Source organism: Chlorocebus sabaeus, chromosome 2 (assembly GCF_047675955.1).
Source record: "Chlorocebus sabaeus isolate Y175 chromosome 2, mChlSab1.0.hap1, whole genome shotgun sequence".
Lineage (NCBI taxonomy): Eukaryota > Metazoa > Chordata > Mammalia > Primates > Cercopithecidae > Chlorocebus > Chlorocebus sabaeus.
This window is the reverse complement of record NC_132905.1, coordinates 80235808-80812523: the sequence shown is the minus strand read 5'-3', so window position 1 is coordinate 80812523 and position 576716 is coordinate 80235808. Positions and strand designations below refer to the sequence as shown.

Sequence of the window (576716 nt, the reverse complement as noted above, 5' to 3'; positions counted from 1 at the left end):
ATGGGTCAAAAGAAGAAGGCTTCAGATGATCGGTAATAACAAACTTCTCTGAGCTAAAGGAGGATGTTCGAACCCATCACAAAGAAGCTAAAAACCTTGAAAAAAGAGTAGACGAATGGTTAACTAGAATAAACAGTGTAGAGAAGTCCTTAAATGACATGATGCAGTTGAAAACCATGGCACGAGAACTATGTGACACATGTACAAGCTTCAGGAGCAGATTTGATCAAATGTAAGAAAGGGCATAAGTGATTGAAGATCAAATGAATGAAATGAAGTGAGAAGTTTAGAGAAAAAAGAGTAAAAACAAATGAACAAAGCCTCCAAGAAATATGTGACTATGTGAAAAAACCAAATCTGATTGGTGTACCTGAAAGTGACGGGGAGAATGGAACCAAGTTGGAAAGCACTCTTTAAGATATCATCCAGGAGAACTTCTCCAACCTAGTGAGGCAGGCGTTGGCGTTCAAATTCAGGAAATACAGAGAATGCCACAAAGATACTCCTCAAGAAGAGCAACTCCAAGACACATAATTGTCAGATTCAGCAAAGTTGAAACAAAGAAAAAGTGTTAAAGGCAGCCAGAGAGAAAGGTTGGGTTAACTACAAAGGGAAGCCCATCAGACTAATAGCAGATCTCTGAGCAGAAACTCTACAAGCCAGAAGAGAGTGGGGGCCAATATTCAACATTCTTAAAAAAAAGAATTTTCAACCCAGAATTTCATATCCAGCCAAACATAAGTGATGGAAAAATAAAATCCTTTACAGACAAACAAATGCTGAGAGATTTCATCACCACCAGGCCTGCCTTACAACAGCTCCTGAAGCAAACACTAAACATGGAAAAGAACAACCCATACCAGCCACTACAAAAACACAAAAACATGCCAAATAAGGCCATCAGTACTAGGAAGAAACTGCATCAACTGATGAGCAAAATAACCAGCTAACATCATAATGACAGGATCAAATTCACACATAACAATATTAACCTGGAATGTGAATGGGCTAATGCTCCAATTAAAAGACACAGACTGGCAAATTGGAGAGTCAAGACCCATCAGTGTGCTGTTTTCAGGAGACCCATCTCACATGCAGGGATACCCATAGGCTTAAAATAAACGGATGGAGGAAGATCTACCAAGCAAATGGAAAACAAAAAAAAGCAGGGGTTGCAATCTTAGTCTTTCACAAAACAGACTTTAAACCAACAAAGATCAAAAGAGACAAAGAAGGCCATTACTTAATGGTAAAGGGATCAATTCAACAGGAAGAGCTAACTATCCTAAATACAGCTAACTATCCTCCAATACAGGTGGACCCAGATTCATAAAGCAAGTCCTGAGAAACCTAAAAAGAAACTTAGACTCCCACACAAAAATAACGGGAGACTTTAACACCCCACTGTCAACATTAGACAGATCAATGAGACAGAAAGTTAACAAGGATATCCAGGAATTGAACTCAGCTCTGCACCAAGTGGATCTAATAGACCTCTACAGAACTCTCCACCCCAAAACCACAGAATGTACATTCTTATCAGCACCACGTCACACTTATTCCAAAACTGACCACATAGATGGAAGTAAAGCACTCCTCAGCAAATGCAAAAGAACAGAAATTATAACAAACTGTATCTCAGACCACATGGCAATCAAACTAGAACTCAGGAATAAGAAACTCACTCAAAACCGCTCAACTACATGGAAACTGAAAAACCTGCTGCTGAATGACTACTGGGTATGTAACGAAATGAAGGCAGAAATAAAGATGTTCTTTGAAACCCATGAGAACAAAGAAACAACATACCAGAATATCTGGGACAAACTTAAAGCAGTGTGTAGAGGGAAATTTGTAGCACGAAATGCCCACAAGAGAAAGCAGGAGAGATCTAAAATTGAGTCCCTAACATCACAATTAAAAGAACTAGAGAAGCAAGAGCAAACACATTCAAAAGCTAGCAGAAGGCTAGCTCAGATTAGAGCAGAACTAACTAAGATCAGAGCAGAACAGAAGGAGATAGAGACACCAAAAACCCTTCAAAAAATCAATGAATCCAGAAGCTGGTTTTTTGAAAACATCAACAAAATGGATAGACCCCTAGCAAGACTAATAAGGAAGAAAAGAGAGAAGAATAAAATAGATGCAATAAAAAAATGATAAAGGGGATATCACCACCGACCCCACAGAAATACAAACTACCATCAGAGAATACTATAGACACCTCTACGCAAATAAACTAGAAAATCTAGAAGAAATGGAAAAATTCCTGGACACATACACCCTCCCAGGACTAAACCAGGAAAAAGTTGAATCCCTGAATAGATCAATAACAGGTTCTGAAATTGAGGAAAAAATTAATAGCCTAACAACCAAAAAAAGTCCAGGACCAGATGGATTCACAGCCGAATTCTACCAGAGGTACAAAGAGGATCTGGTTCCATTTCTTCTGAAGCTATTCCAATCAATAGAAAAAGAGGGAATCCTCCCTAAATCACTTTATGAGGCCAACATCATCCTGATACCAAAGACTGGCAGAGATACAACAACAAAAAAGAGAATTTTAGACCAATATCCCTGATGAACACCGATGCAAAAATCCTCAATAAAATACTGGCAAACTGAATCCAGCAGCATATCAAAAAGCTTATCCACCATGATCAAGTTGGCTTCATCACTGGGATGCAAGGCTGGTTCAATATACACAAATCAATAAATATAATCCAGCATATAAACAGAACCAAAGACAAAAACCACATGATTATCTCAATAGATGCAGAAAAGGCCTTTGACAAAATTCAATAGCCCTTCATGATAAAAACTCTCAATAAATTTGGTATTGATGGAAGGTATCTCAAAATAATAAGAGCTATTTATGACTAACCCACAGCCGATATAATACTGAATGGGCAAAAACTAGAAGCATTCCCTTTGAAAATTGGCACAAGACAGGGATGCCCTCTCTCACCACTCCTATTCAACACAGTGTTGGAAGTTCTGGCCAGGGAAATCAGGCAAGAGAAAGAAATAAAGGGTATTAGGAAAAAAGGAAGTCAAATTGTCCCTGTTTGCAGATGACATGATTGTATATTTAGAAAACCCCATTGTCTCAGCCCCAAATCTCCTTAAGCTGATAAGCAACTTCAGCACAGTCTCAGGATACAAAATCAATGTGCAAAAATCACAAGCATTCCTATACACCAATAACATACAAACAGAGAGCCAAATCATGAGTGAACTCCCATTCATAATTGCTTCAAAAACAGTAAAATACCTAGGTATCCAACTTACAAGGGATGTGAAGGACCTCTTCAAGGAGAACTGCAAACCACTGCTCAGTGAAATAAAAGAGGACACAAACAAATGGAAGAACATTCCATGCTCATGGATAGGAAAAATCAATATTGTGAAACTGGCCATACTGCTCAAGGTAATTTATAGATTCAATGCCATCACCATCAAGTTACCAATGACTTCCTTCACAGAATTGGAAAAAGCTACTCTGAAGTTCATATGGAACCAAAAAAGAGCTTGCATTGCTAAGACAATCCTAAGCAAAAAGAACAAAGCTGGAGGCATCACACTACCTGACTTCAAACTATACTATAAGGCTACAATAACCAAAACAGTGTGGTACTGGTACCAAAACAGAGATATAGACTAATGGAACAGAATAGAGCCCTCAGAAATGATACCACACATCCACAACCATCTGATCTTTGACAAACCTGAGAAAAACAAGAAATGAGGAAAGGATTCCCTATTTAATAAATGGTGCTGGGAAAACTGGCTATCCATATGTAGAAAGCTGAAACTGGATCCCTTCCTTACACCTTATACAAAAATCAATTCAAGATAGATTAAAGACTTTTAAATGTTATACCTAAAACCATAAAAATCCAGAAGAAAAACTAGGGAATACCATTCAGGCCATAGGCATGGGCAAGGACTTCATGATTAAAAAACCAACAGCAATGGCAACAAAATCCAGAATTGACAAATGGGATCTAATAAAACTAAAAAGCTTCTGCACAGCAAAAGAAAATACCATCAGAGTGAACAGGTAACCTGCAGAATGGGAGAAAATTTTTACAATCTACCCATCTGACAAAGGGCTAATATCCAGAATCTACAAAGAATTTAAACAAATTTGCAAGAAAAAAATCAAACAACCCCATCAAAAAGTGGATGACTGATATGAACAGACACTTCTCAAAAGAAGATATTTATGCAGCCAACAGACACAAGAAAAAATGCTCGTCATCACTGGCCATCAGAGAAATGCAAATAAAAACCGCAATAAGGTACCATCTCACACCATTTAGAATGGTGATCATTAAAAAGTCAGGAAACAACAGGTGCTGGAGAGGATGTGGAGAATCAGGAATGCTTTTACACTGTTGGTGGGACTGTAAACTAGTTCAACCATTGTGGAAGACAGTGTGGCATTCCTCAAGGATCTAGAACTAGAAATACAATTTGACCCAGCTGTCTCATTACTGGGCATATATCCAAAGGATTATAAATCATGCTGCTATAAAGACACATGCACACGTATGTTTATTGTGGCACTGTTCACAATAGCAAAGACTTGGAACCAACCCAAATGTCCATCAGTGATAGACTGGATTAAGAAAATGTGGCACTTATACACCATGGAATACTATGCAGTCATAGAAAAGAATGAGTTCATGTCCTTTATAGTGACATGGATGAAGCTGGAAACCATCATTCTGAGCAAACTATCACAAGGACAGAAAACCAAACACTGCATGTTCTCACTCAGAGGTGGGAATCAGACAGTAAGAACACATGGACACAGGATGGGGAACATCACACACCGGGGCCTGCGGTGGGGTGGGAGGAGGCAGGAGGGATAGCATTAGCAGATATACCTAATGTAAGTGACGAGTTAACGGGTGCAGCATACCAACATTGCACAAGTATACATATGTAACAAACCTGCACATTGTGCACATGTACCCTAGAGCTTAAAGTAAAATAATAAAATTTAAGAAAAAAGAAGGTTGAGATTCCCTAGTTCCTTCCTATGCTCTTCTTTATTATAATACCCCATCACTTGAGATTGGAAGCTAAATGACTTCACCTTTTATATATATATATTTTTTCACTGCAGAATGTACATCATATGGTAATGGGGCAGCCTACTGTGTCTGTTGAATCTGTGGCCACAGCTGTGATTATTCATCTTAATTTGCTTATAAAAGATGCTGATTCTTTCATATGGCATTCACTTATAAAATGGGAACCAAAGCAAACAGAAGCAGCGTTTTGTTGACATGTTTTAAAATACACAAATAATTCTAATTGAAACGTTAATTAAAATACATCATGTCCTTAAAAATCTTGGATGTTACAGGTTTATTTGAGATGGTCTTCAGTCCTTGGAAAAATATTTATAGCTCCATCAAATTTGGTTTCTTATTATGTCAAAGAAAGGAACATAGTCAGTGAAATTTAAGCTCAGATATGTGTGTGACACACATACAATGTCAGATCTAGGAGAGTGAATATTTAAAAAGTATATAGCTACTTTGGAATATATAATAAAAAGCTTTGTGCTTTAATAGATAACATCTAGTGAGCACTGACTACATGTTATATTAATAACTCATTTTCTTATCAAACTATCGATGTTAGGAAATTGAGACTTTAATTTTTTGAAAATATTATGACATGGCTAAAGTCTGTAACCAGAAAGTCTGAATCCAGAACCCATTTCTTAATTGCTTGTGCTAGTTGCCTTTCGACTAGAAGCTTTATTGATGCTAATATTGCAAAACTCGATACGCATTTTCATGATTGCTATGATGTCTATTTTTCTCAAAGTCTTTTATCTGAGTTTCACATCTGTTTAAGATAATTTCAGAAATAAAATGATGTTTAATATAAAGTGCTCAGAGTGTTTTTGAATGTACATATTTATTCCTAATTGACATTAAAAAATAATTGTATTGTAATGTCTTGTGATTAGTGACACTTGCACAATGTCAGGACTTTTTTTTTTTTTTTTAACAGGGACACATACATTACTTAGAATTTAATTAATTGAAATGAAAAAAAATTTTCTTAGTATATAATGCTTAAAAATTTATTATTGTCTAGAAATTTTTTTAAAAATGTCTTTTAACATATTAACCATTAAGTAATCTTTATGGATTAATTAACCTAATGCTTTAAGAAAGTGAAGAGCTGTTTAACTACATTAATGGTTACTTTGGACACAAGCTAGTTCAGAGTAAGTTTATGAATTAAATCTCTTTCTAAAATATAAAGTCCTGGGAAGTAAGCCAAGGTCAGGGTCTTGAAGCTAACCAAGTAGGCTAATAATAATAACTCTTATATTAGCCAAACTGAATTATTCAGATGTAACCAACAGTGTCTAAAATTTCCAAATGTCTTGGAACAACATCAATCTGATATTATGCTCGAATGTCTGGCTAAGTTCTGGAAAGATTTACTACGTATCTGTACTCTTTAGTCATTGCATTCTTGACAAGTGAATAGCATTTCTGTTAGGAGAAGACCTTGGTCTATCCTGAAGGAGAGAAGAGGATTATTGCTACCACATGAAAACAAAGTGAAATAGATATGTAATTTTCAGTGGGTTCGTTGCATTATGTAAACCTATTTAAGCACTTGCTCTTATGTACATCTTAAATGTATTTATTTTAAAGCATATAAGAATCAAATTCCTTCTTCCTAATCTTTGTGATTCTCATGAAGTAGCTCTTAGATGTGAATCAGGACTTTGCATTCTCAGCAAGCATCCAGGTGATTCTGTTGCAGGTGAATCACATATGGTACTTTTAGAAATACTGAGAGTAGCTGTGTTTTCTAATACACACAAGTATAAGTTTTCAGCAAGACTTGGTATTGGGGGACGTTTAGTTAAAATGGGTAATGTGTTAAGGGCTAACAAGCCTGCCCTAATATTTGGAGTGGCTGAACTGGTTAACAATATTCTATCAAGGAAAATTCCTTTACTTGACCTTCATTTTCATCTTTGATATGTTCATACAGGTTAAGATAACAATGGTGATTTAATCTAATTAATGTGCATTTGCAAAGGTTTAGATGATAAGAAGAGAATGTACTCTGACCTTGGACTAGACAAGGAAAGGGAATGTCACAGAAAAAATGAAGGGTTATACAAGGAAACTTAATCCTAAGCAGGACTTTACCCATGGGACTAAGCCTGGAAGGGAATAACTGAAACTGAGACTGAGAGGAAACTGAAGCTTGTAGCAGATTTGTGGCCAGGATAATGGCATGATTCTAAAGATTCTGCTTGCACAAACATCACTAGAAGACCAGATTAGAAACTGCTATTAGGTCTCTGTAAAGTGAGAGGATCTTAGAAAATTTCATAGAACTTCTGCACAATCTAGCATGTCTCCATAAAATGTTTATGATTTTTGTGTAAAGCAAAGTAAGATAGGGTGGGCAGAAAACTGACTAATACCTCACTGAATTTTTTGTAGCCCTACAGTGGTGGGAGGAGGAAGTCTAAAGATGCTTCCAAGATTGATGTTGACTTATACCCAACCATCAGATGAGAACAGTGATTTCTCAGAAAATGCTGGAAATTAAAAACAAATTGGGTGTGTGTGTGTGTGTGTGTATATATATACATATATGAAGCTGATATCAAATACCACCATACTACCTTGTACTGTCTCAATTTATTTAGTCATATTCATTCTGCAGAGGCTTGAGATGCCATAAATTGACAACAGTGCAGTTCTTAACTCCTGGTTACATCTGGTATTTGGATTAAAACAATACATTCCTTTGTAAAAGAATAAGAAAAATATTTGTCAAACAACTGAAATTGTGTCTGGCAAAGATTCTAAATTATTTCTGAGAAAATTCATAAAGAATGAGTGAATATATTAAAGAATGATATTGACAGTACATTTATGAGTACAAACACATGCTTCATTTCCTTCATTATTTCAAAAAATATTTATTAAATCCCTAGTATTTGTCAAAAAACTGCTCTAGGCTCTGGGTAGATAAGAGTGGAGAAATTGGGTAAGATCATGCTTTTTAAGATCTTACAATACAGTGGTGAGAATACAGAAAGAAAAAGTCAGAAGGTCACAAATGCTAAGCAAATAATTTAAAATCGGAGGATAGGTTAAAAAGTGGTGGAGAGGTATCTCTGTTAGGGATGATAATGGAATGACTGTGATGAGACTGTTAGCTTTTGCTGCCCAACAAGCCCCTAAAGCTTAGTGAATTGAAACAACCACCTTTTTTATCTCTGAACTCCTTGGAATGTCTGCCTGATTTTTCTGCTCTGAGATTTCCCATGTGTCTTCAATCAACAATCAAGTTGGCCGTGGTATGGGTGACATTGGTAAGTGTCTGTCACATATTTGGAGATCAGCAAGCTGTTTGCCATCAGATGTCAGCGCCACAGGCCTCTCGTCTTCCAATAAGCTAGCTTCATCTTGCTGACACAGGAGTGAGATGGTTCTAACATCCACCAAAGAAAGAGAGTTGCAATGTGTAATTGGAAACCTCCGCTTGGATAACATTTGTTATTGTCCCACTGGCTAAAACAAGTCACATGGACAAGGCCACAATCAGTAAGGAAGGGTACTACCAAAGAGTAAGTAAAGCCTGGGCGCAGTGGCTCACTCCTGTAATCCCAGCACTTTGGGAGGCTGAGGTGGGCAGATTACGAAGTCAAGAGATCGAGACCATCCTGGCCAACATGGTGAAACCCCATCTCTACTAAAAATACAATAATTAGCTGGGCGTGGTGGTGTGCACCTGTAGTCCCAGCTACTTGGGAGGCTGAGGCAGGAGAATCATCTGAATCCGGAAGGGTTACGCCACTGCACTTTAGCCTGATGACAGAGCGAGACTCCGTCCAAAAAAAAAAAAAAAAAAAAAAAAAAGGCCGGGCGCAGTAGCTCACGCCTGTAATCCCAGCACTTTGGGAGGCCGAGGTGGGCGGATCATGCGGTCAGGAGATGGAGACCATCCTGGCTAACACGGTGAAACCCCGTCTCTACTAAAAACACAAAAAATCAGCCGGGCGCGGTGGCAGCGCCTGTAGTCCCAGCTACTCGGGAGGCTGAGGCAGGAGAATGGCGAGAACCCAGGAGGCGGAGCTTGCAGTGAGCTGAGATCGTGCCACTGCACTCCAGCCTGGGCAACAGAGCAAGACTCTGTCTAAAAAAAATTTAGTGGGTTTAAAAAAATATTTTTTCTTAACAGTCTATCTCAAATGTCATTTATTCCTCTTTAAAAAAAGAGGAGCAAAATATACAAATATCAGAACAGATCATTCCAAACAGCTGTAATAAGGTAATAGATAGTACAATGACCCATAGGGAAAGTGAGAAAAAAAAATCAAGATGCCTAAACATCCTGAGAGAAGCAAGGAAAATAGTAGAAGAGGTTAGATAATCAGGCAAGTATCAGATGATAGAGGACTTTTTTTTTTCTTTTTCTTTTTTTAGAAAAAGTATGCCGTTTGAATTTTATTCTAAGTGTGAGTAATTCTTTTGGAAAATTATAAGTAGGGGTGCTTATAACTCCAGATCTCTGTGGCCTACAAATGTACAATTTTATTTCTTGCTCAATTACTTGTCAGCTGAAGATCGACTATAATTATGCCACCTGTCTTCTTTAGTATTGAAAGTAGGTTGCAGAAATGTTTCCCTCTGAGAGAAGACATTCTCATGGAAAAGGAGAAAAGAAAAAAAAAACAGAATTGCGGAAGCACATGATGGTTTAAAACTTCTACTTAGGTGATTTAAACATGACATAAATCATCTCTGATCACCCTCCATCGGTTAAAGCAAGTCCTGATAACCCAGATGTTTTGGGAGGGTCCTAATCTTCTTACAGGAGGGGTCAGTGAATAATTGGAGACAATATTTTCTGTATCAAAAACACTCACAACATCATTGAATTTGAAGCTATATAAACAAGTGAATAATAAATAAATAAGCTGAATGGAGGTAGAAAAAAAGAGGAAAATCCAGAAAAAGACCAAAGAGCTCCTCTTTATTTAGAGACAAAGTGGTGGAGGAAGAGTTAGCGAAGATGATTGAGGAGTAAAATCCAGTACAGCAGCAAGACAACCAAAAAGGTATCTGCCATGGAGAAAAAGAAAATATTTCCAGAAAAAGATTAACCATGTGGAAAGCAGCTGAGAAATAAAATAAGATAAAATACATGAAACAATTAGATTTGTGAGTATTTGGCAACATTGTATTTGAAATGGCATCAATAAGTGTATCCTGTGGGTATTATTTTTTTTTTCCACCAGCAAATATTGTGTACTGGGTGAGGAGATGTAGGATAAAGGAAAATGGTTTCAAAGAAGATGGGGGTGAGTTAGGGAGTAGATGGTAGATAAAAACAGCCCAGAGAATCAATGATGGTCGTGATAGTCGCGCATGTTATTGAATCTATAGTTTAGGCTGTGGAGAAAGTAAAGTGAGATTTCAGGGGATAAAACATTCCAGGAAATAATAAAACTTCAGGGATGGGAAGGGTTTCGGTTTCTTATATAAAGTTAAAACCCCAGTGTCAAGCAGGCAGCCCACATGAGTTTGAAATTAACCAGAATAGTGACAACAGTTGAAGCGAGAAAGTCTTTAAAGTGGATCTCTAAGTTCCTGGTGAATGAAGAGGGAGGACCACAAAGTTGGCAACTGGAGATGTTGTGTAGTGTGTGCACATATGTGTGTTTATGAGTAATCATGCCATTATTCTATATCACAGAATATTTACATATTAAATATAATGAGGTACCTTGGCAGTTATCATTGGTTTGTGTATTTCATTTGTTGAGAAATGTTGAAGGTACAATTCAGAATGCTGGAAATATTTATAATGGCAATCCCTCCACATCTTAAAATTAGATGGTACGAACTTTACCAATTCATTAAGTGACGCGCAGTAAAATTTTGCACTGCTCTTTAATGGCAATTTGCATCATAAAGGAAAGAATAGGAGTATGTTAATTGGTTCAAGAATTATTTTTCTAAGTAACTGTGCTCATTTCCATTTTGGAATGAGGCTCCAAAACTGAACTCAAGCTCTCTATATGCAGTTACGTCCTAGGTGACCTTGTTAGAATGCATGGTTATAATTATTCTGAATAATCAATGGAAAAACAGGAAACTTCAAAGGCTAATGAATAGAATTCTCTATGGTATTTAAGGTTTTAAAAAATGACTAGCTTTTCATTTATTTTCTTTGTGGTTTTTGCAAAACTAATTGCCACATTTCACCTGCAAGAACTCTAACTGGGTATATGACATTCTGTTGATCATATAGTCTGGTTCCATTAATAACTCTATTGCTCACAAATTTTTAGATTTCCATTTTCACCCACCACTTATCACTCTTTATTTTTTAAATAACTTTTATGTGATGCAAATTGCTTTTATGCTTCATCAAGACTGACATCCTAAATAAAATAGTATTTTATGATCTTTTATGTAAGAACACTTCATTGACATCCTTTGCCCTAATCTAATTATTCCTACCATCTACTCTAATCTACTACTAATCTAACATTAAAAACAAAAAAAGAAAGAATTATCAATTTTCATTTATACTTAAAAATCCCTCTGGATTAACTATAATATTTGTCCTATTTTAAAAAGTGCTTGCTAAAAAATGGAGTTCGGAAAATTGTGGTCTTAATAATTATTTTTAAACAAATTATCTCTAACAACCAGATAGGAAGAATAAGTTTTATTGCTCTATACCATTGCAGGATAAGTACAGTTAACAAAAATATGTTATATAGTTTTAAAATAGCTAGAAGGAGGATATTGAATATCCCTAACATGAATAAATGATAAAAGTTTAAGATGATAGATGTGTGAGTTACCCTTATCTGCTCACTATATGTTGTGTGTATTGAAACATCACTAGTACCCCAGAAATACGTACAATTAATATTTACCAGTAAAATAAAACAAAAACTAACACATGCTTAAAATTTAAAAAAATTAAAAACACACTCTTCAAATATAATAGTTCATTCAAAATTCTTCAGAATGTACCTTTCATTGCTGTCAAAATAACAGATTTAAAGGACACTTGCTGGAATTCAAGCTGTTTACTGAATATAAGTACTTTCTTATTTTTTTTTTTTTTCTTTTTGAGAGAGAGTTTTGCTTTTGTCGCCCAGGCTGCAGTGCAGTGGTGAGATCTTGGCTTACTTCAACCTCCGCCTCCCAGGTTCAAGTGATTCTTCTGCCTCAGCTTCCCTAGTGGCTGGGATCACAGGCGTGCGCCACCACACCTGGCTAATTTTTGTATATTTAGTAGAGATCAGGTTTCACCACGTTGGCCAGGCTGGTCTCGAACTCATGACCTCAGGTGATCCACCAGTCTCGGGCTCCCAAAGTGCTGGGATTATCTGTGCTTATGGATGATAGTAGGAAACAAATAATAAAATGTTTTAGTGAATAACGCAGAAAAAACTAAATCCACAGAACACTTGGCAAATAGCTGTGTTAATATAAAAATTTAGGGGAAAATACTGGAATCAATTAAGAAAATAAAAAGAACATCTATTTACTAGATCACAAGTATCACATAAAAACCCAGAAACTAAACTAACAGGCTTTATGCTGTGATTTTAGGGGATTTGGTTTCCAGCATTCTCTTGGTTCCTCAGTCCCACCAAGTTTGTGGCACCCTGGGCCCTGCTTCTGTAGCCATTGTGACTTGTGTTTCTGCCCCCTCTCTCCACCTTTCTCAAACTGGTCATTGATTTAAAATGAACTTACCGAGTGCCTAACTTTTCCCAGGCAATTGTGCTAAGGACAGTGTTAGGATTCGCTAACTCCTGTGAGGCATCATTTCTTTGAGAATGTGTTTTCTTCAATTGCCTGGATGTGGGCAGCTTCTCCTCCCCTTACAGTCAGAAATCATGGAGAGACGCCTTTAAACTTCTTGCGATGATAGATAACCACAGAGAACTGCACTTGAGAACTCAGATTTTGAAAACAGAAAACTCTGTGATTGAATCCTCATGTAGTTTTGTAATGTATCAATTTAGCTACACTGAAATACGTTTTTTATTACTTCCTTTTCTGTATGTTTCTGGCTAATTGGATCACAGAAAAGACTGTTGGGAGAAATTCAGAGGGTAAAAGCGAAGGGGCAGACATTCTGTAGCTCTCACACTGTGTCACTCATGTGCTTGTTTCCTTACTTTCAGGCAGTGGCCAAGCCTGCAAATGTTCCACCTTCGTTTTGTTCCTCTTTTGGCTTCATAAACTCCTATGTCAGGTGTGTGTGTTACGTCTGGCTTATGCAGAACACTCATTCCAATGAGGTTCAGAGGCAGTAACAACTGACCTAGCGTTTAGCCTGTCCTCATGTGCTACAGCTTGTGCTTTTGGGTTCCATTTACTGCTTGCTCTCACCCGCCTGACAGCTATCCCTCCTTCCCTGCTGCCTGTGTCCTGTGTTCTTCAAGGTCCAACATCAAATACAAAGACAAGAGATTTACAGATACCACTTAACCAGTTTGCATACGGTCAAGCCTCTGAAAATGCTGCATGAGGTCAAATCTCTGTTGATTTATCTATTTCTGGTTCTCTGACTGAACACTGAGTGATATGCTTGATATCACCAATGACTAGCTAAGTGATTTGGGAGTAATAAGTGATTTATCGTCATTAAATCTGTTTTATTTACTACAAAATAGAAGTTTTGTCTGAAATAAAAATTAACGTATGTACTGCACCTTAGCAAGAGATCAAACATTTTATAAACACTTGATCAATAGTAACAATTATCTTTATCCTAACAACCATCATCTTTTTATTCTCTTTTTGCTATTGAACTAAATATAAAACAAAATACAACAACAGAAAAAATAAACAACCAACAAATATGCAAAGAAATTACTACTATTCCCCAATGGCAACTTAATCTTCTTCTTCTTATTTCCTTCCAAGAGCCTGCAAAACAAGAAAACTAAAAAAAAACTCTGTTAGATTCAGTATTTATCTCAAGCTCATTACACATAAACAAATTCTCCCTAATAATCAATATGGGAAATATGCTTCTGTAGAAAACATTTGAATCATTTAAATAGCATTGGTTTTTGCCTATGTGATTCTTGTTGTAAGAACATTCTTTGCATTAGTTTGAAAATAGGAACATCTAGAAAATCTACTAGATGGTATTTAATGGTTTTTAGTATTTCTTAGTTTCTCAAGTCACGTAAAAAAGCATGTTTTAATGTTTTTAACATGGGATAAAGTTGACTGGGCTCCAGAGACCAATTAATTACATGGGAAAAGAGAAAAATTAAAAATTGTGAAAATGAAAAATTATTTTTACATTACTATATATAAAAAAAATTCGTACTTAGGAATATAGGACCTGTACAATGGAGAAAATCATTAGTTGCCTAAAATAGTCAGTTAAATGTCCATATCTTTCTGTGGCTCTAGCTTATTAGACACAAAATGGTATATTTATTAAAACATCCTTGAAAGTGTCAAAATATTATAAAAACATTATAATAAAGGTGATATATCCTGGATATAATTTAATACAATTTATAAATATATTATAACCTGTATATTATATGTATACAACAACATATATACAGAGAGAGAAAGAGCTACAGAGAGAAGAAATAAGAACACTCAAACATAGCTGATAGAAATGTAAATTGGTATAGCTTTTAAAAAGTTAAGGAAGAAAATGTTTTAGTATATATGAAAACAAATGTGTATTTACATTTGAATTAAGCAATTTCATTTTTTGGAGTTAAGACAAAGACACATTTCCAACAATATGAAAATGCACCTGCAACAGGTTATTCATTGTTTTGAATAGCAAGATGTTTGGTGAAGATGCATTCATAAACGTAAGAGATTGATTGAATAAACTATTACAATTACACACTGAAAACTTTGGGAGACCAAGGCGGGCCGATCACGGGGTCAGGAGATGGAGACCATCCTGGCTAATACAGTGAAACCCCGTCTCTACTAAAAATACAAACAATTAGCCGTGGTGGAGGCGCCTGTAGTCCCCGCTACTCGGGAAGCTGAGGCAGGAGAATGGCGTGAACCTGGGAAGCGGAGCTTGAAGGGAGCCGAGATCGCGCCTCTGCACTACAGCCTGGGCGACAGAGACTCCGTCTCCAAAAAAAAAAAGAAAAGAAAAGAAAAGAAAAACTGAGGGAGATCGGGAGATCTGTTTTACCAATAGTGGAGAAACAGTCCTACAATTTTTAAGTGAAAAAAGTTGTATAGAGTATATGTAGCGTGCTATCATACGTGTGAAAAAAGGAGGAGTAATAGGAAATATACATATATTTTCTTATTTTTGCAAAACAAAACCCAGGAATGATAAATCTAAAACTAATGATATTGCCCATATTTGTGGGTTGAATAGTGTCCCCCAAAATTCATGTCTACTGTAAACCTATGAATGTCATCTTATTTGAAAATAAGGTCTTTGTACTTACAGTCAGGTTAAGATGAATTCATATTGGATTAGAGTAGGACCTAACTCCTTATTTTTGCTGTAACTTTTTAGAGTAGTGGTATAGAGTAGTAGCAGAGTAGTAGAGTAGAGGTGTTTTATTTTATTTTATTTTATTTTTTAGTAGAAGACTTAGAGACACAGACACACAGAGGGAAGAAGGCCATGGAACGACAAAGGCAAAGATTGGAGTTGTACTGCCACAAGCCCAAGACCGCGAAAACCAACACGAGCTAGAAGAAACAAGGAATCTTTTCCGGATTGATGTTTCAGAGGGAGCGTGGCCCTGCTAACACTTTAATTTCAGGCTTCTAGGTTGCTGAACCATGAAAGAATACATTTCCTTTGTTTCAAACCACGCTGCTTCTGTTGTTTTCTTATGGCAGTCCTGGGCAAATAATATATCTATTCATCCATGGAAATGGAACTGGGGAGAAAAAGTGTTAAAGAGTGAGCTTCTCAGACTCCCCTTTTTGGTATAGACTTTACTTTTGGACCCATGTTGATATTTTACATAGTTAATAAAATAAAATTAAGAAGGTTGAGGGAAAAAATCTTTAAAATGAAAAACAAACAAACAAACAAACAAGTGAACCTAACAGTATTTCCATTCAACCTAATGGAAAAATGCAACCAAACTGAAGCATGAAGCAAAGAACGAATCCAAATAAATTGCAAACACATTAGCACAGTATTTTGACTATAACACCTTCAGTGTAAAGACAAAAAAGACTTTCTAAAAGGTTCTGTAACCCAGTTAGCAATATTTTTGTATTGGCATGGATTGATAGTTTTAGAACTGCTTTCAATGTAATCTAAGACTGACAAATGAGATTATACATTGTGGACAATGGGTTGCACTGTTGGAAAAGAGAGTAACCATATAAAAAGGAGTTGGGGAATAGAACAGATATTCTACTGTGGAATTTAAATTGGGAATATCAGCTTATGAAATAGTTAAACAGATAGATACCTACATGTATGTGTATAAATGTATGTATACATGTATGGGTCTGTGTATATTATAGACATATATTAATATATTATCTATTCTAGTGCTCTCAATATCAATTCTCAGAGACAACTGGAGTTAGTCAAGACTTCTTCCTTACACTATATGGTTAGTTTCATTTGGGTCTCAAAGTACAAGATCCGTCAGTTGCTATTTACTAAATTTTCCATGGCATATTTCACACACATTTTTACCTGCTTTGAAAGACCTTTTTTGATGTTATGTTTCAAAACTTATGAAAATGAATATTTGTAAGGATAAATGATTATAAAGTATTTAAAAAGTTGATGTAATATCATACAAATTAACAGATCAATCATATTCCATGAAAATATTATACCTAATTAGAGGACAATATTTCTTAGATTTCTACCCCCAAAAAGTAATTCATTTTACCCTCCTTTTTGAGTGGTGCTGAAAAAAAGTATTAAACAGAGTTCTTAAAATATGCCATATGAGTAGAAATTATTTTTTTTAATTTCCAGTGTTTTCATTTTTCAAAGTAAAATTTATTTAAAATTTATATCAAAAATTAATATTTATCAGACTATGTCTACTTTGGCACAATAAACATTTTTTGTGATCATTTTGTCTTTCACTATGAGGCAAATTATTAAGGTGAGTTTTCTTCTCAGCTTGTTGCAATTATCCTAGTAGACAGCACAGGATGCTGTCAGAGTCTTAGTTTTGAGGGTTGATATTAAATCACCATTCTTATATTTCTCTTCCTCATTAGATCAATAATGCAAAAGGTCTAATGTAATGTCAAAGGACTTGCATTCATCAAACTGGAAATATCTTGTGGCTGTTCATTAGGGTTATCCCCTCCCCCCTTTTAGAAAATATTACTGAGAGATTTTTATTCAACCAATGAATACCTATAGGATATTTTATGAACCAAGTTACAAGGTAGACTGGGAGAAATGTATGGACAGTTAGTAAACAGAACAAAACAGAGTAAGTCCAAGATGATGAAACATAAATTCCTGCCTGTGCTAGATTAAATATTATATAAATACAATATTATTCAAAACACATATACTATAGATTTGGAGACTCTTGTTTATCACCATTTGCCATATATAATGTTTGTATTTAATAGAAACAAAATAATTTGAAATTAACTTTGTAGTCATATTTTATTGATTTTACATTTAATTTTCATTTATTTGTTGGGTGACACTCAGTGTAGTGTTTACAGTCTGAAGCAGTTTCTTTAAATCTGTATTGAAACATTAAAGAAAATCTAGTAGAGCTTCCTTACATCATCCTTCAGTTTACCATTTATTTTTGTCAATATGCTAACTTCTCACAAATGCTTTTCCTTGTGTTATAATAGTCCAAAAATTACCCTGTTTCCTTAAAAAGTAGTTTTTTAAAGAATCTACTACATTAATAACTTCACATAACATTTAACATGTAATTAAACAACATATTATGGATTTACTGAGTTACTGAGTTAGGAGATGTTCATTGAAATAATTAACTGTATAGTTCATTCAGTTAAAGCTGGTATGTTGTAAAAGCAAGAAACAGACAGACTTATAGTCACTTAAAGTCATATAAACTGCATCATTTCTGTAATTTATAACTTTATCTTATGTAAATTGAAAATACACACATTAAAAGATGCTTCACGTAGTTAATTATTAATAAAATGCAAATTAAAAACCACAATGAGATACTATGACATGCTTGTTTAAATGACTAATATTAAAAGAGACTATCTGAAGTATTGCAGAGAGTAGGGTGGAACTGGAATTCTGATACTCTGACTACGTGTATGTAAAATGACACAACCACTTTAGAAAAACAGTTCAACGACTTATTTTGTTTTGTTTACTGAGCATATGTCAGCCATACGATATAGCCATTCTACTCCTAGGTATTTACCCAAAGGAATAAAAAGGAAATATATGTCCATATATCATGTATCAATTATTGTAAGAGATATTTGTAATAGTCAAAGCCAACCTAAATGCTTATGAATAGGTGAATAAATAACACATTATAATGTACCCATCAAATGAAATATTAGCAACAAAAATGAGTGAAATGCTGATAAAATCAACATCATGGATGAACCTGAAAATATTTCTGAATAAGAGAAGCCAAGACCTTCCACTCCCCAAAAAAGAGTATGTATTAGATGATTCCATTTATACAAAGCTCAAGAAAAGGCAAACTAATTTATGCTGATAAAAAGCAAGCAATGATTGTTTGGGGATGGAAGGGTAAGGTAGAATGGATGGGAGGCGGGTATTACCAAGAGGCATGAGGAAATTTTGGGGCATGATGACATGTTCACTATTTTGATTATGGTGAGTATTTCACAGTGTCAAAATTATTAAATTTTGTCCTTTAAAACTTTGCAGTTGCAAAAGGTTTTACAGAACAGGTGTTATTTTAAAGCATCCTTTAAAATAGTGTGTTTTCATTCTCTGTTGTCATGTGTCCCATGTTGGGCTCCCTGAACCACAACTCTCTCAATACAGACCATGCCTCTCCTTCACTGCCTTATTCCAAGTCTCAGTCACCACAGGCTGCTCTAGTCAAACTCCCTCCTTCATCTTTCTCAGGCATGGGTCAGACATCAATTCCCCAAACCTCCAGCTGCAGGAAACAAATATTTAATCTTTTCAAGTGGTATTGTACCCACAGACTTTAAGCAAAAGGCACACATTCTTCACCTTGTTGAAGATTAGAATTTAAGTCTTTCTAATTATACCTTTTATGATAGATATAAGTGAGTTCTCTACCATAATAATTTCTGTAAGTTATAATGTTATCTTATGTAAATTGAAAATACACACATTAAGAGATGCTTTACATCATTAATTATTAATAAAATGCAAATTAAAAACCACAATGAGATACTATGACATGCTTGTTTAAATGGCTAATATTAAAAGAGGCTATCTGAAGTATTGCAGAGAATAGGGTGGAAATGGAACTCTGATACTCTGAGGATGTGTATGTTAAATGACACAACCGCTTGAGAAAAACAGTACAACAACTTGCTTTGTTTGCTAAGCACATGTTCCTGAGTCAGTATATCAGTTAAAGGAAAACTTCCCTTTAACAGTCTGTTACAGCCCCTCATCCATTCTACCTTACCCTTCTGTCCCCAAACGATCATTGCCTGCTTTTTATCAATACAAATTAGTTTGCCTTTTCTTGAGTTTTGTGTAAATGGAATCCTTACCACCTATTATGGCTGCTTGGAGTTATGTCTTACAAGCTGCTTGGAAATGCAACACTTTTTATTGTTATGTCTCAGACAAAAATGAGTTAGGAAACTTCCTTTTAACAATCTGTTACAGGTATACTGACTGAGGAAATATTATTCAATATCTACTGTATTTAACATACTGTACCCATTTCTGTAGAACATAAAGAGGTGATAAACATATACCTCAAATACTTTCAATATATATACCTCAAAATACTCCAAAGGTGTCCTTTATTCTGGATTTTCAGGATTTGGGCCAGTGGAGAGAATAAGAAAGAACAGTCCTGGGGAAACTTATGTGAGTAAGAGATGAGTAAAATATTAACTATGATAACTTTATAAGTAAAATAATTATTTACTACTGGTTACTTCCAATTAGAATAATAATTCAATTTTACAACCTCAGACCTCATGACTTTGGTGTTACCCAACTATCTATTAGTATGTTTCTGAATACATTTAAATGAACCAATTGAAATATTTATGTGCATATTAAATTATAAAAATGTAATAAATCACAGAGTTTCATTTACAGTTTATTAGTGAGTAGATTACCTCCTCTGCTTCCTGGCTGCTTTCATATTGATCTGAGATTTAATAGCCAGACAGAAATGATACTTACACATTGTAATTGCCCGTAATAATGAGTTTTTCTTTTTGTATTCTATGAACGGCATAACAATGTCTTACGATTATTAAAATAATTTGCTATGTCATGAAAAGCACACAATTTAGAGATGACAAAACCAAAAAGAAAAAATATTATATAAAGAATGTTATGTAATACAATTTTCTTAATTCTTGATCTAACTCTATGAGGATGTTTATGAAATGGGAATATGTAAGTCAAGCCTGAGATGCCGGGTACTTTAAGGGTAAGATTTTTCTGGTCACGAAGGTTAGGTCAGGGAGACTGTCAATCAGGAGCATGCTGCACAGTAACTGATCTCTGAAGGCTCACACTTTAATGACACAATCAGTAGAGTATGTATTGGATATAAGGAAAAAGAAGAAACCATAAAATTGCGTGTGTATGTGTATGTTTGTGTGTATTCACCTGTATCTGTGTACACACATTCTCTTGTTCCCAGACAGGAAGCAATGGTCATTGTCCAGGCTCCTTACTACTTCTTTGCACCACTCAAAAGTGCCATCCCTTGGAATGCAGGCCACATTGTTATTTAAACTGAACTTTGCTTTCACTTTTACCTCACTCAGTCCTTTTATTTCAAAGAAATTCATAGAGAAGCAGTAAAATCAAACATTTAGATTTGGTGGCAGCAGAGGTGAGTATGATTAGCATTTTGACCTACGTAAATGACATGTTTGTTATAGCCTATCTAGGAAATTTGCCTCTCATAATAATTATTTAAAATATATCACTAGGGTTGCCATTGCTAAATTAGGCATTGTAACTTCAATTATATTTTAACCAAATAACAAAATGTTAAACCAATTTTAAAAAACTATTGACATCTACAGTAGTATACAAAATCAATATTTTAAATTGTTTTATAAAATTTTATTATATAGTCAGTTGGCCAGTATGCAATGCAGTGAAGAGATTAATATAACTATAGAAAATTTACTTAGAGAGGAGATAGCTATTAAGGCCAAGTGGGTGACAGGCTTAGACAAGTATGATAGATCTGGATTTTGTGAGAAGGCTTTGCATTCTGACTCTGAATGCAGGTTTCTGAATAGATAGAGAAAATTTGTGAAGAGATAAAAAGAAATCCTACATGTCTACTCTGGTGCCAATCAGGAACATGATCCTTTTATCTATCTATCTATCTATCTATCTATCTATCTATCTATCTATCTATCTATCTAACTATCTATCTATCTATCTATCTATCTATCTATCTATCTATCTATCTACACACACACTCCTTAGATATGCTAGAAAGCATAATAGTGTTTACTTTTTTTCCTTGAGGCTTACAAGTTTCCATTTCTGATAAGGGCAGGGGAACTTTGTAAAATTAAAGTTAAAAGAAATTAAGTTTATTTTCATTTTAAAATAGTCTCCTTTGGGGAAAATGTTCAGTCTTCTAATAATCCTTCTGCTACTCATTATCGCTGATATGTAGAAGACTCTTTATATGTCCTCATCATGATGGAACAATGGATCTATGCTCTGATTTGGATCCTTGTGCTGTCCTCTAGCTCATGAATTAATACTCCTTAGCAGTAAGGGTCTTCCTGCCATCTAGGCTGCAAGAAGTGGCCACAATCAGAGACTTCTGGGCCCTCCTAGTGGATCCATCCCCGACATGACTCTTGCAGATACTGTTGAATCCTGAGTCCTCAAATGTGTCCTTCATTCAGTATTTGTCCTACGCTCTTTCTGATGGTTAATATTGAGTGTCAGCTTTACTGGATTGAAGGATGCAAAGCCTTGTTCCTGGGTGTGTCGGTGAGGGTGTTGCCAAAGGAGATTAACATTTGAGTCAGTGGACTGGGAAAGGCAGACCCACTGTCAATCTGGGTGGGTGCCATCTAATCAGTTGCCAGTATGGCTAGAATAAAGCAGGCAGGAGAAGATGGAGAGCATGGAGAGCAGACTTGCTAAGTCTTCTGGACTTCGTCTTTCTCCTTTGTTGCATGCTTCCTGCCTGATACGGTTTGGCTGTGTCCTCACCCAAATACCATCTTGAATTGTAGCTCCCATAATTCCCTCATGTTGTGGGAGGGGCCCAGTGGGAGATAATTGAATTATGTGTCAGTTTCCCCTACACTGTCCTCGTGGTAGTGAATAAGTCTCACGAAATCTAATGCTTTTATGAGGGGAAAACCCTTCTGCTTGGCTCTCACTCTCCTCTTGTCTGCCACCATGTGAGACGTGCCTTTCACCTTCCACCATGATTGTGAGGTCTCCCCAGCCATGTGGAACTGTAAGTCCATTAAACCTCTTTCTTTTATAAATTGCCCAGTCTAGGTTATGTCTTCATCAGCACTGTGTAAATGGACTAATACACTACTCTAGAACATTATACTCCAAGTTCTTCAGCTTTTGAACTCTTGTACTCACAACAGTGGTTTGCCAGGGGCTCTCAGGCCATTGACCACAGACTGAAGGTTGCATTGCTGGCTTCCCTACTATTGAGGTTTTGGGAGTCAGACTGATCCACCACTGACTTCTTTGTTCCTCAACTTGCAGACAGCCTATCATGGGGCTTTACCTTGCGAGTGTGTGAGTCAATTCTCTTTAATAAACTCCCTTTCATTTACACATCTCTCTTATTAGTTCTGTCTGTCTAGAGAACCCTGACTAATACACTGTTTAAGCTGGAGCCTTTGTAATAGAGTCAACACCTACCCTCAGTACGAAACAGAATTACTGGTTCTAAACTATGTCTACACAACACTCAAGATTTGATGATTAACCCTATAGGTAGCATTTCCCCCAAATTCTTAAGTCCCTTTCTAAATCTAAACAAACCAAATACTGTTTCTCTTCTAAAATTATGTAGGTATATGACTTTCTTCAAGGTGGTCCCAATTCTCTAAAACAGTCAATTAGTTGACACTACAATAATTATTCAATATTTGATATTTTCAAAGGAGAGCTTTGTTTTTTATAGTTCTTCTTGGTTTAAATACACTTTCATATACTTTTTTCTATCTGGAATAATTTTAGTTTAGGATAAAGTAGGAAATGGATTTCAAAAATATTTTTATATGAGCAAATAAGCAAAAGTCCTGCTAGATCCAATCTTCTTCTTACTATGGGAACATCTTATAGTTTTGTGGCTTTCTCTATGAAGTTATGACCTAGATGAGGGTTAAAAAACCTCAAGTCTGACTGCTTGCACTCTTGCTCCTTCTCTCTCTCTGCACAAATAGTTAATTTCATAGGGACTGCCACTTTGCCTTATTGTTCTCTTTCCAAGAGACATTCCCCCTTCCCACTTTTGTAGGATAGACAAAAGTTCTCATTTAGACATGACTAATGGGCTACAGAATAACATGAGTTATGAAAGTACTATATATTAATTAAATATTTTCACAATATTATTTGTATATTAATGGACTTTTTTATTTATTTGGTTATAAAAGAGATATTGAGTATCTTACCACTAGCACAAAATTCCAGGCTATAAAGCTAAAACAGTAAATCAGAGAGTCTATGTTCTTAGTGAGATTACAGTAAGGCAGAAAAGACAAATAATTGAATAGAAACTTACAAAAAAGCGTTACAAAGATTTTGAAAAAGGGGAAATCTTCAGTGGCATACAACTGAATAGAGCTCACCTTCAGGCCAGGGATGAAAAGAGAAACACCTGGCAACTAGCCAGAAGAGCTTTGACTTCATGTGACAGTTAATAGGGACTGGCTTCATACCAGATGAAGGTATGTGATGCTACTTTACAAAACTAGTCTGATGGTAGAAGATAAATGAATGGGAGGAGAGTGTGACAAGGATTAATGGTGCTGTCAGAGCCCCCAAATTGTTGATGTAGAAATGAATTGCAAAGATAACTTTTTGGGGGAAATGCTATCTATAAGGTTGAAAAATAATAATTACTGAAACTGACATTTATGGCCATGGTGAAATGTCATGATAAAGTGTAATTCAATAAGATACTGAGAAGTATTAAATAATTATGGCAGAAATGGAAAGCAATCTTTCTGGTGTTCTACATCAATCAGGTTTCTATAATTGTGTCTAGTTTTAGATGCTGACCTTATTTAAGAAAGGGTGAAAAAGGAGATGGTCAGAGAAGAGAAACAAAGATAATTAACCTTCTGGCAAATAGTGATATTAAATGAATTAGATTTGTTTAGCTTAGAGAAAGGAAGGACAAGGGTAATCTGATTATAGAAATGAGTCATACATAGAGTAATTAGGAGGGAAATGTAGTTTTCTATGTCCACACAGGACTAAACAAAAGGAAATTGACTTTAATAAAGCAGTAATTGTATTTCTAGATTTTAAAAAAACACCATTTAAACACTACTACTAATCAGCTACGGTTCTATATTTACCATATTTGTGTAGGTTCCCACAGGACTGTCTCTTGAGTCTCCATTAGCATTTGTCTGTGCTGACTGTTCTACTCATGTGGTTAGGGATTTAGGACTCGATGTGCTCGTGGGTGTGTGATTTAAACACATTTGCAACAGTTTCTTAATTTGATTTCATAGATGTGCTCTGACATGTGATTGAAAACACTGTAACTCTGCTCTTTTAAGTCAATAGCCTCCCCGTAAAGTGTGATTTAAGTTTGGGGGAAAAGAGAAAAAAGATCTGTAAGTTGCTTTGTTAGTTTTTATCTTATTGCAAAAGGTGAAAATCAACTCCTCAGAAATATATCGGTAATCAAGAGATTTTTTAACATATTTTAAAGTAATTTTATAACTCACTTTATGATTTTATCTGTTTTAGTTATATGGAAAAATCTGAAGTTACTAAAAACTTAAAATAGATATTTCTAAGTGACTCTAGAAAGTTCAAGATAACTGATTTTATCATGTTTTACAAATACATAGAAACTTCCTGTGTATCAAAACTTTCTATACCGCCTTTCTATAAACTCCTATAAGCTCCCTGTCCACAAACTGGGTATGTAACCCAGGGTCAATGGAAGGAGCTTAAACTCCACCTATGAGAGAAGACTATCAATGTATTTAAGAACATAAGCTAAATCCACCACAGTACTATACATACATATATTTATGAAACATTTTCGTCCTGTGCTAAAAAAAGCTATTTCTTGCATGATCCTTTAACCTTTAAATGTATAATGGTCCAATGTATTGAACAAGTCATATGTGTCCAGGAGCAACAATCTAAAAGGTTATAGTAGCAAGAACGTGGGAGAAGGTTGAGCTTTGAGTGTGGTGTATGATAAACAGTTAGTCTGGAAGAAAATCGCATAGTGCATAGCAGAGGAAGATCAGAAGGTGGAATCACAACTTTGGAAGGCACAGGTCGCTGACACATTTGTTTGGGCTTGCTTGTTTGCTTCTTATTATTATTTGTTATGATAAGCAGGGATGCCACAATGACGTGTGTTTAAGAACTGTAAGTTAGGTAGTCTCAGTGGTAAACTGGTGTGTGCTCAACATTAGGAGTAAGCGGGGACGGGCGTGGTGTCTCACGCCTGAAATCCCAGCACTTTGGGAGGCCGAGGCGGGCGGATCACGAGATCAGGAGATCGAGGCCATCCTGCCTAACGCGGTGAAACACTGTCTCTACTAAAAAAAAAAATACGAAAAATTAGCCGGGCGTGGTGGCGGGGGCCTGTAGTCCCAGCTTCTTGAGAGGCTGAGGCCGGAGAATGGCGGGAACCCGGGAGGCGGAGCTTGCAGTGAGCCGAGATGGCGCCACCGCACTCCAGCCTGGGAGACAGAGTGGGACTCTGTCTCAAAAAAAAAAAAAAAAAAAAAAAAAAAGGGAGCAAGGGGGACATTTTAATAGAGAAGTTGAGAGATATTATCATCTTACCTATGTAGGTCAGCAGTGTATTGCAGATGACAAAGAAACATAGGTTAATGGAGACAGATGCTTCGGAGGTAAGACTCACTGGCTTAATTGACTTACTAGATGTGGGAGGTGCCATGTTCTAATACCTAAATCACGGCCCTGTCTTTCTGTTAAGAAGTTTTGTCTAAAGGTCAGATGCTTGCAACCATTTACATTATAATTGCTCCTTATTATTAGATAGTACAAACATTTTAACAGAAAGTCAATTTGTATTCATTTGTATTAAATATTACATCTGTTTGCATGGTATCAGTATTTTCCTAACATTTCTAAAAGGTTTAATATTTGTAAAGTACAATATAAGCCCTGTTTTATTGCTGTAATTTAAAAAATAAATTTAAAATTTTGATTGAAAACTTAAGAATTTTGTTTTTCTCTTTCAAAAATAACCATAAATACATTAACTCTAAGTGAGAAGTTTAAAGAGTTAATCTTTGGTGAATATAATATAAAAGATGACAGCATGATTTACTATTTTCGTGGCTATTTCTTAGGTTTTTTTCAATATATTACTAACTTGTAAATAATGAAATCAATTATAAATACTGCATTTTCAGTTGACTGCAAAACTTAGCTAATTTTCTTATAAAATTTATATTTTAAAACCATAAATATAAATAAAAATGTGCAAATATTTTTAAAGATGCAATATTATTTAATTGTAATTATATATATTGTATATTCCAACAATATTTTAATACCTTAGAGACATAATTGTATTATTCTAAAAATGCTTTAATTTTTCATTAATCAGGAGCAATATCATGCATATTGGTGTAAGAATGTGTACATAAAGTATTGACTATTTAATAATGTATAGTACAAATTATGTACTGTTTTTATGTTAAATTACCAATTTAACTATTATATAAAAATAACCTTTTAGAGTTGAAAATCAGTATCAGTTCATTTATTTATAAATATGATTTAACTGCTACCTGAAAACATTGTTTTTATTTTTGTTATTTGGTTCTTCACGTCATATTTGAGAGCTTTATTTTCATATTTATGCAAGATGATAAATTAGTCTAATTTTACCTCATGTTATAAGAAAAACTAGCTAAACATTCTCCAAATTTTCGTTTGTAATGTGGGTCTTTGGACAATAATTCAATCATTTTATTTTTCTGCATGGTACTGGTCTGTGTAATGGATTTTAAATATTTATCAAAGTAATCAATTGCTTGAATAAACAAATTCCATTAATGACTTGAGATTTATGTGAATATCATATGTAGATTATGAGCCTTTCATTGCCAAACCATTTTATTCATGGACCTGTATTTCTAAAATTTGTGAGCACATACTCCAAATATATATATGATTTGCTTATAGTTTATATACTTATACTACTTATACTGCCATACTGATATGTATGTATATTGCAAAAATCTACAAAAGAGAAATTAAAATTAACCAAATAAAAAATAAAATAATAATGAACAAACAATAGTGCTACATGATTTGATATTTTATATCATCCATTATTTTCACAAAAATTCACAATAAAATAAATTTTGATACTTATTACTCTCAATGAAACAGTCACTGACACTTAGTGCTTAGTTCTTAACAATTTTGCTAATAATGATAATAATAGTATTATTAACAAGCATCTCAAGGCATAGCACACACTCTCATGACATTAAATACATGTTTCCAATTAGTTTCACTTTGTTTCCATTTTTGTCATCATCCCTTGAAAAATCTTAAATTGGCATTTGTTTTATCCTGTAGTTCTTGACAAAGTTAATGTACTCTAACTAAGAACGTTTATGCTCCTCCATTGCTCGTTTGCTTGTGTTTATACTGTAACCAATATTGTCAACTAATGGTTCTTTGTAGGGATATTTTAAAGCTGGTTGTTCATGTTATAAAACTTACTTTCGTTAAAATAAAATAATACTATTTAGAAATTCACTAAACCTGAAACAGGAATGTTGCATGCATGATAACTTGTTAGGGGAAAAAGAAAGTAAGACTGTCACTTCTCTTTTTTTAGGGCATATTTACACAATGTAGGACAACCCTCCATCTATCTTAAGATGAAGTGAGAACATCAGTATTTATCCATATATTAAATATTATGAAAATAATTTTTCTCTATATTTAAATATTATTCATTGTAATGTTTTCTTCTTATACCCCAGTGGATCATCTTGATACATACACTTCACTTTGGAGACAACTAATTTGAGGAATACACAGGACAACTGTGCCCCAGCAAGCCAGGGGTATAAGGAATGGTGTCTGGAGTCTTCCAAACCATCTCAGGAGTATAGCTAGTAAATCAGATTTTGGTAATTAGGAAGTTGTCTGACTCCAGACTTTCAATGGATGTAGAATAGTTATTATGTTCTACCTCTACTTATGAATAGAACATGACAAAGTAGTTCCAGACTTTTGCACATCAAATTGTCCAATAATTGATGACATATATCACTAAAATAAGCAACTAATTTTGTCAGTTTCCTTTGAAAAGAAGACTGTGCACAACATGGTAAATATTATTTCAGCTTAGTTTAGCTTAAGTATCTGGACAACTCAGAAAGCTTTCAGTGCATGCATGAACTATTAATTTATTCAACAAATATTTGATAAATATCTGGCACTCTTCTAATATTAGAACAGTGGGGAAAAAAGGAAAACTCACCTTGATCTAAGAGAGTGCTCAGTTACAAAGGATAAAACGTCAAGCAGCAGAGAGAAAAGACCAATGTTATTTTCTGCACGGTGACCAGTGATAGCTTCTTGAATAAGATGATAGTTGAAGAGACCAGAAAGGAAGAGAGGAAGCAAGACAAGCAGGAGGGTGTACTAGTAAGGCCTATAAATAAAGACTATGGCAATTGCAATACTATAGTTGAGCCAATGGTGGCTTATAGCAAGCCAATAAGTGAAGGGCATGAAAATTGATTAGATTCTGACTATATTTTGAAAGTAAGACAGTAGTTGTTAGAAGTATGCATTCTGGACCCAGACTACTTTGACTTAAATCCCAAAATTGCCTGTTTCTTGCTACATAGCAAAGTACCACTTAAACTTTTTATGATACCTTATCTGTGTAAAACAGGTTACTGTGTTATCTATCTTAGCTAGTTGTGAAAATTTCTCCTTTCTGTATGTGTGTGTGTACTAGCTAGAACACTATCTGACACATAGTAAACACTGTTAGCTTTTGCAATTACTTTGGGAGGAGAGAAAAAGAGATGAGTCCAGGAAGACCCCAAGGTTTTGGTGTAACCAATATAGGAAGAGTGGGATTGTTTTTTACTGAAATGGGGACAACTGGAAAAAAAGTAAGTTCAGGGCTGATTGAAAATCAAAGTGAAGATTCAAACATCTAACTCTGTGATGACTCAGAGGCATAAACATGAATGCTTTTCATAGGAATACCTCAGGTGAGAGATTCAGCCTGAGGCAAAAAAGTGAAGTTTTAAACATTTATATGATTTTTAAGGCTAAGAAAATGGAAAGGATCACCAAAAAAGTCATTATAAGTAGAGCAAAGATAACTCAAGGCTCAGCTCTGCACATGAAAACTTTAGAAGAAGAATCAGCAAAAGTGACTGAAAGGTGAAATGAGAGAAAAATTATTAAGACATGGGTCTTGGTTACCAAAAATTAAAACCTGTTTCTGTATGAGTGAGTGATCATCTGTGCCAATTGCTTCATATAACTCAAGTAAGATACAAGCAAAAAAAAAAAAAAAAAAAAAAAAATCTAGTAGATTTAACAAACAAATCTCATTGGAAGCTTTAACTACAATTGTTGTATTATCAGATATGATGGAGTTCAAGGGAGAATGGAAGAAGAAAAATTGGATTCAACCAATACAGACAACTCAGGAGAGTTTTACTCCAAAGTGCGGAGAGCAACGTTGCTGGTGATAGCAGAGAGATTGTGCAACCAAAAATATTTTAAAATTCATTCTGCACTAAGTTATTTAATAATAGAAAGTACAAAACTGTATACAACAAAATCATTTGAGAGAGGTTAATTTCATTGTATAAGTTTAGGATTTGGTCTTTGGCCTTAGATAGTTATAAGACAAACTAAACCAGGTGGAAAACTAGCGAGAATTGCAGACATAGGTAGATGGTGCATGAAAATGTATTGTATTTTACTTCTGATTCATTGTCCTTTTCAAGTTTACGAAGATAGCGTTTTAGAAAGAAGACTAAGGTATGATATAGTCCTTGAGATTTGAACTCTAGAGTAAATATACCAGGTACATTGAGTAGGATCTTTGAACAGAAGGTAAATGGAGGCTGCTAGTCATGAGTTAAAAACAAGATCAGTCAGTGTTGGTGTGTGTGTTTTCCTTCAACTACTTTCAGTTGCTCAGAGGCAGGCATAAAACAGAGAGCTTGACTTAATTAAAATTGGGTTTTTTTCAAGGTGGCAAAATGCAGAAGGAAAAGGGACAAGGGGATTCCAAATACATGCAACACGATTATTATGATAGCTCATAGAAACCAAAGCAGGTAATGAGAAGAATAAAGACATAATGGAGGTGACAAACAGCAGTAGGTCAAAGGGTTGAAGGAAGTTCAGGTAGGAAAAAAAAATGTTCTTGGAATTCTCAAGTAATAAACAATTTGGAAAGGTAAGAAGTGGTGGCTGGAGAGTGTGAACGTTCAAGTTGATATTAAGGAAGAAATGTAGTTGCTGGAAATAACAAAAACTAGGGCATGAACACAAAGTCAGTAACTGAAGGACCAGATCACTGGAAGTAAAGAAGTTTCAGAACTCTAAGGTTAGGGGACTAAAATGACCTTTCATGTCAATAGCAAATCATCAAAATTTAGCAGAAATTCTATTGGGGAGATAGTCTAACAAGTGGTACATCTTTAAACAGCAAATATCTGGGAAATAAAGTCAGAGTCATTCTGTTGGGTTATTGTCTTCTAATTTAACAAGATAATGAGCAGAGATTTTTTATTTGGTGTCAGAAAAATTCAAGATGCTAAAGGTTATCTATGGGGCACACAGTTTAAGTGGCTAAGGCAAAACATTCCATCAGACAGACATTAGTGGAGAATATAAATGAAAAATTCCTGTAAATGGTTACTTTATTAACAATAATACCTAATTATTTTTCTTCTATATAGCAGTTGACAGTTTTTGGAGCATTTTATTTGACCCTGACAACATCTGTGTGAAGAATTTGGATACAGTGTTATGCTTCTGGGGAAAAATATGAGGGCTTGAGACAGTAACCAGTCCTCACCGATGACCACTAAATAAACGGCAAGCCCAAAAGTATCGTATGGCTTTGCTGAGTGAATGTGTTGCTCTTTGCTCTGAAACATTTTCCTATTTTATTTATTTTTCAATATTTACTTCTATTTTATAGCACGTTTACTACAGGTGAGTCGAGTTTTGTTTGAATAAACCAAAATAGGATATTAGAAACACCTATCACATTCAAAGCAATGACAAGATTCTGTTCATTTCATGAAAATTCCATTCAAAAGCAGAATAAATTTTGCAACATATATATGGAAAATATATACATATGTGTAAAATACATATATATGAAAAATAGGTCTGGAGCCTCGATTGAGGGGGATATCTATGAAGTAAAAATATTTTTGAAATGTTCTATTATTCATAAAGCTCAGATAGCAGATGATTTTTAAAATTATAGGACCTTTATTACAGTATTATATGACATAGAGCAATATACTACAGAAGAAAATTATTAAATACTGCAAAACATTTTTAACTGTTTGCCTCAGAAAAAAATATTTTCAAGTTCATCCTCTTCCAACATGCTTAAATATTTCTACTATTTACTTAATTCCCATCAGAGTAACTTCAGCACTTTCTATCACATGGTCAACTTACTGATTCTATTGAAACCTCGGATTCCTCATCTGTAAAACAGAGATAACAGTGAAACTCCCCAGGGCTGTGATGAAAAGTGAAGGAGGGAACACATGAAATGTTCTGAGCACTATGCCTTTGCCATGATAAGCACTTGATCAATGGTAGTTGCTGTTGTTATACTTACTAGATTTTTATAATGTATTCCCCTTTCAAAGTTACAAAATAAATAATATTCTGATATTGTAACTCTTTTTTAATGATCAAAGCACATGCCTGAGTATCAAATAGTCCTCCGTGATTTACAACTCTTTTCCTGTCTCTTGGACAGGTAATTTGAAATCATACTCTAGAATTGTTTTTAAATGCTTGCTCTAGTGTATTTAACATATATAGGTTTTTTTATCCTCTTTGTATTGCAAATGCATTTTCTCTTTAAAATTAACTTCAGGCTTCCTTTTCTTTCCTTTGGGTAGAATGAAATAAAAGATAAAAGTAAGTTCTGAAATAATGCATGTCATCCCTGTATGTACTCTAAGTCATAAAGAAAATTATAAACATAGAGAATATAAAAAAGGCAAAATGAGATGGTGAAAATAAATTCTAACATAGCAAAAACTCAATACACATAAATATGAATATATTTCCTAGGTAACAAAAAAATTGGAACTTTCGATTTTTCTTTTCGGTTTTCTCAGAAGCAGACCGTGAGAAAAGGATTTGAGTACGTGTAATTTATTTGGTGTCTGCATGAATACAAGTAGAAAAGTATGAAATGAAAAAGAAGCCAATAAAAAGATGCATTTAATTGCTCTTATAGATGTCAGGTTAATTCCAAAGGAAATCTTTGGGAAACAATGCAAAACATACATATCAGAATTTGCACCTGAAGGGCTGAGGGGGCTGGGGTACACAGACATCCACTTTGCAAAGTCAGTCACTGAAGATTTCCTTGAAGTTGGGTTTGGAGAGGCGGGTACTTCATTCCCTGTATCCAGCAAGGAAACTTAGTTTTTATCTATACATTACAGTGGTAGTTCAATGTCTTCTGATGCTGAATTTGCTGCATTAGCTATCGTGTGTGTGTGTGGTGCGTGTGTGTGTGTGTGTGTGTATGTCTAAAAGGGTGTAGTTACATGTCATTCACAGTAGAGACAAACAACACACCCAGAAGATAATACAACCAAAATTTAAAAATTAAAGATGGAATATACACAGAAAAAAAAATTACCAAGCAGTAAATAATAGCTAAACAGCAAGAAAGCAAACAAAACACTAGTATAAAGAGTATTAAAATATCTCAAACTGAATATTCAATATGCCAGATTTTAAAAACATTCCAAATTTCATGTATCTAACACTATAGTTTCAAAATACGTAAAGAAAGATGAAAATACAGGAATTATTGGCTAATCCACCATCTTATTGGGTGGTTTTAGCACACCTTATACAGTGATTGACAGAAAAAGTAGACAAATTTAGTGAAACTATAGAAAAAGTGAAGACACTATAAATAAAATTCAACTAATAAATAACCACTATATATAGATACCAATACATATTATATTTCTACATCACTACATTTATATATATATACACCTATCTGCCTATATCTCAAGTTAAAATTTTCATTCTCAAAAAACATTCAATTAAATTATTGTATTAAAAAAGAGATAAAATTGATTCAAGGGTAAGAATGTTGCCATTTTTGGGGAGTTTAAAGAATTCTGAAGAAAATGTAAACACTGACAATGGATATAAATAGAATAATAATGGAAAGAAGCCAATAAATAGATACATTTAATTGTTCTTATAGATGTCAAGTTAATTCTAAAGGAAATCTTTGGGAAATTATGCAAAACATACATATCAGAATGTATGTATATACAATGGATATAAATAATATATAAAACAATGGATATAAATAATACATAAAACAACAAAGAATAAAAATTAACAGAGCAAGTCTTTTCAGCATTAAATTGTCAAAATTAGAGTTAACAGAAACTGTTTCATACACTTTTTAATAGTGGATAAGACTCTTGAATCAATGAAAACCCTTATGATGTTTGAACCCAGGTTATCATATCTGAGTCTCATCCCAAACAGTTACAGTTTATGTCAAATGAAATTACAGGCAAAAATACTATATGAGACATTGGTCTGGAAGACAATGGATCTGATTCAATCTGGCAGTTACCAGGATTTTATCAGCAGAATTGTCTCTTGATCTGGAAAAGAAAACATATTCTCGTTTTATTCATTAGCCTCTCTGGAATGGTTTCATCGGCATGATTATGTAAACCTGGACCGGATCCAAATGATAGAAGGCACTGGACTGTGTTTCAAGAAATAGATGGTCTCAGATTTTGCCAATGTTGTAGGCTAAAGACTTTTGATACTAGGACCGTGTCATTATTAAGATATATGTAATTTTTGAAGAAAATTTTTATTCTGGGGTAACAAGATGTTTCTAAGCAGATTAAATACAAAATGAGTGAGAACCTGAAAGGAAATGAAAGTAGAGCAAGCAACATATAAAGCAAGTAATTAGCCAGGCGCAGTGACTCACGCCTGTAATCCCAGCACTTTGAGAGGCCAAGGCGGGCAGATCACGAGGTCAGGAGATCGAGACCATCCTGGCTAACACGGTGAAATCCCGTCTCTACTAAAAATACAAAAAATTAGCCGGGCGTGGTGGCGGCGCCTGCAGTCCCAGCTACTCGGGAGGCTGAGGCAGGAGAATGGCCGGAACCCGGGGGGCGGAGCTTGCAGTGAGCCGAGATCGCGCCACTCACTCCAGCCTGGGTGACAGAGGGAGACTCTATCTCAAAAATAAATAAATAAAAATAAATAAAGCAAGTAATTTGTATTGATAAAAATATCAATGGGCTTTACTATCATTACTCAGCCAAAAATTAGTTTAATGTATTTTTAATAAAATCAAAGTAAAGATTTACAATGAACAGAAGCAAAAACAAAACTCTTAGGTTATACTGGAAAGGTCATCCTTCTATCTGGTGGTGAGCTATTTTCAACTTTCTCTACATAGATTGAAGAAAAAAATGTGCTTACATTTGTAAAATAATTGGTAGAAATTATGTGGTTTCTCTGTTAGAGAAAATAATATAATTATTTTATATTCATTATATAATTTGTGATATAATTTATGATTGTGTTACATATCATTAAAATAACATAATTGTTTAGTCTTAATATTATTTAGAACCTTTGTTGTCATTTTCTGTTTAATTACCATATAATCATGCAGCTCATTCATAAAGAGTTGAGTGATTGTCAATTTTAAAACTTACCAAATATACATAAAAAAATTTGTGAATATCCTTTGAAACAAAACAAATATTTTACTCTACAGTTGTATTAATTTCACAACGAACTAGTAATCATACTTATTTCAATTTTCCTTTTGTTGTAGAGACAGGGTCTCACTTTGTTGGCCAGGCTGGAGTGCAATGGAGTGCAGTTCACATTGATACTGAATCTTGATAGGGAATTCACAAGGATACTTGTGAAATAGCCTAAAATATTCGGCTATGGACATAGAAAAAGGAAAGTCAGGTTGCTTTAGGGACTGTGAGCCTAGAGGATATGCATCCTAGCAGAAAGAGAAAAAAATAACAGTAGAAAAAAATTTTAACAATGGTGTAACCTGATAAGCAGATTTTTGCTTCAGCAAATCACAGTATATATGAAAACTGTATAGTAGTCAGAATAATGCATCTATAAGATCCAACCCTGGATGACTCTTTCTCTCATGATCTACTCAAAAGTCTGCCCACCCTTTGTGTAAACCTGTACACAATGTCCTAATAGTTCATCTTTGTCACTGTTTCTCACCCACTGTTAATGAGTCCTTACTAATGGTTTCCAAGACAGAGAAGCTAATAATATAATCACAATCGTGACATACTTTTACTGACTTGCATAAGAACTATTGTATGGAATTATGGAACTTGGGGACTTATCCTCTGCATTGCTAGCAAAGATTATACACAAGTATCTAATAAGTGGCCATGAGACTAATCCTAGCTGTTTCTAATAATTTCAAATATGACAGGTGTTCTTCAAGTCAAATTCTTAGAAATTATTTCCTTAAATTAAAAATGTAGCTGTACATTCTGGCAAGAAGCACATATTCTGACAAAGTGATCCTATTCACTGTTAGAACCAGAGTCCTACACACTGCAGGAATGTGTAGATACACATCTTAGGATATTCAATTGCTTCGTATTCTTCACATTAGGGAAGATTGGTAACTTAATCATGTTTGCCAATTAAAATTGGAAAATTGCTCAGCGTAGAGGGGAGGTTAGAAACAAGCCTGCCTTACGGGTTTCTGGAGTCATAAGGGACAGCACTTGTATGGCATAAAAACCTAAGCCTAGAATTTAATTTACGGTGATCACCTGTGGTGAATCCCATAGATGCTAAGCAGATGCACTGTCAAGCTCTGCCTGTAGGAAAGCAAGACATCTGTCATTATTTTGTTATAAGGTAAGAGGGGTGAGGGATCAAGATGGAGCAGAGAACATTTAATTGAAGACAATACACTTCAGAATTAAAAATTATATCTAGTAACAATATTTGGATACTTTTATTCGCAATTAAACTGATTTGAAGCAATTAGACAAGATGCCTGCTAAGACTTCTTTAATAAACTTTACGTTAACAGAATTTTGGATTTACAGAAAGGCTGCTAGGTGAGTAGAGAGAGTTCCCACATACCCAGCTCCCAGTCTCCACTGTCATTAACATCGTGCATTAATAAGGTCATTTGTCACAATTAATCAAATATTATTGAATTTCTCACTAACTGCAGTCAGTATTGCGTTCACATGTTTATCATTTTTAATCTCTTGTTCTTTCTTCTGTTCTAGTATCCCATTCAGGCTGCCATACTTCCTTTAATGACCATTATCTCCTCATGCACCTCTGGAAGATAAGTGTGTCTCAGACATTCCTCGTTTTTTAAGATCTTGACAGTTTTGAGGAGTACTCGTCAGATATTTGGTAAACTCTCCCTCAATTCAGACTCTGGTGTTTTTCTTATGATTAGGATTTTTGAGAAAAAAATCACAAAGGTAAAGTGCCATGTTTATCATATCACCAACATGATATCTTTTTTTATGCTATCCTTGATCACCTGACTGAGAGAGTGCTTGTAAAATTACTTTTCTCTTCCTCTTTTTTATACCATGCCTTTTAGAGGTAAGTCACTATGTACAGCCCAACCTTTTAAGGGGTGGAGACCTTAAGTCATTCAAGTTAATTATATTAGCAAGGACACAAACAACTTGATATGCAGAGCCTTTGATTATACAATTAATAAGCAACCCCTAGGACACCAAACTTACATTCACTCCCCAGGAAGATATTCTCCAATATCCTCTTACCCTGACCAGGGCAAATTACTATACAAGGAAAATTTCCCAGGGGCACAGCCAAAATGCACTCAGGACCATGAACAAGGGAATTACTTCTGAGGTGCGGTGTCCTGCTTAGTGACATTTGTTAAATACCTTGAATAAGGCCTATTGTTTCCTCTTCCACCTTTTTTCAAAACAGATTTTTGTTGTTAGTCTATTCCAAATTCAGTGTTTTTTGACATGGGGAGTGTAAATTTGTCTTTTAGTTATCTAAACTAAATATCCATATTGGAACTTGCTGTATATTATCCATTGTTCATTAACGTTTAATGACATTGTAATTTAGTAGGGAAGGGTTGTTTGTTTTGTTTTTGTTTGTTTATTTTTTGCTGGAGATGGGAAGAGTTTGTATCATTTGTGAGAAATGAGTACATGGATATTTGGCCACAGAAATAAATGCAAAAATAAAGGACATTGTCACCATCTGTTCTTTCATAGTAACAGAATTTTATTCTGGACACAGTATTGCCCAGAAGAAAAAAAAAGTCCTTTCAATTCTAAGGAATTAAGCGTGTTCATGGAACTAAGTTCTCTTCAATAAGAGAAGTATGCTGGTGGGAATGTAAATTGCTATGGTCACACAAAAAACAGCAGAGAAATTTCTCAAAAAACTGAAAATAAAACTATAATGTGATCCAACAACCCTTCCCCTGGTTATACATACCTAAGAAATGACATCAGTATTTTGAAGAGATATCTACATTCTCATGTTTATTACAGCATTGTTCACAATAGCCAAGATATGAAAGCAAAGTGTTCATCAATGGATGAAAGAATTTAGAAAAGTTGGTGCATATGCACAATGGAATAGTATTCAGCCTTTAACAAGAAGGAAATCCTACCATTTGAAACCATGTAGATGAACCTGAAGACACTATTTTAAGTGAAATAAGCCAGGCACAGAAAGAGAAATCATGCATAGTCTCACTTATATTTGAAAGATTAGAAAGCTGAACTTACAGAAGCAGAGTTAGAAAAGTGGTTAGGAGAGGCTGGGGATGGAGTGGGGTAGGGATGTGTTCATAAATAATATAACATTTGCATTAGATATGAAGAATAAGTTTAAGAGATCTATTGTACAACATGATTACTCTAGTTAATAAAAATATATTGCATCTTGAAAATGACGAAGGGAGAATTTGTGTTCTCACCACAAAAAATAAGTATATGAGATAATGTATTTATTAACTAGATTAATTTAGCCCTTCTGCAATGTATACATTTTCAAAACATAATGTACATGATAAATACATATAATATTTTCAATTAAATAAATAAATAAAATGTTTAAAAAATGTAATGTGTACAATTTAATTAGGTCATAGGTTAGGTCATAAAGGAACAGAATTTAACTCCTACGCTTGACTTCCCTGCCTTCTATCTGAAATGGAGTCATTATTGCATATGTAAGCTAAAAAGTCTGCATTTTTCATTTAAATGATTCAAGTTGAATTTATGTGACTTGCAGCTTCTTTTCTATATCAATAAAAATCAATTGTTTTGGATATAACAGAAGGCACAGTTAATTGTGACTCTAAAATAACCACATTCAGTTACCTCACATAACCAGAAGTCTAACTGTTAGCTGTTTCAGATCAGTTCAGTAAGCCCTAGAGAACCCAGGTTCTTGCTCTCCATTCTTCTATCTTCCTTGTAGTGGTAATATGTTCCCTCATAGTATAAAGTTAAATGTCTTGTCTCTAAGAACTACATCCAAATACGGCAGCATTTGAAGCAGGAAGGAAAAGAATGATGAACAAAGTTTTCTTCTTTTAATACCTTCATTTATTAAAGTGGAAATATTTTTCCAAATCCCTCACTACTCCAAATAGTCTTCCCTGAAAACTCATTAAAGAGAACTGAGTTGGGTTGGTCACTCCTATTTAAAAGATTAGGAAGATACACTTTAACAATCTGCAGCCTCTGTCAGCCTCTGTTACAGAAGGTTGATTTGGGAAAGAAAAATACAAATGAGAAGGCAAATGACTGCTGCGGAGACAAGAATCTGTTTCTATATTTTAGTATACTTTTCTGTAAGAAAGTCCTTTGTAGTTCAGATAGTCAAAGAAATGGAAAAATGTCAAATGAATATGATGACTCCTCATTTCTACAAATTCCCTGAAACTTCCCTTTCTATATACTCAAAAGATGAAGTTTCGTATGCAGATAGTTCCATCACCCAGGTAGTGAGCATAGTATCTAATAAGTAGGTTTTCAGTCCACACCCCCTACCCCCCGCTTTCCTCTTGTAGTAAATCCCAGTCTCTGTTGTTACCAACTTTTTGTCCATGTGTATTCAATGTCTAGCTCCCATCTTTCAGTGAGAATATGTGGTATTTGGTTTTCCATTCCTTCATTAATTCACTTAGAATAATGGCCTCCGGCTGCAACCATGTTGCTGCAAAGGACATGACTTCATTTTTTACGGCTGTATGGTATTCCATAGTGTATATGTGCCATATTTTCTTTATCCAGTCCATCATGGATGAGCATGTAGGTTGATTCTATGTCTTTGCTATTGTGAGTACTGCTGTGATGAACATACGGGTTCATGTGTCTTTTTGGTAGAACTATTTTTCTTTGGGTTTATAGCCAATAATGGGATTGCTAGATCAAATGGTGATTCTGTTTTAAGTTCTTTGTGAAATCTCCAGACTGCTTTTAGAGTAGTTAAATTAATTTACATTCTCATCAACAGTATATAGGTGTTCCCTTTTCTCCACAGTCTGGCCAGTGTACGTCATTTTTTGACTTTTTAATAATCACCATTCTAACTGGTATGAGATCGTAGCTCATTATGGTTTTGAATTGCATTTCTTTTATGATTAGTAATGTTGAGCATTTTTGCATATGTTGATTGGTTACCTGTATATCTTCTTTTGAGAAATGTCTGTTCATGTCTTTTGCCCATTTTATAATTTGGTTACTTGGCTTTTGCTTGTTGATTTGTTCAAATTCCTTGTAGATTCTGGATATTAGACTCTTGTTGGATGCATAGTTTGCAAGTATTTTCTCCCATACTGTAAACTGTCTGTTTACTCTGTTGATAATGTATTTTGCTGTGCAGAAGCTCTTTAGTATAATCAGGTCCTCTTTCTCAATTTCGTTTTCACTGCAATTGCTTTTGGGGACTTGGCCATTAATTATTTATCAAAGCTGATGTCAACTGGGCATTTCCTTGGTTTACTTTTAGGAATTCTTGTAGTTTGAGGTCTTACATTTAATTTCATTAACCCATCTTGAGTTAATTTTTGTATATGGTGAAAGTTAGGGTTCCAGTTTCAATCTTCTGAATGTTGCTAGCCAGTTATTCCAGCACCATCTATTAAATAGGGAGTCCTTTCCCTATACAGTAACATGATGTGCAGGTTTGTAGTCTAGGAGCAATAGTTCATACCATGTAGCCTAGGTGTGTAGTAAGATATACCATCTGGGTTTGTGTAGGTACACTCTGTGATCTTTGTGCAACAAAGAAATCCCTAATTATGCATTTAGTATAGGAATACTAAGGCAGATCTTAGAAATTATATATTTAGGCCGGGTGCGGTGGCTCAAGCCTGTAATCCCAGCACTTTGGGAGGCCGAGACGGGTGGATCACGAGGTCAGGAGACCAAGACCATCCTGGCTAACACGGTGAAACCCCGTCTCTACTAAAAAATACAAAAAACTAGCCAGGCGAGGTGCCGGATGCCTGTAGTCCCAGCTACTCAGGAGGCTGAGGCAGGAGAATGGCGGGAACCCGGGAGGCGGAGCTTGCAGTGAGCCGAGATCCAGCCGCTGCACTCCAGCCTGGGCCACAGAGCGAGACTCAGTCTTAAAAAAAAAAAAAAAATATTATATGTTTAATAAACAACGTACCTAACAGGGTTTCTATAAGAACCAGATGGCATAGTCTAATTCGAAGTTTGAGCACAGTTTATTGGATGTAAACAAGACATATATGACTGTTCTGTGACCTGAGCTCAGTAGCAGTCGAGAGACATCAAACCACAATCCTTGAGGAAAGGAAGCGGTGATAATAACTTGATAGAAGAAAAGTACGGAATAGAGGTTCCCTTGAGAGCAGCAGTGACACTGAATTAATTGCACAGTTCAAATCCACCTCACAGAAAAGGAATCAGGGGAATGAATACCTTGACCTACTGTCTTCCCTCTTTCTTCCTCTAACGCAGACATCTAGTAGACTGAGTCAAACTAGAACAGCAGGACACAAGGGAGCCCATTGATTTAGAGGTCAGCCTCACGTAGTAGAAATAGAGTTGAAAAGTCTGGAGAGTGAATCTGAAGGAGCAAAGGAAAGGCATCCTACACAACAAGCAAAACATCCCCATGGAAAGAAATTCAAAGGGAGAAACATGTTTGTTTTGACACAGGCTCGGTATTTCAGTTCAGTGATCTAGAGGTAGCCACAATAGGTAGCCAACATACCAACACTAAGAAAATTGCCTTTAGATTTTTGTTTTAACAACGGTAAGAGCTGATGGTTCTAAGAAGTAAATGAGCCTAGACAGAGAACACAGGATTCGAGATATATCACCAGACTAGGGGTGCATGGGTAGGGCGCAGGAAATACTGTATTTGTAGGATTGGGGAGATCTTTACTAAGTATTTGGATTTATATACATCAAATATGAACCAATTAATTGTATAGCAAGGCTTGCTTCAGGCCCATCTTCTTTCACTAATGTAAGTTAATTAGAATGATTTTGCTGATTCTTTAACTCTTGTTGTATATTTTATCTCTTGATACCAACACATTATACCGTCCCAAACTCAGAATCTTTTTTTACCTATGATGGCTTAGAAGTTACACCTAGTTCTTCTACTCTCTTAGTTGTTACCTTTAAATTATATATCTAAATAAGTATTTTTTATAATTACTGCCTCTAGCCTCTGGCTGTTAAGTAAGACACTGTTAGCAAATTTTAACCACTTTGGAAACACTTTTTCACATTGTCCTTATTGATTCTATTTAGTAATTAAATTCTAATGATTTGGTCACTATTATTGTTTTCACATGTGACAGTTAGCTTGCTAATATATTTTTGTCTTTTATTGTAGTCATCTTTTTGGGCACCATGCTGCTTTCATATAGGTTGCCGTTTACCAAAATCTGTCTTGTAGATTTAAAGTGAGGGGTATGTTGTATGTGAGTCCTCTTCGTAGTTACTTATCCATATCTATTATGAATGGTGGTGCACTGGATGGATAATTTACCTTTTTTCATGTATTCTTAAACTTTTTTTTTTTTTTTTTTTGAGTTGGAGTCTCGCTCTGTCACCCAGGCTGGAGTGTAGTGGTGCAATCTCGGCTCACTGCAACCTCTGCCGCCCGGGTTCAAGCAATTCTCCTGTCTCAGCCTCCTGAGTAGCTGGGACTGCAGGTGCCTGCCCCCATGCCTGGCTAATTTTTATATTTTTAGTAGAGATGGGGTTTCACCATGTTGGTCAGGCTGATCTTGAGCTCCTGATCTCATGATCTACCCTCCTCGGCCTCCCAAAGTGCTGGGATTACAGGCGTGAGCCACCGCGCTGGGCCAACTTTTTTCAGTGACCCTGCCATATATTATTGATTAAAAACTTACTGTCAATCTAATTAACATTTCTAAAATTTCTTTTCCTTTTTATCTGGGAGTTCCTATAATTTTCCTTTTAATCATAACTGGTCTTCCATTTTACTGCAAAGGGCCTCAGAGTGGTTTTATTTGTAGTTATATTTTGGCACTCTCAATCTGAGACTTCTTAGTATTTTAAAATGCTAAGAAAAGCATAATTAATTTTTGTCTTCATACACTGTTTCTTTGACATTTCCTCTATTATCTTCTGAAAGTCCTACTAAATATGTGTTGCAGTTCCTAAATCTTCTTTTTTTTTTTTTTGGCTAATTACTTTTCTTGTGTTTCTTTCCGGGCAAATTCCTCAGAACTGTCTCTAGATGCACTCATTATTTCTTTACTACATGTGGCCTATAATTCCTTCCACTCATTAATTTTTTAAAATTCAATGACTACATTTTCTCATATTTCTGGTAAGTCAATTTTATATCCACATTAATTTATTTAATATATGCCTTTTTATAATTTTATTCTTTTTATTAATGTGATTCCATTTTTTTTTTTTTTTTTTGAGATGGAGTCTGGCTCTGTCTCCCAGGCTGGAGTGCAGTGGCCGGATCTCAGCTCACTGCAAGCTCCGCCTCCCGGGTTTACGCCATTCTCCATTTTTTATACCTATGAGATATCTAAAAAAATTATAATAAACTCATTTTAAGTTTCATTGTTATGATCTGAATGCTTATCCTCCCCACCCACCCCGACCCATATTCAGATGTTGAAATCTTAACCCACAGCTATCGTGATTGGGAAATATCCCTGTATAAGATAGGCCCAAGGGAGCTCTTTCACCCATTTCACTATGTGAGGGCACATATAGAAGGTGTTATTTTCATAGACCGAGAAAAGGGCCTTTGCCAAACACCAAATTTGCTGGCACCCTGATCTTGGATTTCCCAGCCTCTAGCATTATGAAAATACATTTCTGTCATTTATAAACTACTTGTTTTATGATATTTTATTATAGCAGCCTAAAAGGACTAAAACATCCTCTATTATTTTCATTTTATCTACTATAAATTAATCTTTCAATTGGTATAGTTTGCTATCCTTATTAATAGCAGTTTGAGTTTCCAGCTTTTGGTTTGCAAGTTAGTACCAATCTTGGGGTTGTTTATATTTTTATGTTTTCCTCTCTTTATTTTTGTGTACTCACCCCTTCCTATACTGTGGTTTTGTGTGGTATAAATTTCTTCTAACCAGAACTAGAAGGATCTAATTTAGTTGGTTCAGAATCCCTGTTCCATGGTGACATTGGTACATAATATAAACAACATGATTAGCTGCATGGCTATATCTGCTTCATTCCACTTCATTAGGTGTGATCTCTATTTATAACCCCAACCAAAACAGGCATTACAATGTGTTTTTCTTTTTTCAGTCTCCTTTCAAAGTAAGAAACCAGGTTCACGTCTTGATTTCAAAATGTCAGGAATGTGCTCCATTTCAGGGAAGCCTTTTAATACCTATTACACCCAAAGATACTTCATTTTCTTCTTCCTCTGCTTGTTTTTTGACTGTGATACTAGCAGGCCTGCATATTTAAACCTGCTTATTGCTGTGTGTTCATATTCTTTTCGATCCTAGAAGACATCTGTTGTAAGCTTAGATTTTTCTAATATCATTATGCACTTAGAGTGGGGCAGAGGGTGGTGGATCTCAAATCATAACCCTTGATTCATTGTTTAATGACTGATATTTTTGTTCCCACTTATAATTATTTGTATGTATAGATACAGCTATAAAGAAATGAATGTGTTGTTTCACTGATAGAGAGAAAATATTTCATAAGTAAAATGTGTATTGTTTTGTTTTCTTTTATAGATAGGTGAAGCATTTACTCTTGGCAACTCTGCAACTTAATCCTGTGTATTAGATGATATGAGACATAGCTCCTATAATGAATAAGTTGTTAATTACAGAGATATACAGATTAAATTAGAGAGAATGTATTGCATTTGGCAATGTAATGACTATAATAAATATTTAAAGTAATGCACTACATGTTTTAATTGTGCCAGAACTATTTTTACAGTGCTGAAGCAATTATCTGTAGGTAACTCCAATTAGGCCGCCTGGGTCATCACCTTGACATGCAGGGTGTTCTCTACAGTATATTCTTAGAACATTTTCCAGTTGTAAATGATGTAAGCTGTAGTTCTTCATAAATGACTTCATAGCCAAAGTAAAACTTCTTTTATTTAATAGTGTCCACAGTGAGTCAAGTAACATTATAGAAACATGCAGATTTTATTTTTGTCTTTCATTATAAGAAGGGATGAGTACACATAAATAAAATTGCACAGATCAGCAAAATAGTTATGGCTATCAGCATACAATCAGATTTGGAAGTATGTCATAAGCTCCTTCTTAAGATCACCTTCCATATCTAGGAAAGAGAAAGCTTTCTGTCTACTCTCTGAAGGTTTGATAATTGATTCCACAAAATAAACTGACAGTGGTGAACTCAAAAGCATCTGAGACAGGTTTCAATCAATTTAGAAAGTTTATTTTGCTGAGGTTAAGGACACACAGGTGACAAAGCCTCAGGAGGTCCTGAGGACATTTGGCTCAAGGTGGTTGGGGTACAGCTTACTTTTATGTTTTTCAGGGAGACATAATACATCAATCAATACCTGTAAGTTACTCATTGGTTTGATCTAGAGAGGTGGGACAACTCAAAGCGGGGGCATCTAGGTTACAGATAGATTCTGACATTTTCTGAAAGGCAATTTATTGAGTTAAGTTATTTTCTAAAGATCTGGAATCAATAGAAAGGAATGTCTGGGTAATGATCATAAAGCTTTGTGGTTGTGGAGATCAAAGTTTTCCCATGCAGATGAAGCCTCCAGGTAGTAGGCTTCAGAGAGCATAGACTGTAAATTTTTCTTATCAGGTTTAACTTATGTGGTGACATTAATGCTGGTTGGCTTTTCCTGAATTCCAAAAAGGAAGTGGGTGTATTAAGGCATGTCCAAACCTCCTTCCCATCATGGCTTGAAGTGGATTCAGGTTAACCTTGGAATCCCTTTGGCCAAGAGGAGGGTTCCATTCAGATGGTTGAAGGGCCTTAGAATTTTATGTTTGGTTTACACAGTAGACAGATTAACAGGAGAAAAAAAACACGCATGAGAGTTCCACAAAATGTGGGACTCAAAGAAATGTCAGATGATTGAAGTTTATACAGCATCCTTAGCTATAGAAAGGAATGGGGGCCTGGAGCTTCTGTGGGTGTTGATGGTGATATGCAGGACAAACAAAGGTTGTCTGTTATGCAGATAGAAAGTATCTCAGGTAATAAATTGTCTTGTAAGAGCCCATCAGAAGAATAGATGACAGTCTGTGACGAAGTGTGTCTGTGTGTGGTATCTCCTACGGAGTTAATCTTCTCTGGTTAATGAGATTCTTGGGGAGGAAGCTCATGAAAATTGAGTTCCTTTTTGAAAGATCAGTCTTCAGGTAGGTAAAGGAAGTTCAGAGAGGGTTCCTCTCCATGCTTTGGGAGACCAATAAAGGAGGCCATGGAAAGGTCAGCAAGATCTTGGTTATCGTTTAGCTTTAAGCATTCAGCACGCCAAAGCACTATACTTTGGGATATCATTTTTTTGAGCCCCAATACAATTTCTCACATCTGAGAAAGAAAAATGAAATTCTAAGCCCCTCAACCGACTGAACAACTCCCTCCTGGCTAAGGGGACTCCAGAGAAACTTTGCAAGCTGAGTTCCCTGCCATGGTAGGATAGGGCTTCAGACACTTCTCATTACACCTGCTCCCTCCCTAACTGCCATTAGGCATTCTTCCCTAAGGGATAAACCAAAATCGGCCCTTTCAAAACACTTCACCCTGATAATGTTAATTACTGTCTTATCTTTCCAGGTATAGAACAAAGACAAGATGAGATTCATCATTCCTTCACCCCTCTCTGAGATGTCTGCTTTCATCATTCCCTTTTTCTTCAGACATTCAACTTATCTTGTAAAATGTAGACATAAGGAGCGTCAACTAAAGTCTCACAAGTAGGTAGCTATACACCTCACATCCCCTTCTAAGGAAAATTGTATCAATTCCAAATTTCCTGGTATCCTTTTGGAAAAAAGCAGCCACAATGTGTCTGTGACTCGCATTTTTCCCAGATGGACCCTCGAGCAGGCTCGGTAAACCTCTATGGATTGAGACACCTGCCTCAGTTACTCATTTTGATGCGACATCCTTCATAAAACATCTCCAATGTGTGGTAATTCAATTTGCGTATCCACATTTTCAAATCAAATGATGCCACAGTGGGGGACAAACTGATCCATGGGGGTGGGGAGGGGATAATTACTAGAAAGTTTTTCCAAACTGTGACTTATGATTTTTCTCATCACAGCTATGCCAGACACCACCCAAAACTGTATACAAAATGCTGTGTTTTCAAATATGTACCCCAAATTATTGCTGTTAAGTGTCTTTTCTCTGTATTAACTGTCATCCATGCCCCCCAACAATTTCTTAAACACTACAGCTTTACTTGTCCTCATTATTCTGCATTTACTTCTAGAGGAGAGGTAATGTAGTGCATGATCATTTTGTTAAATGTATTTCATCAAGAACTTAAAGTAATATTTCAGATGAAAATAATCAGCACAGAAAAAAGTGTGCCTATTATCTTCTTTGCCTTATGCACTGTAATTTATTAAACTCAACCATGACCTTTCCAAACCTTCCCTAATTTGGAATATTTAGGATTTTCATTACTTATTTTTTTAGGTACCCAAGACTCAACTAGTTGATGCTGAGTTTGCAGTCTCGGACATGGTCAATATGAAGCTCTGGCTAGTCTAGGGTCTAGACTTAACTTTCTCCTCTTAAATATTCAGTCTATATTTTCTCATCTTCATTTGGCTTCCCACCATTTCTCAAAGATATTTGACGTAAGTTTAATTAACTCTTTTTGAAGTTTGTTCATTGCCCTGAGATGTAATTTGTCTGAGTCATGAGTCAAGCTCATTTAGTGAGCTAGTTACTCTCTTAGAATTTTTCTCGATATATTTGATTGATTGTGTTAATCAATTTTTCTTCTTACCAGTTGGTTTCAATCTCATTTCCAAATTACAGAGAAAATAGAAGCAAAATAACAATTAAAGACTTTCTTTTATGTTTCAGTTTGTTTTTTGACCAGATCTATGGCGTCTCTGTTCATTTACTTCCTCCAGAGATAGTCAAGTTAACCTGGTTCTCTCCTCTGCAGAAAAGGTGGATCCCCTACAAAACCCCACCCACAAGCCTGAAACCGGGGTGACCCAAAGTGAGAACTTACACCCCTGCTTTACCGTTCGGATGTTGCCTTTTCCTAAACCATCCATGGCCCCCCCTCCCATCCTATGCCTATAAAAACTGGCAGAGAGGAAGGCAGCTGGACACTGAAGCCTATGGTTGAATGTCAGAGAGAAGTGGCTTGACTCTGGAAAGACAGCTTTGTGGAAAAACTTCGGAGAAGAATCTGGCCAGAGATTGTCGGAATTCAGGGGAAGATTATCATCCTGCCCCGTCCCCTTTTCAGCTCCCCTTTCCATTGAAAGCCACTTTCATCAGCCATAAAATCACCTGAATTTACCATCCTTCAATTCATGCAACCTAATTTCTTTTGGCCTCCCGGCAAGAGCTCGGGAGACACAAGTATGGATACAAAAGGAACAGGGCCCACTGAACATTTAAGCTGTCCACGGATGGCAGAGCAAAAAAAGCACCGTAACTCTCCCTCTGGGGCTTCTGGCATTGCAGGCGCCACCCTAGATGCAGCTGTGGGGCCTACACGGAGTTTGCTTCTTCCACCGCCCAAAAGCGCTTGCCCTGACCCCTGCACCGGCTCCCCTGTGCAGCACGTCCCAGAGAGTGGAGGTCGGCCCTGCTGGCGTTGACGCAGCTGGCTGCTTCCAGCGTTCGTGCACTCCAGTTTCACGAGGAGTTGAAAGCTGCAGTCTGGGTAAATGAGACACCCCTGTTGCGAGTCCTGTGAAGAGAAATATCCTTTATCACGTAGGCTGTATATATTAGGTATGTGTGTGTGTATATACATATATATACATATATGTATATACATTGACATGTGTATGTATATACATAGACATATATACACACACATATATATACATACATAGTCATGTACTACATAATGACATTTTTGTCAATGACATATTGCATATATGATGAGAGTTATATTATTATGGTGCTGTCTTACACAGGTCTATCATGTTTATCTTTTATAACGTATTTTTACTGTACTTTTTCTATATGTAGATATACAGATAAAACTGTGTTACAGTTGCCTACAGTATTCAGTGCAGTAACAAGCTGTATAGGTTTGTAGCCTAAAAGCAAAAACTATACCATATACCCTGGATGTGCAGTAGACTACACTGTCTCTACCTATACATACACTAGATTTGTGTAAGTACACTCTGTGATGTTCAATGACAAAATCACGTAAGTACACAATTTTCAGAACATATCCTTATTGTTAAGCGATACATGACTACACACACACACACACACACACACACACACGGGGAGAGAGAGACAGTTATCATGGAATTTATTTCTTATGAGAGAAATAATTGGTTCACACGATTTTGGAGGCTGACTAATCCCGAGATCTCTAGAGTGAGTTGACAAGCTGAGGTCCCAGGAAAGTCAATGATTTAACTTTCAACCTGAAGGCCAGCAGCCCCAAAATCTAAGATCCAGTGTTTCAGTGGGGTCTGCAGTGGGAAAAACACTGATGCTCCAGTTTGAAGGCAGTCAGGCAGAATAAATTCCTTCTCATTTAAGGGAAGGTCATCCTTTTGGTTTCATTTGGACCTTCAACAGATTGGATGAGGCCCAACCACATCAGAGAGAGCAAGTGAGCTGCTTTACTCAGTCTACTGACTTAAATGTTAATGTCACCCAAAACACCTCCACAGCAATACCCAGAACATGTATCACCAAATACCTGGGCACATATTGGCCAAGTCAAGTTGCTCTACAAAATTAACATTACAGTCCCCTAAGAATAATTTTATAGATTCTTGAAGTTTGCATTTTCTTTTGGTTATGAACTATTTTTTTAACCTTTAGATGTGTTAATTATGGACCTTTATGTTAGACATATTAATATCATTAAATCATTTCACTTCTTCACTCTCATCTAACTCATCATTCAAAAGTATATTTACAGAGTCTAGTTTTCAAAGATCTTTAAGATACTTTAATGATGCATTTAAAACTCAGCCATTGTTTTTATAACTTTATTTTTTTCTAGTTAAAATCTAGGATACTTGTTCAAAATCATTCTAAAATTTTCATCTCCATGAGTCACTAGTTTCAGGTTATAGTGATCTCATTTTCATTGGATTTTTACCAGATAATTAACTTTTGTTATTAAAAATTGGTCTAGTGTGATAGTAGCCCTTGGTTTTGCAATATTATGGAAAATAAAATACAAAAAGCTTCAGAAATATACTAATTAGTCAGAACACTCTAGCAGTTTGTCTTTTTCCACTGTTATTTCCTGTTCCTGTTCTAATTTGGTGAGCTTCATTAAAAACGCATTACTCATTTCAGTTCATTTTACCTGTTTGTGGGTGTTTGCCCATTATGTTATGCTCTTGCTCCTAATTCTAGTCTCCCCCTCCCTCTTTCTCTCTCTTTGGTTACCCAATATCTCTCTCCTTTTCCCTCCTAAATCATAAATATCCAAGGGGACAAAATTTCTTTCTGTTTTTGGGAGGGAACAAATCTACATCCAAAAGACAGAGCACCCTTGTTAGTTCTGTTTTCTGGCAATTTTATCCTGCTGCACATACACCATCTGTTTAGTATCCAGTATTACATATAGCACACTTTTAATTAGCTTGTAAGTTTCTGTTTGTTTCTTTTGGCTGTCTTAGCTTATAGCCATGATTTCACTCTAAAAATGTTGATTGGCAGGTAGTAGTATTTCTTTTTCATCAGTGGGTTCCTGGTTCCAAGAAAAGTGCAGGAACACAGAGTGGAATCTCAGTATAAACTTGTTGAGAGAATGGATGATGCTTCCATCATGTTTTGGCGGTGACTATAGGATTAGATTTGTCTCTGGAATTTTCATTTTAGCATGTGTGTTGACTATACTTTATGAATTTATGAGAGATAACATATGGTGACCTGGATCGTAATTCCCTTTTTACATTAATAAAATCCAGATTTATATTAAAGTAGTGGAGAGAAAGAGACTATAATAAAGAGATAGGAGACAGAGATAACTCATTTCTCCAATACAAACAAGTCATCTGCAGGAAAAGGAATGGGATGTTCCTAGTTTATGGTCCTTCAGTGATAAGAGCATGCAGTCAGGCCTCTGTATTGTCACGTTCAGCGCAGTGGATTTAAGCGATGACAAATGGAAAATATTTTTAATATTGATAAAAAATACAGCAATTAAAAATATTAAAAATAAAAGCAATACCATATAACAACTATTCATGTCACATTTACATTGTGTTAAGTGTTATAAGTAATTTAGAGATGATTTAAAGAACATAGGAGGATGTGCATAGTTATATGGAAATACTGTGCCATTTTATGTCAGGCACTTGAACATCTTTAGATTTGGGTATCCCAAAGGTTCCTGGAACAAGTCCCCCAGAGATACATACGGAACACTGTACAAAAACATGGTTCCAGGTTTTCTCCCGCTTGGAAATGTAAACATGTCTATCCAGGGATAACTCTGTATTTCTCTGGAGGTTTTTATCTATTCAGTTATCATTTAACTTCCAAGATTTTTCTTTTAGCACAGGTTTTTGTGCAAAGTTGCTTTGGCCATTCCAGATCTTTCAGATTTTCAAATACTTGTTTGGAATTAGCATGATAACTTAAATAGCAACAAAGCCTTGATAGGTTTAGAGATTGCATTGAAATTATCAGCCAATCTAGTTGCGGGGTGGGAGTGGGGATTGAAAGTTAACAATATTGAGACTTCTTGATCTATGACCAAGGTATCTCTTGCCATTTCTTGGGGCCTCCTTTAATTTCATTCAGTAACATTTAGTAGTTTTCACTGGACAGGTAATGCACACATTCTTTCAGATTTATCCCTAAACATTTAACATTTTGAAGCTATTATAAATACATTTTAAATAAAATAATTCTGATTCTTCATTGCTAGTATTCAGAAATACAATGGATTGTTGTATATTGGTCTTGTGTTCTGTAAACTTTCTAAAATCACTGGTTATTTCTAACAGCATTGCTTTTTACTTCCTTTTAAAGATTTTATGAGGTTCCATCAGATTTCCTTTATAAACAATTATGCTTTCTGCAAATAAGACAGTAAGACCATTTTCCTTTTTGCATAAATCTAGATGCCATTTATTTCTTTTCCTTGCCTTTGTTCATTGGCTAAAATATCCAATACATGGTGAAATGAATATCCCCCTATTGTTCCTGATCTTAGTTGGACAGCATTCAGCATCAATTTCACCATTAATTATTATGTTGGATGTATATTTTGCATACATTCATGTATTAATTGCTTGTTTCTCCTGTAACAAACTACCACACACTTATTCACTTAAAACAGTACAAATGTATTATCTTACAGTTGTGAATATCAAAAGCCCTAAATGACTCTCATTGCATTAAAAAAACAAGGATTCATCGGGACCCAAAGCTCCCATGCCCTCCTGAGGCACATCACCCTCCAGGAACTGAACGAAGGATGTGGGATGTGTTCTGCTATCCAGCAACTCTCCAAACCCAATCCTTTTAGTTTTCTACGGAGGCTTCATTACATTGGCATGATTGATTAAATCATTGACTACTGGTGATCACCTCGATCTTCAGCGCCACTCTCTTCTTGAGTGTAAGGCTGACAGTTCTTTTTTTTTTTTTTTTTTTTTGAATGATAAGCACAATGTGATATATCCATACAATGGAACATTTATTGACCATAAAAAGAAATGAAGTACTGACACATGTTATAATATGGATGAACGTTGCAAACAGTATGCTAAAGTGAAAGAAGTCAGATACAAAATGTCACATATTGTATAATTTTTTTTTATTTTTTTATTTTTTATTATTATACTTTGAGTTCTAGGGTACATGTGCATAACGTGCAGGTTTGTTACATATGTATACTTGTGCCATGTTGGCATGCTGCAGCCATCAACTCGTCAGCACCCATTAACTCGTCATTTACATCAGGTATAACTCCCAGTGCAATCCCTCCCCCCTCCCCCCTCCCCATGATAGGCCCCGGTGTGTGATGTTCCCCTTCCCGAGTCCAAGTGATCTCATTTTCTGAGTGATCTTCAATTTTCTGAGTTTCTGTACAATTGTCATTATTTTAAATATTTGCTATCATTCTCCTGTGAAAAATTTAGTAATAAAGAGGATTCTTTGTGGGAAAGTTTTAACTAAAATTTCACTACTTTCAATAGATAGGAGGTATCTAGTCCACCTATTTCTAACTCAATAAAATTTGGTTTTGTCATTCAGGGAAATTGAAATATTGAACTTAATAAATTTATTTGAGTAAAGTTCTTCCTAAAGTCAACTAAAATAAATTTTTCTAAAGGAGAATAATGTTTATTGGGAAACAGGGAATTTCAATATGAATACACACACTGTATTAAGTTATGTGTGGATTTAGAAAGGTAAAGGACAAAGCTAAAGGTAAAGGTAAAGGTAAAGGACAAAGGAAACATGAAGATGACATAGTTCTATCGACATAATTATCCTTGGCTGCAAAGATCAATAAGATCAATAACAAGGGTGATGTCAGTCCTAGGATGAATAGGCAATAGCTGGGCAGATGTCTTTGGAGAAGTATTTTTTTGTGTACGTTTGTGATGGCCTTTGTGTAAGGCTGCAATTTTAGTAGTCTTTTGTGATGGTTTTTGTTATCAGGCACACAACATGAGAACTTTAATACCCTGTTCTGTTTGTCAGGGTTTCTTTCCCTTCCTTCCTCTCTTTCTTCTTTTTTCTTTCTTTGTTTTAAAATTGTGTTATGTCCATAGGTTACTGGTGAACAGGTGGTGTTTGGTTACATGACTAAGCTCTTTAGCGGTGATTTGTGAGATTTTGGTGCACTCATCACCTGAGCAGTATACACTGCACTCAGTTTGCAGTCTTTCAGCCCTCACCCACTTTCCACCCTTGCATTTTGATGCTGACAATTTTCACAATATTCTCGAATTGTGTAATCATCTAGAGTTTTTTTTTAACTTCCTGATTTTTTAAATTGATTATTTGTGACTCTTCTTCTTTTTATTGATAAGTCTGGCTAGAGATTTATCAATTTTTTGATTTTCTCATAGGACCACTTTTGTTTTTATAGATGTTTTTACATTGGTGTTGTGATTTTTACTTCATTAATATCTATTCTGATCATTATTATTTCTTCTCTTATTGCTTTAGTTTGAGTTTTACTTATAGTTCTTAGTTTATTGTTTTGGGGTCAATGCCAAGGGCATTAATTTTAGATTTTTCTTCTTTAATGTCATGACTTTCCCCCTTAGTATTGTTTTAGCAGCATCACACGAATTCTGATATGTTGTTCTTTTGTTTCCATTCTGTTCAAAATACTTAATTTCACTTTTGAGTTATTTGGCACACATATTATTTAGAAGTGTGCTCTTTCTTTCCATGTAATGGAGAGGTTTTTTGTAGATCTGTCTGCTATTTGCTTCTAACTTAGTTCCTAGTTTACTTCCAGGGATTACAATCCTCTTCAATTAATTGAGACTTGATTTATGGTCCAACTTGGTAAATATTTCATGCATACATAAGAAGAATACCTGTTTTGCTGTTGTTGATTGGAGTGTTTTATAATTGTTAATTAGGTTAAGTTGATTGGTTGTGTCATGTAAATATTCTATGTCCTCATTCATTCTTGCTCTATTGGTTCTCTCAATTGTCAGAAGAGGAAAATTAAAATTTCCAACTATAATTGTGAATTTTCTTGTATGTTAGTTTTAGTTTCATGTAATTTAAAGCTATGTCCTCCTGAAAAATTGACACTATTAACATTATAAACTTATCTTCTTCATACTCAGCAATATTCTTTGCTCTGAGATCACTTTTTTTATATTAGTATAGTCATTTCATCTTAATTTTGACAAACATTTGTATGATTTATCTTCTTAACATCTTTTACTTTTGATCTACTTGTGGTTTTAAACTAATAATTTAAATTTTTTTTTTTTTCTTGCAAGCAGCGTATGATTAGAGCCTGCTTTAAAATGCAATCTGAAAATCCCTGCCTTTTAATTGAAGTATTTAGGCCATTAAATGTAATGTGTTAGTGGTACAGTCAGACTTATGTTTTTCATTATGCTATTTATATTCTATTTGCTTCATCTTTTCCGTCTCATTTTTCCCTCTTTTCTGCCATCTTTTAGATTATTACTACTACTATAAATCAATTTGTCTCTCCTCTATAATTTAGGTAGTTATATATCGTTATTTTGTTATTTTTATGGTTACTTTAACTTGTCACAGTCCAGAAGAAAGAGATATACCACTCTACATAGTTCATAAGATCATAGAATAATATACAGTGAGTCCTCACCTCATGTCATCAACATATTCTTAAAAACTGACTTCATATGAAACAACATGCAGAAAGTGCTTGAATAATGTCATTTAATTCAGTATAGTTTCATTACAATGTTGACGAGGGTAAAAGTTGGTTTCCTTATATACAGTTTATGTTAAAGTCACACTTTTCAAGAACCTATCAATGAGATTAGGTGAGGATTTACTGTACTTTCCTCTCTTCCTTCCAGGTCTTTATGAAAATGTTGTTATATATTTGACATACACAGTTGATCCTTGAAAATCACGGGGTTAGGAGTCTCAATCCCCAAGCAGTTAAAAATCTCCTTACAACTTTTGATTTTCTAAAAACTTAACTACTAATACCCTACTGTTGACAGGAAGCCTGACCAATAACATAAACAGTCAATTACCACATATTGTGTATGTTACATGTTACTATATTCTTACCATAAAGTAAGCTAGAGAAAGAAAAGCATTATGAAGAAAATTCAAAGACAAAGAGAATACATTTACTATTCACCAAGTAGAAGTGGATCATCACAAAGGTTTTCATGCCTTTTATCTTCAATTTGAAGGCTAAAGAGCCGGAAAAAGGAGGAGTTGTTTTCACTGTTTCAGGGGTAGAAGAGCCAGAAGAAAACCTGTGTATAAGTAGATCTACGTAGTTTAAACATGTGTTGCTCAGGGATCAACTACTGGATGTGTGTATGTGTGTGTATTATATATGTGTGTGTGTGAGAGACATATGTATTTGACATATATGTGCTATAAACTCCACAGTATTTTAAGCTGTCAATTATCTTTTAAAGAAATTTAAGACATACAACTCATTTATCCCTGTAGTTATAATTTCTGGGGTTTTTTATTCCTTAAGGATAATCCCATATTTTCATCTAGTATCTCATTTCTTCTGCTTGACACTTACACTTGTTTTAACATTTCTTGTAGTGTGTGTCTGTTAATAATAAATTATTCAAGCATTTGTATATAAAAATATATATTTTTTTCATTTTTAACAAAATTTTATTTTGAAACACCCATGTATTCCCAGAGAGTGAATATATATTTCCTCATGAGCCCTTTGCTAAGTTTTCCTCAAAACATCTTCTAAGACTAGAGAGACTGGAAACACAAAGCAGTAAGTGTGTTTAAATATGCAAGCTTGCTAGTTTCAAAGTCAAAAAACAAGCAGAGAAAGAAAGAAATTAAAACTCTGTGAGTAACAGGAATGAAAACTTTTACCTCTGATGTGAGATCTTGCTGAGCTCTTGAAATGAAGATCTGAGATAGTTTTCCTACTCTGAGCAAAAACTGCAAAAAGGCAATGATGGATCGTATTTAAACTTTATGCTTAATGAGGTGGAATGAAGCAGATACAGCCATGTATCCAAAATGTTTGGATATATTATACAACTGCAATTCAAATCTAATGCATCTTATTCTCATTTAATGTTTCCTATTTCTTAGCTTCTATTTTATCTTCTTATGTTTTTAGGCATCTACATGGCATTCTATGTAATTTTAGCTTAATCTTGTAGTTCACTAATTTTCAATTAAGTTTCATTTAATGAGCTCTTTAAAAAATTCACTGGTTTTAATACAAAATATATAAATATATGTATATGTTAATATATGCAAATACACAAAAATATACATACATATTTTTGTTTTTTGTTTGTTTATTTTATTTTTTTTTCATTTTTTGAGAGAGAGTCTTGCTCTCTATTTATATAGAGTGACAAGAGACTCACAGGAGAACTTGAATACTCATCCCTAGTAAATTGTATAATTTCTATATCGTGCAAGTATAAATTATTATAAAAATAAGTTCCAATTATTGAGGAATACATGAAAGTATAGGTCAAACATTAAATTTAATGTGACTGGTACTGCTAATATTCATTATCCTATTCTCTAAAATAGTGAATAGAACTTTTTAAGAGTATTATCTGAAAATAGAGTAACTTCACCATATAGAGGCCTGACAAAAACTACCTCAGCTAGGTGATTAAGATTAACAAAGTCAGTGATAAGTCATGTTGGTAGCATGTATTCTGGAAATGATATGATAGAAATTGAACTTTGCCTTTAAGATCTTCCTCTCCAAACCCATAATCCCAGTTTAATAAGAAAAAGGTCAGACAAAATTAATTGGTTGACAATCTGCAAAATACCAGACATGTAATTCTCAAAACTGCCTGGTCATTGAGAAAGAAGAATCTAAGTAAATGTAACAACAAAATTCAATGTGATATCTTGGGACCCTAGAAACAGAAAAAAGACTTTAGGTTGAAAACTAAGATGCTAGAATAAAGAATGAACTTTAGTTAATGATATGTGTTCATATTGGTTCATTTGCTGTGGTTAATGTACCATATTAAAATAAAATGTCAAAAATAAGATGCATGGATTGCAGGATATATGGGACATTATACTGAGTTTGCAATTTTTCTATACATCTAAAACTAATCTAAAATGAAACACTGACTAAATATAAAAAATGTATTATTCATGTAAACCAGACAATTATTTTATTTTCATTTATAAAAGGAACATATATTATTGTGTACCAAGTAATGTTTGAAAAAGGAAAGACAGAGGGACAAATTTTTGAGATATTTGCTTAAGTAAGAAATTGATTTGCAAATAGCAAATTGGCATTCTTTCAAGATTGGGGTACATTTCCAAGATAAGACAGATAATATCAAATCAGATAAGTATGTCTCATTTTCTTGATGTTTGATACATTCAACATTCATGGCCTGAAACAAATGTAATATTACTAATATTATTTAATTTTATTGATAATTTGTTATATAACAGGAAAATACAGTAGTTTGAAACATGTATTTAGCACTTTATTTATTTATTTATTTATTTGGGACAGTCTTGCTCTGTTGCTCAGGCTGAAGTGCAGTGGTGCAATCTCGGCTCATTGCAACCTCTGGCCTCCTGGGTTCTATTCATTCTCCTGCCTCAGCCTCCCGAGTAGCTTGGACTACAGGCGTGTGCCACCACACGCGGATCTTTTTTGTATTTTTAGTAGAGACATGGCTTTACCATCTTAGCCAAGCTGATCTCGAACTCCTAACCTCAGGCAAGCCACCTGCCTCGGCCTCCCAAAGTTTTGGGATGACAGGCATGAGCTACCTTGCCCAGCCAGCACCTTTATTTTAAAACTGGCCTTCAGGAATTTGTTAATAATTTGTAGAACATCACATTCATATCGGCTTCAGCAATGAACTATGAGATAAGCTAGAGAATTTTTGTCCAAAACTGCCTAACGGACAGCCCAGTTGCAGAATTAACTGAATAGAGTAAAATACAATTCTACTGATCCAACTAGTCAAAATTTATTTGTGTTTCTCAAAAATGTACAATGGGAGAGAGAGAAAGAGGGACAGAAACCAAAACATGAAGTTTGGTAAACAGTGCACTTTTGTAATTTTTGAAGATGTATATTTTGTTCATAAATTCTACTGTGCCCTTTTATGAGTGACATAAAATGAAAAAAAAAAGTCTAATACCTGATTTATTGGTAAGAGAAGAGGCTTGGATTATAAATCATGCTGCTATAAAGACACATGCACACGTATGTTTATTGTGGCACTATTCACAATAGCAAAGACTTGGAATCAACCCAAATGTCCATCAGTGACGGACTGGATTAAGAAAATATGGCACATATACACCATGGAATACTACACAGCCATAAAAAAGGATGAGTTCTTGTCCTTTGTAGGGACATGGATGCAGATGGAAACCATTATTTTCAGCAAACTATCGCAAGAACAGAAAACCAAACACCACATGTTCTCACTCATAGGTGGGAATTGAACAATGAGAACACATGGACACAGGAAGGGGAACATCACACGCCGGGGCCTATTGTGGGGAGGGGGGAGGGATAGCATTAGGAGATATACCTAATGTAAATGATGAATTAATGGGTGCAGCACACCAACATGGCCCATGTATACATATGTAACAAACCTGCACATTGTGCACATGTACCCTAGAACTTAAAGTATGATGATAATAAAAAAAGAGAAGAGGCTTTAGTGTTAGTTGAGCATAACTTCTTAATATTTATGAATTCCATAATTACCGACAACTTCAACAAACTAAAAAATCAATTCTATAAAATCTTTAGCATAATTTTCCATTTTTAGGTTTAAAGTGGTTTGTAACTTTATTGTTTATCATAATGTTATATGTTATTTTCTTTGAGCTTTGAAATGGACTTGAATAATAAAATAATGACAATATCAGAAAAAGGTTGTACAACCTTTTAATTTCTATAATATCTAGTGTAATTAATAAAAAATACTTGAAGGTATTTTAACATCAGGGTTTATTGAGGTTGTCGGGCTAAGATGTTGTAGTATCCCGCATTCTTCATACCCAGCATCCTTCTGCAATGACCAATCCCACTGGGCTGATAGATTTATTATGTTAAATAGCTATCCAAAACATTTAGCAGTTCCACATTCTCCTCCCATAATCCATTAATAAAGAAACATTAATTAAAATATATGTAGTTTATGTAAGCTCTTACCTTACGAGAATGCTGTCACTCTGTCCTTCACTAGGTCAATGGCAGAAAAAAGTAACCAGAAAAGCCTAGTTAAGACTTGTTTACATCTCTCTCCCTTGACTACTCCCTCAACCCTCAAAGTTATTCTTTCTACTGAATTTTGTAGACTGGCACTACCAACTAACCAAAAACAGAACCTTGGATATTATTCCCATCACTTCTTGCCCCTTCTTGTCCATTATTTGGGAACATTGCACTTAATAGCCACTCAATTAAAACAGTAAAGAAATACAGCACTGGTTTCATACAATATCATCTTGGTACCTGTATTTTCCACTTGACAACACTGTGAAATAATTTGAGATTATTATTCATAATTGAGAGGTGAAGCCAGCTGGGCTTCTAGGTCCGTGGGGACTTGCATAACTTTTTTGTGTAGCTAAAGGATTGCAAACACACCAATCAGCGCTCTGTATCTAGCTAAAGGTTTGTAAATGCACCAATCAGCATGCTGTAAAAATTGACCAATCAGCACTCTATAAAATGGACCAATCAGCAACCTGTAAAATGGACCAATTAGCACTCTGTAAAATGGACCAATCAGCAGGACCTGGGCCAGGCCAAATAAGGTAATAAATGCTGGCCACCCGAGTCAGCCAGCAGGAGCAACTCGGTGGGGTGCCCTTCACCCCTGTGGAAGCTTTGTTGTTTCACTTGTAACAATAAATGCTGCTGCTCACTCTGGACTACCTTTATGAGCTGTAACACTCACGGTGAAGGTCTGCAGTTTCACTCCTGAAGCCAGCGAGACCATGGGCCCACCAGAAGGAAGAAACTCCAGACACATCTGGAGACATCTGAACATCTGAAGGAGCAAACTCGGGACACATCATCTTTAAGAACTGGAACACTCACCGCGAGGGTCTGGGGCTGCATTCTTGAAGTCAGTGACACCAAGAACCCACCGGAAGGAACCAATTCCAAACACATAATGGTGACTATTTTACATCTACCATTTTGCTTGGTTGATATTAATTATTGGTTATTTCAGAATGTGATGTAACCAGTGTTAAATTGTCCCATCTCCTAAACTATACGCTGTTATATTCCCTTACTCAACCTGTTCACCTAAAATAATATGTAAGTTTTTTTCCACGAATAATTTGAGCAATCTTACGTACTCTGTATGAAGAGTAGTCAGGAACGAGTCATACTATTTATGTCATTAATTTTTATGTGCTCTGTCAAATTGTGGAGGCGGCTTTCAAGTGCAAGGAAGAAAAACAAGACGGTTTATAGCATGACCAGATCTTTAGCTGGGTAATATCAAGTTATCCTGAGAGGTCTTTCTGTGGTGCTCTTACTCCTCCAGTACTGCCATAAGGCTTGCCCTTGGCATCCCTCCACGTCACTGCTTACAGTTTGTGTCATCTGAGAGCATTTTCCACATCCATTTTTTTCTACAATACACGTCTCCCATGTATCATCATTTCATGTTCCCACCTTGAATTTTTTTAAATTGCATTTGTTATTTTAAATTATAACATCTTTTTTAAACTTAATCTTATTTTTGATCTCATCACCAAAATTTAAACTACATGAAGACATGGACTACTACTGTATGTTTGGTATCCATACTAATTCCCTGACAGGGTCATACTTGCCCACACGATGAATCAGTTTTATGTTAAGGCACACTTCTTTTGATTTCAGAAAATGATACCAATTCAGAGTACAGATCATTTGACTATAAATCTATTTGGATCATATGGGTAGGTTAGTTGACTAAACTAAACCCTGCAAACGTGTACTTCCTCATGTTATTCAAAAGTTCAACAAACTGTAAAGAACAATTTTGAAAAATGTAAAGTCAAATTTATCCGTTACAATGCTAAAGTTTTTTCTTAAAGTGAGTAGATTTCAGTATCTGTAAGACTCAGACACAAAACCTGATTACAAGGAGCAGGCAGAATGTAAGACAATGAAATGTAAGACAGTGAAACTGGACCATTAATGCCTTAGCTACAGAGGCAGCAGTTGTTTGGAAGTCATACTCACTTGCTAAGTGGGAATGAAGGCTAAATATTGTCTTATCTTTTGTTTTTGAAAAAAAATTAAAACATAGATATCAATTTAAAGGCCCTATGAATTCAAGTTTTGGAGGTTAACTTTAAATTTTGTAAACAGGCTAAACAATGAAGAGGAATGTAACCCGTAGGTCTTCAATTTTTAGCCACACAGCTACATGCTCTTTTCAATCGACTTAGGGTCTTTTTGGAATTATTTTTACTCACATACACATTATTTTGAGGGTCATAATGATAAATCATATATAAAATTCATTTTTGTGGTTTTTATTGTAATAAGCAGCATTGTTTATAACCTTAATATATATTCTTTGAAAAACTTAACTTGGTCCTTAGTATTTTTCCCTTCAGAAATTGATTTTTTTTCCTTTTTACAAACATTGTGAATTAAGTAATAATGTTCCACTTTGTGATGGCTGCAGAGAAGCCATCTCTGATAATCTCAATAGTATATATGAGTATAATGACAAATGTCAGATAACTTTAATGCATTGCATCACTAAATCCTAATTGAACTTGTGATATACTCCACATAAACCTCTAAAATATTCTGTTTTCTAACATTCTTCCCTAAAAGATGCATATCTATGTATATAATGTGTGCAATCCAAATATGAAAAAAAGGCATTGTTTGTTTTTCTCATATTGCATATTACTTGTAACTAGAGAAGTGCCTGGCACAAAATAAGTGCTCAATAAATATTTTTTGAGTGAAGGAAAGAATCCATTAAGTTGTAAATTTGTATGCTAAATATTAAAAACTATACGAAATACCACACATGAAGTAATTACTTGATAAAAATCCATTTCAATTGTTGATATAAATATCTTATTCCTCATCTTACAAATGATGAAACTGAGACTCAAAGAAGTTACAAAATCTGTAAATTCTTAATTACAAATTTAGGATAATATCACATATCTAGGATAATAATTTACCTCCCCAAAGTGCTATTTCTTTTATCTTAACATTTAAAAAATGACTTTCTATCACATGTATTAGATGTTTGTGAAAGTTATTAATAGTTTCTTAAATCTTTTCTGCAAAGCCATGTCTAAAATATAAAGGAAAGACAAAATTTCTTTTAGAACAATTATTCTTAAAGAACAATTAAATTGAACAAGGTAAGAGAGAAATAAGTAAATAAAGAAAGCTTGGATGTTAAAGAGTCATGGTAGTAATAATGTATTGTACAAGTGTGAAACAAACCTACATGTTTTCTTTTCAATTTGTATTTTCAGTAAGTTGATCAGATTTTTTAATTGATTAAACAAGGAAGAGTAATATTTATTGTACTACTTTCACATTCCTGATGCTAATTATGTTTATAAAATTTCTATTTCCAAACAGAAGGCTTAATATGCTCATATTATATTAATTTCCATGTAGTCAAATTCTAATTAAGGTTGTGGGGAAGGTTTGAACAGGAGTTATAGATGCTAACAGTTGCTTCACAGTGAAGGCTAACATGATAAGAGAACGTGTTTGGAGAGAGAAATCCTGATAAAGCCAGTGGGTCCCTCCTAAACCCCTGCCTTGAAGATTTATTACAATGCAGAAAGAGATCCTGCAGCTATAGAGATCTCAAAGTTTTTTGGTTATAGGAAATATGTTGGTGACCTAGACATTAGTTTTACTTTATATTTTTAATACTGTTTCAGGGCTTTGGATATCTTCAAGATGCAGGAATTGTGCAGTATGTAAGAAAAGGCTCTGAATTTATTTTTAGAATACTAAGTATAATACCAATTTCATACAGAATACTTACTTGTTGGGATCATAGATATTGCAGAGAGGGGAATTGCTGTCACAGTATTTAATTACTATATGATTAGCATAAAAGTTATTTATTTAAAGATGTACTTTTGTTGTAAACATTTGAAAATTTAACTGCAAAATTTGCATGTATTTTTGTTATAAAAAAGATGCTATTGCTTTGTTTTAAATTGTATATCTTGCTAGATATTTACTGTGATTTTTACATCTTGAATTGAAAATACACCTTTTTATTTAAAAAATCACATGATTAACTTTAATAAAAACTGCTTTTATGAAAATAATTTAACATGTGTATAAGATACCTAAATATTCTAAAAATATTTTAAAAGTAATAAAATTGAATATACTGTTTAAAATATTCATTCTTGTTTGGGGAAGAAATATAAAAAACTGTGTGTGTGTGTGTATGTGTGTGTGTATATATATATATTTATTTATTCCAGAGTCAAATTACTTAAGTTTAGATTTGGCTTTGCTGTATACTTGCTGTTTGAATTTGGTCAACTAATTTATCACTTCCATGACACATGGAGAATCTCCACAAAGGGTTTATCTGAATATAAAGGAAGACAGTGAAATAAAACTCCCCAGAGAGGACTTAGAATTATGCTTGTCATAGAGTAATCATTTAACAAATGTGTCTATTACTCTTAAATCATTCTTCCATTTAAGTACCATTCAGAACCTTTGGTAAAATTCCATTAGATTCTGCAAAGTCCAGTATCAGGGGAACCAGCTCCCAATATTTCAACATAGGTTCTTTCTATTTTCCCTAAGTGTTGACTGGTCTGAGAAATAAAGAGAAAGAGTACAAAGAGAGAAATTTTGTAGCTGAGCCTCAGGGGTGTCATCACATATTGGTAGGACTGTGATGGCAACCTCAAGCCACAAAACCAGCAAGTTTTTATTAGGGATTTTAAAAGGGGAGGGGGTGTACGAACAGGGAGTAGGTCGCAAGGATCACATGCTTCAAAGAGCAATACAGATCACAAGGCAAGGCAAAATTAGAATTACTGATGAAGGCCTATGTCCCGCTGTGCACGCATTGTCTTGATAAACATCTGAACAGGAAACAGGGTTCAAGAGCAGACAACTGGTCTGACTAGAATTTACCAGGCTGGAATTTCCCAATTCTAGTAAGCCTGAGGGTACTGCAGGAGACCAGGGTGTATTTCAGTCCTTATCTCAACCGCATAAGACAGACACTCCCAGAACGGCCGTCTATAGACCTACACCCAGGAATACATTCCTTTCCCAGGGTCTCAATTATTAATATTCCCTGTTGGGAAAAGAATTCAGCAATATTTATCCTACTCACACATCCATCCATAGGCTCTCTGCAAGAAGAAAAATACGGCTCTATTCTGCCTGACCCCACAGGCAGTCAGACCTTATGGTTATCTTCCCTCATTCCCTGAAAATTGCTGTTATTCTTTTTTCAGGGTGCACTGATTTCATATTGTTCAAACACACATATTTTTAAATCAATCATCACAGGGTTCTGAGGTGACATACATCCTCAGCTTACAAAGATGATGGGATTAAGAGATTAAGATAGGTGTAAGAAATTGTAAAAGTATTAATTTTGGAAACTGATAAATGTCCATGAAATCTTCACAATTTATGTTCTGCCTCGGCTCCAGCCTGTGTCTCCATTCAGGGTCCCTGACTTCCTGCAACAGTCCAGCACTCTGAAGTGAGATGTAGAGTGGACTACTCACATTTTTTTTCATTTTTAAAAATTTTTTAAAATTGACACATAGAAATTATGTATATTAATGGTATACAACATGATGTTTCTATATATATGTATACAAATGCACACTCATGTATTTACATATGTGTGTGTCTATGTATACACACACACACATACACACACACTGTGGACTAGCTAAACCAAACTATTTAATAGACCCATTATCTCACATAAGTTTTTGTAGTAAGAACACTTAAAATCTACTCTTACTAATTTTCAAGTATAAAATATATTATTAACTATAGTCACCATGACATACAGTAACTTTCTTGAACTTATTCCGCCTTTTTAACTGAAACTGTGTGTCTTTTGACCAATACCTCTCCATCTATCCACCTTCAGCCTTTAGTAGGCACTATTTTACTCTCTGTTTCTGTGATTTCAACTTTTTTCAGATTCCATGTATAAGTGAGGTCATGTAGTATTTATCATCTGTTCCTGGCTTATTTCACTAATACAGTGTCTTCCAGGTTCGCCCATGTTTTCACAAAGGAAAAATTTAACTGCAAAACTTGCATGTGTTTTTGTTATAAAAAGAGATGCCATTGCTTTTTTTAAAATTGTATATCTCACTAGATATTTACTGTGATTTTTACACCTTGAATTGAAAATATACCTTTTTATTTAAAAAATCTATTTATTTAAATAGAATTGGCTGGGCATGGTGGCTCATGCCTGTAATCTCAGCACTTTGGGAGGCCAAGGTGGGCAGATCATGAGGTTTGAGATCTGGGTTAGGGGTTCAAGACCAGCCTAACCAACATGGTGAAACCCTGTCTCTACTAAAGATACACAAAATTAGCCAGGTGTGATGGTGCATGCCTCTTATCCCAGCTACTAGGGAGGCTGAGGCAGGAGACTCTCTTGAACCCGGGAGGCAGAGGTTCCAGTGAGCTGAGATCGCACCATTGCACTCCAGTCTGGGCGACAGGGCAAGACTCCATCTCAGAAAAAAAAAGACTGAATAGAATTTCATTGTGTGTGTGTGTGTGTGTATCTCACATTTTTTAAATTGATTCATTCATTGATGGACACATAGGTTGATACCATCTCTTGGCTAATTGTGAATAATGCTGCAATGGACATGGGAGTACAGAGATCTCTGTGACATACTGATTTCATTTCCTTTGGATGTATCACCAGAAAGAGATTTCTGAATCATATATAGTTCTATTTCTAATATTTTGAAGAACTTCCATAGTATTTTTCATAATGATTGTACTAGTTTACATTCCCACTCACATTATACAAAGATTATCTTTTCTACACCCGTTTGTCAATACATATTTTTTCATTATAGCTATTGTAACAGGTGTAAAGAGATAGCTCATTGTAGTTTTAATTGGCATTTCCTTAATGATTAGTGACGTTGAGTCCTTTGCCCACTTTTTAATTTTTTATTTTATATTTTTAGAGACAGATTCTTGTTGTATTGCCCACATTGGGTGGTGTCATATTAGCCCACTGCAGCCTTGAACTCCTGGGCTCAACCAATCCTCCTGCTTCAGCCTCCTCAGTAGCTAAAACTACAGCATACCACCACACTTAGCTTTTTTTAAAATTATTTTTTGTGGAGATAGAGTCTTACTATGTTGCCCAGGTTGCTCTCAAACTCCTGCCCTCAAGCAATCCTCCCATCTCAGTCTTCTAAAGTTCTGGGATTACAGGCATAAGCTAATGCCCAGCTCTTTGCCCATTTTTAAATCAGTCTAGTTTTTTGCTCGATTTTGAGATGTTTGAGTTCCTTATATATATTTTAGATAGTTGCCCCTATTCAGGTGTATGATTTGAAAATATATACTACCATTTCATGGGTTTTTCTCTTCAATCTGTTGATTGTTTACTTGAATATGCAGAACTTTCAGTTTAATAAAATCCCATGTGTGTATTTTGGCTTTTGTTGCCTGTGCTTTTGAGTATCTATTCATAAAATCATTGCCAAGTGCAAGATTGGGCAGCTTTTCACTTAAGTATTCTAGTAGTGTTATAGTTTCAGTTTACATTTAAGTCTTTGATCTATTTTGAATTGATTCTCATATATGGTGTGAGATGAGGATCTACTTTCAATTCACTTCTGGTGAATATCCTAATTTTCCCAGCATTATTTACTAAAAAGATTGTCTTTTCTCCATTGTGTTCTTGGCATCTTTGTCAAAAATCAATTGGCCATAAATGGGCAGATTTATTTCTAGGCTGTCTATCCTGTACTGTTGGTCTATGTGTCTCTTTTATTTTAGTACCATGCTGCTTTGAGTATGATAGCTTTATAGTAGGTTTTGAAATTGGGTAGTGGGATGCATCTGGTTTTGTTCTTTTTGTTCAAGATTGCTTTTGCTGTTTAGGGTCTTTTGTGGTTCCGTACCAATTATAGTTTGTTTGTTTTTTTAATTTCTGTAAAAAGCATCATTGACATTTTGATAGGGATTATATTGAACCTGTAGATTGCTTTGGTTAGTATAAGTATTTGAATGCTATTTTTTCCAACCCATAATTTTCATTTATTTGTGTCTTCTTCAATTTTTTCATCAATGTTTCAGTATACAGATTGATATGTCTTGGTTCTGTGTCTCCACCCAAATTTCACCTGGAACCGTAATAATCTCCACCTGTCAAGGGTGGGACCAGGTAGAGGTAATTGAATCATGGGGGTGGTTTCCCTCATGCTGTTTTTGTGATAGTGAGTGAGTCTCATGAGACTGATGGTTTTGTAAGTGTCTGGCATTTTCCCTGCTCACCTCATTCTCTCTCCTGTCTCCTGCGAAGAGGTGCCTTCCACCATGACTGTACGTTTCCTGAGGCCCCCCCAGCCATGCGGAACTGTGAGTCAATTAAACCTCTTTTCTTTATAAATTACCTTGTCTCGCATATTTCTTCATAGCAGTGTGAAAACGAATACATGGATATTTCACCTCCTTTGTTAAATTTATTTTTCTGTAACTGTTATAAATTGTTTTATTGATTTCTCTTTCGATAGTTTTGTGTTAGTGTACACAAATGCAACTGATTGTTACATAGGCATGCATGCATAATGTTGGTAAACAATGGGTCATATATACAACAGTGGTTTCATAAGACCAAACTAAAAATTTTATTTTGCCTAGTGACATCATAGCCATCATAACATCATAACACAATGTATTACTCACATGTTTGTGGTGATGCTGATGTTTACAAGCCTTCTGTGCTTCTAGTCATATAAGAGTATAGCAAATGCAATTTTGCACAATACATAAGTCTTGATAATAAATGATTATGTTACTAGTTTATGTATTTACTATAATATATTTCTTAACAATAATATAGAGTCTACTCTCTTCTATTTAAAAAAATTTGATTGTAGCCTGGGCATGGTGACTCATATCTGTAATTCAAGCACTTTTGGAAGCCGAGGTGGGAGGATAGCTTGAGGCCAGGAGTTTGAGACCTGTGTGAGCAAGAGTGAGATCCTGTCTCAACAACAAAGTATTAGCCAGGCGTGGTGCCACTGCACTCCAACCTGGGTGACAGAGGACACCCTGTCAAAAAAAAAAAAAAAAAAAAAGGTGATTGTAAAATGCCTCAGGCAGCTCTGTCAGAAGATATTCTAGAAGAAACTGTTATTAGCAAAGGATATGACAGCTCCATGTCTGTTATTTGATCCTAAGTCTATTAAGTACAATAAGATGTGAAGATGAAGATGGTGATATTGATAATCCTGACCCTGTGTAGACCCAGGTTAATGTGTCTATTTGTGTCTTAGTTTTTAACAAAAAAAGTCTACAAAGTAAAAAAAGTAAATAAATAATAGGAAAATACTTATAGAATAAAGATTTTAAAGAAGAAATATTATACAGCTGTATAATGTGTGTTTTAAGGAAAGTGCTACTAAAAAGAATTAAAAGGTTTAAATAAGTAAAAAAAGTATATAAACTAACCTTACAATAAGTTAATGTTAATTATTATTGAATAAAGAAAAAAATTTATAAATTAATGTGGCCTAAGTACACAGTATTTATAAAGTCTTCAGCAGTGTATACTAATGTCCTAAACCTTCACGTTCACTCACGACTCACTCACTGACTCACCCACCCAGAGCCACTTCCAGTCCTGTGAGTTCCATTCATGATAAGTACCTTATACAGTTATACCATTTTTTGTATTTTATACCATGCTTTTATAGTACCTTTTCTAGGTTTAGATATGTTTCTATATTTAGATATAGTTTACATATGTTTACATATGTTTAGATATGTTTACATGCACAAATATTTACCACTGTGTTATAATTGCCTACAATACTCAATACAGTAGCATGCTATACAGATTTGCAGTCTGGGATCAATGGACTGACCAGAACACCTAGGTGTGTAGTAAGCTAAGCTGTCTAGGTTTATGTAGGTATACTGTATGCTGTTCACACAATGACAAAATTGCTTAAAGACACATTTCTCGGAATGTGTCTTTAAGCAATTAATTATTGTATATTGAGTTTGTATCCTGCAATTTTACTAGATTTGTTTATTCTAACTTTCTTCATGGTAGAGTTTTAAGGTTCCTTCTATATAAAATTGTCTCTTCTGCAAACACAGTCAATTTAATTTCTTCCTTTTCAATTGGGATACCTTGTATTTTCTTCTTTTGGCTAATTGTTCTGTGTTAAATATCTTGTTTTGATTGGTTGTTGTTTTTCAATTTTTTTAAAAAAATTGTTTTCATGTATTTTCTTAAAAAGTTCACTGAGTTCCTTAAAGCAAGTATTTTTTATTTCTTGTTAGGCATATTGTAAATCTCAATTTTTAGGGGTCAGCTAATGTGAAATTATTGTGTTCTTTTGGTGGTAATATGCCTCCTTGTTTGTTTTTTATGTTTCTTGTTACCATTTGGTGGATTAGTCACCTCTTCCAGAATTTTTGGCTAGTTTCAGCATAGAAAGACCTTTCCGTATAAGGGGGCACTAGCTGGGTGAGGTATCACAGTTCTGACATCTATGAGAATGAATCTGTGTGTTTTCTGTATAGCTTTCTCAGCTGAAGTTAGTATTGACAATTGCAGGCGTTCTTAATAGCCAATCCTGTGGACGTTCTCAGTGGTGGCAAACTCTTGTTGGAGTCTTCAGTGGTGATGACTGCTGTGGTCCTCCTGATCTCTTATTTTCCCACCAAGGTAGCTGTGGCAGAGGGGATCCCTCTTGGCAGTAGGTCTGGCTTGCAGATCCACTTGCAGTAGTGGTGGTACCAGTGTGTGATGAGTAGCATCTACGGACTGGTCACGAAGCTGCGGTGTGAATTATGGCATAAGTAGAGGAAACTATGGCTCTGGGATCTGTGGTGGTAATGGCCCTGGTGTCCAGGGTCCATGCAGCCCCACTGCCATGTTGGTAGCTATATGTGGTGTGCATATGCTTATGAAGCAGCCAGGGAGCCAAGAGCAGGAGCACAGTTATGTGCAGAGTTACAGTGACTCTGGTGTTGGGGTGGAGCTAGTTATCAATCCAGGCCTGAAACCAAGGTCTCTCTGAGTATGCCTGTGCTCCAGGCACCAACTCAGCTACTACGAAGAGCACAGGCATACTCAGGGAGACCTTGGTTTCAGGCCTGGATTGGTAGCTAGCTCCCTCACCATGTTGATGGCTCTGGTTTCAGAAATGTGGTGTTTGCAGAGCCCAGGTCTGGAGTGTGAGCACTCAAGAGATAGCCACGGCTTTGGGATTGGGCCCATCTGGGGTTGGGAGAGATGGCAGCCCCTTACCCAAAGTGGTTGAACAGTGTCTCCTTCTTGAGGAATTTCAAAAAGATGCCTGGGGCTCCTCAGCAGGAATAGCTGTTGGTTACCTTGGTGGCAGAAAATGCTGGTGTCTTTTGAAGAGCAGGTTGCCAAGAACTATGGTGGTACCCGCTGTGTGGCTGACACCAATAGCCTCTGACTTTCTTCTTTCTTCCTATCCATTTTCTGGCATCTCTGGTATGCCAACATAACCAGAAATCATTTCTATGTAGATATTATCTGGTGATTTGCTCCTCTGTGTGTGTTACAGAGGATTCTTTAATAGGACTTGAGCCCTCTCAAGGTTATTTGGGTTTGAGGATAGCTCTTTGTGTATTTATGTGTATGTATGTACGTGTGTCTGTGTGTGTGTGTGTTTGTGCATATTTAAGGGTGATGAAGGTTGGTATCTCCTACTCTGCCATCTTGGTGATGTTATACCTCCTTCTGTTTCAAAATGTGTGTATATCGTTTGATCCTAATGGGATCAGTGTTTCATTCCACAAAGACGTCTAACCTTCTTAATGTTATTATGTGCCTGAAAAAGTTATCCGTTTGTTTTTTGACCACTGTTTTTTGAGCCCCTCACCAATCAAAGTGATTTGTGAGTCAATTCATTTAATCTAAAAAAATCTCATATTATTATGTATATTTTGCTTTAGAGTAAAGCAAATCTTAAAGGAGTTAACAACTTAGCAAGTATTATCAACTATGGGGAGGACAGCCAAATTCTAAACAAGGGATTTCTGACTTGAAAACACATCCTTTTAATCCTCTCCTTACGAAAATGCTGGGTGTCTAATTCAGACCCTGAAGTCCACAACTGCAAATGAAGTTCTTGCTATCCAAAAGGGGATAGACATTAATGGAGACAACAAACTTTAATAATTCAGAATGTGTGTACTGTCCAGGCTGCCTCGTATATTCTTTTCATAACAAAACTATTAAGATTTATGATCTATTAGCCTCCATCTTCTCTATTCTTCAAAAATACTCTGTTGTTAAGATGTTTTCCATGCATTACTTGCCCTAGGTCTCCTGACGACAAAGTAATATCTCATATTGCCTTGTCCCGACCACATAAAGGTTTCTGGTCCATAAGAAGTGCTCAGTAAATATCGTTATTTGCTTATCTGATTCTTCATCTGGCAGATTGCATTATTTTTATTATTTCATTTTCAAAATATCCTGTCAATAATTGAATTGATTTTTGTGTCTGTTCCTGACACTATTTCCATTGTGTCAGGAATTAAAATTTTTAATACAAATGGACTCCTTTATTACTGTGAATTCCAACAAGAGGGAACTTTCAGCCTGATAGTGTTGAAGTTGAGCGCTCTCCCTAAGGCAGGCTGATATAATTACTATCCTATGGGTCATTGTTGCACTATTATCGTTTTCTGTAGACTCCCCAGGAGAATTTCAGATGTCCCTGTGGTAAGTTGACCTTAAGCGTTCAAATTCTCACTATTATTTTCCTGAGTTCAAAATGTTAAAACTATGTAGATACTTTCCATTAAACTGATTTTATAGCAAATAGTATAATAGTAAGTAGAATCATGGATGCAACTTTTAGAAAATAATGTTTTGTTACTCATGATTCTATTTTTTCACACACATACTCATAACATAATGTGCATAACTGTCGCTGAGACTCCAAAACACTGATCTAATAAAAAGTTTAACAAATAATAAGATCTCGAGACATTTGAAGCATGTTGCTTAACTTCATTGATTCACTGAAATAGCAGCCACCACTGCCCTCAGAGTATAGATCCAATGAAAGTAATGGCATATCCATGAAAGGTTTAAACCCCCTGCCTTAGTGATTTGAAAAACAAAAAATTCATACAGAATATGTAATACTCTATTTTAGTACCTCATAATCACAAAAAATCATAGGATTTTTCTTCTAGAAGTAACTTATAAAATAGTGAGAAATAATAGATAATACAACTACTTTATCCTAGCCGCCAAACTGTCCTTTAGCCTACGTGGTAATACAATTTGGAATTAAATGCAGAACTTCAAGATGCAGTGCTAAATATTTTAGGACTAGATCAGTTGATCACAAGCTCAAATGCATACGGTGTTATAATGAATATGATCCCTTTAAAGTGTATGGATACTTTAGTTTTAATAGCAGAAACAAAAATAACCTATTGAATAGAATCATGTTTTTCTAACATTCCAGAATTTACATGGCAAAGTACTTTGTAATTTTGCTTGAAATGTCCAGTAAATCAGAAGACAATGACTGAATAGGTGCATTCATATATGTGCGTGTGTGTATGTGTGTGTGTATGTTAAAAATTTAGATAAATCAACTGTTCTTAAGAACACCAAAGTATGAAAACAGAGCACTATATTATAATTTAATACAATCTTTAGCACTTAATAATACATACCAGCTTGAATTCATGCTGCATTGTAATTTTTTTCATTCATCAGATGACTAACATATATATCATTAAATAAAGAACCTAATGTATGTATCTTCATTTAAAAAAACATAAAAACATTTTAAAGGAATAGTTGTTCAAAGCGTAAAATGTATTTGAAATGCAAAACTGAACAAATAAACTCCTTACTTTTGTGGATGAATTCACTGCTTGCCAGAATTCAATCAATCGAATACATTTATCTTACAAAAGAAATGCTATAGTAAACAGTGAATAGCTCATTTTAACATTGTAAAGGTTACAAAAGTTACAATGCTGTGCTACAGAGAAACATTTAATATAGTGAAAAAGAAAAAACAGAAATCATCTTTACCAACAATCACTACAATTTTCATTGCAATGTCAGAGAGGTATTTTGAAATAACATTTTTTTAAATAGGATAAATGCTCATCCCCGCTGAGGTTAGGCAGTGCACTGGAGTGTTACATAAAGAAAATCTATTGGCCTTTTAGTTGTGAAAATGGGCTCTATATTCCAGAGAAATGCAGCTGTAAAATACCAAAAGTAAATTGAACTAAAGGAATTTCTTCCCACAACCCATGTCAAACAAGTAAGAGGCATATTTAATTGCTGTTTGAATCATTTATAACTGACTATTGTCATGATGTAATGTATCCTTTGCAATTACACCCAGCTTTTTTCATTAGGTTTTCAGACTTAATTTCAGAAAATGAATTCATATTTAAAGCACTGAGCACCTGGTCTGTGACTAAGCATTGCATCAATACAAACAATTGGACTGTTTGATGAGAGGAACATGCTTCTGGATTTAGTTGGCATTTGTGACTATGGCTGCTAATTGCTAAATGGCTTGGCTGGTTTGACAAACTGACAATGCTCCATGTATTTAAATTCTCTTTTTAGCTCTGTAGATCTTGCTCTGTATTGAGTGTGAGTTTTCAAAGTTGTTCCAAAGCCCAAATAACAGAAATTTATAGTAATTTAGACTAATTTTAGAAGCAAAATGTGAGTTTTCAAAGTTGTTTCAAAGCCCAAACAAATTAGAAATTTGCAGAGTAATTTAGAATAGTTTTAGGAACAATAGTGTCTAAGGTTTGGGCCGTAAACTAATTGGTTCATATCTTTGTAAGGACTTCAGAGGGCAAAAATTAGGATCAGAAATTCAAAGTGAAAATATCTTCAGAAAGTCTTAAAAATAACACAGGAATATTATTATTAGATGGTTACATTAATGGTATATGTCATTTATCAACAACTTCTATGTTTATGTTTCAACAAATGTAATTCAGTCTTCTCAAGAAAAAAATACTTATATTTACATAGATATATTGATTAAAGTAATTACATATTTATGTTTCTAAAACACTTTCTTACCTATAGTCTCACTTAATATCTACAATAGCATAAAGTAAATATTGGTGTTATTGGTATTCTGTTTATAGATTAGACACAGAAAAAAATATTTTAAATGTCCTCTTGAACTGTTCCTTTATTTATTTCCCTTCTTCTCTAAGTTTAATTTGAGGGTCCATGGCATCTACATCTCTGGGAAGCTTGTAAGAAATGCAGAATATTGGGCTCTATTAAATAACTACTGCATTAGAATCTGAATTTTTAATAAGACTCCTAAGTGGTTTATATAGACTTTAAAGTTCGAATAGCAGTGATGTAAATTACATAAAAGTAATCTTTTCGTGGTTTGAAAATAAATATCGGTCTCTGATATTAAACCTTCATCCTATTGAGGGTACAGACCAGACTTCACTCACAACATATAAATACCCGTATTTTTTCCGGGACATATAAGAGGGTTACATTTCTTTACTGTGATTAGCATATCAGGAGATACATTAATAATTAGTATTTCTTGAACTACATAATCCAGAAAAGAATATAAAACCATATCAAGTTACGTGAAAAACAGGGATACCAAATTAAGTGGTTTAAAAGTGGTAGAAAAAATTAAGGACTACTGTGTGCTAAGCCAGCTTACCATGCATTGGTTATTGATTTGCACGTTTTACTATTTGAACAAGCCTGGTAAGACAGAACGTTCCCACACCAAGTTAAGCAAAAGAACTTTATTATTCACAGATAGGCGGCAAGCGACAATGGAATCCTAGGATTTATGGCAAGCTGATCCTGCAAGGCTCAGGAGAACTTCCCAGGGTAAATGGACTCTTGTCTGTGTGTGCTCCATGTTGTACCACAGCTAAGAGACCACAAAAGCAATCAGCTGCGGGTTTTATGCCCAGGGGTCACTGAATTCATTGGGCTACAGTGTTGAGGTGTATCCCGTTTTAAGGACAGAACAGAGACCAGGCTGTTCCAAATAGCTCCTCCTTATATCAGGATGTTGCATGCCTAGAACACTACATTATTCTGAGAAGTACAAGCAAGAAAGGAGGGGAAAGAGCTAGGCTGGTTATGGCCATCTGGGAACCTGTCCTGAATGAAGACACACACACACACACACACACACACACACACACACGAGAGAAAGAGAGAGAGAGAGAGACAGAGAGAGAGAGACAGAGAAATTACAATCAGCTGAATTAGAAAAGAATTGTTAAGAAAGCTTAATTTGAATTTGAAATTGAAGATGAATGCAATGTCAACAGATACCTAAGAAGTGTTTCCTAGGGTGTAAGCCAAAGTCCAGAGATAAGGGAAAGGTATTTTTGTTTTGCTTTTTTCCCCTTGGGTAAATAAGTAGTCTGTTAGCTCAACTATGTTACACAACAGAAAGTTAAGAAATTCAACTGGTAGGCCAGGCACGGTGATTCACTCCTGTAATACTAGCGCTTTGGGAGGCTGAGGTGGGTGGATCATGAGGTCAGGAGTTCAAGACCAGCCTGGCCAAGATGGTGAAACCCTGTCTCTGCTAAAAATACAAAAATTAGCCAGGCATGGTGGTGGGTGCCTGTAATCCGAGCTACTGGGAAGGCTGAGGCAGAGAATTGCTTGAACCCGGGAGGCAGAGGTTGCAGTGAGCCGAGATGGTGCCACTGCACTCCAGCCTGGGAGACAGAGTAAGACTCCATCTCAAAATAAAATAAAATAAAATAAAATAAAATAAAATAAAATAAATTCGCCTGGTAAAGTAAATGGTATAATATTTCACTAAGAGTCAGGAAATCTCCTTAAGGTGTTTCCACTTTATTAGGTATCGCAATTCTTTAATGATTTTCATTAAAAGACTGATGTGATTGTAACAAGGTGTTCGCAAGATCTGTGCATTGTTTGTAAAAAGAATGCTACAAAGGATAGAGAAAATGTTGAGGAAACAGTTTTCTCTTGAATCATCCAGGATATGAATGGGGATAGTGGTAGTAAGAGCAGATGAAAAGATTATTAAAAATAAATGTTGGAGATGGAGAACTATAATATTGAGTGCCAATTGGGTAAGATAAATGAAGAAGAACTCCAAATAAAAGTTAACTAAATGGATTTTAATTTTCCTTGAGAGATAATGGTCAAGCCATGAACAGAAATTAACAAATCAGAAAAAAATCAGTTTGGGACATATTGATATAAATTGTTCAGTTTTAGGATATTTAGTGTGTCTATGTTTCTATGATAATGAATGAGAGGAGAAAAACATAACACTTGTGTATCTGAGAGTTATCAATGAAAACATTTAGCTGTTGGCTGGGTTCGGTGGCTTACGCCTGTAATCCCAGCACTTTGGGAGGCCAAGGCGGGCGGATCACGAGGTCAGGAGATCAAGACCAGCCTGGTCAACATGGTGAAACCCCATCTCTACTAAAAATACAAAAGTTAGCCGGGCATGGTGGCACTCGCTTGTAGTCCCAGCTACTCGGGAGGCTGAGGCAGGAGAATTGCTTGAAACTGGGAGGCGGAGGCTATAGTGAGAGGAGATCACGCCACTGCACTCCAGTCTGGGCAACAGCACAAAACTCCATCTTAAAAAAAAAAAAAAAAAAAAAAATTAGCTGTAATTGTGGAAGTGAATGATATTCTAGTGAAACCAAAGGGACAGGGTAAGGATACATTTTAGTCTTCTTTACCCTTTTCTGGCTATGATGCTATCAACATCCTAGTCAAAATTTTACTGATTTTGAACTTCATTACATCTAATTATGACGTCCTTTTTTTCACAGTTAAACAAGTTGTTAAAAGCTGGCTTCCCTCACTCTAATAAATGTAACAAAACAACAAGGTCCACTGCCACATCCACTCTTTCTTCTCTCCTATGTATAGAACTGGCTTTCCCTGTGGAATTAATAGCCTCCCCTTACATAGCAAAAAAGTTTCTGCAACTTTCTTTGCAGCAGCTAGTGTCATGTAACACAATTTTTTTACTGATAAGATAAAGGAAGAAGTTCTTGGGAGCCTTTTAAGGGGAATGTATTGATTTGACATAAGCCTCATTTGTGTTTTACCATCTTTCTTATGAAATATCAACTTTATGGCTGGATTTCTGGCTGCCACCTTTCAAATATAAAAATGAGGACATAACAAATGAACGGATGCAAATGATGGTAAAAGGGACTGATTTGCTTTGAAAATATGTTGATGCCACAGCATTCATCCTAGATTTCCTTTTTAAAATTTCTCTAAATATGCTTTTTGGTTGCATGTATGCTTCCTTTAGAAAAGTGTCTGTTCATGTCCTTTGCCCATTTTGTATTTTTTTATTGTAAATTTGTTTAAGTTCCTTATAAATGCTAGATACTAGACCTTTGTTGTATACAAAGATTGCAAATATTTTCTCCCATGCCGTAGGTTGTCTGTTTACTCTGTTGATAGTTTCTTTGGCTGTGCAGAAGCTCTTAAGTTTAATCAGAACCTATTTGTTGATTTTTGCTTTTGTTGCAATTGCTTTTGGCATCTTCATCATGAGATTTTTGCCCATTGCTATGTCCTGAATTGTATTGCCTGGTTGTCTTCCAGTGTTTTTATAGTTTTGGGTGTTACATTTAGGTTTCTAATCCATCTTGAGTTGATTTTTGTATATGGTGTAAGGAAGGGTCCGTTTTCCATTTTCTGCATATGGCTATCCAGTCACCAAAGCACCATTTCTTCAACAGAAACTTTTTTCTGCATTGCTTGTTTTTGTCAGCTTTGTTGAAGAGCAGATGGTTGTAGGTGGGCAGCCTTATTTCCGGACTCTGTATTCTGTTCCATTGTGCTATGTGTCTGTTTATGTGCCAGTACAATGCAGTTTTTGTTACTGTAGCCCTGTAGTATAATTTGAAGTCTGATAACATTAACTTTCAGAAGAAGAGCTCAATATCACTGATCATTAGAGAAAAGCAAATCAAAAGCACAGTGAGACACCATCTCATACCAGTCACAATGACTATTATTAAAAAGAACAGACACTGGCGAAGCTGCAGAGAAAAGGGAATGCTTATACACTGTTGATGAGAGTTTTCGTAAGTTCAAACATTGTGGAAAACAGTGTGGCAATTAATCAAAGGGCTGAAAACAGAAAATTCGACCCAGCAATCCCATTACTGAGCATATACCCAAAGGAATATAAATCATTCTTCTATAAAGACACACACACGCATATATTCATTGCAGCACTATTCAAAATAACAAAGGTGCGGAATCAACCTAATGCCATCAATGAATGCTTATACACTGTCACTGAGAGTTTTCATAAGTTCAAACATTGTGGAAAGCAGTGTGGCAATTAATCAAAGGGCTAAAATCAGAAAATTCGACCAGCAATCCCATTACTGAGTATATACCCAAAGGAATATAAATCATTCTTCCATAAAGACACACACATGCATATGTTCATTGCAGCACTATTCAAAATAACAAAGGTGTGGAATCAACCTAATGCCGTCAGTGTTGATTGGATAAAGAAAATGTGGGACATATGCACCATGGACTACTTCACAACCACAAAAAAGGAGGAGATCTTGTCCTATGCAGGAACATGGATGGAGCCAGAGGTCATTATCCTAAGCAAACTACTGTGGAAACAGAAAACCAAATAATGCGTGTTTTCACTTATAAGTGGGAGCTAAATGATGAGAACACATGGATACAAAGAGGGAACAACAGCCACTGAGGCCAACTTGAGGACAGAGAGTGGGAAGAAGGTGAGGATCAGAAAAAGTAACTATTGGGTACTAGGCTTAATACTCGAGTGATGAAATAATCTGTAAAACAAACCCCCATGACGTGCATTTACCTGCATAACAAATCTGCATATGTATTCTTGAACCTAAAATAAAAGTAAAAATAAGATCAAGTTCCTATAAATAAAACAATTTTTAAACATGGGTGGAGCTGGTGGCCATTATCCATTGCAGACTAAAGCAAGAACAGAAAACCAAATATCCCATGTTCTCACTTATAAGTGGGAGATACATGATGAGAACACATGGACACGTAGAGGGAAACAACACACACAGGTGCCTATCGGAAGGTGGAAGGTAGGAGGAGGGAGAGGATCAGGAAAGTACCTAATGGGCACTGACTTTAAACTTGGGTGATGAAATAATCTGTACAACAAATCCCCATGACAAGTGTTTACCTATGTAACAAATCGGTGCTTGTACACCTGAACTTAAAAGAGAAGTTAAAACAATTATGTAAAACACCATTTCTCTTGGCCAAGTTCAATTCTTAACTAATAAAATTAATTCAATGTGTTTTTGACCGTATCTTAGTCAATCTGAATATGCAGACTCTGTATCATTATGGACAATGTGTACATTTCAAGGGAAAGGAATGTGGGTGTACCACATTGAGCTGCATAATCGATGTGGCTTAACAATGTGTTAAACTAGGTGTAGATTTTAAAGAAAGGTGTGGTTTTAGATGACAGGTGTATTTATCACTTTAGTATTACTTCAGTTTCTATTGCAATTGTCTTATGTTGGTAGAAGCAAGCATGAATTCCATCTTAGCAACCACAGCATCAATCATAGGTACCAGCTGAGAAAGCATAACATCCTAAAGTTACTTGATTTTATATTCTTATCATGCTGGGCTACTGTGCTGTGAAATGCATGCAGATCTATTAGGGGGTGATAAAAAGCAACGTGATTAACTGGTGATTTATATCCTTTGAGGTTGACAGCATATAAAGAATAGTGACAAAAGGGGATCTAGTTGGATTGAGAAAGATTATATTAAAAATGGAAAGCCTGATTACTTATCTTGTGTAATTTATCATTCTTACCTTCATCGGTTATCTCCCCTTCTCCCTGCATAGTAACCAGCCATGCTAACTCCCACCCTCACTCCCAAAAAAGTACATGCTTCACTTACATGACTTATACTAGCAGACAAAATTCAGGTTTCACTGTTCAGGAACAAATGAAAGTCCCCAAATTATACTCTGCAAATGACGATATTAGAAAAATATTCAAATTATATGGGGGAATTTAAAAAGTCCAACTCATATTGCAAGTGTATTTGCTTTATCCATTAAAAACCCCAGTCAAACATAACTAGGAGATGAGACTTCAATGCTTCATACAATCCAGGTGAAAAAAAAATCTAACTTTTATTTAGAAATGTGCAAAAATTAAAAAAATTCAGATTTTTGAACACCATCCTAGACCGACTGTATCAGCATATTTAGAGGTGGTAACTAAACATTTTAAATTAAAGTAAAACAAAATGAAGACTCTTTTAGTTGGTCTTGGTGTTTTAGAAACAGTAATAGCTATGTAATAAACTTTTTTAGTATTTAAAAATTTGGGCACTTTGCATTTTCACCACTACATAAAAATTCATTAGTTTAATACCGTCATGAAGGCTTTTCCAAATACTTCAAAATCTTATTTTAAAACTAAGTAATTTTGCAATAATTAGCACTCTTCAGTCTGATATACTAAAACTCGTGAACATAAATATCAGCATCAGCAATTTCTACAAATTTGTTAAACTTACTTTTAACCATCTGAATCAATTCAACATATTCTCTTCAAACATTCCAAACAAATTGATTTTTACTATTTTTATAATAAATAGTATTCAAAAATTTAAGATTGTATTTGAATTGTCAGAAATGAGGGCAATAATGCAAATTCTCAAAGGATATAGAATCTGATAAGCACAAATGAATCTATTTTAATGATGGTTAGTTTGTGGAGGCTTCAGATGATTTCAGTTGTGTTGTTATCTGTGTTGTCTGCATGACCTGATAGCAGAAGAACTTCACTGTGAAAGAAGAAAGAAAAGAAAGAAAGAAAGATGGAAGGAAAAGAAAGAAAGAAAGAAAGAGAGAGAGAGAGAGAGAGAGAAAGAAAGAAAGAAAGAAAGAAAGAAAGAAAGAAAGAAAGAAAGAAAGAAAGAAAGAAAGAAAGAGAAAAAGAAAGAAAGAAAAAGAAAGGAAAGAGAAAGAAAGAAAGAAAAAGAAAGAAAGAAAGAAAGAAAGAAAGAAAGAAAGAAAGAAAGAAAGAAAGAAAGAAAGAAAGAAAGAAAGAAAGAAAGAAAGAAAGAAAGAAAAAGAAAGAAAGAAAGAGAAGAAAAAGAGAACAAAAAGAGAAGAGGGAAAGGAAGGAAGGAAGGGAAAAAAGAGAGAAAACTTATGACCAAAGGAACATGATTTCTGACGGGGAACTGGATTCCACACCTCAACTGCATCATCTGCCTGCTGGTCATCAGAATCCACAGGAGTTGGGTATGGAAAATAAGTCACCATCCTCGATATAAACCTAAGAATGTATGTGTATCCCTTAGAGATGCACCTGCAGAATGGGTTGGAACATTTACAATTCATAGCATGCCATTGTTCTTACTGGTAATCAAAGCAATTTAACTGCTGAAGAATAAGATCACCACAATCATTATCAAAGATGCAAATAAACAGAAAATTAGAATGGCAGTAATACTCTGTCAAGAGGTTCCATGGTAATATGATTTGTTTTATACAGCAATTCCTGTATCACATCTTGTGATGTTTTCGTGAACCAGTTCTAAAAAGAATTTAATTTGCAAATATGCCAGCAGAATTGAGAATACAACACATACCTAGCGCTTAATTTTAAATATGTATGAAGCATAATATCTTCATGTTTAATTCTATTATAATTTTGGGGGGGTTGTATTTCCACATTCAATTTTTATATTTCTACTTTTTATTAGTAATTTTGGGGGGGTTGTATTTCCACATTCAATTTTTATATTTCTACTTTTTATTAGTAATTTTGGGGGGGTTGTATTTCCACATTCAATTTTTATATTTCTACTTTTTATTAGTAATTTTGGGGGGGTTGTATTTCCACATTCAATTTTTATATTTCTACTTTTTATTAGTAACATACAGATAGAAGAGCAATTTCCTGAAGAATAACTTTCAAGGCTTCTTCCTTGACAAAAATAAAGTTGTTATTACAGGGCATGGCTAAAGTAATCTCCTTTCTGTTGATTCACTAGCACACAATATGATTTTCTTTTCAAATTTTTATCAAGATTATTTATGCACAATACAGGCTTAACAACCTGCAGTGATAAGTGAAAATACAAAAGGGCATTTTACCATGAACATATAAAGGTGTTAAACTTATTTCAAGGTACATGAATAATTTATTTAAGGCCCTCTTCATAAAGTTAGGACACTAGTTTTGTTTTCATTGTTCTGTAGAATTGGTTGTCTAAAACTCATTTTTACAGGATAATATTGTAGGAGTTTTAATGGAAACATACAAGTGGATTATTTAATTTATTTTTAATTTGTATACTTACTATTCTACATGTCTTATAATAGAGATTAATCTTTCTCTTTATATGTACCTGAAACATGTTTCCTGAGTAAACTTACGAGATTATTTACACTCTGGTGTATGTTGCCACATGGGGCGTAAGAAAATATTCTTGATCACTCGATTATTTTGTAAATGATTATAATATAAATGGTCATTAACTTTGGTACCTAACACTAGGTTAATGATGTTCAGATATGCCTTTTATAGTTCCAGTTCACAGTCTAGCTTATAAGAAAAGAGTTTTAACATAAACAAGGTCATTAAAAAAAAGTGAGTGCAGCCGGGCGCGGTGGCTCAAGCCTGTAATCCCAGCATTTTGGGAGGCCGAGGTGGGCGGATCACGAGGTCAAGAGATCGAGACCATCCTGGCTAACACTGTGAAACCCTGTCTCTACTAAAAAATACAAAAAATTAGCCGGGCGTGGTGGCGGCGCCTGTAGTCCCAGCTACTCGGGAGGCTGAGACAGGAGAATGGCGGGAACCCGGGAGGCGGAGCTTGCAGTGAGCTGAGATCACGCCACTGCACTCCAGCCTGAGCGACAGAGCGAGACTCCGTCTCAAAAAAAAAAGTGAGTGCTTCTTGGTGATGAAACTGAGATTAAATCATACTATTTATACATCTAAAGCCTGATTAACATAAAATGCCTATAACAATTACATAGCCCAGGCACACAGATCAACTCATGAATCAACATAAACTACTTTTATCAGAACCACTAACACTTTAGGAGTTGTGAATTTATCACTGATTTACTTTTTTAAGAAATTTCAAGTATGACAATTCAAAACCTTAAATTTCTAATTTATAAGGCAGTTGAATATAGTCACTAGAAATTAAGAGCAAATGCATCAAATTTCTCAGTCTACCACAAACACACTTTTCTTCCTTTTATATATGTACTCTTTAGGGTCAGCAGTGGAGTCTTCTCAATTCCCAGTCCCCTTCCCTGAAATCAAAACCTTCCTTCCTATTCAGAATATCAGTGACAATTTTATCTCCCTCCTCTATTTAACCTCTCTCACACCGTAGCTATTGCGGACCTGTTTTTTTTTTTTTTTTTTCTAAGCTATAGTAAAGTTGTTTGTACTTTCACTTTGCCATAGAATTTACACTTGCACTGTTATTACCAGCTACTCTACAAATAGTATTAAGAATCTGCTATGAGTCAGAGGTTTTAGGTCATTTCCCATCCTCTAGCTGTGTACTGTTTTAGCCTAGGAATGGGGAAATGGAATAGTTGATATTATCAGCTTCTAATCTCTAACTTAGATATTCTAACCCCTCAAAACACACACACACATACACTTACAATTGGCCCCATTTCTCCATGGTTGGGTCCGAAGAAGGAGGATTACAGAAATTCCTCATGACCATATGGGAAGCATATGCGGGATCTGTCATTGGCCTGGTGGGTGATTAGAGCTGTTTCTTTCTCTCGCATACACTTTTATGGCTTTCTCAGGTGTCCCATTCCCTGAACTTTCAACAGAGAGCCTCTCGGTAAGAAAGCTGTTTTTGTTTTTTCAGGGTAAACTGTTTACAATCTCTTTCTATAAGTATTCTTTCTGGCACAGTCAGCTTGCATCGCAAACTCCTAGGGCTCTCCTCCACCCCCAAACCATCTCCCCTCACTTCTTGATTCTTACTTTTGCTAAGGTGATGGGATAAGGGTACTAGTGCTGGTTTGTAGCATGTATCTGCAAGTGCTGTATCAGTTCATTCCTTAGGAAACACTGAGCATTTGTTTACTGCCAGGAAGTATTCTGACCACTGAAAATGAACAAAAGAAAAAAATCTGCCCTCATTGGGCTTAAAAACTTTTTTAAAAGACTTAAATATATAATGATTTACATGGTGATAATTGCTAAGGAAGAAAAATAAGTAGAAAAGACAATATGAAGTATCTATGTGTGGGTAGATGGAGTTAAACTTTTAAACAGGCGCTTCCAGAGCAAGTCTCCCTGAGAGAGTGAATTTGACTGGAGATCTAAAGAGGAGGTAGGGGATAATATTTCCAGAAAAAGTGATCAACCTGTTCAAGGGGCCATGAAACAAGAGCACACCTGGATGTCTGAGAAGCATTCAGAATCCACAGCCAATAGAGTGGAATGAAATGGGTTAAGAAGGTAAAGAGAGGTAAAGTGGGGAGGACCAATAAGTGCCATGCGCCACTCATGGGACCTGTGGGTTCTAACGACCCTTGGAGTTTTACCATAATGAGATAGGAGGTCACAGGAGGGTTTTGAGCAAGGGATGGGAATAAACTTGTTTGTTATGCCTCATTTTGGTCACTATGATTGCTGCGCTAAAACTACTGTGAAAAGGCCAACGGCAGGAATATGGAGATCACGTACTAGATTCTTGCAATTACCTGGCAAGAGGTAATGTGGCTTGTACCAGGATGGTGGCAATGGAGTTGTTGAGAAGTCAAATTTGGTGTGTATCTAGAAAGCAGAGTCAATCTGATTCACTGGAAACTAGACATGGGTGAGAAAGAGAAGAGTCAAGGAAACCAAGCTTTGTGGCTTTAGCAAATAGAATAAGGGGGCAAAATCTCAGGAGCTGAGATGTTAAGATTGCAGGAGCAGGCTTAAAAGGAGGAGGGGTAGGAACATATGAATTTTTAGATGTGGATTATGCTCGTATCTACAGGTGTCAGGTAAGATATTAAATACATGAATCTGGAAGTCAGTAGATAATTCATCACCTCAGGTTTTTTTCCACCAAATGTTTAATTTCTAACATCTGGATTGCAACAAAAATAGAGAGCAGTCATTGTACATATTCTAATCTAATGCCTGGTACCATGTACATTGTCTCATTTGATTGAAAACCAGAAGAATTCCACGGCTGTTATTTCCCCAGTGTAACAAGCTAGGAGAAGGAGACTCAAATGTTATAGTTATTTTGTCATTTTAGATAATAGATAAAACCACTTACTATATGTTTCTGAGAACATTAATGGTTAAAAATCAAGGTTCTAGTTAGAACAACTTATGCCATTTTGAAGATCAAAAAGTCTTTTAAAGAGCAAAACTTATGTTCTAGCTTTTCTCTTAAATGAGATACTTTTTCTTTGTCTGGGTCCCAAGTGCCTCTACATTTCTAAGATGTATGACATACATTTGCCTGTATTTCCAGATTTCCCAGACTTCATGACCACCGTGTTCACACAAATACAAAAACTCAAAGTCAGACAATGCTTATCTTGATTCCTCAAAATCATCTACAAAGAACTTCTTCAGTGGAGGGTGCTTTGGATTCTCCAGAGTGCTTAGGAGCTTCTAGATATTGGAAGACACTCTGACCCACTCATTCATGGAATAACTTTCATGGGAAGGGCAGAGGAGCACAGAGGCCAGGAACACACTGTACCCTCTGGAGAAGTGGACACAGGTTTGAGCTTTGAGGACAAGTGGCATGAACACATCAGAATTTACAAACACAGGGAAGTGCCAACCCCATCAATCATTTTAGAATTAATTTATTTAACAAGCACTTATCGAATGCCTTCCAAGAAATAAGACTTGTTCTAAGCTAGTAGTTTTTTAAATGGTCCAGGGACCCCAGGAGTGCCTAAGATGCTTTCAGGGTGTTCGTGAGATCAAGACTATTCCATGGTAGGGGCCAGGCATGGTGGCGGCTCACACCTGTAATCCCAGCACTTTGGGTGGCTGAGGTGGGCAGATCACGAGGTCAGGAGATCGAGACCATCCTGGCTAACACAGTGAAACCTCGTCTCTACTAAAAATACAAAAAAAATTAGCGGGGTGTGGTGGCAGGCGCCTGTAGTCCCAGCTACTCGGGAGGCCGAGGCAGGAGAATGACATGAACCTGGGAGGCGGAACTTGCAGTGAGCTGAGATTGTGCCACTGCACTCCAGCCTGGGTGAGAGAGTGGGGGAAAAAAAAAAAGAAAAAAAGAAAACTATCCCATGGTAATATTAAGAAATCATTTGCCTTTTTTGCTAAGAAATTTCATTTATGATACCGATTTAACAGCTTCTCCTAAATGTCACCTATCTTTTAATTATTTTTTCCTTGGGAGTTATATTTCTAAATTTATTTTATATACTATAAGACATATATTCAATAAAATCTTTCCCACTTTAAATTCTATATTAATAATTAATAAGCTTTGGATTCCACAAAAACAACCTTCCAAATATAATAGATTATATATATACTACATGCTTCCTGATGGAGTCTCGCTCTGTCGCCCAGGCTGGAGTGCAGTGGCCGGATCTCAGCTCACGGCAAGCTCCGCCTTCCAGGTTTACGCCCTTCTCCTGCCTCTGCCTCCCGAGTAGCTGGGACTACAAGCGCCGCCACCACGCCCGGCTAATTTTTTGTATTTTTTTTTTTTAGTAGAGACGGGGTTTCACTGTGTTAGCCAGGATAGTCTCGATCTCCTAACCTCGTGATCTGCCCATCTCGGCCTCCCAAAGTGCTGAGATTACAGGCTTGAGCCACCGCGCCCGGCCGCTTCCTGATGTTAAGTGAAGGAAATGTTATTCTGCAGCTGGGCTTTGTGGGACTGCCTTGGACCAAAATTTTCATGTCTCTCTCTTTCCAGGACCTAGGATGAAGGAGCGACTGCTATATTGAGCAAAGTACTGTCCTAGTTGAGGGCAGAAGCTGGAAGGGAGGAAGGATGAGGAAAAGATCCTAACTACACAGTGCATTTAAAGTTCCAATTTGAATGTGGTTTATGGTGTGTCTGTTTACATTCAACTGAGAGAATAAAATCCATTTTGTATTTATCTCTTGGTCTAAAATGCAAATGAATAAGTTAAAAAGCAATTATATTTCAATCACACATATTCCATTTATACTGAATGAGTCAGCTGAGGTTTACATCCATTCTATATTCTTCAGCAGTTGCTTTTGTCATTTTTACGATATGACCCGGTATTCATGTCCCACCAGATAGCGCTTTTTCTAGATGTGACGATCCCTGGCACGTTGTCAGCTGAGGAATACTGTCATGTATCCATGGTTGCCAAGAGGTTTTTTCACAGACAGAAAGGGTCACAAAATCTAAAAAAGCAAATAAACTATTGAAGTTTATAACATAAAGTAAGTTAAACAAATTGGATATGAACTTCTCATGGAAGGAATCTCTTGATATTTTTATATAGAGATGTACAATAGTTTCTTACCCTTCTGAGAGAGATTCTAAAACTTTTCATCTCTGAGATTTAAAAAAAAAAAAATCATGCCAGGGAATGAAACCAGGTTTTTAAAGTTAACATGATTACATTTTTTAAGGTACTACTGTGAGGGGAAAAAGTCATTGGAACAAGAAGCAGAACTTTATTTTTTGGATGTGCAGGAAGGGAATTATTTCTGTTTCAAAGTTAAATCAGGAAAGATAAGCTTATAATTTAGGTATAACCAGATTTACTCAAAAATTAAGTGGGGATATTTTTGGAGGGGGTAAAGAAAATTGTACTTGGTGATTAATATAATCCAATTATATGTTACTTCATTTCAAAATTATTTAAGATGCGTGTTATACCATCAAAGTCTCCATCCAAAATACATTTAATCAAGTGGCTATCCAGCCTCCCCAACCCTAAGTTCACTTAAAAATAGGTTTTATCTGAGATCCAGGACACATATTCTGGATATGTGTATGTACACATATGCATGCATATATTAATGTATGTGCATATTCAAAGATGCTTACATATGTGTCATACATATGTGATATACATATGCATATATGTCACATACATATGCATATATGTCATACATACAGCATGAAACAAACGTTTCATGAAACTGTAATTACTATGTTTTACTCTGTTATTTCTGTTCTGTTTAATTTTTTAAAATTACATAGTAAATGTATTTTATAACTCACCAATTCACAAAGCACTGCTTTAAACCATTTGTTTCACCTTTTGGTTATAAATAAAGACACACACAAAAACTGCTTGAGAGAAAGCATGGCTGTTGCTGGGCACAACTGCTGTATGTGTCACAGACACTGGACACTATGCTGCCTTTGAAAGATCTGGCTCTCCTGACACTGAAGAGACATAGGAGGGCACCATTCCTTGATATCTCAAGTTTGTGAATAAAAGGCTCAAGCAATATATATTTCTGATTGTTGAGGCTTGCATTAGCTTCAGCTGCCAAAACCACATACCACACACTGAGCAACTTACACAACAGATATTTAGTTTTTCGTAGTTTTAGGAGGTGGAAGCGAAAAATTCAGGTGCCTGCAAGGCTGGTCTGATGAGGTCTCTCTTCCAGGCTTGCAGGCGGCCACTTTCTCTCTGTGTCCTCACATGGCCTTTCTTCTACATGGATATTGAGTAAGGAAGAGAGCTCTGGTGACTCTTCTTACAACGACACTAATCCTATGGAGTGAAGGCCCAGTCTTTACGACCTTATTTAACCTTAATTACCTCCTTATAAGGGCATACATCCAAATACAGTCACATTGGCAGTTAGGGTTTCGGCCTATGAATCTTAGAGGGACACGATTCAGTCTACAGCAAGGCTCATGTCACATGTCTGAATGTTGCCTGATGCAAGCCTTAGAAGATGATTTTCTGGTAAGTTTCTACCCGGGTCAGGCACATACTGTCAATATGGTCAATTTCACAAACATAGGAAACATGTAAAAACTTTTTGGACCACCAAAAGTGTGATAAATGACATCTGCACTGTAAAACAAGGAAAATCTGCCCTGTATTTATAAATCTTCACAGTAAAAGATTTTCCAATTCAGAAATATACAATAAGAAAACTACAAATTAGTTGAAAAATAATATATAGCACACAATATCAATTTGACTAAAAGATTTAATCTTGTGTACATTGTTACGTATTTTTCATAGATATTTTCAATAATTCATTCTAGTTAATGCTTTATTTAAAACAATGGGAGACAGTCTAATTTGATGTATGATAAAGACAATATATTTTCTGGACGACATGTATTATGTCACCCTAAATTACAAAAGACATCTGCCAAATCAATAATAATTCAGTTAATCTGACAAATGCATAACAAATAAAAACAATTATACACTTGAAAATTATGTTGACTCCTTTTCCTTTTTATAAATAACAAATCAAATTCTCTGTTAAAACATTTGTTTAACACTGATAGTTTTAATGCAAATTACTTTTATAGATAATCAAAATATTGGAAAATGGTGTCGTCAATTATATATTATTACATCACTTGGTGATTTATAAAACTGACCTTGTCAATGTTCATAAAAGTGGTGTAAATTGTCTGATAAAAACTTATAACAATCCACATAAGCCTGATGTTTAGCTTCTCATGTACATGACATAGGCCTGATAAGAGAGCAATTTTGGCACTCTTCTTTTTCATTAATTTTTATGGGTACATAGTAGATGTATATGTTTATGGGGTATATGAGATGTTATGATACAGGCATACAATGTGCAATAATCACATCGGTGTAAATGGTGTGTCCATCACCTCAAGCATGTATCATTTCTTTATACTACAAACGTTCTAATTATATACTTCTAGTTATTTTTAAATGTACAATAAATTATTTCTGACTACAGTCATCCTGTTGTGCTATCAAATACTGGATTTTATTAATTCTATCAACTATATTTTTGTACCCATTAACCATGCCCATTCTTCACTCTCCTCTACCCCTCCCAGCCTCTGGTAACTATCATTCTACTTTCTACCTCCATAAGTTCAATTGTTTTAATTTTAACACCCACAAATGAGTGAGAACATGTGAAGTTTCTCTTTCTGCCCCTGGATTATTTCACTTAAATCATGTCCTCCATTTCCACCCATGTTGCTGGAAATGACAGGATTGCATTCTATTTTATGACTGAATACTATTTCATTGTATATATGTTCCATATTTTCTTTGTACATTCATCTGTTGAAGGACACAGGTTGATTCCAAATCTTGGCTATTGTGAGTAGTGCTGCAATAAACATGGGAGAGCAATTATCTTTTCAATACACTGATTTCTTTTCTTTCGGGTGTGTGCCTAGCAGTGGGATTTCTAGGTTACAAAATAGTTCTATTTTTATTTTTATGAGGAACCTTCATACTCTTCTCCATGTAGATATACTAATTTACATTCCCACCACGTTTATGGGAGAGTTCTCATTTCTTCATATTCTCACCAGCATTTGTTATTGCTAGTCTTCTGAATAAAAGCCATTTTAACTGGGGTGCGATGATATGTCATTGTAGTTTTGATTTGCATTTCTCTGATCATCAATGATTTTGAACACCAATTCATGTACCTGTTTGCCATTTGTATGTCTTTTTTTAAAAACTTTTTTATTTTTTTTTTTGTGAGACAGAGCCTCACTCTGTCGCCTAGGCTGGAGTGCAGTGAATGTGATCTGTCTTGGCTCACTGCAACCTCCGTCTCCCAGGTTCAAGCGATTCTCTTGCCTCAGCCTCCCCAGTAGCTGGGATTATAGGCGCATGCCACCACGTCCAGCTAATTTTTTGTATTTTTTAGTAGAGACGGGATTTCACCAAGTTGGCCGGGCTGTTCTTGAACTCCTGACCTCTGGTAATCCACCCACTTCGGCCTCCCAAAGTACTGGGGTTACAGGTGTGAGCCACCGCGCCGGCCAGTACGCCTTCCTTTGAGAAATGTCAGTTCAGAAATTTGCCCATTTTAAATCAGATTATTAGATTTTTTTTTTCCTACAGAGTTTTTGAGCTCCTTACATATTATGGTTATTAATCCCTTGTCAAACGGGTAGTTTGCAAATATCTTCTCCCATTCTGTGGGTTGTCTCTTCACTTTGTTGTTTGTTTCCTTTGCTGTACAGAAGCTTTTTAACTTACTGTTATCCCATTTGTTCATTTTTGCTTTGTTTTCCTGTGCTGTTGGAGTAATACTCAATAAATCTTTGCCCAGACCGACGTCCTCCAGTGTTTACATAGTGTTTTCTTTTAATAGTTTCATAGTTTGAGGGCTTAGATTTAAATCTTTGATCTTGATTTAGTTTTTGCACATGGTGAGAGATAGGGTCTAGTTTCATTCTTCTGTGTATGGATATTCAGTTTTTCCAGCGCCATTTATTGAAGAGACTGTTCTTTAGACAAACTGTATTCTTGACAGCTTCATAAGAAACAAGTTCACTGTAGATGTATGGATTTAGTTCTGGGTTTTCTATTCTGTTCCATTGGTCTATATGTCTCTTTTTATGCCAGTACTACACTATTTCCTTACAATAGCTCTACAGCATAATATGAAACCAGGTAATGTGATTCCTCCTGTCTTGTTCTTTTTGCTGAGGATGGCTTTTATTATTCTGGGTATTTTTTGGTTCCACATAAATTTTAAGATTTTCTTTTCCTATTTTTGTGAGAACATCATTGGTATTTTGATAGAGATTGCATTAAATCTGTAGATTGCTTTGTGTAGTATGGACATTTTAGCAATAATTTATTGTTCTAATCCATGAAAATGAAATATTTTGTTTTGTGTGTGTGTCCTCTTCATCTTTTTGTATTAATGTTTTATAGCTTTTATTGCAGAGATCCTGTACTTCTTTGATTAATTCATAAGTATTTGATTTTATTTGCAGTGTTTGTAAATGAGATTACTTTCTTGATTACCTTTCCGAATGTTCGTTGTTGGCATACAGAAATGCTACTGATTTTTGTAGGTTGATTGTTTGTCCTAAAACCATATTGAATATGTTTATCAGTTGTAATAGATTTTTTTTTGGTGGAATCTTTAGGTTTTTCCAATATAGAATCACATAATCTTCAAACAAGGACAATTTTACTTCTTCCTTCCCAATTTGGATGCCGTTTATTTTTTTCTTTTGGCTGATTGCCGTAGCTAGGACTTCCATTCCTATTTTGAAAAATAGTGGTGAACATGAGCATCCTTGTCATATTCTGGATATTAGAGGAAAGGCTTTCTGCTTTTCCTCATTCAGTATGAGATGAGCTGTGTCTCTTGTATATGGCCTTTATATTGTTGAGATATGTTCCTTCTATACCCAGGTTTTTGAAGACTTTTATGATAAAGGGATGTTGAATAATATCAAATGATTTTTTCACATCAGTTGAAATAATCACACGGTTATTTTCCTTCATTCTGTTGATACGATGTTTACATTGATTTATTTGTGGATGTGGAATCATCCTTGCATCCCTAGGATGAATTCCACTTAGTCATAATGAAAAATATTTTTAATGTGCTGTTGAATTCAGTTTGCTAATATTTAGTTGGGGATTTTTGCATCAGTGTTCATCGAGAATATTGGCCTGCAGGGTTTTTTTGTTTTGTTTTTTGTTTTTTGTTTTAAATATCTTTCTTTGGTTTTGGTAGCAGAATAATACTGGCCTCATAGAATGATTTTGGAAGTAGGCCCTCCTCCTCTGTTTTTCTTGTTTTTAAATTTTTTAAATTATATTTTAAGTTCTAGGGTACATGTGCACAATGTGCAGGTTTGTTACACATGTATACATGTGCCATGTTGGTGTGCTGCACCCATCAACTTGTGATTTACATTAGGTATATCTCCTAATGCTATCCCTCCCCACTCCCCCTATCCCACAAAAGGCCCCAGTGTGTGATGTTCCCCTTCCTGTGTCCTAGTGTTCTCGTTGTTCAATTCCCACCTGTGAGTGAGAACATGCAGCGTTCAGTTTTTTGTCCTTGCAATATTTTGCTGAGAATGGTGGTTTCCAGCTTCATCCATGTCCCTACAAAGGACATGAACTCATCATTTTTTACAGCTGCATAGTATTCCACGGTGTATATGTGCCACATTTTCTTAATCCAGTCTATCATTGTTGGACATTTGGGTTGGTTCACAATAGTTTGAGGAGGGTCGATTTTAGTTTGTACTTAAATGTTTGCTAAAATTCAACAGTGAAGCCATCAGGTCCTGTGCTTTTTCTTATCGAAAAACTTTTTATTATGGCTTCAATCTCTTTACTTTTTATTGGTCTGTTCAGGTTTTGGATTTCTTCATGATTCAATCTTACCCATTTCTAGAAATTTATCCATTGCTTTTAGATTTTCCAATTTATTGGCATATAGTGCCTCCGAGTACTCCAATGATCCTTTGAATTTCTGTAGTATCAACTGTAATGTCTCCTTTTTCATGTATGATTTTATTTATTTGGATCTTCTCTGTTTTTGAGGTAATCTGGCTAAAGATTTGTCAACATAGTTTATCTTTTCAAAAAGCCAAATTTTCATTTCATTTATCTTTCGTATATTTTATTTCAATTTCTTTTATTACGGTTCTGTTCTTTATTATTTATTTTCTTTCACTAACTGTGTCTTAAAATGTATTTTTCTGCCATAAATATAGCTACTCCTGCTCTTCTTTGGTTTCCATTTGCATAGAATATGCTTTTCCTTCCCTTTATTTTCAGTCTATGTGTGTCTTTATAGGCAAAATGTGTTTTTTGTAGGCAAAAAAAATAGCAAGATTTGGGTCTTGCTATTTTATCCATTAAGCCACTCTATATCTTCAGATTGGACAGTTTAGTCCATTTACATTTAATGTTATTATTAATAAGTAATAACTCACTACTGCCATTTTGTTATTTATTTTCTGGTTGTTTTTTGGTGTTCTGTTCCTTCCTTTTTTCCTTCTTGTGTTCCTATCTGTGAACATGATTTTCTTTGGGGTATGCTTCAATTTTTGATGATGATGATGATGATTATTTGAGTTATTTTGAGATAGGGTTTTCCTCTGCTGCCCAGGCTGGAGTGCAGTGGCATAATCATGGCTCACTGTAACCTTGACCTCCTGGGTTCAAGGGATCCTCCCACCTCAGCCTCCCAAATAGCTAGGACTACAGGCAAGCACCACCATGCCCAACTAATTTCTAAATGTTCCATAGAAACAGGGTCTCCCTATGTTTCCCAGACTGTTCTGAAACTTATGGGTCTAAGCAGTCCTCCTGCCTTGGCCTCCCAAAGTGTTGAGATTATAGGCATGAGCCACAGTTCCCAGACTTTAAAAAATATTTTGTATATCTGTTGTATTTTTCTGACTTGTGGCTACCATGAGGCTTGCAAATAACATCTTATGACCTGTTATTTTAAACTGATAACGTCTTTACTCTGATTGCAAAAGCAAACAAATAAGCGAAGAGAAAACTAATACAAACTCTTCGCTTTCTCCTTATGCCCCTGATTTTTAACTTTTTGTTGTTATTATTTATATCTTATTATAATGTCTGTCTTGAAAAGTTCTTGTTGTAGTTACTATTTTTAATAGGTTAATCTTTTTATCTTTCTACTTAAGATATAAGTACCTTACTCACCACAATTATAGTGTTAGAATATTCTATGTTTGTCTGTATACTTACTATTATAAGTGACTTTGGGGCCTTAAGATGATTTGTTATTGCTCTTTGAAGTTCTTTTCTTTCAGATTAAAGAACTCCTTTTAATATTTCTTGTAGAAAAGGACTGGTGTTCATGAAAATTCCTCAGCTTTTGTTTGTCTGGAAATCTTTATTTCTTCCTCATGTTTGAAGGATTTTTTCACGAGATATGCTATTCTAGGTTAAAAGTATTTTGTTTTTTGTTTTTTTCCATCAGCACTTTAAATATGTTATGCTACTCTCTCCTGGCCTGTAAGCTTCCATTGAGAAGTTGGCTGCCAGATGTATTGGAGTTCCTTTCTATGTTATTTGTTTCTCTTCTCTTGCTGCTTTTAGGACTCTATCTTTGACCTTTGGGAGTTAATTATTGAATGTCTTAAGGTAGTCTTCTTTGGGTAACATTTGCTTGGTGTTGTATAACTTTCTTGTACTTGAATAGTGATATCTTTTTCTAGGTTTGGAAAATTATCTGTTATTATCTCTTTGAATAAACTTTCTACCCTGATCTCCTGCTCTATCTTCTCTTTAAGGACAGTAACTGTTAGATTTTCCTTTTTGAGGCTGCTTTCTACATCTTGCAGACATGCTTCATTCTTTTTTATTCTTTTTTCCTTTGTCTCTTCTGACTGTATATTTTCAAATAGACTATCTTCAAGCTCACTAATTCTTTCTTCTATTTGATCGGTTCTGCTCTTCAGAGACTCCAATGCATTCTTCAGTATGTCAGTTCAATTTTTCAGCTCCAGAATTTGTTTGAATTTTTAAAATTATTTTGATTTATTTTTAAAATTTATCTGATAGGATTCTGAGTCCCTTTTCTGTTTTATCTTGAATTTTTTTGAGTTTCCTCAAAGCAGCTATTTTGAATTCTCTGTCTGAAAGATCACAAATCTCTCTGTCACTCCTGCACTTGTCACTGGCACCTTATTTAGTTTGTTTGGTGATGTCATGTTTTCCTGGATGGTCTTAATGCTTGTGGACATTTTTCAATGTCTGGACTTTGAAAAGTTAAGTATTTTTTATAGTTTTTGAAGTCCAAGGGTGTTTTTATCTCTACTTTTTGGGAAAACTTTCCAAGTATTCAAAGGGAATTGAGTGTTGCGATCTAAGTATTTCATCACTGCAGACATATCTGCATTAAGAGGCATCCCAAACCTAGCAACACAGTGACTCTTGCAGACTCATAGAGGCAACACCTTACTGGTCTTGGGCACGATCCAGAAGAATTCTCTGGATTATCAGGCAGAGAGTCTTGTTCTCTTCCCTTTCTTTCCCCCAAACAAACAGTCTTCGTCTCTGTGTTAAGCGACTGGAGCTGGTGGAGGGGTAACACAAGTACTTCTTTTGCTCCCACCACTTGGACTGTGCTAGGTCACACTCAAATCCAGCACAGCACTGAATCAAACTCAAGGCCTGTGGCAAGTACTGACTGACTACCATTGCTGTTCACTCAAGGTCCAAGAGTGAGATTGTGGTGAATGATGTTAGGCCTGGATCTTTCCATTTAATGCAGCAGGCTCTGCTCTGGCCCAAAGTGGATCCAGAAATGCTGAAGAGGGGCCAAGACCTGAAACTGTTGTCCCCAGGAGAGCCCACTTGTTGCTCCATCACTTTATCATTGAGCTGGTACTTAAGCTGTAAGATAAAGTCTCATTTACTCTTCCCTCTCCTTTCCTCAAGCAGGAGTCTCTCCCCATGGCTACCACATCTGGAAATGCTCTAGGGCACCCCCAAATCCAGTTATACACTGGGTGTCACCCAAAGCCCACAGTGAATACTGCCAGATTACCTCTAAGGTATTTTCAAGGCCCAAGGGCTCTTTAGGTAGTGGCTGATGAATCCTGTCAAGACTGGGTTCTTCCCTTCAAGGTGTGGGTTCCTTTCTGGGCCAGGGTGTGTCTATAAATGTCATCTAGGAGCTATGGCCTAGAATAAGGGCCTCAGGACTTTGTCTGGTGCTCTATTCTGCTGTGTCTGGGCTGGTCTATAACTTGAAAGACAAAGTCCTTCTTACTCTATCCTGTTTTCTCCACACATAGAAGAAAGTAGTCTCTCCTGGAACTAGGAGCTGTAATGCCTGGGGTTGGAGGAGGGGTGGCACAAGTACTCCCTTGGCTGAAATCTTACTGGGTCATGTGCACCTCACACCTGCTGGCTCTGAGCCCATCACAGCACCAAGACTTGCCCAGGAATTGCAGTCTCTGTGGCCTAGATCATCTTTCAAGTTTATTTAGGACCCCAGAGTACTTCAGCTCATGAAGGTTGGGCTAACTGTAACTCAGGTTCCAGCTGCTGGGATGGATGATTCCCCTCTGGCTAGGGCTTGTCTAAAGGCTCACTCCCTGTGTGCCAGCTCAATTTGTCCTGTGTTGTTTTCTGCAGTGACAGAGCAGCACTGAGTTCCAATGCAGAGTACCACACTCACTATGCTGTCTTTTCCCCAAGCACACAGATTGTCTTTCTACACTATGTGGCCACTGCTGGGGCATGAGGGAGGGATGGGGTAGACAGTTCAAGACTATCTCTCCTACACTCTTTAGTGCCTCTTTCCTTGATACCATGTTAAATTTTGGCATTGTGATTGTTACTTGATTTTTGATTCTTATAAAGGCACTTTCTTGTGTGAATAGTTGTTCACTTTGATGTTCATGTTGGGAGGACAATTACTGAAGCGTTCTGTTTGACCACCTTGTTCTCTCACTCTGTCTTTTAAAACCAAAGAGTATTCATTCTTATGTAGCAGATGCAATTTGCAAATTTAAGGTTCTCCCAAAATGTAAACTCATTACAGGTAAAGGAAATTTTTAAAGACAGAGATCCATAGAATGCTAGGTTTCTTTGTTGGTAAACAAGAGAATAAGGATGAAAGGAAACATTCTTGGATGCATTTTTTTCATATAGCTATCTTGTTGCTGGGGTCCCACAATTATTGAACAAGGAAAGATATTATAGGAATGTTGTTTTCCATTGACACATGATTGGCATGCAATGACCAGCAGCTATTGGCTTATCACTGCATTCACAAGCTTCCTTTGTGGCATAGCAAAACAAGTTTATATTCTTGATTTTCAGTTATTTGCCATAATTTATTATATTGATACTTAGCATTTTGCCATCAAAGATGCAGAAGAGTGAGCAGTAGTTCATGCCCTTACTTTTGCTTTATGAGAAATTGGGATCATTTACAAATTTTTGATAAAAGGATACTGGATTCTATTTTGTTTTTCCTACTTCATCTAATTGCCTCATAAACAGACACTCAAAATTTCTAGAACTTAACCCACCCAGGCCTGTGCTGGGCCTTGCCTCTACTGGGTTATCAGAGTAATTGTTAAATTTTCAAGGATCTTGTAAGCTCTTTGATGTCACATTTACAACTTATATTGGCAATGGTGGGATTATTTACAGGATGGAGATTAGTAAACACTAACAAGAGCTCTCCATTTCCTCTTTCAGAAAGCCAGGTCTTCCAGCACACGTTGAGCCTAACACATCATATTAGATTTACAAGGGATCTTTTGACACATTTATTTGACAGAGAGAAGCCAAAATGTTTGTTAATTGTTCACTATCATTATCCAGTTCATGCTTATGTAGTTGGGTACAGGTTTAGCTAATGTATCTATTAGCACTAAAATCTTTTCTTTGTTGGAAAATTACCTTGAACTGCCAATTTATATTTGGACAATGAGAATCACAATGGTCTGGAAAGAGATAAGTGAATTAAAGCATTACTAAACACCTGTACTTACACCAGTGCGACAGTTACTGAAACTGGAGACTGAAAGAATGACTTGCGTTGAGAGGAGATGACTGTGAGGAGGAGGGGGTCACAAATAATACACAAGAGTTACTGTTAAGGAATAAGCACTTTCTAACATATCCTAAGATTAATATTACACTGAAAATGTAGAGTATCTTTTCTATCCTTCTCTCTTATTTTGTTCCCATTGTGATTATTCTACCAGTCAGGTTAGTAGATTTGTTCTCTATTGAGAGTAAACAGAAATTTTCAAGGCTTAATAAAATCAAACAAATATATCATATCAAATCAAAACAAATGTGTGTGTATGTCTGAGAGAGAGAGACAGAGAGAGAGAGAGAGAGAGAGAGAATTTCAGAAGTTAATCCAGTAAAAATTTGTATGGGTTATATAAACTAATGCATTGTGTTTAGGGTTTTTGATTCCTGATCTAGTATCTAATGGTTACATTACCTTACTAAGTATTTATTTGATAACTTGGTAAATAATATCATCAATATGATCTCTGAATTTTAATCTATAAAATAAAGTTAGCAAAAAGTACTTTTGTAGCTTACATTGACATTCTAATTATATGGAAGGATACTCTGAATGGTTTCATTAATATATTAAGTCTTCTCAGCAAATAATTCCCCATGATGAAAGCTGACATTTATAATCAACCTCTAATATCACATTTCTACAGACTTATTCCTTTGCTTACATTTATTAGAGGACATTTGAATCATAATTTATCTCCTAATTTTTCAACTAATATCTGTGCAAAAAAAAAAAATCTTAATATGCTAGGAGAAGAAAGAAAATAGCCACCAAAATAGATCGCCTCCTTTAACACAAAACACTGTTTTAGAGAAGTAGCATATGAGAAATTATAGTGAAAAGGGCATAATCTCACTATTTATTGAGTTTTAAATATTCTAAGTTGTAGTTCATGTATAACATAAACGGTTCTGTGAAAGGAAGAAAAACTATATTTCAGATACTTGAGAGGTTATTAAGCTCAGAAAACCCTAGGAAAATGAACTTGAATCTGTGGAAATATTTGTTAATCTCACAAATCTACCAGTTCTTTTCTCCACTTAAAAGTTAATTCATATACACCATGAAATACTATGCAGGCATAAAAAAAGAATGAGATCATGTCTTTTGCAGGAACATGGATGGAGCTGGAGACCATAATTCTTAGCAAACTAACACAGGAGCAGAAAAGCAAATACTACGTGTTCTCACTTATAAATGGGAGCTAAATGATGAGAACACATGGACACAAAGAGGGAAACCATGAACACTGGAGATTACTGGATGGTAGAGTGTGAGAGGAGGGAGAGGATCAGGGAAAATAACTAATGGGTACTAGGCTTAACATCTGGGTGATCAAACAGTCTGTACCACAAAGTCCCATGACTTAGATTTACCTATTTAACAAACCTGCACATGTACCCCTGAACTTAAAATAAAAGTTACAAAAAGAGCTAAGCATCCTGGGGGAAAAAATTCAAAATTTTTGAGTAAGCTTCATACAATTTTCCACAGCAGCTGAACCATTTTCTTCCCAACCAACTTGCCAGCTCTTACCTTTGTTTCCTTTTACAACAGCCATATTAATAGATGAGACGACATCTCACTATGGTTTCGATTTGCATTTCTTGAACAGTTAGTGTTGTTAAGCATCTTCTCATATACCTTTTGGCAATGTGTATGTCTTCTTTAGAAAAATGTCTGTCATATAATCCAACAATCCCACTTCTGTGTATTTATCCAAAACAATCGAAATCAAGATCTCCAAGAGATATCTGCACTTTCATGTTTATTGTGGCATTGTTTATAATACACATGATACGGAAACTATCTAAATGTCCATCAATAGATAAGCAAATTTAGCAAACGTGGCATATACATACAATAAAATATTATTTGGCCTTAAAAAGAAGAAAATTCTGTCATATATGACAACATGGATAAACTTGGGGTACATTATGCTAAGTGAAACAAGACAGTCACAGAAGGACAAACTGCACTATTCCCCTTATATGAATTATCTGAAATAGACTCATGGAAACAGAAATGAGGATGGTGTTTGTCAAGTGCTGAGGGATGAGGGAAATGGAGAGTTGCTGTTCAACAGGTAGAAAGCTTCAGTTATGCAAGATGAATAAGTTCTAGACCTCTGTTCAACATAGCGCCTATAGTTAAGATTACTGCATTGTGTATTTAAAATTTTGTTAAGACCATAGATCTCATGCTAAGTGTTCCAACTACAATAAAGAAGTCAATTCACAGTGAATGTATCATTATAAACAGATATTTACATTTTCTCTGTGAAGCTTCATGTAATATTAACTAACTTCTTAAGAAAATGTAATGGCCTTCCAGCTGCCTGCTCTGTCACATTCTTAAGTGCTTTATTTGGGGACGTTACAGCCACCACCACAATATGAAGGAGCTACTGTTAAGTTTCATCATAGTCGCAAGTTGTATATCATGTACAATTTTTTTAAAAGTTCACTCTTCTAACAAAATAACTGTATTGAGAGAATCCAGTGATTATAAAAGAAGTCTCAGTCAGAAATCCTTAAACTATTTTTAGCAAAGATCCTCTGGTGTATTTAATCGGTCTATAACATGGTAGTAACAGAATCAGGGTAATATCAATAAGAAGAATCCAGTACAACAGAAATAAAAAGACATTAGCTGTTTTCGCAGGAATTATGTAGGAAAAAGGGACCAAGACTCTCAGGAATGAAGGCAATAGATTTTATGTTTAAAAACAAGGAAACTTGGTGGTATATTCCTAATCCTGCCTTGAAAAACTATGTCTACTGTGTTACAATTATTAACTGATTGACGATTGACTTGAATCCTTAATGATACTGTTTGTCATTCATAATTCTTTGCATTATTCTTGTTTCCACTAGATATTCTGATGGTGTACAGACACATATACCCATACACAACTCACAGCATTATGGCTTACTAAATAGAATTCCAAGCTAACAATGGCTTTGACATTATTGTTGCATACTTTTCCTTGTTAAATATATTAAGGAGAGAAAAATAGTGTGGCCAGACTCGTAATTATAAAGCCATAGTCAGCTGGGTGCGGCGCCTCACGCCTGTAATCCCAGCATTTTGGGAGGCTGCGGCGGGCGGATCATGAGGTCAGGAGTTCAAGACCAGCCTGGCCAACATGGTGAAACCCCATCTCTACTAAAAATACAAAAATTAGCCAGGCGTCGTGGCAGGCACCTGTAATCCCAGCTACTACATCAGGTAAACTCAGGAGGCTGAGGCAGGAGGTTGTAGTGAGCTAAGATCAGCCACTGCACTCCAGCCTGAGCAAAAAAGCGAAACTCCATCTCAAAAAAAAAAAAAAAAAAAAAGAGAGAGAGAGATACTCTTAGATTACATTCCATCACTTTTGAATCAATCAAGGCTATCTCACAAATGTTACTTTAGAAGTTTTACCTTCTATTATTTTATGGAACTCTATTTAGCATCATGTAACTGAAAAAGGTGTGTATCTGTGACATGCAGGGAGAAATACAAAAAAAAAAAAAGAATTCTGCATTTGAAGACAAATATGTTTCTAAAAAATAATTTTGTACGTCCTGGCTTAATTGCTAACCATATTTCAGGACTTTCAGTTCTCCCTTTGACATTTAGCATTCAGCCTTGAAATAATAAATATGAATTAGAGTCAGAAAATTTTTCCTGTTCTTGCCCTTAAGGTTTCTATTACTTCCCAGAGTTTAATCTTCTCTGGGAGAGAAATGTTACATATTATTCTCCCTTCACCTTGGATCCTCATCTATTTGGGTCAAGTTGAGGCAATACTGGGTCTTTCTATACAGTTTTAATCAGGTTTTGTCCTGATGCAGTTGTGTCACATGCCTGCTTCACTTTCTCCTAATCTCAATTTCTGGGCGCTACCAACCAAATGTCGATTAAAGTATACTTAGAGTCCACCCCTTTGTAATCTACTCCAGTTGGATTCTCCACGGTTATGTGGTTATTGCTGGTAGTCATAACAAACTTCTTTTGCTTTTCACTGCAGCTGCTTCAAATGTCACCATTTGCACTTCATCTTGCTCTAGTTCCATGCTCTCTTTTTCCACATTTCTGGGTCTGCTAATGGCCATATTCTGGTAAAGTCTTCAAATCCAACTTTACCCGTAAGAGTCTTGGACCCCTGATTCCAACACAAATTGTGATGGAGCTCTACTCTGATTATTTTTTCCTGCTTTGGCTGCTTTCTCTTGTTACAGCCTTGATTCTGTTAACAGTACACAACTTCTGATAGATTGTTTTATGTCAAATGTAAATTTAGCTTCTTAGGTCAGTTCAGTTCACCAAATATCATTAAGCATTTACAATAGTGCCAGGCATGGTGCTAAGTGCAGGGGAAATAGGGACAAGTCAGACACCATCCCAGCCCTTAAGAAACTATTTATTTGATTAGGAGGAAGAAAGGAAATTGCAAATAAATGTAAAGGGTAGTTAATAATTCTGATGATTTTGCTATTGCTTCTACTCTAGCCCGCTCCAGCCCTCACCTTTACTATTACACAATCTACAGAGAGTCAATGTGGACAACCTTGACTACAGACACGTTATGTGTCTGATTAAAACAGGTTTGTGAAAATACAGCCTGCCTTCTGGTCTCTCCAACAGATCATCTGTGTATCATCTTGTTCTCAGTCTTATAAATCCTACACAATTATTTGTATCATGCCTAAAGTAGAAATCATTAGACTAAACGGCAAAGCAGACTTTACTTTTTTGCCTATAGTACTTTAATCAAGTGGCTTTTTTATATGCTTTATGTAATAAACCAATAAAATCATCTGAGTCCTATCAAACAGCAAAATACATGAGAAGAATTGTATTTTTATATAAATAATATAGAAATCCAAAATATTTCCATAAAATTTTAAACTGCTATATTCCTTTATTGACGTTGATTAAAGAATCATACTTTTCAATGTGTATGTTTATTCTAAATATTTGCCCCACCTTTATAATAAAGGGAGAAGTCATAAAATAGAAGTGACAGACTTTACATTTCAATTCATTTCTGAAACATATGTCATCCTTAAATTTTTTGAGCAGAGTAATAGCGTCAGCTAAATTCTTCATTATCTATAATTTACACTCAAGTCACAAACTTGTATTCAAGTCAGGAATGTTTTCCAGTTCTTTGCCCTGAATAAGTCTATTATACTTTCTACACAATAATTTTTGCTTATGAATTTTTATGAAAGCAACTTGATAATATATTATCACTGAGTCTATACGCACATAGGGAATTGGAGAACTGTCTCTCTCAGACATACGCAAATTGAATAATAGTTCCACCTAAGATACCTGCCTATTTCAGGTCAATAGTCTTTTGCCTTGGATTACAAATACTTTTCCAATACTCTATTTGGCAAGTATGGGCATAGTCTTAATCTGCCCTATCTTATCTGGTTTCAAAATGCCAGTGCTTTTTGGTACTGAATAATTAAATATGGATGATAAAACATTCCCTGGCATTAAAGTGGTACATAGAATGGTAAAATTCACAATAAGGCACTACAGTTTAAGGTGATAGTCAGTAGCCAGATGGCTTTTCTGATGTTCTAAAATACACATGAAGAATTTTATTAATTTAACCACCATATGGGATGGAGTTGAAATTAGTATCTATGGGCAGTTAAATGCAGATATAACCCGGATATAACAGTGTGTAATATTCCAACTTTTGCTGTTTTTCTCTCTGTTGACACTGCATGGAATCATTTTATCTCTTTTCCATGTGGTTGCAGGAGTAGAATACCTGCCTCCTGTCAGTTTTATGTTGTTAAAAGTTCTTGAAATTGAAATGTGAAAACACTTAGTTATACATCCAGAAGGTGGTAATTGATTCTTATGCAAATTCTACACTATTGCCTCATGAAATCTATCAAGGAACATGTTTTCCATAATTAAAATTAACTTTATATTTTCTTTACTGGCTCCTGAAATATTTCATATCAAATATAATGTTCAAATTTAAAAAGTAAAAGTATCAATTTTCAAAGTAACTGTACATCCACAGAAGAAAATTAGATGTGGTTTTTGAAATGCCAGTCTGCTCTTGGATAAGCTGGTCAACTTCCTTCAAGTGTAATCTAATTTATCACCTGTTAAATTAAGGTGATGCAGCTCTAGATGACGTTGGACCAGCAACTGGCTAACTATGACCCATGGACCAAATCCAGTTCACAGTATGTTTTTGTACTGCCCTCATGCTAATTTTTAAAAAACATTTTAAAAGGTTGTGAAAAAAATAAATAAGCAAACAAATAAACAAATAATAATAAGAAGAATATACAACAGAAACCATACGCTACTAACGTACTTACTATTTGGCCCTTGACAGAAAGTATGTTAACCTTTGTACCAGATAACAAATGTTTATACAGAATTGGATCTGTAGGTTTCAACACAGATACTGGAAGGCAACAAATTCACAAATGTAAACAATACACACGAAAAATCACCCTATATAAATATGGCAGAGTTTTCAATTGAGTAATACTAAAAGATGAAAGTTTAATTGCTGAATACATGTAAGCAGAGACAATGTTTATCAGAACCAGGTTCTATGAAATCCAACACAACAGATATTTGGAAAATTCAAATCAATTGTCAATGTTAAGCTATTTTAATAAGCTTAGTTTTTCACAATACTACAAAAATAATTACATTTCTTTCTGAATGTAATAGTGAACAATTTTGTAGTGACTTTGTATTTTATAAACTATATTCATCTATGTCTTCTCATTTGATATTTGAAATATCATTAATTATGGATATAGTTGTATCTATTTTTGTAAAAGAAGAAACTGCAATATAACTAAATACATTTTGTCAGAGGGGAAAAAGAGTCTCCACTGCATGTAGACATGACTAGAATTAATCATATACCAACCTCCAATAAACAAGTTGGTTGCAAATTTAAATAAATAATTGAATTCATTATATTTTAGATTTACTGCGTTTTTCATTAATGCAAATAAAAGTTGAAAGACATGAAATAAAAATTCATAACCACTAGGTTATAAAATAACCGTCCCTTTTTAAGGTAGTTTAAAACATCTTTAGTAAAACTGTGTTCTACAGAACTCTACTCAGAGATGGAACAGTTCAAAATCAAGATGATTGTGAAACTGCAGAATTGAAATATTTGTATAGCCCTTCTAACATTTCATAAAATGGTAAAATGCAGAATTACATTACTGGTGGTATAATAGACACATTTTCCTTCAAGTTTACATTGTTTTACTAAACATCTTCCTTCATACAAATAAAATATATATATATCATTTAATTCAGAATTATAAATATCATATGTTCTAGTAAAGTAAAAGACAAGAGATTGCATTTCCTTATTGATGTTCATTAACTTAATTTAAAGTAAAAGTTATAGTATTTCTAAGTCATGTAGACATTGTTTTTACCATAGCCATTAGTGTTGGTTTATAAAACTATAGCTTTATTGCTCTACTAAAATCTTTTATACAGTATTATAGAATATGAAACACTCCAGTTTTCCCTGTGGTATATAATCTTTCACACTTTTAGGTTTTTATAACCTCACTGACTAAAACACTCTCAAAGTTACTAACTTTTTAGTATAAAATTTTAAGTCTCAATAGCAAATACATTTGATAAAATAACCAGGCTTTTTAATAGGCTATTATAGATACAGTGTATTGCATCAATTTCAAACCGCAATTCTCAAAACTTAAGGTAAGGTCTATTGCTTAGACTTGCAACTAAGGAAGTCAGATCACTGAAAAGGTTTGTTTTTATCTGTGGTCTGATGGTATTCGTCACAAATTTCCTACCTGGAGAATTTATGATTTTATATTTCAACTTTACATTATAAGACAAAAAATTCAAAAATTATATTTCCCAAGCCTCTAATTGTTTATGTGGTCCAAACTTCATGCTGTGTTTGCCACATCATAAATACCTCATGTATTACAACGTGAGAGCAGCTTTTAAGTAGCAATTTTGAAAACCAAAACAGAAAGTGCAAGTCAATTTCTAACCAAGTTCAAGTGTGCCTATTAATTTCTGCGACTTATTTGAACCATAAAGACCTTTTCACTTGAACATAGTGGAGTCATTACTGTGATTCTACTGCGCAAAATTAAGTGGAGAATAAAATTAAAACGTGATGCTATCTGTGTAACAAGAGAAGGTCAACTCTGTTTTCTGTTTTTGTTTAGGGTTTTGGGGTGGGGGGTGGACTGTTCAGTCTTTTCGAGCACAACAGTGCTGCCACCGTACATGGCATTGTCTTAATTTTCTTACTTGTAGAGAGAAAATTATAGTTTAAATAATTAGGTAATATTCCTAAAGGATTTAACTCCTTAGGGAAAACGTAAAGCAGGATAAAGGTGTTTAACTATAATTTGGTCATGCCTAGACTATCACGCCCTGCTTATATTTTTTCTTTATTATAACTTTAACTTTCAAAAATTATAGCAAAAAAAATGAACACAACCAAAATTCGAAATCATTCCAATCACATAAAATGATGCATTGCTCTGGAGGGTTTAGCAATATAGCAACTTAGAAAGATGAGCATGTATTTAAAGAGATGATACATTCAATTGTATTAAGTCCACATTTTCACAGAATTTTCTACAATGTATAAGGGAAGTTTCCGTTCCCACAGCTTTCAATGTGTTTCTTCTCTAGAGGAAAATGGATTCTTTATAATATTCACAGGTAACTCAATCCCTCAAGCATCTGCACATCTGAGAAGATTGGTCCTCTCCAGTTCATAGCCCTGAGATTGCCGACTCTAGTACTAAGAAAAGTACATTCAAAGTACAACCCTACCATTTTCCCACAGTTTAATCCCATGCATAATTAGTTCATCAACCTGAGCTTCAGTTTGCTCGTTTATAAAATGGGTGTGAAAATGTCACATTCAAAGGATTGTTGTAGACATAAATTATATGACATGATTCATGTGAACTATTTCGGGTAGTACATGTAACAGAGTATGAACTTAAAATATAAATATTTTCTATTACTCATTTTTTTTGTTGTTATTTACAAGCTTATTTCTCCCTATCCCCGGATGTGTGAAAATTTAAACCAAACCCAAGCATGCTCATTTTTAAAGCAATGTTGAATTACCCACATGAGAGCTTTTGTTACCCAAATTGGCCTTGTTCCTGCTGTCACTTCCATTTTTTTCCCTTTTGCAAACTGTCGATGTTATAGAATGACACGTTTAAGGTTTAGATAAAATTCATTCTTTAGTCAAGCCCACTTTGGATATGTGCATATCTCCCATTATAATATATTCTAAAATACTATAATTAATTATCTCCCAACTTCCCCTCTCCTGGTTTTCTACTATCAATCAGCATTATAGAGTGCAAATGATGTACATACAGCACCCTTGTGGATATGCCTTTATCAATCAAAGAAATAAGTTGGTTAATTTATACAATGCTTAAATTAAACTAAATTGCTACATTTCTTTAGACACAGTGAAATAAGTGTTGAAAATACTACCATAGTCTTAGTCTAGTATGTAGTATATTGTGGGAATTCAATTACATTTAATTTGATTAAAATTTATGTTATTCTGTGACTTAGATATAAAATCTTTCTTTTTGATGTTTTGTCTTAAAAATGTTTATTTTTTTTTAAATCTTTCATTTATTTGTTTTTGCATTTTCTTTTCTTTTTTTTTTTTAGACGGAGTCTTGCACTGTCGCCCGGGCTGGAGTGCAGTGGTGAGGTCTCGGCTCACTGCAACCTCCGCCTTCCAGGTTCAAGTGATTCTGCTACCTCAGCCCCCGAGTAGCTGGGATTTCAGGTGCCTGCCACCATGTCCGGCTAATTTTTTGTATTTTTAGTAGAGATGGGGTTTCACTATGTTGGCCAGGCTGGTCTCAAACACCTGACTTTGTGATTCACCTGCCTTGGCCTCCCAAAGGGCTACCATTACAGGTGTGAGCCAGCACACTCAGCCGCATTTTCTTTTTTCAATTGTGTATTTCCTTCAAATTTATGTGTGATTTTACCAAATACTGTTTTTTATAATTATATTCTATCTATTAAATGCAATTAAAATACTATTAAATAGTATAAACTTCTTTCTTGGTTCAAATGAAATAAAATGATATCGTTGTGTATACTCTGGACCCTGGCAACATTTTCAAAGAAAGTGGTAAACAACAAAATATGTGACTTAAATTTTCATCATTTGAAAAATAGTTTTAATAAAAGTAGTAAAAATTCTACTACCCTAGTAGTATGTTCCAGAGATTTCTAGACTAAGGAAATTCTAGGAAAGTAAAAATTACATGCACAAAAATGCCAATTACTACAGTATCAAAAATAAATACAGGGAATAATAGCTTTTATTAATTGAATATTCATAAAATTGATGTAATATTATGCAGCATTTACAATTTTATCTTAGAGTACTATGACATGTAACAAATGTTTACAAGTTTAAACACAACAATGCAAACTGTAAAATTATATCTTCTCTCTGATTAAAAGTGCCGAAGTTATATTGCTAATAAATATTCAGAAGAATTTATTTTCCAAATTTCTAAAAGGGTGCTGATTTTCCCATGTGTAGAATGACTGTGCTCCTGACACTACCAATACTGATTATCTGCAAAAGGGGAACCCAGCTTATTTTGCTTTACAGTAAGAGATGGGAAGGGATGATCCCCAGTCTCTCTTGCAAATAGAATAAGCAAGCAAATTTCTTTGGAAGCAATCAGCTGAAAAGCAAACTGTCCAAAGTGTGTATATCTTCATGTTAGGTTTACAGGGACTTATTTTATTTTATTTTTTTGACATTTATTTGTTCTTTTCTGCCAAGGAGTTTAAAGCATGGCCATGAGGTAACAAAATATTCGAGTTATTAAAATTTTGTGAAATTCATATTAATGTTGTTTAACCATGCATTAATGAATAAATCTAAATCAGACAAAGGAGATGTTGGAAGCAATAAGTCCTCATTAGCAAAGATGCTGGTTATCAATGGAGTATTTTTAAAAGAAGCTAATTTCTTAGCTCTGGTACATGATTTAAAATTATTACAGACATCCACAAATCCTTCAAGGAAGGAACACTGGGTTTTGTAAAACCATTCCATGTTTTTTTAAATGATAAACACAGAGCTCATATAATAATATGATAGCTAACATTTCTTATATCCTTACTTTTGCTATTCACCAGCTAAGTACTTTAAGTCTCACAAAATCTTATTGCAATCAGTAAAACTTTTATCTCTATTTTACTTAAGTAGAATCTGAGACTGAAAGAGAAAAAATAACTTGTCTGATGTCAAACAGTTTCAGAAAACCAGATTTTCTTTGTAGGAGGGCAGTCTCTCTAGTAAAACATTGTGCTTAATTGTTATTGTTTATAAATGTATCTACCTAATCAACAAAGATGTGAAGAATTGGAATTTTATAAATACAATAAAAATGTACTTAGATCAAGATATAGGAACTCATAAAAGTATCTAATATCTGTCCCAAATTGTCTAAGAAAAATCCTGACATCAAAATATAAGATCATTGATGTTACATAATATTTTTTAAAGGTGTTCTTCATGAACATACTTTTTTTATATTACTAAGTCTTGGGTCATGTGTAATACCTTTCCATAAATGGGTAATAAAATTAGGATGTCACAAGTTTTGTCGTCATGTTGATTTCATTTATTCCTGAAGAATATCCAAATTTGTAAAACTGAGAGAGTTTTACAGATGTCAGAGAAAATATTAACAAAAAAAGGCATAGTATGTATGGGTCGTCAATAATTATAACAATATTATATTATTATCCTCATTTTACAGATAAAGAAAATAAGCAATTTCTCATAATACCACAGCTAATAAATAGAAAAACTGGTATTTAAATCAATGCATGTTTGATTTTAAGCCTGTGCTTTACCTAGTCGTAAATTAAAAGAGACTATCCCTAAAGGTTCATAGAAAGAAGTATCAGCAGTTGTCCATGAATTCAATTGAAATGGTTCAGTAACAGCATTGGTCACCAGAGACTACCAATTCGGGGAATGAAAAACGAAATCATTTACTTTTGTGGTTAGATGGTAATGGGATTAGATGACAATTTTAGCCAATGCATTAGTAGCCTATTTTGGGCAAGGTTTTTGATAGACCAAGAGATGTAGTTTTGTGATTCTGGTTTGTAATGCAGTGAGAACCTGTACCACACAGAACAGAGCTATCGGTAAGGATTTAGGAAACCTCATGAATTTATGGATGAATTATAACAGAATCCACAAAAAAAGATAACATCTTCAAGATAGAAAGAAAAAAATGAACTCAAGAAGATCTAGTTTTACACATACATACTTTCTCTCTCAAGGAAAATATAGTATCTTGTTAAGCCGTAAGGTTTGTTCAGATAAGCTCTAATATATTGCTTTTTTGTACCAGGATGCAAAGATCTTTTTATGTTCTTAAGATAAAGAAATCTAAGGACTCAATGCTTATTTTAATATATCATTTTTTAATAGAATTTTCTCCCCTCAAAAACTGAGGATCTTCATACCACTGTTAGAGCAGATGATTCAGAATGTCATTCTATGAAAATCAACTTTTATACCACATTCTTTAATTGTGTGATTATCATCCAATTTTTATTTTAATGCATGGGCTTAAAATTCATTTTCAAAACCTTATGAACCAAATGAAAGTGCACTTTCCCCTTGTTTTGACAAAATATTTATAAATACAGTGTAAGCATCTTAAAACATCATAGTTTCTAATTCCATGTAGTATGGAGAAATGAGTCATCAGGGATTTGACCCAGTGGTGAATAAACAATGAAGGGGTAAGTTTAAATGTAACATTTCTGAAATTAAAAGCAAGCCAAAGGACGTTTTGGTTTAATGTATCTGCATTTCCTCAAGATCACATTTGTTTCTGGTAAAATCTGAAGAAAAGCAGGTGAAATTTGCCGCTTATCTGTTCTTGGTTAATTGGGGACCAGGAACTAAACGGATGACTAAGTGTCTCTCTTCTTGGGTATTTGGGAAATAGAGAAATTGAACTGACAGATGTCTCAACTTATATCTGAACATATCAATAGGACACACACATGGATTCCATTGTATTCATCACTGTGTTACTTTGTGTTTTGCCTTTATACAGGTCATATTTTAATATATTACTAACTGAGAAAACTGGCATTTCATGAACACTATCTTTGTGACAGATATTATTTCAAGTACTCTAAATATATTGATTGATTTAAATATAGTATTATTTTTCCTGTTTTGAAGAAAAGAAACCTGTAACACAGAAGCCTTAAATAAAATGTCTAAAGTTGAATAGATAATATGTGGGAGAATTGAGATTCAAACCCAGCACAATGGTGATGCTGGAACACACATACACACACACACACCCACACGCACACAGAGTAAGACTTTTATACACACATATATAATTTAACTGTGTGTGTTTTGTATATGTATCTCAATACATGTTTTTTGTTTACTTATTGAACTGTGTGTGTGTGTGTGTGAACATTTCTTTGCTATGGTAGACAGTCACATAAGATCGGTTTCTTCAGAGAAAGAGAACTAGTTAAGTATATGTGTGTGTGTTCGTGTGTGTTTTTCTCTATATAGGAATTGGCTTATAGGGTTGTAAGACAGGCAGGTCCAAAATTTGTAGAGTAGATCAACCAGCTGCAAACTCAAGTCTGCTGCTGCAGATTATCAAAATGATCCAGATTATCAAAAATAATTTATTTTACTTAAAGTCAACCGATTATAAATGTTTACCAAATCTACAAAATACCTTTACAGTAACACCCAAATTAGTGTTTGATTGATTATCTGGGTACTATAGGCTAGACAAACTAACACATAAAATTAACAAACGTAATTGGCAATAATGCAAATAAAGGAGAATGCAAAGAATTGGAAACTGCAGATATGGAGCAGAGGTAGAGTATAATACAGCAAGACTCAGGCATTAAGTAGATTACTCTTTCATAAGTCACATCAAAGTTTTGTATTGACTAGGATTTTCAGTTCCATTTTAATCAAGTTTGGGCAGATTTCTGACGTAACATGCGACAAATGAAGAACATAGCAAAAAGAATGCAGAGACCACCAGTTTCAGGAAACAACTAGCATGAGCATTAACTGACCCTCAAATAACTTGACAGGTGTTAGTAGTTACGAAAATATCCAAACATATTCATTCATTTTCTTTGTGATGAAATCCCACCAAACTGTAATTATCCGAAAATGAAGAACACCTAGGAATGAAGGGAAAACAGTAAGAACAAGATGACAAAAATCAAGATAAAGAAGGTAAGAAATACAAATAGAGGAGAAATAAACACACCAAAAAGCGGGAAAATAGGAGCAAAGTGGTAAACAATGAGTCAATAATGAAGAAGCAAATGGAGGAGAAAAATGAAGTTCAATGCCTCTGTTAACAAACAGAGATACATAAAAATGACAGACTTTTTGAAGAGGAAGTGATCATCATAAACCTTAGTACATTTCTTGAAGTAGCAAATCAGCTAAAATGTTTAGAATGAAATGTATATGTCAGAGAGGGAAGTAAGGATTCTGCAATTATGTTATTAAATTGATCAATACCCATAACCAGATAATTTAGCACCACCTTCACCTCCAATTCACTTTAGTGCTTATAATCTCCTATTGATTGTCAGCTAATCAAACAATTACAATAGCTTCACTTTTCTCTCCATTAAGTAACCATGATCTCAGTGCCAACCTTGACTTATTTAAAATGGATAAAAGCTGTATTAACAAATTGTATTAGGTAGAGTATGATCACTTTGAAAATGTAGATGATATTTGATTATTTAAATAGAATTATGATGACAAAGTACTTATATAATCAATGAAATGTTCAAAATAGCCTTATTGACTGTATCAAAGTCTACTCACATTGGGACATATCTGCAGAAATGAATAAAATAAAACTACTGTTGTTCAATCTCAATGATTAGCAATAATCATTAAAATATTATAAATTACCAAATGTGCTATCACATTTAAATAGGGTGCAGTTTAGAATACACACTGTTGGTGGAAATGTAAATTAGTAGAGTATGAGTGTATAAGCAAGTATTTGTTGATAAGCATTCCCTTTTCTCTGCCTCCTCACCAGCATCAGTTATTTTTTGTCATTTTAATAATAGCCATTCTGACTGGGTTAAGATGACATCTCACAGTGCTTTTGATTTTCATTTACCTGATGATGGGTGATGATAAATATTTTTCCATATACCTGTTGGTCATTTGCATATCTTTTTTGGGAGATGTGTAGTCATATCCTTTGCTGACTTTTTAATGAAAATGTTTGTTTTTTTCTTCTTACTGTTATTTGAGTTCCTTGTACATTTTGAGTATTAGGCCCTTGTTGGATGAATAGTTTGAAGATATTTTATTCCAATGAACAGGTTGTCCCATCACTCTGTTGTTTGTTTCCTTTGTTGAGCAGAAGCTTTTCAGTTTAATATAGTCCCATTTATCCTTTTCTGTTTTTGTTGTCAATGCTTTTGAAATCATAGCCATAAAATCTTTGCCCAGAGCAATGTCCAAAAGTTTTCTTCTATAATTGTTTTAATAGTTTTATAATTTTGGATCTTGTTTTTAAGTCTTTGATTACATTGATTACATGTATCTGGAGGTTTTTTCTTTTTATTTTATTTTCATTTTTTGAGACTGAGTCTTGCTCTGTTGCCCAGGGTGGAGTGCAGTGGCACAATCTTGGCTCACTGCAACCTCTGCCTCGTGGGTTCAAGTGATTCTCCTGCTTCAGCCTCCTGAGTTTACCTGATATAGTAGCTGGGATTACAGGCACGTGCCACCACGCCTGGCTATTGTTTGTATTTTTGGTAGAGAAGGGGTTTCACCATGTTGATCAGGCTGGTGTCGAACTCCTGACCTTGATAGATATCCAGTTTTTCACCATCATTTATTCAAGAGACTGTCCTTTCACTGATGTAAGAGTTCTTGGTCCCTTTATCAAAAATTAGTTCACCGTAGGTAGATAAATTTATTTATGGGCTTTCTATTTTGTTCTGTTTGTTAATGTATCTATTTTTATGCCAATATCATGTTGTTGTTGCTTTTTTTTTTTTTTTTTTGAGACGGAGTCTTGCTCTGTGGCCCAGGCTGGAGGGCAATGGCACGATCTTGGCTCACTGTAACTTCCGCCTCCCAGGCTCAAGGGATTCTTCTGCCTCAGCCTCCCGAGTCATGTTGTTTTTGTTACTGTGGCATTATAATATATTTTGAAGTCAGGTAATGGGATGTCCCCAGTTTTGTTGTTCTTGGTCAGGAATGCTGTTTTTATTGTGAGTCTTTTGTGGTTAAATAAATAATATAGGATTATTTTTTCTATTTCTTTGAAAAAAGACATTGGTACTATATAGAGATTGCATTGAATTTGTAGATTGCTTTGGATAGTATGGTCATCTTAATGGTATGAATTCTTTTGATACATGAGCATGACCCTCTTTCCATTTTTTGTGTCCTTTTCACTTTCTTTCATCAATGTTTTGTACTTTTCCTCATAGAAATCTTTCATCTCCATGGTTAAGTTTTTATTAGTATTTTAATTTTTTGCAGCCATTGTAAAAGTGATTGCCTTCTTCATTTTTTTCTTAGCTAGTTAATTATTATTATTTTTTTTTTATTTTTTTAAATTTATTTATTATTATTAAACTTCAAGTTGTAGGGTACATGTGCACAACGTGCAGGTTTGCTACATATGTATACTTGTGCCATGTTGGTGTGCTGCACCCATCAACTCGTCATTTACATCAGGTATAAATCCCAATGCAATCCCTCCCCCCTCCCCCCTCCCCATGATAGGCCCCGGTGTGTGATGTTCCCCTTCCCGAGTCCAAGTGATCTCATTGTTCAGTTCCCACCTACGAGTGAGAACATGCGGTGTTTGGTTTTCTGTTCTTGTGATAGTTTGCTAAGAATGATGGTTTCCAGCTGCATCCATGTCCCTACAAAGGACACAAACTCATCCTTTTTTATGGCTGCATAATATTCCATGGTGTATATGTGCCACATTTTCTTAATCCAATCTGTCACTGATGGACATTTGGGTTGATTCCAAGTCTTTGCTATTGTGAATAGTGCTGCAATAAACATACGTGTGCATGTGTCCTTATAGCAGCATAATTTATAATCCTTTGGGTATATACCCAGTAATGGGATGGCTGGGTCATATGGTACATCTAGTTCTAGATCCTTGAGGAATCGCCATACTGTTTTCCATAATGGTTGAACTAGTTTACAATCCCACCAACAGTGTAAAAGTGTTCCTATTTCTCCACATCCTCTCCAGCACCTGTTGTTTCCTGACTTTTGAATGATCACCATTCTAACTGGTGTGAGATGGTATCTCATTGTGGTTTTGATTTGCATTTCTCTGATGGCCAGTGATGATGAGCATTTTTTCATGTGTCTGTTGGCTGTATGAATGTCTTCTTTTGAGAAATGTCTGTTCATATCCTTTGCCCACTTTTGGATGGGGTTGTTTGTTTTTTTCTTGTAAATTTGTTTGAGTTCTTTGTAGGTTCTGGATATTAGCCCTTTGTCAGATGAGTAGATTGCAAAAATTTTCTCCCATTCTGTAGGTTGCCTGCTCACTCTGATGGTAGTTTCTTTTGCTGTGCAGAAGCTCTTTAGTTTGATGAGATCCCATTTGTCAATTTTGGCTTTTGTTGCCGTTGCTTTTGGTGTTTTAGACATGAAGTCTTTGCCCATGCCTATGTCCTGAATGGTACTACCTAGGTTTTCCTCTAGGATTTTTATGTTATTAGGTCTAACATTTAAGTCTCTAATCCATCTTGAATTAATTTTCGTATAAGGAGTAAGGAAAGGATCCAGTTTCAGCTTTCTACTTATGGCTAGCCAATTATCCCAGCACCATTTATTAAATAGGGAATCTTTTCCCCATTTCTTGTTTCTCTCAGGTTTGTCAAAGATCAGATGGCTGTAGATGTGTGGTATTATTTCTGAGGACTCTGTTCTGTTCCATTGGTCTATATCTCTGTTTTGGCACCAGTACCATGCTGTTTTGGTTACTGTAGCCTTGTAGTATAGTTTGAAGTCAGGTAGCGTGATGCCTCCAGCTTTGTTCTTTTGACTTAGGATTGTCTTGGAGATGCGGGCTCTTTTTTGGTTCCATATGAACTTTAAAGCAGTTTTTTCCAATTCTGTGAAGAAGCTCATTGGTAGCTTGATGGGGATGGCATTGAATCTATAAATTACCTTGGGCAGTATGGCCATTTTCATGATATTGATTCTTCCTATCCATGAGCATGGTATGTTCTTCCATTTGTTTGTGTCCTCTTTGATTTCACTGAGCAGTGGTTTGTAGTTCTCCTTGAAGAGGTCCTTTACATCCCTTGTAAGTTGGATTCCTAGGTGTTTTATTCTCTTTGAAGCAATTGTGAATGGAAGTTCATTCCTGATTTGGCTCTCTGTTTGACTGTCACTGGTGTATAAGAATGCTTGTGATTTTTGCACATTAATTTTGTATCCTGAGACTTTGCTGAAGTTGCTTATCAGCTTAAGGAGATTTTGGGCTGAGACAATGGGGTTTTCTAAATATACAATCATGTCGTCTGCAAACAGGGACAATTTGACTTCTTCTTTTCCTATCTGAATCCCCTTGATTTCTTTCTCTTGCCTGATTGCCCTAGCCAGAACTTCCAACACTATGTTGAATAGGAGTGGTGAGAGAGGGCATCCCTGTCTTGTGCCAGTTTTCAAAGGGAATTTTTCCAGTTTTTGCCCATTCAGTATGATATTGGCTGTGGGTTTGTCATAAATAGCTCTTATGATTTTGAGGTACGTTCCATCAATACCGAATTTATTGAGCGTTTTTAGCATGAAGGGCTGTTGAATTTTGTCAAAAGCCTTTTCTGCATCTATTGAGATAATCATGTGGTTCTTGTCTTTGGTTCTGTTTATATGCTGGATTATGTTTATTGATTTGCGAATGTTGAACCAGCCTTGCATCCCAGGGATGAAGCCCACTTGATCATGGTGGATAAGCTTTTTGATGTGCTGCTGAATCCGGTTTGCCAGTATTTTATTGAGGATTTTTGCATCGATGTTCATCAGGGATATTGGTCTAAAATTCTCTTTTTTTGTTGTGTCTCTGCCAGGCTTTGGTATCAGGATGATGTTGGCCTCATAAAATGAGTTAGGGAGGATTCCCTCTTTTTCTATTGATTGGAATAGTTTCAGAAGGAATGGTACCAGCTCCTCCTTGTACCTCTGGTAGAATTCAGCTGTGAATCCATCTGGTCCTGGACTTTTTTTGGTTGGTAGGCTATTAATTATTGCCTCAATTTCAGAGCCTACTATTGGTCTATTCAGGGATTCAACTTCTTCCTGGTTTAGTCTTGGAAGAGTGTAAGTGTCCAGGAAATTATCCATTTCTTCTAGATTTTCCAGTTTATTTGCGTAGAGGTGTTTATAGTATTCTCTGATGGTAGTTTGTATTTCTGTGGGGTCGGTGGTGATATCCCCTTTATCATTTTTAATTGCGTCGATTTGATTCTTCTCTCTTTTCTTCTTTATTAGTCTTGCTAGTGGTCTGTCAATTTTGTTGATCTTTTCAAAAAACCAACTCCTGGATTCATTGATTTTTTGAAGGGTTTTTTGTGTCTCTATCTCCTTCAGTTCTGCTCTGATCTTAGTTATTTCTTGCCTTCTGTTAGCTTTCGAATGTGTTTGCTCTTGCTTCTCTAGTTCTTTTAATTGCGATGTTAGAGTGTCAATTTTAGATCTTTCCTGCTTTCTCTTGTGGGCATTTAGTGCTATAAATTTCCCTCTACACACTGCTTTAAATGTGTCCCAGAGATTCTGGTATGTTGTATCTTTGTTCTCATTGGTTTCAAAGAACATCTTTATTTCTGCCTTCATTTCGTTATGTACCCAGTAGTCATTCAGGAGCAGGTTGTTCAGTTTCCATGTAGTTGAGCGGTTTTGATTGAGTTTCTTAGTCCTGAGTTCTAATTTGATTGCACTGTGGTCTGAGAGACAGTTTGTTATAATTTCTGTTCTTGTACATTTGCTGAGGAGTGCTTTACTTCCAATTACGTGGTCAATTTTGGAGTAAGTACGATGTGGTGCTGAGAAGAATGTATATTCTGTTGATTTGGGGTGGAGAGTTCTATAGATGTCTATTAGGTCTGCTTGCTGCAGAGATGAGTTCAATTCCTGGATATCCTTGTTAACTTTCTGTCTCGTTGATCTGTCTAATGTTGACAGTGGAGTGTTGAAGTCTCCCATTATTATTGTATGGGAGTCTAAGTCTCTTTGTAAGTCTCTAAGGACTTGCTTTATGAATCTGGGTGCTCCTGTATTGGGTGCATATATATTTAGGATAGTTAGCTCTTCCTGTTGAATTGATCCCTTTACCATTATGTAATGGCCTTCTTTGTCTCTTTTGATCTTTGATGGTTTAAAGTCTGTTTTATCAGAGACTAGTATTGCAACCCCCGCTTTTTTGTGTTCTCCATTTGCTTGGTAAATCTTCCTCCATCCCTTTATTTTGAGCCTATGTATGTCTCTGCGTGTGAGATGGGTCTCCTGAATACAGCAGACTGATGGATCTTGACTCTTTATCCAGTTTGCCCGTCTGTGTCTTTTAATTGGAGCATTTAGTCCATTTACATTTAAGGTTAAGATTGTTATGTGTGAACTTGATCCTGCCATTATGATATTAACTGGTTATTTTGCTTGTTAGTTGATGCAGTTTCTTCCTAGCCTTGATGGTCTTTACATTTTGGCATGTTTTTGCAATGGCTGGTACCGGTTGTTCCTTTCCATGTTTAGTGCTTCCTTCAGGGTCTCTTGTAAGGCAGGCCTAGTGGTGACAAAATCTCTAAGCATTTGCTTATCTGTAAAGGATTTTATTTCTCCTTCACTTATGAAACTTAGTTTGGCTGGATATAAAATTCTGGGTTTAAAATTCTTTTCTTTAAGAATGTTGAATATTGGCCCCCACTCTCTTCTGGCTTGAAGAGTTTCTGCCGAGAGATCTGCTGTTAGTCTGATGGGCTTCCCTTTGTGGGTGACCCGACCTTTCTCTCTGGCTGCCCTTAAGATTTTTTCCTTCATTTCAACTTTGGTGAATCTGGCAATTATGTGTCTTGGAGTTGCTCTTCTCGAGGAGTATCTTTGTGGCGTTCTCTGTATTTCCTGGATTTGAATGTTGGCCTGCCCTACTAGGTTGGGGAAGTTCTCCTGGATGATATCCTGAAGAGTGTTTTCCAACTTGGTTCCATTTTCCCCCTCACTTTCAGGCACCCCAATCAGACGTAGATTTGGTCTTTTTACATAATCCCATACTTCTTGCAGGCTTTGTTCATTTCTTTTTCTTCTTTTTTCTTTTGGTTTCTCTTCTCGCTTCATTTCATTCATTTGATCCTCCATCGCTGACATTCTTTCTTCCAGTTGATCGAGACGGTTACTGAAGCTTGTGCATTTGTCACGTATTTCTCGTGCCATGGTTTTCGTCTCTTTCATTTCGTTTGTGAGCTTCTCTGCATTAATTACTCTAGCCATCAATTCTTCCACTTTTTTTTCAAGATTTTTAGTTTCTTTGCGCTGGGTACGTAATTCCTCCTTTAGCTCTGAGAAATTTGATGGACTGAAGCCTTCTTCTCTCATCTCGTCGAAGTCATTCTCCGACCAGCTTTGATCCATTGCTGGCGATGAGCTGCGCTCCTTTGCCGGGGGAGATGCGCTCTTATTTTTTGAATTTCCAGCTTTTCTGCCCTGCTTTTTCCCCATCTTTGTGGTTTTATCTGCCTCTGGTCTTTGATGATGGTGATGTACTGATGGGGTTTTGGTGTAGGTGTCCTTCCTGTTTGATAGCTTTCCTTCTAACAGTCAGGATCCTCAGCTGTAGGTTGTAGCTGTAGGAGATTGCTTGAGGTCCACTCCAGACCCTATTTGCCTGGGTATCAGCAGCAGAGGCTCAGTTGAAAATGTAGAAATCGCCGGTCTTCTGTGTCGCTCGCGCTGGGAGTTGGAGACTGGAGCTGTTCCTATTCGGCCATCTTGCTCCGCCCCTGCTTCTAGGTTTCGACCCCTGAGAAATCTCTGTCTTTATTTGAGATACAAAGGGATGCAGGTCTTCACAAGTTTTCAAACAGCAAGCATTTCTAAACGAAGAGGCATCGGTCAGGGGATTTATGAGTGTCCCTTCTTCTTTTATGCTGCTTTGAGGAAAATTTGCAGCCTGACCCTAAGAGAGACACTCAGGGAGCAATAACCTATAATCCCAGATACTCAGGAGACTGAGGTGTGAGAATCACTGAAGACCAGGAGTTCAAAGCTGCAGTGAGCTATGGTTGTGTCACTGTACTCCAGCTTAGGCGACAGAACAAGACCCCGTCTCCATTTCTGGAGCCCCCACGGTGTGTGCCAAAAATGTTGCTGGACCTTTCCTTATTTCCGCTAAAGATGGGGTTCTTGTCCGTCCCACAGCCACAAAAATTTAGGCTCACAGACGACTTAAAGGGAAGTAAAGCAGGGTTTTACTGGGTGAAAAGTCAAAAAAATAGGGAAACGCTGGAGCGCTACAGCGCTTCCTGCCAAGCCATTTGAATCCCAGGTTCCACCGTTAATTATTAATGAACAGAAATACTACTGATTTTTGTGTGTTGATTTTTATCCTTAAACTTTACTGAATTTGCTTATCAGATCTAAGAGATTTTGTGGAGTCTTTAGGTTTTTCTGGATATAAGATCATGTCATCTGCAAACAGGGACAATTTGACTTCCTCTTTTCCAGTTTGAATGCTTTCATTTTTTTCTCTTGCCGATTCCTCTGGATAACAATTACAATATCATTTGAAATAGGAGTTGTGAAAATGAGCATCCATCTTGTTCCAGTTCTTAGCAGAAAGGATTTCAGCTTTTCCTGATTCAGTAAGATGTTAGCTGTAGCGTTTTTTGTTTTTTGTTTTTTTAATCTGTATGGCCTTATTAGATTAAGGTATATTCCTCACATATCTAGTTTTTTTTTGACAGTTTTTTATCAGAAAGGGATGGTGAAATTTATGAAATGCTTTTTCTGCATCTATTAAAATGATTATGTGGTTTTTGCCCTTCATTCTGTTGATATGATGTATCAAATTTGTTGATTCGTGTATGTTGAACCATTTTTGCACCCCTGGGGTAAATCCCATTTGATCAGTGTGTATTATCTTTGTGACATGTTGTGGGATTCAGTTCGTTGGTATTTCATTGAAGATTTTTGCATCTACGTTCACCAGGGCTATGAGTCTGTAGTTTTTCTTGTGGTGGTGGTTGTGCCCTTGTCTGGTTTTGATATCACGGTAATGCTGACCTTGTAGAATGAGTTAGTGAAAATTCTCTCCTTTTCAATTTTTGGGAATAATTTGAAAAGCACTGGTGTTTTTTTGCTAGAACAGGATGTCCTTTAATGATTAAGCGTAGCATGTCATGTTTCTCCAAGGTCATGTAATCCAGGCCAGGCTGCTGTCCACAGCCCTTCAGCTGTGGTGCAAGTGGAGCACACACTATTGGAACTTCATCTGCCCTGGGCAGCTTCCCTGAGCCTGGGGGACTGGTTCCCAATGAATCTTAGGCTTCTGTTGTCCCTTACTATCTCTAAATAATAAATCCTCTTCATGTAACTTGTTGTAGATAAGTGTAACAAGTTCTGTCTCATTAGCCTCCCACAAGTTTGTAACCAGTGTGTAATGAACCTCCTTCACAGCATGAGGCGAAACTGCCGTTTCACTTTGCATTTCCCTAATGATTACAGATGTTGAGCATCTTTTACATACCTGTTGGCCATTTGTAGGTCTTCTTTGGAGAAATGTCTATTCAAGTACTTTTTAAACAGGTTTTTTTTTTTATTGAGTTGTACGAGTTTCTTATGTATTTTGAATATTAACATCTTAGATAAGTGATTTGAAAATATTTTTCCCATTTCATAGGTTCCTATTTCATTCTTTTAATGGGTTAATGCTAATTCTAAATAATGTCTAATTTCTGGTATACATTTTTATTCAAAACATAAATATGTTGAATTATGTTTTTTGAAAGTCTTTAACTTATTTTGGTATAGTTATATTTTTGTAAATTTTTAATTTTAATTAGATTTTAATTTAATTAAAATTTATGGTAGACAACTAATTATAGTGATTATTCAAAATTTGTTTAGGTTTACTTCATGGCTTTGCACATCTGTATGGTTAGTAAATGTTCTGTGTTCACAGGAGAAGAATATTTATGTTATGTTTCATATTCTGCAATGTCCAAACATAATAATTATTCTATGCACATACTTCATTTCTGTCTTTTTGCTGGATCTATCAATTACTGAAAGAAGTGAGTTAAAATATCCTCATACAATGTGGAATTTATTGATTTTCCCTTGCAGTTACTTGATTTGGCTTTATGTAATTATGGCACATTGCTTGCATTTGTAACCTTGATACTTCACCTCTCCCTGAATCCACACCCTTTGTTTAACCTTCTAGTGGTTTCACATTTGACTCTACTCTTTGTCTTTAGCAAAAACATGGCATGAGCTTGAACAGTGCTTGATCAATTGTGCTTGTTTCTTGCCATCTGCTGATCACAATAAGTTCATGCCCTGGCTTGTCTTTTGCAGATATGCTGCCAAGATTATTCAAACTAGCTGGCAGCTAGCTGATGAGCAGTTATATGAGTAAAACTAGGTGAGCCAGAAAAACTAGATTGTCAATGCAAGCCTAGGCAGTTGACCTGCAGACTCATGAGTAAATATGTTTTTTTAATATCCCTGACATTTTATGTGCTCTATACATGTGTGTTGGTATGCGTGTGTTGTCATTTAAGGATTTTATTGCAACAGAGAATTATACAGCATTTTAAGTTTTTATAGGTAGACACATGCTATTGTATAATTGGAAGTTAACAATATTTTATTATAAAACAACTTGCTTCAAGACAAGTAATATTTTTTTTCTCCTTTCTTTTAGATTGGTTTTTACTCGCTAAAACTGTTTTACTCTTTTATATTTAACTTTTCTTCATCTCTGTGTTTTATGTGGCTCCTTTACATAACGCAATAGAGTGGCTTTCACAATCAATAGAAAATTTTATGGTTTATGTTGGCTTACTTGTGCTACTTGTAAGATGAAAATAGCAAATACATACAGAGTAAAACAGAAGTTGAAAGCCTGCTACTTGCAATTTAATTTTAGATTTTATTCTCAAGGATACATAAAATATCAAAATATTTTTAATGTATTTCCTGTCTGATAGGTATAATGGTTAATTTTAGGAGTCAACTTTACTGCATTAAGGAATACATCCATAACTGGTAAAGCAGTACTTCTGAGTATGTCTGTGAAAGTGTTTTTCTGAAGAGATGGTCATTTGCATTGATGGATGAATAAAAGATCTACCCTTAATGTGGGCAGGTACCATTCAATTATTTGAGGACCCAAGTAGAAAAAAACAAGCAAAGTGAATACGCTTTCTGTTCTGGAGCTGTGACACACTTCTTCTCTTGTCCTTTGGCATCAGAACTCCAGATCTGATCTTTGGACTCTGGGGTTTGCACCAGTGGCCCCTTAGTTTCATAAGCTTTTGACCTTGGATTGAAAGCTACACGACCACCTTCCCTGGTTCCGAGGTGTTTGGCCTTGAACTGAGTCACATTACGAATTTTCAGGGGTCTCCAGCTTGCAGAGGATCTATCGTGGGAATCATCAGCTTCCAAAGTCACATGAGCCAATTTCCCTAATAAATCCTCTATCTGTCTATCTATCTATCTATCTATCTATCTATCTATCTACCTATCTACCTACCTGCCTATCTATCATCTATCTACCTACCTATTGTCTATCTATCTATCTACCTACCTATCGTCTATCTATCTGTCTATCTACCTATCTATCGTCTATCTATCTATCTGTCTGTCTATCTACCTATCTATCGTCTATCTATCTATCTATCTATCTATCTATCTATCTATCTATCTATTGTCTATCATCTGTCTCACTGTTATCTATGTATCTATGTATCTATGTATCTATCTATCTGTCTGTCTATCTATCTAATTGGTTTTGTCTGCTTGGAGAACCCTGACCAATACAATATGTTAAAAATACAATATGTTAACACTGGACTCCCATAGGGTCTAATGTTACAGCTTCAGGACTGAATATATGTAAAGGAATTTAAAAATAAATACCTTGCCAATGAGTGGTTCAGGCCCTAGGAAGTTCTCTTGTGAGACTCTAACATGTATATTGCAATGGAATTTTCTGGATACTCACATTATATTATAAGTCTGCCTTGTCTCATGACCTTGAGTTAGGAGAAACATATAACAAAACCATATTACATCCACCATCACCCACAATAAATTTAACTCCTCAGTATTTCAATGATACTATCTGAGACTGTGCAGCTTTGAAATGCACATATATGTCACCACTACTGTGTGGTAGCTTTAACCTAGAAGGAAAGAGTAGTTAACCTGCAGCATTCATAAGCAGGACTAGAAGGAATGTGTAGCAAGTGAGGGAATAGAATGAGGGTGAAAGTCTTAGAAAACATGAAAAAAATTAAATAAACTGTTTTAACTGGAGAAATATTTAATGCCATATATGTTTAAACATCAAAATTGATACAAATGCCTCAGACATTCTGTGTTGCTATAGCAAAATTCCGAGATGGGATAATTTATAATAATTTATAAAGAAAAAAAAGTTTGGCCAGGCGCGGTGGCTCACGCTTGTAATCCCAGCATTTTGGGAGGCCAAGGTGAGTGGATCACAAGGTCAGGAGTTCGAAACCAGCCTGGCCAATATGGTGAAACCATGTCTCTAGTAAAAACACTTTATATATATATATATATATATATATATATATATATATATATATATAGGCCGAGTGTGGTGGCAGGCACCTATAATCCCAGCTACTCGGGAGGCTGAGGCAGGAAAATCGCTTGAACCCAGGAGGCACAGGGTTGCTGTGAGCCAAGATGGCACCATGGCACTCCAGCCTGGGCGACAGAGTGAGACTCCGTTTAAGAAAGGAAAGAAAGAAAGAAAAAAATGTATTTGGCTCATAATTCTGGAGGCTGGGGAGTTACCGAAGCATAGTGTCAGCATTTACTAGGCTTCTGGTGAGGGCCTTATGCTGAGTCATAACATGGTGGCGAAGTAAAAGCAAAAGGGCAAGCAAGCATGTACCAAAGAGGCAGACCATGAGGGTAACCTTTCTTATTAATAATCTGCTCTCACAGTAATGAATCCAGCTTCGTGAGAAGAGAACTCAGTCCTGTGAGGCTACATCAATTCCTTCATTACGGTGAATCCCTCATAACCGGAGTGCCTCTTGATGATCCCACTACCGCTCATTCAGTAGCATTACATTGGCTTTCTTCTTTACTTTTTTTTTTTTAATTATTATACTTTAAGTTCTAGGATACATGTGCACAACGTGCAGGTTTGTTACATATGTATACTTGTGCCATGTTGGTGTGCTGCACCCATTTGAAATGGAGTCTCACACTGTCTCCTGGGCTGGAGTGCAATGGCAGGATCTTGGCTCACTACAACCTCCACCTCCCGGGTTTAAACGATTCTCCTGCCTCAGCCTCCTGAGTAGCTGGGATGACAGCATGTGCCATCACTCCCTGCTAATTTTTTGTATTTTTAGTAGAGATGGAGTTTCACTATGTTGGCCAGGCTAGTCTGGAACTCCTGAGCTCAGGTGATCCATCCTCCTTGGCCTCCCAAAGTTCTGGGATTACAGGCGTGAGCCACCGCGCCCGGCCTACACGGACTTTTTTCAACATGAGTTATGACAGGGACAAACACATCCAAACTATAGGAACAGCATACCAAAATTTTTAAATTTTAATTAAAAAAAAAATCTGAAAATGCTGTGAGCACTCAGAATTCTCACTTTTCCTGCCTGAATATCAAGATTCCTTGATTGTTACCTATAGGAGAATTTTTGGAGAGGACATTAAATTGTTCTTGTATACAAAATAAGACCTGACATTCTGATATATTAAGGATATGAAGTCTGATGTTAACAAATGTCTGGAAGTGAGGATAGCTGTATTTTTTAATTTGTTTAAATTCCTTTGACTTTGGAATGCTTTCCCACACAGGCTTAGCTAAATTTTCAGCCAGGCGCAGTGGCTTACTCCTATAATCCTAGCATTTTGGGAAGCCAATGTAGGTGGATTGCCTGAACTCAAGAGTTCAAGACCAGCCTGGGTAACACGCTGAAACCCTGTCTCTACTAAAATACAAATAATTAGCCAGGTGTGGTAGCCCGCGTCTATAGTCTCAGCTACTCGGGAAGCTGAGGGACAAGAACTGCTTGAACCCGGAAGCAGAACCAAGATCCCATCTCTACACTCCAGCCTGAGGCAACAGAGCGAGACTCCGTCTCCAAAAACAAAAATAAAAATAAATAAAATAACAAATTAATGTTCTTTTCATTTACATTCTGAAGATCTTCCTTTTAGTGTAACTAGTTTAATAGTGTAACTAGTGTAATAAGTTTAGTCTCCTTATTGTTTTGTGATTTCTGATCTTTGAATTTTAAAGTTCATTAACTTTGAATTTGCTTTTGCTCTAGGAATCCTGCTTTTATTTTAAAACTGGCCTCAACAGATACTTTACTTTTTTTAGCCAATCAGTAATTCATTTCAAAATGTCATTTAAAAATATGTTATCTGACAACTTAATTCTCTTAAAAGTTGTTTCAGCTGTATGCGGTGGTGTATGTTGTAGTCCCAGATACGTGAGAGACTGGGGCAAGATTTTTTGCAGTAAAAAAAGTAGATTATAAAGGTTTAATACTTGTTGTTCATCATACTGTTGTTAAATTGTAAATATTTTCTCTATTCATTCAATTAGAAAAGTTATTGGCTAGGCACGGTGGCTCACGCTTGTATTCTCATCACTATTGGCGGCCAAGGTATATATTGCTTGAGCCCAGGAGTTTGAGAACAGCCTGGACAACATGGCAAAACTTCTTCTCTACTAGATATATATAAAAAATATATAATTTATGTTATTTATGTGTAGATATATATTATTTATGTACATATAAATAATAGCCAGGTGTGGTAGCGTGCACCTGCAGTTTTAGCTACTTAGGAGGCTGAGGTTGGAAGACAGATCGCTTCAGCTTAGGAGGTGGAGATTCTGTACTCCAGTCTGGCAACAGAGCCAGACACTGTCACAAGAAAAAAGAAAGAAAGAAAGAAAGAGAGAAAGAGAGAGAAGAAGGAAGGAAGGAAGGAAGGAAGGAAGGAAGGAAGGAAGGAAGGAAGGAAGGAAAGGAAGGAATAGAAAAAAATAAAGAAAGAGAAAGAAAAAGAAAGAGAAGAAAGAAAGAAAGAAGAAAAGGAAAGAAGGAAGGAAGGAAGGAAGAAAATTTTCCTACTAAAAATTTTCTCTTGAAAATTTCTTTGCCTTTTTCAAAACTTGTATGCAATAACTAATACTATTTAACAATATGCTAAATATGAAAAGCAATAAAAATAAACCAAAAACTTTGCTGATGTAACATATTACAGATACCAAGAAAAAAATGACCTCTTACAAAAAGTGATATATGAAGTCTATGGTACATGAACTCTGTCTCTTTTCATTTATCAAAGTCTAATTATTCTCTAGGTACAAATAGATAACTCTTGTTTCCCTAGGGCATAGGTATGTAAGCAGAGCACTACCTAAATACAGATGCAAAATAAATAGATCTATTCAAGTGAAAAAGTTTACCAAGTGTATCTATTATTTATGGCACCAATTATTTTATGAACTTGCTGCTTTGTATTCAACACAGAAATGACAAACGAGGACCCTAGTACATTTCTATATAGGCCTTGTCTATGTATATAAATCATATTGGAAACTTGAGAGATTCATGGTACTAGTACAGCCCAAATGTGCTATCTTACCTGGGTAAATAAAAGGTAAGAAAACAATTTTATCATCACGTGACTTGTTTTTTTAATCTTTAAATTTATAAATAGAGATATGAAGCCTATCCCTGTTTCATGTGCTTTCAGAAATATTATGTAAGTTAATCTTTTTTTTTTTTTTTTTTTTTGAGACAGAGTCTCACTCTGTCACCCAGACCGGAGTGCAGTCTCTGCTCACTGCAAGCTCCGCCTCCTGGGTTCGTGCCATTCTCCTGCCTCAGCCTCCCTAGTAGCTGGGACTACAGGCACTCGCCACCATGCCCGCCTAATTTTTTTGTGTTTTTAGTAGAGACAGGGTTTCATCTTGGTCTTGATCTCCTGACCTCGTGATCCTCCCACCTCGGCCAAAGTGCTGGGATTACAGGCATAAGCCACCACGCCCGGCCTATGTAAGTTAATCTTTACAAACACACACACACTCAGAGAATTTAATATCTGTATGAAAATACAGAGCCTCAGAAAAGATGATTGTACAAAGTCATATGATAAAAATATACTGCTGAAATATAAGAAAATTTCTGCTGGATTATAAAAACACATTTATCTTATGTTACATCATTAAAATGAAAATTTTAGATTAGGTTATAGTATATTGCATTACAAAGGATGGGGTTTTCAAAATAAAATATACTTGATGAAGTATAAAAATTATTTTATTATGACACTTTCTTAACATATTTCAATATTCAGGCATTACTCTAAGATTTAAATAATACTCTACTAAAGCTTACAAGTTTGTATTTTTCACCTGATCTTTTATAATTAATTAACCTTAATGTACATGTAATTTACTTACATTATGTTGACTAACAGTGTGGCTCACTGTCAGAAAGAAGTCAAATTGTTGTGTGTTAGGAGTTAATTTTTACAAATAATATTTCTATTTGTACCCAAAATGTCTTGTATTTAACAGTGTTTTTTTAAATTTTTGCTACTATAGATATAAAATGATTTTAAAATACTAAATATTTCCAAAATAGGGTCCTGATAAACTAAGAGAATGTGGTATTCCATATGTAATAATTGTCAGGTTATTTTATTTTTTAAATTGTAAAAAAGTATTAATATGAGATATTGTTTATGCATATAACATATAGAGAGAGCGCAAGACAGAATGCAATATATCAATTAATTGTTTATATATAGTAAAATAAGTGAAATAGATTAGTGTGTTCAATCTTATTCATGTTATTCATAATACATAAGTCCATTTCCTCAACTACATTTAAAATAAAACCAGTTTTCTGGTCTAACATTCCTCATTCTGGTGCTTTGCCTCTCCTCATACTGCGCCATTTCTCCATATTTAAAGTGACTTTAACTCCAACATGCATTTTCTGTACAAGGCGCTTAAAGTTTCCTGAATGACACTTCTTGTTTTTACAGAAAGGTCGATTTTTCCATTAACTGGTATATTTGCAAATTGGGAACTGAAGAGCAAAATGATCACTCATGGCCACTTCTGGATTATACAATCGGTGGAGTAAATATGCAGAGGGACCATAATTGTTTGGAAAATTTTGTATTTCATATCCTACTAAACATCAATGTTGTCACTATGAGAAATGTCGGAATTCAGTTGTACTTCCTGTCAATTTCATGTATCAATATAATTACAACTCCAAAATGACAGGTATTTGTACATAACTTTTACTTGCACTCCTTGCACATAAGTTCAAGTTCACAAACTATTTTACCTCTTAGTTTATGTTTCTATATTTTATTTATATCATTGTAACTATAGTTAAAGGTGTTACAGTACAAGTTTTGGAAAAGGTTGAGAAATTTTAAATACATTTTTTTGCAGGATTTTTTTCAATTACAGAAACAGTTCTGTGATTTATGGGGGCATCGTTACTTTTAATGAACTCAGGGCCTATAAAGGTTTTAATACAGGGATGAATAAGAAGCAGTGAAAGTGAATTGACAGCCCCACCTCTAAGAGAAAACCAGAGAGTTTCTTGGTAAAGAACAACAAAGTCAAGGGAAGGAAGCAAGGGTGGGTGGCTGCAGACCTCTTGAATTATTTTTTTTTTTCCTTTGAGATGCAGCATTTAGGGTAACTATCCCTCTAGGTTCTGCCTGTTACAACAGGTGTTTCTTTTAAGTAAACAATTGGTTTATGCACAACTCCTTTCCCCTAATCACAGTAGTCAGTTTCTTTCTCCTGTTCCTCTTTGGCACACTATTTTTATTAAGAATACCAGTGAGAAGCCAGTATGTGATCCGAATTCTTAACCAGATAACTAAACAAATGTAATTCTTCAGACTTTTCTAATATGTAGTGAGACTATGCTTTTTAAAAATACCACTTTCTTTTCAGTCAACACTTGGGGACAACCTTCTGTACTTTCCAGCATGATTGGTATACCTCTCTGCTGTTAGAGAGAAATAACCCCTAGATAACTTTTCCATTTCAGTGGAGATAACGATGCACCGAAATAGCTCTCGGGTGTACCTGAAACCATGACATTGCAAGGGAGTTTATATTTTAAAGCAAAGAAGTTACATTTCATTAGATGTTAGTGTCTAATAAATATGCAGTGCACTGAGAGACTTCCTAGAAAGACAGAGAGTTTGTACACATTTCGCAAATTGTTTGACAGACATTAAAAGTTCCATAAATCACAATAAAATAGACTTGAAAACTTCATCTACAGTAAAACTAGACAAGTTCCCATCATCATCCCACACATTCTGAAATGGCAAACTGATTCAATGAAATTTAGATGAAGCTGAAAAATGACACAACCACCTAATACTCCATTTTCTGGCAAGTGAAAGTAGTGTAATTGTAGGACTACATACAGTTTTTTTTTTTTTTTTTTAAACAGTAATATTTCTTATCTTGAAGGTGTAAGAGCTGAAGCCCTGGATAGAATATAGAGAGCAAAATGAGCAAACTATTTAAAGATCAGGCTTGCAAGTCAGCCTGGAGTAGAATTCCATCATTGAAAGCAGTGATTCTCAGATTTTAGTGTGCATAAGAATTACTAGGAAAGCTTGTTAAAAACAGATTACTGGATCCCGTTCCCAGAATTTTGAATTTGATAAATCAGTGCTGCTTGAGAATTTGTCTTTAAACAGTTCCTAAGTGATAGAGAAGCTGCAGGTCTGAGAATACACTTTGAAGTATAAATGACTTTTTAAAATGTTTTTAATGTGTCTTTGACGTTAACTTTCCAAAGAGAAAGCAAATTGTTTGTAGACATGGAAACAAGCTGCCTCTAATAGCTGTGGGATGTGGGTAGGGGAAAGACTTGACATTGCTTTCTCAAAACCAGAATCCAGTATCATGCTGTCATGGCTTCCTACTGTGTGACCTTGGCCAGGCTACATTTCCTGTCCAACAATTCCCTATTCAGCTTCCACATAGGGTGGGCTATTTAAAAAAAAAAAAAAAAAAAGTATTGACAAAATCATTCTATAATTTAACCTAGATATTTTCAAATATAATCAATTTAATTATTAGATTATACATTTTAAGGGCATGAAAATCCACAAAAAATCTTAATCCTTTATCCAAAACTCTGTAGTAAACTTTTATGCTTTTAGAGTAGTCAATGCAAGGAAGGAATCAGCAAAGTGAAACTAACCCAATACTCCCATAGATAGTCTTTTTGGATAAACATAGAAATTGACTCTTCTGGTTTTAAAGCTTGACAATTACTTTTTTTTTTTTTTTAGTTTTTATTTTTTGGTTTTTATTTATTTGTTTTTACTTTATTTTATTTTATCTTTTTTGAGACGGAGTCTCGCTCTGTCGCCCAGGCTGGAGTGCAGTGGCCGGATCTCGGCTCACTGCAAGCTCCGCCTCCCGGGTTCACGCCATTCTCCTGCCTCAGCCTCCCGTGTAGCTGGGACTACAGGCGCCCCCACCACGCCCGGCTAATTTTTTGTTTGTATTTTTAGTAGAGATGGGATTTCATCGTGTTAGCCAGGATGGTCTCGATCTCCTGACCTCGTGATCCGCCCGTCTTGGCCTCCCAAAGTGCTGGGATGAAACTTAACATTTTTTTTTTATCTGAGTTCCATCCTCAGAAAAGGATCCCCAGACCTCTCAAAAAGTATCAAATAATTGAAATTCACCAGATCATCCCATCCAGACAATGACATGCCAGGCCCCTCATTCATCATGATTGCTTCCTTAGGCCTCCCTAGTTCCTGTTTTGTTACACATAGTTACATTTCTTCCCTGATATATAAACCCCTAATTTTAGTTGGTCAGGGAGATGAATTTGAGACAGATCTCCCATTTCCTTGTCTGCACACCATTAAAGCCTCCTTTCTTGGCCATAATCCATAATTGTCTCAGAGACTGGCTTTCTATGATTTGCTTTGTGTGCGCAGGAGGACCTAGATTGAAACTCTTGTGTTTTGGTAACAAAAGGGAGAAGAAAAAATAAAAGAGAAAAAATTACTATAATTTTCTCATACATTCTGCTAGGTAGAATACAAAAAACATAAAAGTGGGTTTTTTTTTTTTTTTAACAAAAAGCTTACTTTGAAGACTAGAAAGAGTTAAAGTCTAATAATTTCAACTCAATAAATAAAGCTTCTGTTTTTAGTATTGTATACTAATAGAAATTAATATTGAAGAATCTGGGGATGAAGCTTTAAGGGTATTGAAGCCCATTATAAAGATATTGCAATAATCTAACCCTGATCAACTGAGGTCATTAAGGGAGACAAAATAAAATGAAACTTTATCATAACATTGGAGTAGAAAGTTTTAATCACATTTTGTATTGATTTCACAGAAAAGAAGATTGGATTTCAAAGGTGAGTTGTCATCAATTCATGCAGTGTGAAAGTAAACACATTTTATAATTTATTACTAACTTATAAAAGTCTTTAAGAATTCTTATTTTATGAAAGGGGCAGGGCAAATCAGATTGTCTTTAGTTAACACAATGTTTCATTCTTTCTCCTTGACATTGGCCTCCTCTTTAAAAAGCAAAAGAAGTCACAGGGAGATTTTAAAACTACATCAGTTCGGTAAGGTGGCATACACTTTTTCCGAGGGGTCTTGGTTAATACCCTTTTATCTTTTTCTCTTCTTTATTTCCTTCCTTCCTTCCTTCCTTCCTTCCTTCCTTCCTTCCTTCCTTCCTTCCTTCCTTCCTTCCTTCCTTCCTTCCTTCCTTCCTTCCTTTCTTGTTCTTTCTTTCTTTCTTTCTTTCTTTCTTTCTCTCTCTCTCTTTCTTTCTTTCTCTCTTTCTCTCTTCTTTCTTTCTCAAAAGGATTCCTTCTGCTTTCCACTGACATTGTATATTAGTGATTTACTCAGACTAAGTGAGAAAACTGAAGCTTTAGGTTGCATCTGCAAAACACAGTTTGAGACGAATTTGTTGTTTATCCTCTGGCATACACACACACAGACACACACGCACACACATACATATACAGACTTATTTATCTAAATGGCATGAAGAAAAAAAAATTGGTTGCTGTTGGGAACCATCACTTAAGGGACCACATTACACTAGAATCAGCGAAGACGTGGTAGAAAAATTTGGGGTAGGTTAACAACAAAATACATTGATGTTTGGGACAAAGTGCAGGTGACAGAAGATGAAGCTAGGATAAAGAATAAGATTGGGTAAGGTGCAGTGGCTCACTCCAGTCATCCCAGCACATTGGGAGAACAAGGCAGGAGGATTGCTTGAGGCCAGGAGTTCAAGACCACCCCTGAAAACATAATGAATCTCTATCAAAACAAAAAAGAAATTAACAAATTAGCCAGGTGTGGTGCTATAGGCCTGTATCCCCAGCTACTCAGGAAGCTGGGGTTGGAAGATGCTTTGAGCCCAGCAGTTTGAGGTTATAGTGAGCTGTGATTGTGAAACTGGAGAGTTCCCTGACCCCCCTCACAGGACGTGTGATAGGAATATGGCTCGTCTTTTTGGTCACCACTGCTACTCAAACCCCTCACAGGATGGGGAGCACACAGACGTTCAGGTGCAGGAGCCAGAGTGAACACCCCTGGGCACCGGCACCATGGAGCCTGTGACTTCCAAAGCCCAAATGGGCGTGTGTTACAGTGACTCCTTTAGTTGCTGACGGCTTAAGTGTTCAGTGGACCCTCTGCCTTTTTGCAAGGGCAGGGGGCCAGTGTGACTGCCTTCTATATCCTGAGATCTTGTCCAGCATTGCAGAAGAATTGGGTCACGTGTACTTGAAGGATGGCATATGAAAGGGTTTTACTGCGTGGTGAAGGTGGCTGTCAGCAGGATGGATGGGAGCTGGGAAGGGGACAGAGTGGAAAGATACTCTTTCCCTGGAGTTTGGTCACCCAGCGGCCAATTCTCCAACTGTCCCCAGCTGAACTCCTCCCGACGCTCCTTCTCTTCCCTCCTTCTCTGCCTCTCTTCTGCTCTTCTGTTCATCTGCTGGTATCCTCTCATCTCCTCTCGTCGTCTTCCGGAGCTGGGGGTTTGGGGTTTATACGGGTATAGGATAGGCGGCTTGGCAGGCCAGAAGGCAACTTGTGGGCACAAAAACAGGAATGCCTGTTCCCATTTAAGTCAACGGGTTTCTATGGTTTGCAGGCTTGGGAATGGGGCCTCTGCGGGCGACCTGGCCTCTTTTACCCAGTATTTCCCTGCCTCCTGTTCGTATCTATTGCACCACTGCGCTCCAACAGAGTGAGAACCTGTCTCAAAAAAAAAAAAAAAAAAAAGAAAAAAAAAAAGAATAAGATTGATTATGGCTCTATACACTTCATTTTTTTAAGAATATAAATACCAAATAGAATACTATACATTTGAAACTACAAACATTTGCAAAGATGGGTTTATTGCTGTTGACTTACATTATACATACAGATACATACACCAATTATGTAATCTTAGGAGATGCTTTATGTTCCACTAATTCTATCATTTTGGCAATGATCTCTGATACATTACAATAATTTAAAAATGAACAGACAGATCAAATCTGTGATCTTTAACTTTTTTCGGACAATATATGCAGCTGATGTGCCTATTATCCTTTTGGCCCAAAACTCTTTGGTGAATTAAGGAATAGCCATATGGGAGTGTTTGTTTTCACATTTCTAACAGTTTGTTTATAATTTTTAAATCCTTATCTATCACATTGCAAGAATTCTTTCTCTCAGGCTAGTAAGTTGGGGAGGAGCTGGTTCTAGGAAATGCTTGTAGAACAGAAGAAGAAAAGGCAGATTTTTTCCATATATATCTTGGTCAACTGAAAGCCAAATGATTTATGTCCTTTCATTTTCTCATTTGCAGCTCTTCAAGTTGTACCTGAGCTGTATGAGCTTCTCTGACAACCTAAATTGCTTTGAGAACAAAGACTATTTAAAATAAAATCATACGAAGACTGATTTGACACAGGCATGTGAGTACGACAGGGACATCAACAGGAATTGGTGGCTGTACTGAGAAGCTAGGTCTCTCATTCAAAATAGCACAAGTCATGGAGAACAGCCTCATTCGATCGAAACTTTCTCAGAATCATAACTATACTACACATGTCCACACCTACATAGGAACTGGATAAATCTTCAGTGTGGGTATAGCTATTTATCTTTTTTTTTCTGCATTGGGAATTCAAGTGAAGCCTTTGCTAAAACACTGTTAATCATTGCACTCCAAATGTTGTTATACTAGTTATATATTTGGTTGAAGAGGTTGTTTGTTGTAATCAAATCGGCATCACTCAATACAAGTATGAAGATTCTCCTGAAAAAAAAAAATACAAATGCTTGAATAGAAAAGTAAAAGAGGACATTATAGTGTTCCTTCTCCAGGAAAGGGGACAGTCCAGTGATGCTCGTACTAAAACCATGTTATTGTTTCAACCTATACATTAAGTATATTTGGAGCATTCCAAACCCTAATAGATATTCACCATAAATCCAAATACACTGACAACCCCTCTCATATCACCTTTGTTCAATTAATCTGGAGATTGATCAATTGTTCGATCGGTCTCAATCAATTGAAATATGTTTTAGCAGTTTACTTACAATGGAGACTTCAGAAATGTAAAATATCACACACACACACATACACACACACACACTCCCACACGACAAAATTTCTTGGCTTGACCAAACTTTGAACGGTTTTCTGAACCTTCTTCTAGGTCCATCTGTGCAGTTCCTTATAAATACAATTTTAATAAGAACCTAGCTGAGTCAGTTTAGCAAAAACTCCCAACACTGAGATCTGATCACCCTCAATATCTGATTTGGTTCCTTATCTTCTACTTCCAGGTGATGCCTGCCTTCGGCAAGAGTCCAGTTAGGGATGTTTAGCCAGAATAACCCTTACATCTGATGTTTTCTCTTAGTAATTCCGTGTCCACTCACCCTCACACTACTCCTTAGTAATTCCGTGTCCACTCACCCTCACACTACTCCTTAGTAATTCCGTGTCCACTCACCTCACACTACTCCTTAGTAATTCTGTGTCCACTCACCCTCACACTACTCCTTAGTAATTCCATATCCACTCAACCTCACACTACTCCTTAGTAATTCCGTGTCCACTCACCTCACACTACTCCTTAGTAATTCCGTGTCCACTCACCCTCACACTACTCCTTAGTAATTCCGTGTCCACTCACCCTCACACTACTCCTTGGTAATTCCGTGTCCACTCACCTCATACTACTCCTTAGTAATTCCGTGTCCACTCACCCTCACACTACTCCTTAGTAATTCCGTGTCCACTCACCCTCACACTACTTCTTGGCTATAAATCCCCACTTACACCGGAGGTGAGCCCAATCTCTCCCCCTCACAGCAAAATCCCGTTGCAATAGCCTCAATACCTATCGCGATGGTCCTGAATAAAGTCTTTCTTACCATGCTTTAACAAGTATCATTGAATAATTTTTTTGTTCATCACACACAACTCGCATAATAAATATATATTAGCCTGGACACATACCCACGTTGGAAGGGTAGTGGGTATATCATATGTTTTTTGTTTAAAGTCAATTTTTTTTCTAGCCTAATAAATTAACTGCAATTTAGAACACATTTTATGGAAAAAAAATGTCACATATGAAAGGAACTTACCTGCCTAGGGTTTGTTTTCTTTCTTTCTTTCTTTCTTTCTTTCTTTCTTTCTTTCTTTCTTTCTTTCTTTCTTTCTTTCTTTCTTTCACTTTAGACAACAATGCACATATTTTGGAGACTGTCAGTATTTAATCAGCCAACTGATCTCAATCACTGATCTTTTGTATGAAAGTCTTCACATCACCATGTGGGCTATAAATATTTTTCAAGATAAATTCGGCACAATGGCTGCCTTTGATGTACTCACTCAACAAGTGTGCATTGGGTACCCACCATGAATCAGGCGCTTTTCTAAATATTATGCCTAATGAATTTCATGGATAGGATCCGTTCCTTTGAGTCTCCATCTAATGGTAGAATTGAGAGTGCAAAAAAAAAAAAGAAAAAAGATGATAAACACTTCAGTATGTAAGGCAAAAGACACGGTTCTGACCACTCTAGAATGTGTGTCAATATAAGTGTTTTCAAAGAGGAAAGTTTTTAAAATCTTCCTGATGAAAAGGGAATATGTCAAATCTGATTTCTGCTTCTTTGCAACCCTGTGCTATTCCCTTAGTATTTTAGTTTGCTTTTCTCCCCAGGAAAACGGAGGTAAGAATGCCTGTACTTTCTGCCTGCTCCACAGGATTGTTTTAAGTATCAAGTATTTTTGTTGTTGTTGTTGCTGTTAGTAGTGGTAGTAGTAGTAGTAGTAGAAGTAAGTAGAAGTATCACTAATGTAACTTTGGGCAAGATCTATTTTAAATAACTTTAAGCCTTTTAACAAGTTAATCCACTTTTTTTTTTTTTTTGAGATGAAGTTTTGCTCTTGTTGCCCAGGTTGGAGTGCAATGCCACGATCTCAGCTCACTGCAACTTCTACCTCCCGGGTTGAAGCGATTCTCCTGCCTCAGTCTCCCTTGTACCTGGGATTACAGGCACCTGCCACTATGCCCAACTTATTTTTTGTATTTTTAGTAGAGATGTAGTTTCACTATGTTGGCCAGGCTGGTCTGGAACTCCTGACCTCAGGTGATCCACCCGCCCCAGCCTCCCAAAGTGCTGGGATTACAGGCGTGAGCCACCACGCCCTCAATCCACAGATACATCAGTGAAGAGGGAATGGGCCAAAGGATAAGAGAGAGAGAAGGGTAAAGAAAAATCAAACAGATATCAAAGATTGAACAGGCAAGTTCTGAATCCAATGCCAGATCAAGAGCCTGTTACAAAATTTTCCTGTGCTACTCCATTTCCTCTACAACTAACTTATTTTCCAGTTCATTTCATTGAGATAGTAAAATAACTCAATCTAATTGAGATTGTTAGTAAAAAATAATTTTCACTGGGTTTTTATAATGCATACAGTGTGCATTGGAAGGAATAAGAGTTTTCTTTAAGTGGATAGGTAGCAAAGCCAGAAATCGCAGAGTATAGCATTTATAAACCACTCATCATATGAGGAGCATACCCCCTGGAAACCAGAAACAATTGCATTTCACCCTAACACCCTGGAAGCCAGAAACAATTGCATTTGACCCTGATAACTGAATGGGTTCTGTGCACCCAAACCTTACTCTTTTAAACAAGATAATAAAAATGTGCTTCAGGGGAGATAAATGACTCCCCAGAGAGGGGCAAAAGACGCACTCCTCTGTAAGCTTTAAAATGTTAGTTATAAGAGGGAGAGATGGTTATCCCTGTAATTCCCCCAGGAGGAAAGGCACGGGGTGTAGAGAAGACTGACACAACGTGAGTTCAGGGAACATTTTCATTTCGGTGAGCATCTGCTGACAGGTAGTAAATCTAATGCTAACTGTCATGCAGTGTGGGTGCCTTTCTTTCTAGTAAGCGTGGTGAGAGCACCTTATACCTCCTGGCATAATTGCTTTTGTTGTATTTGAGCTTAATGGGAGTTTAAAAACTGTAAGAGAAACTAAAAGAAAAAGATCGGCTATATTAAAAAAGAGGAGCTCTCTTTAAAAAAACTATATTATTTTGATGCATATCTCAACCTTATGATTTTATATTTTTCTCAATGTTGCATAGTGTATTTTATAAATACTCTGAAAATTCTTAGTCTGGATTTAGGTGGAGACTCTATATGTGTACTGTTATTGTCAAAAGGGAGAATGGAAGAGCTTAAGCGGCAGTAGAGACAATAATGATGTGGCTTTGGCTGCCAAGGACTTGATGGACAAGTATTGCTTAGAGACAAATGTAATTGCTTGCTTCAACCTGCATGTATAAAAGGAGGTCATAGATGTTTTAGATTTACAGTTAGATTGAGGCTATTTCTGAAGAACAAAATAACTACTTCTCTCTTGAATATATTTATCATGTTTGTTTCTTAAACAAAATTTTGAATTCCATAAAACATGTATTTAATATAATGGGTTATTTAGAAGCAATAAATTACATTAAATACAGTGAATTAATATTAAAAGTTTTATGAGAATGATTAATTACAAATATTAATATTTATTGTCAGGACAGTTACAAAGTAATCTAATTATACAATAAGAGCAATGAGACTTGATACTGGATTATGCAATTTCCTATAACCAGGAACTGCCCAAATTTATTTACCACGAGTCCTCTTGAATCTCATCAAATGGCATCATTCCAATATGTACAATATTATTACACGGTTATGCTCTGTCAAGGACTGTTCTAACTGCAATTTGATCCTGAGACACCTCTGAGGAAATCTCTCTATCTCAATTCCAGCATAACATAATTTTCCCCTTCTGGTAAAGGTAGTTCAAGTTTATTGATTCTAGCAATTGAAATATGTGGCTTCAAAAAACTTGGAATAACTAAGGGTTGTCAAGGTCACGAAGTGTTTTATCAGAGGAAATTGCAGGTATACTACAGAGATTTGCTGTCAGGGTTAATTTTTCTCACTGAATAGCCACAAAAAATTATTTAAATATTTTACTTTGTCATTACCATACTGCACAGTATCATTCAGAACTCACAACTGGCTCTATTTTTGGACATTTTCCGAAGCTTGAATAGCATCATCGATAAATAACACTTGTTAACTAATCGCACACTGTCAGGTCATGTGTCTGAATAATTTGCTGTGTAATTTTCTCACATTAGTCAAATTAAAATGTGGAAATGCATATACTTTCCTAGCCAGTTAACTTAATGATAGGTGATGTGTTAAAATTAATTATCTGCCATGTCATATTATTCTAAATTTGAATGAGTTTCTCATTTGACCCAAAGATTTGCAAATGTTGTATAAATATAGGACACCGACTAATTTATTCCATGCATGTTCATATATATTACATGGAAAGTAATGTCCTCCAAACCTTATACAAATTTTGTTGCATATTAGTTGTGGGGATTTGAGGTAGGTCAGGTATAAAGACAACTAGATCCAAGTATTACAGATATGACCCAGGGTTTACTGGGGACATGGACTAGAAAAGCAGTAGCAGAATGGACACTGTCTCCCAAACTCTGATTGTTCCACAGCCTAGGCTGGATATAGATGTTCTGTGTGCACCACAGAGATGCTTGCCTCAACTGACAAGCTGAACATGCAAAGAAAAAGTCACTCTATACGTCATCCCTGCCTCCCCACCAGTTTTTCATGTCTTCAGGTTAGGCTGAGAGGGAAGAGAACACTTAGTTTCTGTAAGCAATAAGACATACATCAAGGGAACAGTCTCGTGTGCCAGGAATGCTGACATCAAATAATTTTCTGTCCCCGCAGACTAATCAGTCATGATGAGCCAGCTTTGAGCAAAACAACAGGAAGGGGAAAGGAAGTGAGCCTCCAGGCCACCCAAATCGTTTCCTCATCAGCCCACCCCTTGGTGCTTGGGGTATCATTCAATATAAGCTTCACAATTAGTTCTCATTGATGCTACATCTTAATGGGTTCCACAGTACTGTCTAAGAATAGTGTAGTTTTCTAAGAGTAGTCTGGTATGCTTGAGAGGCAGGAACACCATCTGAACAATATTAAGGAAACTACAAAAAAACTGGATTAGATGCAAAAGGATTGATCCCACTTTCTGAGGAATTTGCCTTGTGAGTCATCACCAAGATGGCTTGTTATAAAACATTTGGAGAAAAAGAGATGACTATTTACTCTCAACCCACTCCCCTGTCATTTCCCAGGGATGAGCATGTACATGCCCACAGGAACTTAAGTCTGTCATGACCACCTGAGAATGAGGCAGCTGATTGATCAGTTTTCTGAAGTGATAATTTCTTTGTTTAGTTGTGGTTGTCATCCTAAGTGACCTCTGGGGGCAGAGGAGGGTGGTCTGAAAACCAGCTGAAACACAAGTTTACATTTGCTCCAGGTACCCTTGATATGAGAATACGATCTGTCTATCCATCCCCTTAGATCAAAACACCTACTGGATAAAACTTTTACCCATTTTCTGACATTGCAGATGACACATATGCACAGAAAAAACAACAACAACAAAAAAAAAAACCACAAAAAAACCCAGAACTGTATTATTCTGAAGAGAAATGAACTATACAATTCCTCCTCAAATAAGGAAGGGAAGGACTCTACTTGGAAAAGGAGTGGAGTATGGCAGGAGCTCACTGAGTCAGAGGAAGCCACATTGCCAGGGGTGGGAGTAGCCAATGAAGACAACAAGCCAAAATGAGAAACAGTCAAGCCTCCTATGACTTATTGCCATAATACAAGCAAAAGGCTAACCTGGAGAAATCACCATTTCCTCCTCCATGTTCTCCCCAGAAATGGCACCAGAAGAGGGTCAGGAGAAATAGTTCAGGCGTGAGAATTATATCAATTCAAGTCAGAACTGTAGAACTCTCGACACATAATGACTCAGCAATACCATCCAAACCCCTGCACTGAGAGATGACTAAACTCCAGAATGGCTTCTGTAACAGCAGCATAAGGCTGTGTTCCTAGGATGACCCCAGCTCTCCCCCTACTCTACATCCTCCCCTTTCCCCTTAAAATGTCTGTCTGAGAAAGCTCAATGTTGCCAAATGAATTTACTATTTGCTCATCAAAAACCTGCTGACGAGCAGAGAGGCTGTGGAAAACCGTCTTGGAGCAGCTACTTCAAAAGACTGTGCTCCATTCAGGCTGCTATAACAAATACCATCGACTGTGTGGCTTTTAAGCAACACAAATGTATTTCTCACCATGCTGGAGACTGGAAGTCTGTGATCACAGTGTCTGCATAATGAGGTTCTGTTGAGAGCCCTCTTCCAGGTTGCAGGCTGCTATCTTTTCATTGTATCCTTACATGGTGAAAGGGATAAGAGGTTTTCAGGTGTTTCTTTTATAAGGGTTGTAATCCAATTTATGAGGATTCTACCCTAATAACCTCATCTCCTTCAAAGACCCCACTTCCTAACACCATCATAATGGGAATGAGGTCTCAACAAATAAATTTTAGAAGTACACAAATGTTCACTCTATAGGCAGTTTGCGATTATAAATCATTTTTTTAAATCTCTTGTGATGGATGTGAAGCTGACACTCTAAACCGTTTCCTCAAGGACCTGAGAACCATCTCTGAAAAGCAAACGTTCAGGGAGATAACTTGCTCTTTCACCCATTCTCTGTGGGAGGACAGGGACTAACTCCTGTGGGCCCTTGCCTCCTTGTCACCTGTCATTATGCCTAGGTGATAGGATGGCTCAGTAGAATTATCTCCAAAAAGCAAAACTAAAAACCAAACAGGGCACTAGGATGACTAAAACACAGCTTATCTTGGGTTTCAAGTATCTTCTGAGGGAGTAACTGAAACACACTACTAATGCCTCATGATACCAGATAAAATTTATTGGGGGAACCTTCAAGCAGTGATGTAGCACAGTGCATGGTTTCCCTTAGTATTCTACAGCCTTATGTTGGGCATAGTTGTTCTTTATGCCGTTTCACTGAGATCACAACTGATATCGTTTGGCTCTGTGTCCTCACCCAAATCTCATCTCGAATTGTAATTCCCATGTGTGGAGGAAGGGAGGTGGTTGAATCATGGGGTTGGTTTTCTTCATGCTGTTCTCATGATAGTGAGTGAGTTCTCATGATATCTGATGGTTTTATAAGTGTGTGGAAGTTCCTCCTTCACTCCCCTCTCTTGCCTGCTGCCATGTAAGATGTGCCTGCTTCCCCTTCTGCCATGATTGTAAGTTTCCTGAGTCTTCCCCAGCCTTGAGGAACGGTGAGTCAATTAAACCTCTTTTCTTTATAAATTATTCAGTCTCAGGTATGTCTTTATAGCAGTGTGGAAATGGACCAATTCACCAGCTGAAAAGAGTATATTTGGACCAGCAGGAGTGAGAGTACCTCAACAGAGTGAGCAGGCTGTGTTCCCACCCTATGTTGCTATCTATAGCACAAGCCAAGAGGTCCCAGGTAACACCTACTTTTTTCCAAGAAACCAGAAATTATATCAAGGAATTCCTAGACTCAGAAACATACCTAGGAAATATGCATAGTGAGTATCATGTCTATTCACAGAGGGCCTGGAGAGCAACTTTGCATGACAGGAACACACAGATGAACCAGAGGTGTTGTCTGTCTGCAGAACACTTATTCTAGTGGAGCCATGTCTCTGCTCAGCTTCCAACCTGGCAAGAAAATCACGTTCCAGGGCTACTATAATTGTTTTCTCATCATATAACTACATTTCTTCCACATTTTTTACTATATCCAGGAAAAAAAAGTCAAGGTTTAAAAAATGATATATTGTTTGAGTTTTGATTTATTTTTAGTAGGTTAAAAAGAAGTTTCATATTGTACTTGACCGTGGTGTGTTTATGTGAAAAACAGGGCTCTTTCCATGTTTCTTTTATTTGTTTATTTATACACTTATTTATTTACCAGTTCAAGGTCTTCTGGTATATGTGAGTTTACTTTGAATGGTGTTGGGGACAAATATAAATAAAATAAAGTTGTAGACGTTGAGAATTTTAGAATAATGTGGGACTCAGTCCAGAAGGAGGTAAGAACCACAAACTCTATAGGGAAATATAAACATAAATTAGACAAATAATTTCAACACTTTATTACAGTAGAAATGCCTAGACAATGAAGTTGAAAACCATGAAAGAGAGAGCAATGGACCTGCTTGAGGAAGGAGGGGTGTCAATAGAGTCTTAAAAATAAAATGTGACGGTTGAAAAAAAATAAAGGAAGCAAAGGACTTTATGGATGGATGTGTTTGAAGGTGAAATTCTAGGCTGAGGAAAAGAGTAAATAAAGACTTGGAATTAAGAAAAAACATATTATTGGAGAGCTTAACATACTTCATAGAATGCCTGGAGCACAGAGTGCGCAGAGAAGAGAGGGTTTGAGGTGAGTTTAATGGATATGCATGGCCTCCATCTTGCCTCACTAAGATATTTATCTAGGAATTTTATGTCATGGTTAGTCACTGGTAGATTTCACGCAAAGAGAGACCAAAATAGGATTGTATTTAGAAAGAACACATGGCAAAATATGGAGGATAGATTAAAGGAAAGTGAAATTAGCATTTGAGAGGCCAACTAGGGTTGACTCTAGGAAACCAAATAGGTGACTCTTCCTTTGAATAGCTTTCCATTTTTATCACAAATTCACAATTTTTTACCTATTTGTAATTTTACATCTAGTCACAATTAAATTCAACTGTAATGAACAGAACTCAAGAGCCAGGGTTTGGCAGTGAGATTAAGAAATAAACTGAAACAGAGCAACAAACATATAAATATATAAATAAAGGGAAAGGTCAGAGTTAAAAAGAGTATGCAAAGTGGCTTGGAGTTTTAAAAATTCAAAGGGAAATTCAGTCAATGAAAATAAATTGAAGCCAAAAAGGATTATGAGCAAACACTCTGAAGTTAAAGAACCCGCCCTACATGAAACACCACACCCTCACCATATTTATAACATTCTTATCCTTTTATTACAGCAAACAGTCAAATGAAACCATTAAAATCACTGCCACAGTTTGATTGCAAGACTTTATCAAATAATGGATTTGACACTATTTATCTTCAAAGACTCAACATTCGTTCTAAAGCCCCGAGGCCTTGCGTCTCCTCTGAAGCTATAGATCATCTTCACAGATAGTACTTTGATCTGATGACCATCTTTGTGAGGAGATTTTCCTTTAACTAGTGTGTGTCCTAATTAAAACAGAGGTAACTGCTGCGATTAAAAGTAAAAATCAAGGCATTTCTTACTAGGATTTCATCTGAAATATCTTCATGGTCAGTGGAACCTCAGAGATCCAGGTGCATTATACCTGCACACTAATGTTTTGGCTCCCCCTGGAGGATATTAGGATGTCACAGAATTTCCTAAGTGACAGAGTCAAAGCTAGTTTCCCGCAAGCAATATAAAGTTGAAAAGATGAAAGATGAAAGGAAACAAGAAAAATTAGGGGCTTCTGATTATATGATAGAATAACTGGTACTGAACTTCCCATCCCACAGTAAACGACTTTAAAGCTGGACAGGGCATTTAAGACTAATGTTATTAGTCAAAAGAAAGGAGGCAACAAAAGACTGATCACTGAGGGAAGGGAAAATTGGAAGACAAACCTCAAAATCACCCTGGCTCCTTGTCCGGTGAAAGTATCCTTAAAAGAGGCAGAGCGGCCGGGCGCGGTGGCTCACGCCTGTAATCCCAGCACTTTGGGAGGCCGAGGCGGGCGGATCACGAGGTCAGGAGATCGAGACCATCCTGGCTAACACGGTGAAACGCCGTCTCTACTAAAAATACAAAAAGTTGGCCGGGCGTGGTGGCGGCGCTTGTAGTCCCAGCTACTCGGGAGGCTGAGGTAGGAGAATGGCGGGAACCCGGGAGGCAGAGCTTGCAGTGAGCCGAGATCCGGCCACTGCACTCCAGCCTTGGCGACAGAGCGAGACTCCGTCTATTAAAGAAAAAAAGAAAAAAAAAGGTGGCAGAGCAAGCTGCAGTCTTAGTAGGGCAGGGTGGTACTACTGGACCCAAGAGCAAAAATCAGAGTTCTGACCAGCAATATTGGATCTACAGGGCAAGACACTGGAAGGGAGGTAGTGTCAAACGGTTGGTGAGGAGGAGGCAGAAATCTTTATGAGGGCTTCCTGTGATGAACGGCTTGACTGCGAATGTGCAGAACAAGAGTGCATGAAGCTTACAGTGGAGCAATTTCAGCCAAATGTAGGACAGAGCAACAGAAATAAGAGAGGTCAAACAGTGCTAGTGAGACATCCGAGGTCTAGCTCAGGTGAAAGCGAGAGAGATCATTAATCATCCCTCAATCTCAGGGCATCAGAGACCATAGGAATGCTAAGAGTTTAGAGTAGAAACAATACCCAAATAATACGTATTAAAATGAGAGACATCATTAGGTTAGAAGTAAAAGGATGTATTACACAAATAATAAGCATAAAAATCCCAGTGACTATCTTATTATTATACAAAATAGACTTTATAAAAAAGAATGAGTCAAGAAATAAAAACATTTCATCGTAATAACAAAGGAACAAGTTCATTAGAAAGACAGTAATTTACATAAAAACAGAACTTGAAAAATGCATGAAACGAAACTAACAGATTTAAGAAACAGACAAATTCTTAAATTTGAGAACTTAGCATTTCTCCATCAGTAATTAATAGAGTAAGTAGAAAAAATACAGCGTGCATATAGGAGATCATAACAATAGTATCAACCTACTTGACCTAATGAAGATTTACAGAAAGATATGTCCAACAATTACAACTGTACAGGCTTTACAAATACACACAGAAAAAACAAAACATATTTTGGTCCATAAAACAAGGTTCAATGCATTTCAAATTATTAAAAAATACACTATGTTTAGCCTGACTGAAACTGTATTAAATTGACAATCAATAAAACAAGAAATAGAAAATTCCCAAATATTTGAAAATTCTATGATACATTTCTAAGTAAACCATAGGTCAAAGCAAACATCCCCAAGTTATTTTTTAAATATTATTAAAAATAAGGAAATCTCAAAATATTTAAATATATAAGATAAGGCCTAAATAGTTCTTAGAAGCAAGATTATAGATTTAAATGCCTATATTTTAAAAAAAATAAATTTTGAAAACAATTTTAGGAGCTCCTACCCAATAAGCTCAATAAGAACAAATTAAAAATAATGGGCAGAAAATAATAAAAAGAATAATAAAAGTTAATGAAATAAAAGACAAGAATAACAAAAACAGAAATAAAGCAAAGTAAGGTAGTTCTGTCGAAGGTTTAATAAAGATGGTAAATATATAGTGAGATTAATAAAGAAATATTTTAAAGAGAATATTACCAAAATAAGAAATAAAAACCAGGATATCACTATTGATCATTCAGATATTAAAAGTTTAAAAGAAAACTTTATAATAACTTTGATTACTTGGGTGAAATGGACATTATTTCTTGAAAAACTCAACTCTACAAAATTAATTACAGAAGAAATACAGAATCTAAAATGACATATATCTATTAATAATATTGAATTAAAGATCAAAACCATCTCAAATATATACATATACATATATTCCAAGCAGAGAGAGTTTCAAGAAGTACTTCTTTATAACATTTAACACTTGGAGTACAGTGTAGAAAACTTACTTCCCTTCACTTTCCTGTACTTTTACTACTTTTAAATAACATTGTCTTGAGTATAGGATAGTATTATAATTTCTCTTTTAATAATAAAATAAGTTATAAAACTCATGAGGAGAATGATACACTGAGTTCAATAGTGTCTTTCAGAAACCAAAAACCACAGAATGTGATCATATTTGGAAATTTAGTCTGCTGATATAATTAATTTTAAGTAATAATGAGGTCATGTTGGGTTACAGTGGGCTCTAATGTGATAATTGATTATTTTCAAAAGAAGAGAAAACAGAAACACAGAGGAACGGACACAGGGAGAGTGCCATGTGGCTATGGAGATGGAGACTGGAGTGATACCCCTACATTCCAAGGAATCCCAAGGTTTGCCAGCAACTACCTAAAGATGCAAGGAATGATAAGAGAGAGCATAGCACTGCTGACATATTAATTTAGGGCTTCTAACCTCCTTCTCTCTGTGAGAGAATATGCTTATGTTGTTTTACGCCACCCATTCCATGGACTTTATTACAGCAGCCCTAAAATCCAAATACAAAGTTTTGCACATGTACGATATGGCTGTTATAAATACCTAAAAATGTGGAAGTGGCTTTGGAATTGGAAAATGGATAGAGGATACAAAAGTTTTGAGGTGCTTGACAGGAAAAGCCTAGATTCTCTTAAAGGAATATAGATGTTAAAAGTGAGCTAGTGAAGACTCCAAAGGAGATGGGTACAGCTACAGAGAATGTTCTCACATCATTGAGCATGCATATATTGTCATGAACAGATGGTTGGTAGAAATATGAATGTAAAGGTGCTTCTTGTGATGCCTTAGAAAGCAATGAGGAATGTCTTATTGGACATTGCAGGAATCCACACTAAAATGTGTCAGGAATGTGACTAAATTATATATTATTTTTTGAGTAGAAAGTAGAACTTACAAGTTATAAATTTAGATATTTAGTTGAGATTTCCTAGCAAAGTGTGGAAGGTACAACATGGTTTTTCCTTGCTGTTTATAGTAATACGTGAGAAGAAACAGATTTGTTGAAGAGGGAACAGCCAAGCCAAAAGGAGCAAGCATTTGGTGATTTGAAAAGTTTTTCACTTATTCAGACAGCATGCTCCAGAGGCAGGATCCAAGTACAACCATTTGTTAAAAAGGCCAATCATGGGACTTAGGTTGCCAAACACTTTATTAACCTCTCCTAGTTGAACTGGCATCAGTTCAGAAATGTTGAATCCTAAATTATTTTCCCACAAGTCCAAGTCCTTGATGTGCTCTTCATTTTCCTTTCAATTTTTTTCTCTCTCCATTTTTCAGATTGGGAAATTCGACTGATCCGTCCTCTAGTTCAATTATTCTACTCCCTATTATCTCCAGTGTACTGTTGAGCCCTTCCGTCAATTTTTGTTTCACTGTTATTATATATATATATTTTTTTATTTCTGTAGTTTCCATTTGCTCTTTTTTATATTGTCTGCCTTCTTGCTATATTTTTAAATTTGTTTCAAGAGAATGTCTAATTGTCGAAGCTTTTTTTTATTACTGCTGCTTTAAAATACTAGACAGATAATTCTAATACTTGATTAATTTCAACATGCATGTTATGTGAATGCCTTTTCTCCTTCAAGTTGTTATTTTTGTGACTCTTGGAATGATGGGTGATTTTTTGTTGTTGTTTTATATCTTGAACACTTTGGTTATGTTAGGAAACTCAGGGTCCTAGTTAATATTTTATTGTAGTAGGTATTCACTCTGTTCAGGTTTACCACACAGGTTCTGGTCTATATTGTTCAACTGTGCATCCCATGACCATTTAAATTTTGGTGGTCATTATTGGTGATGCCTGAGAGGACAGAAGGTGTTTACCAGGCTGGGCCATGGTGGGAAAGTGAGAATCTGGCCTGGGAGAATGAAAAACACTTTCTAAGCAGGACCACTTTGGGGATGCCTACTGGCTATTCAGTATCTCTAGGTGAGGGAGGAAAGACTTAGGCCCATAGGAACAAAAATAGTCTTTCTGGGCTCAATTCCCTGTGGTGGGACCCCTTGCCAGCAGGGGACAGAGAGTTTTGACCTGGCCTGGTGCTTGATTTGTTGAGATCTCACTTGCTAATGACACTAGATACTTGGTATATCTGTCATGAGGAGAAGAGTCTCAGGCCCTGTGCAGAAAGGTAGCATTTTTCCATTTGATTTTTGTCAGTGGGGTTTTGATCAGTCCCTCTTTCCAGTGCTACTAGGTTCAACTGATATTGTTGGCAGGACTCCTGTTTGATCTAGGTGAACAGTGAGCCAACCTGACTATATTTTCTTGCTAACTTGAAGGTTGGGGAATATCAGGTCTGAGACACATTTTTGTGTTGCCTGAGGCTTCACAAGACATCCTAATATTATGCTATTCCTCCAGTCCTGTAGCCTCTATCATTCACTTTTCTCTGTTCCCAGTTCTCCATTTGTTGTCTATTGCATTATTTCCAGGGTGTATTGCTGTACTTGGCAGGGATGAGCAGGGAGAAATGAATCTATGTCATCTTCTCTGAACCATAGTTTTATGTTTATATTTTTACAACATTTAAAAAGGAAACAATACCAAAACTTCACAAATTCTTCCAAAAAATAGAAAAACTGCTTCTTTATTCATTTTTACAAAAACAGCATAATCCTAATAACAAATGCAACAGAGAAATCTAAAAAAAAAAAAAGAAAATTAAAAATATCCTTTAAACACAAATGGAGACATTCTCAACAAAATGCTAGCAAACCAAACTGAAAAACATATGAAACTTTAATAAATTCTCTTACTAAGAAAGTTTTATTTCATGAATTCAATTTTCAGCATTCTAACATCAACCGCTGTATTTAATACATTAGCAGAATTGAAAAAGAAAATACAACATTGTTTCAGTGGATGCAGAGAAGGGAAAACATTACAAAGACACATACACTTTTGAAGATGAAAGGGACATAATGGGAACTATTTTAACAGTTATCTTACATGCAACTGGTTGTCTGTTGTTTATTCAAAAATAGAATTATTGTATTTTTGATGGAGATCTTTAAATACATATTAGAATTAATGAAACCTAGAATTCTGTTATCCAGATGCTGTTGTTTAGGAGATTTGTAATATTGACATCATACTCTCTTAATTTCACTTTTATTTGTAAAATCTTTATAACAAGTGTTTCACTCATTAAAAGATTTTGTAACAATTAATACAAAGTGTATGCAATGTTCTTAGTGCAGAAAAAACACTTGCTGAACAGTTAATGTCGTTATTTATTTCCATCCTTAATGTTAAATTTATAGCAGGTGATTAGTTATATTTATAGAATAAATACAGGCATAAATAATTAAATGAACAAATAATATAATTTAATCTCAACACAATTGCTATTTTAAAATTATTCAATATGTATTTAACAACTTTGGAATGTTTTTAACTTAATGAAGATTTTGTAGAGATAATAACTGTATACTGAGTTCAGTCATTGTGCTATGTGCTGAAGATAAAAAAGTATTTCCTGCTTTCTTTTTAGAACTTAAATGTCTAGCAGAGAAAAAAGAATAGTAAAGCAGAAAACATTAATAACAAGTGACAAATGGTATGATACAGTAGGGAAATCTAAACTAGTCTGAAGGTTCCCAAAATCACTTTTTGAAAGTGTGCTGAAAGGTGAACTCTGAAGTCAGGCAAGAAGGTTTCTCCAAGCGTTGACATTCTTTTGGGTCTCTGTATGTGGAACTGCTTTGAAGCAAAAGAAGGAATAAAAAATGCAAAGAATCGAATAGTACTTAGTTATTGATGGAGCATCTGTGACAACAAAGGAACAGCAAGATATTTCCAAACAGGTCAAGGACAAATAAATAAATTGCAAAAGTTGCCAATGATCTAATCACCCCAAAGCATTAGAAACATTACAGAAATATGGGCCACAAACATGAACAGGGAATTCATGAATTATTATAAAATCTGTTCATTATTGAAGAAATGAAAAGCAAACTACTGATCTGGTAGTTGGCCCTTGAACAACACAGGTTTGAACTGTGTAGATCCTCTTCTATGTGTAGTTTTTACCCACCTCTGCCACCTCTGATACTGCAAAGACCAACACCTCCTCTTTATCCTCCTCCTCAGCCTATTCGATGTGAAGATGATGAGGATGAAGACCTTTATGATAATCACTTCCATTTAATAAATAATAAATGTTGTCTATTCCTTATGATTTTCTTAAGAAATGTTCTCTTTTTAGCTTACTGTATTATAACAACACAGTATATAATACATACAACATACACAAGATGTGCTAATTGATAACTTATGTTATTGGTAAGGCTTCCAGTCAACAGTAGGCTATTAGTAGTTAAGTTTTCAGGGAATCAAAGTTACACGTGGATTTTCAGCTGTGTGGGGGAGTTGGGTTCAGTGCTGCTAACCTCCGCATTGTTTAAAGGATCAGCTTTATATATAATGTATGAAATCTCAAATTATAAAGACATGATATTTGATAATGCTAAGTGTTGGCAAGGGTACAATGAAATAGTCACTTTTTCACAGTATTCATAATAGTGTAAATTAGTACAAACTTTTTATTGGACAATTTAATAATATCCATGAAAATATAAAATATGCCTAGACGTTAATTCAGATTTTACTGAATACTCTATATTACATTACATTTCTGTAATATAGAGTTATATGCATGTGAGGGTCACATCTAAATAAGTCACTAGGAGATAAATAGGTAAATAATTACCATATATAATGTTTTAAAGACAATGGAATATTATATTATCATCAGAATAAGTAAGATAAAATTATATATGCCCATGGGGAAAGATTTTGAAGATACATGATTACCTGAAAAAAAGTACATATGTAAATATACAAACACCATATGTAATGTATATTATAATATATAAATTTTATATATAATTTTATATATTATATATTTATATATTATAATATATAATAATAGCTATATATGTAATTAAATATATACTTAAAATATTGTATATATTATATATATTTGATATATATTATATATAATATATATTTTTATATATTATATATTATATATATTATATATAATATATATTTTTATATATTATATATTATATATATTATATATAATATATATTTTTATATATTATATATTATATATATTATATATATTTAATATATATATCTGCTTTCGTTTGTGTAGTTATACACACACTGATGAGTATATTTCTCTGTATATACAATCATATAAAGACATAAAATAAATTTTTAGGACTGTTCACTTCTCAAGGAGTGAATCTGATATCTTTGTGGTAAACAGAAAACTTATTTTTACTTTAAAATATACCTTTTCACATGTTTATGCTTTACTCTTTGTAAGATAAATGATTTTAACAATGAAAAAGAAGCTGAAGAAATTAGGAAATGCAAGTACACTTTTTAATAGCTCTGCTTAAAAAATTGATTTTGACTTTCTATCTGGAGTTTTCTTTGACCCGATTACAGTGGCTTCTTGGAAGAATACTGAAGAATTTGATTACATTCCACCTAGTCCCTGGAATTAATATTCAGAAGATCTCATAATATTTTGAGTCAAACATTTGAGTCAAACAAGAAAATGAATTTAATCATACCTCTGGCTGTTCACTGGGCCTCAAGATTGTTTACTTACTCCTTAGTGATCTTGGAAAATCATGTAACTTTTATGGTTTTCAGATTGCTTCTATGTAAAATAGAAACAGTAATCCAATGTACTCTAAAGTGTTACAAGGTTTATTGTATAAACCACTGAATTTTAAAACCACTTTACAAAACTGACTACATAGTTCAACTGAGCAGAGAAAGTAAAGTTGATAGCTGGAACTCTTTATAATATTTTTTTGAGTTGTCACACTTGGCACAATTGATACTATTGATACTAATATTATCTACAGGATACAGGAATCCAAATGCATTTTTGTTGTAGGTTTATTGTGTACTTAAAATGAAGAAAATAACGTAGAACAATTTCAATGCTATGCAAAGTTGTACTAATTTGTATAACTAAGCCAAACGATGTGCTATGAAATTAACTTATGTCATGCTAATTAAATAAATCATATTAGTTTTTAAAAATTACACTATTAATATTTGTGTTCAACTATAGAAAATATTTATTTTATGTGCAAGGGAAGCATAGCGTTTTACTGCAGAAGGACACAGTTATTACTGCATCTGCAGGATTAAAATACCTCCTACAAAATGACCCTTCCTTCTTTCCTCCATACTTCACTTTGGAACTTTCACCCAGAGCACTCCTGAAGCCATAGATCTTTACTGCCTCATTGAGCAGAACTGATTTTGAATGGTGCTTGGACACAAGCTGATCCAGACAGAGGTGACGAATTACTGCTGCATGGGCACATGTAAACATGAAGGAGGAAGAAATCAACATTTTTGGGTGGGAGGTCAACAGAAAAGTATGAAGGAATGGCTTTTTTGTCATTCTTTAAAACAGTAATCAAAGGAATGTTATATAAATATTGCATTATTTGTTTAAAGGGATTTAAGAAAAAATAATGCCTTATTGCTAAATTCACAAACAGTACTAACCAGACAAGAGAAAGTCAGACAATATTAACAAACACCTTTCCTACATTTTTTCTTATTTTGTTTTCCAGAAAGAAGACAAACATAAATAAGAGGATAATGAAATCTCTTATTGAGAATATAGTAAGACATTTACAATTATTTTGAAACACCTGCCTTTGCGATCTAATTCCACAAAAGTCTACAAGCTTCAACAAGGTTGTTATGACTTTGTTTTGAGCCCTGGACTTGCTGACCTGAAACAGAACAAAGATGTAGAAATGACATTCACACCTCTTAATTGGTATCATTAAGAGAATTTTTTTTCATGCCAGAGGACAAGTGATAGACCTTCTTGAGATTACTATGCTCTTGGGAAAACGGAAACTGTCTTCTAATGAGAACACAATGCTATAGCTCTTATAAAGGTACCAGTTAGCGTTTGCTATACAGAATTCTTTAAAACAGATATTTTGCTCTGAAAGGACTCTAAGTAGTTCTGGTGACCCAGAAAGGGAAAAGAAAGAGCTGTGAGAGGTGTTAAAATGGTTCATGCTATTTGAAGAGATAATAGAAATTTGAAGGAGAAATTGGGATTTTGTGTGTGTGTGTGTGTGTGTGTGTGTATCTGTACATGGGACTTGGAGAGAAGTTTAATGAAACTCTTGTGATTATTGTAATGCATGTCACAGTGGAAACTGACATCTACTGCAAACGTCATGAAATTAGTAAGATGGTAAACATCAGAAATCTAAAGTTTATATTTTTAGTAAGAATAATTCTTGAAGACACACTCATGTAAAAATGGCTTTATTATATCTGTAAATATCTTAACAGGTATTGAAAGGACTTATTCAATCTGTTTAGGAGCTATTAGATTGTTCGTGTGTGCACGCACACACGTATGTATTTAAAACATAGAGTGAAACAGCTGGGCGCAGTCGCTCACGCCTGTAATCCCAGCACTTTGGGAGGGTGAGGTGGGTGGATGACAAGGTCAGGAGTTCGAGACCTACCTGACCAACATGGTGAAAACCCGTCTCTACATATATATATATATAAATTAGCTGGGCATGGTGGCGTGTACCTGTAATCCCAGCTACTCAGGAGCTTGAGGCAGGAGAATCACTTGAACCTGGGAAGCGGAGGTTGCAGTGAGCCGAGATTGTGCCATTGCACTCTAACCTGGGTGACAGAGTGAGACTCTGTCTCAAAAAATAAAATAAAATAAAACATATATAATATATATAATAATGTAACATATACATTTTATATATATATATAGAGAGAGAGAGAGAGACAGCACGAACGTCCTTACCCTTCTTCAAGCAATTATGTTGTTTCAGATGTATGTGTAGCAGCATTACCCAGAGGGTTTGCAACCGTTGTGCTCCATATGTAACTGAGGATCCTCACCTATTGCTGGCTTTTATTCTTGCACTGTACCACCACAGTGCCAGTTCAGCATAATAAAAGGTATGTCCCATTTTAAGAGTCAGTGGAAATCTTCAGAATTAAGACCCTCTGATTCATAATGATTTTCCTCTTCTAACATCTCAATAACACAGGGCACATTAAAGGCTTTCTCTGGATTTAATTTTCATCATCTGCAAAATGAAAGCATTTTAGATACCTGTTTGCTCCTTCACCCTAGCCTGAAGTCTGACCCTGAAGTCTCCTTCACCCTAGCCATCTATAACTACCACTAGTCTAGAGTTTAGAATCGAGTACCCAAAATAAAATAAAATATTTACTTAATCTGTACTTATTCTCTCCTCTGCATCTGTAAAGGTACACAAATAAGAAGAGTTTTCCCTAATTTTTCAATTCAACTAAATTTGATTTTTCAGAAGACAGAAAAGAAACAATCCTACTAAAATCAAAGCATTGACCAAGTTAAACTCTCAACAGGAATTGATTCGGAACCACTCAAATGGCAATATTGTGCTCTTTTTCATCTTCCCAGAAGCCTCTGTTATTCAGTGTAGTCTAATGCATGATGAGAACCAAGACAAAATAGTGGCAGTGAGAATAAAGAAAATGTAACAAAATTGAAAAAAAAAAATCTAATTTGAAGGTATAATCAGATGGAATAATGAGTTTCATGAATTTGAAGATGAAAAGATTCTAGAACAACGATGAGATTTTTTATTTAGATAAGTCAATATATCCGGATTGGTATTAAATATGTGTTTCCTATTGAACTCCTATGATAATAAATCATTCTCTTTTTTATTTTAAAAGTTAACAATCCACTGTGATAATGACCCAGGAGTCAGAAATATGGAAATCAAATGTCATTTTTATTACTAGAGTAGTCCCACCATATCTGTAGGAATACATTTCAAGACGAATAGTGGATGCCTGAAATTGCAGACAGTACCAGATCCTATATGATCTGTTTTCTCCTATATATATTTACCTATGACAAAATTAAATTTATAAATTAAGCACTGTAAGAGGTTAGCAGCATAACTAATAATTAAAATATAATAATTATAATAATATACTGTAATAAAAGTTATATGAATGTGGTCACTCAAAATATTTTCTCATACTGTTTTCATGTATTTTTGGACTGCAGTTGATCATAAGTAACTGAATCCTTGGAAAGCAAAACTGCACATAAGTGAGGACTATTCTAATTAAAATTCAAATTTAAATATGGGGTCAATGAATTTGCTGATTAATATCTCCCTGACTTAAACTGATCACCCAGAAATCTTGTCACAGGTCCAGTTGGGAAAGAAACAGTTTCCTCTGCCTCCTTGCAAGCAAGTGCCTTACTACATAGCAAAATAGCAGAGCAAAACACCCCTTCTCTATGGGCAAGCAAGATTCTGAAAGAAAGAAGTACAATATTTGTTAAAATTTGCAAATACTTAGAGACATATACACACACATATATACACAAATTCATATGTAATAGTTATAGGGACTCATTTTTCCTATGCTTTTGGACTACATATCTACATTTATTTTATTTGTTTTATTGTTTTATTTTTGTGCCCAGGCTTGTGGTTACATCTTTTTAATATGACATTTTGCCTAATATTAAAATAAATTTTAATAGAGAATGAAAAATTTCTTCCTAAGAGTGAGTTTTGTTTTCTTGCAGATTGTAAAGAATTTTAGCAAATTATATTGGGTTTGAATTTCGATCCTTAATACAAGTTTCATTTATTTCTTGCTGTAATTGACACTTTGCTCTAAGGTTATTTGGTGGTCCACAAGGGAATACAGACAGAGGAGTGGGTCAAGGATAGCAGTGGCAGAATTTTATCAGTTATCCCGAACTTGGAGGAAGGTAGGCAGGAGAGATCTCCTAATATACCAGAATGAAAGTGGCCAGCGAAACTTCTGGATCTTGGGATGGTTCGAGCAAAGATTTTACCCCTATATGTGAGGAGTGACCTGAAGTGTATGCTCAGTGAGGTCTGACCATTAGCTCCAGTATAGAATGGATGTCCACTCTCTTCATCTGATTTTGGAGTCAAAGATATTTTTCTACTCTAAGCCCCCAACTTAACTGATCAGGTTGATCTGGTTTTAGAGCTAAAATCACCTCAGCATGCTAGTTCACTGTTCTTTTTCATATTTTGAGTAATTCTGAAATTGTTGTCTTTATATCCCTATAAATGAATATGCAAATGTCTAATTTTTACATTTAACAGAACATACTTATAAATCAAATTAACAATGTTCCACAATTCATTCACTTTAATATTATAATTGACTATCATATTTAACATTAAATTTAATGTTAAATTTCTCCATACTCTGGTAATTATCGTGGCAGTAGGAAAAAAATTTAGACAAAAATATATTCTTGCAACTTTGGATATATCACAGTATTCAAATACTCTGCTGATGGGTTATGTTAATTCTGAGGAAGATTACCTTGATGAGGAAAAAATGTCCAAATGAACTTTTCAGGATCTTAATTTTTCTGTAATTCAATTATTTTAAATCAAGAAAATATTCTGTTTACTGAAGAAAAGTTTTAATAAAAGCAGATTAGGTGTTGTGGCATACATTAATGCAGGTAAGATTAAAACGTATTTCTTCCTTTAATAACCAAAACCAACAGTGTCTGCTTCTCATGTTAGTGATCCTTCATTCAATGGGAAAGAAATATGCAGATATTTAAAATATTTAAATGTTTTCTGAATTATAATTTGGGAGATATGACAAAAAGTTGCATCCAGCATTGCATACAGTACATATCCTAAAAATGTTTAAAAGAATGTAGCCTTTAAATTCTTTGACAGATAATAGTAAGTCCTAAAATCGGTCGAATATCCTATTCTCCACCTTCTGCATCACAATTGTAATAACTTGCGGTTTCTTGTCTTCTTTTTTGGTTTTGATGTGTTTATGAATAGGATAATGAATATTCAATATGAAGTTTATAACTTGAGCAATTATGTTCCCTAGACTCTATTTCTGATTTTTACAGTGTATGTTAAATATTTCGATTACTGAGTCAAATATCCTAAGCTTTCTCAAAGATGTTGATAAAATATAACAACAAATCAAACAACAACAAAACTGAGCTATCTTGGATGTCAAAGGCATATGGCATATTTTTTATCAAGGAGGAAGAACATTGTGCTTTTAAATTATTATAATACTAAATATTGCTAGTGGTAAATTGAGCTTTTGCAAACAGGAGAAAACATTTTTATATTTGCTAGGTTTAGGGTATGCTACCCCAAAATATGCTACTTTAACATATTGGATACTTTAAGCTGAATAAATTTGAGAAATGGCAGGTGCAGGAAGAATTTTCCTACCTTGTACTGAAGCAGATCATAAGATCCTCATGTGAGAAATGTCCTCACACCAGAGGAAAGAAGTGACCTTATCTGTGAAGGTGGAAGGACACCAAGAAGAATCTGAAGGAATAGGTATTGCCAAGTTTCCACTAGTTTACTACACTTAGCTCAAACCCTGTTGTCTTATTATATTTCCCCATGACTCCACTTTTCATCAAACTTGGTATACAAACACTCAGTTTGACAGTTCATTTTGGTCTTCATTTCCTCATCAAGGCCCTCATGTCATGTAAAATTTGTATTAAATAAATTTTTATGATTTTCTACTGATAATATGTATTTTGTTACTGGGGCTTCAGCTGAGAACCTAGAAGGATAGAAAGAAAATATTTTTCCTCCTCTATAATATTTTCCACATTTTTCTCTAATCAGTTTTTCTCCACTGAAGATTGTAATTTGGTGACAAAAAGAATGGCCTTGGTAGTATATACAGTCATGCCTCGCTAAATGATGGGGATGCGTTCTGAGAAATAAGTTGTTTTGGTGATTTTTGTCACTGTGCAAGCATCATAGATTGTACTTACACAAGCTAGATAGTGTAGCCTACTACATACCTAGGTTATAAGCCTATTACCTGGTTTGTAGCCTATTACCTGGGCTACAAACCTCAACAAGATGTTATTGTAGTGAATATTGTAGGCAATTGTAACATAATGGTAAGTATTTGTGCATCTAAGTATAGAAAAGGCACAATAAAAATACCATATTATACTGTCATATGCCATCCATTGTTGAACTGAGACATCATCATTACATGGTACGTGATTGCATATATTTCCCAAAACAGTTATGCTACATGTCATAATAAATTCTGATTATTAGTGTTTATAAAATGTAAATCCGATAAAAGTATTTCCTAAGAACATACAATGTGACAGGCATGGCTCTAGGTATTTGGGTCTTACCACTGAAGAGAAAACAAAGGTCCCGACCTTGAGGAATTCTAGAAGATGAAAGCGTCCACAAGCATACACGTAAGTATGCAGCACACAGAAGGATGAAAAGAGTGATAGGGAAAGGGGTGGGGTGGTAAAGGAAAAGTTCTTTGGCCCTAGAAAGAATGGTTGGCATGTAGTGGGTGGTGGTGGTGGTGGTGGTAGCTGTGGAGTGTGTGTGTGTGTGTGTTTGTGTGTGTTGGAGAGAGATGGTAGAGCTCATTGGGTGGGTAAGATTTGAATCAAGATCTGAATAAAGTTAGAAATTCATTTTTTGCAGGCAGAAACAGCTGGAACAATGCTCTTATCTAGAGAAGTTGACTGTCATATCTGAGGAAGAGCAAGAAGGTCACGGTGACCAAAATCGAGTGTGCAAGAGTGGGATGATAACAGATAAAGTCGAAGAGGTAACAGGGTGGGCTATTGTAGAGAACTGATTATCATAATGAGGACTTTCGGCTGTTTACTGTGATTGAAATAAGTTTACAAACTTTTGAACCGGTTTACATTCAAAAAAATCTCACTCTAGCTGCTATAATGGAGATACAATTTAGGACAAGTGTAAATAACGGAAGACATGTTAGGAAACTACTGCAGATATCTAGGTAAAAGAGTACTGTGGCTTGTGGATACGGGTAATGAGAGAGAGAAATGGTCAGAAACTAAGAGCTGGGCCAGCATGGTTCCCTAATGCAGAAATGTCTTAACTCCATATAGATGCAGCTTTAAAGCATGAAACAGGACGCTAAAATAATTAAAGTAACACACTGAAATATTTATTAAGTAACATTGCTATTTGACTAGTGTCTGTATATGATATTCATATTTAAAATACTAAGTAAAAATTCCCTTTAAATAAATATAAAAATCTGTATATGCAAAACTAAAATTTAAAAATATGTATATTGATTATCTGAACATTGAAACATAATATAAGCAAAATAATTGTTCTTCATCCATTTCTATATATTGTAATCAGTTTTTAGCTTTATTTTTTCTATAATACTATGTCTCCTGTGTTTCTTAAAGCATATTTTTAAAAAACACTGTGTATGTTTTTATTTTTCTATAATTTCCTGTAGTCTGGTATAAATAATTATTCTTATCTTCTAATAATTTTATCTTCAGTCCTGACATTCTGCATTTTTATGGTTAATACATTTAAAATCATTGCATGTAATTGATTCTACTCTCTACAACAAAACAAATTTCACTGAGAAATCATTCTGTAGAGACTTTGAGAGACCTGATAAACTAAGAGAAAATGCTGCCAGAGGATAATGCCTGTTCTACTTTTTTCATTTTAAGACATTAATATTTCCATCAAAATATTGTTATATAGGCAATCCTGCCGTTACTCATACTATCATTTTCTAAGAAAGGTTTTCAAGTTAAAGTTTATCAAATAATCTCTATTATTTGAATATATTACAAAAAAAGTATTAAAATTATTGTCGATTTTATTTTATCCCAAACAGTACATAAATTAATCCAGACAAAAAATAGAAACTCTAGACAAAGATTCTTGCCACAAATATATTCTCTTTTAGTTTATTTTTTTAGTTTCAGTTTTCTTGTTTGCAATCCCTTTTTATAGTGACTAAATTATTCTAACAGTTTTGAAAGTGGAAATTTTGTGACATTGCATTTAGTGAACACTTTGATTAGAGATGTACAACTAATTTAGAAAAATAAAATGAAATTTAAATTAAAGGACTCATTTGCAATAATACTTAAAACCATTAGTGGGACATTTGGGTTGATTTTAAAATAATTCTTCAGATTTTCTAATGTCTGCTTTATAATGAACATCAAAGAATGAAAGCTATTTGCAATGCTGAAGACTACTTTGCATTTAATATCAGCGTTATCAAAAAAATGTAGCCCAGAATCATGAATGTCTATTTTTAAAAAATTATATACACTTTGACAAGTACAGCTTTTATTGGGATTGGCAAAATATTGATGCTTACTTGGGCACAACATAAGTTAGGTGTCCATCATCCTCAAATTTAAGTTCATTTTTCTTGCACTGATTTCTTTTCTGTTTTTTTGCTTTGTTTTGTTTTTGTATTTATTTATTTATTTATTTATTTATTTATTTATTTATTTATTTTTGAGACAGACTTTCACTCTTGTTGTCCAGGCTGGAGTGCAGAGGCATGATCTTGGCTCACTGCAACCTCCGCCTCCCGGGTTCAAGCTATTCTTCTGTCTCAGCCTCCCAAGTAGCTGGGATTACAGGCATGAGCCAGCACACCTGGCTAATTTTTGTATTTTTAGTAGATACCGTGTTTTACCATGTTAGTCAGGCTGGTCTCGAACTCCTGACCTCAGGTGATCCACCCACCTCAAAATCCCAAAGTGCTGGGATTACAGGTGTGAGCCAGCACACCTGGCCTCTTGCATTGATTTCTTACTCTAGTATTTGTACTATTAATTCAAGAACTAATAATTTTGTCTTCAATTCTGAAATTATAAAATTGTTTAAAATTTACAATAACATTCAATATGTCAGATGGTTCATCTTTGATAGAATAAATTCTAAAGTTGTACTTTTACTCACTTAATTGAATTTTAAAATGTCAATCTATTATTGGAGTTTACTTAATCGATTTCCTATTTGAAGTACCCTATAACGCTGAAGAAGTCTTCATTTTACTGTTGGTAAGTTCTTCCGCTAAAGAATCTACCATATTAAGAAGTATTGCTTCTATATGTGCAAGAGAATATTAGAATTAAATAATGATAAAATTAATTTAGAAGATCTGTAATTTGATCTAAATGAAAATTCTTGCTTCACAGGATGATATGCAAACGTATCTCCATGGCTAGAATTTCTTTGTAATTGTCTCTTTTGGGCACAAACTTTTTAAAAATAACGACTTTAAAGTAGAAACTGGGGATAGACATCCAATTTTTTTTCCTGCTTTTTTGTATTTAATGGTATCAGTATAGGACTGGGTGCGGTGGCTCACCCCTGTAATCCCAGCACTTTAGGAGGCCAAAGTGGGCAGATCAAGAGGTCAGGAGATCGAGACCATCCTGGCTAACATGGTGAAACCCCATCTCTACTAAAAATACAAAAAATTAGCCGAGTGTGGCGGAGGCGCCTGTAGTGCCAGCTGCTCGGGAGGCTGAGGCAGGAGAATGGCGTGAACCAGGGAGGCGGGTTCACGCCAGAGCTTGGACATCTTTTTCCATTTGTGAGTGAGAGCTGCTTGTTTTTCCAGTGAGCATCATGCGTGGTATGCTTGAAAGAGAAGTGTATTTACTTTAAATTTGGAAAACTTTGAAAAAAGAGAGATGGATTATCACTACACAGATTTCAGATATAATACATGTTCAATTGATAAATCTGTTCATTGCACATCCATCTCAATCACTGATAAAGAAGATCTGGAAGAACTTGTAGTTCAACAAAACCCAGCATGACTAATTTTAACACAATTATTAGGAAGCTGACTTCATTAAAAATGAAAAATCTTAGTAGCTAAATTGGAAAAGACCTTGGGAAAACATGGATAAACCTAGCATGCCCCAGGCAAAACAGTTTGCATGGTCACACTGGGAATAAAAGAAAATAAAAAGGTCAAATTTTACTGTCCCTACTTAAAATAAAATTTAAAAAAAACTGAAGTCAATGGGCTCTAAGAATAAAGCTAGACCACGATTCTATCAAAAAGCGTTTGTTGATTAACTCGAGAAATAAACAATGCTGAAACCAAGTAGCCTAACATCTGTAAGGCGAAGATAGAGACAAAGATGCTGAATGTCCTCTGGCCCAGAACACTGAGCACTTGGAATCTGTATTTTTAGTGGAGTTATAAAATACATTTTCATGATTTCTTACACAATGGGAGGAAAAAACAAAAAAAGACCCAGAACAAAGAATCTGATAGGCAGCAGATGTCCTGAGAAGCATCCACAAGGCAGACGGCAGCAATGTGTCAATAACAAACAGACCTATGGGATCGAAACAGCATGACAAATATCATGTGGAAGAGTTTACTGAACTAATTCATATTTTCTTAAAAAAAGTCATGACTTGTGATTACCTAGATAGCATACAGATGTAATAACCTGTAAGGGAGGAAGGAAGAGAGAGAGAGAGAGACCACTGGAAGGAATACAGAAATAAAATTCTATATTGGATGCTGTACTGGTCAACATACGCATGACCAGCTTTAAAATTTGATCTATGATCTATATAAAGATGAGGTGGAATTTCTATGTATGTTATTCAATGTCATAAAAGCTTATATTGACAAATATATTTTAAATATATTTTAAGACGAATATCCCCTTTCACTTGTTAACAAAATACATTGTGTATAAATATATGGCCCAGGCCTCTACAAAATAACCTCCTTTCCCCACCTTGCTCACAAAAGTACAGAATCTCAGTATTTTCTGAATTTCATTTTAAAAATGTCCTGTCTTGAAAAGTGAGGTTTAGAATGAGGAGCCTATTTTTTGACTTACAAGTTCAGAAAGTCACCCACTAAAATAGCTTGAAAAAAATCCACCTGCTTGAAAGAATAAACCAAATCTGTTTAAATATTGAAAACTGATTAGATCATGAATAACTGGGCAACAGAACTCAGTGAAGAGACAGGGTAAAATGTTTAGAAAACGGATTCACCATTTATCCTTACACACAGACTATATGAAACATTTCATTTGCCTTGAAACAAATGTATTTGCCTTTTAAATTGTTTCACCAGTTTTCGTGTAGACACATCAGAAATGTTATAATTATTTAATAATCATGAGTCCCCTTTGGAATTTTAAAACCTTTTATATCTTTCAGTTGTAACACCATTGCAATTATTTAATGTTTTAGCTTTATCCAAAATGCCAATAATTTCACTGTATGAAACTACGAAAGAGCATAGTATCCACATTGTAAATGGAACATTGGCATTTTGTATTAAAATGTCACCACACAAGTTGTATAAATACTAAATTGCTCAGGACAAATATTACATCTTTATTGTATTTTGGCAAGTGACGATGAACTGATCATTCATCAGGACTCGCTTTCTTCAAATATTAGGATTGACTACTACTGAAAATATGATGGGCTAATTTTCAAACCAACTGCCTAAAATGTACGATTCATTGAACAGAAAATGTGACTTTTTGCCTTTCTTCTTTAGCTATCTTCATTACCTTTGTTTTGAAGAAAGTATATTAAAAGAGTAGGATGATTACATGGTTTTATGCATTGTATAACTTGTTAGAAACCTTAATTTGCTGACATAGAATTAAGTTTATGCTGTATTTACAGATAAAAACTACTAGCTTAAATTTATATTTTCAATAGTTTTTAAAATTTGGCTATTTGCTTGAATAGTTTATAGGCCTGGTCTACATTTTATTATATAATAATAAAATATTTAATAATATTTATCAATAAGTCACAAAATATTGTAATAAGATATTCTGAGAAGTAGTGTCATTATTATTTTGAAAAATATATTTATATGAAAATATTTCAGCTACATATAAAATTTTATTTACATAATGATTGCTGTTAAAGAATAAACAAGTCTCATAACAGGAATTTCTGTAGAATAGGATTTATCTTCCTTTGAAAGGTACAAGCATTATTTGGAAATTTAGACAAAATGGAGTTTCATTTTAATAAAGTGGGCAAGGTACCTTGTTTACAGTTTTAAAAAAATCAAGATTTTAAAACACATCATAGATGAGGGCTAAGTTCCATGAGCATAAGGACAGTGCTGGACATTGGTTATTATTTTCATTTTATTGTATTAGTATGAACTTGGTTTGGCCTTGACTAATGGAGACTTAATAGTGACTTAAATAAAATTAAAGTTTATTTGTGTCATAAGCAGCATCCAGGTGTGGTGCATCGCTTCCATGAATATCAGGGTCTCTGGTTCCTATTTTCTTTCTGATGCCATCCACTCAATGCAGCTTCCACCTCATGATGCAATATGTTTGTTTTTACTGAAGTTGTAATTTCAGCATTCCAACTAATGGGAGGGAGGAAAAGCCTAAGCCCTTTCTCTTTTCCAGATGCTTCATAGAATTTATATTAAGTGATTTATGTGTCTCCAGAACCACACATAAGTCCAGGGCCACACAGCTAGCTTTGAGAAAGGCTGGGTAATATAATCTTTATTTTAGTATCCAAGTTTGAACAAAAATCAAATGTTTTTACTATATTGGAAATACTGGAAACATAAGTATTTAAAAATTAAGTATTTTTTTAGATAATTTCTAAAGCCTAAAATAATGATACTAATAGAAATGTGTATACAGATATTAAACTCATTCCTTGAATTGACCAGATTTGGTTTAATTTACATTCTTAATATTCTCTGTAATCTTTTTCTTATGTGATTTGAATTGAAGTAAAAAAATAATTTTCACATGAATTTAATGTTTAACCAAACTTTTACTCTATTTTCCCTCGATTCATTTTTGTCTTGAAGCTGTTTATAAAATTAAATCATTAATACTTCAGAATAGGTCAATCTTTACTCATAACATGTTTCATGTAGTACAGTGTGGTGATTCAGGAAATAAGTTAGGTGCCATGGCTGATGCCTATAATCCCAGCACTTTGGGAGGCCAAAATGGGAGAATTGCTTGAGGCAGCATTCAAGACCAGTCTTGACAGTATAGCAAAATCCTGTCTCTACAATTTTTCTTTAGAAACATTAGCTAGGTGTGGTGGCAAGCACCTGTGGTGCCATCTACTCAGAAGGCTGAGGGAGGAAGATCACATGAGCCCAGAAGTTTGAGGCCGCAGTGGACTGTTATCATGCTACTGCACTCCAACCTGGGCAACAGGGTGAGACCCTGTTTCTAAACAAACAGACAGACTCAAACTCTACTTAATGCAATTGAATTTCTTAGAATAGTACTATGGCAGACAAATCCTAAGGAAGTCCCAGTATCCAGACTTCCGATATTCAAGTTTTTATGTAATCTCCTTCCCTTCGGTGTTTGTGGAGCCTGCGAGTGGCTTTTAACCAGTAGAAGACAGCAAAGTTAATAGTAGGTATATGATTCTGTGTATGTTATTATTTGATTACCTCACTAATTTATAGACAATTGCAATCCCCTTCTTACACTGAGACTCTCTTTCCCTGTTGACTTTGAGGAAGCAAAAGGGAATGTTGAGAAGGCCTACAGAGCAAGGAAATAAGGATAGCTGGCTTTTGGTGCCAGCTAACAATAAACTGCAGCCCTCAGTTTGACAGTCTACAAGGAACTAAATGCTGCCAATAACCACACAAGATTAGAAGCAGATCCTTTTCCAGACAGGCTTCAGATAAGACTCTCGTGTTGGCCAACACTTTGGTTACAGACTTGTAACAGGAGCTCTTGATTTGGAAAATCTAGTGAAGTTCTACCCTAACTGCTGACCAACAGCACTTGTGTGTTAGTAAGCAGTTAAGTCTGTGGCATTACTGTTATGCAGCAAGAAATAATTAATTCAAGTAGCTAACATACATGAAGTGCTGATACAGTGGTAGCTATTATTATTACATGTGGCAAGACAATAAGCTTTGAAATCGCAAAAATTTGAATGTAAATATAAACTGTCCATCACTACTGTTAAGTCTGTAAAGACATTTTCAGAGTTCAAATTCCTTCGTCTGAAAAATAGAGGCAATAATATCTACCCAATACATTTGCTTTGAGGGATAATAATAAACAACTTGATAAAAATGATAACTAATATTTATCGAGTATATACCATGTAATTTTCCTATATTATCCTATTTAATTTAATATTACTATATTATCTTATGTGCCATAGACATTCACAAATTGGAAACTGTAGTACAGAAAAATTAAGGAGCTTCAATCAAGTGGCTATCGATGAATATAGTCAGGGTCGAAACGCTGATAATCTGACTTTAGAATCTGAACCATACAGTGATCCTTTGCCAGATAAAATAATTATTTCAACAGATGTAATTTTGATCGCTAATTACGCTGTATCCTTTATTTTAGGTTAAGTGATATAACAGAATGAAACAGACATTTAGATGTTAGGTGAGACAAAACTACCAAAAGGGAATGAGAAATAGCTGCCAGATAAGTAGCATTAAAACCAATTAGGTGTGATAGTCTGTAAGCCTAGAGAAATTTTAGTTAACATTTTATATGTTCGTGGTAGAAAATCTTAGATGAGAACTGGACATTATGCAATTGACCGTTGCATAATAAAGGGGTCTTGTTGAGAGCAGATTTGCCCTTGTTGAGAGCAGATTTGGTAGAATGGTGTGGGTAAAAGTCTAATTGAAACTAGTTTAGACAAAGCCAATGAAGAGGATAACACAGATAACACTTCAAATGAATTTGTATATAAAAGGTGCAGTCGTTGGAAGGGAAAAATAGTCATGAGAACAATATTTTTGTTTGATTTAAAATGGGAGAGATATAAACATGTTTACATAGTCAATTAGTCAGGGTTCTCTAGAGAAACAGAATCAATAGGGTACATACATAGACATGTAAAACGGGATTTATTATGGGAATTGCCTGATGCAATTATGGAGGCTGAGAAGTCCCACAGTCTGCCGTCTCAAGCTGGAGAACCAGGAAAGCTGATGGTGTAATTGAGGCTGATTCTGAAGGCTTGAGAAGCAGAGGAGCCAACACTGTATCTCAGTGCCACGGCAAAAATTTGTGCTGTGGTTGAAGGTTATGTCCCCTCAAATAATCATGTTGAAACTTCATACCTAATGTAACAGCATTAAGAGAAGCGGTCTTCAGGAGATGGTTAGGCCACAGGGGCTCCACCCTTATGAATGACATTAGCAATGCTGGAAAAGGTTGGAGGGAACTAGTTAGCACCATTTCTGCCCTTCTGCTCTCCTACCACATGAGGGTACAGCAAGAAGGCCTTCTGCAGACACCAAATGCCAGGGCCTTGATCTTGGACATCCCAGACTCTAGAACTGTAAGGAATATATATTTGTCATTTTTTAAATAAATTATCCATTCTAAGGTATTTGGTTACAGCAACAGAAACAGATGATGACAGGTCAATAATCAAGGGACCTATTGATGCAATAAATATTGGAGTCTGAATGACTGAGAACCAGGAGCTCTGATACCCAAAGGCCGGAGAGGATGCATGTCCCATCTCTAGAGAGAGCGCAAATGTTCACTTTCTCCACTTTTTTGGTCTGTCTGGGCCCTCAATAGATTGGGTGATACCTGCCTACATTGGTGAGGGTGGTCTTCTTCTTCACTTAGTCTGCTGATTCAAATGTTAATCTCTTCTGAAAACATCCTCCTGGACACACCCAGAAATCATGTTTTATCAACTATCTGGGTATCCTTCAACCCAGTCAGGTTGATCCATAAAAACTATCACATACAGTAAATAAATAATCCAGTAGAGAGGAAATGTGGGCAAATTGCTATAGAGTATTGTCTTTGAATAGTTGAAAGTAGATGGGTTCTAATGTGTGAGTGAAGAGCTGGCTTTGAGTAGAGAGAAACTTACAGTTCATGGACCATAACATGAAAAAGGGTCAGATTGTATAAGCAGACTATGCTAGGTGCATGGAAAGGCAGGTTGTAGCTTAGAAACTTCTGATGATTTGCAAGTCAAATTAGAAGCATGACTGAAGATGGAGAGAGGGAAGGAGAGATTATAAGAGAGAGCAAGGGGTATGAAATTATCATTTGGAGAACAAATTGACTAAGTAATATGATTTCCAAGCAAGATTAAGGAGACACTTCAGATTATCAATCATGAATTCAAAGTGCCAAAAGTCAAGTACGTCGGTGTTTTTACTCTAACTGTATACAGCTCTGCCGATGTGGTATGTATTAGGAGGGGGATTATATTTAATCTTGTTTGGGATTTTTCTAGGTAAGCACAATAAAAGGAAGTTGACACGAAGAAGCTGATAGTTTATATAATAATAATTGACCATAGAATTTAAGCTGGAGAAGTTATTGAATATATGACAAGGATGAAGGACTGTGAAAAGATGGTGACATCAGTGGAAGATAGGTCCAAAAGACTGTTAAGAGTGTGAGCATTAGTAAGTAGAAGCTGGAAAAATGAGAAGTATTGGTCTGTGAGAGGGCTGTACAAAACTGAAGTAATGGAGATGTTGCAATTATTGCAGATAGCATTTTCTTTTTAGGGTCATTCAAATGAAAGTTTGGGGTACTGTGGGAAAAATACTTACTAAAAGTATGCAGTTGCCTCACCTCCTAGGCCAGAGAGTTGCAAAGGCCATCTGTGTGGCTATTTATATTACGAAGAATTATGTCAATGTATTTTATGGAATGAGTAAGAGTGAGGCAAGAACTAAAACCCTCAGGAAATGAGGAAAGACATGGAGTCCATAAGTGTCTGTTTTAACACTAATTGTGCGTGCATTAGAAAAATGGTTTCTTAAAGTGCAACTTTCAATGGCTGTTGCTAGAAATGCAAATTTCCAGGCAAATTTCTTGTTAAAAATGCAAATTTGATCAACAATTCTGGTTAGGGCTCAGCAATCTCTCTTTTAACTAGTCTTCCAGATGATTGTGACATATTCTAAAATTGAAAACAACTGAATATAGTAATATAATATAATGACATGAGATCTAAAACTGGGATAGAATATAATGGCATGAGATCTAAATGCCATTTAGGTGGCATTAATATATAATAAATGACATGAGATCTAAAACTGAACATTATAATATAATGGCATGAGATCTAAAACTGGGGATTTGAGGGACAATTAGGAAGAATGGTCTGGAAGTTACAAAGAAAAGCAAGGTTGAATCCACCCTACTTTTGGGTCTGGTGAACAAAGAGGTGGGACATACCTCCTTTATCATGTTTTGGTTGTTAGTTTACTAACCACTGACTATATACTAGAAAATATGATAGAGTACATGGATGATCTAATTTAATCCAAAAACTCTCTTTGGTAAGTACTATTGCAATCTCCATTTTACAAAGGAGAAAACTGACATAAAATTATGTTAAATGACTTGCTCAAGCTCATATAGCTAATACATTTTTATTCCTCCTTACTTTTATATATTTTATAATCCAATCAAATATTTATTTCAGCAATCCTCCACCTCAGGTTGTAGTAACCCTCATATATTTTACTACCATTTCAGACCTACACTGACTGGTTTGTATGTTCCTCTTGAAGTCAGGTGGTCAATGTCAGAGCTGCCCTAATTCATCCTGTCTGATACTTCCAAAGACTTACTAGAATAGTAGAATTGAAAGGGCTCTTCTAACTTGCCTGCTGTAACTTTTCTCACTTACATAAGGCTCAGAAAGTTACTACTTGACAGACAAAATGTCAGCAGCAGAGTTTTATGAAAATCTCTGACCCCCATTAAAATTATTTTTTATTATACACCCCAGTTCTTCAGTTGAAGGATATTTAGACTAGACACTCATGCTATGATTTATTTCTTCTTGCTTAGCCTTGCTGTTAATCAATGGCTAAAAATGTAATTTCCCAGAAATGTGCCACCCCCAAATTCCTTCCTACGCACAGGTGCCAGAGTCATCCATCCAAAATGTGCAACTGATCATGTTACTTCTCTGATTAAAAGTCCTTTAAAATCTCCTATTGCTTACAGCTGCGTGGCGTTTTTTCTTTTAGTTTTAACACAGAGGAAAGTGACAGAGTGCTACGTAATCTCTGAAAATAAGCTCTCTCTCTCTCTTTCTTTCCTCTCCCTCTTTCTTTCCCTCCTTTCTCCCCCTTCCTTTCTTTCTTTCTCAGACCTCAGCCAGATTTCACTTTCCAGCCTCTCTTGCAATTAGAGATGGCCAACTGACTGGATTTTAACCATGGAAAACCAAATGAATCAAGGGTGTCATTTCCAGTCCATGCTTGTTAGGGAAGCAGATATGTCATTTTACCCACTCTCTCTACTTTTGTTAGCCTGAAATAATCACCTAGATGACCCTGGAAACAGTGTTGCAGGCTGCAGTTCTTGAGTGACTCAGTGGAGTAGAGCACTTCCCCCCACCCCCGACTCCTGCAGGCACTAATCAGAAACACCATTTTTGATATTTATGTGAATGAAAAATAAATGTATTATTTGAACACATGGATATTTCCATGTTTACATTTTATAGTCACTTGTGCTACTTTAACTTACATTGTGCCCTAATTTATGACTCTATGATGTTCTATGAACATTACACATTTTGTATTCAAATTACCTGTTTATACATCTGTTTCAACCATAAGACTGTGAGATCTTGATTAAAGGGATGACGTCTAGATTTGTCTGAAAGTATCCACTGACCAATATAGCATAATTGTGGCACAATATCTACGGTTGAACCTACATACTAACATGTTTTGCCTGCTTGTATCAAATGGATCAGTGAAAACAATCAGACTGCACAGTTTAAAAATGTTTTGACTTGTGAAATGGAAATTACTTATACATCTATGAAGAAAATAACATCTACAAATTCGTGTAAAGCTTTTGAAAATATTACTAGAGGCCGGGCGCGGTGGCTCAAGCCTGTAATCCCAGCACTTTGGGAGGCCGAGATGGGCGGATCACGAGGTCAGGAGATCGAGACCATCCTGGCTAACACGGTGAAACCCCGTCTCTACTAAAAAATACAAAAAAAACTAGCCGGGTGAGATGGCGGGCGCCTGTAGTCCCAGCTACTCGGGAGGCTGAGGCAGGAGAATGGCGTAAACCCGGGAGGCGGAGCTTGCAGTGAGCTGAGATCCGGCCACTGCACTCCAGCCTGGGCGACAGAGCAAGACTCTGTCTCAAAAAAAAAAAAAAAAAAAAAAAAAAGAAAATATTACTAGAACATAACTGCCTATTGGGGAAGCACCGTTGCTTTAAAAGCTATTGGAAATTATGTTTTATTTTGTTGTCTTAAAGGAGACTTAGGATGATACGGAAGGTTATACTTATATTTTTAAGATGCAATTATGTTATCCACTTCTCTTGGTTTCTTTTGGTGGTTAACAGTATATCTACGGAGATGAATTAACCGACGTAACAATTAGTGTACTGTAAGATGTCATTTGCTAAATGGGCGAGCAATCACACTGACAACATTTTACACTGAAATAATGATTTACTTACAGAAATCAATAGCTATGTCTTTTTTGATTTTAAGTGGTTTATGGAACATAACCTCAACAAATTGTAGAAATATCACCACAGTGCATTGTGCCTTTCTTTAATAAAAGCAATACACAGCTGGTGAAACTAAGGTTTTGTTGAATGATATTTATATTGAAAATTTAAGTATAATAAATTTGAGAATTACTAACATGAAATAGAAATGAATCTTTTTATAATTTGTTGATATGATTTTTATTAATTTGACATTATCAAAAATCATAACAGTAGTAACTCTCTTTCATTTAACAGATTAAGTGAGATATTTATTGCTATTTAATAGAATCTAGGAACCAGAGACCAGGTACTTTGATTTCCATCATAGTGACCCCAATACTAGTAGTTTTCAGTGTATATAACACTGCTGGTAGGGAATGGCTTGCACATGTATGCAATTTTTCTAGTTGTCACAAGATTGCAGAATACGCCGGGCGCGGTGGCTCAAGCCTGTAATCCCAGCACTTTGGGAGGCCGAGACAGCGGATCATGAGGTCAGGAAATCGAGACCATCCTGGCTAACACGGTGAAACCCCGTCTCTACTAAAAAAATACAAAAAACTAGCCGGGCGAGGTGGCAGCGCCTGTCGTCTCAGTTACTCGGGAGGCTGAGGCAGGAGAAGGGCGGGAACCTGGGAGGCGGAGCTTGCAGTGAGCCGAGATCGCGCCACTGCACTCCAGACTGGGCAACAAAGATACTCCGTCTCAAAAAAAAAAAAAAAAAAAAAAAAAAAAAATTGCAGAATACCTCTGTCCTTATTGTGCCAGGGATAGGAAAGATAGAAGGCTGCCAGACAGGCATCTTCAAATGGTGACTGGACATTCAGATAAATGAAATACATGTTTATCATTATCTGTCTTAGAATATATTTAAAACAAATATCAACATAAACTATTTTTTGAACTTTCAAGTTATAAAGAGTTTTCCTCAAATTAGAATTTACTTTAAACCAAGGGATGACTCAAAATTTTGTCAAGAATATTTTATCCTGGAAACTCATATCCTAAATAGCAATATGTTTCTCTTGGTATTGGAGCCACCTTTCTTATATAATTTCTTCTTTATATTATGATTATAGCATTATTTTGATTTTTCAAATGTGTGTTTAGATAAGTTTCATATATAATTTAAATTTAGAATAGTAGAGGGAACATGATTAATATTTAAATAAGAGTTTCCCATATATGTGGTAAAATCTATACACTGAAAATACTATATAATGATGTGGTACTAAACATCTCTTTCAAACTCCATCTTTGGTGACATCCCATCATAACTTGAAATTGGATATGGTGGGTGTATTTACACTATGGGATTTACAGTTGTACAAATCATTGCTCAACCTATCCCTTCTTTGAGTAATCACCAGCACACCACTTTCAGAAACATAGTCCTGTCCATTATAGATAACCAGGATCTATAAACCCTGTATATTGTGCTAGTCATTAACTAGCAGTAAATAAAGTTACCTGTAAGTTAAAAGAGGTAATGACTATAATATCATACCAATGTTCTTATTATTAACTCTACCAAACTGATTTCTTTTTTGTTTTTTCCCCATTTAGATAGTACATAGAAGTCCAAAGGTTTCACTTACTTATTAGGTGTATTTTGCAACAAATATTTCCAGGAATCATTAGGACACAACATTGCATAATATTAACCTTCAATAGAAGAATTACAGATCTTTTCCACCCATATGCTATCGCAAGCAAGTGATGACGACATGCATTTTGAAATCATCAAGCTAAAATGATCCTGACCATGCTGTACAGTTTATAATTTCAGATATCTAGGTAATCAATCTTTCATGTGCTAGACTAGATCCACATTTTTTATGAGAAAAAATAAAAGGCTTGCTCTGTCTGAAGGTACGTCTTCATCCAAACCCATACAGCTTTGGTGTTAGCGCTCCTTGGACTCAATTCTGAGTGAGACGTCTCCCATCATTCACACATTATGGTCTCACTCAACAGCTAATAGTACTTTAACTCCAGATTATCATTAGAGAATACTATTAAAAACTGTCTTCTAGCTTCTTAAAAGCATTAATAAAAATGTAGATATGGTGTTAACAGATGTTTTTCAAGTAGTATACCCTTTTATCTAAAGAGAACTGTATTTTTTTTCACACCAAAACACAGTTTCCTAAAATAATATGATCCAAAACAGTATTACAGTTGATATGGTTTGGCTCTGTCCCCACCCAAGTCTCATGTTGAATTGTTGCTTCCATAATCCTCATGCGTAAGGCGAGGGACCCGGTAGCGGGTAATTGAGTCATGGGGCAGGTATTTCCCATGCTGTTCTTGAAATAGTGAATAAGTCTCACTAGAGCTGATGGTTTTATAAATGGGAATTTCCCTGCCCACACTCTCTTGCCTGCCGCCATGCAAGACATGTCTTTGCTCCTCATTCGCCTTCCACTGTGGTTGTGAGGCCTTCCCAGACATGTGGAATTGTGAGTCAATTAAACCTCTTTCCTTTATAGATTACCCAGTCTTAGATATCTCTTTATTAGCAGTGTAAGCACAGACTAATAAAATAGTAAATTTTTATGTCATCAAAAAGTATATTAAAAATAATATAAAATGTATTCCTGATTTGGACACCAACAGTTTTTATGACATTACTCAATATACTCCTCATTGTAAACATATCATATGTACTGTGGTAATATTATTTGAGATCTTTGCAATAGGTTTATTACTTGCTTTCCTTAAAGTATCTGCACTCCTGTCTTTTTACTGACTATAAAATGTTTGTTTCCATTTCTCTTTGGCTTTTAGAAAGCTAAGATTCAAACTGAAGGTTACCTGAAACAATTATGTAATCTTTATTCTCATAATTATGTCTTTCCCTAATCCTTAACTTCATTTACGTACATATATATATTTATTTGCACTGATGTTTTATTGCTATTCATAATCCTTTTTCCTCCTTTTTTTTCAGTTACTGCTCTTGATTTTAGTGTACTAAAAATCATGTGCAGCATGACAGGCTACAAATAGGTAAAGTATAGATACAATTATATAAAGCTTTATTTTCATATTCCTACATTTTACACCAAAATGAAGTAAAACAAAACAAAAAAAATTGAGGAAAAGAAAAATTCAATGACCATTTTAGTACTTATTTTATTTCACCATTGTTAGATCTCACTGTATCTTGCTGGTTCAGAATATCATAGAGATTGATAAAAAGTGGTTGCATAATTAACAATAGCTTTTATTTTCACCTTGCCAAATGGCTTTGAAAGAAAAAAAATGAATAGATGTACAGAAAATAACTACTAACATATATATACATACATATACATATATACACATATATACATATACACACATATATGTACATATATATATATGACTTCATGATTAGAAATAGGGCACTCTGAAGTACATTTCATAGGTTAAAAAAGCATGTAAAAATGCTTTTCATTCTCGACTTGCAATATCTAAACAATAAACTTACATGGGGAAAATGTATTGCCCTTAACAATTACGCAGGTATATTCTGAATTCATTCTAAAACTTCAAGAAGTGGCTGGTCTTCTCCATTTTTTTTCCCATCATCTAAGATATCCTTTGAGAATATTCACTTAGGTGTTTTCCAGCCAGACAGTTAATGTCATTGCTGTTATTCCTTTGTTTAGCAGAAGCAAGACTTTATTTATGGCCCTAACTATTGCTACTCTAGAGTAGAGTAGTTGTACTGTGATATATTAGGGCAGTTTGTCATTTCTATATAAAAATATTCCCTTTATATGATAGCACTTCCATCAAAATACTGGGCTTCAGCCACAGTAGGAAAATGAGAAGCAGTAATTAAAGTTGCTCAGGTGAAGAAAGAATCAGTGTATGCTGTATTAATAGTGCATCAGTGTAACACAAGGCAGTGTAACAAATGCATCTGATAGTGTAATTTCTTTTCAAAAGACAGTTTTAAAAGATTGATTCACCAACATTCATCTTACAGTCAAGACGGAAGAATTTGATTTGTCATTGCCTATTCTCTTTATTATGATAGTTTGTTGTATCTCTCTTTATAAAAATGTCACATTAATACTATCTCTACCTTAGATAGCTCATCATCTCAATTCTATTATTTTCATATGACTAGGGTTACAGCGCAGCTGCTACTTGGATGAGTGTTGTCAGGCTCAGAAAGTGATATTTTCTTCTGGAGAAACACGATTTGTAAAGCCACTCGACACTCCCGAAAATCTTTATTTGGTGTTAGTAGATTGTTGACCTGATGGTGCCATGTTTACAAAGGAAGTTTCTAGTTTATGTCACATTTTCTTCAACAAAGGTTTAATAACTTTTGCTGTATTGGTAAATTACTTGATTTATTTTACCACTTACATAGTAAAAGCTTTGATTTAGAAAATGCCTATGTGTTATATTGTGGTACAGAGGACAGGGAACTTATTGAGAGGCTCTCTAGATCTATAAAATACACAATATTTAATTTTAAACAAGCTTCCATTATTTTCTTGTAACCACAATTACACTTTGGCAGTTTGATGAGGCCATTGGAAGTTATAAATTATTTATTTCAAAGAATAAGAACGGCTTTAGCCAGAGAATACATTTTTTTCCAGTAGCAGCTTTAAAACACATTCATTAAATTAACTAATATTAAATTGCGTTGGCATATCATCCTGAACAAGGACAAAATAATTAAATATTAGAAATATTGCTGAAGAATAAAATGCTATTAATTTCATTCAATCATTACACATATATTAACCAACCTTCTACAAGTCAGATACTATTCTGAACATTGAGAAAACACATGATATTCAAAATAATATTGGTGTTTTTATAGCTAGCTTATATTTTGTTGTGTGAGACAAATTAAAAAAGGAAATTGCATGTAATGTGTCAGGTGGTGAAAAGTGTTCCAAATTAAAATAAATGAGATAAGGACCTAAAGAGTGACAATTTTGATGGGTCAGAATGAAGAAGTTCTAGTTTAAACAATGTGGTAAGAAAGGATCCCTCTGAAAGTGAAATTTAAGCAGAAAATTGAAGAAGGTTGAGAAATAAAGCACAAATACCAGACAGCAAAATCTTTCTTGTAAAGAGAATAGCAAGTGCAAAAGCAAAGCAGGAGTGAACTTGGAGGGGCATCAAGATGGTTGAAGCATAGTGGGAAAGTGAGGAAGCTATAGGACACAGGTTCAAGTCCAAGTGAGATGTGAAGTTGTGGAGGGTACAGTTCTAATTTTTTCTTAAAAAATGGCACTAATGTGTAAACTATTTCAGATGAAATATATTTCAGGATGTAAACTATATGTCTCAGCTCATTAAATTGTTAATATGACCTTTAAAAAGTCATCAAAACACATCAAATTGCCTTGACAAGTGATACTTAGAAGCTTTTTTAATGTGACATCTGAGTTGAGCATAAAAGTCACATCGAACACACTAAAATGCATAAAAACAATGGGCAGCGTTTTTAAAACATCATATGTTCTCACTCATATGTGAGAGCTAAGCTATGAGGATGCAAAGGCATAGGAATGATACATTGAAATTTGGAGACTCAGGGAAAAGGGTGTGGGGTGGTGAAGAATCAAAGGTTGCACATTGGGTACAATATATGCTGCTTGGGTGTTGGTTAAACCAAAAGTTCCAAAATCACCGCTAAAGACCTTATTCATGTAACCAAACACCACCTGTTCCCCCAAATCCTATTGGAATGAAAAATAAATAAATAAATTAATTAAAATGTCAGCTTTTATTTTAGATACGTGGAGTACATGTTTGTTACCCCCACTTCTTAATCGATATATCATAGTTGTACATATTTATGGGGTGCATGTGATATTTTCATGCATGTATAGAATGTTTAATGATCAAATTAGGGCAAGTGGGATATCTATCACCTTAAAAATTTATCTTTTCTTTATTTTGGGACCATTGCAATTCTTGTCTTCTAGCTTTCTGGAAATATTCTATATATCATTATTAAATATAATTTTCTAACTGTACTATCAATATTAGAATTTATTGCTTGTATTTAACTGTATTTTTGTACCCATTAACCGACTTCTCTTAATTTCACCCTATCCTCTTCCCTTTCAAGATTCTGGTGAACACCATTCTACTCTCTGCTTCCATGAGGTCCATTTTATTAGTTCCCAGATAGGAGTGAGGACATGCAATGTTTGTTGTCTGTGTTTATTTAACCTAACATAATGACCTTCAGTTTTATCCACGCTGCTGCAATTGACAGGATTTTATTCTTTTTACAGCTGAATAGTATTCTATTTTGTATATATACCACATTTTCTTTACACATTTATTTGCTATTGGACACCTCCATTGATAACAAACCTTGGCTATTGTGAATAGAGCTGCATATATCTTTTCCAAACGCTATTTTCCTTTATTTTGGATATATGCCCCTAAGTGAGATTGTTTAATCATTGGTAGTTCTATTTTTAGTATTTTTGGGATCCTCCATACCTCTTTCCAATGTGGCTATGCCAATTCACATTCCCACCAACACAGTACAAGCGTACCTCTTTCTTCACATACATCCTTTCTAGCATTTTTTTTTTTTTTTTTGGTCTTTTTGGTAATAGTTAACCTAACTTGATGAGATAATATCTCATTGTGGATTGGATTTCCATTTCCCTGATGATTAGTGATGTTGATAATTTTTCTTTCATATGATGTTGGTTATTTCTATGTTTTCTTTTAAGAAGAGTTTTTCAGATCCTTTACTCATTTAAAAAATTTATTTATTTGGGTTTATTCTCTTTTGGCTATTGGATTGTTTGAGTTTCTTGAACATTCTGGTTATTAATCCCTTGTCAGATGCATAGTATACAAATATTTTCTATTATTCTGTAAATTACCTCTGCACTGTGTTGTTTCCTTTGCTGTGTAGAAGCTTTTTAGCGTGATGTAATACCATGTGTCTATTTTTGCTTTTGTTGCCATGTGTCTATTTTTGCTTTTGTTGCCTTTACTTTGAAGTTCTTGCCCAAGCATCTTTGCTCAGAATGATGTCTTGCAGCATTTCTCCAGTGTTTTCTTCTATTATTTTCATAGTTTTGGGTCTTACATTTAAGTCTTCAATCCATTTTGAGGTGAATTTTGCATATGGTGAAAGACGGGGATCTAGTTTCTTTCTTCTGTATATAAGTAACCAGTTTTCCCAGCATCATTATTTCTATTGTGAATAATGCTGCGATGAATAGTGCATGCATGTGTCTTTGTGGTAGGACAACTTATATTCCTTTGATTGCTGGGTCAATAGTAATTCTGTTTTAAGTTATTTGAGGAATTGCCACACTGCTTTACACAATAGCTGAACTAATTTACATTCCCTCCAATGGTATGTAAGCATTCTCTTTTCTCCACAATCTCACCAGCATGTTCTTTTTTTTTGAGTTTTTAGTAATAGCCATTCTGATTGGTGTGAGATGGCATCTCACTGCGGTTTTAATTTGCATTTCTCTAATGATTAGTGATGTTGACTATTTTTTTCATATGGCTGTTGGCCACAAGTATGTCCTCTTTTGAAAACTGTCTGGTCATGTCCTTTGCCCACTTTTTTAATGGCATTGTTTTTCACTTGTAAACTTGCTTAAGTTTCTTATAAATTCTGGATATTAGACATTTGTCATATGCATAATTTGAAATATTTTCTCCTGTTTTATAAGTTGCCTGTTTACCGTATTGGTAGTTTCTTTTGCTGTGCAAAAGCTGTTTAGCTTAATTAGGTCCCATTTGTCAATTTTTATTTTGGTTGCCATTGCTTATTGTGTCTTTGTCTTAAAATATTTGTCTGTGCCTATATCCTGAATGGTATTTCCTCAGTTGTCTTCCAGGATTTTTATAGTTTGGGGTTTCACATTTAAGACTGTAGTCTATCTTGGGTTAATTTTTCGATAAGGTGCAAGGAAGGAGTCCAGTTTCAATCTTCTGCATATGACTAGTCAGTTATCCCAGCAACATTTACTGAATAGAAAATTCTTTCCCCATTGCTTATTTTTGTCGATGTTACCTAAGATCAAATAGTTGTAGGTGTCTGGCATTATTTCTGGGTTCTCTATTTTGTTTCATTTGTCTTGCGTCAGTTTTTATACCAGTTCTATTCTGTGCCGTTTTGGTTACTGTAGCCCCGTAGTACAGTTTGAAGTTGGTTAACGTGATTTCTCCAACTTTGTTCTTTTGCTTAGGATTGCCTTGGATATTTGGGCTGCTTTTTGGTTTTATATAAATTTTATAATTTTTTTTCTAATTCTATGAAGAATGTCAATGGTAGTTTGGTAGGAATAGCATTGAATCTGTAAATTGCTTTGGGCAGTATGTCTATTTTAACTATACTGAGTCTTCTCATCCATGAACATGGAATGTTTTTCCGTTTGTTTGTGTCATCTTTGATTTCTTTTAGCAGTGTTTTGTAATTCACACCTTTGGCTAACCAGGGTGAAGAGCTTTGAACAGGATTAAAGCATGCAGACTGCACTTTAGTTAACACTATTTTTCTCTCAGAGTCATGCTAAACTTTCCATTTTGGGGAAGTATAAATGCTATTAGTCATCTTCATTTTTGGGGATCAACAAGGAGTTCCTCTTTCTACATCTTGTTCTGAAAGATAAACAAAAGCTTGAGGCATATGTATCAGTACATAAACCACGGCATGAAAACCCCCAATATACACCCAGTCTGTATTTGTCTTTTGCTGTACATATCACATTCCAGATAATACCTTGATAAAGTATTTCATATCCTGAGTAAGTAGTACAGCTCAGCCTGTTGTAGTCATATAGACACAGATTATCTTCCATAGACAAGATGGATAAAGGTTCTGGTTTCTCTTCTTGGATCCCATCCTTTTTTCCAAATGGCAAATCCATTACAATAATTTCCACAGAGCCAGTTCTCAATGGCATACTTCAGATATCCCATTGACCAGCCTCTATGGGCAAACCCTAGGATGGTTTGCCTTCTTTAATTTGTCTTCTCTTGGTCAATAAAGATTCTATGTTATTTGCTGCTTTATTCACAGCCAGTGGATTATTATCACCAGCAATATGGTAGTAGTCAGATTACTCCATAGCTCCCTGCATTGGTATTGCTCCTCTTCTACAAATTGAATTGACTATTATATCATAAGACAGAGGATCACAGATCCAGATCCTATTATAAGCAAGAGTTGATCTAAGAGTAATAGGTCCAAAATGTATGATATTACTTCAGTGGAGACTCTCTTCAGTAAATGCAATGTCCACAATAATTTCATTATCATGGATGTTTAAAAAAAACTTTCATGTCAAAGTTGGTCATATCAGCCTTCCACTTAAAATAATCTTGAACAGCACATCAAAATGTTCTGTGGCCTCATTTGAGGTAAAGCAATATTTTCTCCTGCCCTGTTGCATGTGACTCTAAACTGTAGCTCTTGAGGCTCAGGTTCATATTTTGAGCTTTCGTTAGTGTCATCTTTGCAAGATGCCAAACAATCACCTACTAATATTGATATCTCCTCCATTGGTAACTGGAGTTTCATAGTAATTGAAGATATGTGAATCTAAAGCATTGTTAGTGAATCTTTTTTAACATCTCTCTCATATATTTTGACTTCTTGCCCATTTCAATCTTACTTCACTTAAATTCTAATTTATCTTTTTTGTCGTATTTTTTTCCTTAGGACTGGCATTAATTTTTCATACTTTTAAAGGGTGTGACCATATGAGTTTTCTGGCCAAGTCTTCAAAAAAATCCTTTAGAACTTCATCTATTGTTTATTTGAACTGGTAATCTTGAAACTCCTGAACAACCACAAATAAGATATCAATTGACCTCAGACAATAAATTTCTGAGGTCACTTTCTGTCACTTCCACAGACTTCTGGTTCTCATTAAAGTTTACATCTAGGAATTGGTTAGGGGTTTCTTCAATATAAGACATGTTGGCAGTGCTTCCAAGATCCCTAACACTGTCCCAGACTCGGATGCAAGGATGGACATGATGAGAGATGTGGGAAATATTGGTTACCAGTGCAGACCCTTTCAACTCCTGGGATTGCTTTATTAATACTTTTCAGACTGATTTGTTAGCACATATATATGCTGCCGATTTTTGTATGTTGATTTTGTACCCTGCAACTCTACTGATTCATCTGTTATTTGTAATATTTTGGTGGAGTTTTTGGGTTTTTCTAAATACTAGATAATGTCATTTGTAAATGAAGAAAATTTGATTTCTTCCTTTCTAATATTGATGTCGTGATTTTTTTTTTCCTCTTGCCTAATTGCTCTGGCTAGAACTTCCTGGACTATATTGAATAACAGCAGTGAAAGTGGGGATTCTTTTTCTTGTTCCAAATCTTAGAAGAAAGGTTTTCATTTTTCTCATTACCTATTCTTCCATTCTCATTTTCTATTTCTCAATAGTATAATATTCGTTGTGGGTTTGTCCTGCGTAGCTTTTATCATGTTAAGTTCAATTTTTGAAAGATTTTATAATATGGGAATGTTGAATTTCATTGAATGCTTTTTCAGCATCTCTTGAAATAATCATATTTTTTTTTATCTTTGATTCTGGTGATGTGATGTGTCATTTTTATTGACTTCATATGTTAAACTATTCTTGTCTCCTAGAGATCAATCCTACTTAATCATGGTGAATGAACTTTTTCATGTGTTGTTGAATTCTGTTTGTTAGTATTTTGTTACTAATTTTTGCATCTAGGTTCATCACAGATACTGACCTATCATTTTCTTTTTTTGTCGTGTTTTGATATTAGGATGATTCTTGCCTTTTAGAATGAGATTGGAAATATTATCTTCTCGTTTTTTTTCAAATAGTTTGAATGACATAAGGGTTTTTTTGGTAGCATTCAGCAGTGAATTCATCAGGTCTTCTATTTTCTTTGATGGAAAATTATTTTATTGCTGCTTCAATCTCATTGCTTATTTTAGATCTGTTCAGATTTCTTATTTCTTCATGGTTCAATCATTATATGTTGTGTGTGTCCAGGAGTTTATCCCATTTTTTCCAGGTTTTTCAATTTGTTGATATAAGTTTTTCCTAACAGTCTCTAATGATCTTTTGAATTTCTATGGTATGAGTTGTAATGTTTCCTTTCTTGGCTCTGATTTGATTTATTTTGATTTTCTCTCCTTTTTTACTTAATTAGCCTAGCTAATCATTTGTTGATTTTGCTTTTCTTTTCAGAAAAGCAACTTTTACATTTGTTGACCTTTTATGTTTTTATTAGTCTCAATTTCCTTCATTTCTGCTCTGATCTTCATTATTTATTTTCTTGTACTACTTTTAGCTTTGGTTTTTTCTTGTTTTTGTAGTTCCCTTAGTTCCCTCAGGTGCAATGTTACATTGTTTATTTGGGGTCTATTTTGTGAGATATGCATTTATTGCTATAAGCATTTTTCTTAGTACTGCTTTTGCTATATCTCATAGATTTTTGTATGTTGTGTTTCCATTTTCATTTTTCTTAAAAAGTATTTTAATTTTCTTCTTAATTTATTTATTGATCCATTGGTTATTCAGGAGCAGGTTGTTTAATTTTCACGTAGTTGTATAGTTTTCAAAGTTTCATTTTTTTTTTTAATTTATAATTTCATATCACTGTGGTTAGAAAAGATTCTTGATATGATTTCACCTTTTATTCAAAGTTGTTGTGACTTCTTTTATGGCCTAAAGTATGGTTTATCCTGAAGAATGTTCTATGTGCTAATGAGAAGAATGTATATTCTACAACAGTTGGATACAATATTTTGTAAATGTCTTTTAGGTTCATTTGGTTTAGAGTATAGTTTAAGTCTGATGTTTTTATGTTGATTTTATGCCTGGATGATCTGTCTATTGCTAAAACTAGGGTGTTGATGTCCACTACTATTATTGGATAACAGTCTATTTCGCCCTTTAGATGTTTTAATATTAGCTTTATATACTTGGGTGCTTCAGTGTTGGGTGCATATATATTTACTATTGTTATATCGTCATGCTGAATTGACCTCCATCTTTTTTTTTTTTTTTTTTTTTACAGTTTTTGACTTAAAGTCCATTTAGTAGAGACTCTTATAAGTATAGTTATTCCTGCTATTATTTTTTTCCATTTACATGGAAAATCTGTCCTTCCCTTCACTTTAAGTCTAGTATGTCTTTATAGGTAGAGTGAGTTTCTTTTAGGCAGCATATAGTTGGGCCTTGTTTTTAAACCCACTCAGCCACTCTGTGTTTTAATTGAACAATTTAGTCAATTTACATTAAATGTTATTAAGATTTTATACATCTCTTGCTTTCTACTTTGGAAATTGTTGAATAAATGGTTTGAAATTAAGGAGGATTATAATTTGAGTTTATTCTAATTCATTTTGAAATATATTTAGAAATATCACATCTATTATTTTAAAAAATATTGTATTCTATTATTGTCAACATATTAGCAAATGCATTATTTTTTATCATAATCTATATTCCAGAGTAATGCAATAAATAAGGAATAATTTCTATGGTAAATAGGAAAAAGCAAAAGGAAAAATGTTTCTGAAAGTTTAGTAAAAATAAATTTTAGAATTTAAGAAAAATAGCTGTGTTTGGAAACTATTGATCCATGCTTTCAGAATTAATTTAGGTTGCTAATTGATTTTTTAAGTCAATAAACATTTTTTGACCATGTTATATATAAATTAGACCCTGAAGATACAATACCAGGCATGTTCACTACGTTCAAGAAGTTTATAATACAAGGACAAAAATCTGTGCATACCATATAGCGAGCGATTCACAGAATTGGAGGAGTAAGTCAAAAGTCCCTAAAACTGAGCAGATGTTAAGAAGAATAGCTTATTGTCATATGAGGGCATTATTTTGAACTTCCAGTAATAAATGGGAGTGAAAATTATAATTTGGCCTGTATATAATATAAGGAGGTGAGTTAACTATTAGGGAGTTTTATTTATAATTATTCTGATTACCCAGTGAGTTATAAAACATCAGAGTTGTTTCTAATAATTCTATATATTTAATCTATTAGATTATGTTGACATATGAATAGTACTTCTTTATGAGTTTAAAAATATGCAAAACATTAAACACAGATGTGGATAAGAGTAAAATAAAAGTGGATGATTGGTGGATCATGTCATCCCTGAAAATTGAATACTAAGGATCTTTTGTAACTTTAAAAAATATTTTCCCTCCTTAAATAGAAGACTCTTCCATGTGAGTTCAATTCCATAATTTATAAAAGAGATAATCTGCAAAACTTCAGTACTTTTTAGCAGTAAATATGTTTCACATTTGTTCTAACACATCATCTCACTTCCATATTAAGTGAATTACAGGCCAGTTGTGGTGGTCCATGCCTGTAATCCCAGCACTTTGGGAGGCCAAAGCAGGTATATCACAAAGTCAGGAGATTGAGACCATCCTGGCCAACATGGTGAAACCCCGTCTCTATTAAAAATACAAAAATTAGCTGGGGGTGGTGGTGTACGGGTAATCCCAGCTACTCAGGAGGCTGAGGCAGGAGAATCACTTGAATGCAAGAGGCAGAGGCTGCAGTGAGCTGAGATTGTGCTACTGCACTCCAGCCTGGTGACAGAGTGAGACTCCGTCTCCAAAAAATATAATAAAAAAAATAATAAGTGAGTTATGAACATATTTTCAATAACATTATCATAATGCTTATTGAATGAACACACAGGTAACTTGAATCAAGAGATTTTAATCTACTCTTGTTTCCTCATGCCTGGGTTTTCACTGCTGTTTGAGACTGGCCCCACTCCTTCAACTGTCCTCTTCATTAACTTTATCTGAGAAGTCTTTCTTTCTTGCTCCCCACTTGAGATATTGAGACACAACTACAACATTCGATTTGCTGGGCTTCTTCTTAGCATTAATCCCCTCCGAATGTAGTTATACAATTCAGTTAGTTTTCTGTCATCATGTCTTTGCAATCATACTGACAAAGAGATTACTAAAAGTAAAACTAATATTGCCCATTATCTGTCTTGACATCCAAATTCCTTAAAGATATTTCTTTAAGAAAACACCATATTCTTTTATTCCAGAGGATATTTATGTGTTTTTGAATACAGCAGTTTCTACATATTACAAATTAAACTAAAATATAGATGTAATATCCATTGTAAAAAATATTTGAGCTTTATCAGAGCTGATAAAAAGAGGTTAAAACCTTGAAAAATATCATAAAATCAATGCCATTATGTTGTGTTTTATAACAGAAATCTCATTTAAATTGTTAAAAGAAGACTTGGTAATTTATCTTTTCCCCATTAGGCTCAGTGCATTTTGGTAGATGAAGTTTAGAAAGAGGAAGGGAGCTCAGACTTAATAGTTGGAGCCAACTAATGTACTGCCATTCTAGTCGTTATGTTAAGATACTAGTGACAGAGTATTCAATCTGTGTGTTATTAGTTGTAGTATTGGCAATGAGAAAGTGTAAAGCAATAATTCTCAGCTGTGGTAAGACAGGCACAGCAGCCTTCAGAGCTACCTCATATATGGTTCTCACATTCCCCTAAATTACCTTAACCTATAAATCACTTTTATTCATCACTTTTTTCCCATGAATCACTGGGAAAAGCTTTGAAGAACATCCTACTACTGGGGTGAAGACAAAGTCTGAGCTGTCCCAGGCAGTTCCTCTCTAACTCAAGATGTCACATTTCTTAGGAGGTATAGAAATAAGACCTTGGTACTTTCAGGCAGTTCCACCCTATCTCAGAATATTGCATTCCCTGCATATTCTACAGTTATTCTTGAGAAGTACAATCATAAAATCATAAATAGTTGGATGGGTTCAAGGCCACCTAAAGAATGGTCCTACAGTTGAGAGTAGAATAATAGCTTTCAGAAACTGTTGGGAAAGAGGGTGTATAAGGAAAGTGGAGATACTAGTCAGAGGGTAAAAAGTATTAGTTAGACTGACAAGAGGAAAAAGTTCTAGTGATCTACTGCACAGCATGGAAATTATATTTAATAATAATAATAATATAGTGTATATTTTAAAATTACTAAAAAAGTAGATTTTTGTTGGAGTGATCAGACCCAACACCAGATCGTGGGGGCGAAGAAGTCTGGCAGAGTCAAAGGAATGAGAAAAAGACAGTTTGAGAGAGAAAGTGGGACCAGGGGGCCATCGCGAGTTTGGAGGCTGTGAAGGCTCTGAACTCTGGGAGCCCAAGGTATTTATTGATGATCAAACAAAGAACAGGTGGTGAGGATGTAGGGGTTGAAAGGAAATGGTGTATCAAGTGAATGAGAAACATATGGCTACTTGAGATGATGGGAGTGCTAGAAGCAAGGAGCCAGCAAGTCTAGCAGACATGCAAGCCCTGCCTCAGTTTCTCTCCCAACACTCAACTTTTCTCCCAACAATTTTAAATGTTTTACCAACAAATAAATAATGATAATGAATATTGTAATTAACCAGATTTAAGCATTCTACAATATATATGTATAACATTATTTTAAAATATTTACAATTATTATTTGTCAATTAAAAATAAAATTAAAAAAGAAAATATGGTAATATGGTAGAAATGAAAAGTAAACCAGACTGACATAATATCTCTCTTTAAGTAACTAATTATTTTCTATAGAAATATATATACAAAGACTTAATTACATTTGTGATAAACACAATGAGATTATACCGTACAATAGGCAGGGATTATATTCTTGGGAGTTAGACTTCTCTAAGAAGGTGATTTATTAGTTGAGATAAGAAAAACAAGTAGGAATTAGATATAAAGAACAGGAGGTGATAAAAATTAGGTTTAAAAAAGGAAAGCTGGTTGTTCTGTGGATGAAAGGAGTTTAGTATGTTTTTAAACCTGAGAGAAAATGGGATGGCTTTATTGTAAATATCTTGAAGACAGTGGTTCACTACAGCTTGAAGAGGTGATCACAGGCAAATTCCTGCAAGACCTTATTCTCCAATCAATTCAATGTCATTATTCTTTTGGGTATATACCCAATAATGAGATTTTTGTACCTGGGCAATGAAATATGTACACCAAACTAACATGGTGTACAATTTATCTATGGAATCAACCTGAACATGTACCCCTGAAACTAAAATAAAAGTTTTTTATAAAATTTGAGTGTCATTAAGGAGTTCTTTTTTTAAAATCAGGTTTGTGATCTGATCAAAATTCTATTGAAGACATCTTTGACTGCTGTGGGCATTAGGGAGTGGCAACAAAAGTGGAAGCAGATAGACTTGCACTACTGCATGGCCCCTTGCAGCAATCAGCTAGAAATCAGAAGCTCCTCTGTATTCATACATGAAGGGCTTAAATGGAAAGAAGTACAGGTTTACTCAATCATTGCTGGAACAAAGAGGAGCAAAGTCATCACTCATGTTTTCAGTCTGCAACAACAACACGGCTGCTCTCGTGGTTCTCAGAAATTATTGTAAATCTTAAATTTCAGAGCTCCCAAATATCTCAGTCTGAAGCATCAGTATAAATGCTCTCGTCAAGTCTGATGTGAAGTCATAGTGAACCCCACTTCTGCAACTGCCTCCAAACGATGATGACCTCTATTTCTCTTCTTACTTATAAATCTTCTCTCTCTTCTGACTTCTAAATCTTTTGTGAATGGCTCCCATAAACTGACTTTGTCTAGAACTACAGAAGAAAGGACTCTGGGAAATGAAGTTTTCAGCTTTACCCATGAAAGTCACACGATATCTCAGGGGAGAGGTCGAGGCGATGATGAATTGACAACAGGTAATATAAGAAAACCCACCCCTTTATCAGTGGAGGGTTCATACACACCCCTTTTGCCAATTTAAAATTCTCGAGTAACAGCAGTTATAAAATCATTCTTCAGCCTTACACGAGGCAACTATTTCCTGTCTCTTTTATGGGATGTTATCCATTTTCTGTAATAAAGACTTGATCATTCTCTCCTTCCAAAAAGGAAGAGTATTGCTCTGTATATCGTAATACGCATCTTGGAGTGACATTCACTCCTTTTCTAGTGATGTCTCAAGATTTTTTGATACAATGTAACATAAATACTAAATTATGTGATATCTTATCTTGGATTCTCTCTAAAAGCAGAGGTTAAGACAAAGATTTGGCTGTAAGTAATTTGTTTGGGATATTGTCTAAGGAAATAAGAATGAGGCTTCTAGGAGAATGAGACAGAGGAGAAGAAAAACAAAATGTGTGTCACTGAGCTAGAAGCTACCGTGGAGAACGGGAATCACTCTCAATGGACACTCTCAGTGTCAGTGTAGATTGAATTAAAGACTCTGCTGTGGATAAAAGACTAGCATATTTTCCCACTAATTCCCATTCTCCAATTATTGAGAATAAATTTCCCTCTCTGAAAGGCAATAACGTCCTTGTATTTCCCAACGGGCCCGTTTGTGGGCCAGGTGACTTCAGAAAAAAGTCTTTAAAGCACAACAGTGAAGAAAATGGACAGAAACTTGAGGTGAGGTACTTTAGCCTGCACAGGAACTTGCTAACACAGCAGAGGGAATTAGAGACCTGGGCAAGAGTATATTGTCAAGGCACTAAAGATTCTGACACACACCACATGGGCCACTCACAGCCATTCATATCTCACACTATATCAACCCAATCACCAACTTCCTCTTCCAGCCAAGACAGAGTAACAGAGACCATATTTCTGATTCTACTTGAAACAAACCAAGAAACAAATGGACAAAATATGAAGCAACAGCAGGCAACAAGGGGCAGTGATCCATGAGAGAGAGACTAGGTGAGACCTATGATTGCTACAACTTACTGGCTGCAGAAAATTTCCAGGACATGAGACAGGAAGGAGCAGAACCCAGGCACAATCCTGAACACTCTGTGAGCTAAGTAGATCAAGCTGTGAGCCTGGGTAAGTCAAGGCACCTACCTAGCATTCACAGGGAGGGATACTAGGGAGGAGAGATTTCTACAGAAAGCAGACTGCAGAGAGCTGTTGAGTCTCACTCAATTATTCAGTTGAGGGTTTCTTAGCACATGTGTTTAGGGAAACTAGCTGAAATTAGGGAATTCTGTGTTGATATAATGGGGATAGCCATCATAAGTCTTTAAGGGTATCATTGATCTCTAAATTCCTCTATGGGTGCAGTAATGCTTCTGATTCACTCTTCCATCTGGGGAATGAAATGTCAGGTGCTGCTTCACTTAGCTCTTCTGGACATAACTGTCACAAGTTAGGGATCCTTGTGAGAGTTTAGCCAATTGTTAAGCAGACTAATACCAGTTATACATCTAAGAAAAAGGTAAATAGCCAGAGGGTAAGACCACTGGCCCATTGAACCTATTGTGAGATATACTAGAACTAGGAATCTGTTTATCACCTGACCTTCTTAAATCCTAAATCAAACAGGTCGGGAGCAAGGAGTGCTATGATAACATTTTGGAGACCTTGGTATCTGTGTCCATTCATCAAAAAAACATAGGCATTATTCTTTTCCTAATGGAAAGTAGTCAGGTAAACAGTCAAGTCACAATTTTCTAGAATACATTAGAGGAATATTTATTGTACAAGAGTTTCTTGAAATAATAATCCTTTGCAGGTGATAAATGGTAGTGATCATGATTTTTCTATTGAAGCAGCAATAAAAGACACTGAGTTTCTTTTGCTTGTATAAGTTAAACAATAACATGTCATATCAACATCTGTCTTACCCTCAGAGCACTATAGTGTACTAGTAATCACTATGGATCATTGTGGACCATGGCACCTTGGTTGCTACCCCGGCAGTTTCTCTTTGGAATATTATTCTAATTCTTCTCTGATAGGTAAGTGCATAAGATATGCATCAGAGAAGTGTGTCTAAGGCCCTCCAGGCAAGAGGAGGCTTCTGTCTTTCAGCAATGAGGTCTGTGTTGCTTGTACCAGCACTAAGAGTTTCAGGGGAGCTGTGGATTCAAATGACTCACACGCAGTGATCCAAGTCTGTCCCTCATTCCCTACCAGACCCCAGTTTCGTTTTACAAGATCTGTCAAACCTCTATGTTTTAAAAAAAATTTATGATTCTTTATCATTATGGTTAAATCTGCAGGCTGATTTGTAGTACTCTGCTCTATGACTGCCAAAGTTGAATGTCTCATTAAACTCTGCCACGGAGGCCTTCTGGCTTCCACAACATGCCTTGAGTTGCTATTTGGCCCACAGAAACCGTTTTATTTAAGACTTTCAAGGCACACAGAAGCCAGTCAACCACTGAATCTTCATAATTACTAGTTCCTGCATTCTGTTCAAGTGCTAAAAGTAGAGCATAACACAGTCATTCCTCTTCCACCTGTGCCTCATCCCAGTCCTTCAAAAATTATAATATCGGGTTAGTTATGCTGTGGTAGGCCCTGGGTTAATACTACCCTACTTTCCTTCAGCAATAAGATTTGTTGCCAACTGACAGGTAAATATCACACATTGTGGGTCTCTGGGGCCACTCTGCTATAATTGACTTTGTTTAGTAACTTCTGGAAAACAAAATCTGTCAATTGCTTCTGTAGAATCTTTGTTCCAACAAGTGACTTCTTGAAACAGAAGTCTAAAGGTTAATTGGTGACAGAAGGGTATGTGACAGACTTAAGAGCTCAACATTTTGTTGTTTTTCAAACACATCTCTTTTCTTTTTTTTTTTTTGACTTGTGGCCTATTTATTTGTTTATTTATCTATCTATTTATTTTTTATTATGCTTTAAGTTCTAGGGTACATGTGCACCACGTGCAGGTTTGTTACATATGTGTACATGTGCCATGTTGGTGTGCTGCACCCGTTAACTCATCATTTACATTAGGTATATCTCCTAATGCTATCCCTCCCCCCTCCCCCCCCCACCCCACAACAGGCCCCAGTGTGTGATGTTCCCCTTCCTGTGTCCACGTGTTCTCATTGTTCAATTCCCACATATGAGTGAGAACATGCGGTGTTTGGTTTTCTGTTCTTGCGATAGTTTGCTGACAATGATGGTTTCCAGCTGCATCCATATCCCTACAAAGGACATGAACTCATCCTTTTTTGTGGCTGCATAGTATTCCATGGAAAACACATCTCTTTTCCTTTCCTCTTTCTCTCAACTGTTATCAACCTGTTTACTGTCCTTAATTGCATAATCATATAGTCATCTTATTTGCATTATATTTCCTTTCACATGTGTTTCATAGCTCACTTATACAAATTATATATGATGTCTTCAGAATAAATGCCATATTCTGGAGAAGTTTTATGAACTAATTTCTAATATATAGTAAAATTATAGATCATGATTCATGTAACAAAACACAATTACAATAAATAACAACTCTGTACGTATTTACTCTTTATCCATGAAATTCCTGATTCAGATGTATTATATGTAAGGTATTATATTGTATGTAAGGTATTATATGTAAGGTAAACACACTTTTATATACTTATATAATACATACTTATATACTTATATTTCAGGTTGTAATGAATGAAAGTATATTTATTTTATGTATTTGTATGTGGCTTACTTTTTAATAAAATGTAAAGATCCACAATGGTTTTCTCCTTTCATTTATTTTTTTTTTTTTTTGAGACTGAGTCTCACTTTGTTGCCCAGGATGAAGTGCAGTGGCACAATCTCAACTCACTGCAACCTCCGCCTCCCAGGTTCAAGCAATTCTTTTGCCTCAGCCTCCCGAGTAGCTGGGATTGCAGGTGTGCACTACCACGCCTGGCTAATTTTTGTGTTTTTAGTAGACATGGGATTTCGCCGTGTTAGCCAGGCTGATTACTCAAATGATCTGCCCACCTTGGCCTCCCACAGTGCTAGGATAACAGGTGTGAACCATCGTCCCCAGCTTAGTTTTCTACTTTTTATACATTTAATACAAAGTAGCTGTATTCCATTGTCTATGAATATTTTGAAAAATTAAAGATATATTTCTATTTTTAAAAAAACTCACTTTTACTCTGCAACAAGAAAAATATACCATATCGAGAAACTTTCATTTATCAATAGCAAATACCATGAATACTTATGAGAAACATTGATTGAGATGATACATAACCTGCTAAAATTCATCACTTGCATTTTGTGAATATCACATAAATACGAATCCATTATGCTCACTACTGTGTTGTATTGTACAATTCATAATCTATAAGAAAACAAATTTTTATGATTAAATACATATATTATGTTTTGATATATATTTATGGATATCTAAACTGAAAATAATGTGTAATAGCTTTTCCTAAAATTGTTCTGATATCTAATGCATCTAGATGCATACTGAATTAAATTAACAAATAAATCTAACTTAAAGATGAGCTATTACATCAGTCTGTGAAAATCCAAGTCTTTAAAAAAGGAAATTAGGCAGTGGCATAGAAACCTCTTTTCTTAGCTTTATGTTTCCAATATATGTTTAGTCTAGTACATACTAATTAGAGGTGAGATGATAGGTGTTCCATTCTCTTGAAATAACATCAGAGTCAATCCATTCCCTAGGATCTGAGTCCTCACAAATATACTGTCTGCAGTCTCCCTTGATCAGAAGAGACCGTTCAGCTTGCCCTTGTCTGATCTGGCATTTTTGTAGAGGACACTTTCTCTCATAGACTCTGCTCTGTTTGTTAGAAGCATAGTGAGGGAGTGTACGATGTCTCAAAGGTCATCAGATATCATTAGAGGTTCCAACAAGTTATAATTAACTTTGTGTTTAAAGAAGAGAACAACAGGGTCACCCATAATACATTCTGGGAAGGCAGCCAGGGCACTACACCATGGGAGTCATGATGCCTAAACGTAAATTGAGTAGGCTGGACTTGCAATGTATACTGATCAGAAGTGAGACAGCGATTAACGTGGCGAGGGAGAAAGGAATTTCTAACAAGGTGAGCAGATGTCTTGGAAAGACGGGAACATTAGCCTTCAGTTTAATGGTTACAGCATGTATGCTTTCAAATAGACAAGACCCTCTTCTAGAATCAGCCCCTACATATGCCAAACGCTGGTTTAGACCCGAGGGTCAATAAGGCGGCTGTGTTTCCTCTGGTCAGCATGAAATTGGGTGGATAGTGAGAGTTAAAGACAATGAAATATAAAAGTCTTAATGTTTAGTCTAATCTTTTTTAAGTTTTAGGGACTAAATCATTAAACAGTCTCCTGTAACCAGAGGATGTTTTATTTCATTTAAACCTTAGATACAAATTATATTTTAAGAAAGGAATGACATTTTTTTTTTTTTTTTTTTTTTTTTTTTTTGCAAAATTGTACCCAAATAGTTTGAGCTCCCTTTTCTCATATTTTTTTGCACAGGACTACTCTGGGCAGTAGTGCAACAAGCGTTATTTTCATCTTTTCTAAGGAGGCAGAATGGAGTCAGTTGTTGCTACTTGAAAACAAATAGACAAATCAATGTTTATACAACCTTACTTCTTTCCCCTTATTTTTGAACTTTTTGAATAGTTGTTTTCCTTCTCTCTATTTCCCCAGCTCTCCTTTAATAGAATCTCTGTGCTTGGCTTTTTGGCTACTGTTCCACTTTCTCCTGGGTTCTCAGTGACTAAGCTGGTATATTATTGTCATATAGGATAGGATAGGTTATTTTTAATACACACATTCCGCTTCTTCATTTCAACCAGATGACCACACTGGACAGCAATATTTAAAGGCAAGAAAACCCTCGATCTGAGAATACTTGTCATGAATATTTTGCATTGTCATTAACAAAAAATGTATTTACTCAGAAGCTGGTGTCAGAAATTCAAGGATAGTTTTGCACAGTTCTGCATTAGAGGAAACACCTCTTATCTAACCTGGAGTTATTCAGCTACTCCCAAATGGTAGCAAACTCATCTGGAATATTCCTGCCTCATCTTTAAAACATCTTTTAAATAGAAGTCTCAAATGTATGCAAAAGTAGAAAAATTTCCATGAGCCCCAGTGTACCTGCCATGCAGGTATCACTAATCCTCAGGACAAAGTTAATCTTATTTCTTCTCTACCACCATCCCCTCCTCCTCCATGGTACTATTTTGAAATTCCTGATATCAAATCAGACTTTCCATAAACATTTTAACAGAATGTCTTCGTTTAATATCCAGACAACAAATGCTATTTAACCACAGATTACCATGATACTTCGTACTGTTTTATGAAATAATTAATTTTAATTACCTAAAAATACAAAAGAAAGACCTTGTCCTAAATTAATAACATGTATATCATATAAAATAGCCACATTATGCACTTTTAAAATGACAGATTTGGGCCGGGCGCGGTGGCTCAAGCCTGTAATCCCAGCACTTTGGGAGGCCGAGACGGGTGGATCACGAGGTCAGGAGATCGAGACCATCCTGGCTAACACGGTGAAACCCCGTCTCTACTAAAAAATACAAAAAACTAGCCGGGCGAGGTGGCGGGCGCCTGTAGTCCCAGCTACTCGGGAGGCTGAGGCAGGAGAATGGCGTGAACCCGGGAGGCGGAGCTTGCAGTGAGCTGAGAACCGGTCACTGCACTCCAGCCCGGGCGACAGAGCAAGACTCCGTCTCAAAAAAATAAATAAATAAAATAAAATAAAATAAAATAAAATGACAGATTTGTCCATAAAAGGCAGTCACTATCATTTAATGCTCAGTTCCTTCTCTGCCTGAACTTTTACATACCTTCTGATGCTCACAGCAGGACACACTATGTAATTCATATCGACATTTGGGGCATCATGCAACTAAGACAGGAATGTTAACATTATATAGCAAACTATCTCCTGTTTTGACTGAACACAGAATCTGTAATTCAAATGACAGGAAAATAAACAGAGTTTACAGCCAAGTTTACATAAAGTAATTGTAGAAAACTCAAACACACCCTATCAAAAAGTCAATGTTACTGTGACTATTTCCCCCCTCTGGAGAACTATAATACCATTGTGTTTATTCTACTTGTGACAAATTGCTCACATGAATTTTCATTAGAGGGTTCAAATTTGTTTTACTCTCTGGAACATTAGCTTGAAATCAGAATTAAAAATATACAAAGATTCTTATGTGCAGATATAACACAATTACAAAGAAACAAAATAAATGATGTCTTGAAAAAATGCTAATAAAAACATAATGAAGAAAAAGCCTATTGTAGATACAGTAGTGTGACTGAGATATGCCCTGCATTCTCTTGTTTTCTCATATAAAAATCAGAGATTATCAGAAAATGAGAAAGATCCCCATTTTGTTTGTGAAGGAGTAGAGTCAGTTCTTTCTGGAACAGTATATAATAATAATGACACAAAGACAAACATAATTACAAGATTACATTTTACATTGATTAATATTGATCATGTTGAATATATAGTTTCTAGATTATTTTTTAAATATATTAAAATCCTTTAAGGAAAAAAAAACCTCATAGAATTTCTGCTCATTCAGGTTCTGACTATTAATACTGCGGTTTCTGGGATTTCTAACCTTCCCTGAAGGTACTACATCTGAAGAGTTCACAAGATGCAGAAAAAAATATGAACCATGGCAGAGGACCCCAGCATGAGGAATGCAAAGCCCACTCAGGGGGTTAACTCAGCAGCTCTCACACTGGAGGAAGAAGTCAATTAGCAACAAATTTAGTATGTTTTTCCTCATGTACTCTTAGTGAAGTTAAAGACTGCTTTTAAGTAGTGACATTTTCTATTAAGGAGTGACAAATTGGGTTTTCATACAAGTCTTTCTTAAACAAAGTAACTTAGCTGTCAGAGGGCACTATAATTTTCCTTTTGCTTTGTCTCGTCTTGTTTTATTTTCATTAAAAATGTGTTGGAGCACAAAATGTAAAAGTCTAATAATAAAAGAAACTGTAAGAAAGGTTCTATATTAGATTTAATTGCAAGGTAGTATAAATTGGATCTATCTGCTCAAAAAAGGAGAGAAGAAAACAACACTACAACAACAAAGCTATAAAAGAAAGATGATAATATTGAATAATTGAAGAAATGTGGATATAGGCTTTAAATTAGATAAGAGTTCTGAAATAGCTTTAAATTTATATGATGATTTTGTTGTGGCTATGTAGGATAATTTAATTTCTTCCTTATGAGAAATGCTCCAAAGTGTTTAGGGTTAAAGTGTAATAATGTCTACAACTTACACTGATATGGTAAGTCATTAAATAAACTATGTATACACGAAAGAGAGACATATATATGTAGCAGACTGCTGCAAATATTCTTGCAAATTTTCTATAAGTTTGTAGTTTTTAAAATATAGAAAAAATAGTGTTTGTTTAGCAACAAAAAATTAATGAATATTAATTAAGATAAATGAAATTATTTAATGCCATAAATTCATTCCATTTAATACTATACACGAAAAAGAATGAGGAATATATTGCAGTATAAGAAGACACACACATACATACATTCACACAAAGGGATAAACCTCACAAAAATAAAATTGATCAAGAAAAGCTATGCACTAAATAGCACTGACTATATTATTTCAATTGCATACACTTCTAAAATAAACACAATTGTTGTTTCAGGACATGTCAATGTACTGGTAACTTTAAGATATAAAAATATAGAAGTAAACAAACTACCCACCTGTTTATGGAAACTGAAGAATATTTCTTCGGCATTGAAACTAATTGTGTTGTGGGTAAAAGCCAATAATAGGGATTTTAATTAAGAAAAACATCAGGGACTTTACAGAAATGAATAAAATAAGGAATATATAAAATGATCTTACATAGTGAACTAGTATTTGTGAGCATATGAGTGAAATATTAGATAAACCTCAAATGAATTATGGGAAGGCAGGTGCTTAAATTTGGAGAAGATGCTGTATTAGTCCATTCTTGCATTGCTACGAAGAACTACCTGAGACTGGGTAATTTATAAAGAAAAAGGATTTAATTGACTAACTGTTCCTCGGGCTGTACAGGTGGCATGGCTGGGGAGGCCTCAGGAAACTTACAATCATGATGGGAGGTCAAGGGTATGCAAGCAAGCCTTCATATGGTGGCAGGAGGGAGAAAACAATGGGGGAAGTGCTACAAACTTTTAAACAAAAACAACCAAATCTAGTGAGAACTCACTATCATGAGGACAGCAAGGGGAAAATCTGCCTCCATGATCCAATAGCCTCCCAACAGGCTCTTCCTCTAATACTGCAGATCGTAAGTCAACAGGAGACTTGGATAGGGACACAGAGCTAAATAATATCAGATGCCTAGAAGAATAAAGAGAAGAAATAGAATCCATAGAGCTACACCACTAACATTTGTATCACACTTATGCATCTTCTCCCCAGTATTGTTTTCCAATATGCCTTTGCCTTCAACCCTTTAAATGTCATAAAATGTTTGCTAGGGAGCCTCTGTTTTCCAACACATGTGTATTAGTTCATTTTCACACTGCTGGTAAAGACATATCCAAGACGGGGAGAAAAAGAAGTTTAATTGGACTTACAGTTCCACTTGGCTGGGCAGGCCTCAAAATCATGGTGGGAGGAAAAAGGCACTTCTGATACGGTGATGGCAAGAGAATATGAGGAATAAGCAAAAGTGGAAACCCCTGATAAACCCATCAGATCTCATGAGAGTTATTCACTATCACGAGAATAGCACAGGAAAGACCTGCCCTCATGATTCAATTACCTCCTGCTGGGTCTCTCTCACAACGCGGGGGAATTCTGGGAGATACAATTCAAGTTGAGATTTGGGTGAGGGCACAGCCAAACTGTATCAACATGTTAATTATTTCATTGTTCTTTAAATGTCTGTCAAGGCTCTTTTAAGGAGTAAAGGGATTAGGTGGGGGAAGAGAAGAGAATGTTTATGAATGCTTTAACATGATTTATCAATAGGAAATGGGAACAAACCATGCAATTCTGCTAGGCTATTATGACATTTTATTTCAATTTCATGCAAGTTAGAAAAAAGTTGTATTACCATTATAAAAATGGGGACCACTCATATTCTGAGAAAATTAGTTAACTAAAGTTACATGCCAAGTTTGAATTGCAATGTCTACCTTCTCTTTATACATACTTCCATGAGAAGTAGGAGTTTGCAACATTATCAGCATATAAAAGAGTGCTCATGTTTAATATTACTTGGGACTTTCCATTGATTAAACACTTCCCTACATATTTGATGAAGAACATAGGGAATTTCTATTACTTAGGTGTCTTTCATTTGTCCTGTTCTAGAAGCTTATTCCTACTAGGGAGATTAGCTTTGCATGGTTTGGTTCACTTTCATAGTGGGAGCCGTAAATCCATCAAAACATATAAAAGAGACTGATGGCCTCCTAATTAAAGCATGAATTTATGACAGAGACACTCTTCTCAGGGCAATTCTTTATGGAGCAAAAGAGTAAGCAATGCTTATATGTTAAAATCTATTAAGAGGTTGTAACATTTATTTTAAAGGCATAAAATGAAGATATAAGGAACACATATGTAGTTACTATATTAACTCTATAGCAAACTGGTAGTAAGACATGATATTTAGCACAAAAAGTGGGCCATTTAAACAACTACTAAGAATGGATTTTGTATTAAAAAGTTGGTGCAAAAGTGATCCAAAATGATAAATGGAGGAGTGTCTTAGTGGTAGAACACAGATGTTGACTTAGAGGTGGAGTGTTTTGATCAAAGAAGCTCTATTTTGAATAGCAAATTACTTATTTGTTTTAGACAGATATGAGTTAGGGAATCCATGGCAATATTTTAACTTCTTGCTTTACCATTACTTTCATCATATATATTCTCAAAAAGACTCTTTCCTGAAATATAACAATCAACAAAATAATAATAATAAATGGAAAGTAAGAAAACTAAGTCTTGTGAATCTGTAAGTTAATTGTAACATCATTTAACCAAGATTAAATACCATGTCATAGATATGGGGTTAACTGAAACTGCAGTATGTGATGTGTTAATACAGCTCTAGAAAAAAAGGGAAAAAAATCCACAGATATAGGTTTCTTTTAAAAATCTGATTTATACTCCTTCAATTTATTGGTAATGCCTATAATCGCACCTCTATAGCCCCCTGCCAAAAATAAACATTTTTAAAAAGAGGAAAAAAGTATAGTTAAAATCAGCATCAAATAAAATTATTCGACTTACCATGATTAAATATTTAGAAAAGAATATTCTAGAACCCTAACCATTCCCTGGTTCCAAAGCCACTTTCACATTTTTTGGCATTTGTTACTTCAGCAAGCCTACTTCTGAGTGCCAATTTTTGTCTTAGTCTACTTAGCTAGCTAAAACAAAATGTCATAGACTAGGTGGCTTATAAACAACTGAAAATTATTTTTCTCAGTTCTCGAGTCTGGAAAGTCCAAAATGCGGTTCCAGCAAATTTTGTATCTGATGAGGCCTGTTTCCCAGTTCAAAAAGAACCATCTTTTACTCAGAAGATACAAAGGATACAAAAGACACAAGGCTCCCAAAGGAGCTTTCTTGGGCCTCTTACGTAAGGGCACTAAACTCATCCATGAGAGCCCTGCCATCATGACCTAATCAACTCCAGAAGTCACCACTTCCAAATACCATCACCTTGGAGATGAGATTTCAACATGCATTTTGGAGGGAAACATAAACATTCAAGATATAGGAAGCATTGAAGTGCAGTTTCCCTAAAATATGCATTTCTTGAAATTATTAGAATGCACAAGACTGTGTGCAACTGATATCATTGTAAGGGAATTTTTCAGCCTATTTTCACATATTCTGGTACGTTATTCTTTTATTTGCAATGTTCTTTATATTATACAATATTCCTATTTGTTACTAAAGTACTATATAATTTGAAAAAAGTATTCAAACATGCATGCACATTTCAGTGTTCTATATTTGTAATGTTCTCTACTTTTTTTACTTATTTATTTATCTATTGAGACAGGGTCTCACTCTGTCACACAGGCTGGAAGTGCAGTGGTGTGATCTCAGCTCACCGTAACCTCTGCCTCCCAGTCTCAAGTGACCCTCCCATCTCAGCCTCCTGAGTAGTAGGATCATAGGTACATACCACCATGCTTGGCTATATTTTGTAGAGACAAGGTTTCACCATGTTGCCTAGGCTGGTCCTGAACTCCTGGACTCAAGCAATCTGACTGCCTTGGCCTTCCAAAGTGCTGGGATTACAAGCATGAGCCACCACACCTATCCTGTTTTCCATTTATTTTGAAGAAATCTGCACTGAGTGCCTTTTTAAATGACACATTTTGAATGTTATTGATTAACTCATAGAAGTTGCTCATATAGTAAGGACTTCAAAGTAAGTATCAAATTATTTGGTAAAAGAGTATAGTAGCATGATTAAAGAAAAATGGACAACAATGTGGTCCTACGTAAATTCAAAAAAATAGTAAGAGTGAATTTATACAGGAATACAAAGCATATTTTCTTATTTTCTGTTTTTCATTATTTTTTGCTATCATGTAAAAATAAACCAGGTTGCTTATTTTAATTTTTCATTAATTAAAACATAAATTAATTAACTAATCTCAAAAAACTCAGTGTCACTGTTGAATAAATGTAAGTAATGTGAAATTCAATTGAAAGTAGCCTGATTTCCAGATACCAATTTAAGTTAGTTATCTATTTATTTATTTTTCTAATGTGTGATAATTTATAAAGTCTTCTGTGAATTAAAGGGCATAATACCACATATGAAAATTTTTTGTACACTTTATTGTGCTCTAACCTATAAAGGAAAGACATACTTTTGAAGTTAGTTGCATATTGCATGTCTAAGAAAGGCCACGTAAAGTCCAATGAAAGAGTACTAATTATTTGATAGAGATGCATATATTCAAAATGCCTTAAAAATGAAGGTGAATTTGTTAAGTTCAACTCATATTTTTTAAAGACTGGAAATTGTATATATTAAAGTAGGCCAATTAAATCCATTAGTGACAAAATCACTGATTACTGTAAGTCAGACAAGTAGAGGAGCTTGTTGCAACATGAGATGTTACAGTTACATTATAGAGCTAGATAAGTGAATCCTTAGTATATCTTTTTATTTCTAAAATTGAACTTGAAATTTAATTTTTATACCCTTAATGTAAGACATGTCCTAGAAATATTTTAAAATTCAGAAAGATAATTTATTTGTCAAATATAACATTTAAATATTCTGTGCTTAATCATACTAACAGTTCTTGTGATAAATCACATTTAGTGCAATTGGTTCACGTTTGTTTTGAATGTGTTGTTAGTATTACCTAGCATTGAGTGTGTTGGCATGTCTGTGGTCTGTACATGTATGTATGTTGGAGAGGATTGGACCCCCCTCCATAGAAGAAAATTATCATAATTCTTGATTGAAAATACATTCTCCTCAGTCTATGCATAATCTGATTTTTTGTTAGTTATTTTAGTAACATAATAAGAACCTATAGAATCACCGCATACTCCCCCACCCACAAACACACATAGACACACACAAGCTAAGGCATCGGGGCCTTGGGAATGGAGTGGAAAAGATGGATATTCCCAATTCATCCATTTCATTCCTTGCTTCCTCATTTTACTCCATCTTTCATAAAACTATTATCTAAAAGGCAATGCTAATAATTAGCTTTACTTTTTTTGAAAATATAATTTATAGCATTAACATATACAGTAAAGTATACTTTTCTTAAATTATTTTAGCTTTCTAAACAAGAGATGATTGTATACACACATGTTATGATGAAATTTAAACATTACTTTGCTATAATTTATCTTAAGTAACATATATAGTACGGCAGGAATATAACATACTTTAAACATACTATAGTTTAAACATCTACAGTCCTCTTATGAGTATCTGTGTTTTTTTCACTGTTCACTAATTCTGAATATTTCTCTCTTAAGCATTCTTATAACTGTTTCTTATAAATGAGAATCAATTTCCTTTGGAGACACGTTTAAAATTTCTTTAGAGATATGCTGAATTCTCATGTTTTATGTGAATTTCCTATTTTATAAGTTAGTGACAATTTTTTTATAATCAATGTGTAAAATAGGTGGATACATGATAGAAAGATAGATTAGATAGATGATAGATAGATGATAGAGAGATAGATAGATAGATGATAAATAGATAGATAAAATACAGTGACCATATCATTGATTGCCTAAACTGATATAGTCTTGTAAGTGAAAGGGGCTCTGTTATTAAATGTTTTAGCTAAACAAATACAAACTTGGAATTTTCTAAAATCAAACAAAGTAACAATAACCAAAAAATCCACAACAAAACAAACAAACAACAAAACTGGGTCTGTGGCTAATTTAATTTTGGAATTGTCTTTACCACATTTAGATAATGCACTTGAATATAAACTTTCATAGTATGTAAATGTTTTCTAAATCAGAGAATGACACTAATTCAAATTTCATTGGAGGAAATTGAGTTAAGTTATATAAAAGAACACTAAATCATTTATTCATTTATTAATTCAGTATTTTTTGATAGAAAGTAAGTACTGGTTTGAATTTTTTTTTTTTTTTTTTTTGAGACACAGTCTCGCTCTGTCGCCCAGGCTGGAGTGCAGTGATACGATTTCGGCTCACTGAACCTCCGCCTCCCAGGTTCAAGCGATTCTCCTGCCTCAGCCTCCTGAGTAGCTCCAGAGTCTGGGATTACAAGCGTCTGCCACCATGCCCAGCTAATTTTCATATTTTTAGCAGAGACGGGGGGTTTCACCATGTTGGCCAGGCTGGTCTCAAACTCCTGACCTTAGGTGATCTGCCTGCCTTGGTCTCCCAAAGTGCTGGGATTACAGGTGTAAGCCACTGCGCCCGGCATACTCTGACCATTTTTAAAGTCATTCATTCTTGCAATTTTTTTCTTTAAAAGAAGATTCCAAAAAAGTATTTTTAATACAGGAAAAATATGAAAATATAAACGAAAAATGTTATGCTTATTCATGGCTATTGGTAGATCTCGCTATAATCAAAGGAACAAAATCTTCAATTCTTTCTAATCATTTCTAAATTTTTCTAGGGTTAAATTCTTATCTGAATTGAAGCGTTAATGTTGTTTTTAATAACTAGGCTGTTCGTGTAGTTATCTCTTGTACTTTCTTCTAGAGATCATAAAGAATTCTTAGCTTTTAATTCTTAGTGCTGGATTTTCTGAGCCATGTCCTTGGGGGAAAGACATTTGTATTAATCTACAGCCTCTGTCACAAGTAATTTAATGGTGATGTCAGTGTACTTCCAGTTATTCTTAGCCAAATAACTACAACAAAAATATCACACTATGATCGAACTGTACAGGAAAGGCAATAAAATTATTAGTTAGGGTTACAAAGAGAAAAATATAGCACTTCATAACTTTTACAAATGTGAATATATGCTTTTGTATGTACGGTCTTAAAAGTCTATGGAAAGAAAAATAGGCAGACTGCTAGTTGCAAGGCTAGTGTGAATTCCATAATAATGCTATATTTTCTTCAAATGCCCTTGTTCTATCAACCTGGTTTAGTCCACGTCTGTCTATCATAGAGACACATCTTTGTAACTTTTATAATTGTCAAAATAACAGGCAGTATAGGAAGCATTTAAATCTAAAAAAAGCAAGTTGGTCAAGCTCTGAGTCAAAATCCTACCTTCGCCACTTTCAAACAATGTGAGTTGAGCTAGGCATATGAACTCTCTATGACTTGCTTTCAACGCATTACTATGATTTCAAAGGTTATTATAATAATTCCTACCCCACAAGGTTTGGGAGTATGGCATAAACTATTTTATATAAATACGCTAGTGTAATAGTAAATTTCACTATATATGAATAACTGGTAAATAGTATTCATAATGTGTTAAATTTTATTTTAAACATATTCAATGATTTATTTAATATTCACAGTTTCACAGGCATTTATGAGGAATAAAGAAGGTAAGTACATCAGGCGCGGTGGGTCATGCCTGTAATCCCAGCGCTTTGGGAGGCAAAGGCCGGTAGATCATGAGGTCAGGATTTCGAGACCAGCTTGACCAACATGGTAAAACCCCATCTCTACTAAAAATACAAAAATTAGCTGGGTGTAGTGGTGTGTGCCTGCAATCCCAGCTACTCAGGAGACTGAGGCAGGAGAATTGCTTGAACCTGGGAGGTGCAGGTTGCAGTGAGCCAAGATGGCACCACTGCACTCCAGCCTGGGCAACAGAGGGAGACTCCATCTCAAAAAAAAAAAAAAAAGAAAAAGAAGGTAAGTATTGTTCTGCTCTACACAGAACTATAGTAAAATAAGTTCTGATGCCAGTTTCCACGTCTTTCTCATTAAAGTAATAATAGTAATATTAAAAAAGTAATTTTGTACTCTTTAGCCAAGTTGGTTTATATCATAGCTATGGTTTGGCTTGGTGCCCCATTTGCTCTCAACTGTCATCAAGTATTTCCAGTCTCCACAGTACGGTAATTATTCTTTAGAACTATTGTGATGAGTCTTCCTTAGAGCTTCTGCACAGCAAAAGAAACTGTCATCAGAGTGAACAGGCAACCTACAGTATGGAAGAAAGTTTTTGCAAACTATCCATCTCACAAAGGGCTAATATCCAGAATCGACAAAGAACTTAAACAAATTTACAAGAAAAAAACAAACAACCCCATCAAAAAGTGGGCAAAGGATATGACCAGACACTTTTCAAAAGAAGACATTTATGCAGCCAACAGACATACGAAAAAATGCTCATCATCACTGGTCATTAGAGAAATGCAAATCAAAACCACAACGAGATACCATCTCACACCAGTTAGAATGGTGATCATTAAAAAGTCAGAAAACAACAGATGCTGGAGAGGATGTGGAGAAATAGGAATGCTTTTACACTGTTGGTGGGAGTGTAAATTGGTTCAACCATTGTGGAAGACAGTGTGGTGATTCCTCAAGAATCTAGAACTAGAAATACCATTTGACCCAGCAGTCCCATTACGGGGTATATACCCAAAGGATTATAAATCATTCTACCATAAAGACACATGTACACGTATGTTTGTTGTGGCACTATTCTCAATAGCAAAGACTTGGAACCAACCCAAATGTCCATCAATAATAGACTGGATAAAGAAAATGTGGCACATATACACCATGGAATACTATGCAGCCATAAAAAAGGATGAGTTCATGTCTTTTGCAGGGACATGGATGAAGCTGGAAACCATCATTCTCAGCAAACTATCATGAGAACAGAAAACCAAACACGGCGTGTTCTCACTCATAAGTGGGAGCCGAACAATGAGAACACATGGACATAGGGAGGGGAACGTCACACACCAGGGTCTATTAGGGGGTGGGAAGGTAGGGGAGGAATAACATAAGGAGAAATACCTAATGTAGGCGACGGGTTGATGGGTGCAGTGAACCGTCATGGCACATGTATACCTATGTAACAAACCTGCACGTTCTGCACATGTATCCCAGAAATTAAAGTATAATAAGTAAATAAATAAATAAAATAAAAATAATAAATAAAAGAATATATATATGGTTGTTAAGGCAGAAATATTTCCTCAAATCTGGTTGCCATTTTATAGCGTTATGCGAATTCCTGTTTACTTTTTAATTTGTTTTACATTTTTTACACATTAAAAATTATTGATACATAAATAATAATTGTACATTTTCATGGGGTTCATGTGGTGTTTTGATACATGCAATGTGTGATGACTAAATTAGGGTATTTTGTATATCCATCACATCAAAAATTTATTTATGTTGGAAACATTTGAAACCTTCTAGTTATTTTGAAATATACGTTTTTGTTCACTATAGTCACCCTGCTGTGTTACTAAATACAGAACACGTTCCTTCTAGCTAACTATATGTTTGTACCCATTAACCAAACTGTTTTCATATCCCTCAGCCAAACTTCCTAGTCTCTAGTAACTATCATTCTACTCTATATGCCTCCATGAGATCAACTTTTTTGTCTTCCACCCATGAGTGAGAACATGACAAGAATACTTGTCTTTCTGTGCCTGCCTTACTTCACCTAAGAGTAACCTCTAGTTTCATCCATGTTCCTACAAATCACAGGATTTTATTCTTTCCTATGGCCAAATAGTATTTCGTCATGTATATATATCATATTTTCTTTATCCATTTATCCACTGACGGACACTCAGGTTGATGCCATATCTTTACTGTCGTGAATAGTGCTGCAACGAATAGGGGGATGCAGGCATCTCTCTGATACGCTGAGGCCAATGGAACAGAATAGAGAACCGAGGCATAAGCCTAAATACCTATAGCCAACCGATCTTTGACAAAGCAAACAGAAGCAAAGTGGGGAAAGGACACCCTATTTTACAAATGGTGCTGGGATAATTGACAAGCCACGTGTAGGAGAATGAAACTGAATCATTTCTCACCTTACACAAAAACCAACTGAAGATGGATGAGGGACTTAAATCTAAGACCTGAAACTAAAAATTTCTAGAAGATAATGTCAGAAAAACGCTTCAAGACGTTGGCTTAGGCAAAGACTTCATGACGAAGAACCTAATAGCAAATGCAACAAAGACAAAGATAAATAGATGGCACTTAAACTAAAGACCTGCACAGCAAAAGGAACAGTTAGCAGAGTAAACAGACAACCCACAGAGAGGGAGAAAATCCTCACAGTCTATACATCTGACCAAAAAAAACTATAATATCTATAATATCCAGAATCTATAAGAAACTCAAACAAATTAACAAGGAAAAAAAATAAAACAATCGCATCAAAAAGTGGACTAAGGACATGAATTGGCAATTATCAAAAGAAGATATACACATGGTCAACAAACATATTAAACAATGTTCAACATCACTTATCATTAGGGAAAGTCAAAATAAATTTTAATTTTCTGTAAAAAGTTTTGCTTTGTTTTTTTGGATTCTCTTTTCCTTTGAAAACCCCTTATTTTTGTTGGTATTTCAATTTTGCATAAACAATTACATGTAACTAACATGTGCTTTTTACATTTCCTAGTGAATGTTATATATTTGAATCTGTTAAGATTTTGTATTTCAAATATTAGTTATACTATTTGCAGTGACAGATGTTCAAATTGATAAAATGTAACAATTATGAAAATATTTTATTATGTTTAATCTCTTTGGTGTAATTTATGCAACATTAGAATTATTTGTAAAGACAAAATTGAAAAGTAAAGAATCTCAGAATCCTGTTTTTGCAAGTTCCAAATATAGTTTTTAAAGTATTATTTTTTATCATTTGGACTTATACTAAGTGGGGAAATAAAAGAACTTTAGGATGTGTTTAGCACAGGCAATATTCCTTTTTAGTAGCATTAAACTGTGTTTTTCTCTTTGCATTTAGTAGCATTAAATTGCGTTTTTCTCTTTGCATCTGGTTCATTAGTTATTCTTTTCACAACTCTGTCAATTGCACTTACAGGTCTTAAAAGGATCTTCTGTGATCACCTAATCAAACACTCAGAGAAAGTTCCTTGTAACTCTTCTGTGATGTGAGCCTCCTTCCTTCCTTCCTTCCTTCCTTCCTTCCTTCCTTCCTTCCTTCCTTCCTTCCTTCCTTCCTTCCTTCCTTCCTTTCTTTTCTTTTCTTTCGGGGGAAAATGTATTAGTTAATTCTGTTTTTAAAGGCATTTACTGCTAGAGTACTTTTCTTCCATAGCCAATTTTCCTCTACTCTTCTGTAATAATACACTTTCCACATTTCAGTTCACTAGTAGAACTAGAAAACAGCTGAGGAGAATGATGCTACCATTTAGTAACTCTATATGTATAAGGAAAAAGCTACAACAATATCCAGATCTTTCTTTTTTGAAGACTAACTAGTACAGATGTTTTTTCCTAGTAGAACCTTTTTAAACTTTATTGCTCACTAGCGACATGTTCCAAAGCCTATTTGGAAATTGTAATAACAAAACGTATTAGACCTCTGAGAAAGTTTTTGAAGTTTTTTCGTTTTTGTTTTTGTTTTTAACTCTCTCTCTCTCTCTCTCTCTCTCTCTCTCTATATATATATATATATATATATATACACACACACACACACATGCATTTTTTTGGCATTTCACTTTACAAGAAAAAGTCAGGCCTTAGCACATAGAAGCAACACAGCAAATGAAAGCTACAACCACACTCTTTAAGTCTGTAGTATCTCTAGGAATGAAATTAAAGGTTAGAAATAAAGTTTGACATTAGCAGCCCCTGTGGTGGTCTTCATCAGAGGCAGACATTTCCTTTAGGCCTTAAACATATATTGGGTTTAAATTTAAAATGTATTTTTCCATATTGGCCCTAAAACCAGTGTTCAGGTTAGTGTGGCCTGCTCAGTATGTTGCTATATCTCACTGTGACTGACCCTACGTACCTCATGCTGTGTGGCTGCCTGATTCTTTTTCCCAAAACTCCTCAGCTGTCTCAGCTAGACTTGACATCTGCCCTAGCTAGACTCAGAATGTTTATCTGATACTTTCCTTCTATTACAGTACTTGAGATCTTGATCTTAACTGACCAAAAATCTAGCAGAAGACAATAATAGATGTAGAAAGATACAAAATAACTCTATGTAAAAATAACTGTGTTCTAAATGAATCAGAAATGCCATGAGATAAGCAAATTGGCAACCAAATGCCAGGGCTCCGGAGACCTGCCAAGCAATCCATCTTTATTATCAATAATAATTTCCTCAGAATTAGAAAGCCATCTCATTGACAGTTTATTTCCCCTTGAAGTTATTTATTCATATGTAAAGATTTATTGGTACCTTAGAATACACTGGTACTTTTCTTATCAAGCTTATTACCCTGACTAATCTCAGTAGCACTAATCTGCTGCCACTCATACATTAGACTGAATTAATGTATTGAAGAGTCAGGGGTTATATAGGTACCAGATATAAAGACAAAGCAAGGGTGTCAATGATTACATGAGTAAGTTAGATAAAAAGATACATGTCAGTGAAGACAGACCCTGAAATTGCAAAACCTTCTTTCTCACGAAACAAACTACTATCCACATTCTCCTGAGTTCCGATCAGAATCAGTGGATAAAATTAGTAGGTCGAACTAGAGTCTGCAACAGAAACTTGCCCTGAAAAGCAAAATGTGGTATCTAAGGGCAATAATTCACATTAAACTCTCTGCTCTGATAATATATTTTATTTCCTATCCTAGATTTTCAAGAATTATAAGAAATAATTCTTAGATTCTTAGATTTTAACCAAAAATAAAATATTGTCTATGGTTTTAAGAATACTTTATCCATAAACATCTATATGTGTGTGTATGTGTGTGTGCGTGTGTGTGTGTGTGTGGGATACAGTTGCTTATATAGGATAGATGGATATAGAAAGATAAAGGTAGATTGCTAGACAATTAAAAGTTGATGGATAGATGACAATGTATGTTAGATCTCATATACTATATGTGAATATATGGTTATTAACAACATGGTCTCATAACAAAGGAAATAGACAATCTATTCTAATATTCATCCTATTTGCAAAGGAGAATCATGAAATCCAGCTCAAAAAAACACTTAGAAGGAGGAATTAAAAATGTCCATTTATGGTTAGGTCATAGAAGACCATAGAAAACCATTCATAGAAACAATAAGAAATCATAGAAATTTTAAAAATTATATTTTTCTTTAAAATCATTATAAGGGGCTGTGAACACAGAGAAATGTAAACATGGGAGAAGCCCTTCATAAGTGAACAAGAGACAGGAGACACTTCACACATGGGACTAATTGCTAAAGTAGAAAAAAATAGCCTATGGAAAAATAGCAATTTTTTAATCAGCTCTGGACTGGCATGTTAGATTTAAATCTGAAAAAACATCAAACACAAAATTACTTCTCTTGCACAAGTAAATCTCTTTCATGAGAACTTTCTGAGCAAGTAGAGGTTAAGGTTAGAAATAAAAAGTGGAAAGAGATCTTATGTTCTTGTAGTTTAGTGTAATCAGAGAGTCACACTCTTGATATCTCATCTTATCATAGTCTCTCAATCTTACTGTTTTGCAGCCAAATGTTCTATCATATGTCCTAAAATCTGAAAACCTTAATGTTTAGAAGACTCATTCTCAGTGTGACAGCCTCAAAGCTTTCTGGATTCCAAACGGACCAAAAGAGCAACTCACAGATATAAAGAAATAAGCAAAATCAATTTATGATAAATAAAAATGTTAAATAAATTAAGGATAAATGCAAAAATAATGCATGATCAAGAAAAAAGTGGTGAATACAAATTTTTTTATTCAAGGCAATTTCTTAATGAAAAAATATTAAATAAAAAATTCAGACGTACAGCTGCAATCATTTATTTCCAGTTTATCCACGTAAGACAGGCTAAGGAAAGCTATCCAGGTAAGGAAAGGTCATACCAGACGCTATAGGATAAAATGAATACCAGACAGAATAAAAGTGTGGGAATACATAAACATTCATTTTATCATGCATCTATCTACCTTTATTTTATTTAAGGAATTGTTGGCAGTTTAAGGCAGGATAAAAACAGTATGTTATTTGGTTTATAACATGTAGAAGTAGAATATATGACAGTAGAAGCATGAAAAGCAAGCAGTACACTCACTGGTTTATGAAGTAGCATAATGCTCTTTGAGAGTGTATATTGATTTGTTAAAGGTGAATATTGTAATCTCAAGAGCATCTACAAGATTTTAATGCAGATGAAAATGTCCTATTCTGGAAAATAAAAAAGCTACAAAGGATATTTATTAACAAGAAATAGAAGCATACACCAGGACTTAAGGCAGCAAGGAATAGGCTAACTCTAATGTTTGGTGCAAATGCAGTTGGGTTTATAAACAGGGCTGCCCTTATCTATAAAGTTTGTATCCTCAAATCTTTAATAAAATATTAATTCCAGCAGCCAGTCTTGTGGTTGTACAACAAGGACTTGAGAAAAATACACTTTTTTTCTGTATTGACCCCATAGATACTTTGTCCCTGAAGTCAAGAAGTACCTGGCCAGTAAGGCACTGCCTTTCAAAGCTTTTTTGGTAGTTGACAATACTATTGGCCACCTAGAATTCCATGAGTTCAACAGTGAAGATGTCATCATAGTCTACGTGTCCACAAACACACAGCCTGTGTCTAATTCAGTCTCTAGATTAGAGGGTCATAAGAACTTTTAGGCTCATTTCACGTGGTACTCTATGGAAAGAATTGCCAATGCTATGGAAGAGAACGCTGATAGAACATTATGAAAGTCTGGAAAGATTACTTCATTGAAGATGCCATTATTACAGAAAAAGCCATGAAAGCCATCAAGCCAGAAACAATACATTCCTGCTTGAGAAAACTGTGTCCGGAGAGCCAATCAAGGAAATCATAAATCTGTGGCTATAGAAAAACGTAGGAGGTGAAGGGTTTCAAGATATAGATCTTGGAGAAATTCAAGAACTGATCAACACCACACCAGAGGAATAAACAAAAGATGACTTGATGTAGATGAGTGGTTCCAAACCAGTGCCTCAAGATGAAGAAGAAAATGTATAAGAAGCAGTGCCAAAAAGCAGGTTGATTTTAGACAATCTGAGAGAAAGATTCTAATTATTCATGACTTCATTTGACTTCTTTTATGACGTAGGCCATGCTATGATACAGGTGCTGAAACTAAAAATAAAAATAAAAATAAAAATAAAAAATGATGGCAGGATTTATGCCATATGGAAAAAAAATTAGAGAAACGAAAAGTAATGCAGAAATTACAGTGCATTTCTGTAAAGTTACACTGAGTGTGACTGCTTCTTCTGTCTTTGCTTTCACCTTTTTCACGTCTTCACCCTCTGTCGCCCCTGACACAGCAGGACCAGCCCCTCCTTTTCTTCCTCCTTCTCAGCCTACTTAACAAGAAGATGAAAAAAGTGAAGACCTTTACAGTGATTTATTCCCATTTAATGAATATTAAATATATTTTATCTTTCTTATGATTTTCTTAATAACATCTTCTTTTCTGTAGTTTACTTTCTTGTAAAAATGCAATGTATAACACATAGAGCATATGAAATGTGTTAATCGGCTGTATATCTGTAAAGCTTCTGGTCAACAGTAGGCTATTTGGGGTTAAGTTTTAGGGAGGCAAAAGTTATAGAAGAGTTTTCAATAGTGCAGGGCATCAGTGTCCATAACCTCCACTTTGTTCCAGGGACAATTGTGCTTGCAAAGTCTCCATAAATATTTCATTGTTTCAAAAAATACTAAGAAAAGGAAATAGGAAGATGCAATGGAATAGTATAGGAAAGTGAAAACATAAGAAGTTTGTTGGGCGAAGAATGCAGAAGGGCCACTTCAGGCAAAGGAAAACATGTGTGGGAAAGTACAATAATAAAATAAATTACGTAACTAGCAGCCGGTGAGTAATTTACTAGGACCATATTGTGGTAGTGATGAAGTGTTGGGTAAAGCAGAAAATGAAAACTGAGAACTTGGTTGGGGTCAAATTGTGATAAAGCTTTTATGCCATGCTAAGTTATTTGCAATTCAATCTAAGAACAATAGTAAATTTAAAAAGATAGGTAATTATTATTGTGGAATATCCGGGTTTGTTTACAGAATGATTCCAATAGGGATGTGTGGGGGAAGTATGGTAGATAATAAGGTCTCTGAGTATGGGTAAAACAATGTAATATTGATTGTTAACAGTTTAGCATAAAATTCAAATCAGGGGATGGTGAAAAGTGCATTTAGTACAGAAGAGTTAGAGAAGAAAGTGCGTATTTGGAAGAAAATCTACCGAAATTCAAAACTGATTACACAAAGAAATGATGAAAATAAAAAAATCAATGATGTCTACAAGGCCTCCAGTTTGAAGGTAATGGATTATACCATAGATGTGTCACTGAATTCAAGATAAGAGCAAGATCCATGCAGGAGACATGAAGATTTTAGTTCAGGCCATATTTGATTTGTGTTACATGTGACATGATAATGTAATAATGTCTGAGGTTTTAATATATCTGTTTGGATATTAGAAGGCTTAAAATTTGGGTATAATCACCAGAGCTGTATACTATACTGGGAAGCATGATAATGAGTAAGATCACAGAAAAATTGATATTTTTCAGCAAAAAGAGGAGAGAATGTTACAAAATATTTTCAAATAATTTAATCATAGTATAACTTTAAGCAAATCAGTCATCATAATATATCTTAATAGGTAAAGGGGCAAAGGGTAGAGAAGCCAAGACTTGCGAATAATGTTCATTCCCACCACGCCTTCATTTAGATTAGTATTTCTAAATGTTTTAAGTCATAAATATACTTAAGAGCAATATCTGAGCACAGGTAATCAAGAGATAATTATTTTTCTACTTAATATATCCATAAATGAAATATTCATGCATATTTTAGATAAAAATTACTTGAAAAGCCTTGGGAATATTTTTCTGCTCTCTCTTTTGTAATTAAATATGCAAAACTTGTTTCTCTTGGTCTCTAGGATTCTTTACTCTTTGCCATTTTGTGACATTTGGAAAATAGTATACCAAATAGAAAAGGCATGATCTGCCCTTTAGAAAACAATGGCACAAAATGCATATATTTTCAGGACTGAACAAATGACTTGAAATAGATAAAATCTGTTCTAACAGAAACCAATATTTCATAAGTCAAAAAACATTAATCTATTTGCTTTTGAAATGGTTCATTTTTACCGTTTTTAAATAAATGCTATTTTTCCTTGGACATGGTAACTTTTAAATGCAAAATTCTTATGTTAGCTGCCCATTACCTGAAGTTAACCTCTCTCTGTTTCAAAGAGTCAGCGCACATGACAAGCCTCTCCAATGGAAAATAAATTTTAACTGTTGTTTTGCTTTATGATTTAAAGGACATTAATAAGCCAATGCTCATTCAGAAACTCACAAAGGGCTTATTTGTATTTAGAGTAATAACTGGGTTTATTTTTATATTATTTTTCCTCTACATAATATAGCTCTAATGTAAGTATTCCATTGGCTTACAAACTGCAAGGTAACTGATTGTTGTGTTAGGCTACGATGTGATAATGTACGTGAAACACTCACATATACAAGTTATTTTTATTATTGTCTCAGCTTCCACATTTTGGAAAGCAGTCAGCCTGGTTCGTGTCAATACCAATTACAGTTATATTTGATGTAATCTCTTACCTTCTCAACTATAATGTTCAGACCATAATCCAATTTATTTTGTGATGTTATTATAACGGCAAATTGTAGTTGTAGATACAAAACTACTTAGAATGTATTCCATTCTTAACACACACTATATATATTTTTTTTATTTCTAAATAACTTGAAGTTATTTTGCATGTATCTAGGTTCTAGAGACAATGAAACTAAGTATTTGTGAAACATCTAATTATTTAATTTAAAATTGTCCTTTAACCATACATGGTTACTTAAGTCATATTTTACATTCTAATTAAAGGTAAGTTTATGTAGAATTAATATACTGGTTTCTCAGTTCTTGAGGAAAAACATCACTGTATATGATTCATAAAGTATTCGCTCTTTGTCTCTGTTTGAGAGACAAACACAAACTGTGACCTCTTCCTATAGTGCAGATAACAGGCATGTAAGTCCTGCATAATTCTGTTTTCTCTATATTACATTTGTAACATATTTGAGTACATTTTTTACCCTCAGTTATATAATTTGAATTATATATAAAACTGTTTCCTAAAGATATTTCAAAATTGGAAGATGGAGTTATATCTCCAACTTTTTCACAATAAAAAGTTATATATTGTTCAATTGGACTTTAAGTGAAATGCTATGAATCCATACTTAGTAAATTACTTCATTATTTCTATGTTAGTCATTCTTGAATAAATATGCCAATATTTTGATGGATTTCACTAAACGGGCATTAGTAATTAATTAACATCACATAGGGTTTTTTTCCATTTACACAATGTTTTCAAATGAATTAGTAAAAACTCAAAAATAGTTACTAAATATGCTATATTCCAGATAGTATGATAAAATAATTTGACCATCAATTTTATTGTACAGGTAGGTTGGTAAAGCATTATTGTTTACCTAATAGATGGATCTTGAGATATTAAATAGTTGGAATATTTGGATAACAATTTATAAATAAATGAAAAATTCAAGATGTATTATCCTAACTCAGCTAATTTTCAAAAAGTAATACTGCAAGAAGTAATATTCTAATTTTTAAATATTGCATTCTACTGATTTTTAAAAGCCTACATATTGTAAAAGAAGTGTTCACTTCTAAATGGAAGTCTAATAATTTAAAATGCTATGTGAGCACTACCATTGAATGTTTTCAACAGTAAAAACAAAGTAGCTTATTATGCTCAACATTCTTAATTTACGTTTAATCAAGAAGACATGATCTGTGATTGTAATTGTTCACTTGAACCCAGAAAAGGATTGAGATGTATGATTTCAAAAAGTAATATTTATCTTAGCAAAAGAATATACATGTATTTATTATCAGAAAGAAAAAACATCTCCCTCAGCCCACAGCCCCATCAGGATTATTATATCCATAATTTTAACTATAGGTTTGACTATTTCTTAATAATTCAGATTAACACATATCTACTTGCTTTTTGTTTTGAGAGATAAGAATGCAACTGACTTCAATCTTCATTGCTTCTCTCCTACCCCATCCCCAAGTTTCTGTTGTTATTATAGTTCCAAGATTATTAATTATACAAATTATAATTCTTTTTTTTCTATTTCTATTATTATTCTTTTTCCATTCTCTAAAGTTTCTATTTCCCCAGGAGTCCTAGACTCAGTTGCTCATTATCATGCTGTTTCCTACTGATTTTAATTACAGTTCTCCTCATTCTTAGCTATCTATGTCTTGAAAAGTTGTTGGAGTTATTATTTTTGGTAGGTCCATATTTTAGTCTTTACACCTGAGTAGTTAACATATTAAAATTACAGTGTTATAACATTCTGTGTTTTTCTATGTACATATTACTACTAGTGAGGTTTCTACCTTTGGATGATTTTTTTATTGCTCATTAATGTCCTTTTCTTTCTGATTGAAGATCTCCTTTCAGCACATATTGTAGGACAGGTTTTGGTGTTGATGAAATTCCTCAGCTTTTATTTGGGAAGGTCTTTATTTGTCCTTTATCTGTGAAGGATATTTTTGATGGAGATACTATTCTAGGGTAAAGGGATTTTTTTTTCTTCAGAACTTTTAATATGTTCTCCTGATCTGTAAGATTCCCCTGCAAAGTCTGCTGTAGGGAATATTCTCACTCCATTGTACATTATTTGTTTCTTACCTCTTGCTGCTTTTATGACCCTTTCTTTATCCTTGACCTTTGGGAGTTCGATTATTAAATCTCTTGATAGCATTTTCTTTGGGTTAAATCCACGTCGTGTTCTATAACCTTCTCGTGATTGAATATCGCTTTTTTTTAGGTTTGGGAAGATCTCTGTTACTATTTCTTTGAATAAGCTTTCTATTTCTTTTTCTCTACCTCCTCTTTGAGGCCAGTAACTCATATTTTCCCTTTTGATGCAATTTTTTAGAAACTGTAAGCATGATTCATATTTTATGCCCTTGACTGTGTATTTTCAAATAACCTGACTTCAAGCTCACTAATTCATTCTTCTGCTTGATCAATTCTGCTATTAAGAATCTCATGCACTCTTCAGTATATCAGTTGCATTTTTCAGCTCCAGAATTTCTGCTTGAATCTTTTTAAGTATTTCAATCTCTGTGAAATTGATCTTAATTACTTTTCTGTGTTTTCTTTAATTTCTTTGAGTTTCCTCAAAAAAGCTATTTTGACTGGTCTGTCTGAAAGGTCATATTTCTCTGTTTCTTCAGGATTGGATCCTGGTGCCTTATTTAGTTCATTTGGTGACGTCATGGTTTCCTGGATGGTCTTGATGTATGTAGCTCTTCATTGATGTCTGGGCAATGAAAAGTTAGGTATTTATTGTAGTCTTTGTAGTCTGGGCTTCTTTGTACCTGTCCTTCTTGGGAAGTCTTTCCAGGTATTCAAAGGGACTTGGTTGCTATGACATAAGCTATCTCTTTTTAAGGGCACCCCAAGTCTTCTGCTGCAGCTTTTGCAGACTTGTAGAGGTACTGTTATGGTGGTCTTGGATAAGATCTGAAATAATTCTCTGGATTATCATGTAGACATTCTTGTTCTTTTCTCTTGCTTTCTCCCAAGCAAATGGAGTTTCTCTCTCTCTTTCTTTACTAAGCCATGTGTAGCTGGGGGTGAGGTAACACAAGCAACCCCGTGGCCAACACCACTTGGATGGTGCTGGGTCAGACTTGAAGCACAGAACTGGGTCTAGCTCAAAGTCTGCTGTGCCCACTTCCTGTCTACCACTATGTTTGCTCGAAGCCCTAGGGTTTTACAATCAGCATGTGGCCAAGCCAGCCAGGCTTGCTTCCTTTCCTTCAGGTCAGTGAGTTTCCCCAGGTTCCAGGCCCAAGGAGGTCCAGAGATGCCATCCAGGAGCCAGGGACCAAAGTCTGAAACTTAGAAATCTCCTGAGTGCTCGATACTACTGTGGCTAAGCTAGCATTCAAACCATGATCCAAAGTCCTTTCCACACTATACTGCCCTTTCTACAGGCAGAAGAGCCTCTCCCTGTGGCCACCGCTACTAAAGGCTTACGTGTACTACTGTCAGACTACCACTGATACTTACTTAAGGCCAAAGCAATCTTCATTCTGCTTGTGGAAAATGCTGCCAAGCCTGGGTCTCACCCTGCAGGACAGTGGGCTCCAAAGTTCCCTTTACTTTTCCCTTTGCTTTTCTCAGGCAGAAGGATTCTCTCACCATTGCCACCAAAACTGGGAATCTGCTTCATCTCACCTGAAGCTAGTACATTTCAGAGTCTCACCCAAAACCCACAATGTACCTCGTGGTCACTGCCAGGGGATGTGCGAAGGGTGATGTCAATGATTCTAGAGTGTCTTTCCTGACCTGCTCAGTACCTCTTTCAGGAATATAAAATTAAAACCAAGTATGGTGATTGCTCACCTAATTTTTGGTCCATCTGATTTTTTGTTGTTGTTACTTTGTGTGTTGTGTGTGTGTGTGTGTAAGTAGTTATTAAATTTACTGATTCTTCGGGGATGATAATTAGTGGTGGCTTCCATTTGAGTATCTTGCTCTACCCTCTCTGATTTTCATTTTATGTCAATTGTACAGGGAAGAATTTCTTTTTTTATTGACAAATTATCATTGTATTTATGGGGTAAAAAGTGGTGTTAAATTTTTTTATATAACGTGGAATAATTAAATCGAGTTAACATACTCTTTACCTCAGATATTAAAATTTTCATAAGAATATTTAAAATGTACTTTCTTAGTAAAATTTAAATGTATACTACTCAACTATGAGGATAATCAACATGTTGTGTATTGATCTCAAAAAAATTATAAAACAGTTATTCCAGCATATTCATATACTTATATAAGAACGTATGTTTATTTGCTTTTCTTGATGTTTTCCCAAGTACAATTCTGAAATGAGAAATGTTTTTAATTACTTAAGATATATGCTGTCAGTAATAATGAGGAATGTGGTAATCTGTGTAATTTACTAAATTGCTGCTCATCCCATTTATTAGAAAAGCCTTTCTTCTTTATTTATTATTTATTGTTATTATTATTATTTTGAGACAGAGTCTCACTCTGTTGTCCAGACTGTAGCATAGTGGCACGACCTCGGCTCACTGCAAGCTCTGCCTACTGGGTTCCCACCATTCTCCTGCCTCAGCCTCCCGAGTAGCTGGGACTACAGGCGCCCAACACAACGCCCGGCTAATTTTTTTGTATTTTTAGTAAAGACGGGGTTTCACCGTGTTAGCCAGGATGGTCTGGATCTCCTGACCTTGTGATTCGCCCGTCTCGGCCTCCCAAAGTGCTGGGATTACAGGCGTGAGCCACCACGCCCGTACTTGAAAAGTATTTCTATTGCAATAAAAAACCCTTAAGTCAAAGCAGTAAAGAAGAATTTGAATAGTCAGAATTGTGGGTTTTTTGCAATGTAATAGAGTAACTTTATGGCCATAGAATCCAATAATTTAAAAAGGAAATGGAGTCTGAGTTTTTATATTTATAGATTTTTCCTTTCCTTTTTTTGTAGTTTCTCATTTTTATTAAATTGTACTCAAGTAATAGCCTATGTGGAATTGAAAATTAAGGATATTTGCTCTCCACTACAAATAATTTGAAAAGCGATGGTTTAGCCAGTGTTTTCAATAACTGTTAACTGACAGACTAGATCATGAACTCAAACTTAGCAAGACGCCAACATATCAGCAAATAGGTGAGGTGTCTAGAAAAGGCACAGGTTGCCAAAATCTAGGACTGCTGGTTTAACTTGATTAATCCTTTAAGTTCCTTCTTTCATATTGTGTGCAGATGGGCTTCGTGTTTGGCTCACTTTTAAAGAGATCTTCTCACTATCTATTATGCAAATATGTACGAGGAAATTTTTTTTTTTTTTTTTTTTTGAGACAGAGTCTTGCTCTGTCGCCCAGGCTGGAGTGCAGCGGTGCGATCTTGGCTCACTGCAAGCTCCGCCTCCCGGGTTCCCGCCATTCTCCTGCCTCAGCCTCCAGAGTAGCTGGGACTACAGACGCCGCCACCATATCCAGCTAATTTTTTTGTATTTTCAGTAGAGACGGGGTTTCACCTTGTTAGCCAGGATGGTCTCGATTTCCTGACCTCGTGATCCACCTGCCTCGGCCTCCCAAAGTGCTGGGATTACAGGTGTGAGCCACCATGCCTGGCCGATATTTTTTTAAATAAATTTATATTTATAGGTTTCAAATATTTCCTTTTCTTAGTCATTGTATTAGTCTGCTTACATGCTGCTGATAAATACGTACCCAAGACTGGGAAGAAAAAGAGGTTTAACTGGACTTACAATTCCACATGGCTGGCGAGGCCTCAGAATCATGGTGGGAGGAGAAAGGTACCTCTTACATGGCAGTAGCAAGAGAAAATTAGGAAGAAGCAAAAGTGGAAACCCCTGATAAACCCATCAGATCTCGTGAGACTTGTGTACTATCACAAGAACAGCACGGGAAAGACTGGCCGCAATGATTCAATTACCTCCCCCTGGGTCCCTCCCACAACATGCAGGAATTCTGGGAGCTACAGTTCAAGTTGAGATTTTGATGTCTTCCCTTATAAAACTGAATGCCTTTAACGGCACACAAAGCACCTCTTGAAAGCTTTGGTGCTTAGAAATTTCTTCTGCCAGAGACACTAAATCATCTTTCCAAAGATCAAAGCTTCACAAATTTCTAGGGCGGGGGCAAAATGCCACCAGTCTCTTTGCTAAAACATAACAAGAGTCACCTTTGCTCTAATTCCCAACAAATTTCTCATCTCCATCTGAGACCACCTCAGCCTGGATTTTTTTTTTTTTTTTTTTTTTTTTGGAGACGGAGTCTCGCTCTGTCGCCCAGGCTGGAGTGCAGTAGCGCGATATCGGCTCACTGCAAGCTCTGCCCCCCGGGTTCACGCCATTCTCCTGCCTCAGCCTCCCGAGTAGCTGGGACTACAGGCGCCGCCACCTCGCCCGGCTAGTTTTTTGTATTTTTTAGTAGAGACGGGGTTTCACCGTGTCAGTTAGCCAGGATGGTCTCGATCTCCTGACCTCGTGATCCGCCTGTCTCGGCCTCCCAAAGTGCTGTGATTACAGGCTTGCGCCACCGCGCCCGGCCCTCAGCCTGGATTTTATGGTCCATATTGCTGCCAGCATTTTGGGCAAAGCCATTCAACAAGTCTTTAGGTGGTTCCAAACTTTCCCACATTTTCTTGTCTTCTTCTGAGCCCTTCAAACTGTTCTAATCTCTGCCTCTTACCCAGTTCCAAAGTCACTTCGACATTTTCAGATATATTTTCAGCAGCACCCCACTCTGCTGGTACCAATTTATTGAATTAGTCTGTTTTCACACTGCTGATAAAGACATACCCGAGACTGGGAAGAAAAAGAGGTTTAATTGGACTTACTGTTCTACATGACTTGGGAGGCCTCAGAATCATGGCAGGAGGCGAAAGGAGCTTCTTACGTGGTGGTGGCAAGAGAAAAATAAGGAAGAAGCAAAAGCAGAAACCCCTGATAAACTCATCAGATCTCCTGGAATTTACTCACTTTCACGAGAATAACACGGGAAAGACTGGCCCCCGTGATTCAATTACATCCCCCTGTTTCCCTCCCACAACGTGCGAATTCTGGGAGATACAATTAAAGTTGAGATTTCGGTGGGGACACAGTCAAACCGTGTCAGTCTTCTACGTATTTCATGAGAAGAGTTGATACACAAGTGACATTATTCAGTCTCTATAATATAATGTTGCAGAATTAACACCACTGATATTGATCCTATTCTTAAAATTCCACGGTTAGTTGCAGTTTCTTTGCTGATACCCTAATTAGAAGAAAGTACACTTTCTTCAGTACCTATCAATGCATTACAGAATGGTTCCCATGCATGTCATTCCTGTGGTCTTCTTGGTGAAATTCTAACTCAGAAATTACTTGTTTTTTTTTAAAATGTGGATAATAAAAATGCTCTTTAAGATTGAAATATTGTATTGATTTCTAACGCTGAATCACTTAAAATTAAAAAAAATACTTAAGTGCTGGGATTACAGGCGTAAGCCATCACACTGTGCCACTATTTATTTTTTAAGTAACTTCTATGTGATGTAAGTTGCTTTTATGCTTCTCCAAGACTGAAATCCTAAATAAAATAATATGTTATGATCTGTAATCCCAGCAGTTTGGGAGGCCAAAGCTGGCAGACCACCTGAGCTCAGGAGATCAAGAGCAACCTGGGCAACATGGTAAAAGTTCATCTCTACAAAAAATTAGACAGGCACGGTGGCACACGCCTGTAGTCCCAGCTACTCGGGGGGCTGAAGCATAAAAATTGCTTGAACTTGGAAAGTGGAAGCTGCAGTGGGCGGAGACTGCGCCCCTGCACTCCAACCTGGGAGAGGGAGTGAGACTCTGTCTCAAAATAAAAAAGAAAATAAGTAAATAATAATAATAATAATAATAATTACAACTTTAGTGGTACACTTATTTTGTTCATATTTTATTTTAAATCACACATTTAATCCTTGAAATGGAAAAACAATCTTTGTTTTTTGATTCCTTTAAACTTCTCTGTATCTTTTTTGGTATAAGTATCCTTAAGAATCAAAGATTTTTTCTAGTTAACAGACTTGTGTCATCAACAATCGATAATTTTTACATGTTTTTAAAGTTCAAAATAAGGAATACTCTAAATTTGTTGATCTATTGTCATTATTTACTGAGTTATATGGTAGCAATGAAAAAATAATTAAAAAGTACAAGAATAAGAGTAGCTGAGGAATTCCATCAAATTGACAAAATTTTTGAAAGTACAATTTTGGGAACCTATAAATTTAAAGTAAATTCCTTTATATGTAATGTACTGGGACTCCAGCCAAAATAGCATTTTTATTATTTTTCTTAGTCTAGAAAGAAGCCCTTGCTCCAGGAAAGCAATAGAGGCAAAATTGGTGGAAATGGAAGGTAATGCAAGCAAATCCCTTTTTTTCTCTCTAAAACTGTGACATTTCTTTGAAGTTTTGATTTACACATTTTTCTATCTTTTCAGTATCATGGTTATATGTATAAAGTTTATATTTTGTACTGAACACTAAGTCACAGTAGAAAATTTACATTCAACAACATTTAAACTAATTGCTTATTTTAACCCTTTACTCGTTTGCCCAGAGAATACTCTCCGGCAGCTCTTGCACTTGAGGTAACTTTTGCCACGATATATCTCACTTTTATTGTTACTTTGGCATCACTCTAGTTTACTGACTTTGGAAACAAAAGACATCATTCTATTTATAGCATTCTGTTTTTACTAGTGGTATTTCAATTTACAAAATATAGTAATTCTCAATTGCTGAAAATGTCAACTCCTAGAAAAAGTACCTCCTTTGCGTGCTGTTAACATCGTTCTCGAACAGCTGTTCGCGGAAGATTCATTTGATGAATCTGATTTTTCCAAAATAGATGATTCTCATGATTCAGATGATTCTGATGTTAGTTCTGATTACGAATAACTCCAAGAACAGTTTTTATATTCTATTTCCTCATTGAAAATCAGTTAGGTTTGGTTTAGCCTCAAAGAGCATGTTTATGTAAAATTAAATGAGTGCTGGCAGTGAGCTGCACTTTTTTTTTTTTTTTTTCTAAACAGGAAAAGGGTGAAATCTTATGTAATTCAAGTTTCTTGGTAGTATCAACAGTACCGATAGTCATTGTAATCATAGGATGGTGGCACTAATTATAAAACATATTGTTAATAATAGCTAAGGATAACTGAGTGCTCATCCTGTGATTAGAATGACGCTAAGCTCTTTGCATTTGTAATCACTTTTTTTGCCAATCACAATAGGTGAGAGGCACTATTATTTAAGTGAGAGTCATAATATATTTTACGGGATGCATTTAGAATGAACAAGAATGAAGCTGGCAACACCAAAGAAGAGGCTCTGCACTGGGTAGATATTGAAGGTTTGGTTAAGGCTGGGTGCTAAGAATATTTTGAGAAACAGGTCATGCAGATAACGGGTGATCAAGCTCATCCAAATGCAGGTCTCATGATCAAAGGTCAACGTGTTTACCTGTTCAGTACCTTTTCATTGGTTCTAATAAATGGTAGTACGTGCAGTAGCTAAGATTCTTAATTCTGGGGTCAGACTTTCTTGCTTTAAATTTTCTTTCAAGCACAGCTTTCTACTCACTAGACTGATGTTGGATAAATTACTTAATTGATCTAAACCTTTGTTTTCTCATATGTAAAATGGAGATGATAATAGGGATTCCTTACTAAGATAGGTATAAAGATGACATGTATTTATAGCTACTATATATCTGAAAGGTTTCAAAGAGTGCCTGGCAGCACATAGTAAGCACTGAGTGTTTGCTATCATTTCTTAAGAACCAATTCCCTGTTGGGAAGGTTGAAAGCTTTATAGATTTATAGTTTATATGATTCTTTGACACTTCTTTTTTAGCAGTTTGTTTTACTGATTACATAATTATATTTATTTAGACATAGCTAACTAATATTATAAGACATCATAATTGCATTTTATCCAGGTAGAAACAATAATTATACAATCATTTCTTTTAATGCCATCAGCAAATGAAGGTGGAATGCAAGTAAAAAATTTTTAAATGCTGTGTCTAGATATTTATAACATGTTTTTCTAGCCAGATGCGGATTTGAGATTTTAAAAGCACATATATAACTTGATATAGGAGATTCTAAAATGAGCAGTTGTCAGTATTTGTAAAATTATCAATTGTTAATGTGTAAAATAAAGTATCCAGAAGAAAGAAGAGGAGATGGCATAGACATTCTCTTCAGGCCACAGAACTGGCAGGTTTACTATGAGTTTTACAACCCAAAGCGAGTATATTTCTAAAATCTTGCATATGGCTTTACACATGAGTAAGTGAAAATGTGATGTTATAAGGTGGTAGCAGCTTTGCATTCCTGTCCAAAATAAACATTTTAAAATATATTGTGTAGATGTGCTCCTTGGGGAATGGAATTCAATAATTTTCTTTAGCAGTCAACCAGTAAAACTGAGACTCTGTTATTGGAACAGAGAGTATCTACTGCAAATTTCTAGATACTTTCAGTAAAATCTATTTAAGATATAGGACATTTATATATAGAATTGATGTAGCCATTGGTATGAGCTGAAAATTGTATATGTTGAAGTCCTAACACCAGTACTTCAGAATGTGACCATGTTTTGAGTTAGGGTCTTTACACAGGTAATAAAGTTAAAATAAGGCCTTTGGAGTGGACCTTAATCCGGTATCACTGATGTTCTTATAAAAAGAGGAAATTTAGACACAGATGTACAGAGGAAAGACAGTGTGAAGACACAGAAAGAAGACAGCCACCTACAAGCCAAGGAATGAGGGGAGGCTGCACAAAACTTTTCCTCATGGTCCTCAGCAGGAATCAACTCCGAAAATACCTTGGTGTCTTATTCATGTGTGCTTGTATCAGAAAATACCTGAGACTGGGTAATTTATAAGCAACATAAACTCATTTCTCACAGTTGTGGAGGCTGAAAGCGTAAGATCATAGAACTGGTAGTTGAAGTGCCTGGTGAGAGCCTGGTCTTTGCTCCAAGATGGCACTTCGTTGTTGCATCCTTTGGAGGAGAGAAACACTGTATCCTCATGTGGCAGAAGGGACAAAAGTGTTGAACCTACTTTCTCAAGCCCTTTTCTCGGGGCCTTACTCCTACCCATTAGGACCCTGCCCTCATGGCTTAATCACCTCCTAAATGCTCTACTGCTTAAGTTTCAACATATCAATTTTGGGAGAAACTGTCAGACTACAAAATTTCACTTCTGGATCCCCAAACTCATGACCTACTTACATGCAAAAAAAAAAAACATAGATTTTATCCCAGTAGCCTTCAAAATCTTAACTTGTTACAGCATCAACTCAAAAGTCTTACATCTAGCATCTCTAAATCAGATATAGGTGAAACACAAGGTAAAAAAATAATAATAATTCTGAAACAAAGTGCTCTCCAATTGTGAACCAGCACAATCAAACAGTTGTGTGCTTTCAAAATATAATAGTGAGACAGGCACAGGACAGTTAGTTCCATTTCAAAGGGAAAAACAGAAAGAGGAGGGTCGGAATTAAGTATGAAACACAAAGTAAACAGCATTAAACCTTGATGCTTAAGAATGATTTTCTTCGACTCCAGGTCCCGCCTTCCAGACACACTAGGGTGGGGTTGGGTCCACAGGGTTCCAGAAGACCCTAGCCTATGGCTTTGCCTAGCGCCACCCATGATGCATCTTTCATGGGTTGATGCTCGGCACGTGTATAACTCTGTTAGGCTAGAATTGCATGTTGGTGGCCCTACAGTTCTGGGGTCATGGGGGTGGCACTGCTCCTGGAGCTTCTCTACACATAGCTCTTGTGGGGTTTCTCTGCAATGTCCCTGACTTTAAGGCTCTGCTGGGCACTGCCCTTGCAGGGACTCTGCAGTGGACTTGAACCCAGGGCTCCAATGGGTATTGCCTTAGTGGAGGCTTTTGTGGCAGCCATACCCTGTGGCAGTTCTCTGCCTGGGTGCAGAGACTCTTCAAGGCATTCTTTGAAGTCTAGATGGAGACAGCAATGTCTCCATAGTTTGTGCACTCCATATGGTGCAGAGTTGGCCCCACTTGGATGCTGCCAAGGTTTACCACTTTTGCTTTTCATAGTAATAGCCTGAGCTGCATTTGGGCCTCCTTACACTACACCTGGGTGGCCAAAGAACACTGCACAGGAATGCATGAAGCGAATACTCGACATGGCCTTAGGTAATGAGCTCTGAGGTACCATGAGCTCCCTAGGGCTCTGTCTTGAAACTGTTCTGTCAGTTACTCTTGTCCTGTGATGGAACTGGCAGCCTTAAGACATCTAAAATGCCTTCAGGGCCATTCTTCCACTGTCTTGATGAATAAAACCTGGCTTCCTTCTATCCATACTAACCGTATTATCAAAAGTAATTTGGCCACACTCTTGGTATTCTGTCATGAACATGCCTTTTTTCTTTTTACAAACTGGTCAGGCGGAGAATTTTCCAAATCTTTACATTCCACTTCCTTTTTGATTGTACATTTCATCTTTAATTTGTTTCTCTCTTTTAATATTTTACTATAAGCAATAAAGAGAATCCATGAAGGCCCCTGATCACTCTGTTCAGATATTTCTTCTACCAACTATCCTAATTAATTGCTTGCAAGTTCTGCCTTCCACAAAGTTTTAGGGTGTGGATACAATTCAGCCAAGTTATTTGTCAATTTATAGTAAAGAAAGGTCTTTATTCAGTTTCTAATACCTTGTTTCTCATTTCTTTCTATGACCTCATCAGAATTGGCTTTGCCATTCACATTTCTGCCAATATTCTGATCACAACCACTTAAGTAATCTCTGAGATGACTGAGACTCTGTCTAGAGCTCTATTCTTCTGAGCACACTAACACAACCCTTAACATTTCATTGATGGCAGTCTAGGCTTTCTCTAGCACTCACCTCCAAATTCTTCAAGCCTCTACCGTTTAACCAATTCCAAAACTGCTTTAATATTTGTAATATCAACATCTCACATTGGTGCCAATTTATGTCTTAGTACATTTGTATGAGTATAACAAAACACCTTAGACTGGGTGACCTATAAAAAGTACTGAAAATGGAATGACTTTTCTGGGCCCAGAGCTTGGGAATGTGGGCTATGGCTTTGCGTCTGATTTCCTTTTTTTTTTTTTTTTTTAATGATATCTAAGGATACCATTGAAGATGCCAACAGTGCCCATTTTTCTGCAAATATTATTGTCTTGAACAGATTCAAACTGAGTTTTCCCAGGGCACTTTATTCTTGTAGGGATGGCCCAGATGCAAGATACTGTGAATAAGCAAGTGTAGAGTATAAGATTTCATTCCCTTAAATAATTCATCAAATTGAGGTAATAAATAAATAAATAAATAATCAAATAAATTATAATACATCATTATAAATGCAATAATACCTAGACAGTGTTATAGTATCACAAAGATAGGTGGAGGGTGAGAAATTCAAGCACAAGAGTGAGAAGTCATTGGCTACCTCTGATTTTGAAGCAAATGGACCGTTTGCTATAATTAAAGTAGAGATGTGTAAGAAACTGCTTGTTCCTCATTGTTGGCCTCCTGGAGAGAACTTTCACCATTGTTCCAATTTAATTTGGAATCTTCATAGAAGTCATTATTTTCAGACCTACCAATTAGGTGGTGCTAAAAGAAACATTACATTCTTATTTTATCCATGATACAAATCTCTCTTGTACAGTATGAGTTTTTGTAACCTTGGATATGAATGATTGATTAATTAGATATCACAAATTACATACTTTAAGCTGCTGTTGGTTTGAATGACTAACAAAAGGAAACTACACCTTGCACGTCAGAAAAATCAGAAGAATTCACATATCCGTCATTAACCTTGTCATTCTTCTTTATTGCTTTGGCCAGTGTAAGATGACCTGCAACAAAAATAAAGTAAGGTCAGTGCTAGAAATGATAGAGGTTTGTTTGCAGATTGAAGAGAAATGAAGAAAGTGATGTTTTTATTTTTTCAGTTTTGACCTAGGTAATTTGGATTTTCTTGTAATAATTGTAATAATGAAAGGGTTGTTACTGAAGTTATTTAATAAAATTGGTTATTGCATGTCTGACCCCTCAGCTCCTCATTGAAATAAAAGTTTTAAGACCTTTCTAGATCATGTAAGATTTCTCAAGAGTGCAAGTATGACATTATCAAGGGAAATGCATTTTATTTCTGAACACAACTAAAAACTCAGGTAGATATAGGTCTGAAACTTACATGGTACCTAACACATATAATAAATTTTGTAAATGACTGACTCATGACTACTATGAAAATTTTAATTATAAGATTAAAATATCAGATATACTATTACATACATATACTATCACCTAGTATCAATCACTAATATATTTTAACTTTGGAAGCATTGGCTTTAATAATGAGATATGTGTGTGTAGTTATAAACATATATTTATATTTATATGCATTTTGATATATTTGTATGCATTTTGATATTAAACATTATTAGTTTTTGTTCTTGGAAAAGAAAAAGTCCTCTGTCATTTATTAATTTTAAAAATTGAGGTTTAGTGGCCTGCATAATCTTATACCAGTACATTGAATTTGTGGGTATACATTCTTGCAATATATTCACTATATATTAGAATAACATCTATAGGCTTCATGAAACACAGCTATGATAAAGTAGGTTGAAATTCTTTTCATAACAAATCTAATGTGTACTTGAATATAACATTTATTAAGAAAATTAGAACTCTTTCTTATAATCCAGGTCAATGTCAAGCTTACTTTGGAAATGCGAAGTGAAACATTAATCTACTTAAATTATTTATGTGAAAGCATAAACTATTTTAAGTATTGGTTTGGTAAACTATTCAAACAATCGATGCCAAAAGGTAATATTTACTTCATTTATAGGATAATGTATCTACTCTTTTATTAATAGGTTTTAAACTTGGCCAGAAAATGGATAGACATACATTTTGTAAAGAAGTGTATTTTTAATATAACTTTTCATAGCAATATAGAATAAACACAATTATCTAATGTGCTTGAGTTTTATATCAAGGCCTTACCTGTCTTTTTAAATGTAATTATGTCAATATATTTTACATTTTTTAAGGGTTGTGTTAAGATATTGGTCAAAATTGTAGACACTTTAATTTTATTGCAGAAAAACAACACAGAGGAGTTTCTGCCCTGGAACACAAGCCTTCTGCCTGCCCCAAAGGCCACCCAGCCACCAGTATGGTTGTTTGTGCAGTGATGAGAGGATGGGGTATGTACTACTTATCCTCATTCTGCACTATGTGATTCCAATTTTATTCTGGGTTCTGGTGCACAAAAGGGAGAGTCTACGAATAGACCCACTTTGAAGGACTTACAAGGTAGACATATATTATCTATATACATCAAATTGTTTTATAGAAGTGCATTGATCAAAATTGTACCTTTTATATAAGAAGAAGCAATGTAAACTGCTTGGTTAAAAATTATCCACTAAATTTTGGGTATGCATAACCACTATTGGGATGTATATAGAAGTAAAACAACAACAACAAAAACACATCAAACTAAAAACTTTGCATTGGGTATACTTTTGGTGCCATTTGCATGTGTTTTCTACATGGCTCAGATTGACTTGATCACACTTGCTCCCTGAGCTTTTTGTTCAGTAAATAGCATTGGCTAGCTCTACCATTGCCTGGTGTCCTAAGACAGGCGTGTTATTATCTCCAGAGGAAACACCGGCAATATTTGTGCTTGCAAAAGATAGGAAGGCATCTCTTTGTCGATTAAGGCATGGATTTCAAAAGTGAGTTCCATGAGATTGCACCCACATTGAATATTTGCATTTAAGCTTTACCTCTATTTTTCTAGAGTGTCCAGGTTATAAAATGTTTGCATGTGAAAAAGTCTTGTATTATGCTTTTTGTATGAAAATCCCAACAAGCTTCAGCTTTTGTTATATAGATACATAATATAATTTATATGATTTAATTTTAATAAACTATTTATTTCATTTACATCTTGTATTAGTCAGGGTTCTCTAGAGGGAAGAACTAATAGAACATCTATCTATATATATATCTGAACATGTATATATATAAAGAGGAATTTATTAGGTATTAACTTACATGATCATAAGGTCCCACAATAGGCTGTCTGCAAGCTGAGGAGTCAGGAGATCCAGTATGAGTCCCAAAACTGAAGAACTTCGAGTACAATGTTTGACGGCAGGAAGCAACCAGCATGGGAGAAAGATGTAGGCTGGGAGGCTAGACTAGTCTCTCCTTTTTACATTTTTCTGCCTGCCTTATATTCCCTGGCAGCTTGTTAGATCATGCCAACCAGATAAAGGGTGGATCTGCCTTCTCCAGCCCACTGACTCATCCTTCAATCCAATAGAGTTGACAGTTTTAACTATCACAAGTCCACTCCTTGTCAACTTGAACTCATACATATCTCCTGAGATCATACATAATCTTCAAATAAAGACAATAATAAGGCCCTAATTATGCCTAATTTAATACAACTATCCTTCGTACAATCAGAAACACACCAATCCCCAACTCAAATACTATCACATAAAGTTAACAATACTTAAATGCTGATATGATGTCAGTAAGTATTATGACACATTATGACACATGATAAAGGAAAAGGAAATAAAATAAACATGTTTTCTTAGTACCAGCGTATATATGCACAAACATGTTTTTAACAAAAGAACGAGGAAATACTCATGACAGTTACAGTCCCCATTTCTGCAGCTGGTCACATGGTCATAGCTGGTATTGATGATTACCTTCTTCTACTACCCATTCTGTATTCCCTTTGCCTTCAGCAAGCACCTCAGCAGGTCGTGGTTTTTTCCCTGGTGGGAGTTACCCAAACCTTTATTCCTGAGGGGTCTGGGCCATTTGTAGTCCTGCCTGGATTGGGCTGTTGTAGTTTCCCATTGATCTTAATTACAGGACATGGTAATACTAAGAGATGCCTTAATGGTCTCCTGCGTTCCATGCATACTCTTCCTTACCTCTGCTGTGGAGTAGTAGACTGATTTTATCTTGATAATCTGGGTCAACCACTGCATTCAACACTGTAACTCCCTTCTTTGCCTATTGACTTAAAGGTAGAAGGAGCCCAAAGTGTCCAGGTGGCAATCTTAACTTCCAGTTTAATGGAATTGTTGTGTCTCCTGGTGGCAGTGTTCCTCCCTCTGGAACTAAGACCTCTAGGCCAGCAGAACGTAATATCATGGGAATAGGAAGCACAAATTGTCCTAGTGAATCACTAGAGGTGATGGGGTGATGGTGAGTGGTGCCACTTCAACTTCCAACCCTTGATTCCTGGACCCATGAATCCTCGCTATGAGAGAAACAGTACCATATATTGGATGCTGGTTCAGAGCATACACAACCTTCTGGAGAACTTTGCCTCAGCCCTGCAGGTATTGTCAGCTACTTGGCATTGTAATTGTGACTTTAAAAGGCTGTTGCATCATTCTTTCAATCCAGCTGCTTGAGGATGATAGGGAACATGGTAAGAACTGTGAATTCCATGAGCACAAGCCAACTGCCGCACTTCTTTAGCCGTAAAGTGAGTGCCTTAGTCAGAGACAATACTGTATGGATAAGGCATTCCATGGGTCCACCAATGGCAGTCTTGGCAGAAGCATTGCATGCAGTGTAGGCAAACTTACATCCAGAGTAAGAATCTGTTTCAGTGAGGACAAACCTCTGCCCTTTCCATGATGGAAGAGGTCAAATATGATCAACCTACCACCAGGTGGCTGGCTGATCACCCCAAGGAATGGTGCTATATTGAGGGCTCAGTGTTGGTCTCTGCTGCTGGCAAATTGGGCACTCAGCAGTGGCTGTAGCCAGGTCAGCCTTGGTAAGTGGAAGTCCATGCTGCTGAGCCCATGTGTAACCTCCATCCCTGCCACCATGGCCAGATTTTTCATGGACCCACTGGGTGATGACAGGGGTGGCTGGGGAAAAGAGACTGACTGGTGTCCACAGAATGTGTCATCCCATCCACTTGATTATTGAAATCCTCCTCCACTGAGGTCACCCATTGATGAGCACTCACGTGGGATACAAGTATCTTCACAGTTTTTGACCACTCTGAGTGGTCCATCCACATACCTCTTCCTTAAATTTCTTTGTCACCAATTTTCCAATCATGCTTCTTTCAATCCCTGACCATTCAGCCGAATCATTGGATCTAGCCCATGAATAAGTATATAATTGCACATCTGGCCACTTCTCCTTCTATGCAAAGTGCACAACCAGGTGCACTGCTCAAAGTTCTGCCCACCGGGAAGGTTTCCCTTTACCACTGTCCTTCAGGAATGTCCCAGAAAGGGGCTGTAGTGCTGCACCTGTCCACTTTCAGGAGACACCTGCTTATTGTGTAGAACCAGGCCCTAGTATTCTCTTGCTCTGTTATTCTGGGTCTGTAAACTGACTAAAGTCTGGAACTTGTTTGAGGGGCCATGATTCTCTGTTTTTATAATTCAAATTAATATTTTGTCTATTTAACCTAGAAAATTTTCTGCTTGTATAATTTAGGTAGGAATGCAGTAGGCTTCCTATCAATTTCAGCTCTAGAAACACTGTGATTAATTAGCCTATGCCAGAGTTCTACATGAGTCAGACTATTCTGATTGCTGCTTTGCCTCTGCTGTCCATTATTGTAGCTATGCCCATCATACAGTTGACTGTTGAGTGCTGTCACTTGGGTCCTACCACCTCAGCATCCAATTATTCCCATTGTATTTAAATTTTGTAGTTGAGTGACTGAGGTTCCCACCATTAGATCAGAAATACAGAGAAGAGAAATTACAGGGCTCTTCAAAGATGCAGGTGCTGCCCTCACTATTTTGCAAGGTGTCAGTCAAGGGTATATCTTCTGGACCCTCTCAACTGGGATGCGTTGGTCTAAGGTGACTAATCCACTCCACCATCCAAATCTCCCTAAGTCTTTGGATCCCTTCTTCTACATTAAACCAAGGGAGATTGGGCGTTTCCAGCTGACTCATAGTGGACCATCTTTTAGTCCATATTTCAGCTAACCAAGCAAATAAACTATTAGAACCTTTTTTTAATTCCCTGAATGCAACATTAAAGCAGAGTCCCTACTTAGTGGGCACAAATCAATAAATTCAGTCTGATTCAACTCTATATTCCATTCACAGTTATCCCATATTCTTAATATCCATTTCCATGCCTGTTCTTCAGATTTCTGTTTATATAAATTAGAGAACTCAAACAGTTTTTTTTTAGTGTACTGCACCTCCCATGGGTCAAACTCTCAACCTCACCTCTAGGGGCCCAGAGGGACTTTAGTCTAGTTATAGGTCTAGAAGCAAACAGAGGTGTTAGGGGTGGCTGCTGAGGAGAATCAGCATTGTCTTGCCTGGCAGCTGCCTCAGGGCAGGCCATCACTGTTGCCTCAGACAGTGCAGGGTTTATCTCCTCAGTCAAAGTTGGAAAGGCTGATGGCAACATGGGTTGGGGAGGGAATTTTGCCACTACTGGGGATGGGGAAGCTGTTCCTTCTGGCAAAAAATGTTCATCAGAGTTTACAAACTCAGCGTCCCCAGCTTCATCAGCGTCCTCCCACACATCCCCATTCCGATTTGCAGTATCTCATTATTTTCCAATCAATACCTTCAGTTTAACAGTAGACACCTGACAAGGCTGTGCATGCATCTTTCCCTGCAGGTACACCACTCACTCATGTGACAAGAGCTTGTCTGTTTTTCCACAATTTCAGCTCTTTCTCTACAGAGAATAAGACTCTCACTCAGGGCAGTCTTAGCAGATTTGAGTCTTAGTATCTGCTTCTGAAGCTGGAAGACAGAGTCTCTAAGTTCATCATTTTCTTTCATCATTACGTCCACTGAACTTAGGAGCAGCCAACCAGCTTCATTATTTTCCTTGATTCTCCACATACGGCCAAAGGTATTATGTATAGAGTCACTAAACTTCTTGCCTCTTAACCAGTGGGGAATCTGGAGTGTCAAATGCATTTATTTTACACTACTCTCTAGACAGTTCACACCAAGGATGATCAACGTTCTCCATACTATTACAAGTAGAGTCTTTAGCATTTTGGGATCAAATCATATTAAGCAGCCAACTCCAGACAACCTCAAAACAAATGAAAGAACTCCATCCTTAATATTCTGTTTCTCTGGAACCCCTCCTGGTAACAAAATCTTTATAAGTCAGTGTTCTCCAGAGGGACAGCACTAATACAATATATATATAAAGGTGACTTTATTAAACATTAACTTACACAATCAGAAGGTCCCTCAACAGGCTGTGTGCAAGCTGAGGAGCAGGCAGAGCCAGCCCAAGTCCCAAAACTGAAGAACTTGGAGTCTGATGTTTGAGAGCAGGAAGCATCCAGGAGAAAAATGTAGGCTGGAAGGCTAGGCCAGTCTCTCCTTTTCATGTTTTTCTGCCTGCTTTATATTCGCTGGAAGCTGATTAGATTGTGCCTACAAGATTAAGGGTGGATCTTTCTTCCCCAACCCACTGACTCAAATGTTATTCTCCTTTGGCAACACCTACACAGACACACCCAGGATCAATATTTTTTATCCTTCAATCCAATCAAGTTGACAGTATTAACCATTTCACATACGTATTTTGAAGCTAATAATTCTCCCAAAGGTATATTTTTCTTTCATTTAAATTTCTATTTTTCTACTAAAATAACAACATCAACAACAATAAAGATAATACGAAAACTATAATATATTAAGATACTTTAGAATAGATACAAAGTAGACAGATATTAAGCACAAAATTAGTTTATTTTGTGCCAGACTAGGTTTTTATTAAGACTTTATGTCTACTTTGTATCTATCCTATGAAGCTCTTTTCTTTTTGTCTTTATTGGTATTTTCATATTTATAGCTTACTTGATTGTTTTGTGATCTGACCTTCCTCTGTGTGTGTGTGTGTGTGTGTGTGTGTGTGTCTGTGTGTAACTTTAGAAGTCTGTTACATCATGGTATAAATTAGCTGCATAATAAATAATCACTATAATTTTTACTCATTGTAGTAAGTATAACTTTGGATTTTCTAAAATGTATTTTTATAATATATGTCTCACTGAATGGTAAAATATCAGAGAAAAATTAGAAACAAAAACACATGAAAATTCCTGAGAGTAGACACTACTTTAGGGAATATAAGAGGTACTGTTTCCCTGAATTCAAAATAAGATCATGTCTCTAATGTAGGATAATATGATAGAAAGAAGTAGTGGACTGAATGCAAATGACAACGTTTAGTATTCTCTGTGGTAGGAAAAGGGATTAGGGAATATTTCGTTCATCTTAACAATTTTTTTAAATCTCATTATCTGTACAATAAGAGATTTGAACAAGATCTTCTCTAGGGTCTATTCTAATTGCAAACTTTTGTAATTTTAATGGAAAACAATTTAAAAATAAATCAAAGTTTGTTTCTAATGAATGCTATTTCAAGTTTAATTGAATAGTTTAAATGAATAATATCACATTGGAAGGATCCCAGAAGACCTTAATAACAAAAAAAGGTGATTTGGGGGGAACACCACTGTGAGACAGTAGAACATTTTTTTCTTCTCAGTTATTACTAAAAATCTTTAATTCCTATTTCCCATTTGATGTGATTTTATACAGATCATTATAAATGTCTCTTTGCTTCATCATTTTAGTTTCCCCAGTATTATAAAAAAGTAACAAAAAAGTCAATAAATTGGGCAGTTCTGTAATACGTATTTTGATAATTCTGAATCTACCTGCATGCATAATTGTTTCTGACAATAAATATTGGTTGGTTGAATTGATAAGAATTCCAACAATTAACTTAAAAAGTGTTTAATCTGATTTGACTTAGTGAGATAACTTCTTTACAAGTTGTTACAATGGAGAGGGAAATTTCTGGGTAAAAGATTATTATTATTATTATTATTATTATTATTATTATTTTTGAGACAGAGTCTTACTCTGTTGCCCAGGTTGGAGTGCAGTGGTGCCATCTCAGCTCTCTGCAAGCTCCGCTTCCCAGGTTCACGTCATTCTCCTGCCTCAGCCTCCCGAGTAGCTGGGACTACAGGCACTTGCCACCACGCCCAGTTAATATTTTGTATTTGTAGTAGAGACGGGGTTTCACCACGTTAGCCAGGATGGTCTCAATCTCCTGACCTCGTGATCTGCCGGCCTCAGCCTCCCAAAGTGCTGGGATTACAGGCATGAGTCACCACACCCAGCCGTAAAAGATTATTAAAAGGAAAACAAGCAAAATCTGTAGTGTTAAATAATTTTGTTGATGAAAATTTAAAAGTCCCGGAAAATGTGAGTAAAAATCAACCATAAATCATATAATTTATGTGTGTGTGTGTGTGTGTGTGCACGTATATATAGCCATACTCTAAATCTCCGTTGTGAATTAGGAATCCACATTTCTTTTGAATGCATACATTGTTTCACTGCTTGTGCAAAGTAGTGAAACACAGATGCCAGCTATTTTAATTTATCCTTTATCATCAACACCAGATAGATTTGGACTTTTTTTTACTTGTAAGAAAACTCTACATCATCCTTCTCCTTTTTTCTATGAATTTCATGAGGTTTGTGTGTTCATGTACACTTCAGACTTCAATATTTTACTTTGCAAAATTCTAAAGAGTCATTCATGTTATCATGTGACTATGACTCAGACATTGTACTTCTTGGGTTTTTTAAATCCAGAAGTGTAACTGAGACCATTTCTCTGATTTCCACTGAAAACAAGAACACAATAATTAAGAAAGAGAGAAAAAAAGAAAGAAAATAACAAACAAAAGAAAAAAAGAGAAATTAAAAAAAAGAAAGAGGTAAATCAAATCCAATGAGAAATTTGGGGTTTTATAATTCATAATAGAAATGAAAAAGATCTTCAAAGAGAATACCTTTTCAAGTATTGTGAAGTGTCTGTGACATTGCCTTACAGTTAATCGCATGCTGGAAGAAGACAAAATCTTATTATTGGTTCTGTGAAACAGACTTTATTACTCATGGCACTGCACACAGCATGAGATTCATGTTTGTTTAGATTCTTCTTGCCCCACGAGTCTCTCTGGGGCAACATGGAGGGGAGGGATATTCCACCTGAATGGTATACACCTGGTGGCTTTAAGCCCCAGCTTAAGAAAGCCCAAGCTTAAGAACGGTCATCTGCCATAAGTGGGCTGCAAGGAAGTCAGCTCGATCTTTGCAACAGATGGAAACTTTATCTTTCTCAACCTAGACAACAGACAAATCAGTCCTCCGCTCCGGAATGAGACAGTATCTCTCTTTTCCACGGCACTTCGTTATACAAGTAATCTCAAAAAGATAGTCTAGAACAAAAGCTGTCAACAACTCTGCTCAAAACAGATAGAGAGGCCGGGCGCGGTGGCTCAAGCCTGTAATCCCAGCACTTTGGGAGGCCGAGACGGGCGGATCGCGAGGTCAGAAGATCGAGACCATCCTGGCTAACACGGTGAAACCCCGTCTCCACTAAAAAAAATACGAAAAACTAGCCGGGCGAGGTGGCGGCGCCTATAGTCCCAGATACTCGGGAGGCTGAGGCAGGAGAATGGCGTAAACCCGGGAGGCGGAGCTTGCAGTGAGCTGAGATCCGGCCACTGCACTCCAGTCCGGGCGACAGAGCGAGACTCCGTCTCAAAAAATAAAATAAATAAATAAAATAAAAGAGAGATAGAGAAATGAGAGATAATTATGAACAATAGTTTTCTGATTGTCTCATTGTATGTTATTTCTATAACATGGTCTGGGGATGATGCTTCTTGTTCCTTATCCCTTCCTTTTTCTTTCAGAGTTTGCTTTATTCTATTCTCCAAGCGCCTTTTATTTCTAATGCTAAGAAGATCAACTAATCTTGCTTTCAGTGGCTTGTATTAAACAATATTCTGAAAAACGTATATTCTACTACAAGGAATAAATGAATATTTTTAATTAAAATGAATCTTCTGTTTTAGAGTGGAATTAAATTCCTAGCTAACAGGGAATTATTTTTCCATACTATTTCAAAAATTATTTGCCAAACCTAGAGATCACGCATTTTGTATTTATTTCTGTTTCATTTCAAGGAATGACAAATAAATCTATAGGTACAATTCTTTAAAGATTATACAACCAAAATAATTTCACATGTAAATTAATGCTAGAGGCCTTCAGATCCAGAAAAGGAAAAAGATGTTGCCAGTTTCTAATCCCAAGATTCAAGCTAGTGCTTATGTTTCTAAAATTATTTACCTTTACTGGTAAAGTTAATAAATGAAAAAAAAATTGAGGCATCTGTACATTAGCCTGAATATTTCAAATATAGAGAGAAAATGTCAAAATTGCCTAAATTACAAAGAAGAAGAACTCCCTTGAGCAATTCGAGTGACTTGCATGAGGAAGTAGACATGTATAAAAGAATAAGAAAAAGAGAAAAAACTTAAAATATGTAAGTAAAATATAAATGGAACGTAAGTGAAGTCAAATGTACACTTGAAAATCTTAATGGAAACAATCTGACACGATGTGGCAAAGCAAAATTTTAATGAAAGTCATATAATATATAAACACAAATATATGTATATTTGTGTGTAAATACAAAAATATCTTATGTTTATAAATAAAATACAAATAATCATTTGTATTTATAAACAAATCATATATGCATATATCATATAACATATATACATACACAGAGAGAGGGAGAGAAAGAAATCATAGTATCTGAATTTGGTAGCTGCATTATGAGGAAATAATTATATCTATGAAAATAAAAATATGAAAGAAAAGCAATAAACAAGTTATTTTGTTCTCTGTAATTTAAAACATTTGTAATTGTTTTGAGATAATAAAAAAGAACCATTTTAGTAATAATATAAATATATTAGTTGTCCTCTGATACAATGTCTGGCACATCCCTACATTTCACATATTTAAATCATTTAAAGATATAAATATATATTAAGGTCTGATTATATAATAAAGGTCTGAATCACCTTTAAGTAATTGACTATTTCATTCATGTAAGGGATGCATAAATATGCTTGCTGAAACTCCCTTTTAGTACAAAGTATACTGACTGGTCAGGGGTATAATGGCTACATTCCAATGCTTCTGAATGGCACTTTGTTTGTTTGTTTAAGATAAATATTATCCATAAACTACTAAAAGCCATAGGAGAAATGGAATGCTAAATCTGAATTTCTGTATTCATAATTTGGCCATGTTAATGACAAGCTCTATGATCCTGGCCAAGATTGTTCCTGATTACGTTTATACACCTTCACAGCGAGCCTATTAGCGAACATGATGCCTATGTTATATTTGGGTTTCAGAATTCTATGTTAATAACAGAATCCTGCTCTCTAAAGCAAACCTTGCTTACAGTCCATTGCAGTCCCGCTTTCATGTGGGGGACTTTCATGTGTCCACTTCTGAAACATCAAGAGGAAGTCTCCCATTTCTAACTCTTGATTTAATGGATGAGTCAAATTTGACCAATGAAACAAAGACACGGTTGCAATGTTTTACATGAAAAACATCTGAGTGTGCTATGGTTACAGGCAACAGTTCATTTTGATAATTTTTAAAAGGAAAATATAAACAAAGAAATGACAGAGAATAGGATGGTTTTACAAAGGTGAATTAACCATGGAATCACAGAAAAAAGATAAAGTATCTAAATATACAATTATTCTGGGTTTCCTGGGAACTTTAACTATTTTGTTTTCAGATCTACTTTATTGCCTTTTTTTTCCTTCATCTGTTTTCCATGTTATTTTATATTTTGTAGATCCTTTCTGAGGCATCTAAAAGATTCTCAAGGTTGGGAGATCTAAAAATATCTCTGCAAAATATAAAGTCCTTGCTAAATTAAAAAAAAAACAACAACAACTTCAACCAAATATACTTCTGAAGGTATAATACTACATAATGCAAATTTGAGGCAACATTATTTATGAACAATGTGATACAAACAAACAAAACAGGCATTTTAATTCATGACAGTTAAGATATCAGGAAAATTAATAAATGATCTATGAATATCAAGTAGTATTTTCCTTAGATTTAAGAGATACATTAAATATTCAGCTAACATACATAATTCCAATGCTATTGCTGAAGAAACTAAGATAATGGAGAACAGGATGTTATTACTGCAAGATTCAATATTTGCAATATCTTGCCATTTTGTTCAACTTTATTTCCTCTGGTACACTTGAATGTCTAAAATCTACTCCTGTATTTTGAATTAAAGACCTTAAGAAATTTTAAATATAAGAAAACTGTCCATCCAAACGGCAATTTTTGGAAAAAAAAAGTTTTACAAGAAAATCAACGTTGAAAATTGTACTTAAGACTTTGAAAAGTAACTGAATTTCCAATTACATAGCAACACTAACAAGATAATTAAAGAAAAACATGCCAATTGAATTTTAAGAATCACCAAAAATTAAGATCAAAAGAAACTTCCAGAGAGTTTTATTTCATACTATAAATCTTATGATGGGAAGAATTTTTGCTTATAACTCTTTTTTCACCCTTAGAATCTAGAACTTTGAGGAACATATTAGCAACTACTGATGACATTTTCTTGAATAGTACAATCAAAATGATATTAGCTTCTTTCCCCCCAAAAAGGGCACCCTTGGTCAAATTGGGATATATAACTTTTTGTTTTATTTCTAGAAAAATATATGTTGAAGTATTCTAATTGAGGAAATATGTTTATTATATTTTAACTTTCTAAAATATTTTTCTCAAATAATTTTCTCTTATTATTTAGTTCCCACTTTAAAGTGAGAAAATATGGTATTCGGTTTTCTGTTCCTGTGTTAGTTTGCTAAGTATAATGACCTCCAGCTCCATGCATGTTCCTGCAAAAAACATTAGCTCACTCTTTTTTTATGGCTATATAGTTTTCCATGGTATATATGTACCACATGTTCTTTATCCAGTCTATCATTAATGAACATATAGGTTGATTCCGTATGTTTGCTATTATGAATAGTGCTGAAATGAATGTATGTGTGCATGTGTCTTTATAATAGAATGATTTATATTCCTTTGGGTAGACATCCAGTAATGGTATTGCTGGGTCAAGAGGTATTTCTGTCTTTTACACATGGACACGTAGAAGGAAATGACACGCACTGAGGCCTTCTGGAGGGTGGAGGGTGGGAGGAAGGAGAAGATCCGGACAAATAACTAATGGGTACAAGACTTTATACCTGAGTGATGAAATAATCTGTACAACAAATCCCCATGACACAAGTTTACCTATGTAACAAACTGCGCTTGTACCTCTGAACTTAAAATAAAAATTAAAAAATAAAATAAAACAAATGAAAAGAGTAAATTTCTCTTATTTTCCTTATGTAGTTTAAAATAAAGTCTTTCACTTAGAGATGGTGGATTTAACATGTCTTTTCCTTAATGCTTTCTGAATTCCCAACAATAAAAAACACAATAAAAAGATCTGAAAAGGAGGAAAGCATACAGTTTACAAGAACGAAAGGAACAATAGAAAAATGGCAGGTTAAATCTTTTTTCTTGAAAGTTGAAAAGCAAATAAATTCGTGATAATTGACTTAGACTGAGAAAGCAGGGAGAAAAACCAATAGGAAGCTCAGATGTCATTTATGTGTCTTGCCAAATCTAAGACAGGCTCAGGTTCTTAGGACACCAAGTGCACTCAAAGTGGCTGCAAGTTTTAATAAAGGAGAATGGTTTGAAAGACACAAATAGGCTTCTAGAAAATTACCCACCAGAGGTAACATCTACTTAAGGAAATCAGGCACAGCTGAGGTCAAACTACCATATGGAAAATAGAAAGATGGAAAGAGAATGTGTTAACTTAATGATACGGCCGTTGTTCCAGCTCTATTCTCCTACTTTAAATCTAGCTTGCAAAAATTCAAGCTTTTGCAACCTAGTAAGATGAATGATAGTTTGTTATATGAAGAAAATGATAATACCAAAGAAAAGCATCTAGTTAATCACATTTGTTTGTCCTCAAGGGAAAACTTAATAATACCACACCCTAAATTGAAGACCCTTTGATTAGCCTTCCTGTACAAAAGCATAGTAGTCTCTTTCCCTGTTTTACTCTTCAATATGACCTGCCAGCTAAGATAGCCAAAAATTAGAGAAAATTATATACTACGAAAAAAGTAAAATCAAACTAAATGACAAACAAATTGCAGCAGGTAGTCCAAACAAGAAACAGGAAATATTTTTAAAACTCAATATTTTCACAGAGATAAAAGAAGAAAAAACACCCGTATATCTAGAATAGTATGCCATTAAAACAAATAATAATAATAAATAAAAATAAAAACAAAATCAAAATAGTTGATTTATGTGAAAAAGTAAATATTATGTTTGCGGTATTTCAAAAGTAGATATCTGCAATGGTATTTTTCTTTCTTCCTAAAATAGACATTACTACATTCCTCCATAATTCAATACAATCTAGCAAATGTGAGTAGAAGTAAGGAGCAGAACATACCTAAAACTTAACACATTGTGGCAAAGAAGTTCGCTCACTATTCTCTTTTAGACCCGGCACATACCAGATTTTTAGTTTGCTTTGAATTTAGAGAACTGATTTCTTTGAGAAATAGCGTAATATGCTTGCTTAGGTGTACCATTCCAACAAATAATTCAAATACTCAAAGTCAGTAGAACGTAAATCAAAAGTAGAAATATTAATTTCCTTTTAAAATATTTAAATGCTTAAAATGTTACATTACTTTAGGTTTAGAATCTAAAAAAAATAAGTATATATTCATAGTAGTGTATATGCATATTTAATCTTCTAAAGCAGGTAGTCTAAACTCAGTATAGTAATCAAATTTTAGAGAAAGTCTAAAATTTTAGTATAATATGTACTCTCTTATTTTTTTTTAATTTTTAGCATAATGTGTAGTTTTTTGAAATTAAATTTTGAAACCATGAATTTTAGTTTTATTAAGAGTAAGCTAGAATGCCATGAATTAAAAAATGAAAAACATCAAATTAAATAACAATCACAATAATACTATGGGATTTAAAAATTAACAAAAGATCAAACTGAGGAAATAAATTAGATATTTAAAGTTTTGTTGGATTGGAGTTACGAAAGATTACATAAATGAATAGACAACTACACATAGCATGATTTATTTTGCCAAAGAAAATAATGGAAACTCTGAGTTGTTTATTTAAATTTTGCACCCAAACATAATGAAAGTATAAAGCATAAACTAACTGAAAAGTTTCTAAACTTCTACACCCTAACATTGACATATTTCAATTTAGTAAGGACTTTTAGCCATATTAACAAACAACAAAGCCAATTGACTTTTATGCAAGCAACTCTTTTCTCTTTCCAGTAACAGCTTAAAATTGTCTTTTTGGAAAACACCATACAATTTAATTATTATTGAATAGTCAGAAGGATTAGTTAGTAGAGAATATAAATCAGCAGTTTTATTAGAGCATGAAATTAAATACCTCATATAGAAGACGAAAGCCTCAAGAGTTTAAAGATGGTGCTATTGACATATCAGTTCATTCTAATATAAGTGATTAGTAGTTGCATTTATATAAATGGTTGGAAGGGTCCGGTGGTATTAAGTGCACACACCAAATAATTCTATTAAAACTTTTAAATGTCCTAAGCTTATATTCATTTAACAGCTCAATTACGTATTCCCATTCATATAAAACACCCAGGGTGAATTTTCATAACCGAGGGAAATGAGGAATTGAGATGATTACCCCAATAATTTAGACTCAAAATCACACTTGGGGTTCCAAGGAACTGGAAAGCAGGAATAATTTATACTTTGAATCAAAGAAGTAATATTCTATGATAGTTTCCTAACTTATGTAACCAACTCTTTTAGCTCACATGTTTTTTCAGGAACCTGAGGAGGGGAAAGGAGAAAAGTAATCTTTGGGGCAGGCATGACCAGGGGATGGACAACTATTAAGAGACCTGAGGATGTCCTTTATTCCTCTACTGAACTGAAAACTGTGTTATCCTTTCTATTAAAAATAGTCTAATAATATGTGGCTCAGCAAAACATCAAGTTTTCCACAAAAGATCCACAACATAAATTCTAGTAAATTAAGAAAAAAACTCTAAGATCTCTACATTGGAAGAGAATAAATCTGGCATGTACATTGCATTAAAGTTTTGGTATCTAAATGCAGTTTTCTTATAAGATGGTAACACATTTCAGGTTGCATACTTGAAAGTAACTTAATATTTTAGCAGTCTCTCCTAATATTATAGTTTTGGCATTCATAAGCAGGATACTCTGCTACTTCCAAAATGTGGAGGTGGGGACCAGAAGAGAGAGATCGAGAAGGAGAGGAAGAAGAAATTTAAAAAGGAAGCATTTGGCTGGGCATGTTGGGTGACTCAGGCCTCTAAACCCAGAACTTTAAAAGGAGGATCATGAGGTCAGGGGTTCGAGACCAGCCTGACAAACATGGTGAAACCCGTCTTGACTAAAAATACAAAATTAGCTGGGCGTGGTGGCCAGCGCCTATAATCCCAGCTACTCAGGAGGCTAAGGCTGGAGAATCACTTGAACCCGGAAGGCCGAAGTTGCAGTGAGCCAAGGTCGCACCATGACACTCCAGCCTGGATGACAGACAGAGACTCTGTCTCAAAAAAGAAAAAAAAAAAAAAAAAGCTTTTTACATATTTAAGTAATTTGCTGCTACAACAATGTAAAGAAGCTATAGTATTATTGAATAGATTTGCAATAATTCATATATAAAGATGAGCTCACAGCTCCTAAACTCCTAAACTTGACTGACATATTTGAGCATATTGTTTCAAAACACCAAATGAATTTTTTTTTTTCAGTAGTGGATATAAGCTTTTTAAAACTTATTTTTCTTGACATATGTCTAAATCTATCAGATAAGATTCTCAAATACCAAGAGATCACTCAAACTTCAGAGGTAACAATTAAAGAAGCCTATTAAAACTGGCCTCTATAAACATGGTAAATACATTAAGTACCCATCTATGTCTTCATGGGACACAAAATAGGCAAAGAAAAGTGACTTTAATGTAGGCTTTGATTGCCAAATGTCAAGTTTTAGAGAAAGAATCTGGTTACTTGTTATGAACTGAACGTTTGTAATCCCCAAAAACACACCACTGCAAAGCTCATATGTTGAAATCCATGTCCCTCAATGATGGTGTTTGAAGGTGGGGCCTTTGGGAGATAGTTAGGCCACAAGGGTGAAGCCCTCATGAATGGGATTAGTGCCTTAATAAGAAGCCATAGAGCTAGCTCTAGCTCTTTCTGCAAGTGAAGACGCAATGAAAACTAGTAGTCAGCCTGGTGCGTTGGCTCATGCCTGTAATCCCAGCACTTTAGCAGGCTGAGGTGGGTGGATTACCTGAGGTCAAGAGTTCGAGACCAGCCTGGCCAACATGAAGAAACCCTTGTCTCTACTAGAAATACAAAAAATTAGCTGGACGTGGTGGTGGGTGCCTGTAATCCCAGCAACTGGGGAGGCTGAGGCAGAAGAATCGTTTGAGCCCAGGAGGCAGAGGTTGTAGTGAGCTGAGATCACACCACTGCACTCCAGTCTGGGTAACAGAGCGAGACTCTGTCTTAAAAAAAAAAAAAAAAAAATAGTCTGCAAACTCGAAGAGGTTCCTCACAAAACCTGGTTAGGATGGTACTCATCTCCAATTTCCATCCTACAAGACTGTGAAAAATAAGTTTCTATTGTTGATAAGACACCCGGTCTATAGTACAGTTTTATCATTGTAGCATTTTAACAAAATTACATATCTCATTTGCATTACTTTAAATATCTTCCTCAAATATTTAAGACAATTATTCGGCTAACTTTGCATTAGACTGGGTGGACAAATTGTTATTCTAGTCATACATTATATGAACAATGTATAGCCTTTCATCTTTATAAAAAACGTTACCCAAATTCAAGCTTGTTTTATTTATTTTCCTTATTTTTGGCTAATAGTTTCAGACATAAGGAAATACCATTGGTCAATACTGAACGTCAGAAATGTTGAAGTGAGTAAGTTTGACAAATCATAGCTGAAAGCAATCTAGGGAATTAAACATGCTTTGGACAACACTACTTCTCCATTTTAATTGTCTGAACTTTTGGGATGAGTCTGCTATTGCCATGCAATTCAAATGTTCATAATATAACATGAATAATGTTAAATGGCTCACCGCACTCTCATTTAAATACAGTAGGATATTTTTCATGATTTTGCTTATTCCTTTATTATGAAGACTAGTAAAACAAAATAAAATTCCAACCATTATAGAGTTTTCAAATAAACCAAAGTTCATCTTCATAAAATGACAGAATAAACATTTTAGTCACCAAACTTTCACTTAAGAAATAAAATGTCTTCTAGGGTTTTTACGTTTTTAGGTCTTATGTTTAAATCTTAATCCATTTTGAGTTAATTTTTGTATAAGGTGTAACAAAGGGGTCCACATATGCAAAGTTTTCTGCATATGGCTAGCCAGTTTTACCAACACCATTTATTAAATAGGGAATTCTTTCCCCATTGCTTTCTTTTGTCAAAGATCAGATGGTTGTAGATGTGTGGTGTTATTTCTGAGGCCTCTGTTCTGTTCCACATAGGCATGGACAATGACTTCAACATTGACTAAAACACTGAAAGCAATTGCAACAAAAGCCAAAATAGACAAATGGTATTTAATTAAACTAAAGAGCTTCTGCACAGCAAAAGAAACTATCATCGGAGTGAACAGGCAACCTACAGAATGGGAGAAAATTTTGCAATCTCTCCACCTGACAAAGGGCTAATATCCAGAATCTACAAGGAACTTACACAAATTTGCAAGGAAAAACAAACAAACAAAAGAAAAATCAAATACTGGGCAAAGGATATGAACAGACACTTTTCAAAAGAAGACATTTATGCGGCCAGCAAACATATGAAAAGAAGCTCATCATCCCTGGTTGTTAGAGAAATGCAAATCAAAACCACAATGAGATACCATCTCATGCCAGTTAGAATGGTGATCATTAAAAAGTCAGGAAAATACCGTTGCTGGAGAGGATGTAAAGAAATAGGAATGCTTTTATACTGTTGGTGGGAGTGAAAATTAGTTCAACCATTGTGGAAGACAGTGTGGCGATTCCATAAGGATCTAGAACCAGAAATACCATTTGATCAGCAATCCCGTTACTGGTATATACACAAAGGATTATGAATCATTACATGTGTCACTACATGTGTCATTACATGTGTCACTACAAAGACACATGCACACGTATGTTTATTGCAGCATTATTCACAATAGCGAAGACTTGGAACCATCCCAAATGCCCATCAATGTTAGAATGGATAAAGAAAATGTGGCACATATATACCATGGAATACTATGCAGCCATAGAAAAGAATGAGTTCATGTCCTTTACAGGGACATGGATGAAGCTGGAAACCATCCAGCAAATTAACACAGGAACAGAAAATGAAACACCACATGTTGTCACTCATAATTGCTCATAAGTGCAAGTTGAACAATGAGAACATATGGGCACAGGGAAGGGGGGAACATCACATACCAGGGCCTGTTGGGGGTTGGGGGGTCTAGAGGAGGGATTGCATTCGGAGAAATACCTAATGTAGATGATGGGTTGATGAGTGCAGCAAACCACCATGGCACATGTACACCTACGTAACAAAACTGCACATTCTGCACATGTATTCCAGAACTTAAAGTATAACTAATGAAAAAAAGTAATGATAATCTAATTAATGGAATTTCTGAAAAATCGACTTCTAAACTGTAAGAATAATTTGGTTTACAATGTCCTAGATTACAGCATGTTCTACCAATATGGAAGTATTTACTGAAAACATTGAATGACACACATATTTGAAAATGTTAGATCTTTCCATGCACTGTACAAATTGAGTCACTGTCAACTTAGTGTTTGCTTTTCCCAAGCAAATTAAACATTTATTGCTCAAAGAAATGAAAAACATGGCTCCACAACCCTTTCTGTATCTCACATTGGATAGTCAATATTTTTTTGCACAGAAGGACAAGCATCATAAGCAAATTAAGTGATTGCCTATGACATTTCTCCCAAATATTTACAGGTAATTTTTAAATGTAATTTTTCAATGACGATAAAAGGTTAAAGTGAAGACATCATTCAAAGGTGGGCATGACAGTGTAGAAATCAATTAGGGAAGGGGAGGTATATGTAAAAATAGGTGAAGGGTGGGGAAATCAGGAAACCACACCAAACAGGGAGACAAGTTTTCAAGCCAGTCTGAGGATTTAACTTGTAGCTTGACTTTCAGGCTTTAAATTGTCTTCGACTTAGAGCTGGGGCTTTGCCAGGGACCCACCCCTATCTGCCTAGGCATTTGGTTGCCTCCTGCCACTCTCACATTGATGAAATGCATTAGGAAAACATTAAAAGTAACAATACCAAATGCATAGCTAACTATATTAATGAAAAACGTTAAGGTCTAAGTTTTCACATATTCAGTATTCACTGGTATAAAATAGGGTGGTCTAGTGCCGTTTTCACAACTTTCCCAATTAGGGAAGAACAAACACACTTGGGAACAGAAATATTTAGAAGTAGGTACAACATGTATAGTCAAAGACCAAACTTTGTCTCACAGTTTAATACTATTGGCGAGAAAATTAAACAAAAACAAAATAACAGCAAAAAATTGGGGATGAATTATCACTTATAACTATTTAAAACTACTTTATTACAGTAATATTTTTTCCTATATGCCTACTGAAAAATATAATACATTTTACTGGAATCACCTAAGATATCAAATTGGTTAAATTTTACATTTAAATTGTATTTCTATAACCCAGGAATTTTATATTCTATGTGAATAAATCATAATGGAGGGGGAGCATTTTCAATAAATAATATATTTACACTTTTTCAGATAAGTGCCAATGCTGATTTTTGGTGCTAAACACATCACATACAGATCCACAGTGTTGAATGCAGCAAGTGTGTTAACACTTTTTTCTCAAGAGATATATTTTTCTGAGCTGTGTTAGAAGTGAGTGTTGTGTTTTGTTAAAAAAGAAATTTGCATTTATAGCTTATTTATTTCTAGAATGTGTTGTTGGTTTACCTTTAGAAACTCAAAATATCTAAGGCTTGAATGCTACCTGGGTGATGGGATCATATGTACACCAAACCTCAGCAACACAAAATTTGCCCATGTATTGAACCTGCAGATGTACACCCTAAGCCTAAAATTAAAGTTGAGAGAAAAGAAATAAAATTAAATTAAAATTAAATAAAAAATATCTAATGCTTGCTTGGAATCATCTTTGTAGGAGAACTCTAGAACTTGACTAAAGAATATTGCCTTGTTGCAACAAGTTGCTTATTGAAAATCTGATTCCTTTTTATTTTTTACAGTGGATATCTTACGATGGGTACTCCAGAAGCAGAAAATAATACAGAATGTGAGTCTTAAGGTATTTATCAGGATCCACACTTGTGAAAAGAATGGGAAGTAGCAGGATTGGCAGAGGGAGAATGTGAACTATGACAAACATGCAGACAATTTAGCAAAGAGCATGGCTTGAGATTTTCATATGAGAATTGTCCTCCATAAGGCCAAACTGACTGGAATTTTTCTTCTCCACTCAGATCATCCCATGAGAAGGTTGAGAGCCTGAACAAGTGAGCTCTCTCCAAATCTGGAAGATCCTGAAGTATCTGATACCAGGTCAACTCCCCAGAGCCATAGGATACATTTTCCCTTGCAAGAGTAAGCATCCTGCCACCATGTCTACCACAATGTAATCCTTAGACAAATAATTTTTAATTCCACATGAGCACTGAACAAGTGATTCTACTATGAATCTGATGGACCACTCCTCCTGAGAGACAGAATAAGGAAGTTAGTGAAACTTTGCTTATCTGGTCCAGTGACATTCACCCTGATTCGTGAGGTGCTTGAGCTTCCCTGGTCACCATGTACCCAAAAGCTGTTTTACCTGTCTGTTTGCGTTCATATTTTCACAAAGGAAGGCACCAAATAGACCATCTGGTTTCCATGTATATTATTCCCTTCTCTCTCTCTCTGTACTGGCACAACCTTACCTCCTCCTGATAATTAATTCCTGCCAATTTAATACTTCCTTCTTTTGCCTACTCTTCCCTTTATACAAAGAGTCAAAATTTCACAGGAAACAGCCATCATTAAATTAAATTAAACAGTAATTTAATTTTATAATTATATTGGAATTAAATAGAACTTTTGCTATGTCTCCTAGAAAAATTGTGCTGCCATTACAGACTGAGACCTCTAATCCTGCAGAATCCTACATGTAGGAACAGGAAGCACAAACCCGATGGATCATTGTGAGTGACAGTAAGTGGGAATGCTCATGCTTCTATGACTTGGTTCCAGGCCTATGGGTGCTTCATGCTAGGAACACAATGTCTTTGATTCATTGGGACTCTACATCTAGAAGGATGGCACCCAATTTTTATCTGTTATTATATTCACACTTGAATTTCATATAGGCTCTGAGCAGGCTACTACAATGCTCTATGAGAGTAGAAGTTTCTGGATGGTATAAGATCAGTGGGTACCATAAACATGAGCCCCTTTCCTCACTCTTTGCTGTAAGGCATAGAACATGACGCCAAAGCCCTGCATGTAAGAAAAAGAAACTCAGATCCAGAATTCATGTACATTTATATGAGAATAAACCACTCACCCTTCCAGAGTAGAAAGGCCCATTTTAGGCAACTTGTCTTCAAGAGGTCAGCTGATCTCCTTGAGAATTAAATTCCTGTTGGGATTTAGCTTTCACCTTTCTTGCTGCTAGGATAGACATTAGGTGGTGCTAATAGCCAGAACAGTCATATCGATATCTTCATACTTAGCCTTCATCTCTGCCACTAAAACCACTTGGTTTATGTGCCCAACATGTCAATATTGATGAGTCCAGTGACTAAGGCCGGCTAATAAAACTTGCTTTCTCTATTAGTCTGCTCTCATGCTGCTAATAAAGACATATCTTAGACTGGGCAATTTACAAACTAAAAATGTTTATTGGACTCACAGTTCCATGTGGCTGGGGAGGCCTCACAATCATGGCAGAAGGTCAAAGTCACATCTCACATAGCAGCAGGCAAGAGAAAAGAGCCTGTACAGGGAAACTCCCCTTTATAAAACCACCAGATCTTGTGAGACTTATTCACTATCATGAGAATAGCACAGGAAAGATCCACCCCCATGATTCAATTATCTCCCACCAGGTCCCTCCCATAACATGTGGAAATTATGGGAGTTACAATTCAAGATGATATTCGGGTGGGGGTACAAAGCCAAACCGTATCACCTGGCTATGTTTTATATTTGGTTCTTTATTGCATGTGCTGTGTTGAAGTGCTCTCTGGTAGGTGTTAAGATGTGATAAATATTACTCACTCTCTCTACTCTGTAATTCCTTGTTCCCTGTTTCTTCCCCTTCCCCTTCTGCTCCTTCTCCTTCTTCTCCTTCTTTTCCAGGTATTAGGAACCAGTTGGCTAGAAAAATTGCTACTGCTAAGGAGTCTCTATATATTCCACAAACTGTAATAGCAGACACACTACCTGAAGTCCTAGCCAGAGGGAGGATTTCCCATCACCCCTGTTTGCCAAGGCCACATTGAGTGAAACTATAGTAAACTGCCAAACATTTATGGCTTATGTCCATGTAGGGGTGGGTACCACCACCCATGCACGCATTGATTCTTTTAAGTTTTTTTTTATTTTTAAAATTTTTAAATAATTTCCATTTTTATTTTAGATTCAAGGGGTATATGTGCAGGTTTGTTACACAGGTATTTTGCATGATGCTACATAGGTGTTTTGCATGAATGATCCCATCACCCAGGTAGTGAGCATACTTTTTCAACCTTTGTTTTGACAATTAGTTTTTCGACTCTTGTTTACCTGCTTCCCTCACTCCTCCAATAGTCCCCAGTATCTATTGTTCCCATCTTTATGTCCGTGAGTACCCAATGTTTAGCTCCCATTTATAAATGAGAACATGTGGTATTTGGTTTTCTGTTCCTGTCTTAATTCCCTTAAGATAATGGCCTCTAGCTGCATCCGTGTTGTTGCAAAGGACGTGATCTCATTGTTTGTTGTGGCTGTATAGTGTTCCATAGTGTACATGTATCACATTTGCTTCATCCAATCTGCCATGGATGGGCACCTAGGTTGATTCTATGTCTTCACCATTGTGAATAGTGCCGTGATAACCATACAAGTGCATATGTCATTCTGGTGGAATGATTTATTTTTTTTTAGATTTTTGGGTCAGATGTAGTTCTGTTTCAAGTTCTTCAAGAAATCTCCAAACTGTTTTCCACAGTGGCTGAACTAACTTACATTCCCAAGAACAGTGTATAAGTGATCCCTTTTCTCTGCAGTCTCATCAGCATTTGTTGTTTTCTGAACTTTTTAAACATAGCCATTCTGATTTGTGTGAGATGGTATCTCATTGTGTTTTTTTTAAGAGTGGAACAAATCTCCATCATTTTTCTGGGGTGGAAGCCTGGGCCTGCCCACTGACTCCATTTCAATTCAGCATTCTAAGAATGTCTTTGTTTCTTTAATTTTTATTTTAAGTTCAGAGGTACATGTGTGGATTCATTATATAGGTAGACTGTGTCATGGGGGCTTGTTGTACAGATTATTTCATCACCCAGGTATTAAGCCTAGTATCAATTAGTTATTTTTCCTGATCTTCTCCCTCTTCCCATCCTTCACCATCTAATAGACCCCAGTGTCTGCTGTTCCCTTCTTCTATGTGTCCATGTGTAATCATCATTTAGCTCCACTTATAGGTTAAAACATGTGGTATTTTGTTTTCTGTTCTTATGTTAGTTTGTTAAGGGCAAGAACCTTCGGTTCCTTCCATATTCCTGCAAAACACATTATCTTGTTCATTTTTATGGCTGTATAGTATTCTGTGGTCTATATGTACCACATTTTCTTTATCCCCTCTTCCTTTGATAGACATTTAGGTTGATTCCACGTCTTTGCTGTTGTGAATAGTGTTGCAACGAACCAAAGTGTGCATGTGTGTTTAAGATAAAATGATTTTTATTCTTTTGGGTATATACCCAGTAATGAGACTGCTAGTTTGGACGGCACTTCTGTTTTTAGATCTTTGAGGAATGGCCATACTGTCTTCCACAATGGTTGAACTAATTTACCCTCCCACCAACAGTGTATAAATGTTTCTTTTTCTCCACAACCTTGGCAGCATCTGTTAATTTTTGAGTTTTAATAATCATCATTCTAACCGGTGTGAGATGTTTCTCTCTTTGGTTTTGATTTGCATTTGTCTAATTATCAGTGATGAGCTTTTTTTCATATGATTGTCGGCTGCATGTATGTCTTCTTTTGAAAAGTGTCCGTTCATATCTTTTACCCACTTTTTAATGGAATTATGTGTTTGTTTGCTTTGAAACAGGGTCTCACTCTGTCATCTAGGCTGGAGTGCAATGGTACAATCTCAGCTCACTGCAACCTTTGTCTCTTTTGTTCAAGGGATCCTCCCACCTCAACCTCCCAAGCAGCTGGGACTACAGGCACACACCACCACACCTAGCTTTTTTTTTTTGGAATTTATTTATTTATTTATTTATTTATTTATTTATTTAGTGGAGATGGGGTTTCATCATGTTGCCCAGACTGGCCTCAAACTCCTAGGCCCAAGTGATCAATCTGCCTTGGCCTCCAGAAGTGCTTGGATTATAGTTGTGAGCCACTGCACCCTGCCTGTTTGTTTGTTTGTTTCTTGTAATTTATTTTAAGTTACTTTTAGATACTGGATATTAGTCCTTTGTCAGATACATTGTTTGAAAAATTTTCTCCCATTCTGTGGGTTGTGTGATTACTCTGCTGATAGATTCTTTTGCTGTGCAAAAGCTCCTAACTATAATGAAATCCCATTTGTCAATTTTTGTTTTTAATTGCAATAATTTTTGGCATCTTCTTCATGAAATCTTTGCTTGTTCCTATGTCCAGAATTGTACCACCCAGGTTGTGTTCCAGGGTGTTTATAGTTTTAGGTTTTACATTTAAGTCTTTTTTAAATACTGAATGAATTTTTGTATAAGGTAATAAGAAAAAGGTCCAATTTCAATCTTCTGCATATGGTTAGCTGGCTATCCCAGGGCCATTTATGAAATAGAAAATCCTTTCCCCATTGCTTGTTTTTGTGAGCTTTGTCAAAGATCAGATGGTTGTAGGTGTATGGTTTTATTTCTGGGCTCTCTATTCTGCTTTATTTATTTATTTATTTACTTATTTTCAAACAATATATCTGACAAAGGACTAATATCCAGTATCTATAACTTAAAAAATGTATACAAGAAAAAAACAAACAGTCTAGGTGTCTGTTTTTGTACAATGACCTTGCTGTTTTGGCTACTGTAGCCTTGTATTATACTTTGAAGTCAGGTAGTGCGTTGCCTCCAGCTTAGGAGGTATCCTAAGCTGGATGTTCTTTTTGCTTTGGATTGCCTTGACTATTCAGGCTTTTTCTTGCATCTATATAAATTTTAAAATATTTTTTTCTAGTTCTGTGAAGAATGTCATTGGTAATTTTGTAGGAATAGCATTTAATTTAAAAGTTTCTTTGGGCAGTATGGCCATTTTAAAAATATTGATCCTTCTAATCCATGAGCTGAGCATAGAACATTTATTTATTTGTGTCATCTCTGATTTCTTTGAGAAGTGTTTTTTAGTTCTCCTTGCATAGATAGTTCACCTCCCTTATTAGCTGTATTCCCAGATATTTTATTCTTTTTGTGGCCATTGTGAATGGGATTGCGTTCCTGTTTTGGCTCTTGGCTCGACCTTTGTTGGAGTATAGGAATGCTAGTGATTTTTGTACACTGATTTTGTGTTCTGAGGCTTTGATGATGTTGTTTATCAGCTTAAGGAGCTTTTGGGTCCTTACTGTAGGATTTTCTACATATAGGATCATGTCTGCAAACAGGGGTATTTTGACTTCCTCTCTTCTATTTGGATGCCCTTTATTTCTTTATCTTGCCTGATTGCTCTGACCAGGACTTCTGATAATATGTTGAAAAGGAGTAGTGAGAGAGGGCATCCTTGTCTTATTCTGGTTTTCGAAGGGAATTGCTTCCAAATTTTGCCCATTCAAGTATGATGCTGGCTGTGGCTTTGTCATAGATAGCTCTTACTGTTTTGAGGTATGTTCCTTCAATACCAAGTTTATTGAGAGTTTTTAACATGAAGAAGTGTTAACTTTTATCAAAAGTTTTTTCTGCATCTCTAATCATGTAGTTTTTGTCTTTATTTCTGTTTATGTGATGAATCATTTTTATTGATTTATTTATGTTCAGCCATCCTTTATCCCAAGCATGCTTGCGATAAAGCCAGCTTTATTACGGTGGAAAAACTTTTTGATGTGCTGCTGGGTTTGGTTTGCAAGTTTTTGTTTGTTTGTTTGTTTGTTTTGAGGACTTTTGCATCAATGTTCATCAGGGATGTTGACCTGAAGTTTTCTTTTTTTGTTGTGTTTCTTCCAGGTTTTGGTATTAGGATGATGCTGGCCTCATAGACTGATTTAGGGAGGAATCTCTCTTCCTCAATTTTTTTGGAGTAGTTTCAGCAAGGATGGTACCAGCTCTTCTTTGTACATCAGGTAGAATTCAGCTGTGACCCCATCTGGTCCTGGGCTTGTTGTTCTGTGTAAAAGTAGGATTGCAACTCCTGCTTTTTTTCTGTTTTCCATTTGCTTGGTAGGTTTTTCTCCATCCCTTTATTTTTATTTTAAAGGTGTCATTGCATGTGAGATGATCTCTTAAAGACAGCATACCAGTGGGTCTTGGTTCTTTATCCATCTTGCTGATTTGTGCCTTTTACTAGGGGCATTTAGCTCATTTAAATTCAAGGTGAATATTAATATACATAAATTTATTCTGTCATAATGATGTTAACTGATTATTAGGCAAACTTGTTTATGTGGTTACTTTATAATGTCACTGGTCTCTGTACTTAAGTGTGTTTTTATAGTGGCTGGTGATGTTCTTTCCCTTCCATATTTAGTGCTTCCTTCAGGAGCTCTTGTAAGGCAGGTCTGATGGTAATGAATTCCTTTACATTCTTTACTATACTGGCTATTGTGTCTGTCAGCTCCTGCATTATTTTATTGTGATTCTTAGCTTCCGTGGATTGGTTTTCAATGCTTTGTTTCTATCCACATTCTGAATTCAATTTCTGTCATTACAGCCATCTCAGCTTGGTTCAGAACGCTTGGTGGGGAGGTGGTGGAGGTGGTTTGGTCATTGGGAGGAAAGAAGGCACTATGGCTCTTCGAGTTTTCAGGGTTTTTGCACTGGTTCTTTCTCATCTTTTTGGACTTATGTTCCTTCAATCTTTGAAGTTGCTGACCTTTGGATACATATTTTTCTTTTATCCTATTTGATAATTTTGAAGACGTAATTGTGGTATAAGGTGAATTCAGCCAAATTGCTTCATTTCTGGAAGATTCTAGGTAGCCAACCCCCAGCTATCAAACTCCTGGATTGCCTGCTCTAATTCTGGGGAACTTGTATCCAGCAAACTTTGTTGTTTGTCTCCTTCAGGTTCGGAATCCCTTTGCACTGAGGGAGCCATGGTGCTCTCCAACCACCAGTCCCTACATTCTGATGGGTGGTACCAGTCAAAGCCTTTTCTAGTTTGGTGACAATGGAATTCATCCTCATTTGCATGTGCCAGCAGCAGCAGCACAGCGGGGTGCATGCTGGTCAGCTACAGCAGGGTGTTAGCGGGTGCCTGCATGCCTGTCTCCCTTCAAGTGTACACTACAGTGGCACAGGAAAGGCAACTCATGGGGGTGGGGGCCCCTGCTGGCAACTGTATTTGCAGCAGTGTTGGCATAGGGGTGGGCGCTGATGGGCACAGGTCTTTGTGCATTCTCTGTGTGTTTTCTATGTGCCACAGGCAGGGGTGGTCACTTAGGGTGGGGAGGTCTGCTGTTCCCTGTGCCTAGTTTCATTCCCATGGCCATGTTGGCACAAGGGCCAGTGATGGTCGGTGTAGGACTGGTTGGCTCTGGGACCACCAAGGCTCTAACTGCCATGGTGGTGGTAGGGGATGTGGACTGCACTCTTCTTGCAGCAGTAGCAGGGCAGGGTGCACTTACACGTGTATGCTGGCAAGGTCAAGAAAGCAAAACCCATCTGTGCACGTAGGTGTCAGCAAAGCCATGTGGGTGTTTGCTGTAGACCCACGGGAAGCTGTAGTGTGCCGTGGAAGTGGGTAGGCTGGTGCGTGGCCATGGCAGCTGTGCTTCTGGAGCTCTTCCCCCCTGTCATGCCAGCACAGAAGCTATGATGCAGGCCCTCTGGGTACCTGAGGCTTCCCTGCAAGCAGGCGCTGCCAGGCTCGGTCCCTGGGAGAGGCCAGCAAACCAAGGGGCCCAAACCATGTTGGACCAACCTTGTCTGATGGGCAAGACCACCCTGCAGAGTTCAAGTCCGACTGTTTCCCTAGAACTAAAGTCTCCTACCAGAGCATGTCAAGCCTAGAGGGTTGGCAGTCCCTGACCATGCTCCGTTACAGATGTTCTCGCACCAAACTCCCTGGGTTCCACATCAGCTGGCTTGCTGCCCCTACCACTTCTCTAAGCGGCTCTCCCTGCTAACCGGAGTGTCCATGGTAGTTGAGTGGCCTTCTGCAGCTGGGATCCCAGAGGTCCGTGGTTAGAACAGGTTGTTCCTTGCAAGTTCAACTCACCCATTCCCTGAGAGTCCCTGGGGGCCAGGAACAAATCCCGGCTCATGGGAGCCCCGTGCGATGTTCCTCCCGTTTCAGCCCAGCTTCCTTCTGTGTCTTCCCTCGGCCACTGCCGGTGCCTTCCATCTGACAGTTTGTTAGGAGTGAGCCAGTTGTCTCAGTCTTTTGCTGGCAGCAGTTCCATTGGCCGTGTCTAGTTGACCATCTTGCCCCAAGCTAAGAGTGTCAAGCAGAGAAAGAAAACAGAAATAGAAAATAAATTTCATAAGAATTGGAATAAAACATATGACTGTAATTTTTCAAACAAATTATTGTTTAAAAATCCAAAGGCAGGTGTAACTTATAGAATTCTTTTTTCTTTTTCTTTTCTTTCTTCCTTTTTTTTTTTTTTTTTGAGACGGAGTCTCGCTCTGTCGCCCAGTCTGGAGTGCAGTGGCGCGATCTCGGCTCACTGCAAGCTCCGCCTCCCGGGTTCAAGCGATTTTCCTGCCTCCCGAGTAGCTGGGACCACAGGCGCCCGTCACCACGCCCGGCTAATTTTTTGTATTTTTCATAGAGATGGGGTTTCACCGTGTTAGCCAGGATGGTCTCAATCTCCTGACCTCATGATCCGCCCGCCTCGGCCTCCCAAAGTGCTGGGATTACAGGCGTGAGCCACCACGCCCGGCCACTTATAGAATTCTTTTTTTTTTTTTTTTTTTTGAGGCGGAGTTTCGCTCTGTCGCCCAGGCTGGAGTGCAGTGGCCGGATCTCAGCTCACTGCAAGCTCCGCCTCCCGGGTTCACGCCATTCTCCTGCCTCAGCCTCCCGAGTAGCTGGGACTACAGGCGCCCGCCACCTCGCCCGGCTAGATTTTTGTATTTTTTAGTAGAGACGGGGTTTCACCGGGTTAGCCAGGATGGTCTTGATCTCCTGACCTCGTGATCCGCCCGTCTCGGCCTCCCAAAGTGCTGGGATTACAGGCTTGAGCCACCGCGCCCGGCCAGAATTCTTATAATTAAATGTCAACCTTGATATTGGCTATAGATACAAGTTAAACCTGCTGTAAAAATCAAGTTTATTTCTGTATGGAAGAAATAATATTTGGAAAGTAAATTTTAGAAGAAAGATAGCATTTATAAATGTATGAAGGGATTAGAATTGAACCTAACGAGATGAATATCTACAGAGAAAATCATAAATTATATAAATTTCATAAATAAATAAAGTCATATCGAGTTTATGAGTTGAAGACACTGCAAAGACAGCAATTGTTTCTAACACAATCATGGATTCAGTACAGTCACACCAAATGCAAGCAGTATCTATTGAGAACGTTTACCAACAAATTCTAAAATTTACAAGAAATAAAAAATGTTCAGGAAAAGTCAGGACAAAATTTTAAAAGAACAAGATGGAGAATCTATTCTACTAGAACACATGGCTTATTACATACTACAATGAGCCCAGAAATGTGATATTAGCACAATGGTAAATTTAAAAATTGAACAGAATAGAATCTCTAGAAACAGACAGGTATAAATGGAACTAATTTATAACAAAGAAGAATAATGAGTACAGGGTCATTTTTAAAATAAAGAGCTGTGGGTCAATAGGATAACGGCAGCCCTACCTCCCCTTGATTATCAGGGTTAATTACTCCTGACAAAATGCTGGATTTTTTTATTGCCTGTTCATCTTTGGCAGTGCAGTACATGACAGTATTTATGGATCCCATTTTCATATCTTTACTGCCGTATCTCCTTTGCTGTAAAGTGACTCTTTTGTTTTAAAAAATGGTATCGATGGATTATCAGATCACATTTCAAACATTGAGTAAATCTTTGGATCTTAGTACTTACAATGCCTTGCATAGAGGAAAGAAAGATTTGTGTTATAATAATGACAAATCAACTTTCCTTCCAGATTGAGAATGTTGCATGTACCAAATTTGTATGGAGTAGCTGGAAATTCTCCATGAAAAATTATGCCATGTCAAAGGCCTCCATTCCTTAGATATTGGTATTCTGCAGCAGCATTAACTAGATTAGCTTTTGTGGCTGGGAGGTTATGCTGTTAAGCCATGGATATTCTCTATCTCTGATACTATGTCCACTCCATATATGTACTTTGTGCCTGCTGTGAGATAGTCAATGAGAGAACCTAGATAATGAAAACTTGCCAAGTCATTGCTTCTGTGTGGGTTTTTGGGACTGACTCTTCTGTAATGAATCCTTACTGGTAAACTTAAGATGCAATACAAAGATCTTCACAATTTGTTCCAACTCACATAGATACACCCACATGTTTCTTCCACAGACCTCTTGTTAGGTTCTTGATAATCATCTATGTTATTTCTCATTACCCATAGGTTCATTCATTCTTACCTTAGGACACTTCTGTTTCTGCATAAGCTGGATAATCAGGCGTGCTGCTTGACACTCTCCTTTTTAGGAAGGTTATCCCAGATGATAGATACGCAGCAGAGATACAGGAGGTTCATTGGAGACTCATCATCACAACAACTGTCTGAGAGTGAAGGAAGCAGAACTGGAAGAACAGAAATGTTGAACTAAGATGCAGTTACAAAGAAATAATTGAAATTGGCATGAAACTTCAGAATTTCCCAGAAAGAGAAAATGGCATAGAATTTTTAATTCCAGATAGATTAATAAATGGGATGCAGACTGCGCCCAAGAGGGGGCATAAAATGAAAGAGCAAACTTCCTTGTGCAGACTGTATTTTCCTGTGAACTATTAGCACTAAAGACCACTAGTACCTGGGAAAAGGGCGCCTTTACCCTGGAGGAAGAATATGAGAAGCACAACAGAGCATCCACTTTGGGAAGAACATTGGTGTAAATGGAGATAATGTGAAAGGTCACCACATAAATGGAAATAGTTTTGAAGACTGCTGACTTTTGGAAATACTCTTTTTAAATAATTTAATCAAGAAACGAATGTAAAAGCACTTTGGACATTATAAACATCACACCAATATAAAGGGCTATTATTATTTTTAAAAAAAGGCTTCAGGGCAATATCTATCTTTATTTAACTGATATACTATTAAAAAGAAGCTATTGTCAGCAGGCATATGAGTCAGTTAAATAATTTAAAGCTTAGCTATAGTGGCTAATGAAAATGTAAGAAGGAGCAAGTATCTTCTTTGCCTGCTTAAAATATGTCAATCCACCTTTAAGATTTTTACTAAACTAGGTATAACTAAACTTTTTAGGTTCATCATGAAACTTGACAGCAATGAGGAAAGATTCTTTTTTCAAATTTTTAGAGCATTTTTTAATACTATGGTACATTGTTACAATTAAACTATAATAAATAAGGTTAATAAATTACAATAAATAGAGTTGATAACTGAAGTCTGTTCTTTATGAAGATTCCTTAGTTTTTATGAAGTGCCATTTTTCTGTTTAAGAATATCATTCAGAACACGACATTACATTTAGTCATCACGTTCCTTAACTTCCTTTTGGCCATGACAGTTTCTGAGACTTGTTTTTAATGACCTTGACAGTTCTGAACACTACTGGTCAGTTATTTTAAAGAATGTTTCTCAACTGGAAATTTTCTGATGTTTTTATCATGACTGTTCTTGGGGTTATGTGTTTTCAGCAGAAAAATGACAGAGGCAAAGTGTCATTTTCATAACATCATATCAAGGGTACATGTCATCGGCATAACTTATCACTGTTTATAATTATATTAACCCTCTGACTGAGGTATTGACCGTCAAGTATAGTGATATTTGATACTGTTTTCTAAACTGTAGAACATACTACAATCAACCATATGACCTTATGTAGCACATCACTTAACTTTTGAAAATCTTAGATACCTATCAGTAAAATGGGAATAAAGATGCCTGCCTCCCAGTGTTATATATAATAAACAACATAAATAATAAATTTATAACCACTTGGGATCAATGAAACTTACAGAAATGTAACGTATTGCATTTGCTATTGGACATTTATTGAGTACTTTGTGGGTGAAATTCACCATTGTATTAGCTTTGAGTAATTATGCAAACAAAACAGACGTGGTAGTAACTTAAAAATTTTATGTTTAAAGGGAAAGAGCACGCACATAAATCACCATAATATAAGCAAAGGAAGAAAAAGCAATTCTGCTTATAAATTTTTCTCTAAAACTATAAATCAAGAAGCGTGTGATATATTAGAAAGTAATGTACAGAGTACCTCATTTAATCTGCTCACACACCCTGTGAAAAAGGAAAGTTTTTTTTTTTAATTTAATTTTTCAGGAGAAAAAAGCAGAAGCCTTGAGAAAAAGTACTTTAGCTTCAGGGGAAAAATATATCTAAAATCATGACAAATTTTAATGTGTGTCTCCAATTTCAATCTGACATTGAAAAGTCTTTCTTATTAGATGATCACCGTCAGGTGAACTTTCAATTTATTTTCTAAAGAACAGTCGGAGGAAAGATATGGTTGCAAAGCAAAATGTTTTCAAAGGGCATGAAAAGGGGAATGCTGACAAAAGATAACAGGACATTCTCCTAGGTGGTGTCTTGCATGATAATTTAATTTCTTAAAACATTCAGATGGAAAAGAGATCTTTTACCCTGGTTTTTTGCCGGCAGGGACTGGTAAGGCCAAACTCTTCCAGTAAGCAACCAAGCATGAAAAATAATTTAACATATTAGAAGCTACTGTTTAGTCCTATGCTTTGGCGACTTATTTTTTCTATTAACTTACGAACACTTTAAATCGAGCTACTTCAACACTGGAGCTTATTCACAGGTAGTATTACAAATATTCAGTTTTTGTTGAAAATTCGAATACCTGACTGAAATTAGAAGATATTTATAAGTGAATAAATGAAGAAACAAACAAATATGCTGAAGCAAAAGGACAGAAAGATAATTAACTGTAAAATTATTTATAGCTATTCTGTTAAAGCACACGATTCTTTAAAAAGTTGATTGGAATCAAGAGAGACATAATTTATATTGAAAATCTTCTTTCGTGTTTACTAGATAATATAATATTTCTCAAAGTTAATTTCGTACACATATAATTTGGAAATGTATTGGTTTATGTTCTCCTTTATGCCTGATAATCTACAATGGATAAAAAGGTGATGTGACATTTGAACATTACATCTGAATTTCTGCCCTTTCCAAGATGTAGATATAGCTGTCTCTTTGATATGGAAAGGAGAGACTCATATGTAAGCATTTTGAGTCTACAAAGAAATTCCAAAATTTAACTGCTGTTACATCAGAGAGTATTTCAATTTCTGACAAATTCTGAACACATTGGCTGGCCATCATCTCCCTTGCTCTTGAGTTAAACTAGTCTATGTGCTAAAAGAAAGGAAAAGAGCAAGGTGATGAGAGAAAACTCAGTCAGTTTAGTAAAACTGGTTTCCCTCCTACTTTTTTGTACTTTACATTATTCCTTTTATGCTTATAATTATACAACATAATTACTTTGAGGGATTTATGTACAGAAAATATTTTTTGGGAAAAAGATGATATCCATAATTGTGTATCCATTAATACTAGATTTTAAGAGAGATAGAACAATAATGAGTATACTTTGATGAACCTATTGGATATCAGTTGAGTAGAAGAGTCAGAACATAGTACCATAATAAGGAGAAGCATTGGTACTATTTTTCAAGGATTTGAAGTGATACATAAATATGGCTTCTAGTACATAAGATGGTAGTTCAAGCCAATCTGTTTTGTAGATAGCATATAGTTGGAAGGTGCTTTGTTTTTGTTTTCTATTTTATCAACTGTAATGTTTATAGCACATATATTTAACATGATTAAAGTATGGTTGGCTTTAAATTGACCAGTGTGCTGTTTTTAGTTTTTACCCGGAAGGAAGCCAGTATGCATTTCCAGAGCTCTTTTTTTGCCTGTTTCTCTCCACAGCTCTGCCTTGCTATTTCCTGTAGTCTCGGCCTCCCTAAATTCTGATATTTTTTTCTCCTACTGGAAATCTGCTAGACTCAATTTAGGTGTTCTTCCCAAGCCAATATTCTGGAAGATGTCTCCAAGCAGAAATATGGTGCAGCTGTGTTGACAAACCTGTGTTGACAAATACTTGGAATATGAAAACTTACTAGTTGGTACATAAAATATGACATGTTGGGCAACTATTTATTTTTTTTTAATTTATACACTTAGCATATAATGTTTTCCTTCCATTTCTAGACATATAACCCCCCAAAAAAGACAGCATATTTACACACAAAAACTTATTTTCACATATTTATAGGATTTTTACCTTTCATTAATTCCAAACTGAAACCAAACCATATGCCCATCCACATGTATATGGATAAATCCAACTTGTTATATTTGTACAGTGTAATTCTACTCAGCAATACAAAGAAACAAAATACTGGTAAACACACAACGTGAATAAATCTAGGTTATTTTGCTAAGTGAACCTAGTCAGACACAAAATAATATAAATAGCAGATCTTAAATTTAGTTAAAGTTAATAAAATGCAAGCAAATCATTAGTGGTTACATAGGTCTAAAGTCAGTGGGAGGAATCAACTAGCAAGAGGCAAAAGGAATCTTCAGGGGATTATGATAACATTCTGTTATCTTAACTATGTCAGTGACTTTATGAGTACGTACATCTGTCACAACTCATCAAAATGTGTGCTTTATGTGGATGAAATTTATTAAAGTTGATTTAATAAAACAATGTGTGAGGACTAGAATACCTAGATTAAGTTAAATTGTTATTTAATTCATTGCTTCAATCTAGAAGTGATTTTTATAGAATAATATTAACAAGTTATGAGACCTTATGTAACAGGACTTTTGCATATTACAGAGACATTATTTTATCTTTCTTGAGCATAATACAATCATAAGAGTGAGGGAAATTGTGTACTTATTTCTTTAAAAGCTTCTTCAAAGTCACCTTACAATATTAAAAGCAAAAATCAAACATACACTATAAATCTAATCATGAATAAATGTCAAACGAACAAATATTGAGATTTGACAGCAATTTATTCTTAAATAATTCAAGGCAAAATGTTACTTGTACTGTCATTTATTGTACACTTGAAATTATTTACAAATTATAAAGTGAGAAATATAAAAATATATAAAATCAATCATATTGGAAATAAAAATCATGTTAATTTTTATGATATACTATTACAATTGAGATTTTCATTTTGTGATCACATGAAGCAAAATACTGCCATTATTTTTGTCAGAAAAAGTGTAGATCCTGAGTACAAGACTAGAGAAATAATTTTTTTTTTTTTGGAAATGAAAAAAGCACAATATTTTTAAAGCAACAGTCTAAACAAATTACTCTGAACTACCATTCTAACTCTCAATTTTCTTCTAAAAGTGTGATTTGCAAAAGATGAATTATATTCTCCTTAAGCAGGAAAAATTTTATGCAATTTCTTTAGAGGTTTGAAAAACAATTACAATTTTCTTTCAGTTGCCTTTATGATTTTGTCTCTTCTAATTAGACAGTTCTTACATAAAAACTACTAACTCTTGGTTATTTTCTTCCCATACGCTGTAAAACATATCTCATAAAAAGTCTCCTTAATAGACATTGGAGATATGATCGTGTTGCGTGATGAATACTACTTGATGAAAAATTTCATTGAGTTTTAATTACAATTTTCAAGGGTACGATAATGCAACCCTTTTTTTCATAAATGTTTTCTTCTCTTTTGACCTTTTCTCATACCTTAAAAATCTATTGTATATCTTTATCTATACACATACATACGTATATATGTATGTCTGTGTGTGTGTATACACATGTAAAATTACAGATTTTTGTTATGAAATAAATATTTATGTCCTTCCAAAACTCATAGGTTGAAGTCTAATCCCCAATGCAATGGCGTTTAGAGATGAGGCCTTTGGGAGGTGAGTTAGGATTACGTAAGGTCATGAAGGTATAGCCCTCACGAGTAAGATTTGTGCCTTTATATAAGAGTCATGACAGAGCTTATTTCCCCTCTTTATTCTTTGCCATGTGAAGATACAGTGAGAAGTCAGCAGTCTGCAGCCTGGAAGAGAGACTTCACCAAAACCTGGTCATCCCCAGATCTTTGATTTTGAGGATCCAGAAATGTGAAAAATGTATTTCTCGTTTTTATAAGCCACACACTCTATGGTACTTTATTACAGCAGCTGAAACTTACACAAAAATATGTCTTTAACTAAAAGACTTCATTGTTAAACGGGAAAGATGTATATCAAGCAGATACATCACTGTTAGGAAGAAGGCCTTTTGGTCTGGTTGGGAAATGCAAGCACTCTCGGCAACTGGTGGCAGGAGCGCACCAAATCAACATGTAGATCCAGCCTCAAAAAGTACCCATCAGGAGAAGTAGAACAAATCACCTAACCTCTTTCGTTATTTATTTTGTTGACTTGTTGAATGGGAATAATAACAAATTTGAAAGATTGTGGTGAGTACTAAAGACAATATATGCAAAATTGAATTGATAAACTGTGATTTTCTTTCTTTTTTTCTCCCTTTTTGTTTTTTTTGAGACGGAGTATCGCTCTGTCGCCCAGGCCGTACAGTGGCGCGATCTCAGCTCACTGCAAGTTCCGCCTCCCGGGTTCCCGCCATTCTCCTGCCTCAGCCTCCCGAGTAGCTGGGACTACAGGCGCCCGCCACCTCACCCGGCTAGTTTTTTGTATTTTTAGTAGAGACGGGGTTTCACCGTGTTAGCCAGGATGGTCTCGATCTCCTAACCTCGTGATCCGCCCATCTCGGCCTCCCAAAGTGCTGGGATTACAGGCTTGAGCCACCGCGCCCGGCCATATTTTTTTCCTTTCTAAATTTATTCATATGTTGGTTTAGAATGAGGCCCTAGGCAAGGAAAATAACTGTGTATTTATATTTGAGGGTAGGAGGAAAAGACAAGGAGGCATCCTAAAAGAGACAGTGGTCAAAAATAAGAATAAAAATGAGTTACCTCCATCTTCAATCAACTCCAAAAACAAACAGTTTCAGCTATTAATTCATATGCAACTAAGAATATAAGAAAATGTATGAGATGTACTCAAAGATAAGAAGTGTACTAAATATACTTAATCTATTTTTACTCTCTGTGTAATCAAGAGCCATCGTTTATTAAATATATATTTTATAGAAAGAATATATACACATTTAAAAATAGAAATATATTTATTTTACATATATGTAAAAAGAATGTTTGATTTCTCTCTATATTTATATTTATCTCATATATATGTGTGTGTGTGTGTATATATATTCCTTTGTAAACCTCTAATTTCTAAGATAGGTTTCTAGGGGTTAAGGGCAACAGCTTGGTAAGTGTCAGTCAGTCAGAGGATGAGTTAGTTCATGAATTATTCCACTGATTTGACATTATGACCCATGGCGTTTGTTTGGACCTCTTGATACAAAGCATTCTGAAATACTCAGCACTACGCACTAATGCATTTTACATTAAACCTAATCAGCTGGATATCCAGAATCTTGGTTTTTAAGTGCCAAGAAGAAAATTTTCAGTACTGTTTTTAAGAGCTACATTTCATTTTGTTACATTAAAATATTTTTATGTCAAAATCCTCAAATATTCTGTGCTATAATTAATAACCACTGAAAACATATATCAAATTGGAAAATTGTAGATTCAATGAAGTTTTAAATCTTTAAAAATCCTGGCCACACGCGTTGGCTCACGCCTGTAACTCCAGCACTTTGGGAGGCTGAAGTGGGCAGATCATCAGGTCAGGAGTTCGAGACCAGCCTGACCAACGTGGTAAAACCCTGTCTCTACTAAAAATACAAAAATTAGCTGGGCGTGGTGGCGCATGCCTGTAGTCCCAGCTACTGGGGAAGTTGAGGCAAGAGAATCGCTTGAACTGGGAAGGTGGAGGTTGCAGTAGAGGAGATCGCGCCACAGTACTCCAACCTGGGTGGCAGAGCGAGACTCCATCTCAAAAAAAAAAAAAAAAAAAAAATCCTGTTGACCAGTTTCTCATTGCTAAAGCCACGTTTATCCTTACTTCCTTGTCTAAATATAAAATAACATGTGTGTGTGTGTGTGTGTGTGTGTGTGTATATATATATATATATATATTTTTTTTTTTTTTTTCCAGACAGAGTCTCACTCTGTCTCCCAGGCTGGAGTGCAGTGGCGCGATCTCGGCTCACTGCAACTCTGGCCTCAGCCTCCCGAGTAGCTGGGACTACAGGCGCCGGCCACCACGCTGGACTAATTTTTGTATTTTTAGTAGAGACAGGGTTTCATCATGTTGGCCAGGCTTGTTTTTCACTCCTGACCTCAGGTGATAAATATCACTGTTTGATTAGAATGGAAGGTTTTCACAGGAAAGAGTAAGAAGAGAATTTAGAATGGGAGCAGGTCGTGCAGGTCATGAAAAGAGCAAGGTATCCAAGAATGATGACATAGCCCGAGTATTTGGGGAAATTATTCTAGTAAATTTGTGAAGTATATATAGTGAATATTAGTAGCAGACTATTCTTTATGTGAACAGATGTTGAGTACAGATTCAAGGATCGTTTCTGGACTTCATTGCCTCTCACAGTGGAGCAAAGCAAAGCCACTTACCCCAGGAAGTTTTACTACTTAGTGACTGAATAAATACCAATACTAATTCACATTTCATTAAGCAATTATATTAATTATGTTTGTATCTCATCAGATATATGTAGTATATTCTCTTGTTATGTAACTCAGAAAATTTCTTAAGTGTCTACTTTCTACATCTCAGGTCTATAAGATGAGTTTAACAATATTACTAAAAGAATTTTGAAAGGTAATTAACACTAAGAAAAAAATACATATTTTTACTTTAAAATACTTGAGATTTTTAATTTTATGGTCATTAATCCATTTTAAATAGTATGGTATTAAATCATTTAAAATAACAGCATAATAGAGTGATTTCAAATTTTCTAGAAACATACTCATTATGTGAAAATAAAATCTGTTATACTTATATCTGCATGAGACCTATGCCTTAGAATAATAATGTGCTATAATAAGAATGCTATTTTTATTGTCCTAAAATATTGACATACTTTATCTATTTTCTTTCCTTTAAAATAATATAGGACAGAAAAGGTAATGCTTTTAGAAGCCCTCAAATAAAATAAACCAAACTAAACAAACTCCTTCACCATTTTTTTTTTATACAGGGGAGAATGCTATAATTAGGATGATTAGTTGCAGACTTTTTAATGCGTTTATACCTGTTGTATACATATTGGAATACAATCTCCCAAAGGGAAAACATTTTGAACATTTTGATCTGTTTTATTCAGTTCTGCATTTCTAATTTCTAGAAACATGATTGGAACAAAATGTGTTAAATTACTCTCTCTATATATATATATATTTGAATCTAATGATAAGGACACAGAACACAAAATCTCCTCAGATACAGAGCATCCTGTCATGAGTGGAAAATACTAAGAGCACATTTGTAATTCAGTGAATCATTGCATTGTATTTTTGGAAGAAATGGTCTTAAAAATGTGAAGAATAAGCAGCAATATTTAGAGGGTACAAACTGTGAGCAAAAAGCAATCTGCTTAGAGACAGAAGGTATCCTTTTACACATGGTATGGAAAGGAAAGAAGGAAGCAAAAGGTGAAAATTAAGGGATGTAAAACATGATAAAAATGGAAGAAAACCAACCCCCAGTACTAGCAAATAATGAATTTACACTTCAATTTAGCAAAAAAAAAAAAAAAAAAAAAGAGATAAATATATGATCCAGACATATACCTTACCCAAAATAATGACAAAAATTAAAAAAATAAACAAAGACTATAACTGAATGCAAGACAATAGCAATGGATATAAATTTAACATTGGTAATAGAACCAGTGAAGACAAAAAGGTAAATCAATTAAAGCAACTTCGGGATATAGCACTCTGATTATTCCCTTGGAAGATTGCATCAGAGGAAAACATAAACTGCTGAGTTATCTTGAATCTTAACTAGTAGAATTGTTAGTAATTTTGTTTAGAATTGGGATATCATGAGTTTTTATAAGTTCATAAATTATTTATGTGTGTGTAGACATATATTTGTGTACATTATATATAAATACATATATAACTACATATATGTATAATATGTGTTAGTTATAAACCATGACTGAAAAATATTTTATTAGAACTTGTTAGTGATTCAAAAGGCAATCTGAGAAATTTTAAAAAGCATAGTTGAGATTCAAAATTCATTATGCTCCAACTTTTGAATTTCTCCAACACAATATTGAAAACTGAAATTTAAAGTGACTGGACTTTAGTCACCCAACTAATTAGTGACTGTGTTGAGTTTTCATTTTTTTGTGTTTTTTTTTCTGGCTGCTTCACAGTGAAGATTTAAGATTTAAACTAACAAGATATGAGAAGATTAAAATCTTCTTGCTGTTTTTTTCAAAATAGGGTCTTGCTCTGTCACCAGGCTGAAGTGCAGTGGTGCAATTACAACTCATTACAGCCTTGACCTCCGAGGGGCAGATGATCCTCCACCTCAGCCTCCTGGGGTAGCTGAAACTACAGGTGTGCACCACCACACCCAGGTAATTTTTTGTAGAGATGCAGTTTTGCCATGTTGTCCAGTCTGCTCTGGAACTCCTGGGCTCAAGCAATCTGCTCACCTTGGGCCTCCCAAAGTGTTGAGAATATAGTTGTAAACCACTGCACCCAGCCAGTAGATTAAAATCTTAAGAAAATAATCAGAACATCACAGAATCAAAGCCATTCCCTTTCATCTTTTCTGATATTGTGCTGTTGTATAATTGTTAATAAATTCTACTCTATACAAATTGATTAAAATTTTCATTTTTAAGATGTAGGGATAGAATATTTGCTCTCCAAAAGAACACAGTAAAAGTCATTCATTCCTAAGAGAAATCAAAAAAAAAAAAAAAAAAACTGAATATAGGCAAGCAACATTATTTTACTATACAAAATAAATTGGTTTGAAACAAGTATTTTGATGAGAGGTTTTGTGGAGCAAGCAACATTATTCGCTTTTAAAAAATGCCTATTCATGGTTCCATCTACAAACTTACTCCTTTTAGAATTGTTAATTTGGCATTGTGATAAGACAAGCTGTGAGATTCACCACATTTAAAATTAAATGCCAAAAAGAAAAAGAATGATTTTGCAGTGTATTTGAAACTGAGGAACATGAGCATGAATTACAGAATGTTGAAAATATTTCATTGCACATTTTGTTGGCTACATTGTATTTCTTAGCTGTAGAAGCCATAGAAACTTACTTATGTTCTTATTTCTAAAAGAATTATAAATATAATCGTATTTTTTAAAAACTTAAACAGAATTGTGTAGTCATTATTATGTAGTTTTAAAGTACATATGATTATTAAGTTAGAGTAGATACACTGTAAAAGGCAAGGAAGTCAAATTGCTTCTCTTTGCAGATGACATAATCTTATACATAGAAGAAAAAACTGAGGACTTCACCAGAAAACTTAGAACTCATAAACTCAGTAAAGTTACAGGATACAAAATTAACGTAGAAAAGTCAGTAATATTTCTGTAAAACAAATAACAAACTAGCTGAAAAAGAAATCAAGGAAACAGTCCTATTTACCGTAGCTACATATATTAAATAGGAATAAATTTAACCATGAATATGAAAGACTTCTGCAATAAAAACTAGAAAATGCTAACAAAAGAAATTGAAAAGGACACAGACGAATAGAAAGACATCTCATGCTTCTGCATTGGAAGAATTAATATTCCTAAAATGTCCATACTACTCAAAGCAAACTATAGATGAAATGCAATCCCTATCAGAATACCAAAGACATGATTCACAGAAATAGAAAAAAAAAATCCTAAAATTTATTTGCACCACAAAACAACCTGAAAAGCCAAACCAATCCTGAGCAAAAAGAACAAAACTTAGGCATCACACCACCTGACTTCAAAATACACTGCAAGGCTATAATAACCAAATCAGTATAATACTGGCGTAAAAACAGACACATAGCTCAGTGGGGCAGACTCAGTGGGGCAGATAACCATAAATAAATCCACATATTCATGGTCAACTGATTTTTGATAAAGTTGCTTAAAATATATATTAGGGATAGGATACCCTCTTTAGTAAATCGTGCTGGGAAAACTAGATATCCATATACAGAAGTGTTAAAATGAATCTCTATCTCTCATAATATAAAAAAATCAACTGGAAATGGATTAAAGACTTAAATGTTAAGTCTCAAAACTATAAAAATACTAGAAGAAAACATGGGGGCAATGCTTTAGGACACTGATGTTGGCAAACGTTTTAAGGTTAAGACCCTACAAGCACAGGCAACAACAACAACAAAATAGAGAAATAGAACTCTATTAAACTACAAATCTTCAGCGTAGCACAGAAAACAATTAACAAAGCCAAGAGATAACCTGCAGAATCATAGGACATATTTGTAAACTATTTATTTGCACATATGAAAACATAACAAACATCAGTATAAAGGCACTAATAGTCAGAATATGTAAGAACTCAGACAACTCAAGAGAAAAGAAACAAATACTGTGTTAAAAAGTGGACAAAAGATCTGAATAGAATTTTTCAAATGAAAATATACAAATTGACAATAGGAATATAAAAAAATTTAATATCAATACTCATCAGGGAAATGAAAATCACAACGAACACAATATAACACATCAGTTAGAATAGTTATATCAAAAGCACAAAAAATAATAAATGCTAGCAATGATGGGGAGAAAGGAAAACTCTTATATATTATTGGCGGGAATGTAAACTTGTACAGTCATTTGGGAAACAGTGTGGAGGTTTCTCAAAAACTAAAAATAGAACTACAATATGATACAGAAATTCCACTATTGGGTAGTGATCCAAAAGAAAGGAAATCCGTATAACAAACTGATAACTGTATCTTATGTTTATGGTAGCACTGTTCACAATAGTCAAAATATAGAATCAACCAAAGTGTACCTCAGTTAAGAAAATGTAGTATATATACACAATGTAATATTATTCAGTCACAGAAAAACATGGAATTCTGTTATTTGCAGCAACATAGATGAAACTGGAAGTCCTTATGCTAAATGAAATAAGTGAGGTAAAGAGAGACAAACTTTGCATATTCTTAATCTTATATGGGAACCAAAATAGTTGACCTCATATAGGCAGAGAGTAGAATGATGTTTATCAGAGACTGGGAAGTATAGAAGATAGGGGTTTGTTCACATCAAAAAGTGGGCAAAGGATATGCACCGACACTTCTCAAAAGAAGACATTTATGCAGCCAACAAACTTATGAAAAAAAACTCATCATTACTGGGCATTAGAGAAACACAAATCAAAATCACAACGATATTCCATCTCATGATAGTTAGAATGACAATCATTTAAAAATCAAGAAACAGATACTGGAGAGGATGAGGAGAAATTGGAAAGTTTTTACACCATTGGTGGGAGTGTAAATTAGTTCAACTATTGAGTATGTCAGGGTGGCGATTCCTCAAGGATCTAGAACCAGAAACACCATTTAACCCAACAATCCCATTACTGGGTATATATCCAAAGGATTACAAATTATTCTCCTATGAAGACACATGCAGACATATGTTTATTGTGGCACTGTTCACAATAGCAAAGACTTGGAATCAACCCAAATGTCATCAGTGATAGACTGGATATAGAAAATGTGGCACATATATACCATGGAATACTATGCAGCCATAAGAAAAGAATGAGTTCATGTCCTTTGCAGGGACATAGATGAAGCTGGAAACCATCATTCTCAGCAAAGTGTCACAAGAACAAGAAACCAAACACTGCATGTTCTCATTCATAAGTGGGAGTTGAACAATGAGAACACATGGACACAGGGAGGGGAACATCACACACTGGGGCCTGTCAGTGGGTGGACGGCAAGGGGAGGGATAGCATTAGGAGAAATACCTAATGTAGATGAGGGGTTCATGGGTGCAGCAAACCACCAGGGCACGTGTATACCTATGTAATAAACCTGCACGTTCTGCACATGTATCCCAGAACTTAAAGTATCATAAAACAATCAATCAATCAATCAATAAGTAAGATAGGGTTTGGCTAATGGGTGTAATCATAGTTCGAAGGAATAAATTCTAGTGTTCAATAGCACAATAGGGTGACTATAGTTAACAATAATTTATTGTGTTTTTATTTATTTATTTTTCTTTAACTTTTAAGTTCAGGGGTATCTGTGCAGGTTGTGCAGTTTTGCTATATAAGTAAACGTGTGCCATGGTGATTTGCTGCACACATCAAAATAGCTGGAGCCAGAAATTTGAAACGTTCCCAACAGAAAAGATAAACGTTTGCGGTGAATTTGCTAAATACTCTGAATTGACCATGACACATTGTATACATATATCAGATTATCACATCACATAAATATGTATAACTATTATGTATCATCAAACATGAAAAAAGGACACATTGTCACAAAACATATTATGAATGGGCCTTATTTGCCCAAATATAACTATATTATTTTAAATGTGAATAACAGAAAAGAAAGCAAATTTGCAACCCAAATCTACTTTTGTTATCTTTCCTGGTAAATTCTAACAGAATTTTCATACCTTTGTATGGATAAGGAAAAAGAAATGAAATATAGACTTGGGAAATTGATAGATGGATTATTAATTTAGAATGAAAACAAAAACAAATCTGCTTGGATGATGAAGCAAAAGATGCTTATGGAAGTATTGGGATAAATTGGGATTATGTGTAACGTTCTTATTTTAGTTACACTGTTCTGATACCAGTTCAATTGAACTTAAAATCCATTTCCCATCTCTTTGTCCTTCCTATTAGTACACTACAGGTAGCTTAGCTCAGAAATACCAGACATTTTAACAAATCCCAGACATTTAATTTTAGTTGCTGATTACTGAAAACTGTTCTAGAAAACTGTATATCATTCAGCCTTTTGAACTAGGTTACTACAGCACAGGAATTAACCACAACATATTGTTGAAGTTTTACAAAAATAAACTGCAAAGTCTAGTACTACATACATAGACTACTTGAAGTTTTCATGCCATTTAAAGGCCAAGAAGGAGCTAAAAGTCACTTTTTGTTACTGATGTTCCACAATGTGGCAAAAGCCGTGAATCAGAACAGAGAGCAAAAATTCAGCTAAATGTTAGGAAGAAGAGTTTCTCCTACTTCTTTTAGGGTCATTATCTTTTCTTTACTTTTATGATATGATGCATTCTTGATTTTCCTCTGAATTCTCTGGCAGATAATTCTTTCATGTTGACACTTTCTTCTATATGTCACATCTGAATATTGGAATTCCTTCTGAGCTTCTTCTTTTCTCTCTCCCTTCAGTAATTAATACATTTCTATGCCTTTAAATTATATGTAAATACTGGATATTTACGTATTTACATTTGGACATCTTACAGCTATCTTAAATTTAGCACTCTCAAATCGAACTCACAAACTGGTTCCAAAACTGGTCCTGCCTGGGCCTCCAAAAATGAAACCATGTTCCCCCTATTAGAGATCAAATAGCATCTTTACATATCTTCTTAATTTTATCTCTGGTCTTTTATATGTATACTATATGTCATCCATAGATATCCTTAAAGCATTAACTGGGCCATGCCACTATGGTGAAGAAAAATCATTAAACTTTCCATTGACTCCAAATAAACTCCAACCTCCTCACTATGATCTAGAAGCTATGTTTGATCTGAGCCCTATATACCTTTCCAAACATGCATTGCTCCACTGTCCCTTGCTCTCATGACATTTTAAGCCCAGCAGCCTTCTTTGACTTCCTAAAACACTGAGAGCTATCCTGGTCAGAGTTGTTACCTGTGCCTTTTCTTTTGCCTGGAATATTTCCACAGGTTTTGGCAATGCTGATTTGTTTACCCTTTGGTTTCACAGTTAAATATTACCATGTCAGAGAAATTTCCTTTTAAATTGCACCAATTCAGAAGCCACCATTCTACTTTATCTTTGTAATCTACTTGTATTCTATCAAGGAACTTATTTCAATTTATTGTTTGCCTTCCTAATTCTAAGCTCTACGAGGAGTAGTAGAACTGCTGACCCCCTAGTAAATTTCCAGTACTTAGAACAGTTTCTCACCCACTGTTATGGACAAAATAAATGTCTGTAAAATTCTCACAGTTATTGTGGACATTTGTTAATTTTTAACTTTCGTTGTTGTAGACATTTGTTAATTTTTAACTTTTGTTCAACATTATCCAACCCCAAATGTTTAATAATATATTCATTTTATGTTTTTTTCTTTTCTTTTCTTTCCTTTTTCTTTTTCTTTTTTTTTCTTTTTTTCCTTTTTTTTAAATAAACTACCTCTGTTCTATTAATATCTCAAGGGACTGTTAATCAGAAGATCTTTACTCCTTGTAGCCAAGGGGTAGACACATAACAGGAGTTAGGGTAATCAAATGCTCCCTTTCTGGTGTTTATATCTTCAGCAAAATGACAAGCTGAAAATAATATTCACTTTCTTTGGTAACATTCTTATGAAATTGCTTAGTACTTCCTCCTTCATAGGTTACTGTAATTACCCTGGTTTTTCTTCACATCCTGGTGGTTTTATCCTTTGAGTTTTTTGAACATTGCAATGTCCCGCATTTACCTTCCTTTGTGGATTTTATTAATCAAATCAGTTGAGATTATTTTTACTCATAACAGAAAACCCAATGAAAATGGCTTTACCAGAAAGAAACATTTATTCTCTCACTTTAAATATGGTTCTGAGATAATGAAGCTCCAGGTTTAGTTTAGTGACTCAGTGCTACCATCAAAGACCAAAGTATTTTCTATCTTTCTCTTCTGCCATCCTCACGTTATTTAGCTCTCCTTGAGGTTACAAGATATATGTAGCAACAATAGATATTATATCTTCATTCCCAACACTACAAAAAAATATGTAAAATTTATATTTGATATTTTAAGAGCAAGGAAACCTTTCTCCAAATTCCCATGATTACAGTAATTGAATTTCTCTCACATTTTATTGACCAATATTGGATCACCCATTCTTTTCTTAGTCTGTTTTCTGATTCTAACAGAATGCCACAGACTGGATGATTTATAAGGAAAATAAAACTATTTCTTACCGTTCAAGAGGCTGGAGCATCCAAGAGCATGCCTGCAGCATTGGAGAGCAGCCTCATGATGCATCATAGCATGGCAGAGGAACAAGCAAGCAAGCCACGCTCGTCCTTTTTATTAGAAACCCACTCCTGTGATAATTAACCCACTCTAATAACAGCACTAACCCATTTACAAAAATGGAACCCTCATGACCTAATCACTGGTTAAAGGTTCTGCCTTTTAATATTATTACAATGTCAATTCAATTTCAACATGAATATTGGAACAGACATTCAAACCATAGCAATTTCTAAGTCAGTCAATTCATGAGAAAATAACTAATTTGATTTACTTAAAATAACCAAACTGTAGTTCAACAAAATTGTTCATTAGGGTTAAGGAATAATGTGAAGAGATGAAAAATAAACTTCTTGAAAAAAAAATCTCCCCATAGATTTTAAAACACAGCTCCTTTCCAAGGTTTTATAACTCAATCAACATAAATGGAACTTAGTTTACAGGGGTTGAAAGCATTGAATGGTGGTATGTAATACTGAAATACCGTGGATAAATCAAGTGATATAATTACTAGTTCCAATTTTTTAAATCAAATGCATGACATTTGATGAGTTATTTAATCCTTTGGTTGCTTCAGTGTTCTGATTTGGAAAATAAGATGGCACTAGAAATTTTGTCAGTATCCTTTCACTTATAAAATTCTCTAAATATAGAGCTCAATCCTGTACTAAACTATGTACTGGTCCATTCATAATTTTTAAATTGATTTTCTTGTTTATTCTGTCTTGGCTCTCAACATTAAATTCAATTAAAAATGTAAAATCCTTGTGTCCATTCATAGCCATGGATTACATGGTGACTTATTCCAGCTCTTTCTTTTTATAATTGAAAAAAACTGTATATAGGAAAAAGAGCCAAGTAGATAAAAGGGCTTTATCAACACATGGCTACTGCAAAATTAGTGTTTAGAAAGCAGAAAATCTAAAAACCGATGACATGCTAAACCTAGAGAAGATTTCTTTATTCTGAAAGGCAAAATATGTTGCTCTTATTTATGCCCTACAAAAAAAAAAAAAAAGTGTTTTTTGCCGGGCGCGGTGGCTCAAGCCTGTAATCCCAGCACTTTGGGAGGCCGAGATGGGCGGATCACGAGGTCAGGAGATCGAGACCATCCTGGCTAACACGGTGAAACCCCGTCTCCACTAAAAAATACAAAAAATTAGCCTGGCGAAGTGGTGGGCGCCTGTAGTCCCAGCTACTTGGGAGGCTGAGGCAAGAGAATGGCGTGAACCCGGGAGGCGGAGCTTGCAGTGAGCCGAGATCCGGCCACTGCACTCCAGCCTGGGCAACACAGCGAGACTCTGTCTCGGGAAAAAAAAAAAAAAAAAAAAAAAGTGTTTTTTACAACTTTGGAAGATGAATTGATAGAAAAAAAAACATGTTACTTATTTATAAGGATATTTCTCCATGAATTGCCTTTCAGGAAGCTTTTTCTAATCATTTAAATAGACTTCATTCTCTGACTATGTCTCATGCCTGATTTGAAGTTGAAATTAAAGATTGAGGTTTATCCCTATTTTGATTAATACAATCATGTTAAATAATTTGGACTATGTTGCACAATTTTTTGAGTTAGGAAATGAATAGATATTAAATAAGGTAATTAAGATTACTTGGTACTTTCCAGAATTAATGATTCTTGCTTTGCTTTGTCTTAATGTAAAAGCTCTTTGAAGTTATATTCACATTTGTTGTAAGGTTCAATTTTTAATCCATATAATCACCCTCAAGGTTTTGATTAGTAAAGTTAAAAATGTATCAAAACAAAATAAGTAACTATACTTTCACAGGTTTACAATTAAGTAAGAAAGAAAACTGAAAATAGGATTTAAAAAAGTATCTGCTGGTTGAACAATCACCTTGAACAGAGAAGAGGATAAAGAAAATGCACCAAGGAACGTTTTGGGGATGCTTATCATTATTAGATGTAAGGAGTTAGGCAAATTGATTATATGAATGCAATTGAGGTTTCAATGAAAAACAGAAGATTTGACAGATTAATTTATAAAAATCACTAATACTTTTAACTTCATCAGCATTAATGGTTGAAACATCACAACAGCCTTATGAATTCATGTTGCTTCAAAGGATAAGGTTGCCCATACAGAGAACAGATGATGAAACAGGAATTTGCCTGAATCCTCATGCCTACTCAGCCTTTACTTGGTGCACTAAACTGCTTCACAGGACTTTGGGAGGCCGAGGCGGGCGGATCACGAGGTCAGGAGATCGAGACCATCCTGGCTAACACGGTGAAACCCCGTCTCTACTAAAATACAAAAAATTAGCCGGGCGCAGTGGCGGGTGCCTGTAGTCCCAGCTACTCGGGAGGCTGAGGCAGGAGAATGGCGCTAACCCGGGAGGCGGAGCTTGCAGTGAGCCGAGATCGAGCCACTGCACTTCAGCCTGGGTGACAGAGTGAAGACTCCGCCTCAAAAAAAAAAAAAAAAAAAAAAGAATGCAAAACAGGAGACTTCTTGAAAGAGGAAGGCATTTGTAAAATATTTGTGTAGTACTGAATAGTCCATTCTCTTGGGATTCCATGTCACCCCTTGACTTTAACTCGTCACAGTTATCAAGAAAGACTCATGTTGTCAAAATTATATTGCAGAAATAAAGAATCCTATTGGAGAACGGGTGAAATGTGATGTCCTAAAAGTCAACCAAAGACTGCATTTATTTAAAAAGTCATTGACAATAGACATAGACAAAAATTGGACTGGATGATCACTGAAAATGACTGTTGGATGAGTAATTAGAAGATCATTGATTACTTTCAGCACAGCTTTTTGAGATAGTATTAGTGGAGCCATAAACTTAACGTTTTATGAAATAAAGAGAACAATCTAGAAAGAGAATAAAACCTAGTTTAAATGAAAGTATTTATGTCAATTAAATTTTTGAATTAATATTATTCAAAGAAAGAATAATTGCAAATTGAATAGCACAAGATGCACAAGAGATCGAATTGGGTTATGAAGGACATAGGAATAGTGTGTAGATAACACGCAATTCTTGAGGAGTATGGATGAAACAATTCCACTGTACATGTAGAAGAGAATATAACTGGTGGGAATTCAAAAATATTAAATGAGAAAAAAGAAAAATTGGAAAAAAAACTTCTATAAGATGAAACCAGACTTCACAGTAAAGTGGTTGTATAGTCATTAGTCACTTGAAGGAGAAGGGAGTGTGAGTCTATTTTGAACAGTATAGAGGTCTGAAAGAGTTACGTGGAGCAGTCAAGAACCAACCAATTAAAGAAAAGCATTTTTAAGCAGTTTTAGCAATCAGCTTGATATATGGACTTAGGTTCCCGAAAAATAATGCTAGGTTTCTCTTAATTTCATTGTAAATTGTGGAAATTTAACTCTATACAATTGTAGAGAAGAAAAAGGAATATAAAATGTGATTAGGACTCAGTTGGGCAGCCGCCTCTGGAGAGTTTAATACAAAAAATATTTCCAGATGACAAAGGAAGTTTTTGTTCCATTTATCCTGCTGATTGATAACTAAATACATTAATGCTGGTTTTAAAGGCAGTCATGGTTTATCCCAAAATACTTCACTTGCCTTGGTTCACAGTGGACCCTTCTAGGTGACCCAAAAGCTAGAGTCAACATGAACTACTTGAGATGGCCTCATTTGCTCCAAAATAGCAAGCACTTGTTCCTGCCGTTCACGTCATCTAAAAGCCTCTTCCTACACAATACACCCATGAAACAGCAATTAATCTTTCAAGAACTACCTTAGACAACCTCTTTTTTTGAAGCTTTGTTGATTGACCAAACAGATATAATTTCTCTTTTGTATATTCCCTTCGCTTTTTTCTTCTTTTATGGTAATTGTCATTCTAAACCCTGGGGTTTAGTGATATATGGCTCTGTTTCTCTCCACCTCCTAACCTATTCCATGTTGCTAAACAATGCGCAGTGAAGTATCTTGATCACCTCTGAATCCTAAATAAATACTTTCTGAATTATTTCCTCTACATAACTCAACATTTTTCTAATTGAGCTAACACTAATTTGTTTCTCATTTATTTTCTGTCTCCCTGAACTTTTTATTCTGTTTACTCATTTGATTTCCTAATGAATATGCTAAACATGAAGAAAAAAAAATGCATGTTCTATGGTGGTAATGTCTTTTTCCAAATGCTAATAAAATCTGTTTAAATGCTCTTATCAACTTTTTAATGGATTTCCCAAAAGTTTTTAATTTAGGTAACCAAGCTTTAATTGGAATCAAAAGTATTTTACATATATTTTCTGAATTACCATGTATTTAACAAATATTAAAGGAAAACTATTGAAAATAGTTTATGGATGGAAATCTTAGAAGCTTGACACCTTTTTATTCACTTCCCAGATGTTTTTTAAAGTAGATTAGAAAGTTTGCTATGTAACATGAAAAAAAAAAATTACCGTCTAAAATCTAATGATGATGCAACAAGATTCTAAATCAACAATCTGCAGTCTCACATGATACCAATGCCGTATTTTAAATTACCTCTTAAGGCCAAAGAAAAAGTATTTTACAACTTCTCAAAATCTAATACATAACTGTATTTGGATGCTGGTTTTTCAAAGAATCAAGAGGTAAACATCAGAATGTGATTTTTAAACATTTCTAATACTTCTTAAAAATTTTCTCTAATGTTTTTTAAAGTCACACATACCTAAGACATTTTTTTCTGGTTTGGAACATCATATTATAAAGGTATTCATATATTCAAAGCTAGGATTGTGTTATCATGTTATATTTTTTCATTATTTTAAAATAAGAAATATTATCAATTATGTGTGCCTATCACAATATTTTATTCTGTTTTCTGATGGTGTTTTTTCCCTTAACTCTCACTTGGCTTGTTTGTATAGAAAGCACAAGAAAATATTAGAACATATTTGAGACAAATTATGTTTGATAATAATTTTAGATCCTTGCTTCTAAGGGGCCTAAAATATTTGGAAGAGTGTGCCATTTTTTGTGAGAAAGCTTGATTGTGATTACTGAAACTCCCTTTATTTTATTTCTAGGGGTCTATAAAGCTTTTAATTCATACTTGATTGTTTATTATTAGGTTACCTTATCAACAACGCTCAGATCTTAATATTGGCAGTATCTTTCTTTAGTATTGACACTAAGATATGAAGAATTGCTAGACCAACCTGTACAGCAAACATGCTTTTCACATGTTCCATTTGGTCTTTCTGGTCAAAGATAAGAAAACAGACAACTTATAAATCAAGAGTAGGAATTACATGCATACCTCATTATGTAGTGAGGCTCCACTGGGAAGTAAAAGAGAACTCACTAGTTTCATATAGATGTGGTATGGGTGGAAAATAATTGATTGAAACAAAAGACTTACATTTATGTTTCATTTGTCTGTTTTTTGTCCACTGAAGCTTACTTTCATTTATTTATTTATTTGTTTGTTTATTTATTTATTTATTTATTATACTTTAAGGTCTGGGATACACGTGCAGAACATGCAGGCATGTTACATGGGTGTACACGTGCCATGGTGGTTTGCTGCACCCATCAACCCGCCATCTACATTAGGTATTTCTCCTAATGCTATCTCTCCCCTTGCCCCCCACTCCCCGTGTCCATGTGTTCTCACTTTTCAGACAGACTTAACAACACACGCAGAGGGATTTTAGTGAGGATAAAAAGTAAAGTAAAACAGTCCTCTCTAAAGTATCAAAATGAAATAAAATGGTATCTTATTATAACACACAAGGTATCAGTAAAAAGGTACTTTCCATTATTTAATTAAATAGTTAAATGTTTAACAATATCTGTAAGCTTTATATTTTCAAAAAGTTCTAGGAAAGTTGGTGATCAAGGATCCACTAAATGGATCCCAGTTTTTGGTAACCTGTTCCATTTTCGGGATTTCTTTTCCCACACATACCTATTGTACAATCTTAGACACTAATAGACTTATGCTCAGATATTTCTGATTATTTCCTTGGTAATAATGAAAGAGCAATACTTTCTCATATCAGTATTCATGGAATCATCGATTCATTTATTTAGTCATTCATTTTTTTGTTTGATAAATGCTTACTCTAGACCAGGCACTGGGATGAGCCTTAGGAAATTTGCAGAGATGAGCAAAGCCTGTGAAGTAATGGGGGTTCTTTTTACTATATCAATATTTACTCCATTGGAAATAAGAAAAGGGGTTTGAGAAAGGAGTGAGAACAGGGTTCAAGTCGAGTATTTTTTTGCTGAGTGACTCTGAGGAACCCTCCTGCGATCTTTACTATTTGATTTGTAACTTGTTTAAATTCTACTGAAAACTTAAAATTCAGCAAATGCAGTTCCTGAAATATACAGCAATCTTTTTGAAATGTGTGGTCTCTTTCTATTGTGAACGGTTATTAGAAGACATTGTTTTATATTAGCATTCCATGACAAGTGTCTTTACCAGTCATAATGATTGTGATTACTAATCCTAAAGTCAGACGGACAATTATTATATATTGGATTATCTATTTTACCAAAATAGAATTTAACATCCTCTCCATTGGACCTACAAAGAAGTAAATGTTTACCATTTGGGGTTTCTCACCACAACACAGTTTTGTGAAACATTAAGTTCCTATCAATTGCAAAAGCTTCAAAGTACTTCAAAATATCGATTATATCTGCAGGTAAATTCAGGCACGGGCTGAGAGGATTTGAGGTCAATTAGCAATAGTGTTGGTTGCATGAAAATGTGGCTTGGATAAAAAAAATTCTATATTAGCTGTGTGGATGATATAAGTATACTCAATATTAATTTTTTATATATGGTAAAATGATCACAACTAAGGTTAATATTTGTTCACTTTTTAATGAAAAAATATATGTTTCTATTAAAATCAATAATTATTTTTTAAAAAAATAGTTTATACCTTTATGTAAAATGATTAGGAAGACCTAACCATCCTTAACATCAAAGCGAGTAATATCTGAACAACCTTATAATGCTATACTTGCTAAAATATCATTGGCATTTGATTGAATGCAGAGCCTTTCATACTGTTTTTTATTATATGGTTAGTGCATCAATTATTAACTGATATTTAACATTACTAAGAGAATAGTCTACAAAAACAAAAGTAAAATGATAAATTGGCTTAAACATATTTCTTAAATATAATGATGTATATTCAATATTTTTAAAATAATTATAATCATACAGCAAGGAGATATAAACCATTTTTTGTAATTGACATTTTACTGAGTTTCTTAATTTGAAAACTATTTTGATAATGTCATAAATTTATTTTCCATGTTTAAACATTTATATGTTAATACTGTACACATTTATAGTTGCAGAAGTATTTATAGTTATTGAAAATTAGAAAATTAATTTTCTGCATTTTTTTATATTCCAGGTCAGTTATTATGCAAAATGAAAATGTAATAGTGTTGCTCTCCTAAGGTTGAAAGCACACAGTATGCACTCTTTGTTTGTAAGATATATTGATTAATGAAACGAAGATAAGTTTGTCACCCATGTAAAAACAATTGCTTTCACCAAACTGGAAATCTGAAATAGCACATGGCTACACTAAATAATTCTAATTTAATTATTCCTAGTATACTTAAACTGCTAAAAAACAAACAAAGGTTTCAACTTTTTGCTAGGTTTTATTTCTAATGCAGTTATAGATGATGCAAAGTGGATGACTTTCACCTCCCAGCCAAGGCTAAACATGCAGTAGTAAAGACTGATTTTGTGTTAAAACTAATTAGAAAGGATCTCATCAAAATCATTCTTGCCTTTTTGTTTTTAATCTCTGAGCTGGTAATTACCCTTTAATCAAGTTGACAATACTAGAGGCTGGAATGAAGATGAAAGTGACACATTTTTAAATTTTTAATGTTACTTTTTTCTTTTAATTTTATAATTAGACAGGTCTCATCTTTGAAAGTGATAAATCTGCTTTATAGTTAAGAAGCTAATAAAGACTGTAGGGAAAAATGTTATCATGATTTATATACATTTCCTAGTAGTTTACATGAGAGAATAATATTCATGTTTAATGTAAAAATGAAATTTAATATCAAAGTGATCTATATGTACATTTCAAAGAACAAAAGTAAAAATTAAATAAAGGTTAATTGAGTATGAAGTACATTTATAACTTCTTTTAATTATTCTCTCTTTCATTGAAAAAATACTAAGCACCTATCAGATTTTATGTATCTTTTTTTGAAATTATACCTATAATAGTAATGAGACAAAGTCACAGTTCCTTTACAAGCCTTCTATTCTGGTGAACTGAGACAAATACTAAACAAACAAATCTTAAGACTGACAGGAAATTAAAACAGAGCAAGGTGATAGAGTCATAGTGGATACTTTTAATTAGCAATTGAACAAGCTGTCACGAACATCTTAAGGGTAAGAGGAAAAGACGCAATTGAAAGCTATGCATTCTGCAGATTTATATTTAGAACTAAAACACTAAAGCAGAAACCAGATTGCCACTTTCCATGGTGTTATACTGGTAGGTAGGGCAGATCATGCAATGTTTAATCCAAGTTTGCATTTTATTCCAGGTATAATGAAATGCCATCAGCAAGTTTCAGATAATGGAGTAACACAATCGGAACCAGCTCATGCTAGTCGCTGCATAAAGAGGGGATTTTAGACCAATAAAATTAAAAAACTGGATAAGTATTAAGAGATTATTACAATAGTTTTGCTGACACATGCTTTATTTCAGATTGAAGCAGTAGAAATGAAAAGCAGTGTATAGAGTTACCATGTATTTTTTTGGTGACATTATTAAGGTATTGGTAAATTAGTTTTAGGAGTTCAAAAAAAATGATTTTTAGGTTTTTCTTTTAGAGGGAATTTAAAATTTTTTGCTTTGCCTTGTTTTGTTTTCAGTGCAAGTTGGAGGTGCACCTTAGATTGGCAAAAGGAGATAACTATTATGAATATAACAGTAATAAGTTATAATAGAAAGAGCAATTGGTGGACAGATGGTAGTCAAAGAGAAAGCAACATTTTTACATCCTAAAAAGGCGCCTCAGTATTTTGATTAAGAATGTTTTAAACTTTACTGATGTGTAATATATATTTGGAAAAGTTTGCATATTATTAGGAATAAGTTTTTATAAATTAGGCCGTTTTCCAGCGTATGAATCAAGAAATGGAACAGTACAAGGGCCCCCAAAGCTCTTTCGCTGTTCCTTTCCAGTACTTACTTCTCACTCCCAGCTCTGGAGTTAGAAATTATCTTATCTTCTTACAGCATAAGATAGCTGTGCCTGTGTTCAAACTTTATACAATAGGAATCACACTCTATCCTTTTTTTTATCTTATTTTACTCAACATCATGTTCAAAGATTTATCTGCATTGTGTTGTACCTTATCTACCCAGAGTTTAAAGTAAAATGCAAAATTGTTTACAAGAGCAGAATTTTCTTTTTATAAAGACATAGATTTGAGTGTAAGTCAGTAATAGAAAATACGAATATTGAGTTGATAAAATCAAGTAATTTTTCAAAAGTTTCAGAAAGCTGCTTATATTTCCTACTTTTCTTTCATTTATATTTTACCACATGTCCACTTTTACTCCCCAAATTTTCAACTGTAATGACCAATATATGTATTATTCAGTAGATATACCTATTACAAAAAGTCAAAGATATAAATTTATGAAAATGAAACAGATAATTACATGCATATATTTGACAGTTAATTTAATTATATTAAATGTATACCAGAATATAATTCAAAGATTTATTAAACTCATCTTTGAAGGTTTTTGTGTAGGTTTGGTTACTTTCTGCATCAATTATCACATGTGGCAACTCTATGTCTATCTTCATACTTAGCCTGTGAGGAACCATTTGAAATCACATTTCTTTTTTCCTGTTCATTCTTATAGAAAAATGTCGATGGAGGCCGGGCGCGGTGGCTCAAGCCTGTAATCCTAGCACTTTGGGAGGCCGAGACGGGCGGATCACGAGGTCAGGAGATCGAGACCATCCTGGCTAACACGGTGAAACCCCGTCTCTACTAAAAAAATACAAAAAAACTAGCCGGGCGCAGTGGCGGGCACCTGTAGTCCCAGCTACTCGGGAGGCTGAGGCAGGAGAATGGCGTAAACTCGGGAGGCGGAGCTTGCAGTGAGCTGAGATCGGCCACTGCACTCCAGCCTGGGCGACAGAGCGAGACTCCGTCTCAAAAAAAAAAAAAAAAAAAAAAAAAAAAAAGAAAAATGTCGATGGAATTAACACATCATCATTTTCACATTGAAACATCCAATGAGTTCATTTTGCCCACTGTCCAGATAAAGCTAATTTATCAAGACAGGGGAATTGGAATAGAGAAAGATTTTAACACACATGGACCTGGCTATATTGGAGAAGAGGGCTTTACTGTTACTCAAATCTGCCTCTCCAAAAATTTGGAGGCTAGAATTTTTCATGAAAATTTTGGTGGCAGGGGTCTAGGGAATGGGTGCTGCTGACTGGTTGGAAAATGCAATCATAGGGGTGTGGAAAAGGGTCCTTGTGTACTGATTCTTCTTCTGGGTAGGGGCCACAGGACCAGTTGAGTCAAAAGTTGTGGGTTTGGATAGGGTGATCAGTCTTCAGAAATGCAAAAGTCTAAAAGACATCTCAAAAGGCTAATCTTAGGTTCTACAATAGTGATGTTACCTGTAGGAGAAATTGAGAAAGTTGCCAATCTGGTGACCTCTAGGAATAACATCTAGTAATTATTTACATCTACTCCTTAGCAGACTTCAGACTCCTCTCTAGACCTGGTGGACCTCCTTTCATTTTACAAAGATGGTTTAGTTTTGGGGAAGGGCTGTTATCATTTAAACTACAAACTACATTTCTCCCAAAGTTAGCTTGGCCCAAGGTCAGGAATGACAAAGGGCACTTTGGAGGTTAAAGGCAAGAGAGGGGTTGGTTTGATCAGATGCCTCTCACTGTCACAATTTTCTCATTGTTATAATTTTTGCAAAGGCAATTGCAATGGTTATAAATGTAAAGACTGGTTTATTAATATGTACATGGTGTTAATTATTATATTTATAATTATCATTTCTTTAGAATATATGTCTGTTTCTTCTCATAATTTATTTTTTAAAATTAATTCAAAGATCTTTTTAACTGATGTATTCTATGCTGTTTATATAGAATAGACTAGACCTGCTATTCCTAAAGCAATAAATTTAGTCATAACCTGTTTCTGTTACCTGCCTACTTGGCTGCCTATGGGACATCTTGAACTAAGTATAGAAAACAACAAAAATTTTTACCCATAAAAATATGGATATATTCTAAGGAATGTAGAACCCTGAAAATGGTAATTACATTAATATATATATTTATATAACCATATATATGTTATTTTCTTATTCATCAAATCTCTTTAAAATATAATAAGTTTTAATTAGCTGTTTTAAAAATAATAATAGTAAGAATACAATGTGGAGTAAATAATATACATTGATGCATACGTAAAATGTAAGATAATGAAAGCATAAAAAGGACAGGAGAGAAGAAATTGAAGGACTTATGTTCCATGTGAAGTTGTTTAGTATCAATTAAAGGTAGACCATGACAAGTTATAAGTACATCATAAACCCTAAAACAAGTACTGAAATAAGAAAATAGTTATAGTTAAAAAAGCAAGAGAGAAACATGTATTTAAATTTACTCCTTTCTACTTATCCTAGTTTGTCTGTCCACTCCTTTATCTATCTCTATCTAACAACATCTAACCCAAAACTTCAAAGCTATTGTCAGAGGCAGTCAAACCACAGGGACTCCATCCTGAATAGGGACTGGGTAAAGTAAGACTGAGACCCACTGGGCTACATTTACAGGAGGTTAGCCATTCTAAATCACAGGATGAAATAGAAGGTTGGCACAAGGTACAGATTAGAAAGACCTTGCTGATAAAAGGATGTGTTAAAGGAGTTGGTTGAAATCCACCAAAACCAAGATGGCAACAAAAGTGACTTCTGGTCATCCTCACTGCTCTTTACATGTCAACTATAATGTGTTAACACGCTTAAAGACACTCCCACTGTCATGCGAGCTCCATGTGAAGAGACCACCAAACAGGCTTTGTGTGAGCAATAAAGCTTTTTAATCACCTGAGGGCAGGCGGGCTGAGTCCGAAAAGAGAGTCAGCAAAGGGAGATAAGGGTGGGGCCGTTTTATAGGATTTGGGTAGGTAAAGGAAAATTACAGTCAAAACGGGGGTTGTTCTCTGGTGGGCAGGAGTAGGGGTCACAAGGTGCTCAGTGTGGGAGCTTTTTGAGCCAGGATGAGCCAGGAAAAGGACTTTCACAAGGTAATGTCATCAGTTAAGGCAAGGACCGGCCATTTTCACTTCTTTTGTGGTAGAATGTCATCAGTTAGGCGGGGCAGGGCATTTTCACTTCTTTTGTGATTCTTCAGTTACTTCAGGCCATCTGGGCGTATACATGCAAGTCACAGGGGATGCAATGGCTTGGCTTGGGCTCAGAGGCCTGACACCCACCAATGCCATTACAGTTTACAATGCCATGGCATCATCAGGAAGTTCCCCTATATGTTCTAGAAAGGGGAGGATCCCTCAGTTCCAGGAATATTCCATCCCTTTCCCAGAAAACTCATGAATAATCCACCCTTTGTTTAGCATATAATCAAGAAGTAACTATAAGTGTAATCAGTTGAGCAGCCCATGTCACTGCTCTGCCTATGGAGTAGCCATTCGTTTGTTTCTTTCCTTTCTTAATGAACTTACTTTCACATTATTCTATGGATTTGCCCCGAATCCTTTCTTTCTTGCATGGGGTTCAAGAAACCTGTCCTGGGGTCTAGATAGGGACCCCTTTCCAGCAACACTCAATGAGCAGTGGCTCATTTTATATTAATTATAATACATTAACAGACATTCCCACCAGCTCCATGACAGTTTACAAATGCCAGGGAAATGGTTGGAAGTCACCCTATGTAGTCTTAAGAGGAGAATTTTATTTGTGTCCATGTGAAGAGACCACTGAACAGGCTTTGTGTGAGCAATAAAGCTTTTTAATCACCTGGGTGCAGGCACACTGAGTCTGAAAAGAGTCAGCAAGCGAGATACGGGTGGGGCCGTTTTACAGGATTTGGGTAGGTAAAGGAAAATTACTGTCAAAGGCGGGTTGTTCTCTGGCAGGCAGGGGCAAGGGTCACAAGGTGCTCAGTGGGAGAGCGTTTGAGCCAGGATGAGCCAGGAGAAGGAATTTCACAAGGTAAGGTCATCAGTTAAGGCAGGGACCGGCCATTTTCACTTCTTTTGTGGTGGAATGTCATCAGTTAAGGCAGGAACAGGCTATTTTCACTTCGTTTGTGATTCTTCAGTTACTTCAGGCCATCTGGATGCATACTGCAGGTCACAAGGGATATGATGGCTTAGCTTGGGCTCAGAGGCCTGACACAGAGGAGCCCTCAGTTCCAGGAAATCTCTGCCTCTTCCCCAGAAGACTCTTGAACAATCCACCCTTTGTTTAGCATATAATCACGAAATAACTCTGCCTACGGAGTAGCCATTGTTTTGTTTCTTTACTTTTCTAATAAATTTGCTTTCACTTTACTCTGTGGACTTGCCCTGATTTCTTTCTTGCGTGAAGTCCAAGAACCCTCTCTTGGGGTCTGGATCAGTGAGACAGTCAATTATTAAGGGTTCCCAGAGAATCTCTGACCGACCTGCAAACTAGTTGGAATGAACACTGGGGTGGAAACTGGCCCGTCATCTTCCTGGGTGGAACCTGAGATTCAATTTGTGAGGTGGGAAACCGATACTAGCAGAACTCTCGCTGTGATGTGTGTTCCTGTTTTCTTCTCATTTTTCCTTTTTGCCCAATACATTTCATTTTTCTCACCCTTCAAATTGTCTGCAAGCCTAATTTTTCATGGTCATATGACAAGGATTCTGTCTTTAGCTAAACTAAGAAAAAGTCCTACAACATCTTCACCACTTTCTGCTAACACTGTCAGCTTGGCTTTTAATATGCAAAACTTGTTTGAAATTTCAAAGTGGGGGCTGAAGGAATTCAAAAGGTTTTACCTCAAAATACATTTCTTTGACATATTTGAAAATGGTTTACATTTGGTTACCAGACAGAAGTAGCCTTAAGTGGGGAAAATTTGCATCTGTAGAGAATCTCTGTTAAGACAGCCACGCCACCACCACTTTCTATACCTTTCTCCAATCCAAGAGCAATTCAGAGTCTGGTACTTTTAAAAGTCTGAAAAGAAACATTGACCATCTATTCTTTCCAAAAAAGTCTTTATCTACATAACAAAGCTGCCTAACAAGGCCATAACAAAGTTGCTAGCCAAGCTGCTTCTCCCCTTTCCAAAACATGTTTTATCGGAGCCTAAGTCGTCGTTCTTTCTGTAATCTCAATATGGTATATAAATTTCTGTAATTCAGTAGGAAGTTGAGTCTTCATTCTGAAGGCTCCCGTGTATGCACATTAAATAAATTTGTGTGCTTTTTCTCCCACTAAAAATAAACAAATAAATGAATAAAATAAAATAAAATAGAAATAAAATAAAATAGAAATAATTGATTCAAGTAAGATTTTTTTGAGGAAAAATGGAAGAAAGCCACATAGTACCAATTTTTAAAATAGAAAGATGACAGAATTAAACTCACCATATCATAAAGAGTATAAATATCTCACTTAAAAGGCAGATTGCCAGATAGAATAAAAAAGACAAGACCAAACTACATGTTGCTACAAGAAAAGGGCTTGAGATTTAAAGAAATAAATGTTTTACAATGAAGAAAGAAAAACTACACCTTATAACAGAAAGTATACACTAGTTAAACATGAAATAATTACATAAAAATTATAATTTATCACAAATTCAAATTTAACTTGATGTTCCTTTCTTGTTTTTATTATTTTTATAATCTAGGATCACAAATTTTAAGAATCTAAAATTTTGTACAACGATAAAGAGGAAAACAATTGGAATTCCCCATGTATGATTTGATAACACTCACCAAGCATTTATTGAAATGTCACATCATTAGTTGATATAAGGAAAAAGCAAGCCAGTAAGGTATTTTTGTAACTTAACTTTCAGACAGTTTACAATTAAAGTTAGTGAATGACTAAAGACACCAATTCATATCCATTTCTTTTTAATTTTTAGTGATTTTGTCATTCTGAATAAGCTGTGGGCTAGGTAATATGTGTTAAGTAAAACTAGGAAATTCATAAACAAACGCTCTTCTAAAGACAGAAAGTACTGTCAGATTGCTAGCAGATTAGTGAGGGGCCCCAGCAAGTTAGCGAGATTTCCAATAGCGTGACTTTGGCTTGGCAGTGAAATAAAGATACGCTCAAATTGCTATAAAAACCCCTGAGGAAGGGTGATGATCCCAAATTCAGAGAAGCAATAATGGGTTTCCAGATTGAGTGACATGTACAGTGAGTTCTAAAGAGTGAAAGCCACATAGAAAATCTTGACAGAGGAAAAGTGCACATTAGAGAGCCGGAAAGATTTGTGCCAAAAACTAGATATAAAGTAAAGCAGACTTTGTGGGTCTAAGGAGTGGGAAATTGTTCAGTGTGAGCAGAACACAATCTGATAAATGAGGTAGCAGCGTTCACTGACCAGATCATGAAGTTTTTTGTGTGCCATAGTACTTTTTATGTCTTCTCTTTATTTGCATTTTTTCTATTTTGAACTTCATTTAATCTTCTCAGATTTTAAAGGTGCCAGTGGAGAAAAGTATGGGTATATCATTCCAAATACGTTGTTCTTTCTTTTCCACTACTCACTGCGCAATCCTGACAGTCACTTGACCTATCCAAGGTTCTGATACTTCATCTTTTAAACGAACACACACACACACACACACACATATATATATATATACACACACCTGCCAACAATACAGAAAAATCATTAATTGAAGCATGAGAAAGCACTCTAGAGAGAGCAAAATGATGCATAGGCTTAAATGAGTATTAATATTACTGCTAATGTTTTTTACTAAATAATTACATATTTTTTGACAAACCAGAAACGTCAATTGGGATAAATGAGACACAAAGCAAGGGGCAAGTTTTCAAATCTTTTAAAATGATATGTCACATAGTATTTGTGTTTCCTAAATAACTGCCACAAAATTTTATAGAGCTAAAGAGCATTTTAGGGTGGCTTATGTTACTTTAAATTGCCTGTTGTCAAGGTAACCGGTTCCTTGATATTTCTGGTAGAAAGGATCTCTCCAAATCACAGTCAGACTCTCCATAGGTGTAAGTCATATAACCACCTGCTACATTATAGGTCTGTTTGTTGATTCTGTCCTCCAAAGGAACAGTTATTGTTTAACGTTTAAATAGTTATTGTTTGTTAAATTGTGTGACTTTTGCTTAGCAGTAAGATACGCTCAGATTGTTGTAAAAACCCAGAATGAAAGCAATAATCCCAAATTAGGAAAAGCAATAATGGATTTTCAGATCGAGTGACATGTAAGGTGAGTTCTAAAGAATAAGAGTCCTGTAGAAAATCTCCACAGGGGAAAAGTTATGCGATGATTTGTAATGGTTTTATTTTGTGTATAGGAAAACAGATTTTGGTTAAGATGATGAAGACATGACTATGATCACATAATAGATATCTTTTAATACAAAGTTATTTTTGATACAAATAGAAATAATACAAAAGAAAACCTGGAAAAAGTAATGCTGTGATAGATGATAGTCACAAACTGCGCATAACTAGATTCATTTTAGTCAGGTAACCCAGTAGTAAATTACCAAGAAAGGTAATTCCTGGCAATTATTTGGTAGGAATATTTGGAATTATAGAGGTATACTTTTCTCCACTGACACCTTTAAAATTTGAGGAAATTGGCTGTGCCTGGTGGCACTTGCTTGTAATCCCAGCACTTTGGAAGGTCGAGGTGGGCAGATCACGAGGTCAAGAGATGGAGACCATCCTGGCCAACGTGGTGAAAACCTGTCTCTACTAAAAATACAAAAAATTGCTGGGAGTGGTGGGGCACACCTGTAGTCCCAGCTACTCAGGAGGCTGAGGCACGAGAATCACTTGAACTGGGAGGTGGAGGTTGCAGCGAGCTGAGGCTGTGCCACTTCACTTAAGCCTGGCGACAGAGCAAGACTCTATCTCAAAACAAAACAAAACAAACAAACAAACAAAAAACAAATTGAGGAAATTATCTGACATGCAAAATAAGAAAAATACAAGTAAAAAGATTCATGATCTGGTCACTGAATGATACAACCTCATTTGTCGGAATCGGTTCCACTTTTGCATTGAACTATTCGCTACTCCTTAGGCCCACAAAATCTGCTTGATTTTACACTCAGTTATTGACACAATTTTTGACACGATTCCTTGCTGCTCTCTGATAAGCACTTTTCTTTTGTTAAGCAATAAATGCACTTGGAAATTTGTGCTTTCAATAACTGGATGTATTTTTGAAGTTTTAGAAGAAATCAGTTTTTGGATGGAAATTTGTAAGTAAACAACCACCTTCTCAGGGTGGTTTTAAAACTGTTTTTAAAACACTTGTAAGCAATTAAAAGACGGGTTCTTATTAAAAGGTAGGATCTGTTTCCTGACCACTTGAATCTGGGAGGGCTTACACATGCCCTGATCAACAGAGCATAACAGAATGGGTATTTTGTGATTTCTGAGGTTAAATGATTCCACTTTCATCTGCTTTTCTTTGGCTCTGAACTTCAGAGTCCTGATCTGTTATATAATTAGTGTGACCACCATGAGGTCACCATACTGTGCTGAAGCACAGTCCCATTGGACTTTTTAAATTCACCATTTGTGTAATGATGTGGAAAATATATTAATGTGTAAATATTTGTAAATTATCAGTAAACGTATTTCCCACAAGGGTAATAAACCATCATGAACATTAACAATGTTTTTACTGTAAGAAAAGTATATTTAAAAATTACAGGCGGGCCCTTCATCCTTATATGGAAGCCTGCAGAGAGGTAGGAGGAAAGCATGAGATTGGTTTTATGTGTAAATTTCAGATAACTTTAACAACATATTCTCTGCCATTTTATATTTCTTTTGTAAAAATGGAGACAGCTCTTTGTGGATATTTTGAACAGAGTCCATGGTTTTCACATCAAAGTGTAGTCACATTGACAAAATAAAATAAGCATGAGTAGTCATAAGGCTAAAAAGGTGACTTCTTATCAATTAATTGAAGAAGAAATTCCATTTTAGTCTCATTAATATTTTGGCCACTTTTATTGGCTACTTAAGTAAAATGAAAGGCTTGTTTTAATAATTGTAATGTGGAGGATGTTTTACAAACTGTTAATTTTTCCTTGTTCACATAATTTAAGTGAATATACAGTTTTAACTCCAGTTCTAGTAAATTCTCTTTGGCATGATTTTGTTAGGGTCTCATTAATGTCTTAGGGAAAGCACATGCCATGGAAAATCCCCTGAGATTTTACAGTGAACATCTTTGCCTTTTAATCCTAAACATCTATTGCTTTATCTGAGCTTGAGTTCTACATCAGTGTTCATGAAATGATTGGGTTAGAGTAAATTATCTTGAAAAATCTTTTCCAGATCAGTAAAATTATTCCAAGAATGACTTCACCTTTGATCTCTTTTGAGCAGAACCATTTTTTGGAGAATATCTGATTCAAACTATTGATCTGATGATCACTACACTATAATTACACATTTTATTTTTGATATTCTGCCTTTCCATGTTACAAATTATTTCATTTAATTTTGGTCTTTTATATTCAGAACAATATCTAAAAAATATATATTAATGAGCCAGCACTAACAATGAAACCACCCAAAGGGTTCATCTTGCCCACTGCTCAGATCCCCAATTTATAAAGACAGGGGAATTGCAATAGAGAAAGAGTTTAATACAGGTAGAGTCATCTAAATGGGAGACCAGAGTTTTATTTTTACACAGTTAAGCCTCCCTCAAAATTTACAGGCTACGGTTTATCAAGGGTACTTTGGTGGGCAGGGGCCTCGGGAATGGGAGCTGCTGGTTGGTTGGGGATGCAATCACAGGGGTGTGGAACATGGTCCTGATTCACTGAGTTGGCCTCTGGATGCAGGCCACAGAGGAGTCGCTGGTCCAGGTGGGGCCATCAGGTCATCAGAAATGCAAAAGCCTGAAAATACATCTCAAAAGGATAATCTTAGATTCTACAATAGTAATGATATTTACAGGAATAATTGGAGAAGTTACAAATTTTGTGACCTCCAGAATAATGGTTGCTAATCATTTAACTATACCTACCTCTTAGCAGAATTCAATACCCTCTCATCTTCCTGACCTGGTGGTCTTTCATTAATTAGTTTTACAAAAATGGTTTAGTTTTGGAAAGGGTTATTATCAACTATAAGCTAAATTTCTCCCAGAGTTAGCTTGACCTACACACAAGAATGACCAAGGGCAATTTGGAGGTTAAGGCAAGTTGGTGTTGGTTAGAACAGATCTGTTTCGATATCACAATTTTCTCACTGTTATAATTTTTGCAAACGTGGTTTCAATACGACTGTGCAAATCAATGTTTTATGGTCAAAATGTCCAGCCACTTTAAGCACATTGACATACATCAGTGGCTTTCAGCTTTTTCCCCATTTTAACTGAGCCAAACCAATTTTCTTATCAGGGTAGCAAAATGACTAGAGCATTTGTTATACTGTGTGGTTTAAAAAATGGTATGTTGGTTTCTTACTTAGAATATGGTATTATAAATAAAAATATTTTGTCTTGTTTTCCAAAAAAATAAATAAATCTCATTTGAGATTACAAAGATCAATGTATTTTTTAAAGCACTTAATAGATGGAAAGCTGATTTACTCATATTCATGTGCTTACTCAAGACGCAAAATAACTATATAAGCATTCAGTATGTGACATTACTCCAAGAAAAGTGAAGAAATGCAGGCAAAAATAATTTAAGAAAACGAATTAAGATTTTTAATGGCCTGCATATTTTCTCTAGCTATCATTTCTGAATTTAGGATTTTAATGAATAAAATAAATTTAAATGAAAAGGAGATCCAGGCCTCAATGTAGCCACTACATGATTCTTTAGGTGTAAATCCTATCTCCACAATCATCTTTGAACATTTGCCTTCACTATGCTTCACATTAATTAAAGGACTCACAAGCATTTAACAGGTTGCTATTTTAATTCTTTCAACATGATCACTTCTCAAGGCTGGATATTTTTACATTCAAAGATTCTTAATTTTCATTAATAGGAGGGGGGGTAATAGATTACACTTAATAGGGCAGCTGCTTAGAGTTTTCTTTATGTAGAGCAGCATAAGAAGATCACCAGTATAAGAAGATCACATGTATTTTGCAGTGGGCTGCCACTAGCTCATTCCTGACCTGTTTGATTAGAAATCAGAAAGGGCATCTGTGTGAGCAGAAGTAACCTGCTGGGAGCCATAGCTTGATGAGCAGAGTGTGGGCTGAATTTCAGTCCCAAATTACCTCCTTATTTGGGTCCTTTCTCTATAAATAATTTTTGTAACCTACAAAATATTCCTTAGAATAACAATAGCTCAGCAATTTTCACAAAATAAGTTCAGAGACTAGCTCTGCTATTTACTCACTTGGTAACTTAGCCTCTGCACCTCTGAAATTCTGTAAAATATTACAAAGTTTCAGAATTGCAATAAAACTCAATGGTAATTTATAAGACAGATTCTAACTGGATGATTGACTATAAAGGTGTGCACATACATTGGGATACATTAAATGGTATTGATTATTATTGTAACTGTTGTACAACTGTAATACCAAATTGAGAAAAATTACAACTTATTCAGTAAACTAAATAAAATTAAAATGAATTAAATACATAAGACTTTCCATCTTAAAGATATTAGAAGTTAGAATGCTCTAGTAACAATTAGAAAGAGCTAGGAATTGAGAGCTAATGTACATGTGATATTGTTTATCTTCATTAAGAAAAAACTGTTTATTACCAATCAACTACATGTATAATTATGTTTACTTATATTCTAGGAAAACAAAAGCAAAAATATACCTAAAAACTTGTAAGGACAAACTTTTTAAAAACAATATTTTTAAAAGAGTACTGAAATATTTATTGTTATGTTTCTCCTTCATATTACTAAAATAGTAGATCTGGTAACCTATCCTTACCACTTTACTCATACTCCACCATGAAGTAAGCTTCAGTTTTTAATAATTCAGTAATTAAGACATGGAAACATATTTAAAATGCCAAAAAGACAAGGAGGCTATATTCCTTATGTGTGATTTCGTATCACCAAAGATGATTAAGAATGCCTTCAGTGTTTTACTCATGGCAAACAGATGAAGATGGTGGGCGGAAATATCCAAGCACTGGTTTCCTTGGTCATCATATGAGTGTTATACCTGAAAATGCAGTTCTTCATTCATGCAAGATGCATCGTTTTACCAGGACAACACTAGTTAAATAGAGTATATCTTATTTCCTCTTTTCTAAGATGTACATTTTTTCTCAATTTCACATTTCTGATATGGTGGTTTACGACATAATCACTGCCTACATTTTGCTGAGGTTTTCTCCAAAAGCCATCGTGGACCTACAGGTACAGTTTACATTCCAGGAATTAATGTGTTGTCTCCTCCTCCTCCTCTTCCTCCCAGAATTCTACTTTCCGTGTGAATCCTCGTGAAAAGGGGCCAGCATGGATACATTACTCAGTGCACTCATGTAACAAACTTGTACAAGTATCCCCTGTGTAAAAAATAAAAGTTGAAATTATTTTTTAAAAATTAGTCAAAGGGGTTCTGGAAAACTGAGAGTAGAGGATACATAAGTAGTGATTGATGGAAGTTGGGTTGCAAAGTTATGCTTAGATGAAAATGTGAGCCACCTTGGATATTGTAGATTTTTAACTTGATTTGAAGGATGATAGGAGGGATGTACAAATGAGATTTCACAGACTGAGAGATCTATAGACTGTTAAGCAGCAAACAGATGCAAGCTGTGGGAAGAGGGACAGTCAGCAGTCCACAGGATTGTGGAGTGACTGTTAACACGTGCCTGCAAAGAGACCAGACCCACTGTCAATCCCAACTCCTCCCCTATTAGTTCTGCAGTTATGAACAAGTTACTTCCTTTCTCTGAGCCTCAGCTAATCATCTGTAAAACGGGAAAAATAACATCCACTTTGTAATTTTGTTAGAAAGACTTGAGTATCAAGCTCTTAGCAGATAATAAGCATGTGACGCATGGTAGCAAAACCAAAATTAAGGACCGCTCACTGAATAATTGGGTCTCACCTGCTCAGCAGCTTCTCTGGAAAACCTGTTACCTGCTTTGTGCTTGAGGGTGTACAGCTTCCCCCATGTTTGGTATACTCTGAAAAAAAAATAATTAAATTAGAAGATTTTGTTTCCTGTTTGCTGTGGTGGGTTCAAGGGTATTGGTAAATTCCCCCTGTGAAAGGCTTTCACTATGAGCTGTCTTTGAACATCTACCCATGCAGTCATTCCACGTGGCAAGGATGACTACACAGCACTTACTTCAGGGCCTTGCCTGGGGACTGAAACAAACTGTAGGGAAGGAGAAAAACCAATTAACTGCCCATTTAAGGTAAAAATAACGGAAAGAAAGCCACCTCAAGTAACTGTACGTGAGTTGGCCTTTGACACACTGACCAGGGTGTCATGTCTTCAAGAGACATTGATATCTCTGTAGGCGCATGCCTTTTCCAGATTTGATGTGGCAAATAAATGCAGAGTAGAGCTTACTATGTGTGATTTCCTTTATATGCTGTGATTATGTGTTCAACAAATTACATCAAGACTATAAAGTCTTTGTTGTGAAATCCAGCAACATTAATGCATTAAGTCAAGTTTCATAATGTGCTTCCTACAACAACCTCTGAAAACTCTCCACAGAGGTACATTCAAAATCTCCATAGATAAATCAAAATGGATTCATCTCAATGGAATTATGCTAAGTAAAAAAACTCAATATCAGAAACAAATGATCATGATTCTGTTTATATAACCTTGTCAAAATGATAAAATTGGGTGGAGATGGAGACTAGAATAGTGGTTGATATGGCTTAGGGGAGAGTGCACAGGGATATGGGTTTGGCTATAAAGAGGTAGCACAAAGAATTTTTGTGGTGATGAAACACTTTTTTATCTTGACTAAGTGGTCATTATAGTAATCTGCACATATGAGAAAACCACAAATACATATAAACTCACACAAATGAGTGTATGTCAACCTTAAAATATCAGAGTGCATTCTCTGGATTGTACAAGGACTAATTTTATAAATTTCATACGGTACTATAATTACATGTTACCATTGGAGGACATGAAGTTAAGGCTACACCAGATCTGACTACCTTATTTGTGCATCTGCCTGTGAACCTACACATATTTCACAATAAAAACTGTAAAAAAGTAGTGACATAGCTATAGATTCTGCTTATTTATAAGTTTAGATAGAAAGATAGACATAGGTATACAAATTTAACTTAGTGACAAATTAAACTTTAAAAAGATACTCAGTACTATCTGAAAAAAATTCAAAGAGAAATAATTAAATTACATTGTATGTACAGAGGAAAAAATACAAAAAGGCCATCAAATTTCAGAAAATTGTTTTATTATTTAGCGCAGTTTCAACAAAATACCCACAGGATTCCTTGTGACATTTTCGTATTGATTATGAAATGTATACAAGAATTAAGGGCCAAGAATACCGCAAATCCTATGAAATAAGAATATATTGGATAATTTGCTATTCTGTAAAGCCATACAAATAAGTTAATGTGCTATTAAACAGAAATAAACAAACTGATCAATGGAATAAAAGAGCTATAAAACCACAAAGAAATAAAAATTATGTATGACATTTGGCATTTTAGGTCACTGGGGAAATTATAGACTTTATAGACTTATTTTAGTAGAGATTCTAAAACAATCATAGAAAATATATTATCCTCACAGAAAATAAACTGCATTGACCATCCTTAGAGAAAATAAGTTAAATTGGTTTTCCAGCCTCATAGTGTGCACAATTGATTTTCAAAGCATGGTGCCTAGTCCAGAGCATCAGTATAAACTGAGAACATGTTAGAATCTATAATCTTGGGCCCAACCTCAGAATGGCTGAATCACAAACTCTGCAAGTTGGGACAGCAATTCATGTTATAATGAACCATCTAAGTGATACAGATGCACAATGGGATGTGAGAACAACCTTTGTAACCAGAAATCCATCACTTGAGAATCAAACAGTTAGAAGTAAGAAACAGATCTCTAAATATTTTCAAAGAGTATATTAGGTATTTTTCTGATGTTGGGATCTGAGTAAATTTATTAAGCAAGAATTTCTTAAATAAACATAGATTCTGTTAACCATAAAATAAAAGAATAACAAAGTTTACCACATAGAAACTAAGAATTCATTTTATGAAAAGAAAGTAAAACAAGACTAAACTTTAAAAAGATTTTCCATAATTGCCAAAATGTTAATGTTTAGAGTATATAAGGAACTTCTATAAATCAATATGAAAAACACAAGCAAGGCAAGAGAAAAATGGGGAAAAGATATAGCAGCAAAAAAAAGAAAACACATGTTGAGTAAACATAAGAACAGATGCTCAACCTCATTAGTAATCAGGAAAATGTAAATTAAGCCACAGTGTGATACTATTTCACACCTACTTGACTGGAAACATCTAAGAAATATAATAATACTAATTTATTACTTTGAATTTAAAGAGACTCATATATACTTTTTTGCAGAAGTGCTAAGTAAAATCTCTCTTGAAAACAATTTTAACATTGGTATCCCTTTGTTCTATCAACAATAAATTAATTCCATATGAAATTTAAAGTATTTTTTTCTAATTCTGTGAAGAATGTCAATGGTAGTTTGACGGGAATAGCATTGAATCTGTAAATGACTTTGGGCAGTATGGTCATTTTGACGATATTGATTATTACTATCCATAAGGACAGAAAGTTTTTCCATTTGTTTGTGTCCTCTCTTATTTCGTTGAGCAGTGGTTTGTAGTTCTCCTTGAAGAGGTCCTTTACATCCCTTGTAAGCTGTACTCCTAGGTATTTTATTCTCTTTGTAGTGATTGTGAATGAGAGTTCATTCATGATTTGGCTCTCTGCTTGTCTGTTGTTGGTGTAAAAGACTGCTTGTGATTTCTGCACATTGATTTTGTATCCTGAGACTTTCTGAAGTTGCTTATCAGTTTAAGGAGGTTTTAGGCTGAGATGATAATGTATTCTAAAGAAAAAATCATGTTGTCTGCAGAGATGATTTGACTTATCCCCTTCCCATCTGAATACTCTTTCTTTCTTTCTCTTGCCTTATTGCTCTGGCCAGAATTTAAAACACTATGTTGAATATGAGTAGTGAGACAGGGCATCCTTGTCTTGTACCAGTTTTCAAAGGGTATGCTACCAGCTTTTGTCCATTCAATAAGATATTGCCTGTGAGTTTGTCATAAATAGCTCTTATTATTTTGATATATGTTTCATCAATACCTAGTTTATTGAGAGTTTTTGACATGAAGGGATGTTGAATTTTAACAAAGGCCATTTCTGCATCTATTGAGATAATCATATGGTTTCTGTCTTCGGTTCTGTTTACGTGATAGATTATGTTTATTGATCTGCATATTTTGAACCAGACTTGCATCCCAGGGATGAAGCCTACTTGATTGTCATGGGTAAGTTTTTTGATGTGCTGCTGGGTTTGGTTTGCCAGTATTTTATTGAAAATTTTTGCATCAATGTTCATCAGGAATAGTAGCCTGAAGTTTTATTTTTGTGTGTGTGTATCTGCCAGGTTTTGGTAACAGGATGATGCTGGCTTTATAAAATGAGTTAGGGAGGAGTTTCTCCTTTTCAGTCGTTTGGAATAGTTTCAGAAGGAATGGTACCAGCTCCTCCTTGTACCTCTGGTAGAATTTGGTTGTGAATTCATCTGGCCCGGGGTTTTTTTTGTTGGTAGGCTATTAATTACTGCCTCAGTTTCAGAACTTGTTATTGGTCTATTCAGGGATTCGACTTCTTCCTGGTTTAGTCTGGAAGAATGTGTGTATCCAGGAATTTATCTACTTCTTTTAGATTTTCTGATTTACTTGCATAGAGGTGTTTATAATATTCTCTGATGGTAGTTCATATTTCTGTGAGGTCAGTGGTGATATCCCCTCCACCATTTTTTACTGTGTCTACTTGAATCTTCTCTCTTATCTTCTTTATTAGTCTAGCTAGTGGTCTATCTATTTTGTTAATTTTTTCAAAAAACCAAATCCTGGATTCATTGAATTTTTGGAGAGTTTTTCATATATGTCTCCTTCAGCTTTGCTCTGATCTTAGTTATTTCTTGCCTTCTGCTAGCTTTTGTATTAGTTTTCTCTTGCTTCTCTACCTCTTTTAATTATGATGTTAGGGTGTCGATCTGAGATCTTTCTGACTTTCTAATGTGGACATTTAGTGCTGTAAATGTCCAGTTAACACTGTTTTAGCTGCGTCCCAGATATTCTGGCATGCTGTCTCTTTGTTTTCATTGATTTCAAAGAATTTCTTGATTTCTGCCTTAATTTCATTATTTACCCAATAGTCATTCAGGAGCAGGTTGTTCAGTTTCCATCTAATTGTGTGGTTTTGGGTGAGCATCTTAATCCCAAGTTCTAATTAGATTGCACTGTGGTCTGAGAGACTGTTATGATTTCTGTTCTTTTGCATTTGCTGAGGAGTGTTTTACTTCCAATTATGTGGCTGATTTTAGATTCATTGCCATGTGGCAACGAGAAGAATGTATATTCTGTTGATTTGGGGTGGACAGTTCTGTAGATTTGGGAGTGGAGAGAGTTCTGTAGATATCTATAGAGCTGAGTTCAAGTCCTGAATATCCTCGTTAATTTTCTGATTCGTTGATCTGTCTAACACTGACAGTGGTGTGTTACAGTCTCCCAGCATTATTGTGTGGGAGTCTAAGTCTCTTTGTATGTACCTAAGAACTTGTTTTATGAATCTGGGTGCTCCTGTATTGGGTGCACATATATTTAGAATAGTTAGCTCTTGTTGTTGAATTGTTCCCTTTACCATAATGCCCTTCTTTGTCTTTTTTGATCTTTGTTGGTTTAAAGTCTGTTTTGACAGTGACTAGGATAGCAACCCCTGCTGTTTTCTTGTTTGTTTGCTTTTTGCTTAATAAATTTTCCTCTATCCCTTTGTTCTGACCCTATGTGTGTCTTTGCACATGAAATGAGTCTCCTGAATACAACACACCAATGGCCTTGACTCTTTATCCAATTTGACAGTCTGTGTCTTAATTGAGGCATTTAGCCCATTTACATTTAAGGTTAGTATTGTTCTGTGAATTCGATCCTGTCATCATGATGCTATCTGGTTATTTTACACACTAGTTGATGCAGTTTCTTCATAGTGTCATTGGTCTTTATATTTTGGTGTGTTTTTGCAGTGGCTGGTACTGGTTTTTCCTTTCCATATTTAGTGCTTCTTTCAAGGGCTGTTCCAAGTCAAGCCTGGTGGTAATGAAATCCCTCAGCTTGTTCTTGTCTGAAAAGGATTTTCTTTCTCCTTTGCTTTTGAAGATTAGTTTGGATGGATATGAAATTCTGGGTTGAAAATTCTTTTCTTTAAGAATATTGAATATTGGCCCCCAATCTCTTCTGGCTTGTAGAGTTTCTGCTGAGAAGTCCACTGTTAGTCTGATGGGCTTTTCTTTGTAGATGACCTGGTTTTTCTCTCTGGCTGCCCTTAACATTTTCTCCTTCATTTTGACCTTGGAGAATCTGATGATAACGTGTCTTGGGGTTGGTCTTCTCATGGGGTATCTTAGTGGTGTTCTCTGTATTTCCTGAATTTGCATATTGGCCTGTCTTGCTAGTCTGAGGAAGTTCTCCTGGATAATATCCTGAAATGTGTTTTCCAGCTTGTTTCCATTCTCCCCGTCTTCTTCAGGTACTCCAATCAATTGTGGGTTCAGTCTTTTTATGAAATCCCGTATTTCTTGGAGGCTTTGTTCATTCATTTTTATTCTTTTTCTCTAATCTTTTTTGCATGTCTTATATCAGCAATGTGCTCTTCAAACTCTTAAATCCTTTCTTCTGCTTGGTCCATTCAGCTATTGATACTTGCATATGCTTCATGAAGTTCTCGTGCTGTGTGTTTCATCATCATCAGGTCATTTATGTTCCTCTCTAAACTGGTTATTCTAGATAGCAGCCCCTCTAACCTTTTATCAAGGTTCTTAGCTTCCTTGCATTGGGTTAGCTCATGCTCCTTTAGCTCAGGGTAGTTTTTTTATTACCCATCTTGTGAAACCTACTTTTGTCTATTCGTCTAGCTCACCCTCCGTCCAATTCTGTGACCTTGTTGGAGAGACATTGTGATCATTTGGAGGAGAAAAGACACTCTCGCCTTTTGGGTTTTCAGCTTTTTTGGTTGTTGATTCTTTCTCATCTTTGTGAGTTTGTCTAGTTTCGATCTCTGTGGCTGCCAACGCTTTAATGGGTTTTGTGGGGGGGCTTTTATCTTGTCGTTGATGCTGTTATTGTTGCTTTCTGTTTGTTTGTTTTTCTTTCAATGGTCATGTCTCTCTTCTGTAGGGCTGCTGGAGTTTTCTGGGGGTTCGCTTCAGGCTCTATTCACCTGGTTCACTCTCACTCCTGGAGATGTCACTCAAGGAGGCTGGAGAACAGCAAAGAAGGAGTGCCTGCTCCTTCTACTGGGCTCTCTGACCTCGAGGGTCACCAATCTGATGCCAGTAGGATTACTCCTTTATAGGATGTCTGACAACCCCTGTCAGAGGGTCTTACCCAGTTGGGTGACACGGGGAACAGGACATGTTTAACGAAGCCCCTTGACTGTCCCTTCGTGGAGGAGGTGTGCTTTGCTGGGGGGAAACCCACTCGTCTAGGCTGCCCCTATTCCTCAGAACTACTGGGAGGAAAGGCTAAGTCTGCTGGTCCACTGAGTCTGTGGCCACCCATCCCCTAGTGGATCAGGCCCAGGGAGATCCGGGTTCTGTCCCTGAACCTCTGGCTGGAGTTACAGGAGTCCTTGCATGGAAGCCCCGCCCAGTGAGGAAGAATGAGGTAGGGTCAGGCCTGAAGAGGCAATCTGGCTGCAGTCTTCCACAGGTGGTGTGTTGGGCTGTGGGGGACATGTCTTAGAACCAAGCCGTCCAGCTTCCCTGGCTCCAGCAGGGGAAAATCACAACCTGGAGCTATAGAGATGAATGCCACCCTTCCCCTGCCCAGGGAGCTTAGCGTTTTAGGAAATTGTGAGTCCCATTGCTGACTGCTGCCCCTTCCCCAAGAAGCTGAAATGGCTTAGACAGCAGGTAGCTGTAGCTGCGGTGCTGGTCGCCTCTCTCCCTGGGAGCTCAGCAGGCTTAAGAATATTCTAGCTGACAGGCTGTTGATAATCTGCATGGCTCCCTGGCGTGGGTTTGTGAGTGGGATCTTCCGCTCCATGGTCTACACAGTTCTGTGGTAAAGCATGGTTTCCCAGGCTGGGTAGCACACTCACTCACCACCTCCCTTGGCTGGGTGGTGGGGGCTCCCCTGACCACGTGACTCTCAGGTGGACTGCTACACCAATCTACAGTGTGTAGATTAATTAATAGATTAATCAATCTCCAATATTATGGTGCCATTCATGCTCCAGTTACCCTATGAAACTGGGCCACTTCTTGTCTCTAATTAAGATCTCATTCTTTCTTAGTTGTCTAGCCAGTCAGTTTCTCTATTCTGCTTCTAAGAATGCTACCTGAAGAATTACCTTTACAAGAATTCCTCCCTTAGACTTTCCTTGCAAGGGGCCTCAACTGAGTCAATGTTCATATTCCTAAATCATCTCAGATCCCCTGTGATGCTGCATATCTGAAATTGTACATGATCTACAAAGATATGAAAGAAAACTTATCTCAACACTGCAGTATTGGGGCAAGACGTTTTGCCCTCAAAGTTTAGAAAGATTGCCCAACTGTGTTATGAAGTTTATTTCTGTCACAAAGTAGTCTTACATTAATCTGACTTTTCTTACTCTGGCTTTTATTTCTCTATGCTTTTCTTTGATTCAAGTTTGCCAGTGCCATCAAGGTATAGAAATTGCTGTTGTTTTTGTCTTGCACTGCTTTGTTTTTATTTCTTTTCTTTGAATATGCATCTACCTTTCTATGTGCATTCATGAGACTTTTTACCATTTTCCTAGTCCATAAGTATTTTTATTTTAATTAGTGGAGAATTGGTGTTTATTTTCTAAAATCAAAAAAGATTATTAATCCTATAATAGGTATCATTAACTTTCCATTATATCATTGCTTAATTATTTCATTTTTGTTTATATATTCCCTATCTTCTATAGCAAAACTACTTTAAAGCTTTTTAGGTTATTACTCGTCCAATTTTATATAGCCTCTATCTTAATCTAAACTAGTGTTTAAAACCCTTTAGTTTTCATGACAGTAATTCTGTGTTCTACCTATGTTACATTAATCATAGCTATCACATTTTTAAAAAGGTAGTTATGGCTGGGTGCAGTGGCTTACGCCTGTAATCCCAGCACTTTGGGAGGCCCAGGCGGGTGAATCCTGAGCTCAGGAGATCGAGATCATTCTGGCTAACACGGTGAAACCCCATCTCTACTAAAAATACAACAAATTGGGCAGGCATGGTGGCACCCGCCTGTAATCCCAGCTACTTGGGAGGCTGAGGCAGGAGAATCACTTGAACCTGAGAGGTGGAGGTTGCGGTGAGCTGAGATCACACCACTGCACCCCAGCCTGGGTGACAGAGTGAGACTGTCTCAACAACAACAAAAAATAAGTTATTTATAATTTTCTGATCTTATTTTATAAGGAGAGGTAAAAATAGTGTGCTTTTCTTTACCTCCTGAGTCTAGGCCAATCTAAGAAAAAGGTAGATACGCTCACATGGAACTACAATATAAGCATTGACCCTGAGAGTGGCGTTAGTAAAGAACATTTAAACCTGTGGTCAAAGTGCTTGCAAACTCTCCAACTCTAGCAATGCGCACAATACCAGTCTCAATACCAGGATATCACACCTAGGAAAATGCACATTTTCAGGCTTGATGTATTTAGCTAGACTTGTTGTTAAACAGGGTAGAACAATAAAATGAGAACATGAATGATTCAGTAACACTTGCAACTTACAATACATTACTTCTACCCAATCAAGAAGAGTTAAGAAATGCATGCCATTCACCAACATGATGAATAGGCACAGCAAACAGGTGGAAATGTTTCTCGAGATGTAGTCCCTCCACATGCAAAGTGGAGTTTATGTAAATGTAAATCTCTTGCAGCAATCTTCCTTTATTCATTAATATTGACAAGGAATTTCTAAAACTGTCTCTGAAATATTGTGTATATCATGTCTAGACATAATAATTTTAACTGTTTCTTTTTTTATAGTTTTTTTTCCCACTGAGACGGCCCGTGTTTGAATATTTTCATATATTTATCTCTGAAAGAAGTTAATTTTACAAGATTCATCATCTCGAAATATGTATTCTCTTGTTACAATTTCTGCTTACTTCTCTGGTTTATTATGAAACTTGAAAACATAAGTGGATAAACAATCTCCAATGTGCACCACCTGTGGAATTATTTCCTTCCCTAAAATACTTCTTCTTCCCCAAAGTCAGTTTCATTGGTCAAGACTATGCATTTCCACTCTCATTCTTGACAATATACTTCTCTGCACTGTATTTTCAGGAAATTGCAGTCTTTGGATTAATCTAGAAAGAAAAGATGCTAATAATATTAGGAGTGCCTCAAAAGGTATAACTATACTCTCCCCATTTTTCTGAAAACATTGGTTTCCTACTCTTTGTAGTGGGTGTTATTTTAAGTTATAAAATATATTGAAATTAGTCAGGCATGGTGATGTGCACCCGTAGTCCCATTCACTTGGGAGGCTGAGGCAGGAGAATCGCTTGAACCCAGGAGGGGGAGGCAGCAGTGAGTCAAGTTGGTGCCACTGCAGTCCAGACTTAGAGATCAAAGTGAAACCTTGTCTCAAAAAAGAAATGAAAAAAGATATTAGTCATTGCAAGAATTTCATTTAAAAGTAAGCCCTTTTGTAAGAACTTTTTAAAGGTATTTATACACATTTTAGTTTTTTTGTTTGTTTGCTTAGAACGTGTCTTGCTCTGTCACTCAGGCTGGAGTGCAATGGCGTGATTTTGGCTCACTGCAATCTCCACCTCCCGGGTTCAAGCAATTCTCCTGCCTCAGCCTCCCGACAAGCTGAGATTACAGGTGCCCGTCACCATGCCTGGCAATTTTTTTGTATTTTTAGTAGAGATTGGTAGAGATGGAGTGTCACCATTTTGGCCAGGCTGGTCTCGAACTCCTGACCTTCAAAACCTGCTTCAGCCTCTCAGAGTGCTGGGATTACAGGCGTGAGCCACTGTGCCTGACCATTTTAGGTTGATTTTTGTATTTCTGTTTAAATTATTATGTTTTTTAAATTGGAAAAGAAAATGAAACTTAAAAATATATATATATATATTTAAAAACTCTTCTATGACCAGAGTCAAGTATAAATCCAGCACTCTGATTGAGGCAATCAAATCCAGAGATCTGATTTTAGAAAGCTATGCTTTAAAATGCCATGTTGTCATCTCTCTTTTCTCTTGTGCTCTCTCTCATTCTTTCTCTCTCTCTTTCTAATTCTATCCTTTGCCTTCCCTCTTACCAATCTATCTACATATCTCATATGTGTCCTTCTATCCATCCAATCAACTGATATATCTATCTTTTATATATGTGTACTTTTTTTTCTTGTTTCATACTCAACTGATGAAAGTGATGCAATAGTTGAGCAATATAAGTGAAATAACATATTGTCGCAGACTTTTATTGAATGGATATTGTGTTGTGAGAATTACAAGAGTATCAAAAAGGCCATACACAAAATCTAGAACAGTTACCTGTGTTTAGAAAAAAAATACATTTCCTTGTAATTGTGATCATTTTAAAGCAATGTTTCACACGCACACACTCAAGAGCAAACTTTCACCCATGCAATGTTTGATATACAAGCATATAAAAGTTACCTGTATAACAAATGTTTTCATCCAAGGAGAAAGTCTACCAGCACACTTGAAATATGGTCTACACAAGTGAAATGTACAATACATACATGTTAGTTGAATTAGCACTCATAGAAAGCATATATACTACAAATTAGAGTAAATGAAATAAATGTCATACAGCAAGTAACGTCAAATACATTGGTCTGAATGATTTCGATATGTCTGGTTCAACTTTGTTTACTTGTGTTGGTTTTAACTATAAATCCCAAAATAAATTTGCCTATTACTCACTGATTTTATGGAAATTGTAAGTTGCTTATTTAAGGACATTAAAAATTCTCTTTAGCAGTACTCCCTCTTTAATTTTTACTGTGAAGTTGTGTTAATTTCAGAGAAGTTCACATTACCAACGAAACAACTATTTTAATTAATATAAGGTAAACATTACTATAGATAAGCTGTATATCTATATATGTGGTTGTATAATGTGTGTTGTTATGCACATACAGATGTGTATATATTTATATATTATATATATATGATGCTAACTCTAGCCTTATAAACCTTTTTACATTTCAAACAAAAATCATAAGGTATACTTCATGTAACTTGACATTTTATTTCAGAAAAAAATTATAAAAAGAAAAGAAATCCCTAAAAGAGAAGGAATACCAAGAAGGACTCAACTGCTGAAGTAGGTCAGGGGCAATTAAATTGCCTGCTTAATATGTCTGCTCACAATTCGATGGTTTCTGTAAATTATATTTTTACAAAGTTCCTTTGAAAATATTGTTCTTTTGCTTTGATAAGCTTTTAAGACACATTCACACACGTCTTATTACCTGTCAGCCATTTTCCTTCATTATAAATGTCATTTTATTAGGGTCTTGATTTAATTATAGACTCTTATTTGCTAGGACAACTGACCAACTGAAGAATCCCTACTGCTTTATTCAATAGAAGTAGCTCCTGGAGTTTTGGCTTTAATTCACTCCATTTTCCCTAGTTCATAAAGTGTGAAAATCTATATTTTATTCAGTATTTTTCTTGGCTCTCTGATTGAATCAGTTTCCAAGGAATGAGACATATGTGTGAGTTATATCTCCTTTACAAATATTCTTTCTTGCGAGGAATTACTTTTTAATTGCCAATATGGAGATTGTCAAGGCTAAGTACTCATGTATGCCTATTGTGAAAATGTATTTTATTGAATGGCCTTAAATCTTTATGTTTCTTGTTATAAAAATCCATAAGGAAAGAATATTGCAAAAGATTTTTAAAATTTTTTAAATGTGTATATTTGTAAGGTTAATTTAATTAATTGTTGTCAGTAAAATAATCTTGACACCTAAAGGACTTTTTAATAAACGTGTTGACAGAGTTGTTTCTTCTGCTGTGCAGCCTGTCTTCTGCACCATATTGATTTTAAGGTCCTTAGGTGTGGGAATTTGTTTTGGACAATATTGGATAGAAGGCCCTTGAAGAGTATAATAGGGGTGTGTGGTGGGGGAAAATTAGTGTTTCACTTTTCTTAATAACCATTGTTGGACCGTGTACCCAAGCACTACAACAATGGTTCTGCATCCACAGCCCACAATGGGATTCAACCTATGAACTTTGTAGGGGAACAAAAAAAGTTAAATCTTTGTGTTCACTAATGTATCGAACTGAAATTTAGTACATCTTAGATAGATGTAAACAATACAAAGTAGTATTAGAGTGCCTGGCCTATCTTGTCACCAATTAAAATTTTGTATATTTTCATATCACATTACCTTGCTGCAGATATATTGAAATATGCTGACTGGAGAATAATTCTCTGGGTGACCTCAGACCAACCCATTTCTCCCCATTTTCTCACTTACTCAAGAACGATTGTAGAATGTGCTGTGAATGCAATGTCCTGAGATAAGAAAGAACTGTCTGGAACAGCCTGGTCTCTTTCCCAGTCCTTCCCTAGAAACAGAATGTCCTTCAATGCTTTAACTCAGTGATCCATGGAACTCTGGGGTTATAAAACCCATTATGTGCTCGTTTCCAGGGTCTCTCAGCCATGGTGCAATTAAGGTATGCACAGATAAGATTCTATCTACCCTGGGCAGCTTTCCTGAGCCATAGCAGGCTAGCTTACAAGCAATACTAGGCTTCTGTTGTCTCTTTCTGTCTATTTATAAGTAATACATCTACTTCATATAACTCATTATGTATAGGTGTTCTATCGCATCGAATGAAAGCAAGTTGGGAACCAGTGCAGAGTGAACCTGCTTCACATTTACAAGCAAAACTACCACGATATTTTGCTACTTATGAGTCCAGCCTTAAGATTTAATCATTTGATGTATCAATATGATCACATACATAACTGAATTTTATAGTCTCTATAGTTTCACTAATATGTTTCAAAATAATTAAATTTATTTGTAATCCTAAGTATTTTATTTTACAAATGTATAAAAATTATAGTGAGCACACAGGCAACAAAGGCAAAAATAGACTAATGAGGCCTCATCAAACTTAAAAGTTTTCATTTGTCAAAGGATATCATGAACAGAGTAAAAAGAGAACCCATGAAATGGGAGAAAATATTTGCAAATCACGTAACTGATAAGAGGTTAATATCTAGCATATATAAAGAACTCCTGCAATTCAAGAACAAAAGTTCAAGTAATCCAATCAAAAGTGGGCAAAAAACTTGAATAAGCATTTCTCCAAAGATGATATGCAAAGTCGAGCAAACATGAAAAGATGATCAGTATCACTAATCGTTGGAGAAATTCATTTTGTTGTGAGATATCAGCACACATCCATTGGGATAGAAACTATCGAAAACAAACAAAACCAGGAAGTAACATGTGTGTTAGCAGAGATATGGACAAGTTGAAATCCTTGTGCATTGTTGGTTGGATTGTAAAATGGTGCAACCTTTATGGAGAACAATACTGACTTCCTTCAAAAAATTACAAGTATCAGTATCATATGATACTCAGCGATCACACTTCTGGGTATTTACCCCCAAAAAAGTGAGGTTCTCAAAGAGATCTTTGTACATGCATGTTCATAGCAACACTATTTTACAGTGTAGATATAGAAAGCATAATAGTTGTTACCAGGGGCTGGGGACGGGGGAAAGGAGTTTCGTTGTTTAATCCATATAGGGTTTCAATTCTACATGATAAAAACATTCTGGAGATCTTAACACTACTAAACTGTACACTTAAAAGTGGAAAATTGTATGATATGTATGTTTTACTTTAGTAAAAATCATATACTGAGAACGAGTCTGTAAGCTTCACTGGATTTTCCTAGTCTTTGGTGTGAAAATGGTTACAAATCCCTACACTAGAGGAATAATTTGTAATCTTTTGAGATGAATCATCATGCAATTCCTCAGTTTATGAAAGTATCTTTGCACAGCCTAGCATTTTGAAAGGAAAATAAAATAATAAATAATGTACCTAGCCAACAGTTACCTGAATTTAGTTGAGACTGCCATATGTACATATTTGAAAAAGATTTGGGAACAATCAGAAAGAAAACCCTCTCTCTCCTTCCTCACAAATTATCTACAACTCCTAGTATTTTCTTCATAATTTCCAGATTTACATAAAAATTATGAAAATCTAGTTAACTAACCTTTAAAGGAGAATAAGATCTTATCTTATAGACAATAAGTGCCAGATATGGAGATAAATGATCTGATTATCTTATTAGAATTGAATTTTTGTGGCTGAGTTTTTGAATAAACCAAGACTTACAATATTCCTGTAGCCTATAAAGTACATTGACTACTGATTCTTTCCTGCTTCTGAAAAAGGCACAAATTGAAAGGGAAGTTTATATGTTCCATCTCAGATACAAGCAATAACTTGCCATATAAGAGAGACTGATGGTAATTATCTCCACATCTCTATAGTACTATTATTAATGATAATGGTGACTCAAATTGGAAGCTCTTTGAATATGAGTAAGTGGTTGTAAAAGCTGAAATTTCAACCTGATGAATTCACATGTAATCACTTACACTTACAGAACTTTCCAAAGGATGGAACTGGCCATTGCAGAGAATTTATTCAATTGGATTTGGCTTTTTGATTTTATGTTTGAGAACTAATTTTGTATAGAAGTGCTCATTAAAAGAAAAAGTTAACAAAATAATATACTGGAGACATTTCTGGAAAAATAATGTATAATCATAAGTAGTCTTTTGCCTATTGTTTTATTAAAGGCATTCTAGTGTTTGAGAGATGGTGTTTCCTTCTTTTCATGTGCATTTTCATAGTGGATAGTGATGTTGGGCATTTTTTTATATGGTTATTAGCCATATATAAGTTTTCTTTGAAGAAAGAGATATTCAAATCCACTATACTTTTTGATTTATTTTCTTTTACTTTTTTTTAATTAGGGATTTTCTATTCATACTATGATTTGAAATCATTCAGGACTTTGTTTCTTTTGATGCTTATAATTCTTTAACCCTTTCAGAACTGACTGATGCATTTATAATGCTACAATAGAATCTTATTAGGTGATTGAATTGTGTATAGGGTGGCCACAACAAAGTACCACAGACTGAGTGGTTTAAACAACAAGAATTTTTCGTCACAATTCCGGAGGCAGGAAGTCTGAGATGAAGGTGTGGGGAGGGTTGGTTTCTTCTGAGGCCTCCCTTCTTGGCTTGTAGGTGGCCATCTTGTCCCTGTGATTTATTTTGTTAGTGATTGCTCTAGGAACAACAATACGAACCTGAAATTATAGCATTCAATTTAAGAATAATAGTAGCTTTAATTCTTTAAGCTATGGAGAATTTGCTTCAATATAGCTCCATTTCATCTTCCTCACCTTTTGGCTATGATTGTGACACACAGGTATATCTCTGAGATATTGAGGCTTTGGTTGGACACCACTGCAATAAAGATATCACAATAAAGCATGTCACACCAAGGTTTTCGTTTTTTAGTGCACATCAAAGTTATTTTTACATTATAATGTATTCTATTAACTATGCAAGCATTATATCCAGAACAATCAATGTACATACCTTAATTGAAAAATATTTTATTGCTAAAAAATCTCTTACTTTGTGCAGACACACAAATCTCTTACTTGGTGCAGACACACAAAATAAGCACATGCTATTGGAAAATTGTGTTGATAGACTTGCTCTCCACAAGTTTGCCATAAACTTTCAACTTGTGGAAAAAACAACACACAATATCTTTAAAACACAACAAAACAAAGCACAATATGAGTTCTGCCTGTGCATTGCATCTATATATGTTATAGACTTATTTTTAAAATAAGTATTTTATACAATTTAATATTTATAAAGAATGTAAAAGAAGTATACGGACTTATATATTTACCTAAATATTTGTATTTTTGGTGCTTACTCTGTATTTGCATATACTTGTATTATTACCTGGTGATATTTCCTTTCAGCCTAAAGTTCTCACTTCAACATTTCTCGTAAGCAGCTCTGCCAGTGATAAAATTTTTCTTCTTTCCTTATCTGAAAATGTCTTTATTCAGTGTCTCTGGACTCAATTTTATGTTTTTTCTCCCCTCAACTTTATTAATAAATAAAAATATTTACCATACAATTATTTCTAAATCCATTGTTGTCAGTTTAACAATGTTCACAGTATTTTTCCCCAAGAGCAGTTTTCACCTTAAGAAACCACTTTCTTTGCGTATCCATAAGAAACAACTCCTCATTCATTCAAGTTTTATCATGAAATTGCAGCAATTCAGTCACATCTAGTTCTCTTGCTATTTCTATTACATCTAGTACCCTTTAACCCAGTTCTCTTCATCATCCCGGCTCTCACTTATCCTTTCCAATCTCTGTTAAGTATTTTTCCACTCTTAACCTCCATGTGATCAACCAGATTTTTAGCTCCCACATACAAGTGAGAACTTGCCAAGTTTGTATTTTTGTGCCTGGTTTATTTTACTAAAGATAATGATCTCCAGATCCATCCTTGTTGCTGCAAATGACATGATTTCATTTTTTATGGCTGAAGAGTATTCCACTGTGTATATATACCACCTTTTATTCATCCATCCATTGACAAACATGTAGGTTGATGCTACATCTTTGCTGTTGTGAACAGTGCAGCAATAAACATGTGAGTGCTGGTGTCCTTTGATATATTGCTTTATTTTCCTTTGGGTAGATATCCAATAGTGGGATTGCTGGATTGAACAATAATTTTATCTTTAGGTTTTTTGATAAATCTACATTCTGTGCTCCACAGTGGCTGTACAAGTTTATATTCACATGAACAGTGTATAAGCGTTTCTCCTTTTCCACATCCACAACAACATCTGTTATTGTTTTGCGTTTTTACAATAGTTATTCTGACTGAATTAACAACACATTTCATTATATTTTTGAGTTGTGTTTCTTTATTGATGTCGAACATTTTCTCATATACTTGTTGGCCATTTGTATGTATTCTTTTGAGAAATACCATTTCATGTCTTGTCTCCAATTTTTAATGAGATTATTTATGTTTTCCTGTTGAGTTGTTTGAATTCCTCATATATTTTGGATATTAGTCTCCCATTGGATGAGTAGTTTGCAAATATTTTCTCCCATTCAATAGGCTATCACTTTACTCTGTTGATTGTTTCCTTTGCTGTGCAAAAGATTTTTGGCTTTAAATAGTTCCATTTGTCTATTTTGTTTTTGTTGCCTATGATTTTGTGGTCTAGGTCATAAATTCTTTCCTAGACCAAGGTCCATGAGAGTTTGCACTAGGTTTTTTATTCTAGTAGTTTTATAGATCTGGTCTTAAATTTAAGTTGTTTATCAATTTTGAGTTGATTTTTGTGTATGGTAAGAGATAGGGTTCCAGTTTCAATCTTCTCCATGTGACTCTCTAATTTTCTTAGCACTGTTTGTTAAAGAAGGGTTTCTTTCCCCAATGTAAGTTTTTGTCAGCTTTGTCAAGATCAGTTGAGTGTGAATATATGACTTTATTTCTGGGTTCTTTATTCTTTTCAATTGGTCTGTTTGTCTTTTTACCAATACCATACTGTGTTGATTACTATAGCTTTGTAATATAATATGAAGTCAGATAGCATGATACCAGCTTTGATCTTTATCTTAGTATTGTTTTGGCTATTTGGGGTCTTTTTGTTTCCATATAAATTTTAGAAATTTTTGTAATTCTCTGAAGAATTATGGTATTTTGATTGGGATTGTATTGAATCTGTAGATTGCTTTGGGCAGTATGATCATCTTAATGATATTAATACTTCTTATCTATGAGCATGGGATCTTTTTCTATTTGTGTCATCTTCAATTTCATTGATCCGTGTTTTGCAGGTTTCTTTGTGGAGACCTTTCACTTTCTTGGTTAAATTTATTTCTGGGTATTTTACTTTAGTGTAGTTGTTGTAAATGATATTGTCTTCTTGATTTCTTTCTTGGCTATATTATTTATGTACAGAAATGCTACTGATTTTTGTAATTTGATTTTGAATCCTGAAACTTTACTGAGATTGTTGATCAGGTTCAGGAGTCTTTTGGCAGAAACTTCAGGATTTTCTAGGTACAAAATTATATCTCAGTGAATAAAGACAATTTTACTTCCCTTACTCTTTTTCCAATTTGCACACATTTTATTTATTTCTCTTGCTGATTGTTTTGGCTAGGACTTAGTACTATGATGAATGGGAGTGGTAAAAGTTTGCATCTTTGTCTAATTCCAGTTCTTAGCGGGAATGTTTTCATCTTTTTCTGTTCAGTATAATGTTGGTTGTGGGTTTGTTATATATGACCTTTACTCTTTTGACGCATATGCCTTCTGTGTCAAGTTTGTTGAGAGTTTTTGTTTTGAAAGGATGTCATATTTTATTACATGATTTATTTGTGTTTATTGAGATAATTATGTGGTTTTTGGACTTCATTCTGTTGATGAGATATATCACATTTATTGATTTGCATATATTATATTGAACCACTCTTGCATCCCTGGTATAAATTCCACTTGATCATGGTGTATTATCTTTTTAATGTGTTGTTGGACTCAATTTGATAGTATTTCGTTGACTTTTGTGTCAATGTTCATCAGGGATATTGGCCTATATTTTTGCTTTCTGTGTGTCCTTGTTTAGTTTTGGTATCAGGATGATACTGGCCTCAAAAACAGTGATAGGAAGAAATCCTTTTTATTCAATTTTTGGAACATTTTCAGGAGGATTGGTATACAAATTCTTTGTACATTAAGGTAGAATTCAGCTGTGAATCCACTTGCTCATGGGCTGTTTTTGTTTTAAGGCTTTCTATTACTGATTCAACCTTGCTACCTATTATTGGTTTCTTCAGGTTTTCTATTTCTTTCTGATTCAGTCTTGGTAGGTTGTATGTTTCCAGAAGTTTATCCATTTCCTCTAGATTTTTCAGTTTGTCAGCATATATCTGTTCACAAGAGTCTCTGATGATCCTTTGTATCTCTGTGGCATCAGTTGTAATATCTTCTTTTCATTTCTGATTTTGTTTATTTGGGTCTTCTGTCTTCATTTCTTGGTAGTCTAACTATTGGTTCATCTTCCACCAGTTATCTTAACTAAGTCATCTGGGAAATTTGCTGCAGCTTCTACATAAGCACTTGCTGTTTCATCTTGGGATTTTATGCTGTAGATACAACTGCTTTCTTTGAACCTCACTGATCCAACTTTGCCAGCTTCACACTTTTTTCCATAGCTTCCTAACTTCTCTCAGCCTTCATAGAATTGAAGCAATTTAGTGCCTTGTTCTGGATTAGGGTTTGGCTGAAGGGAATGTTCTGGATGGTTTAATCATTTATCCAGACTACTAACACATTCTTTCCTAAAAGTAATAAGACTATTTCATTTCCTTAGTGTGTGTTCACTGATGTAGCCCTTTTAATCTACTTCACAATTTTTTCTTTCCATTCACAATTTGGCTAACTGTTTGGCATGTGATGCCTAAATATTGTTCTTCCCAGCCTTCCTCTCCAAGCTTAATCATGTTTTCTTCACGTGCTTTCTATGCTCAGTGTAATCATTTTTACCTTTTAATTTAAAGTGAAAGACATTTGACTCTTCCTTTCACTCGAACACTCAGGAGCCATTGTAGAATTATTAAGTGGCTTAACTTTAAATAATATTGTACTTTTCTCAGGAAATAGGGAGAATTGAAGAAAGAATGAGAGATAAAGACACGACCAGGTGATGGAGAAGTCAGAACACATGCAACATTTATCAATTAAGTTCACTGCCTTACATGGCATGGTTTGTGGTATCTTAAAACAATTAAATAGTAACATCAAAGATCACTGCTCACAGATTACTATAAGAGATATGATAATAACGAAAAAGGTTTGAAATATGGTGAGAATTACTAAAATGTTACATAGAGACATGAAGTGAGCACCTGCTGTTGGAACAATGGAGCAGTTCTTATTAGACACAGAATTGACACAATCTTTCAATTTGTAAAACATACAACATCTGAGAAGTGCAATAAAGCAAAGCACAATAAAATGAGGAATACCTGTACAATGTCATGTTTTGATCTATGTATACACTGTAAAATGATTAACACAATCAAGTGAACGGATGTATCTATCACTCTACATATATCTTTGTGTGCCTGTATTGCGGGAACATTTAAGATCTAATTTCTTAGTAAATTCTAAATATACAATTCAATGTTATTAACTATGTTCACCATTGCTATATACATTAGATCTCCAGAACTTATTCATCCTGCCTAACTGAAGCTTTGTGGTCTTTGACCCACATCTCAGCAATTCTCCCACTCCCGGCCCCTGGCAAACACCATTCTACTCTCTGCTTTTGTAAATTCAACTTTTTTAGATTTCACATATAAGTGAGATCATAACATATTTGTCTTTGTGTGACTGTCTTATTTCACTTAGCCTAATGTTCTTCAAGTTCATCTACCTTGTGACAAATAGTAGTATTTCTTTCTTTTTAACACTAATAATATCCCAGTATGTGTGTATATGTGTGTCTCACATTTTCTTTATCCATTTATTCCTTGATGGGCACTTAGACTGATTTCATACCTTGGCTGTTACGAATAATGCTACAATAAACATATAAGTGCAGATATCTCTTTAAGGTTCTGATTTCAGTTCTTTTAAAATATATCCATAAGTGATATTGCTGGGTTATACATTCACCCTATTCTTACTATATGAAGGACCTCCCTATTGTTTTCCATAATGGCTATACTAATTTACATCCTCACCAACAGTATGCAAAGCTTCCCTTTAGTCCATATTCTTTCCAATATCTGTTACCTTTTGTCTTTTTGACAGTAGCCATTTTAACAGGTGTGAGATGATATCTCGTTGTGATTTTGATTTGCATGTCTTTGATGCTTAGTGATAGTGAACATTCTTTAGTATTCCTGTTGTCCATTTGTATGTTTTCTTTTGAGAAATGTCTATGTACACCTTTCTCTAATTTTTAATCAGGGTATTTGTTTTTTCCTATTGAGTTTCTTATATATTTTGGAAACTAAACTCCTATCGGATGTTCAAATCAAGTTACATTCCTCCGTTTATGAAGCTATTGATTTTTACAGACAACCTGTTCTAGTTAAAATACCATGCTATAGAGCTGGGTAGAAAATAGCAGTTCACCCAGGTAATAACATGTCAGATTGCTGCTGCTCTTACTCAATGTTCAGTCATTTTAAATAAATAATATTTCCCAATTTGTTGAATACCTTTGGTTGATTTTAATAGCCCTGAAATGATTCCTAAAATGATAACATTTTAAAATAAGTTTTTATTGGACCTAGGTTATAAATAGTGATGAATATTTATCTTGGAATTCTTAAGGAACATGTGAAATATTCCCTAAGAAATAAATGAAATTTATTTCCCATGTAGAACAAAATATGTTAATACCATAACCACAAAGGTATACATGGATAGTGCTATTGTCAATAGTGCCACCATTTACAATACAGTCTTAATGTAGTAAGATTTGCGTTTATTCTAGCAATGGTGATTGTATTCTCTCACTGAAGTATTTAAACAAAGGGGGCCTTCATCCCTGGTGTCTACCTTTGATGTGTCACTTCTCAGAGGCAAAACATTTTACCTGTAGTACAGAGATGTGGATGACTAACTTGAAGAGTTAAGAAACAAAAGTGGAAATCTTTCCTCTAACCAGACCCAAGGTTATTTGATAGTGGCACATGTTAGAGAAAGAAATGAGCTCACTAAAAAATGCCAATCTATTTTCAAAACCATAAAGTGTGAGTTATTTTAGTGAAGCTTATTGTGCAAAAATGCTTAGTAACATGAATACTTAGTAGTACATTCTTTCAAATGTATTGTGCTATTAAATGTAACAGATTAGAATCATAATTTCTACATATCATTAAAAAGCAGCTGTTGTATTTATTTTCCGACACCAAATTCTTCTCATAAATATACAACGTTTATTTAAAATCTGGCATACTTATTCAGAAACTGTTCATTGCATCATTAATTTTCAAACTATAACCTGAAGGTTATCAGATTTTTCATCATTACTATTGTGAATGTTATGTTTAGAAAAGTCATATGTCGAAAATATTTTATAAAGGTAGATGGTGCCCAAAGATTAAAAGAAATATATTGTGACCAAAACTTTAGCATCTTAAGGATCTATGTTATTATCTACCATCAATTTCAAGTAACAATTGAATTAATAAATAAAATTAAAAGAAACATGTTACTGAGATATGACTGCAACAAAAGATTCCATTTTAGAGGGGAAGTTGAGTGTAAGTAATTGCCGGACAGCAGACTGCATTCTCTCCTACAGAAATTATCTTTAACAGGCGGGAATTTCTCAGTGATCAAGAATAGTTTCCACATAGAGTAGCCACAAAAGGAAAGCACAGCTCATTAAAATATTAATAACATAATAAGAGGTAAATGTATTCATGAGAATGTTAAAAATGTGAAACAATAGCATTTTTACATGCAGATCAGTGTTTACATCCAAATAAGCCTAATCATGTGTTAAATATTGTAAAATATATTTAAGTAATAGACATATGAGCAATAAAAATGAGATAATGTCGGAAATTGGCAAATAACCTGATCATATAGAGATAATAAACCACGGTAAGTCTGAGAGATATTTAGAAAGCAGTTCATAGTCCAATCTGATTTCTACTTTTTGGAAACTCAGATTGTCAACTTTCTGGGTATTGACAGAAAAGGGAGAGAGTAGAATTCAGGAGAGCAGACAGAAGACCACTGGGATAGACAAGAGGCAATCTTGCTTAAACTTAGGATTGCAGGTGGAGAAGATTGGTTGGATTGAAAATATGACTTTGAATATAGAACTTTCTGATAGGTTAAATACTGGGATTTATATCACAGTATTAGAAAAAGAAAGGTGTCGTGACAGAATCATAGGTTTTTGGTTTTAGCCACAGCGTCAACTGATGGTATCAGTTGCTAAAACAGAAAATACCAAAGAACAAGACAGACTAGGGAGAAAAGATTCTAAGCCAATTGTTATTGCCTTGTTAACTTTGAGATGCTTCTTGGCATCTAAACTGAAATTTTGAAGATTTTTAAAGATATTTAAGCTGAGTTTATGGAAGAGGTGTATGCACCAGTGACTTTATATTTAAAGACATGAAGAGATATGGGGTCACACTGAGAGTGAATGTATTTAGAGAAGAGCAAAGGACTGAGTCTTGTGTTGCATTATTTAACCACTCATCAATTGGTTAAAAAATGAGAATTCACCAAAGGAGAGTGGGGAAGACATTTAAAGGTCATCATTGACCTTCCCTCAAGGAATGTACATTTATAAAGACAGATATATGCTTTCATTACTATAATAGGAGGAAGCTTTGATAAGTGTATCAGTTGCTGTATGTAAAAATAAAGTCCTACTACATTCAGATAAGCAACATGGCCAGGCAAGATGGCTTATGCCTTTAATCTCAGCTATTTGGGAAGCCAAGTGGAAAGATTGCTTGAGGCCAGGAGTTCAAGACCAACCTGGATAACATAAGAAGATCCTGTCTCTATAAAAAATTTAAAAATTGGCTGAGCGGCCGGGCGCGGTGGCTCAAGCCTGTAATCCCAGCACTTAGGGAGGCCGAGACGGGCGGATCACGAGGTCAGGAGATCGAGACCATCCTGGTTAACACGGTGAAACCCCGTCTCTACTAAAAATACAAAAAAAAACTAGCCGGGCGAGGTGGCGGGCGCCTGTAGTCCCAGCTACTCCGGAGGCTGAGGCAGGAGAATGGCGTGAACCCGGGAGGCGGAGCTTGCAGTGAGCTGAGATCCGGCCACTGCACTCCAGCCCGGGCTACAGAGCAAGACTCCGTCTCAAAAAAAAAAAAAAAAAAAAAAATTGGCTGAGCATGATGGCATATGCCTGTAGTTGTAAACACTCTTGAGGCTGATGTGAGAGGACTGTTGATGCCCGGGAGTTTGAGACTGCAGTGAGCTAGGATTACACTATTACACTCCAGTTTGGACAACAAAGACAGACCTCGTCGCTGAAACAACAACCAAAAGAAAACAAAAAGAAAAAAGAAAAGAAAGATAACTTTTAGCCAGGGATAATTTAGAGTGTTCTTGAAATTTCTGCTCCTCCCCTTCTCTTCTTTCAAATAATCTGTTCTTTCAAGAGTTTCAAATGAATGAACAATGTGTCAATGAATGCACCACTGTCCCTCATAATCTCCTTTCTCCATTCAGTGTTGGCTGGTGCAGTGTAGTTACTTCTTACACATGGTCAAGCCAGTCATTGACTAGACAGTGTCTTGTGGCTTTGCATGGAAATAAATTAAGATGTATCCCAGTTAACTGAACCAATGAGTACAACAGAATGATGAAGAAAAGTAGAGTACAGTGGATTTATGTTAATTTCAGATGTTGGTGTTATATTGCATGGTCTCCTTCTGTTGTTTTCAGGAGTACCCTGATTCCTACCTTTTCTCTGTCTGGCTTTTCATTTATTTCTGTAACTCTATGACATCTGTCTGCCTCTCTATGTCTTCTTTTTCTCGTTGGATAATTTGACGTTCTATACCCCCTATATCAAAATGAATCCAGTCATGAACAGGGATGAAAACAAATCTTATTAAAGAAAAAACAATTGAGCTGGGACATAAAGATTGAATAAAATTTTAGCTTGCAAATATCATGATGTATAAATTACTTCATCCTATCTCATGATGACAATTTGGATTTACACAATTTTTTAAACTCTGGCAGAAGATGAGATAATCATTTAAGTCAGATGGTCAGATTCTAGTTTAGACACCTGGGTAAAAATAAACCCTCTAACCCTCTCTTTTCAGTCAAGTAAGTTAGACTTAAAATGTCAGAATGTATTTTGTTCCTAGTCAAGTGCTTCAATCATTACCACTCATCACGTCTACCACTATGTAAATCTACTCATCTCTTCACTTGCATAAGTTCCTTATATGCAAATTGATTTGTATTTATTTCATTCATTAAAAAGTTATTTTCACTCATTTTCTGCCTAGAATAATTTGCACTATAACCCATGTTGATCTACCGTTATTTCTGCAAATATTATATGCATGCATTTCTCTTTCAGACACTCGGCCCTGATGCTTTCTTTGTGGGGGTTCTCCTTTTTCCTCTTGGATTTTCACTAAAAGTAGTTATAATATTGACTGTGTTCTTATTTGTCTGTGCCACTTCCAGATCATCAATCCATGATTCTTTCTTTATTAATATTTATATTTCATATCTTGTGTCTCACCCTTTTAAATTACCTTAGCCATCTATTGTCTTGTATGACCCTGTCAAGACGGATACATAAAGATGTATAAGCTTTTTCTTTACACGACCCTGGAAATCATCTTTGGTGATGTCAACATCTATATCGAGGACTCTTCTAAGTCTTTGATTTTAAGATTCTTCAAACTTTTTAAGAGGATAGAATTTTATCTTCCTTCTAGATTATCACGATCTTAACTGTTACACGGCAAATTATGTCTCATTCCTCTTTTTTCTACAATATTAATACTATCTGTCATATCCCTTATTCCAACTCCTACCTATACACTAAACTTGCTTTTGTTTCAAAATGATTCACTAATCAATAATATTCTCTGACTTTGCCAATGATTTTAGGCCACTTATTCAATGCGTTTTTTCCTAAGTTGCATAGACATTAAAATATAAATGCTAAGTAAAAGAGTATGAAAAAAAAACTCTATGGAGAAAAATTGTCCTAATACAATCAAACCTATGCTTTTTCAATGCAGACAGCCCAGTACCAGAAAAGCATCTGACACTTGTTTTAGCTTTCATTCTTCTTGTGGTAAGAATACCTCAAAGAAGATGAAAAAGATCCTCAAAGCAATGAATCCAAGGAAATAATTTCATAAGTTGCAAGATACTGTATCATCTGTACATAATAAATCAAAGTGCAAGGTTTTCCTAGGGATAAACTGGAGCTGTCTTCAGAGCTAGGCTTCTTCATTAGGGATGCCTGGATACCTTACATGGACAAAGTAGAATACCAGAGGGACACTTGGTTTTGTGCCTGCAGCAGGTATTTTTTTATCTAGCTATACTTTATTCCAAACTCCATATATTCACTCATCTCTGTGTCTCGACTTCTGTTGACCAATGGAACTTCTTGTGAGGATAGATATATTTTACATCTTCACTGTAGTATGGTAACCACCAGACCAATACGGCTATTAAATGATTAAATGCAGCTAGTGGACTGAACAATTGGATTTTTGGTTTTATTTAACTTAAACTCAAATAGCCACATGTAGCTAGCAGTTGCAGTAGACAGAAAAGCTCTAGACGTATTCATTTGAATTTTTTGGACATAAACTGAGGACTTTAAAAACACACTCAGTGCTACCAGATGTTATTTTTTCTGCCAGGCATTTTACGCCTTCACCTATATATGTGGCCTTTTGTATTTTCTAACAAGTTCAGATCTTGTCTATCAAAAACAAGCAAAAATAATCAACAATAAAAAATTCAACTTTACCTTGACTCTGCTTTTAGCAGTATTCTTTTTTTTTTTTAACTTCTCAGTTCCAGGGTCCAAGTGCAGATTTGTCACACAGGGAAACTTGTGCCATGGGTGTTTGTTGAACAGATTATTTCATCACTCAGATATTAATCCTAGTACTCATTAGTTATTTTTCCTAATCCTCTCCCTCCTCCCACTCTTCACCCTCTTAAAGGCTCCAGTATGTGTTGCTGTCCTTTGTGTGTTCATGTGCTCTCATCATTTAGCCCCGACTTGTAAGTGGGAAAATGTGGTATTTGGTTTTCTGTTCCCGTGTTAGTTTGCGAAGGGTAATGACTTCTGGTTCCATCCATGTCTCTGCAACAGATATAATATCGGCTGGGCGCGGGGGCTCAGGCCTGTAATCCCAGCATTTTGGGAGGCCGAGGTGGGCAGATCACCTGAGGTCGGGAATTCGACACCAGCCTGGCCAGTGTGGAGAAATCCCGTCTCTACTAAAAATACAAAAATTAGCCGGGTTTGGTAACACATGTCTGTGGTCCCAGCTACTCAAGAGGCTGAGGCAGGAGGCAGGAGAGTCACTTGAACCTAGGAGGCAGAGGTTACGGTGAGCCAATATCATGCTGCTGTACTCCAGCCTGGGCAACACAGAGAGACTCCATCTCAAAAAAAAAAAAAAAAAAAAAAAGACATCATATCATTCTTTTCATAGCTGCATAGTATTCCATGGTGTATATATTCTTACTTTCTGGTGCAACTTTTAAAAAATTTGACTTCTGACCAAATCTTTGTCACACTGCAATCTGGATTTTACACTAGTGTATTTTGTATTTCTAAAATATCTTAGAATTTATTTGTATAATATATTGGCAATCTAGATGAATGAGACATTGTTTATGCCTCTGAAGAGGAAAGTGGTGATCTAAAGAGATAAGACAAATTTCCTTGGGACTCCATATGTTTGATTTTGAGTATCTGATATTATTATTATTCTGTAAAATCTAAGTCTGTCTTAAATTCTCTGTCAGCTTTTGAGCATTGAACTTTTATTCTTTTTGTTACATATCTTAAAGTTACTTTGAAAGATGTTAGATATAAAATATTTACAGTTATTATGACTTAATTTGGTATTATGAATACTGATTATGCATAACAAAAAGGGTGGTATAGAACTTAATATTTTACCTCAAATTCATAATATCATGAAATCTTGAATACAACATGTGAGCTAAAGGATTTGTTATTTAGTTCTTAATGTATGTTGATATGATTACAATAGGCATCCCAACCCATCAATGATAGGCTTAATAAAGAAAACGTGATATATATACACCATGGAATGCTATGCAGCCATAAAAAGGAATGAGATCATGGTCTTTGCAGGGATATGGATGAAGCTGGAAGACATTATCCTCAGCAAGCTAACACAGAAACAGAAAAATCAAACACCACGTGTTCTCACTCGTAAGTGGGAGTTGAACATTGAGAACACATGGACACTGAGGGGAACAACACTTATTAATTATGTTGTTCTATGTAGGATAAGAGGCATAATTTCATAATTATGAAAATTATTAATTATGTTATTCTATGTAGGATAAGAGGCAGATTTTAAATCAGGACTAGGTCTGAGTCTTGGGTATGTTTTGATTAGTTGTATGATTGCGGGCATTTCCTCATTAGCAAAGGACCTGTGGGGGTTGGGTGGTGAGGGGAGGGGAACGTAAAGGATGGGTCAATAGGTGCAGCAAACCACCATGGCACACGTATACCTGTGTAACAAACTTGCACGTTCTGCACACGTATCCCGGTTTTTAATTTTAGAAGAAATCAAGAAAAAACAATAATGAAAATGAAAATTTAAAAAAACAATAATCATTACAAAATTTAAAATTAACCGGGCCGGGCGCGGTGGCTCAAGCCTGTAATCCCAGCACTTAGGGAGGCCGAGACGGGTGGATCACGAGGTCAGGAGATCGAGACCATCCTGGCTAACACGGTGAAACTCCGTCTCTACTAAAAAATACAAAAAACTAGCCGGGCGAGGTGGCGGGCGTCTGTAGTCCCAGCTACTGGGGAGGCTGAGGCAGGAGAATGGCGTGAACCCGGGAGGCGGAGCTTGCAGTGAGCTGAGATCCGGCCATTGCACTCCAGCCTGGGTGACAAAGCGAGACTCCGTCTCAAAAAAAAAAAAGAATTAAAAAAAAAAAAAATTTAAAATTAACCTTGAATAGACAAAGTAAAGCATTCCAAGCCGAGAAAACTGCATAGGGACATGAGGATAGGAGAAGTATATATATGTGTGTATACATACATACACACACTCACATACACACACACACAAACACACACATATATAGTGGAAGTTTATGCATATCAGCAAAATGAAAATTTAGACTTGAAAGATACCTTTGCAAAATTAAGACCCAATTAGTAGTTTTTAAATTTCCTAAGCTTAATATGAAAATTATGAAATATGTTATTCTCTGTAGGATAAGAGGCAGATTTTAAATCAGAAGGACTGGGTCTGAGTCTTGGGTATGTTTTGATTAGTTGTATAATTTCCATTTCTTATTAGCAAAATATAATCTATAATAATGTCTGGCAAACCCATGTTGCATTATTGCTGCCAGGATCATATTGCTGTGGGGTTGAGGTGCAATGCGCATCTCCTCCTCTTTGATGATTTCACTGATAATGTGGATTTAAACATCTCTAACAAACTGGGAAACGTAGTAAGGCTTTATATAGATAGCACTTCTCCCCATACCTCCTAAAATGCTTTCTTGATACTTTTTGGAGAGAGAAATTGGGCCTGATGCTGAAGGAGAACTCTTCTATCCACTGCAAGTCCACTTACATGAACAGCTAAATAAATGGATGGGATTCTTAAGGACTGTATGTAGAGAGCAAGGTTAACCAATTTGTGCTTGCTGCAAGAGGTCAGAAAATGCAAAAAGAGAATGAGGAAATTTAAGCTGGGTCCCTCTCTTTAATTCAGAGTTTCTTCCCACTTTTCAGTGAATAAGCAATGATGAGTGTTAGGCTGTTTATTCAGATACCCTCATGCCATTGCAGAAGCTAGCAGAGGAAGAATACAAGGAAAAAAGTGTCTCCCAGCCTGTGGAAAGAAGGTGGCTATTTCATCCACTAAAGGTATTAAGCAGAGATGTGAGTGAAAGAGTCTGTCATTCCCAAATATGGCTAAAATAATATAAAATTCTAGACATTTAAAAGTACTAAGATATTCATTTATTATTTGATAATATATAATCAAAAATAATATAATCATAGAACTTACAGCAAGAAGAAATATATATCATATCATAGAAAGAAGAAATTGTACTTACCTCTTAAAAGAAGGGCTAGAAAATATCTTGAAAAATAGGCAAAGTTATATCGCAGGGACAAACATGAGAAAATCCGAATGGAAAGCACTGTCTTGTAAGCACACCAGTTCAAGTATTCACTTTTCCCCAATACACATGGATGACATTTGCTAAGTCAGTCAGTGCTCTGAGTTTTAATTTTTTGTTATTAAAATGAGAGTATTATACATTACTATATCTGAGTATCAATCTCTCTCTGTTTCCACTGAAAATCCCTAAGCTTGCGGCTGTTTCAATAGCTGAAAATGTCTCCAAGTACCCTAAATAATGACAAATATTTGATTAAGCGGTAGAGATCGCACTGCATATTTCTTTCTTCTATTTCTGCAATAAGAACATGTTTGTTAATGACTATGGGCAATCTTGAAGAGAAAAGAAGTTAGTAGAAGGAAAACTGCAGAAACAAGCAAGACAGAAAAAAATGCAGACAAAGTCGATACCACTGGTGTCAATGGGAAAGGGAGTATGGCCTAAAATTTTCTTTATATCACCAGTTGACAGCACTGCTTTATGCAGCCCAGTAAGACTTTAGAAATGACTAAATTAATATCTATTTTTATAATTTCTAATATCTATAATATAATTTATAATATCTATTTTTATAATTTTTTAAAATTCTTGATATTACCTATTTTATGTAGCATAAGAATCTATACAGCAGGTTCTCAAATATCTCCAAGTAATTGGGTTTTCTCCCACATCCCAACGGTGTACACTTTAAGTGAATTTGTATGTCTACATCATCCCAGTAGGAGTGAATGTCTGTGTGTGTGTACCTGAGATGAGATGATGTCTTGTCCAATGCTGGTTCCCACCTTGTGTCCTGAGCTGTTTGGATAGGCTCCTGCGACCCATGACCCTGAAGCAGAATAAGTGGATTGAATAAAAGAATGATGGGTATAAATGTTTGTAAAATAAAAATTTGTAAAGTAGATTATAAGTACACAAGTGCACCCTAATAAACAAGGTAGAATCAAAGCGCACAGTGAACCCACCATGTTTGTGATTATTTTTGAATTGAGTACTGGCAGGAGACGCTCTTGATAATTTTCATTTTCCAAACATTTATTCTTGGTTTTAACCCACCACCACTAAAACCACAGTCACTGACTGATTCACCGAACACTGGGTAAATTATCATACTTGTTTGTATTAATCTTTCTTAAGAATATATAACTCACATTTATCTTACACTTTATATTGGGAGGGCTGGCGGTATTTATTTAGAAGTTTGGGGATGTTTTTGTGACCACAGACATACTGTAGGGTCTTAACTCTTGTTTATATCTATTAACCTATGGTAAAATTGGTTTTCTTATATGTCATTTTGCTTAAAGCTGTGATTTCCAAAAAACTATGGATGGTGTTAAGTGAGGACTTAATGTATTTCAACACTGCCTGGGTACAGATGTTGAAGTTGAGTGAGTGGGGATTATACAAAACTAATACAAAAGCTATAAATTCAGTATTCAACATAAATTTGGCTGGGCGAGGTGGTTCATGCCTGTAATCCCAGTATTTGGGAGGCCGAGGCAGGAGAATCGCTTTGAGCTCAGGAGTTCAAAACCAGCCTGGGCAAAGTGCCAAAACCCTATTAGTTCATTTTTACACTGCTATAAAGCACTGCCTGAGACTGGGCAATTTATAAAGGAAAGAGGTTTAATTGACTCACAGTTCAGCATGGATCAGGAGCCTCAGGAAACTTACAATCATGGCAGAAGGCTAAGGGGAATCAAGGCACCTTCTTCACAAGGCAGCAGGAAGGAGACTAGCCGAGTGAAGGGAGAAGAGCCCCTTATAAAACCATCAGAGTTCATGAGAACTCACTTACTATCACAAGGCCAGCGTAAGGAGAGCGTACAGGAAACTGTCCCCATGATTCAATTACTTTCAGCTGGTCTGTCCCTTGACATGTGGGGATTATGGGGATTACAATTCAAGATGAGATTTGGGTGGGGACATAAAGCCTCATCATATCACCCTGTCTCTACAAGAATTCAAAAATTAGCCAGTTGTGGTGGTGCGAGCCTGTGGTCCCAACTACTAGGGAGGCTGAGGCTAGAGAATCACTTGTGCCCCGGAAGTAGAGGCTGCAGTGAGCTGAGGTCACACCATTGCACTCCAGCCTTGGTGACAGAGTGAGACCCTATCTCAAAACAAACAAACAAACAAAACCCACACACACATGAAGTCACCAGAAAAACTGAATGCTATGTAACTTTTCAAGTCATTTGCTAATTTTTTCTATAATTTATTTGTTATAAGTGATACAAAATCATCAAAAGTATGTTTGCCAGATTTGACTTCCTGGTCATTTTATTGTAAATATTCAGAAATGATTTCCCTGTTTACTAAATCTCATGCAATCATTCAACTTATTAAAATAACAAATCTTGAACGCATGCAATATGGTAAACATTTTGTATGTTACTTAGGGCATACAGACAACAGATTTCATTAGTGGCAGAGAAAGAAATAGAATAAAAGGAAGCAAAACTTGACAATGTAGGAAACCCAGATTACATCCTTTATCATCACTAGTTCAAAAAATGTCCATATCTGAAGATTCCATTGAAAATCTTTTATTAATTAGATGTGGAGAATCAGTTAAATGTGTAAAAAACAGAGAATTTTCAATATGACCAGTTTATGTTGCTAAACCTATTCTTGTAACTGAATTTAGTTCTTCTTGGAGAAATGACCTGAGGGCCTAAAATTGTATCTCAGTGAACTACAAAATTGTTATTGTTGCCCAAAGTGTAATAGTATCACATTTTCATGTTAAAATTTCTTCTTTTGGAAGATATTTGTTCCCTGTTACCTCTTAAATGTTCTATTAATATGACTCTCTTTTTAAAATTAATCACAGTTCGAAATCCTGCACCTGGTTAGATATATTAGATTAAAAAAATATCTTATTTTAAAGTGAGCAAATTAGCTCAGTCTGTTTTTCAATCTTTTCACTGATTGATTGCTTAAATCTAATTACAGAACTGTGCCTTTACTTAGCACGACCATATAAAAGCTTATCCTGAACCCCTTAACAAATATATTCAATATATAATGACCATAAAATATCATCCATTTCCTGTGACCTTACCTTTTGCATGGCAGATCAGGAGGTAGAAATAAATAATATAATGAGTCCTCATTAAGTAAAGCTATGGTTCAGCTTATTCAATTTTCATATGCATTTATACAAAGTTATGTGAAAATGAGAACCACCAAATCTTACTTTCATTGTTTTTGCATACAGCATTTCTGTTCATATATAGAAGGAGCTCCTGATTTTAAAAATACTCCATGTAATTAGCAGGCATTTAATCACACTCATACATAAAGTATGAGTAAGTAATTGAATAAACACCAAAGTTAGGTGTAGTGGGTTGAGATTCCACTTGTCAGCTATAACAGAGAAAGCCTATGATATTTTATGATAAATTTGCATGTACTGTCTTGTGTTTTGGGGGCCAGGAATCCTTTGTCATTACAGTGGTCTGCTGCTTGAAGGATTATCTGATAGACTGGTGAGCAAAACAGACATACAATATTAGAAACCATGGCTACATTTGCAACTGCTAAGATTTCCTTTAAAGGTAAATGGGTTTCTCATCTCCCATATAAACTCCCTAGAGAACTATCATATTTAAATTTTTATATTTTATAAATTGCTATGTCACATTTCAATTTAACAAGATTTTTAATATACCTCACTGAATATTTTACTCTAGTGACGCCAATAAATAGCAATATGATCATTTGAATGAAGAAGACTGTTTTTCCACTTAAGCTTTCTACTTGTATCTACTTTTGTCATTTTATATTATTTGATCATAAAATTATTTAATAACCCTCAATAGCCTTCAAGGGAAAGTTGAAACTTCTAAATTAGTGTCTATGGTGAATAGTGATGTGACATCTTCCCATTTCTAGTTCAAATTCCACTATTCACTCTCTTTGGAATAAGTGTACCACTTATTCCAAAGAAAGCAATCAACTTATGCTTACTTGAATGTAAATGGTCATTTACATTTACCCGTAGCTTAACTTCTATCATAAGTAACTATTCAGGACATGCCTGGCATATAAAATGCACCAAATTAAAATAAGTTTTTGGGGTGCCGTAACCCATGCCTGAAATCCTAGCATTTTGGAAGGCCAAGGCAGGAGAATCACTTGAGTCCAGGGGCTTGAGACTAGCCTGGGCAACATAATGAGAGCTCATCTCTATGAAAAAATTTACAAAAACTTCACCTGGTGTGCTGATAAACTTCAGGCTGAGGCCCCGGAAAGGAAAACCAGATCTGAGGGATCCAAAGTCAGGCAATAGACACAAGGTAAATGGGCAGGACCAATTCCTGCTGACCAAAGCCCCCACCACACGGAAAGAGGCCATGCTCCATGACATAAATGAGACCTAGGAAACTCAAAGGTTGCCAGCAGCAGGGAAAGATGGAGGCGTAAGTGAGGGCAGATAATTCCTACTCTGTACACTTTCCCTGCTTTATGGGTGCACGTTGCATTGGCACCCATGGGTAGCACCAGCCAATGTCACCCAGACACAGGGACAAAAAGATGGAAGAGAAAGGGAGGACACTTGGTTTCTCTCTCTAAATCCTGAGTTTTGCTGAAAGAATGAAGGGAAGCGAGGGGCACCGCTATTCCCCGTCTTCACCACCCCCAGCTTGTACTTTTCTGGAACATATTGTGAACCATTGGGACTGCTTCGGCCCTCAGAATCTGGAGGAAAAAATGTCTCACAGTCCTCTGCCCAAAGATTTGGCCAAATTATGATTTACAGCAAGGACTGGCTTAGCTTTAGGAAGGAACTATTTATTTCAATACCATCCTGCAATTGGACGTTTTCTGTAAACATGAGGACTACTCGTCTGAGGCCCCATATGTGCAGGCTTTCTATATCTTGCAGGACAATCCTGACCTTTGCTGACAGTGTAGGATTGATCCAGTTCTCCTGTTTGCCACTTCAGGAGAGGCTACCAGGGACAATCTCAAGGAACTGTAAAAAGAAACCCCAGAGGTTCCCCCCACAGAGGAGTCAGCTCCCTCCATCCCTGCTCCTTCATGTCCTCCCCAACTTCCCTATCCAGCTTCAGTCTCTCACATTTCCTCTCCTAGAAATTCTCACTCTAGATAAGCCCCAGTCTTACTCTTGCCTATCCAATAGGTGCGTGGTGAATTTGGCCTCAGTAAGGTCCAGATTCCTTCTCTCTACAGGACTTAAAGCAAATTAAGGGGAATATTGACAAGTTTTTAGATGACCCTGACAGATACATAGACTTTCCAGGATTTCACCCAAAGATTGGAACTCTCCTGGAAAGAAGTTATGTCACTTGTGAATCAGACCCTGGTGGATACTGAAAAGCGAGCCACTTTGCAAGTGACAGAGAGATTTGGGGAGGAGCTTTGTGTCACATATAGCATCAGGGAAGAGGGTGAACGTTATCTAACTGGAAGACAAGCAGTACCAGTGAATGACCCTGGATGGGATCCCAATGATGAGATGAGAGACTGGAATAGGAGACACTTTCAGGTATGCATAATGGGGGCTTACCTAAAACCAGGATCAAGTCTCTCAATTACACCAAGTTGTCCATGATCAATCAGGGATTTGATGAAAATCCCACTGCCTTCTTGGAAAGGCTAAGAGAGGGCTTGGTAAAGCACGCCTCTGTGTCTCCTGATTCAGTTGAGGGACAACTAATCCTAAAGAATAAGTTGATTACTCAGGCAGCCCCTGGTATCAGGAAGAAACTGAGGAAACAGGCCCTGGGACGAGATAGTACTTCAGAGAACCTTCTGAAAGTGGTCACCTCGGTTTTTTATAATAGGTCACTGGAATAGATTCTTGAATTTATTATACCTGAGTAAAGGCCTGGGAAATGGATGGAACCACTTCTGTCAACTTAGAAGAGCACCCAAAGTACCAATGTGAAGAGATCAGGGACCTCAAGCTAAAAATCACAAAAGTTAACTGTTAATAATTAACCTCCCATGGATGTCCTCTATATAGTCTTGGCTCTGCTTGCTGTTCTTACCTTTGTTCTGTTTTATACCATGGGGCACAATAGTGTTTTCAGAATAATCAGTATATTTCACTTCTCATTTCTGTAATTGTTGGCACTAAATTCTTTCCTTGTCCAATACACATGTTTAACCCATGCATACGTAACTTTATAAAATTTGTTTTGTTTCTTCTCTCACACCGAGAGGCTGTCTAACTCCAAACAGTCAGGTAACCAGAGCCTCGGACAATGGCTCCCCTTTGCCCCTTTGCCGGGAATCCTTAGGTACAACTCTGGAAGGAATCTGACCGCCATTTCCCCCCAAAAAAATCCCCTGTCAGCAGGAAGTAGCTAGGACCCATCATTGTTCATATTCTAACAGCAGTTAGATGTGCCTCTTCAGACGGGGGAAAAGATACAGGAGGAGGGCAGGGAAGTGCTGGGTAGAGAAGGGAAGAGTCTCTGGTGACAGCGCCACCCTGGGGCCTGTGCCTGCTGACCTAAGTGAAAACAGACACTCCTGTTCTCACGTCTGAATGTTGCATTTTCCAAGATCACTCTGGCCTGCCAAGCCCTCCATATTGTGCCGGTATAAACCGGAGACCTTAGCAGGCATACACACAAATGACTGAACATCAAGAGGAGCAGAGGAACAGGGCAGCAGGAAATGGCAGAGAGCGGCAGAGAATGGCAGACAGTGGCAGAGGAAGGAGGGAAGAGGTGTTTGACCGTCGAGAGAAGTTCAGCCATTCTTTAGGAAGATTATCTCCCCCCAGCTCCACCTTCCCATTCCAGATCCCCAAAGCTACCTCCGCTACTCAATAAAGTCTCCACATTCATCACCTTTCACACAGTTCATGTGAGCTAATTCGTCCAGGATGCGGGACAAAAATCTGGGCAGGAAGTGGTTAATACTTAGCTGCCCCTGGGCAGCAAGGCTTGTAACACACACCCACTTGGGCTTTGGCATCTATCCTTCTGCATGCTCCCCCTTCCCTTAGGAGTTTGAGGTTCAGGGTAACCCAATAGGTGAGCCACACCCCTGTGGCACGTCCTGTGAGGGGAATCAGGGAACTCTACTGGTTCATTATGCATACTTTAAATCAAATAGCTCAGCTATTGAATTAAATTAAATGACACATGTTTTGGTTTGTGTTTATTGGTGTTAAATTTTAATTGTATGATCTCAAGGACAATTTGTTATATATTTTTTAACATATTGATTATGGAAATGCTGAATTAGCTGATCCATTTTCAATGTTAGTTAATATGATCGATATCAAACTATCTACTGATGGTCTCTGCCATTTTTGGAGGACAAATCTAACCCCCTAAAACTCAATAGGTAGATATTTATATTTTAATTAGAAAAAAAATCCAAATTACTGTCTAAACAATAGACAGACCATAACTGGATTATTTTGCTGCATTAGAAGCAATTTCAGTTTATGATTTTACTAAAGAAAAATAACCTATTGCTAGGATTTAAGTTGTAAAAATGCAATATATGGTTATCTCTATTTAATGATCATTAATTTTATAAATAATATTTATATTAATATGCAAGCCATGATGTTTCAATTTAAGTAAAGAAAGAAACTATATTACTGGTGTACTAGTTAGGGTTCTCCAGAGGAACAGAACTAATAGGATATATGTATATATGAAAGGGAGTTTATTAAGGAGAATTGACTCACATGATCACAAAGTAAGTCCCATGATAGGTCGTCTGAAAGTTGAGGAGCAAGAAAGCCAGTGATGGATCAGTCCAAGACCCAAAACCTTAAAAGTAGGGAAGCCAACAGTTCAGCCTTCAGTCTGCAGCCAAAGGTCGAAGAGTTTCTGGCAAACCACTAGTGTAAGGCAAAGAGTCCTAAAGCTGAAGGACTTGGAGTCTGATGTTCAAAGGCAGGAGATATCCAGCATGAGAGAAAGATGAAGGCCAGAAGACTCAATAAGCCTGTTCTTTCATCTTCTCCTGCCTGCTTTTTTCTAGCAATACTGGCAGCTGGTTAGATGGTACCCACCCAGATTGAGGATGGGTCTGCCTCTTCCAGTCCATTGACTTAAATGTTAATCTCCTTAGGCAACACCCTCACAGTCACACCCAGGAACAATACTTAGTGTCTGTCAATCCAATCAAGTTGATGCTCAATATTAACCATCACAACTGGGTTGATGTAATATGTAGAATATTTGATCATTTAGGCTGCTGACAGAATTTGTGCTGTGTCAGAAACTGATCAATCAATTGGGAAAAGGAATAACAAATTTTGCAAAACTTTTAAAAATAATTGATAAATAAATTATATCCCAATCTTGTTTTTCTTAGAATAATAAAATATATGACATGCTTAGTATCAGTTTCCTATTTGTGAAATATGGAGGTAGATTAATTTAGTACTTCAATTTCTTTTACTTTTAGTACCCTTATTCCAAACTGTATATGGTTATATTTATATAGTAATCATTAAAAATTAAAACATTTTGAAATTGTTATATATAAATATAATTTAATTTATAATATAGAATATGATATAACATATTAAATGTACATTTAAAAATGTATCAATAATTTTATAAATAAAATTATATGTTTCACTGTGACACAGTACAGGAAACCTTAGAAGATTTTTCACTAAATTACAAATACAGCTTTTTTGATATTTTATTATTCAATACTATATTCATATTTTATGGGTTGTCTTATAGTGAGCAATCATTGTCTAAGTGCACAGCCAATCAGGTTTCTGCCAGCATGAACAGTATGAGTGAATGTATACAAGTTAACACTGATTGATGCTTCCCTAAAGCAAGGGTTGACTAACTACGGCTAGTGTAAGCCAGATCATGTCTGCTACCTGGTTTTGAATATCAAGTTTTATTGAAACACAACCATGCCCAGTTACATGCCTATTGTCTAAGATGCCTTTCACACTACAATGGCAAAATCGTAGTGGTTGCAAAGGACCATATTGCCTGCAAAGAGCATAATGTAAAATAGTTGTCAACTCCTTTGAGAATAATGAAGAACTAAACAAACACAGAAAACAGTAACATTGAACAACAATAAGCAAAATGCCAGTGAGCATGAGTAACAACTAGAAATTGAGAAATGAATAAGATTGTGCATTTTATATAAAGGGTTTTTCTGAATTGAGTAAATTAAGTAGATTTCACCTGTAGAGTTACATAAATAAAAATTAAATATAAATATATGTGTGTAACATCAATTTAATAAACAGTTTGGGTCTGTGAGCTTTTTCCCATTGTCCATGGGCTGGAACAAGCTTAGAGTAAAATAGTTGCAGAACTATCCATGAGGCTTGATGGTTAAACACTATGGCGAGCACAAAAGCAGTTGGGCATTGGCAATGGACACATCAAATTTAGCCAAATGAGTTCTAAACCTAAATGACTGACATAGTATCTCTGAAATCGTTAAATTATGTAAAACAGTGTAAGCCCCAAGAACTTCGTAACTGTAAATGTCAAGAAAGGGCCCTGGCAATAGTTGTGGGTTCTTTAGCGCTTTTAATGACTTTTCATCAAGGGTAGCTCAAGCTCAACAAGTAAGGTCTTCTGTTGCTGAGCAGAAGCAACAGTTTCTGTTGTTTTAATTAGTCTCATTGTTTTTTGTTATAGATCCCTTGACAATAGTTTGATTTAGGAGTTGCACAGGGTCTAGGCTTGAGGGTCCAACGTCCACACTATTGGCATCCTTTCTTAAGTAGGAGGAAGAAATTTGAAGCTAATAGAATCCAATGAGATCTATTGTGAGTTCATTCTGTAATCTATTTGCATTATTTTGTTTATATTTATATGATACTGTTTTATTATTTTTATTTATTATATCTACATAAATTATATATTCTATATTCTATAAATTATATATATATAATTTATTATTACATTTTAATTACATTATTTCCTTGTTTCTATATTGGGACTCTAATAACAAATGATGTCCTGTAAAGTTACTCTTATTGAAAGGCCACATTAGTTTGGGTTTCTAAATTTTTTATTAACTATCAGCTCTGTTTGTGGAATCCAAACTATGAATAACAAAGCACAGAGCAGTAGAGAAAAGAGAAAACGGTTCATCCCCTTCCACAATCCAGTAGATACTGTGGCCCAGGGAAAGGCAGTGATTATTCTTTAAAAATTTAGTGGTCCTGTTAGATAAGACGATAATACTTATTTCATGATTTTTGAATAGTCTTTTGCTTTGACCACCTATAATATATGAGAAAAAATAAAATAATAAGGAAAAGAATAGATTAAAACATGGAAAATGATTTGCTTTTTAGTGGAATTGACATATCATTTTTATGCAAATGTGTCTTCCCTCTTTCTATTCTGTGAGCTTTTTCTCTCACAAAAAGATTTTTAGACTAATTGTTGTATCTGCCACTTGCTAAATCTGTTTTCTAAATTACAAATTCAGCCTTTGCTGCGGGTGTACTGCCAGCCACTTCTTTCACAAAAGATCTTTGTACTCAATTGTTTTATCTGCTGCTTGCTAAATCTGTTTGCTAAATATACCTTTCACTGAAATAACACCAAAACCTACTCAGGAAGCAATTAGCAGGTATTGACATTTTTTTTTTTTTTTTTTTTTTTTTTTTTTTTTTTTAAAGCAGAACTTATATACTTTAGATTGTGTGGGAGGACCTGAAAGAAAGATGTAGAAATAATGTATCAGTCAAGGGATTACAGAACTTTTAGAAGGACATAATGTTACTTCACGAATGCATTTTCCAAGAGTTTACCAAAAGTAGGTTCCATACTCGTGCGCCTAAAACATGTAAGCATGGTATGAGACTTTTTATGTGCTATTATCAAAAATACATTTTTAAAATATGTGTTCTGAATCTCAAATAATGTTTTGCAAATGTTTTAAGTTTTCATGGATTTTCTTCTCTGAATCTTCATTAGAATTTGCTGAATATACTATAGTTTTGCCTCAGAAACAGACATATAAAGCACGATCCTTCTAATGGTTAAGAAAGACATAAAATTAACCAAAGGAAAAATGAGATTTTATTATCGTTATTGTATATTACCATGTTGAATTTGAAATTTATAAACTAATATCAATTTTCTCTCTTTAAAAATAATATGTATAAAATTATTCATTTTTAATTGGTTAAAATCTCAGGAAAACAATCACTACCAACAAACTAAGGAAATTTAGGGGACTGGTGAATACATGTGAAGCGAATTTTATATGGTTTTAAAATGAGGCTCTCGTTTCTGCCACAGGCACAGTTGAGGTTCTGAATTAACCATGTGATTTACTCGACTGTGTTGATACTTCTGTAGTGCTTCATGTAATGAAATTTACAAATAATGTGAATTTTCTCATTCCAACTTTACCAATAGCAGAAAATTTTCTAAATTTCAAGATAAAAACAGACTTCTAATGTTCTAGATTCTCTTTCCCAATGGAAATTTGTTCAAAATGTTGTTTTAAACTTGTTTACAATGTTGTTTTAAACCTGTTTAAAATTTTAAAACCATATGGACAATGGTTTTATTCTTAGACTTTTAAACAGTACAGTTTTATCATGGATTCCCAATGTATGGTGACAACTTCTATCACAAAATAGTCTGTATCTAAATAGAAACCGATAAAAATGGAATAAAACTTTCTCTATTAGAGTGTGTTTCCTTGTAGCATGTTTGGCAACATAAATGTTAGAAATATCAGTTAATCAGTGAATATTAATTTTAAGCTATTTATTATATATCCGTACTTTGGGTCGTATAAAGAAGAAATATGTCTATTATTTTAGAAACGATATCAATAAATAGTTATGGTGGACAGATTAACAATAAATCTGGCCCTGAATGGTACTAGAAATGTGAATATTTTATTGATGCTCAAGAAAAGAAAGGCAGTATAAATAACAATGTTTTAATTTTATTTCTGATAAAATATCTGAAAATGGTAATTATTTAACTTAGAGCAATCAAAATAAGAATATTGCTTACTCTGCAATATTCTCCATTGCAATTTTAGAATGATCCAATAAACACAAACATACTTACATGTGTATGTGTATATACATACATATAATTTTCTACCTAATTTGCAATTTATTTTACTAAAATATAAATAAATATTTTTAAACATGATATTCTATACACAAATGCTAATTTAAAAAGAAATTAAGTGACAAAATTGAAATGTAGTTTTTAGTTGTGAATTAAAATATAAACTGTTTAATATTATTAGTAAAATATTATTGTTCCTGTTTTTTATGGAGCATACGATGATGCAGCTTCAGTTTATTTAATATTCTTTTTTTTGCTGATTTTTATCCATATATATTATTGAATTTTTAATTTTTTTTTGAAACAGTATCTCACTCTGTCAGCCAGGCTGGATTACAGTGGCTCAATCTCAGCTCACTGCAACCTATACCTCCTGGGTTCAAGGGATTCTCTTGCCTCTGCCTCCTGAGTAGCTAGGATTACAGGCGTGCATCACCACACTTGGCTAATTTTTGTATTTTTAGTAGAGACAGGTGTCACCATATTGTCTAGGCTAATCTCAGTCTCCTGACCACAGGTGATCTGCCTGCCGCAGCCTCTCAAAGTACTGGGATTACAGGCGTGAGCAACCATGACCGACCAAGACATTGTTTTTTTAATTAAATTAACCTTACCAGGACTTAAGGATGCCATCTTGTCATTTATTCTAAATGACAAAAATAATTGTATGTACAATTTGTTGCTCCTTGGTATTTATTTTTATTAATACAAGAGTTTTACTTTTCTTATTAAATTAAAGAGAATTCAATAACTATAAAGAGTATATAGTTATGAGCATATCAATATTTCTCTTATGTATATTTATAACGTATTAAATTATTAAATCATAAAATAATAGTCCCTAAAAATCTTTTTATTCCAAATTTTTATTGTAAAATATATTTCAATTTTGACCTGCTTTACTGTCAGTTTAGTAAAATTATCTAGAAAAACACAGCCACTCAATATTTGGCACATCTAGTTGCCTTGTGTTCTTTTTCTTTTTGGTTTGGTTTTGTGTTGTCTTCCATTCATGTGCTCTGTTTGAAATTCTTTCCTCCTTTGTAATCTGTAATAGAATCCTTTACTTGATTTTTATTCTAAATTGATAACAAACTGGATTTCAGTTTCATTTGTGAAGTATGCACATCCTAAATATAAATGATTTTTAAGTTGTCTCATTGAAAAATATTTTAAAGTTAGCCCCTAGAAGTCACATGCTGTAAGAATTACATACTGTAAAATCACATACTATAAAATCACATACTGTAAAAATACTCATGCTTATATATTCTAAGTCTTCCATATTTTTGCTCATGTCTCTGTAATCCAGTCCCATATTAGCAATAGCCTGTAGGTATATTCACATGTTTACTTTAGAATTAATATGCTCAAAATAGAAACTACAGTCATTTCTTCAACAACTCCTATAGACATACTTATTTAAGTTATCACTAGCATTAACATATAAATCCATCTTTCTGTCTGATTGTTGCAGCACTTAGATCACTTCAAGGTCTGGATGTGTTGACTACTTTATCTTTTAACAATGACTATTTTTTCTAACTTTTTTATATAACACGTCTTAGATTTTAGAAGGAAAATTATGTGCAAATGAACAGTGGAGAATGAGGTAAACATTTATATTTTGAAATGGGTCTGCCCTTTCTTTTGTCAAGTCGTAACTGTAAAGTATTTAGTCACTGTTGTCAGGAGTTGAGCTGGGTTTGAATTTTGTTGTGGCTACATTTATTACCTTTATACTGAGATGTCAATTTCCTTTCCTTTTGGTCAGCTGGTACTATATACTGGATATGGGGTCTAGGGTGTTGAAGAGATTTTTGTGTTCCTAATCTACTTTCCTTTTTCCATAATTTCTGAACAAGTCTGTGCCACAGAAAGTTTTTCTATATCATTTTGTCCCTTCTACAATAAATAGTAGACTGTCATTTCTGTTCATGGGTGCAGGTGTCAAAGTGGAGGTAGGGTTGGTTCTGTCTTGCACTTCGTCAGCCTCATGGACTTGGCCTTTGGAAACGGAGCTTTTTCAGTGTGCCTTATGACCGCCATTATCTGCCTTGTGTCTGAGAGAAAGCTGGGTAGGAAACAGTTTTCACAACTTACCATGGCAATACTGATCTCTGTTTGAATCAGTGCTTTGAATCAATCAACGCCAGTAGTCTTCTTGTTCTCCACCAGAGACTGCCACATTTTGGGTCTATTCCTCCTCAGAAGCAGTGTACCATTGCCTGGGACTAGGGCTAAGATCGCGGTTTCCTACTTCTTTCCCAGTGATATTGCTTATTAGTTTGTGCAAAGCTTGTTGTGACAGCAGAGGTAATTTGTTATCTCTTCCCCCAGAGGTAGATGGCTTCAGCTTCTACCTAGAGGCAGTGGATCTATTCTACAACACTGGGAGCAGAACTGTTTCCTGCCCATAATAGAGCTGTTTATGGCATTTACTTTTCTATGAGAGAAAAGTTCCAGAATATGGTCAGGGCTTCATGTCACTGTGCACGTTAGTCAGAGTTTTATGCCTTTGTCCAACCAAAGGGTCCTCTCTCAGCTCTTTGCCTGGCCTGTAGTTTATCTCATGAGTATCTAGAGGTGAAAAAGACCTCACAAGCTAGTGTAAACTCCATTGTGTCTAAGGCTCCCACTACACTCTCTTACTTGACAACATTTGACCCTTAAGAATTTGTAAAATTTTCATTGTTTTCTTCCTTCACATTTCTAGAGCATGAAACTCTAAAGAAAGAAGCACAAAGTCCGTTGTACAATGCTCCATCCTGTGTTTCCTTGGAGAGGCTTGGCACCTTGGTTCACCTGGTAACCTTGGAACCACAGTTTCCTGATTGATGCACTTGAGAAATGTTAGGATTCTGTTGACCACCCTGTTGCTTTTTGTTGATTGTTTATTTGCTTGCTTTAGGGTGGAAGCAATGTCTACTTGTGGCTTTCCACCTTCTAAGTGGAGGCAGAACTTGGTTGCAAGTAATTCACTTAGAAGGTAATTCCCGCAAACAATGTTGAGCGAATGGGAAAGTGAGCAGCCAGTGGAAGGCAATACAAATTGCATCAGAGAATAGGTTGTAACCATATAACTAGAAACCTCTAGGAGGTTGTGTAGTGCTTGTCTCAGAGCATTCTTACCAGACAATAAAAAATTTGGGGTACTCATCCACTCAGTATTTTCTCCATCGCTTCCACCTTCATCAATGTATTTCTAAGGTTATTCTTAAAGGCAAGTTATTTATTGGAAATTACGAATTTACCTTCCTACCATTTATCTGGCTGAGTCTGATTACTTTGACCTTCTGCTTTTCTTCAAAACTGTTATAATTTTCATAATTCTAACCAATTTATATATTTCAGCATATCTTAGTGTGACAGGAATTTTTGAGAAATTAATTTTAATAAGCATATATCAAATTTATTTTGCATTTATATATTTTATAATATGAAGTTAATGTTTATTTTGTTTTATAATGAATGATTTATAGAATTCTGGGAGTATGAATGGATTCTCGTGGTAATTTACATATCTCTGATGTATTAATCACCTATGTATATCAGCCCTCAGAATATAATACAAACCTCACAGCTATCAGGATGATTGTTATTACAAAAAAAGGAAAATAAAAACAGATAAGTGTTGGTAAGGAAGTGGAGAAATTGGAACCCTTATACACTGTTGTGGGAATGTAAAATGGCACAGCCACTATAAAAAACAGTGTAAGCTTCTTCAAAAAACTAAAAACAGAACAATCATATAATCCAGCTATCCCACTTCTGTATATAGAGTCAAAGTAATTGAAACCAGGATTTCATAGAGCTACCCACATTCTCGTATTCCTTGCACATTATTCACTATAGTCAAGATGCAGAAAAATACCCTGAATATCCATCAGTGGATGAATATAAATAAAATGTAGTAGACATGATAGGGGATATCATCCAGCCTTAACAAAGAAGGAAATTCAGCCCTACGTGACAGCATGGGTGAACCTGGAGGACACTGTGCTAAGTGAAATAAGCCAGTTACAGAAGGACAAATACTGTATGACTCCAGTTATGTGAGAAATCTGAAATAGTTAAACTGATAAACACAGAATGAGTTTATGGTTGTCAAGGGTTTGTGGGAGGAAACCTGTTGCTCAACACGTATAAAGATTCAGTTATAGAAGATGTGTAAGTTTAAAAGATCTACTGTACAATATTGTGCCTGTTAACAATACTGTTAAAAAAATTGTTGAGGGTACATCTCATGTTAAGTGTTCTTACCACAATAAAATAAATTAACTCTAAAGATGGTTGAGCCTGGAGCGAAGAAACACACAATGATCATGTCTGGAAGCATTTAATAAATTAGGGAGTGTCAGAGAGGTATGTGGAGGTAGAGAAGATGACATAGATTAATTTTTTTTCTTAATTTGATGATGAAATAATGGTCATGAAATAACGCTAGTGAGAAAGTAAGATAACAAATCTACCTCGCAGTCCTGAGGTGTAAGGGAGAGGGAATAAAGGAATATCATTTAGGAGGACTTCAAAAAGAAAGGTTCCTTGGAGAAGAGCTAAGCTTCAGTTAAGGTAAACTGGCAGAGAACAGCAGTTTAAAATAACAGTTTAAGGCCAGGAGCGGTGGCTCACGCTTGTAATCCCAGGCCGCTGTGGAGAGGGGGTGGTGGCGTCACCTGAGGTCAGGAGTTTGAGACCAGCCTGGTCAACATGTTGAAACCCTCTCTACCGAAAAAATACAAAAATTAGCCGGACGTGGTGGTGGGCGCTTGTAATCCCAGCCACTCCAGAGGATGAGGCAGAAGAATCACTCGAGCCCGGGAGACAGAGGTTGCAGCAAGTGGAGGTCGGGCCGCTGTGCTTCAGCCTGGGAGACAGAGCAAGACTCTCAAAAATACATAAATAAATAAATAAATAAATAAATAAATAAATAAAATGACAGTTTAAGATATTACCATATTTCCTAGATAAGAAGCACCAGTTATGAAGGTCACAGTTAAAGAATTCCCACTGTAGGAAGATGGAGATAAAATGAAGGAACAACTAGAAATGGGAGAAGATAGTAACTGGAAATGCTAATACAGTGGACCATAGATCTGTATCTCTGCATGTGTGCTTTGTTCTTTGTATTGTACTTTAAGAAGTCACAAATAGTATTCAAGTTGTAAGAACATTAATCATCTTAGCAAAAGAGTCTTGCAGTACCGGGATTTATGACAACAAAGAAACACACAGGGGAGGTTAATCCAGTTGGTATGCATAAGAAGTTTATAAAAATTAAATTCATAATTGTATAGTTTCAAACACTGTGATAATAAAATTTGTACACATATAAGAGAAAATCAGATGAGAATAGAGCCACAACAAGGCTGAATATGTAGTAAACAAAGTTATCTATGGTAACATGTATTACATGTATAACATGTCTACATCTATTAAAGTAAAATTATTTCAAACAAAATGAAGAGATACCTCCCTGGAAACTTCCCCCGAGGGGAGTACTGGTGGGAATCTAGAGGAATCTGAAATGAGAACAAAACAGAGAACGATTTATCATTATTACTTTTATCTATTTGAATGACTTTGTAGAACTACATATTTTTGTCTGATAACACCAGAGAAACTGAAAAGTTTCTTCCAAGTTTTCTCGTAATGACCATGAACTTAATAAACTATGTAGTGACATATATTTGTATTTTGAACTACTTCTTACTAGTTAATACCACTTCTTGCAGAATGTTGTGTAATGGTTTAGAGAGAAAAAGCCTTTTTGTGACTTCTGCTAGTTGAGCTTGGATTCAAGCGTTCAAGTCATCCAACCTCTTATTTTCTCTTTCCATGTTATTGCCTATGAAAGATATGTTATTATTTCTTCTGATGCCCAAATAGCAGATCTATGCATACAGTGCAGTGTTAACTGATTCAGGTAGCTTTCCATCTCAGCATATTAGTATCACTTCAGGGAGTAGGAGAATATGGAGTTCTTTTTGATGGTACATGTGTGTTAAATTGATATTGTTCTGGTAATGGCACACTATAGCTGTGAACTCTGTCGACATTACCCTCTTCCATCAAGAATGGATGACACTATTCACAGATGAAAGTGAAAGGATCAAAGTCATGATATATTTGGACCCAGTAGTCTCTTGGAAAAGGCAGGATAGAGGTCAGAACACTTATTTCAATTGAGCAAAGTCTACATTTTTGGAACACTGCTATAAGTCAGATGTCATATCAGTAACTATCTTGAAAGAAGTGTGGAAATGTATAACAGCTATGAAAAGGGACATTGGTATTAAAGGAAATATTTAGAAACATGTGCCTGAGATACTGTTGTCTTTAGTCTTGAAAAAATGCTGAAGTAAAATTAAAGTAACTACCTACCTAAGTGAGCAGAATTTTGAAAAAGAGGAGTCTCTATCATTACATAATAAATTAAGGGAAAGCACTAAATGGGAACTAGAAGGTAGAAAATGTCGTCAATATATTTGAATATTCTAAGTAGAAATAAAAATCAATTAATCATATTTTAACAAACCAATTAAAGTAAACCCCAAAGAAAAAAACATGTGTTTAAATTTTTAAAGGCAAGCTTTTGACAAAACTCCCTATATAGGTTATACTTTTTTTTAAAAAAGCCACAATGTAAAACTACATTGACAGCCAAAACACATATATTTTAACACGCAAATAAATACATTACCCATTTCAACAGTGATATACCAAAGAAAAAACTCATTAGCCACTTGTTTCATAGAATAGTTGAACATGTTAAAATGCTATGATTCCATATTTGCAAGTTGGTCTGTAGAAATATACTGAAGATTTTTTGAAAAGAAGATTGAATTTAATTCAAATAACTCATTTTAATTTAAATGAAACTAATATAAATCAATCATTATAAACCCAATTGAAATTTCACTGCTAACCATGCTCATAATTCAACTTACATTTAATTTAGGAGAAATAATAGCCAAATTTATGGTTATTTAAAAAATCCAGAGTTTAATATATCATAGAATACACAAAAAATATTTTTCTTTTGCACTCATTATATGACTAAACAAAATTTATACAGAATATTTCTTTAGTTCTTTATTTTCTTTTAGTGCAGTTTTCATATTTGTTTCACTGATTTGTACTGCGTTTACCAAAGGATAAGCTGTTTTTGAAGTGCAAACCATTTACCATTAGTTTTGGAATCAAGAAAATTAAATCTCACCCCCTTCACTGTATTTGTATTAATTTATCCACAGTTGAAATTGATGTAAAAAATTACAAAGTTGCAAGTCAGACATGGCCGTGCATGCCTGTAGATCCAGCTACTCTGGAGTCGGAGGCAGGAGACTCGAGCCCAGGAGTTTGGAGCTGTAGTGTGTTATCATTGTGCCTGTAAACAGCCACTCCACTCCAACCTGGACAATATTGCAAGAATCTGTGTCAAAATAACAAAGATACAATTCCTTAAAAATAATTTATAATATCATAATTTCTCCAAATTTTACATAAGACTTAGAGCTAACTTGAGTTAAAGGTAGCAAACAGTTATATGATAACTCATTTTCATGAAGCTTTAGGACTTCATCCTTTTATCACTGCTATAATTTTAATTGATAAGTCATTTTTTGAATAATATAGTATACTTGCTTATTGAGTTTCCCTGTGTTAGCCAGGATGGTCTGGATCTCCTGACCTCGTGATCTGCCCAACTCGGCCTCCCAAAGTGCTGGGATTACAGGTGTGAGCCACCGCGCCTGGCCCCATGATCACTTAGATATCACTAAGAAGACTAAGCCATTTTTTTTTTTAATTAGGACAGAAATCTTTAATGAAATGTGACAGTATGGGAGCCGAGCTAGCCACGCTCCTCTGAGGTTATGTCTGGCACATCCTCTGACTGAGTATCAGAGTTTTCCAGGTCATGCTGGGTATGAGAGCATTCCAGTTTCTGGATGCTCTTAGGCTGGGCCAGGCTGATGTCCCAGAGTTTGCTGGCCAGGCAGTCTTTCTGTTCACAGCTTTGGTGTCTGTGGGGGGATCCTCTTCACCACCTCCATCACCACTACCTTCTTCTTTGTCCAGTTTTCATGTGAGTCTTCACCAAATCACTCTTAGATGTTCCAGTCACAGCAATACATTATGGGCCAAACTCACATCAGATCAGTATTCCCATCAAAATACACCTCATTTCTTGATACCAGTTTCTATCTTAATTGATTTGTGCTGCTCTACCAAAATATAAGAGACTGGGTAAGTTATCAATAATAGAAATTATTTCTCCCATTTTTGGAAAGTTCAAGATCAACACCAGGCATTTGGTGTCTGATGAGAGACTTCTTGATGCACCTTTACATGCCAGAAGGCAGAAGGGCTAAAAGAAGGCCACACTCTTCCTCAAGCCTTTTTGAGGTTACTAAATCTCATCCATGAAGGCAGAGCCTTCATGACTTAACCATCTCCCAAAAGGCCCCAACACTCAATACTTCTACCATGAGAATTAAGTTCAGTATTAACTTAAGAAGGGACAACATCGTTCACACCATAGCTCTCATTATTGTAGGGCAGAGTTGGAAGATAGGGCTATGACCACAGGCTCTGCCAGAGCAGGGGTCTGGGGTAAAAACACCAAACCCAGAAACAACTTTCTCTGACAGGAAAAAAAAATAGCAAAGCAATACTTAATGCTACATTTTTCAAGCATGCAAAAATAAAACATCTAGGGACAACTTACAAGTTTGCAGGAAATTATCATTTTTAAGAAAAGTTTCATTTTGTCTTCTTAAAAAGAGAAAATTAAAGCTCCTATGTCAATTCAAACAATACAAACTAACAGGCAGAAAAAGAACCCAGATGTGAGAAGGAATGCAAATCACCACACTAAAAAGCTGAGAAATTACTCAGCAGGATCCAAAAATAATTAGAATCTGAGTGAACATATTGGTAAAATATTAAAAGTACTTTGAAAACTTTTAAGTGACATTGTATTTAGAAGGAAATTTCTTCTTGGACAGTATGATGAGACTTTTTTGAAAACAGATCACCAGTAGGGGTTGACAGCTACCGCAACATTTATTTTTCTTTAAAAAAAAAAAAAAAACAAAAAACCAGAAGTAAAAAGTGAGATTTCTGTAAAGATGAGTCCTAATAAATAGAAGTATGTCATTGCATTGGGGTGCTGTCTACACTAGAATTCAAGGACAGAAAAACCAGAAACATATGACGCAAACATGCTTCTTTATTCAAATTCTAGACTTATACAAACCAAATAAACAAAAACAAAGTAAAGCAAACAAACAAACTAAAACTTCAAAGTATGGGTTCCTTTGGAAACAGTTCAAGAAATTTGCTGCTGCTTCCAATTTAACAGAAAGCTTTAAAAAAAAAGAGACTCTTTTATTTGATGGAGCATTAAAATGAACAATAATTCTTGTCTAGGTGTATGAACACCTACAAAGATTTCAGTTATACTAAAATCTTCCAATTTTAGTGCAATAATCATCTTTCAATTTTGCTAGCGGATTAAAAATCAGAATGATATTATAACTTGAACTAATAGTTTTAAAACGTGATAACACGTATTTCCTTATTAATGAAGATTTAAAACTGTAAGTTGTTTTTTTTTTATTTCCAATTTTTAGGAGAGGCAAAAATTCAAAAAACTATCAAGTAAGAAACCAAATCAGAGGAAAAAAATCAACTGGATTGAGCAGAACTATGTGTCCTAAGCTGGGGTAAAAAAAATAACCTGAAGCACAGGCTGGTAACAATAGTCTACAGATAGATATTGGAGAACCTAAGAAAACCCATTATTGACCCCAATGGACAACAGACAATGAAATTGCAATGGCGTCTGTTGGTACTTAAAAGCTTTGGTGGTCTTCTGAACATTGAAGTTTAAAAATTTAAATGCAATATAGCCCATGCATGCTTAACTTTCCTCCCTCCCAATTCCATTCTGCTTCCTCCATACTTCTAAATCTCCAAGGTGCAGTCACCTAAAAGAGTTACCATGTCAATTTTTCTTTATCTCTTCTCGGGATACTTTTGCTGATATTGCCAGAAAAGCTAGATAGAGTGACCTCAGCACTGCTCTTCTAAATAATGTTGCTTCTTGCGGCCTCCTGAAGCCTCCACAAACATGTTGCCAGAGGTACTTTACACTAACACTTCACTGCTAAGGTATGGAGAATCTGGTGTCAACTTGTCTAGTTAAGCGAAAGGAGAGGTGGCCCTAAATTTCAAATACATCTGCGTGAGCACTGTTTCTGTTTGTAAAAGCTTACAATCTGAGACAAAGAAAGGGATTCATCTTGGGTAGTTGGTGGACCAATCCACAAACTGTCATAATCCCAAATTCATCGCAGCTGGTATGTCAACATTTTGGCAGATGCTTAGACTTCTTGCCAAGGAACCCTTTCTCATTTCCCATGCATCCATATATCCCTGTGTTCTGTAATCAGGTTGTTGACACAAGACTAGTGCTTCATTTCAAACTTGCATTACATTAGCTTTATTGTCTTTGAAGCTGCCTAACAGCCATTTGTTTTTAAAATCTAAGCTAACACAGAATAAAAATATCTCATTCTTTTAGGTTACTGCACCCAAAAACTTTGATTATAATGCCTGGGTTATGATTATTAGTCAGTATAATTCAACTGGATTTAATAACCAGAAATATCTAGGAAGCAAATGCCTTTTTTTTTTTTTTTTGCTTGCTGTAAGACCTGATAAGATAGCATTGCAGCACAAATCAGTATGAATATTCTGAAGCTGTTTATATATACAAAACTTAATCAACTGCTTATTGTGTGTGAGCAGTTTATAATATATTTTGTCTGCAAGTTTATTCGGGGCAGGCATAATATCAATTTTTATAATTGTGAAATCTACAAAGCCTGCCACAAGGTAGTAAAAATAAAGTTTTCAAAACTTAAGTTGCTACCAGTATTAATTTTAATAAGTTCATACCAATGAATTGATGTTCACTTTGAGCAGAGTTCAGATAATTATCAACGGTGAGCAAATACAGTGCATTATAGGCTATGGATTTATTTGTTCAACATAACAAGACAAGTGGGGGTAGAATAATGGATTCCAGTTAGTCATCATTGGCTTCAGTGCTTGTTGACATATTACCAATCTGATTTTATCTGTCCATCCCCGTTTTGAAGCAAATTCTCTGTTATTACTTTATATGATTTTTCTCCATGTCCAACATTTTCTAATTACCTCATAAACATATTTTTACACTTGTTTTTGTTCCAGGTTACAAACTGAGGCATACATTGCATGAGGTTGGTATGTCTTCTAATTTTCTTCTTCTAAATTTTTTCTAAATTTTCTTCTAAATTTCTTCTAATTAATAGGATTTCCCACTTTATGATCTTCATGTCACTTTTTGTGCAGGAGACCTATCATAGATTCTTAATTTGGTAATTTGGGTCATTGTGGTGCCCCACATATTTTCATCCTCATGATTCTGCTAAATAACATTGAACCTAAAGGCTATGTTATAGTCTGGCCCAATTCATTGAGAAAAATAAATGTGTAGACCAGCTCTTAACCTTTCTATTGTATCATCCAGTAGCCATATATTGTCTTATCATCTTGATTTCAGTGTTGCTATATGTATCAGTAAGTTTAGATGTGGTCAGCTTCATTTGCTGAAAATTTCCCCATTAATATTTCACCCACAAGTTTAACAATGATTGACAATAGTTGCCTAGATATATTATTTAATTAATATTTGCAAAGCATAACTAATTTTATCATTTAAAAAATGTATTACTTAGAAGTCTTCAGTAAAGAAATTTCTCTCATCTGTTTAATTATTTTGAAATAAAATTTTGTAAGGAAGGTAGAATAAATTATTGTTTCTTTCTCTGTATGAATATCTAGAATAATTTACTGGACTCCTACGAATCCCCAAAAGTGACAAATTAGTTTTTATAAGTATAATTAAAATATCTTAGTTTTCTTTACATGTATATTTGATGCATTTCAATCCATTATAGGTATTAATTTTTGCTGTTCAAATTCTGTGAGGCGGAGTTTTTTAGATGGCTCCCTCTGAGATTCCTGCATCCTGATATACATGTACCATATGATCTCCTCCCCTTGAGTGTGGTTGAGACTTGTATAGACATGGAATAGCAAACACAATGTGACAAATGGGATTTCGCAGATGTAACTAAGTTCCATAACTAGTTGACTGAGTTCAATCCTTAGTGGGCCACATCTAATCAGGTGACTCCTAAAAGGCAACCAGCAGCAATAGACACTATGTGACTGAGCCGGAAGAAAGCAAAGAACCATGTTACAATTTAATTATAATGAAGATGTGACAAAATGAGAGAAGGTTTTAATGCCTGAGAGCATTTCTCCAGTGAATAACCAGTAAGAAAACAAGGACACAATTTCTAAAATAAGCAAGTGAATTCTGCCAGTCAGTGAACTTGCAAGAAATTATCAAGGCTATGACAGGATCTGAGACCCAGTAAGTATCTTGGTTTCTGCCTGGTGAGGACTTCTAGCTGGGGTCACAACTAAGCTATGCTTAGATTCCTGAGCCACAGAACTGTGAGGTTTTTTTTTTTTTTTTTTTTTTTAAAAGGGGTTAAGCCACAAAACTTGTGGTAAATTGTTACACAGCAAATAGAAAATGAATACATACTACCCTTCTTGCTTTCTCAGGCAAAAATATCACATACTGTTTTTTACATTTCCTGTGCCAATAAATATCAGATATATTTGGAAGGAACTCTGCTTCATTCAAGAGGGAAATAAAATTTAAAAATATCAATCAAAGCACTATGAGTTTTGATTGTTACTAGATTGGCACTGTTTATTCAGAATTTTCAATGGACAGACCCAAGAAATTGGTATTGTTTTAATATATAAAATGAAATCAATTCAAACTGATATTTTAGTAAAAACTTAGGATTACTAAAGTTTAATTTGACTTCTTTTATATTACAGTTTGATATCTTTTTACTTGGAAACTCTATTTCTTGACATAATAATTTATTTGTTTTAACCGAACATCTCTATAAAGGTTTCAATATAAAAATATCAATATTATTATCTTAGTCCATTTTCTTTTCCTATAATATAATATCACAGACTGGGTAATTTATAAAGAAAAGAAGTTTATCAGCCTCACATTTCTGGGAACTGGGAAGTCCAAGAGCATGGCACTAATAACTGGCAAGGATCCTCCATGGCAGAAGAGTAAAGCAGAAATCGTGCATGAAACAGAGACAGAAGTAAGCTGAATTCATCTATGTTATCAGGAACCCATTCCTACAATAACTAACACATTTTTGTGCTAAGGGCATTAATTCATTGATGAGCAAGAATCCCCTATGGTCCAATTGCTTTCCAAAGGCCCAAGTTCTTAACATTTTCACAGTGAAAACCACCAAATTGCCAACACTTAAACTTTTGGGGGACACGTTCATACCATAGCGTTCTGTCCATGGCTCCCCAAATTTATGTTCTTCTCACATGCAAAATACATTTATTGCATCTCAATAGTCTTCAGTCTCAACTTGTTCCAGCACCAACTCAAAAGGCCAAAGTACAAAGTACTATTAAATCAAGTATGGTGAGGCTTAAAGAACAATTTGTCTCAAGGCAAATTATTCCAGCTGTGGGACCGTGAATGAAGACAAGTTACCTAATCCCAAAATACAACGAGGAGACATGCATAAGATTGACATTCCCTTTCCAAAAGGGAGAACAAGGCAAGAATAAGGAAGTAACTGGTCCCAACCAAGACCAAAACACAACAGGCAAAGCAATATTGAGTCTTAAAGCTGTAGAATAATCAACTTTGACTTCATGTTCTGCATCCTAGGTACACTGGGGCAGGAGTTAGTTCCCTAAGATCTTCAACAACCCTGTCCCTAAGGCTTTTCTGGGCTCAGCTCATACTTCAGCTTTCCCAAGCTACAATGGCATGCTGGCAGCTCTAAGGTTTTGTAATCTTGGGGGTGGTCACACTTCCACAACTCTACTAGGCACTGCCCTAGCGGGGACTCTGATCTTACATTTATATTCCTCATTGCCCTAGTAGTGACTATTTGTGGTGCTACTGTTTCTTTTTTTATTATTATTATACTTTAAGTTCTGGGATACATGTGCAGAACATGCAGGTTTGTTACATAGGTATACACGTGTCATGGTGGTTTTTTGCACCCACCAACCCGTCATCTACATTAGATATTTTTCCTAATGCTATCCCTCCCCTAGCCCCCATCCCTCGTACAGCAAGTTTCTGCCTAGGCATCTAGGTGGTCTTCAGCATCCTTTAAAATGTAGGGTGAAGGAAGACATGCCTATGCAGCATACCTGCAGAATAAGCACACTGTGGATGCTGCTGAGACTTACCACATACACCCTCTGGAGTGGCAGCTGAACCACACCTGAGCCTGCTTGAGCCCCAGCTGGGGTGGTAGAGGCACTCCACACTGGAATGTGGGGAGGATAGCTCCAAGGCAGCCCTGGGAAACAAAACTTGTGGAGGGCACCCAAGGCCTATCTCTGGAAACCAGTTCACCCTTCTAGAGCTCTGGGCCAGTGGTCGGAGGAGCAATCCCAAAATCTCTGAAATTGCCTTTGGATCCTTTCTCTCATCTTCTTGATGGATATTGGGGAGCTCACAAATCCTAAAAACACTGAAAATTTTCCATCGACCTAGAAACACTTGAAGAATTCTCAGCATAAAAACTGGCATTGACCACCAAATATGCAACTGTATAATTATGACAAAATGATGTGCATAATGATGATGGAATATTGCATATGATGCTCTGACAATTTAGGTAAAGTATAACCATCAATATATAAAGGATAATAGAGGAGGACTATGGAAAGTAGAATAAGCTGTTGATTGTCTGACACAGACTTAGTTTGAAAGATGTTTTAAATTTGCTGTTAAATCAGGAAAAGAGAGAACAAAAGAAACTAGATAATTTCAATCTTACTCAAAGTAAGAAAACAACAGACTGTGTTAAAAGCAAGAATGATATGGATATTATATTAAGGCATGAGGATATATTCAACAATCAAAACAAATGTAGAAACATCTCCAAATTCCAAACGAAATATAAAAAATGGAAATATAAAAATCCCAAAAATTAAAGCAATAAAAACAGAACACAAAGAGTTATATAAATGCATTAAGGAAAACAAAACAAAGATCAAACACTATTTTTGTCCTATTAATCAAGTACATGAGATTTTTACTCATGTACTTTTAAAAAGTTCAGATTGGTTAGCCAAGTAAAATCAAAGTCTGTGATAAAGTCTAGAAGATTCCAGCCAGGAGTCGTGGCTCACAGCTACAATTCCAGCATTTTGGGAGGCTGAGGTGGGTGGCTCGCTTAAGCCCAGGAGTTAGAGACCAGTCCAGACAACATGGTGAAACCCCGTCTCTACAAAAAATACAAAATTAACTGAGTGTGGTTGTGCATGCCTGTGGTCCCAAATACTCAGGAGGCTGAGGCAGGTGGATCATGGCTGCAGTGAGCCATGATGGTGCCACTGTACTCCAGCCCAAGCAACAGAGCAAGACCCTGTCTCAAAGAAAAGAATTTTTGAAATGTTTTCTAGTTCTGTGAAGAGTGATGGTGGTATTTTGAGGGGAATTGCATTGAATTCGTGGATTGCTTTTGGCAGTATGGTCATTTTCAGGATGTTGATCCTGCCCATCCATGAGCATGGGATGCGTTTCCATTTGTTTGTGTCATCTGTGATTTTCTTCATCAGTGTTTTCTGGTTTTCCTTGTAGAGGACTTTCACCTCCTTGGTTAGGTATATTTATAAGTATTTTATTTTATTTTATTGCAGCTGTTATGAAAGGAGTTGTGTTCTTGATTTAGTTCTCAACTTGATTACTGTTGGGGTATAGGGGAGCTACTGATTTGTGTACATTGATTTTGTATCTTAAAACTTTGCTGAATTATTTTATCAGTTATAGGATTTTTTGGGGGATTCTTTATGGTTTTCTGGGTATGCAACCATGTCATCAGCAGACAGCAATGGTTTGACTTCCTCTTTATCAGTTTGGATGCCTTTTGTCTCTTTCTCTTGTCTGATTGCTTTGGCTAGGACTTCCAGTAATATGTTGAATGGAGGTGGTAAAAATGGGCATCCTTGTCTTGCTCTAGTTCTCAGGTGGAATGCTTTCAACTTTTCCCCATTTAGTATTATGTTGGCTGTGGGTTAGATGGTTTTTATTACATCGAGGTATGTCCCTTGTATGCAGATTTTGCTGAGAGTTTTAATCATAAAGGGATGCTGGATTTATCTAGAATCTACAATGAACTTAAACAAATTAGCAAAAAAAACAAAAACAATCACATCAAAAAGGGGGCTAAGGACATGAACAGACAATTCTTGAAAGAAGATATACAAATGGCCAACGAACATGGTACATTACTAAGGATCAGGGAAATGCAAATCAAAACCACAGTACAATGCCACTTTACTCCTGCAAGAATGGTCATAATCAAAAAAATTTAAAAATAATAATTTATATGTTGGTGTGGATGTGGTGAAAAGGGAACACTGCTGCTGGGAATGTAAACTAGTACAACCACTATGGAAAAGAGTGTGGAGTTTCCTTAAAGAACTAAAAGTAGAACTATCATTTGATTTAGCAATCCCGCTACTGGGTATCTACCCAGATGAAATGAAGTCATTATATGAAAAGATACTTGCACACGTATGTTTATAGCAGCACAATTCACAATTGTAAAAATGTGGAACCAACTCAAATGCCCATCAATCCATGAGTGGATAAAGAAACTGTGGTGTATATACATTACGGAATACTACTCAGCCAATTAACTATCATAATATAAAAAAGTATACAAGAGTTATTATTATTAAAAAGATATAAAAACATAAACACCACTGTAAAAAGAATATGTCTTTTTGAGATCTGTGGGGTGTATCTTACTTGCAAGCAAGCAAGTTTGTTTCATGGATGTTTGCGGGAGACATAGAGTTGAAAGTCAGAATGAAGAATCTATTCATTCTGTACAGCAAGCAGCAGCAAAACTGTCACTATATTCTCATGCTGGACCTCAAAACCACAATTTTCACAAGGTAAAATGATGCATACAAACATTGTTAAAGGGTCAGCTGTATACCAGACCCTGAACCCCAAAACAGACAATACATATTTTAATTCGTGTTATATTATTAAAACTGATTGCATATTAAGTGACAAAAGAGAATGAGATCTTGTAAAATATATAAAGAGCAATTCAAGCTGTTATGTAATAAAACTAAAAATTAACCAAATTTGAAAACAAACGGCCTTTTCATTTGGAAAATAAAATTATAAAAACCATTAAGTAGCCCTTGGGCCAAAAAAAAGGCATTTTAAAATTTGTTAATGTTATGAACGTAAAGGTAAAAAAAAATCACATGTAGGAACCAATTGGAATATGGCCGGAACAATTTTCGGAGAAATATTAATAACCTATATAATACTTACCTAAATTCAAATTTTATAATGAAAATGTAATTCAATCTAATCATTAAAAAAGAGAACAAAGTAAATCAAACCAAAACAAAAGTTAATTACATTAAAATTAATCAAATATAATGGCCAAAATTAATAAAACAGAAAATACTAAAATACTTAGACATAAAGCAAACAAAAAAATTGCAAAATCTTTCTCGCTTATTTTTAAATATTATTTGTTTATTTAGTTTGAGACGTGGCTTGTCTTGAAATCCGTGGCTCAAGAGATTCTCAGCCTCTCAAGGAACAGGAATTACAGACATGAGACACAATGCCTGACTCTAAAATTGCAAAATTTTAATAAATAAATACACAATACACTCCTAAAAAGAATAAATGTAGAATTTTTAAAATAAAATAAAACATGTCTAGAGAATATTAACAATGTAAGGAAAAATCAGTTCTCACTCCTAAATAGCACCATCACTTTTTCTACTCTGTGCACACTTTTCTTACTGAAACAACACACACACACTTCCGTATATATATGAAAAGGAAATGGAAAAACAAGGTATTGGAAAGAGGAGTGAAGACTTTCCTTGTTGTAAAGTACTGAAGACCTTGTCTGAGTTTTTTTTGTTCTAGGGCTTTATGGAATGATGAATTTAAGGATGATGAACTAGAATATCCATAGAAAAAAATTTAATCAGTAAAGCATTAAGGCTTCTCTGTGGTTATTTTTGACCTCATAGAATGAAATGTTTGAGCAAAGAAAGGACTTAAAGATGGAATTTATAATTAAAAGGGATGCAGAGTAGAAAGACGGAAAAATTTGCAGTGGCCCCTCAATATTTAGTTAGAAGCATAAGAAGAAACCTATTTCATGGTTGTGGTACTTTCTCACACATCTGTCAACTTGTGCAGGTTTTATATGCACGGTTCAGTTCATGCACTGCAGTTCATGGAAACTCCTTTTTTCTTAGTTTGCAAAATACGTGTCTCTTTTTTTAAAAAATTCAGAGTGGCTCTTTTACTATAAGGATAGTCAAGAAAGTTAAAAACACCACAGAGGCACCTCTGTCTTTCACATTAATTATTACTACTTAATTCAGTAAGCTTTTGAATAATTCTAACCCAAAATTTACTATTATTTTGGCTAAACGTCCCTTCTTAAAGCTCAGCTATTTCATTGGATATTATTTTTATCTATCTCAAATATATTCATCCTGCAGAACATTTTTAATTGTCTTTGCATACAGGTTAGTGTGTATAGTTTTATGTGTACAAGTATATATTTATCAAAATGTTTAATCATTTTTTTAAGCATTGTCATTGAGTACGTTTCAAAGTTGATTATTTTCACTCAATATATTCAAAGTATTAGCTCCCTAACATTTAGTTTAATGAATCTGTACTTAGTCTAACTAGTTTTTCTTTCTGATTTATCCATATATTCTCTTTAACCATATTTCATACTTCCTCTTGTTTTTTTCTTTTTTGGTGTTTTGTAGAATTACTGTAAGCATCTAGGGTTTTTTTTCATTCCTACTTAGTTTTTACTTAATTTGTATTTTTTTTTTTTTTTTTTTTTTTTTGAGACGGAGTCTTGCTCTGTATCCCGGGCTGGACTGCAGTGGCCGGATCTCAGCTCACTGCAAGCTCCGCCTCCCGGGTTTACGCCATTCTCCTGCCTCAGCCTCCCGAGTAGCTGGGACTACAGGCGCCCGCCACCTCGCCCGGCTAGTTTTTTGTATTTTTAGTAGAGACGGGGTTTCACCGTGTTAGCCAGGATGGTCTTGATCTCCTGACCTCGTGATCCGCCCGTCTCGGCCTCCCAAAGTGCTGGGATTACAGGCTTGAGCCACCGCGCCCGGCCCTTAATTTGTATTTTTAAATCTTCTAGATTTCAATATTTGTTCCTTTCAATAATTAAATAAAAGTCAAAACCATTTTTTCTGATATTTTCTGTCTCCCTTTTTCTATTATCTGCTTTTAATTTATTTTACAATTCTGTTACATTTTTATAGAATGAACATTAAACGTATTTTAGATTATCTCACTCTATTATAAATTTTATGGGAGTTTAGCTCCCATTTACAAGTGAGAAAATGTGACACTTGGTGTTCCGTTTACGCATTAATGTGTTTAAGATAATGGCATCAGTGTTGTAGCAAAGGACATGATTTCGTTATTTTGTTATGGCTGCATAATATTCTGCGGTGTATATATACCACATTTTCTTCATTCAATCCATTGTTGATGCAAAATAGGTTTTTTCTATGTCTTTGCGATTGTGGATAGTGCTGCAGTAAACAAATGAATGCAGGTGTCTGTTTGGTAGAGTGATTTATTTTCCTCTGGGTATATACTCATTGATGGGACTCCTATGTCAGTTGGTACTTTTATTTTCTACTCTTTCAGAAATCTCCATACTGCTTTTCACAGGGGCCGAACTAATTTATTACATTCCCACCAAAAGCGTATAAGCATTCCCTTTACTCTGCAGCCTCATCAACATCTGTTATTTTTTTTAACTTTTTGGCAATAATCGTTCTGACTCACGTGAGACGATATCTCATTTTGGTTTTGATTTGTATTTCTCTGATGACTAGCATTGTGGAGCATTTATTCCTGTATTTGTTGACCGCTTGTATGTCTTCTTTTAAGAAGTGCCGTTCATATCTTTTGCACATTTTTAATAGGGTTGTTTTTTTCTTCTTGATTTATTTAAGTTTCTTATAGATTCTGGATATTAGTCCTTGGTAAAATGCATAGTTGCAAATATTTTCTTCAATTTCACAAATTGTCTGTTACTCTGTTGACAGCTTATTTTGCTATGCAGAGGCTCTTTAGTTTAATTAGGCTCAACTTGTCAATTTTTGTTTTTATTGCCAATGCTTCTGAGCATTTAGTTATAAATTATTTGTCTAGGCTGATGTCCAGAATATTTTCTACATTTTGTTTTCATATTTTAATGTTTGAAGTCTTACATTTAAGTCTTTAATTCATATTAATTTACATATATGGTGAGAGGTAGCTGCATATTGTTAGCCAGTATTTTAACACAGTTTTTTACTAGACAGTACTTTCTCCCTTCCTTATTTTTGCTCACTTTGTAAAAGATCAGTTGGTTGTAGGTGTGTGACTTTATTTCTGAGTTCTCTATTCTGTTTCATTGGTCTCTGTATCTATTTCTGTACAGCACCATGCTATTATGGTTAGTGTAGCCTTATAGTATAGATTGAAGTCAAGCAATGTGATGACTCAGGCTTTGTTCTTTTTAGTTAGAATTGCTGTGGATATTCAGGCTCAGTTTTTGTGTGTTCCATGTGAATTTTAAAATAGTCCTTTTCTAATTCTGTTAAAAATAACATGGATAATTTGCTACAAATAGCATTGAATCTGTAGATAGATTTTGGGTGGTATGAAAAATTTAATGATATTCATTCTTCCAATCCATGAACATGGAATATTTTTCCATTTCTTTGTGTCATTTATGACTTCTTTGAGCAATGTTTTGTAGTTCTTTCTGAATAGATTTTTCACCTCCTTGGTTAGATGCATACTTAGGCATTTTACATTTTTGTGGCTATTGTAAATGGGACTGTGCTCTTGATTTGGCTCACAGCTTGAGCAATATTGGTAGAGAAAAATACTACTTTCTTTTGTATGCAAATTCTGTGTCCTGAAAGTTTACTGAAGTCATTTATCAGGTCTTGGAGGCTTTTGGTGGAGTCTTTAGGGTTTTCTGCATATAGAATAATATTATTAGTGAAGAGAGAGAATTTGATTTCCTCTTTTCCTATCTGGATTCCTTTTGTTTCTTTCTCTTGCCCAGTTGCTCTGGCTAGTACTGTGATGAATGAGTGGTGAGAGTAAATATCCTTGTCTTTTTCCAGTTCTTAGGGGAAATGATTCCATTCAGTATGATATTGGCTGCAGGTTTTTTACAGATGGTGGTTATTATTTTCAAGTATGTTCCTTTGAGGCCTAATTTTTTGAGGGTCTTTATTATGAATGGATTTTGAATTTTATAGAATGTTTCTTCTGTGTGTATTGAGACAATCATGTGGTTTTTGTTTTCAATATTATTTATTTGGTGAATCACATTTATGGATTTGTATATGTTGAACCAACCTTCTATCCCAGGAATGAAGCTTACTTTGTCTAGATAAATTAATTATTTGGATTGCTGCTGGATTCTGTTTGCTAGTATTCTGTTAAGGATTTTTGCAACTATTTTTATCATAAATATTGGCATGAAATTCTCATTTTTTTGTTGTGTCTTTGCCAGATTTTGGTATCAGGATGATACTGGTTTTGTAAAATGAGTTAGGGAGAAATCCCTTCTCTTTGATTTTTTTTTTTTTTTTTTTTTTTTTTGGCGGGGGGATAGCTTCTGTAGGTTTTGTACAAATTTTTTGTGCATCTGGTATAATTCAGCCACGAATTTGTCTTTTCCAGAACTTTTATTGGTTGGTAGTTTTTAAAAATACTGATTCAATTTCAGGACTTGCTATTGATTGGTTCAGGTTGCTTTAAATTCACAACAATAGAAAAAGGAGAAATAAGGGCATTATATATTCAGTAAGAATAATGAACTATTCTAACTATGTAGGCAGCCAAAATAGGAACACCCAGATTCATAAAACAATTACTTTTACATTTAGGAAAAGCCTTAGAAAGCCAAACAATAATAGTGGAGGACTTCAACACCACATCTACAGCATTAGACAGATCAGCAAGGCAGAATACTAACAGAGAAATTCTGGACTTAAATTTGACGCTGGAACAATTAGACCTGATAGACCTCTATAGAATACCCAACAACCACAGAATATACATTTTTCTCATATGCACATGGAATATACTCTATGATCAACTACATGCTTGGCCATAAAGCAAGTCTTAATAAATTCAAGAAAATATAAACCATATTAGGCATGTTCTCAAACCACAGTGAAATACAAATAGAAACCAATACTAAGAAAAACTCTCAAAACTACACAATTATGTAGAAAGTAAGTAACTTTTGGATAAACAATGAATTAACACAAAAATCAAAGCTTATTTGAAACAAATGAAAATAGAGACAGAACATACCAAAATCTCTGGGATACAGCTAAAGCAGTCTTAAGAGAAGAGTTTGTAGCACTAAATGCCTACATCAAGAAGATAAAAGACCTCAGACTAACAATCTAACATCACACCTAAAGGAACTAGAAAAACAAGATCAAACTAATCCGAAAGCTAGCAGAAGAAAAGTAATACCTGAATCAGAGCAGAACTAAATGAAAATGCACCTTAAGCACCATATAAAGCTCAATAAAATGAAAAGTTGGTTCTTTGAAAGGATAAACATGGTAGACAGACTGTGAGCTAGATTAACATAGAAAAAAGAGATGATCCAAATAAGCATCATCAGAAATGACAAAGGAGACATTACTACTGACCCCACAGAAACACAAAAGATCCTCAGAGACTATTATGAATGCCTCTGTGCACACAAACCAGAAAACCTGTAGACAATGGAGAAATTCTTGAAAGCACACAATCACCCACGATTGAGTCAGCAACAAAATGCACAAATCTCAATTGTCCAGCATTACTAATTATTTTAGACTCATATACCCAATTTCTTACTCTCAGATCAAAACATGAAAGCTTTTCAGACTCCAGAATGTTTCCTTGTGTTCCTTCTGTCAATGTCTGCACAAAGAAAGCCACTTTTTTGAATTTTGTTATTATAGATTAGTTTTTTCAGGTTTTGACCTTTATATAACTAGATCAAACAATACGATTATCATTAATTTTGCCAACAATATATCACAAATATTAATTTTTTATCTTTTTGTCTGATTTTTTTTTTGCTTATTATTATGCCTGAGATAATCTATTTTGTTGTATTCAGCAGTGTTTCATTATTTTGGATTGTTCTTTAGTATCTATTATATAATTTTACAAAATTTATTTAATGTAATGAACATTTTGAGATATATATATCAGAATAATAAATGGATATACAAACACACACCACTCAGAGCATTATGACTACAGGTTATTATGAGAACTATTACTAATTCAAGATCACAAATTCCTCATAAGATTCTTTTCTGCAAATAACATCTGGTTCGGAACCACAACAAAATTACTGTCCCATTCTATGTGAAGTTTATTGTTAATTATAAATTTATCTCTTTGGGCTTCAAGCTACATACAGACATAGGCAATTGGAGTCTACATCCTAGTGTTTCCCCTTTGTCTCAGACCACTTCCAGGTACCCACATGGAAGCTAATATTCTTGGTCCTTCAGCAGATACATTCAGACCAAATTTCAGCTTTGGCACTACACTATCTCACAAGGTTCTGACTTTCACTTAATCTATGACTTCTATACTTTAATTTTCAGGAAAATCGGTATTTAAATTGTAAACACAATTGTATTTTATTTCAGTTGGGAGCGTTTGCCTGGGATGCCTATCTAAAATATTGCTGATAATTAGAAACTTTAATGACTGTTTACAGAAAACTTTCAGTATATTGAGAAATGAAAAGTAAAAGATTGAAAACTATTTTTGGTAGATATAGAAGGGAAATAAATATGAAAATCAAAATATAATTTAATATTTTCATATGTATTATATTTGATCTATCAAAGACTTCTCAGAAGAATATCCATACATAGTATTGAGTGAACATATGGTGAATGGCTAAGAATATAGCTATTTTATGAAATAAAATATATACCAAAACATGTTATAGTCATATATAGTAGAGGAGAGAGCTTAAAATAACACTTACTTTTTCTTATGTTTTGTATATAATGCACCTATGTATAAAATATGCATATATTTTGCATATACTTTAAGAAGTCATATTTTTATGCATTATTTTTCATTTAGTTATGAGTGGAATAAAAATTATTTAATTCTATCATATTATTAATTATGGTAAAGATTCATTTTTCTTTTCATCAAGTATGTTCTAAAACTAAATTTGTAGTAGTATCAAAATAAAAGTAGAAAAAAGTGTTTCCTCTCCCTTCTTTCATTTTTCTTTGATTTTAAATGTTTTTCTTTAAGATGGAGTATATATTTCCCTATAGGCATACTGCAACAAGGGATGAAGCAGCAATACGATCATACTATTGATCAAATCTTTTGATCAAATCTATTGTGTTTCTGTTTTTCCTTTTTTGCAAAATTCTTACTCTCCTATGACTTCATGTAAATTGATTTAAGTATATTGTCATACAAGATGGTTCAAATGGAGATAAATATTGCAAACAGTATTTATCTGGACATATCTAATGCCTCTTTTAAAGGACTGCTTCAACGTGTACAAATAATGTTATCTATATAAATGTTAAAGTATACCTAATTCCTCTATTAAATATAGTGTAATGATTTTGCAATAACATATCAAGTAGACAGTTTTGAAAATGTTAACTGCACATCATTTCTAAAATAATTGTAACATGTAGAGTTAACAATCACTGAAATAACTTTGGATCTAAGCCTACTTGTTTTATGTTAGTAGCAAACAATAAAGAAATGCCAAGATTATTATTGGTTTTACTATAAAAATGTGTAGCAAGTATTAATTTTTCATTATTTTAGTGGTGCTTTCTTAGAAATGCTTGCTCCCATCGTACATGAGGATCACATCTTGGTGGAGTGCAGTGGCTCCTGCCTGTAATCCCAACACTTTCTGAGGATGAGAAGGGAGGATTGCTTGAGTCCAGAAGTTCAAGACCAGCCTGGGCAAGAGAGGAAAACACCCCATTTCCAAAAAAAAAAAAAAAAAAATTGAAACATTAGCTGGACACAAAGATATGTGAGCGTAGTCCCAACTCCTCAGGAGGCTGAGGTGGGAGGATCCCTTGAGCTCGGGAGTTTCAGAATGCAGTACACTGTGATTACACCTCTTCTCTTAAACCTGGATCTGGATGAGAGAGGAAGACCCTGTCTTTCTCTCTCTCAAAAAAATTACATTTTGGTATAAAGACAGATTATTTTAGATCAAAATCTGTTGAAAAATTTATTTTGCATAATTTCTTTGCTGGATGTACTGTTGTTTTCAAACAAATCAGTAAGGTGGAAAAAAATAAATACGAATTTTTTTTCTAACTGAACCTAATGTATATAGTTAAGCAGCTCTCGCTCCTTGTAGCAGAAGTCTGAATGTTATTTAGTACATATTTCTCAGTCTACTCAAGGATTGGTATTACTTTCACACTGCTCTCTCTGGAATTGCATTCAAAATGTAGTTTATGTGATTGGTTCCATGGCATCAATGCTTGCAATTAATTTTAGTCTTATTCTTGACGTGGCTCAATTTGTGTTTGCCATTTTAATATTTTTTCATTATATTTAATGTCTTTTTTATGCCTTTGTTTTCCTTTACTATCTTCTTTGTCATTAAATATTTTATATGGTAACATTTAGTATTATTTATAGAATAACATTTTAGTATCTTTTACATTTTGAAGTTTTAAATTTTAAAGTATTATAGAAACATAATAGTTATATTTATTCTTAGGGTACATGTTATGTTTTGATACAAACGTTCAATGTGTAATGATCAAATTAGAGTAATGAGGATTTCCATCACCTCATTGGACATTAAGGTTGATTCCATACCTTTGCTATTGTGTACAGTGCTACAATAAACATGGGAGTGCATCTATCTCTTCAAGGTACTGCTTTTCTTCATTTTGGATGTACACACAGGAGTAAGGTTGTTATTGTCAGTGTCTGTTTCCTTCCATTATACAGCCACTAAAGCCTCTGCTCAGGTTTTTTAAATATTATTTTCATTTATCTTATAAATTGCCAGGTGTTGCCACTTACTTAGTAAAGGTTAGGGTTCAGCCAGTGATCAGAAGTTGTGATTGAATCCTGTGAGCCAAAAAGGCCCCAACCCTTTGCCGATACAAGTGTATTGGATGGTAAGTTCATTCAAGACTTCGATAATTTACAAGATTGTGCCATCATTTTTTCCATCTTTTACATTTACTAGATTGGTGTTCAGTACAGGATGAACTACTCAGTAAGTTTCTTTCTTATCTCTCCTGAGCTTGTGTGAAACCTTTTACATACACACAGGTGTCCAACAAAGGATAGAACTATATCATGGTTCACTTGTCTGCTTAGTTGCCTAACATCTCCCTGTTAAATTTGCGGCAGGTCTGCTAAGCTTTTGCTTTTCCCAACCAGTATTGAGATACTAACTTACCTGCAAAGTTGGCCTTCCATGATTATTTCCACAGGAATCACTATTTTTGTTTACAATATTTCTGAGCATGGGATTTTCCATCCTTTGCCTTCCACTTAGCCTACTCTAGACGCAAGACTGCCATCACTATGTTCCTGATCTGCTCTACTTAAATACAAACCATGGATCAGAGAGTGGGTGAACATATAAGGAGCCAAAGGTGAAAATATCTCAGACGCCTAATGGTTTTACGGAGGTTCAAGAAATAATCTTGAGCAAATGCATTTTAATGTTGTGTATGCCTTTGGTCTTTTTCAGAAACATTAAATGATAGTTTTTGAGTATCTTATTTATTTATTTTTTTTGGAAAAAAAGATGTACCTCAATTTTGTCATACTAAAATTTTGTTGGATAAATTTTTATTATCCTGTATTTTTTCTTTTATATTCTGCAGAAATATCAAATGGACCTTCATCATCAATAGTACCCGTATTTCCATCATCTTCACAGCTCTTGGTGTCTAATATATCTAATACTTAGTGATGTATTTTGAGAGTATAGAATATAAATTACAATTTAGCTATTCAAATTAACCAGCTATTTCTTGCAAACTATTAAAAATAGTGTCTGAAATACATCATCCTAGGCAACTCATATTTGTATCTAGAAAATTTATATCTAAATAACTTCAGGAAACAGGAGACAGTTTGAAAATGAGAAGCACTGACCCAAAGCAATACATGTTGGTCATAAAATACCAGTGAGTGATTTTGTTAATAATTCTAGTATCGTAGTTTTCAAATGTACTTGAAAGATGATTAAAAAAAACCTTTGTTCCATTATTCTTATATAATAAATGATGTAATGAACAACACCAGCTAGTATCATCGTAAGAGAAAATTCAATTAAACAAATGCTTTCCAAAATGACTTTTTGACTCAACTTAACCATGATAAATTTGGGTTCTCTTAATGATGTAAGAGTTTTGACACAAATCAGCATATGCAAACTGAGTAACCTGAGAATCATTAATAAAAGGGGATTAAGATAATAGCAGAGTACAGGGAAACTGCAAGGACAGTTTAGTAACTCAGCAGTAGGCCTAAAGGTTAAGGCAGGGGTAAGTTACCTAAACTACATAAAGATACCTACATGGTGAGAGCTTTCTGTCTGGAATTCTGAATTTTCATGGAGAGAGCCAGGATCATGAATACAGAAAAAAAAGAAGAGAACTTATATAAAAATTCCAATTTTCTACTAAATAATGGTACATATTGTGTGTGTGTGTGTGTGTGTGTGTATATATATATATATTTTTTGAGTACAACATGTTAATACATGTAAACTCATATAGCATTCAGGGGGAAAAGTGAAATGAATTTTAATTAACAAATTTTATTTTCTTGAAGCAGTTACAGATTCACAGAAAAATTGAGTACAGAGGGTTCCCATACACACCCCGTCCCCACAAATACACAACCTGCCTTACTGTCAACATGCTATAACACCATAATAAATTTATCACAATCAAGAAATCTATGTTGGCACATTATTTTCACATGCAGTTTATAGTTCATTTTAGGATTCACTCTTAGTTTTGCACATTCTATTCATTTTGACAAATGTATATTGACATGTTTCTATCATCATTTTATCACACAGAATAGTTTCTCTTCCCTAAAAATCCTCCTCTCCACCTATTTATCCCTCCCTTCACCCTAACTATGGTAGTCTTTTAGTGTCTTCATAGGTTCACCTTTTCTCAAACACCATATAGTTGGAGTCATATAGTATGTAGCCTTTTTAGATTGATTCCATTCACTAAATTAAATGCATTAAATTTTTTTCCATGCCATTTGATATCTTGACAGCTCATTTCTTTTGGCACTGAATAATACTCCATTGCCTGGAGGTACCAGGATTTCTTCATCTATTCACCTGCTGAACGACATCTTGATTGCTTCCAAGTTTTGGCAATTGTGAATAAAGCTTCTATAAACATTTATATGCAGATTTTGTGTAGAGATAAGTTTTCAATTCATTTTTGTAAATACCAAGGAGCATGATTGGTGGATCATATGGTTAGAACATGTTTAGCTTTATAAGACACTTTCAAAATGTCTTCAAAGGTAGCTGGATCATTTTGTACTCCCACCATCAATAATTGAGAGTTCTTGTTGCTTCACATCCTGATCAACAATTAGTGTTTTCAGAGTTTCAGATTTTGCTAATTCTAATAGATGTGTACTGGTATCTTGTTTTTTGTTTTGTTTTGTTTTTTTAATTTGAAATTCCCTAATGCCATATTATGTTAAGCATAGTTTCATATGTTTACTTGTGATCTGTATATCTTGTTTGGTGAGGAGACTGTTCAGGTTATTTGCTCATTTATTAATTAGCCTGTTCTTTTTTTATTGTTAAGAGGTTTTTTTGTTTTGTTTTGTTTTTGTATATTTTGAATAGCAGTCCTTTAACAGATGTGCCATTTTTCAAATATTTTTTCCCAGATTGTGGCTTTTCTTACTCTCTTGAGAAATGTTATTTTTAAAATTTAAAACATCTGAAGTTCTATTTTCTCAAGATAATAATTTATTCTAGTTATGAACATTCTTTTTCATTTCCATTCTCCAATAGCCAGTGTCCAACCCATTATTATTTTTACCTAGGACTAGTTCTTTAAATCAAGACCTGTAGAGAAAAGTATTTTGACGAAGTCAAAGAGAGCTCCTTCTTTTCTGTTTATTATGCTTGGATTCTTAACAGAAATAAAAGAACAATATTCAACACAAATGCTTCCTGATGATCTTTTGAAATAATTTTAGAAATTCCTTTAAAATAACATATGTTAAAGAAAAAAAATCATATTTTAATATTCACTGAAGACCCTAATATACCTTTTTTGGGCTTCAAAATTATGTGTAAATGGCAAGAATAGTTTCTGAAAATGACAAATGGATATGTTTTAGAGGTCATAATATATATATATATACTGTGTTTGGAGGCATGAAAATATTTATTTGTAAGCAAATACATGCAAGAATAATTTAGTGACATTTAGCTACCTTCGCGTTCAATAAACCATAGCAATTACTCCATCACAAGATTTAATAACTATAGTACAAGCCAAAGGTTCTGTATGGTCAATTAAACACTAAATGAATAATAGCATTTTAAAAAAAGTTTCACACCTTTCTGAGGTAACAGAACATAAACAGTAACCTGCACCCCCCCCCCCAATTTTCCTAATAAAACATTTTGTCTGAATTTGTACAAATAAACCTAAAATGTAAACATAGGTGAAGTTTTTCATAGTGAGCTATCTATTATAATATTCTTGCCATTCTGCAGTCATCATAGTGTTAAATTCTAGGAAATATGAGTTGTTATTTATTTTCTAACAGTGTTTATTTTTGATTCCTAATTACTCTTGTGTTTTCTTATAATAGCTTCCCATGGTTATGTTATCTGTAAGTAGTGAGATGTGATCAAAAAAGTTTGATTACAATACAAATGTAAAATGTGATCTGGATTAACTTAACATTTCAATGTATGTGTTATTTGTTATAGAAATAAAAGTCAAAGCTAATGGGGATAGCATTATATATAGTTAGTAGGATGAAATAAATCATACGGACTACTTAAGCTGTAGCCTATATCAGTGTTGTACATTAAATGGTATATATCTTACCGTCCAAATGTTGAAATGGGTTAACCAGTGTTGGAAGTGGGTCTAGTGGATGGTGTTTGTGTCATGAGAGCAGATCCCTCATGAGTGGCTTGGTGCCCACCATTGTAATGAGTTCACATGAGATCTGGTTGTTAAAGAGTTTGGAGACTTCCCTCTTCTCTCTCTTGCTTCCCCTCTCACCATGTATCATGCCTGCTCCCCTTCATATTGTGTCATGAGTAAAAGCTTCCTGAGGCCTCTCCTGAGGCCTCACCAGAAGCTGAAGAGATGCTTGTGTCATGGTTATATGGCCTGCAGAATCATGAGTCAAATAAATCCATTTTCCCTATGAATTTCCCTGCTTTAGGTATTCCTTTACAGCAACACAAAATGGATTAATACAGCTACTACATGCGATGGTTGTTTATCAGTCTAAAATTCACTGATCTATTGGCAGCATCTGCAAACCTTGAGATTTTTCTTCTCTCTCCCTTTCACCATTTAGTTTCCAAGAGACCACACTCTCTTGCTTAATCTTAATATTTACAGCCTGTACTCTTCCCTCACATTAGCCTCTTTACTCTTCATTATCTCTATGAATCCTAATAGTCAAATGTCTCATCAGTAATTCCATATACAATGACTCCCTAATTGATCTCATTTTCTCTTGTTGCTTTATAAAGCATCTGCATGCTGATTTCATTGAAAGGTAATTCTCCATGAATATTTTCACCTTTAGTTATAGTCTGGGCTTTCTGAGAAAAGAGCATTGACAAATTTGGCTTAAAGATGATTCAGTAGTAAACATGTTATGTGTGGTAGGTGGAATAATACCAAAAATGTCAGTTTGCTATTCTTGGTAATTTGTAAATTTTTTGTATTACATAACGAAAGGAAAATTAAAATGAGATTGACATTACTAATTAGATGATCTCAAAATACAGAGATAATCTTGTACTATTTGGGTGGGCTCAGTATAATCTTGAGGGTCTGCAAATGTTGAAACGGTTTGAATTTGTGTCCCCACCCAAATCTCACACTGAATTGTAATCCCCAGTGTTAGAGGAGGGGCCTGGTCTAAGGTAATTGGATCTTGGGGGAGAATTTCCTCTTTGCTATTCTCATGATAGTGAGTGAGTTCTCACAAAATCTCATTCTTTAAGTATGTAGCAACACTCCCTCCCACAACCTTCACTCCCTTCCTCCTACTTCAGCCATGTAGGATGTGCCTGCTTACCCTTCACCTTTTGCCATGACTAAATTTTCTGAGGTCTCCTTAGCCATGTTTCCTGTACAGCCTGTGGAATTGTCAGTCAACTAAACTTCTTTTTCTAAATATATACATTACCAAGCATCAGGTAGTCTTTATAGCAATGCAAGAATAAACTAATATAGAAAATTGGTACTGGGAAGTGAGGCATTGCTATGGAGATACCAGAAAATGTGGTAGCAGCTTTGGAACTAGGTAACGAGCAGTAGTTGGAACAGCTTGGAGGGCTCAGAAGAAGTCAGGAGGATGAGCAAAAGTTTGGAACTTCCTAGAGACTTCTTAAATTGTTGTGACCAAAATGTTTATAGTGCTATGGATGATGAATTCCAGGCTAAGGTGGTCTCAGATGGAGATGAAGAACTTATTGGGAATTGGAGTAAAGATCACTTTTGCTATGTATTAGCAAAGAGACTGGTGACATAGTGCCCTTGCTCTAGGGATCTGTGAACTTGAGAGAGATGGTTTAGGGTATCTGGCAGAATAAATTTTTAAGCAGAGAAGCATTCAAAAAGTGTCTTGGCTGCTTCTAACAGCATATGCTCATATCCATGAGCAATGAGATGATCTGAACCTGAAATTTATATTTAAAAAATAAGCAGAACCTAAAAATTTGGCAAATTAACAGCATGACCATTTGCTAAAAAATAAAAACCCATTTTCTGGGGAGGAATTAAAACTTGCCTTAGAAATTTGCATAAGTAAAGAGGAGCCAAATGTTAATAACCAAGAAAATGGGAAGGCATTTTAGAGACCTTCAGGGAAGCCCCTAGTATCACAGACCTGGAGGCCTAAGTAGGAAGAATCATTTTGTGGGCTGGACCCAGGAACACACTGCCCTGTGCTACCTTAGGAAACTGCTCCTTACGTCCCAACCACTCTAGCTACAGCCATGTATAAAAGAACCCCAGATAAATGTCAGGCTGCTGCTCCATTTGTTGCCAAACATAAACCTTGGTAGACTTCTATGTGGTGTTAAGCCTGAGGGTGCACAGAGGGCAAAAGTTGAGGCTTGGGACCCTCTGCCTAGATTTCAGAGGATGTGTGAATATGCCTAGATGTCCAGGCAGAAGGCTGGTACAGAGAGGGAGCTCTCATAGAAAACCCCTGCAAGGGCAGTGCAGAAAGAATATGTGGGGTTGGAGACCCTACACAGAGTTCACACTGGGGCACCGACTAGTGGAGTTGTGAAAACAGGGCCATTGTCCTTCAGATCCTAGAATTATAGATGCACTGGCAGCTTGAACTTGTGCTTGGAAAACCTACAGACACTCAACATCAACCCTTGAAAGCAGCTGTGGAATCCGAGCCCTACAGAGCCACAGGAGTAGAGCAACCCAAGGCTTTGGGAGCCCACCCCTTGCATTAGTGTTGCCTGGCTGTGACGAAACATGGGGTCAAAGAAGATCATTTTGGAGCTTTAGGATTTAATGACTGCCTTGCTGGTGTTTGGACTTGTGTGGGGCCTGTAGCCCATTTGTTTTGGCTGATTTCTCCCTTTCAAAGTGGGTGTATTTACCCAATGCTTATACCCCCATTGTATCTTTGAAGTAACTAACTTGTTTTTGATTTTACAGGCTCATAGGTGGAAGGAACTTGCCTTGTCTCAGATGAGACTTTGGACTGTGAACTTTTAAATTAATGCTGAAATGAGTTAAGATGTGCGGGACTATTGAGAAGGGATGATTGTATTTTGTAATGTGAGAAGGACATGAGATTTAGGAGGAGTCCGTGGTAGAATGATATGATTTGGATTTGTGTCACCTCCAAAATTTCATGTTACATTGTAAGCCCCAATGTTAGAGTTGGGGCCTGGTGGGAGGTGATTGGATCATGAAGGTAGATTTCCCCTTTGATACTGTTCTTGTGATAGTAAGTAAGTTACCATGAGATCAGGTTGTTTAAAAGTGTGTAGGACCTCCTGCCCCTCTCTCTTCCTCCTGTGAGATGTACCTACTTCCCTTTCACCTTCTGTCATGATTGTAAATAAGTTTCCTGAGACCTCCCTAGCCATGTTTCCTGTACAACTTGCAAAACTGTGTCAATTAAACTTCTTTTTGTTAAAAATAAATTATCCAGCCTTAGGTAGTTATTTATAGCAATGTATGAAAAGACTAATATAATTGTGTAAAAGAAAGACATAAAAGTCAGTATTAGGCAACATGGCCAAATAGGAACATGTCCTGTCTGCAGCTGCCAGTGAGACCAACACAAAAGGCTAGTGATTTCTGCATTTTCAACTGAGGTACCCAGTTTATCTCATCGGGACTCATTAGGCAGTGGGTGCAGCCTATGGCAGGCAAGTAGAAGCAGGGTGAGGCACTGCCTCACCCAGAAAGTGCAAGGAGCCAGGGGCCTCCCTCACCCAGCCAAGGGAAGCTGTGAGGGACTGTGCTATCCAGCCCAGATACTACACTTTTCCCATGGTTTTTGCCATTTGCAGACCAGGAGATTTCCTTGTGTTCCTACACCACCAGAGACCTGGGTTTCAATCAAAAAATGGGGCAGTTGTTTGGGCAGCCACCAAGCTAGCTGCATGAGTTTTTCCTTTTTCATACCTCAGTGGTGCCTGGAACCCCAGCAAGAGAGAACAGTTTACGCCCCTGGAAAGGGGGCTGAAGCCAGGGAACCAGTGGGACTCAGCAGGTCCCACTCCCACAGAGTCCAGCAAGCTAAGAACCACTGGCTTGAAATTTTCATTGCCAGCACAGTAGTCTGAAGTTGACCTGGGACGATCTAGCTTGGTGGGGAAAAGGGTGTCTGCCATTACTGAGGCTTGAAGTAGGCAGTTTTCCCCTGACAATGTTAGGGAGGACTGGAAGTTTGGACTGGGTGGAACTCGACCCAGTGCAGCAAAGCAGCTGTGGCCAGACTGCCACTCTACATTCCTCTTCAATGGGCAGGGCATCTCTGAAATAAAGACAGCAGCCCAGTCAGGGGTTTATAGATAAAACTTCCATCCCTGGGTCAGAGCACCTAGGGGAAGGAGTGACTGTGGGTGCAGTTTCAGCAGACTTAAACGTTTCTGACTGCCAGCTCTGAAGACAGCAGCAGATCCTGACAAGGAGGATTCTCCCAGCACAGTGCTTGAGCTCTGCTAAGGAACAGACTGCCTCAAGTGGATCCCTGACACCCATGCCTCCTGACTGGGAGAAACCTCCCAGCAGGGGTGGACAGACACCTCATATGGGAGAGCTCGCCGGCATCAGGCTGGTGACCCTCTGGGATGAAGCTTCCAGAGGAAGGAGCAGGCAGCAATCTTTGCTGTTCTGCAGCCTCTGCTGGTGATACCCAGGCAAATAGGGTCTGGAGTGGACCTCCAGCAAACTCCAGCAGACCTGCAAAAGAGGGGCTTGACTGTTAGAAGAAAATCTAACAGAAAGCAATAACATCAACATCAACCAAAAGGGCCACTATACAAAAACCCCACCCAAAGGTCATCAGCCTCAAATATCAAAGGCAGATAAATACATAAAGGTGAGGAAAAACCAACAACAACAAAAAAAAGCAGAAAATTCCAAACACCAGAATGCCTCTTCTCCTCCAAATGATAACAACTCTTCTCCAGCAAGGGCATAAAACTGGATAGAGAATGAGTTTGAAGAATTGACAGAAGTACACTTCAGAAGGTGGGTAATAATTAACTCTTCAGAGCTAAAGGAGCATATTCTAACCCAATGCAAGGAAGCTAAAAACCTTGATTACAAGAGCTGCTAACTAGAATAACCAGTTTAAAGAAGAACATAAATGACCTGATGGACCTGAAAACTCCATCACAGCAGGAGAACTTTGTGAAGCATACACAAGTATCAATAGCCAAATTGATCAAGTGGAAAAAAGGATATCAGAGATTGAAGATCAACTTACTGAAATAAACTGAGAAGACGAGGTTAGAAAAAAAAAAGGGGGGAACAAACAAAGCCTCCAGGAAATATGGGACTATGTGAAAAGACAATACCTAAGATTGATTGGTGTACCTGAAAGTGATGGGGAGAATGTAACCAAGCTGCAAAAGACACTTCAGGATACTATCCAGGAAAACTTCCCCAAGCTAGTAAGACAGGTCAACATTCAAATTCAGGAAATACAGAAAATACCAGTAAGATACTCCTCAAGAAGAGCAACCCCAAGACATAATTGTCAGATTCTTCAAGGTTGAAATGAAGGAAAAAATGATAACGGTAGCCATGGAGAAAGGTCAGATTGCCCAAAACGGGAAGCCCTTCAGCCTCTTTGCAGAAATCCTGAAAGCCAGTAGAGAGTGGGGTCAAATATTCAACATTATTAATGAAAATAATTTTCAACTCAGAATTTCTTATCCAGCCAAACTAAGCCTCAAAAGCCAAGGAGAAATAAAATCCTTTACAGACAAGCAAATGCTGAGGGATTTTGTCACCACCAGGCCTGCCTTACAAGAGTTCCTGAAGGAAGCACCAGTACCAGCCACAGCACAAAAATACCCAAATATAAAGACCGTTAACACTATGAAGAAACTGCATCAACCAATGTGCAAAACAACCAACTTGTGTCATGATAACAGGATCAAAATCACACATAACAATATTAACCTTAAATGTAAATGGGCTAAATGCCCCAGTGAAAAGACACAGACTGGCAAATTGGGTAAAGAGTCAAGACCCATCAGTGTGCTGTATTCAGGAGACCCATCTGATATGCAAAGACACAGATAGGCTCAAAATAAAAGGATAGAGGAATATTTACCAAGCAAATGGAAAGAAAAAAAATCATAGTTTCTGATAAAACAGACTTTAAACCAACAAAGATGACAAAAGACAAAGAAGGGCATTACATAATGGTAAAGGGATCAATGCAACAAGAAGAGCTAACTATTCTAAATATATATGCACCCGACACAGGAGCACCATCATTCATAAAACAAGTTCTTAGAGACCTCCAAAAAACTTAGACCCCACACAATAATAGTAGGAGACTTTAACACCCCATCGTCAATATTAGACAGATCATTGTGACAAAAAATTAACAAGGATATTCAGGACTTAAACCCAGCTCTGGACTAAAAAGACCTAATAGACATCTTCATAATTCTCTGTCCCAAATCAACAGAATATACATTCTTCTTAGCACCACATCACACTTATTCTAAAATTGACCACATAATTGGAAGTAAAACACTCCTCAGCAAATACAAAAGAACTGAAATCATAACAAAAAGTCTCTCAGACCTCAATGCAATTAAATTAGAACTCAGGAGTAAGAAACTCACTCAAAACTGCACAACTACATGGAAACTGAACAACCTTCTCCTGAATGACTACTGGGTACATAACGAAATTAAGGCAGAAATCAAAAAGTTCTTTGAAACCAATGAGAACAAAGAGACAATGTACCTGAATCTCTGGGACACAGCTAAAGCAGTGTTTAGAGGGAAATTTATAGCACTAAATGCCCACATCAGAAAGCGGGAAGGATGTGAAATAGAACACCTGACCGTCACAATTAAAAGAGCTAGGGAAGCAAGAGAAAACAAATTCAAAAGCCAGCAGAAGACAAGAAATAATGAGATCAGAGCAGAATTGAAGGAGAGACACACACAAAAAAAACCCTTCAAAAAATCATTGAATCCAGGAGCTAATTTTTTGAAAAAATTAATGAAATAGATAAACTGCTAGCTAGACTAATAAAGAAAAGAGAGAAGAATCAAAAAGTCAAAATAAAAAATGATAACAGATATATCACCACTGATACCCCAGAAATACAAACTACTATCAGAGAATACTATGACACCTCTATGCAAATAAACTAGAATATCTAGAAGAAATGGATAAATTCCTGGACACATACACCCTCCCAAGACTAACCAGGAAGAAGTCAAATACCTGAAGAGACCAATAACAAGTTCTGAAATTGAGGCAGTAATTAATAGCCTACCAACCAAAAGAAGCACAGGACCAGAAGGATTCACAGCCGAATTCTACCAGAGGTACAGAGTGGAGCTGGTACCATTCCTTTTGAAACTCTTCCAAACAATAGAAAAAGAGGTACTCCTCCCTAACTCATTTTCTGAGGCCAGCGTCATCCTCATACCAAAACCTGGCAGAGACACAACAAAAGAAGAAAATTTCAGGCCAATATTCCTGATGAACATCGATGCAAAAATACTCAGTAAAATACTGGCAAACCTTATCTAGCAGCACATCAAAAAGCTTATCCACCACAATCAAGTCAGCTTCATCCCTGGGATGAAAGACTGGTTCAACATATGTAAGTCAATAAATGAAATCTATCGCATAAACAAAACCAATGACAAAAACCACATGATTATCTCAATAGATGCCGAAAAAGCCTTCAATAATATTCAACACAACTTCATGCTAAAAACTCTCAATAAACTAGGTATTGATGGAACATATCTCAAAATAATAACAGCTATTTATGACAAACCCATAGCCAATCTCATACTGAATGGACAGAACCTGGAAGCATTCTTTTTGAAAACCAGCATAAGACAAGGATGCCCCCTCACTCCTCTCACCACTCCTAGTCAACATAGTATTGGATGTTCTTGCCAGGGCAATAAGGCAAGAGAAAGAAATAAAGCGTATTCAAATAGGAAGAGAGGAAGTCAAATAGTCTCTGTTTGCAGATGACATGATTCTATATTTAGAAAACCCATCGTATCAGCCCACAAAAATTCCTTAAGTTTCTAAACAACTTCAGCAAAGTCTGAGGATACAAAATCAATGTGCAAAAATCACAAGCATTTCTATACATCAATAATAGAAAGGCAGAAAGCTAAATCATAAGTGAACTACCATTCACAATTGCTACAAACAGAATAAAATACCTAGAAATACCACTTACAAGGGACGCAAATGACCTCTTCAAGGAGAACTACAAACCACTGCTCAATGAAACAACAGAGGACACAAACACATGGAAAAATAATTCCATGCTCATGGATAGGAAGAACCAATATTATGAAAATGGTCATACTGCCCAAAGTAATTTATGAATTCAATGCTATTCCCATCAAGCTACCATTGACATTCTTCACAGAATTAGAAAAAAAAAATACTTCAAATTTCATATGGAACCAAAAAAGAGCCCATATAGGCAAGACAATCCTAAGCAAAAAGAATAAAGGTGGAGGCATCACACCACCTGACTTCAAACTATACTACAAGGCTACGGTAAACAAAACAGCATGATACTGGTACCAAAACAGATATACAGACTAATGGAACAGAATAGAGGCCTCAGAAATAACATCTCACTTCCACAACTACCTGATCTTCAACAAACCTGACAAAAACAAGCAAAAGTTTTCAATTTCCTTCATCGGGAATATGTCTTTACATTCCAGAGTAAAGAGAGTAAAGTGTTCAATTTTCACTCTCTTTCGTAAAGGGAAGAAGGTCTGATGTGACAGTTTAACTATACAAACTCTGAGTCTTATAATCTTGGAGCTTCTTTCTTGTGCAATCCTGCCATATTCAGAGTGAAACATCAAGCCTTCATTATATCGTTTTTGTACTTTGAGACTCAAGGAACTCCCCGCAGGATACTCTGGAGTAATAAGTGGTCTATTCTCTAATCCTGAAACCTTATATTTTCTGTCAGGATGCAGAAGTTTGGGAGGAAGCCAGAAGGTAGGCGAGGAGAGCGCAACACCTTTATCCTGAAGATCCCAGTGGAAATCTTTTTTTTACATAACAAGAATGTCAGGTGCCGATGGCCCAAACTTGTGTAGCAACCTCTTGATGCTCTCAATGTTCTAGGCACCTTCTATTTTCCACTCACAATCCTAAGCATGTGGCTCCTCTGTTAGTTGTTCTATACCTAACACCTTTCTAAAATTTCCGATAAAACTTAAAGAGAAAGAGGAAGAGCAATATTTTTATGCCAACAAGTTTTTCTTTTTTATTAGGAATAGATTAGCTTTTTTTCCCCACAAATCCCCACCCAGAATACATACACCTTCTCACATGTCATTGAAGAGAATTGTGTCACATGGTTACTGCTACTTGGAGGGAGGCAGAAGATGAGTTCTTATTCATCTGTTTTTTAAATCTAGAAATCAAAGATCATTTTGGTAATTTAGTAAGGAAATCAAAGAGGAAATGGATAAGATGTAGAAAACAAGGAATACTTGCCACATACTGATATTGTGTCCGGAATTGGTTCCTTCCAGTGGGTTCTTGGTCTTGCTGACGTCAAGAATGAAGCTGTGGACCCTCACGATGAGTGTTAACAGTTTTTAAAGATGGTGTGTCTGGAGTTTGTTCCTTCAGATGTTCAGAGGTGTCCAGAGTTTATTCCTTCTGGTGGGTTCGTGGTCTCACTGGCTTCAGGAGTGAAGCCGCAGACCTTTGCAGTGAGTGTTACAGCTCATAAAGGTAGTGCTGACCCAAAGAGTAAGCAGCAGCAAGATTTATTGTGAAGAGAGAAACAACAAAGCTTCCAGGCATGGAAGGGAACCCGGGTTGCCACCAGTGGCTCGGGTGGTCAGCTTTTATTCTCTTATTTGGCCCCACCCACATCCTGCTGATTGGTCCATTTTATGGAGCACTGATTGGTCCATTTTACAGAGTGTTGATTGATGTATTTACAAACCTTTAGCTAGATGCAGAGCACTGATTGGTGCATTTATAATCCTTTAGCTACACAGAAAAGTTCTGCAAGTCCTCACCCCACCCAGAAGCCTAGTCAGCTTCACCTCTCAATATGGTGTCTAGTTGTCATTTTTAATTTTTTCTTGCCCACTTTAATATAGATAATTTATATTTTTGAGCCATTTTAGACTACAATACATTACTGCCTCATTGGAATATCCTATCATATAGATTTTGAATGATCTATTGGTAATTTATATAAAAAATTTGAGGAGATCCTTCAAACCTAATTTGTATCACAGTTGATAATTCCATTCTTCACCTCATTCTCTTGCCACTGCATGTGGCAACCTCATTTTGAAATTCCACATGAATTTGATTGCACCACTGTCTAACCAGCTCTGGAAACAAGAACCTTGGGACGAAATCTGGACCCTGTTTTTCTTTTTTCTTTCCCTTCCTTCCTTCCCTCCTTCCTTCCCTCCCTCCTTCCTTCCTTCCTTCCTTCTTTTCTCTTTCCTTTCTTTCTTCCTTTCTCTCTCCTTCCTTCCTTCCTTCCTTCCTTCCTTCCTTCCTTCCTTCCTTCCTTCCTTCCTTCCTTCCTTCCTTCCTTCCTTCCTTCCTTCCCTCCTCCCTCCCTCCCTCCCTCTCTCTCTCTCTTTTTCTTTCTTTCTTTCTTGAGACAGAGTGTTTGTCACCCAGGCTGGAGTGCAGTGGTGTGATCTCGGCTCACTGGAACCTCCGCCTCCCAGGTTCAAGCAATTCTCCTGCCTCAGCCTCCCAAGTAGCTGGGACTACAGGCATCTGTCACCGTGACTGGCTAATTTTTTGCATTTTTAGTGGAGACGGGGTTTCACCTTGTTAGCCAGGATAGTCTCGATTTCCTGACCTCATGATCTGCCTGCCTCAGCCTCCCAAAGTGCTCGTTTTTCTTTTAATCCCTACCAAGCAAACAGAATGTGTATTATTTATTTTTACAAAGAAAACATTTGCTAATTCAGTTGTTTATGTTCATTTCATTCTGGCAACGGTTTTAAAATCTTTTAGTGGAATGAAGGCAGCCAACATTTTTCTCCCTGGTTGCTCTGATCCTATATCCTTTTCTCTCTATTGCCTATGAATATTACTTCCAGAGTTATTTTTCTAGATGATTTCATGTCTTTCCACTGTTCAAGTTATCACAGAGGCTCCCATTGTTGGACTTTACAATAATGTCTTATATCCTCAGCGGGAAGAATAAGGCTCATCTTATTTTTGCTCCAGCTTACATTTTCAGTCTTATCTTCTGTTATATGTCACGAACTGAATTTTGTACGCACCAAATCCATGTGTTGAATCCCTAATATCCATGTGACTGTATTTGAAGATATGGCCTTTAAGGAGGACGTTAAGTTAAAATTGGGTAATAGAGCAGGGCTTTAATCCATTAGGACTAATATCCTTATAAGAAGAGGAAGAGACATCTGGAGTATGCGAATAGAGTAAAGGCCACGTGAAAACTTCTTGAGAAGCCTACTGTCTGTGAGCCAGGAAGAAAAAACAAAAGCCAATCTTGCCTGCACCTTAACCTTGGACTTTCAACTCCAGAACCGCGAGAACATCATTTCTGTTGTATAAGCCACCTAGTCTGTGGTATTCTGCTATGGCAGCATGAGCAGATAAATTCATCATTCTTCTTCCAACCACCATCATAGTGTACATAACTGTATTTTCCACTTTAGCTAGGTAGTACTTGCTACTCTTTCCAACACATGTTCTGAGGTTTTGGGACTCTGTTTTTCCAGCACAATGATCCTTTTTAGCTGGTATTTCATAAAGGTCACCTTTCCTTTAAGCCTTCTGTAGAACATGTTTAGTACTCTTGCAAGCATTTTGTCATCAATTATGAGTCATTTCTGCAGATGTTTGTATTTCTCTTAAAACTAGGATTTACTTAGTCAAAGCGAATCAGAGTCAAATTGTCTTCACTTTTGTTTCAAAAGTGCCTAAGTATATGACCTGGAAAAAATAGATGCTCCACAAAATATCAATTGACGTAAAATGATCACAGAAGTACAGATAAATGAGTTATCAGTGATCAAGAACGTGGCATCATTTTGTATCTATGATATTAAACATATTTTAATAGATAAAATACGTTCAAATTAAACAAGGTAAAGGCAAAGGATTATGAAACTATGGTGCATGTCCAGAGAGGAAAAATCATACCCATTTTTGCATGATTGAAAATGAATGAAAAATTATACTTTTCCTGTGTCTTTCTCTCTCACTTGCTGTCACACAAACACATCAGGTTACTCAACTTAGCTATCTTATCCAATACGATAATATGATCAGGAATGTATTTAGGGTAAAGGAAGCCTAAATCTTGAATGAAAAAATTAAAAATAAGCATATATGAAATTTTGAATTAACAAGAGATGCATATTACTTGACTTTCATTTATTTCATTGGAAAATCATTTCTTTGGTTAGACTATATGAGCTCTATATAAGGTTTAGGAGAAAGCATGATTATTTATTTGGGAAACCATGTATTTAACTGTAAAAGATACTTTTCACAGAATAGTCTTCTTATGGTGTACTTCTTATGCTATTAGAAATATTTTGAATATTCAATACCATTTCTGCAAAAATTTGTGGGTTAAGTAGAACGTTGGGTAGAAACAGCCAAGGTCACGTGTGTGACCTCAACCTTTTATTTTACTTTACTTTTCTCTGTAATGGTGGTTAATAGGTATAAAAATGAATAGTATTATTACTCTTAATAATGAAATCAAGGCAGTTTGATAAGAATATGGAAATGCATGACATTTTGTGACAGACATTTTGTCTATGAGCCTTTATTCTTTTTATTTAAGTGAATGTATTACATTATTTGCATATTTAGTGTAAAGATAATAGGTTTTCTCTATGGTGAAACTCTTTTTGATAATTTATCCATAATTGAATTCAGCTCTTAGTTGGTATCTTGTGTGTAGGTAAGTTTGTGTAGTGTAGCATCCTTGTATTATATTGCATGGGTTACTGCTTCAAAAAATTATGCACCAAGGAGATAAATGTCAAGCTCAAAAAGTTCAAATTCTTAATTAAATCACCTGCCTTTTTTTCTCAGACACAGTGCATAGCAAATGGTCCAAATTTTAAGCAACACTGAGTTATTCTCTTCAATTTAACTAGCTTTACTTTAGCTGCAAAATCACTTATCTGATTATATCTTCTTAGACTTAAAAACTATTTAACAAAGGTGTATTGTGTGATACATTTATTTTTGGAGTGTGTGATCACAGTCAGTGGTATGATATTTTGCAGTGTTTTCAGGGAAGTGTTGTATATTAACAATGATTGTATCCTTAAGTTGAATAATTGAATAATTGTCTTTTATAAATGATTTGGAAATGGTAAAATGAATGTGAGTTGACAGATACCAGTGATTTTAACAAGGTATTCAGAAACTACTCCATGTGATTTATGTAAGCTTTAATCCCTTAGTTTTAATGCGAGCTCAACTGATTAGCCACATATATTGAAGTCATTTATATATTGCAATCCCCCAGGATTCTAGAGTTTAAAAAACATAGGATCGTTCTCTTAGTGATAGAAGGTTAAATCCTTTAGAGAATGTACAACAACTTTTTTAATAAGAGCAGTGATGACTACATCAAACCTACTTTGGAGTAAGCTGTTCCTATAGTCATTGAGTAAATTAAAATACATTTATGAATTTATGAGTTTTATCTAATATATGAAACAGATAATGAATACATTAAGTACATATTGTCTCTATACAGTTGTCCCTTGATATCCATGGAAGATAGCTTCCAGGATCCCCCATGGATACTAAAACTCACAGATGTTCAAATCCTTTATATAAAATGATATCGTATTTGCATATAACCTATGCATATCCTCCATTATACTTTAAATAATCTCTGGACTACTTATAATACTTAATAAGATATAAACTCGATGTAAATAGTTGATAATTTGTATTGTTTAGGGATTAAGGGCTAGAACAAAATGTCTATACATGGTCAGTACAGACGCAACCACCTATCTTTTTTTTCCCTGAACATTTTCTATCCATGTGGTTTTGTGGTTGAATCCTTGGATTCATGGAGCCCATGGAGGGCTAACTGTATTGGCTTCCCTGTATCCTTTGAGAAACTGCTTCTCCTTTACTCCATATAATTAGGGTGAAGCCACGAGTCCTATGATCCTGCCTTTCATGTCGTAAAAATGCACATAAGACCTATGTTGGCCTATCTGTGTTAATTCCATCTCCTTAGATACGTGATTGTGTGGGGACAGGGATTAACAAGTGACTAAGCAAAGCCAGAATTCTTTCACTGATTAAGAATGCTAAAGACATTGTCTGAATGAAGTGACAAATATCAGTTTTAAAATTTAGAACAAATTGCCTAAGAGGTTAGTATAGAAAAAAATCAGAGCTTATGGAGAGAGAAGTGTGAGGGTGTGAGAATACATGTGCGGTGATGTGTGCGCATACACATCTAGACTTGCGTGAGTTTGGCTGAAGGGTAAATATCTGATGATACTTTGTTCACACTGCTTGAACAAAATACCACAAGTTGGTAGCTTATAAATGACAGCAATTTATTTCTCAAAGTTCTGAAATCTGGGAAGTTCAAGATCAAGGTGCTGGTGAGTATTTATTCTTCATTAACAGAGACTTTTTGCTGCGTTTTTACATGATGAAAAGGGCACACAAGCTTGCTTGGGCCTCTTTTATTAGATCACTAATATCATGCATAAGGGATTCACCCTCGTGATCTAATCAAGTCCCAAAGGTCCCACCTCTTAATACTATCACACTGGGAATGAGGTTTCAACATAGGAATTTTGGGGTGATGCAAACATTCAGACCATAGTAACACTATTTGATTTTAATTCTGTTTTGGATTAATCCATTTCTTTTTATTTTATTGTAGATTACTACAAGCTTAAGATGAGATCTATCCTACTAATTGCTTATTATGCGTACAGAATAATATTGCTGACTCTAGGTATGATGTTTTTCAGCAGATCTCTAGAGCTTGTTCATCTTGCTTGACTAAAACTTTACACCTGTTGATTGGTACTCCCCATGTTTTCTTCCCCCAGCCCCTAGCAAACACCAATCTACTGTCAATTTGACTAATTTAGATACCGCATATAAGTGAAATCACAACATATTTGTCTTTTTGTAATGAACTTATTTCATTTATCACAGGATTTCAGGTTTATCCATTTTGTTGTCTATGCAGAATATTTTCTTTTTTTGACTGAATAGTATTCTTTTGCATACATATGCTACATATTCTTTATCTTATCTGTCAAGGGACATTTGGGGTGTTTCTATATCTTGGCTATGGTGCATAATACTGTAATAAATGTGGGAGTACAGACATCTCTCTGAGATCTTGATTTTAATTCTTTTAGATAAATATTCAAAAGTGGGATTGCTGGATTATATAATAGGTCTATTTTATGGTTATGTGGAATATCCATATTGTTTTATATAGCTTCTGCACCATGTTGCCTTCTCACCAACAGTGTGCATGGGTTCTAGTTTCTCTACATCCTTAAAAATATTTGCTGAGTTTTGTTTTTTTTTTTTCATAATAGCCTTCCTGACATGTCTAAGGTGCTATGCCATTGTGCTTTTTATTTGCATTTCCCTGATGAATAGTGAGGTTGAACATTTTTTTAATATACTTATTGGTCACTTGTATGTCTTCTTTGGAGACATGTCTGTTTGAACTTTTCTCTATTTGTAAAGCAGGTTACTGATTTATTTACTATTGCATTGTAGGAGTTCCTTACATACTTTGGAAATTAATTCCTTATTAGAAATATGGTTGGCCAATATTTTATGCCATTTCATAGGTTGCCTTTTCACTCCACCGATTGCTTCCTTTCCTGTGCAGTGAATAAAGCCACTTTGATTTCCATTAATTAGTTAAGTTTTTGTTTTGTGTTTTAAATTTTTTAAAAGTTGGTTTAAATTTAATGTCTATTAATAACAAGCTTCATTAATTTGAAATTGAACTCTCAACTCAATAAAATATTTTAAAGATTATCTGACAATTAAAATGCTGTAACAAGAGTATTATTGTTTATTAACTACAACTATAATATATGAGTACCGTTTTTGTTTTTCTCCTAAATGTCATTGAAAAAAAGGAGAACATTTTTGCCTCAAAATGTATATGTATGTGTTCCTTCCTATAATAAAGTAACACTTCAGAATAGCCAACTTTACCTTTAAGATTTTGTTCTAACTCTGTGTGTGTGCAATAAATACATTATTAAGAATTTATTATATACTAGATAGAGAAAGAGACTGAAAGCCAGCCAGCCAGACACAAGTTACAACCTTCCTTTGTACTCAGGGAGTAGTCGAGGAAATGGTACAAAAAAGTAAGAAGGAATTCAATAAAAAGAATTCAATAGACTAAATTTCTCAACAAGAGTGAAGACATAATTTGTGTTTAAAGGATTCCAAAAATATTGTGATAAACAACCATTGGACACTTTAAGGGAGAAGCATTTTCTATTAGAGTGGTGACAGCCTCTAACAGTGCTTACATAAATAGCATATGATAGAAGGTAATTAAATATAGAAAAGCTTACACAAAACCCAGCTTCACTCAATGATAGACTGGATAAAGAAAATGTGGAACATATACACCATGGAATACTATGTAGCCATTAAAAGCATGAGTTCATGTCCTTTGCAGGGACATGGATGAAGCTGGAAGCCATCATTCTCAGCAAACTAATACAGGAACAGAAAACCAAAAACTCTGTGTTCTCACTCATAAGTGGGAGTTGAACAATGAGAACATATGGACACAGGGAGGGGAACATCACACACTGGGGTCTGTCCGGGGGTGGAGGGCAAGGAGAGGGAGAGCATTAGGACAATACCTAATGCATGCGGGGCTTAAAACCTAGATGACAGGTTGATAGGTGCAGCAAATCACCATGGCACATATATACCTATGTAACAAATATACACATTCTGCACATGTATCCCAGGGCTTAAAGTAAAATTTAAAAAAGAAAGAAAAAATCTTCTTTGCCGGGGATTATCACTATATTTTTCACTGATTTGAGAGAAACATGCAGATTTCTGTCTTTGAATGAATACAATTGTGGGAAATCATGTTTATTTCCATCTCAAAAGTACAGTCCTCATGAACAGAGATACACCAAAGTCCTAAGAATGCCTCAGTGACTAGTAGGTGCCATTTAAGTTTGCAGTAGGTGCACAAGGAAGGTAAATCAATGATTTTTTTTTTTCTGCAAGGTTGAAGCAGATAAAGAAGAACTTTTGCAAAATGTCACTTGAAACTCAAGATAAAATAGAAACTTATAGACAGTTCTCAAGACATTGAGAGCAATGAAATAGTTTCTCCCTAAATCTCAAACGGTGTTTATTAAATATAAAAATAGAACAGTCAAAAGTCAGAACATTGTAAGATCTTTTCACAAATTTGTTTTTTCTCTCTACATACCACACAAGCTTTACTTACTAAGTCAGAAACTGTGGAATTGTTTTCCCTTTTAAGTAAAAAAGTTAAATAGTTTTTACCTCAGAAATAACTTGTATTACTAGTGGTCTTCTACTATGTATTACATCATATACTCATTTATTTCTTTATATGGAATTTAGGATTTTAGCATCTACTGTATACAATGTTCTTTTCTAGGCACCACAGGGCTATAGTTTTTGATACGTTTGACAAATCTTATGCCCTCATTGAAGATATACTCTAGTAATAATATAATAATAGCTGTAACAAGCAGTGTTATGATATATATGCAAAAAAGTTAACTTTATGATTATATTGCAATTCATCTTTATTTTCATCTTAGTAACTACTTTGTATAGGTTATATAAACATGCATTATGTATTGTTATGAATGAGTAGCTTTGTAGCCTTGGTTAATGTTGAGTGATTTTAATATGGTAAGTATGGGAGTATTTTGAAAAAAAAGTAGTAATTGCTAGAAAAATATTTTAACTGCTATTATATTATAAAAACACAGTTGCACTGAAATATACTGTCATTATTCAATTTAATTGAGTGCATTTTAGGACCAGGTGCTTGCTTACCCTCCCATTTAATTGGGTACTTGTTTTTTCCACCTGAAAGATTTTTCTTCAAGTGCACTGCCAAGTACCCAATGTATTTTAAACTTACAGTCAGTTCTTGATTACCTCCTGGGATTACTCCATTATAGATTACCTGTAACAAACCTTGCTTTTCAGAACTTATTGACATTGCTATCTTCTACACTTCTAATTGAGTCATTTCATGACATTCAGGCTGTTTCTCCAACTAGTAAAGTCTGTTTTAAAAGTCAAACTAGTTTCTGACTGCATTTATACATTATAAATTTCAACCAACCATCACAGTTGAATAAGTTTTTCAATTTAAATATTCAAAATTTTCAATGTATTAGGGAATATTTCCTTCTATCCAGGAAAATAAATTCAATAAATCAAAATGTTTAACGGCCATATTCAAATTTAAGTCATTACAAACCAGAAGCATGGCAATGACTGAGAGACATATGATCATAAAAGTTGTATAGCTTTTCCTCATGTTGTTATGTTTGAAGAATGTGAGTGGGCTGCAAGGGTACAGGGATCCATTCTTTGATTCTTCTCTCAAAGCATCTTTTCCACCAATTAGCTGGTTTTTAAAAACTAAATATTAAAGAAAAGAAACACTTTTCCTAATTATGTATAGCATTGCAATGCAAATTACTAATCTCAGAAATGAGTATTTCAGAGATCAGTAAATATGTAGGCAAAATTCTAAGCCTTTGTATATGGCACTCTTGAGAGAGAAGTAAGACACACATTCTCTCTCTTTGTTTTCATTAATCCATCTTCGAGGGTCAAGTCCTGTGCGTACAAATGAGTCCGTGACATTTTTCATAGTCACTTGCTCACCTGATGCTAACCTCACCCTCTTCACTATTGAAATGCTATTTTTGTAATCTCACTCACAGCTCCGTGCCTTATTTCTTAGCATCTCTGGAATTGTCTATATCTGCTCATGTACAAATCCTACAACATTGTTTCACACAGGCCTTACAATTGCGTATTGATTATGCCTTTTCATGTTGTTTCTACATGTGCTGCCTTTTGTTAGAGGAATCTTTCTCTTCCTAAAGTGTTCTACACCCAATACTCTCAAAGTAGTAAGACCCAAAAACTAAACAGTGCTGTATTCCTATGAGTTATCACTGAACTGGGGCTGCATGGAAATAATCCACATGTAAGTCAAGTGGTCCTCTCCTACAGATTCAGTTAGACTCTTGAAGTCCATAAGAACAACATCTATAGCTTAAATGTAGGTAAGTAGATGCCCTGTCAAAAATACCTAGGTAATTATGTATTATATGTTTTATATCACATAGTTATATATCACATATATGTGATATAATATAAAATATGTACTTATTATATTATTCTATATGTAATAATACACGTATGTGTGTGTATGTAATTACATACAATTGTATTGTATGTAATTACATACAATTAAGTGTATGTAATTATACACATATGTATAATATGTATAATTATGTATGTGTATAATCATACATACACAAGTATGCATATGTAATTATGTATATTGTATTATTACATATACGCATGTATGTGTATGTAATTATGTATATTATGTAGGTATAATTACATATACACATGTGTATGTAATTATACACATATGTATTTATGTGTATACATGTGTATGTGTATGAATGCTTGTGTCTCTATGTAGTTATGCACATATAGAGTGATATAATAAATACATATTTATATATATGCACTTCCAGTTCTAGCTCTTTTGCTTAAAATATCTTCCTCCATTTACCTCTTTCCTCTGTCACTTTACTGTAAGTGCCAAGAAAAAAATGAGCTGCATCTTCAACACTTGCTTGAAAATTTCCTCCAGTAAATATCCAAATTTGTTGCTTACAAATTCTGCTTTCCACAAATCTGTAGGTTGCACATTGGATTCTATCACAAGTAGGATATCAAGAATTATAAATAGTAGGCATTTGACTTAAGAACTAGAAAGAAATCTGGGTTCAAGTTTCTAAGTCATTGCTTATGGATAAAGTACATGAAGCAATTCTATTGAAATGAATTCCTTCAACATTAAAATAAATGTTGCCAAAAATTATCCTCACAAAATATATATTTTTTGACTCTCTCCATTCTTCTAAAAAATTATCTAAACTTTTCTTGTCTTTGTTTATTATTGATATTTTCAACATTTTGTTAGACGGTAAATATTTAAATATTTATTTACATTTTTTCTAGGAATACTGTAAATATGCATGATGTCAGTCAGTAGATAAACAAAATAGAAGAATGTGATCTGTCTATATCACTTAAATATGAGACACTTTGCATTATTATCTTAGCTTTTCACATATGTGTAACTTTCAAGGAGAATTAAATAATGTTGGCATGAATAAAATATGAGTAGTGAACCTTTATACCCAGTCTAAATAGTTGAAAATTCAACACAAACTATTTTGAGTAATATTGAAAATTGCCTAAAAATGTATTTGGTAGAATTTTAATTTATCTATTAGTATCTATCTATCCACCTATCCTTTATCATTTATCTGCCTATCTTTCTATGATGTATCTATCTATATATTTTTGTATCCCTGTATTATAAGTACATATAAGCTTACTAAAAGGATGGGAGCAACACAACTGGGGGTATTTCTAGCCAAATAGAAATAAAAAATCCCAGAAACTGGTTTTGTATTTCGTGTTTTTTTGAGATGGAGTTTCACTCTGTCGCCCTGGCTAGAGTTCAGTGGCAGGATCTCAGCTCACTGCCACTTCCACCTCCCAGGTTCCAGCGATTCTCCTGCCTCAGCCTCCTCAGTAGCTGGGATTATAGGTGCCCGCCACCATACTCAGCTAATTTTTTGTTTTTTTTAGTAGAGGTTTCACCATATTGGCCAGACTGGTCTTGAACTCCTGACCTCAAGTGGTTCACCCGCCTCGGCCTCCCAATGTGCTGGGATTACAGACCTGAGTCACCACAGGTTTTGTATATCATCAAAAAAAAATTACATTTCGATAATGTAGTGATGCCATTCATTCAACCTTCTTTTTTGGGGGAGGAGGATGGGTGGGGGTGGGGGACGGTGTCTTGCTCTGCCGCCCAGGCTGGAGGGCAGTGGCGTGATCTCAGCTCACAGCAAGCTCCGCCTCCCGGGTTCCCGCCATTCTCCTGCCTCAGCTTCCTGAGTAGCTGGGACTACAGGCGCCGCCACCTCGCCCCGGTAGGTAAGTTTTTTTTTTTTTTTTTCTCTAGTAGAGACGGGCTTTCACCGTGTTAACTAGGATGGTCTCGATCTCTTGACTTCGTGATCCGCCCACCTCAGCCTCCCAAAGTGCTGGGATTACAGGCGTGAGCCACTGCTCCCAGGCCACCATCATTCAGCCTTCTTATACTACAGTTTCCTCTTCCAAAAGCAAGGCAAATACCCACCTAATAGAATTATTTCAAATGTCGTATATTAAATACACAATGGTGTTCTTTTTTGTTCCTTGCTCTCTGTGTATATGTACTGATTAGTTCTGTTTCCCTAATCCTTCAAACTTACCATCAAAGCATAAATAAATATGTAACAAGGTAATATTTTTACCTATAAAACAAAAGGGTCATTGCTCTTTGTGTTTGATTAATTTATTTATTAATCTAAGACATAATTTAGTAAACATATGTATATGCCACCGTTATGGGTACTAGAAAAAAATAGTTTTAAATAAGAAAGACAAGACTATTTTTTTCTCTTTTTTTTTCTTTCTTTTTTTTCTTTTTTGAGACATAGTCTCTCTGTTGCCCAGGCTGGAGTGCAGTGGCCGGATCTCAGCTCACTGCAAGCTCCACCTCTCAGGTTTAGGCCATCCTCCTGCCTCAGCCTCCCAAGTAGCTGGGACTACAGGCGCCCGCCACCTCGCCCTGCTAGTTTTTTTGTATTTTTTAGTAGAGATGGGGTTTCACCGTGTTAGCCAGGATGGTCTCAATCTCCTGACCTCGTGATCCGCCCGTCTCGGCCTCCCAAAGTGCTGGGATTACAGGCTTGAGCCACCCCGCCCGGCCAAGACTATTTTTTTCTAACAGCACTTACTGACTGGAGGAGAATATGGATAATGAATAGATTATGAAATGAATTTAATTACAGTGGTAAGTACTCTAAATAAATCAAAGCATGGTAATGAGATAGAGAATCATGAAAGTCTATTTTATATGGTACTTAGGAGGGATATTTTCAATTAATTGCTATTAAGAAAGAGACCTGAATAAGTGGAGAGACAATTATGTGAATATTTGGAGAATAATTACCTAGGAAGAAAAAAAGTTGAGAAAGCCAAAATATCATTGATATTGTATTACATCAGTTCGGTATGATTATAGAAATCAAAGTTTAATAACAGGGGAACTTGATAGAAAACGAAGCTGAGGAAACACATATAGATGAAATCCCGAAAGACCTCATGTGAATTTGTGGTAAGAATTTTAAATTGTATTTAATATTTAAGGTGCTAGAGTATTGAGACCAAATGACACACACACACACAAAATGAATTGTGTTTTAAAAACAATTTTCACTGCTGTGTGGAGAATGTAGAGAAAGAAGAGTAGAATCATGAAGACCACTTTGAAGCTTTTGCCATGGAATGCATTAAATTTGTTTACTGGTGGATGAGAAAATAGACACATTTGCCCCCAAAATAAGTCACTTCACTATCATCGAACTGATAATAACATTTTCATTAAAAATAGAAGGAAAAATATGGTCTCTCTCCACACTTAAGGACTTCCCTTTGAAAAAAATACCGCATAAAAGTCATTAGGCATAGTGTTATAAAATGAATGATTATGGATAAAAGATTCAAGAATTATGGACATATTTCTATCCCAAAAGATAAAGGGTTTGCTAAGTTGACGGCGCTACCAGTATGACCCTTTGCTCTTTCCTGTCCACACTTTCACGTGTAACCTTACAGTGTAGTCTATAATGGGCAAGGCTTTCTGCACTGCCCCTTGATTCTGAGCTCAGTCACTTGATTAACATCTTGTACAAATGTTAAGGGTATAAGTGCATTTAATTACATGGATATATTGCACAGTGGTGAAGTCTGGGCTTTTAATGTAACCATCACCCAAATAATGTACATAGTACCCATTAAGAAATTTTTTCTCCGTCACACCCCTCCAACATTGTCAACATTCTGAATCTCCAATGTCTATTATTCCACATGCTATGACCATGTGTACATATTATTTAACTCCCACTTATAAATGAGAATATACAGTATTTGGCTTTGTGTGTCTGAGTTGTTTCTTTAAGACGGTGGTCACCAGTTCCATCCATGTTACAACAAAAGACATAATTTTATAATTTTTATGAGTAAATCGTACTCCATCCATGTTGCTGCAAAAGACATAATTTTATGATTTTTATGGGTAAATAGTATTTCATTGTGCATCTATATCACATTCACCTTGAAATGTTAGCAAGGATGACATAGAGACAAGGAAGAATACTTGAGTATTTCAGGTACTGCACTTTTCCTCCGCTATCAACATGAGGAGGACATGCTAGGCTAGTCCAAGGTAAAGAATTAGAAATATATGGGCCAGAGTCATGAGGCATTAGATTTCTTCACCAAAACTATCATAGATCAACACAAATCTAACTAAGACCCAACAAGCAGATCCTCATAGCCAACCTAGCTTGTGTCAGCTAAAGCACTCAAATTCCTGAGCTAATACTAATGTCAATCAGGTTGTGTGATTGTAATGCAACATAATGGTCACAATATGTAACCTATACAATAGTGCAGAGACGTGAATAAAACAACTTTACATAAGAAACTCTTCTGAAAGGACATTAATCCATTTTGAGGCTTGAGTCTTAGCATTTGGAAGTCTTCGGTATTAAAACTATCTTAACCATCATAGGCTTATGGATTAAAATAGCAAAGAAGAGTATTTTCCTATTTCCCACTTGGAACCCTAGAGAAAGTCAGTTGCACAAAATGGGAGAGGTCTAAGTGACTCAAAGGAGTTGGAAATTGCAGGACAGAAAATCCTTCAAGTTTGTTAACATTCTTCATTCTATACCCACCCTACTTTTCTGCCTCCATGACCGTCACTACCCTTCTGTTTTGTTTTTATAGGAACTGGGATGGGATTCTGAAATTACTGTGAGACCCAATTCAAATTCACACCCCTTCCAAAAAAATACATGAGAGAGAGCTTAGAGTATTGATGCAGTGAGTTACCCGAAGGTCTGTAGAAGTTTGCATGGGGCTGAGAACAGAATGTAATCTTAAAAAGGAGATACTGTGCCAGCAAGGGAAGATACTTTGGGTACTCCAGCTGTAGATGCAGTAAGGATAGAGACATAGCACAGAGAAAAATATTCATGAACTAGAGTGTACCTTTGGATTAAGGGAGCATTCAAAAATTCTGGAAGAAAGGGAGCATTCAAAAATTCTGGAAGACTATATTTACCACATAATAGACATAATCTTGTTCTTGTTTGTTTAACATGTATTTACTGATCACCTGTTACGTGCCAAACATTGGTCTAGACTCTGGGGATGTAGCAAGTAATTTTAAGAAGAGACAAAAGGAGAGACTGAGTAAATCTGTGAGTTACTGAAATAGATCAGAAGTGATTGTTAATTTACATGAATTTCACTAGGTATGGTGCTTGTTTTCTGGGTACTGAATGTGAATGGTAAATTATGAGAAAGTTAAACAGTTATGGAGAAAAATAGTTTATTTCTACATATTTGAGTTGATGCTCTAAAACTGAAACCAGTGCTAAGAATAAATGGCATATTTCATCCCTTTAATAATATCTATTATCATAATGGTGAATATTTTTATGTTAGTATGTTTATGAAAATATTTGGTTGGAAATTAACTCAAGAAAAACAGCATGAATTTTCAGAATAAGAGAACATTGCCTAATAACAGAACGTATGATTTGATACAACTATCCTTATTTATTTATTTATTTATTTATTTATTTATTTATTTATTTTCTTTGCTGTAATGGAAAAACAAAAATTAGCAACTTAATTCAAGAAAGTACTGAGTATTTGTTTCTTTCTTGTTATCTGTGAATGATAGCCTGAAATATCAAAAGTGGTAATTATATGCAAAATAATATGACATAACTTTACAAACATTTAAAATGCATTAAAGTCCATTAAAATCATACTTTGGTTTCTGAAAGTACAGAATGTCTTTCCTAGAAATACTTGTATGTTGGACCTGGCAGAACTACAATTCTTTCACGTTTTAAATAAGAACAATGTAAAACAGGGCTGCAGCTGTCTCAGAGGAACCCTCAATCAATTGTTTTTCTGCTTTTCCAGACTCTCACTTATGTAACTGTAACAGCTATTGCCAACAGAGAAACTCCAAGAAAACATTACAAACCATTAAACAATAAGGGTTTCTGACCTGTTATTTTCTTCCACTAAGGGGAATATAAAGATTGAGAATAAACTGAAGAAGTCAAATAGCCAGATTCATTCAAAACAAAGCATGAAAAAAAATCAGAGGAAATTAGAACATAGAGCTATGTCTCTAGCAGCTTCAGATCAACAAATACATAAACTTTTCATGCAGTAACCTAAACAGTGGATTGACTCAGGCAAACCATAAATAGATAATCTAGGACTTGTTTATTCAACATGTATTTACTGAACACTTGTATGTGCAAAGTATTGATCTAGATTCTGGGGATGCAGCAAATAATTTTTTAAAAGAGACAAAATTTTACTCTTTTGGGTGTGACAAGATAGTATTTTCTTTCATCACTTTTTCCTTTTCTTCATTTACTCAACAAATATGTAATAAAGACCAATGATGAGGTGACAGTATGACGGTTCCTAAACCTACTTTGATGAATAGACAGGTTGGTTTTCTGCCCTCATAATGCTGGAAGCATAGTGCATTTGCATGCCTCTACAGTTTTAAAAAATAAGTGACTTGACTTTCCTTTCTAAACATATGATTATCTAAACTTCGAATTCAGAACTGTAAAATATGGGAAGTAAATTTAATTAATGGATCTAAAGTCTTTAATTGTGAAAGTAGCATGGATACTGTGAAGTTGAAATTCTATTAGTCTCCACTCTTTAGCAACCCTTTGACATTCCCAACATTTTAACATCTGTTTTAGACTAATGATCTCTATTGAACCATTACTGTCTTTTGGTGCAAAAATAATTGCGGATTTTTGTCATTAATTTTAACGGCAAAGCCGATAAAATACACTATGATTTGTATTTAAATGATACATTAAGATTTTTGCTTTTGAAGTTGTAAGAGGCATATTCATAGTCAACAGTTTAAATTCCTGCTTTGTGGACGGTGAAGGTACTTCATTATAATGCAATATGATTTTGTATTTTAAGTTTTAAGGGGCACATTCATAGTTAACACAGTTTAAATCCCTGCTTTGTGGACAGTGAAGGTATTTCCGTTGATGAGATCTCTCTGGCTCAACTATCCACTTAATTACATCCAGCTGGGCAGACACAACTGCTAAGGCACAAAGAAACCCATTTAGTAAGTGAACCCTGGCCCAGTTAGAAGAAGCACTTCTTGGTTCCCATTTTCCCCACCCTATGCATGAATAGTTGACCGACATCTATGTAGAGTCTTCAGAATTATTGCAGCTATCATCATTTCACAAATTGCTCTTTTCCTGACAGCAAAGACTCATTCAGTTTTCTGAAATTTTGAAGAGACTCTTTACTGGGATATAAATGGTGGTTGTCAGAGAAAAAAAAAAAAAAAACATGCTTTTTCATCAATCAGACTCAATAGAAAATGAAGTCTACTGTAAAATTGTGCTTCAGTCATTCAAGGTCAAGAAATAGTTAAGTAACATCACTCAAAAGATTCTGAAGCTAGTCATCCCTACCCTTGTTCCAGAATCTATGAGATTGCTTCTTCCCTTTTATGCCCTTTACCAAGGGGGAGTAAAACAATTTTATAAGAAGGAGATTTTATTGCATAATAGAAAAAAAAAATATTTTTATGCCAGAGTGTTTCTATCTCTAATGTGGTCCCCTGGTTTCATTTACATTCTACTTCACTTGATTTTACTCTGTACTTTCTTCCACTATGCTCTGTGCTCTGGAACCATGATTTTTATATTTTATATGGGTTATTGTATCCTCTGGCTTCTGGTGAGATACAACTGTGTGAGTGAAAATGAGGGCATTAGCAGAAGCCATGGAGGGTGAGTATTCGGTGCTGGCTACATTTAAGATGGGTAAGAGGTAGAGTATCTGGATTTCTCCGTGGAAGTCACAGTGCCTTTGGGGAAGTTATCTTTCACTATAATTTTCTTTTCTCAAGATCAGGCTGAGAAGGACTTTCCCTATATGAGACTGCAGAGCTATCTGAACTGTTAGTATTTCTAGGCTGGAAAGAGCCAAGGAAGCAAAAAATATAGAAAGGTCTATCAGTCTGTTTTCACACTGCTATAAGAACTACCTAAGACTGGGTCATTTATAAATAAAAGAAGTTTAATTGATTCACGGTTCCACAGGTTGTACAGGAGGAATGGCTGGAGAGGCCTCAGGAAACTTACAATCATGGCAGAAGGGTAAAAGAGAAACAAGCATGTCTTCACATGGTGGCAGGAGACAGAGTGAAGGGTGGAAGTGACACACACTTTTTTATCATCAGAATTATAATTCAACATAAGGTTTGGGTGGGGACAAAGAGCCAAACAATATCAAAGGCAGATGATTATCTCTTGCCAGTCTCTCTCAGCTCCAGCAAAGAAGGACTTCGACTCCTCAGTTAGAGGGTGCTGTGGAAAAATTGTTGGATCTCTTGCACTGTGGGATGCCCTAAAACTGGTTCCAGCACCAAGGACACACGCAACAGAAAGAGAAAGACCAGAATTGCAATTGCCTTGTAGAGCAAGGTACAATTTTTGAAAAATAAAATAGAAAAAAACCTGAAAACATTAGTTAAATTATTTTCACTTAACATTTTCACCATTTTTATGTTTCTAGAATATAAGCCCAATGAAAACTTCCTTTTGTTTTCATTTTATTTATTAGTTGAAGAGACTCTTTACTGGGATATGAATGGTGGTTGTCAGAGAAAATTGTGGTAAGGCCACCGATGATATCTATCTTCCTAACAAATTTTGAAGTGTACAGTACAGTATGGTTTACTATAAGCACTATGTTGTAGAGAAGATCTCCAGAGTTTTTTCATCTTCCTTAACTGAAACTTTCTACCATTCGAAGAGCAACTAGTCACGTCTTCTCCTCCCATACAGTGTAAATTGCCATTCTATTTTCTGCTTCTATGAATTTGACTATTTCCATGATCTCATAAAAGGTATCATGCATAAAATACATATCTGCATGAAAGGTATCATACAGTATTTGTCTTTCTGTTACTGGCTTATTTCTCTTACCATAATGTCCCCGATGTACATTCATGTTGTCACAGATCACAGAATTTCTTTCTTTTGTTTTTAAAGCTCAATAGTATTCTATTTGATGTATGCACCATAGTTTCTTTATCCAATTATCAATCCACAGGCATTTAAATCTTTCCCACAGCTTGACTATTGTAATTAATGCTGAAATGAATGCGGAAATGCAAATATATCTTCAAGATCCTGATATCAATCTCTCTGAATACATACCCAGATGTAGGATTGCTGGGTTATATGGTTATTCAATTATTAATGTTTTAGGAGAATTTCTTATTACTTTTTGTAGTATCCATACCATTTTACATTCCAACAATACAAACAACACTTCATTGCTCCACCAACCCACCAATATTTATTTATTTAGATAATTATTCTAACAATATGAGATGATGTCTCATTGTGAATTGGATTTTGATTTCCCTGGTTATCAGTGATGTTGATCAATATTCCTATAATTAATGGCCATATATGTGTCTTATTTGGAGAAATGCTGATTTAAGTCTTTGGCCCATTATTTAATTGGGTTACTTAAGTGGATTTGGTGGTTATTCTTTGTTTTTATTATGTTTTGCTGTTGAGTTATAGGAGTCCCTTCCATATTTTGGATAATAACCTCTGATCAGATAAATGTTAGGCAAGTAGTTTTTCTTATTTTACTGATTGTTTTCTTTGCCATGCAGAAGATGTTTAGTTTGGTGTTATACCATCAGTCTACTTTTACTTTTCTTGCTTGTGCTTTTACTCTCATAGCCAGTAAGTCCTTGCTAAGACCAATGTCTGAAAGCTTTTTCCTATATATTCTTCTAGGAATTTTGCAGTTGAGGTCTTAAGTTGAAGTCTTTAACCCACTTTGACTTGATTTTTAGGTAATTTGTAAGATAAATGTCCACTTTCATTTTTTCCATGTTGATATCTGCTTTTACATATGCTATGTATTGAAAATACCATTATTTTCCTATTGTGCATTTATAGCATCATTTTCAAAAGGCAGTTGATTGTACAAGCATGGATTAATTTCTAGCCTCTTCACTCTGTCCCATTGATCAATATGTTTGTCTGTATGCTAGTATCATACTCTTTTAGTTGCTGCAACTTTGAAGAATGCTTTGAAATAAAAAAAGTGTTTGCTTTAGTTTTGTTCTTTATCAAGATTGTTTTCTCCATTCAGCATTTTTGTTGTTCCATACTAATTTAAAGTCTCTTTATTCTATTTTTTTAAATACAGATTTTGAAGGAAACTGCATTAAATCTGTAGGTCACTTTGGATAGTATGAACGTTTTTAAAAATATAATACTTCCAATCTATGAACATGGGATACTTTTTCAATTATTTGTGTATCCTACAATTTCTTTTATCAGTACATTATAGTTTTCCAATTACAGATTTTTTATTCCTTGATTAAATGTATCTCTAAGTATTTTATTTTTTGATGCGATGGTAAATGAGACTATCTTCTAAATTTTCTTTAAAAACAGTTTGTTGTTAGTGTGTAGAAACGTAATTGATTTTTATATGTTGATTTCTACCCTGTAAATTTACTGAACACATTTATTAAACTCATAAGTTTTGTTGGTGGAATCTTGAGAATTTTCTACATACGTGATTATGTCATCTCTGAGCAGAGTTAATTTCACTTATTTCTTCTCAAATTGGGATGTGCTTTCTTTTTCTTGTCTAATAGCACTAGCTCGGACTATTCTTACTATGCTTAATAGAAGTACAAGAGTAAACATTCTTGTTCTGATTTTAGAGGAAAAGCTTTCAGGGTTTTCGTCTTTGAATATATTAGCCAGAGGCTTTTTAAGGTGACTTTTATTATTTTGGGGAAATTTCTTTTCACACAACATTTGTTGGAAATTTTGTTTATCATAAAAGGTAGTTAAATTTTGTCATTTTTTTCTTTCTGCATCTTTAAAATGACCATGTGATTTTTAGCATTCATTCTGTTAATGTAATATGTCAAATTAACTAATGTTTATATGTTAATGCATATTTGCATCTTGGGGATAAATTCTACTTGGTCGTGTTGTATCATTCTTTAAGTGTGCTCTCTCTGGAATTCAGTTGGCTAGTATTTTGATGAATTTTACATCTATACTGATAAGTTTAAAGGAGGAGACCACCCCTCATATTGTCTTATGACCAAGTTCTGCCTCCAAAGAAACAAGAAGTAAAAACTAAAAGGCAGAAATGAAATCCACAGGCAGACAGCCTGGTGCCACACCCTGGGCCTGGTAGTTAAAGATCAACCCCTAACCTAATCGGTTATGTTATCTGTAGATGACAGACATTATATGGAAAAGCACTGTGAAAATCCCTGTCCTGTTCTGTTGCTTTCTAATTACCTGTGCATGCAGCCCCCAGTCACATATGCCCTACTTGCTCAATCTATCACGACCCTCTCACATGGACCCCCTTAGAGTTGTAAGCCCTTAAAAGGGACAGGAATTGCTCACTCGGGGAGCTCAGTTTTTGGAGACGTGAGTCTGCTGATGCTCCCAGCTGAATAAAGCCCTTTCCTTCTACAATTCAGTGTCTGATGGGCTCTTGTCTGCGGGTCGTCCTGCTACAAGGTGTTTTGACCTACATTTTCTGATAGTGTCTTTTTCTGGTTTTGGTATCAGAGTAATACTGGCCTCATAGAATGAGTTTGGAGAAGTTCTTTCCTTTTTAATACTTAAGTTTGAGAATGATTCTTATTAATACTACATTAAATATTTTATAGAATTCATCATTGAAGTAATCTAGTCCTGAAGCAAGGTAGCTTTTTTGTTGGGAGGTTTTTGATTAGTAATTCAGTATTCTTAATAGTTAGTAGTCTCTTCTAATTTTCTATTTCTTCATGATTCATTGTTGGTAGGTTGCATCTTTCATGGAATTTATCTATTTCTTCTAGGTTACGCCATTGTTGACACATAATTGTTCTCAGTAGTTTCTTATAATCATTTTTATATCTGTGGCACTGGTTGTAATGTCTCTTTCATTTATATTTCTATTCACTAGAATCTTCTCTTTGTCTTAGTAAAGCTAAAGATTTGTCAATTTTGCTTGTCTTTAAAAAGACAATTCGTTACCTTTTTTATTGTTTTTCTGTCCTTTTTTTTATTTCTGCTCTAATCTTTACTTTTTTTTTCTTCTGTTAATTTGAACTTAGTTTGCTCTTCCTTTTTTAGTCTCTTGGGGTGTAAAGTTAGACAGTTTATGTGAAAACTTCCTTTTTAATGTTAAACTTTTCTCTTAGTACTGCTTTGATGCATGTTGTAAATATTGGTATGTTGTGTTTTAATTATTGTTTCTGCAAGATATTACATTAGATTGTGTTAAATTTTTCTAATGTTGATAAGATATTTTCCAATTTTTAAAAACTTCGTGTTTGAACTATTGGTTACAAGTGTGTTGTATAATTTTCACCTCTGTCATTTGTTTCAGTTTTTCTTCTGCTCTTGATTTCTAATTTTATTCCATTGTGGTCATAAAAGATACTTGGCATGATTCCAATCTCCTCAAATTTGTTAAGGCTTGTTTTCAGACCTAACACATGATCAGTACTGGAGAATATTCTATGTGTACTTGAAAATAATGTTCATTCTGCTGCTGTTTTGTAAAATGTCTCCGTGTGTCTGTAAGTTCAATTTTCTCTTTAACATTGTTCAAATACTTGGTTTTCTCATTAAATTTCTATCCAGACATTTTATCCATTTTGAAATGAAGTAATGAAATCTTTTATTTTTATTGTATTGCTGTCTACTTCTCACTTCAGTTCTGTCAATGTTTGTATCACATATTTAGGTGTTCTGATATTGGGTAAATATTATTTAAGAATTTATTTCTATGGTGAATTCACTTTTTAATCATTACACAATAGTTTTCTTTATTTCTTATGATATTTGTTGACTTTAAGTCTATTTTGTCTAATATAAATACGGCTGCCTCTCTTCTCTTTAGATTACCATTTGCATGGACTAGTTTTTCTATTCCTTCACTTTTAGCCTATGGCTGTCCTTAAATCTACACTGAGCTCCTTGTACACAGCATATATTTGGTTCCTGTTTTTTTGTTTGTTTGTATGTTTTTAAAATGCATTTAACTATTCTATGCCTTTGAGTTGAGGAGTTTAATACATTTACATGTAAAGTAAATATTGTTAGAAAAGTACTTAATGTTGCTATTAAATTGTTAATTATTTTCTGTCTGCCTTGTACTTCTGTCCCCTTTCCCTCTCTTGCTATCTTTCTTTGTTTTTAGTTAATTTTCTGCAGCAATATAATTTGATTCCTTTCTCATTTTCTTTTGTGTATCTTATCTAAGTTTTTAAAATGATTATCATAGATTTACACAAAACATTGTATAGTTATAACAGTATACTTAAGGAGATAATAACAACTTTAATGGCATAAAAAACCTTTATACTTTTACACTTCCTGCTCTACATTTTATTGCATTTATGTCACATGTTACATATTCTTATATGTTTTATCCCTTAGCACTTTTTATTTTTATACATTAATCATTTAATTTGTATACTAGGATTAAAAGTAATTTACATACTTTTACAGTATGATAACATTTTGTACTGCCTATCCATTTTCCTTTATCAGCTTGTTTGTGCTTTCATGTGCTTTTGTGTTGATGTTTAGCATTCTTTTGTTTCACCCTGAGTAACTCATTTCTTCCTTTGTGTGGATCATCTTTCCTTATTACTTTATTTTTATTCACTCCTTGTTTTGGTATCTACAGATGATAAGAAAAACGGCCTCCTGTCCAAGTCCTCCCAATGGGGCCTCATATAGGAGAAGGCACTCCTCATTAGTCTCGCCAGTGATTCATGGGGTCTTTAAGACCTCTCTGTGTTTGCATCCCCTGTGGACTTGTGCATGTACATTTCGAACATGATTTTCTGCTTTCTTTTTTTAAGAAATGTATAATTTCTTGCTTCCTCTGGCATCTGTCGGCCGTACCATGTGCCTTCTGGAATAGCAGCATTGCAGAAACTCATTTTTCTGTTATCAGTGCCCCCCAGGCATCTACAGTATGTCAGAATCCATCTATGCTCTGAGACAGGTGAGACTGAGTTCATTCCCTCAGGCAACCACCTAAAAAGTTTTAAATTTGACAAATGTGTTAGTCATATCTTTCTCTCCCCAGAGATAAGCCAGTCACTGGGAGTCTTCTTGACTATGTTATGCTGAGCTGGGAGTAGGCCTCTGATGGGTGAGTTTGTACTAGCCTAAACTTTTGCCCTGTTCTTAGCAGCATTCAGGTGTCTAGAGTATGCCAGGTCCTACCAGTGTTCCCAGATAGTTGAGACAGAAGCCAGTCTTTGATGCAGCTCCCTGAAAAATTGGAATGTTGCATGCCAGGTCCAATGCTTGTCCTCCCCTAGGATAAGCTGGGACGTGACGTTTCTCCCAATCATGTGGCACTATGCTGAGGGACAGGCTGTAAGAGATAAGTGCACACTATAAGCTGTTGCTCTTTTCGGTGTTCCCCAGTCATGCAGAGTATACTTGATCTCATTAGCACTCTGAGACTGGCAAAACAGAAGCCCATTCCTTGGTCAAACACGCAAAATTTGGAATGTTGGTTACATCATCCAAACTCTTTCCCACTCCAGGGAGAAACTGAAATAAGGAGGTTTCTGCAAGGTAGATCTGTGCAGAGTGAGAGAAAGGGGCTCTGATAAATGAATATATGCTATTAAAAGTCACCATCTTTGTTCTCTGCAGCCCCCAACCTGAGATCATCTTCTGTCAGTATCACTTGGTCAGTCTCCAGAAAGTCAGAACATTGGACATATGCTCCACTCCTTTCCTTTTTTTTTCCTGCAGGGAGAGACTTTGATCTAGGGTTTTTCTCCACATGGTGATGTTATGCAATGGGGAAAGATAACGGTGTGAGGGTGCTTCAAATTTTCCTACCAGCTTCTATGTGGCTGGTTTTGTGCGCTAAGGTGCAGAACCCTCTCAACTGGTTCTTGGATTTCTCATAGAGAATAGTTTTTCCTTGTGTTGTGAAATTGATGTGCCGTCTGGGAAAGTATGGCTTTGTATTTTACCTTGTGACAGCCTTCCTCAAATTTTTTTTTTTTTTTTTTTTTGAGATGGTGTCTCGCTCTGTTGCCCAGGCTGGAGTGCAGTGGTGCGATCTCAGCTCACTACAAGCTCTGCCTCCTGGGTTCATGCCATTCTCCTGCCTCAGCCTCCCGAGTAGCTGGGACTACAGGCACCCACCACCACACCCGTCTAATTTTTTTTTGTATTTTTTTTTTAGTGGAGATGGGGTTTTACCATGTTAGCCAAGATGATCTCGATCTCCTGACCTCGTGATCCACCGGCCTCGGCCTCCCAAAGTGCTGGGATTACAGGCATGAGCCACCGCGCCTGGCCTGCAAACTTATCTTTAAGGTCTGTTTGCTCTTCACAAAATTTTGCTAATTTTCAACATATTTTAATTTACAAGTGACTCATTTTATGAATTATCTCTTTTTAATAAAAAGGACAAAAGTAAATAAATGATGATGATAAAATAATTACTCTGTGATTATTATAATAATGTGTTACCTTACTAAGATTTATCTTCAAATATTAGCTGAGGGGACTAACAAGTGGATGATTAGTCCAGATGCAGCATAAAGCTGCAGGATAAAAAGAAAGTGAAGATGGTAGGAAGAGGTAGCATTGAGGGTAGAATTGAGATGAAGTATCCTGAGTGTAGTGGTTTTGGTAACACATATTTTCTTTGTTTACTTGTTATTATTCCTATAAAATTCAACTAGTTCGTTTGTTTTTTTTTTTTTTAAAGATAGATACCTGTGCTTCAGTATCTGGACCAGATAATATCTTTAAGGTTCAACTTATTTTAATGGTGATTTATTCATGAAAAGACTAAATGTTCTATACTCCATATATGATGAAATATATACTTAATATACATACATTTAATACAAATATGTAACTGATTATTCATATGACAAAATGTACAGAGAAAAATCTGTATTCATATTTTAACATGTATTAAAGTGATTATAATTTACTTACATTTTTGTGGATTAACAAAGGAGTAAACTTTCTTTACATTACTATATTTTAGTGTAGATACAAATAAGTGTGGTTTATTTATTTTTATTTTTTAGAAAATGCTTATTCTTTTAGAAATGCTCATTACTTATCTGATAATTTTTTAAAAATGCTCTGGAATACTCATAGGTTTCAGAAAGCACTGGCTTCTCATGCTTTAGTTATCCAAGTTTCTACGGGGAAGTAATTTTTCTGTTAAGTCTTAATACTTTTCCATTGTAGTTCACCTTTTCATTAAAATCTCTTGGATTAAACAAAACAGAAAGAAATGTCTTATCTAATGCCATTCTCTGAGTTACATTGCAATAATATGCACACAATAAAGTAGTTTACTTACCAAGACATGAAAACTGCTTTTCAGCTAGAAATACAAATGTTCTCCTTGATTGAGTTTTAATGAAGATGGATACATACATCTGCAAATGTATAGAGAGAAAGAGAGAACGCAGAGTGCAAGTAAATGCATTTATGAGCCAGCAAGATGTGCAGGTTTTCTTTGCCTGATATTATTGTAACCCATGAGTTTGGATGTAAGTGAAGCATTAGTCTTACAGAGCAGCTTTTCCTACCACTCCATTTCTCTTCTTTTCAGCCCAGCGTTAAGCTTTCAAACCAAGCCCTCTTTTACAGATTATCTGATCTAACTATATCAGCCTTTTCTCAGCAATGAATATAAATGTTACATTATTATTTTCTGAAGTGTAATATTTACCACCCATGCTCACTTTCTCTTTTTTATTTAGCCAAATATAGCTGTCTTTTGGTCTTTACAGACCACATCCATCCATCCCCCTAACCATGAATGGATAGGCTTAGATTCAGTTTCTTCACCCTAGCAATTTTGCCTGCTCTTCTGTAAATTTAAATTTGAATTCTTGCTTTGAGATTACTGCACAAGCCTGACAATCAAATAAAACATAGTCCTTCTTCTATAAAGTGCTATTTTCTTACACACATCCAAACACATACACCCACAAACCCTTATACATGCGTGTATTCCACCAAATTATATATTAGAGTTATCTTTATTTAGCACAAAGTCTCTCCCAAAATATGACTACCAAAATTATTAATAGTCTTTTACAAGATGAATAAAATAAGACAATTTAATATTTAGAGCTGATGCCTTTTATCTTTAGCATTTTGTAATGTTTTTTTTCCTTGACAATCTAATTTCTTCCCCACAGTTCACCAAGGTGGTAAACTATAAATGAAGTAGAAAGGTATGACAATCATATTACAAAATATTGAAAAAGTTAAAGTAGTAAAGCACCTTTCCCAGGATATAAGAGACATTAAGATTTTGGTATTTTATATTAGTGAACAGATTACATTGAAAAAGGTAAATGGCACAACAAAAAGTCATTATTTTTAAACAGAAAGTTCATGAGGATTCTATATGACAATCTTGCTTTTGGTCTGGAATCTTAAATAATATTTTTATAATAATTTTACCTTAATTTAATTTAAGCACAGCTAGAATTTATGTATGCATACATGCTTATGATTTAAATATATCTATATTTATCTCACACTTTAATATAGCATCTATCTAGAATCACCGTAATATAGTATATTGTGAATACAAAATTCTTTATATTAATGTAAGATTTTTGATGTCTTTGGGGGTTACATTCTGTATGATAGAATCCTAACTAGTTTTATTATTAAGAGTTCAAAGAGCTTTTTAGCGGTGACAGTCCTTCCTGGATATTTATGTTGAAGTTTGATCTCACTTACGTTTCACTATAGCCACGTTCTCTTGCCCTAAGATCCAGATTATTACAGCAGACGTTAGTCAATGCTCTCAAAGACTTCTAAGCCTGAGGACTTAATGAACGTGGCAGTCTAAACACAGGAATTTGTCTAATTGATTATTTCCCAAGATGACAGGGAATGCAATTTAAGGACAAACTTTTACAGCAAGTTGCAATGAAATTTACATTCATTAATTCAAAAGCATTACTTTAACATCTAGTATCTGATGGGGCATTGTTCCAGACAAGCAATTCTCAAAGTATGAACCATGTTACAATACAGGGGTCCTAGAGATTTTAGAAAAATCATAATAATAATATGATATCTGCTTTTTCCACTTTCCACATCTCAAGAGTATAAAGTCTTCTAGTGAAGTCTTCCAGGAGCTGAATGATATATTATATCCAAAAGATTGTATATAAAGACAGATATGAGAATCCAGCTGCCTTCTAGAAAGCCAGACATTAAAGGGATGCACAAAAATATAATATAAAGCCACTATTTCTCCATAAACATTTTTGTTTGGGAAAGTCTAATCTTTTAGATAAGTTATTTTTGCTATCATGTGTAATTATAGTTAATGAATAACTGGAATAGAATAACTAAGTTTAAATATTGCTAAGTTTGAATTCCTAATACCATACATTTTGACAGCTATACACAAAAATGACATGTGGATTCATTCATAATATTTAAGGATATAAAGGGGTTCTGACACCAAAAGATTTGTGAGCTGCTGTTCTAGGTTCTAGAATCTTAATGTTAATCAGTTTTCTTCTCTTGTTCTCGTGAATCCATGATGAAAGTAGTATAGAATGATCCTTACCTATATTACTGTTATTTCCTATTTTAAGCTTTGAGAAAAACTTGTTTTCAACTTTCAAGCAGTTCATGCCAGTTCCCGGAATAAAAAGAACATCTGGGGAAAATCCCAATTAGTGTTGTTTTGTCCTAGTTCTCTTATTTCCAATTTTTCCTTAGAGATACAAACGAAAGACCCCTAATTATAGATTTTAAAGTTTTCCTTATCCTCTTCCATTTGGCTATTAGGTGATTATACTGTGTAAAAACTGAGCTCCAGCTTTGCGCAGCAGAAATATTGTAGCTGATGAGGTTTATCTGAGGCACAAATATTGCTAATTCAAAAACTTTCCCAATACCCCGTCATGACGACTTAAAATATGGTCAACCTCGGCAATTTTCGACAGTCTCTACAGAGAATGAACCATCTTTGTTTAAAAAAAATGAAAGAAATGAAAACAAACAAAAATCTTAGCTCCATGTAAAGGACTTTACATCTAAATTTGTATTCAGTGTACGGTCACTTAATTTTACAAACCTCCTCCATTTAACTTGCCCAGCTGTGTAATTAACGATGGTGCAATAGGCAGTTCTAAGACCCTGACAAGTCTAAGCCATGTAATTAATGGTGGTGCAATAAGCAGTTCTAAGACCCTTACAAGTCAAATTACAAGTCTTCAGACCCTTACATGTCTAAGACCCTTACAAGTCTAATTCTTTTGCGTTTTTTTGTTTTATATTTACTGACCCACAAGGCAATATACAACCATACTGTAATAGACAAATTATTTAATTCCAGGCCTCGTCCACTTTTTTTTTTTTTCATTGTGTTTTCTGGCTCTTCCACTGATTTGTACACATGCCTTTTTTCTCACAAATACTTTCTCATTCTGGCATCAAGAGAAACCATTTTCCACAAGCTTTGGAGAGAGACTACCTTGGTTGGAAGCCCAGCTTGGCCATGAATTACTTATTTGATCTCTGGCATGTTATCAGCATTTCTAGATCACTAGTGTTTCATCAATGAAATGAAAATAATTAGAGTATCTCTCATAAATTTATTATTAGAACCATATGGATGAAGGCATGAAATGATTTTATAAACATGCTAGAACAATGAAAAATTACAAGAAATGCTTGTTGTTATGACATTTTTGTTTTATTGTTTAGTCACCAAACCTGATGACTTTCATTTCTGCCAATGGAATGTCTCTGTATTCTGACAATCATTCAGTCTAAAATATACATTAATGTTTTCTTTGTAAACTTGTATACAAGTTACTTATCAAACAGAGCAGGCTAAGGCCGACTGGTGTTGGAATTTTTTTAATGAATACTATCTTTTGTTATTTGGATTTTTAAATTTCAGATATTAGTTATGCTCTTTAAGCCGACATAAAAATAATATTTTGGTATATTTTTAATGTGAAAGCTGAAATTTGGAATCAAGATGTTTTTAAGCAAAGAAAAAAAGGATATGCAACCAATCAAATCAAATCAAACATTCGATTAAAATTATAAAATAATTTCATGTGAAAATCCTAATTCCAATTTTGTCGTGGACTAAGGTACCTCTTACTAATATGAAATTTGATTAAAATATAAATTATTATTTGAACTAATCCAAACCTAGAAAAAGTACAAAAGCATCAAAATGAAAACAGATTTGAATGTTTGTTTTATTGATAATTATTCCATTAATCACTTCCAAACTTGAATATTTTAAAAATAAAACTCAGCCTCATGTATTTAGCTTTTTGTTTGCTTGTTTGTTTAAAAGTAAGCTCAGCTGGACAGGAAAATAATTTTAGCAGGAAGAACCTTTAGCTAAGAACTAGTCTACCTGTCCTTGAACTTTAGACCTTATATGTTCCAAAGTTATTTCAATCAATTTTAAAATCTGTGCATCAGGAAAGTAATAATACGCTTTATTGTATGGGTTAAGTCTCACAAATAATGCACTTGCCTGTATATGAGTTCTTTCACTTATTCAGTTCTTTTCTTAAAATATGATCTCCTCAGAGAAGACTTGATGACCACCTGTCATTAATAGCTGCCTTCACTCTCTTCATCTTAGTCTGATTTGTTTTTTCCACAACAACTTTAACTCCTGAAAAACTGTATTTCTTAATGTGTTTATTGTTTATTATCTATCTCACTAGATTGTAAACTCAGTGAAAGCAGGGGTTTGTTTCTGTACTCTGCTATACATAGTTCCAGCTTCTAAAAGCAGTCCTGGTATACAACAGGTTCCTAAGAAATATTTGTCCAATGAATAGAGGAATGAATGTATTTAGAAGGAGAATCTTGTTAAACATTTTTAGAAGCATTTAAAATGTTTTAGATGATATCTTAAGATATAATTTTATTATATTAACTCAAATTTGCAAGACTGCACAAATAAAAGTAATGAATATATGTATATTTTAAAAAATGGGTATTCTGATTTAATGGATGTGAGCATAACTTATTTCAGAGTTTATTTATATTTAACTATCTTCCTTATAAAATACAATGAAGTTATGAAAAGTACAGGTCAATCATATTTTAAAATATTTAAGAAAAATTTAAAAGTTGCTAATTCATCCATTTTTTTTTTTTGAAATATATGTTTTAAAATCTCAAAATAAGCACCCATTTAACTAAGTAAATATGAGTGCTAGTCATTACTGGTCAGTTACATTTTTTTCACGTTGAAAATTGTACTCAAAGTTTGAAAATAGACTACATAACTGCAAAACTTTAAATAAAATATATGTGCATTCGCTACAAGTCTACCAATTGAAATTAACAATTACAACTGCTTTTAAATAATATCTACCATTTAAAATGTCATATTTTCATTTGTTTAAATTCTAGGATTTATTTTTCTTGAGTTATAACAACACCCCCATTTATTATGTCACAGTTTTTATAGATCAGAAGTCAGGCAGCATGTAACCGCTTCTCTGTTCAGGGTATTACAAGGCTAAAACCAAGTATTAAGCCGGATTGCATTCTCATCTGGAGTATAGAAGCCATTTTTAAAGTTGAAAACGTATGGATACCTAAATAATCTTTCTGTACTCCTTGTTATTTGATACTTTATTTTAGTGAGTTATCTAACCCTCCTGAAATTTATTAAACTTTTCTCTATTCTGTGTCCTATAACTTTCCATCACTTTATTTCTCATCCTATTGCCAAATACTACACTCAACTTAAAAAGTCTTAACTGCAAATGTTTCTGTGTTTTTAATTTCTAGAATTATAATAGCTATCTCACTTCTCACAATATATTTAATATTTGAAAAAATGATTTTTGAGTTATAAAGTACTTTTAAAACTTTGAAGTATTTGACATTTTAAAATAGAAAGATGTTTATCATGAGACTCATAACTATTTGATTTTTAATAATCCTCTAAGAACTGTTTACACAAAACATTCTTTTTTTAAAAAATTCAACGGATTTTTTGGGAAGAGGTGGTGTATGGTTACATAAATAAGTTCTCTAGTGGTGATTTCTGAGAGTTTGGTGCACCCATCACCCGAGCAATGTACACTGTCTCCAATTAGTAGTGTTTTATCCCTCACTTCCCTCCCTCCCTTTCCCCCGAGTCCACAAAGTCCACTGTATCATTCGTATGCCTTTGCATCCTCAAAGCTCAGCTCCCACTTGTGAGTGAGAATATACGATCTTTGGTTTTCCATTCCTGAGTTACTTCACTTAGAATAATGGTCTGCAATTCCAGCCAGATTGCTGTGAATGCCATTATTTCATTCCTTTTTGTAGCTGAGTAGTATTCCATTTTTAAAATATATATATATATAATATATATAAATATATATATATTTCCATTTTATATAACACTTGTTGATTAATGGTCATTTGGCTTACTTCTATACTTTTACAATTATGAATTTTGCTGCTATAAACATGTATGTGCAAGTATCTTTTTCGTACAATAACTTCTTTTCTTGTGGGTAGGTACCCAGGAGAGGGATTGCTGAATCAAATGGTAGTTCTGTTTTTCATTCTTTAAGAAATCTACACACTGTTTTCCATAGTGTTTGTACTACTTTACATTCTTCCCACAGGCAGTGTAAAAGTGCTCCCTTTTCACCACATCGCCAACATCTAGTGTTTAAATTTTTTTTTTTTTTTTAATTGTCATTCTTTCAGGAGTAAGGTAATATTGCATTGCTGGTTTCTTTTTCTTTTTTTTTCTTTCTTTTTTTTCTTTTTTTTTTTTTTTTTTTTTGAGACGGAGTCTCGCTCTGTCACCCAGGCTGGAGTGCAGTGGCGCAATCTCGGCTCACTGCAAGCTCCGCCTACCAGGTTCCCGCCATTCTCCTGCCTCAGCCTCCGGAGTAGCTGAGACTGCAGGCGTCCGCCACCACACCCGGCTAATTTTGCTTTTGTATTTTTAGTAGAGACGGGGTTTCACCGTGTTAGCCAGGATGGTCTCGAACTCTTGACCTCTGACCTCATGATCCACCCGTCTCAGCCTCCCAAAGTGCTGAAATTACAGGCGTCAGCCACTGCACCCAGCCTGTTGGTTTCTTTTTTTGACATCTGTCACCCAGGGTGGAGTGTCCGCCTCCTGGGTTCAATCAGTTCTCCTGCCTCAGGCTCCCAAGTAGCTGGAATTACAGGTATGGGACACCACACCCAGATAATTTTTGTACTTTTAGTAGAGATTAGGTTTCACCATGTTGGTCAGTCTGGTCTCGAAATCCTGACCTCAAAAGATCCACCCACCTCGGCCTTCCAAAGTGCTGGGATTACAAGTGTGAGCCACTGCACCTGGCTTGCATTGTGGTTTTGACTTGCATTTCTTTGATCATTAGTGATGGTGAGCATTTTTTCATATGTTTGTTGCCATTTGTGTATCTTCTTTTGAGAATTGTCTGTTCATGTCCTTTACCCACTTTATGATAAGATTGTTTTTATCTTGCTGATTTGTTTGAGTTACTTTACATTCTGGATATTAGTTCTTTATCAGATGTATAGATTGCCAACATTTTCTCCCAATATGTGGGTTGTCTGTTTACGCTGCTGATTGTTTCTTGTGCTGTGTGGAAGCCTTTTAGTTTAATTAAGCCTCATCCATTTATTTTTAGTTTTGTTGCATTTGCTTTTGGGTTCTTGGTCATGAAGTCTTTGCCTAATCCAACGTCTAGAAGGATTTTTCCAATGTTATCTTCTAGAATTTTTATGGTTTCAGATCTTAGATTTAAGTCCTTGATCCATCTTGAGTTGATTTTTATATAAGATGAGAAATGAGGATCCAGTTTTGTCCTTCTACATGTGACTTTCCAATTATTCCAGTACCATTTGTTGAATAGGGTGTTGTTTCCCCACTTTATGTCTTTGTTTGCCTTGTCGAGGATTAGTTGGCTCTAAGTGTTTGGGTTTATTTCTGGGTTCCCTATTCTGTTCCATTGATCTATGTCTATGTGCCTATTTTTATACAAGTACCACGCCATTTTGCTGACTATGGGTTGCCTGGTGTGAAACCCACTTGATAATGGTGGCTTATCTTTTTGATATGCTGTTGGATTCAGTTAGCTGGTATTTTCTTAAAGATTTTTCCATCTATATTCATCAAGGATATTGGTATTCTTTTTTTGTTTTGTCCTTTCCTGGTTTTGGTATTAGGGTAATACTGACTTCATAGAATGATATTAGAAAGATTTCGTCTTTCTCTGTCTTATGGAATAGTATCAACAGGATTGGTATCCATTCTTTTTCAAATGTCTAATAGAATTCAGCTGTGAATTCATCTTGTCTGTACTTTTTGTTGGCAATTTTACCCTTTTATATACGCAAGCAGATAGGCCCCATTACATACATTTTCTCAAGAGAAGCAGTAACTAGTCCTCAAGTAAGAGGACTTAATGGCATCTTTTATTACACATTCTAAATTTATATAGAAATTGGGGTAACATCTATGTTAGCACCATTGAGCAACCATAGTTAACAATAATTTATTGTATATTTTATAATATCTAAGAGAGGATTTGAGATGTTTCCCCCAAAAAAGATAAATGTTTACAGTGACAGTTATCCCAATTACCCTGATGTGATCATTACACATTTTATACTTCTACCAAAATATAGTATATATTTTATAAATATATACAACTATTATGTATCCATAAATTAAAAAACAATCTTCTTAATCTCAAATAGAGTCAAATGATAAACTAAGAAACAGAGGCAAATATAGTATATGTGTTTTTGGGCAAACTGTTAGTTTTGAAAATAAATAAAAACACAAATATAACATACATTGGATTAGACCTCTAAAGGAAGCAGTATGTTTCAATTGAAGAATTACTCCCTTTACTTTTACTTGTTTCTTTCTCTGCCCTTCTTATTGTGATCTCAGGTGCCACAATTATATCTGCAACCCAGACCTCTGTGAAGGCATGTTGGTGAAGGCCCAAAGTCATTAAATTTTGAACAGATGTTTATCATTTGACGCAACACCAATGTTGACGACATTAGTTACTGTCACAATGACACTGACTTGTCCAAGGGCACTGGTGGAAATGGAGAAAAATTAATGACAAAACATTTGCAGAGAACTTACTATACTTACTGTGCATCAGTCACTGTGTTCAATACTTTGCCAGAATCTCCTAATAACAGCTCTGAGATACAGTTTCTATCAATAATTTACATTACTGTATAGATTTAAAAAAATTGGGGCTTATTCAAGATCATACTGATAATAAGTTATGGATCCAGGATGTGGGTCCAATTGATACGTGGCCAGAGCCTGCGTACTGTGCAGATTCTCAGGTGTTATACTTGCCTAGTGTCCCCATCACTGTATGTGTGTATGTCTTGTAAATTGATGAAGCCACGTTGCCTCTGCTGACACTTCACATTGGCTGTGCTCTCCTCTTAGAAACAGCTCACCTCAATCATGCAAATTTCAACAGATTAAAACCTTAACACCCTCCTAATCTAATAACCTTTGTTATACGTCATTAATAAAACATCTCCTTTGGTTTGACTTTGATTTGCAGTGTCTGTCCTTAAAACTTAGGCATAATGAAAGCATCCAAACTGGCAAGAGGCAGCCATCATGAACTCTTCAAAATTTCTTCACTCTATTTTCCTTTTTCTTAGAAAACTCCTGAGTTCTCCCTGAAAGGAGACTAAAGAACAATCCTCTCCAGATGCGTCTGAATCCTAAAATGAACTTAAGGTATGTCTAAGAAGGTTCCACAAGAATTCCTAAAGTAGACTCCTAAAATATTTTGTATTACAATATTTAATGTAGTATTTATACTACATTGTGTATAAATTGCTACTTGTTGGGAAATTTTGACTTATTGTCTTGTTCTCTTCATTTTTAGATTTTTAATGCATAGGAAAATGAATTGTTTAATTCTTAATACCAAATATTTGATGAGAATCTACAGAGGAATTAAAAATATATTTGTTACTCTCATTCTAAAACTTAGCTATATGCTTTAGCTTTTCAGATACAATTGTGAAAGACATAGTACACATTGCTCTTTTGAAAAGTTTGAGTAAAATAAAATAATGAAAATGCAAATATTTAAACTAATAAGCTGATTTTTCTGTTTGGTAAACTTGTAGCAGAACTCTGCTTCTGCACATAATATTCTTTTAGAAACCATGTATTATTTTTCAATGTTGATTTATATTATCATTCTTATAAACTATACTGTTTCGATGGTATGAATGCATTTGCACAACTCATTGCATATACCAAGCTTGGATAGAAAGTATTGAAAATAGAGCAAAAAGGATTCTTATTTAATCTAGAGGAAAGATTATATAAAATATATATTTACTTTTGATAAGTAAGATTATATGTTAAATCTCACCTGACTATGTTAAATCTCACCTGTATTTTAAATAGCCCAGAGTTTGAGAAATGCCTTACTGATGATGGTCCTTTTTGGGGTCATCAGAATTGACTACATTTCTTTGGGTAACTGTAGATTGTTTCCCTGAGGTATTGATTCCCTAATAGACAGTCTTTTGTGGAATATGAAAATTTATTACCTAAAATCCTGCTGTGGGAAGGAGACCACAGGCTGGAGAGAGAAGAAAATAAAAGACCTTCTTCCTTCTGGTGTACAGTTTGGTCCACATTCTAAGGGATGGCCAGAAAGACCTTAGACTCTCAGTGATGGTGGCATGAGGGGTGGGTGAGTTCTTCTTTGCCAAGTGGAGAAATACTAAAAGCCTGCCAAGAGGTGGCCTGCAAAGGGACTTGTGATGTGTTTCACACAGTGCAGTACTTGAATGTTATTTTTCACTGCAATTTCTTTTAGCTAAAGGAAAGTCTTGAATACTGGCTTATTAAATGAAGTAATTTCAATATCTGTGAAAGCAATTAGGGATTTTTTTGGTCTATTCTTGGGGTGAAGTATAAATGTATATAAAAGTGCATATTCACTACAGCACTCTTTGGGCATTGCAACCTATCAGTCTCACAAGTGCCAGAGACAGAAAGCAGTGAGAAGAAGAGCTCTGAATTAAAGGATGCCGAAGACTTGTTTTGAGTATGCATACATTGGAATATTGGTACCTTCCAGAACTAGTTGGCAGGTAAAACTAAGGGAAACTAATTTCCTTAGGTGAAAATAGGGTAGGTGCAGTAGAATCATGAATACAGAATTTGTAACATATACATCTAAATTTCAATTTAGCAAAGAATCCCAAGAAGAAAATTACATGCAATCACTTTCTACAGTAATTTTCCTCTACCTTCCCTGTCCTAAAAGAAGCTAATATGATGAAGTGACTGAATAGACCTAGTAGGAAGAGATGCTAAAGAATGGGATTATAGTAATTTATTATTCAATCATCTATAAGATAGTTTTATGTATATGTAAAGTAAATTAGGTAGCAAAATTACCTGGGGAAAAATAACATCAGTCTAGTGGCTGAGAATGAAGAAATATCTACAAGGAAAATTCATCTCTGGCAAGCAGAAAAGATGAGATTACATAAAATGAGGTTTAAGGGGAATAGTTCACTTTCATTGGCTTTTTCCATGAAGCAGCTCAAGATATTAGAAAGTAAAAAACAAGATTACCAAAGGATAAAGAATGGGAAATTAAGTAAAAGAACACTATCAAGTTTGAATGAAATTCAACACCTATTTAGGTGAGTTACCAGAGAGCTCAGTTTTAAGAATCAACAAATCTTGAATGTATACCTAGTAGATACATCATAATACTGTTGTTTTTTCTTTTAGAACTATTGTTTTATGGTTTTTTTTTCTTTCTATTTCCATGTGATTTGTTTGAGACAGTCAGTGAGGACGCCACACCCTTCACCCAACCCCAATACACACATAGTAACAGAAGAGGTGTATTTGCCAGTTTTCCGTAATGTCCATGATGGACCAGTGGGACTTTTTTACCTGAGAATGAGAATTTTTAGGAAAGATACATGGAATTTTAGATGGTTATTTTTAAGTGACCTGATCAATGAATGTTTTTCAAAAAAGGCTTTGATAAGCCCTTACACTTTATGTTATTAGTTACATATTTGCAATATATATGCAGTCATCCATCAGATGACATTTCAGTCAACAATGGACCTTGTATAGCATAATGGTTTTATAAGATAATAATATTCTATTTTTACTCTGCATTCTCTATGTTTATACATGTTTGGATACATAAATACTTATCACTGTGTTACAACTGCCTATAGTATTCAGTAGAATCACATGCCATACAGATTTGTAACCTAAAAGAAAAGGAATATAACACATAACTTTGATTGTTGTAGGCCCTACCATCTAAGTTTGTGTAAGTATACTCTGTGATATTAGCACAATGATAAAAATCACCTCATGAGACACTTCTCAGAGTGTATTCTATTTTTAAGTAACACATCACTGTACATATATTCTTTTTAATGGTTATTAATTTCTCAAATTGGACCCATGAAAAACTATTATATTCTTTTAATAACTTCTCACTCTTTTACTAGAACTTCCTAAAAGGTGGTTCTATTTTCCAAAGTCAGATAACCTTATCTAATAGAGGATACGATATAAATGTTGCCAGAAATCCAGAAGAACAAATTTAAGAATGTGAAATATTTCATGCAGTTCTTGTGAATAAGGTACCATGGACAATATACTACCATACAGATACTCACAAAAATTATAGGTTAAGATCAAACATGAGATGACAGTCAACTGCATTCAAATCATTACACACACACACACACACACACACACATATATATACAAAATATTGATTCATGAAAATGAATATCTTACTTTATTATAAGAATGAGAATATAGCCATGTGGCAAAATAGGAATTGAAAAGGAATTTATCAGTGGGGACACTTGCTGTGATGTGAACATTTAGATAAATTGTCCAAGATTTACAAAATCTACTACTGTCAATTTGCTTATGCTAGATGACTCTTTCCTAGGTAGCATATCTCATCTAAACACATTCAAATTAATAAGATTTGTGGGTAACAAAATACATTTGAACACATTTTCTGTTGAAATGTTAACTGATACAGTGAAACATGAATTTACAATTTGGAAGAACTGCAAGTAGAAAATCATGTTATGAATGTATTGCACCATTATGTTCTTCAATGCCTAGTCCATATATATTATTTTTCTAAATTTAGAGGGCAGATTTTTAAAAAATATCATGTTTTAAAAATGCTCCCATGTTTAGCTCCTCTCTAATTATTTTAAGAGCTAATGTCATTATAAAAGAAGACACTTTGATGCTCTTCTTCCAAGACTCTTCCAGGCATTTACTAATTTTATGACACATTTTTGTTAGAAAGCACCTGGAAATTGGATCTCAGTGAGTTACCAAAAGAAATTGAATATATACATACATAACATACATATATGTATGCATATGTATATATGTATGTATATATTATATATATTTTTACATTTAAGTATAAGGAATAACATTTAAATACCTGTGCACCGTCTTCTTTAATATAACAGTGTATTTCAAAAAAGAAAGAAAATATTAGATCCAATTTTTATTATGCTACATAAGAAAACATGGAAAATTAAATAATGTCATATACATTGTTTTTCTATTACTGCTGTTAAATGATTACAAACGTAATGGCTTAAAACAGCAAAAAATTATTATCTTATGGTTCTAGAAGACAGAAGTCTGACATGTATCACATTGGTTCATATCAGGGCGTCCTCAGAACTGCATTTTCTCTGGAGACTCTAGATTCCATTTTCTTACATTTTTCAGCTTCTAAAAGCTACCTGCATTCTTTGTTCTGTGACACCTTTCTTCATTTTCAAAGCACATCACTCATAACTCCACTTTTTATCTTTATATCACCTCTCCTCTTTGACACTCTGATAGTTTTGTCTACCTTTATCAAGAACACTTGTGCTTATATTGGGCCCACTGGGATAATCCAGGGTCAACTCCCCATTCAAGGTCCTTAATATAATGACAGGCACCGAGTTCCTTTTACTAAGTGTGATAATGCAGTCTCACGCTGTATGGTTTAAGACCAACCTTGGGGAGGCATTTTTTAGCCTATTATACTGTTTCTAGCCTCAGAAAAAGACACATTTTTTTAATGGCCAAGAAGTAAAACAGAATTAAAATCATAATCTCAGTGTTAGAATAATGTCCCTCAATTCCATTTAAATATCCTTGCTCTTAAAGCTATGTAACAGATCAAATTATTTAGAAAATAGTGCTATTAAGTGCAAAGTTAGTTGTTGGAGAGGTCAACAACATGATGGTTGTAGGTACTTTAATAAGAAACAAACAAGACAGAAAAATAGTTTGAACTAATAGTTGAACTAATTTCAAAAAATTGAAGACGGACTTAAAAACAATAAATTAAGCAAGTTTAGCAATACTGCTAAAAGAATGAGCTAAAAATACACAAATGATTGGATTGATAACTGCTAAAATGGACAAAAATAAATTTAAAATGTAAGAAATATTTTAAAATGTTGACTCAAAATATCCTTATTTTTAAGAACTAGAAATAAATCAGTGGAGTTTTTTTTGACCTTCAATTCTAAGACATATTAAGTTATAATTTACAAAAGTCCTGATTATACATACATTTCAAATATGAAATGCAGTGTTGTTAACTATAGCCACATCGTTGTACATTAGATCTCATAACTATGTTTATGTGGAAATCTGGAAAATTTTAGAGACAGAAAAGAAATCAGTGTTTGCCATGGGTTTAGAGAAGAAGACAAGGGGCTTGAATGGTGAAGCATAGGGGATTGCTTAGGGCAGTGAAACTGTTCTGTATTAAACTGAAATGATGGGTACATGACACTATACTTTTATTAATATTTGCAAAACCGCAGCACAAACAATGCATTAAAATAATTTAGGAGTTTCAAGGATCTCAGGATAGAATATAGACAATGATATAAAAATTTAAGGTATTAAAAGTATTACTAGTAGTTGGGGGAAATAGGAAATGGGAAGATGTTGGTCAAAGGGTACAAAATTACAGATACTCAAGATGAATTTCAAGACATGTACTTATATACACCATCCTTAAATACATGGACCATAATTCTCAACTCCTTAAGTGTGTCCCGATTTCTTTCAAAGAGCACTGTAGGAAAGTGGAGCTTCAAGAAAATAATTACACAGTGAAGAAACCTGACAAACACTATCTCAGCCAGGTGACCAAGGTTAACATCATCAGTGATGTCATCATGATAGCATACACCCTTATTATGGTATAATCAGAATGGCATTTTACCTGTGTGGTCTTCCATCCAAGAACTCCTAATCCCAATCTAATATTGAGGAAAATATCAGAGGAACCCTAATTGATGAACAGTCTACAAAATATCTAACCAGTATTCGTCAAAACTCTCAAGTCACATAAAATGAGGAAAGTATGAGAAATTGCCACAGTCTAGATATGTCTAAGAAAACATGATGACTTAAATGTAATTTGATATCCTTGAAAGAATGCTGGGCAGAAAAAGACCATTAGGTAAAACTGAGGAAATTTAAGAAACGTATGTACTTTGGTTCATCACAATGTATCAACAGCATAGTGAATGCATCGTGCTAATATAAAATGTTGAAAAGAGGGGAAACCAGAATGGGGTATATGAGACCTCATTGAACTAGCTTTGCAAGATTTTCTACAAATGTGAAACTGTTCTAGAATACAAATTAATTAAGGTAAATCAGTTACCCTGGAAAACTCGGTAGTCTTCTCCGTCATCACTTTTTCATTGAGAAATATCTTGTCCAGGAAATCAATTATTTAATAATAAATGATTATTTTATTGTGATAAAATATATGAAACATAAAATTTACCATTTGAATCATGTTTAAGAGTGCAGTTTTGTAGCATTACACTCACATTGTTGTGCAACCATCATCATTATCCATCTCCAGAACATTTTTATCTTTCCAGTTGAAACTCTATTCTCATTAAACAAAAATATCCCATTTCCCCATCTCTGCATGTTCTTTCTCTACAAATTTGACCACTCTACGTTGCTTCTATAAATTGAATCATAGTAATATTTCTCATTTTGTGTCTGACTTATTTTACTAAACACAATTTCTTCAAGATTCATTCATGTTGTGACATAGCAGAATTTTCTTTGTTTTAAAGGCAGAATAATATTTCATTTTATGTGTGTACCAGGTTTGGTTTCTGTTTATCTTTCAGTGAATATTATGGTTTCTACCTTTTGGCTAATGTGAATAATGTTGCTATGAATATTTCTGGACAAATATCTCTCTGATTTTCTGCTTTCAATCATTTTGAGTATATACCCAGAAGAGGAATTGCTGGATTATACATAATTCTGAGTGTACATTCTTGAGGAATCATCATAAAATAATCAGTTATTATTAACAAGAATTAGACCACCTGAGAAACATACACTGTAACATGAAAAGAGGTTAAAAGAAAGATAACTTACTTAAAATCTCTTCACAGCCGGGCGCGGTGGCTCACACCTGTAATCCCAGCACTTTGGGAGGCCGAGGTGGGCAGATCACGAGGTCAGGAGATCGAGACCATTCTGGCTAACATGGTGAAACCCCGTCTCTACTAAAAATACAAAAAAAAAAAAAAAAAAGGGAAAAGAAATTAGCCAGGCGTGGTGGCGGGCGCCTGTAGTCCCAGCTACTCCAGAGGCTGCGGCAGGAGAATGGCGGGAACCCAGGAGGCGGAGCTTGCACTGAGCTGAGATCCGGCCACAGCACTCCAGCCTGGGCGGCAGAGCGAGACTCTGTCTCAAAAAAAAAAGAGGAAAAAAAAAAAAAAAAAAACCTCTTCACATAAATGCTGTTCTGGCAAAGGAGAATTGTAACTAAATATTATAGAAGAAATTTAAAAGGAAGAATAAATCACTTTAATAAAGAAAGATTATAAAGTAGACATACAAGAATGCAGAGTAGATAAGGCACAAGAAAGATGAAAATAAAGTATGAGTTTACAAATTGAAAGATAGAATCTTATATCAAAAATAATTGATCCATAATCGTAAAAACAGAAACAAATCGTATTACTTTTTCTGGAACTTTGAAAAAATGAAAAAAATATTTGAACCTCTTCCTATGTAAAACAAATTTATGTAATTTGTAAGTAGCATAATAACAATATATCAAAATTTCATGGAAAAGTTTTAGTACATACATGTCTAAAATTAATATAAATTATGTTTTTTAACTTCCATATGTCCTCATTTTGATGATAAACCCAAAGTTCGTCCAAGTAATTGAAAAGAAAAATCAGATTGGTCTTGGATTTCTCTAGAGTCTTTTGCAGTACCAGTAGACTGTAAAGATCTTAGTTTCACGTGAACTTCTGCAAAATGTGAAATTAAAAAAAATTTTGCAACTCTGCTACTCTGATGAATACACAGCCAAAATATAGCCCAGAGCATGTGCATTGACATAATTTCCTCCCGAACAAATAAACGGCCAAAAGTCCCTCAAACAAGCAAAAAAAAAGAATGCTAAATAATCCTACTTGTATCTCTGTATACTCTTTAAATTGAAATTTAATGGAAACAAAACATCCACATACAATTGAAAATTAAGAATGTGTGTTTAATTTTTTTCTTGTGTGTAATGTATATAATATGTTGCTGAGAAACAGGGAAATGGTCTCATTTCTCTTACTACCTATCCATATTTGGTATAATTTGTAAGTAGTTAAAAATAGTTAATGTGAATTAACAGTGGAAATATTACGTCTTGTCGAAATAAGATGAGAGAAAATACAAGGTACCACCTCTATCCACCTGTAATCCACTTAACATTTGACAGTAAGTTTGTTTGCAAGAAGATAGCAAGTCTACTAAAACCTGAAATATCTTCTGTAGCGTGAAAAATGCCATTCACTTTTCTAATATTTTGTCTCAAATTTGAAACAGGACATATGATAAACATTTTAATCAGAGGTGAGAAATTTAATAGACTTTGAGCCCAGCCCTACAAATAATAACTGTGAGGTCACTATTAATACTGACATCACAGGGTTTTGACTCACATCATAGAAGCCTATATATAACATTATTACATTATACATGGAAAATATTAAATACCATATTAACATTAACTGTTATTATTATATAAGCCACAGTCAATGAATGTTTTTCAGAGATCTTCAATGGCAGGTAAAATTTTGAGCACTATGTACCAGTGACCAAAGCAAAGAGTCTTCCCTTGTGAAATTTTTCTCCTAGGATATGTTGGAGAAAGAGAATACAGGCAATAAAATTTTTTATAATCATACTATCATATTTATTGTGTGGTAAGTGCTAAGAAAAATAAATTAAAATTGAATAAGACATACCTAGATCTCAATATAATACTTTTAATTTCTTCTGATACAATAATTATTAAAATATATAAAATGTTATAATAACATAATACAATAATTTAAAATGTTGAGCAAGTTATAAGGGGTTCACAGGACATGGTTGAGAATGGTTCCACTTTTAATTCATCAGAGTAAATCTCACTGAGTAAATAAATACTATAAGTTGTGCACAAATAGAGCAATAGAAAGTTGGTGGGTTAATGAACAAGAAAGACCATCTTTATTTTGGAATATTCAATTTTGTAGCAGTATGCAAACCAAACAACTGCAGGCTATGTTCTGTTTATGTGCTACTGTGTTTGACCTCTACTTTAAAACAGAAAATAACTCAGAGTGACTGCATTCTAAATTTAGTCTACTAGCTTTCAAAACATTTGTTTTGTCAGTGCTACACACAAGATTTTTCAAGTTAATATAAATGTGGTTGAAATGTACACTAGCTCATCCTTGAGCTATTGCATAGCCTCTTAACTAGTTGCCTCTCATTGTCTTGTTTCTCTTTCCATCTTTCTTACCCAGAGAAACTTTTTTAGACAAAATAAATGAATGCTTTACTCACTTGATCACAAGTAGTCAGCTCTGCAGTCTACTAAATCAAATCTAAACAGGTTAATCTGCACTATCCTGTCTCTTTTTCCCCAACTACACTTTCAAATGGCATATCATTTCTTGCACATCACTTATACTGTTGCATTATTCAGCCTTTCCTCACTTTTGTTATTATGCCTGGAACATTAATCAACTGCATACTTTTCCACTGAAATAATATCCCATCTTTCAGTCTTATACAGCCAATTCTTCTGATTTTTAGCAACCAAAATAAACTCTTGTGAAGTCCTACGTTTCTTTGTTGGTACGCTTTTTATAATATACTTTGGTTGTAATATAATTCCTCTTATTGGTTTATATTCCTTGTGAGTTTGAACATTTTTTTGCAAATGAAACTTACATAGTTTTGTTTTCTACTCAGAACCAATCTCAGATAGATAAGATACTAAAGAAAAAAATGAGAGTATGAGAGTTGCCATTCTTGCACTCCGAATTAAACAGATAAATTAAATAGATGTAATTACTTTTTATGGAGATACTTTATTTTTACATGGACAAATATGCATGATAAAACCAGCTCTCATTTATACTGTAAATAAAGGAAAGGGGGAAAATAGAGTGGATATTACTACATAAGCAATTACTGCCTTTTATAGCTGAAAGAATTCATGTAGCCTAGTAGAGAGAGAGAAAACAAAAGAGAGAGAGAGAAAAGAATGAGAAAGAGAGAGAGAGAGAACAAGCAAAAGGGCAAGTACAAGAACAGTAGCATAACCAATATCAAATTCAACATAAATAAAACTGATAGACTCAATACCAATATAAGAGTAATTTACATACTATACAATGTATCAAAATATCAATTATTTAATAAAAATTAACTCATGATTGTTCAAGTTTGAATTATCATTTTTACATTTTAATTTTAATAACATCCAGTTTATTAATTTTTTTTTCATGTATTCTGTCTTTAGGATTGTTTCTAAAACGTCGTCATTATACCCAAGATCATTTAGGTGTTTTCCTGCATTATCTTCTAGAAGTTTTGTAGTTTTGCATTTTCGTTAGGTCTGTAATCCAGTTTTATGTAACTTTTCAGAGGGGTGTAAGATCTATCTAGATATATATTTTTGTATGTAGATGTCCAATTGTTCCAGCACCACTTGTTAAAAAAATTATCATTGCTTCCTTGTATTGTCTGTGCTCTTTTTCAAAGATAAGTGGACTATATTTACGTGGATCTATTTCTGAACTCTCTATTCTCATCTATTGATCTAGTTTTTTATTCTTTGCCAATGGCATACTGTATTACTGTAGCTTTATAGCAAGACTTGAGATTGAGCAGTGTCAGTCCTCTGACTTTGTTATTCTCCTTCAACATTTTGCTATTTTGGATCTTTTGCCTCTTCGTATAAAATTTAGAATCAGTTTAGTGATTGCATAAAATAACTTGCTGGAATTTTAAATGGGATTTCATTGAGTCCATAGATCAATTTGGGAAGAACTGATATGTTGACAATATTATCTTTCTATCCATAAACATGGATAATTTAGTTATTTGAATTTTTTAATCTGAATCTTGTGGTTTTCTTCATATAGATTCTGTACAAATTTTGTTGGATTTATATCTAATATTTCATTTTTGGAGTGCTAATATTAAATATTATTATGTTTTAATCTTAATTTCTACGTGTTTGTTGCTGGTAATTATTATATTTTAAAGTTATATTGAGGAGGTAATTGATATTAGACCTTTATAAATTGGACAAGCTCTCAATTTCATATAAATTTTCGTGCTTTACACAAAGTATTTAGTACAAATAATCTACTAAAAATAGAAATAGCAGTAATATTAACAATTAAAGTGAATAAAGTTAAAGTAGAATAAGGATAAATGAAAAACTTGACCTATAACAATTCTATAACAAAGTTATAGAATTAGTTCTCAAAATTCTTCCCACAAAGAAAAGCCTAGTCCCAGATGGCTTCATCAAGAAAGGAAAATGTTAACAACTGAAAAGTAATCTCTAATTCTCCCTCACTGTGGAATATGTCAGATTCTACTAGATATAAACTAATGTTCTTGATTAGATTATTTAGTGAATGCTGTTCAAAGGATGTATCTGTCAAACACCTTGTCTGTGCTGTTGAAATGTTTTTTAACTTATCTATAATTGTTAAAATGCGGCAAAGGAATGAAACTAGTCTGACACTTCAAAGAGTGTTACATGCCTAGCAAAGTGTGAAAGTGGAAAGAATGCAGAAATGAAAGTTTCTTTCAGAGTTGAGGTGGTTCCCAGTCAGCAGTGATTATTGTAAAAAAGCACATTCTTGTGAAGTGTGATTAAAGATATCACTATTTATGCCTGGGAGTCAGAAAAGCCTCAACATATTCTTTCTTAAAGCTAATGTACCTTGCTTCTCAGCATGATTTATAGTTTCTCATGGCTTAGGCTATCAAGCAGAGCTAAGTAATTAATTTGGTGATGACACATATGCCAAAGATTTATATTAAACGAAAAAATTGTTTGAACTAAATTTTTACAGATAAATAAAGAAGAAATACCCTACAAATTAAAGTGAGCCAGCATAACTGTTATAATAATACCTAACAGAGGCACAATAGTAATTGAAAACTTGAGAACAATTTTCCTGAAGACCATAAATAAAATATTTTATATAAAACATTAGCAAATCAAGTCAATATAAGTATGTGTGTGTGTTTGAAAATACAAACAAAATAAGTTAGATTTATTACAAGAATGTGAGGTTGATTTAATATTAGAAATATTAATCAATTTACCACATTATTTCTGCAAAGAGAAAAATTTGATCGTCTCAATGGACATGGAAATAATAATAATATATGAAAGTTTTAAGCTATGTTAATAGTAGTCTAATTCATTTGGATTGAGTGTTCTGCTGAAGGAAAAACAGAAAGATCAAAACAATATTTTAAAAAATCAAAGTGGGGAATAATCTAGAAAAACAGAGAAAACAACAGAAGGCAGGTGACTGAATTGTTTCCACCATGATGTATTTGGTGATCTGGTGTAGCTATCTGAGACACTGAACTAAGATGTAATGGACTAATTAGGAGATAGTAAAGCAGGAACTGAAATTCAGTGCCAGCCATACTTGGAAACCCTGGCTAATCATCTCTCCTCTGGGCTAGACCCACATGAGCTAAATCTCTTTAAACAATTTTGTTCTTATAAATGTAAATAAAGAGCTCCACATGCAGCAAACTTGAAGAGCTGAATGAATTGAGGTTGAATTCCAGTGATCGCCAGCCATTCAGTCCCTGATGAAACCCACCCAGCTCCAGATGCAGAACACAACAGCACTAGAAATAATAGTGTTGACTTTTTCTCAGCACATCTTCTATAGCGCCTGGAAACAATGACCCTTGATTCTGGACTGCTAACATCCACAGCGTCTAGTAGGAGAAAAGGAAAATGTGTGGAGTAAGAAAATGGCATCTTAGGTATCAAATTACTTACATAAGTAATTATTTTCATACAACATGCTGAACATAATCTAAGACAAACAGGCAAATAAGAAAATAAAACTACGTAAGTCATAATGAGCAGAACAAGTTAAAGACAGAAATATACCCTCAAAATTTTAGTTAAAAAATTATCAGATGTTGTCCATAAGATACATTATTATAGTTTATCAGCTATTGCTTGGAAAACCTAAACTTTTTTTTTCTACCTTCATATTTGTTATGGAGAGAATTTTATTTTCTCCTACCAAGTCTGGGGATAATCAACCAATTTAAAGAAGAGTTCAAATTTTATGAATAAAAATAAATGACTCCCAAATAATTTATAGTAACACTGCAGAAAATCAAAGACAGATACATTATTTTAAAAGTCAGGGTTAGAGTAGGAGAAAAGCTAGATCAGCTCAAGTGAGGTAACATTCTGATGACTGAGTTTTCAGCAGAAGCAGAAAAAAAAAATAAGCTCTATGTCTGTTAGTTCCATGCACGGAAAGACAAGACGGTAACTTGTATTCTAAGACAAATTTAGCCTAAAGCTGCCTCTTTACATATTTAAGTTCAGCCTAAAGGTTTTTCTGTACATTGTGAAATGTAACAAGTGGAAGTGTAAACTGACCCTAGCCCGCACCTGTGCCAGTCACTGAGTTGTGGCCAATCAAATGTAGCCAACTGTTTGAACTGTGTTCAAATAAGGCACACACTGAGCTGTAACCAATCCAGTTGCTTCTATATCTCACTTATGATTTCTGTACTCACTTCTCTCTCTCTCTCTCTGGTTTTTTTTTTTTTTTTGTCTAGAAGTCTTAACACCACATGGCTTTCCTGGAGTGTCTCTGAATCTGCTGTGATCCAGGTGGCAGTGCAATTCGTAAATCATTTGTTGCTTAATTAAACTCCTTTAAATTTAATTAGGCTGAAGTTTTTCTCTAAACATCTCCATCTAGTAATAAAAAAATTCTTTCAAGAATTAGAACTTACAAAGATATTTTTAGATGAGCCACCAAACTATAATCACTACCAAAAGATAAATAGTGCAAGAAATGTCAAGCCTGTTACACTAATAAAAGTAATGCTAGATAGGAGCTTGAATTGCAACAAGTTATGAAGGTTCAGTAAATACATAAGCAGGTTTGAAAATCAAGTAAATATGTAGGTTAATATAAATGAATATTCATTGTGTCAAACAGAAACATTTTAGGGGATTTAAAATACAAATATATAGAATTAAAACATCTGACATAACTGTAAATTGGAAGGGTATAAATGGAGTTAAAGTCTTAAATTATTTGCACTTTTGGAAAGGAAGGTCAAGATAAGAAAAACTTTAGTAAGTCAGAGGTGCATGTTTTAATTTCTTGAGTAAAGAAGGTTCACAAAAAAATCGAGAGTAAACGTCTTAGTTGATGGAACAAGGAAAGCTTCACTTGAGATTTTTTAAAAAGAAAATGGCGTCTTGCCTCCTCATTTCTATTCAACCTGGTGTCAGATGACCTAATCAGAGCAGGACAGTGAGAATATGAAATGCGCTATAATAATGAACTGGGAAAACAAAAAAGAAATAAACTGCTACTACAGCTGATACCAAGTTTGCTGCTTAAATTTTCCAATCTTAGTAATCAGACTGTGTTCAATAGTAAACATGCTCTCAGCTCTTTTTTAATATCTGGATGTTGCAGGCTAGTAGTCATGGAGATAGCTAGGGTGAAGGCTGATGTCTGTGTCCATTGGAGGGTTAAATTTTAGAATTTGGCTCATTTCCATTGGTTTCTGTCTAAAATAGGATGGATGTTCTTTTGTGAAGTTTTTTCCTGGGAGATCTGGTTGCTGCATCACTGTCAAAGATTGTTAAACTATGACCAGCTGCCTGAGATACCCTTACAGGAATTTTACAAGACTTGAAATAAAGAAAATTGAAGCTGAATTTTCAATAAGTTTTTACACTTAATTATTGAGACACCTGACATAGTTAAAGAGGACAAAAAAATATTAAGCACTCGGAAAGCTTAATGTTGAAATAATTTATTTTTATAAGACCTACATGTCTGTAGAATAGAGAAACTGCACACAAAACCTTCTCAAGCAAAGTATACTGAAACAGACAGCAATATTGTTTTGATGAGATATTCCTTATCAGAAAAAAGTCACAGTTCCTTGAATAAGGTTATATTGGTAAAGTGAAAGGAAGTACTTTCTATTGAAAACACCCACACTGTGGTTTAATAGCTACTTGACCACTATACATAATGCAAAAACATCAGTATGATTCTATCAAGAATAGGGCCCTTTATACTTCAATCATATTAAATAGAGAAATTAGAACTGAAATAATATTGGAATGAAATAAGAAGACATAGGTTGAGTCCTAATTCTTCTGTTTAAGATTTCCATACTTTCAATTCCTTCCTCTAAGTTTAGGGATAACAATTCTTCAGCTGCCTTCATGTGTCATAATTATACCAATAAAAACTAATACATGACAATTTTTGAAGCTTATCAAATCCTTGTATAAAAAACTGTTGTCACCTGGAATTACAGAGATTTGTTTTTGTTTTTGTTTTTATTTAGTCCAAAGCATATATTAGGGGAACTTAGAGAGGGGGCTTTAGCCTCGTTGTGATGAAGAGTGAGATAAGAGATGCTCCATCCTGGTATGTCCTTAATGGGCTAGCTGGGTTATATGAGGGTTTAAGGAATTTGGCTCAGGGGTCAGGGATAATTTCTATGTGTTTAGCAACGTGGTCAGTTTCTCAATGCTTCAAGCAACAACCTCAAAACTTTTTCAGTGCTTGGGAATGTTCAAGACCCCATCTTGGATTCATGTTTGCAGGGGGAAATATGCAGCTGTCCAAGTTACAGAGTGGTCAGGGCACTCTGTTTCTTGGTCAGGTTTTACAATAAAACTTAAATGATACAAAATAATATAATAGGTCAAATTGAGAATTTTATTTTAAATTCATTTTCTTTCCTGCAATGACATAGTAATAGTCTTATCAAGGTGGTAACAGTAAATTAATGTATTTTAAGAATATTAGGCAGCATTATTTTGGCACCAAAATTGTGATTATCAATGAATAACTCTAATACCTGATGTCACAGTATAAATACACATATATGCCATTTATAAATGCCTATATAATGTACATTAAACTTATATAATGTTATATTTAACATAATGGATATACAATTAACATTATATACAATTAAATTATTTTATTCAGAGAAATTTGTCTGATGAGCAATATATGATCCATCCATCCATTCATCCTTCCATCCATCCATTCATTATTCCAAAGTGATTATTATTTTTTTAAAAAAATTGTTTATTGGAAATTTAGACAGGGGAAAGTAATTAAAGGAAGAAGAAGTTCTGCTTTGGCGTTACAGTAATTTATAAATTCTAAAAGAACGTTTTTCTTAAAAACATTTAGCATGCTGAACAAAATGCAACACATGATCTATTAAATATATTGCTAGTCTAAGCTTACAGAAATAAATTTTCAAAGACAAAAACAAGGAGACAACATAATGAAGGTCATAGGCATGAGCTAAAACTGGTCATTACCAGAAGGGGATTGACAATACTAGAGTTCACAGCAGCCTAAAGTATAAGAAACAGAACTGTGTTCTCATAAGTTAGGAGAAACTAAATACATATTATGAAGGGGCAGTGCACGGGGCTTAAAGAGATACATTCACAGTAAAATGATAGGAAATATGCCTGTCAGAGTCTTAACTCAAAGTTGAAAACTGTCTCCTGTAAGAATTTGTAATGTTAACTGTACAGTTATGGTCACTTGGTTTAGATTCACACTGCCTATAGACTGGGGACAATCTCAAACCAATTACTCAAGTTAAATTGATTTCCAGTAGGAAGCATCCTGGAAGCACGTGGAAGAAGCAAATTACAAATTAAGGCCAAACAAATGTAAGTTCAACATTTAAAAATGGTTAAATATAAGAAATAAACAAAGATAAATGAGTAATTTCTTAAATAAGTTAGGCCTCTCAGATATTCAGATATGGAATTTATCCAACATAATACAATGTAACTATTATTAAATGGCTATTAAAGTTGAAATACAGAATTGAAAATAAGAGCCATAAGCATTATACTGTAAAACATTGTTAGGAAAAAAGAAATGAGCCTGGCTGCCTATTATGATACTTCAAAAAATATAAGATAGATAGATAGATACATAGATAGATAGATAAATAGTGATAAATAGGTAGAATTATATATATATAGAATGATATAGGTAGAGATAGATTACATAGTGATATGAGAAAGAGAGAAAAATTAAAATCTCAAATGATAGTTTAAACCATAAAGTAGCCAAGAAAGAATTAATACAGAAGGAAAATAAGTAAAAACTACAAAAATTAAAATATAATAGTTTATATTAGTGGTAGATTTCAACATACTACCCAAAATATAGTACGAAAAATGACAGAAAAGAGATTGAAGAAAAATAGGACAAACTAAGAGACACGGAGGACACAATAAAATTGTCTTCATAACGTACATCAAATTGGCAATCAGAAAATAGAAAACAGGAAAAACAGTGAAGATTTAATACTGAAAGAAGAAAAGATACTGGAGAAAAAGGGAAGCCTTGTCTTTTCAAAGACTCTCAATGAAGTTTAAAAATAATTAATTCAATAACATTTGCTCTGAGACACATTGTAATTAAATTTTGGGGAGCTGGCGTAAAAAGAGAGAAAAGAAAGATGACTTACCATTTTAAAAATTAAAAAGTATAAAAATGATTCTACATATATTACTTATGGATATCAATAGATAGGTATAGTGCTTTGGCTTCACACTACCCCAGTGAAGGACTAAATGTTATTTTCCCAGTTACCAATGAGTAAATTTATACCAAAAGAGTTTCCAAAATGTATCCTTAGTTATGTTAAGTTCTGTCCCAGCTGAGCTTTGAACTTATGCACTGAAATCTGAGAACAAAAAGCTAGCATTAAAAGGCTTTTCTACTGCCACTACTCAAGCTCATCCCTCATGAACTTTTCCATAGAAGGACAGGTCATTTGACAGTCCTAGTGCATTAGGTGGTACAATCTAGTATGATTCTGAATGAAGTAAGCATCACAAGGATGCTAAAGTCCTTTCTCTATGTAACTTCCCCTAATAAATGCTTTGAATTAGTACCAACAAAACAAAACACACCTCTGTAATTCCAGATGACAACAGTTGATACTTTTATATACTTTTATACAGGGATTCAATGAATCCCTTTTAAGATGTGCTAAAGGAAAATGCTTACTAAGATTTACTTATTCTTGTACAAGTAGAGGTTGGGGAAGGGAAAATAATAAAATACAATCAGGTGACAATAGACCTTCACAAAGTATTTAATTACATCACATACATTAATGTTATTGCATTGTTTATTACTGAATTTATTTTGATGGTAAATGTTTTAAAAATTTGAAACAAAAAATTGCCTCTTGCTCTACAGTAAAGTGATTGTATCTCATTTTCTTTTGTACCTCATCTAAAAATGTAAATTGTTATAATCTTTACACATAAAAAATTTTATATCGCAGAGTATTACTTAATGTAGCAAATCTAGTCCTAAATTTTCACACCAAACAAGGCAAAACACCAAATCATTAATGAAAAGGAGGAAATATTTAAAGGTTATTTTGTATATTATTTAAAAATAAATGTATGCAGTAACCCAACATCAGAAAATTTGAAGAAAATGTGCATAGATTTGGTTAAAATATATGGGAGTAATTTAATAAACCATGTATATTTCAAAAAAGGACATTGATTGAAAGGCAATATAGTGCCAGAAAAAAAATCTGAAAATGTATATGCCACAGCAGCATTGATAACCATAATCTAAATAAGGAAAATATTTAAAAATATCTAATAAATTAGACAAAACAAAAAACGATTAAAAATGCCAAATTTTCAATATCTTAAAATGTCTAATAGAGTTTTTAATAAATTTAGACTCTAATAGAGTCTAATAAATTTATATTTAATAATTCCAAAAATATTATTTTTCAATGATAGTCTTTTACACAGAAAACGATTACAAAATTACAAAATGGCAACCCTATTATGATACTCAAAAGAAATTCTCTTCTGTATGTATTTTGTGACTGTATGTGGTGGCAGAACCAAATATGCATGTACATTTCCTGTCTGTCCTTAAGAAAACATTCAGAAGGATAAACCTCAAATAATAGTTATGTCATGTGTGTGTGGTTTCATGTCTATTTAGGAATTCTGCTAATTAAGAAATGCTTCAGAGAGGGAACAAAAGGCAAACAGATGTATAACTTGCCCAAAGATACAGCATAAGTTATTAGCATGAAGCCGGAATTAGAAGCCAGCTTTTCTTGATGTTATTCCAAAGTCTAACTATTTACCATTGTGTTTAGCAATAACAGGAAGTAAAATGACTATAAAACTGCTCTGTAACATAGGCATATGAAATAATTAATATCACAAAATTCCTAAAATAAGACAGAAACATTTTGCTATTTCAGAATAGTGGCATCAACCTGAAGCATTTTAATATTTCAGAATACTGGTATCAGCTGACAAAAGATATAGAAAAATAAAATTTACAGAAAGCAGTCTAAAAACAAAATTGTCTTGAGATTTATAGTTAACAACTTTTACAATTAGTCTTCATCAGCTATTCACTATATTTGTGATGCAAATTTTTCTATATGTCATATGTGTATTGGCCAGATGAATAGTGATTAAGATTTAGAAAAGAATTTAACAATATTTATGCTAATCTCTCAACAACGTAATTGGAAAAGACTTGTTTAATTATAAAACTTAGGGAAGTAAAACATCCATCTGTGCAGTCATATTTGTAGTTTTTGAAAAAATCGGATCCTTTTCAACTATAACCACAAAGGGTCAGGTAAGTAAGAAGAAATAATACAAGGCAATTTTAAAAATGAAATGCATAGAAATATTGATATAAAAAAAGATCACTTATATCAGATGCTATATTAACATTTTAAAGATCTAAATTCATTATTATACCAATAAAATAGAAGACATAAAATCAGTTTATGTCTCCTGTGAAAATACTATAGTCATTAACATTATAATAGCTTACTTTATCAACACCCTTATTACCAAAATAAGTGCATTGAATATCCTCTGATTTTTAAAATCAAAAAACTAGTTAAATTATTTAGTGGTTATTTACATTAAAAAGTGACTTAGAGAAAAAACGATTATGTAAATTCCTCACCGGGAAATGTGTAATAGTAGAAATGTGTTTCACTTTATGAAACAGTCATGTTCATGATCGATTATGTGGATATAAACCTCCTGAAAACATTACATCACATTAGAGAATTTACACTATAAAAGAGTCTGAATTACTTTCCAAAGTGAAGAATTATTTCATCATGAATATCAAAATATGCACCTCATTGATTAATTCATATTTTATTATTTCAGATTTCTCAATGTCCTGGGCCTACTTCTTTAAATGATTGTTGCTTTGTTAACATAATTCCCTGATCTTAAACACGTAACATAACTGTGCGTATTGCCAATCGCACCAGCAGATGTTTATGTTCTAACAATTTATTGTAGTGCTATCTTGGAATCTAAAATTTTTTGTGGGATTTTTAAACAATGACAAAGTATCATGACCAACAAATTTAAATGGTGATGCTTACTACATAGTTACTATGTCAACATGAGCCTGCTGGCATTAGATCTATGCTCACTCTCTCCGTTGAGGTAGAAATCTCAATAATAGTCCATAATTAAAGAAAACTGTTATTAATCCTGTAAAAGCTTGAGCATTTACCACAGAGAGAACTGCAGGAAGGAGGGAAAGAAGGGAGGAAGGAAGGAAGGGAGGAAGGGAGGAAAGAAGGAAGGAAGGGAGGGAGGGAGGGAGGAAAGAAGGGAGGAAGGGAGGAAAGAAGGAAGGAAGGAAGGAAGGAAAGAAGGGAGGGAGGGAGGGAGGAAGGGAGGAAGGGAGGAAAGAAGGAAGGAAGGGAGGGAGGGAGGGAGGGAGGAAGGGAGGAAAGAAGGGAGGAAGGGAGGAAAGAAGGAAGGAAGGAAGGGAGAGAGGGAGTAAGGGAGGGAGGGAGGGAGGGAGGGAGAGACTGAGGGAGAGAGAAGAAAGAAAAGCTTAAACTCTAAATTCTTCGACTTATACTGACTTCAATTAATCCTACTGATATAATCTGAATTTGTCCCCTTCTTACATTTATGTGTTGGAAACTTAATCCCCAAAGGAACAGTGTTAAAACGAGGATGGGGGCTAATGGGAGGAGCTTAGGTTACAAGGGTTCTGACCTCCTGCATGGATTCATGCTGCTATGAACAGGGTTGGTGAGAGTGCATTCTCTCTCTTCTGCTTTTCTGTCACGTGGGGACTCAGTACTTGTCCTCTTTTGTCCTTCGCCTTCTGCCACATGAGGACACAGTAAGAAGGCCCACAACAGATGCTGGTGTCTTGATACTGCCAGCCTCCAGAACTGTGAGAGAATAAATCTTAATAAATTACCCAGTATTTAATATTCTGTTATGGCAGCACAAACAGACTAAGAAACCTGGCAAGTGAAGAGAGTTGACAAATTATCTGGTTTGAGCCTGTAATTTTGCAATTGAGGACATTGATATGAAGTATGGAAAGTATGTAAGACCATTCAGCCACCTAGTAGAAAATGTTTTAGAGTTGACTTCAATACTGTACTCCCCACTGTAACCTATTAATATAAAATACATTGTCTTCCTCCAAAATGTATAAGTTGAAGTCATAACCCCTAATATGACTCTATTTGGAGACGGAGTCTTTAAGAGATAAAGCTAAATGAGATTTGAAGCATGGGGTCTAATTAAATGTGACTGATGTTCTTTATAAGAAGGGAAAGAGTCATGAGGGATTTTGAGCACAGAAAAAAAAAAAAAATCTGTTATGTGAGGACAGAGTGAGAAAACAGTCATCAGCAAGCTAGGGAGAGAAGCCTTAGGAGAAACCAAATCTGCCGACATCTGAATCTTGAACTTTGAGTTTGGAAAACTTTGAGAAGTAATTTTTGTTTGTCTATTTGTTTTAAAACATCCAATCTGTGATATTTTGATACCATAAACCTAATGATATATTTGTTCTATTTACTGGATATAACTTATTTCTTGATTTGTCTGTTTCATCACTCTGGTATTCATCTGACCTGACACGTTGCTTCTATCAGGATACCATCTTTGTGTAAATTCTGTTTTGTGCCTTTTGATGAATCTATACTCGATGTTTTTAGTATATAATTGTAATAGAGGTCTTTTGGATTTTGGAACAGGGCTCTACCATCATCCACAGGTAAATACTTTCTTTTTGGGAATGGCTTTTTGTTTGTTACTAGGTTTCAGTAGAACCTGAATGCTTCACAATAGGCCTCCAAGTTACCTTGTGAGCTGAACTGTCCATTGTGAACTGGGTGTTATCTCAATGACCAAATGATGAAGTTGGGTATACACAGCAATACTCTACTGGAAAATTAAATGATATATACATGATTGGGCTTATGGAAAATTATCCAGATGGTCTTGGACCAATCTAGTTCTTCCTACATTCTCGCTCTTAGTTTATAGAATAAATATAGAATGTATTGAGAATGCAGTATCCTGAGATAGGAAGGAACTGCCTAAAACATCCTGGGCCTTGCTTTTGTCCCTTCTGGGCATGAGACATCTTGAGTTATGGAGGAACTGTCCAAGACAGCTCAGTCTTTGTTCCTGTCTCACCTGGAAAGAAGGATGTCCTTCTAAGCTTTTCCTAGTGATCCACATGGCCCCTGGAGTTTATAACCTAGGGTGGCTGCCTTTCAGGGCCCTTTAGCTGTGGTACAAGTGACTCGTGCAGTAAAGACCCCATCTGCCCCAGGCAGCTTTCTTACTCACAATGGATCCTAAATTTCTTTCATCCCTTCCTGCCAATCTGTACACAATAAATCATCTTGTCTCACTAGACTCTGGCAATGTAGCCAGTGCACGATGAACCTGCTCCACGGGGCCCGAACAGATCCTAAAGACACAAGTCAGATGAAAAAGGTGCTCAATTGTCCATGGTCCCCATTCTTGCTAAACTGCCTTCTCTCCCTGGCCTACACCTATGACTTCATGGGAACTCTCTAAAATCAGTTAACAGAGGAAGAAAAGACTCAGGCCTGGTTTATGGATGGTGCTGCATGATATGTGAGCACCATCTGAACATGGACAGCTACAGCAGCCACAGCCCCTCTCTGGGATATCTTTACAGAACATTGGTTAAGAGAAATCCTCTTGGTGTAGTAGTACATCAGGTTGTGCACCTGGTTGTGCAGGTTGCTCTGAAGAAGAAATGGCCAGATGTATGATTACATACCAATGTATGGGCTATACAAATTGTGTGCCTGTATAGTCAAGGACTTGGTAGGAAAAGGATCAGGAAACTTGGAACAAATAAATTTGGGGAAGGGGTATATGGACAGATTATTGCGAATGCGGAAGATATTTGTATCCCACGTGAATTCTCACCACTTACCTCAAGAGGAAAAATTTAATAATCAAATGGTAAGAATGATATGTTCTGGAGATCCCACTCAACCTCTTTCCCCACCACGCTGTTGTCACGCTATGGGCCCATGAACAAAGTGGCCACGGTGGCAAGGGTATAAGTTACGTATGGGCTCACTCAGGATCATGCGCTTCCCCTCAAGGAAGGCATAGTAGTAATTCTAAGAGACACCATAAAACTTCCACTCACCAATGGCAACCTGTATTGACCCCTCTCCGTTCCAAGTCTATCAGCAGCAAAAACCAACACTGAGCCCCTAATATGGCATCATTCCCTGGGATGGTCAGCCAGCTGCTTGATGGCAGGTCAAATATGCAGAACAACTTTCAACATGGAAGGGACAGTGTTTTGTTTTTCATGGAGTAGATGCTCTGGATATGGATTTGCCCTTTCTACACACAACACTTCTGCCAAAATTACCTTTCATGGACTTACAGAATACCTTATCCACCATCATGGTATTCTACACATCATTGCATCCTATCAAGGAACTCACTTCATGGTCAAAGAAGTGTAGAAATGGGCTCGTGATCATGAAATTCACCGACTTTACCATGCTACCTACCATCCTTAAGCAGCTGGCTTGACTGGATGGTGATATGGCTTTTTGAAGACTTAAGTTATAGTGTTCATTAGGTGATAACTGGGGCACTTGCAAGGATGGGATAAAGTTCTGCAGAGGATCATATATGTGCTGAATCAGTATCTGATGAAACAGGAAACGTGGTGCTGTTTCCATGATAGCCAGAATTCAACAGTGTTGGAATCAAGAGGTGGAAATGAGAGTGGCCCTACTCCCTATTACCCCTATTAACCCACAAGCAAAATGTTTGCATTCTGTTTCTGTGACTTTATGCTCTGCTAGCCTAGAGGTCTTTATTCCAGAGGAAAAATTACCTCTGCCAAGAGACATGACAATGATTCCATTGAAGTGAAGGTTAAATGGCAACAATGTTGCTTTGGGCTCTTCCTGCCTCTGAGTCACCAGGACATGGAGGGCGTTTCAGTATTGGGTGAAATAATTCATTTAAACTACCAAAAGAAACTTGGACTTCACGCCACAGTGAGGAAAAAGAATAAGAAACAGAAGGAAAACAGGAGATATCTTAGGATGTCTCTTAGTATTACCATGCTCTGTTTTAAGGTCAGTGAAAAACTATAACAACGCAATCCATACAGGACTGAAAAAGGCCCAGACTCTTCAGGAATGAAGACTTGTGTCATCCAGCGAGGTAATGAATGATGACCAGCTGACCTGCTTCCTGAAGAAAAAAAGAGAGTACAGAATGAGTAGTAGAAGAAGGTAGTTTTTAAATAACAACTATGACACATGTCCAGTTATAGAAAAATCGAAATTGTTATATTTCTTCCTTAGTTTGTTAAGAATATGTTCTTGTGTATATGTATACATATTGAGCTAATGTCTTTGTTTTCTTATTCTCTTATCATGTAACATAAGATATATTGATTTTATATTAGTATTTAAGTATTCTTAATTTTACATCAAAGCATTTAAGCTACGAGTTAGAAGGAGAAAAATTAATGCTATTCATGGATCTTAGCTACTCTTCTGTGGAAAGGATTAGTGTATTGTGTGTTATAAACAGGGTGGTTGACTCAGGTAGAATTCTAACCTTGTTATTGTCTGTATTTGGAGATTAAGCATGGTTTAAGGAGATGTGTATGGGTGCCAAGTTGATAAGGGATGAATTTGTGATGGTTAATTTTTTAAAATGTTCAGATGACTGGTAAAATTTTATTTCTGGTGGTGTCTGTTAGGGTGTACCCCAAAGAGAATAACATTTAAATCAGTAGACTGAGTTAAAAATATTTCCCTCCCCAATGTGGGTGAGCATCAACCAATGCTTTGAGGACCTCACTAGAACAGAAAGAAGGAAGAAGGGCAAATTCACCCTCTGTTTTAGCTGGGCTGTTCATCTTCTCCTGCCCTCAGATGTAAGTTCTGCTAATTCTCAGGCCTTTGGACTCAGACTGAATTTGTCATCAGCTTGCCTGGTTCACCAGCTTTCAGACAGCAGATCATGGAACTCCTTAGTGTCCATAATCATATAAGCCCGAATTCTCACAGTAAATCAATTATTATGGTTTGATTTCTCAAATGTTTGATATCTCTCTCTCTCTATATATATATATTCAACCTATATCTCTCTATACATATATAAATATCTCTCATATATGAGTTATATATTTAACATCTCATAATAAATCAATCTCTCTATATATGTGTATACATATTATGTATTAAGAATTATTAGAGAATCTATATATAGATATATAGAGAGAATATCTACATCTATATCATAAACACATGCACACACATACATACACACACACACACACACACACACACACATATCCTGTTGGTTCTGTTTTTTGGGAGAATTATTTGATAGGGTTTGACGGTGTCCTCACTGAAATCTAATCTTGAATGGTAGTTCCCATAATCCCCATTTATCGTAGGAGGAATCAGGTGGACATCAGTGAATCATGGAGGTAGTTTCCGCTATCGTGTTCTCATGATAGTGAGTTAGTTCTCCCAAGATCTGATGGTTTTATAATGACATCCCCCTTCACTGGGTACTCATTCTTCTCCTTCCTGACTCCATGTGAAGAAGGATGTGTTTGCTTCTCCTTACACCATAATTGTAAGTTTCCTGAGGCCTCCCCAGTCATGCTAAACTGTGGGTCAATTAAACCTCTTTCCTCTACAAGTTACCCAGTCTTGGGTATGTCTTTATTAGCAGCATGAGAATGGACCAGTACAGTAAATTGGTATCAGGTAGCAGGGTGCTGCTGTAAAGATACCCGAAAATATGGAAGCAACTTTGGAACTGGGTAACAGGCAGAGGTTGGAACAGTTTGGAGGGCTCAGAAGAAGACAGGAAGATGTGGGAAAGTTTGAAACTTCTAGAGACCTGTTGAATGGCTTTGACCAAAATGCTGGTAGTGATATGGACAGTGAAGTCAGGCTGATATGGTCATCAGATAGAGATTAAGAGCTTGTTGGGAACTGGAATAAATGTGACTCTTTCTATGGTTTAGGAAAAAAAAAAAAAAAAAACTGGCAGCATTTTGCCCCTGCCTTAGAGATCTGTAGAGATCAAACTTGAGAGAGATTATTTAGGGTATCTGGTGGAAGAAATTTCTAAGCAGCAAAGCATTCAGGATGTGAATTGGGTGCTCTTAAAAGCAGTCAGTTTTATGTATACACAAGGATATGGTTTGGAATTGGCACTTATATATAAAAGAGTAAAAGAGCATAAAAGTTTGCAAAATTTGCAGCTTGACAATGAGATAGAAAAGAAAACCCATTTTCTGAGGAGAAATTCAAGCCACCTGCAGAAATTTGCATAAGTAACAAGGAGCCAAATGTTAATTGCCAAGACAATGGAGAAAATGTCTCCATGGCATGTCAGAGGCCTTTAAGGCAGCCCCTCTTATCACAAGACCTGAGGCCTAGGAGGGAAAAATGGTTTCCTTGGCTGGACCCAGGGCCTTCCTGCTTTGTGCAGTCTTTGGAGTTGGCTCCCTGTGTCCCAGCTGTGGCTAAAATGGGCCAACGTACAGCTCAGGCTGTTGCTTCAGAGAGTGCCAGCCCCAAGCCTTGGTGGCTTACGCATGGTGTTGGGCTTGCAGGTGCAGAAAAATCAAGGATTGAGGTTTGGGAACCTCCATCTAGATTTCAGAAGATGTATGGAAATGTCTGGATGTCCAGGAAGAAGTTTTCAGCAGGAGTAGAGTCCCCTTGGATAACCTCTGCTAGAGCAGTGTGGAAGGGAAATGTGGGGTCATAACCCCCACACAGAGCCTCCACTAGGGCTCCAGACCATTCTCCAGACCCCAGAATAGTAGATCCACTGACAGTTTGTACCATGTGCCAGGAAAAGCTGCAGACACTCAGTGCAAGCCTGTGAAAGCAGCTGGGATGGGGGCTGTACCCTGCAAAGCCACAGGGGTGGAGCTGCCCAAGGCCATGGGAGCCCATCTCTTGCATCAGCATGAGCTGGATGTGAGACATGGAGTCAAAGGAGATCATTTTAGAGCTTTAAGATTTGGCTGCCCCGCTGGATTTCAGACTTGCGTGGGGCCTTTAGTCCCTCGTTTTGGCCAATTTCTCCCATTTGGAATGAATGTATTAACCAAATACGTGTACCCTCATTATATCTAGTAAGTAACTGACTTTCTGTTGATTTTACAGGCTTATAAGCAGAAGGCACTTGCCTTGTGTCAGATGAGACTATGGACTTGGACTTTTGAGTTAATGCTGCAATGAATTAAGAGTTTGGGGGACTGTTGGAATGGCATGATTGCATTTTGAAATGTGAGGACATGAAATTTGAGAGAGACCGGGGCAGAATAATATGGTTTGGTGGTGTCCTCACCCAAATCTCATCTTGAATTATAGTTCCCATAATCCCCATGTGTCCTGGGAGGGACCAGGTGGAGATAAATGATCCATAGGGGTGGATTCCCCATCTTGTTCTTTTGATAGCAAGTTAGTTGTCGCTGGATCTGATGGTTTTATAAGGCTTCCTCTTATGCTGGGCACTCATTTGTCTTCTTCCTGCAGCCATGTAATGCAGGCTGTGTTTTCTTCTCCTTTTGCCATGATTGTAACTTTCCTGAAGCTTCCTCAGTCATGCAGAATGCTGAGTCAATTAAACCTCTCTCCTTTATAAATTATCCCATCTTGGGTATGTCTTTATTAGCAGCATGAGAACAAACGTATACACATTACTAATTATCAGTTCAAATTCTTGGCTCTTGAAACATCAACTATGAAGTTGATTAGAACCTCATAGTTCTAGTGAAAGAACTGTGAAAGTCTAAGCAACTCTTTGTTACAGAAAATAAAAGAAAACATAAATGAAACATCAGTTTGCAATAAGGGAAAAATACTAAGCATATTAATTTCAAAATTTAATTCTGGATAAATATTTTGATAAGAACAGCAATTTTATTTTATTTTTTTGCATTTCTCTATGTAAATATACAAGAGATGTCACAATTTCTTCTAGCAAACAAGGATCATAACCAAAAACTATTGATGTTGTTACGTAACTGAGAATTTGAGAATCTTGTAGAAGATAAAGGAACACAAATTAGGTACATGTTAATAAGCCCTTGATAATAGACAAAGGATTTTGGGGTTTTGGCCTGGATATAGTAAGGTGCTAGTTGCAGATGATATAAATAAAGTAAAATAATTAGGCAAGTATTTAGAAACTTTTGGCAGCAATGTGAAGGATTTAGTAGATGGCAACAGACTAATGTCCAGTAATGGTAAGTATTTCCTGTAGTAGTCCAGGGTCAAAGTGATTGGGCTAGTACTAATGAGACACAGGTAGGAATTTAAAAAAAAAAAAAAAAAGGCATTGGATTTTTTAGTTATTAAAGAAATGGTATCAAAGAAATTTTGTGACCAATTTGATGCTGGGCATAAGTGAGAAGAAACAGCAAACAATAATCCTCAGTTTCCTGTCATGAACCATTGGGTGAAGTTACTTGCAAAGAAAAGGAGAGCAAGAGAAAAAGTACAAAAATCTTTCATCACAGAAGGTGAGAATCTACCTTTCCAACACACTTCAAATTCCATTGTGTGCTGTTGAATTTGTTAGTTAAGAAAAAATAGAAAATGAAAGGAATGTGTACTAAAATTCAAAACATGGTAAGAGTAAATGACATAAATGTTTATAGAACTAAATTTCAACATATTTTCTGATACAAATTTAATATTCTTAGTGAGTTTTATAGAATAAAAATTATAGAATATATCTATAATTACCAAGCATGGTATTTAATGCATGCCCAATAAAACAGGTTTTACTGTTGTTTCCAAAGTTCCTCTTGAGTTTCATTTAACTGTGAAAATGCCTTCCAGTTGTCAATATTCATAAAAATCGTGACTTATCCAGAATTGCCCTTTCAGTATAAAAATACAATTAAAACAAAATGTAAAAATGCAGATTATTCACAAAAAGAGAATGATAATTAAAGCCTCCAGAGATTTAAATTATAATGAATCAGAATGACAAAATGGATTTTGACTTTCTGCTCAGAACTGGCTTAGGAATCTATCTATTAAAATATTGTCAGGAGATTACTCTGTCAGAACTGGAGAAGAATAAAAGATGTGAGCACACAAAATTACAGCTTTGCAATTTCAGAGTAATTTAAATCTGTTATATTTCTTTTAAATTTTATTCCACACATTTTTTTTCAAGCTGAAAATTATTCTAAATGATATGGTTTCTTTTAATAGTGACCTTGAAATTATATTACCCAAATCAGTTACATCTATTATTTTTACAATTTATAGCATAATCGATGTAAATCAGACATTCCCATGTGGATATATCTGGGTTTTCTATAGTTAAAAACTTAGATTACAATTAATACCATATTTCTATCTTCAGCATGAACTTTATCCTTTCCTGCATCTGCTATGCACAATTAGATAATATACACTGAACAGCACCAACTGTAAAATATTCAAGAAGATAAATTGCTTCATATAAATTAGAGATGGTAAAGCTTGATTAGTTCACTTTAGGTTAATACATCTTGAGAGTCCCTCTGTAATTCTATAAAAAATAATACCTGCAATTATACATTAGGAGTAAATCATCCTAAAGAATGAATAGCATACAAAGTAGTATGTCACTCCTTCATTACTATTAAATAATGTGTTTTTATAACTTGCCAATATGGATTTTATACAGTCATTTAAGCTCAAATGAAGACCTATTCAGACTATACTTAGATTCTTAACTTAGTATTAATTTTTTATGAAAAAACATTTTATTAAATAAAACAATCTATAAATATTACTTAAAGTTATAAAATGGTTTATACATATGTTGATATTATCAGCTAGTGCTAGGGAAAAACAGAGGCCAGATTTTTTTTAAAAAATTATCTATTATTCTCCAGCATTGAAATCAAGGTTTTTTAATCTTGCGGTTTATCATACAATACACTATTCTATTTCGATTAGTGAACATTTTTATTTGAAATATGTTTATTCGTATAGTTTGGTAGCATACCTAAATAACTAAATTTCAAGCAATATTATACCATTAACTGTTAGATTATATTTTCCTTTTGGAATTTTTAATCTGGTCACTTAAAATAAGATTTTTATGGGGGAAAGGAGAATGGTTATGTACATAAAGCTGAAATATTTACAGTACACATTTCAAAAGTCAGTTCTGAATTTAGAATGTTTTACTGGTTATAAATACTATCCATGTTGTTTTTGTTGTTACATATATATAATTATGAGCAGTAATCTAGAATATAATATAATGTAGAGTTAGGAAAATATGATGAAACAACTTGATATGCAGACAGCTGGAAATTAGTTACACTCTTCTACTAAATAAGTCTTATAATCTGTGGTAGAGAAGAAGTAATTTCACCTCCTTAGAATGCTAGTTCTTAGTTTCTGCTCTTCAATTACTGAAGCACTGAATAAAGATGTCCCTGCATGAATCAATAAGTATTTTGTTGTTGGCTGGGCATGGTGGCTCACGCCTGTAATCCTAGCACTTTGAGAGGCCGAAGTGGGCAGATCACCTGAGGTCAGGAGTTCAAGACCAGCCTGGCCAACATGGTGAAACCCCATCTCTACTAAAAATACAAAAAATTAGCTGGGTGTGGTGGTGGGTGCCTGTAGTCCCAGCTACTCAGGAGGCTGAGGCAGGAGAATGGCATGAACCTGGGAGGCGGAGCTTGCAGTGTGCTGAGATCCGGCCACTGCGCTCCAGCCTGGGCAACAGAGCAAGACTCTGTCTAAAAAAAATAAAAAGAATTATTTTGTTGTTGTTGTTGTTGCTTGTTGTTTGTTTATAATCTAATTTTTTCAAGCAATCATTGCATTTAGCTGACCACTAAATCTAAAGCCTGTATTTGTGACTTGTGTTTAGAAAGACGATTTGACTAATGATTTTCTAGAAAATAACAAGATGAGAAAAAAATGTTAAGACTATAGAAACTATTGGAAACATCTTTTTGTTTTCATTCTATTCTAAGACTAAATATTTATCATCAAGAAAAAAATAACAGATGGAAGAAGAAATCTTCGGTATGTTATAAATCAAAGTATGAATCCGTATGAGGAAATCAAGACCAATGTAAATGACTTCCTCTGCAAAGACCATCATTATTACTACTTATGTTTATATAGTGTAAGGAAGATAAATGGGTAAAACTATCTGTTTCTTGTGAAATGATGTATTATGAACAGCATGCCCAAATTAACAAAAACATATTACATAAAAATAAATGAAATAAATGGAAATCCAGACGAAAGCATAGAATCAAAATGGGTAGAGTCATACTTGAAGCAGAGATTTAAAAATATAAAACTAGACATGATTCTCAAAACTAGTTATAGAGCATTCTTTTGAAGTCAAATGTACTGAGATAAAGGTAATAGAGGACTAAGAGACTTAGATCTATAAAGAATGTAAATGGGTTTACATAGAATATAAATCAATATATTTTATTTATTTTGTTTAAGCTGTGAATATATGGAGAGTTTTCAAATGTTAATTGGAGTCAATATCAGTGGTAGTGAAATACAGTAAAATAGAGTTAAGTGGTTGCCTGAACTCTCCTGCAGATAATTATTATGACATACGAATAAAATAATATTTGAAAGTATTATTAAATGTCTTTGAGTAGACAAAAGTCAGAGGAGAGTATCTTTCGAAAAATGGCAATCAAGTAGCCTGTTTGTGGCTTTCTTACCTCATGGTATTTTCCGACCATTATGATCAGAGTAGCCAAAAATCACAGTCTTACCGGAAACAGTTGTCGGTAACACCTGACAGAGAATATTGTTCATGAATAAAAAACAGAAGATTTAAGGGCAAAGTTATGAAAATAGGGAATCTTCAATAGACATGATATATAAAATCTGAATATAAACTCTGCCGAGATGCGTTACTGACCAGTAAATTGCATACATGGTGGAAGTTACAGGGGTCCATGGCAAAAACATATGAGGCAGGGACCAAATGCAAAATCACCACTGACAGACAGAGGGATGCCAGGTAATGTTTGTAATTCTTTGTTATTGTTTAAACTGAATGCATTCCTCAGTGAGTGCTCAGCTCATGGGATTGAAAGAGGGGGTCTTGCTCTATTGTTGTGCCAGGGGACAAAACCTGATACAAGAAGAGCAGGTGGAAATTTAAGATGCAGTCTCCAGAAGCAAGAAAATTACAGAGAAAGTGCTCTGTAATATCTGAGCATGAACTTTATCCGAATCCTTAACAAACACTCAAATTACACATGGACTGAGGGGACTGCCAGGGATCTAGGCTTAAAAAATATATTTGCCTCTATAAGCTGGAAGAACAACAACAACAAAAAAGTGTTCAGAAGAACAGAATGGAAGACAGACTTTCAGTGAAATATTATTTACGATGGCTAGTTTTCAGCCAAAAAGTATTAGACAAGCATAGAACAGGAATATATGACCCATATTCAGGAAAACAATGTAGTCAGTGGAAATTATGTCTGAACAGGACCAGATGTTGCATTTCACAGAAAAAAAGTCTCCAAAGTAATCATTATAAACATGCTCAAAAAATGAAAGTAAAACATATTCAAGCAAATAAAGGCAGTCTTCAGGAGTTACAGATACATTATATGGCTATATGAATAGAGAAAAAATAAACTATAAAAATTAGAAACACTCTAGATGTACCCTCTTAAAACTGAAAAATTTATTGAGTCATCTCAGTGGTAGTTTAGAGATGGCAGATAAAAGAATCTGTAAACTTTAGGGTAGATTAATGAATATTCCTCCATGCAAAAGATAAAGAAAAATGGACTGACGAAAATGAACACAGTCTTAACAGACCTTTGTGATAATATAGAGAAATCAAACAGAAACAAAAATTAATTAAAATCTTAAAAGGAAAGGTGTGTAAAGTGCAGATAAAAACCAAACAAATATTTGAAGAAATAGTGTCTTAAATTTGTTGAAAAATATTATCTATTTTTTTTAATAAAACATTATCTTTTAGATTTTAAAAGCTAAACATTTCCAAGTGGGATAAACACATTTCTAGTCCCACATAAAAAAAAATGATATTTTTAGTGTAGACAGAAGAAAAGACATATGACCCTGAAGAAGAAAAATAGAAAGCAAAGATTATTGGATGACTTTTCAACAGTAGCAATAGAGGTCAGATGCCATTAGAAGAAAATAGCCAAAATACTGGGAGGAAAAACAAGCTGTAGCCAAGAATTCTGTATCCAGTGAAATTGTCCATAAACAAGGAAATATAGAAATGTTCACATAAGCTAAAAGATTTTGTACTGGGCTCATCTAGTCTACAAGAAGTGATAGTTCTTCAAGCTGAAGCAAAATGACAGTGACCTCTTGAATCTACAGGAATGAAAAACTGAAGAGCAAATGAGTAGCAAATATGTGGGTAGATAGGAAACCATGCATACACATAGATTGTGTCTGCTTCTCTTAAATTCTTAAAAGCCATTAACTGTTAAAAGAAAAAATTATAACCATTAGTTGCATGGTTAACAACTTTTGTAGAATTAATTTACATGATACAAGAGCATAGAGTATAGGTGGTTTATAAATGATTTATAAATTGCACCCCATCATAAATATGAATTACTAATTTATTAAATGTAAGATAACCTGAAAATAAGGTGAAATCTGTAATTTTTAGAGTAATGACTAAACAGTAATGCAAAAAAAAAAAAAAGGCAAAGAAGAAATCAAAAGAGTATAAATAAAATATTCAAATAACACAAAATAAGAAAGAGGATAGATGAAATAAACATAAAAATGAAGAAACAAAAACAGATAAAATAAATTGAAAGCACTTCACCAAATGACATACATAAATATTACTATATCACTAATTTTACTGTCAACCGAAGAAATATTCTATTAAATATAGAGATTATCAGAAAACCAAAGGAACAAGACTGAGATATATGTTTTCTACAAGATGCACATACACTAAATAATTGTCACAAATGGGATAAAAGTTGAAGAAAGGGAAAATATGTTGCTAACAATAAATCATATGAAACCTGGAATAGTTTTATTAATGTCAGAAAAAACAGACATAAAGTAAATTAACAGGGAAGAGAACGTAATCACAATAAAAGGGTCTGTATATTTGGAATACATAAAAATTATAAATGTTCATATGCCTAATAAGAACATTTAAAAATATGTGAAGAAAATAATGACAAAGTTAAAGGAAGAAATAAACAAATCTGGAAACTTCGACAGAAATTTTAACACTATATCCCAATTGTTGATAAAAGAACTGAACAAAAACCTAGTAAGGTGATTGAACATTTTAATAACCCTATATGTCTAACAGTGCACTCAATTACAGAAGATTACATTATTTTTTAAATGCACATAAAACGTTCACCACAAAAATTTCAACTTCTGAACCATAAGACAGCTCAATAGATTGAACAGTAAAATATTTCAGACTTTATTTCTTGATCATAAATCAAATTACATGAGAAGTTAAAAGCATCTAGAAAAATCCTGAGTATCTCAAAATTGAACAATTCAATTCTAATCAAAGTGTAAATGAAGGAGTTACAAGACAAAGTAGAAAATAGTATACTAAATGATAAGAAAAATTCAACGTATTAAAATTTGTGGAAAGTTGCAAAAACATTCATAAATGTAAATATATGAATTCAAATGCTCACATTACATGTTTTATGAAAAGAACAATAAAAAGTTATAAAACTCTATCTAAATTGATCACAGAAAAGAAAAAAAGTAGGATAATCATTTTTGGTAAAAATCCCAAAATATAAGGTAGAAAAGGGAACTCCCTCAACTGCATAAACAATATAAAGTATCTTATTGGAGAGTAAATATTTAGAAAGTGATATGGTTTGGCTGTGTCCCCACCCAAATCTCATCTTGAATTGTAGTTCCGATAATCCCCATGTGTCATGGGAGGCACCCGGTAAGAGGTAATTGAATTATTGGGGCAGTTACTCTCATGCTGTTCTCATGATAATGAGTTCTCACGAGATCTTTCTAAGGGGCTTATTCACTCCTTCGCTCATCACTTCTTGCTACCCTGTGAACGAGGCCATGTTTTCTTCCCCTTCTGTCATGATTGCAAGTTTCCTGAGGCCTCCCGAGGCCTGCAGAATGGAGACAATTAAACCTTTTTCCTTTATAAAGTATCTAGTCCCGGGTATGTCATTATTAGCAGCATGAAAATGGATTAATACAGAAAGATATGCCATGCTAGAAGACTGGAAGACTCAAATTTGTTAAGATGCTCTATTTTCCCAAATACATACAAAGATTTAATGCAATCTCATTAAAAATTCTTGCAAAAGTTTTGAGACTTGGCAAGATGATTCCAAAATTTTTAGCTAAATTGCAAATGACTTAGAACAGTAAGAACGTTTTTAAAATAAAGTCTTATAATACTACAAACAAGTAGAACTTAATTACTAATTTCCAGATAGTTAACTTAAAACCTTAAAGTAATATAATATTGAGTTGATAATTTGTTTTGATAACATGATAACAATTTTAATATATTTCTAGTCTCATTTAATACATTTTACTACAGAAAATGGATGTATAAGTAACTTTACGTTATATTAATATATGTGTTCTTATTTAAATAAATGCATTAAATAAATACTTTGGTATCAAATAATGGACATTTCTTATTTTTTGTTTGTTTACGTGAGTACAATGTACACCATCTGGGCCATAGTTACCCAAAAACCCCAGAATTCATCAATACACAGTATATCCATATAAAAAACTGCACATGTACCCCTTAAATATATAGAAATAAAAAAGAAAAATAATGAAAAAATTATGTTCCTTAAAGTATGAAATGTCTTCATTGTTCAAGAATATGAAAGAAGACATTAAAATATATTTTGTTAGTTAATGGGTGCAAAAATGGAGTTGAATAGAGTAAGTTCTAGTATTCCATGGTACAATAGGGAAGTGTGTTCTAAATCAAACCACAGATAATCAGACATACAGCAATTTGCCTAAAGATTGAAACCCCCATCCATCAACAGCCCTTAAGGATTGCCTACCATTTCTCCATTAGCATTCTCATTTACTGCAAAAAGCTCATTAATCCAATTGCAAGTAACCCAAATATAATTTAATAGTATAGGAATGTTTCTGGTGGTCTTTGGCTTTTTATGTTAATCAACTAAATTTGAAAGCTTAACTCAGCAATCAACAGGAATAACATTGACATATAAACCAATATTTCACAGTTACATTTTTATTGAAAAGGAAGCCACACTGGTTAAATTTGACTTCCACTTTATGCTCAGATTTCACACAATGATGTGCTTTGAGGAAACAAGGGTATATTTGAGATTAGTCCTAAGACTTTTCAGAAGGATCATCCTTTCTTTGTTCTTCCCCCTAAGGTAAACCATTTCCATTGTCATAGCACTGACAAATAATTATTTTACTGCTGAAAAACTCTGACTCAGAGAAAATGTCACAGGTGCTTTTTTTAAATAACTGTTGCCGTTTAAGCTTTCAGAAATTGCTAATATAAAAGCTGTCATTTAGGGGGAAAAAAGAATTTTCTGTAAAAGCAATTTAAAAAATGTAATTATTCCTATGTCCATAAAACTTCACAGTAGTATGAACAATACAAAATATCAATTCTTTCCTAAGGTACCAAGTAGTCACAAATTTTATTTTTGCGTTTGAGAATTGATTAACTTCATTTTTTCCTAATGAATTGGGATATATAGTGTGTATGCGTGCCTTGAAGCTGCAAGTTTGCTTTTTTAATTCGCTTTTGGCTAAAATTTAAATATGACCAATTTTGAATTTTAAATTTGACCAATTAGGCTGGGCACGGTGGCTCATGCCTTTAATCCCAGCACCTTGGGAGGCCAGGGCGGGCGGATCACAAGGCCAGGAGATCGAGACCATCCTGGCTAAAACCGTGAAACCCCATCTCTACTAAAAATACAAAAAAAAAAAAAAAAAAAAAAAAAAAGGCGGGGCGTGGTGGCAGTGCCTGTAGTCCCAGCTACTTGAGAGGCTGAGGCAGGAGAATGGCTTGAACCCAGGAGGTGGAGCTTGCAGTGAGCCAAGATGGTGCCACTGTACTCCAGCCTGGGCGACAGAGAAAGATTCCGTCTCAAAAAAAAAAAAAAAAAAAAAATTGACCGATTATCACAAACTGATCAGTTGTATTGTTTGGTAGATATCTACATTGGATTATTTTAATATGAATGTATTTAAAGTAGCTCGAGGAGTTTCTGTATTATAGATCTTAAGAGTTCTGGAAACCCATCTTGAAATTGAGATTACAGAAATTCTCTATTTTATTAACTTATGTAAAGCTGTTATAAACATCTTTTGTTGATAATGATATTATGACTGTCTCTCACATTTACCAAATGGGTGTAATATGAATCTGCACTCATTTGAAGGCATGCAAGTGACGCTAAAATCAATGAAAATGTATGTAATTACAAAGTTAATTCAGTGGAAATTTATCTAATGATCCGTTATGACAACCAGAGCTACATGTAACAAGTTAATAACACCTTGTAATACATAATTTGAAGGAAAATGCATGCTTTTATTTTTCAATATTACTTAATTTGACAGAATAGAAACAATTATACCACACAGAAAAATAAATGAACTATTAAAAATTCTATAATACTTTTACATTTTTAAAGAGATTTTTTTCTCTAGAAATATTTAACATGGATTCTGGTATTTAAAATTATAAGTCACCTCTCAATTTATTTTATACAAAACCTTGTGTTTTGTTATACTAAACATACTTTTCTTGCAAATTATATTTGTAAGTTTAATTTTTGCATATCAAATGGAACCCTATATTTACACACATAATTGGCTTCTTATCTAAGACCTTGACTTGATGAAATGATTAAAACAATTGTCATGCCCAGAACTTGACTATTATTAAAACTGTTTTTATTCAAGCAAAATACATGAATTGTTCATTTTTGTAACTTAGTCACTCATTTTGAAATTGATCAACAACCAATTAATATATGCTTTGACAACTAATTAAAAAATAAAAACTTTACATGAACAGAAGTCCAACATTACCTGCACAATTACCATACATTTTATTTTCCACATGGCAGGAAAGATTCCTTTTTAAGTATTTTTTGGAGCATTGTAGAGAAGTACTGTATCATCTTTCAAAAGAGTTCCTTGGGGAGATAAATTTGACAAACATAATAATCTGTTGCATATGTGGAAAACATCTTCACCATTGTTTTACTTTTGTAAGTGGACTTAAACCATGAATTAACATTAGTTTGGCTTATCCCTTTTTAATGTGCATATTATTGGTAATAAAATATCTAAACCATGATGTTATTTTGAAGATAAATACGCTGAAGTGTGTATAGCTCTATTAACTAGCTACAAATAACAAGAAGCCCTACAAGCATAGGCTTATAAAACTGGGCTCAAATTAAGTTTTGTTCTCTTTCTACTTTAACTTTCATACTCATAAGAGTTACCTCATAGTTTCAAAATGACTATAGCTCTACATCTTTTGGAAAGGAGGAAAGGAGGAGTATAAGAAAAAGAGAATATAAGAAAAAAGCAGGAAGGGAAATGCTTTCTCCAAAAATAATCTATACTGTTTCTTGACCAGAACGGTGCACATAGCCAACCCACCATTACCTGTGATGGATTCAACCAGATAAATAGTTTTAAATTAGTCCATTGTGCTTGCAAAACAAAATTAGAAAAGGGTGAAAAAGAGAATGAGTAAATGGCAGGCATTCAGTAAGGTCTTATTACAGTGGTAGTACTTAGTGCTATTAGTGCTTAGGGCCCATAATAAGGCCTAAATGAATACTAGTTATAATCTTGAAAGAGCTCTAGTGCCTGAGTCACTTTGATAGAGGGGACTTATTTGATATCTAAATCGATGCTCCAAGATTTTCACAGAAGACAATGGAAAATTTACATCTGTTCTCCTTGTGATTGTTTACAAGGATTTTCACAGGGAATGAGTAAAATGTAATCTTCACAACAGGTTGAATAAATATAACTCTGATACAATTTGAAGGGCTTCATAAGATCCCTGGTTAGAAAAATCTATCACTTGGCTGACTGTAATTGGTACCCTCAGTTAATCATCCTTTAAGTTGTAAAATTTCCTTTATGACTTAAAATTTCTGCATATAAAGCGCTTATATTTTAGTGTGAAATAAAAGTGAGTTTCTGGATAAACTCATAAACAAGAAAATAAAGAAATACTGCAAATTCATGCACTGTTAGCATGTGCATCTTTCTAGCTTGACAATTCTGCAGGTTTAATTTAGTAAGCAAATGCCATACATATTTTTTCTGTTATATATTTCCTTCAAATAAAATCTGAGAATCTGTGATCACATACTAAAGCTGCTAATTATGAGCTGGGTCACCTTGGATCTTATCTAGGGAAGGATCACTTTCTGTGGAATCTTATCTATAAAATGTAAATAAATTAAAGGAGAGTACAGATGTATTATATGTGGATGTGCACACTAAAAATGTATACTGTTTGAACATATTCAGATACTTTTTTTTTTCAGAATTGAACTATTGTGTTTAGAATTTACTTCAATTGAGCCTTTCTCTTTTTAAGTAGACGGGAATATTAAAAAATGTTTATTCAGGTAAACTAAACACATATACTGTAAAAGCATATGTATGTGTGGAGTATGGGGATGTACCTGCTATCCAACCCAATTAATAAGATATAGGGTAGAAAAAAAGATTGGTAGAGCTTCATAAGGATGCTAGTTTTGTCCTTCTAAAGAAAACATCAAGTAACAAGTCACACTGTGGATGTATCTATTGATTCACTTGCAGAGGTGGTGCTGAGACACTGGCACATTGATCAAACTTAGCCTAGGACTATGTTAATTATTTTTATTGCTCAATTCAGCGTTGTTTGTGTGTATCTGTCTCGGCATGTGTGTGAGTGTGTGGGTGGATGGGAACTACAATAAAAAGAATGAATAGCTCTATTATCATTATTTTGGTTAATTAAAAACTGAAACAAGTCCAAATGATTAGCTCTTCCTCCATCCAATTTTTCTGTTAACTTGTTTTACAGAGTTATTTCCCAACCATGAATAAAATACTTGGTGATTGCTCGAATGTTCTTATCTTCCACAAGCTAATGCTGAATATTGACTTAAACATTTTTAGTGTTCCTATATGCCTAAGATATACATGATTTGCGTTTTTTATTTAAAAAATAAATAAATACAATGCTAAGGAAAAAGGGATTGATTTCAATGCTGAAGAATAAACATTTTCTGTTATATGGAGTAGATATAAAAGAAGCAATAAATTATCAAAAATAAATCACTCTTTTATAGTTGACGGGAAAAAACCCAATAAGAATGTTAAAGAATAATTATGGTTTTTTTGTTGATTTTGTTGTGAAACTCCTTATGTCTCTTAGTTTTTGAGAGCACATTTTATTGTGTCACTGACAGCAAGTACCCGAAAAGATATCTAAAATCCTAAAATAATAGATTCTATAATAGACATTGAAAATGTACTTTAACCTTCTCATTTTACATATGAACAAATAAATACAGAGCATTTTGAGACACAGCTGTAAATAAAGTAAATGTCTTCTGTGGTCTTAGTTTATTCTAAGAAAGTTTTTCAAACATAATATATAACCTTATAAATCTCCTTTGAAAATTATGTTATTATTTTAAAGTAGATATTGTATAAAATGTTTTTAAGAAAATGATATTCTAGAAGAATATACTTATGATATTTTATTGCAGTGTTTATTAAAATTTAATATTTAACAATATTCAGAATATATGAGGATACATTTTTACTTTCCCTATTTTTTCTCAGATTAAAACTTATTCTTCCATATAGGTTTTTACTTTCCCCAATTAAAAATAACATATTTTATTAAAGTTATTTAATAAAAAGAAACTTCAAATGATCTCTCCTCTAAACTCCATCACTCCCTCTTTCACATTCATGTTGTACTGCACCAAAATTTAATGCCTTGAAACAACATTGGCCAAATTCACAATTCTATGGTTTGACAATTTTGGCTGCTGGTCTTAGCTAGACCCATGTATACTAGTGGGAAGCTGCTGGTCAGCCAAAAGACTCACCTTCTGGCTCTGGGATGAAATGATGAGGATTACTGAAACAATGGTCTCTTCTCACCTAGCAGATTATCCTGGATTTCTTCATATGGTGGTGATCAGGCATGTTTTAAGAAGACCAAGAAGTAGAACAGGACCCAATACAAAAGCATTTCCAAGTATCTGCTTGTGCCGTGCTTGCTATTGTCTCATTGTTCGAATACTGTGAGACGGACAACTCCATATGAAACATGTAAAAGCACAACCCACATAGCAGAGACAGAAGGGCATGAATAAATGGAAGATCATTACTGAAACAATCTAGTAAGCATGGCTCTAGCACTAATAATTTACCTGCTCCCTACAAGTAAAGTACATTTACTCTCTCACAAAATACCGAAATTGTCATATAATCTAAGCATCAGGCTTAAAGTCCTGATTTTTGTGACTCACTATGATACTGGGTATCAATGAGGCACTATATTGAAAAACATATTATTTTCACTACACAAACACAACTTCTGATGGTGACACAGAATAGAAGAACCACAAGAAATATTACCATTTCAAAAGGAGAAAAATGATAGCCACATGCATTTCATGATCCATAGCACTTCTGAAACAAAATTGGGCAAATAGGTCATATTTTCCTATTTCAGGGAAAAGCATGCTCTCTGATGAAGCCATATTCCTTTTCCAGTGAGCAACTTCCCATATTTCCTTCATGTTCCCTGGCTCTACCACCTGAGATATCCTTTGTTTATTTTTTTCATCCTCCTTAGCTATTTCTGGAGAGTTCAAAGTATAATATTTTCTTACAGAAATTTTCTTAACCTACTCTCTTTTCATAAAGATGTGGAATCAGAGAATTTCTGGAGTTTGAACCATCTCAGTGCCTTTCAATAAAGACTGCCGACTTGTTTCTGGGCATCACTCCATTAAACACTTGGCAAATAATCTATGAGTCTGATTTCTAACGATTGTAACTTGAAAGACACATCAGAAATTCTTTTTGGATAATTGTCTCCATTTAGTTTGCAGAGGGGCAAATCTTCAAAATGTCTAGTGAATTTTGTCTAATTGAGAGTAACTGAGAAGTACTGATTTTATTCTTTCAGAAGTCTTAACAAAGGATCTCACAGTTAAGCCACTGCCCTAATATGTTCCATTAAGTTGCAGTTTGCCTTTGAATCTTGTGAGTGCCAATTTCAGTACTGTACATAAGGGGCTTGAGCATCTGCAGATTTTGGTATTTGTGGAAGAGTCTTAGAACCAATTCACTATGGGTAACAAGTGAAGACTATAAGTCATCTAAGGATGTATAACAAATGTAGTGGCTTGAAACAACCACCTTTTGTTTGGGTCATAGTTCTTTCTGTGTGGCAGTTTCGGATGTATATGACTGATTGCATCTGAGGTAGGTTCATTTGTGTGTCTTTATTCTGTGGCCAGATGCAGTTAGCTAGTTGGGTATGTTTCTGGTGATTCTTAGCTGCCAACTAGGAGCAGGTGCACTACATTTCTGTAAATATTTTACAGGATTCTTCTCATGGAAGCGGTGTCAGGGATCCTAAAAACAGCAAGAGGAAGATCAAACGCTAAAGACCTAGCCCTTTTCTCCAGCCTCGGGTTTCGTTATGACTGCTATTGTCCCACTGGTCCAAGTCAGTATATTGTCAGCCTCATCAGTGCGGGTGTGACCAGCCGAGAATGTGGATCCATGGAGGTATTAACAGCTTCATCAGTGTGGGTGTGCCCAGCGGAAAATGTGGGTCCATGGAGTATTAACAGCCTCATCAGTGTGGGTGTGGCCAGCCGAAAATGTGGATCCATGGAGGTATTAACAGCCTCATCAGTGTGGGTGTGGCTAGCTGAGAATGTGGATCCATGGAGGTATTAACAGCCTCATCAGTGTGGGTGTGGCCAGCCGAGAATGTGGATCCATGGAGGTATTAACAGCCTCATCAGTGTGGGTGTGGCCAGCCGAGAATGTGGATCCATGGAGGTATTAACAGCCTTATCAGTGTGGGTGTGGCCAGCCGAGAATGTGGATCCATGGAGGTATTAACAGCCTCATCAGTGTGGGTGTGGCCAGCCGAGAATGTGGATCCATGGAGGTATTAACAGCCTCATCAGTGTGGGTGTGGCTAGCTGAGGATGTGGATCCATGAAGGTGTTAACAAAGTGTGGTACATTACTGAAAACCCATATCAAACTGATTCCCACTTGAAAATCCTTCTTTTTATCTCACAGAAAAAACAACAACAACAACAACTTGTAGTAGAGATGAGAATTGGCATAAATAACCATTATCTTGTCTATTAAACTTCAGCTATTGTATTTTATCATTTGAAAAACAATTAATGATAGGAAAGTGGAAAACAAAATGGCAGTCGTCAAATTAGTTTCTATGGCTCCGGCATACAACGCATTCCCTTTCTTCAGTCTAGGAATGGCACCACCGACAGTTACTTTGCCTCACCTATGGAGCAAGGCAGCTAATACCAAAGTCCTATTCAAAAGCCACACTTACAAAGTTAAAGTAAATGGAGCCTTCTATATTCAGTTCTTGTTTCTTCACACTCTTGCTCATGTATCTTAATGAATGTTCTATTAATTTTGCAGTGACTTTCTTCCTTAATGTTCATGGCTTAATAAACTCTGCCTACTGATTTAAAACCTAATCAATATTCACTAAGTGTTTACTAATTATTTAAATAAGAGCATACATAATTTTGGGGAGAACTAAATCTGATGACAATTTGATGGAAATGTACTTTATTATTGCTTTAGGACTGAGGATTTCATTCTGTGTGTGGCTCATTTGTGGGAAGAATTAATACGTATTTTATTTTAAAATGGCTAGGATTAGTAAAGAAACATCCCTGATAAGGGGGATAATGACATAACTTTGTGGATACGATTTTTTGTTTACTTATGATTTTTATAGTGAATATAGGCTCTGAAATTAACAGAGAGGTACTACAACTATGGAAAGAGGTTTTTGTTAACTGTTGCAATCTATGAAATGGCATCTCTTTATGCTTTCTTGAGTAGCCCAATACTTGAGTATTATTCATAGGAATAAATCTTTCCTAAAATTCTCATAACAATTTAAAGGAAAACTTGAAAATTCTTTAAATATCTACTTAAAAATCTTCTACTCCATGGATGGGAACAATAAATCAGAAGACAAAGCTCTATAAGGTTAAGTGTTTTACAATAACTCTCTTATTCAAATTTATTCCAGAAGTATACATTTCTTCACCAGCAAAGCTCTTTTCTAAAGGATAAGATAAAATTATAGTGTTAATTCAAAATAAATTACTTCTACATTAAGAGGGTGATGAACTTAAATGAACAAAATGATAGCCTATCTGGAACATTGAGATAGTTACATTCCTTTTTTATTCTTTCTCATGGCCAGGGCAACTCTCCAAAAGGGGGCATGCTTTGGACTTGTGAGCAACTGAGAAGTATACATACAGATAATAAATAAAAAGAAACAAAGCACAAAAGTTAGTTATTTCATGGAGGACATGATATAACTCTGCTGTCAGTCGTTTTAAATATTGTTAACAACTGGAAGAGATGTCAACTGATCAAATTTCCAAGAGCTCTTAAATTACATAGGCAACATAGTCATATTCACAGTTAATTTTAATAGTTTGAGCATCTTTGACAGCAGTGGAATGCTATCCACTTAGTTCCCAGATATAACACTATAATCCATTAACATAAAATGCCTGTAAAAGGAGCTGGCATTCTTAAAGTTATGTAAGTGTTGAGAAGTAAGAAGGAAGAGGAGAAAGAAATTGTTGCAAAAAAAGTACCTTATTCATTTCTTTAACTATTCAGATCCTCTATTGCAAAACATAAATAGATAAAAGAAAAAAATAAGAATTTTCCTATTCACAGAATAAAATAATGCACAGAATTATCTTACATCTGTACTATCAAGTGGGTCATTAGAGACTTTCTAAAGTCTAATAAAAATGATGCAAAAGCCCAAGAGGAGATTATCATTGCAACATGACAAATAGATGCAACAATAAGAAAAAAATACTTAGGACAATCAACAAAAAATATACATCATTACAGATATTTAGTCAATCATCATCATCATCATGACCTTCATGCACCTTCCATCTACATTTATGTCTACTTGGTTCCCTCATTTTGATTAACTGATACAGTCATTTTAAAAAACAAGTTAATGTATTCAATTGATTTAGCGTTTGACTGAACTCACTGATTGTTTCAGAAAATATTCTGTAAATACAAACTGCCCAAATGCTGCTGCTGTGGCTTATTGTCTCAGAGACTCCCACGCATATTTTAGTGGTCAAAAGAAGCATATAGTAAGTTTGTTATTTCTGGCAGTGGCAGCTGCTGTTGTTGCTGTTGCTGCTTCTTGAATCTACTTAGTTTGTCAGACATTTTCTTCTGTTATATTTCTTTTCCAATTCTGTGGTTTCCTTACGTGTGTTTGTCTCATATGTCAGGATTTTGCTTTTACTGTCATTATTAAGTCAATACAGCATTTTGAAAAAATATTTTTATTAAGTATAATTGACATATTTTGACTTTGAAGTTTAGAATGACTAAAATATTAACGAATTCCATTTAATGATTTAATATATTTAATGTGACATGTTTATATAGTTATAGTACTTTTTGGTTTTTCTTTGACAGAGTCTTGCTCTGTCACCAGGCCAGGGTGCAGTGGCACGATCTTCGCTCACTGCAACCTCCACCTCCCGGGTTCAAGCGATTCTCCTGCCTCAGCCTCCTGAGTAGCTGGGACTACAGGCGCTCGCCACCACGCCAGGCTAACTTTTGTATTTTTAGTAGAGATGGGGCTTTACCATGTTGGCCAGGATAGCCTCAATCTCTTGTCATGATCCGTCTGCCTCAGCCTCCCAACGTGCTGGGATTACAGGCATGAGACATCTCACCCAGCCATTATAGTGCATCTTACAAAAATTTCTGTTCTAGGATAAATGTTATGCATTTAAACTTTATCACAAAAACAATATGAAACTCATCTGACCCTAAAGGAGTGACATAGGCAACATTACATTACATAAGCAGCATAGTCATATTCACAGTTAATTTTAATAGTTTAAGCATCTTTGAGTGAAAAGATAAGGCCTCCTAACTTGTGAGAGAAATGTTGCAAACATCACACTAGGTTCCCACTATTTTTTATGAAAGGAGACTCCATATGGGAATCAATGAAAGGTTGAAAATAAAATTTAATTTAATGAAAAGGAACAGAAACAATACATTCTCATACAGTACAAAGGAGGTAAAAATAAGCATCTGTAGGTAATGTTGATAATTGACAAACTTTAGAAATATATTCTTGACTCTCATTAGCTGTAGGTTCAATCAGGTCCCAGTTAATATTCAAGTTTTACTTAAAGATATATCAACCATATTATGGTCTTATTCTTATGCTTATTGTTACCATAAATGGCCTCTCTTTTATTCAGAGACCACATTGCAATTTTGGAACTACAGTTCAGACCCAGGGTGCTCCATGTCTCCTCTAATATTCAAAAGAATTTTGTAGTGGATTAAATCATTGGATTCACAGTAGATGATAGATAGATAGATAGATAGATAGATAGATAGATAGATAGATAGATACATAGATACATAGATACATAGATACATAGATACATAGATATTTAAAGCATATTTACATATGCTTTAAAAACTCTAACAAGAATTATATACCAAAAGATAAAATGCAAAGGGCATATAGATATTTAAAGCATATATATGAAATGTTAAAAGATTCAAAGCACAAAATTAGCTATTTCATGGAAGAAAATGATAAATCTCCTGTCAATCATTTTAAAAATTGTATATGCTTTAAATATCTGTATGCCCTTTGCATTTCATCTTTTTGTATATAATTCTTGTTAGAGTTTTCAGCAAATAAAAATTGCTCAATAAATGCTACTGAACATTTGTTCTTCATTACCTCATTCTGCCTGCAGTCATAGGATTATTCTCATGAATATAATTAAATTATTATTGGCACATTATAAGTAGGTTTTCTTTAATGTAATTTAATTAATGCAATCTAAATGCAGAGGAAAATTGACAAGCTAGTGTGGAATTTAAAATAAAAGACTATACAAAAATATAGAGGTGTATCTGAAGCTTCTTTTGAAAGAGATGCTTCGTCTTTCTCACCAGTGAATTGTTTTAAAAACCCCTTCCTTGTATATTTTAATCTAATAAATTCAACAGTGCAAGTCTTGGGAACTACTATGTCAGTGATGTGTACTATGTTCACATTCCAGAGATATAGATAAAGATAATACATTGTGATTTATTTAAGTAGTCAGCAGGTACTATGACTTGTTATTCTTTCTGAATTAAATAAATAAACAAATAATTAAATAGAAAATAAAATTGTTTAATTGCAGAAGCAACCAAATCATGGAGGTAGATTCATTCTCTATTTCTGTCTATCAATTTTTAAAGCTTATATTTCATAGGTTATTTTTTGAGAAAACTTTTGGCCTTATACACTAGAATATTTATTTCTTACTTGAAGAAGAGAGGATGTATTTGGGATTATTTATTTATCTAACTTTTTTTTTAATGCTTGCCATTTTCAGGTCCTGTGTAAGTCCCTACTTATTCAGAAATTAGTAAAATATAAAAGATCTTTGCCATCTTGGTTCTTAAGGGTGGGTGGTAATACGGTTTGGCTGGGTTCTCACCCAAATCTCATCTGGAATTGTAGCTCCCATAATTCTCATGTGTTGTGGGAGGGACCTGATGGGAGATAATTGAATCATGGTGTTGGTTCCCCCGTACTGCTCCGGTTTTAATAAATAAGTCTCATGAAATCTGATGGTTTTATAAGGGTAAACCACTTTTGCTTGGCCCTTATTTTCTCTCTTGTCTGCCACATGTAAGACATGCCTTTTGCCTTCTGCCATGATTGTGAGGCCTCCTCAGCCACGTGGAACTGTTAGTTCATTAAACCTCTCTTTCCTTATAAATTACCCAGTCTCAAGTATGTCTTTATCAGAGGCATGAAGATGGGAATGAAAGCAGTGGAGGTCCAGTTATTGCACCAAAAACGGTTTTTATTCTATATATTATCAAATTCTAGCAAGATTTTGTAATTTACTATGCTTACATAATTTATATGTAAATATAAGATGTACTGTCTTTTACAAAAGAAATATGTAACACGAAGATAAATTATTTTCAAAATAAACTTTTAGATTTAATTAATTGTAATAAAGAATGAAAGTGTGATTATTTGTATAATATATAATTCTGTCTTAAAAATATTTTATGTGTACATTTTGATCATTTAAAATTCGAGCCTACAGACATTTATAAAGTCTGTATCCAAATATCAATGCTAAAGACTTATATGAAAAAAATCACCTAACAAATATATAAAATATCCAGTTGGTTTTGTATTATTCAATCTCTAGACAGTTTGATTGTATGTAACAAGCTGCAATAGAATACTGTAAGAAACTAATTAACATTCTTTAGACAAAGTCTGTACTAAGTTTGAACATGAATAACTTCTAGATCCAGGAAAAGAAAATAATTAGTAAATAAACAAAATTGCATTTATCCCTAGGGAGCAGATTTTTGACAAAACTTGTGATATGAAAGTAGCTTTTGGACTTGGAATCAACCCAAATGTCCATCAGTGACAGACTGGATTAAGAAAATGTGGCACATATACACCATGGAATACTATGCAGCCATAAAAAAGGATAAGTTCGTGTCCTTTGTGGGGACATGGATGCAGCTGGAAACCATCATTCTCAGCAAACTATTGCAAGAACAGAAAACCAAATACTGCATGTTCTCACTTATAGGTGGGAATTGAACAATGAGAACACTTGGACACAGGAAGGGGTGCATCACACACTGAGTCCTATTGTGGGGATGGGGGAGGGGAGAGAGATAGCATTAGGAGATATACGTAATGTAAATGACGAGTTAATGGGTGCAGCACACCAACATGGCACATGTATACATATGTAGCAAACCTGCACGTTGTACACATGTACCCTAGAACTTAAAGTATAATTAAAAAAAAAAAAGTAGCTTTTGTTCTTTTAGTCATCAAATGTTTCAGTTGTTAACACATTGATTATGAAACTTAAAACATGGACTTGCCATATGACTGTATTCTTCACTATATTTTAATAACTTCAATAGATTGCAAAATTTGAAAACTATGTTCTTTATATTTTGACTAATGAAGAAGAAAGACATAAGTTTTATTTACTGGTATATATTCAATCCAATAACATGTCATGTCAGTTAATATCTGGTATGTAAATAATTTACTTTCTTAATGATAATTCTATTCTTTGAGCTGGCTACATTCCTATAGATTCAATTTATTAGGTATGAATCATTATTTATATTCAACAGGATTTTATAAATGTGTTAAATAAAATTTAAAATCACTGATGGATATAACCATAAGCATGCCATTTGAACATTTTTGCCTTTTAATGAGTGCACAATACTAAATTATTCACCAGATATCATTAAGTTTAGATTTGTAAGATTAATAAGAAATTATTTACCTTTGGAAGCTGTGATTCATACAAAGATATTTAAATAACACAGTCTTTAGTACCAATACCCCTAATTTCTTAATTGTCAATTAACACCTGCATGGTATAACTTTTTTAAAGAAGACAGTGAATATTGTCAATAATTTTCATGCATCAATCAAATTACATTTCCTTAGTTGCGTGTGTCTTATTTGGATAAATAATATGGAGCCCTGGGTCAAACCAATAACATAATTATAGTTTACATATAAACCCAAATCTGTATCCTGTTATATAGTACACACCTTTTTCACTGGTAGCAATTGGTAAAATCTGAAAATTAATCTTTCACTTTTCTGCCATTCTGTGTGGGTAGTCAGATGGAAGTAGCACAATATGGCTCCATCATAGGGCAGTGAATATTATATATTTGATCTTAAAATAGGAAATAAAATTAGAATAATGAGTATTAACACAGGAAAGTTAAAACTGAAGCTTTGCAAAAACTGATAAATGAAAGTACCTCTGGCAATACCATTCCATAAGATATTAAGATTTCCTGAATTGAAAAATTCCGAAATATCTTGGGTTTAAAAAATACCGAAAAGTGATCGCCATTCTAACTGGTGTGAGATGGTATCTCATTGTGGTTTTGATTTGCATTTCTCTGATGGCCAGTGATGATGAGCATTTTTTCATGTGTCTGTTGGCTGTATGAATGTCTTCTTTTGAGAAATGTCTGTTCATATCCTTTGCCCACTTTTTGATGGGGTTGTTTGTTTTTTTCTTGTAAATTTGTTGGAGTTCTTTGTAGGTTCTGGATATTAGCCCTTTGTCAGATGAGTAGATTGCAAAAATTTTCTCCCATTCTGTAGGTTGCCTGTTCACTCTGATGGTAGTTTCTTTTGCTGTGCAGAAGCTCTTTAGTTTAATGAGATCCCATTTGTCAATTTTGGCTTTTGCTGCCGTTGCTTTTGGTGTTTTAGACATGAAGTCTTTGCCCATGCCTATGTCCTGAATGGTACTACCTAGGTTTTCCTCTAGGATTTTTATGGTATTAGGTCTAACATTTAAGTCTCTAATCCATCTTGAATTAATTTTCGTATAAGGAGTAAGGAAAGGATCCAGTTTCAGCTTTCTACTTATGGCTAGCCAATTTTCCCAGCACCATTTATTAAATAGGGAATCCTTTCCCCATTTCTTGTTTCTCTCAGGTTTGTCAAAGATCAGATGGCTGTAGATGTGTGGTATTATTTCTGAGGACTCTGGGAATGGCGATCATTAAAAAGTCAGGAAACAACAGGTGCTGGAGAGGATGTGGAGAAATAGGAACACTTTTACACTGTTGGTGGGATTGTAAACTAGTTCAACCATTATGGAAAACAGTATGGCGATTCCTCAAGGATCTAGAACTAGATGTACCATATGACCCAGCCATCCCATTACTAGGTATATACCCAAAGGATTATAAATTATGCTGCTATAAAGACACATGCACACGTATGTTTATTGCAGCACTATTCACAATAGCAAAGACTTGGAATCAACCCAAATGTCCATCAGTGACAGATTGGATTAAGAAAATGTGGCACATATACACCATGGAATACTATGCAGCCATAAAAAACGATGAGTTTGTGTCCTTTGTAGGGACATGGATGCAGCTGGAAACCATCATTCTCAGCAAACTATCACAAGAACAGAAAACCAAACACCGCATGTTCTCACTCATAGGCGGGAACTGAACAAGGAGATCACTTGGACTCGGGAAGGGGAACATCACACACCAGGGCCTATCATGGGGAGGGGGGAGGGGGGAGGGATTGCATTGGGAGTTATACCTGATGTAAATGACGAGTTGATGGGTGCAGCACACCAACATGGCACAAGTATACATATGTAGCAAACCTGCACGTTGTGCACATGTACCCTACAACTTGAAGTTTAATAATAATAAATAAATTTAAAAAAAAATACCAAAAAGTTTGGATTTAATGTGTACTTATATACTAAATGTCTAAGCATCCAGCCCTCTTCCCATACTTAGTTTTCATAGCTGCTAATAGCCAGTTTTATATATTCTGCTGTTAGGACTCTATCAATATCAATAGGAAATTATTGAAGAAAATAGGAATCCTCCAGTGAAATGCCACTGCCAGTTGAATTATAATAAAGAGTACTGCAAGGAAGCCAAAATAATGAGTCTAGAGCATTCTGTTAACAACTTAGAAATCAAATTTAAATACAAACCAAATACAAGCATCAACACACATCTTTGGAAACCTCCTGCCATGAAAGACAGAGACTAAAACAAACAAATGGAAAAAAACAACTCGAAGGGAAGGAGATTCTATTAAGATGAAGACACTTTCACAAGTTAATTATTCATATCAAAGAAATAGGAGGAAAATTATAATCAATGGAAAATGAAACAAAAACAGTCACAGGGCACTAAAACTTGGATAGATTGAAAGAACAAAACCAATTCTGAGTATTATAATTATGGGAGCCTGCCACTTCTCAGGCATTAATCACAGACAAATTCAAATTTACATTCATGCAAAAATATATACAAATATTCATAGCAGTTCCATTTGTAATAACCAAACACTGGAACAACCCGAATGTCCTTCATGGGTAAGTGGTGACACACGCTGTGGCACATCCTTGCCTTGGAATAAAACTCGTCAACAAGAAAGGAGCAATCTATGAATGCATATAACGACTTAGATATTCTCAAGAGAATTATGCTGACAAAAAAAAGCATCACATAATGTTACATATCATATGACTCAATTCGTAACATGTTCTTGAAATAACATAGAGATGGAGACAGATTAGTAGCTGGCAGAGATTAAGGATTGAAGAGGAGGAGCTGGATATGATGGACATGACTATAAAGTGGTAGCACGGAGGAACTCTGTGGTGATGAACAGTTTGGTATCTTGACGGTGATGGTGGTTACACAGTCCTACACACGTGATAAAGTTGCGTGAACGTACACATACGCACACATACACACTGCTTATAAAACTAGTAAATTAGAATCAACTCTGTGGATTAGAAGACGTGAGCCACCACGCCCGGCCCTACATGTGCGTAGTTTTAAGCTAACAAGTGTGTGATGATTTGCTAAGGCATCACGACAAACCAATACATGCATTTTGAAAACAAATATATACATATGTGAATTAACTAGTATGAACAGTGGGAAGGGGTAGTGGTATCACTGCTTTATTTCCAGAGCAAATGACATAGTTTCATAATTTAAATGTGGATTACATTTAAATAAGTGATGAGAGAAGTAAAGAATGTGCCCTAGACAGTTTGATGTTCCAAGGAAAGTGGATGAGCATTACACTTTCCCAGAACTAAAAAGCCATCAATGTGACTGGACCAGGATATTATAGCAAATGAATAATAAAGTAAATAATCATATGTTCTCAAGTTCTAAAATTCTCTGAACCTGCTATCATGACTTCTTTTAAGCACATCTGTCACTATCAGTTTCCATTAAAATCCAAACCATAAAAAAAAAGAGAACAGTAATAAAATAAATATATTTGTACTCCTAAAGAAAGAAACTGAGACATAAAATGCAATTTTAAAGAATGTTCTTGAGCCAAAATGAGGACGGTTGCCCAGGAAACATTTCCAGATTACCTTGGAAAGTTCTGTGTTTGGTCTTTGTTACAGGTCAATTTTTAAAGGCAAAAAGGGGGACAAGAAGTGGGCTACAACAAAGTTGTCAGGAATTGGTTTGCAGAAATAATATTGATTAATGATTGGCTATACATTTTTAAACTATAGACTATAAGTTATGGTGTCCAGTGTGTAGCATTGTTAGGTTAGTTTATAGTAACTTGTGGCATAGGTCAGTCTAGAGTCCACATAGCAAGCACCTTCAGTGATGATTGCATTGCTCAAGGGGAGATAGGAGTGGAACATGACAGGTATCTCATTTCAATGCTTCTCTGGGCCTAACAGTTTAAAGGGGGCTCACATTTCTCAGATAAAAAGTTTATTTTCTTTATTATTTTCCCTTTTGATCAAAACATTTCCTCTTGAAAGCATTCATGATCAAAGTTTGAATTTCAAGATGTACCCTGTCACCAAGAAGCCTCATTCTTGGCTAATCCAGTCCCACATTGGGGAAAATGAGAAAATGTCATGGTGAGGAATTTTAAGACTGTGCAAAAGCCAAATTGGCATCAAAGAGTGGCAAAAATGCAACCTTAGTTGTTGATTTACATAGCTACTATTACTTATTGAATCATACCTAGTCTTCAAAATACCACAATTTTGGTTTCCTTAGAAGAAGTAAAATGAAAGATAGATAGCATTAATAAGTTTAATAGTAGAAATATTATGCACATAAATACTTCTTGTTATATATAATGTATATATTTTACAGGAAGTAGATATACAGGAAGTATATATAATGCATATATTTTACAGGAAGTATATATACAGGAAGTATATAAACAGGAAATATATATACAGGAAGTATATATATACAGGAAGTATATATATACAGGAAGTATGTACATACAGGAAGTATATATATACAGGAAGTATATATATACACACTTCCTAGAAAGTATATATATACTTCCTGTAAAGTACATATACAGGAAGTGTGTATATATATATATAGGAAGTATATACATATATACTTCCTATAAAGTATATGTATACTTCCTATAAGGTATGTAGACATACTTCCTGTAAAATATATACATTATATATATAAAGCAAGAAGTATTTATCACCAAGCATACATCTCCTTGCCCAGTCAGTATATAGCCTAAAAAATGCAACTATCTAGTACAACCTTAGCTAGTTAATCAATAGCTTTTTGTTGAGCTGTGATGGAGGTTACAGTTTCATCACAATATTTCCTAAAGTTTTAAAAAGATTATTGTCATGGGTTCACGGAATGTGATACCCAACAAAGGCAAAAAAGCATTCTCCCAATTAAATGCATGGAACTCTCTTCTTGATGGCTAGGCAGATAATGAGCAGATTTCTCCCAAATGGAATAACCATCCAGAGTAGATCAGTAGTCACACCTAAAGAAAAGTTTGAGGGAACTAGTCTAGTGTTCTTAAAGGTGATAGTCTTTTGATTTGCTTTGGATTGACTTGGCAACGTGGGCTCTCTTTTGCTTCCATATGAAATTTAAAGTAGTTTTTTTTTTTCAATTCTGTGAAGAAAGTCATTGGTAGCTTGATGGGGATGGCATTGAATCTATAAATTACTTTGGGCAGTATGACCATTTTCACGATATTGACTCTTCCTATCCATGAGCATAGAATGTTCTTCCATTTGTTTGTGACCTCTGATTTCACTGAGCAGCAGTTTGTAGTTCTCCTTGAAGAGGTCCTTCACATCCCTTATAAGTTGAATTTCCAGGTATCTTTTTCTCTTTGTAGCCATTGTGAATGGGAGTTCACTCATGATTTGACTCTCTGTTTGTCTGTTAAAGGTGTATAGGAATGGTTGTGATTTTTGCACATTGATTTTGTATCCTGAGACTTTGCTGAAGTTGCTTATCAGCTTAAGGAGATTTTGGGCTGAGATGATGGGGTTTTCTAAGTATACAATCATGTCTTCTGCAAACAGGTACAATTTGACTTCCTCATTTCCTAGTCAAATACTCTTTGTTTCTTTCTCTTGCCTGATCACCCTGGCCAGAACTTCCAACACTATGTTGAATAGGAGTGGTGAGAGAGGGCATCCCTGTCTTGTGCCAGTTTTCAAAGGGAATGCTTCCAGTTTTTGCCCATTCAGTATGATATTGGCTGTGGGTTTGTCATAAATAGCTCTTATTATTTTGAGATATGTTCCATCAATATCTAGTTTATTGAGAGTTTTTAGCATGAAGTGCTGTTGAGTTTTGTTGAAGCCCTTTTCTGCATGACTTCAAACTATACTACGAAGCTATGGGAACCAAAACAACATGGTACTGGTACCAAAACAGATATATAGACCAATGGAACAGAGCAGAGGCATCAGAAATAATGCTACATGTCTGCAACCATCTGATCTTTGACAAACTTGAAAAAAACAGTAAATGGGGAAAGGATTCCCTATTTAATAAATGGTACTGGGAAAACTGGCTAACCATATGTAGAAAGCTGAAACTGGATCCTTTCCTTACACCTGATACAAAAATTAATTCAAGATGGATTAAAGACTTAAATGTTAGAACTAAAACCATTAAAACCCTAGAAGAAAACCTAGGCAATACCATCCAGGACATAGGCATGGGCAAGGACTTCATGATTAAAACACCAAAAGCAATGGAATGGCAACAAAAGCCAAAATACACAAATGGAATCTAATTAAGCTAAAGAGCTTCTGCATGGCAAAAGAAAACTACCATCAGAGTGAACAGGCAACCTACAGAATGGTAGAAAATTTTTGCAATCTACGCATCTGACAAAGGGCTAATATCCAGAATCTACAAAGAACTCAAACAAATTTACAAGAACAAAACAAACAACTCCAACAAAAAGTAGGCAAAGATATGAACAGGCACTTCTCAAAAGAAGACATCTGTGCAGCCAACAGACACATGAAAAAATACTCATCATCACTGGTCATCAGAGAAATGCAAATCAAAACCACAGTGTGATACCATCTCATGCCAGTTAGAATGGCAATCATTAAAAAGTCAGGAAACAACAGATGCTGGAGAGGGTGTGGAGAAATAGGAACACTTTTACACTGTTGGTGGGAGTGTAAATTGGTTCAATCATTGTGGAAGACAGTGTGAAGGTTCCTCAAGGATCTAGAACTAGAATTACCATTTGACCCAGCCATCCCATTACTGGGTATATACGTAAAGGATTATAAATCATGCTACTATAAAGACACATGCACACATATGTTTATTGCAGCACTATTCACAGTAGCAAAGACTTGGAACCAACCCAAATGCCCATCAATGATAGACTGGATTAAGAAAATGTGGTACATATACACAATGGAATACAATGCAGCCGTAAAAAAGGATGACTTAATGTCCTTTATAGGGACATAGATGAAGCTGGAAACCATTATTCTCAGCAAGCTATCACAAGGACAGAAAACCAAACACAGCATTTTCTCACTCATAGGTGGAAATTGAACAATGAGATCACTCGGATACAGGGTGGGGAATAACACACCCTGGGGCCTGTGGTGGAGTCAGGGGCTGGGGGAGAGATGGCATTATGAGAAATACCTGATGTAAATGATGAGTTGATGGGTGCAGCAAACCAACATGGCACATGTATACCTATGTATCAAACTTGCACGTTGTGCACATGTACCCTAGAACATAAAGTATTAAAAAAAAAAAAAAAAGAAGTATAAGCTCATGAGTTCCTTCATCTAGTTTCATAGGCTTCCTTGCTATTATTTCAAAAAGAAAAGAGCTGGTGTTTTCCAAATGAGGCACATCATAGTTTGAGCAGGACTGATGGGAGAACCTGTGACCAGGTAGTGTTAAAAACTTCTGTTAGTTTTGCCAGCTGAGGTTTTACTATGCCATTGTTGTGTTCCACCAGTCCAGAGGATGTGGGCTACTGGGGGATGACAGTGATTGGTAAAAAGAAAGTGTTGGGAAATAGGCCAAATGTTGCAAATGGATCAAATTACTTGACCAGTAAAGCATGTTTCTCAGTCACTATGGAGCTGGGATAAAACTCCTCATGAAGCAATTATCTTTTCTAATAACAACTTACTGCTTAAGTCATAGTTTGTAGACATGAGAATGCTTCAATACAATGAGAGAACATACAAATTACCATCAAAACATACCCATCACCCTGAGATGGAGGCAGCTGGATAAAGATTAATTGTAACTTAAACGGTCCTACAAGTAAATGAAAATGTCCACATAACCCATGAAGGGATTTTCCAGGATTGTGTGGGACAAACACTACAGTAAGAAAAAGCCTTCTGTGCAGCAGTAGTGGGTAGGTTTCAATAATATGGCTTTCCTCTTGCTACCATTATGCCTGGATTCAAATGCAAAAAGAGTAATTGAAATACTAAAGGAAGGATTGGTCTATCCACACCATAAGCCTAATTCTGAGAAAAAAATTTGCCTTTTCTATTTTTCCAGTAGTCTATTTTCTTCTGGGGGCTGTTGTTTGTGGTTTCTTAAATAAAACTTTAATGGGTAATAAGTCTGGAAGGACATTTCAAAGCATTTATTGTCTAACATAACCCTCAAGGCTGCATTCTTAGCTACAGCATCAGTGAAATGGTTACCTTTGCTTTCTAGAATATCTAGTTTTGAATGACCAGGAACTTTAATGATGGCTAGATATTTGGGGTTTGGGTTACTTTCAAGAGGTCAAAAACTTGTTGACAATTTTGGTGAATTGACCTGAAGAAGTCAGAAACCTGTGTTGCTTCCAAAGCATCCCTCAAACTATAAGCTAATGTGAATGCATATCTGCTGTCAGCATAAATGTTAGCCATGTTATTCTATGCCAATTGACAAACTCAAGTTAGAGCAATCAATTCTACCAACTGAGCCAATTTTATATATGGAAGAGGATTATCCTCTATAATCTCAGTTAGTGATACTATGGCATAACTAGCCCAAAATTTTTCAGATTTCATCTTTCAAATTACAATCATCAGTGAGCCAAATTATATTGGCATTATCTATGGGCATCTCTTATAGGTCCTGTCTATCTGTCAGAAAGAGTGATGCAATCATATGGCATCTCATCAGTAGGCATGGACAAGAGATTTACTGGGTTAAGATTGTTACAGCAAAATATTAACATTAGGTGAGGACAGAAGAAGAGCTTTATAGGAAGCCAGTTGATTAACAGAGTAATGCTGGGTGTGATGTGAGTTCAGAAGAATTTCCAAAGAGGGGGGTACAAATGGTAAAACAGGATTCCCTAACATTTCTTCAATAGCTTTAGAGGGCAAAGTGAGAGCAGAGATTGCTCTTAAGCGTGGTGGCATCCCTGTAGCCACTGCATCAAGTTGCTGGCTGTAGTATCTAGCAGGTCTATTTTGTTCCCTCATGTTTCTGAGTTAGGACTCCTAAGCAGTTTCCCTGATCTTCATAAATGAACACAGAAAACTGAAGGCTATAGTCGAGAGGCCCTAAAGCAGAGAAAGTTGCAAGACTTTCCTTGATAAATTGTATGGCTTTCATTCCCTCTGGCGTCCAAACAAGAGGATCAGGTCGATTCACTTTCAAGTATTGTCGCCTGAACTCCACCTCCTGTCAGGTCACTGGCCACATTAGATTCTTATAGGAGCGCAAACCCTATTGTGAACTGTGCCTGTGAGGGTTCTAGGTTGTGCACTCCTTATGATAATCTCACTAATGCCTGATGATCTGAGGTGGAGCAGTTTCATCCTGAAACCATCCACCACAACACGCACCATGCCCCACTGCCAGTCCATGGAAAACTTGGCTTCTGGGAAACTGGTCTGTGGTGCCAAAAATGTTGGGGACCTCTGCCCTAACACATGCACATTAACCAACTTAGATTTCAAGATTTCAAAAAATACAGGCATGGCTCTCAATATAACCTGGGGGCATGATGGTCCAGGTATACTGGTAGTCATCTCAAGTAAAAGCAAGTAAGTATTGACTCCCTGGGCCTACTGGAATACTGAAGGAAACACTGCATAAATCAACCATGGTAAGTGTATATATATATATACACATACACATAACCTTCAATAAGGACTGTTGCCAAAAGAATATGGGTTTTTGGTACCACCAGATATCTTGGAATCACAATATTCTTGACAGCTCTCAAATACTGTACAAAAGTACAGCCCCTCCTGTTTGGCTTCCTTACGGAAAGGATCAGAGTATTACATTGGCTGACGCAAGAAGTAATTACACCATTTTAAATAAAGTCTTTTTTTATGGGTCTGATTCCTTCAATTGCTCTAGGCCTTAGAGGACATTGTCTGATATTGGGTAAAGGTTTAATTAGGCTTACTTCTACTTTACTGGGGGTGGATTAATATATTTTACCAAAGTGAGTAGAAGATTGGGATGGAAAGTAGTCTGGCAAAGTTTGCAATAAGCCATCAATGTCATTCATTATTAGTCCCAGTTCTGAAAAAAAATTGAGTGAACTATATTTTTTATAATTTTAGTGTTTTCATTCTTAGTCTGTAGTTGTTCCATTTGCTCCGTCTATTCCAAATTTAACTATATTTCCCCCTTTTGCGAGATGGAAATTAGTGTATTATGAAATTTCAAAAAATTTCTATCCAAGAGATGTCTGGGAGCCAAGGCAACAGGCCAAAGGGAATGAAGGCTACCTAATGAGCTTACTTAAAATTCTCAGGGTTTGGACTTAAAAAGTCATAGGTTGATTAGATACCACTACTATTTTTACAGTTTTATTACTCTAAGAAAGGAGACAATTTAAAGTGGTAGGGCTGAGAACAGAAAGAGTAGCCTCAGTGTCTATGAGGGTACATATCTGTTTTCCGTTTGTGGAAATTTCCATTTCTCCTAATACATTAGGAGAAATGGGAAACGTATTAGGAGAAGTGGAAAACCCCTGTTGATCCTCAGAGGAACCCTATTCATCCTGTAGGGTCCTATTGTTTATTGGTTCAGCCATCATTTAAGTTTTCTCTAATCTTTTTTCTTTTTTTTAATAGTGAAGCTTTTTACAATCGAAGCAAATACTCCTTTGATCATCACAGGGAGACACCTGTCTTTTATTAAAAGTCCTGGTTTGACTAGTTATTGTTTGAAACTTGTTGTAGCTGCAAATTAGTAATCTATGAGACCTTAGTTTTTTCTTCTTTCTGAATAGTTTTAGAAAGTTTATCTCCCACACTTTCTAAGTCGTGAGTTTGTATATCTGCAAAGTTAAGATGGTATTACTTAAATAAGATAACCAAGTCCTCATGTAAGCCATTGAAGAAAGCAGAATTTATAAGAAAATCATTCTGATGATCTTGGAGGCTAGCATCAGGCATTTCCAAATATTGTTTAAATGTGTTTGGTTTTTTTTCAAGCTGTTCAAAATAATCAAGCACAGGTTTATCTGGCTTTCTAGAGCACTGATTAATTCTCCTCCAAGTTACAATTTTTGGAAAGGTCTGGAGAATGGCATCACGAAGAGCCTGGGCTAAGGTGTAGACCCCTTCATGGTTGGCTTCAGCCTGTTTTTAAAAAATCCTGCGAGATATTATTCTAAGCTTGCCATTTTCAACCATCCAGTGGCTCTGTCTTTTGATATCTGCATGTGAACTAATTAATAAAAGTCAGACTATCTGTGTTCCTAGGTCCTGACAATTAAATGAAAGTTTTTTTTTGCAAACACTATGAGATCTTGGAGAAGCCCTGGGAAGTCTTTTATACTATTCTTAAGCTCAGTCTTTGTCCAAGGAATGTGCATAATGGGAGGCTCACATCTTTCTGCAGGTTTTACCTTGAAAGGGGCTGCAAAAATAGGAGTTTCAGAAAGGATGTCAGAGATGTAGAAAATTTCCTCAGGTGGTCAGGGAGGTAGAAGGGAAGGCAAGTAAGGACAGGGGAAGTTTAGATAAAAGAAGATATAAAGGTTCAGGCGTGGGAGGAGAAGGAGCAGTGGAGGTGGAAGGGAGAAGGCCTCCTAGGTGAAGTCCTTTTTCATTCAGAAATAGTTTCAGATATCTTTTTCTTTACCTCCTGAATGGCGGCAATTTTTTCAACCTTTTTAGACACTTCTACCTACCATTAAAGGTGAGTCTCTCATTCAATATTTCTGGCTCTAAAACCAGTTTTTGCAATTGTACATGTGAATAATTTTGTAAGCATTTCAAAAGACCCACATTTCAGCCATTGCAGCTTACCCCCAACCTGGGTCCTGGGGGTCCATCTTTCTAGATATTTACAAAAGGACACTCTTTAAGTATTGTACATGTACATAAAACCAAACGGTGTTTTTAAAGGAGATCATCCCTTTAAAAAGTGCTCATATTTTGACGTTTGATTTTCCATAATTTAAGAACTTTGGGAAAGCATCCAAGGCTGAAAACGTGCTTTGGGTCAAAGTATGCTGCTTATGGGCATCACTCCCCAAAGCGTCACCTAAACATCGGGAATTGCTATCTTGGGTGTCTCAGAATTTCTGGCTCATTCCAGTGGCGGTGGCAGAGTGCTCAGAGTGCCAGGTGACAAACTCTTATGTGCACTTTCTGGCTGAGATGAAAGTCCCTCCAGGTTTTCTTTTTTCAAGGAAACCCTGTGAGGCTGCCACACATCACAGACAAACGTTCAGGCACCTCTGCAAAGTCTCTAGTCTCCCCGAGCACCCAAATGGGTCGGGGGAGCAATTGCCTCTTCTCTTTTGAATAGGAAATAAGCCTCATAAAATACAGGGGCAGAACGGATTACAATAAGAAGTAAAGCAGGTCCAGATAAGCATGATTTCAAAACAATTGTTTAGATAGAGAAAATCCATCAGTGTTCACTGTTTAACCAATAAGCCAAACTTCTGGCCAAAGACAAAGGCAGAAGAGGCAGCTTTTTTGTTTTTGTTTTGTTCCTGCGACCCAAATATATAGAGATGGAAATCTCCATTCTAGAAACGGGGGGTTGGAATAGACAGATAAAGAAAAGTCTAGACATCATCAAAGAGTAGGGAGGTCAGAATCCAGAAGGACTCATTCCTTACACTGGATAATGCTGTCAGAGCCAGAAGAACACAAGGGGTTCTAGCTGACCAGGCATCAGGTCCAGAAAGAGTGTCACATGCTAGGATGGATTGCTCTGAACCCTGCTTGCAGTGTCAGAAATGTTGACCTAAATAATGAAATTGAGTGACAAAATAAAATTTTGGAGTTTACTTGAGCCAAAGTGAGGACAGTTGCCTATGAAACACTTCCGGGTTACCTCGTGTATTAGTCTGGTTTCACACTGCTAATAAAGACCCACCCCACACTAGGTAATTTATAAAGCAAAGTAGTTTAGTGGACTCACAGTTCCACATGGCTAGGGAGGCCTCACAATCATGATGGAAGGCAAAGGAGAAGCAAAGGCACATCTTACATGGTGGCAGGCAAGAGAGCATATGTAGGAGAACCCCATTTATAAAACCATCAGATCTCGTGAGACTTATTCACTACCACGAGAACAGGTATGGGGGAAATTGCCCCCATGATTCAATTATCTCCACCTGGCCCTACTCTTGAGCTAGGAGTGAGGACACAGCCAAACCATATCACCTTGTGAAGTACATTGTTCAGCTTCTGTTACAAGCAATTTTTTGAAGAAAGAAAGGGGGAAAATAAGTAGATTGAAATAAAGTTGTTTGTCAGAAATTCTCATTGGTTTACAGAAATAACATTAATTAGTGATACACTGTTGAACTATAGGGTATGAATTATGGTGTTCAGCATGCAGCATTGTTAGATTAATTTCTAGCAACTTGTGGCATCAGCCTGGAGCCCACATAGCAAGCAGCTTCCAGGGATGATTACTTAGCTCAAGGCAAGGGAGCCAAACATGGCTGTTGTCTCATTCCAGTGCCTGTCTGGATCTGATAATTTAAAGGCTCCCTTTTCTCAGATAAGTTTCCTTTCTTCTTCATATTGGAGCATGTTGCCTTTTAATAACTTAATTCCCAGTAGCATTACAAAATGGAACAGCTGAGCACAATCTGAGAAATAATCTACAACAGTTTCTCTTCATGTAGATGAGAAAGAAACCTCAAAGAATACAAAAATTTACTTGCTAAAAATCATGCTGTTAGCTAATATTAGACTTGTAAGAAACTATCCTTTTCCAATATCAATTTTGATGATTTCTTAAACAGTCTGACTACTTGCTGCATAAAACTTCTTGTTCTTTTACTTTTTTTATGACATATTTATCTTTTCTGCCAGTTCTCTAGTTTACCGTCCTTTTTTACTATTAACAATTAAGCAAAAAAATATGTTTAACTTGTCAAAGAAGACTTTGACAAGATACAATACTGTTTCTTTGACTTCTGATGACTCCTCTAATAAATGTACACATCAGTCTATCTTACCTAATAAGTAAATCATTTTGGGGTATAATTACAGAACAGAAAATGCTGCTTTAAATGTTGACCGGGATGGAAATAACTAATCTTTATAATTAAACTGAAAGCTTTTCAAAGAGTTCAGTTCTTTAGACTAAGGCTTCCCACTGCTAAAAAGTAAATGACTTTGGAGACATTTCGGGGATCGGAAGTCTTTTCTCAGATTCATAGGGACACACAGAGTTCTCCAGTACACGGCCCCAGGGAGAGTTTCACTTCCGAACAGATGCTACTGTTTCATGCAATTTAGCAGTGGATATGGTAATGACACAATTTTAGTTAACTGTAGACTAGAAGGGAGACTCAACCTGCACGATTTGATCATGTTCAAATTGAAACTGCCTTAAGGAGATGGAAATTGACACATATCTAGCGTTGTTTAAAATTTACAAAGTACTTAAAATGTCTTTTTGTCAATAAAAATGTTCTTTACTTTTATCTGTATTTGGAGTGAAATTTTTATCATTCTAGCCATATTGTAGTTGGTGTGGCAAGAACAAGGGATATTGTTTTATTGGCCTTCTCTGTGTATTAAATGATTTTTTCTGTAGGAAAATGTCTGATAAGAAAGATACATATTTTAAAATAATAAGATATCATAACTAAACAACTGGAAAGTATCATATGAAATAACCTTTTCTTTTCTATGAAATATTCTTTAAACTGGCTCAAAAATGTATCTTAATGAATTTGTGGTTTTAATGAATTTGTGGTACACTTCTCGTACCAGAAAATCTTGTATAATAAAATGCCCTCCAAAGTTGCATTGTTTTCTTTTCCTAGAACTGGCTAGATAAAAATATCCAAAAAACCACTGATATTGTCTACAGCAATTATCAATTATCAACATATCATGACTAGAAACCAACTGTAAGAAGACTAAACTTATTTTTAAAAAGAATTTTACATTTTCCTTGACACCAAATAATAAACCACTCATATTTATAACCTGGTTTCCATTGGTGTATTTTCACGTTTTGTCCATTATTTAAATTTCTGTGTGTTTGCTAGAGTTTGTGGTGTCAATTCTTTTTCATCTGCCATAAGAATAATAAGGGGATCTTAAGAGTCCCTGAATGTTAGAATTTGATTGTGTTATAATGAGGAGAACCAGGAACAAATTGCTATTTTAATATATCAACTGGGAAAAACACAGATGGGACTCTCTAATAGGCAATTATGAAAAGTTTAAAGAAGGAATAATTGACTTGAGTGGCCAGGGATACAACAAACTAAGAGAGATGTTACAATCCATAGGACAGAAGAGTCAAAGGGTAAAATAAAGTTTAATCCAGAGGGAAGCCAGGAGCCTGGGCTTTAGAAAAATAGCCCAACAATAGCTTTAGGCTTTGGGAGAGAAACAGTCGCAGGCCACCCTCATTGCCCTATTTCTATTATCCCATATCCTATCAGTACCACCTTGCAGGTGGCAGAATATACTACCCCAAAATATGTCATCTGGCATAAAAATTAGTTTGAGTTAAAGGCAGTTGAAAAATAACAAATGCACGAAGACAACTCTGATGTGTTATTTTCTTCCTGAAAATAGGAGACAAAACTGTCAAGTGAAAGATATCCTTCTTGTACCAGTAGGAAACACACACACACATATACACACACCACACACTCACGTGAACCATCTTATCTCCAGAAACAGGGAGTTGAGGCCCAGGAAAATCTGTGCAAATAAGTGTAATTAAGCCAACTTTTATCTTTGTAGTCACTTCTCCACAACTAACGGTCCTAGTTCAAGCCCCTCTGTCTGGTCGCATTTTCATAATTTACTACTCTGTCTTACTTAGTGTATAAGCATTTGACTCTAACGCTTCTTTGTGTCTTCATTTTCCTGTGTGGGATCCCATGTACATACAAAAATATGTATGCTTTTGTTTTGCTAATATAACTTATGTCAATTTAATTCTCAGTTGCCAGCCAGAGAATCCAAGAGGATAAGGGTAAAATTTTGCTTCCTCTAAACTCCCATCAGCTAAACTTAGTGAAATAAAGGGCAAAAAAATCCCTGTTGATTTCGTTCATAAGTTCAACCTCCTGGGACATAATCAAGATGCTGAAACATCATGGAGACTTTATCTGGAAGAGAAGATAAATATAGTCTACATTGGAAGAATGAAATTTTGTCAGTCCCAGTGTTTACTTCTACTTTTCTTCTTTTTTTTTTTTTTTTTTTTTTTTTCAGATGAAGTCTCACTCTCGTGGCCCAGGCTGGAGTACAGTGGCACAATCTTAGCTCACTGTAACCTCCACCTCCCGGGTTCAAGCGATTCACCTGCCTCAGCCTACCAAGTATCTGGGATTATAGGCACCCACCAGCACACCTGGCTACTTTTTGTATAATCAGTAGAGGCGGGTTTTCACCATGTTAGTCAGGCTGGTCTCGAACTCCTGAACTCAGATGATCCACCCGCCTCAGCCTCCCAAAGTGCGGGCATTACAGGCATGAGCCACCATGCCCGGTCTTTTCTTCTTTTTTATCTACTCTATTTTCCAAACATAAGATTTGGAAATTGGAGATAAATAACTGGTGCAGCTGTTTATCTCTGGGGATCCAGCCTGACCACAGAGAATATGTGATTTGTATTTGCTATGCTGGTCTCTGAGCCTTGTCGAGTTGTACCAGTACTACCTCTGACAGCCTGGCTAAGTTTCTTTTCTTGTAAATTAGAGAGGCCAGTTAGTTTTTATGCTAACATATGTCTTCCTACCTAGTTCTATCATAACAGAGGTAATGTTTTCGCCTTAATATTGACTCCTTATTTCAAATCTCAGACTCTTCAGGCTTTGAGGAGAAAACAGAGATGACTTGTATTAGAAAGGCCCCAGGGAATTCTCAAGGCGTGGATGACACTCAATGTTGTGCTTCATTGCCATGATTATTTAGCCTTCTCAATAGAGTTGTAACCTGTTTTCTGCTCTCCTTGGAGGTATTAAAAAATGTTTTCACATACGACTGAAGTGGAGTTAGTCCTAGAGATATGAAAGCCAGTACTCTCCCCTTACAGGAAGAAAGGCTACTATAATGTCAGTCCTCAAAAGACTACTGTGTCTCAAAATGTGGTTGTCTCATAACCATCATCAACAGAGAAGAGAAAAGAACAGGAATACTGTGAACCAATTTCTAAAATATTTAAGGAAATTTTTGATAAACTTTCAGGAATACCCTAAAAAGCTATGGGATCAGATAATGTTTACTAGTAAAGCAAATGAAGGTGTATGTATTCATAATTTGCTTACAGAATAATTTTTCTATTTAGTAAAAATGATTATCATCAAGCCCAATATGTTCTTGTGCATCATGGGGAAAATAAACTTTAAGATATACTCACCATAGTTAATATTTAATATTGAGTATGTTTCAACACTGTGTCATGTGAGGTTTAAATGATATATAACACAGTGATATACAATACAATGCACTTTTAAATGTACAGGCCAATTTTTTTTTTTAGAAGGAGTCTTGCTCCTTCACCAGGCTGGAGTGCAGTGGCACAATCTCGACTCACTGCAAACTCCGCCTCCCGGGTTCAAGCTATTCTCCTACCTCAGCCTCCTGAGTAGCAGGGATTACAGGTGTGTGCCACCACGCTCAGGTAATTTTTGTATTTTTAGTAGAGATGGGGTTTCACCTTGTTGGTCAGGCTGGTCTCGAACTCCTGACCTCATGATCCACCCGCCTCAGCCTCCCAAAGTGCTGGGATTACAGGCGTAAGCCACCATGCCTGGCAGGCCAATTATTTTATCAAATACATGCACCCATGTAGCCATGAACACAATCAGGATACAGAACTTTTCTGTTATACCAAATGTATCCTCATTCCTATTTCCAGTAAATATTTTCACACTCCGGCATTCAGGCAACCAGTAAACTTTTTTCTGATACTGTAAATTAGTCTTGCTTTTTTATGATTTAATATATATCAAACCATATGAGGTTTTTTCTAATTTATTTTACTCAGCAAAATGTTTTTGATGCTTATTTATATTGTGGTGTGTATCTGTAGTTGCTGAGAAGTGATTTCATTTTCCTGTGTGGGATCCCATGTACATACAAAAATATGTATGCTTTTGTTTTGCTAATATAACTTACGTCAATTTAATTCTCAGTTGCCAGCCAGAGAATCCATGTGATTGCTGAGAAGTGTTTCCTTATATACAGATTTATTACAATTTTCTTATATTCTTGCTGATGGACATTTGCATTTTTCCAGTGTTTGATTATTTTAATCAACCAGTTGTAAACTTTCATGTGCAAATATTTTTGTGGACATATATTTCATTTCTTTTTAATAAAAATCTAGGGGTAGAAATGCAAGGTCATAATTAAGGATGGGTTTAACTTTACGGAAAGTGGCAATTAGTTTGCTAAAAGTGGTTGCACCATTTTTACAACCGTGCTGGCAGTCTGTGAGAGTTCCCATGGCATTACAAATAATATTCACAATGATTATTGCTATTGTCATTTTAATGTGTGATTAGTGGCATCTTGCTTACCTCTCAGTTATTTTACTAACATTTAGGAAAATGTTCTTATATATTTATGCAAATTATTTTAAGATAAATGTTTTATTTGTTACCAATGAGTTGATGGCATTTGATGATTTATGCAAACATATTGCTGTGCATGCATTAATATTTCATTTTAATGCAATTTTCAAAATTAATCCCTATCTTCTCATATTTCTTGATGTTCAACAATCTTTACTACTGTGAAATGAGTTACCACTTGTTTAACATACTATATCTCAGATATTCTTCCACGTGAACACATATTAACTTACTTGATTTTCAGAACAACTGAGTTGTAGATAAATTTAAAAAGTTGAATAAATGTGTTTGTTTTATTGCTGTATATGTGTCTATTTATTTAAATATATAGATAGGTATATACAGTTGTCCTTTAGTATCCATGAAGGAATGGTTCCAGGATGCTGCCAACACTAAACTTAGCGGATGCTCCAGTTCCTTATGTAAAATGCTGCATATAATCTATGCACGTACTCCTGTATATTTTAAATTATCTCTAGATTATGTATGATATGTAATCAAATATAAATAATTGTTAATAGAATAAGGACAAAAAAGGTTTGTTTGTGTTCAGCGTGGACACTTTGATTTTCTTCTGAATATTTTTAAGCCACAGATGCAGCACCAATGGATACAGAGGACTGACTGTACAGATAATGTACCTGCCTATCTCTACTTTAAATGTCAATAAATCTCCCACAATAAGAATGCAATTATTTATAAATCCCACTAAAATTTTATCCTCATTATTCCATGCCTCTGTTCCATGTGGTTCTCAAAGGGATTGTAAATCTTTCCATTTTGCCACGGGGGAGAGTAAGCCTCCCAGTCATGTCAATCACCATACTTCTTTCCCACATTGACATTTACTGACTAATCTTAGTTTTTCCCCTGGATTTTTATATACGGATACCAGATGCAGGAAATAGTTCTCTGTGGGGTCCTAAACAAAACAAAAACAAAAACCAAGAGTGTATAAACCTGGAACATTCTATGATTTTGCCTCCCATCTCTCTGCTTCTCTCTGTTTCATGAGGAAATCAATTTTCAGTACATGAAAAATAAAGCTAATTTAGAAAATAAATTCAGGTTATTTGTATAGGGTATGTGATATGGTTTGGCTCTGTGTACACATCCAAATCTCATGATGAGTTGTAATCCTCAGTGTTGGAGGAGGGTCCTGATGGGAAATGATTGACTTATGGAGGTAGACTTCCCCTTTGTTTTTCTAATGGTAGTGAGTGAGTTTTCATGAGATATGGTTGTTTGAAAGTGTGTAGCACCTCTTTTGGTCTCTCTTCCTCTGACTCCAGCCATGTAGGACATGTCTTCTTTCTGTCAGTCTTCCACCATGATTGTATGTTTCCTGAGGCCTCCCCAGCCATGCTTCCTGTACAGCCTGAGGAACCGTGAGAAAATTAAACTTCTTTTTTTCATAAATTACCCCGTCTGAGGTATGTCTTTACAGCAGTGTGAGAATGAACTAATATAGAAAATTGATGCCAGAAAAGTAGGCCATTGCTGTAAAGATACTGGAAAATATGGAAGCAGCTTTGGAACTGGGTAATGGGCAGAGGTGGGAAAAGTTTGGAGGGCTCAGAAGAAGACAGGAAAATGAGGGAAAATTTGGAACTTCCAAGAGACTTGCTAAATTGTTGTGACCAAAATGCTGATAGTGATAGGGACAATGAAGTGCAGACTGAGGCGATCTCAGATAGAGAGAGGAACTTATTGGGAATTGGAGTAATGGTCACTCTTGCTATGCTTTAGTGAAGATAACGGAGGCATTTTGTCCCTGCCCTAGAGATCCGTGTAACTTTGAACTTGAGAGAGATTATTTAGAGTAACTGGAGGAAGAAATTTCTAAGCAGCAAAGCATTCAAGATATGACTGGGCTGTTCCTAGCATTGTACAGTCATATAAATTCAGAAAAAGACTTTCTCAAATTGGAACTTATGGTTAAAAATGGAAGCAGATCATAAAAGTTTGGAAAATTTTCAGCCTGACCATGTGGTAGAAAAGAAAAAAAGCACATTTTCTGGGGAGAAATTCAAGCCAGTTGCAGAAAATTGCATAAGTAAAGAGTAACCAAATGTTAATATCCAGGAAAATGGGGGAAATGCCTCAAAAGAATTTTAGAGACCTTCACAGCAAGCCCTCCTACCACAGGCCTGGAGGCCTAGGAGGGAAGAATGGTTTTGCAGGCTGGGCCCAGGGTACTGCTTCCCTATGCAACATTGGGACACTGTTCCCTGTGTCCCAGACACACCAGTTCCACCTATGGCTAAAAGAGACCCAGACACGATTCACATGACTCAGGCTGCTGTTCCAGAGCAGGCAAGCTGCAAGCCTTGGCAATTTCCACATGGCATTAAGCCTGTGGGTGAGCAGAGGGCAGGAACTGAGGCTTGGGAACCTCTGCCTAGATTTCAGAGGACATATGGAAATGCCTGGATATCCAGGCATAGGTCTGCTTCAGGGGCAGAGTACTCAAGGAGAACCTCTACTAGGGTATCGCAGAAGGGGAAATGTGGGGTTAGGGCCCCTACACAAAGTCCCCACTGGGGCACTGCCTAGTGGAGTTGTAAAAAAGAGGTCCACCATCCTTCAGACCCCAAAATGGTAAATTCATTGACAGCTTGCTCTATGTGCCTGGAAAAGCCAAAGGCACTCAATGCCAGCCTGTGAAAGCAACTGGGAGGAAGTCTGTACCCTCCAAAGCCACAAGGGGAGAGCTACCCAACACCAGGGGAGCCCACCTCTTGCAACAGTGTGACCTGGATGTGAGACATAGAGTCAAAGGAGATCATTTTGGAGCTTTAAGATTTAATAACTGCCCTACTGGGTTTCTGACTTGCATGGGACCTGTTGCCCCTTTGTTTTGGCGAATTTCTCCCTTTTGGAATGGGAGCATTTACCGAATGCCTTTACCCCTATTGTATCTTGGAAGTAACTAGTTTTTTAGTTTACAGGCTCATAGGTGGAAGGTATTTGTCTTATCCTAGATGAGACTTTGAATTTGGACTTTTGAGTTAACGCTGGAATGTGTTAAGACTTTGGGGACTGTTGGGAAGGCGTGATTCTGTTTTGAAATTGTGAGAAGCACGTGAGACTTGGGAGTGACCAGGAGTAGAATTATATGGTTTGGGTCTGTGTCCCCATCCAAAATCTTGTGTCAAATTGTAATTTTCAACATTGGAGGAGGGGCCTGCTGTGAGGTGATTGGATCATGGGGCAAGTTTCCAAACTGCTGGTCTCATGATAGTGAGTTCTCAGGAGATACGATTGTTTAAACATGTGTAGACCTCCCCATTTTCTCTCTCTCCTGCTGCAGCAATGTGGGACATGCTTCCTTAACCTTCGCCTTCCACCATGATTGTAAGTTTCCTGAGGCCTCCACAGTCCTGGTTCCTGTATAGCCTGTGGAACCATGAGACAATTAAACCTCTTTTCTTTATAAATTATCCAGTTTCAGGTAGTTATTTACCAGAATACAGAACAGACTAATGCAGTATATTAATTTCACATGGCTACCAACAAAGCCCCACAAATTGGGTAATTTCTTTTAGCATAAAAGAAATTAATTTTTCTACAGTTCGGGAGGCTAGAAGTGTAACATTAAGGCGTCCTGAAAACTATGTGTCCTTTGAAATCTACAGAAGTACCCACTCCTTTCCCCTCCCTCACTTCTCACAATTTGCTGGTTATCTTTGGCATTCCTTGGCTTGCAGCTGAGTGACTCCAGCCTCTTTCTGTGTAATCACATGGTGTTCTCCCTGTGTGTGTCTGTTTCACATGGCCATCCTCTTATGAGGATGCCAGTGCTATTGGAATAAAGACTCACTCTATTTCAGCATGCACTCAACTGAATTCATTACATCTGAAACAACTCCGTTTTCAAATAAAGTCACATTATGAAGTACTTAAAGGTAAGAACTTCAGTATATCTATTTTCTCTGGGGAGTGGGGGCAAAGTTAAACCCATAACATGAGGTTAGGAGAGGATATAGTGATAAATTGATAAATATTTGAATCTCAAAATCCAGTTGTTCCTGTTGCCAATCATAATTATGAAATTCCAGATAGAAAGGCGAATACATTATATTTTTTGCTTTAGATAGTTTACTCCAAACAAAATAGTCCTAACATATCTCATTTACTTCTCTAGCTGTAGGCAATCCTATTGCTTACAACCAATGAACTCTGCCTTGTTGTCGAGATAGTCACATTTTGCTGAATGCAAAATCTGTGATGTAATGATTTTATTTTAAAGCCTGCTTTAAAGTAGGAGATCTTATTAGTGGATGAGACCTTGACCAATAAGCCTAGAATCCTTTGCTTTTTCAAGGTTCTATTAGATTTGAGAATGGATAGAGTGCCAGGATCTCTGACTTTCTACCCCTTTGTCTCTACCTACAAATACTCTCATGAATTAGTTAAGGGAAGTTTGTTTCCTGTTGCCTAGTTCAGAGCTTCTCACAGTATATTCAAAAGACCTCAGTCATCAAATAATCTGAGATAATTTATTAAGTATATAGTCTTTCATGCCTTATCCACAATCTATAGGATAAGAATCTTTGAGAAAACTTATGGAATCCATTTATATCCACTGCAGCAACTACATGCATGAAACAACATGAGTGAATCGCAATGCTTTACCCTAAGTGGAAGAAGCCCAACTCCAAAGGTCACATTTGTTTATGATTAAATTTATGTAATATTCAGGGAAGGGCAAAATTAAAGAGACAAAGAACAGATCAGTGTTTGCTGGGACTGAGGTTGTGGAAAAGGATATACTAAAAACAAGCATGAGGGAATGGGGGTGGGTTTGTAACTTCTATATCTTGATTGAGCTGGTGGTTACAAGACTGTATGCATTTGAGAAAACAGAGACCTGTAAATCTAGAGTCAATTTAACAGCATGTAAAGTATACCTCAATTGAAAAAAGAAAATTCAACTACTTGAATGTTTTTATTTCCCCTTATACTTTCTGAAACTAACACTGCTGGTAGATTCTTAACTCATAAAGAATTTAAATTATCATAATTTAAGCTGTATCTGTTAGCCTTAGAAAGTGTCCTTTTGTATTTAATGATTTGTCTCATTTTATGCCTTCAGCATATCTGGTAATAAAATTGTGATGCATGTTTTACTTTGTTTAAACTTGCCTCATATCACATTGTCCATAACTTTATATCCAACCACCCAACTTTACAGAATTGCTCTCTCTCTCATATATATATATGTGTGTGTGTGTGTATACATATGTGTGTGTGTGTATATATATATATATTCCCTCTTGTATTGTATTCAGCATTGAATTAGGACTATTTACATGTCCAATATGTAATTCTGATTCTTTGCATAGGTAAGTTTAATATTTTTCCCACTACAAGATAAAGAATGTGGAATTATATTTGATCTTTGTGGCATATTGAACCCAGAAAGGGGGGAATAATGAATATATCACATGTGTACTTTTTTTACTGCTAAAATATCCTGCAGTTTTCTTTTTCTGACAGTTAAAAAATACAGACAAATCTCATTCTATGTTACTACAATTGCCTATGCCCATTTGCCTGTTTTTCTAAATCCATTTGACAGTGTTGATGATCTGTAGGAGATGTTTCTGTAACTACAACCTCACAGAGATTTCTGAAAATAATACCCTGGTACTAAGGAAAGGCTCATATTTAGTTACATAGTCCCAAAACATGCATTTCATTTTGTGAATGTAGAAGGAACTATATGCTTTATTAAACTTAATGATGAATTATAAACCACCCATGGAAACAAGTACCAGTGAGGAGGCAAGAGAAAATGGGAAGTTAATACAAATTAAAGTGTAAGGCTGAAATACACAGAACCAACTGAGTAAAGTTTACATTTAATTTTTTATGGTAGTCTACATTTAAGAAGCTCATTTTTTGTGTGTGTTCCATTTTTGACTCGGTTTCAAGAAGAGCGTTAATGGTTGATGTGATTATTCTAACTATTCTAATTATTCTTATACCATATTTTTCCAGCATTTATATTACATATTTCATACTAGGTAAAAGCTACTTGTTTTTTAATGAATAATAAATATTTTTAATATATTGTGGGATAGGAAATTAAGACTTGGAAGATGACCACTCTTTGAGACTGTTAAAATGAAATAGCTAACTTTATCCTGTTATAGCTATGGTGATGACATAGTACTTTTGCAAATTTGCTGTATATATATCTTGTTTTATAAATAGTTAATCATGAAGGCATCAAATTTACATAACATTTTCTTGGAAGTCAGATCTATTTACTTAATCATGGTAAAATTCATAAAGCCCAGGGAGCAGAGCAAGAAGAAATTACAGAAATTAAAGAGAGTAGAGGAAATCTGCTCTCATTTAGAGAAGACATATTGGATTATTCCATTGTATTGTACTATGTATACTACATTCTCTTCAGTACCCTGCATAAATTACAGTGCAGAATAGCTCTTGTAAATATTGCCTACAATAAATTATATTATTAAGGTAAACTCAGAATTGAAAAAATAATCTATTTTAAAAATGTATGCTCTTTTCCTTGTAAATATCCTGTATCACACTATTAAATTATGAGTCATGGCTGAATCTAAGCTTAATTGATTGTCTAAAAATTCTAAATATTTCTAATTCAATCACATTAATTATTTGCCATCTTTAGATATGATCAATTAGTAAAGAAAGAGAAAAGTGGTGGTAAAATGTGTTATTTTAAAAATATTAAGATTTATCAAGAAAGCAAAAAATGGTGGGATTTGAATGGGTTTAGTAGGTCTGTGTAGTCAACACAGAGAGAAACACTATGCTTTATGCATCCTTTTAGAAACTCTTCAAGACACTACAATGTTTGACAAGTGATGGCTGTTAATATTATTCAATGTAGGATTTTCTGATTGCTGAACCTTGGCTGAAGGTCACATTCGTAAGTGAATTGGCAGGACATGAAAATAACAGAAGCAAAATATTCATAGTCATGTGAAATATTTTTAACCACAGCAGTGGTGGAATAGGGAACTATTCAAAGGTGGGTGGGGGAAAAGCTAATTTCGATTTATTTATTTAATTTTGAAATGTGGGTTGCTATGAGGGGATAGACTATTGGGGATGCTTTGTGATATATTAGCTTAATTTTAATACTATCTGTAGACACTTTGCCCTTTGAATTTGATGTGAGGTGACATGCATCTTACTCTCGTGATACCAGTGGACAATAGGAGTTTTCACAAAAGTCTAACATGTTTCCATCCTCAGGAGTGACACAAGTGAGTCTCTGTCTTCATCACTAATTCTAGGACCCTAAGATCTTTTGCTATCAATAAGGGAAATCAGTAGCAGGGGTGGAGGCCATGTGAGTACACTAGCACTTCTCTTCCTACAAGGTGCACAATTGACCAAGGATCCTGGCTTATCCCTTGAAAATATGGCATGAACCCAAGAGGCAGAGCTTGCAGTGAGCCGAGATAGCGCCATTGTACTCCAGCCTGGGTGACAGAGCCAGACTCTGTCTCAAAAAAAAAAAAAGAAAAGAAAAGAAAAGAAAATACATTGCCATGCTTGCACTAGGACAAGCCTCCCATGAATGAGTGCAGTGGAGATCCTGAAGCAGACAATGGTCTGCTTTCCTAAAAGACTAGACTACTTTTGAAAATGCGCCTTTTTCCAAGAATCCCTAAATTTGAAGAAGGTTCCTTAAAATGAAAGACAGTCTAACACACTTCTTTATTCTCACTTACGTGGGGTCAGAATTGCATTGTGAGATCTAAGGTCTCCTTTCTATTTCCTCTCGCAGCAGCGCTTCCCCTCATAAATTCCTTGAACATTTTATCCTTTCCTGGCATCTGCTTCTCTGAGGATGTAGCCTAATAATGCAGAATTATGTTTTTGTTTCTAAAGAAGATGTGCAATTTTGATGCAACTTCAATAAAAAGAAAATATTCTCCTGAAAATTCAACTTCTGTGATATTACACAATGGAATTTCTTTTTCTTCACAAACCTATCTTGGGGGACATGAAAGGAAAGAAACCCTTTATATCAAGAATATGAGTTCAAACTTTGCTGGGAGTTACTATGTTAAAATGCGTTGGTCCACACACATACAGCTACACATATACACACACACAAGTTTTACCAGGAAGTGAAGTGAAAACTACTAATGAAATACTATATTGTAGAGAAATAATATAAATTGGAACTTTATATTATTTTTATGTTTTCCATAGGTTTATATTTAATTTTTTATGGCAGTCTACATTTAAGAAGTTCATTTTTTTGTGTATTCTATTTTTGACTTGGTTTCAAGAAGAGCATTAATAGTTGATGTGATTATTCTAACTATTCTAATTATTCTTTTTTTTTTTTTTTTTTTTTTTGAGACAGAGTCTCGCTCTGTCGCCCAGACTGGAGTGCAGTGGCCGGATCTCAGCTCACTGCAAGCTCCGCCTCCCAGGTGCACGCCATTCTCCTGCCTCAGCCTCCCGAGTAGCTGGGACCACAGGCGCCTGCCACCTCGCCCGGCTAGTTTTTTGTATTTTTAGTAGAGACGGGGTTTCACCATGTTAGCCAGGATGGTCTCGATCTCCTGACCTCGTGATCCGCCCGTCTCGGCCTCCCAAAGTGCTGGGATTACAGGCTTGAGCCACCGCGCCTGGCCTCTAATTATTCTTATATCATATTTTTCCAGAATTTATATTATATATTTCATACTAGGTAAAAGCTACTTGTTTTTTAATGAATAATAAATATTTTTAATATATTGTGGGATTTTTCTGTGATGTAAGATTACTAGGAAATTAAGATTTGAAAGATGACCACTCTTTGAGACTGTTAAAATGAAACAGATAACTTCGTTCTATTATAGCTACGGTTATGACATAGTCATTTTGCAAATTCACTGTATATATACTTTGTTATACAAATAGTTAATCATTGAGGCCTCAAATTTACATAACATTTTCATGGAAGTCAGATCCATTATAGTCAAAATGAGAAAGACCTTACAGGTTATATAGACCAACTTTCTCACTTCGCATCTGGCAAAATGAAGAACCAGAGAACTGAAGAGATTTACTTGAGTAAACCGGTTGGTAGTTGCAAAAGTAAATATAAAGATACTATATATATACACACACCCACACACTATATATACTATACTATATACTATATATAAATACTATATATGAATATGTAGCATGTATAGTATTAATATATAGTGTTTATATACTCTATATATATATAAAGAGAGAAAGGTTTAAACTTTTCTTATTAAAAATGTATAAGGCACCCCAATAGCTATTTACATGAAAATTATTGCAATTAAACCTCAAAGCATCCCCATAAGAAAGACTTTAATATCATTGCATTCACTTAATTATCTGGGAAATATTTCTTAAAGTTATTTAGGTTAACTTGCCTTGGGTCCCACATTAAGAAATGCCAGATTGATGTTAATTCACATTTCATAAGCTAAATCTTAAATGACGTTTTTATTTGATGGTCTAGAGTTCTCTCTAAGAGCCTCATCTGACATTTAAAAAACATAATGTCTTTAAAATTCTCCTGTAAAATATACAGCCCTTTTCTGTCAATTTATTTCACTGGTAGTATCAGTTTTCACGTAAATATATGTAAAAATATATTAAAATTTTTCATAAAATAAATATTGCATCCCTTTTTTGCAGAGCTTGTCCATGATATCCTATATGTCAACAGCATGTTTATTTGGCAGCAAACTGCTTTGGCATGTTTAGGTGGAAGCATACAGAAAATGATTATAAAATAATGTTCTATTTATCTTGTATTCTTGGAAACTCTTTATGCAGATAACATATGAATTCTCTAGATATCTCTTTGCTTATATAAAATTTAATTTGTGTTATAAAATTTTCATTTGGAAAAGTTGTTCGTGTGGCCCACAGCATTTCTAGAATTTTATGGCATAAAACTTATTGCTTTAAAACTGTGTAGGTAAACATGCCTTAACTTAGCAATCACAACTTGCTGTGACTGTAACAGCTTTTCATATATTGAATACTCCACCTTTAAATCAAATCATTTTTATTTTCTTCTTGCTATGTATAATGTTACACAGACAGACATGAGACAGCAACTGTGACCAAAAAGGTCATTAATAATTACGTGGGATCTTAGTCCACGATTTAGTATTTCCTAAACCCTATTGTCTGATGTGTTAGTTGACTGAACTTAAAATCATGAAAAGGAAAAATAAAACTCTTTTAAGAATGAGTATCACTGTCAACAAGAGAAGAGATGTTTATTCACACTATAGATCCTCAATTTTAAGACCTGTTTGTCACTCAGTAAATGTTACAGAATTAGACCACGTATAGTACTTCAATGGATCTGCAATGACACTGACATAATGTGTTGTCAAGGGTAGGAACAAAATAGAACTCTACAGTGGAAAATCCTATGCAGGCTTTTATTTAGTGGAAAGGGATTTGCAAGAAAGCTGTGTGTGTGCGTGTGTGTGTGTGTGTGTGTATGTTTGTTAGACACAGCTCCCAGAATAGACTTAAAACGAAGCTTGTCTTTTTGTGAGGCCTTTGACAAAGAGTGAAGCACCATTCCAAAAACCTCACTTTGCCTTATTCCCATCCAATTCTGTCTATAGTCTATTAGTGTTCACATTTTATAATTATTCAGACCCATAGGAACATGCTACTTTCTTAACCTTTCTACCATGTATTAGAAATCCTAAATAATTCATGATTTGTTCTTGAACCTTAAAGTGATTTTCACAGTCATAGACAAGTCAGTTTAAAATAATATGACACAGAGTAACAAAATGAACAAAAAAGCATTCTGTTAAGCTCTTTATACACACTGCCATATTTGTTCTTTATGACAAATTTATGAGGCAGTTTCCTTAGCCCTATTTCACAGGCTGAGAACCTGAGACTGTCAAAACTAAGCTGATTTCACTGTGATTACATCTTAGTGAGTGATAGACTTAGCAATCATGGGATTGAGAAAACATAACATGGAGCGGGGGTCTTATAATTTTCTTCATTCTTACCTTCATGTGAAATAAGGACAACATCAGCAAGGGGAGGTTGTGATCACTCTAAGAAACAGCTTCAGACTTACAAAATCTTTTCTTCTACAAGTTAATCTGTACTTCCACTCATTGCAAATATTTCAAGACTTCTTCACTCTCGAATATCAATAATGCCATGCTCACACTGATATATTCACATTTCTCTATTTCTTCATTAGAAACTCTTTGGTTCACAAAGTTTATTATTTCTAGGAAATACTACAGAGGTGCATCACTCACCTCAGTTACATCACCGTGTATTTTGTTTCTGCTTCAAGCTTCTTGAAGTTTCATTGCATGCAAAATCACATGTTAAAAGAGAATAACAGCCAATGTTCACATTATATGTGTCGTCTGTCAATGGTCCCATTCTTTAAATATTGATACATTTCTCAATTCTGTTCAGAATTTGCTAAATCTCTTCTCCATAGTTTGAACCTGCATTGCTTTGTTCATAATTTCATGACACTAACTCTTCCATATTATTTATTTATTTTTTATTTTATTTATTTATTTATTTATTTTATTTTATTTTATTTTATTTTATTTTATTTTATTTTGAGACGGAGTCTCACTCTGTCACCCAGGCTGGAGTGCAGTGGCATGGTCTTGGCTCACTGAAACCTCCACCTCCTGGCTTGAAGCCATTCTCCTGCCTCAGCTTCCCTAGTAGCTGGGACTACAGGCACCCACCACCATGCCCGGCTTTTTTTTTTTTTTTTTTTTGTATTTTTTAGTAGAGACAGGGTTTCACCGTATTATCCAGGATGGATTCAATCTCCTGACCTCATGGTCTACCTATCTCAGCCTCCCAAAGTGCTGGGATTACAGGCGTGAGCCACCGCGGCGGCCGTCCTAACTCTTCCATATTTTTAAGAAATTGTTAATGCACACAATAATACCTCACTGGAAAACAGAAATAATAGGTTGTACCATGGTATGATCAAAATTTGTCTGCATATACCTGCACACATACATACGTACACCCTCCATAAATAGTCTCAAAAATCAATCTTAATTTAATGAGAAGTAACTTGCATTTCAGCATTGTGTGTGTGTGGTGGGGGTGGAGTGTGTGTGTGTGTATGTGTCTGTATTTGTTTTGAGAGAGCGTTTTGCTTTGCCACGTAAGCTGGGGTGCAGTGGTGAGATAATAGCCCACTGCAGCCTTGAACTCCTGGTCTCAAACAATTCTCTCACCGAATAGCTGGGACTGCCAGTGCTCACCACCATGCTCAACTAATATTTTTATTTTTATTTTTGTAGCGACGTAGTTTCACTATGTCACCCAGGCTAGTCGCAAACTCCTGGTCTCAAGCAGTCTTCCCTCCTCAGCTCCTACAAAGCGCTGGGACAACAGGCATGACCCACCACACCTGGCAAATATTTTCAATATCACAGAAGCAGTTTTTACTCTCACAGAGCCTCCGATTTCAACTATAACTCCATTTTAAAAGAGAATATTTGCTTTCCATTTCAATAGATAAAAGGTACAGTAAGTGACTGCATAAAGAAGAAAGTTATAAAAGGTGAATTCAACTCTTTACAGCTTAAAACCAGAATAGGTCTTACAGCTTTAACAGCAAAATTAAGCATTTTCTCCATCTTTCACTTTAGGTAAAAGAATGCATTTTGGTAATGCTAATCTTCAAGAAATAATGTGTGTACCTTTCTATGCTGTAGAAACTAAGGAAACACAAAAACATATTAGAATCAAAGTATCAAGTAGAATTGCACGTGCTTTGGTCTTGAATATACATTTGTATTTCCTCCCAACATAGACACATTTACAAAGATAAAGGAGGTCTTTGTATAACAGGGAACTTAACTTTAGTACTCTTAAAATTTTATTGATTTGTGTCTTCAGATATTAGAGAAAAATACAAAAACCAATTTTGTTGGATGTAGTTTTGTAGCCTCACTTAGGTAGAACTAAATAACACATTATGTTTATCTGGAAGTAGCAATATCTAGTTTGACTTTCCTAATCTTTTTTCTTATTTCTTTTTAATTGGCAAATAAAAATTATATATATTTATATTATGCACAATGATGTTTTCATATTTGTATGCATTGAGTAATGGCTAAATGAAGCTATTTAACATATGCATTAACTCATCTACCTAATCTTTCAATTAAAATATCTCCAAGAAGAGAAAATGCACAAAATAATTAAGCAAAACTTTCTTGCATTTAATGAAATGCAAAAATTAATGAATTGCACTTAATGACATGTAAAATTAATGAATAAAATGCTAGCCAGAAGTACCCCATCATCCTGAACCAATCCTGGCCATGGTAGACCAATCAGTCCCATTTCTTGAGCTAATTTTAGTTTCTCAAGCTGTGTTATTGCTACACAAAGCAGATAGATATTGGAGGAATCAATAAATCTGCTATTGTGTTTTTATTAAAACTCAAAACCCACAAGAATTTATGCATTAGTAAATAAAATCTCCAACTCTTAGAAAACAGACTGATATGAACATTTGCTGTCTGAACATCAGAAAGATGGCATGCCATTTAAAATTAGCTCTAAACAGTCTTCCACCCTAGGCTTGCATAATTATCATGAATTTTAATTTTGTTGTTGGTGGTGATCTAACTTCATGAAAATCATCAGAGACTAATACTTGTCATACCCTTTCTCTTGACCTTGTGGCAAAAGTCTACTGACCTTGTCTTAAAAGCAGATGCAACTAATTTAGTGCAATCCTGCCAACTTAGTTTTATGGTGTCTCAAACGTGTTCATTCCTTACACTGTACAATCTACATTGCTCAGTGGCACAGCATTGACATAAGTAAACTTAACTCCAGTGGAATTCAATTACAATCTTCTTCACATATTTATATTTGATATTGTAATACTTAAAATACTGTTACAAAATTTATAACTGTTAGCCACTCTCTGAGAGCTATTGACGCGCCTAACATATTGGACATCTAGAAAATCTGATTTTCCCTTTTTTAAAAATAAATTAAGAGATACTATCATATGACCAAAATGAGAAATTATTAGCTAAGTGCACAATAATGTGTCTCTACTCATAATAAGAACAACTATCAGACTTGTAGCTTAGTTCATTTATGAGAGGTTGCCCCAAATCAACAGATACTATGTATTTTTGGGTAAATAAATATTTTTGAATGCTTTTAAAAGGAGTTTCTTTACCTCAACAGGAAGCACAACCAAGAATATTTAGCAGACTAAAAAACTGTAAAGCTATTAATACTTCCAAAGAAAGTGGCTATTGAGAAGAAAATCACTGGGCTGTGGCAGGGAGTTAACATGGAGAATAAGAAAATACCTTGGTTGATTATTATGGTAAGCAGGCATCTCTCACTGAAGTACTAGCTTCTATGCTACCTTAAAACTATGCATTTTCAAAATTTCAAAGAAGCCACAGAATGTCAGCAACAGTTCCAGAATATGAAAATTAATGGAAAAATATCTGGATATGAGTTACAAAACAAACCTCTAACAATTTCAGGATGACCACATGCTCATGCCAGATGATGTCAAAGAGAAATCTTCAAATAATTTACATGAATTTGTCCATCACAACCAGGTTACAGTAATGACCTAGGTGGGTGATGAGGGATAAAAGACTACACATTGGGTACAGTGTACACTGCTTGGGTGACAGGTGCACCAAAATCTCAGAAATCAGCACTAAAGAACTTATTCATGTAACAAAACACCATGTGTTCCCCAAAAACCTATTAAAATAGAAAATAAAATTTTTTTGGCTGGACGTGGTGGCTCACGCCTGTAATCATGGGTACTTTGGGAGGCCGAAGCAGGAGGATCACTTGAGGTTAGGAGTTTGAGACCAGCCTGATCAACATGGAGAAACCCTGTCTTTACTAAAAATACAAAATTAGCCGGATGTGTTGGTGCAGGCCTGTAATCCCAGCTACTCAGGAGGCTGAGGCAGGAAAATCATCACTTGAACCCAAGAGGCAGAGGTTGTGAAGAGCCGAGATCGTGCCATTGCACTCCAGACTGGACAACAATAGCGACACTTTGTGTCAAATAAATAAATAAATAAATAAAAATAGGAAAATCTAATGAAGTTAGAGAGGTCGTCTCAGGAGCATGCCTCATATGTCACTAGCATAATCCCGATAAAATTATCAAGGGAAAATTTGAACAAGAGCCCAAGGGAGCCTCATGGTTTTGAAGACTTCCAAGTGGATTTCATACCACTGCAGCTTGCAAAGGTTTTAAATAAGGTGTGGTTAATATTTACTTATTCGTATTTTTTTTTTTTTTTTTTTTTTTGTAAAATTTAGCTTGGAAAGTGACTACAGGAGAGATGACACATATTTGGAAGTTGTTTCACTTTTGCAAATTTTACAATGAAGGCTCAGTGGATTTTGTGATTCAGATCTATAACCACCCTAGTCACAAATATATTCATGCCTCACACCTGACCGTGATTGCAAACAATGCTAAAAACCACAGAATAATATATTCAGTTGGTGCAAAAGTAATTGTTGTTTTTGCCATTACAAAAAAGGCAAAATCACAATTACTTTTACACCAACTTCATACAACAACCTCATGGGAGCATTCTGCTTAAAATCATTAGGTGACCACCAAAGATTGTAATTTGAATTGAGACAGATGTTTTTAAAAGATCTGGCTCCGGGAAGATGAATGAAGCTCATTCCACTATAAGATACTCATGCATGGTATAGATCCAAATTGTCAGAGTAAAGACAAAGAATTAAGATGAGATTTGAACAGCCCATCATAAAAGCTAGTGCAAAACTTGGAATTTAGACTTAGCTGGGAAGATTGCTTGCAAAGCCAAAAAGCTTAGCATTATCGAGAAGATTCTGATAAGATTCACTGACTCTATAACATAGCACTCATACTCTCCAGGATAAAGTCCAAAATTACTCAACATTATACAAACCAGGAAAACAAACAGAAAATATGACCAAGTCTCAAGAAAAAACACAATTCGATACTACCCGTGAGATGATAAAGTTATTGAAATTATCTAGCAAAGACTTTAAAGAAGTTCTTTAAAACAGTGAAACTCTGATAACTCTGAGGTAAAACCGAACACACTTGATATTAAGTATGAATCTCCAAGAAATGTAATCTTTAAAAAAGAACAAAATAAGAATTTTGAAACTGACCACTACAGTATCTGGATTTAAAATTTCACTGGGTGAGCTCAATAGGAGAGTAGACGTGACACAGGAAAGTGTCAGTGAACCTGAAGATAGATCAACAGAAACAGTGAAATATATAGAACAGAAAAAGGTAGCAGACTTCAGGAATATGTGAGAAAATACCAAAAAGTTGGCTAAATATACCATAGGAATTTGGGAAAAGGAGGAAGAAGGTTAGAGAAGAAAAATTGTTTGAAAGAATAACAGTCTAAATCTTTCCAAATTTGTTGAAAGACATAAATTTACAAATTCATGTTACTGAGGAAAACACAAAATGTAAAAACTCAATATTATACCTAGAGACATAACAGTGAAACCAATGAAACTAAAGTTTAAGAAAATATCTTGAAAACAGCTAGTGAAGGATCTCACAGTATTTACAATGGAACAACATTTTAATTGACACAAATTTATTTTCAAAACCATGGAGGCCAGAGAATAATGAAACATCTTTAAAGTGCAGACAGAAATGAAATGCATATCAAAAATATTTATCCATTGATACTTTCTTCATATCAAGAACAAAAACAATCTAAAAATAAAGATATTCTCAGATTAATAGAGACAAAAATATAGTGGAATTTAGAGTAAATGATAAAATTAAATCTGTAAGTTGAACGAAGATACAAAAAGGGAAATTATATTCCTTATATTAAGGAATTATATTATATATGTAATTATATTAACTTATATCCTCATATTAAGAATGAGAAAAACAGCAATAAAAATGACAAATACCTGGGTTAGTATAAAGATTATTTATTTCTCTAAAGTTCAAAATTTTGTAAGATTTTTAAAGCAAAACGTATTAGCCAATATGGTTTTCAACATACATAGGGAAAATACGTATGATAATTTTGCCATAAAACACAGTTTGGGATTGAGTAATTGGATTTATATTATTATTGCATATATTTTGCTTTCCATGTGAAGTGGTAAAATATTAATCCTAAGTAGGCTGTGAAATATTAGGCACATATATTATAATTTCTATTATATTCACAAAAATAAAATACCAAATGGCATAGCAAAAAGTGAATTAAAAATTAGGATTAAAATAAATATACATATATGTATGTGCGTGTGTCTATATATACATATATATCTGTGTGTGTGCATGTGTGGACATATGTACACATATGTATACAGGAATACCATATATGTATGGTATTAAATATAAAATAAAATATACATATATGTATGTGCGTGTGTCTATATATACATATATATATATCTGTGTGTGTGCATGTGTGGACATATGTACACATATGTATACAGGAATACCATGGAGATATTGTGGATTTGATTCCAGACCAATGTATTAAAGTGAATATCACACTAAGTCACGCAAATGTTTTAGTTTCCTAGTATATACAAAAGTTATGTTTACACTATCCTGTAGTTGTTTAAGTGTGTAATAATATTAGGTTTAAAAAAACCTAATTGCTTCAAAATGTCAACAGTCATCTGAGCCTTCAGTGAGTCATAATCTTTTTGCTGGTAGAGGGCCCTGCCTCCATGTAGATGGCTGTTGACTGATCTGCGTGGTGGTTACTGAAGGTTGGGATTAGCTGTAGTGATTTCTCAAAATAAGAAAACAATGAAAACTTCTGCATCGATTGACTCTTTCTTTAAAGAAAGATTTCTTTATAGCATGTTATGCTGTTTGATAGCGTGTTATCCACAGTAGAACTTCTTTCAAAATAAGAGCCATCTATGACAAACCCACAGCCAACATCATACTGAATGGGCAAAAGCTGGGAGCATTCCCCTAGAAAACCAGCACAAGACAAGTATGTCCTCTTTCACTACTCCTATTCAATATAATATTGAAAGTCCTGTTCAGAACAATCAGGCAAGAGAAAGAGATAAAGGGCATCCAAGTGAAAAGAGAGGAAGCCAAACCATTCCTGTTTGCAGATGACATGATTATATATCTAGAAAACTCAATAATCTTAGCCCAAAATTTCCCTAAGCTGATACACGACTTCAGCCAAGTCTCGGGATACAAAATCAATGTGCTAAAATCACTAACATTCCTATACACAAACAAGAGTCAAGCTGAGAGCCAAATCAGAAATGCAATCCCATTCACAACTGCCACAAAAAGAATAAAATACCTAGGAATACAGCTAACCAGGGAGGTGAAACATCTCTACAAGGAGAACTACAAAAACTACAAATCACTGCTCAAAGAAATTAGAGCTGACACAAACAAATGAAGACACAGTTTATGATCATGGATTAAAAGAATCAATATCATTAAAATGGCCATACTTCCCCCAAAAATTTGCAGATCAAATGCTATTTCTATCAAACTACCAATGTCATTCTTCACAGAATTAGAAGAAAAAAAAAAACTCTATTATAATGTATATGGAACAGAAAAAGATCCCAAATAGCTAAAGCAATCCTAATCCAAAAGAACAATGCTGGAAGCATCACACTATCCAACTTTAAACTATACTTTGGGGCTATAGTAACAAAAACAGCATGGTACTAGTACAAAAACAGACACCTAGACCAACAGAACAGAATAGAGATCACAGAAATAAGACCACACATGTATAAGTATCCGATCTTTGACACAGCTGGCAAAAACAAGCAATGGGGAAAGGACTCCATATATAAATAATGGTGTTGGGATAACAGGCTAGCCTTATGTAGAAGATAGAAACCGGATCCTTTCCTTACACCATGTACAAAATCAATGCAAGAGGTATTGAAGACTTAAAAGTAAAACCCAAAACTATAAAAACTCTGGAAGACAACCTAGGCAATACAATACTGGATATAGCAATGGGCAAAGACCTCATGACAGTCTCCAAAAGCAGTTGCAACAAAATCAAAAAATGCCAATGGAATGTAATTAAACTAAAGAGCTTCTGCACAGCAAAAGAAGCCTTCAATAGAGCAAACAGACAACCTACAGAATGGGAGAAAATTTCAGCAAACTGTGCATCTAACAAAAATCTAATATCCAGAATCTATGAGGAACTTAAACAAATTTATAAGAAAGACAAACAACTCCATTAAAATGTGAGCAAAAGACATGAACAATTTTCGAGAGAAGACATATATACTGCCAACAATGATATGGAAAAAAGCTCAACATCACTGATCATTAGGGAAATGAAAATCAAAACAACAATGAGATATCATCTCACGCCAGTCAGAATGGCTACTATTAAAAAGTCAAAAAATAAAGGATGTTGGCAAAGTTCATGAGAAAAAAGCGTGCTTATACACTGTTGGTGGGAGTGTAAATCAGTTCAACCACTGCAGAAAGTAGTTTGGCAAAACCTTAAAGTCAAAAACAGAACCATTCAACCCAGAACTCCATTACTGGGTAATGGACTCAAAAGAATATAAATTGTTGTATCATAATTATACATGTATGTGTATGTTCATTCCAGCACTATTCACAAAAGCAAAGACATGGAATCAACTTAAATGCCCATCAATGGTAGATTGGGTAAAGCAAATGTGGTACATGCACACCATGGAATGCTATGCAGTCATAAAAATGGAAAAGATCATGTCCTTTCCAGAAACGTGGATGAAACTGGAGGCCATTATCCTTAGCAAACTAATGCAGGAACAAAAAAACAAATGCTGCATGTTCCCTCTTACAAGTGAGAGCTAAATGATGAGAACAACAGACACATAGAGGGGACAACAGACACTGGGGTCTACTGGAAGTTGCAGGGTGAGAGGAGGGAGAGGATCAGGAAAAATAACTAATGGGCACTATGCTTAATACTTGGGTGATGAAATAATCTGTATGACAAACCTCCATGACAAGGGTTTACTTGTATAATAAGCCTGCACATGTAACCCTGAGCTTAAAAGTTAAAAATATTAGAGACAATCAATTTGCACTATATCAAAATTAAACTAAATTAAAATTAAACTTGATCAACAGAGTTTATGTAATATTGTAAGTACTGCGTTGTCAATTCAACGATGTTGTCACAGCATCTTCACTAGGAGAAAGTTCCATCTCAATAGACCACTTTCTTTGCTCATCCACAAGAAGCAACTACTCATTGTTCAGGCTTTATTATGAGATTGCAGCAATTCAGTCACTTTTTCAGGCTTCACTTCCGATTCTAGTTCTCTTGCTCTTTCCACCACATCTGTAGTTCATTTTTCCACTGAAGTATTAAACTCCTGAAAACCATCCATGAAGTCTGGAATAAACTTCTCCCAAACTCCTGTTCATGTCGGTATTTTGATCTCCCATACTCACAATTGCTTTTAACAGCATCTAGAATGGTGAATTCTTTACAGAAGGTTTTCGATTTACTCTTCCCAGATCCATCAGAGGAACCACTGCACTACCTACGGCAGTTTCAGCCTTATGAAATGTATTTCTTAAATGATAGGACTTGAAAATAAAAATTAGAATTCTTGAACATGGGCTGCAGAATGGATCTCCTGTTAGCAAACATGAAATCATTAATCTTCTTGTATATTTCCATCAGAGATCTTGAGTGACCAGATATATTGTCAATGAGCAGTGATATTTTGAAAGGAATTATTTTATTTTGTTCTAAGAAGTAAGTCTCAACAGTGGACTTAAAATATTCAGTAAGCCATTGTGTACCTAGATGTACTGTCATCCAGGCTTTGTAGTTCCATTTATAAAACACAGATGGGCCAGGCGCAGTGGCTCACGCCTGTAATCCCAGCACTTTGGGAGGCCTAGGCGGGCGGATCATGAGGTCAGGAGATGGAGACCATCCTGGCTAACACGGTGAAACCCCATCTCTACTAAAAATACAAAAAATTAGCCGGGCGAGGTGGCGGCGCCTGTAGCCCCAGCTACTCGGGAGGCTGAGGCAGGAGAAAGGCGTGAACCAGGGAGGCGGAGCTTGAGGTGAGACAAGATCGCGCCACTGCACTCCAGCCTGGGTGACAAAGCCAGACTCTGTCTCAAAAAAAAAAAAAGAAAAAGAAAAAAAAGTAGATTTAGCGTAATTCTTAAAGGTCCTAAGAGTTTTTCAGTGGTACATGAGCACTGGCTTCAACTTAAAATCAGAAGCTGCAAAGTCCCCTACAAGAAAGTCAGCCTGTTTTTGAAGCCAGGCATTGACTTTTTTTCTAGCTATGATAGTTCTAGATGGCATCTTCTTCCAAGAGAAGGCTGCTTCATCTACTTTGAAAAGCTGTTTTTCAGTGTAGACATATTCACCAGTGACTTTAGCTCAGTTTTCTGAATAACTTGCTGCTGCTTCTAAATTAACACTTGCTACTTCCCCTTGCTCTTGTATATTATGGAGATGGTTTCTTTCCTTAAACCCCATGAACCATCCTCTGCTAGCTTCAAACTTTTCTTCTGCAGCTTCCTCACCTCTTTCAGCCTTCGTTGACTTGAAAAGAGTTAGGACCTCGCTCTAGATTAGGTTTTAGCTAAAGGGAATGTTGTGGCAGGTTTCAGACCATTAAAACTATCCATATCAGTAATAAGGCTGTTTTGTTTTCTAGAAATTCACATACTCACTTGAGTAGTACTTTTTATTTCCTTCAAGAACTTTTTTTCTTTTTGCATTCACAATTTGGCTAACTTGTGCAAGAAAACTAGCTTTCAGCCTAGATCCACTTTTGATAAGCATTACTCATTACATTTAATTATTTCCAACTTTTGATTTAAAGTGAGAGATGTGTGCTGCTTCCTTTCACTTGAACAGTTAAAGGTCATTGTATGGTTATTAGTTGACCTAATTCCAATGTTGTTGTTTGTCAGGGAATAAGTTGTCCAGGGAGAGAAAGAAAGAAGGGGAAATAGTAGATCAGTGGAACAATCAGAATACACACAACATTTATATATTAAGTTTACTATTTTATAATAGTGTGGCTGGTGGTGCCTCAAAATAATTGCAATAGTGACAGCAAAAATTGCTAACCATAGATCACCATAACAAATATAATAATGATGAAAATATTTGAAATACTGTGAAAATTACCAAAATGTGACACAGAGACATGAAACGAACACATGTTGATGGAAATATGGCACCAAAAGACTTGCTCAATGCAAGGTTGCCACAACCTCCAATTAATAAAAAATACTGTATCTGTGGAGCATAATAAAGTAAACTGCAATAACATGAGGTATGAAGTAATATATTTTAATTATAAAAATACAGGAAAGGGGAACAGAAGAACACATATAAAACAACAAGAACAAAAAAAAATACAGCGGTGACAAACATAAGGGAAAAATCAAATGATGCACTTAAATCTAACCATATTAGTAATAGCATTAAGTATTAATAACCTATAGATTCCAATTAAAATGAAGAAATTGGCAGATTTCATCTTAGAAAAGAATGATTCAAATATGTTCTGACCATAATAGGTACATTACAACAGAGATAAGTTGAAAGTACAAAATTAATGTATGTGTACCATTTGCTCAAGTAAGTGACAATTTAAAATTTGTTTAATAAAATGATTTTCAAAATAAAGAGCATTAATAGAAAGGAAAATATATACTTCATGAAAATGAAAGGAACAATTACTTATAAAAACATAACCATTACAGTTGTGGATATGTCTAGACCCAAAATACAGGAACGAAAATTGACATGATAAAAGGGGAAAACAGCCACTTCCACACCATACATAAGAGATTTTTATGTCTCTCTTTCACCAATTGATTGAAAAATTATATGAAGAGTAACACAAAGGAGCAAACAACATTATCTTGCACTTTTCCATTCCAAAAAAGCAAAATACATTTTTATCAAGGGCACATTATGTATTTACTAAGGAGAACATATGCTAAGTTATAAAAAATCTCCATAAATTTAATGGATTGAAATCATACAAAGTGTTCTTTGAAAATAAAGCACATAAAGTGTGCTTATATAAGAAAAGAAAAAGATATTCAGTAAACACACTGTCCATGTTAACAAACTAGATTTACAAAATAGAAAATCAGATATAAAGTAAGTAGAAGCCAAGAAAAAATAAGGAAAAGTAAGAGCAGAAATTTCTGAAATTAAATAGACAAAAGAGAACACCAGCAAAATCAAAACCGGTGTATATGAAAGTTTGCCAAACCTTTAGGTCAAGTGATCAAGAAATAAGGAAAGAGAAAACAAATTGCAGATTTCAAGAATAAAAAAGAGGGTTATAACAGAATCTATAGACATTAAAAGATAAGCATATGTATTCTACCAAATTCAATAAAATTATGAAAATAAAAATTCAAATATGTAATTTATCACATTTGACATTAAATCTTAATAATGGAAAATAGATTATAATATTAAAAAGGTTTCAAAAACTCCACTACCTGCATGCTCAGATTATTTCAGTGATAAATTTTAATAAATGTTACAGAAAAACGTAATAATCTTAACACAAACTTTTTCCAAACACAAGAAAACGAGGGAGTACAACCCAATCTTTTTCTTTATGGCTAACATTACCCCAATATTAAGAACTTACAAAGATATTGCAAGAAGAAGAAGGAAAAGGAGGCAGAATGATAGAGGATGAGGAAGAAGAAGAGAGAGGTAGAGAGAGAGAGAGAATTACAAATCAATGTATCTCAAAGATGAAGTAATTATTCAGAAAATATTGTCAAATTGAGTTACTGAATCTGACAATATAGGTAAAGTAGATGATACACCAAGACCACATAGTGTTTATTTCAGGACTGAAAAGTTAGTCTAACATTTGAAATAGAAGCAATGAAATTTACCATATTAACAAGAAAAAAGTTAATGAATTTCAACATACGCAGATAAAAAAATTGAAAAATATGTGATACTTATTCAGGAAAAAATCTTCAATAAACTAGAATAGAAAGGGAGTATTCTCAACTTATTAAAGGGTGTCTATTCTCCTAACATTATGCTTCACGGCAGAAACTTAACTAATTTTATCTTTGAGACCATGAATAAAGACAAGAATACTCACTTTTACTAACACTTCTATTTAATTTTAAGATCATACCGCTTATAATAGGGCCAATGGCATACACATCTAACAAAGAGATGTATAAAAACTATAATCTCAATACTAGAAAATATTGGAATTAAATACTACCTCAATAAGCAGACAGCTATACAGTGCTTACAAAATAGAAAATCTATGATCTCAACACTACAATATTGGAATTAAATACTACCTCATTAAGTAGAAAGTGATACAATGTTTATGAGATAAAAGGTTCTATTTTTCTTAAGATAACAGATCTTCCCGAATTTACATATAGATTCGATGCTACAACAATCAAACTTTAACAAGCTTGTTGGTGATTATTGACAAACTGTTTATAAATTATAAATTAAATCAGCTGGGTGCAGTAGCTCATGCCTGCAATCTCAACACTTTGGGAGGCCAAGGCAAGTGGATCACCTCAGGTCAGGAGTTAGAGACCAGTGTGGCCAACATGGCAAAACTCCGTCTCTACTCAAAATACAAAAATTAGTTGGGCGTGGTAGTGGGCGCCTGTAATCCCAGCTCTCAGGAGGCTGAGGCAGGAGAATTGCTTGAACCGGTAGGCGGAAGTTGCAGTGAGCTGAGATCCTGCTATTGCACTCCAGCCTGGGCAACAAAAGGGAAATTCCATCTCTAAATAAATAAATAATAAATTAAAGAGGACATAAACTAACCAAATAACTTTTTTTAAATTTGGAGAACTTGTTCTAACTATTATCAAGATTTACTATAAATCTACAACTAATCAAGTTGGTTAGGCACTGGATAAATATAGACATGTAGATCAGTAGAACAGAACAAAAATTCCACATCTCTGATCATATACATAGTCAATTGATATAAAACAAAGATTCCAAAGCAATTGAACAGGGAACATGAAGTCAACAAAGGCTACTGGATCAGCTGGATAGGCATAAGAAAAGATGCCCACTTCAGGTTTTAACTCACACCAGAGAGAAACATTGATTCAAAATGCATCATTGACCTAAATAAAAGACAAAACTATAAAGTTTTTAGATGAAGTTGGAGAAAATCTTTTCTACCTTGGGATACATTAAGATTTCTTAGAAGATAAAATGCACAAACCATAATATAAAACAAAATGATAAAATGAACTTCATCAAAATTAAAGTTTTGCTTTTTTCCTTTTCTTTTTGTTATTGGTGTAAATTTAGGGGGTAAAAGTGCAATTTTGTTACATGGATATATAATATTTCACAGTGGTGAAGTTTAGACTTTCAGTGTATCCCTCAGTTGACTCCCTTATTTAAAAAAAAGAGGCAGGACATTCATTGAGAAAAAATAGTGGGAATTTTCATATCAGACAGGTGTTCTGTATCCAGACTATTTTAAAAATACAATTTAATGATAGATGGGTAACAACAAGAAAAACTAAATACGACATAATCTTTAAAAAGACAAATGATTTGTAAATATTTCACCAAAGTAGATAAGTAAAAAGCAAATAGCCACATTAAAATATGCTTAACATTATGAGTCTTTAGAGAACTGCAAATAAAATCCACGATGTGGTAGCCCTAAAACATCCATTAGAATGGCTAGTATTTAAAAAAAAAAAAAAATCCCAAGTGTTGCCAAGTTTGTGCAGCAACTTATATTCTCATGCACTTCTGGTAGGAATATGAAATGTATACCTAGTTCTAAGAAAAAACTTGACACTTTTTTTTTTAACACAATAATCATTCATATAGAATATGAACCTGCCCCTCCACTTCTATTACTCATCCTCTAAAAAATTAAAACATACATATTTACACAAAACTTTGTACACAAAGGTTCGTAGCAGCTTCATATAATAGCTCCCAAATGGAAACAGCTGAAATTCAACAGGTGAATGGGTAAATTGTGGTATATTCTTACAATGAATAATCACTCAGCAATAAAATAGAAGGAACTTTGATACATGAATCAATATAGATAAATATCAAAATCCTTACACTGAGTCAAAAACTCCAAGCAAGAATGCATACACAGTATATCCCATTTATATAAGTTTTTTAAAATGCCAAATACTTGGATGAAAGTTGGTCAGTAACTATGTTGCCTGAAGATGGGCATAGAGGGAGCCTTGGATTAAGTGGGACATTAGGACACTTTGGGTGGTAATGGAAATATTGGTTTTCTTGATTATAAGATGGTTTCAAGCATGGATACAGATATTAAACTAGTACATTTTTCAAATATGTACAGTTTATTGTAATCAAATTATTCAATAGAGTTTAAAACACAACAACTGGATTTTACCAGAAAACCGAATATATTACCTTGTTAAATGATGCCTAAGTTAAGCATAGCACCTCATAGCAGAAAGTATTAAATTTATTTCATTAATTCTCTGTCTTGAAAAAGTGATCACTAGATAAGTTTGTTCAAAAAAGACAAAAATAGTAACAAAAACAACTAGGTTTTGACTGAAAATCCAGTGCCTTAGCAACTGCAGAGAATTTCTACACTGTTTCTTTCTTTTGTCCTTAAAGTTTCTTTATTCTGCAATATACAAGAAGCTCAGAAAGCAGGACAAATGTAACAAGGTACGGTTCAGGGAATGACAGGGAAGATACCAATATCCCAAAATCCATAAAAGTCCTTGACTGAGAAGTTCATGGAAGTTGACAGGGAGGTTTAAAACCATGAGACCTCAAATATAAAGTTGTCCTCACTAGATGTAATGTGTCTCACCTAGGGAGAAAATTCTTTTACTTACATCATTAGAGGAATATATGGAATGTTTAATATTACAAACATGATCCAAAAAACAAACAAGGATATCAGAAAATTTAGGAAGTTTGGCAAATGCCTGCATATGAGATTTGCGATCTTCTGGGATGAAGGGTGGAGAATCTTCTCTTAGTTTAATGTGAACACCTTGGCCTCAGTAATGGACTAAAAATTCTGATCACAGTCATTTTCTAAATATTGGTCTGTGTCAAAGAGTTCAAAAGTGTGATTTCCAGACTCTTAAACATTATTTCACAATCTTTGTCCTTTCAAGTGATTCAACAAAGAATTATGCAACAGAAAAGAATGAGAAGACAGGACACTAATAGAATGTAATGCCACCAATGGCATATTCATACACAGCTTCAACAGCTCACTCACTACCCCCAATGCCCCTGTTTGTTATACAAGGAGAGGATTGAGGAGAGAGACCACCTGAATCTCATAACTTAGCTATTTGCACTAGGATATTTTTGTCTAGGAAGTCAAGATAACAGAAGAATAAATAATTTCACATTGCTTTAGAAAATCCTTAGAACCAATTTTTCTGGGTAATAGGTTTTCTCATTTGGGCATATGTTGCCTTATCAGGGCAAAAGTTTGCTTATCTGAACAGAGTTTCCCTACCAGAAAGATCATTTGCTAATTTAAACTGGCTTTCATTATGTGTTGAGTTTCTCCCTACTTTGTTAAATATAGTATTTTTAAAAGAAAAGCTAAATCATTCAAATTGATACATATATAGCAATGTGTATGCTACATATGTTATCCAAAGAATGTCATTCAAACCTATTTCCTCCCTTGTACCTTCATTTCCACTGGATAAAAACCCAGCATGCTAAAAGGTCTTTTTTTTTTTCCCATTAATCTCAGGTGGAGAATATACACAGAGTCAATTTAATTTTTAAAACACAGACTCCAAAAAATGAGAATGTTTACCCAATGTGCTAATTTTACTTTAGTTCTTGATCAAAGGTGAGATTTCTCATTCACTTCACTCCCGGAAGCATGATGCTCTCACTTGCATTCAATGAAGAGAGTGTGGTCTTTTTTCCCCCTTTCTGGCTCATCACTTCCCTTACTGATGTTTCATGCTCTGCCAGAATTTAAAGATGGTTGTAGGGGTGTGTATTAGCCTATTCCTACATTCCTATAAAGAAATACCTGAGACTGGGTAATTTATAAAGAAAAAGGGTTTAACTGGCTCACGATTCTCCCAGCTTTACAGGAAGCATTTTGCTGGCATCTGCTAGATTTCTGGATAGGCCTCAGGAAGCTTACAATCAAGGTGGAAGACAAATGGGAAGCAGGTACGTCACATGAAGAAAGGAACAGCAAGTGAGAGAGAGTGGGGTTGTAGGAGGTGCCATACAGTTTAAATGACCAGATTCTGTGTGAACTCAGAAAGAGAGCTTACTTATCACCAAGGGGACAGCCCAAGCCATTCATGAGGGATCTGCGCCCATGATCCAAACATCTCCCACCAGGCCCCACCTCCAACATTGGGGATTACCAGTCAGCATGAGATTTGGGTAGGGACAAGCATGCAAACTACATCAGGGTGGGAGGAGAAAAGCATATGGCCAAGTTCTTATTTCTCCTCCAATCTTTCTAGTGCGCATTTTCATAGATACTTCAGAGGCTACTCTTGAAGTACTGCTCTTCTTCATCTACTTCCTCCTGATCTCCCATTGGTGATTGATCTTAAAATCTCGTTCACAGAGACTCTGCTTTATAGTTCTGCCATGCTACCCTCGCAGATAGTCTGAAGTGAGATTCCTATCAAAATGACCTTGGTCATAAATAGCTGGAGTGAGTTCCAGAACTCATCCCTGGGTTTTATGTTTCTGTTACTATTTACAGTTGTTAGAAGGAAATACAGTTATTTATCAAGTCAGCAACAACATATCCCCAATCCTATTCTTTTCTTCTGTCTTCTCTATCCACCATCCTGCCAAAGACATTTTGCATAACAAAATCATTCATGGTTAAGCACATGAATGCATGATACCTTTTTCTCATTCTCCAAGGGATCTCCGAGAAAGCCCCCTCATTAGGCTTGAGGTTAGAATTTACCTTCATCCTTCGTTTGTAGATTTAGGATTTGCAGGAAGATCAGAGTACGAAAATAATTTTTCCCAGAGACATATCTTCAGAGGCTCAAAGTTTAAAGCCCCTTCTTGATCCTTTTTATGTCCTGATGCAAGTGAGGGTTTTCAAAAGTTTTAGAAACGAACAAAAATACTTAACTGTTTCCTTGGAAATATATATTTTGACCTGTTACCCAACACACTTTCAAATCTGTTATTTAATTTACCTCAGACATCAATAGGACATTTCCAAATTAACATCCAGTCACAAATATTTCAAAATTATACATCAGAGATGGGATGATGGGAAAGGGAAGGAACTTAGTGTCATTTGTTAAAAATATTAATAAGTAGAAAATGTTTTTTGTACTTATTAACATATTTATTGGAATAAAATAGATTTCTGAAAGGAAAGAACAATCATGTTTATTACTGCATTGTACAAATATAGAAATACTTTACATTTTTAAAATATATTTTTTATTTTAAATTAATTTATAGCAATTACACAGCAGTACATTCTTAATCAGAAAGAAAAATTCATGGTTTTTTTTTTTTAGCAGAAAATAAACTTTAAGAAGAGAAAAATTCTGAATGAACAATTCCAGCATCTTCCTTTGTTTATTCCATTTTCTGCTGGGTTATCACCTCAATTCTCACAAATCCTGCTACCCAAAGATTGTGGTGTATGCATGTGTCATTGAAGCAATTGCTACAATATTAATACTGAGTCTTTTTGAAGTATATTGACTCAAATCTAAGTAGAAAGGTATATTTTGGTGTCACACTCTGTACTCTTTGGTCGTATCTGTAAAGTTTTAATGCTCTCAGATGTTACCAGCCGATTTTTTTCTTTTTTCTTTTTTCTTTTTAACCTCATTTTCACTCTCTTAAATTCGAAATATGCCTAACTAACTACATTTGCTAAGGTTGGCATTTTAAAGTGCCATCAAATCGTCACAGTGTAAAGGATCTTTCACAGTTGAAGAAAACCCACACACAGGGTAGATTTGTTTTTGACCCATTAGTAAGCTTAGATATCTCACAAAACACAGGATCACTTCAGGGCATCATGCCTCTAGTTAAGATGCATTTGTAGTGACAGGGAAATGCCAGGTTTCGGATACAGATATATATATGTGTATATATATAATTATTACAGACATTTTTTATATATAATAATATATGTACTATATGTAATTTTGTAGACAGACATCTTCAGAGATATTTCTTTTATAAAATGAAATGTTAGCATTATTTTAGTATTATATTGACATATGTCTATGATTGAAAACCACATTGAAATATTGAATGATTAAGGACCTGCTAATTTCTCATCAGAACTCTTTGAGAAAGGAGTGGGAATAAGTATAATTTAGATGATGCAACATTAAGTAATCAGTATGAGAACAGCTTGCAAACTTATGACATTGGCTTGAATTTGGCTGATGAAAAATACTATAATTTTCCTATTGTACCATTTTTTCCTCTCAAGCAGAATAATATTTCTTCTGCATCTTGAACCAGACTTCTGAACTCATTTCAAGTGACTGCACCATTACTGAGATATTAAAACAGGTGTTACTAAACCTACCAGTTATTAGGTTTTCTTCATATATCTATAATTTTTAATGTACAAATATTTACTTATTTGTGTGTTATGTCCCTTTACTAGATTATCATTTCTGGGATATTCAAATATGTATCACATTCACTTTTTCCACAGTATTTTGTATTCAATAATTATTTTCAACATGTCATTTGTGTTGTTAATTGCACATAAATTCCTTAGTTCTCAAATGACTTATTTTCAGCATGTGTAAAGAGAGATAATCGTGTGTAAACTAGCATTCTGTATGCAACTTTGGATTCTTGCATTGTGCACTTTGAAAAATCAAGATCTTGAGAGCAATGGTTAAGTTTACTGGAGAAATTTATTTTAGAGGATAATTGAAATTTGTTTTTTTTTACACTCAGATTTCATGACTATAAATAAAAAGATTTTTGACTGTGTAAATAAGGTTGATGTTGACAATTTATTTTTTAAAAAGAATATGTGAATATGTAATTATCTAAACCTGGAGTTAGCAAACTTATTTTTTAAGTGGCCAGGAAGTTAATACTTTAGTCTTTGTGACCATGCTCTCTATTGCATCTATTCAACTCTGTCTGGCATTTGAGAATTAAACAATCCATGGACAATAGGTAAATGAGCATGGTGATTTTCAATAAAACTTTACTTCAACAACATGCAGATAGCTTGACTTGATACTGGGCTATAGTTGCTGACTCTTCATCATACACATTATTATACAAAAAGAGAAGTCATATTATTCAGTGAGTTTCTGATACTAATTTTTATAATTTTTATCACATTCTTAAATTGGTGAAAATCCTTTGTTGAAAGCAAAGACTGTTTTCTGGTCTGTTTTGAATCCCTCTTTTGTTGTATATTCTAATTTTTTCATCCTCATTTTTATGATTATATAAGTTTCCACATGAGGATGTATTTGTCCTTTGCATCTTTTAAAAATTCTTGAACATTTGTTTGAGTTTAAGCTTCAATTACTCAAGTACATCAATTAAATATTGATAATGTATCTAGGGAGATGTCATCCTCACAGCATTCTCTACAGTGTTCTTTTGAATGACTTATTTTGCTGGAAAGTCTATTATCTGTGGTCATGTGGGTTTCTTTTTCTCTCTAAGTACTACTTTCTCTGCTTGAATCCTTTTTCTGTGAAGTTGATACAGTTAGTTGACAATGTAAAAGAAAAGAAAGAAGTGAGTGGTAAAGAAGAAAGGACAAGGAAAGAAAAAGTGAAAAGAAATGAGAGAAGAAGGTCAAAGGAATGTACTTTTGTTTTTTTTTTTGAAGGAAGATTGGCTTCTTAAATGAAAGCAGGTATGAAAATACTCACTATATTTGACATTATTGTTTTGATCAGAGGTCACATAAAATCCAAAATATGTCCAGGATTAACACATTAAATAGTCACTCACTGTGCTTAATTATGTTATTGTCCCCAGTTATTGACTGCCTTCCCTATAAGGAAATTACACCTTTCCACTAAATCCCATATGCCCTGCATGGACTCCTGATCACATAAATTCTCCCCTTCTCTTTGACACCATGTTGCACCTTGTGATTTGCTTTGGCCAAAGAAAGGTGAGTGCTCCAAAAGAAATGGTAAAATCCTTTTTCTAGCTCTGGCATTGCTTTATCCACTCTACCACAAATAACAGCATGACATAGTTTGGAGCCCTTCCTTCGGTTTAGATTCCTGAATAAAGAAGCCAAATTGCGCACAATGAGCAGTGCAGTTCCAAAGCCAAACTGCAGTTGGAATGTAGCATGGGTGAGAAAGGAATCACTGGTTGTAAGCCAATGAGATTTTGAGGTTGTTACTACAGAATAACTTAGTAAGAGTTTAAAAATACAAAATTGTATAAGGACTGGGTGCTAAAGTAATTAAAATCTAATATAAGTGATATTGGCTTCAGGAAAAGGCAGCAGATAGTGAGAAAATTGTTACTAGAAATTGGACATTGAGAATCATCTTGTTCATAAGCACAAGCATCTAATAATCTGTTGTGATAACTTGAACGTCATACATTATACCAAATGAGCTTCTGGATTCTTAAAGAAGTTTAGGAATACACTGTTGCAAACATGCCTTAGTGTCTATAGACTAGATTTACTAAGAAACTAAAAGAAAGAGTTGAGTTTCAAAAAGATTTGACTGCTGTACAAGCAAGAATAAAAGAGAAAAGAGCTATTCTATAAATTTCAAATTTTTCAGTGATACAATTTTTTTTATCTACAACCAAATAAACTTAAATAGAACAATGCAAAACAAAGACAAATAACTACCAAATCTTAAAGGTTAGACATAAATTTGGACACATTTTAGTTAGAAAAAAATGGCTCAAGGGAAATTCTAAGAGTTGGCTAGTGGCTGTTAACCTCAAGCTATAAACAATGAAGACTAGAGAATAATGTGCCATATGTTGAAAATAAGTGTGAGTATAATTTTTAGTGAATAGAGCCAACTGAAATCAAATAGATTAAAAAGATGGTTATATTTTTTGAAAAATCACTGCCAAAGGGCAAGCAGTCAAGACCTAAGCACCTTTCATGGACGTTAGAAGGTGAGCAAAAGAAACCTATGCTATGCTGAGCAGTAGGGTAAAAAGTAATTGCAGGCATACTCCATTTTACTGCACTTCAATGTATTGTGCTTCATAGATAATGCATTTTTTTTAACAAATTGAGAATTTGTGACAATCCTGCATCTTTTGGCACTATTTTCCCAAAAGCACATGCTCATTTTGTGTCTCTGTGTCAGCAATTTTGTTGTAGTAATAATCTATTTAAAATGAAGGTATGTATATTGCACACATAGACTACTGTATAGCAAAGAAAACCTTTATATAAACTGAGAAGCCAACATATTTATGTGACTGAATTTATTGTAACATTTGCTTTATTGCAGTGGTCTGGAACTGAACCCACAATATCTTTCAGATATGCCTGTGTGTGATTCTCTTGTTGCTCTTTGTTTTTGCCAATGATAAAGGCATGTTTTGAATGTGAGCTGCTTTTCAAACATGGATTTTATCTTGAGGAAGACACATGGAGCTTTACAACTTATGTGTTTCAGCCACAATAGATGAAATGTAATGTTTCACGTATTTAGTATTCACTGAAAAATATGTATTTATTATTATAAGTCCACTGATATGCAGGGGATGCATGTTACTGAAGCATAACTTTGCAAATTCAAACTACAAAACACCGACTGAATGATAAGAATGACAATATCTAGAAAATAGTTGTTGTGAGCCAGGAATTATTATTGGCATATTTTATGCATTGTTTCATATAATCCTTATCAAATATCTTAAATTATGGACTCCTCCATTGAGGAAAAATTCAAAATGTGAGGAAATAAGCATATATGAACAATTAGAAATAAAAATGCTATTATATTTCTTCAGAGAAATGCAAAAAGTACATAGGTAATAGATCATTTTGTTCAGATTTCTGAAGGAAATTAGATTTACCAATTTTGAGTACCTATTCTGAATACAAGGGAGACTTAAGGCATCTCATTCATTCTTTGCTGGTACATATTAAGCATACAGAGACCACTTCCTTTTTAATAATAAAGCAGGAACAGAGTGGGGGGACTATAAAAAATGCACAATATAAAGAGAAAATACTACACTAGAGATTCAGAGGAAGAATCTGTATAGTTCATAACTTTCAATAGAAAAAGTATGACCATTCTAACAAACCACTAAGCTGATATTATTTAAGGGAGAGATCGATAACTGGAAAAGAACAACAACAACAAAAATAAACCAACAACAAGTATTGTGCCATAAGAAATGCGTAGAATCAAATTTTAAATATACATATCATGTTCCATTTACTATATATGTAAAGTAAGGAAATTGGCTGAGCTTAGGAAAGCTGTGAGATATCACACAATGTGAAGTAAGAATTGCTAGAGGAAGATTAATAAATAAAAGGATGACAAAGGAAATAAAGAGAAGTAAAAATTTACGTATATACTGTTTATATTAAATCAAGAAATTTAAAAAAATACACGTTAGCCATTAGTTGAAAGAAGTATTGTAATAGACCAAAAGAGGAGAAGGAGGAGAAAAATAAGGTGTAGGGGAAAAAAAAAAACCAGACAATTGTAAAAATAGATTTAAAATTATCAGGAAATAAATGAAAGAAAAATTATACAAAATCATTTTTTAAATGTTCACTGTTTCCTAGGGAGAAAACTGACTTAGAAAATTGTGACATAAGAACAAAAAGATTTAGCTGAAAAAATTATATGGTAGGTAGCAAGTATGAGACAGTGTAAAACTAAAATAAGTAATAGAAAAGAAATGCATCAATTTAAATGCAGAACTAGGACTAAACAATTATTAAATGTAGAGTTATGAAATAAAAACTAAATGTATTAATGATGACTAAAAACACTCACAAATCACAAGGACAGGTAACTAGAAATTAATAAATAAAGCAAATAAACCTTTTAATACCTAGAAAGTAGATGTAAATACTTATTACAATAACCCAGGAGGCAAAGAAAAAAATAGAAATAAAAATGTATGACATTTTGAAAGTTCCGGCTGAAGAAAAATAGTGGATAGGAGGAAGGACTAAATTACAGCTCCCACTCGGATGGAAAAAACAGTATCTGGAGACTCATGTCATGAAACTTTGCTCCAAGAACTACTGCAGGAACATACCAGGAACGCTAAGATAATCCATAGACTCTTTGAACAAAGCATATTGCTGATGCAGGCCCGAAGAGACAGTCAAAAAACTGTGGATACACAAATTGCAAAAGTGTGAAAGGGGGATCGTCTGCCCCTGAACGCATACCCTCACTGGGGAACCTGAAGGTTCAGATAAAGGTTGACAGATTTGACCTTATCTGGAACTGAGAAAAATTTAGAAAGCCAAGAGAAATATAGCTGTAGAAGGAGCAGTGGGAGGAGCCCTGTGGGCACCCTGTCCCCAGAAAAGCCATTTCTGACTTTGTCTAACAGGCCTCCCTGGGGAGGCTTGCCAGAGCATCTGGGAAAAGATCACAGGGAGAAGGAAACTTCCAGCTGAACTTTGTAACAATTTTGACCAAATGCAAACTTTTCTGGAAGGAACCTGAGGGAGGGGGTGAATCAAGAGTGCAGGCACAGCATAGAAGCTGCTGCAGGCAGAGAGGTGGGAAACCTGAAAGTTCTGCTTGCTTTCTCAGCCAGGAGCCTGGCAGCCTGGGGCAACTTCTCAGCACTGCTCACCCACAGCTAGAAAATAAACTTGGTGCTATTAGAAGGTGGTGGGGGCACAGTGGAAGGGAGATTGGCCTTTTGGGATGCATGAGAGATAAATGAGGCCTGCAATGACCGGCTTTTCCCCACTGCCGCAGTGCCCTGCATGATACAGCAGAGGCAGCCATAACCCCCTAAGAACATAGCTCCAGTGGCCTAAGAACCACCACCCCATCTCCTATAGCAGATGCATCAAGCCCCATCCAAGGAGTCTGAGCTCAGAATGCCTAATCCTGACCACACAAGATGATCTTTCTCTACCTGGCCTAGTAGCTGAAGGTGAAGGACATAATCTTTGGGAGCTCTATGGACCTGCCCCCTGACTGATTGTCCTTATAGTACCACAGCTGATGGAACCTCAAAAGCACCACCTCCTGCTAGGCCAATCAGCACAAAACTAGCACAATAAACAAAACTACAACCAAAGACCCTCACAGAGTCCACTTCACTCCCCTGCCACCTCCACCAGGGCAGGTGCTGGTATCCATGGCTAAGAGACCTGAAGATGACTCACATCACAGGACCACAGGACTCTGTGCAGACATTGCTCAGTACCAGTCTGGAGCTTGGCAGCTCCTCTGGATGGTTAGATCCAGAAAACAAAATTATTGTCACTGCAGTTTGGTTCTCAGCAAGCCACATCCCTGGGGGAAGGGGGAAAGCACCAAATCAAGGGAGCACCCTGTGGGACAAAAAAATCTGAAAAGCAGCCCTTGAGCCTGAGATCTTCTCTCTGACATAGTCTATCCAAATAAAAAGGAATCAGAAAAACAATTCTGGTAATATGACAAAACAAGGTTCTTTAACACACCCAAAAGATCACACTAGCTCAACAGCAATGAATCCAAGCCTAGAAGAACTATCTGAATTGCCAGGAAAGGAATTCCGAAGGTCAGTTATTAAGCTAATCAAGGAGGTACCAGAGAAAGGTGAAGTCCTACTTAATGAAATTTTTAAAAAATGATATAAGATACAAAGCAGAAAATCCTCAGTGAAATAGATAGCATAAATAAAAAACAGTCAAAACGGCTAGAGATGAAGAACACATTAGAGAAATGCAAAATACACTAGAAAGTCTCAGCAATGAAAAATGTGGCACATATACACCATGGAATACTATGCAGCCATAAAAAAGGATGAGTTTGTGTCCTTTGTAGGGACATGGATACGGCTGGAAACCATCATTCTTAGCAAACTATCACAAGAACAGAAAACCAAACACCGCATGTTCTCACTCATAGGTGGAAACTGAACAATGAGATCACTTGGACTCGGGAAGGGGAACATCACACACCGGGGCCTATCATGGGGAGGGGGGAGGGGGGAGGAATTGCATTGGGAGTTACACCTGATGTAAATGACGAGTTGATGGGTGCTGATGAGTTGATGGCTGCAGCACACCAACATGGCACAAGTATACATATGTAACAAACCTGCACATTATGCACATGTACCCTAGAACTCAAAGTATAATAATAAAAAAATAAAAATTAAAAATTAAAAAAAAAGAAATGAACAAGAAAAAAAAGAACTTCAGAGCTTAAAGACAAGGCTTTTATATTAATTCAATACAGCAAAGACAAAGAAAAAATAATTTTAAAAGATTGAACAAAGCCTTCAGGATGTTTGGGATTATGTTAAATGAGCAAATCTAAGAATAATTGGTTTTCCTGTGGGAGAAAAGAAATCTAAAAGCTTGGAAAACATATTTGAGGGAATAATCAAGAAAAACTTCCCTGGCCTTACTAACGATCTAGACCTCCAAATACAATAAGTTCAAAGAATACCTAGAAAATTTATCACAGGATTATTATCTAGGAACACAGTCATCTGGTTATCTAAAGTCAAGATGAAGAAAAGAATCTTAAGAGCTGTGAGGCAAAAACATCAGGTAACCCACAAAGGAAAACCTATCAGATTAACAGCAGATTTTTCAGCAGAGATCCTATAAGCTAGAAGGGATTGGGGCCCTATATTTAGCTGCCTTAAGAAAATAATTATTAGCCAAGAATTTTGTATCCAGCCAAACTAAACTTCACAAATGAAGAAAAGATACAGCCTTTCTCAGGCAAAAAAAAAAAATGCTTAGAAAATTCACCATTACCAAGCCAGCACCACAAGAATTGGTAAAAGGAGCTCTAAAGGTTGAAACAAATCCTCAGATTATACCGAAAATAGAACCTCCTTAAAACATAAATCTCATAGGACCTATAAAACAAAAATACAAGAAATGAAAAAAGAAGCGTATTCAGGCAACAAATAGCACAATGAATAAAATAGTACCTCACATTTCAATACTAATGCTGAATATAAATGGCACAAAAGCTCCGATTAAAAGACGCAGAAGAGCAGAACAGATAAGAATTCACCCACCAAGTATCTGCTGTCTTTAAGACACTCACCTGATACATAAGAACTTGCATTGACTTAAGGTAAAGAGGTAGAAAAAGATATTCCATAAAAATGGACAACAAAAGCAAGCAGGAGTAGTTATTCATATTTTAAACAAAACAAACTTTAAAACAACTGCTGTTAAAAAAGACAAAGAGGGACATTATATAACAATGAAAGGACTTGTCCAAAAGAAATATATCACAATCCTAAATATACATGCACCTACCACTAGAGCTCCCAAGTTTATATTACAATTACTACTAGACCTAACAAATGAGATAGACACCAACACAATAATAGTGGGCGGCTTTAGTACTCCACTGACATCACTGGACAGGTCATGAAGACAGAAAGTTAACAAATAGACAATGGATTTAAACTATACCTTAGAACAAATGGACTTAACACTTGCTTACAGAGCATTCCACCCAAAAGCTGCAAAATATACATTATGTTCATCAGCACACGGAACATCCTCCAAGATAGACCTTAAAATAGGCCACAAAACAAGTCTCAATAAATTTTTAAAATTAAAATTATATCAAGTACTCTGTCAGCCCACAGTGGAATAAAATTAGAAGTCAACTCCAAAAGGAACATTCAAAACCAAGCAAACACATGAAAATTAAATAGCCTGCTTCTGAATTACTATTGACCAAACAATGAAATCAAGATGGAAATTTAAAAAATTATTTGAACTGAACAAGATAATGACACAACCTATAGAAACCTCTGGGACACAGTGAAGATCATGCTAAGAGGAAAGTTCATAGCCTTAAATGCCTACATCAAAAAGACTGAAAAAGCACAAATAGAAAATCTAAGGTCACACTTCAAGGAACTAGAGGAACAAGAAGAAACCAAACCCAAACACAGCAGAAGAAAATAAATAACAAAGATCAGAGCAGAAGTGAATGAAATTCAAACAAAAATAATACAAAACATACATGAAACGAAAAGCTGATTCTTTGAAGAAAATAAATAATATTGATAGACCATTAGTGAGATTACCCACGAAAAAAAGAGAGAAGACCCCAATAAGCTCAGTTACAAATGAAACAGGAGACATTACAACCAATACCACAGAAATACCATAGTAGTCCATGACTACTATGAGCACCTTTATGCTTATAAACTGGAAAACTAGAGAAGATGGATACTTTCTGGACATACACAACCTTGCTAGATTAAACCAGGAAGAAATACTAACTCTGAACAGACCACTAACAAGCAGTGAGATTGAAATGATAAAAAGTTACCAACAAAAACAAAGTCCAGGAGTAGATGGACTCACAGCTAGATTTTATCAACATTCTAAGAAGAATTGGTTCCAATCCTATTTTACACTATTCCACAAGACAGAGAAGGAGGGAATCCTCCTTAACTCATTCTATGAATCTAGTATAACCCTGATACCAAAACCAGGAAAGGACAAAATTTAAAAAGAATATCAATATCCCTGATGAACATAGGTGCAAAAATCCAAAACAAAATATTAGCTAACCAAATCCAACAGTGTATCAAAAAGATAATCCACCACTATCAAGTGGATTTTATACCAGGGATGCAGGGATGGTTTATCACCTGCAAATCAATAAATATAACACACCACATAAACAGAATTAAAAACAAAAATCATGTGATCATCTTAATAGACTCAGAAAAAGTATTTGACAAAATTCAGCATCCCTTTATGGTTAAAACCCTCAGTAAAATAAGCATAGAAGGGACATACCTTCATGTAATAAAAGGCATGTATGACAAAACCACAACCAACATTACAACATTCCATTACACGGAAAAGTTGAAAGATCCCCCCTGAGAACTGGAAAAAGACAAGGATGCCCACTCTCACTGCTTCTATTTAACGTAGTACTGGCAGTCCTACCCAGAGCAAAGAGACAAGAGAAATAAATAAAAGGCATTCAAATTGGTAAAGAGGAGTAAAACTGTCACTATTTACTGATGCTAGTATTGTATACCTAGAAAACCCTAAAGACTCCTCCAAAAACTCATAGAACTGATAAATAAATTCAGTAAAGTTTCAGGATTAAAAATTATTGTACATAAGTCAGTAGCTCTGCTACACACCAACAGTGACCAAGCTGAAAATCAAATTAAGAACTCAACCCATTTAACAATAGCTGCAGAAAAGTAACAGTAATCAAATACTTAAGAGTACATCTAACCAAGGAGGTGAAAGACCTCTACAAGGAAAACTACAAAATACTGCTGAAAGAAATGATAGACAACACAAACAAATGGAAACACATCCCATGCTCATGGATGCATAGAATCAATATTGTGAAAATGGCCATACTGCCAAAAGCAATCTACAAATTCAATGCAATTCCCATAAAAAAAACCACCATCATTCACATGAAACCAAAAAAAAGCCTGCATAGGCAAAGCAAGACTAAGCAAAAAGAACAAATTTGGAGGCATCACGTTACCTCACAAACAGCATGGTACCAGTATAAAAAACAGTCACATAGACCAATGGAACAGAGTAGAGAACCCAGATAGAAACCCAAATACTTACAGCCAACTGATCTTTGACAAAACAAACAAAAACATAAAGTGGGGAAAGCACACCCTATTCAACAAATGGTACTAGGGTAATCGGTGATCCACATGTAGAAGAATGGAACTGGATCCTTATTTCTCACCTTATGCAAAAATCAACTCGAATGGATCAAGGACTTATGTCTAAGACCTGAAACCATTAAGATTCTAGAAAATAACATCAGAAAAACCTTTCTAGATATTGGCTTAGGCAAAGACTTCATGAACAGGAATCCAAAAGCAAATGCAACAAAACAAAGATAAAGAGATAGGACTTAATTAACTAATTAATTTCTGCACAACAAAAGAAACAGCACAGTAAAGAGACAACCCACAATGTGGGATACCATCTTCACAATTTATACATCTGACAACAGAGTAATGCCCAGAATCTACAAGGAACTCAAACAAATCTGCAAGAATAAAACAATTTCATCAAAAAGTGGGCTAAAGACACGAATAGACGATTCTCAAAAGAAGATATACAAAGGCCAAACAAACATGAAAAAATCCTAAACATCACTAATGATCAGAGAAATACAGATCAAAACCACAAGGAGATACAACCTTACTGATGGAAGCCACAGCTCATCTGGAGCAGCCGTTACAAAGATACAAGCTGCCGTGTGGCTAGTGACGCTGGGGCTGCATGCTCCATGGAACTGACACATGTGAGGAACAAGCAGAAGCTCCACACCCTTCCAAGTGGGAGGGACAGAAGCCCCACCCTTCCAAGTGCACCTGCAGCCACCCAGCCACAACTGCACAGCCAGGCATCCCTGTGCTCTCCAGGGCCCAGGTAGACCCCTGCTCCAGCAGGTTCAGAGATGCCTGCTCCTACTGTCTGGCCTCACCTCACTCTTGTTGCTTGTTCCAATTTTAGAGCAAAGTTGAGGCTGAGCCCAAATTCTGTTACAACTCAGCTGGGTGTGCCTGTGCTTGGGGAAGCACTGACATGCCAGCCCCTTACTGCCTAGACGCCCCCCCTTTGGACTTTGATCACCAATGAACATGGGAGAAAGGCTGAGGTGGAGCAGAGGGTAGCTCAGAATGGGCCTGCAGGTGCCCTTTGGCACAAACAGCCTGGGTTCCAGGGATGGCAGGTTGATGGTGGTGGGAGTGAGACAGGCTCCTGGGCAGAAAGGGACAGGTTTTCAGTGAAGCCTCACCTTCATGCCTGGAATGGCCTGAAACCTGTTGGCTGGGCTGCCAGTTTTGCAGACGAGTGTGAGAATTATGATGCTTATTCTGGGCCCTCCCATGGCTGCTCATGGACAAATCAGCACTCACTTTCTCTTCTCTGAAGTCCATAAAAACCCCAGACTCAGCCAGACTTGGGCAGACATCAAGATGACCTGTTTGCACAGAGGAGCTACCCACTTTGGGTCTCCTCTCTCACTTTCGGTCTCCTCTCTGCTAAGAGCTGCACTTGTTGAGATGACCTGCCTGTAGAAAGGTCTCCTGAAAGTTGTACTGTCACTGAATAAGGCACCTCTTCAGCTTACTCACCCTCCAGTTGTTTGTGTACCTCATTCTAACTGGACATGGGACAAGAACTTGGGACCCACCAAATGGCAGGACTGGAAGAGGTGTAACACAAACAGGGCTAAAACACAACCCATGCATGCCATATTGCAGATGACAAGAAGGAGAGATGAGAGAAGGAGAGAAAAGCTGCAGCCCTTTAAGGAGTTGAGACCTAGGAGATTTTTGAGCCAGTGCTGTGGTACCCTCTTTGTGATTCTGCAGTAACTGGTGTCTCCAAGCTTCCAGGCACCACCACATTCTCTGGTGCCAGCAGTGGAAGCCACTTGCAGTAATCCCGATCCAGTCACAGCCTCAAGGGAGCCAGCACCTATGCCAGCGCCTGGAGCTGCCCACATCATCGCTGTCAGTGTGCCTGGCTGTGCACAGTTGCCAGAGTCTGCATCTGCTCACTCATGCACCCCTCAATATTCTGTGCCTGGCTCACCCTTGTCATATGTGGGATCTAAGCCAGTAGCATGAGCCAAGTGCAGCTTGCCAGGCTGAGTGGGCAGAACAAGCCCAGGTGACCTAAATAAAACTTGGGCAAATGTGCCATATGCCATAAAAATTTCTGGCTGGGAAAGAGACACCCCAAGAATCCTGTGGCATTACTCCTGCAAGAATGGCCATAATAAAAAAAATCAAAGGATAATTGATGTTGGTGTGAATGTAGTGAGAGGGGAGCACTTTTACATGGCTGACGGGAATGTAAATGAGTACAAACATTGTGGAAAACAGTATGGAATATTCCTTAAAGAACTAAAAGTAGAATTACCATTTGATCCAATACCACTACTGAGTATCTACCAAGAGGAAAAGGAGTCATTATACAAAAGATACTTGCACACACATGTTTATTGCAGCACAATTTACAATTGCAAAAATATAGAACCAGCCCAAATGCCCATCAATCAATGAGTGAAGATATATATATATATATAAAAAATATAAATATATATCTCTCACTATATATACATATTTACACACACACACACACGCTATGGAATACTACTCAGCCATAAAAAGAAATAAAATAATGGCATTTGCAACAACCTAGATGGGATTGGAGACCATTATTCTATGTGATGTAACTCAGGAATGTAAAATCAAATATCGTATGTTCTCACTCACAAGTGGGAGCTAAGTTATGAAGATGCAAAGGCATAAAAATGATACAATGGGCCGGGCGCGGTGGCTCAAGCCTGTAATCCCAGCACTTTGGGAGGCCGAGGCGGGCGGATCACGAGGTCAGAAGATCGAGACCATCCTGGCTAACACGGTGAAACCCCGTCTCTACTAAAACTACAAAAAAACTAGCCTGGCGTGGTGGCGGGCGCCTGTAGTCCCAGCTACTCAGGAGGCTGAGGCAGGAGAATGGCATGAACCCGGGAGGCGGAGCTTGCAGTGAGCTGAGATCCGGCCACTGCACTCCAGCCTGGGCGACAGAGCGAGACTCCGTCTCAAAAAAAAAAAAAGATACAATGGAGTTTGGGGACTCAGGAAAAGGGTGGGGGTGTTGAGTGACAAATGACTATACATTAGATACAGTGTACAGTGCTTGGGTGATGGGTGCACCAAAATTTCAGAAATCACTGCTAAATAACTTATTTACGTAACCAAACACCACCCAAAAAGCTATTGAAATAAACAAAATAAAAAAAGATAAAGTTGAAGAAATATGTATATTTTAAACAAGAAATTTGATTAAAATATTTGCTCGATTAAAAACTTCTTAGCAAGAGATATTATTAACTAGACAAATTGAAATAACTGAATTATCTGTCAAATAATATTTTATCAGTATAATTAACTAAACCTTAATTTAGCAGCATAAAAAGTAATTAATACAAAACTATGAATGACTAAATTTTAAAACAAAGAATAATTAAAATCATATATGTGTGTGTGTGTGTGTGTGTGTGTGTTAAGGAACAGATCTCTGAAAAATCAATTTGAGTTAACATCTGGGCTATTTACTTAAGCAAAGGACAAATAATACAGAATGATACAAGAAATAAGACTCTACATTACCAATGTGTAAAAGAATTTAGATGTTTTATAATAAAATATTTGCTAAAACATTTCCTCAAAAATGTATAAATTTCAAATAAACAAATTTAAGTATATATTATTAGAACTAACTTCATTGGCATTTGGCATTGAAAAGCAAAACAATAATTAACAAAGTTGAAATGGATAAATTTATGAAGGAATGTACTCTATAAATGCTAGGCCAACATGCTACTTAAAATAATTTAGCAATATATTAACATAAGTAGTTTCCAAATTGGTCAAAAACAGAAGTGTTTTTTGTTTTAGTTCCCCCAGAAGGACACATTAGAATATGGGTTAGGCTGCAAATTGTTTGATAGATAATCTCAAGAAGCACTGGTAGGTAAAAGGGAAAGTTAGGGAAAGAAAGGATGACATTGATGTTGTCTAATGATAAGGTCACTACTGATGGGGACTTCCAGGAGACAGCATAGAACCTGTTCTCAAATTGTTTCTCTTGTACATGTGAAGTTGGAATATTTATCTGTTAAGTTGTATCATTGGTTTAAGGCCATTCCCGAGCATACATACTCTTCACACGGAGGTGGACAGAGTCCGCATGTTTTCTGCTGACCTGAGCCTTCTTCTGGCCAAGGAATATGCCTAGGAAGAGTGTGGCCAGTGCTTGCAGCAGAAACCATTGGCCTTTTGGAGAATGTAAGTGCCAGGAAGGCATGGAATGAACACTAACAACTTAAATAGGCAATAAAATAAGGATGCTAGAACCCACAACATGGAAAACAAGTAGTATGCACATACCCACACACAGAGTAAAACTCTCTCAACTACAGACAAAATACATTCATGGGTGCTATTATAAAAGCCTACAGTAAATTAAAAGAAAAAGATGACATAGCAAAATGGAATTTGTCAGCAAAGAATCACTGTTATATTTCACATTTTATTAGCTAAATTAAGAAAAGTGAAGCATATGCCTATTTCAATATTTGCCATGAAGCAATAAACTTTAACATGCAAGAATGCCAATGTTATGATTATTGTTTTGCCATTAGAAGTAGTCTTAGAAACATGAAAAAGATTTCTACAAACACAAGTAATTTATATCATTGCAGTGGAGATGACTGGTTAATGACTAGAATAGCCCTCTTAATGTCTTGAGTGTCATTAACTCCCCCACATTTGAACAACCCCAAGAATGACCATAATTTTGAATTTTCTTACAGTGGTTGAATGGTGAGAAATAAAATTATGAGAATTATGAGAAAGAAAAGACAACTAACCTTTAGGTTCCTGGGGAAACAAATTAATCCATTAATTGAATCAATTATTAACGACACACTCAGCAAACATAGCTATTACAATCAAAGGTAATCATGGGTCCTTACCTAGGGTCCAGTAGAGCTTACGCTTTTTTTTTGTTAATAAACATATCTGTACATGTTTCATGTATACAATTTAGTAGTTTAGACATATGCCTGTAACCATGAAATCACCAAAATCAGGATAATACACTCATCATTTCCAAAATTGTCTATATATTTCTTTGTGTGTGTGTGTGTGCGCGCACACGTGTGTGTGTGCACGCACTGATGTGTTTCATATGTGTATGTGTTTGTGTGTGGTTAGAACACTTAACAGGAGCTCTACCTTCTTCGTAAATTTTAAGTATACAATAGTGAATTTTTAACTATAGGAACAATGTTGTTTAGCAGATTTCCAGAACTTACTCAACTTGCATAACTAAAACTTTATATCCATTGTATAACAATTCCTATCTTTCCTTCCTCCTAGCCCTTGACACCAATATTCTATTCTCTGCCTCTAGTAGTCTATTTTTAGAACCATATAACTGAAATCATGCAGTATTTGTACTTCTGTGACTGGCTTATTTCACTTAGCAGATGTCTTCTAGGTCTATGTCTTCCCAATTTGTAGGATTTTCTTCTTTATCTTAAAAAACCGGATAATATTTCATTGTGTATATACACTATGTTTTCTCTGTCCACTCATCTATCTATAGAAATTTAGGTCACATCTGTAGCTTGGTTATTGTGAATAATGCTGCAACTTACATTAGTGCAAATATCTCTTTGATATCATGATTTCAATTATTTTGGATATATATCCAGGAGTGAGATTGCTGAATTATATGGTAGTTCAATCACTGAATTCAACAAATTTTAGGGATACCAAATCAACACATAAAAATCAGCTGTGTTTATATATGTTAACAATGAACTGTCCAAAAGGAAATTAAGAAAATAATACCACATCTCTTCTACAACAATGTGAATACACTTGACACTACTGTACTGTGTACGTAAAACCAGTTAAAGTGGTAAATGTTATGTTATTTTAACTGCAATTTAAAAAATTAAAAAATTAAACTAGAATTCTGGTTCAGAATTTTAAAAAATCCCATATATAAAAGCATCAAAAAAAAAAAAAAAAAAAAAAAAAAACCTAGTAATAAGCCTAACCAAGAAGGTGAAAGACTTGTACACCAAAAACTATAAAACAATGATGAAATAAAGCACACAAACTCATTTTCATGGATTGGATGACTCATTATTATTAAAATGTCCATACGATCTAAAGTGATCTACTGATTTCATAATGTCTTCATCAAAACTCCAGTGGAATTTTTTGCAGAAATAGAAAAAAAATCTAAAATTTATAAAGAATAACAAGGGTTTTAATAGCCAAAGAGATCTTGAAAAAGAACACAGCTGGAGACATCAACTCTCTGATTTCAAAAATATGTTACAAAGCTACAGTAATTAAAACAGTATGGTATTGACATAAATACAGACATGTAGACCAATGAAATAGAATAGAGAGCCCAGAAGTACATTCTTCAACAAGCATACCAAGAATGCACAGTGTGCATACCAAAGAATGCACCCTTTAATGAATGTTGTTGGGAAAACTAGATATTCATATGTAAAATAATATGAATCCTTATCTTATGCCATAAGCAAAATATGCTCCAAGAGGATAAAAGAATTAGAGAAAATACCGGGACCTGTCAAACTCCTAAAATAAACATATGGGAAAGGATTCTTGAGGTTGGTCTTAGCAATGATTTTTTAGGATACAACACCAAAACCACAGGCATTAAAACAAAAATAGATGAGTGGAACTACATCAAACCAAAAGATTCTGCACAACAAAGAAAGCAATCAACAGAATGGAAAAGGAAAGCTATGGAATGAGAAAAATATTTGCAAACCATTTATGTAATAATAGGTTAAAATCCAAAATCTATTGGCAACTCCTAAAACTTAATGGCATTAAAAAATTGAAAATGAGTAAAGGACTTGAATAGACATTTCTCCAGAAAAGACATTCAAATAGTCAGAAAATATGTCACAATCAAAATAATGTTTTGAAGAAATGTTCAATGTGACTAATCATCACAGAAATGCAAATGAAAACCACAATAAGATGTCACTTCATATCTGTTAGAATGGCCATTATCAAAAAGACAAAAGATAACAACTTCTGGTGAGGGAATGGAGAAATTGGATCTCTTTCGCACCATTGGTGGTAATGCAATATGGTACAACCACTATGAAGAACAATATGGTTTCCCTCAAAAAATTAAAAGGAAGTTAGTTCTTTAAAGTAAGATTTGCTACTACTTCTCCTATCTCTCTAATATATACATAAGCTGTCTTGTTCTCTGCATATTACAAGACATTTCGCTTCACCAAAAGATCTTAAAAATCTCCTTTCTAACCACAAAGCAATTTTTGGAGAGAAGCCTTGGATCAAAATAATGTATAAAAATGAATCAAATTTAACTTTGAATTGATAGGAAGCTGTAATGTGATGTCTCAATGTGTATGGAACATTTCATTTCCTTCCTGCCCACATATTTTCAGTAAAAAAAAAAACCAAAGTCTCATAAAGTAATGAGTTTCAACAACATAGTGGAGAAAAAAGGATAGTGACTCTACTTTTACCAAATGAATTATCAAGCTTAAGTTGCAGATGTGGTCATCTTTCAATTTAGCCTTTACTTCTCTCAACAGGGAATGTATTGTATTAACAGTTCTCAGTTACCCACAGAGAATACTTGATTTAGTCATTTCCCTAACTGAAAACACTAAGGAGGGAGATAGAGCAAGATGACCAAATAGAACCCTTTTGGAAGTTTGATTATTAAATGTCTTGAGGTTGTCTTATTTGAGTTAAATCCATTTGGTGAATGGTGTTCTATTATCTTGTTGCACTTAAATATTTATGTGTTTCTCTAGGTTTGGAATAGTATTCAGCCATAAAAAGATTAAAATCTTGTCATGTTTAGCAACAGGGATAAAACTAGAGGTCATTATGTTAACAGAAATAAGCCAGGCACAGAAAGACAAATATCACATCTTTTCACTCATATGTGGGAGCACTACCTGTGGTCAAGTGAGGGGTGTAAGTGCCTCCTCGGCCTTTCTGGCTGGTGTCTCACTGGATTACATGCATCCCAAGCCCACTGGCTCTGAGCAGAGCACAACACCAGGACTTGCCCAGGAGTTATAGCCCTTGTGGCCTAGACTGCCTTTCAAATTTATTTACCACCTAGGGTGCTTTAACCCACAGTGGCAGGGCTTGCCAGAACTCAGGTTCTGACTTCCCTCTGTTTAAAAATGGCCTAAATGTTCCCTCCGTGTGCACTGGCTGCTGAATTCTGCCCTATGTTGCTTTCCACCGGGACGGTGTAGCGCTGAGTTCATATGCAGTCCCACAATCACTTTGCTCTTCTTCCCCTAAGCACACAGATTCTCTCTGCCTGGTGCTACTGGGGAATGGGGAAGAGGTGATATAGGCAATCAAGACTGTCTTTTCTACCCTCTGCGGTGTCTTTTTCCTTGGTATGATGTTAAAGCCCAGCACTGTGATTGCTCACTTCATTTTCTTTCTTATGATGGTGCTTCTTGTGTGAGTAGTTGTTTAATTTGGTGTTCCTGCAGGGGGAATAATTACTGGAGGGTTCCCTCATCAGACATGCTCTGGGCATGGTTCAGCTCCGCCTAGGCACCTCCCTTCATCTCCCCAAGACTTTGTATATGTCCTTCACTTGGCCTCTTTTTCTTACTTTGATTTATTATTTTAACTCTGAAGTACCCTTAGTCAGGCTGTCACCATCTTTGAAGTCTAGACTGTGCTTCCTTGAACTTCTCAAACAACTTTCAAAACTATTTCTGCTTCTTATTTATATAATTATTTTTTAATATTGATGATCATTTCTTTCCTGAGATAGAGCTTGCCTGAGGCAATATAAAAATGTGATTTATTTATGCTATTAAAGCTATTTTGCATTTCTAAAAGGTAACTTCTTAAGAATGTATTTTCTTCTTCAATACTGTTTAATTTTTTAAATTTATATTCCTGTTTGTTTGGATTATTTTTAGATACAGGGTTTCACTCTGTCACCCGGGCTAGACTACAGTGGTGCAATCACAGCTCACTGCAACCCCAACATCCAAATCATCTTCCCACCTCAGCCTTCTAAGCACTTGGGACTACAGGCATATGCAACCACACCCAGCTAATATTGTTTTTATTTTTTTATTTTCTGTAGAGGTGGAGTCTTGCTATTTTGCCCAAGCTGGTGTTGAACTCCTCCTGGCCTCAGGTGATCCTCCTGCCTTGACCTTCAAAAGTTATAGGATTACAGGCATGAGCCACTGCATGATTAAAAGATCTGGCCATCTTTTAATCATTTTTAACAGTAAAATATTAGAAAATCTACATGAGTAAAATTTATAGGAGTGCCAAGCTTGAAATATAGAAAAATTTCAAATTGATAATGTATTAGATATAAAGACAATCAGAACTACTTTGACAGAATAATATACACATGGTCTAATTAATTTTTTATTATCTGAATCATGTAATCAAAGACAACTAAATACTGAGCTAAAAATATCTTTTTCCAAGGATGATTAGGAAGGAACATGTGAGAACGATGCCATCAGATTCTCTTCACTGTGCTTCTTTCAGAATATAAAATTGAATTGATACTATCAGCCATTTAAATTGTGATTTAAGTATTTTTATTTTATTATAATACATGATAAACACATCAGTAATTTCAGTCTTATGCCTTATTTTATGTATTAGCTTTAAATTGGATTATTATTAATCCAATCATAAAATAAAATCATTCTGCCTGCCTTACTATTTCCTGAAATGTATACCTTTGGGATTAAAAAAGTTAAAATTGGCCAGGTGCGGTGGCTCACGTCTGTAATCCCAGCACTTTAGGAGGCCAAGGCGGGCAGATCACGAGGTCAGGAGATCGAGACCACCCTGGCTAACATAGTGAAACCCCGTCTCTACTAAAATACAAAAAATTAGCCGGGCGTGGTGGCGGTACCTGTAGTCCCAGCTACTCAGGAGGCTGAGGCAGGAGAATGGCGGGAACCCGGGAGGCGGAGCTTGCAGTGAGCCGAGGTCGCGCCACTGCACTCCAGCCTGGGTGACAGAGTGAGACTCCGTCTCAAAATAATAATAATGATAATAATGATAATAAATTAAGCAAGTTAAAATTAATGCAGATAAATCATTTATTGTGAACAGTTTGACGACACCGTATATTTTAGTGTTCCTCTCATTGGTAAGTTGCATTCATACAATGATAATAAAAACATCATACTAGATTTTTTTCCAGTGGGCAAAATACTTTCAATGAAGTGTTTAGAATATTTAATTCTAGTGATGGGGCTGTCCAACAACTACTTTCACAAAAACAAATGTTTGAATTGCTTAAATGTTAATTTTCTATTGACACATAATATGTGTACACAGGTATGGGATATGCATAATATTTGTTACATGTGTAGAATGTGCAGTGATCAAGTCAGGGTATTTACGGTATTCAACAGCTTGAGTAGTTGTCATTTCCTTGCCTTGGGAACATTTCAACATCTCTATTTTAGCTATTTTGAAATATACAATACATTGTTGTTAACAACAATGTTATTGATCATTAGAACTTATTCTTCTTGTCTAACTGTATTTTTGTACCTATTTACTAACCTCTCGTCATCTTCCCCACATGTACTCTTACACCCTTCTCAAACCCTGGTAACTATTATTCTACTCCATGAAAATAACTTTAAGCTCCCACATATGAGTGAAAAGATGTGATATTTGTCTTTCTGTGCCTGGCTTATTTCTCTTAACATAATGACCTCTAGTTTTATCCCTGTTGCTAAACATGACAAGATTTTAGTCTTTTTATGGCTGAATACTATTCTATTGTGTATATATGCTGCATTTTCTTTATCTATCCCATCCATTGATGGACACTTAGGTAAATTCCGTATCTTTTCTATTGTGAATAGTGCTGCGAGCAACATATCAGCGCAGGTATCTCTTTGATATAGTAATAGCCTTTCCTTTGGATAAATACCTAGTAGTGGGAATGCTGGTTCATATGGTAGTTCTGTATTTAGCTTTATGAAAAAGCTCCATACTGTTTTAATTATTAAAATACTAGAACATGGAATAAAGTTATTTTTGCAAGTGTATTTTAAAACAAAGCTACTCACTGAAGAAACACATTTTCTGCTAAAATAATATGTGCCTCACTGAAAAGTATTCTTGTTTAATAGAAATATTATATTTTAAAATAAATCCAAGCTATAATAAAATTCAATTAAGCACATCCTATTTTCAATTCAGTAAGGTAGGCAATGTGGAAATTTAAATTCAAATGTGTATGATTTCTCCTCTCCTGGACTCTAGAATCAAAATAGTAAAAGGCTTGTAAAAAGATGACTATAGTTTGAAAAGAATTAAGAAGATGTACAAATGGAATCCTGAGACAGGAGAGAAACAGGGAAGATTAATTCTACAAAGTAGTTTAGGAAAGTAGCAGATGTTGTGGGGATATCTAATGATCTGTGCAAAAAAGAATTTGAGGTAAGTAGCAATGTTAGAGTTAGGTCACTGATAGACTGAGAAGTACCTAAGTGCTTCAGGAAGCAAGGTTGAAGGTGATTTAACAATAATGAAAAGTGCAGAGCATAAATATAGAATAGTAATATATCAGGGCTATGTCACCAAATATTTACTGTACACCTGTTATGTACCATGCTATGTTCTTAGCACTGATGATTAAACTATCACCTGGAGATGTTAAAGTCCCTTTTTGTATGAAGTTCATTATCTATTTGAGGTGAGTGTAGGGGATGACAAAATATTGAATTTAAAAAGTAAAAAAGGATGAATAAATAATAATCACTAATTTGAGAGCAAAATAGGTTGTGTAATAGAAACTGACTGGGTGGCTACTTTTGATTGGTTGTGCAGGCAAGAGGTCCCGGTGCTTGTGTGATGCATATGGTTTGTTAAGTGTTTACTTCGTGCCTTACACTGTGTTCACTATATCAACTAATAACTCTCCATTTCTCAACTTTGCACATAAGTTATTGTATGTGATGTACATACATATACGAACACACACATATGCAGATGCATTAACAGAAGATGCAATATCATGAAAATTACAAAAAGAAAATTGAAGAGAGAAGACCTAAGTGAATTCTTAAATTCCACCCCTAACTAACAGTGAACCTGTAAGTTATTTACTTTCTGACCTGTTATTCATTACATTCATGGTGTGATAATAGCAGCCAACTCACAAGAGATCCATGATAAAACATGAAATCCTATATGTGGATATACAGTAGTTCGAAAGCTATAGTTTTTAGAAGTGGCAATGTACAAATATATTTGTCACCATCTCCATATAATTATTATTTGTGTACATGTCTGAAGAGCATAAGAATGGGAATAATACCAACAGAAAGTCCCAGTAACTTGAACTGATGTTATGTCTAGCCATACTACTGCAGTCAAAGGTAGATATTGAAATATAGGAAGTGATTATATAGGAAATTATTAAATGAATGGGAAAATTCTTTCTGCATGGAAGTAAGTTTTTTCACACAATATGTAGTTAAAATAAAGTGATTTATAGTAATAATTAAAGTGATATATAGTAATGAATAATAATAGAATATATACATACTGATGATTAGTTTTAGTACCTATAGGTAGTCTAACAGAGTATAAAGTTACTTATTATATTACTTTTGAACTGGAAGCTCATGCTTCCTTCTCACTGGAGAATTCTCCAGCTAAGACTAGATGAAACAACCATAAAGGCACCTTGAGAAGCTACAGTATTTTGTACAAAATACAAAGTAGTAGTGCAAGGCAATATTTTTCAGCCTCCTTTATATCTAGGAATGGTCATGTAAGTAAGTGATGACCAATATAAACAGAAGGGTCTTGTGAAAGTATAGGAACATTTATTTCAATGATAGTTAATACACACTTGAATGCTTTCATTCATCATGTCTTGTTCCATCCTGCTGCCTATGAGGAAAGGATGGTGGTTGGAGCTCTGGCTGCCAGTGTGGTCTATGAGTGACACTGTAGGTACCACAATGTGGAAGAGCATTGGCATATGTGCCCTGCGCTGCCATTTCAGGACATTTATTTGAGAGAGAAATGCATCTTCATCTTGTTTCTCTGGGCTCTTTATTTCTTTTTTCTTTTCTTTTCTTTTTTTCTTTTTTTTTAAGATGGAATTTTTGCTCTGTTACCCAAGTTGGAGAGAAGTGGCACAATCTCGGCTCACTGCAACCTCCACCTCATGGGTTCAAGTGATTCTCCTGCCTCAGCCTCCCAAGTAGCTGGGATTACAGGTGCGCACCACCACACCCAGCTAATTTTTGCATTTTTAGTAGAGGCAGGGTTTCACCATCTTGGCCAAGCTGGTCTCAAACTCTTGACCTCAGGTGATCCACCCACCTTGGCTAGGTAATCCCAAAGTGCTAGGATTACAGGCATGAGCCACCATGCCCAGTCGGGCTCTTTTTGTTTCAGATAGTTTCATGTAGATAAATAAAATATATATTAAGATACGATTAGCAAATAAATAAGAAATTATGTTATTAAGGATGTCATATTCTGAGAAGAAATTCCATTTTCAAAAAAATTATTTGAAGCAAATAGAGGTTCACACAAATTATACAAACAGTAACATTAAAGGATTAGAGGAAAGAATTGAGTTGTTGTGTGAAATTTAATTTCTGTATGCAAGACCACTTCCTTATACATTTCAGCTTGAAAGACTTTAGCACGCCTATTACCTTATAAGCCCTGTGCTTCACTGTTCCCCATGGATCTCACAGTGAGAACTTACACTCAGCTGAGAGATCTAGCAGAAAATTGTACTCTTTATGCAATAGAAGAAGAGAAAAAATAGGATAAAAATTATTTCTGAAGTATAAATGGATGACATGATCATCAGATTCATTAAGAAAGACAGAAGAGTCACATAATATACCTGAAATGTATGAGAGAAAAAATAAAATAGATTGACCAAAGGTTTAACACAACACGAAGAGGAGTTAAAAACTTAAGAAGAAAAAAAAAATGGAGCAAGAGTTATAATCAATAAAATAATCTATAGATTGCAATTTCTGTCATTATGCTATAAAATCTATTCATAAATGGAACTATTTCTAACCTTATCCGCTGCCACTGACATTTCTTCTCTGGACTATCATATTAACTTTCTAATTGTCCTTTATATATTGCAAACATTTTGTCCCTTCTCCAGCTAGTTATAAGATTGTAGCCAGTGATTTTGTGAAACATAGTATTATCCAGATCTTATGTCATTCCCTTTTCAAGAATATCAGTGGCCTCTGAATTCAATCAGGGTAAAACCAAACTCCTTTCAATGTTCTACAATTTTCACCCTTGTTAACTCTGACCCCATCTCTTACCAATTTTCCTCTGCTCATATAGGATTCTTTCTTTAGAGTCTTTGCACTGCTATGTTTTAAACAGATATTTTCAAATGTTTAATGAATCATTCCTTTACCCTGTTTAGCTCTTAACACAAATATCACTGTCTTGATGACGTCTTTCTGGGTGACTGCATTTTTTTTTTTTTAAGAGACAGGGTTTCCTCTATTGCTCAGGCTAGAGTACAGTGGCACCATCATAGCTCACTGCAACCTGCAACTGCTGGGCTCAAGTGTTCTTCCCACTTCAGCCTCCTGAGTAGCTTGGACTATCGGTAAGGGCCACCATGCCTGGCTAATTTTATTTTTATTTTCGTTTATTTATTTAGAGATGGGATCTTGTTACATTAATCAGGCTGCGCTGAAACTCCTGGCCTCAAGCATCCTCCCACCTTTACCTCAAAAAGTGCTAGGATTACAGTCATGAGCTACTGTGCCAGGCTGGTCATTGCATTTTAATTGAAACCAACCGTGTCACTAAATACATTCTCCACTTTCTGGCAATTATTGCTATCTAAACCTTCTAAATTGTTTTTTGTTTGTTTATCTTTTTTTTTCTTTTCTCTGTTATTAGAATGCTACTCCCCAAATAACAAGAAATTTTGTCTTATTTTTAAAAATTTTTATTGCTACGTTCCCAACAGCATAACCGTTTCTGGGATATAGCAGATGACTAATAATAAATGAAGACAAACTTAATAATTAATTCAAGGAAGATGCTTACATGAGTAAATCAAATTTAGAATAGGATAAAGAAAATCTCCCACAATTAGAGATATTTGTGTAACATTTCAGAACAGAACAAAAAGTATTATTGTGGAAAGAATAGTTAATATCTTTGGTTTTCACACACCTGTGATCCTTACAGGGGAAAACTCTCACGTTTTGGCTGTATTTCCTCAGGCTGGTTGCCAGCAACAACCCTTATTTAGCAACAAGAAGACCATTTGTCCCATGTGTTATCACCAGTATCTTCTTAACAGGAAAGTTGATTAAGTCTGGCAATATGTACTATGAGTTCCACGATGCCCCTTCATGTAGATTTCCCCTATATATTGCCCTCCAAACATCCCCCATCCTCTTCTTCCGTGCCATCATCACTTCATCTTCTAACAGGTTGTTTGAGAAGACTGCTATTCTGGTCAAGAGAATGAACCACTAATCAGCATTGACTCTATTCCTTTATTTTCTTGAAGGGAACCAATACATTGATGTTAACTATTATATTTTGACTGATGAGTTCATGGAGATGAATCTGACTCATGGTATGTTTTAAAAATAAGCATTATATCTTACTTAACATGGTGTATTAGTCAGGGCTCTCTAAGGGGACAGAACTAATAAGATATATGCATATGTGAAGGGGAGCTAATCAGGAGATTTGACTCACATAATCACATAGTGAAGTCCCACAACAGGCCGTCTGCAAGCTGAGGAGCAAGGAAGCCAGCTCACCTCCCAAAACCTCCAAAGTAGGGAATCAGACAGTGCACCTTCAGTCTGTAGCTGAAGGCTCGAGAGCCCCTGGCAAATCACTGATGTAAGCCCAAGAGTCAAAAACCTGAAGAACTTGGAGTCTAATGTTCAAGGGCAGGAAGTATCCAGCATGGGAGGAAAGATGAAAGCCGGAAGACTCAGTAAGTCTGCTTTTCCACCTTCTCCTGCCTGCTTTATTCTAGCTGTGCTGGCAGCTGATTAGATGGTGCCCACCCAGATTGAGAGTGCATCTGCCTCTCCCAGTCCACTGCCTCAAATGTTAATCTCCTTTGGCAACAGCCTCACAGACACACCCAGGAACAATACTTTGCATCCTTCAATCCAATCAAGTTGACACTTAATATTAACCATCATACATGGCTAATATAATTGTCCAGTGATAGAAAATAGTCAATACTTCTAGAAAAACAAAATTAGGCTCCAACATACTTTATTTATAAATTATTTATTTATTTATAACAACCACCAGTTTATATAATCACAATGAAACTTAGAGAAAATTTTAGTCGGGTATTTTAATCATTATTATATATTTACTTTATTAAAAGCCATATATCAATGTAAAATCTTTATAAAGGAAGTATGTTTGGGGCAGTAAACACAATTATTATTCTTTTATATGCAAACAATATAATATGAGTAATGTTGCACTATAAATATTTTTTTCAGGTTTGAAGTGTAGCCAAAACTTTTTCTCTCCAGTATACAGAATAATTCACTTGCTAGCATTATTCTTAATACAGCTGACTGCCCATCTCATTTTATTATTTTTTGAGATTAAACTATGAATAAGTAAAATCCTGAAATAAATATATTTTATTATTATTTGAACGCATGGATAACATATATTATCACATCATTTTCTACATTTATATTTAACATTATGTTATAGGGCACATCCTTTTACTTAGTTTGTAAAATCAAGAGAATTGAAACAACTTTGAAATGTGTTTTTATCAATTCAAAATAATGTGATATCATTGAAATCAGAAGACAAAATTTAGTTAAGTATTTGAGTTTCAGAAAATGGTTTATTTCATTGATTCTTGCAATAGATATGTAAATATTTCCCTGTCAAAAGTGCATGTATTTGAAAATAGAAATAATTTCCAATACATGCATTTTTTGATAGGAAAGTACAATACCTAAAATACTTGGTAATAAGAAAGACAAATTATACCAATTACTAGAACTAATCATCAAATATGATCAATTGTCCTTTCTCATCCTCTTAAAGTTGAGTATGGTCGTGTTATTGTTTTGGCCAAAAGAATGTTAATAAAAATGATAAATGTCCCTTATTTACATATAAATTTGAAAAGCCAGTATACAGTTTACCATTTTGCTTTTCCCCCAAACACAGGGATCAACAGCACTGTATATGGTGCCTGCTCCAGTATCCTGGGTCTTGAGAACCAGGCAGAACAGATCTCTCAACTAACTCACAATGAACATGGAAAACAAACTTCATTGTTTTAAGCCTCTGACATTTAGAGTTTGTGTATTACCCCAAAATAACTTAGACATTTATTTGGTTGGTGCATATTAGCATGAGAATGGGACCTAGGCAGTTGAACACTAGAGTTTTTGTCTTCACGACCATATACTGTTACTTTCCATATGAAAGATTACATGCAAATCTATTGATTTGTTATTGTATCGTGACATCAGATATCTTTTAAACATGTGCTTAGGATAAGAAATAATAAAAACTTTGAATAAAAGTATTTCTTATCCCAAACACATTCTCTATATGGCAGTGAAGAACGTTTCTTGTTTGGATGGTGAATCAACTCCCCAGTTATGGTTCTCATGGCCCTTGTCTCTTCTCCAATCTCCTAGATCTTCATACTTCTTTGTAAACCTCCTGGATTCATTTGAGGTGAACATTGCTCGCTTTCTTCATGATTAAATAATTCTTCTTTCATAATTAAGCAGTTTTCTCAGCCTGATTCCTGCCTATATGTGACTACTGAATGTTGTTAACTAAAAACTGTCTGAGATATAGTTCGATCAATTCAGAGGTTCATTTTGACTAGGCTACTGGAGTGGCCAGGAAAAAGAGACATAAGCTACAGTAGAATCTTACCTGTACTTTTTCCAAAGAGGGCTTTGAGGACTCAATATTTAAAGAAGACAGAGTGGCAGAAGAGGAAGGAGGAAAGAAAAGGAAAAAAAGGAGGGTAGGTAGGTAGTGAGATAAGTGGTCACATTGTTGTGAGGCTTTGATTAGTACTCACTGAATCCACATGTTACATCTAAAAGGAGGGGAAAGAGGAACATTTGATTATGTATTTTTTAAATATACACTTTACATAATAGAAAAATAAACACAGACTACTGAACCATAAAAAGGAATGAATTAATGGCATCCACAGCAACCGGGATGGAGTTGGAAACTATTATTCTAGGTGAAGTAATTTAGGAAAGGAAAATCAAACATAGTATTTTCTCATTCATAAGTGGAGCTAAGCTATGAGGATGCAAAGGCATAAGAATGATACAGTGGGCTTTGGGGACTCAGGGAAAAGGCTCCTGGATGTGGGGTGAGGGATAAAATACTACAAATTGGGTTCAATGTATACTGCTCCAGTGATGGGTGCACCCAAATCTCACAAATCATCACTAAAGAACTTACTCGTAACCAAATACCACCTGTTCCTCAAAAACCCATGGAAAAAAGGTAAAAATCAATAAATAAATAAGCATAGAGAAAGCAGTCAAATATGCATTTGTTTCTGAGTGGTTGGAGGGATGGTTTCTAGGCTTGTTTATGTCATGTACCTGTAAAGATAGGCAGTTAATTTACATTGTCAGGGTGAAATTCAATGGAACTCTGTTCTAGTGCAAATATTTTGGGGCTCACAAGGAATTTTCTTGTGAGTAATTTGTGAGAGAGATGTGGCCTTCTATCTTGGTAGCTATGTGGTTTGTTGTTGTTGTTGTTGATACGGAGTCTTGCTCTGTCGCCCAGGCTAGAGTGCACTGGCATGATCTCAGCTCGCTGAAACCTCTGCCTGACTGGTTCAAGCAATTCTTCTGTCTCAGCCTCCTGAGTAGCTGGGACTATGGGCAGCCGCCACCATGCCTGGCTTGTTTTTGTATTTTTAGTAGATACAGGTTTCACCATATTGGCCAGGCTGGTCTCGAACTCCTGACCTCAGCTGATCCGCCCGCCTTGGCCTCCCAAAGTGCTGGGATTACAGGCCTGAGCCACAGCGCCCTGCCAGCTATCTGTTTAAGAACCCAAGGAAGGAAGTCTTTGCAAGACTCAGTTCCAAGCTTAATGAGGGGCTTCTCAGAGATCTTCATGATGTAAGAATACAATGAGAAAATAACAGTCTGTAACCCAGATGAAGAACCTTCACAAGAACTTGCCCATAGTGACACCCTGATCTTAGACTTGCAGCCTCCAGAATGATGAGAAATACATTTCTGTTGATTATATGGCACCCACTCTATGGTATTTTGTTACAGTAGCCCAAGCAAAGACATTAACCGAGAGTCATTTCAGTCTTGTGAAGTTACACAGAGTCTTTTGAAATTATGCAGTTCTCCAAAATTTAGGAAAGATCTGCATATTTTTTAAAAAGTCATCTGGACTCATTTTTATCGATTCCATTTCACTTTGCTTTATTTGCAATAGCTACACCTCTTCTTATTTTCTGGATGTACTTGTATTTGTGCTGTATTCTCTTGCTATCTTTGCCCCATACAACCCTCCTCTATCTTACATTAATTCAGAAAATTAGAATCTATCAGGCCTAGGTGGGAGAGCCATGCCATTAGTCTTTTCTCTAAACTACTTAATCCAGTTGAAATAATTTCCTGAGGCCCTTATTTTAAATTGAACTTTTACTTTGATTTAAGTTCAGAGATTTAAAAAAAAATGGATATGCCAACCACACAATTGTTTTGTGATTTTTGCAGGGAGACTGAAAATAAATGGGTCTTTCTCATTCAAAGCATATGGCAAGTTTACTTGTTAATGTTTGGAGGTGACAGTCAGTGACCCTTACACCTCACTAAAATCACATACTCCCCTTACTCCTATCATGTATGCAGACTGGCCATTTTTTTTTCTAAATATCTCTCTTCTTTGTAATAGTCTTATTTTATTCTTATAATACTTTATCAAACACAGCCAACACGTATCTGCATGTTTTAAATACTTTGAGGCAATTTATCAAATTCTCTATTGTATAATAGAATATGATATAACTTCTGCAGAAATTATAATAAATTTCACTTAATCAAGTAATTCTGGCTTTTTTTTTATGCCATAGTTACTTGCATCTTTAATTCTTTGCAAAACAATATAAAGGCATTTCTAGTACTGATTCTCGTGGAGTCTTTTAATTTATTCTTTCAGTTTTCAAAACAACAACTACAAATATATTTTACATCCCCGAAGTTCTTACTATATGGTAAAGGTTAGACTTGGCCCTTGAATTCATGAAGCGTAACTGGAGAGATACACATTAAATAAATGCAAAAGTACTGTTAATATTAGAGCTCTGAAGGAAATGAACATGATTTTTAAAACAATTTATAATACAGTATTATTAAATCAGAGGGTAAGAGTTTCGTGTAAAAGTAATTCACGTAGAAAGGGCAAATGAATTACACTTTTTCACCTAGGTAGGGTGAAATGAAGCCCCAAAGATTGAATTAACAGGGTTAAAAGTGTGTCATATGTTTTACATGAACCATATTCAGGTTGCATCAAAGGATTCAGTAAAATGAGTTTTACTTCTTTCGATTTTTAAAATTTTCACACTTATTTTGAGAGCATGGACTTGCCTTCTTGTCATTCATATAAGTTTTATAACCCGTTTTAATTTAAAATGTTATTAATATAGTAAATGTTGCTGACATACTAAATTTATGCTAATTAAATGTATTTCTGAGGAGAAAAAAGTTTCATCAGATGCTTTTATTTTTACTTTATCAAGCAAAAATGATAAAGTTAATTACTTAATGCTTGAATACATCTTCTTATGTATACATAAACTTTAGATAATCAGCTATGTACATCTTAAAATAATTAATATTAGAAGACATGTGCCTAATAAACTATTTGAACATTCATAATACATATTTCTCAAATATGACCACCTGCACATATATAATGTTAACTTCAGTCAATCATACGTATTGTTGTGAAACACTGGTAAGTAGAAAGAGATACTTATTTGATGAAACTTTGTGCTTAATACTGTGAACAGAAGTAGTAGAAAAATAAGGCAGAATGAATACATTGAGTTTTAGAGTTGAAGATACAGAAATATATCTAAATGCAAATATATATGTATGATTATATATGTAATTCTATATGTAGTCTACATATTTTATGTATTCATAAATTTATCATTATTTATATTTGTGTGTTTTGTTTTGCTCTTTTTTCCCCCGAGATTGGGTCTCACTCTGTCACTCTGGCTGGAGTGCAGTGGCGTGATGATTACAAATCACTGCAGTCTGAACCTCAGGGGCTCAAGTGATCCCGCCATATCAGCCCCTTGAGTCGCTAGGACTACAGGCACATACCACCATGCCAGGCTATTTTTTTAAAAAAATTTTTTGTAGAGAGAGAGTCTCATTATGCTGTCCAGGCTGGTCTTGAACTCCTAGGCTCAAGTGATTCTATCCCCTTGAGCTCCCAGAGTACAGGAATTACAGGAGTGAGCCACTGCACCTGGCCCATGTATGCATTTTTTAATATTTCAGCAATTTAGCCTTTGGGAAGAAGAAGCCTTATAAAGTTTCTTGCAAAATAGCAATTAATTGATAATAAAACAAAGACTATGTCTGCTCTTTTTGTAGCTGTTGAAAGCAATTGTAGGATCAAAGACTGTATTTTAAAACCTGAAATTATGTATAATGTAAGAGTAGCTTTTTAAAAATACAAAACATTTGTAGGCTACAAAAGTTAAAAAGAAACACGAGAACTTGAAACATCATATAATAAATGTAATTAAGTAAACATGAAGTTCTTAATTTCTTAGTATTATCCAGATACTTGTCAGGCCTCCAGAATCATATTTTAATTTTCTAGAATGTAATGTAAATATTTCAAATAATTTAAATTTATATTGAAGTTATCTACAAAAGGGATGAAATTACTACTTTCCTAGTAGTCATTATATGCCTTCCCAAATTTCAAATGTTAAATATCTGTTCCTCAAAAATGTATTTCCTGCTTTTTCATTCAAAACTTTCCCTAAAGTTTTTAATTTATATACACTCTTATTGCCTTTCTTTAATCTGTTCTCTGCTTTATATTGCATTTCCTAAATTCCATAATCTACTCACCTTAGACTTCTCTAATATGCTTTTACAATATATTCTTTTGTCATTTTAAAATAAGAATCAACTTTGTCATATTTTTCTTATTTTTACAAACCTATGTGGTGCTGTCATTGTAAAAAAAAATAGGACAAATTTTGAAGGATCAAGCAAGAAAAAAATGAGCTGTTGATAAGGTTTGGTTTTATGTCCCCACCCAAATCTCACCTTGAAAGGCAATCCCATAATCCCCACATGTCAAGGGCAGGACCAGGTGGAGGAAATTGAAACACAGGGACAGTTTCCCCATGCTGTTCTCATGATAATAAGTCTCATGAGATCTGATGGTTTTATAAGCATCTGGCATTTCCTCTGCTTGCATTCATTTTCTGTCTTTGTGCCCTGTGAAGATGTGCCTTCTACCATGATTGTAAATTTCCTTAGGCTTCCACAGTCATGTGCAACTGTGAGTCAATTAAACCTCTTTTCTTTTTACAAGTTACCAAGTCTCAGGTATTCTCTTATAGCAATGTGAGAACAGACGAATACAATAAATTGGTACCACAGACAGTGGGGTGTTCCTATAAAGATACCTGAAAATATGGAAGCAACTTTGGAACTGAGTAACCAGCAGAGATTGGAACAGTTTGGAAGGCTCAAAAAAGACAGAAAGATACGGGAAAGTTTGCAACTTCCTAGAGATATATTGAATGGCTTTGACCAAAATGCAGTCAGTGATACAAATAATGAAGTCCAGGCTGGGATGGTCTCAGATTGAGATGAGAAACTTTCTGGGAACTGGAATGAGGGTCATTCTTGCTGTGCATTAGCAAAGAAACTGGTGGCATTTTGCCCCTTCCCTAGAGATCTGTGGAACTTTAAACTTGGGACAGATGATTTAGGGTACCTGAAGGAAGAAATTTCTAAGCAGCAAAACATTCAAGATCTGACCTGGCTGTTCCTAACAGCATACAGTCACATGGGTTCACAAAGAGATGGTCTAAAATTGGAACTTATGCTCTAAAAGGAAGCAGAACATAAAAGTTTGGAAAATTTGCAGCCTGAACACGAGGTAGAAAGGAAAAACCCATTTTCTGGGGAAAAATTCAAGCAAGATGCAGAAATTAGATTAAGTAATGAGGAGCCAATTGTTAATCACCAATACATTGGGGAAAAGCAGCCCCTCCCATCACAGGCCTGGAGGACTAAGAGGAAAAAGTGGTTTCCTGGGCCAGGTCCAGGGCCTCACTGCTTTGTGCAATCTCATGACTTAGTGCCCTGTGTCCCAGCTATGGCTAGATGAGGCCAATATATAGTTCATACCACTGCTTCAGAGGGTGCAGCCCCAAGTCTTCACATCTTGCATGTGGTGTTGGGTCTCTGGGTACACAGAATTCAAGAATAGAAGTTTGGGAGCCCTCACCTAGATTTCAGATGATGGATGGAAATGCCTGGAGGTCCAGGCAGTAGTCTGCTGGAGGGGTGGAGTCCTCATGGAAAATCCCTGTTAGGGCAGTGTGGAACAAAAATGTGGGGTCAGAGCCCCCACACAGAGTCCCACTGGGGCACTACCTAATGGAGCTGTGAGAAGAAGGCCATCACCCTCCAGACCCAGAATGGTAGATCTACCTACATCTTGCACTGTGCACCTTGAAAAGCTGCAGGCACTCAAAGCCAGCCTGTGAAAGCAACTGGGATTGGGGCTGTACCCTGCAAAACCACAGAGGCAAAGGTGCCCAAGGCCATAGGAGTCCACCTCTTGCATCAGCAAGACCTGGATGTGAGACCTGGAGTCAAAGGAGATCTTTTTGGAACTTTAAGGTTTAATGACTGCCCTGTTGTATTTCAGACCTCTATGGGGCTGTAGCCCCTTTGTTTTGGCCAATTTCTCACATTTGGAACAGGTGTATTTGCCTAATGTCTATGCCTCCATTGTATCTAGGAAGTAACTATTAATAACTTGCTTTTGATTTTACAGACTCATAAAAGGAAAGAAATTACCTTGTCTCAGATAAGACTTTAGACTTGGATGTTGAATTAATATTGGAATGAGTTAAGACTTTGGGGAACTGTTGAAAGAGCACATGGTTGTATTTTGAAATGTGAGGGCATGTGATTTGGGAGGAGCCAAGTGCCAAATAATATGGTTTGGCTCTGTGTCCCCACCCAAATATTACCTTGAATTGTAATCCCCATTATCCCCACATGTCAAGGGTGGGACCAGGTGGAGATGATTGAATCCCAGGGGCAGTTTCCCACATGCTGTTCTCATAATAATGATTGAGTCTCAAGAGATCTGATGGTTTTTTAAGCATCTGGCATTTCCTCTGCTTGCACTCATTCTCTCTCCTGCTGCCCTGTGAAGAGGTGCCTTCTGCCATGATTGTAAGTTTCCTGAGGCCTCCCCAGCCATGTGAAACTGTGAGAAAATTAAACCTCTTTTCTTTATAAATTACCCAGTCTATTTTTTATAACAATGTAAGAATGGAATAATACGGATGTCAAGAAAAAGAATTAAGAAAATACGTATATGTAAAAACGTATAGCCTTCCTCTCCTATGTTTATGGGCTAGCAAGAGTGGGTTTTAGTAAGCTACATTTATTTAAAAGCATTCAAATCTAGTCACGCATGCCAGGCTACTCCCACTTACTTAGGAGGTTGAGGTGGGAGGGAAACTTGAGTGCAACAATTTTAGTTCAGACTAGGTGATACAGGAAAATTCTGTCTCGAAAAAAATTACTCAAATCTAAATTTGAAAGTTAAGTGCTCATACTTTTTTATTAAAGAAAAATTAAATATGTCAGAGGAATTATCAATTTCCAAATAAACTGATGTCTGTTGTTAACTGTTGTCAATGTTGGGAAAACGTACTAATTGCCTATTATCTTTGAACAACAGGATGGTGACTATCTTATGCAATGAGTCAAACAAAACTAAATAAAAGTAAGACATATTCAAGCTAAGGTTCCTGAACCTTTAAAATAAATATATTTTTAGACTGAATTTTCTTCACTTCATTGCAACTCTTTGTTAGACATGTTTGCATTTTTTGGTGAATTTTATAAATATGTATTTTTAATTAAACTCTTAAAATAATTATTATAATTTTTTCTCTATTTAAATATACGTCGTACCCTCCTCACCCCCCAAAATAAGAATGTTTTCTCACCTCTCTCTCTCTCCCTCCTGTGTTGTGAATATTAGGATAAAATCATTTTTTGTCAGACTCAATAAATCCAGAGCCAGGAGAGCAGGAAAGGGGAAGGTTTACGCTTGCAAGTCAGAGAGAAAGAGTATCTTAAAAACTTTGTAAAATAACCACACAAGAAATTATCTCTTTAGAACTACAGAAATTTAGATAAGATGCTCTTGAAAGAACACCTGCCAGTAATGTCATCTCCACCAGTGAAATGATGCCAACTCTGACTCTGAGCCCTCAAAATCAAGAAACTCTGTATCCAAGCAGCTTACATGCAGTTCTCCCTGGCTAATAAAAATTTCCCTTTACCCTCTTCTCTCTCCTCTTTAGATTCATAAGTAGATTGCCATAACTGTGCATCACAGATTATAGTTCTCTTTTTTAATTCCTGTTAAATTTTAAATTCCACATATGTGGAGATGTTTTTCTGATTTTTGTTGTTGTTGTTGACTAATCTGATGTCAGAAATGGCCCTGAGCTAGATTACCTTCAGAAGAGCTTGTCAACTCTTGGAACTGGCTAGGGTACAATTGAGTCATTTGTGCTGTCTATGTTCTATGGATTGCTCTTTTCTGCCCAGTTAACTCCTCTCAGGTTGAGCTTCCTCCCTATGGTAACAGCTCCTTGTTAACTTTATTTGTGATCTGATTTGGTTAAGACCCTTCATAAAGGATCTTACACACCTTCTGGAACTATAAACGGCTTTTTGCCTTTTCTGGCAAATTCTTTCTGGAATAAAGACATTTTGTCTCTCTAATCTTGGCGAGTTCTCTTCTGGCTTCAGTTTTATTCTGAGTTGCGTATTTACACTTGTATGTTTGCTGTTGATGGGCCTTTCTTCTCTGTTTCTAAACATCTTTTGTGATTAATAAGAAAAACAATGGAACCCCAAAATTTCAAAGCATGCAAACACAATTCCTCTTATGGTACCCCAGCCCAGACATTATAGTTCTCTCTCATGAATGTTTTTAAATCAATGGGAGAAGTACACTAAAACTGATTTAGACATTCAATGGCTGTCCTGGAGACCTTTTGAGTTTCCGAAATTTGTCTTTCTCAGGACTACAGTGGAAGACAACAGTCATAAAATTAAACCACCTGAGGAGAAGATGTATTAGTCAGTTTTTGCACTGCTATAAACAAATACATGAAAGTGGGTAATATATAAAGAAAACTGGTTTAATTGGCTCGTCATTCTGCAGGCTGTACAGGAAGCATGGCTGGGGAGGCCTCAGGAAACTTTCAATCATGGCAAGAGGTGAAGGAGAAGCAAGCATGTTTTACATTAGTGGAGCTGGAGAAAGAGAGAGTGGGAGGCGCTACACACTTTTAAACAACCAGATCTCACAATAACTCACTCACTCTCATGAGAAAATCATCAAAGCAGAAATCTGCCTCCATCATCCAATCACTTCCCACCAGGCTCCAACTCCAACATTAAGGATTAAAATTTGACTTGAGATTTGGGCAGGGACACCATCCCAAAGGATATTATTCCACCCTGTGTCTCCTTCCAAATCTCATGTCCTTCTCACATTTCAAAATACAATCATGCCTTCCCAACAGTTCCCCAAAGTCTTAACTTATTTCAGCATTAACTCAAAAGTCCAGTCTCATCTGAGACAAGGCTAGTCCCTCCTGCCTATGAACTTGGCCCAAACAAAGGAACTATGGGGTTCATGAAAGTCCAAAACCCAGCAAGGCAATCATTAAATCTTAAAGCTCCAAAATAATCTCCTTTGACTCCATATCTCACGTCCAGGGCACACTGAAGCCAAAGGTGGGTGTTCAGGCCTTGTGAAGCTCCACACCTGTGGCTCTAGAGGGCTAAGCTCCCATGGCTGCCAAGTGCTAGCATTGAGTACCTGCAGCTTTTCTGGGTGCATGATACAAGCTGTCAGTTTATCTACCATTCTCCAGTCTGGAGGATGTTGGCGCTCTTCTCACAGTTCCACTAGACAGTACCCCAGTGGGGACTCTTCATGTGGGAGTCTGAACTCCACATTTCTCTTCCACACTTCCCTAGTAGGGATTCTTCCTTCAGGCTTCTCCCTGGACACCCGGGTTTTTCCATACATATTCTGAAATCTAGGTGGAGGCTTCCAAGCTTCAAATCTTGCACTCTGCACACCTGCAGGCTTCACTCCACATGGAAGCCACAAAGATATATGGATTGCACCCTCTGAAGCAGCAGCCCAAGTATCTGGCCCCTTTGAGCCACAGCTAGAACTGTAGCAGCCAGGAAGCAAGGAGCAGTGTTCTGAGGCTGTGTAGGGCAGTGTGACCTTGACCCTGGCCCACAAAACCATGCTGTCCTCCTATGCCTCTGGGCCTGTGAAGGGAGGGGCTGCCACAAAGGTACCTGAATGCCTTCAGGGCCTTAACCATTGTCTTGGCTATTAGTTACTTTTCTTCCTTTTTGCTATGGAAAATTTTTATAGCCTGCTTTAATTCCTCCTATGAAAATTGATTTTTCTTTTCTACCACATGGCCAGGCTGTAAATTTTCAAACGTTTATACTCTGCTTCCCTTTTTAATGTAAATTCCAGTTCCAGGTAATTTCTTTGTTCATGCACATGAGCATGGGCCTGTAGAAACAGCCAAGCCTTGTTTTGAATGCTTTGCTGCTTAGAAATTTCTTCTGCCATGTACCCTAAATTATCTCTGTCAAGTTCAAAGCTCCACAGATCCCTAGAGCATGAGCACAATGCCACCAGGTTCTTTGCTAATGCATAACGAAAGTGACCTTTGCTCCAGTTCACAGTAACTTCCTCATAGCCACCCAAGACCTCATCAGCTTGGTGATCTCTGTCCATATCACTGTCAGCATTTTGGTCAAAACCATTTAATGAGTTTCTAAAAAGTTCCAAACTTTCCCTCATCTTTCTGTTTTCTTCTGAGCCTTCCAAGCTGTTCCAACCTCTACCTGTTACTCAGTTTCAAAGCTGTTTCCACATTTTCAAGTATCTTTATAACAGTGCCCCACTCCTAGGTACAATTTTCTGTATTAGTCAGTTCTCACATTGCTATTGAGAAATACCTGAAAGTGGGTGATTTACAAAGAAAAGAGGTTTAATTGCCTCATGATTCTGCAAGCTGTGCAGGATGCATTTCTGGGAAGGTCTCAGGAAACTCAAAGGCTAAGGGGAAGCAGGCACATCTTACATGACCAGAGCAAGAGGAAGAGAAGAGGGGAGCAGGTGCTGCACACTTTTAAACAAGCCAATCAGAGAGTAGTAAGTCAATCACTATCATGAGAACAGCATGAAAGGGGAAATTTGACCCCATGATCCAATCACCTCCCACCAGCCCCACTCCAACATTAGGGATTACAATGTGATTTGGGTAGGTACACAGCCCCAAAGCATATCAGAAAGCAAATGTCAGTGGACACCTTGGAGCTTCTAAGCATATTTAAAATACTGAAATAACCTCCTTATAAAACACTATCTCAAAATCAATTGAGTAGAACAGTTAAAGATGAACAGAAAGTTTTTAGAAGCTTGGATTTGTTTTCTCTCCACAGACTTTCCTTTTGCTTTTTCCCACTAGCTCCTCTTCATCCTTCTTTACCTAAATTAACTTTCCCTCCAGATTTCTCAGCACCCCTAAACCCCAAGCAAATGTGGCCTTTTAAATACCTGTCTCTTTAAAATGCAACTCACTGATAATCTCTTTGGACACCACCATGCCAACCAGCCCGGCTTCAGAATAACTAACTACTACAAAGGGTGAGGATTTCTCAATAAGCCCTTTAGTGCTTTTGTTTCACAACCCATTCTTTTAAATCTTTATCCTCTTCAGGATGCCCGTTCCTTTGTGCATGTTATTTCTGCCCTCCTTTCACCTATTTGGGTGTAATTTTCTGGAGAAATACCATACTGATTTTTTTTTTTTTTTTTTTTTTTTTATGAAACAGAGAAATAATTTTAGAATGTGACAAACCAAATTGTGTTGACTCAAGCTTGAATTCCCGATTCCTCAAATTCTCACATTTGCTATTTCATTCCCTGTTTAGAGAAGAAAAACAATGCCATGCCTTTACTACTAAGTCAAATACCTACCTCTTTAGGGAGAAACTTCCTTTTTACTTAAATATGAAAAGGAAGACAATGCTCACATACAAAAAAGAAGACAGCACTTTGAGTCTTAACCCAAAGAACAGATCCCAACACTATTCAATAGATACTGTAGCCCATAACTGGATTGTCTTACTCTGGATTTTGTCTGCCTAATGCTGTTTCTTCTGCAGCCTTGTTAGTGAAGGCAATTAGAAGATACTCATGGGATCCCCAACACCTCTATGTGTGCCTAGTGTAGTGGAAGGTCTCTTAAACCCACACTGTAATGGGACAAACCTCGAAATTGGATCTCAGCCCAGGAGGCCATGTGAGTTCTTGGTTTTGCAAAGAAAAGAATTCAGGAGTGAGCTCACGGAGTAAAGTGAAAGCAAGTTTATTAAGACAGTAAATAAATAAAAAGGTGGCTATCCCATAGGCAGAGAAGCAGCGTGGGGTTTAAGTGACTATACTCACAGTTATTCCTTGATTATATGCTAAACAAGGGATGGATTATTCATGAAATTTCCAGGAAAAGGATGAGGAATCCTGGAATTCAGGTTTCCTCCCCTTTTCAGATCATCTAGGGTAGCTTCTCGATGTTTCCACGCCACTTGTAAACTTTCATGGCACTGATGGGAGTTTCCTTTACCATGCTAATGCATTATAATTAGCATATAATGAGCAGTGAGGATGACCAGTGGTCGCTTTCCTCACCATCTTGGTTTTGGTGGGTTTTGGTCAGCTTCCTGACTGTATCCTGTTTTATCAGCAGGGTCTTTGTGACCTATATGTTGTGAAACAAGTCCTGCCAAATTTCTATCTCAATATCACTCTCAGTATTTTATACCAGTTGACTTACTTTCTATGACCTGTTTCTACTTGTGGCTCCTCATGTCATTCCCTCATGCTGCAATGACCATAACTCTGCAACTCCCTTTCCCTCTCCTTTGAAAGAGATACCACATGGCTGCCCGATCCAACAGACCACCTTTTAACTTCTCAGGAGAGTCTGCAAAAGACTCCTATGGAAGATGCTGAGTTATCCTGTTTTACAGATGTCTCACATTTAAAGAATGACACTGAAGAGTGATAATTTAAGTGTTATTTTTAAATATGAGTAAGTATTGTGCAGGCTACAATTAGCCTCCTTAGAAATTGTGGAGGCAGCTCCTTTGCCTTAAGCACTTCAGCCCAGCAGATGGAATGATTTGCCTTCACTGGAGGCTGTCTTGTTGCTAAGGGAAACTTTTAATGTTTATAAAGACGGTAGGTATGCCTTTGGAGTTGCTTATAATTTTGGAATGTTGTGGAAATGAGGAGAGTTTCTCACTCCCAATGGACAAAATAAAGAATGGGCCATATGTAAGCGAGTTACCAGATGCAATACAGCTAGTTGCTGCTCTAGCCATCTGACCATTTAAAACTAAACTCTATGGAATCAAGAGGAAATCACCTTGCTGACAGCCCACCAGAGAGTGCTGGCCTTAAAGTCCTACTTATTAACCAAATCTCTGTCATAATCCACCTAGAAAAATTTCTCAAATATGACCTTAAAATAATTACTAAAGATGCCAAAAATTGGGCAACAGAGGCCAAAAAAATTTTGGAGAAATAATGGTTATTGGTTTAATGACAGAGTAACTCTGGTTTGGGCCAGATAGAAAGCCTCTTCTCTGAGACTCCATGACATTTTTGCTGTTATGTACTGTACGTGATTTAAATCACTGGGCTATAGAAAAGATTATCACTTTTATAAAATAATACTGGTAGTGTAACATTAATAAAACTGCCAAAGGTGCTTGTATGGCCTCCCTCACCTATCCTAAATTAAATCTTGGAATGTAAATGCAAACCAAGCCTGGCCATTTTAAGCTTCCTAATGAGCCATTCATGATTTGGCAGATAAATAGTATCCAGCTACCTACCACACATGGGTACAAGAATAATTCAGTCGTAATCTGGATGTTCTTCCATTGGATTGAAGCATTTCCCTGAAGACAGGCCACACACACCTCAGCAGTGGCTAAAGTCCTATGAAAACAATATTCCCTACTGGAGGCATGCCCTCAAACTCCACAGCGAGTGACAAACTTATTTTTCTGGACAAGATATAAAACAAGTGTATGCTAATTGGCCAGCATTGTAGCACTTTCATTATGCTTATCATTCTCAGTCTTTTGGACTTGTTGAATGCATTAATAGTGTTTTTAAGACTTAATTGGAAAAGTTCATAGAAACTTTATAGTTACCATGACCAAACACTCTACCTACACTGCTTCAAGTATAAGGGCAGCTCTCTTTGAATTCCATAATTTTTCACTTTTCCAGTAATTACTGGATGCCCCAGGCATTTGACCCCACCTTGTTTTGACCTCAAGTTAATAAAAGGTGAAATGTTTCAATATTATAAGGGAATAATCAATGTTATGAATAAAAATTGTACTCTGATAGAACAACATTTTCACAGTGCACTCCTGGGAGATGAAGACCTAAAATGCCAAAACCGTGTAGAGGGAGTGGCTGATGCCTGTAATCCCAGCAATTTGGGAGGTAGAAGCAGGTAGATCACTTGAGGGCCAGGAGCTGGAGACCAGACTGGCTAATATGGCAGAACCCCATCTCTACTAAAAATATAAAAATTAGCCAGGCATGCTGGTGCACATCTGTAATCCTAGCTACTTGGGTGGCTGAGGCAGGAGAATCAGTTGAACCCAGGAGAGGGAAGTTGCAGTGAACAGAAATTGCGCTGCTGAACTCCAGCCTGGGTGACAGAGTGAGACTTTGTCTTAAAAAACAAACAAAGAAACAAAAACATCATAGCCTACAACCAGGATATTCTGTCTATTGAAGAAAACATTTACAAAAGATTACCTCCAACCTTTCTGGAAAGCCCCATGTCATGTCTTATTAACCAATTATTGTACAACTAAACTTACAGAAATTGATTCCTGGATACATATATCTCTTCAAAGAAGACACTGGCTCCTGAGTGGAATTGCATCTCTGCTGACAAATAAAAAATAAGTATTTCTAGGATTTAAAGCAGATGACATCTGAGTGGTTGGTTTCTCCAAATATGCCCAGGACAGGGCTGTATACAATTCTTTCACTGATAATTTTTACTTTATTTTCTCCCTCTTTCCCCTGGAAAGACAATACCCTTGCCTGTATTTCCCAGTTCATCACTAGGGGAGGAGGATAAAGTAGAGAATCTTACTAATTGTTGTCAAAACCTTAGTCTACCTCTGATTTTAATGTCTTCTTAGTTTTACCTGTAATGAATTTCGCTAACATCCCAAATCCAACCACCTATACAAATTGTATCATTGGACACTCTTATAGGATTAAGCTTTCTTATTTATCTTTAACTTGTGTTTCCTGTCTCACCTTATTAAATCAGCAGCCTCCCAGTTGGGTCCCAGGAATATGCAATGAACCATCCCTCTTAAACCATTCAGGAGCATTTCCTAACACGTGTAGAAAAAAAATTATTAGGACTGGTTTAAGGACGAGGGGTAATTAACAACTTGCAGTAGCATAAGTGACCCTTGGCTTGATTATATATCATACAGAAAAATCACAGGTGGAAAAATTGTCTGTGTTCCTACTGGCTATATCTACTTTTGTGGGTGAGGCACCTCAGGATGGGCCTCCAAATGTTTTGGCATCTAGACAACAGAAGATCTATATGGGATTGGATATTTGAGCTCTCTGTTGTCAATACATAATAGATCTGAAACTGATCGCTGAGTAATCATTGGGCTACCCCACTCAGGTTACATCTCAGAACCAGGTGAAATTTCCCCTCATGACTCCCTAGTGATGACAATCATTTCTATGCTGCTTTCATCTGAAAAATCTTTCCCTGGGGTGGAATTTGGGCTAATGAATTAATGATTCAAAATCTCTCTATCAACCTTAATAAGTTTGCAGACTCCACTGCAGAGGCTATCACTGCACAGCAGCACTCATTAGTTTTCGTTGCCAGAGTAATTTTAGATAACAGAATTGCTCTTGATTATCTATTAGCTGAACAAGGCGAGGTCTGTGCTATTGCTAATAAATACTACATGCTGTACTTGGATACACTCCTCTGGAGAAGAGACACAGTTACACAAAATACGAGAACAACCCACATAGCTACAACAAATCTCAGCCAGTCCCACAGACTCATTTGATTTGTTCAGTTGGTTGCCTTTAGGCCTAGGTTTATCAATTAAAATCACCATGCAAATTGGAGTTATCATATTATTGGTCTTTTAACTTTGTATTTTTCTTTTTAAAATGTCTGCCTGCTGGCCAGGCATGGTGGCTCATGCCTGTAATCCCAGCATTTTGGGAGGCTGAGGCAGGTGGATCACCGGAGGTCAAGAGTTCGAGACCAGCCTGGCCAACATGGTGAAACCCCATCTCAACTAAAAAAAGAATACAAAAATTAGCCTGGTGTGGTGGCAGGCTCCTGTAATCCCAGCTACTCGGGAAGTTGAGGCAGGAGAACCACTTGAACCCGGAAGGCAGAGGTTGCAGTGAGTTGAGATTGCGCCATTGCACTCTAGCCTGGGCAATAAGAGCAAAATTCCGTCTCCAAAAAAAAAAAAAAAAAAAAAAAAAAAGTGTACCTGCTGTCTATCAATTTTCCACAGAAATACAACTCCTAACAATGATGGTGACACGGCATCTTCAAATGATAACCAATACCCATGGAACAAACAAAATCAAACAGTAATAAAATCCAGACAGACTTAACCCTGAGAGCTCCTCCTTCTGGCCTCCTTGTTCAAATACTACATGCAAGTGTCTTAGCACTAACTTCCAACTGTTGATCACCTCCACAAATCACAACCAACTATCTTAAGCAGATCTATCCTGGCACTGAAAGACACTCAAGACTTGACTGCAGACTGATTGATCAACAGCGCATTTGGAGAAGGACCTTGATTTAAAAAAAGGACAATATGAAATTTACAGATACAAGCATGAAATCATTTTTTGTCACACCCAAATCTATTAGAGCTAGAAGAGCACACACACACACAAAAAGATTGTCCCAAGAACTTTCTAAAACAAACCCACAAGAAATTATTTTCAGGAAAAAAAGGAATTATTTTCCTAAAGACTGCAGGAATTCACATAACATGCTGTCAAAGGAATACCCACCCAGTAATGACATCTCCACCAATGAACTTTGGCTAATCGTGACTTTTAGTCTCCAAAAATCAATAAACTTTGTTCCTGAGGAGCTTATATGAACCCCTTTGCCCCCCAAAATTTCCTTTACCTTCCCCTTTTCAGATGCATATATGGCTTCCTGTTCATCTTGGGATATAATCTTCTTTTCTGATTTCTGAATAAATTCAACATATTGGGAAGTATTTTTGCCCTCATTTTTGGGGGGCTTGATACTCCCACGCTCTCCCCCAAGATTTGCTCACTTTCAGGTTTAACTTTGATCAATGATTTAACAAGAAAATACTTAAAAATTAAGAATATCAACTGTATGGGCTCAGAGACATCTTACTCACCGTGTATTTATCTTCAGGTTTTATGTTGAAGCTTGTTTTCTGCTGACAATTTGTGGTATCCTACAGATAAGACATTACCAGGACTTATTCAACAGAAAATCTTATCTGCATTCTGACTCCCTGAAAACATACCCTGGTACAACAGTGATAAGTGCTCTCATGTAGAAAAGTTATGGATGCCTTCATACATATGATAAACATTCTGCCATTGTGTGTAGAGCTTTAGTAGGTTGTTTAATCCAAAACACTGCATGGGTCTTCTTCTTGAAACCAAGATTTTCTCCCGAGGGGTGGCTTAGAATATTTGTGCTATAAAAGGTATTCGAAAATTTATATATAATGGAAGATTCATGCTCATAGGAAAATGTGGTATCTTTATGCTGAAAATCGAATTTATATTTTCTCAGTCTAGTAAACTCTGTAGAACATGATGATGCACATGATAGGAAACAAAACTATCTAATGTTAAAAATGGCCAACATTATTTTCTTAGATTATTCTTAATTAAAATACTTCTCCGTGAATGGTTGCATTAGCCTTTATCAACTCTATTTAGACTTACAAACCAAATAATGTCCATATAGTCATGACAGAATGAAGAATGGTAAGAGAGATGTAAGGTAATGAGACAGTGAAGGCTGGGTGAATCCATAGACTTAAACTTACTTTCATACAATTTTCTAAGAACTTTTAGAAAGTGAACATTTAAAAGAAAGTGTGAAATAGTACAAGACTCACTAAATTATTAAATTATCTATCTCTCCATGTAGATATAGATATACACATTTATCTCTCTCTATATGCATAATTCAGCAGTAGATCTCTAAACATATTCAATAGAATTTCAGGAAACAATTGAAACCAAATTTTGTGAATAAATGAATTACTCAGTAGATGTAACATTTTAGTTAAAGTATTTTTGTCATTTTCATTTTGGCACTACCTTAAAAAGTTTTTAATATGTTTGTATAGTGTCTCATAATTACATTGAAAAATACTAAGATAATTACATTGAATACTTTTAGGTAACATTATCAACTCAGGCATTCATCTTGTTTCGACTAGACTTTTAGAATATTTTTAAATGAGTCTTCCTATCTGTCACATAAGCTCCCTTAATATAGTCATCCCTCTTACTATAGATGAATCACTATTAAAGGCAAATCAGTTTGTGGCATTTTCATTGTACATGCTTCACTGACCCTCCATTACTTTCAAGTTGAAATAGGAAAAATTTAGCATGGCATACTACCGTGGTGTGATTACTCCCCAAATTTCATATGTTGAAGCTTAATTGTCAATGTGTCATTGTAAAGAGTGCAGTCTTTAGGAGGCAATTAAGTCATGAGGGCAGAGCACTTGCAAATGAGATAAGGTCTTTATAAAGGAGGATTAACATGGCATTTGTTCCTTTTTGCTCTACTGCTCTTCTGTCACAGGAGAACACCTTGACAAGGCCATCTCTGAGGGCCAAGCCATCACTGAACCTGCTGGTGCCTTCATCTTGGACTTCCCAGCATCCAGAACTGTGCTAAAAAATTCTTTTCTTTGTAAATCACTCAATCTCAGTTATTTTGCTATAGTAGCACAAATGTACTAAGACACATACAAACCCTTTCATGTCCTCACTTCTGTCTTCATAATTCTTTTACTAACATATACATTCAGTTCCACTAATCATGCTTCTATAATGAAAATTTTCTAAAAGTGCAATGCAATTCAGCATTCTATGATATGCATAGATTTCTTAGTTCAAGCTTTGTGAAAAAAAGTTGTCCGTTTAGCTCTCAAGACTTAGTTCTAAATGTTTAAAACAGAATCAAGTTTGCAGTTTGTATTAGGCTCCATCCCTAACTATGTTTTTTAATGAGCTCTTATTTTTTGAATCATAATGCATCTTACAAAATGTAAAATGCATAAAATTGTATGAAGTAGAAAGTCTTCCTCCATCGCTTTCATCTAAGCACAAGATTCCCTTCTGGAGGAAGCCACATGGTTTTAAAAAAGACTTCCTGGTTGGGCATGGTGGCTCACGTGTGTAATCTCAGCACTTTGGGAGGCCAAGGTGGGTGGATCACCTGAGGTCAGGAGTTTGAGACCAGCCTGGCCAACATTGTGAAACCTCGTCCCTACTAAAAATGCAAAATTTAGCCAAGCGTGGTGGTGGGTGCCTGTAATCCCAACTACTCGGGAGGCTGAGGAAGGGGAATTGCTTGAACCTGGGAGACGGAGGTTGCAGTGAGTCGAGATCATGCCACTGCACTCCAGCCTGGGTGACAGAATGGGACTCCATCTAAAAAAAAAAAAAAAAATTTCCTTTTCCACATGTCTAGATCCATACTTATGTAAGCTACTTCTCTTCAAATACTCAACCCTGTGCTTCACTTGCAATTATTAAAATGCTGTGCCAGATACTAATGATACTAAGTGAAGAGTAAAAACACAGTTTACGTTCTTAAAAGAGTAAATTGTAAAAGCAATTGCAATACAGTGTTCTCACAAGAAATTTACAACTCAGTGGACTAAGAACTCTGTATCTAATGGATAGATTTGCTATTTTTTTAGACTAGAGAGTGTTTAAGATATGTCATAATTTATTTATCAGTAGGTTAAAAATAATTGCAGGCTTTTTCTTGAAAAATAGAAAATCTAGATACAATAAACACAGTTTCTTTGTGTGTGTGTTTAAGTTTTGTGTCATGAAACTCACTTTTTATATACACGTGTGCAGTTCTATGAATTATCATAAAGATGTAACAAGTCATGTAATCACAACCATAATCAAGATAGAGGAAATTCCATCACTCCCAAAAAACTTCTTTATGCTTTTGTTCTGTAGTTAAATGCTTTCCTTGCTTTTAACCACTGGCAATCAATGATCTATTGTCTCTTCCAATAGTTTTGTCTGTTGAGAACTACGTGTAAATGAAATCATGTTTTATTTAGCCTCAAAAGTCTTAGAAATAGCATTATACATTTAAGACTCATTCATGTTGTTGCATGTTCAAGAGTTTGACTCATTTGTGTTGAGTAATACTGCACATGTGTGAGTAGAATCCTTTAAAAATTTTATTCAAAAATGAAGAGAATTTGGGTTACTTTCTGCTTTGGAGATTGTGAATTTTTTATAACCATTCGCATAGAAATAAATTATATGAATTTAAGTCTTCATTTCTTTTTGGAAAATATATAAAGTGAGGATGGTAGGGCATTCAGTAAGTGCATGTTTTCTTTTGTTTTAATCTGTTCAGGTTGCTATAACAAAAATGCCATAAACTAGATGGCTTAGAAACAACAGAGACTTTCTCACAGTTCTGGAGGATGGAAAGTCCTAGATCAAGGTGCCAGCAGACTTGGTGTCTTCTGGCTGTGTGACCTTATGTAACTGTTCAACAGGTTCACCTTGCCCACTGCCTAGACAGAGTTGATTTATCAAGACAGGGGAACTGCGATAGAGAAACAGTTATTTATGCAGAGCTAGCAGTACAAGAGACTGGAGTTTTATTATTACTCAAATCAGTCTCTCCAAGCATTCAGGGATCAGAGAATTTTAAGGATAATTTGGTGGGTGTGGGTGAGTGAGTTGGGAGTGCTGATGGTTTGGGTCAGATGAAATCATAGGGAATCAAAGCTCTCCTCTTGCACTGAGTCCATTCCTGGGTGGGGGGCCTAAGATCAGATGAACCGGTCTATCGATCTGAATGGTGCCAGCTCATCCATCAAGTGCTGGTGCTGTAAAATATCTCAAGCACTGATCTTTGGTTTTGTAATAGTGATGTTGTCCTCAGGAGCAATTTGGGGAGGGTGTTGTAGCCTCCAGCTGTGTGGCTTCTAAGCCATAATTTCTAAACTTTTGGCTCACTTGTTAGTCCTACAAAAGGCATGGTAGTCCCTAGGCAAGAAGGGGGATTGTTTTAGAAAAGGGCTGTTGTTACTGTCTTTGTTTCAAAGTTAAACTATAAACTATGTTCCTCCTGAAGTTAATTTGGCCTTCATCCAGGAATGAACAAGAACAGCTTAGCAGTTAGAAGTAAGATTTCAGATTTCTTTAACCACAATGATAATTTTGCTATAGTGGTTTCATTTATATGAGGCAAGCAGAATGAGAGAGCTCTCTGGGTGAGCTTTTTAAGGGCACTAATCCCACGCATGAGGGCTCCACCTCCTGAACGAATACTCTTCCAAAGTTCCCACTTCCTAATACCATCACCTTGGGGGCTAGGATTTTGATATATGAATTGGGAAAGACACAAACATTCATACCATGGCACGTTATGAAAGATCAGAGTTTATTTTTTAGCGCAATTTTAGGTTCACAACACAACTGAACAGAAAGTACAGATAATTCTCACGTAACCCCATTTGCCCCCTCATACAACTTTCCTCATTGTCAATATCCACTGGTACCTTCATTACAATGAATCAACCGATATTGACATATCATCCTGCAAAGCAGTTTGCATTGTAGTCCACTCTTGGTGTTATATACTCTATGCACAAATGTATAAGGACATGTATTTACTATTATAATATCAAAAAGAATGGGGGCACTGCCCTAAAATCCTCTGTGCTCTGCCTATTCATTCTTTTCCCAAACTTCTGGCAACTACTGATCATTTTACAGTCTTAATTAGTTTCTTCCCCCTTTTCCAGAATGCCATATAGTTGAAATTATGTAGCATGTAGTCTTTTTAGGTTAGGATCCTTCACTTAGTAATATGCACTTGAGATTCTTCCATGTTTTACTATGGGTTGATAGCTCATATTTTTAATGCAGAATAATGCTCCATCTTCTGTGTGTACCACAATTTATTTATCCATTCACCTACAGAAGAACCTTTTGGTTACTTGCACATTCTGGCTATTATCAATGAAGTTGCTCTAAAACATCCATGTGCAAATTGTGTATGGATATACATTTTTAGTTCATTTTGAGAAATACCAAAAAATGAGATGGCCAAGTCTTATAAGAGTATGTTTAGTTTCACTGCCATTTAAACTGCTTCTAATATTTTGAATTTCTCAGAATGAGAATTAGTATTGCTCCACATCATGACCAGCATTTGCTCTTGTCAGTGTTTTGGACTTTGGCTATTTGAATAAGGGTGTAAGTGATATCTCATTGCTGTTTTCGTTTGCAATAGTCTAATGGCATGTGATGCTGAGTCTCCTTTCACATGCTTATTTTCTATTTGTACAACTTTGGTGAGGCTTCTGATCAAGTGTTTTATTTTTCAATTATGTTCCTCATTTCCTATTATTGAATTTTAAAAGCTTTTAGTACATTTTAGATAGCAGTTCTTTATCAGATGTGTCTTTTGAAAATATTTTCACCCAGTCTATGGGGTTGTCATCTCATTCTCTTGACACTGTGCTTTGAAGAGCGGATGTTTTTAATTTCAATGCAGTTTAGCTTAACAATTTCTGTTATGGATTGTTCCTTTTAAAAGCCATTACTTTAACCAAAGTCATCCAGATATTCTTCTATACTATCTTCTATTATGTTAGTTTCTATAAGAAGCTGCCAATTACTTTCAAAGTGGCTATCCTATATGAGAGTTCAAGTTGACCTGCATTCTCACCAGGACTTGAAATTCTCTTTTCTTCTTTTAAATTAGTTTTAATAGGTATATAGTAATATATTAATGATTTCTGTTCTACTATCAACTAATGATGTAAAGTTTTCTGCTCATCAGGGTCTCTGTTTCGTAGTTCCTCTAGACAGGAACACAGGTACACTTTTTTTTTTTTTTTTTTTGGTAATGAAGTCTCACTCTGTCACCCAGGCTGGAGTGCAGTGGCGTGATCTCTGCTCACAGCAAGCTCCGCCTCCCAGGTTCACGCCATTCTCCTACCTCAGCCTCCCAAGTAGCTGGGACTACAGGCACCCGCCACCACGCCCAGCTAATTTTTTGTATTTTTAGTAGAGATGGGGTTTCACCATGTTAGCCAGGATGGTCTCCATCTCCTGACCTCGTGATCCACCCACCTTGGCCTCCCAAAGTGCTGGGATTACAAGCGTGAGCCACTGAGCCCGGTCACCTGTCCACTTTTGCTTAGGACAGTTGCTCCTATTGTTTCCATAGTTCCTTCCATGGCTAGGGCTGGCCTCAGGAGGGCATTAGGAGAGAAGAAAGAGAAATCAAGCAAACACCAGGAAATGGGCTTTCCTTCACATTCTCTGGCACATGTAGGCCCTTTTTCCATTCTTCTGATGGAAGTTGGGATTTTCTCCTGGAATTTACATTGCTCACTTCTGTGATTTGTTTGAAGTTGGAGGCAAACAAGAAGATGCAAACAAGAAACTCATGGCCAAGCGTTGTTGAACTTTCAAATTTGATAGCCATTCTACTTGCTATTGCTTCTTTTTCAGTCCCCAAGAAGTGGCATTCAGTGGGAGACGTGGGCTGTAGCCATTTACCGATTTACCCATATGAGTTGTAGTCATGACCTTATTTAAGTCAGCACCAGAAATCTAGACCTGATGTTTTGAATGGCATCATCTGACTTCTTTGTAAAAGGCAGAACTTCAGAGGCCCCTCCAATCACACTATTTGAACAAACTTGTTTCATGTATTATCCATGATTTTTTTTGGCTCCTATATACAATTGTGATCATCTCTTAAGAATAGTGTTACAAGTAGTTAGACAGGCATGAGTAGGGCAGGAAAGGGCCCTCCCTGCAACCCACCAGGAATGTCAGGCAACTATCAGGTGATGGTACAGCAGTTACCACATTGCCTCTCTAAAGATGATAATTTGGCAGCTGGCTCCCGGGAGAGACAATCTCCTGACGGTGCACAACTGTCACACTGAAGTGTTCATTGAATGCAGGAACCAGGGAGAGGCAACTTCTCAAACAGATAAAAACACTTGAGATTGGTAATTGGCTTCCAATAAAACCTTAGGTACTGGGGGAGCGAGACTGGACATGTGCATTAAGAGACAAAATGGCAGACTATGACCTTCCGGGGGCATTCCACAGGGAAAGGGAAGGAAGCTTCAGATGGGCATACATAAAACTTCCTAAACACAGGACGCATGCTCACTTCTCAAGCATAATGAGGGCACTGCACATATGGGCAGCCCACCCTTAGGGAAGAATCATGGGAAAGGGGTGCAAGACACTGAAAGTGGACCAGCATCTAAAGTCCTAGGATCAAGGTTGAATGATGCACTAGTCCTTCAGGTCACTCACTGGGTCTCTTTCAAGTATGCTTTCCTTTCCTTCCTGCTCTAAAACTTTGTAATAAACTTCGACTCCTGCTCTGAAACTTGGGTTGGTCTCTTTTTCTGCCTTATGCCCCTCAGTCTATTTTTTTCTTCTGAGGAGGTAAGAATTGAGGTTGCTGCAGACCTGTACAGATTTGCTGCTGGTAATTTGGGTACCTTCTAGCTTTAACAATAGTACTAGTGGAGGAGGAGGGGCAAAGCTGATTGGAAGTTGGGAAATATCTTAGAATCTATTTTTAGTTAAGTCCTAAAGCAGAACCAAGAGTTATTAATGCATTTTGTAGGTGAGAGTTCAAAGAGATGGAATGCAACTCCACACAAGGAGAGCAAGGAAATGATAACATCTGAGTCATAGAGATTCCCCTCTGACTGTTTCCACCCTTCTTTCCTGCTGGAGAAATATAAATTATATGTAGTATTAAATCAGAATGTCATGTGCATCATGAACAACCTGCCAAGAGATTGCAAAGATGTAAGAAATCTCAGTCTTTTATTTAGCCAGTTACAGCCTATTGCATATATGTTCTTAAGATAAACAATAGCTAGTCCTCAAGTAAGAGAACTTGACAGCATCATTTGTTACACTCAGATCATCTTACATTCACCGGATAATTGGGGTATTTATCTGTGTTTACTAATTGGATTTATCCAAAGGAAAATAATTTCATATTTTTATGGCAGAAGGTAATTTTGCAACTCAGAGCACAGAATCTGTTGAAGTTAGGCACATTGCTTCCCACAGAAACTGAGGATCTTCATTATTACATTTCAAAGACTTGGCTCCCAAGTGCTACAGAAAGACATTCCTGTGTCTTCAAGCTGGCTAGAATCTTATCTAGCTTTTAAACAGATTTACATACATTTTAGGGAGACAAGAAAATAATTTACAATTACTTATATTATTGTAAAGGTAAACTGAGGCTGGAGCTGAACCGGGAACAAAGACACAAGGCAAATGGCAGTGAGAATAGCCTTTATTAGGACTCTTGGGCGAGGTTCCTTGGTCCAAAGGTACGGGCTGAGGAGGTCGCGCTGAGGGAGGAGGGTAGGGGCCTTTTTATAGCCCGAGAGGTAGGGAAGCTGGTTGTACAAACAGGGCCTGGGTGGGGATCTTGAAACTACTAGGGCAGGAGTCGAGTAAGGGTCACGAGGAAGGGGTCTTTGGAAACTGTCAACCGAAACTGCTGTTTACGAACTTGTGGAATGCAGGTGAGCTGCAGGTCATGGGGGAGTGTGGTTGCCCAGCTGGAACCTCTGACGTATGCAAGTCTGCGGGTGTGTTCAAAGAGGAAGGGAAGTCTCCAACAAAGGGCCTGCTACGCCAGGTGGCGCCGCCATGTCGGGTCTAGATCCCTGCCTAACAATTATAATTACTTAGAATTAAAATTACTTAGAGCAAAGGCTCTAAGAAAAGGGAGGTGGAGGGAGTCTCTTCCTTTATTTTTAACAGGGAGAATTAAAGCACTTTTGACAACATGCCTTTACATCCTCCAGAGTCATTTTGCAACATCCAACTAGGGTAATCCTGCTAAGAAATTAAATATTATCAAGTTACTCCTCTACATTCCACTAGAAAGTAAAGGCCAAACTATTAACAAACAGCCTCCCATCACGTGTGTTTTCTGACTCCCCATTTTATTTAATTTTAAGACTTTTTTTATGTTTATTTTTAAGTTCAGGGGTACCTGTACAGGTTTGTTACATAGGTAAACTTGTGTCATGGGATTTGTTGTACAGATTATTTCATCACCCAGGTATTAATCCTAGTTTCCGTTAGTTATTTTTCCTGATCCTCTCCCTCCTCCCAACCTCCACCCTCTAAAACGGCCCAGTGTGTGTTGTTCCCCTCTATGAGTCCATGTGTGCTCATCATTTAACTCCCACTTATAGCGAGAACATGCAGTATTTGGTTTTCTGTTCCTGTGTTAGTTTACTAAGGAGAATGGTCTCTAGCTCCATTCGTGTCCCTGCAAAAGACATGATTTCAGTCTTTTTGTACGGGTGCATGGTATTCTGTAGTGTATAGATACTACATTTTCTTTATACAGTCTATCATTTATGGGTATTTTGGTCAATTTCATGGCTTTGCTATTGTGAATAGTGTTGCAATGCATATACATGTGCATATGTCTTTATGGTAGAACGATTTATATTTCTTTGGTTATATTATTTCAGAATATTTGCCAATACTCAGGCCAAAAAATAGCTACACAGTTGATATCTAATATGTATTTGCTGGCATAATGGCATGGTGCTTACTTTCAATAAAAGTTGGTTTTGAAGAAATTAATAAAAAATTTTAAAGACAGGTTGCAAGAATAGAGGAAAAAAATCCCAAAAGGAAGTATTACAGGTCAGAGACATTGATTGCCTGAATTTCACTAAAATAAAATAATGGGGAAATGTGAATGTATTTGAGAGATTGTGGATGTAATAGAATTAGCTAGACTTGGTGGTTGGCTAGAGATGGGCCAAAAGTAGAGAAAGAAGTTACAGTAAATTTTATCATTTCAGAATGAGCAAAGGGCAAGTATTAATATTTCCTCCTAAGATATGAAATGCAGGAAGTTAATTTTGGGTAGTTAATAATGATTTCTGCTTTAATTATGAGGTTAAACGCTGGCTCTGCCACTTATTGTGAGATATTAATAATTTTTTTTGTAACTTCTTAGTCCTTTAATTTCCTCACATACAATGAGAACAAAAATGGCATGTGCCACAAAGTTTTTGTGATTTTTGAAATAATACATACAAAATACTAAAACAAATTTCTGCAGTAAACTAAGAACTCGCACACTTGTTTTGAGACTTAATATATTACTTTTATCGCTCACTATTATCTTTATCCTCCAGAGCAAAGTGAATTTATGGTTATAGTGACACAGACTAAATATAAGTTCAAAGGATTAAAAAAATATGTAACTCAAGAACTTATATGATAATTTAATCCTTGACAAACATGTATATTTATATATGAATCAGGATTCAATAATAGGTACAAAATCCAAAATATTTTAAAATAGTAAGAGCTGCAAAGGAAATTGAAAAGAAATGATTACAAAGTAGTAGAATAAATATGAGAGTGGGGCACAATGTAAGATGACAGAAAATGAGTATTACAATGCTAATTTGAGAGGTTAATGATTACTTTTGCTTGCATGCTCATTGTTTTTCCCTTTACCTTTGTCTGTACTAATACAAATGTGAACTTAATGACACAACCCAAATGATTCCTGCTTAATGAAGTCTATTCTGAGATGCCTAATAAAAAACTATTCTATTTTCAGGGTTTCCATGGCATTTAAATATATAATCAGTGCTCAGACAAATCTGATAATAAATTCGCTGATAAGTCATGTTATTCTGTGAGTTTCTTGAAGTCAGAGTCTTTATTTATATGTTTACCAGGTGTTATATACTGAAATGTGTTCCCCAAAACTTGTATATTGAAGCTTTACACCTAGTACTTCTTAATAAACTATATTTGGAGATAGTGCCTTTTAAAAGGTGATTAAGTTAAATTGAGGCAGTTACATTGG

The 576716-nt window shown here is 35.3% G+C and overlaps 1 non-coding gene and 1 pseudogene across 1 annotated transcript; one reads left to right on the top strand and one right to left on the bottom strand.

Annotated features, from left to right (window-relative positions):
* Positions 1-183632: 183632 nt before the first annotated feature.
* LOC103221041 (tRNA (guanine(6)-N(2))-methyltransferase THUMP3 pseudogene) lies at positions 183633-184987 on the bottom strand (annotated as a pseudogene).
* A 229595-nt stretch (positions 184988-414582) lies between these two features.
* On the top strand, positions 414583-414723 carry LOC119618727 (U4 spliceosomal RNA). Its single transcript, XR_005235088.1, has one exon. It is a non-coding gene; the product is annotated as a U4 spliceosomal RNA (small nuclear RNA).
* Positions 414724-576716: the final 161993 nt, after the last annotated feature.